Source organism: Camelus dromedarius, chromosome 14 (genome assembly GCF_036321535.1).
Source record: "Camelus dromedarius isolate mCamDro1 chromosome 14, mCamDro1.pat, whole genome shotgun sequence".
Taxonomy (NCBI): Eukaryota; Metazoa; Chordata; class Mammalia; order Artiodactyla; family Camelidae; genus Camelus; species Camelus dromedarius.
The window spans coordinates 38,761,956-39,195,739 of NC_087449.1; the positions used below are offsets into that span (position 1 = coordinate 38,761,956).

The following is a 433,784-nucleotide window of genomic DNA, read 5'->3' on the forward strand; positions in this document are numbered from 1 at the left end:
AGCAGTAGAGATAGAAGTTGACAGTTTTGAAAGAGCTTTAGGGGATAAAATCAGCAGTGTTTGGTGACTGGTTTTATGTGAGGAGTGGAAGAAGGAGGAGGAGTCAAGATGATTACCACATTTCTGGTGTGGGTGACTAAATGAGTATCCATATTCCTGAGCAGGGTAACCAGTGTTGGTTCAGGGAGGTTTGAGAGAAAGATGGTGGGTTCAGTTTTACACATTGAGTTTAAGATACCTGTGGGTCATCTAAATGGCAGGGTCCATCAGGCCGTTGAAAATGTGAGACTAAAGTAAAGGAAAGAAGTCTTGTGTATGGGTCTACATTGGGAATGAGCAGCAAAGAAACCACCAAGTGATGATCTACCTCAAGGAAACAAATAGCTTGAGAAAAATACAGGCAAAAAAGAAAAAACCTGAGAAACACCCAGTATTTTAGGGGAAACAAAGAAATATCAGAAATATGAACAAATCAAGAGAGTGATGCCACAGGAAGTTAGGGAAGAATGGCCTATGACTGTGAAATTTGGAAGATTCAAAAAATGTTTTTTAAATATTACCTATAATTCTACTACTATGAGATAATTGTGAACATTTTAATATATTTATTTCCATTATTTTATTTTTGTATATGCCCTCTTGAGATCATGCTGTAAACTGCTTTCTGCTTTTTTTCCTATTTTTTCTTCTGCTTTCTTTATTCAGTGTTACTTCTTGAACATTTTTCTGTGTCATTAAAAAGTTCTTTACAGAGTTTTGCCCATATGATATTCTATTATATATGTTTAGTACTATTCTTCTATTGTTGGATATTTGGTGTTTCTCTATTTTTATAAATAACATTGAAGAGAAATGCCTTTTTGTTCAAAGATCCTTTTTTGTAATCTGATTATTTCATTTGTTCAGTAAATATTTATTGAGCTGAATATATTTTCCTTAGGATAGATTTACAGAAATAAAATTACAGGGTAAAGTAATATGAATATCTTCAAGACTTTTGTTATGTATTGCCAATTGCTTTTCAGGAAAGATTTTACCAGTTTATTCATTGTATGAAAGTAACAGTCTCAAAGCATCCTTATGAGTAATGAGAATTATTTTAAATCTACTAAATTGCGGGAGAAATTGCATCTTGTTTTAATATTTATTTCTTTTAAAATATTTTTGTATATTTTTGAACACATATCCATTTATATATTAAGAATAATAATCTTTTGTCCTATTTGTAGCAATTATTTTGTTTTTTAACTTGGTGGAGTTGTTTATTTGCAGCTAGTAGTCAAATCTTTTGTTTTCCTTTGTGATTTCTTATTTTTTTGAAGCTTATAATTTCATGAGATGAGGCAGGTGTTTTCTGGGAAGGCTGTGTGTAAGAGGGAAGGGAAAAAGTAAAGTTGCCGAGTCCCAGAGCAGTGGATTCAGCTGCTAGTCTTCAGCCCCAAGGTCAGGATGTCCACAGTGGTTCACAGTGGCCTGTCCCACTTCTTGGCATGGTTTTGAGCTACCTCTGCTTTGAATAGGAAGCAAGAAGAGAATTTTGTCCTCCATTACATTGCTGAGCCAACTACATTATGGGAACTGACTTGATTGCTGAGCACCAGCAGTGGCAGGTGGGATCTAACAGGACTGCTTCTTGTCCTCTCCTCACGTCGTTGTCTGATCTCCTTAAAGATCTCTGCCTGAAGGGGCTATGTGCCAAGGCTTGTTTGCTTGCCTCTTGCAGTGACAGTTCTGTTTGGCCTATAATGTAAATATCATGGCTCTGAAATCCCCCAGCTGTCCACGCTTTGTCATTTCTTCAAAGGGAACTGATTTGTTTTCCACCAGAGGGGGCCAAGGAACATTTGCTACCCACACTGGTTTGGCACATTAAAAGGGGAGAAAAGAGCTAAGCGTAAGTGTTGTTTCATTCTTTGTATTCATATGGAAATTTTTAATCTCCATCAAAGGATCCGAAGAAAATCGCATTGAAATTCAATACAAGAGCTTCCAGCTTACATAGAATTTTTCAAAGACATTTGACTTGATCCTTTAAAAATGACGAAAACCATGAACTGTGTAGCTCCAGGGTTCATAGATTTGCTTACCCTCCTCAGCCTCCACCTCTTTCTTGCCTTCCTACCTACACTCCATCTGTGTGGTCCTGTCAGCCTGCAGAGCTTCTTTGAGTGGGGGCTGGGGGAAGAGGGGGAAGTATGAGGCAGCAGTCTGGTTTATAGGGCTGCTTATGCATTAACCCTTCTCTCAGGCTACATTATCTCATCTTTCAGAGTCTTGTAACTAACTGGTCTCCCTGTTTTTTATTCTCCTTATCCCAAGCCTATTTTCACTGCTACCAGAATTACCTTAATAAGAAACAAAACTGATCTTGTTACTTTCCTGCTTAAAAACTACCACTAGCTTGTCTCAGTCCAGACTTTCTAGACTGCCACAGAATGCTTTCATTATCTGACTCCGTTGCCTCCTTAATCAGCCTCATTTCCTACTCATCTCCTTAAATCCATAGTCAGGCGACTGTCCACTGGATTATGAATTCTTTAAAGTCAGAAACTATTTCCAAGGCCTAACACAGGGACTGGCATATTACTAGATTCTTGTTAAATGCTAAGTTAATTAGTTAGTGATTTAAAAGTCTAAACAAGGTCACAGAGAGAGAAAACTAAAAATCATATGCTAGTCTTTAATTTCCTTTGCTAAATATAAATCAGAAACATACTCACTGTACTAAAGATCAGGACCCTTCTTCCCTGTTACAGATTCCTGGTCATTTAGACCCAACATCCTGACTTGATACCCACTAGGAAGCACTGTTCCTCCTGGGACCCAGAGAGGCCAGATTAAAGAGAGCTCCAAAGCTCTTGGCCAGGGTTGCTTACTGCTTGTGTCTGAGTGATATAAAATAGTGCAGGATTTTTTTTGCCTTCAGTAAGTTCTTCTACACATCAAATCCTTGGTCTGAGTTTCTTTCTGCAAGTACTGTCCTAGACTGATCTAATTACGTGAAAGTTAACTTTGTTGTGATAGCCGTTGCTAAGTAAGTACAACTGTTATATCAGGGAGCCCACCCTTAAGTAGAAGGGAGGCTGAACTCTGCTTGGAAAATACTTAGTCGTTAGAATGGATTTTAAATTTGCAGAGTGTGAATCAAATCAGGAAAGCAGTACCATAGAAGCTACGAGAAAATGAAAGATAAGAAACTTAGAAAATGGCCTAAAATTGTAAAATGTGATAATTTGCATAAAGAATAGAAGAATTACCTGTAATTCCTCTAGTATAGAGTAAAAATCATGAATATAGTCTTTGAATAGTGTTATTCAAACTGTTAGTATTGAAATTTTTTTAATTCATTACTATAACAGATTAAAGAAGAAAAAATACAGTGAGCTCCATAGATGCAAAAAAATTTTTTAAATAAGATACACCCATTCATTGATGAAAGTTCGTACAAGTTAGGAATAAAAGAGAACTTCCTTAACGTAATAAAGGGTATCTACAAAACCAATAACATGTGCCAACTATTGGCTGTGAACCATGAAGCCCCATATCTACACAAAGAAGACAGTCAGTAAACAGTAACTCTGATGATGGGGAGGGAAAAACTATAAAAAACCGTCAGTCTAAATGATAAAATAGAAAAATCCCCTTTAAAATCAAGAATAAGTAAGGATGTAAATTTACAAGTCTTTATTTTCATGCAAGTAATTGCTTTGTAAGCAAGGGCATGTATTGTTATGTTTGCACACTTGACTAATTACAAATGACTCTTAGCTAGTAATTAAAATAACTTTTAAAAGACAAAAAAAAGAATAAAGGATGACTGATACTAGTGCTTTTATTCAGCATTAGTATGCTGGAGACCTCAGCCAATGAAAAGGTAAGGTGAATGAAAAATAAGGATTAGAAAGGAAGAAAGTTGTTGTTTACATAGTTGGTATGATTATCAGAATCTACAGATAAAGTATTAGTACTAAGATTATTTAACAATTGGCTACAAGATCAAAATATAGAGGGAGTTGGATTTCTATAAACCAACAAGAAAATAATTGTTTAAAAGATACCACTTATAATACTAACAAAAAAAATAAGTAACTCAGGATTAATCTAACGGAAAATACGCAAGGCCTTTATGGAGTAATTTTTTACAATTTTTTAACAACTTTTTTCAAAAGACCAGAGCATTCTGCTTTCTCATGTGTATTGCCAGTTAAAAGTCAAGGCACCATGTTAAAATATACTTTCACACACCCACACGTACAAACATGCAGGCACACACTTTGCAGATGGGACTTTTAAAAGACTGGTTTCTGTATAGATCAGGGGAAAGGTTCTCAGATTCAGTACAATACCCTCCTACCCCCAGCCTGAAGCTGATAAAGAACTTAGACTCTCTGCTTCTCCAGAACTGCCAGATTCTTGTCATATCTGATTTCTGTCAGTCCCAAGGTGGCATGACAGGAAAGAATTTGTCTTTTCTTTTGGATGCGCAGTTCTTGATTCTAATTGGATCCAGACAGTCAGATTTCTCATATTTGACCACTCTTTCTTCCTAGGTCAATCACTTCCATCCGGAGTGAACTGATTCCATACCTCGTAAGAAAACAGTTCTCCTCAGCTTCATCACAACAAGGACAAGAAGAAAAAGAGGAGGATCTAAAGAAAAAGGAGCCAAAGTCCTTAGGTCAGTGCTTGAGTTGGTGTGGCAAGGTAGGGGTAAGCAACACCTTTGGAAAAAGTGGCTGGGCACCTTAGCCCAAGATGCCTGTCTCAAGGCAACAGATTCTTGTCTAGCCAACAGGCTGGACAGGCTAGCTGATGCCACTCCCTGAGCTCTGGGTCAGCTTGCTCAAGCAGAGCCTGTCACTATACTCTTCAGGAGCAGGCTAATCATGCCTCAGATCCACTCTCTGGTTAACAGCTCTGGTTTGGCTGTGTTCTTCACTCGACCTTTTTAACTTTAAACTCTGCCCACGACTTCTCAGTTCCCCTGTTCTCTAGGCTCTAAGAAGCCCCACTCCTGACTAAACTCAGCCTCTCCAGTCAAGGAAAGAAAGGTGAAGGGGTATACAGTGACAGTCCAACCAGAGCCAACAGTCTGTCTCCTTCCCAGGATGTAGGGGTGAGGTCAGTCTTGTTTGCTCTCATATCCTTGCCTAGTCTCTAGCTCATTGTAGGTATTCCAAAACATATATTTATTAGAAGAATAAATGGAGATGGTATAGCATGATGGTTAAGATATCAGGGCTTGGCATCTCAGACCTGGGTTTGAAATTTGACTCTGCCTTTTATTAGCTTTGTGACCTGAGATTAGGGCAGTCTTCTGAGTCCCAGTTTTCTTATCATAAAATACAAAATCTCAAATGATTGTTGTAAGTATTAAAAAACGGGCTCAGGTACCTGATACCATAATAGAAGCTAGCAGCACAACATGGCTGGTCACTAAAGCCTGGACACTTGCTTTTGTTACTTCATGGTGTACAAGAGTCATCTATTTTATTTTCCCTAGTAGTGTTTGATTATCAGTCAAACTTGCTTGTGGGATCCCTTTTTAAGCATTTTTGTATCATACAATGTTTCAAATGTATAGGAAAGCACATTGCCTCTTTTAATTTGACTTAGTCTTTTAGGCTTTAGTGGGATTTCGCCAAGGTTCCTGCTGCATGGGTGAGTTCTGGGGGAAAAGGTGTGAGCTGTTCCCTCTCAAAATTTGACTGAGTCTGTATCCTCTCTGTTACCTCCCTCATGTACTTGCTCGATTTGGGTATTTGTTCTGAAGATATTTACAGTTTTATAAAAGAAGCGAATACATTGACCTTTGCTCCCAATGATGCCTGCTGGAATGCCTGTCAAGGAGACAATTGGGAAGATTTGTCTAGATCACAGCTGCGCTGCTACGTCCATATCATGAAAGAGGGGCTTTGCTCTCGAGTGAGCACCCTAGGACTCTATGTGGAAGCAAACAGACAGGTAAGAGGATGGGTTTAGAAAAGAAATCATGGGACTTCCTGTCCCAGGAACAGACTGAGCCTTTTGTCTTATTTCTTCGTTAGGTACACAGTGACTGGTTCAGAATCCCTCTCATTCCTATGGTTGAGCAAGACCTGGCATATCAGGGAAAATTTGGGGGGTACCCAAATACAGCAAAAGGAGAAGTGGAGGGCTTGGTCCGTAGAGGCAGAACCTCTGTGGCTCCAAAGAAAGGCCAATATCTCCAGGAAGGCTTAACTCCTGGCCTCTGGGTTCAACAGGTTTCTCCTGTTCTGCTCAGCATGGACACATCTACAGCATTTCATAAACAAGCAGATAAATACTGTGTGACCATTACAGTGATGAGGTAAACATTGACATACAGGGAAGGCTTTCCTAAGAAGGTGAAGGAGTATAGAGTAACCAGATGGCAAAGCATCAGGAAGACATTTCTGTGAGAGAGAAGTGTCTGGAAAATGACATTAGAAAGTAAGGGGTCAGGGGGTGGGAAGGGACAGATTGGGATTTCAAAATGTAGAATAGATAAACAAGATTATACTGTGTAGCAGAGAGAAATATACAAGATCTTGTGGTAGCTCACAGCGAAAAAAATGACAATGAATATATGTATGTTCATGTATAACTGAAAAATTGTGCTCTACACTGGAATTTGACACAACATTGTAAAATGACTATTACTCAATAAAAAAAAGTTAAAAAAAAAAAAAAAGTAAAGGGTCTAGCTAACCCTTCCTTTTAACCCTAAGTTTTGTGAGATATGGAGAGTGAGTAGCTTCTGTTGAAGGGGAAGCAGTGCCCTAAAATCCAGGGCAGGTTTAGTTAACGCAAGGGGTGAAGAGGAGGACAATGGAGAGGCTAAGTGTATGTAGGAGCTTTTTATTGTGTAGCAGGCACAGAAGGAAGGAAAAACTGGGATTGGGTTTAAATCCGTGAAGAATCAAGAATCTTCAGGACCCACAACAGATGGTAGATACAGTCCCAGCCGCAGACCTCAAGCTGGCCTCAACCTGAGATGGTTATAGATCTAAGGAAATCCAAACTAGAGAGTTTATGAGAAATCACAACTAGTCCCATGTTTACCCAGAGCAATTCTGAGTAAAATTAGCCCCAGTTTAGGGTCAGAGCTACAGAAAGCTTCCTTAATTTGACTTTTAGTTCTCTTTCTTCAATTCTATGACTAGAGTCTGTCCGGCTGGTCTGGAAGCAAGTCCATGGATAGCCTGAGGTCAGAGAAGTATCTTCTGAAGTGCAAGCAGGAGCTGTGCCACAGACGGGTCTGAATGGCCTTGGTTGAAGTGTAATAGAGGAGACCCCAGGGATGGGGACTGAGGGATTAGCCTTTACATTGCCAGTGTAGCCAGTCTAGCAAGGCCTCCCTCAGCTAGTGTAGCTACCACACACAGTGCTCAGACCAACATTGTGCTCATGCTGGAGAAGCACAAATAGATACACTGTCTGTGCCTTCCTAATGGATCCAGAACTAAAACTCTCCATACCCCTAACCTCTTCAGTTTTCTCATACTGGAAAGAGGCTAGTGTGAATTTCCCCCTCAACATTTTATTTTGGCTGGTGGAGGACATGGGTGCCTTCTCAGTGTTTGTATTGCTTATGGAGTTGTCTAGCATTACTCCCATCCTCACCTCATGCATGGCCCCAGTGGTCCAGGAGATGAACAGGAACCTAGGATGACTTTGGTCAAGCCTCAGGATGCTCCTTGCTCTCTTTAGACCTTCTCTCCCAAGAGCTGCCTGGGTATCTCAAAGGCTTGTCTCTCAACCTCCATGCTGAAGGATATGGCATTACTTTCTGGGAGGAGACTTTCAGCTGGGAAACTGAGGATAAGACTATCTAGAAGCTGCTGCATAAACAATCCTTGTCCTAGGGGAAATGCATCAGCCTCCTGCTCTACCTCACCCAGACAGGAAGCTGTAGTTGAAAACCCCTCACATCTCTAACTGGACACTGGGTTCTTCCTAAGGTATTTTCAGGTCTTTTCTGGTCTTACTTTAGTGACCAAAGTTCTTTTCTCAAGGTGCCCAAATTGCTACCTGTTATCTGTCCAGAAGAATCACTGGTGCATTCATCAGCCCAGATTGCCAGTAAACACCTGGTAAGTGCTAGCTTGGGAAGCAGATATGGGACAGTTTCTGGGTGCATTGAGGCTTATCCTTGAGAAGCCGGACTGGGGCTCTAAAGCTCTGAACTTCATTGGCCCCAGGGAAATCACAACTGAGTTCTGGTTATAAAATCTTACCTTCTAGCGCAGGCACTCAAGAAGACTGCCAGGAGAGGTGCTGAGCCCAGCCACACAAACCCTGTAAGGAAGGTCCATTATAGTCGTGGGACTCAGACTCGGGAGCTTTCCGTCTCTGTCCCTTTTCTTACCCTGTTTTGAGTACTCTCTTCAAGAGCGCACAGCTATATACACAGGTGCATGATTGTGTAAGTTTGAATTAGTTTCAGAGATATTATGTGACCTTGTGGCCTGAGGAATACTGATGATGGTCCCTCTTGCTGAAGTGTCTAGGGAAAGATTCCATTAGACCCCAAGGGATCTGGAGGGTTGGTTTGCAATTGGTTGAAATGGGTGGACAAAGTTTTATATTTGCCTTTTGCAGGTTGGAGTTGACAGCCTCATTGGGCCAGATACACAGGTTGGAGAGAAGTCATCCATTAAGCACTCAGTCATTGGTTCATCCTGCATCATAAGAGATAGAGTGACTATCACCAATTGTCTTCTCATGAACTCAGTTACTGTGGAGGAAGGGTATGTTTCCCCTTGTAATCACTTGAGGCAAGGCCCATGGTACCCCTGGGAGGCTTTGAGGGCCACACCAGCCTAGGTAAGGGATCAGCCTGGGGAGGGGAAGAAAGGGAAAAGAATGAAGGAAGGAATAGTGCCTAGGCCTTGGTTTTGGTTCCATAATAACATGGTGTCTGAAAGGATTTCCAGTGGCCTTCTCACAATTAATGGCAGTTGTGGTCCCAGGAGAAGCTGCCTTCTCTTGCTCTGATATTCTACTTGATGAGATGACCACAGTAGTGAGCAACTGGCAAGGCTGGAATGACACTGTACCAATGTCTAAGGGTCACCTTCCCCTATCTTAGTATCCCAGAGCAGCTCTGAAGAAAGCAGAGGCTTAGGAGGAGTGCAATATAAGGCAAGTTCTGTTTTTAAGGGAGAGCTTCTCTATTACAAGTTATAGAGACTCTTCCCCCATTTTAAGACACTTTAGAACACCCTAAAATCTTAGCTATGAACAGCCTGAACTTGGAGTAAGAATACTTGAATGATGCTTAATAATCTTCCTCTGTATAGACCTTAGGTTTTTCCTTGTATAAAATGAAGAGAAGAAAGGAAGAATAATACCAAACCAATGGTTTTCAGACTTTTTAGAAAGGAAATTTTTCTTAAGATAAATGTTATGCAGAACTCATTGTTTAAAACTGATAAAAACATAGATGTTTAGAATTCAGTGGGGAAGGGGCACTTATCCTTCCTATAGGTTGTGAAAACTGATCTGTAAAACAAATTTTGAAAATCACTGGGCTAGATCAGTCTGAGATTGATTTTAGCTCTGATATCTGTTGATTTCTCTGTCCAGGAACTGATGGGTGAGAAGGATAGGGGAAGACTGCAAGCCCAGTGAAAGCTGAAATACCTCTCACAACTGCCCTTGAGGGACTGAGGGAAGCATTTTAGGGAGAAGAGCTGCCTAGGGTAGAACCTAAAGTTAAGCCTTTGCTCTTTAGGAAGAGTGACTGGTGGAAGACAGTAGGCAGGATGGAGGGAAGAAGTGCCATAATAAAAAAACAGGAAAGTTGAAGACCATGGGGATATTAGCCACCAAGATCTTTCCTCCCCTAAGCCCACTTCCTGACAACTTCCAGAACCCTGGAAAATAGGCCTAAAGTCTTCAGTCAGAAGTTTGGAAGACTCTTTATTAGAGAATCTGACCAGCCCAAGAAGAACCTGAATTTATTTACATTAGAGATTTCTAATGGCCCAGTCAAATCACCTTATAGTGAAAATTGTGGATGACAATTTCTATTCATATGCTTTTTTAGAATCCTTTCCTAAATATGAAGAGATAATCAAAGATTACTAGAAATCTAAAGAAAGCTTCTATTTTGAAAGAGACCAAATCAAACAAATAGAAAAAGCAACTTAGAAGAGATTATGCAGAGGGAGAAAATGACTTTCAAACAACGTTATTTCAAAGAACAAAAAACAGCGTTGGGGCTGTAGCTCAGTGGTAGAGCATACGCTTAGCATGCACGAGGTCCTGGGTTCAACCCCCAGTACCTCCGTTAAAAAATAAACAAATAAAAAAATAAAGACTGCTCAAAGAACAAAAAACAAACTCAAGGAAATTTAAAACATAATAACAGAAAGGAAGCCTTCAATAAAAGAATTGGAAGATAAGTTTGAAATTTCCCAGAAAGTAGAGCAAAAAGATAGAGATAGAATGTAGAAGAGAAATGATAGAAAGTGAGAGGACTAGTCCAGGATGTCCAGCATCTGAATAGGAGTTCCATAAAAAGAAAGTTGAGAAACCAGAAGAGGAAATTATCTAAGGAATAATATAAGAAAATTTCCCAGAACTGAAAGATATGAATTTACAGAATGAAAGGGCCCAGCACAGTGATAAAAATAAACCCACATAATTGTGAAATTTCAGAACATTAGAGACAAAGAATGCTACAGACTTACAAAGAGAAATAATAGGTCATATACAACTATTCAGAAACCAGAATGGCTTTGGACTTATTGGTAGCAGCATTGGAAACTAGAAGATAATAGAACAATGCTTTCAAAATTCTGAAGGAAAATTAATTTCAACCTAGAATTCTGTACTTAAGCTACGTGGTAATCAAGGGTGACAACAGAATAAAGACATTTTCAGACATGAAAAGGTGTGTTCCACCAAAATGAAGAGCAAACCAAAAAGGAGTTATATGGGAAGCACGAGACCCAACTCAGAAAAAGGCAAAAAGAATCCATGGGATGATAGTGAAGGCAGATCCAAGAATGATAACTGTGCATAAGCATAAAGGGAGCAGTTAGTCCAGATAAGAATCCAGGAAACACTCAGGAAGATGAAACTGATAAAATGCCAGATACATATAAACATCTTGAAAGATTTAGACAATTGGCTAAAAGTTGGGGTTGCATTAGTAATAACAACACTATCTAACAAAAACAAAACAGTTATTAACTGTTGAAAAAAAAGTTGTGCAAGAAAGGAAAAGGCATCATAGTTTGCTGTGTGGCTTAACTATGAAATAGAATTTATGTAGTTATAATAACTGATCATTGACCAAAATTATAACTATATTGAAAGGATGAAGGGTAGGAAGGGGAAAAGGGAGCAGGGGGTCGGGGGTGAAAAGAGCACTAAATCCTCATCTTCCACTGTGGAAAGTCTATTGACAAAACTGACAAATCAAGAAGTAGTAATATAAGCATGTTATTATCTAGAGACACAGAAGTAAATACTGAAATACTCAACAAAAAGAAGTCAAAGAATTGTCTCTGCGAAGAAGGAAATGACTAGAGGAAATAGGGGACTGCTATTTTTCATAATAAAACCTACAGAACAATTTGCTTTCAACTGCATGCGTGTATAACAAAAAACAAACAAACAAAAAGCCAGAATTCTTTGGTACACTGTTACCAGTAGTATGCTGATAAATTGTTAACAACCAATTCTCCAAAGGGAAAAATCAGTGGCCTGATTTGTAGCATTTGCCAATTCCCATGGTATAAAATCTCCCACTAGGACCAGTGATATGAGTGAACACTGAGGGGAAAGAGATGCGACCCATCAGCTCTCTCAAGCAGAACAAGCTGGCTCTGTCACAGCACCGGTGATAGAGACCTGTCCCAAGTATTTCACTCTTTCATCAAACAGTTAAGGACCCACTCTATGCTGAAGACTGTGCTAGGCAGATGAAGACACAAAACTACATAAGACTCAATCTCTTCCCTCAAGGAACTCATAGGCTGTATGCAACAAGAAGTTTTTAAGTGCTGTGACAGAAATCTGTATGGCCACAGAAGAGGAAAGGGCCAGGAAAGACTTAATTAAGGAAATGACCCTTGAACTTAATCTTGAAAAAAGAGTAGAGCTCCCTGGGCCAGAGAAAGGAGTGTTCTAGATACATTAAGAATGTGAAGTGTGAGAGAGCATAGCCTATGTCAGAAACATCTCATTTTGAACTTAGCTCAAATTTCACCACTTAAAAAGAAGCTTCACTAACTGCTGTCAGAAGCAACCTGTCCCAGTACTCCCCATTACATCAGCCTGTTTTGTTTTCTTCATCATAACATTATCACTGTCTGGCCTTATCTTGTTTAGCTGTCTCTCACAAGAATATGTTAGTTTGAGAATGTAAGTACCTATCTTTCTGTCTTGCTATTATATCCTAAACACCTACAGGAAGTCAATAAATATTTGTTGTATGAAAGAATGGTTAAACAATTCATGATGACCACAGTATAGAATTCAAAGAGGAATGGGTGTGATAGAAGACAAGGCCGTATAGATGGACAAAGGCCAAATCATGGACTATCCCCTAAGGAGTTTAATAGGTAACAGTAATTTAAGAGTTTAAAAGAAAGGAATAGTATGATTAAATTCCCATTTTATGAAGATCATTTTGGCTACAATGAAAGAAGAATGATCTGAAGAGGATAAACATGGAGGCAGGAAAAATACTGAAATAATCCTGGTCCTAAACTAAGGCAATAGCAGTAGAAATGGAGAGGAGAAGTAATAAGGTGATAAAAACTATAAAACATGGTGACTGCTTGGATATGTGAGGTGAAAAAGAAATTAAGGAAAGCGCTTAGATTTCTTGCTTGAGTGATAATGTTTCTGTTGTGCTATTCACAAGGATAGAAGTCACTAGAGACAGAGTAAGATTTGCAGGGTGGGAGGCAGGGGAGTGATGCATACTATTTGTGACAAGTTGAGTTCGTGACAGGCGGCCTTCTTATGCAGCACTTGATGTATAGAACTGGAGCTCAGGAACCAAACCTGTGCTTGAAGTACAGATGTGGGAGCGGTCAGCATAGAGGTGGTAACTGAAGCTATGGACGCAGATGAGATCACCCAGGGAAAGTGTGTGGCCTTGAAAGAAAAGAAACCAAGACAAAACCTGGGGGAACGTTGGCAATTTTAGACATAAGAAAAGGAATCTAAGGAGACTGACGAGGAATGAGCAAAGAAGTGATATAGGGGTAGGAGGAAGGACAGTTGGTTGGTGAAGCCCAGGTTTCTCGTTGCGTAAACAGGGTAGGCGGTGGTGTACTCACTGAGATGAGGAAAGGTAAGGGAGAAGCAGATTTGTGGGGAGACAAGGCTTGTATAGGGCACATGAGGTTGGAAGTACCTGTAGGACATCCAGGTATGGAGGTATCTAGTAGCCAGTTTGTAGGTAGAGGTTAGGAAAAAAGATCAGACCAAGAGACCTCTTCCTGAATCAGTGTTTTCTAACTTGTTTTCCTGTCTCTATTTTTCTTTCTCTTCAAATCCATCCTTCTACCATTGCTCCTATGGATTAGAGCATGAGCTTTGGGGCCAGACTGCCAGACTGAATCCTGGGTCTGTCACTTATTAGTCACTTAGGAAACTAACTTTACCTCTTTGTGCCTGATTTTCTCACTATGAAATGGGGTAAACACTGGATTGCTTTATTGGGAGTACTAAATGAATTAATAGACATAAAGCACTAAGAACAGTGCTTGGTACAAAGAATGTTAGCTGTTAACATCATCATCTTCTTCTTTATCTTCATTGTTACATTATCTCATCTCACAGAGGGGGCATGTTGCCAATGTTGTCTTCCTAAAGAATATCTCTGATCATACCCCTATTCTATTCAAAAACATTTGAAGACTCCCCCTTACCTTTTTTTTTTTTTTTTTTTTTTGCACTTTTTGTTTTGTTTTTTTGGGTTTTTTTCCCTTAACAGAGGCACTGAGGATTGAACCCAGGACCTCATGCGCTTTACCACTGAGCTATACCTCCCACCCCTCCCCATTACCTTTTTTTAGGGGCAATGGGGTTAATTAGATTTATTTATTTATTTTTAATTGAGGTACTGGGGATTGAACCCAGGACCTCATGCATGCTAAGCACACACACTACCACTTAGCTATACCCTCCCCTCTTCCCATTACCTTTAAAGTAAAGTTTTAACTTAAAAGTTTCTTGTATTTCTCAAGATCCAGCTCCAGCACTGAGTCCTGGAATATTAGAATGAGATGGGGCCTTAAAAGTCATTCACCTCAACTTCAGCATTTTTATACATGAATAAATTGTGGCAATCCAGACTTCTTTCTTACAGCACACATGATACTCCATGTCCCATTCCAGATTCCTGCATAAGCTTGACAGGCGTCACTCTTGAAAACCAGACCTACAGTCCCCTTTGTGCATTTGATCACCTGCTTCTAGAGTAGCTCGTGAGACTTTGTAACTTCCACTCTCTATCTCATCTTGCCATATACCTTCCAAGGAAGACAGTGCCATAACTTTCTCATTTGCTCTAATTAGTAACATCTCCCTCCTCTCCTGTAGTTGGGCAGACAAAAGAGCATCTCTCTTAAAAGCCCACTGTTAGTGTCCTGAATTGACATGAAGAGAGTTGGTAAGGAAACCAAGGCTCCCTAAGAAACTCTAGCTTATTTATATGAAAAACCTTATAGAAAAGGCCTAGCATCCCAGAGTCAATTGCTGTTTTAGAGGAGTTACAATCTTGAATGGCCTAATAAGGTTTCTAGCTGGGGAAACAGTAAAGGTTTAGATGGTGATTGCTGCTGTTTTTCCAAATGAAAAGCTGAGATAAAGCTATAGGCAGCCCACATGGGTCTGATGACTAGGAAGATCATTAGAGATTACCCAACCCTGCAGATTAGTTCCTGGTGATAAGATCAGACATCTTGCATCCCATATGAACTCTTTCTCATTATTTTCAAGTTATTTAGTGACTTATAGTAAATTTGAGAAAAGTGATTAAGTTGTAGTCATGTGAGACTTGATTACTCTGATGCTATTACATCTGGACTGAGTGGCAGAGTAGGAGCATGAATTTGTCTAGAAGGGAGTTTCTCATATTCTTGGTCTGCTTGTCTCTGCCAACAGTGATGAGACGCTAAGGCTTTCTGGACAGTGGCTTGTACACCTGCCCAAGGTCCTCCGGGCTTGAGGGATGCTAATAGGATCACCTTGGGGAAGGTGTGGGTGAGACTATGCAGAGAAAGCTCCTGCCTGTCTTATTTTTTACCACTTCCAAATTATATGACAACTGATGCTTAGCAATCCAAAGTGTAGTGAAAATGCCATTGTCAGGGCTTCAGTGTCAGTCCTGTGTTCTGCGTCTGTGGCCCTCTGGTCCTGAGTAATATCTCCTACATTTCCTCCTCCTCCAAAGTCAGTGACCCAAGCAGCAGTCTAGACACCTTCATATTCAGGCAGGCTGAGGAACCCAGATTTCACCTGGATTTTCTGCAGGCATCACATGTAGCCATCAAAGCCAAACAAGATTTGCTGCTTCTCACTGTTACCCTGAATGTCCTCTTCAGCAGCATTCAACTCACTTCCCTGCCCACTGGGCCCCTTACTTTTCCAGTCCCTTTTATTCCTGACATTCACTCCGCCTGACTTGCCTCTTTCTAGAGATCTTTTCCTATAGAAGTCCTACCTGTTTTCCAAGGTCCAGTACATGTTCCAGCTCCTCCACGCAGCTTTCTTGAATTGTCCTAACCAGGAATTCTCTCTGTCACCTCCATATTCCCTGTGCCCCCATCACTTTACTTATGCTCATATGGGACTTACTTCATCTTTCTTTTTTCCTCAACTAGACTATAAATTCCTTGAATACAGAAGTACTTCTCATATGTCTTTGTATCCCTTAACTCCTAATACTGTACTTTTTATATGCTAGATGCCATGTAACTATTTACTGAATGAAAAATGAAAAATAGAGATCCCGATTTAAGCCCTCCTACTATAATTGGCTGAATATCTGTCAAGAGAACCCTGTGTAATCCTAGAAAAAAATGGAGTAAGTTAAGTGCTTTACTCCTTGTAACTTACCAAAATGAAAACAAGCAGAGCCAAAGAAAAGGAAGCTTCATCTATAATAAAACTAGGTAACTGCTACATACCTACATACAGACTAAAGAGTATCTGCCAGACACAATGAAATTTATGTCAAATCCAACGGGAACACCAAGATTCAGCCAGCATAAGAAATAGGGGCATGGGCGATCCAAAGGAGAAATGGCAAACACCACTTTTACAAAATCTCAAGGCACACAGAACTGAAAGAAAAAAACATCAAAGCACCTAGAAGGGAGAAAATCAGCCTGGCCTCAGACTTTTCTATGATAACATTTAAGAACCAAAGACAATAAAACAACATTAAGAAAATTTGGAGAGAAAACAGTTGTGACCTAAGAATCCTATAGCTAGTAAAGTTATGGTTGAAATATAAAATCATCAGAAATACTCCAGGGCTTAGGATATATGTCACCCATGAACTCTTTGGAAAACTCTACGTGAAGACATAATGTAGCCAAGCAAGAAGTGAAACAAAATACTGACAAATGGGTAGGTTGTGAACCTATCTTAAAAAGTGAAAATAATATTCCCTTAAAAATAAAATTAAGCCTTTGGCAATTAGAGTTCCAAAAAGATCATAATTGTTAAAAGGAATTTTGTCCATGTTTTTGCAGTCACACTCTTAAAAACACCAAATTATAAAACTTGGCAGGGTCCGCTGGACTTAAAGGGCTCCTTAGGACTTTTGATTCATTCCCTACCTTTGAACCATTTACATTGAAACCTATCTTCTGAGATGGAGAATACTACAGCTTATTTCTTTTAAAATTGTTACATCTTTACTTTGATTCCCCCAAACCCTTCTTTTTCTTAGCCTCTGCTTAGAGAATATAATTAGATTTCTTAGAAGGGAGACATTTTTCACCACTAAACCTTTGTATAGTGAAGGGAAGCACAAAGAACTAAAAGGAGGAAATGCTGGGGGAAGGGTGGGTATAGCTCAGTAGAGTGCATGTTTAGCATGCACAGGGTCCTAGATTCAATCCCCAATATCTCCACTTAAGGGGGAAAAAAAAGGAAGAAATGTTCAGCCTGCTCACCCAAGCCAGTACATTTTAATCTAGAGGGCCCAAGAGCAAGAGTGACCAGAGACAGGAAAAAAGTGAGGTATTTCTTCAAGTAGTATATCTCATTACATGAATTAACCTGGATAAATCTCACAAATATGATGCTGAAGAGGGAAAAAGCAAATTGCAGAAGGATACATAGAGAATAATAGCATGTATATAAAAATTTTAAACTCTGTGCAAGAATATTATATATTGTCTACTAATGTATGTAGTAAAAATGCTTAAGAATAATAAATACCAGAGTCAAATTATAGTTACCTCTGGGAAGAGAAGTAGAGGAATATAATTAAAGAAAAGTATATAGCAGGTTGTATTTTTTTTCCTTGATCTGTCTGGTGGGTACATATGTGTTCTTTATATTCTCTAGACTTTTCTCTCTGCCTGAAATATCTTATCAAAAATAATACATGGTTCTTCATCTAAAGGAACACCTGGACCAGGACCCCTTGAGACAAGGTTAGGAGGCTCTGGTGTCTGGAAAGACGTGGGTAACTCAGCCATAATTTTGAGCTGGAGTAGTTAGTTGGCCTAAAGCAGACCTTTAGTCACACACCTGGAATAGCTACATGTATCTCCACTTCCAAACTCTTTTCTCCCCTAAGGTTATGCGTAAGATTAGAAAGCCTGCTAGGTAATCCCCAGAGAAGAACCTGCCTGTCCTCAGAGTTACTAAGAAGTTTCATGGCTCTTTGCCAAACACTGCACAGTCAGCAGCCAAGGCAGAAGCCCACAACACAGTGGAGAGTCACTCAACACTGCATAGATTTAGGCACACTGCTGAACCTCTGTGAGCCCCAATTTTCTCTGTAAAAATTGGAATAAATGCCACCATTCCTGCAGGTTTGCTAAAAGGATTAAGCAACATAATAAATATAAAGTGCTTTGTGAAATGACTGAGATGTATTAGACATTAGATTTATGTGGGTTCCCTTCCCTCCTGGAATGAACTGAAGAAAATCCTAACTAAAGCCAGAAGAGGAATGAGAATTTAGAGGCTCTCCTGCTTCCCAGGTGGGGGCTTCTTCGTCATGTCATCTGCCACAACATGGTATGGCATGGTTTGCCTGACCAAGCAGTGATCTTACCTGTAGGCCTCTGTATTTTTCTCATGACCTCTTCTCCACTGAGCATTAGGGTTTTCAGGGTAATTTCCTAAGACCTGCAACTTTGCTTAAAATTTGACCGCACCAAGGAGAAATGAGGACCAAAAGCCCATTAATCTTAGCCATCTCTGAGCAGCTTCTTAGAGAACACAGCCAAGCATCAGCCCAGCAGAGTCCTTAGTACCAAGCTGAGAGTTAAAACTAGGATACAGAAACTGTAGTTCTGGCGCTGGGGCCAGGTCTTTTCTTGAGTAGGGTAGGAAGTCACCTCCGTTCCTGCTTTAAGCACTGAGAAGAAAATGCAAAGTGTTTACTATGGATTGGCAACCTGGAGAGGGCTTGTTTGAAATGGTAGTGTCTGTCCTTCCCCTCCAGCATGAACAAACACACACACTTACAGTAAAATCCTTAACCATGGAGTTTCTTTCTGGATGGGGGAAAGCTATGTTGGCTTGAAATTTTTCCAGAGTACCTCAGCCTTGCTAATGAAGGTGACTTGTGACTATAGCAGTGATCATGGGAAACAACTGAAGAAACAAGTAGTAAAAGAGTTTCATGTTGATTAAGCATTTTGTCAGATGTTCATCTCAAAGCCTTCCACAGATCCACTGACCAAGAGCTCCAGAAGAGCCCCCAGCTTCCCATCAATCAACCCATTTTTTCCCTATCACATCTGCAGACTCTCCAGTGATAGTTTATGTGTCCCAGAGGGAGGTAAACACAAACTGGATAAGACAGGCCGTAAAGCCATATGGGAGGTTCCTGAGGCCCTCAATCAGACCCATTAAACATAAGGAGAACCCAGGCTATCCATTGCTGTAGAAATCTGACCTCAATCCCTTCAGACTCTTCCTTCAGAAATGGTTCCCACTTATTTCCCAGATTCCAAAATAGCCATTTAGTACTCTGTAATTATGGCAGCTTGAGTTCCTGATGGCTGTTTCTTGTTTGCTGACTATGTTTACCCCTTGCCTAGCTCCAGAGTGTGCATTCTCAGGCTCTACTGAGTACGAAGCATCCCCCGTATTCTCACCTTGGAAAAAGAAATGAGACTTTTCAGTGACAAACTAGTAGCCAGTTTTAAGTCTCCTCTATCTCAGGAGCCTCTGTAACTGAGGCTTTCTATACTTCCATACCACTCTTGGGGTGAATTTCCTCCCAAGAGCAGGAACTACCCTAACTGCTGACTGGACTGCTAAGGCAGAGGGCAAGCTGGAAAGTGCCAGAAGATACCTTAATGCCTACCCATTGAGTATATCCTGAGTTTGAGCCAAAAACAAACTCACACTATCTCTGCCCATCTCTAGCCTATAACACAGAGGGACTGTGGCTTTGGCCTTTTGCTGGTTTCCCAAAAGCTTTAACCTTCTAGAAAGAATAGAGATAAAGAGGTCTCTGGAATACCATAAAGTGCTAGAATCCCCTTTTTGCATTTTACTAAAGTTTGACGTTTGGGAAGAATTTTTTTAATGGCCTGTGCAAGGTAGTTTCAGTCCTTGGAATGGCCTCTTTCCCATCCCCCCTGCCTCCTGTGTTGCTTGAGGATTTTTCCTTCATTGGTGTTTTGTTTGGTTTTGTTTCATTTAAATGGCTACTCACACCCTTCCTGCTCACCTCCTTCTCCCCTCCAGCTGCCCACTTCTGACTCTTTAGGGTAGTGAATATTTCCTTGTTAGGACAGAGCTCCTTCCACAGAGCCATCTTGACTCAGAAAAACAACTCGGTAGTCCAAGCTTCTCCAGACTTTTCTCCCTTAATTTCTTTGTATGGCATTAGGATTAAATGTATGGATTCTGGAGACAGGCAGACCTAGTTTTGAAACTGCTGCCTGGCAGTTATGTGGTTTTAAGTAAATGGTTTTACTTCTCTAAATCTGTTATCTCATCTGCAAAACATGGTTGTTATTTTTACTGCATCAGAAGTAAAAATGATATTTCCAGAATCATCTAGAAATGTTCCAGATGGTTTTTCTGATGAAATGGCTAGATTTGCAAGTCACTCCTGTAATGTACATAGAATATTTAGTACAGTACCTGGCCTGTAGTAGGTGTACAGTAAATGCTAGTGAAGATTTTCAAAAGGAACTTCCCCCTACCCACCAGTCCTCAGAAGCCAAGAAGATGCTTTTTAAACACACTGAAATGCTAAGAGCCAGCAATGCTACTTTTGAGAGTATGGCTTTAGGGTCTAGAGTAGTCTTTTACATAGCATGGAGTTGGTTTTAAAAACACTGGTTTCTCTAAACAAGTATGGTTTTGATTAACAGGGTCTGTGGTGAGAGCTATGGGGCACCCATTGTTTCCATAGCTGATCTCCTAAGAAGATTCATGGGATCTGAGCCTCAAATGAATTTTGGTATATATTCCCAGATGAGAAACAGGAGTGATGGGTCAGCCCCAGGGACCAGCGCCAGCTTCTATCCCTAGAGCAGAGGAAGAGAGATTGGATGGAATTTAGACCTCCAGGCCTAGAGTGCCTAAAGAACTGAAATCAAACTGTTTACTGTTTTCAGGCTTTGGGGGAGTGTCATTATGAACATATATAAATTCTGGACTTCTCTAAAGCCCAGTCCTCCCTTGGCCCAGCTGAGCCATTCTGTCTTCTAGTGATAAGCATGTAGCCATTAACTGGAATGGCCAGCTATTCCTAACCTATGGAGGAACCAGAACCCCTAACCCGTAGTGATGAGGATGGTGATGAGAGCTGTGGGCACTCTCTAACTTGGCTCCTGTGTTACAGAAGCAACATCCAGGGCAGCGTCATCTGCAACAATGCTGTAATCGAGAAAGGAGCAGACATCAAGGACTGCCTAATTGGAAATGGCCAGCGGATTGAAGCCAAAGGTAAATCAGAACCCAAATTAAAATCACAGATATCAGTTTTTAGGAGTCACACTAGCACAGATAATGCTTACTTGGTGAGAACTGAGGATCAAGCATATGCATACACTGCAGGTGAGAACATAAACTGATAAAGCCATTTTAGGAGGGGGATTGACACCACTGTCAGATTTTTTTGACTTTGACTTCTATTTTTAGGAATTTATCTCATCTATATTTATGCAGCCTTACTATCAAATTTAAAACATACCAGAAAGTTTGAAAGACTCAGGTTGGCACCAATACTTTACAGTGGCTGTTAGGCATGAGAGAGAAGGGCTCTGGAACTAGCTCTGGCCTCCTGCAGTCCTTGAGTGCCTCATCTAAGTTGATATTTAAGGGAGGTAGTCCCGTAGATTTTTAGCCTGAAAGAAGGTTAGCTTCTTCAGAAGCCATTCTCCCAGAGTCATTCTCAACTGCTTAGACATGGTGCTTTGAGATTTTTCTTAAACGTAAAATAGGGTTGGGTAGGGGAGGTGCTGAAGGAACTAACCCCACCAATTCTGAATTGGTAGAAGCCACATCATTTTTCTTCTCAGTAAGCAGAGGCCTTCTTCAGTTTTTTCTCCTTCCCTTTTTTAAGTCATATACCTCCCTTGTGAGCTTTAGACTCAAAACGACCTGGGTTCAGATCTCAGCTCTGCAACTCACTGGATGTGTACCAGGTTAGGTTTTTAATTTCTAGACCTCAGATTTTTGAAACCAGAAAAATTGAGACAATAAGTACCTATCTCGGAGTATAGTTGTGAGAATTAGATAGAGCTAAATGTTGTGAGAAGTACACACAACTCCTGGGGCACACCAAGGGACCTAGTGCTCCAGTACACACCGTGCTGTTGTGTCTGTGCCTTTGCAACTCTCCCTCTCTGGAGTTCTTGATGACTCTGCCCAAGTATTTTCTCTGTAGAATCTTCCCTGACTCTTCCCATGATTCCCCACAGCCACACTGAGCATTCCTTCCTCCTCTACACCTTCGTCAATACCTTTATTAAAATATGTACACAAGTTACAGCAATTAGATTATCTATGAATCTACCTTCCCTACTAGACTGAGATTCTCAGGCTAAGGACTGGATATTTCAATATGTATCCCTGGCTCTCAGAACAGATCCTAGTTTATAAGTAGATGGTGGGAAGGGGAGAGATGAGTGAATGAATTTTGGATCCATACGGCAAATTTGGGGGCATTTCAGGGCAGAGAATTAGGGTTCCAGGAAAGGCATTTGTGATATGGTTGAAGTTATCGTGAGATCTCTTCTGGCTTTTTTCCTAAATTTATGGTTACCACAGGCACCACTGATAAATGAACTGGAAAGATGTGGCCTTGGCCTGAAACCACCCTTCAACCTTATTTCTTCTCTTGAAACTAGATGCAGTTCTTCCTCCTCATTGCTTTTCTTCTCACATTTCAAGTACTTTCTTCCTCTACGTGTGAGAATTGCCATTTCCAGGAAACCTTTCCTGGGTGTCACTAGTTTGCCAATAAGATTCTTTGTTATAAGCATCATAAACTAACTCTGGCTGATTTAAGCTGATTATGAATTCATTAAAAAGATACTGAGTAGCTCACAGTTCGACGGTGGCTGCAGAATCAAGCTTAGAAAATGTGTTACAGCCAAGATTTATACTCCAAATCATTCTGGTGAGGACACTGCTGCCATCTTCACTGAACACTGGATATCACAGCTTGCACTGCAACTCCAACCACCCAGCAATCCCAAAGTGGATTCTCTCTGATTCCTACTTCTTTGTATCATTAGTTCCCAGCCCAAAATTTGAAGTTGCTGCATTAATAGATCAAATCTAGGTCATATGCCCATGCCCTAGCTGTAGGGAAGCCAGGCATTTTTATTTAGCATTTTCAGTTCAGCTAGTGGCAGACAGACTCCACCCAGTGTCTCACCAGGGAACCTTTGAGCAGGAGTGTTGGTTAGCAGCAGTGCTCTAGCTACTGGTCCTTTCTGCTGTGATCACGTGCAGGCTGAGGGTATGAGCCTAGGTGAGAGGGCTGGGACACCAGCTTAAACTCCAACACAGGAGGCATGGATGGCACTGCCCTCCAAGAATGCTGTTGGTTTACAGCTATTGTTTACAGCTTTAAAATGTTCTCACATGCACTGTCCTATTGGATTCTCAAAAAAGCCCTCTGAGGTAGGGATTCAATATTGATACATGGTGAAGTGGAAACTGAGACTTCAAAGTTGCAATTTACCCAAGGTACGTAGCTAGTACATGACAAAACTGGGTCTTTAGCCTGAATTATTGCCAAACAGCCTCCAAAAAGACCAGAGGGAGAAGCCACTCCTGGCTTGCCTAGCAGAATTTGATCAGTAATAACCTTTTTATGTCTTTAGTCCATCTTTCTCAGACCAATAGGGAAAATGTATCTGGCCTCCATATCCTGACTTTTTCTGGTCCTGAGGGACCTCGGGTCTTAGCTCTTTCTCCTGCTCCACATACCAGTTCACCCAGGCATACCCTTGGCTAGCAGAGAAACTTGTTTCTTGAGCGTCTGGGGCCTGTTGGTAGTTCTTAAACACAGGATTCAGAACCCCAGCCTTTTTTCTGACTCCATGGAAGGCCTTGGAAGGGATCCTCAGAGCTTCAAAAGCAGCTGCTCAACTGGTCTGTGGGGCTGCTTTCTTATCCTGTCCCCTCCCCTCTCTTCATTGCATTACTCTGTCCTTCTTTGTTCTCTTCTATTTGGGTTTGTGGCCCAACACGGTGTTTCTTCCACCTCCTTCCTTTCTCTTTGTCTTTGTAAATTATCTCCTGCTCAGCAAAAAGTAGAAACATCCCCTAGTGGTTTCTTTCAGTCCCTCCTGGAGCCAGGAGCTGCTTCCTTTTGTTGTTTTTACAGGCATATTTGAATGAATGAACTCCATTTGCCACTGCCCTAGAGGGACCCTCCTTTCTTGTGTGCAGAAGCATGGAACCTCACAGTTTCTGCCTGTTTTTCCCACTTCCAACGAAGTAATGGTGCTCCTTTTACTTTGCAAGAACCCCTTTTCATTCTGTGTGCAGAATGCATGAATGACAACTGAATGCCAGATATTGAGGGTTTGAGGCACATCATCTTCCATTAGGGAGGCATAGAGTTGCGCTAGCCAGACCCCTCAGATGTCACAGACTGCAACGTCTCCTAGGCTTTCTGGCTCTGTTTAACACTGTGTGCCCTCTCCTTAATGGTCCTGAAGGAGAGATAGCTAGGGAAGTGATCTGGATTTTAAACATTTCTTGCTCTATCCTCTGTGCTTGAGGGACTAGTGCGTCCAGCATAGTAGTCAGTGCCTTCCTGCCACAGGTATTTCTAGCCAGTCACCTGTTCCCATTATCACTTTTCTTTGAGGCTAAGCCATACTTAGAAAGCAAATTCCTAGCCGTCAGTGTAGCAATCAATACCTGTTAACTGTGAAGGACCCAGACAGACATCATTTCAGGTCCTCACTGGAAAATCAGTGGATGGCAAAATCCCCAGTCAGTGTCCCTCCCATGGAAGGATTTCAGGAAAAAACATTCATCCTCAGAAGTAATGCTGTCTCCTCTCCAAATTCCAGTCATTTGCATGCCACATAGTCACCACATCCATAACAGTCTTCTACACCAAAAATGGAACTAGTGTTGACCCCTCTGCCCTTTACTAGCACTACTGGGAGAACAAGGCATTTTCTAAAGGTTCTGGCTTTACTCGCCCCACCCATCATGCTCAGTTAATGAGATTATCTCTGGAAAAAATCCTGGCAGCCAAGTTTGACCTCCTGCTCAAGCCAGCCAAAAAGCCATAGCCAACAAAGTCAAAACCTGGGAGACTAATTGGACTTTTCATCTGAGTCTCTTTTTACTGTCACTGAGAGAACTTGGATCTCTCCCCTGTGACCACAGTGATCAGTCTTTGGCCGTGAAAGTAGACCTAGTGGGTACATAGGTCAAGTCTTGGCTAGCAGGAATCCTTCCTTGCTTCCCGAAAGTGCAGCTTATCATGTGTGACTTGTCACTCCCTTCTATCTCACTGGTTTTTCCTCCAACTTACTTTCCTCCCTTGTACTCTTCCCCTTAGGATCTTTCCCGACCTGATTCCAGTGGCAGAAATTTTCCAGTGTGTTTGTTGGAGTCTGCTTCCAACCCTGCCAAGCAGAACTAGTACTGCTTGTTCTTACTCTTCAGGTTTCTTCCACTTTACTGAATCTCCATGAAAATTCATCTTCCCCCAAAATGCCAGATATAATCTTTCTCCCCTAAATCATGGTGAGCAAGTCTTCTCCCACCCCCAGGCCAACAGCAGACCAGGGGGCAGAGGGGAGAGTAAGGAGGGCAAGCCAGAGAAGGTGCAGGTATTTTATTTGGAGCCTAGCAGAGCAGAAAAAGGACACCTCATTTGCCCCACTGGTCTGAAGCACTGAAGACCAAGAAGAGTATTAAATGAAACTGGAACTGTCTTCAAAACATCCCAGTTTCCCTAGAAACTAGGAAGAGACTGGATGAAAAAAGAGCAAACATCAGAGTCTAGATACAAGCTGAGGCCCACTCATGGCAAAGATGAGCTTTTGGACGTGCCCTGGGAAGCTAGCCAGGGAAGCATTTCCTTTGTTCTTTTCTGGTCCGTCTTACCTCCAAGGTGGGGCCCGATTGACAGTCACACTCCAGGACCAGCCCCAGCCCTGGGAATTTAGCAGCCTGAACACTGTCTGGGCCTCCCTCCCGTTCTTCTCACTAAAGGGAGCAGGTGGCTGTAAAGTATAAAGAGGGGCACCTCCTAGAGCAGGAGTCCGCAGGCCAGACCCAGCACCATTCTGTAACTTCTGTTTAATACTTATCAAGGCTCTTTACATCAATTATTCTATTGAATCCCATGAAACATCTCATGCCCAAAGACATGAAGCAATTTGCTCAAAGTCAAATTAGGATTCAAATCTTTATGGCTCAGAGCTCTCCTTTCCTGCATTGTCACCTTTTATTCTTGCAAGAGATTGCCTCTGTCAAATATAGTGCCATAGCAACAAACTTTGTGAAAGGCCTAGACCTAGGTTTTTCTTCCTCCTAGAGAACTTTAGAGAAATAGGCCTGAAGGTACTCTGGATCCCCAAGCACTCCTGCTGTAATGCACCAGATGTGTCAATTATTATATTCTCTTTGATAAGAGGATCAGAGGCCTTCTATATTTGCTCCTTTTCCTATATCTGTACCCTCACTTAAGCCCCCAAACACACACACCTTCAACAAACAATTATCGCCTACTATATTCTAGGCTCCGGTAAGCTGGGGGTATAAAAATGAGTAAGACTTGCCTCTTGCTGTCCAGCTACTCATAGTCTATTATAGATGCACAGATGAGTACTGTAAAGTTTCACAGATACGAGGGTAGAAGACTGTTGGGGTTAATTAAGGACATAAAAGAGAAATTGGTCAGTTGGCATAAGGACCAGAAACACCATCTCGAAGGAAGAAATGAAGGGAATTAAAGTTTACCAAATATACAGAAGGGAAGAACGTCTCAAGCAAAGGGGAACCATGTAAGCAAGCACTTGAAGGCAAAAAGCAAGTGCTGGGAACTATATGCATCATTTGGAAAATCTAGAATATAGTATACAAGGGAGATATAGCAAGAAACAAAGCTGAAAAGATGGGTGGAACAGAAAACATGTCTGAAATCTAAAGGTCTCCAAAGCTTCCGTCAGAAACCCCCTTTCTACTGACAGAGAAGAAGTAGGCTCTAGCCTATGCACAGTATGAAGAGACCAAAGTATCTCATACTATCAGGCTTGGCCCTGTCATCAAGGATCTTCATTTTGCTGCATCAAACCCTTCTGAGGCTGAAGCAGAGCCTCAGGAAAGTCAGAGGTTCTGCCACACCTGTCAGGGTCACACCCAAGCCCCCAAATGTGGCAAGAAAGCTGTTGAACCTTTAGAGGCCAAGATAACAGAGAGAGAATCCATTTTTAGCCAGCTGGTCAGTCTTTTCTGTCTGAGCCAACAGAAGACTGAAAACTCTCCTAGCCCCTGTAAGAAGTAGGCAGCATGCCTCTGGTTGCCCCTACCCCTTCCAGACCATTGGTTCACGCCTCCTTTCTGTAGCTCTTATTCCTTAAAAGCTAACCCTCTTCTTATCTTTCTCCCCATTACTGGTCAGCTTCCAGGGCACTCCCCTAAATATATTGAGGGTTCACAGTCTTCCTCTTTCCTCCTTCTCTTTTTCCAGACATCTTGGACAACTTAAACGTGTTCATCAGTAAACTTGCCAACCCCTCTGCTTCACAATTCCTTGAACCTCTTCACTCTACCAGTCTTCACTTCCTTGCGACTTCGGCTCTCCATTTACATAACCATACTCTATGCTTGTTATTACCCCAAACGTCTGAAATCTCTCATGTGCCAGTAGGTGTGCTAGACACTAGGGTATGATCATAAATCCACTGCCTCTGCCCTCGAGATTCTTACAGTGAAGTGGAAGAGAATGATACAATGATGTAGAGACAGAGATACATGTTAAGTAGAGTATTTTCACAAAGCAGGAAGTGAACAGTTTGGAATGGAAGGCATCATATATAGTGGAGCTGCTTGATTGGGGCATTTAGGGAGATGGGGAAGAAAAGCATTCTAGGCAGAGGGAACAGCATGTACTAAGGTCTAGAGCTATAAAATAGTATGGCTTATAGGTATTAATGGAGAATGATGGAAGATGAAGCTGGAGAGGTAGAGAAGGGTCAGGTCATGGAGGGCCTCGTTGGTTTGGATTTTATAAAAATAATAATGGCCACTATTTATCAAGCACTCAATGATTCTTTACCTCATTGAAACCTCACAACATCCCTATAAATTATGTGGTATTATTTACATATGACATCTCCCTTTCTCCTTCAGATATCTCCATTCAACTGTTTAGTCTCGTTTCTTCTCACTCTTTTCCCCCATTCCCTATCCTCTGGTTACACAACAGTTTTTCACATTCCCCTTTCTTACATCTTTATGTCTTTGCTCATGGTGTTCTGACAGCCTGGAATGCCTTCCCTTTGATTTACTGTCTAAAAAAACCCTATTCATCCTTTAAGAATCAGTTCCAGTTCCCTTCCTATGTGACATCTCCTGAAAGCCAGGTGTGTAGAGAATCAGTCCCTCCTCCTGTGTGGGAAGATGTTGGGTCCCATAGTCCTTTTGGCAAGTTGTATTCCCAAGAGCTTCTCAAGAGCACAGAGCCACATCAGAGAGGACTAAATGTTTATGAACACAGAATCAGAAGTAATTGGGTTTGAAATGACATCTTTTGCTGCCAATTCTCAAACAACCTTCTCTTTTTTCTTTTGTAGCCAAACGAGTGAATGAGGTGATCGTGGGGAATGACCAGCTTATGGAGATATGAGTTCTGACCAAGTCAGATTCCATCCTCTTGGCCCTCAGAACTACAGATGTTGACTGGCCCACCTGTTTGACTCTGTATTTATTTTCCAATAAAAGAAGGGCTCACAAAGGCATGCTGGAGACTTGGGCAGTAGTCCCAAGCTCCACATCAGGTGGGCTCCAGGGATACACAGTGTGTGTTCATGTTGTAAAGACCATCTAGAGCCAGCGTATAGAACAGGATAGTACACAATGGCCTAGCTCTTGTGCACTAGGTTATCAGGCTGCAGCCATCAAATGGTAAAGCTTCTAGGAGGGCTCCTTTCTGACTGGCTGGCCTAGCCTAGGCCATAAAAGCATCTCCCGCCTGAAAGGACCTGGGCATACTTCAGTCCCTGACCCTAATCAGGCTTTTAGACCTATAGGCCTAGCTGCTGGCATTGCTGCCTCTGCATGTGATGCTCCCTATCTACAGCTGCCAATTTGGACAGCCTGGCCTCTGAGCTTCAGCCGAAGACTTATTACTCTGCCCCCATACCTGCCGCACAGATTCCTGGCCGCTACCACCACCCCACGCCCAGCCTCACCCTCTAACCCCTGCCATTCACTTCCCACCCTTCCAGTCTCTGACCAATTTCTCTAGCTCAACTGTTGTCACTTAGAGACCCTTAAAGCAAGCAGGAGGCAGCCCCTGCCCAGCCAACAAGCCTATCCCCAAGGTTCTAGAGGAGGCAAGAACAATAAAAGGAAGCCATGGTTTGAGAGAAGCCAGACTCCTTCTCACCTTCCCTTAGTGAGGTCTGCCCAACCTGGTATGGAAGAGCCAGGAACCAACTACATCGTCATTTGGAATTCTTTCTGACTCTTCTCTAGCTGCACTCCTTTCTATCCTGACTATGCAGACTCTCCTGCATCAGATAATTGAGAAATAAGATTTCAATACTCAGAGCTCTTCTGGAGCCCTGTCTACCTTCCCTTTGCCACCCCCACTCTCAAACACATGTACACTCTGCTCTTGCCTCTCCCTACTCTGCTTTTACAGCCTGCAGGTGTTTGGTGGAAGATGAAAGTGGTTCCTGGGGTGAGATTTCACCCCCTAGAATTATCAAAGTAAAGGTTTCTCTTGATGTGCTCACTGTGGGTGGCAGTAATTATAAAGAGTGATTTGAAATACTGGTTTCTACATTGCTTCAAAAATCTGAAGTCTCTCAAGTTCATTTGAGTGATCTTTCCTGAATCTTAGTTGCTCTCATTGAACTTGTGAGAGACTAGATGAGCATTCCTACCCTGGGGGATCTCCACCTCCACCAGCCTTCTTGGTTGCTCTAGAGTTCCACACTCCTCCCCCTGGTCAGGACAAGATTACTGAAAGTTTGCACTAATCAGACAGGAGCTGAAATGGCCCACAGAATGGCTGAAATCAACAGGACCACAGGGGAGGTGGGAGTAAAGGGGTGTAGTGGTGCCCAAGATGATCTCTTTTGGTAATTATGTTAATTTATTTACTTTTTTAAGAGGAGGTACAGGGGATTGAACCCGCGACCTTGTTCATGCTAAGCATGCACTCTACCACTATGAGCTATACCCTCCTCCAAGATGATCTCTTTTGGAACTGAAATTAAATTTGTGGGGCTCAGATGATGCTGGAGACAGTTTTGGCCTGGATGGAAGAAGACCTACCTTCTGTTATGTTTGGCTTTGGCCAATCCAGTCTGTCCTTTGTCCCTAAGCTTCCACATCTGCAAAATGGGAAAGTTGGACTTGGTGACTTTTAAAAGCCCTTCCTATTTCTAGATTTTATTCCCCTCTCTCAGAGCTTTCTGACTCTTGGGTTCTGGGTGGCCCAAGAGGCCAGAAGACTGCTCCTTGACCACAGAAAGGGAGTGGAGGTGGATGGGTTTGGAGGGACGGTGAGGTGGGGGAAGAGAAGGGGTTGATTAAACTGTCCCAGAGCCTTCCCATACCCCTTTATGATCTTCCGCACTGAGCCCCTGGAACCCTGACAGTAGTAAGGTAGAGGAAAAGCCTCTCTGCCTTCCTTTGCACAAACCCATGAACAGTTCCTGCTCCAAGAGAAGAAAGGAGCTAGAGAAAACAGACAAGGTGAAGTTTCCCCAGGGGAAGGCCTTGCTGAGTTTGAGTCCCAGCTGGGAGCAGCCAGCTCAGGACACTGCTACTATTGTCTCCAACAACTCCAGAACTGGCTAGGTGCCCAAGATGCTTTGGTTTCTCTTCTCTTTGCTCTATTTGTTTGCCAGAAGGCAGGGACAGTTTTCGTTTTCTTTTGGCAGCATCTACAGAGGTTTGAAATCTAGTGAGCAACTGAATGTCCACTGGCCAGCCACCTCTCCATGGGACAGAAGCCAGAAGAGCCAGGCAGGCAGAAGAGTTAACAGAATCTGCCCTGCCTCTCCCAGTGATGCTCCATGAGGGAAGTGGAGGAGAGGAGGAAGGGGGCCTTCAGTGCCAAATCAGGGAGGACTGGGGAGGTGTTGAGGAACAGGGTTCTGGGAACTTACCAGATCAGACAAAATTTGATGGCTTCTGCTCCACGAACCCCTCCCTCAGTAATACCTCTCCCCTACCTGCTAGCAAGAGCTCCCTGAGCTTGTAAGGGGGCTGACTGCCAAGACTGCCCTCCAAGCTTTTTCCCAAGGCTGGAGGCTGCACTTCTTCCCAGTTCTCCCCATTACTCTTGCTATCCCACTCCCACCTACAGTGGAAAGAACGGGAACTCTGTTTAGTTGGATCTTCAAGAGAAATCTAGTGGTCTGCGCAGGCTAGTTTAGAAGCTGTTTCTATTTCCAGAGAATTGGAAAGGGTATACTTTTTTTAATCCACAGGCATCCCTACGCCTAAGGAGGTACTTATGTACCGCCAGGTCTTTGTATGCTGCTTTCTAAATAGTTAAATGTGTCTGAGGAAAGGGGAAGGGGGTGTGGGGAGGACCACCCAGATAGAAGGTCCAGAAAGCTCAGCTCTGATGGCTGGGCAGGAGAACACATTCTGTTGGAGGTCAGGATGACCTGTCCTCAACCTGAGCCATCTGCCACCACCCAGGAGGATTGCATCAGGGGCTTTTCTGTCAGGGATAAATGGGGAAATTCTGCTTTGATTCTTATCCTCTCCTTCCCCCACCATCAAGGCAAAAAGCCATTCTCTGATCCCTGGTTGCTGCCTCTGGCACTAGAGACTAGGTGATTTTGGCCTAAAGCTGCCTAGAAAGAAGGGGCATGCCTTCCCAGGCTTGGCCCCTAACCATAATGGGTGGTAGTCGGGGGCTGCCAGGGCTTCTGCTTCCCTCCTTCACATTTCAGGTTCATTGATTTTGCCTGGACCGGATAACATATCCAGCCCAAAGCATGGTGAATGAGTAGTTTAGGGAATGCTAGGGAAAGAAGGCCTGCCCTGGCTCCTCCCACATGGACCCTACCCTGAAGCCAGGCTGGTCACTTTCCCCAACTCTGTGTGTGTGTGTGTGTGTGTGTGTGTGTGTGTGTGTGTGTGTGTGTGTGTGTGTGTGTGTGTGTGTGTGTGTGTGTGTGTGTGTGTGTGTGTTGCTTCACTTTTCCTGGCACTGTTCCTCAGTCATATATATTATCTCATTTAATTCTTAGGTCAGTGTCAGAAATTATGTGACTTGTCCAAGATCTCATAGCAAGTAAGTGAAAGACCTTGAACCTTGTCTTCTTTTAGATTCTGTCACCCTCCCACCTCTTCCATCCAGTTCCTCTCACTTCTGGAAACCTCTCTGAGTATCCCACGTCACAGTGGTTTCCCCTCTGGTCTCTGTGTTCCCTCTTAGGCTATGAACTTCTAAAAAGCAGGTACCCTACAACCCTAAAGCTTAGCAAAGGAGTGGATCCATAAAAGACCTTGAGAAATATTTGTCTCATTAATCAGTAGATTTACTCCTTGGTGATAATGAGTGACTGATTTTTTTCTTTTAGAATTCCTTTGGAGAACTTTCTGGTTTGGACCCAAAACACATTCCCAGGTCCGGCAGAAGTGACCTGTTAACCAGACTATTCCACGGTGAAGCAGGCTGCTTGTAGAGAGAAAAACGAGCTTCTGCTTCCCTTCCTGTTTCCTATGGTCTGTGGCCTTAACTCACCCCTGTTGAGCTCAGGTGCACTCAGAAACTCACTTTGCTGGGAAAGAAGAAAGGACACTTTGGAGTTCAGAGCAGCAGAGGGCACGGGCCCTGGGCTGGAATGGTTGGAACTGCAGACCAGTTTCTCCCACCCTGGTCTTTGGACTTTACAAGGCAAGAAATTTTCTTAGCAGACAGGCTCTGCCTTGAAAGCATCCATAAAAATGCTGGACCTTACCACGGTTGTTAGCAATGGTGGGTCTGCTGTGGAAACAGAGTCCCAAAGCCCAGGTGATTAGAACATTTCTTCATGGACCTTACGTCTTTTAAATCTAGCAAGAAAGAAGGAGGTCTCAAGGGCTACTTATAACAAAGCCTCTGTACTTCCAGTCCTGATGACACCCAGCCATACTCATCTTTTGAAGTAGCTGCAAGAGCAATCCAGGGGCCCATACAGCCTAGTTTATAAGCTATTTCTATTTCCAGAGAATTGCTGAATTCCACTTCCTATATCCACAACAGGACCCTCTCTTCTATGACAGGAAAGAACAAAGTGCTATGCACATATGCTGCTTTTAATGTATAGTCACTACTTGGCCAACAGCATCATACATGTTCCTCCACAGGCATTTTGCTGGATGAATGGACCACTGAGAGTAGATGTTCACCCCTTTGCCCTAAAGTTCCCCTTTCCCCAGGACTGAGGAGCTGGAGTTGGTGTTGACTGACAAGTTTTCAAAAAGCAGTTTGGTGATATGTAGCAAGAGCCATAAAAAGGTTCATACTTTTTGACCCAACACCCCCACTTCTGGGAATTTGTCCTAAGGACATTCTATAAATGATTGATACAAAGACTATGCAGTAACATGAAATGTTTATGATGTAATCACAAACAAGTCTGGAAGAATTGACCAAGAAATTGGCCAGAGAGAATACTTGTGTTATAGAGTAATGAATTCGTCAGAGATGCTTTTTCTCTTCCCCAAACTTTGATAGTAGCTTGATTTTTACCCTCATCTGCCACTCAGGGTTAGTCAGTCAGGAACCTGGCAGAAACAGCACACTCAGATGGAATCGTTGATGAAAGTTTAATAAAGACTATTCCGTTTCCTGTCCATTCCAAGACTGGTTTCTGTAACTCTCAAATGACTCACTCAACAATTGAGCACCTACTTACTGTCCTAGTGAGGGAGGCTGACTTTCAAGTACATTAATTGTATCATAAACGCAAATAATAAATATATAAATTGAATGTTGTCAGGAACACAAAGAAGCAACTATCTGTCAGGAGCCAGGTGTGACCCAAGGAAGGCCTCAAAGGCGGGTGATTGATTCATGTTCAGTTTTGAAGGTGGTCTGCCAAAACAAAAGGGCCACAACATGTACAAAGGCAGAAACGCATGGAATAACACGCTGGATTTAGGAAATTACATGTGGCTCTGCAGGGCTGGAAGGAATGTTGAGTGGGTGTGAAGGAACTATGGGGAGAAGACTTTGGCTAGATCACGCAGGGCCCTGTGCTCCGAGTGGTCTTTGTGTGTTGGAGCTACCGTCGGATTTGCATTTTAGAGAGATGACTCTTGGCCTCAGTGGAGAGAGTGGACTGAAGGGGGAGAGAGAGAATGGAGGCAGAGATTTGTGAAAAGAAGTCTTTGGGTTTTGACTGGGTCGGTCAGCTGATACCTTTTCTCAGTATTGGTCTCTCCTGACTTTTATTTGGCGAAAGTATCGCCTCTCTGGGATCTCCTTCCCACCTTCTCCCCGAAGGCCCTGCGGGAGGGCGGGGAAGGGAGGCAAGGGGTGGCCCTGCCTGGGTGGTCTCCTGCTACGCCCCCCGCGGCGCGGTTGCCTAGCAGCGGATCCGGCCGCGCGGCTCCGGGTAATTTGCGGGCTGCTCAGCCAATGGGAGGGCGTAGTCCCGGCCCGCTCCCTTTTTCTGCGACTACAGACGCCTCTTCGGCACTGCGGTCGCCACCTCGAGCCGCAACGCGGATGCGGGCTGGTAGCTGTTCCTGCAGCTGCATCCACTCCGACTCCGACTGCGCTCCCCGGGCACGCACCGCCCTGCAGGCCGACTCACAGCCGCCGCTGCCCACTCGCATCCGCGCCTAAGCGTCTCCACTGAGTCCCAACGCGGGGCCTCGCGCTACGTCGGACCGGGCAAGCCTATGGGGGCTCCCAGATAACGCGGGTTGGGGGTGCCCACGCACCCCGATCCCCACCAGCATGGCCCGGCCTCCACCCCTCGGGGAGCTGCCCCCGGGCTACACATCCCCAGCTCGATCCGCAGCACCCCAGGTGAGTGGAGGGGAAGCCAGAGGAAGGAAGATTGGCACCAGGTCTAGAGACCCCAGGTCTGTCTCTTTGCAAGGTGTAATGTCTCTTAGTGCCATGTGTTACTACTTGCCCTGTGTATGTGTCTGTGTCTCCTCGGCATCTGGCCAGTGAGAGTGAGTGTGTCTGTGCGTCCACCTGTATCCACCTGAGAACAGGTGTGCATATAGGTATCCAATCTCAGAAAACGAGTTTATGCCTTCCTCGGGTGTGTTTTGGGTGGGAAGTAGGGAATGGAGTTAAATCTTTTTCCAAGTTTGGGCCTGGGTCTTTGTAGGTCCTCCCTGTCTTGCGTCCAGAAACCAAGAAGCTAGGGCTTGGCAGAGGGTGTAATAGGGAGAAAAGGGAACTATTTCATGTGTTGTTGCAATAACACCTGGCTGACCCTTCTCTTTCCACCCCAGATCCTATCTGGGAGCCTGAAGGCTCCACTCTGGCTTCGTGCTTACTTCCAGGGCCTGCTCTTCTCTCTGGGCTGCGGGATCCAGAGACACTGCGGCAAAATGCTCTTCCTGGGACTTCTGGCCTTTGGGGCCCTAGCACTGGGTCTCCGCGTGGCCATCATTGAGACAGACCTAGAACAGCTCTGGGTGGAAGGTGAGTTGTGGACACTGGCCATAGCTGCTCGAGTATGGTGAGCCCAAGACAAGAACAGGGTGCAGAGCTGGCTACTGAGTTCTAGTGGGCCTGGCTCTGGGTCTGGAGGGGGCACCTGCCCACCAGTGCTTGGGCTTCTAGGGGCACTGCTCCCTCCCACACCCATAAATGGACATCTGCAGTTGGTGGACCCCTGTGAATAGGTATATGGAACAGTTATCTGTCAGTGGGTGAATGTATTTAGCATTTATTGCCAGTCTTTATGTGTATTTGACTGCACTGCAGGGTTTGAAAAGGCAACTAAAACAAGATTCATCTTTCACTAGCAAGGGAAGTAAAATATATACTGAGATATAATATACAATATAATACAAAGCAGAAAATGATTATGTTGTATAAGAGAAGGCACGAAGAGATCACATCTGACCAAGAGAATCAGAAAAGTTAGACCTGGAAGGCTAGGGAAACCGAATAAATCATCTGGCAAGTCTCCAAGGAGAGGTCCCATACACCAAGGCCCCCTGCAACCATTTACTGGAAAAGCAGCACAGAATCTGCATTTTGAGACAACAGCAGAGTCAGATGGGACCAAATCTTCACTTCCTAATGGAAGCATTGGATTAAAGTGATGTCTTATTAATAGTTTTGACATAACCCTCCTTTCCTGAGGCCTGGTTTCATATGGCAACCGTTAACAGAGTCAAACTCCCCTCTTTTCTTTCCTGGGAAATTTGCATTTGTGGGCTTCTCCAAACCTCCCCCAGCCCTGGCCCACACCCAAAGGCAAGGCCCAGGTTAGAGTCTCACACCCTTGAGTAATTTCAAATGCTGGCAAGTCCTGGGATCCAGAGCAGATGTTTCTTGGAGCCTGCCTGCCTGCCTGCCTGCCTGTTGGGCTCCCACACCCCATCCCCACCCTACCCCCAGCCTTCTGCAGACTCTCACATATATACACACTCTAGGCCAGCCCTGGGGTCCAGAGCAGATGTTTCTCTGTGCCTGCCTGCCCCCAGCCCCAGGACACACATGTGCATACACTCACATACACATACCCCCACCCACACCACTGTTGCCTGGGTGGTCCCAAATGACTCTTGGATTTCCTGCCACAATGGAGGCTGTCTCCCCCCTCTTCCTCCTTCTCCTTTCCCCAGATCTTCTCCATCTAAACACTGCTTGAACCTCCATGTTTCCTCATACTCTCTCCTACACTCCAGCACAGGACAGGCTAGATCCCACTGAATTTTTGTTGCTGTTTGTGGGAGGGTGATGTGCGAGGGTAATAATCAATTCCTAGGTCTTTTCTTTTTATTTCAGAATATCACTCTTGTCTTGTGCTGGCCAGGGCTGTGGGTGTTGTAAAACCACTGCTCTTGACCTGATCTTTTGTCTGTACATTTGTAGTTGAGGCTTCTTCCAGCAATGCCCTAGGCAATGAGGAGCTGATCAAGATGAGGACTGAGGGAGTATTCTCTGTTCCTTTCCTGTTTTGCTAGTACAGAAAGCAAAGAAAGAAGCAAGGCATTAGCTATCAGAGTTCTGGACCAGAGTCCAGGGTCCTCTCCAGCTTTCCCATGGTGAGATTTGGAATGTGACTTCTCCTTTCTGATCAATTTTAAAGATAAAGGACTCAGAGATAAATTGTTCTATCTAGAAGGTGGGGGACAGCCACATATCAATTGGTGAAACCACTATTCACTCTGAAACCCAAGGCTGAAACCTTGGGAGTCAGCCTCAGTTCTTGCTCATCTGATTGGTTACTAAACCAGCAAATTCTTCCTTCTCAACCTCTCGCAACACACTCCTCCTTTCCACCCTTGTGTCTGCTGCTCTAGTTGAGGCCCAATTGTATCATTTAGAATACTTTCAGCTACTTGAAAGAGAGAGAAAGGGAAAGAGGGAGGAAAGAAGGAAGAAGATTGATTTATTATCCCCCCATAACAGGAAGTCTGGCAGTACACAGAGAAAAGTTCATGGATGGATAATTCAGAAACCTAAGGACATCAGCAAGGACCTAGATTCCTTCTGTCTCCTCTGCCTTATTCTGCATGTTGAGCTTTTATCCTCAGGCTTATCACCTTCTCCCAAGGTGGCTGCTGCAGTGGCAGAAAAGGGAAGTCATCCCTGTCTTGCATCCCTTTTTGAAAGTGAAGAATAATTTACCAGACACCCCTCCACCCCCACCAACTTCCCATTTGGTTACTTGGGCAAGAACTGTGTAGCATCCTATACCTAAAGCCTTCATTTGGCAAGGACAGTGGAATTACTGTGATTGACTTCTTAGACTAATTAAATTTCATCTCCTGAGTCTGGGGAGGGGCCCAGCTGCTGTAAATCACAATGCCTTTCAGAGAACCACCGAGGACATCAAGGTCTATAAGGTAACTGATCTTTCTCCCTCACCTTCAAATCTGCCTCCACACTGCCCTCCTGCGGTGTATCTAAATCTGGCCAAGTCAGTCCCCTGCTTAGAGCCCTTCCACCACTCTACTAGGTTCTGGGGAGTCTCCAGAACCACATTCAAGCTCCTTAGCACACTCTAGGCTGCTTCTCCAGCACTGTCTCTGCCTCACTCTTAGCAGCCCAGCAGTGCTGAGCCTTTGACATCCCCTTTTCCCAATTTCTTCCCCTGGCCAACTCCTATTCATCATTCACAACTCACCTCCAGAATATATCATTAGGTGATGAAAAAGTCAGGTTATCTCACTTCTCTGTTCAAAATGTACCATGGCTGCCATTTCACACAGACAGCCTGAGCCCTTACAGTAGCTTACAGGTCCTTACATGTGAACTTTCTGGACTAAAGATTATGAATATTTCTGAGGGTCCTGAAACATATTGCAGTATTGCTTTCCTCCAGATATTTTACCACATTAACCATCTATTGTAGGTGGGTTACAGTGCGCTCCTGTAAGCCAGCAATGAGTGCTATCAGTTTCTTAATTTTTGCTAATTTGAAAGATGGTAATTTATTGCTGTTTTTAATTTGCATTTAGCAGATGACCTATAAAGTGGACTCTTTTCCCATGCTGGCTAGCTAGGTATATTCTCCCTTTTGTAAAGTTTTTAACCAATATGATGATTGTGATGTCTCTTACGTCTTCCCCACTTACTCACAGTCTCTTTTTTCTCCAATTCTTTCTCATTTTTCTGTCACATCATTTCTTTCCTGGCAACTATTTGTACCTACTATGTGCTGGACAACTTCCTAAGTACTTTGCTTGTTTTGATTCTAATTCTACCAAGGTAGGCATTGTCCCTATTTCACAGATGAGGAAATTGAGGGTCAGAGAGACCAAGTAATTTGCCCCAAGCACAGACTAAGCATCAGAGCCAAGACTCAAAGCCAGGTCTGTACAGAGCCTTCATGCTCTCCCCTACCCCTGCCGTCTTTTCTACCTGCACGATACATCCCAGTTCACCTGTCCTCATACCTGTCATCATCACTGTCAGCTGCGACTTATCTTTTGTCTTCTTCCTCATTTTCTCTGAGGATTCCTTATTCTCTTTGATGTTATATTTTAAATTGTGTGTTTGTTTCTCTTGCTTTTGTGTTAGCTCTATGTGGGTTCCTTCTTTCTCCCATGCCTCCTTCCCCTCGGCAAACTCACTTACTGTGGGTAATTGATCTCTGCCCTCCCCTCTGTCCCTCCTTGTGGCAGCTCTAGCCTAAGCCTGGTGAAATAAACACGGCAGTACAGGCCTGCGGAAGGAGTGGGGAGTCAGGAAAGAAAGAAAAAAAGTAGGTAAAATTGACAGTGGAGGAGGCAGGATGGCTGCGTGAGACTGTATTCATGATAGATGGGCCAGGAATGTGTCTTGGGTTGGGGGATGTGAGCATATGGGTGAATCTGTTTTAGGGGGTTACCAAGGGTTCAGGGCTCTCAGGAGTGAGGAGATTATGTGGGTTTGAAAAAGAGATTGGGGAGCATAATGATCTGAGGTGGGACTGGAGTCTCAGAGAAGCAGTACATGTGGGCCCCAGGGATGGCACTGACCTACAGGAAGAGGCCCCAGACAGGTGGAAGCAGGACTGGATCTAAGAACAGACCAAGTCCACAAAGCCTCTGGGATGGTTTCGCCCTGGCCCTCACCTCCTCCAAACCACAGTCAGGTCATAGCTTCCCTCACAGCATTCCTGCCTCACCAGACCCCAGTTACAGAGCTGGCCTCTGTAGCCAGTGTAATGCAGGACTTGATCATGTAATGCAGGACTTGATCAATGAGATGAAGGCAAGCCTGGCGCTGGGGTTCCCCGTTGTCTGGACAGTGAGACTGGTGGAAGGGGTCTTCTTCCCCCCATCCACTTTGATGGCACCTCTGCCAGGGTACATGAGCTAGTTCCATGAGCGGAGGCAGTATGTTGACAGCATCACACTGAAAGACCATCTGACCCTCCCCCTTACCTGTGCCACCACTGAGCCATCATCACCAGGCACCCCGCTCCCTACCCCTTCAGCAGAGTGGACTGCAAAACGGTGTATGGATATAAACCGCTGCCTGGGACAACATGAACTAGGAACCAGCCCCCACGCTGGATCTGTTCTTTTAGGAGACCCTCCAATGGCAGCCTCCCTGTCGGCTCCTTTGTCTTTCCTTGTTCTCCTCACCAGAGGAGAGAGGGACTGGGTGAGGGCTCCCTTACCAGGACACTCCCATAACCCCAGTCTGGCCCAGCTCATGCTGATCTCTCATTTTTAAGTTATTTGCTTCAAACCCAGGCAACCAAGTTCATGCTTAAACCTTAGGTCGCACAAGAATTGCATAGGGCCACACAGGTGAGGCCTCCACTCCAGATTCAGAGCAGAGGTCCAGGAGTGTGGGGAGTCCGCGTGGCCAGCAGGGAGAAAGCAGGGGCTCCTCTCAGCAGCACTTCTTCCACTTGTCCTGGGAGGCCTCTGTGGGTTAGGGTCTCACGTCCCCCAGAGCTCTGATCCACTGAGGCTCTTCCCCCCAAGCTTTCTCTCTCTGCTCTGGCAGCAGGCAGCCGGGTGAGCCAGGAGTTACAGTACACCAAGGAGAAGCTGGGAGAGGAGGCTGCATATACCTCCCAGATGTTGATACAGACTCCACGCCGGGAGGGGGAGAATGTCCTCACACCTGAGGCGCTTGGCCTCCACCTCCAGGCAGCCCTCACGGCCAGTAAAGTGCAAGTATCACTCTATGGAAAGTGAGTCTGGCTGAGCCCCTGAGCAGCTGGAGGGTGAGATGTGCTGCAGCAGGGCTGGAGCAGGAATCCCCCTCTTCTACTGATCTCCTGTGCCCCTGGCCATTGCAGGTCCTGGGATCTGAACAAAATCTGCTACAAGTCAGGAGTTCCCCTAATTGAAAATGGAATGATTGAGCGGGTGAGTATCCCGAGCTGTCCCCTGAGACTGGGTAGAGGTGGGACCTTTTCTGCAGTAGGGGAGGGCTCGGAGAGACCCGGGGTGGGGGGTTGCTAAAAGTTGGGGGGTGGGGATGTTGCAGAGGGCATCTTACAAAGGCCATGGAGAAAAGAGCCCAGGGACAGGACTGATGTGGCCTGGGGTGTCCCTGGCAGATGATTGAGAAGCTGTTTCCGTGCGTGATCCTCACCCCCCTCGACTGCTTCTGGGAGGGAGCCAAACTCCAAGGGGGCTCTGCCTACTTGCCGTGAGTGCCACCACAGCTGCTCCCGGGCCCTGCTTCATCCCCTGCTGGGACTTCCCCAGCAGAAAAGAGGGGTGGGAGTAAAGATGATGATCAAATCCTCACCTCAGAAGGAAAGGCAGACCTGTCTTATATAGACAAAATAAAACACAAAGATCTGTAAGATCTGAACAAAGGAGATCCCCAGAAAGAGACTTTGCCAGGGAAAGTTAGCTAGGTGTCAGCTCAGCTGTTGCCCAGGCCAGAAGAAAACCTGTTACGGGCAGGTACCTGTATGGGTATGTATCAGAACCGAGGGTAGATGGCTTGAAAAGGGATGCAGTGAGGCTTTTCGGGGCCTTTTCCTTCTGTTATGTACCGTCTGTCCTCTTGTCCCCATCTCAGTCCCTTGTATCTGTCCACAGCTCACTGCAGCAGCCTGATGGGCTGAGCCTTGCACACTGTCCATACAGAGGGACAGATGAGGAGCTAGGAGAAGGGTGGGGTACCACCTCGGTCCCACTGCATTAGTTTAGAAAGTGAGAATTGATCCCTGATCCTCATTAACCATGGGCTCTCCCTGCAGGGGCCGCCCCGACATCCAATGGACCAACCTGGATCCAGAGCAGCTGCTGGAGGAGCTGGGCCCCTTTGCCTCCCTTGAGGGCTTCCGGGAGCTGCTAGACAAGGCACAGGTGGGCCAGGCCTACGTGGGGCGGCCCTGTCTGCACCCAGACGACCTCCATTGCCCGCCTAGTGCTCCTAACCATAACAGCAGGCAGGTGGGTTCCAGCCAGATCTGCCAGAGAAAGGCTATTTTCCTTCCCTTTCCCCTCCTGCTATGTTCCCCTGTTCTAGGAGAGAGTAGACTGTGCTCTGTGCTCTGCCCCCCATTTCCTTGACATTATTACTCTGCCCCCACTGTGCTGGACACCCACAGTGTTCCATTCACATTCAGTTCTCCTAAGTGACCCTTAAGTGGTATGTGGATCTGTTTGTCCTTTTCTAAGCCCAGAAAGGCTGGACTTCATCAGATATACATGCACAGGGAAACAGGACAAATTAGCTAAGCATAGTATCTTACCTAGTTTGCTGAGTCTCTGTGTGGCCCCGTGAGTGTGGCCCTTTTTCCAAAACCACCAAAGTTATGCCAGCTCCTCCCAGCGGCCTGTTGCTAGGCCTCTGCTCCCTCTTGTGGCCTCCTCTCTGCAGGACACCAGCTGTTCCCTTACAGAATAGGTAAGAGGTTCAGGAGAATAGTTATCTACACTTCAGGCCTACAGAGCTCTGTGGCAAGCATGGTTCCTGGAGGTACCAGCCCAGAGACACCCAGTTATCCACAACCAGGACCTTAAGTAATAAACCCCTCCCCTTTCCCCCTCCAGGCTCCCAATGTGGCTCAGGAGTTGAGAGGGGGCTGTCACGGCTTCTCCCACAAGTTCATGCACTGGCAGGAGGAGCTGCTGCTGGGAGGCATGGCCAGAGACTCCCAAGGACAGCTGCTGAGGTAGGGCCTCCCCTAGGGGTTGGCAAGGGCACCCCACATGTGGGGATACACACCGTGTGTCCATGCAGCTCTAGCAAAAGTCCCTTGCACACCCCCTCCTGGGTGTTCAGGCCAGCTCTGACCCCCAGCTCTCCTGTACCCCCGCCAGGGCAGAGGCCCTGCAGAGCACCTTCCTGCTGATGAGTCCCCGTCAGCTGTATGAGCACTTCCGGGGCGACTACCAGACACACGACATCGGCTGGAGCGAGGAGCAGGCCAGCACGGTGCTGCAGGCCTGGCAGCGGCGCTTCGTGCAGGTCAGTGTGGAGATGGTGAGGGTGGTGCCCTGCGGCCACTCCCTCCTCCTGCCGCTCACACTACCCTGTCTCTCCAGCTGGCCCAGGAGGCCCTGCCTGAGAATGCTTCCCAGCAGATCCATGCCTTCTCCTCCACCACCCTGGATGACATCCTGCATGCTTTCTCTGAAGTCAGCACTGCTCGAGTGGTGGGAGGCTACCTGCTCATGGTGGGTCCTCCTCCATGTGCCTTGCCCCCACCTCCACTGGAGCCCACCCTGGGAGCCCCTACCCGAGACTGCCCTTTTCTCCCACAGCTAGCCTACGCCTGTGTGACGATGCTGCGATGGGACTGTGCCCAGTCCCAGGGTGCTGTGGGCCTTGCCGGGGTGCTGCTGGTGGCCCTGGCAGTGGCCTCGGGCCTCGGGCTCTGCGCCCTGCTTGGCATAGCCTTCAATGCCGCCACTACCCAGGTACACCAGCACTGCAGGGCAGACTTGGGTGCCAGCCACCCAGGCTGCTCAGCTCCTCCAGCTGCCCACACCTGTGCCCCTCCAGGTGCTGCCCTTCTTGGCACTGGGCATTGGTGTGGATGACATATTCCTGATGGCACATGCCTTCACAGAGGCTCCACCTGGCACCCCTCTCCAGGTGAGGCCTCATCCTCCAACCTGGGCTCATCTGAGGCAGTTCTGCGTAGGGGTTAAGAGCCTCTTGGTTTGAGTGATCTTGGGCTGGTAATTAACCTCTCTGTGCCTCAGTTTCCTCATCTGTGAACAGGGGTAATAGTAGTGCTTGTGTCATAAGGGTTGTTGTGAGGCTCAGCGAGGTGCCTCAAGTCCAGTGCTTAGAACAGTGCATGACACGTACGGGTACTCAGCAAACGTTACCTGCTGTGTGGTTCCTGTCCCTCCTTTGCTGTCCCGAGTTCCCAAGCCTCCCCTTCACCCTACCTTGTCCTGGCAGGAGCGCACAGGAGAGTGTCTGCAGCGCACAGGCACCAGCGTCGCACTCACATCCATCAACAACATGGTCGCCTTCTTCATGGCCGCTCTGGTTCCCATCCCTGCACTGCGGGCCTTCTCCTTGCAAGTGAGGCCTCACAAATAGGGTCTGGGCTCAGGGTGGGCATGGAGCCGGGGGGCAAGCTTCATCCAGGCTTTGTGCCCCTCCTGTCCATCCCCCAGGCGGCCATAGTGGTTGGCTGCAACTTTGCAGCCGTGATGCTTGTCTTCCCAGCGGTCCTCAGCCTGGACCTGCACCGGCGCCACTGCCAGCGCCTTGATGTTCTCTGCTGCTTCTCTAGGTACCCCTACCCCACCAGGCCATCTTCCCTCGGCCCCATCCCATCCTGTCCTGTCAGCAGCATTTCCGGGCACAACCTGTCACCCCTCTCTCTGCCTTTTCCAGCCCCTGTTCTGCTCGTGTGATTCAAATTCTGCCCCAGGAGCTGGGGGATAGGACAGTTCCAGTGGGCATTGCCCACCTGACTGCCACGGTTCAAGCCTTTGCCCACTGTGAAGCCAGCAGCCAGCATGTGGTCACCATCCTGCCTCCCCAAGCCCACTTGGTGTCCCCACCTTCTGACCCACTGGGCTCTGAGCTCTTCAGCCCAGGAGGGTCTACACGGGACCTTCTAGGCCAGGAGGAGGGTACAAGGCAGAAGGCAGTCGGCAGGTCCCTGCCCTGTGCCCACTGGAATCTTGCCCATTTTGCCCGCTCTCAGTTTGCACCATTTCTGCTCCAGTCCCACACCAAGGTAAGGCTCCAGGCCCGGGCAAGTGAAGGTGGGTCAGGGCAGAGGCTTCTTAGGTGTCTCTGGGCCCGAAGAAGGGCAGAGGGCCTAGCCCACCACCTGAGGGCCTGGAGGTATCCCTGGGCCTCCAGCTTAATTGCTGTTTCCCACAGGCCATGGTACTGGTACTTTTTGGGGCTCTTCTGGGCTTGAGCCTCTATGGAGCGACCTTGGTGCAAGATGGGCTGGCCCTGACAGATGTTGTGCCTCGGGGCACCAAGGAGCATGCCTTCCTGAGCGCCCAGCTCAGGTACTTCTCTCTGTACGAGGTGGCCCTGGTGACACAGGGTGGCTTTGACTACGCCCACTCCCAACGTGCCCTCTTTGATCTGCACCAGCGCTTCAGTTCCCTCAAGGCCGTGCTGCCCCCACCAGCCACCCAGGCGCCCCGCACCTGGCTGCACTATTACCGCAATTGGCTACAGGGTGAGAAGCAAGGAGACTGGCAGGGAGGGCTGCTGCTGGCAGAAGCCCCCAGAGCCCCAGGCCAACCATACCCTACCCAGGCCAACTGTACCCTACCCAACCATGTTCTCTCCCAGGAATCCAGGCGGCATTTGACCAGGACTGGGCTTCTGGACACATCACCCGCCACTCATACCGCAATGGCTCTGAGGATGGGGCCCTGGCCTATAAGCTGCTCATCCAGACCGGGGATGCCCAGGAGCCTCTGGATTTCAGCCAGGTTGGGAGAGGACTGGAAGGGTCAGGGAGCACAGAGCGGCTCCAGGCCTCACAGGCCCAGGCCTTCAGCCCTCTCTGCCTCTGCAGCTGACCACGAGGAAGCTGGTGGACAAGGAGGGGCTGATTCCACCTGAGCTCTTCTACATAGGGCTGACTGTGTGGGTGAGCAGTGACCCCCTGGGTCTGGCAGCCTCACAGGCCAACTTCTACCCACCACCTCCCGAGTGGCTGCATGACAAGTACGACACCACTGGGGAGAACCTTCGCAGTGAGTCCCGGGGGAGCCCAAAAAGCCTAGGCCTGGGCCGGCACAGGCCCCACCCTAAGGCCCTGCCCACTCCTTGCTGTGCTCACTGGCCACCCCCCCCCTCCCCTCCACAGTCCCGGCGGCCCAGCCCCTGGAGTTTGCCCAGTTCCCCTTTCTACTGCACGGCCTCCAGAAGACTGCAGACTTTATGGAGGCCATCGAGGGGGCCCGGGCAGCGTGTGCCGAGGCAGGCCGGGCTGGGGTACGTGCCTACCCCAGCGGCTCCCCCTTCCTCTTCTGGGAGCAGTATCTGGGCCTGCGGCGCTGCTTCCTGCTGGCGGTCTGCATCCTGTTGGTGTGCACTTTCCTCGTCTGTGCCCTACTGCTGCTCAACCCCTGGACAGCAGTCCTTATAGTGAGTCCTTGCAGGGGTGGGGCTGGAGAGATCCATCACTCTCACACCTTGCGGTTCCCAGGAGCCCTGGGTGATCCCTGCCCTCCCCAGGTGCTGGTCCTGGCAGTGATGACTGTGGAGCTCTTTGGCATCATGGGCTTCCTGGGCATCAAGCTGAGCGCCATCCCCGTGGTGATCCTTGTGGCCTCTGTGGGAATTGGTGTCGAGTTCACTGTCCACGTGGCTCTGGTGAGCACAGGCACTGGGGGAGGGGTGGGCCAGCTGATTCAGTCTTCAACAAATATTGATCAAGCACCTACTATGTGCTGGGTACTGTTTAAGAACTGGGGAGATAATAGCAATACAAACAGGCCTTACCCTCAAGGATTTTATCCTAGAGTATAGAGATCAACAGTAAACAAGTAAACAAACAAATAAGCAGCCAATTCAGTAGAGAGGAGGGACAAACCCATGACCAGAATAAGGTGAGGACAAAATGGAAGGTGAGAAAATGGGAACCAACAATGTTTTTTGGACGGATTTACTGTGAAGGGGATCAAAGAAATGGGGTGGCAGCTGGATGCTGTGTGGTGGATAAAGGAGAGATTCTACCAAGACAGAGACAGCCAAACACAGGCAGGCAGGCCTCTCCCACAGCTTGGTGTTCTCTGGCAGAGGAGAAGAGGAGGGTTGGGTGGAGGCCATTGATCAGACCCCACAAACAGCTCCCTTCTTTTTTCCCCCATAAAAGCCTTATTATTTTTCTGATTATAAGAACAGTATATACTGCTTGGGAGACCAAAAAAAGTCAACATACAGAAAAGTACCAAGAAAGAATTAGAAATCCTCTGAAATGCCACCCCTGAGACATAAACTAGAACTTTTGGTGTCCATCCTTCCAGACCAGGGGTTGACAAATTTTTTCTATAAAGGACCAGATGGCAAGTATTTCAGGATTGGCAGGCCACATCGTCTCTGTGGCAGCCCTGCCATTGTAGCATAATTGTAGATAATATCTGCATGAATGAGTGTGGCTGTGTTATGACAAAACATGTACAAAACACATGCAACAGTCTGTAATTTGCCAGCCTATTCGAGACATTTCTCTGTGTCTCACCAGACACGTCTATGCAGTGTTACCTATATGGACTTGTGCTTGCGTCCTGGATGGTTTCCAGGAACTCAGTTCACCTGGCCTTCTGTGGGCCGAAGCATGGGTGAGCCCTGGGGACACAGATGAGCTGGCCATGGTTGGCAGAGAGTAGCTCCAGGACCACTTTGTTCCCCCAGGGCTTCCTGACCGCCCAGGGTAGCCGGAACCTGCGGGCTGCCCGGGCCTTAGAGCACACATTTGCCCCAGTGACTGATGGGGCCGTCTCCACATTGCTGGGTCTGCTCATGCTTGCTGGTTCCAACTTTGACTTCATTGTAAGGTAGGAGGAGGCTTGGGGCAAGGAAGTGGGGCTGGCCTGCGCTGTCCACAGGACCTGCCAGGGCTGACCACCCCCACGTACCCCCAGGTACTTCTTCGTGGTACTGACAGTACTGACACTCCTGGGCCTCCTCCACGGGCTCGTGCTGCTGCCTGTGCTGCTGTCCATCCTGGGCCCCCCACCAGAGGTGACCACACCCTCCTTCTGCTCCCAGCCCAGGGGACTGGGTGGGACAGGCAAGGGAAGGACAGAGCCAGGACAAAATGCCCTCAGTGGTCAACAGACAGGGCTTAACTTACAAGGACCCCTCTCGATGAGGTGCCACCAACTGAAGGTGGCAACCTCCCCCTTTGCCCAGACGTTAACTTCCCTGCCCCTCAGCCCTCCCGACTTCTTCATGGGACCCACCGTAGCCTTTTAGGGTCCAGAACAAAGTGCAGGGTTTGTCTCAGGGCTTGACATCCTGTCCCACGTCAGCTCTCATGTCCTGCTAGAGACCAACAAGGACCCCAGCTTCCCACCAGTCATGGTGCTGCACCAGGGAGGTGCTGAAGGGGGCAGAGCTCACTGGGGCTTGTGTCTCCCCCCAGGTGGTACAGATGTACAAGGAGAGCCCAGAGGTCCTGAGCCCCCCAGCTCCACAGGGAGGGGGGCTCAGATGGTCGGTATCCCCCACCCGGCCCCGAAGCTTTGCCAGAGTGACTACCTCTATGACCGTGGCCTTCCACCCACCCCCACTGCCTGGTGCCTACATCCACCCAGCCTCTGATGAGCCTACTTGGTCCCCTGCTGCCACACCAGCTGGCAATGGCTCCAGCAACCTCAGTTCTAGGGGACAATGTCCAGCCACCAGATGAAACAGCAGCTGAAGCATGGAGACCCTGTTTGGGCCAAATGAAGTCACTGGGAAACCATGGGTGGGTTATTGAATGCAGGGTGGACTCCTGGAGAGCCCTACTGATGCTGCTGCCTGCCTGCATCCCTTCCCCCCACCACCGGCCATCACAGCCCTCCCTGATATCCATGCAGAACCACCACCCTCTAGGCTGTGAGCAGCCTTGCACCCCTGGGTCCTCTGTGCCTGTGTCTGGGTGGGGTAAAAGCCAGCACTTCAGGCTGCAGTGCAGCCTTGTACTCCCCCCACCCCAGCCCAGACTGCTGCCCCCAGCAGACCAAGCCTGAGGGATCCTGCAGCACCCTTTGCAGGTCCTGGTCCCTCACTGCTTGGTGACTCCTGGGTAGGTTCTCTATACCTGCTCACCTCCCACCACATAAATTATTTATATGAAGATGTTTATTTTTGTAGTTTGTATAGATGTTAGCTATGCTGAAAGTTTTATTTTTAAAGAGTAAAATATATTCTATATGAATTCATTTCAAATTACTTTGGCACTTTTTTTTTTTTTAATGGAGGGACTGGGAATTGAAGCCAGGACCTTGTGCGTACTAAGCAGGAGCTCTACCACTGAGCTATTCCCACCCACTTTGGTGCTTTTCTTTGGGACAGAGTTGTAAGTTTGCCAGTAGAGGTGTCAGGGCCTGAGGGCCTCTAGTCCTTGGTCTGTTTATTCATCTGGCAAGTGAAGAAGATGTTCAGCAAACATGTTGGTCATGTACTTGATAACAGAGTCTGGGTGAAGTGTTTAGTACACAAAATGATACAAACTTTTTTGGTGTCAAACCCCACTGTGTGGCTTTCAGAACCATCATGATCCAGCCCTGTGCACCTCTCCAGACTCATCTCCCACCTTCCTGTTTCAGTGGCATGCGGGGGCGATGGGCAGAGGGACACAGCCATGGAATAGGTGGGAGGTGAAGTGGAAGCAGAGAAAGTGAACAGTTGAACAGAGATGGGAACAGCAGGGTCTGGAGAGATGTTTTAGTTTTGTGCCCAGACCAACCTCCAAGACAGAGGCTTCTGCAAGTCAGCAGTCAGCTTGATGCCCCAGAGGCATCTCTGACCAGACGGCTACGGGATCAGTGGGGGCAATATCCAGAAACTGAGGTTGCGCTAGCAACCAGTGAGGTGCTGTATTTAAGCTGCTTATTCTGCGAAAGTTGGACAGCCCCACTGTACAGAGGCCTGGAAGATTCTGGCCACACCCCTGGGTATAGAGTCTCACCTGACAGATGGGGAGGGGGAGGTCTTTTATTGCCCTTCCCAAGTTATCCCAGGGTTCATACATACCCTGGGTTCCAGTCACCCACTCACCAGGAATGATCCCACCCCCAGAACATTGCCTTCTTACAAACCACCCCACCCCACCAGGACAAAAGCCAGAAAATCATGTTCTGACCAAAACCGGGGAAAAAAGTCTAATGCAGCGGAAGCAACACTATATTGCTTAAGAAGACTTAAGATAAGCAGGTAGTTGGCTTGGAACCTTGAGTAGGGGGTGCAGCCAGAATGCCTAAGGGATGCATGCTGGATTTGGGTCCAGGAGTGTTTGGGTCACTATGGAGGGGCTTTAGGGTAGAGCAGGAGAGCTCACTGACCTGGAATAGTGCAAAAGTGCCCACCGTGCCACTTACCAGTGGAGTGACCTGGAAAAGTCAGCCAACCTCACTGAACCTCAATGATTTCAGCTGTGAATTGAGAAGATTAGAGCCTGTCTTGTAAGGTGTGAGTTTTTCCTTTCAGAACTTTAAATGAAATATGTAATAAATGACTTGGCATCTCATAGGTGGTCTCTCTTTGTGTACTTTATAAGTTGTTAGCTATGCTGAAAGTCTGCTGATATTGCATGCTTAAGAAATAACCCTAAAACACTGAACGGTGTTGTGGTGTGGCAGCAACTGAAGAATTCCAGCCAGTTGGAGCTGGTCCACCGCAGGAATGGTCAATCCCGGGGCACTGACCACATCCAGTCTTGGGGACAAGCCCCAGTATTTGCAGGGCAGCCCACCCTGTGTGGCACCACACACTACTCAGCCCTCTGACTTCAACATCCTTTCACCACTCCCCATCACTGACAAAATAAAAGCCAAGCCCTTTCCAGGCCTAACTCAATCTAGCTCCACCATCACCCCAGTTCTCTGGGGGACAGCGACCTGCCGGACTCACACCCTCATTCAGACACACCACACTCCACTCCAAACAGGGTAAATTACTTTGGGTGTTCCCCTCCCATAGTTTCACATAGGACATTCCATCTGCTCAGAACACGTTTCCGCCTCCCCTTGACCGAACCATCCTTCCAGATAAACTGGATGACATCTCCTCCAGGAGGAGTGGTGATGTGCCTCCTACATAGTCCCAAGGTCCCTGAGTGTCTGTGCCCGACCGTTTCCGCTTCTGTCCCTAGAATGGGGGGCGAGGGGGAGGCGTCCCTGTGGGTATGAAATGATAGGACAGAACCCCAGCGACTGGGACCAACACTTAACCCCGGGTAAGGGACTCGGCACTCGGCATCAGCGGGAAGCTCCCTTACCTCTCCGGGCAAACCGGGGGCCGTTTCCTGGCGGACGCGCAGAGGAGAGAATTGCGGTACAGGGGGTCCTCACGGCGCCACCGCCCCGCCCACCCGAGCCGCGTCGCTGGTGTCACCTACTGGCCCAGAGTCGTCTGTGATTTACATACCCATGGTGCACCACGGAAGACAGTTTCACAGTGCTTGAGTTCTAGCCCCACGGGGGTCTATCCACTGATGGAGGGCAGAGTACCTGTCAGAAATATATGGGCTGTGTAAATTCCAGCAGGGAGTGCAAACCGCGCAGGAGCTGAGCAACCATAACTGTGCTAAGCGTTACATCACTCTGGGAGGGTCCAAGCGAAAGCAAGCGAATACTCTGGTTTCTCTTCAGAACGTACAAATCTTTCGCCTTTTACTAAAGATTTCCGTGGAGAGAAACAATTACGAGATTTTAACCAATTTTTTGAAGCCTCGGTTATTTTTTCGGGGCTATTTTTGAAGTTAAAGTGTAGAAAGTGCTTTTCCCGTTACTTTTATATTTTTTTGTAGTTACCTAGGAGACTTAGGAATTCTGGGGACAGAAAGAGTGGTCAGTTTGGGGTTTAAGTAAGTCCGTTCTCCTGACTATCACGCCCACGTTGCTAAACGTGGGTTTTCTCCTTTTTCTTTATGTTCTTTTTTGCAGGACATGGAGAGAAACGAGCAAAAAGCGAAAGGCTTGCTGAGGTAGTCAGGTGTGACTTCTCTCTGATCGTCCCTGCTTAACACCGGTTTTCCATGCTGGAAATACAAGGTTCCTTCCCTCAAGGAGCTTAACTTGGTGGAGCCCTAAAAAATGCACAATCTCAGGGAGAAGTGCCCTGCAGAAAGAGCATAATGAAAAGGACAGGGGTAGCTACTGAACCGTCTTGTCCCTGGGTCTTAAATCTGCATCCTTTCCGTGGGAGAGCTCATCTAGTTCAGTGGTGACCTCCAAATTCACAGCTATCAGGAGGTCCCACTGACTCCCGTATTCAAAGCATATGCTTCATCCATTCACATTTTACCTTCTCCACTGCTCCTATGTTGGTCCAAGAGCTCTCCCTGGATTCTTGCAATAGCCCCTCCCTAACTGGTCTCCCTAGACCATCCTCCCCCTTTGTCTCAATCCTCCACACAAAGGCCAAATAATTTTTAAAAATGTAAATCATATCATACACACCACTTTCCTACACAAACGCCTCCAGTTGCCTTTCCCCAGGACATGGCTCATGCCCCTCCTCCTTCAGGTGTCTAGTCCACTGTTGTCAGAGGTCTACACTCACCACTCTGTGAAACAGTCCCACTGCCACCACTCTGTTTATCTGTTTAACATGCTTTACTTTTTTTCAGCGCACAAACCACTCCCTGTGTTTCCTACATGCAGTATTTAATCTGTCCCACTACATTTCTAAGCACTTTACAAAATTAACTTAATCTCCCTAAGAACTCTACAAAATACATTCTATTATTATCTCCATTTTATAAATAAGGAAACTCAGACATAGAAAGTTAAATAGCCCTACTCAAGTCACAAAGCCAGAAAGTGGTGGAGCTGAGATTCAAACCCAGGCAGACTGGCTCCAGAAGAGACATACTCTTAATCACTGTGCTATTGGTGGGGTTCAGGACTTCTACCCCAAAGTATGGCATCTTGACAAACTGAATATTTTAAACTGAAGGAATTTGAGAAAACAGGAAAGTCATTCTGACCTTCCCCCAATCCCCTCCCTTCTTCCATGAAACAGGTCATAAAATACTCAAGTGAGAGGTGCCCTTCATATACCAGGAGGGAAGGAGCATCGTATCTCCAAGGACAAAGAGACTCTGAGAAGAATTCCAAGGAACAAACCTTGCTAAATCCTCCCAGGTTACCACATTTACCTCATACTCTAACCTGGAATAAAAATTCTCAGGTTTAACTGTTTCTTCCAGTCTTCATTTCCTTTTGAAGTCTCCAGTGTAATGTAAAATGTATGCATTTCTTCTGTTACTCTGTCTTTGTCAATTTAATCTTCAGGCCCAGCCAGTGACTCTAAGAGGAGGAAGGAAACGTCCTCCTCGAAACATTATTTTTTCTTTTAACAAAAGGAATCATGCTCTATTTGGTCTGCATTGTGCTTTTTTCACCAAAGATCACAGATTTTTTTTTTAATATCACCATAGGCATATACCATAGTTAATTTAACCAATCCTCTAGGTTAAACCAGTCCTCTAGGACATCTAGTTTGTTTTCAATTTTCATTATCCAAACAAAGCTGTCATAACGTGGTACTGAGGGTAATCACATTTTCAGTCTTGAGAGAGAATGCCAAATAACTATCTTTAATCCATGTGTAACATATTTTTGTATAAAATCCCTGAGACAGAAGAATAACTTTATTTTTTCCAAATAGTCAGTTGTCCCTAATTTTACATTGATAGTATCTTGTTTTACAGCTCCTTTAAACTCTTTACAAAATAAGATAGCATTTAAATAAGAAAACTGTACACCAGAAATTGATACATTGTAACTGACTATACTTAAATGAAAAAGAAAAAGAAAACAGGGAGGAGGGTATAGCTCAGTGGTTCAATCCCCAGTGCCTCCATTGAAAAACAAAATTAATAAACCTAATTAACTCCCCCTCTAAAAAAAGGAAACTAAAGTGCTCATTATTCATGCATTCGCTACCACTCAATAACATTTCAAAGAAAAAATAAATAAATAAATAAATAAAGTCATCACTGAACATTTACAGAGCACTGATTATGTGACAGGGACTGGGAAAGCAGAAACAAATAAGGTACCACTCCAGGACCCACAGATCTTTCTCCAGGGACATTCAGATCCTCAGGAAAACAAAATGTATAACAAATGAAAGAGGGAACATGGGGAGTCTTCAATAGCCAAGAGTGTAAATCCAAGCTAGAGGACCATTGCCTTCAGGACCAGTAAATTTATGCAAAGGTAGTAGTTGGGAGAAGAGTTGCTAATGTTTGGAACCACTAGTAACTTTGAGTACCCTGAAAGTGAAATCGACTATATTTCTTCTTGAGGGCAGTGGGGATGTTGAAGAATTCAACAAGAGTAGGGCTAACAATCTTAGGCAAGTTTAGCAGCAGTGTGGGAAATGGTTCAAATAGTTGGGAGGAGTGCCTCTGAAGCGAAGGCAGGAAGACTATTAAGAGCCTGCTGCAGTAATCCTGCCACAGATAGGACCGGCTGAACCGGGCTGAGAGAACTGAACCAAGTGGGAGGATTTTGTAGGGGAGGAAAAATAATTCTCCCTCTACCCTCTAAGCTCTTGGCTGGGACCTCTGTAATAAAACAGATTAACAAGAAAAAAAAAGTTTATTAAAATGTATGTCTCATGTATACATGGGGGATACCCAGGGGAAAATTAGTAACTCCCTGAGATGACCTAAAATACCTGCTTAAATACCACCTTCAGCTAAAGACAAAAGAGAGGAAAGCGTGGGGAGGCCAGTTATGGGAAGGCCCTCAGGAAAAAGCACCGAAAGCAAGGGTAAGGTTTATTAAGCAGATCTCAGTGGGTGACTTCACCTTAAGATTTTCCTGAGAGTTTAGTCATCCTTCTCCTGGTACAGAGAAGGAGACACCCTTACAAATGGAGATTTCCTTTATAAAATTTCCCTTACAAAAGAGGTTTAAAAGCTCTCTGCTTTAAGAGCTTCTCCTTTTTCTCAAAATAACCAGTTTAAAATAATCCTATGCCATAAAGGCACACGTTGCGGTGGCATATTTTGCTACCTTTCAGTCTCTTAAAAACTAGAAACCACGGGAGGCAGACATGAAGAAGAGGAATAAAGCAAGGATGAACTCTCGCTTTCTGGCTTGGGCACCCAAGGAGATGAGAAACACGATGGGGACAGAACTGGGGAGAGATGAAGAGGGGGTCAATTCTGGACTGAGTCTGAGGTGTCTGTGAGGCATTTAGAGAGAGAGAGATCTCCAAAAGGCAGGTCTGGAATTAAAGAGCGGACGAGCAGAAAAGTTATGTGGGTGTTACGAGAGTAAACCGGGCGGGCGAGAGTGCCTAGGGACCCGCTGTAGAGCCAGAGCACCGCGTGAAAGAAGCCGTTTGGGGGTTTTGCGCGAGCCTGCAGGACAAGACCCAATACAACACCACGCCACTCTGGCCCGCCCTCCCCCGGAGCCTCACCCACAGCGCCTGCGCGTGGCCCACAGCCGTCCCTCCAGCGACCCGCTCGCCGGGCATTCTGGGAGCGGAAGTCCGCTCCGAGCGCACAGCGTATCGGGATTTGTAGTTTGGGCGAGGCTCAAAATTCCTCTCAAGTCGCGCGGCCTTTGGTCACTTAAAGGGCAGGTCCAGAAAGCGGTGATGCTCCCGGGGCAGAGTGCCCCTCCGGCGGCGGCACGGGGCGCCCGGAGCCGCATCTCCTCTCCGCAGAGCGTGGCACTTCCACGCCTCTACGATCTGCTCCACCTGCGGAAGAGGCTGGTCACCGCGGAGTCCCTCAATGCTCACCTCACCCCGCAGACCCTGGGCCGCGCCCCCACCCGCGTGCTTCCTCCCACGCCGCGGAGGGGATCTGAGCCTCGTCCCCCGCGTCCGCACCGGGATGAGAGGCTCCTGGCGATTCTGCTCTTCCAGGGCGCTCAGCTCTGCCGGGGCCAGCAAGGCCAGTCTCAGCTCCCGCACCACCGGGGCAGCCACCTCAGCCACAGGCCGCTCCAGTACCGCCTGCAGACACCAGCATTGAGCCCGGGCGGGCGAGGGCACCTGTCCAGCCGTCTGCTCGCCGGGTTCCTGCGGCCTGAGCCCCCGTCAGCACCCCCACCCCGCGCTCCCCTCTGTCCCAGCTCACCGCGCCCACGCGCGCCCAACTCCGGGCTGCCAGGACCAGCTCGGCCTCGTCCACGCAGAGCTTGTCGCTACGCAGCAGAGGCAGCAATGCAGGCGGCGACAGCTCCAGGAAACCGCGGGTGCGGAGGGTCTCCTGTGGGCCGGCGATTGGGTCAAGGTGGAGCAGGATGAAGCGTGTGGGGTTGGGAGTATGGAGCTGGGGAGCTGTACCTGGCTGTGAGCCTCTATGAAGGCTACACAACGCTCCTGCAACGGTCCCAGGCCAAAGGTTACGGCAACCTGGGAGCAGAGTGAGGGAGGTCAGGTTGGAGACTCAAGAGGCCATGGAGCCCGGCCCTCTACATCGGGACTACCTGCAAGCCTGACCAGCAATACCCACCTGCAGGGCCTCACAAACCAGCTCCACATCCAGCACCTTCACCACAAACTCTAGGCATAGCTGGGAACAGAAATTAATGTGGGTTGTGCCAAAGTGTCTCTGTTCTAAGACCCCACCCCACCCCACCCCAGAAGCAGTGAGCAGGCTTGGAGCAGTGATCCACAGGCTCCTAGCAGCCCTGGGCCCATGTAGACCTCCCAGGCCAAGGGAGGCAGAGAATCACCAGGGCCTGAGACCTGGCAAGCCTGAAGGGACTAGGAACTGGCAAAGCCAAGCCCAGCAACCTACCTTTTAGTACATTCCCCACTAATCAGACTAGTTAAGAGCCATGTGAAAATTCCACTCTCCCTTTCTCTCAGGATGCTTATCTTTCTCCACGTGTCCCCATCCTGATTAAAACACACTTCTGTTTTAACCATAAACTTGAATTTCATCTCCCTCTCACCCCCACATTGAGAAAAGCACTGGGTCATACTACTTCCACTTCTCTCAAAGCCATGCACCTCTCTGTTGGGCTCCCACTCCCACCCTCATCCCTACCTGACTGGTGAACCCTTCTCATCCCGCCCAATCCTTTCTCTCCGTAGCTTCCATATCCTTACTCCTTTACCTGAAACCTCCAATGAATCTCTACAGCTCTCTGGGTAAAAGAAACCCAAATTCTTGAAGGCCCTGCAGGAACCCTGTTCTCATCTCTCTCCTCTCTCACTTTTGGTCCAGCCATGTTAAATGTCTCACCAGCTCTTTTGTACCTCTGTAACTAGAATGCCATCTTTCCTCTCCCACTCTGACCAAACTCCTACCCATTCTACCTGATCTAGCACAAATGTTCCCTCCAGGAAGTCTTCCCTTCTCTCTCCCTGGTGGTGAGACTAGAGAGACCCTCCATACTGTCTCAGCACCATTTGCCCTCATTTCTCACACTTCTTATGCCACAGGGTTAAGAGTTTTCTTGTGTCTCTCTCTCTTTGAAGAACAGGGATCAAGGTTGACTTATCCTGGTATCTACAGCACCAGCCATACACACCCCATACGTCCCCCACCCGCAGCACACACAGGGTGTGCACATATCCTTTCACACATATATGCCTATTTACACAGAGACACCCATATTCTTTCTGTATTGGTGCACACTCCTCTCCGGGCTAGTGGGTATGTGAAACAGTGTGTGAACTGAGCCCATAAGAGGCAGGGGAAACGAGACAGGGGCTTACCACATAAACTCACCTCTCGCAGTTCCTCCAGCCCATACTCCACAGCTGCTGTCAGCACCTCCAACACCTGCAGAGTGGGTGGTTGGGGGAGTGGAAGGGAGTCTCACCCACCCATCTGCCCCGTTCCCGCCCAGACCCCTGCCCAGTGGGCTCACAGAGTGGCGGTGCAGCTGGGCACTGTTGGTGTACAGGAACTCCAGCACTGCCAGGAAGGCCTCAGCTGGCACTGCGCTTAGCACCACGGGGCTAGTCACCCCAGGGCCTGGCTCTGAGCCCAAAAGTCGCTGGAAGAAGTTGCATCTACATGCCAACAAGCATCGGTGGGCAAACACCTCCTGCCGTTCTTGACCAACCACAAAGCGAACATCACTATGGAAGAGATGGAAGAGAGCAGGGAGAAGAGGCTAGAGTCTCAGTGCCACTCTAGGCTTTGCCTTTGCCCACTCTGGGCCTCTATTTCCTTATCAGCTATATAAGAGACAGTCCCTCCAGCTGAAGGTCTGGGTCACACAGGCCTGGGTTCTAATCCCAGTTCCACCCTATAGTGCCTCAGGCAAGAGACTTTCCTACCTGTTGACTCTCAGGTTTTTCACCCCTGAAATGGGATGTCAATCCCAAACCCTAGGAAGTTGCTTGATCACTGAGGGGGCACCAGGACTGATGCACGGTTGATCCCAATACCGCTCTCCTCCCAGCCTGAGTCTTGGTGGGAAGGGAAGCCTTTCTTGGTTTCTCCTCCACAGACTGTGAATTCAGCTTCTTCAACCTCCAGGCAGGAGGGGTAGGGGATGTGGTGGGGTGCAGAGTGTACTGGCTACAAACAGACAAGTCAGTGATGCACCATCGTGAGGCCAGACCACATTTTCCATCTTCATGATCACTTCCGGCCCCAGCCGCTGAGCTGCCGAACAGCATAGTGGGTAGGAAGCAGGAGATGAAGCTTGAGCTTCCTGGAACCTCCCAGTCCCAGGTCCAAGGCCTGGGGGTTCCCATTGCTCAGACCAGACTGTGATGCTCAAAGTAGGGTAATGGGAGTGACTGATCCTTGGGGAGGAGCCCAGCTCTGCGGCAGTGGGGACAGAAAGCTGCATTCTAGTGCTCCTGACCAGCCCTGCCCCCATACTCTCTCTATCCCTGGTTTCAGACACCGCCTGCATCCTGGGCAGGCAGTGTGCCCTAGGCAGCACCCTTGAACTACTTCCTGTCTGCAGCCTACTCTGGCTCAATCTCTTGAGCTTTGTTCCTCTTGTGAGTCCCCAGTTCCCAGAACAGTCATCTGCTCCTCTGCCTCCCCAGGGAGGCACTCAAGTTACATCCTATTTCTCAGGATCTAGAAGGCAGAGGGCTTTTCTCTGCCAGGAACTCAAGATCCAAAAAAGGAAGGCCTTTCCCTGAGGTCACATAGCTGCTCTGAGCTCCAGCCCCCACAGCCCCCACCTCTGGCTCTCAGGACATCGTAGACACTGAGTGACGAGTAGCCATCCTCTCCACTTGACTTCCCCAGACTGAGTTTACCAGGGAGGAGGGTGAAGTCCTAATTCCCCACCTCTTCCGAACCCAGGGCTTCCTCAGAGTCATCGGGCACAGCAGAGCCCGCTAGGGAAACCCCACAGACAGGGCCCACTCCCTCACCTGTATAGGGGGTTGTTGACGAGGCTTCGGAGTGCTGTGGAGAAGGATGCAGCCTCCCCGTGCACAACCAGTCCTGGCATCTCCATGGGTGGGCTGGGGCAGGAGTAGGCAGGAGGAGTAGCTTGGGAGGCCTGTTGTCTGTTAGTCTGTGGGAGGCGGTAGGTGGAAGGGCCAGGAGGCCTGGTCAGGCCCTTGAGCTGGTGAGGAGCTAGAAAGGCCTGAGAGGGAGGAGCAGGAGCTTGGGAGGCCTGTTTGCTGAAAAGCTAAAAGTTTTGGAATGGGGCAGAAGAGTCCCAGGTTCCTGAACGCATCAGAGGCCAGCGGAGAAGGCCAGAGGCTCAGCTTAGGGATGGGGACTCAGGGAGGGGACCAAGAGACGCCGAGGTGGAGCAGACTGGACTGGGGCAGAGAGGCTGGCTGCCGATGAGGCCCCAGCTGGGAGCCTGCCCAGGCAGCGCTGGGGTGGGAAGCCTGTGGGTTTCCACGGAAACTAGAGCCAGGCCTGAGAGGAGGCCCCGCCCACCTCCCACAGGCCCAGGGAGAACTTCAGCCCTCAGAGGGGCCCTAAGCAGAGTCAGAGGGTCCTAGCACCCTGGCTCCTGCTTGTCCTTCCGTCAGAATTCAAACTCCCTGCCCCCCGACCCTCCCCCTTTGTGCACACAGGGTCAGGACCAGGCCTGGGGAACCCCCCTTCACAGAAAAAGTCTTTGCCCCCATGGATCGTTTTCAGGGTCCAGAGCTGGCTTGTCTGGGAGGAGGCAGCCCTGTCCCTCCCAAAGAGGGGTCAGGTGAGGAGGTTTCAGCTCTGACAGAGGCATTGTAGTCTCTGGCATCCCTGAAATGCAACTGCAGTGGTGGGGAGGGGTAGGGCAGGCACAATCTGGACACTAGAGCACACAAGAGGTGCCGACAGCTGGGGACAAGCCCCAGGGCACTTAGGTCAGCAGTGTTCACTGCCAAATGGAGTCACCACTATTGCATCAGGTCTGGGTCCTGATGGGTCTCCCCCGCCTCCCAGCCCTGAACTGAGGAAGTCATCCAAGCCACACCCTAGCTCTGCAGAGGGAACGGAAATGTTTGTCCTTCTTGAGGCTGATGGGGAGATGATAGAGCCATGACGACAGGGCCATGACGTGCTCCTTCCTGTAGGCCCATGTCTTGATTCCTAAGCAGCCACCCACCCCCACAGTCTCAAGGTTTCCCCATATGCCAAGCCTCTGTGACTTGTTCACAAATGGAGAGCCAGTCTTCACAAGGGGAGAAATGGACAGTGGCTCAAGAGCCCTGGGATAGCAGGACACCTTTGTGACCAGAGCCCCTCTCTACATCTGCCCTTTCAGTCATACTTGTATGCCCTTGGGCTCTAAGCCCTGTTGTCCCCTCTCCCCGATGACTCAGGCACCTCGCACTCAGCACGTGCTCATAGTAGTAACACTTCCAGGCTAAGCCAGAGCTAGGACTGGAGGGAGGGAACCAGGAAGAGAGGAGTGCTTGCCCAGCAACCCATGGCAACTCCGCAACACAGACAAGGTGCCCTTACCCTCCCACCGGCCAGTCAGGCCAGCTAGGCAAGGGCTATTAGGAGACAGCTTGGAGGCCAAAGGCTGCAGGTGACTCAGGTGCCTGAGGAGTTTCGGGAGAAGAGTGCAGCTGTCCCAAAACTGATTCTGGAGGTATGGCCAGAAGCCAAAAGCAGAGGGTGGAAGGACCATTCTGAATCAGCTGGCCCCAGCCTCTCAGCCAGTTGTGGGGATCTTTGTGCCAGCCACCCTAAGAGCAGGTGGGGGTGGAGGAGGTGTGGATTCAAGACCCACAGGACTGTAAGGAGTTGCTTCTGTCTGTCCTTCCCTCTGATTAGGGGGTGGAGGCCCCATTATCTAGGCTGAGGTGGAGGGCAGATACCTCTCCCACTTCTTCTGCTACGGGAGTCAGTGGAAGGGAGAAAGGAGGCGTACTTCAAGTTCACTTAGCTAACCTCCATAGTGCCCGGGGAAAGTGGCGCTTAGGGGGCAGGGATAGCCCAAGATGACAGACTGAGCAGCATCTCTTCCCTTATTGTGTCCCTAACAGCCCTTAACCCTCTAAGCACCCAGGAATCCACACAGCCCCGGACTATTTGATTCACCTGTCCCAAAAACACAGGTAATAAGGGGTCTGGGGATAAAAACGTTTATCACTTAGTAAGAAGTGCGTAAGGCCATCCCAAGTGTGGGTCTTCTAGCCGCAGGTCCATGGCTGGCAGGCCTGTGCCTCCCGGAAGCCAGGAGGAAGAGACTGCCAAAGACCCTGGGCTGAAACTAGCACCGGCGCGGCCTCTAGGCCGCCTGCCCAGCATTGATGAGACCCGACCAGCCGGCCCCGGCCCAGCCTCCCGCCGTGGCTCTGTGCTAGGTCCAGCCTCGTCCTTTTCACGCCGCAACTCGCTGGCCGGACCAGGCGTGGGTCCTGGGGGTCGGCGCCCATCCCGGGGCCCAACGCCTCTTCTAGGCTCACGAGTCAGCTTCTCGGGCTTGCCCCTGGTGCCTGCCCGCCGGGCAGTGCCCTCGTACCTCACGGAGCCTGCGCCGGGGGAGCACTGGCAGGCCGCGCGCACTCAGCGGGCCCTGGAGGCGGCGCTGGCAGAGGGGCTGCGCGATGCGTGCTACGTGGGCGCCGAGGCGGGGCGGCTGGCGCGGGAGCTGTGTGAGCTAGTGCGCGTGCGCATGCGCGAGCTGAGCCCGCCACGCTACAAGTTGGTGTGCAGCGTGGTGGTGGGGCCGCGCGCTGGCCAGGGCGTGCGTGTGGTCAGCCGCGCGCTTTGGGACGCGGAGCACGATGGACTGGCCTCGGCAGTCGTCACCAACGCCTCGCTCTTTGCCGTGGCCACGGTCCACGGGCTCTACTGTGAGTGAAGAGGCCTCCAAATTCTACAAAAATGGTTTATTATCCCCGGAGGAGACCCTCCCTGGGGCTCACATCCCAATAAATAAAAGTATGTCAATAAATAAAAGTGGTCCATAAATAACACCCCCTAGCTGGGGGCTAAGGCTCAGGCTTTTCTTGGAGAAGGGGTAGGAGGCAGCCTCCAACCCCAGTAAAGCTGGTCCCTGATTCCCAGGAGGATTCGGCCCAGAGCCCCCAGTGAGGCACCAAAGGAACAGGGAGGGCCACAAAGGCAAGGACCAAAGCCTTATAGGCATGGGCCTCAGGCCCGAGTGGTTGAGTGGTGGCCAGCCCTGCAGGCTGGGGCCTAGACTGGGCAGCGGTCCCGGAGCAGGTGCAGAGCATAGCAGAGCCGCTGCCGCAGGTCTGGGGAGCAGCCTAGCTGCCGAAGGTGGGAAGCGAGGTAAGTACAAGCACTGCGATTGCGGGCCACAAAAGTCACAAGTAGGGGCTCCCAGCCACTGAGGATCAGCTTGGTGTGGTCTCCATAGAAGTTCACCTGTGCACAGGAAGGTGGCATTGATCAAGGCCTAGGCGCCAGATCATTTTTTCCCCAGCACCTTGGACTCTCCTCACCCCCTAGATCTTCCCCCAAAATTCCAGGAGGAGCTCTTACCTGGACGGTGCCATCACTAAACAGCATGAGTAGGGCCTGATCAGTCTTGACCCACTGCAGCAGGAGTGGGGGGACAGGCACCTCTACCTCTTCCACACTGGGCAGATCTCCACCCTAGGAGCAGGGGCAGGTCACTTGTCTGACATGAGTCAGGCCTCTCCCCATTCATGTCTCCCTTAGAGATTCAGATTTTAGATTCAACCCCCCTGCCCCCAACCTGCCCCAAAGGGGAATAGGAAGGGATCAGGATGTGTTAGTCCTCAATGTGCCCCACCCCAGTCGACAAACCTTCATGAGGCGCTGCTCCATGTAGGAGGCGAAATACCGCAGAACACCCAGCTGAGGCTGCAGGGCCCGAGGCACAGCACCCACAGAGAAGGAGAAGTGCTTAGTGCTGGTAGGGTTGTAGTGCACAGTCCTGGAGGGGAGGAGATGTAGACAGAGGTCAGAGGGAGACCTGTACCCACATCCCTCCCCTAAGAGACCCCAGGCCCCCAAGCCCATAAGCACACACCAAAGTGCAGCCCTGCTGGGTATAACAGCCCCATAACAGCACTTACTTTCTGTTGGCTGACAGGGCCATGTGTGTGCCATTGTTGAAGAGCACAGCCACATGGCGGCTAGACAGTTGATATCCAAAGCCAAACTTGTTGGAGTAGTCAACCCACTTGCTGACCCACACCAGAGGCTCTGGCTGTGCCAGGGGAGCTGGGTTCTGTTCAGCTATCGTGGAAGAGGAAGGAATGAGGACCTGTTCTCAGCCTCCCAGCCAAAGAACTCCCACCACCATTCACACAAACCAGACCCCAGCCTCACCTGGGGGCATGAAGGCCAGGCAGTTTCTCAGAGCACAGAGGGCTGACTCCACCACTGTGGCCGCAGTCAGACCTTCTTCAAACCCTGAAGGGAACAGGGTACTGGGAATTAGGCAACAGGCCCCCAAGACCTAGAGAGTAACCCTGCGCCCATTCCTTTCGTCTGAGCCCTGGTCTCAGCCCCAGCAACATTCAGCACCCCTCATCCTCCTGGCTGCTCACCATCTCCACTACTCGCCAGTGTCCCACGGGGTGAACTGTCTTCAGGTGGTGTCTCTACCAGGCTTGGGGGTGCTGGGCCTGAAGCTACTGGAGCCTGGAGGGTTGGGTAGGGAAAGGGAATGAGACAGGCCCAAGACCCAAATCCTTGAGAGTCCATGGCCCAGTCCTGTCCTGGCACCCGGGGCACCCCGGGTCAGCCCCGCCCAGCTGATGAGACACAGCCAATTAGGCCACCACGAGGCTAGATGCTTCAGTAGCCTCTTTTATCCCCGGCTTCCCACAGCTGCTAGGGTGGGGGTGAGTCAGGGGAACACTGTCCACGTGAGCACCTCACCTCGGGCCTGGCATCCTGATGACCAATGGACACCCGACTGAGGCCGTTCACCAAACAGGAGACCTCATCCCGCTCCTCAGGATGGTTCTTATCTGGGTGGGGGAGATAGAGCCCTCAGGATGCTGCCCAGCCCCCCTGCTTCCCGCAGGGATGACAGATAGGCACACCCAAGTGCCTGTGTAACACATACTCTCCCCAGAGGTTCAGAGGGACTCATACACCTCCACTTGCATGTGACAAGCCCCCCTGCCACTCTCCACCCTCAAAACCACTGACATCCCAGACTCACTCTTGTTCTTCTTCCTCCCAAAGAGGCTCTTGGTAACTTTGACAAATAGAATCTTAGCTGGGTTAAGGGGTGTCAGGTCTGGGACTGTCACACAGCTGCTGACAGGGAGCCGGTCAGGAGTGTAGCCCTGAGAGGAGAAGCCATGTGAGCAGAGAAGTGCCTGTCACCTGCCCCCAGTCAATCCCCTGGAAACACGCAGCCTGGACGTGGATGTCTGATGAGCTACCGACCTTGGTAAAAAAGTCATGGTGCAGGATCTGGTCAATTGAGGGACGGTCTTGGGGTGAGGCTCGAAGGATGGCGGCCAGGAGCTGCCGGGCAGGCAATGAGAGGCTGGCAGGTAGAGTGTAGTGAACCTGTTTGATGCAGCGGTATGTCTCTTTCAGGTCAACTGTCTCAAAAGGGGGGCTGCCACATAGCAGTGTGTACCTGTCAGGCAGAGTAAAGGGGGTCAGGAGTAAAGTGGAATGGATGCCCCCCCTGTGGCACCTCTGTGTGAACATGACCCCAGGACTCACATGACACAGCCCAGGGACCACACATCCGCCTCAGGGCCATGGCCCTGCCTCTGCAGCACTTCTGGAGCCACATAGTTGGGGGTGCCACAGATGGTCCTGAAAGGGGGTGGGGAGAAAAGGGCAAGGTTCAGATGCAGCCTGGCCGGTGCCTTGTCCCTGCCCCCACTGTGAGTCCAGACAAAGCAGCTGCCTGTCACCGAAGGCCAGAGAACTCCTGCTTGTCCTGGGACAATGGATGGAGGGGATGGCAGCTGAGTCCCCACCCACCCGCCTGGCCCAGCTGCTCAGCTGCTCTGCAGGACAGGGGGAGGCCCTGACACCTCCCCCAGGGTCAACAGAGGGTCCATCACTCATCCCTTCCTCCTTACCCCAACCGTGTCTGTCAGACACCCACACAGGCTGTCACCTCCTATGGTCTGTGCCACACACACCAACACCGGCTGTCACATCCCCCATAAACACTCATGTGCCACACATGGTGTGTTACACACCCAGTCTTTGCGGCCATAGCAGGGTCTTCTTACACACACACACATACACATACACACAGGGTGTCCCACCATTCCCACACTCTCAGTCTGTCTCACACACACACACTGCTTATTCACCTTCCACATTCACACACAGGATCAGTCATACACCTCCAAGAATTCTTACTCAGGGACTCAGACACACATAGCCTCTCCACCAGTCTCTGTAACCCAGGCTGCCACTGCCACCTTCACACACACACACACACACAAATACATACACACAGACACACACAGCCCACCATCCCTTCCCCATCTATCTCATACACACATCAGGTAGTCATCGCGCCTCCCACATTCATACTCAGTGTCTGTCACCCAAATCATCTGTGTCACACAGGCTGTGGCCAACCCCCTCCTCAAACACTCACTTCTTCCTATGCTCCGGGGGCTCCAACCGGGTTGCCAGCCCAAAATCCCCCATCTTCAGTTCCATGTTCTCAGTGATAAAAAAATTTCCTGGACGGGGGCAGTAGAGAGGTGTGTCAGATGCCTTTCACTGCCTCCCCAACCCCGCATCCTGCTGGCCTAGGAGTCTCACCCAACTTGAGGTCTCGGTGCAAGATGCCCCGCTGGTGCAAGTACTTGAGTCCCGAAAGGATCTGCCGAAGGTAGTAGCGTACCTCTGGCTCCAACAGGGTATGCCGGGCCTTCCAGACGTGGGCCAGGGACTGCAAAGAGCCACTGCCTCAGCCCCTGGTACACCCTCTCTGACCCTCCCTCCATTTGTGCTTGCTGAGTAAGAACAGGGCTCTGACTTTGGGTCTTAAGGTCCCTATTCCCTCCCCCACCTCCACCACCATCCACCTTTCTGCTGCAGAGCTCCAGGAAAATGTATATGTTGTCAGCATCCTCAAAGTGGTGCGAGAAACGCACGATGTGGCGGTGCTGTAGGCCGCGGTGCAGTTCAATCTCATTTAGGATCTGCAATGAGGGCGCGTGGTTATCATCCATCAAGGACTCCCACGCCACTGTCCCCACCCCACCTGTCGTCAGCCGGGCCTGGGCACGGGCCCACCTTCTCTCGCTGATGCGGCTTGGTAATGCGGCTCTGCGAGATGACTTTGACCGCGTAGGCATTGCCGGTCTCTGTGTCAGTGGCCTCATAGCAGCGAGCAAAGCCCCCCTGTGAGGAGAGGACATCAGGTAGGGTGCTTCAGGTGAGGCCGGGTCTGGCCCGCAGACATCCCCGAGCCGAGGCCAGGCCCTCCCCCATCCCGCCCTGGGCAGGCAAAGAGGCGGGCAGGGCCCCTTCCACGCTCGCTGGCACCACCCTCCAGCTCACCTTGCCCAACAGGCGGCCTTTGAAGTAGGTGCGGCCCGTGCGCGGATCCGTGATGAGGCGCCCAGGGTCCGGCGCCGGCGGCCCAGCCAGCACCTCCGGTTCGGGTCGCGGCTCAGGTCCCGGCATGGCACTTTCGGGCGGCCCGGGCCCGGCGGGGGGCGCTGGCGGGGCGGCCGCACGCGGGAAGGGGCGCGGAGACAGGAAGCCGGCGGCAGGCTCCATGCGGGCAGTGCGTCGCAGCGCGGGCGCTGCTTGTTCTTGGTTCCGCCCGGCCCCGGCCGCGCGTGGCACTGCCTGGATTTGCTACGCGGCACTCGCGCCCGAGGGAGCCCGGCGTTTTTATCAATGAACGCCTGTCCCCTCCCCAGCGTCTCGTCATTAAGAGCCCGCCCCCTCCTTAGGGGCGAGACACCGAAAAGCCACGCCCCTCATCAGGACTTACGTAAACAAGAAGCTCCTCCTCCCACTCACGCACCCCGAGGCCCAGCCTTACTGCTAGTCATCTTGCGGATGCCACCGGGATGTAGGGGCCAGCCTTGTTCCCGCCCCCCTACTCCGCCCTGGTGACTGAGAATCCCGCTAATGAGGGTCCCTTTTTTCCCCATCCTTGTGGGCTTATGCTGAAGTTCGAGGGTCCTGGACATCTGGGGAGTCTTCCCCACAACTAGATGGACCAGCGTTCTAGCTGGAAAGGAAGGGGCAGGGGCGGCGCTCGCTTTTGCCTGGGCACATCACTACCAAACCCCTTTAAGTGCGCGGGACTTAGCGCTCATCCCACGCCTGAGGGCTCTGGCCAGTGCTGCCCCCTTTAGGGCCTGGGAGGAATTGCACACTCTTGAGCCGGACTTGGGGAACGAGGAAGACCAGGGCTCTCATGCTGAGTTTCGGGGCGTTAGAGGCATTTGCCATGAGCCAGGTCACATCTTCCGCTACCCACTTCCACAACTTTCAGGGGTAGATCTCAGGTTCTGGCGGAGTGCCTATTCCCTTTTCCTGAAAATATCCATTGCCCTGAGTCTGCAGCCAGAGGCCAGAAAGTGAAGAATTAGAATTCTATTTTCTCAAACCTAGCAATGGACAATTGAAGAGGTGGTCCCTGGGCCATCTGAACCCCTAGACCTCTGGTCCATGCCTACCCTTCCCAGGGCCAGAGACAGAGAGAGGTGGGGTTTTAACCCCTCTGGATCCCAGGGTCACAGGCTTCCTCCTGGTCTTGGCCTTCTCACCTCTTTGTGCTCACTCTGTACCATCTAGTCAAATTATTAAGCTCTTCAGTCCTCAAAGATTTGAGAGCACTTGGTAAACGCCAAGCACTGTCTGTGTAAGACTGGTCAAATTGCAGCCTTTATTTAGTTTACATTCTGCTTGATGGAAACAAGGCAATAGGCAAGGATATAAACAAGGTAATTGAAGGCTGTGAAAAGGGCTAGAAGGAAGTAAATAGAAAAGTAACCAAAGAGCTTACTTTAAAAAGAGTAGCCAGGAAAGTCAACAAATAATACAATTTATTGAGTACCCAATTCCTGTCAGTTTTATGTCCTAAACATCTCTGAGATCTATCCACTTCGCTCCATCTTCCCTGAGCACTCTAATCTAGGTCACAATCTGTCAGGTTGGGATTATTGCTACAGCACCTTCCTGGTCTCCTTGCCCTTAGTCTCAACTTCATTTCATTCTTGTGCCATATGACCATCCCACCCCATGCCTCATCAGGCCCAGTCTCCAACTTTGCCCTCCAAGGGAGAACAAAACCCGCCTGAGATGTGGAGAAATACTAGTAGCTCTGATGAGCAAGGGGAGGTGGGGGATGGGCAGGAAGGCCTTACATGCCATACTTAGGACTTTGGTCTTTATCCTGCAGGTCAACAGTTTTCCAGAGGGAACATGGTAGAGGTAAGGCCAGAAAAAACATATCCACAGGGGAAATGGGACTGAGGCGTGTATAGTTTGATAAGGCATGTTTGATACTGTCATTTTATATTTGTAAAATAAAGCAAAATGTCTTTATATGAGTTTGCTAGGGTTGTCATAACACAATACTACAGATTAGGTGGCTTAAACATCAGAAATTAATTTTCTCACAATTTTGGAAGCTGGAAAGTCAAGATCAAGGTATTGACAAGGTTGCTTTCTTCCAAGGCCTCTCTCGTAGTTTGTAGATGGAGGTCTTTTCCCTCTGAGTTCACATGATCTTTTCCCCAGTGTGTCCTAATCACTTCTTCCCTTAAAGACATTAGTCAGATCAGATTAGGGCCTACCTCAGGCCCTCATCTTAATTACCTCTTTAAAGGTTCTATCTCCAAATATAGTCACATTCTAAGGTACTGGGGGTTAGGACTTTGTAGAGGAGTCAAAACTCCACTCATTTTAGGCGTTCATACAGGACTCTTTTTTTTTTCTCCAGCTTTGTGTTTTTTATCAGTAGGCTTTATTTTTTAGAACAGTTTTAGATGTTTTAGACAAATTGAACAGATAATACAGAGTTCCCATATACTCTCCCCCACCACTACACACACACATAGACACAGTTTCCCCTATTATTATCATCTTATGTTAGTACCTTACATTTCTTACAAGTAACTTTCAGTGGTTTCCCATTGCTCTGAGAATGAAATCCAGAATCCTTGTGATGGTCTACAAAGTTCTGCATGATCAGGCCCTACCTACCACTCCAAGCAATTTCCTCTTGCACACTTTGCTCCAGCCAGAGAGGCCTCCTCTCTTCCTCACACAGAACAGAACTGTTCCTGCCTCTGGGCCTTTGCACATTTATTCCCTCTGCCTGGAATACTTTCCCCCACGTCTTTACTTATTACTCGTTCATTCTCATCTTTTCTGGCTTAACTCACATGTCACCTCCTCAGAGAGGTCTCCCCAACCACACTATCTAAAATTGGATTCCCTCGTCAAATTAACCCATACAGGACTTTTCGACAAAGAGATTAACAATAACAACAAATACAGAAAATAAAGAAGTTTATCAACATATATAGCTTATGTGTACATGGGAGATACTGAGGAAAAATGAGTAACTCTCCCATGTGGCTTAGAATTGAGGCTTAAATCCAACCTGAATAGAGAAAGTGGGAGGGGAATGTAGGCCTCTTAAGGGAGAGTAAATAATTTCTGGAAAAGATGAATTGTCCCTTAGAAGAATGGATGGGAGGTATAATGGTTTATGACAAAGTTTGTCTGGATGTCATACACAATTCTAGTTTCCTTGCCTGTGATATGAGATGAAATTCCCAGGAAGGGGCTTTATGACCGTTGAGTTCCTTTTGGAGGATCTGTCTTTAGGCAGACAAGGGGAGTTCAAAGAAAGCCTCTCCCTGCATTTGCTGTTTTTCAAGTGCCTACAGCTGAAAATAATCAATATGCCAAAGTGGCATATTTTAGGATGTTATGTTCTGTTACCCTTCACTGTCTTCTCCCCTTGGGAGGTTAACAAAGTTCTTGAGCCTTCTCTGGGAGCCGGGACATCAGGAGTAGGTCCTCCTGGATGCTGTAACTGAAGGGCCTGGCAGCCTGTTCTGCCTTCTCCCTCAGTGTAACATATGCTGCCATTAATGGGTCTTATGCACCTGCCACACACGAGCCATTTATCTTTTTTTTTTTTTACAATTTATTTTATTTTATTCATTTATTTATGGGGAGATAATTAGGTTTGTTTGTTTGTTTGTTTGTTTATTAATGGAGGTACTGGGGATTGAACCCAGGACCTCACACGTGTTGAGCACACACTACCACTGAGCTATACCCTCCCCCACTGGTCATTTATCTTATGGACTGCTTACAGTAACCTTATGATGTGGATGTGATTATCCCATTTCACAGATGGGGAAACGGAGGCTCTTGGAGCTAAGCCTCTTGCCCAAAGTCATATGGCTACCAAGGGGCAGAGCCAAGATCTGAACCCAAGATGTCTGACTCTGCTATTAATTACTGCCTGACTTTTCTGGGGGTCGCTAGTTCTCTGTCCATGCATTTGTCCTCCTACACTGCTCTGTGTCTTCCTGTCTCTCTCACTAGTGCCCTTTCTTCTCCCTCCAGGACTCTCACAGCCTCTGCTCTAGCTGAGGTTTTTCTGAGCTCTCTGGGTCTCTATCCAGGATGCCAACAGGCCCCTGCTACAAGTTGAGCACATATCCCACACTCCTTGTCCCCTTGGCAGCTCAGAATCAGAATCTCTAGACAATGTCAGGTCACAGGCATCAGGGGAGTCTTTCAAGAATGAGAGATGCCAAATAAGGTTAGGACTCAGGAGGGCCCTATTGGATTCAGCAGTAAGGAGATCTCAGGTGTCCTTGGTGGGGACAGAGGAGGAAGTACAAGAGCTGAACCAGAGAGAATAGCGATGCTAATAACTACAGTAGCATTTCATGCTTACAGAGCACTTTATAAATATTAATTCACTTAATATTCACCACTAACTCTGTGAGATAGGTATTATCATTCTGTTTCCCCATGGGGAAATTAAGGACAGAGTGGTTAAACAGTTTGTTCAAGGTCATGAAGGTAGTTTACAGTGGTGTCTGGATTTTAAAATCTAGGCAGTCTGGCTCCAGACTCCATGCTATAAACAGCCAAGCCATATATCCAGCTCTCAGCTGTGAGAAGGGGAGAGGGCATTGGTGGTTAGGATCAGAACAGAGAGAGAGGCAAGAGCTAGAGGAGGATAAAGAAGGGTGGGGAAAATGATTTACAGGTGGAGTGGTTCCCTCTCCTGGACCATAAACCAAAGGGACTTGTCAGCATCTGGGAAGGGAGATAAAATGACTCAGGAAGGAGGGGCTGGGTGGGGCCTGGGGACTGCTCCCTCCTGGTGCAAGGCTTCAGGTCCTGTACCTTTACCCATGGCTCTGTGGGAAACTCACAGCCCAGGGATCCAGAGAGTTGGTAACAGGCAGATGTGAGAGGACCATAGATGGGGATGGGGGCTGAGGACTGAAGTGTGGCCAGCTGGGAGCTCAGGGAGCAGCGTCAGAGAGAAGCTCCCAGGACCTCGGGGCCTGAGCTCCTCCAGAACCAGGGTCTGGCTTTCCAGGTACAAGAAACTCTTTAAGTTGTAAGCAGCCCAGAATGCTCTAGGTAAGCCACAGATCAGAGCCTGGGAAGAGGTTGCATGGCCATATGGGCTGAGGCACAGAGCTGGTATCTTGCCCTCCCCAGGTCAGGTCCTGGGTCTTCCTGACCTCAGGACACACCCTCAGAGTCCTGTTCTTTCCTCATATTGACATCTCACCTGGGCCCTGGAAAGAGAACATAATTTGTCAGACATGAGTTGGTTTCGAGATCTTGCTCATCTGGGGAGTTTCTTACAAAAAGTGGGGAGGGGGACCTGGTGTCTTTCAGGTTAAAAGAGACAAAAAATACAAATAAAGAAAAGAAAGAAAGAGAAAAGGAGAGAAAAGCCTGCCTGTTTCAAGTCCTCTCTAGCTTTATTGAAATGAATCAGATGCAGTCTGTTCCCAAGGGTCTCATGGGCTGCAGGGAGATCTCTTTGTAAACAGATCATAGGCCAGTATGATTAACTGCTGCGAGCACCATTTACAATAGCCAAGACATGGAAACAACCCAAATGTCCAGCAACAGATGACTGGATAAAGAAGTTGTGGGGTGTGTGTGTATATGTGTGTATATGTATGTATATATGTATATATAATGGAATATTACTCAGCCACGAGAAAGAACAAAATAGTGCCATTTGCAGCAACATGGATGGACCTGGAGATCATCATTCTAACTGATATAAGCCAGAAAGACAAAGAAAAATGTCATATGATAATGCTTATATGTGGAATCTAAAAAAAGGACACAAATGAACTTATCTACAAAACAGAAACAGACTCACAGACATAGAGAATAAACTTATGGTTACCAGCGGGTAGAGGGGGTAGGAAGGGACAAATTGGGAATTTGAAATTTATACCTCTTGGGGCTTGATGGAAATGGTAGCTATCTTGATTGTGGTAGTGGCTTCATTGGTGTATACATCTATCAAAATTCATCAAATTGTACATTTGAAATATGTGTAGTTTACTGTACAGGAACCATACCACAATAAAGGTGTTAAAAAAAACAACAACTCCAAAACACTGCGAGAGAGGATGTTGAAGGAGCAATGAAAAGGAGCTAGGCCAGAGGCTGGTGATGGCTGGGGGACGTGGGGAGTCAGAGGGTCTTGGATCCAGCTTAAAAGCCAGGATTTGACACTATCTGGCTTGGAGACAAGCAGGCCAGGCCTCAAGGGAAAGGTCTCAGCCTCTTAATCTCTGAAGGATTGCCTGCTTCTGGGATGCAACAGTGGACAGTAGGTGGAAACCAAAAGGAGCAGACTTGGCTTTTCCTGGTAACAGCAGCCCAGGCGAAATGCCTGGGTACTCCGGGCTCCAGGCATTTTCTCTGAATTCCCCCAACTGCCCTGTGAGGAAGGAGCTATTGATATTCTTTTGCAGAGGGGAAACTGAGGTTTGGAGAGATTAGGTAACTTAGACAAGGTTACAGAGAGCGAGAATTGAAACCCAGGATGTCTGACTCTCAACCTTGTGCTCCTAACCACTGCTCCATGCTTTCTCACTTCAGGAAATACTCTTCCTGAGAACCAGCTCACAGTGTGGGGGAAGGAGCTTCCCAAGATGGGTCAGAGGGTGAAACAGTGGTGCTCTGGCACAGTGCCTGTCACTTAGTCAGTACTCTGTGATCAGCAGCTGTTATAACACTTTATCATGCAACTGTATTTTCACCTGGATCATGGGACAGTAATCTCTGTCACCCTGGCTTCAAGGACATGGTGTGAGTGATGGGGTCAATGCAGATGGCATTTCTGCCACTCACAGGCCAGCCCAGCCCTACAGGCGAAGGGAGACACATCCAGTTCCCAGGACCAGGGGAAGCTGGGTGACAGCCTCAATCCATCAATGATAACCTCAGTCCAGCCAACCTTTATGGGCCCAGAAGGTACTTAAGTGTTGTGGGTGAAGTCTAGCCCAGTTCCCCTTCCTCAGCACAGGCTGCTGCCCAGAGCAGGTAGGCAGGTGGGGAGGGGAGAGAGTGCCCTGGGCCTCCGGAGACCAGCTATCAGCCTTGAGGGTCAAACCCCAAGGTAGGTGGGTCTGGGCTAGAGCTGGAGCTCCTGTCCTCAACAGTTCAGGACCCAGTGACTCCTAGCCCTGCTAGCGGAAGCCTCGGAAGCCTCCTGCATGAGAGGGTGTAGAACTCAGCTCCCCACCCCCTATCCTGACTTGACTCATGCACCCCTGGGTTCTAGGGGGAGGGGATGTGCTTTGTCTGCTCGGCAGCTTCCTCCCCTTTGTCTGCGGACGCAGGGCAAAGGCTGGAGCGGGGGTATGTGTGTGACCAGAGCTGAAGGATCTAAGCTTGGGGATCTAAGGTTGGTGATGAGCAGGCCGGCTAAGGAGAAGCCTTGCTGGGGGAGAGGGACAGCTCTGGGGGCAGCTTTTGTGACCTTCTGCCCCAGGCCCCCAGCACCATGACGGTTTCATACACCCTCAAAGTGGCGGAGGCCCGCTTTGGAGGCTTCTCGGGCCTGCTTCTCCGCTGGAGGGGAAGCATCTACAAGCTCCTCTACAAGGAGTTCCTCCTCTTCATCGCCTTGTATGCTCTGCTCAGCATCACCTACCGGTGCGAGGGGGAGGGCAGGGTCTCAGGGCTGGCCTTGGGGGACTAGGCTGCCCACCTCCCTCTAACCCAGGCCTCTACCTAACATTCCCCAGGTTGCTGCTGACCCAGGAGCAGAGGCATGTCTATGCTCAGGTAGCCCGATACTGCAACCGCTCTGCAGACCTCATCCCCTTGTCTTTTGTACTGGGTAAGGCTCCCTCTAGTTCTCCCTGGTACACTCCTTACCATCTCCCCTGACCTTTGGGTTGAGTTGATAGCTCGGAGGGTCAGAATCACCCCAGCGACACAGCCTGGAGGTCAGCCAGTGCAGGCTCAGCAGGCATGGGAGCTGTGTGGGGTCCAGGATTTCCACAGGGCTAGGCCTTGCCTATCACGTGCTGGACCCTCACTTTAAACAAGGCCCAAGCCACCTGCTAGCCCCTGGGTACTGGAGGGGAACTGGAGAGAGGTGACACCTCCCTCCCCACCCTCACGGGAAGCAGGGCTGAGTTTACCATTGCCTGACCTTGAACCATCACTCCTCTACCTGAGGTTTGCACTCTTCCTTCCTCCCTGCCTGGTCTGGCACGTCAGGCTGAGACCAGAGGAAGTGGCTCTCCGCCTGACAGTGAGGCAGGATGCTGGAGCCAATATGTCCCTCCCCTTGCCTTGGTTTAACCTGGCCTGGACCAGGCACTCTGGCAGGAAGGGCTTTGGGGGAGAGGGCACACTGACTCTGAGCCCTCCGTCTTCCCTCTCCTTCCCTCTACCCATGGCGGCGACCAGGTTTCTACGTGACCTTGGTGGTGAACCGCTGGTGGGCCCAGTACACAAGTATTCCGCTGCCGGACCAGCTGATGTGCGTCATTTCGGCCAGTGTGCACGGCGTGGACCAGCGCGGCCGCCTGCTGCGCCGCACCCTCATCCGCTACGCCAACCTGGCGTCGGTGCTGGTGCTGCGCTCGGTCAGCACCCGCGTGCTCAAGCGCTTCCCCACCATGGAGCACGTGGTGGATGCAGGTGCGCGGTCCACAGCAGGTGGCGCGCTGGGGGACCCCTGGGGCGGTGACCGGACCTGCCCCTCGGCCTCCTGGGAGGGGAGGTCTGACCACCAGGGGGAGCTCCAGGGCCCCATGGCGGTGAGTCCTAGGGGCCGGGGATGCGTCTGCATCCTACCCACTTTATTCCCGCAGGTTTCATGTCGCAGGAAGAGAGGAAAAAGTTTGAGAGCCTGAAATCTGACTTCAACAAGTACTGGGTCCCCTGCGTCTGGTTCACCAACCTGGCAGCCCAGGCCCGGAGGGATGGGAGAATCCGTGATGACATTGCTCTCTGCCTGCTCCTGGAAGTGAGTCGGCCTGGGAGCAGGCCCATCTGCCCTCCTCTCCCTAGTTTTGCAAACTGGAATAATAATTGTAGTGCTTAACACTTACATGGTGCCAATTATGTGCCGCACCGTTGAAAGTGTGAGGAAACTGAGGCACAGAGTGAAAAAGAAACTTGCCCAAGTCACACACGGCTTGTTAGTAGAGCTGGGATTCATTCTCAGACCTTCTGGCTCCAGGGTCTGTCCTTGCAGCTACTTTGCTAAACTGCTTTCCATCACAGGCATCCCAGCCTGACAATACCTCTGAAAGCAGAATGAATCTGCAGAACTGGCCCAGGCCTAGTGTGTGCTGGGCTCCCCTGTTCTCTCCGCAGCCTTCCTCGCTCACCTCCACTGACTTCCTCTTCCTGCTGTTCCACCAGGAGCTGAACAAGTACCGGGCCAAGTGCAGCATGCTGTTCCACTATGACTGGATCAGCATCCCCCTCGTCTACACCCAAGTAACTGCCTCTCACCTCCCCAGTCCCACTGTATGCTGTGTGCTGTATGTGACACTGAGAAGATTTAGAGATGGTACCTGCTCTGGGGCAGTTCGGTCCAATGAGACACTGAACAGCCAAGGGCTCATCCTGAAAGCCTCCCTAGACCCGCATTTAGATGACCCCATCTCTTCTGGTGCTGGACACCTTGCTACAATGTTTTAACTACTTGTCAGATCTGCCACCAGCCCTCGGGGCAGGGACAGCTTTTCTCCCCGTCCCACTCAGCCCAGCTTCCCCTTCTCCAGGTGGTGACCATAGCAGTGTATTCCTTCTTTGCCCTTTCCCTGGTTGGCCGCCAGTTTGTGGAGCCAGAGGCAGGGGCTGCCAAACCTCAGGAGCCTCTGGAGCCAGGGACCACCCTGGGGGACCTGGACATGTATGTGCCTCTCACCACTCTGCTGCAGTTCTTCTTCTACGCTGGCTGGCTCAAGGTGGGCATTTTGAGTGATGGAGATACGGGCCCAGGGCCCACCCAGACTCTGGGGATAGAAAATTGGACTCTGAGTCCAGAAAACTCTCCTACCACCTGCAGGTGGCGGAACAGATCATCAATCCCTTTGGTGAGGATGATGACGACTTTGAAACCAACCAGCTCATAGATCGTAACTTGCAGGTAAGCAGAGGTCTGGGGGCAGCTCCTCCGGCTCTCCCTTCCTGCCAGCTCTCAGCCCAGGTATGTATGCAGAGGAGAGGGGGATCCTTGTGAACTGCTGCCCGCCCCAGGTGTCCCTGCTGTCTGTGGACGACATGTACCAGAACCTACCTCCCGCAGAGAAGGACCTGTACTGGGATGAAGACTCGGCGCAGCCACCCTACACTGTGGCCACGGTGGGAGAGTCGATGCGGCCCTCCTTCCTGGGCTCCACCTTCAACCTGCGGTGAGTGGCCTACTCAGGCCGAGTCAGGACTTAACCTGGCACCCGGGCCCCAGGTCCCTGCCCACCCTGTGGGGCACCGAGGACTCGGTCCCTCACGCCTGGATCTGGAGCGCCGGTCCACCGGCCGCTGGAGGCCCGCTCATGCCGCTCTCCGCCCGCCCACAGCATGAGCGATGACCCAGAGCAGAACCTGCAGGTGGAGGTGTCCCCGGGGCCCGCCCGGCCGGTGCCTGCCGCGCAGACCCCGCTGCTCGGCCGCTTCCTGGGAGTTGGAGCGCCCTCTCCTGCCATCAGCCTCCGGAACTTCGGCCGCATACGGGGACCCCCTCGGACCCCTCATCTGCTGCGCTTTCGGGCGGAGGAGGGCGGCGACCTGGAGGCCGCGGACCGCATCGATGAGGAGGCATCGGGGTCAGGGGATGAAGCCCAGGAACCCTGAGCAGAGGGAACCGGGCCTGGCCATCCTGCTGCCTTCTCCAGGCCCGCCTGGCCACCCACTCCCGCCCCCGCCTTTTCCGGGCCCTCTGGAGCTGTTTAGAGCAGCACTTCCATGTGCTCTGAGCGGGAGCATTTAGGGACAGCCCCTGGGATGGCAGGAAGGGCCTGAGCCAGGGCTGGGAATGCGTCCACTTCGGCTTGGGGTAGATGAAGCTAGGATACAAGGGCGAGGCATAGAGGATTAGAGCCCAGGTGCACCGTTAATTTTCTCCACAATGGGGTCTAGGCCAGTTCTTAAACTTGAGAGAACATCAGTATCACTGAAGCACTGGTTGAAAAGTTTTGGGTACCACTCCCAGTGTTTCTGATTCATTAGATCTGGGATGGAGGTCAAGAACGTGCATTTCTATTAAGTCCCCAGGCTATGCTGCTGCTGGTTCAGGGATCACAATTTTTGAGTCATACATAAAAAGATGTTTAGGGTAATTCTGATAACCTCACTCTGAAGAGGGGTCAAAGTGTGTGCTGGGGGACTTTTGCTTGATCTGTCATGTTCAATTTTTGTTTACAATGAGAACATATTCATTTACTACTTGTGCAATTAAAATTGCTTAAAACTGGACTGGCATGCTCTGCAGTGGGATAAAGATGAGGTTTAGGAGTCTGCCCTGGAAGCTGATTAAACTGAGATGTGAAAGCAGTCATACACTACCCAGCCTAGACTTCCAGCATTTGGAGCAAACACTTCTCTGCTTCCACCAAACACGGAGAAAGGACAATTTAAGGGGTGAAAATTGCAGGTCCATCTCCATGGTGGTGAGAGGGGCCTTGTGGAAGACAGCCCCACAGAGCTCTAGATTGGAGTTGTTGCTAAACTCGTTTCTCTAAGATTCTTCCTCAGCCTCCGCTAAAGAAATTGGTGAATGCCAAAACTGAATGTGAGGGCCAAAGGAAGACAAATGCCAGAACTTGGAAGGGAGGCATGAAAGAACAGAGGTAGAGGTCCAGAGGACACGCAGCCTCTGGCACTACTGACAGATCTACAGTGTGAAAGCACCTGGTGATGGCCATCCATTCTGAATGGACCTGAGGTGTTCTGCTGAGTTTACAGAGGGGTGGTAGGGCGTGTATTTAACATGCACAAGGTCCTGGGTTCAATCCCAAGTACCTTCATTAAAATAAATAAACCTAATTACCTCTCCCAAGGGGAAAAAAGATTACAGGGAAGGTAGCCTTGCTCCAGGGTAAGAATGGTCATTTGTGAGAGCAGTAGTGACAGTGGATGGATTCAAGGATCTTTAAAGAACCCCACTGGTCCTATGGATTGAGTAGGGGTGAAGTTATGGAGGAAAGGAATAAAGATCAACACCTTGCAGAGCTCAAATTAGAAAATAAAGGCAGTGTTACTTGGCAAGCTCAACACACAGCTCTCAGCAAACATTACCTAATGTTCAGGTGGTACAGGAACATCACTGGGTAGAAACGTGGAGGCTAGGTCTCCCCAGAGCCAATTACAAGGTTTCAGAGGGTTGGGCTAATATGTCTGTCCTTAAGGTTTTGTACTAGAAAAGGAGGTTTATCTCATTTACCTTTCCCAATTGCTTATTCAGTCTACAATTTAGCCAAGCTAAACAAATTGGATTTTGTACTTCTTTAGCTCTTAAGACTTGTACGACACTAAACTGGTTAAAATTTTTGAGAACTCATTTAGCACATGAATGCCTGGTATATTACCATATTCTTTTCCCAGATGCAGGAGGAAACAAGTATCTGTTTCCTTGGAGATATATTCTAAAAGGAGGCAAAAAAGCAAATAAAATGAGCAAAATTTATGCCAGATTAAGGGATAAGGAGAAAAAACGGGCAAATGTTATGGCATGGAGGGGAATGCAATTTAAAATTCTGTGATCAGATGAAAAAAATACTGACTAGGGAAGAACACACTAGGCTTGGCAGCAAAGACCTTAGTAAGCCATGTGTTTATGTGTATGTGTATGTATATATGAAGGAAAGTGTTCCCAACAAAGGGAGTAACAAGTATACATGTTGGTAAGGCCAAGATGGTAGTCACTATAGAAGGGACCAGGTCCCATTGAGAGTCACAGCATCTGGTAAAAATTTTGGGATGGGATGATGTCAAAAAATCTGACCTTTTAAAATGATCACTTATAACTTTGTGTTAGGGTCAACAGAAGCAGCAGGGAGAGGAAATAGGCAAAAAAGTGACCAGAACAGTAGAGATGGTAGTAAAAGTCAAACTCAGATTTGGTGATGTTAGATGTGGGAGTTAAAAGAATCAAGATGACCCAAGAGCAAGCTGATTTAAGCAGTGGTAAGACAGCTATTTGCTGCCATCAAATAGAAACTATCTGAAAAAAAAAAAAAAGCTGAAAAACGTGCTATTTTGAACACATTGACCTTTGAGAGTCCAATTATGATATTTAAATGCAGGTGTCAAGTAGGTCTGGGCTAGTCAGAAAGATGGAGCATAAACCACATCTAAATGCTGATAGCCAAATTGAAGACAGCTGATCCTTAAGAGATTAAGCAACAAAACAGTGGTAATCTTACATTTTAGTGAGAGGGTTAGGGATTAGGGCTCAAGAAAAAATTAACTTCAGAAAGCCATTCAAAAGCAGACAAGGTACAGGTATATATGTTTAACTTGCTCTCAGCAATGAAGAAATTTGGAACACAATTTCAATGTTTCTTTCTAGGCCATCCATGAACCCATGTTGAAAACATTACTAAACCTTAAAACCAAGGTCTACAGAGGAAACATGTACAAGAACCCCAAGAGAGCTTTACAGAGGAAGCATGGCTTCTGGTTCCAATCATGGTCTAGTCAACACCCAATACAGTTGGGGTTACCTGTGCTGGGGACACCTCCCTCATATACCCTCTGCTCAGCCCTCATACTACATCTGTTGCCAATGAAACCCAGCCTTTGGGGAGAGAAATGTTTCTCCTGCTACCGAAATAGTCCCCACCTAATAGGCCTGACCTTCAGTGAGAGGGAACTGGGCACTCTAGTGTGCCAGGCAATCAAATATTCCCAAGAACACAAACACAGGACACAGAATAAACACCTTTATTACAGGGGCTAAGGGAGGATTTATTTGCCTTTCCGGGCCTTGATCTTCCTCAGATAGAACTCCAGCTCCTTGCCCTCTAGCACATAGCCATCTGCTCGGCCACATTGGCCCGGTCTTGAAGCGATGCATGCTGCAAGAGAGGGTGGGTTCTTAGCAAAAGGACAGTGTGGCCTTACCCACATCTATGTATCCCTTGAAGTGTCTATGTTGGTCCAGGTATCCTGGGGGCAGGCATGAAGCCCACTGTCTGCTCAGATATACTTTATCGTCACTGAAAGTCAGTAGCAGAACTGGACAAAGTTTTCATCACTGAGACAACCCCTCAGCCTGGACCCAGACTAATCAGAATACTCCTGAAACTCAGAGGCAGAGGCTAAGCCCCAGCCCATGGGCTCCTGCCTATTTTACATTTTGGCTTCAAACTAATGGGATGATCAAATATTCTGATTTGTGCTTGTGTGCTGCTATCAAATCCTCCTAGTGAACCCACTAGACCACTGAGAGCACATCGTATCTTGGGACCCTCCCACCCCACTCCCCTAAATGCAAAAGCCATCTCACCAAGAAGCTTGCCCTGCTGGAACTGCTCCTCTAGAAGACTGCTGATTTTGGCATTCTTTTTCCGTTCATCATATTTCTTTTGAATTTTCTTTGATCGTTTTTTGTTTAAGATCTCTTCCTCCTCAGGAGTCTGAATAAAAGAAATACAGACAGGTAAGCAAGGGCTCCCCCAAACCCTGCACATCCCAACTCCCAGCTGCCTTCCTCAGCACTAAAGGCTTTCATCTCTCCCTTCAGTAGCAGAACTGGACAGTTTTCATCACAAGAAGGCTGGAATCAGGTTGGCCTCCCCCCACCCCAACAGGGAAGTTGGCTTCCCAAGCACGCACCAGCTTGGCCCCCTTCTTGCGGCCCAGGGGCAGTGCATAGTGGGACTCGTACCACTGTCGGTACGGTGTGCTGTCAATGAGCACAATGCAGTTTTTCACCAGGGTCTTGGTGCGGACCAGCTCATTGTTGGATGCATTGTAGACAACATCTATAATCCTTGTCTTGCGTGTACAACCTGCTCACAAGAGAAACTCAAAATGAAGTCATGTATTTGTCTTAATTTTTCTACATTTTATTGTATTATTAAATTATTTCGACAGGGGGAAGGTAATTAGGTTTATTTATTTTTAGAGGAGATACTGGGGATGCATGCTAAGCATGCACTCTACCACTTGAGCTATACCCTCCCCCCAGAATGAAGTCATGTAGACCAGAGGCCAGCTGCCCACCACCCTCACCCTAGTAGGGCCTAAGGAGAAAGAAACTCTAAGCCTTTACCCAGCCATGGGGAATCAGCTCATCTTCCATAAACCCATCTTTCCAGAGGTGACTGGCAACCATAGTCTCTAGATTCAGCCCCAATCCCTGAGGCTACAAGAGTTAAGAGGCAGGACAGGATGGAGAGAACTCTCCACAACCTCAAGGTCTTTCCGCAGAAGAAACTTCAGTATCCAGGCCATGGACTTCCTGCTAAAAGCACTTACTGAAGACTTACTGAAGCTTAGAAAGGTTTAGGTGCTGAGTTCCCACCCAAGCCTGGAGGGGCTCACTCACACTCGGAGCCCCAGGAGAAGTTCCCCATGTCCAGCCTCAAGGCCCGGTACTTCTTGTTGCCTCCCCGCACACGGACTGTGTGTATGCGGCGAGGGCCAATCTAGAAAACACAAGGAGACGGGAACTAGGTTATCAGAGAGAGCAAGGTGAGAGGGAAGGAAACCGGGCTGGATGGAGGTAACAGTCAGTGTAACTATGACAAGTCCTAGCATTGGCAAGTGGCACACAAGTGACCAAGACGGCCACAACCACGCCTAAGGATACTTCTTCATCACTCCAGTTACCTCTAAGAGGAAAAGCCTGATTCCAAACGCTGAAAATTAAGTCTCCGTGCAACAAGAATACCAGGTTTCTATTCTGAGCCCATTCCGCTCAGGCGCCTTCAGCTGCTACCAGGACACAGAGGCTGTGTCCGTGCAGTCTTTTTAGTCAACACGAAAAGGTGAAGAGGCTACGCAGTCCCTACAACAAAATGCAGAGCCCCGCAAAGATCCAATCGCCCCCGCACGCACCTTGGTATTGGCCGCGGGGCGTCCCAGTTCATACTTCCGCTTCTTGTGGTAGGGCTTTCTCTTGCCCCCGGTCTTGCGGCGCTTGTGCCAGTTGTCCCGAGAGATGCCTACGTGTGCGAGCAGAGGGTGGAAGCCTGAGCCAGGGCACCCGGGGCCAGGGCCTCGCCAGCCCAGCGCCCCGCGCCGGCGACCGCACGCTCAGCTCTCCAAGGTTGGTTCCCCCACTGCGCACTCGGGTGATCACAGCATTTCTTAAGTGTCATCATGCACGTGCGGCCCGGCCCGGCCCCTTCCCGTCCCGGCCCGCGGCAGCCATGACGGTGGGGCTCGCGGCCCCGAACCCTGCGGCCTCAGGAGCGGCCCGGGCGGCCCAAGCCCGAGCATCACCCTCTTCACGGCGGCTCGCTGCCCGGAAGCCGGGCGCCCGCACTCCCTGCTGGGCCGCAAGGCAGGATGGCGCCGGATTGAGCTCGCTCCCCGACCCCGGCCCCGACGCAGGGTGCCACTCACCCATTGCTCGGCGCTGGCTAGAAAGAGAAAACGCGGCGCGTCACGGCCCGGTTTGTAAAACGCAGCCCCGCCCCTTTACGTATCTTCCGGGCGCCGCAGAGAGCATCCTGAGGTTGGAGGGCAGCGTTGCTGACGTTTTTACGCGGCGCCGAAGCCTCGGGTCTGGTAGGTTTCTGAGCGCGCTGAAGCCCTGGGGCGAGGGGCCGGGCAGGGTCTAGCGGAGTCAGGCCCTGCGCTGGCCTCCCGGAGAAGTGCGGGCTCTAGAGCACCATGTGGGCGGGGACGGGTGGGTGTCCAGCTTTGTTCACGTTCTGAAAAGACCTGTTTTAGATGCTGCTGCAGTAGCCCAGGATGAGAGTTGTGTGTGCGAGTGCGTTGGAGAAGGGTGGAAGGCAGTAGAGGTGGAAACGTGTGGTAGACTTGGGGTTTGTTTTCGGGAGAGGGAGGTGTGTGAAGTATTCCAAATTCCTCTCGGGATCCGGGATCCGTGATCCGTTGGATGCCTATCTGCACCATTTAGTGAGATGGGGTAGGCTAAGGTGGGAGCTGCTCTGGACGTGTTCATTTTGAGTTCTTGGTGACTTGCACGTGGGGATGACAGCTGGATGCTTATCCTGAGAATGGATCTGGGCGGCCGTTGTGACTTTGGGAATCGTTGTCATATAAATGGTAATCGAAGCTACCAGAATGAACAGAACCTAGGGACCATTTTCTTGTAAAGGGTAAGTTAATACTTTAGCATTTGTGGGCTGTAGGGTTTGTGCCACAACCACTCAGTTTTGCTGCTGTAGTGTGAACACAGCCATAGACAATAGTAAACAATTGACTGAGGCTGTGTGTCAGTAAAACTTTATGGATACTGGGATTCATCTGTCATGAAACATGAATTTGATTTTTTTTTTCAAATATTTAAAACATGAAAACCATTCTTTAGTTCACAGGCCCCATAAGCATGCAGTAGTGTGCCAAACCCTGGCACAAAGAAATACAAGAGGGCCTAGGACCAAGGTTTGAGCAATGGTAAGATAAAGAGCCAGAGGGAGCAATTAGTGGCTGAAGGAAGGCCAGCACAGGGTGATGGCATAATTTAATGCTCACTATGACAAAAGTCTAATTAAAAGGAGGACTGAAAAGTGGTTATTGGATTATTGAGTGGCATTGGTAACAGCAATTTCTGTGCAGTGGAATGGGCAAAAACTGGGTTAGTTTTTTCAAAAATTTTAAACGGGAAGGGAAGTTAAAAAGATAAGATACTGTATGTGTAGATAATCTTTGAGAAGTCTGACTTTAGAGAGGAGTTAGCCTGGTGGCTGGTGAGAAACTCAAAGCAGGGGGCAGTTTTTTAAAGAAGTGAACTAACTGCCTCACGGATAGACCCTTTTCCCCTTGGCTCCAGATCCTTTCTGATCCCTGGGAAAGGATTCTCCCAACATCATCCTTTCTGCTGTGCCTTCAATGCTCCATTGGCTTCCCAGCATATTCAGAGTAAAATCTTAAATTCCTTTTGGCAGAAAAACAAACAAAAATCACTTCATGTCCACATGGCTTCACTAGTGAATTCTTAAAAACATTTAAGACTATTATATCAATTTTACACAAACTTTTTTGAAGAATAAGGTGGGAATGTCTCCTGTCTCATGAATCCAGTGTAACATTGGAGATGTTTGTGATTGTTAAATAGCCTACAGATTACGGAATTAAAATGTTTTTAAATGTTTATAAAGAAGCCCATTTGATACATCCTAAAACAAATGCAACAAGTTGCTTTAAAATACATGTATGAATTCCTTATGGCCTAGAAGACCCAGGAATGTCAGACCTCTGCTTATCTCTTTGATTTATCAATTTGACCTCTTAACTCCTACCTATCCCACTCACTCAACTCCAGGCACTCAGACCCTCCTGTTCCTGCCTCAGGCTTCCATGCTCTGAGAGAAAATACTCTTCTCCTAGGTCTTAGCATGGCTTCCTCCCTCGCTTCAAGTCTCTGCTTAAAATCTCACATTCACACACTGTTCTCCCCCATCACACACACGCTGGGAGGCCTTTTCTGAGACTGCTTTCTAAAGTAGCAACTCTCCTCTTTATCCACTCAATGCTAACATTGTTTTTATATGCTCATTATTTGTCTTCCCCACTAAAATATAATAAGCATGAGAGTAGGAACTGTGTTGTTCACTACTGTATTTCCAACACCAAGCATAATGCCTGGCATTTAAGAAACAATAAATATTTGAATGGTACTCAAATCTTCCCTGTCTAGCAAGGAAGTGCTTTCTTGTCAGTGTTCCCACAGAATCTTTCAACATGCCTTGAGCAGACTGTAGTTGACAGAGTAGCATCTCCTTCCTGCTTCTAGCTCCTGTGCCCAGGAGAAGGCCTGGGACCTTGTCAGCACTGAACAAGGCAGAGGTCTTCACTATGTCACTGAAACTGTAGGTGTGGATTTGCCCTCCTGTGCAGAGCAGAGAAACACTACTCCAAGGTGCAGTTGTGTCCTAAGTCCCAGAAGGCTCAGACACATCCCAGGCTCTTCCCACACACCACTCAACAGGCTGAATTTTTCTCTTTATTATTAGACACAATGTATAAATACAGAAAACAGCAGGGATCCTCTTGTGCCTCAAATAACATTAAGAAAGAGGTCCCAGAAACATTTTTTAAAGTACAAGACATATTGGTGCCCCACCAAGGGTGTGGAAAGCCGGCCAGGGCCAGCAGAGCTGAACTAAAGGCTCCTTCCCTCTCCCCAGAGCCAGGACAACCCCAGGGAGCCCTCCACCAGCAGCCAGTCCACACAGGCAGAGTGCTGCCCGAGGGAAAACTCTACACCAGAGAGCCTTCCCCTCCTGGAGAGAAGGGCAGCGCACAGGAGAACTAAAAGCTCCCTCCTTCCATCTTTGCTCCCTTCAGGGCTATAACTGAGGAAAAGGAAAGTAGTGTCCCATGCCCTCTGACCCCTCCCCAGCTTCCGCAGGCCCAGATGCCTCCCTCCCCGTCATTTACCAAAGCCTGTCCAAGCTCAGACAAGACCCACTAGGTGCCCAGAATTGGCTGAAGAGGGAAGGGGAGGGGGAAAGGCTGGGTGTGACACCAAACAGATCTTTATTTGTAGTCGTCACTGGGGCCGTTTCTTGCTGCTGATTTGTTTGCTGGCCTGCTCTTCCAGCTGCATGGCCAGGCGCAAGGCCTTGATGACATCTGGAAGGAAGGGGTGGTGCACTTGGGGTTAGTGGGTCTCTCAGAAGCTCTGTTCCCTAAGGCAGAGCTGTCATTGTCCACAGAGGCCCCACCCTCCAGCCGCACCCACCTCGCAAGGCTGAGAAGTGCTTGGCTTGCTGGGCCAGGGCACACTCCGCTTTATTCACAAAGGTCTCCAAGTCGTAGTCCGGCTGCTCAGTCATCTCGGAGAGCTCCAGCCAGTCTGGCCCTTGCTGCAGTAACACAGGGAGGACCTTGTCAGGTCAGTAATGACCAAACCAATTTAGCAAATCATTCCTAGGGCTCTACCATCTGCAGTGCAGATGCCCATTCCTCCAGCCATGGCCTGCCTCTTGACCTTCTCCCAGAAATTCTCAGCTTGAATTCATCCTCTTCCCAACTCCAAACTTGTCCCTGTCCCTTATGTCGAATGTTAGCATCTGTCTTGATGCCAAGCCAGAAATCTGAGCAAGAACTTTTATTTGTTCACCCTGCTTGTCCCCCAGCCCTAGCAATTCCCCCACTAAGTGGTTCTTGAATCTCATGCCCTCACTCCAATCCCATGGCCATGGTCACAGTTGCACCAACATCTCTCTTGAACTCTTTCCAACAATCTCCTGACTGCTCTAACTCCTAAGCACCTCTACTGGTGCTCTCCCCACACCCCAAAACCAGGCTCCACACTCATGTACCTAAAGCTCTGATGTGACCATGTCACCACTCTGCTTTACTCCCTTCAAAGGCATCCACTGCCCTCAAAACAAAGTCTGGGCCTTTGGTGTGAACCATAAGGCTCTTTAGCATCAGGTCCCTGCTGGCCTGTCCACAGCCTTGATCTCCCTGCTTCATCTGGTCTCACATTTTGCTGACCAGAGGGAACCTCTCACTCTTGCTCAAAGTACCACATCCTTTCAAAAATTGGTACCCTCCAGGAAGGGCGGACGTGCGTAAGCACTTATCCTGCACTCTCCCTCCTCAGTTCTAAGTGCCCCAAGCTCTTCCCTTCTGCTCTGCCCTGAGCGCACTATTGTTAGAATGCCTGTTCAGGCCTCTCCCCCACCTGCCTCTCCACAGCAGTGGCAGCATCTACCACTACCAAACACTAACCACATGCTGTGTATAGCTGAGTGCTTTAAAAGCATTTATCACTTAATCCTCACATGTACCCATCTTGTCTTGCTCATTTTAGAGATGAAGAAACAGTCCTAATGAGACTCAATGTCTTTCACAAGGAAATTGGTTTATAAATAGAAGAGTCAGGATTGATCAAGTCTTACTTTAGGGCCTATTATCCATACGTCATGTTTTTGGCCCCGAGCAGGCAGAGTACTCACTGAACAAACATGACAAAGTTACCCTCCAGACCCTCCGTCAGGAGCATGGAGGAGAGAAACTAGCTCCAGCTAGGAAGATGGAGGGAAGCTGTGTGTGCCAGCTAGAGGAGGTGCAGTACTGCATAAATAAGTGAGAAATTAGGAATGCTGTTATAGAGGGCTGCCTCTTGCCATCCCAGCCTGAAGACCCATATGAGCAAAGCTGGGGCCATGTTCAAGGAAGGGCACTGAGAGCTGCTGAGGGCCTGTGCTAGGAAGGATACCTAGTCCCTCCCTGGCCAGGGCCAGCTCCCCACCTGTATAATCTCCTTGAGTTCTTCCATGGCTCTCTCTTCCAGCTCCCTGATCTGAGTCATGGCTTCATTGAAGCTGGACATCTGGGAAGACAGTTCCTCCTCCTCCTTGGAGAACTAGGGGGGCCAAAGGAGAGACACAATAGTGTGGCCCAGTTCCCATCTCAGCAGGCCTCGTTTCTGTCTTGCCTAGCCCCACCCTGCCCCTTACATTGCCTGTGCTCAGGGCCCCGTTAGAGCTGGCTTCCATCTCTTCTGTTTCCATCTGAGTTGGCTGTTCCCCACTGGGCCCACTGTGGGGACTTAGCTCCTTGACCCTGAGAAAACAAGAAGGTCTCAGATCCCACAGCAGTCTCCCTGGCATTCACAAGAGTGCAGCACCACTCAGACTGCAAGGCTTCAAGGAGATGGAGTAGCAGCTTTGCTTTGGCCTAGGAGAAGACCCTCATACTCGTGGCCTCCCCACCACGGCCTGAAAGGGATTGAGAAAAACCTTGTAGCATTATATATGAACCCCCAAGCCTCAGATTCCCCGAGTCACTGAAAAGTAAACAACAGGCGCTGAGGCCCCAAAGCCTCCTCCCCTCCCTCACAGCTGCCATTTCCTCCCCCCTTGTCAGCCCACTCCCCATCCCATCTGGTATAGGTACTATTACCTGTCTGCATATCGTAGTGTATTTAAAGTATATTCACAGGAGCTTATGCCTGGTGAAATCATGGCAATCTGCAAAAGGGGGAACAGGCAGCTAAAGGTTAAAGGTCATGGAGTAAGGGTGCTAGACCATCTGTCTGGAGAGGCTGCTGGGAGGAGCCTCTTCAGGGTGCTGATACCCACATGGAATTGGGGGGAGAGCTCACTAAGCACCCACTCTGTGCCAGGCAACTTGCCCCATGGGTCCTGCAAATAAAGGCACCTTAAAAATTGGTTCCCTGCCTTTGGAGGAACATCTAATTCCTCCTGCTTCTTTATCTCTTTACTGACCCATTCCTCTCACCAAGGTCACATCTCAGGGTTCTGTGATTCCTGCTGGAAACTTCAGTGCACCCAGGCTTAGGGATACTGCCTCAGGGAGAGGAGTGTAGAGCTTTGTCAGAAATTCCCACCCTCCCCAGCAGGCAAGGGAGAGGATATTCCCCGGAGAGGAAGGAGGGCAGATCTGAGCTAGAAGGGCTTATGGATAAAACAACAGGACAGAAGTCCTTCAAGGCTGTAGCCCTTTCCTATTTCTTAGGCTGGGAGCCCGTGAACCCTGAGGGAAGCCACAGAAGTGATGAAGACTGCCCTCTCCTTCCCAGAGGTCCTCCTCCTGAATTCTGGGGCCCCCTTTCACCAGGTATGGGAGGAATGACCTCCCCCAAGCCAAAAGCTACACGGACATACAGTAAAAGGGGAGATCCTTTACTCCCCTCTTAGGTAGACAAAGAGGAGCCTGGTGCCCAAAGGCAGGGGGTGAAGCCCACTCAAGTGAGAGCCTGGACACTCAGGTGGCCAAGAGCACCAAGCCACCTGCCCAGGGAGAGGACTGCATCCCTCCAAAGCGACCCTACTCACCATGCAGGTCCTTGAGTTCTCCCCAATAAAGGAGTCCCTCAGCACCTGTGTCAGCTTGCTCTCGCGGAATGGAGTGTGAGCCTTGTTCTGTCCCAGGGCCCTGATGCACTCCTGTCGGGCAGCGGGGCAACTGAGGTCTCCTCCTTCTCACAATGCCACTCCCTCCTTCCCCCAGAAGCCCTCCAGGCCAACCCCCTCTATCTTGGCTCCACTACCTTCAGAGCCAGGAGACTCTTGTTGATTTCTGCACCCTCCATGCGGGTCTGCCGGTCAGCACTGGCAGTGTCTGCACCTCGCTCGTTCCCTGCCAGATCGACCAAAGAGAATTTGCCATGCACTCTCCCTTTGGCTCTAAGAAGAATCTGGAAGCAGGCGTGGGAGCGGGAAGAGTTGGAGTTGGCAAATGTCTGCCCAGAGGTCCTGTGGCAAAGGGGGACAAAGAAGGGCTATGAGCTCCCAGGGTCACCAACCACCATGGCACCCCTGGGTCCACAGCTGTCAGTTCTCTGGTAGGAGAGGGACAAAGGTCAGGACTCTTAAGAAGTCCTGTGTCATCCTGTCCCAGACTTCTGTCCTGTCTGCCTGAGCAGCAGCTCTCTCTCCAGCTCTGGACCTAGTAGATCTTCCAGGCAGCCAAAGTACTGGATTCTGTGCAAGGGCCTTGGCCAGACCTGGGGGACCCACAGGACATGGGGAAGCATGAGGTGCCTGTGCTGCAGGGCACGAAGGGAAGGAAGAGCTGTCATGAACCACTTGCTGCAACTTGAAGGCCCTGGGGAAGGCACCCCTCCCTGGGCCTCCATAAGCTGCCTGGCACCCACCATACCATGCCTAGGGCCCTGGTAGAAGCGCACGTCCCTGCCTTTACAGGGTCTAGGCTCCATCACTTCCAGCCTAGAGCAAACCCAGGGCTCTTGTCTCTCACCACAGAGGGAGGGAACAGCAAGGAGAAACCCAGAGCAGTCAGGAAGCGTGCCTTTGGGTAAGAGCCTGGGAATAAAGCCTGCCTTGGTCAGATTCAGGATACCCTGATTTCCTCATGAGCCCCTGGGCCTGGGTCATCTGCCCCACTGAGACCACTTAAGGCAGAGGCGTTCAGAGCCTTCACCAAACTGGGAGGAGCAGAGCTCTGTGAAAACTGCAAAGGGCTTGGTGCTAGTCTCTTCACCTGAACCGGGCATTAGAAGGTGGCCCCCGCCTCTCGCCGGAACTCTGACCTGCAGGCACTGCCTATGTCGATCATCTTGATGACATCGTCAGCACTGCTCACCAGGTGCTCCTGCAGCCCTACCACCTGCACCTGCTGCTTGCCATCCTCCAGCACGCGCAGCTTGGCCTTCTTGTTGAGCAGGTCGAACAGCTGTGCCAGGCAGGAGAACAAGGATAAAGCCTTCAGGTGCCGGGCACCCCACCTGACTCCTCCCTCCTTCAGGACCTGTCCCAGCTTAGGCAGGGGCTGGGAGCAGGAAAGGCAGGAGGCTGAGCTGGGTTACGTCAGACTAGCAACAGGCAGTCCATTTGGGAGCTGAACCAGGCTGCCTCAGTTTGGTGTGACTGCTGCTTCACTAGCCGTGTGAGCCTGGTCAAGTCCTTAACCCCCTAGCCTTGTTTCTCATCTGTACAGCAGTGATCATAATACTCCCTAGTGGGGTTGTGGTGAGGAGTTGAGACGAGTAAAGTGCTTAGAATAGCACTTAGCACCTAGTAACATATTAATAAGCAACATCAGTTATTATTATCATTATCTAGATCCTGCTCCAGGGAAGGAGACTCTACAAAAACAGAGAGAGGTAGAAAGATACCTAGATATAGACACATAGAAAGAATAGGAGTATGAGAATGAATGTGCACGACCTGGGGAAGAAGAGAGGGAGTGATGAGGGAGGTGGGTAGAGGGAGGACAGGGCACACACAAGCAGACCTCCCATCTGGGAGTGAGCCTGGAGGCATACTCCTGCCACACTTGTTAAACCTGGGTACCATCCCACCATCAGATGAACCCTCCCACACATGTCAGGACAGAGTGGCCCAAAGGCTTGACAACCCACAGGCTGTTTGGCTTCTGCAATTTCTAGCCGACCTCAAGGTTTTAGAAAGTTCAGGGGCCCCAACAGCATAAACCGAGGGCTCTGTGTCAGCTACCTTCCCATTATAGATCTCGAAGAATGTCACATAGACTTCCAGGCCCAGGTTCCGGTAGCGGGGCTGATTCTTCAGGAGGAAGACATCCCGGGCTGTGGGGGAGAGCCTGGATTAAGTAAGCAACCTGCCTTTCTGTGCCAACCCCACTGCAGCAGGACACACTACTTACAGGCCATCGTGTAGACCCCTTTGGATGCGTTCTGGGCTTTCCCATAGAGGTCTCCACCCATTGTCTGCAAAGGGAAGGGGCAGAGGCTGTGGTGAAGGGCCCCTGGCTGAGATCAGAGCACCCCTGGCTCCCCCACTGCAGTGGGCCGCACCAAAGCCGAGAGGGGAGGCTGAGCCTGCTCAGGCCCCTTCCTGTACCTGGCACAGCAAGAGCACCTGCACCGAGGGGGCTTTCTGTAAGAAACTCATTGTCCTCCTTCTCAGAGACCCACAGTTGTTCTATGGGCAGGCTCGCTCTCTGCCAGGCCTGAATACTCACATGAGTCTTGCCACTTCCTGTCTGGCCATATGCAAAACAGGTTGCTTTTCCCCCTTCAAAGATAGTCTGTACCAGTGGCCTTGCTGTGAACCTAGAAGAAAGGATACCGAAGAGTGTATATCTTTCTTCAAACGCTTCCCAGAACATGGTCCTGCTGCTTTCCACTGCAGGACTCCAGAGGGCCTCCTTCCAAGCATGACTACTGCTCTCAAGCAAAGTAGTCCTACCTGACCCCAGCCCCACTCACAAATCTGAAATTCTCCTAGCCATTTGGGGAGGGCTGGACCTGCCTGCCAGGAGCAGGCTGATGGCCCACACTAACTGAGCCATCAGTACCGCTTCTACCCTGGAGACACAAGATGAAAGCCCAAGCTTAGCAGCCAACTTTCAGCATAAGATACACTACAAAGATCAAAGCCTAAACTATCTTAGGTTTTGTGGGCCTCATAGGTCTCTGCCATATATATATACACACACATATATACATAAATATATTTACATACATATATAAATAATTATACATACATACATATGTTTATTGATTCTTTAAAAACACAAAATCCATTCTTAATTGGAGAGCCATATATAAAGAGATTGCAAGCCAAATTTGGCCCAGGGGCTATAGTTTATCAACCTCTGGTTCAAAAAATGCTGTCCAATAGAACTTTCTGTGATGATGGATACAGAAGATGTTCTCTATCTGTGCTGTCCAACAGTAGCCACTGCCACACGTGGCTACTGAACATTTGAAATGTGGCTAGTGTAACTGAAGAACGGACTTTTTAATTTTATTTAAATTTTATTTAAACAGTCACTTGAGGCTAGTGGGTACAGCACTGGACAGAACAGTTCTAAAGTTTGCTGAGTCGGCTAAGCCCAGTGGGTAATGGGTGGCTGCACAGGACACAGGAAGAACCCCCAGAGCCTAGCCTGCCCAGCCCAGCCTCAGAGAGCACAATGGGTAATATCTCACTTCTGCCCATTCAAGCATGGGCCCCTAAAGCTGCAAAATGGGATGAGACAGCCCCAACAGGGCTTTCCTGGTGCTGGGAGCCAGAGCCAGCTCTGGGTCATGGCTGATCAAAAGAAAACACAAGAGGAAGCCAGGAAAGGCTTCAGAGTCAGCATGTCTGTGAATGAATATTACCACAATGTCCCACATCAAAAAGAGGAAAGTGTGGGGGGAAGGATGGGAAACAAAGAGGCAAGGGACTAACCTGTAGACAACTTCATTTGAAGCCATTTCATCAAATGCGAAGTCAAAGCAGAATGCTTGGTTCTCCAGATACTTTGTTAAATCCACTTTTAATTTGGGCTCATGCACCAAGAGGACACACTTGCTAGGAACGGAAATCACATCAATTTCTTTCTTGGCCAATTCTGCAGAAGGAGAGTGTTTCAGAGGATGCTCCCTGGACATGGAGGAACCCTCAGTCAGTCCAAAGCCTCATTCTGACTGAACAGGGTTTACCTTGTTTGTTTAACGGGCGTTTCCTCACACAGACGCATATCCTGTGCTCTTCGATCTTTAAGAGGATGAGAGAAGACAACCATCAGCAAAAGGTCAGAGCAATATTGAAAGAAAGTGTGTCCAGAACCCTTCCTCTTCTAACCCCATGCCTGGCCCAGTCAGGGGTCAAGATCTAACACTAGGACCCACCATGGCCACAGTTATTCTAGAGCACAAGAAGGTAGCTCTGAATTTTATTCCCAGTTTTCTCACTCTGATCCCTACAGGAGGTTTCAGCACACTTTCATGATTAGTGATAAGAATCTAGTCAACCCATCAAAGCAGGGAGGGTAGGAATAGGGGGTGGAAGGAGTTTATAAAGATCAGACTCTCCCATCCAGGCCTCAGTAGATCCAGGCTGCCAAAAGGTATTAAAAAACCCCTTGAGGGTGATTTAAGATTCCTGCAGGCTCTCATTCCCTTAAGAGGTTTTCTTTCTTTCAGTTGTGCACCTACTCAGGTAGAAGCCTTTGGGATTACTTACAGGATCAGTCACAGTAAGTGGATGACATTCCAAAGTAGCCCGAAATTCTTTAATCATCCGGGCAAATTCCCAGTTTGGAAAGCTGTTGTCATACTCCTGTTTGGGGTAAGAGCAAAGAAGGACCAATTAAGATGTAAGTGCTCTCAGCAGCAACAGCTCTTCATGTGCACGCACTGCTGCCAAAGCCCCCAACATGGTCTCATTCCCACCAACCCTGGCTCTGGGCCGAGAACCCAGGAACAAAGTCATGGGAACAGAGATTGGCGGGGGCACCTAGGCATGTATCAACCACTCTAGGTACTGGAGCAAGAGGCACTGTCCTACATCTTAAGAGCCCAGTAGGCTGGGATTCCCCCGTGCCAGTAACCTAACTAAAGGGAAATAATCCAAACTGGAACTCCACTGGGGCACCCCCACATACACACAGCTAGGAGGTTGGGGGAAGCAGGCAACTCTGCCCAGCAGCCCACTGCACAGTGTGATGGGGGTGCCCATTTGGACAATCAGCATTAAATATTCCTCATCTGAGGCCGTCAGAAAAACATCTTAATTATTTGTCCTCTGAATCCTGATGAGAAACCAGTTAAACTTCTTGGATATCAGAACTGGAGCCTCAGAAACGCTGGGGCCGAACCATATCTCTATTGCAGGCAAGGCTGCAGTTAGGGATGTCTGTGCAAAAACCCTTACCCTCGCTTCCCAAGAAAAATACCTGAGCTCGCTTTATTCTCATTTCAGAGTTCTGGGCCCTCTTCTCTTCTCGCTTGTTCTTCATTTTTTCCATTTCCTTTACAATACATGATTTCCTCCGAACTAGGGAGAAAAAAAAAAGAAGCCCTCTCTTTACTGGTCTAGGCCAGCTTGCTTCTCTCTGGCTTTTGTATTGAGTCCTGGGCATTTCCCAGGACTAGGCCAGGTTTGAGGCAGGATGTAACTACGTATCCTGCACTAGGAGCAGAGCAGCAGACAACTCAGTGTGTCTACCTGAGTTCACAGGGTTTGCAGAAGAGCTGCCTCGGATGGAATGGACTTGCTCTTCCACCTCCTCGCTGACCATCATCAATGGTATTTCAGCTACTGCAGGGCAGGAGGGCCTAGGGGGGCCGGCTGTGGGGGAACAAGAGTCATTTGAGAAGCAGGCAGGCACACGGCACCTATGTTCATCTGAGCTCTAGTGGGTCACAGGCCAGGAGGGCTACTGACTGCCAGCTCAGTAAAGGCTCAGGCTCCTACCATGTGAGCAGAGCTTGGGCTTTTTCCCTTCACTTCAACCCAGACCCTGAACCCAACATATCTCCCCAACAGCGGCTGGCTCCTGGGGTCAAGAAATCTTAAAGGGTATGTGAGTAGCTCAGGATGAGCTTTGCCATAAAGGGAAAAGCCTTTAAAGGCCTGAACTGTTTAGGTTTAACCAAGCATGGGTTCTCAGTCCAGGCTGGGCCTTTCTACTCATTTGGGAGAAATTTCCAACTTCAGAACCCAGGTGGTTAACAGGAACAAGGACTGAAAGTCAGGAATAACGGGAATCTGAGCGACAACCAACCATACTGATTCAACCCAGAAAGGCACAACCCACAGCGACTCATCACTTCCCATACCTGGTCGTGACCCTTTTGTTTACTTTCTATTTATTTATTATTATTATTTTTTAAGGTTTATTTACTTTTAGAGAAGGTACTGGGAATTGAACCAAGGACCTTGTGCATGTTAAGTGTGTGCTCTACCACTTGAGCTATACCCTACTCCCCATTTTTAATTTTTTCCCCTTAATTTGTTTTTGCTTTTTTTTGTGGGAGGGAGTAATTAGGCTTATTTATTTATTTTTGGAGGAGATAGTGGGGATTGAACCCAGGACCTTACGCATGCTAAGCAAGCTCTCACTTGAGCTATACCCTCTCCCTAATTTTTTAATTGAAGTATAGTTGACTTACAATGTTGTGTTTACTTTTCACTTTATTAGAGCTGTTGATACACATAAAATATGATTACAAAATCTGTGCCTATTTATATACTAATAACTAATAAAAGTTGACAATTAAAAATATTTTTAAAATTCCACTTATATAAAGTCTAAAAAGAGAAAAAGTTAATTTATGCTATCAGAAATCAGGATTATAGGTACCTTTGGGGGCTGAGGAACTGGGAGAGGGCCTGAGGGGGACTTTGGGGATGCTGGTAACGCTCCGTTTGATCTGGTTGTTAGTTACATGAATGTGTTCACTTTGTGAACTATATAGTCAATGATATGTTTACTTTTCTGTATATATATTTTGTTTAAATAACGTTTAAGAAGTAAAGTGAGATGGTTTCCAGATAAGGGAGCAGTGGGGCAGGAGCAGAACAGGACAAAAGCCAGAGTATAAGAATCCTAGGATATTCCAGGACAGGTTCAGGACAACACATGAGGAGCTATTCCAGGGTCTCAAACAGGGAGAACAGATTCATTACTCACTGGGAACTGAAAACTGCTTGCGCGAATTTGCAGATGCAGGCAGCTCCACCTCCATATCATTCTCCTGAGTGGTGATGCGAAGCTCTGAGACTGTGGACATGCGAGTGGAGCGGCCTCGGAGACCTGAAGAACCAAGGGTAGCAGCCAGTCAGTGCAGCATGATCAGGAGAGCCGAAGGGCATGATAGAGGGGGCAGGGGGGCAACCCTCCAAGATTCTATACAGGGTGAGATGGGTCCTGATCACCAGTAAAGGAGCCCACCAACTTCCCATTCCTTCCATCCAAGGAGAGGAAAAATTAGAAAGGCCAAGTACTAGTGACCCCAAAACTAATTTGTTCATATTCTGCAATCTGAGAACTCCTGAGGGCAAGAATATCTCTCACAAGAGCATCTGTTTTGAGTAAATGGAGGAACCTACAGCAAATCTGAAATCATTTCTGGAGACACAGACTTAATCCCTGAAAAAAAGCATTATTAATCTCAGTAGTAGCACCTACCATTCTATAATCTTCCCATACCTCAAAACAACATTATAGGGTAATATCAGTATTCCCGATGGATGGAAGGGGACATTAAGGCACATAGAAATTAAGCAACTTGCCCTATGTCACTCAACTAGTAAGTGTCAGAGCCAGGATGTGAATCCCAGACTCCCAGATTCCAAGGTCTGGGCTTTTCCCACTGCTCCAAGATCCTTTTTAGAGCCAGGCCTGGGCCACATCATCCAGAAACCATGGGATCAGCTACATTAATTTTCTGGAATCTTAAAAGAATGCTTAACCGAGAGAAACAACTGAGTTATACTTGAATTCTTGTCAATTTCTACCCATCTATATAGTTTCCCTCCATAAGAAAAAAAAATTCACCTATAAAATAAAAGTAATAAATTTGGAAATAAAACACTGGTGTTGGAGGGAGGGTATAGCTCGGTGGTAGAGTACATGCCTAGAACACACAAGGTTCTGGGTTCAATCCCCAGTACCTCCATTATAAAAAAAGAATTAATAAAAACCTAATTACCCACCCCTAAAAACCCCACAAAACAAACAAACGAAACAAAAAACCACTGGTGTCATACAGGTATATATCAACTTGTACAGAATTTCTGAATTTCCTAAGTTTAAGCTGATCTGATGGTTGTATATAATCCAAATTTTTCATAAAGAGCAATGAATTATTATACTTTTCCTATTTCTCAAAAGATTTATAATCTTGTGTTTCATGTCTACTGTTTAATATGCACATTCATTTTAAGATTTTTTTTTTCCATTGAAAGGAGCGGTGGCAATAGCCTTTCAGGTTATGCACATGGAGTGAGACCACTGCCACTCCCATCTCTCCTGCAAGCCCTTATGGTGGTACAGCCAGCAAGAGGGCCAGCACCACACCACTCATGCCCAGCTCAAGCTTGAAACTCTACCACCTTTCACCCTGGGCCCCCAGGAACCTGAAGCTCCAGCCACACAGGCTCTGGGTCAGAGGTAGCTGGATTATGTTGAGGCAGTGCTACCCTCTGGACTGGGGTAGGCTGTGCAGGTTGTGAGGTATTGCTGGCTCTGAGTCATAAGCTGGGATTCTTGGGCAGTTTGTGCCTACAGTGACCCACTATGGTCACAGACTGTTGTGTCAAAGTAGGTTTATGCTGACTCCTTCTGCAGAAAAAGCCCAATCTCCTTTTAGAGTGCGAGGCATTGCTGTTATTCTTCCAATCTCAACCCACCCCCAGATCCCACAGCATCATCAGCTCTGCTTCTAAATGGCCCAATCTAACTTCTTTCACAGCCTGCTTACCACCTCACCCCAAGGTTGTTCCCCTGAGGAGAGAAAACAAGCCCACAATGGCTCATAACTGCTCTGGATTCCACAAGAAAGGCTTCCAGTCCAGTCAGCAAATTTCCCAAATACACCAGGTCCCTGAGAGGTTGACATAAGAGCTGTGGGTTGGATGGTTGAATCCTTTTTTTTTTTTTTTTTGCTTTTAAACTGTTTTACTGAGGTATGATTGACACACAAAAAGCTGTAGATATTTAATGTGTACAACTTGATGGGTTTGGAGAAAAGTATAGACCCACAGAAGCATCACCACAACCAGTGCTATAAACTTAACCCATCACCTCCAAAAGTTTTCTCTTACTCCCTTCATTTTGTATTTTGTTTTTTGCCTTTTGTGGTAAGAACACTTAACATAAGAACTACCCTCATCATAAATTTCTAAGTGTACAATACAGTATTATTAATCACAAGCCCTATGTTGTACATTAGATCTCCAGAACTTCTTTATATTGCATAACTGAAACTTTATAGCCTTTGACCAACACCTCCCCATTTTCTCCTCCCTGTAGGTTGGATTCTTTGTCACTGAGAAAGACACTTGGAAGACAGGACAGGACTCAGCTAACACAGAAGCCGCCTGCTAAACTGGAGCAATGAGTCTGCTTCCCAGCTTCCTGAGCCCCAGGAATATCACTCCTGGCACAAACCCATGACAGTAAGCCAGCAGAAATCCATTTACCTTCCTTTGGAGCGGGAATTTTGGAGTTGACTGATCGGCGTTTTTGTTTCTGAAAAACAAAACAAACCACCACAATATATGGCTCTTATCAATTCTTAAAGGCCTATCTTGGGCCAATCTATGTGCTGTGCTGAAGTCCTAAGCAGTCCCAGAAAACAAAACAGCAGAGAACCAAACAGCCAAGAGAATCCTCTGGGGCACTGGCTGTGCCAGATGACAGGCACCTACCTGAACCACTACGTTCTCCTGCAGGGGCAGATTGTCCTTTGGGTGTAAGGGAAGAAGCTGTAAGAGTTCTGGGTTTATTGCAGCCACATCATCAAAATCAATCTGCAAGGAGCAAATAAAAGTTTCTGTGGAACAACATAGCTTGTTTAATCCAATTGCATCTCTGCAAACAAGGCCACCCCTAGATTCAGACTTTATAAACTTTAAGTTCCACCAAGTCCTAATAGCTATAAACAAATATTTATTCTCTAGTCATGTTTTACCATCTAGATGAATACTGGTTTCTGATTTCCAAGCCAATGGTAGATGTCAGTGATGAGAATAAGTGACGAGGAAGGCAGACAGGCAGGCAGTCAGGTAGTCCACAGTAGATCTAGGCCACTCGGCTCCCTTACTGTTCTACAAGGCAGTGGGGTCCTGCTGAGGACAGCCCCCTGGGCACCTCTTGCTGGCTGACACAGAGGAGGAAACAAGTTCTAACTGTCCCGCTGATAGTCAAATGAAGGGCCCTAGGATCTTATAGGCAGGGACAAGTTCCCAAGAGCTGCTACCTAATCCTAAATCTACCTACATTTTCTACTGGGCCCAGAAACTACTTCCCCAGTCACAGTGTCCTGCTCATGCCTTCCCTACTTCCTGCTCATGCCTGCAATGAAGTCACAATTCTAGGTTTACATCACCAGAGTCCTGAAACCCTCTAGGTACAACTCAAACTTCATCAGCATACTTCACAGCAGGTTCAAACACAGGAAAATAGTACCAACTTGGTTATTTGTGTTTCAGAATGTGACAGAGCTGAAGAAGGTACTCCAAGGTAAGAGCTTTGCCTCTTTTTTTTTTTTTTTTTTTTTTGGAGCTTTGTCTCTTATATGTGCAACCTGTATGTATTAACCAGCTCATTCAAACACCTATCAGGCATGAGTAAGACAGTAGGGGGAAGGTATTCAAAGATGAATTAAGACATGTGTCAGGCGGAGGGTGGGAAGGGACAGACTGGGATTTCAAAATGTAGAATAGATAAACAAGATTATACTGTATAGCACAGGGAAATATATACAAGATCTTGTGGTAGCTCACAGTGAAAAAAATTGTGGCAATGAATATATATATGTTCATGTATAACTGAAAAATTGTGCTCTACACTGGAATTTGACACAACATTGTAAAATGACTATAACTCAATAAAAAAAGTTAAAAAAAAAAAAAAAAGATGTGTCGCCCTTGCCTTCAGTGAACTCACATTCTAGTTGGGGGAGAAGCCATATGCACAAAGGGCTAGAAACTGAAGCACGGGATAGAGGAAGAGGACAGAATCACTCAGTGCAAAAGCTGGGAAGTTCTTTAGTAACCACACTTCTATTCACTTTTCTTGGACGGCTACAGACTCTTACTACTACCTCTTCTCCTCCCAGTCCCAATCCCTAAACTACAGAGAGCATAAGCAACACAGGAGACCAGAGTTCTAACCTGAGTTCTGACATTAACTGATTCTCACATTGATGATTCAGGAGGAAGGAACAAGAGTTAGAGCTGGAGTGAGACCCAACAAGAGCTGTATTTCTAAACAAACAACAAAAACAAAAATAAATCACAAGGAACTGCTAATAGATGGTTGAAAGGAATTTTAGGAACCTCTTAATTCAAGGACAGATGTAAAGAATTCAGTCCTTCTATTTTTCAAATATACCACCTAAATACCTGCATACCTACCAAAGGCACTATGCTAAGCAAGACTTATATATGCATTGTCTCATTAAGCTCCACAAAAGAGGGTCCTTATTCACCTCTATATCCCCAGCACCATTTGGCATCTGGCATTTTGGAACCAGCACAAAAGGATATGTTGAATAAATCCTCAAAATAATCCTATGAGTAGATACTATTATCATCCTCATTTTATAAATGAGGAAACTGAGTTTCTAAGAGGGGCAGAAACATGCCTGAGAACACATAAAGTGGTGGCAGAGCCAGACTCTAGAATTGGGGTGTTCACACTCCTAGCCTGGTGACCTCTTCACCACACCACATCACAATGTGTCTAAAATATAAATGTCTTACACACACCCTCCTCTTCCCAAAATCCTTCCAAGGCACCCCACTGCCTACAGAATAAAATCTTAAGCATCTTAGTGCCAGAGGTAAAGACCCTCTAGTCTTCTCTTTCAGCCTTTTTGCTGCTGCCAAGCATCCTTAGCCTTCTGCGCTCTTGGAGCCAGCTTCTTCACCAGTCCCCATCAGGGCCATATCACTGTTTCTGCTAATCCCACTGCCTGACATACTGCAAGTTCCAGCCTGTCCCCAGCCCTACCTCCACAAGCCCAGCTCATCCTCTCATCCTCAGTGAGTTTCTGCCTTCAAGCTGCTCTAGCACTATTCATCTCTAGTTACCTTCTCTTATTTGGTGTTTCATAAACATACTTTGTTTCCCCAACTAGATTATCAATTTCGCTCCCCAAATCAATATTATAGGTAATATGCACTCAGAAGCTAGCTTGGGTGAGCATGGTTTTAGAATGCAGTTTGCTTTCTACAAACACACCAGAAACTGTTGATTGCTTCAATTTAGAACAGGCCTGACTAAGTAAAATCCCAATACATCCAAAGAAGACCACATTTAAGATTAGGGAGGACAAGTTAGCATCAAAAACAAGGGCTGGCACAAGTTCCATTACCACACACATCTTTTAGATAGGAAGTTGTTTAATGTGGTAGAGGCATACTCACAAAACCTACCTCTTTGCCTTTTGTGGCTCCTCCTTCTGTCCATTCCACTGAAACGCAGGATCTCTCTGGATTCACAGTCCTTACATTGGCACTGTGAATTAAGCCTATAGTATGAAAAGGTCTGATTACCGATCTTTTTCACTTTTAGGATCCCACAGACACTCTCTTAATGTAGGGTTGAAAGAAGGGACCCCCTGAAGGAAGGGACAGCTGACTTTTTTTCTAACACCAAGAGACAAACCTCCTGGCACTTCATCCATAGAATATCCCACAGTGACGTAGGCAGGGAACAGGTCTTAAAACTGAGCTGTAGGGGATAAGGACTCAAGAGAGCCTACTGCGGGGTGAAGGTATGTTTAGGCAAGGGAATCACTCTAGTGCTTAGGTAAACTGTTCCTCAACACAACACTGAGGTTCTAGCATCCTCGGGTTTCCCTATCTCACTCTTGACTTTTATGTCTGACCATTCTAATGATACGGGTATTAGACCTGCCAGAGCTGAGGTAGCTACTTAAAAAAGAGAGAGAGAGAGAGAGAGATGGGAGAATTGCAAGCTCCTGAAGAACAGGGACTTCGTCTCTCTGGTTACCCTGAATCCCACTGCCTGACATACTGCAAGTGCGCAGTGTTTATAGGTGAGTAGAGGGGCCAGGAAGCCGAGGTCCCTGCAAGAGCAGGGCAGTTTCAGGGGAGAATTTTGGAGGGGAAGTGAATCCAGCAACCCCGACTTCCTGGAGAGGTCCACTGACATAGAGGAGCCCCGCCCACTCCTGGAGGATGGCGTGGAGACCCACTGCCAGTAGAGAGGCCCCTGGCCCTGGGTAGGGAAGACTGACTGCCAGTGCGGAGACCTGGACCTGGGGGATGGGAGGGAATCCCCAACAGAGTTTCAGGCCCTGCCGTTTGGGGAGGGACGGTAATTTCCGCTGTCTCAGGCCCCGGGTCCCCTAGGTCTGGAGATCCCGCCCCTCACCATTACTGCGCTGGATCTTGATAGCGAGACCGGGAAACAGGCGAGCCTGAAGCGACGAGTCCATGGGCAGGCAAGAGCGCCGGGAAGAGAAACGCAAAACACCAAGAAACCACAACTTTGCTAACCCTAGGAAGTCTTAACGCCGCGTAAACCGCCGCAGTTTAAATCCCGCGCGCCAGCGTCCCTGAACGTCATCACGCGGTCGCCGGTCTCGCTTCCGCCAATCAGCGGAGCCCTGCGTGGCCTTTTGGGATACGTAGTCTCCTGTGGGTCTTCCGGCGCCTGGGACCTCCCACTCGTCTGGCCACACCCCCGAGCGCAGTGCCTGTTGGGAGTTTCGAGGACTTGGGATGTCAGGTTCCAGGCATCCAGTGGGAAGATTCCAGTACTGCTGGGGTTCCCTGAAATAAGAAGCTTAAGGATTGTGTCTGAGAGTGAGGGGTCTGGTCCTACAGTCCTAGGTTTCAGTCCCAGCTTCTTCAGTTGCCTATTCAGCGACCTCTGAGAAGTTAGAAACCTGACTCGGTTTGCTTCTTTGCATAATGAGAAGCGTGTTTCCTCTCTCGCGGAATTATTGCTAAATTTAAATGAGGGACTTTGTTTACAGTGCATGGAAGATCAGATTCATTAGATTTTTATTGAGTGTCTATCACGTGCTAGGCATAGTACTGGATGCCAGAGATAGTGAACAAGACACGTAGTTGTTGCTCTCGACCTAACGTTTCTAATGTGAACAGGCGACAAAAAGAAGTAAACGACAAGCAAATTACAAACTGTGGTAAATGCTCTGAGGGAAACTAAGAACTGGAATAGACAATAATGGAGGAACCTATTTTGGATAAAGTGGCCAGGGGAGAAATCTTTGAAGTGATACTTAACCTGAGTCTAGAGAACAAGGAGGAATGTCAAAATGAAGGGCAGGGAGGTGGAGAGACTTCCAGACTAAGATCTAAGACTGGTATGTGCAAAGGCCCTGGGGTAGGAAAGAACTTGGTCTTGAAGAACTGAAAGAAGCCAGTGTGGCTGGAAGGCAGAAGGTGAGAGACAGGAATGAGACCATTTAGCATCTTTTAGCCCATAGTAATAATTTTGGCTTTTATTCTAATGAGAAATCATTGAAGAACTTTAAGCAGAAGAGTCATAAGATCTGAATTAGGTTTGGTTTTATGTTTATCGGGCTTGCTGCTGTGTGGAGGACTGATTTGAAGGGGGCAAGACTGAAGAAGTGAGGTGACCATTTAGTAGGTAAGAGGTTTTGCCGGCCTAGGATGGGGCCATTGGAAATGTGGCTAAGAGAATGGATTAAGGTGTACCTTGTTTCAGAGGTGGAAAGATGAAGTGAATGGTTCTTGCTGATGGGTTTATGAAAGGATTTCAGTCTAAAATGAAACAGGAGGGTATGAAATGAAGAATCTCACATGCACCCCCTCCAAAGAATGGATCTTAAGAACTTAAAGACTGATTTCCCGTAATTGCCTAATTTACAGAAAACTGAGACTTACGACCTGTGAATATCCACCAAGAATTACTCCCCATCCTCAAGCCTATGAAAGTACTACTTTTGGACTCTGTCCAGACTTCCCCCTCTTTGTGCTCCTTGCCCATAAATACAACTCACCAAAACCCTCAGTGGACTTACCTGTACCTTGCTACAGCAGATCTTTTTCAAATTGCAACTCAATTTCTGGTAATTTGAGTTTACCTTGGTTTACCTCTATTTTGGTTGACAGGTTTGATGTGGGGGTTAAGGAGAAAGGGTAACATGGATGACTCCTGGTTTCTGGCTAGAGCAACTGGGTGGGTGGTGGACCATTTCCTGAAATAGGGGAGTGGGGTTATGAAGGAAACAGATTGGAAAGGTTAGGTCAAAAGTTTCACTTTGGCCATGTTGAGTCTGAGATATCTACAAGACTTCAAGTGAGCAGTTGGATATGCAAGTTAGGAGCTCAGAGAGAGAGATCCAGGCCAGAGATAGGGATTTGGCAGTCTTTTAAGTAGGTGTATTCAGAGTCCTGGAACTAAATTTGATCTCCTAGGGAGAGAGTCTAGATGGAGATGAGAAGAACCATAACTGAGCCAAAGGGCATGCCAGCATTTTGAGATAAGGCAGAGGAGGGGGAGCAAAGGAGATTAGAGTGGTCTGAAAGGATGAGGAAAACCAGAGAGTGGAAGCAGAGGAAGGAGTGAAGGAGGAAGTAACTCTGGAGAGCTGCAGAGAGGACAGGCAAGATGACTAGAAGCCTAAACCTGTTTTGTCCTCATTTCTCTACAGATGTATCATTCTTTGTTGAAGATGCTGCATAAGCCTAAGTTTTAGCCTTTGAGTTACTCATCCCTGAGCTTCTCCCATCTATATAGAAGATACACATGGTAATGAACTTCTTTTTTTCTCTTGTTAATCTGTCTTTTGTTACAGATTCCCAGCCGAGAACCTAGAAAGGTAGAAGAAATAAAGGTTTTTCCTCCCCTCCGATAACACACACAGACACATGCAAATATAAGTTAAAAAGAAAAGATGGCACAATGTTGAGATATATTGAACCGGGGTCTACATACTGGGAGGTTGTTGTACTAGTCCTTCAACCTTATGGTATGTTTGAAATTTTTCATCATAAAGTTGGGGAAATTACTAAATGAATCAGATAAGACAGTGAACTAATCTAGACTGATAGTGGTAGCTCCTTCCTCCAGACCCTAGAGATGCCTCAGAAATGAGATTTGCCAAAACTCACTGTAACCTAAATTCAGTCCAACCACTAGACTTAGGTTTTCTTCATTATTTTTTTCTGAACTACTTGCAAGTTGTGTTAAAAAAAAATTAACTGAGTAAATGTGAAGATCTAATTGGTTTTATTAGGTGATTCATGAATGGGGCACCATCCCATCTAGCAACTAGAAAGGCGCTTGCTCTAAGGGCTTGTACAATATAATATCTCTTGTAGGAAGGAGGTGGGGCAAGGGAGCCATCAGCCAAAGAGAAGAAAGGATTATTTTTAGGCCAGGACATCTTTTTTTTTGGGGGGGGGGAGGGACCAGGAAAGATTTATTACACAGATTGCCTCTTTTTCCTCTGGGGAATGATGAGGGCCCACATGGCATATTACCTCATTGGTGCTGACCAGAAAATTCCAGATTGATTGATTAAGATTACATTTCTTCTTTTTTTTTAATTGAAGTACAGTCAGTTACAATGTGTCAGTTTCTGGTATACAGCACAATGTCCCAGTCATGCATATACATACATATATTCATTTTCATATTCTTTTTCATTAAAGGTTATTGTAAGATATTGAACATAGTTCCCTGTGCTATACAGAAGAAACTTTTTTAAAATCTATTTTTATATATAGTGGCTAACATTGGTAAATCTCAAACTCCCAAATTTATCCCTTCCCACCCCCTTTCCCTGATAACCATAAGATTATTTACTATGTCAGTGAGTTTGTTTCTGTTTTGTAGATGAGTTCATAGTGTCCTTTTTCCCCTCTTTTTTTAGATTTCACATATGAGTGATATCATATGGTATTTTTGTTTCTCTTTGTGGCATACTTCACTTAGAATGATGATCTCTAGGTCTGTCCATGTTGCTGCAAATGGCATTATTTTTTTCTGTTTTATGGCCTGGATAGTATTCCATTGTATAAATATACAACTTCTTTATTCAGTCATCTGTTGATGGACATTTAGATTGCTTGCATGTCTTGGCTACTGTATATAGTGCTGCTAAGATTACATTTCTGGTGAAGGTGGAAACTGCAGTAGGCTAGGTATTAAATCTAGGATTGGTATCATGGGCTTTAACAAGTGATTCCATTTTGGGCCTGTGGTTTTTCTCTTTAACAGTTGCAAACATCTTGACTGTTTAGCTCAAAGTATTTCAGCATTAATCTTCCAAGAATAAGAACATTCTCCCACATAATTACAGTATTATGATAATACCTAAGTAAATTAGAAATAAATCCCTAAAACCTTTCATATCTAGAAATGAGATTTGTTTTAAAATAATCCAGTAATCCAATGGGCCAGTGGTGAGGGTGAAATGGGAAATAACCATGGCCATGAATTGATGATAGTGGGTTCAGGGTGATGGGAAACGGTGTCCTTGCATTCAACTTTTGTTTGCTTGAAATTTTCTGTTTAACAACAACAAATAAGAAGTGAAGTGAGACTGAGGATTTGAGAAACTAAAGTAAAAACAGAGAAATCTGTGAGGAGATAGAAGGTAGTTGGGGTCAGTTGTGGGGAGACTTTGACTACAGCCAGAGTGGAAGAGGGTCTGTTGCCTTGAGATAGAATGAGGCTAGATATTTCAGTTGTGCTCACCAGTGTCTCTGCCCTCCTCACTCCCACTCTCCAGGGCCCTGGGTGGATCATTACCTATCCCATTGCCTCACAAGGCTGTAAACCATCCCAGCACTCCAGCCTGAGTAGGTAGGGCTAGACCAATGGACCTTAAACATTACTTCCCCACCTCCTTCTTCATATGCCAGAGTCTGGGCTTCAGCATTCCCCTAAATTCACTGACACCCTTAAAGTAATAGGAACTCAAAAGGGAACATATTTGCAATAAAAGAAAAACAACAAGCTGAGAAACTAATATTATATGAAGCTGACTTAGCAGACCTGGTCAAGTTTAAAATAAGTATAATAAATATCCTCAAAAGATAAGGGAGGATATTGTTAACCTAAAGTAGGAACAAATAAGAAGAATCAGTTGGAGGAGGGGAAGGATAAATTAGGGATTTGGAATTAACAGATATACACTACTATATATAAAACAGATAAACAAGGACTTTCTGTATAGCACAGGGAACTACATTCAATAATTTGTAATAACCTATAATGGAAAAGAATCTGAAAAAGAATATTTATATGTGTATGTGTGTGTGTGTGTGAATCACTTTGCTGTACTCTTGAAACATTGTAAATCAACTATACTTCAACAGAAAAATTTTTTTAAAAAATTAAAAAAGAATAAGTTGGAAATACTGGCTATGAACAATTTAACAGTTGAAATCCATACATGGATTCAATAGCAGAATGGTTACAGCCAAAATGAAACAGTGAGCAATAAGACCAGAGCGAGCAGTCATCTAAGAGGCATCAGGAAGGGATAAAGAAAACAAGGAAGACTGAAAACAAATGAGCTAGTTTGTGACACACACTGTTGGTGGCTAATCCTACAACAATTCCCAGCCCCCTTTTTCCTTACTCATCTCCACATTGGAGGCTGAAAAACCTAAGCACTTGCTTTTCAAGATCCCCAAGCAATTGGAGCTGGCCATGTGACACAGTTCTGGCCAACGAGATATAAACAGGACTGTTCTGGGGGGATTCTGGGAGGATGTGTTGTTTTCTAATAGAAGGGAAATTGCATGAAGATCCTTTGCTTATAATATCTCCTTATTTTTTTCTTCCTTTGGACATGGATGTTTTCTCTGGAGCTATGACAGCTGTCTTGTGATCATGAGGTAGGTTGATAGACATCAGATCAATAAACTCCAACACACTCAGGACAGCCAGTAGGAAGGTAGGAAGAGCCCAAGTAGGTTCTTGGTGGCTTAACAGTTGAACTAATGCCAGCAAACACCTACATTCAGGCTCCTCGTTGTGGAAATACAAAACAAAACAAAGCAAAACAAAAACCCACTTGTTTATTCAAGCCACCTTTATTCATGTTTTCTTTAACTAGCAACTGAAAACATTCATAACTAAAATATTCCTAACTGATGCTTTGCCCTGTTCAATAATTTGGAAAAAGCTACAGAGTTGAGATTCAAAGAAATAAGAGAAAGGGGGTAAGGGAGTAATCAGTGAAAAAGGGATTTTAAAAAGAATTTTTAAAAGTTAGTTGTTTAAAAATCTTAATAAGCTAGACAAACCTGGTGAGAGTGATTTTTTAAATATGCAAATGAAAAAGATACAGAATGAAAAGGGGAAGTAGGAAATAAATACAGACAAAACATGGGTAAAAAATGTGTTCAAAATTTAATGGACAACTTTACATCAACAAGTTTAAAAGCTTAGATAAAATAGATAAAGTCTAAAAAGGTAAAATATCCAAACTGGCACAAGGAAAAAAAAAAAACTTGAATAGACCAATAGGCAATAAAGAAATTGAAATTATAAGAAATCTTCCATCTCCAAAGCTCCAAGCTGAAGTGGTTATTGGTAAGTTTTGCAAAGCTTTCCAGAAGTAATTAACTCCTATCTTATACCAGTAGTTTCAGCCATTTGGGAGAACATAAAATTAGATGTATAGGTGACACCATATACCAGAATAAACTTCAAACCGACCAGGGATCTCAAATGTAAGAAAATGAAACTACAGGAAGTAGTAGTAGGAAACATGAGTGAGTTTTTCCTAATAATACGCATTGAAGAAAACCTTTTGAACTATGACTCAAAATCCAGAAGAAATAGAAGATTTATGATTTTGACTCCATTAAAAAAAACTTTTTGCTTGGCAAGATGAAAAACTGGGAGAAAATATTAGCAACTTACATGGCAGATAAAGAGCTCTTTAAAACTGAAGGAAACTTTTTCTTTCTCTGATGCATGGTTGAAAGGTGGCAATGCACGTTTCCAGAGGAAATTGAGGGGGTCGGGAAAGAGCAAAAACCCAGCAGAAAAGTGGACAAAAGATGTAAACAGAAAAATGCACACACAAAGGATACAAAAATGGCCCTTAAACATATGAAAAAATACTCTACTTACAAAATAAAAAAGAGAAACGCAAGTTACAACTACACTGAAACACTATTTTTCAACATTTTTTGCTCAGGGGGCAGTAATTACCTCCTACCTAGGTTTATTTACTTACTCATTCATTTTAAGGGAGGCACTGGGGATTGAACCCAGGACCTCATGCATGCTAAGCACGTGCTCCACCACTGAGCTATATCCTCCCTGCTGTTTTTCACCATTTAGATGGGTAGAAATTTTAAAACTTGACAAAATCCTGTTGGCAAAGCTGTGGAGGACACCCTCATAGGTCACACATGTTGTGTAAAACCTGTGGAATTTGGCAATATTTAACAAAACTGCATATGAATTTACTCTTTGACCCAATAATCCACCCAAAGTACATACTCACAAATATGAAAAAAAAAATGCCCAAAACTACTAGTGCAGTATTATCTGTTATAGCAAAGTTCTGTAAACAACTTAAATTCCCACCTATAGGGACTGACTAGATCAATACAATGGAGAACTATGCAGCCACAAAAGAATGAGGAAGATCTCTATAAACTGATATTGTGCTATTTCCAGAATATATTGTTAAGTGAAATAAGTAAAGTGTATGTTACTTTTGTTGAGGGAAATAAAATATATGCTGCTGCTGCTGATTTTTTTTGGCAAAAAGAAACACAGAAAGATTAAACCAGAAACTAATGAGCACAGGGTCGGGTCAGGGGATGGGGTGCAGAGGAAAAGGACAAAAGTAAGACTTCTCTGAGTTTATGTATTTTTATAGTTTTGATTTTTGAATCTCATAAATCTTTTACATGATTTAAAAGGTAAAACCAAATAAAAATATATCATGGCTAAAATAGGGCTTCACTCAGGAATGTAAAAATGATTAACACACAAAAATCTAGCAATTATAATTCACCATATTGGTGGGCTAAAGGGAAAAAATAATATGATTATCTCAATAGAATCAGAAAAGCACTTGATAGAAAGTTCAGCCCCTGTTTTTGATAAAAACTCAGGAAACTGGTGATAGAAGAGAACTTCCTTAGCATAATACAGGCTACATGCCAAAAACTTACAGCAAACATCGTACTTAAAGACACATACTCTTTAAGATCAGAGAAAAGGATTGCCACTGTCCTCACTGCTGTTGAACCTGGAACTGAAATCAGTTTAGGGACGGCTAATTGCCTACCTGTAGTGTTTCCTCCATTTTTTGCCTGAGCATGGCCGCCAGCTGAAAGACTGCATTTCCCAGCCTCTCTTGGTGCTCGGTATGGCCATGTGACTAAGTTCAAGTTGAAGTAGAAGTGGAAATAGTACAAGTACATGTACATGAAAGTATCCTAAGCCTGTATAAAGTACTTCTGAGACTTCTCTTTAAAAAGGATGGAGCAGCAACTTTCTCCATCCCCCTTTCCCTTTCCTGCTGCCAGAATGTGGAGATGATGGCTGTAGCCCCAGCAACCATCCTTGTGTGAGAATGGAAGTGTTACTGGGCCCTTTCCAGATTCTTGGACAGCAATACCATAGAAATGAATATCGCTTCCACAAGACTCTTAGGCAAACAACCAAAGCTTTTTATTAAAAGAGCTTGTGCACAAAGGAAAAGGCGGAATAAAAGTGCCAATTCCTCAGGAGAAGGGGTGACTTGCTTTTATAACATAGGGAGGGTTTGTCTCATGATCACTGATAATTTCCAGAAATCCTCAAACTTCTTTGATCAGCAGCAGGTGGCTCCATGGTGGCCATCAGGAGTAGGGAGTGCTTCTGTGAGGGGAAAGAAATGTATGAGAATTTTCTGCAAGAAAGCACAGAAATAGATAAGGTTAAAACTTATAGTTGAGCTTCTTGTCTTGTGGCAAGTATTATACTTGTTAGTGTAACAGAGATAAAGTTAATCTTTTAAGCCTGTTTTTTGGTCTCTGGGACTCAGGCCCCCTTTGTTCTTTAGTGTGCAAGGACTGTTTTGCCCAAGGCCGTTCCCCAGTCCTTTTCCAAAATGGTTGTACGCTTGTCTTCCTATCTCAGAAGCAGAGGTTGGTGTTTAAGAAGTTCTCTGGAGGTGGAGGGGTTGGGGGAAGCCATGATTTGTAGCACTTGCTGATTTCCGTGGTGTAAATATTCCCACTGTGGCTGGTTTCAGGCTACTACCTTGAAGTAACTGAGGATGGAGGTGGGAAGAGATGCACCCATGAAGTAGCTGGCTCGGGCCATGCCCTGGTACCCCGGGGTGGTGGCCCTGCACTGGTATCTGTGTGCAGCCACAATTGCATTCTGGGTCTTTGACTGCCATTGAGCTTCCATAATAACTGCATTTCCTTGCTCCTGATTTCCTTCATGTGAAGGAAAGTAAACTTCTTGCTTGTTAAAGGTGCTCTTTGCGGAGTCTTTGTCACTCACTGAGAAACTCAATACTAACACAAGGAATGAGACAAAACTCAGTATTTGCTGATGATGTGGTTCCCTATATAAAAAAGCCAAGAGAATCAACGCCAATATATAAATAAACTAAAAAAGAGTTCTGCAAGATTGCTCCAAATGAAATCAATATGCAAATTAGTATTCCTCGCTACCAATAATAACCAACTAGTAAACATAATAGCAAAAGTAAGATATAATAACAACAAAACTATAGAGTACTTAGAAACCAACCTAAAAAAGTGACCTTTATAGAGGAAAAAAAATTAAATTCTCTAAGGACTTAAAGAGATCGAGCAAATGGAATAAAATACATATTGATGGATAGTAACATGGTAAAGATTTTATTTCTCTCTAAATATTTCCAACAATTGAATGCAATTTCCGTCCAAATTCCAGCAGAATCTTTTAAGGAACTTCATAAAGTTATTTTAATATTTACATGGAGAAATAAGATCCATGAATATCTGTGTAAATAGGAGAAAAAAGATTAAGAAAGCCACATTAATTAAAACAGGGTGACACTGGACAGGAAGATTCAACTTCAGGATAATGATTCCTTCTGGGGCCCGGGAGGCAGTTTCGAGAGGAGTGCTCAGGGAATAATGCTAAGAGAACAAGTCAAGTTCTGTTTCTTAATTGGATTTGGGATATTTAGCTATTTTTTTAAAAAATTACATTCCATATACTCTTAAAAAAATTTTTGGGGGGGGGTGGGGAGGTAATTAGGTTTATTTATTTATTTATTTAAATGAAAATACTCGGGATTGAACCCAGGACCTCATGCATGCTAAGTATGCACTCTACCACTGAGCCATACCCTCCCCCCATATACTCTTTTATGTATGAAATACATAAATTTTAAAATAAAGAAATAAAAAGGTTTTTAAGACATGGCACTTTAACTCCAGGAAAAGAAAAGTTTTACATGGTAGGAAAGGTAATCATAGAACTCTACTTGGCTTGGCTCAAACAATATTGAAATACAATGACTTAGGGAAGAGAGGGTGTGAGGGAGAAAACATCCTCATCTGTCATGATGAGAAGCTTGAAAAACCCCAAATAGAGTTGCTTATGCTAAGCCCCACTTCACAGAGCGGAGGCTTAACTAGTTTCAGCTCTCCCAGAAATGGAATCTTAAATCAGCCAGCCAATCAGGAATCGCCTGATCAGTGCTGGTTAGGTAATCTGTCTGATTTTACCTTAAGTCTCTGAGTGTTAAAACACATCTTCTGGGCTGAATAATTATCATTCTAAGTACATGATCAGTCAAAACAAGGTAAGAATTTTCAACCCAAAAAGTAAAAATTTATTGGAAATGCATCTCCTAATGAGATGGACGCATTTTTATTTTTCAATTGGTTTACATAGAGTGAAACAGTTTGTTGCCAATTCTATTCCTATTTTTGTTTCTACAAATGAAAGAGCTGAGAAAGCTTAAAATAAATAAATAGATGGGAATTGGAGAGAGTTTTGCTTTTTTGGTTTTTCTGTTTTTGTTTTTGTTTTATGCCTCTTTGTTGGATGTCCCAGATGGTTTTTACATCCCTGGCACTGTGGTACGCTCAAATGATGGACTATTGTGCAGAAAATAAAATGGATGAACTAAAACTAGATTTACAGATACGAACACAAATTAATCTTGGAAATGTAATTTTGAATAAAAAAGGAATTACAGATGGATGGATAAGGTATGATATTTATATACATTTTAAAAACACATGACCGAGGGGAAGAGAGTATAGCTCAGTGGTAGAACACGTGCTTAGCATGCACAGGGTCCTGGGTTCAATCCTCAGTACCTCCATTAAAAAAAAAATAGATAAGTAAACCTAATTATACCCCCTCCCCAGCAAAAAAAAAAAAAAAAAAGACAAAACCAAAAAACACATTACTGATAACTGTCGGTGATTGGAGGACATACCAACTTCAGAATAGTGGGTATCACTGGACAGAGTGGGAGCAAATGGGACTGGGGGGACAAATGCTGGCTACAACTTTATATATAAGGCTTTTATTTTTGTTTTGTTTTTAACAAATGAACAACCATATTTTTATTTATTTACTTTTTAATAAGTTTAAATCCTTGAGGGGTACAGCACCACACAGAATCTAAGTCCAATGGCCTTAGCAGGAAGGCTGCTTCTGAATTTGGCGGGAACCATGCCACTCTTTCCGTGGGCACGAATTACCTTTCCCCAGATTACTCTCCTCTTGTTTGGTTTACCACCAGAAGTCACTGTGGTGTTCTTTGCTTTGTTTGCATAAACACATCTCTTGTCTGGGTAGAATTCAGTTTCATCACAAGTATAAATACCTCCGGTATTCAGAAGAGCTTTGTGCTTCCTCTGATTCCAGATACATTTACTATTTTAAAGTCCTATTCCCAGCAGGCCTCCATAGGCTCCAAAATGGAAGAAAGGGAGCTGTAGAAGGTTTTGCTTACTTTTTGAGCTTAACTAAAGCACATCTCAAGAAATGTTCATATCTATTAAGTCTGAGTATCAGATGTGTTTTTGTCCTCTAGACTTTTCTGTGGAGTTAGAAATAGTTCATGATGAACTTTGAAAATAATAAGGAATGGGAAGTGAGGAAGTAGAGATAAGGAGAAAACTAAGAATTCTTTTACTATAGGAGTTGTTTCACTTCATAAAAAATATATCCTGAAGTCTCTGTTGTTTGAATCAATTTCAAGGTTTGAGAAGCCTTGTTTATACAATTACAAAAGTCATTTTGAAAAGTTTAGTATGAAAATTAATTCCAAATTGTACCGGTTGGCCCACAAACCTAGAGGTGACGCTCAGTGGAAACTAATTGTTTAGAACAAAAGTTTCATTTGTTCCCTTGCGGTTGTAGGAAAGTTTGTTTTTAATAAGGAGATCTCTGTGAGAATATTTTTCCTGAAACAAAAATACGAAGTGAAGTTTTTTCTTTGTTGTGGTTGATCACCATATTCCATAAGGAGCCCGCGGCTGCAGGGTGGTGTAGGTCTAGAGAGTTCTTCCCCTGTCTCCCCTCCCTTTCCTTCCTCCCACTCTCTCCCTTTCTTTTTCACTTGGGAGACAATGGAGGCTACTTGGTCTGCAGGGATGAAGGGGCACTGAGCGGCACCCGGGCAGTGGAGGGATGGCCTTTGATGGGAGGAGGGCAGAGGAAGGGGCAGATGCTAGGGGGCTGTGAGGTTGGGAGGTGGGAAGATAAGGAAATGGCTTCTGCTTTCTCAGCGAAATCTATTGTGACGTTATCTGCTGAGAGTGAGAGTTGGGGAGGAGTGGGATGGTTTCGGTGAGAGAAGAAGGTACAAAGTGGGTGCCCCCAGAGTGGGCAGCAGAGCCCGCAAGAGCCGATCAAGTGATAGCGGGGCCTTAGTCATAAGGTTTGGTCAGATGTCTGTTTTTTCCAGCAGTTCAGCTGCTACAGGGCAGATGCTGAAAAGGGAGAGGAAGATGGAGGGCAAGAGAGAAACTGCCGAGGAGTGACAGAGTAGAGGATAGGTTGCCCCACAGTCCTCACTGTGGGGGAGTTACTACCGCACCATCTCCCGCGTCTTTCTCCCACCATCACGGAGTCGGAGCCCGGGTCCTTCCTTTTACCTAACTGGACCCCCATCCTCCTCCCCTCCCACTCCCCAGCCCCCTTCATCTGTACTTTAATTCCTCTCTCCTGGATACCTGTATGGTCGCTCTCTCCACCTGTAATGGCTTCTACCAGTGGTGTTTAAGCATGTTTGACACTCTCCTAATTTTAACTCTCCTAATTTTAACAAAGGGGGCAGAGGGAGGCTGCGTTTACTCCCACAGCCCTTCCAGCTACAATGTCTCCTTATTTGGCTTTTTCAGGACCAAACGTCTGGAAATAGTTGCCTGCAGTCTTTACCTCCCACCTCCCTCCCAGTTCCCTGCAATTGGGCTTCCATCACCCCCTACTCGTTGGAAATGGCTCAGGCCGAGGTCACCAGCAACTGCCCTGTTGTTGAATCCAATGGACTTTGCAGTTCCCACCTCACTTGATCACTCATTTGACAGAACTGACTGCTCCCTTCTGGAAACTTCTTTTCTGCCCTTGATATCTGTGCTGTCCACACTGCTGTCTGACCTTCCTAATTTCACTGCTCCTTCTGCCGTGCCCCTCCCTAAGGCCACTGTTCTCTAGGGACCTATCCTAGATGTCTTTTCTCTCCTCACTGTGTGCTCTTTCTTCTTGGCAAGCCAGGGCATCTCTTGCTCCAGGCCACCATTTATTTCTCTCTGGCTTTGCTGCTCAGAGTCCTAAATCATCTCCCAAACTTCCTGTTGGGCATACAGTCTCCATACTTTAGCAAGAATGGCTGTCCAGTGGCTTTCAGCTTAGTGCGCATAAGAATCACCCGGAGGCTCATTAAAACTAAACTCAGACACCTGGGTCCTACTGGGAGTTTCTGAATGGAGCCTAATTATTTGCATTTCTAAGCAGTACATGGGTAGATTAGGTGTGTTTTCTAGGGTACCATAACAAAGTACCACAAATGGGGTGACGTAAGTTTATTGCCTCACAGCTCTGGAGGCCTCATTTTAACTAATTACATCTGCAATGACTTTATTTCCAAATGAAGTCTCATTCTAAGGTATTGGGGAGGAGTTAGCACTTCAGCATATGATTTTGGAGGAGAAGGGGACACCATTCAACTCATAATACCAATAACAGCACGTAATGCTAATGTTGCTTCAAAACACTAATCTGATCATATTATTCTCCTTTAAAGATTTTCAGTGGCCCCGCATTGCTCTCAAGGTAAATCTAAGGTCTTAGTTTGGCCCTGAAGACCCATCAAAATCTGGTCACTACTACTTAGCCACTTGCCCTTTCACCACTCAGACTGACACTGTTCCTCTCTGCCTGGAACACCGTCATCACCCTTCTTCTATGAATCCTTTAATGCTCTGCCTACATGTCACTGAACATTCGGATCAGTGCTCAACACACATACCTGTCTCCTAGGGCCTAGCACAGGGTTTGACACAGTGTTCAATATATTTTGTTGAATGAGTGTACGAAGACAAGTATGTTCAAGCCTTTTTAAAAAAAATTCAATTTACAATTTTTAGTTCAAGAGAAATTTTAATTTGGAATCCCAATTATAAAATAAAATCATATGAAACATAAGCAGCAAGGTTATACTGTATAGCACAATGGGAATTACAGTCATTATCTTGTAATAACCTATACGGAGTATAATCTGCAAAAATACTGAATCACTCTGCCATACACCTGAAATTAACATAATATTGTAAATAAAATATATTACATAAAACAAAATCACACTTTCTAGTTGGCCTGCTGTCTATATTCCTGCCAGTCTGGCTTTTGCTCCGTCCCCTGGTGGTGGCTCTAGGCTTAGCAGGAAAACTAAGGAACCTTTTAAGGTATTTCCGAAACCGGAGGTGGAGGACGCCTTTATTTACATACCCACAAGGCATTGCACACAGGATTGTTCTTACTTTAAAACAGCTAGATTCTTCTTTTTATTTTGACTCCCCCCCCCCCCCGATAATGAGAATATTTTCAGAGAATTGTCAGCAATAAAGGCAGAACTCACTAGCTCTTTGGGATAAATAGTTACCATTGCTGTTCTAGGAGTGACAGTTATCCGAGAACTATGTGAGCCATTAGGGTAGCATACTCTGGTTTCTCTTCAGATCGTATAAATCTTTCGCCTTTTACTAAAGATTTCCGTGGAGAGGAACAATTCTGAGTTTTTGCCCAATTTTTTGAGGCCTTGCTTTTAGCAAGGCTACTAAAGATGTTAAAAAAATAGATTAAATACTACACTGGGTTCATGTTATCTTGTTTAGACTATCTGCAGGAGGCTTTTTGACTCCGGGTTGTTTTGACAGAATATGCCACTAGACTTACCAACTTATTGTTTTGTTATTTTTTTCTCTTATTTTTGTCATTGTGTAGTTTGTGCTGGTTTATTCTTTTGTGTGTTATCTAAAGTGAGTTAAGAGATCTTTAGAGTGAGCTTGGGTGTCCTTTTTGTTCTGTTTTCAGAAGTTTAAGTAAGTGTGTGAGATACTTGCATTTGGAGGGTTACACTGGGTGGCACAGTGGAGGAAGGATGGACCTGCACTCCCCTCAAGGAGATAGGAGCCAGTTCAGGGAAGGGCGCCATTGGCCTCTTACTCTCAGGAACCAAGCCGTTATTAGGAATTCAAGTACATTCACAGAGGAGGTGGATACACTTTGTCCCCAGGGCTTCGATTTTATGCTCACACGTTGGGGGCCACCAAGCATAAAATCCTGAACTGCCTCCTGTGCTTGGCAACAACAGATGTTTGCTACCTGTGGACTATCCCGTTAACCTGTTTTTGTTTTTAGGTCTTGAATTAAACTTTTAAAGTTCAGACTTGGGCATATATATCTGTTCACAGACATTTTTCAAGGCAGTACCTGAGCAGTTCAGGAAAGGCCCATCTCTCTGGGGCTCTGGTTCTCCATGCACTCGGGTAACTTGGCTTTTTAAAAAAACTTTTAAAAATCGAAGTATAGTTGGCTGCTTTTTGTATCACACATTTATATACATATTTTCTTTATGAGGTAATTTAGCCTGAAAACTAGAACTGTTAAAAATAGGTTGTATCTGTGATTTCCAATTTTTATGTTATATTAAGACAGCAACCAATTGTTATAAATTTGAACTTTAAAAATAAACTTATACTACATAACAATCAAGAGCAGTATGCAAACCTTAACTGGATACTAATCAAAACCCAAAAACATACCAAAAAAAGGAAGACAGGAAGAAAACAGAAGGTATGTTTTTGATACCTTTGTGGAATTTTTAATATGTATTCTCTTTGAGATATCATTGAATTAATAATTGTATTTTATTTCTGCTGTAACAAATTACTACCCATTTAGTGACTTGAAACAACATAGATTTATTCTTCTCACAGTTCTGGAGGTCAGAAGTCTAAAATCAAGGCTGCATTCTTTCTAAAGGCTTCAGGGTGGGGGAATCTGTTTCCTTGCCTTTTTCAGCTTCCAAAAAGACGACTTTATTCCTTGGCTCATGAGCCCTTGCCTGCATCACTCCAACCCTCTTGCTTCTGTCTTGTCATCTCGTTATCTCCTGTTGCTAACTCTGGATCCTCCTATCTCCCTCTTATAAGGACCCTTGTGATTACCTCGGGCCCACCTAGATAATCCAGGAGAATCTCCCCATCCCAAGATCGTTAACCACACCTGCAAAATCCCTTTTACCTTGTGAGGTAACATATATATTGGTTCCTGGGATTAGGATGTGGACATATTTGGAGGCCAATTACTCAGACTACCACAATCATGATATCATAAATATGTGTGAGAATGTCCTTATTTTTAGTAAAAAGATAATATGAAGTATTTAGAAGTGAAATGTCATGATATCTGAAACTTTCAAATAGCTCAGTAAACAGCAAATGTGTCAAAGGGTATAGGTATATAGATATTCATTGTATTATTTCAACTCTTCTGTAGCTTTGAACTTTTGAAAATAAAAAGTTGGAGGAAAATAAATATATGTTAAATTCTATGTAATGTGTATTTGTTTTAGATATTTGTATTATACTTAAGATTTCATTTTAAAAGCTCCACTGTTGTTAAACTTTGATCATCTTAGATCAGTGGTTTCCAGATTTTTGGATTTTTCAATTAAATTTTCCAAAAAATTTCTAAGGTACTGTTTTTTAAAAAATTGTAATTCTACAAAAAGAGAAGCCATTTCAAGACTAAAAACAGTAAGAATTACTTGACACCAAAGGACAGGACACTTATTTAGAATAGGAAATCCATTTAGTTTTATGGAAAACATGCCAATATTTTGTTAACTTTTCTCTCCTCCCTCTGCCACACTAGAGGAAAGCTGAGGCTTAAAATCCCAGTTTGGGCTGCCTTTGACCATCAGTATCAGGGCTGGTGATGCCCTCTTGTGGCAGTCTGGAGAATTACTGCCATCTGACTTCTTTTTTTCCCACTTGAAGGGACAATTCCCTCACAATAATTCATTCATTCCTGTGTGCCAGACCTTGTGTTTGGGCTATATCAGTAATGAACACAAATATCCCTCCCCAGAGCTTACATTCTTGTGGAGAAACAGACAATAAATAAATAACACATAAATAAGTGCTATGGAAAAAACAGCAGTGTGGGGGGACTGTGTGTGTGTGTGGGGGGGGGTGTCAGAGTACAGGAAATAGTAGTGTGGGTTGTGACTTAAAAAAGAGTAACCCTTATTGAAAGGTGACTTTTGTGTGAAGCGCTGAAAGGAGGTGAGGGGGTTAGCCATGCAGATATCTGGGCTGAGAGCTTCTAGGAACACAACCTCTCTCACTGTTCAGCAAAAGGTCTGTTCAAAAGCCCTAAAGCAAGAGCTTGTTTGTCAGTTTCAAGAAACACACAGCCAATGTGTCTGGAGCCCAGTGAAGGATAGACAGAGAAGTAGGAGAGCATTCTGAAGTCATGGGAGACTAGATCACCTAGGGCCCTGGGGGCTGTAATAGTAAGAGCTTGAGCTTTACTCTCAGTGAAATGGAGAACCCTGCAAGGTTCTGAGCAGAGTGACAGAATCTGAAGTTTACAAGAACCATTCTGGCTGCTGTAGTGAAAGCAGAAAGCAGAGTCACCTAGAGGAGAGATGATGCTGGTTCAGATGAGAGTATTAGCAAAGGAGGAAGTGAGATATGGTTGGATTCCGGATATATTTGGAAGGTAGACTCAACAGACAGAATGGATCCAGATGTTAAAGAGAGACATCAAGGAGAACTCCACTATTTTATTCTGAGTGGTAGGAAGGATGAGTTGTAATCAGTTGAGTTGGGGATGATGGCACGGGACCCTCAGTTCAGTTTTGGACACAGATGAAATAAAAATCCATATTCTAAGGCAAGTCAAGGAAAATGTGAACATAAAAAATTTCCTCTGCCCTTTGACCTCCTCTCTCCCCTCTCCTGTGCACTGTGTATCTGCATTATGCGTCATCCAAACTTCCCCATAGGCAAATTCCTGCTCAACCTTGAAGAGCAGTATTCTTCTAGCATTAGCAAGATTAACTCTTTAGGAGATAACCTTCCTTCTTAATCTTGTAAGTGGCCACGACTAGTAACTGCTTTGTACCTGTAGATATGGATTGTGTGAATGTCACTGTGTATGTCATTTAATGTACAGCCTCCGTCTCAAAAACTTATATAACTTTGCTCTGACTACTTTCTGAAAGGCTGTTCCTAGGTTATAATCCTCAATTTGGCTCGAATAAAATCTTCCATTTCTTTCTTAGACTGACTAATTTATTCATCGGCAACACAATAAAGTAAAAATGTTTAGTCGGAAATAGAAATGTGGGAGTCATTGCAGATCCGTGGTACTTAAGGCTCTGAGACAGGATGAGATCACTAGGGTGTAAAGGTAGAGAGGAGGCTCAAGGTCAGAGTCCTTCCTCTTTCCAACTTTAAAAAAGCTGGGTTGAAGAGGAGGAATCAGGAAAAAGGAGTGAGAGGAAGCAACCAAGAAGTCGGAGAAAAAACAGGCAGGTTCCATGTCCTGGAGGGGAGAGGGCAGGAGCCAGCAGGGAGCTGAGGTGAGACCCTCTCCTCAGGCTACGCTCTTGAATCCTCCAGGATGTTGGTGGCCCTTCCCTTCAGATCAGCTTTTTCCCTTGGTGAGCAGAGGCCCCCCCAGCGCATCATCATAGGTCTCATTCCATCTTCCTCTGACCTCCACACATAGACACCAGATAGACAGTAAGACTGTTTATTGAACCCTTCACAGTCAGCTCTCCCTCTTCCCCACTGGCCTGGGGAACCCCTAGCCTCCCACCAAGGGCCAAGAAGAGTCGCGCTGAGCTTGGCCCCAGGCTCCTTCCTTCTGCCAGACTCCCCTGCCACACAGCCTTGGCTTCCCGGCTTGCCTCAGAGGCTCTGTTACTCCTTGCCTTCCACATCCTCCTTCTGGAAGTGTGTGTTGTAGGCCACCGGATCCTGATTACCATGGCCAAAGTAAAAGCTCACGTTGCTGTGGGAGAGGTCACTGAGGTACAGGGCTGAGGGCAGGGAGAGAGATGGGCCTGAGTCTGGGTGCCCGCCGCACCTCCGCTCCAGGCTCCCTCACTCCCCCCTCACCTTTGGTGACATTGACTTTGTTGGCCGCCAAGATGTCCGCCTGAATGCTATCTATTTTCATATACAGGTCCCCGGCGTTGCTCTGAGGACAGGAGCAAGGGGAACCCGGCTGGATGTGGGCAGAGGGAGGTTGTAGGCTGGGATCGGGCTCTCAGCCTGACTGGAAGGGCAGGAAAGACGCCAGGTGGAGAGGCCCCAGTCTGGGTAGTTTTTTGCCGGTGGCCGCCAGGGGGGGGGGGGGATACCAGGGGCGAGGCGGGGCGCAGGGGCACCGTTCTATCCCGGCCCGCAGCTCAGAAGGACCTGGCGGGGCGGGAGCACTCACGAAGAAGAGCTTGTAGAGTTCCTCCCCCATGGACTTGCGCACGTGCTCCTCCACCACCGGGAACAGCTGTACGAAGTACTGCGGCGAATTGGCGGGAGCGTGACTGCTGTACCCTCGCGCGGTGCCCGCCGCTCCGCCCGCCGCCCGCCGCCCCGCGCACCTTCAGCGTGAGGCTGGCCTGCCGCTGGCTGTTGCTGTGGTCCGTGTTGCCCATGGCGGCCAGCAGGCTGTGCACCACGCGCAGGTGCAGCATCTCCTCCGCGAGGCTCGTGTTGCGGAGCGCCAGGATCCTGCGTGGGGAGGGAGCGAGGGGTTGGGCTGCGGAGACCCCGTGGGACCCTCTGGCGTCCGAAGGACACCCGGGACCCGCGGGCTTGCCGTCTCCGCCCACTCCCCGCTGCCCGCTTACCCTATGGCCTTGGCTGCCGCGGCCTGCTGCAGGAACACGGGCAGGTGGGCCGTGAGCTGAAGGACCGACGAGTCTGGCGGAGGGAGCGGCGGTCGTGAAGCGCGAGGCCCCCTCCCCTCCCCCGCCTTCCCGCCCAGGGCTCACCTCCAATCCCGGCGGATCCCTACCGTTGAGGATCTTGGGCTGCAGTTTGCTGGTCTCCTTGAAGGACGGTATCAGCAGCGCCACGAGGCCCTTGAGCAGCGCCGGGCACACGTCGTAGTTGACCAGGTCCTTGATCAGCTCGATGGCTGGGGAGGGCAGAGAGCGCAAGGAAGCTAAGAGCCCCTTGAACCAAGTGCTTCCGTTTATCCCCGTCCTCTTCCTCGACCTTTCTTAGCACCTCTTACTGTGCCAGGCGTGAGGGGAGCTGGGCTGGTGGCTCCTCAGCCCTGCTCTCCTGGAGCTTGTGGTTAAACGGGAGGGCCATAACTATTACTTCCTAGTTAGGGACCCATTTGTATTTTTACACACAAGAAACCTCTTTGAAAAAATCAAACATTTAGCTCTACATAAGGCCTCAAAAAAATTCACTACCAATTTTCAAGTGTTTCTTCTCCATGGAAACTTTTGCTAAAATATAAAAGATTTCAACAAATTGGATAGAAACTCAGATGTGCAGTCCTTCTGTGCCCATCTTCCCAGATACTAGTGGATCTCCCAACACTTGCAATTCAGTGTAGCAAACAGTGTGTTCAGAACAACATTTACCCCGGTGTAAAGAGAAAGGAACCACAGAGAGGCAGAGCTAGAAGGGGGCAGGATCAGATGGTAAGGAGATGGTACACCGGGATAAATGTTGTTCTAAACACACTGCTACACTGAAGGCAGAACTTAGAAACCAGTTGTTCCCCAGCTGGAGAGTCAAGGCCTCCCATCTACACTCACTCCGAGGGAAGATGTTTCCCTGACTAGATCATCTGCATACCAGAATGCAAAGTAGATTACATTAGAAATATTAACAGTATTACCTGTTCGAACAACGAAAATGAACCTTTTATTTTCATGTCAGGTGATTTTCCCCAGTAAGAACATGTTTAGGGGTATTTCTCTATAATGGAAGGAAAGTTTTTGTCGGTAGTTACAAAGGCATTGCAAGTGTTGGGAGATCCACCAGTATCTGGGAAGATGGGCACAGAAGGACTGCACATCTGAGTTTCTATCCAATTTGTTGAAATCTTTTATATTTTAGCAAAAGTTTCCATGGAGAAGAAACACTTGAAAATTGGTAGTGAATTTTTTTGAGGCCTTATGTAGAGCTAAATGTTTGATTTTTTCAAAGAGGTTTCTTGTGTGTAAAAATACAAATGGGTCCCTAACTAGGAAGTAATAGTTATGGCCAACTTATATTTTTTTGAAAGGGTTCTTGTTAAGTGTAATGTAAGCTATAGACTTTTTTTTTTTTTTTTTTTTTTTTTTTTTTAGGTGTTTCTTATCAAATTGGGGAAGTTCAGTTGGTCATTTTTCCTCCTACCCTGCCCCGGGTACTTTACCACCGCAAAGCTAGGAAAGCCTGCATGGCACATTGGTCCATCCTCTAGGTCTCCCAGAGTTGGATGACACCTTAAGAGAGGTTGTTTTGGATCTGCTCCCAGTCAGAGGCGTGGCTGGGGACAGGATACTGGGGCAGCTAACCTTTTTACTGATGCACTAAGCGAAGTCTCGAAGGCTCGAAGGCTCGTGGGCATCCCTGCAGGGCGCTGCACTCAACACTTCACTTCAGTTTAAAACTGCATGTTTCCCTGTTTCCTGGGGTAAATGTACATTCTTCCAAAAATCCCTTTCACAGATTTTCTGGCAGAGGGGCCGTAGCACAGGAATAGACAGCAGCAGCCTTGGACAGTTGCAGTCAGTTAAGGAAAGAGTGGCAAACATAGCCAAGTGTACTCTGGTTTCTCTTCAGATCACACGTCTTTTGCCTTTTACATTTCATGGAGAGGAATATGTGTGAGGTTACCTTATTTCTCATCTAAAAGGGAAAGTTTCCAGTGTTTCATCTATTAGATATGGCGTTTGCTATAGTTTTTTTTATAGCTAGCTCTTATCAGATTGAGATTCAATTTTTCAAACTTTTTCCTATTAAGATAATATATGTGCATTCCTAGATGGCACATTTTTCTTTTTATATACTGGTAGATTCAGTTTGCTAATATTTAGTGTAGAATTTTTGCATCTATGTTCATGAATAAGATTGGTTTCTCGTTGGCATGCTGTCACTGATATTAAGATTACACTAACCTTCCTCCTACGCTGCTGGTGGGAATGCAGTTTGGTGCAGCCACTGTGGAAAACAGTATGGAGATTCCTCAAAAGACTAGGAACAGACTTACCATATGACCCAGCAATCCTGCTCCTGGGCATATATCCAGAAGGAACCCTACTTCAAAAAGACACCTGCACCCCAATGTTCATAGCAGCACTATTTACAATAGCCAAGGCATGGAAACAGCCTAAATGTCCATCAACAGATGAATGGATAAAGAAGATGTGGTATATTTATACAATGGAATACTATTCAGCCATAAAAACCGGCAACATAACACCACTTGCAGCAACATGGATGTTCCTGGAGACTGTCATTCTAAGTGAAGTAAGCCAGAAAGAGAAAGAAAAATACCATATGAGATCACTTATATGTCAAATCTAAAAAAAAAAAAAAATACAAAACAGAAACAGACTCATAGACATAGAATACAAACTTGTGGTTGCCAAAGGGGTGCGTGTGGGAAGGGATTTCAAAATGTAGAACAGATAAACAAGATTATACTGTATAGCACAGAGAAATATATACAAGATCTTGTGGTAGCTCACAGCGAAAAAAAATGTGACAATGAATATATATATGTTCATGTATAACTGAAAAATTGTGCTCTACACTGGAATTTGACACAACATTGTAAAATGACTATTACCCAATAAAAAAAATGTTAAAAAAAAAGATTACACTAACCTTAGAAAATACATTGGGGTGTGTACTCTCTTCTCCTAATCTCTGAGAGAGCTTGTGTAAGACTAGAATTTTTTCTTGAATGTTTGATAGACTTCTCTGAAGCTTCTGATCTTATGGGAAAAATTATTGATTCATTCTGTTTAATGCTTAGAGGACTATTTTAGTTTTCTATTTCTTTTTTTTTTTTTTTAGTTTTTTTTTAGGTTTTTTTTTTTTTTTAGTTTTCTATTTCTTGAGTCTATTTTGGTAAATTATATTTTCTAGCAGTTTTCATCTAAACTTTCAAACATACTGAAAAAACTTTCATTATATCATTTAAAAAATCATTTTAATGAATTAGCATCTATAATGTCTCCTTTTATATTCTTCATATTGATTATATGGCTTTTTTTGTTTTTGTATCAGTTCTGTTTGCATCCAAATCCCATGAGAGTAACACAGATGGATACCTGTTTATGCAGTGGATTGCATTATGAAGAGGAACCCTGATTTCAGAGAACCTGAATGTTACATAGTAGTCAGTAAGCATGCCTGCCCTTTGCTGTAAAGGGGAAAATGACCTTTATTTTCTGAAGCTGTTTGCTAAAAACATCCTTGAAAAGATAGTCTGAAACAAAAAGCAGTTAGTATTTCATTTACAAGACAGGCAGAAATGTGAGCGACCTATAGAGAACTGTGTCTTAGGATTATCTTTCTTTTGTTAGAGGTAATCCTTTAGCAGACATTCTTGCTTTGTTCTTAAATTTAGGGAGAAAGCATTCATTCAGTCTTGCTATAATATTGTTAATTGTATAATATTGTTCATAATATTATATAATAGTGTTAATATATAATGTTAGCTGTAGACTTGTGTGTGTGTGTGGATGCTTTTTATCAGGCTGGGGAGGTTCTTCTCTAGACCTATTTTTCTGGGAATTTGTAATCATGAGCAGGTGTTGAATTTTGACACAGGAATTTTCTGCACTGATTGATATAATAATGTGATTTTTCTTCTTTAGCCTGTTAATTTGGTGGATTAAATTGAGTGATTTTTGGAAATTGATCCAGCCTTGCATTCCTGGAATGAGCCTACTTGGTCTCAGCCTGTTCTTCCCAATCACAGAATCAGAGTCACTCTCCCAGGAGAAAGATCCTGGTGCTACCCCTTCTGGTGCTTGGCACTTTGGGGACAGGCCTCCTGGGGGAGTCCCTTTCCTCTGTGGACCAGTCTGATTCAGAAACAATTGGCTAGTGCTTCTGGGCCACTGCTTCTCATTCATCCACATCTTCCCAGGTAGCCCTTGCAATCCCAGCTACCCACCCCAACCTCTGACTGCTCAGGTATGGTTCTAATTTGGAATCACAGAGCCAGCAACATTCTGGAGGGAAAGGGACCAGCACACTGAGTCTCCCTGGCTTCCCCCAAACACTCCCACCTGGACAAAAATGCAGCCTGGGGTGTCTCTGGCACTTGGCAGCCATAGCCTGGTACCTGCAACCTCCAAGTCTTTCTTACTTGTTCTCTTATTGTTTGGTTGTGAAACCTTTTCTTCCTTTTTCTTGAATTAGTGCCGCTTGATTTTGGGGTCTGAGTGATTGGCTCCTCCTCATATCTGACTATAGGGGCCCGGTCAGCTGCCGCACAGCTCTCAGTAGTAGCTGGGCTCTTCCCAGGCACAAGCTGGCAGCACCTTAGTGCCAGGATGCCCTGGGGAAAATGCCTGCAGCAGAAAGTGAGTTGGTGAACATTCAGAGTAAAAATGAATGGATGCAGATATTTTAATGAAATTTCCCTGACCACCAATGGCATTCTCTGCCCACATGGGACCAAGTGCTCCAGGAGACAAATATCTGGTTCTGCCTGTTCACACTGTCCTAAATACTTGAGCCTTCGTTGATTATTTGCCTGCTCCTTGATTATGTATGGGGGTCCTTGGGAAAATGAAAATTTACTCACAGAGTCACTTTTGATCAAGTTTTAAAATTCACAGCTGTCACTGTTTACACCCAAAGCAGAAGTGCTAGTCCCTGCCCAAATGTCTCCACAGGAACCACAGCCAGCGTCAGCTCTCTGCCCTGCCCTAGTTACTCAGTGAGTGGACTCATTCAGAAAGCGAAGGAGACTGCCACCTTTGGCAGCTTTGCCCGAAGCCTGTGATGCTGACAACCCGCAACTGTCCTAAATGGAAGCAGTCACTGATTTATTTATTGATTGATTCATTCGTAAACAACATACTTAGTGAGCATCTTCTCTGTGCCAGATCCCTGTGCTAGGGCTATGAGGAAGACGAAGATACAATCCCTGCCCCTTCAGGATGACAGTGTCTAATGGGGAGTACCAGTAAACAAAGTGGCATGTATGAAGTAGTGTTGAAAGAACCACAGGAACTTGAAGGAAGCCAGGCTGGGGTGAGGGCAAGTTGAGGGGGTGGGGGTGGCGAATCAGGAGAAGGCTTCCTTGGAGACGGTGGCACGTGAACTGGCAAAGCCATGGGGAGACGAGAGGGACTGGAATGAAGAATGTGGCGAGTGCCATGTTGAATAGTGTGTGCCCCATTGTGGCCAGGCAAGCAGGGAGTCGGCTGGGACGCAGGGTGGTGGGTCATGGAGTGAGAGCTAAGCCTGTGGAGGTGGGCCAGCCGCAGCTTCTGGCTTCTACCCTTCTGCTAACTACCCTACAGAGCAGATGTTTTCTCATCTTTCTTTTCAGAGAAAATGAAGGCTCAGAAAGGTTGACTAGCTTGCCCAAGGTCAAACAGCTAAGTAGAGGAATAACTCTGTTGGATTCCAAAACTCATATTCTTCACCACTAAAATGAGCTCTACTGCCTCCAGTCTTGGGGAGGACTAGGAGACAGACTGTGTGGGCATCGTGCTGGAGAGATGGAGGTGGGTGTCGAGGTGAGAAATACAAAGATCCGAATTATAGTGGTGGAGACAGAATGGAGTGGTGGGGACAGATCTGAGTAATGTTAAGGAGGCAGGGTTGACTGGTCTTGTTAGAAGTTGGCTGAAGGTGGGAAGCAGGAAGCAGTGATGATTACCTACATGTCTATCCTGGGTGATTAGCTGCTTTTTGCTGAGATTGGGACCTCGGAGAATGAAAGGCTTGGAGCAGGAATATCAGGAGCCTAATTCTGAACATGTCCAGTTACATCCAAAGGGAGATGTTTAGAAGGCAAATGGATGTCAGGGTCAGGCTTTCAGGCTCAGGAGAGAGGTCTGAGCTGCAGCGCAGTCACTCAGCCACTCTGCCCTTCATCCACAAAATGGGAATAATAACGGTGCCCACTGAATCAGCTGATTGTGAGGATTAAATTAGTAAAGAGCTAGAGCAGTACTTTGCATACAGTCCATACTCTATAAAGGTGGGCATTTGTTGTTTCTAGCATCATAGGTGGTAATTAAAACCCTGGGAGTGGATGAGGGACTCGTGGAGGACTAGGAATGAACAAAGCGCTGAGGAGTAGTTTCCAGAGAGAGAGGGGAGGAAGCCAGGAGAGAATGTGGGGTCTGGGAAGGACAGGACCAGAGTATTCAGGGAGGAGGGTGTGATCAGGTGGGTTTGCAGGTGAGAGTTCATGCCCAGTGAGGCTGAGAAGCAGCTTGGCGCCCGTTCATTGGACAAATATCCATTGGGTACTTGTAAGGCTGCAGTGCTGGTGCCGACTGAGACAGCAGTAAACAAAACAGATGCCAGGAGCGGGCCGCTGACCCGCAATGGAAACTGCAGTGCAAGGGGAAAGAGTCCTCCCATCTGAAGAGGAACCAGGGAGCCCAGAGCCTGTCAGCACAGGGAGAAAGCTCCATGATCACATGTCTAATAATGAAGAAACCCAGCATGAAGACTGCCCAGGGAATTGCAGAGAATAGGAGACGGAGCAGTAGCAGCTGGCTTAGTATTCAGACATGCCTCAGAAATGGTGCTGCACCTGGGAACTGTGGTTTTGTCATGCAACCATTTCCAGGACGCTCAGCACTCACCAGGTTTGTTTTACAATTCTCTGCTCCTAGAGCCTGGGAAAACCAGTGTCCCTGTTCTTTCTGTTCACATCCAGACAAGACTGTCACCTGCTGGCCACAGATGATAAGTGTGCCTCAGTGCCGTCCATACACACAGTTTTGCTTGCTTTTCTAGAGTTGGAGTATGAGTAACTTGGGCAAATCACATGTGGTGAGGAAAAGACCAGTCAGGCATCTTCCTGACCAACTACATTCTGTCTCTGATTCCTGTACATTCCGTCACCTCTTTTTACCAAATCCTATTCAAAGCCCAATGTTGAAACGTTACAAATATATTTTATTTTAAAAAGCCAGGCAACAAAGCAGTTAATGTTATGTGCTATGGTGGTAGAAGTGTTGCTGAATCAGTGATTACTAGGGTGTGTCTTCCTCTGGTATCTGCTCTTCTGGGCCAGTCTCACCAAGTCCAATTAGCCTGTGTGCCAGCGCTTGAAAGTGTTCCTGTCACCAGAGTTAGAACACCTCTGCACCAGGTGCAAGGGTGGGGGGTGGGGGGACAGTATCAGGCCCCGGGCAGACACAGGTGTTTAGGGCCAGGCAAATGAGACAATTAGAAACAAGTTGCTCCTGGCCGCTCTCCCTTCTGAGGCAGACCACATTCTGTCTGTGGAATGTGTATCTCTCTAAATAAACTTGCTTTCACTTAAAAAAAAAAAAAAAAAAAGAAACAAGTTTTTCCCAAGGACTTTGTATTAAAAAATGTTTTTAATTGTTTGCTTGCTTTGGGTGGAGGTAATTAGGTTTATTTATTTATTTACTTTTAATGGAGGTGCTGGGGATTGAACCCAGGATCTTGGTGCCTGCTAAGCACACACTCTACCACTGAACTATACCCTCCCTCCAGGACTTGGTATTTATAAAAAAAATAAAACTCTGGATGACTGTATAATAAAGCTTATAAATGCTAAATAGAGTGTTGTGGTTGAAGGGCTCATATAATTTTGGGGAAATGTATCTTTTAAAAATATTCAGTAAATTTCTTCTTTTTTTTCAGCCTCTGTAGAGACTGTCAAAAATTGCCAATGCCGACTATATTAGAAGTCATCATGGTGGGGTGTTAGGAAAAATTTTCAATTAGCAATAATGGCACTCGGATAAACCTCATTGGCTATGATACTGCCACTGTGCAAAGCTAAAAAAATATTCAGTAAATTTTTATGTGAGACTATCCTTTGGTGTCTGAGCCTTGCGACTGTTGTGCAGTGAAGTTACCCAGGACCTCTGCCTCTTCCACAGGAGGGACAGCTGAGACCACTCCTCATGGCAGCGCAGAGGAGGAAAGCAAAGGCACAAGGTTCTAGGGGGAAAAGCTGTAGGTTTAAAAATGAGATATTGTAGTATTTGCTTGACTCTGTGAAGGGCATGAAGCTGAGAAAACATAATTTTTAAAAATATATTTTATTGTATTAATAATGATGTTGTATAACTTCAGGTTTTGACTGCTGCACAAAACTGGTAAAAACTAAGAGAGTCTTGTTCTCGGAACACTGGAGAGACAGGATAGTGTGGTAGTGAGGAGATGGGAGCAGCAGTCAGAATGCTTGGGTGTGATCCATAACTTTCCCACTTAGCATCTTTGAGACTTTGGACAGGTTATTTAATTGCTCCATGCCTTAGTTTCCTCATCTGTAAACTGGGGATGATAATAGTACGTACTTCTCAAAATTGTTCTGAGAGTCCCAGGAGATGATGAATAGCTGAGAATAGTGCCTGGCAAATAGTCAGCATCAGTCACTGGTAGTGGTTACTAGTTATTATTACTAGTATTATTGGTGCTGGAACAAAGCTCTAGGACGGCACGGACTTAGTTTCATTTGTCACTATATACTCAGTGCCCAGCCCCGTGCCTGCTTCTGTCGAATAAGTAAATGAATAAGTTAAAAACTAAATAATTTAAAAGTAAACCAACAAAGACCATTATCAAAAAAGGGAAAAGAAAACAACAGAATGGGAGAAACCATTCCAGTATCCAAAATATATAAAGAACTCTTTACAGTTCAACAGCAAAAAGACAAACAACTCAATTTTTAAAATGGGCATGAGACTTGAACAGATATTTCTCCAAGAAGGAAACATAAATGGCCAACAAGCACATGAGAAGATGTTCAACATCTTTAGTCATTTGGGAAATGTAAATCAAACCCGCAATGAGGTACCATCACTCCATACCAACTAGGATGGCTATAAATATATGAAAAAAGGATGATAACAAGTATGGGCAAGGAATGTGGACAGACTGGAACCCTCATACATTTCCAGTGGGAATGTAAAATGGTTCAGCTGCTGTGGAAACAGTTTGACAGTTCCTCAAAAGGTTAAACAGAATTACCATATGACTTGGCAATTCCATCCCAAAGAGTGAAAACAGGCACTCAAACAAATACATGGACATGTATGTTCATAGCAGCACTATTCACAATAGGCAAAAGAGGGAAACAGCCCAAATGTCCACCAGCAGACGAGTGGAGAGACAAATTGTGATATATGCATACAATGGAATATTATTCACCCACAAAAAGAATGAAGTACTGATACACGCTACACATAGATGAACCTCAAAAACAGACTAAGCAAAAGAAGCCAGATACAAAAGGTCACATACTGTATGACTCCATTTATCTGAAGTATCTAGAATAGGTGAATCCAGAGAGACAAGATTGGTGGTTTCTAGGGGCGGAGGGGAGGGGACGGTGAGCAAATGTTTAATGGTACAGAGTATCCTCTGGGGGTAGCAAAAATGTTTTAGAGCTACACAGAGGTGGTGGTTACACATCACTGTGAATGTATACTAAATGCCACTGAATTGTTTATTTTAAAATGGTTAATTTTATGTTATATGACTCCTCACCTCAATTGAAAAATGCTTTTGTGAAGAAAAAAGAAGAAAACCAATCTAAAAAAAAAAAAAACCATAAATACAAACAGAAACAGACTCATAGACATAGAATACAAACTTGTGGTTGCCAGCAGGGGAGGGGGTGGGAAGGGAAAGACTGGGATTTCAAAATGTAGAACAGATAAACAAGATTGCACTGTGTAGCACAGGGAAATATATACAGGATCTTGTGGTGGCTCACAGTGAAAGAGAATGTGACAATGAATATATGTATGCTCATGTATAACTGAAAAATTGTGCTCTACACTGGAATTTGACACAACATTGTAAAATGACTATAACTCAATAAAAAATGATTAAAAAAAAAGAAGTAAACTGAATCTGTGATCAATTTCTAAATAAATCATATTTCTTAATAGTAGGAATCTACATAACTTCACAGATCTAAGAGCCTCAGGAGAATTAACAATGATGTTCGTGCCCACTGCGAGTCTCTCCAGGTCCCTGGGGGACAGGGGAAAAGACGTCACACATTCAAAGACTTGTCAGTGTGTGTACTGTTTGGTCACTTAGGGCCACTGCTTCCCTGCACTAACATTTCTAGTGGATTCCATCACATGAATGAATGCAGTTTGCTCAGCCATTAATCCTGCTGTGGTGCTTCATGCCTGATAAGCCACACTTCCAACTTCACTATAGGAAACACGATCATTTCATGAGCAAGTCAAGTTAATCATAGGTTCTAGGTCCATTAGAAAAAAAATTATTCTCCAAATGACCATTTTTCCAAATTCACATTTTCATTTTACCATAAAATTATTTTGTATAGGTATTTGTTAAATTTGTTAAATTTGTTAAATTTTCTGCAATGTTTATTGGATGGTACAGGGGTTTTAAAATATGTCCACAAAGTTTTTAGGAGGTTTCCTTTCGAGAGGTGGAGCCCAATTCTCTCCTCCCCTTGAATGTGGGCTCAGTGACCAGCCTCTAAAGAACACAGTGAAACAGAAGTGACAAGTGCAACTTCTGGGATTAGATTATAAAAGATATTGAGCTCCCTTTGCTCGCTCTTGGATCACTCACCCTGGGAGAAGCCCACGGCCATGTTGTGAGGACACTCAAGCAGCCCTGCAGAGAGGTCCACGTGGGAAGAACTGAGGCTTCCTGTCAATACTCAGCATTAACTTGCCAGGCGGGTGAATGAGCTGCCCTGGAAGTGGGTCCTCCAGGCCCGGCCATGCCTTCAGATGCCCGCAGCCCCACCTGACCACTTGACTGCAACCTCATGACACAAATGGGTGGCCCTGAGCCAGAAGCACTCTGTCAAGCTGCTCCCAGAGTCCTGACCCACAAAAACTGGGGGAGATAATAAATGTTTATTTTTTTTTATCCACTAGGTTTTAGGGTAATTTGTTATAAGCAACAGGTAATGAATATAGATGAACTGATTTAACTGCTTTTGTAGATTTCTGCAAAGTTTGAATATAATGGCTTTCATTTTTGTCTTCATAGCATTTTAAGGAATCTTCATTTGTCTCTGCCCAAGCTGTCTGTAGCTGCCGGGGTGGGAATGGGAGCAAGGAGGGGGTCCTGGTCCTGCGTGGCCTAGACCGCCTACCCATCATTGGGAAGAGGGGATGGGGAGGGGGTGGGGCAGAGAAAGGGAGGGTAAGGGCCAGAAAAGGGGGCCAACGAAGGGCAGAAAGTGGGTACTGAGGGGCAGAGAGAGGCTGATATCCCTGAGGATGCTGAAGTTGTAGCTTCTCCCAGCTCTCCTAGGCCCTACCAATACAACCAAGAGGAACTGCATACACTTTAGAAATTTTTAAAGGAAACATTTTCAGTAAATTGGTAATTTGGCGAATTGGGCACTCAGCAAATTGGTCATTTAGCCACTTGATTTTTGGCAAGCATACATTTGGCAAATTAATTTACAATGATTAGCCTGCTTCTAATTGTCATACATAGTAATTTTTATGTTCCTAAGGTAGTAATTTGTAACAGATACTAACATATTTACACACACACACACACACATATTTCAAATTCCCATCAGAACTAATTTCTCCTTTCAAAAAACTTTGTGACTTTGACATTTCTTTCCTCCGGGGAGGGAGAGCAGTAAGTGAATACTTCTGTGGCTTTAGACTGCTTGTCATGATTAAGTCCCTGCCCACCACTAATTCCTGGAACAGCAGTCCTCCCTGGGAGGAAACTGCCGTTTTTCACTTCACAGCAATTATAAATGGAGATAAATTCCAGGCAGGATCACTTTGGAGAAGTCCTCCTTTACTTTTAATTTTGACTCTTTTAGGTTAAATGGGATCATCATTAAAAGAAATTCTGAAATCTTAATTCTATGAAAAAAAAAACACACACACAACAAAACCCTCAGAAATTTGCAGACGTAGGCCTCAAAACCCTTTCTGCCGCAGTGGGGACTAGAAAGTCATTACTTGGCCATGGTTTCCTCTTCCACTCTTTTTTAAGAAGCTGGAAGGGCAGGGCGTTCCCCACGACCTTTGACGTGGGGCTCCCTGACCCACCCCTCTTCCAGGGCCACCTGCATGGGTGTGCAGGAGATGTCATGTTAGGAAACCCAGCTCTGGCAGGCAAACATATTTCAGGGAACTGCATGAAAACATTGAGACAGGGGAGAAAAAGGAAGAAAGAGAAGCTTATCTTACCTAGACAGACACAGAGCCACTGCTGCACACACGCCCCAGCTCCCACACGTCCCACTGTAGTGGGTTTAAAACTTGGCCACAAAATTACTTGACCCTCCCCACCATCGAGATGCAGGGTCTACGTGCTTCCCTGGAATCTGGGCAGGAAGTGATGCTGTAACTTCTGAGGGTAGATCAAAAAAGGTCCTGCAGCTTTGGTCTGGAATGTCTTGGGAGTTCGCTCTCAGCTGCCCGGTTTCAGAATCTGGCCATGGAGCTGAGAGAAGCCTAAGTGACAGGGAGAGGGCACAGGTGGGTGCTGCAGCTCACAGTCCCAGCTCTGAGTCCCACCTTCAAGATCCAGATGATTCCAGCTGCCTTGTGCTGCTCAAGGCAGGCGCCTGGGTGGGGCGTTTACCCCGATGCAAAATTTAATGGAGGGGCCAAGAAATTCAGTAATTGAGATGGATACATTTTAATGCAATTTAAAAACTGAATGCAAAAAATATTCATGAAGAACAACCTATCAAAATGCTAGATACAAACAGGATCAGTCAGAGTGCCACGTGGAGCCACACTGGAGCCTGAGACAAAAGGAAAAGTCAGTAAGAGTGATCCTCACTAGCCTCCCTCTGCTCCCGCTGTGGCCCCTGCTGTCTTCCAGGGGAGGCCCCAGGCATCTTGGAGCAGAGATAATCCATCTTTGCTGTGTCCTATTCAAATTCCTGACCGACATACTATGTGAGTAAAGCAGTGGCAGTTTTATGAGTTTTGATTCGGGTGGTTTGTTATAAGCAATAGGTAACCAGAACGCCCACCCTCTGCTCTAGAGGCTTTACCATCTCCTACTTTGCTTCTCTTTTCCCTCCTCCTCTGAACCCTCTGCCTTAGCCCTAAGAACACTCAGGAAATAAAGAGTCATTTAAGACACACAGCCTCCACTTGGCCATCTGGGCTGAAAAACTAGGTTTGTAGGGATTTTTTTTAGATTTTTTTTTTTAATGGAAGTACTGGGGGTTGAACCCAAGACCTCACACAAGCTATAACACCCCCACCCCCGTAAAACATGATATTTTAAATTTTATTCCCAATATGATCACTGCCAGTACAAATTAGGGTACACACAATTCAGCCATCCCAATTTATTCATTCAACAAATATTTAAGAGCCTCCTTTTGCCAGTGCTCTTTAGGCATTAGGGATACAATGGCGAACAAAGAAGATGACTCTCCAGGAGAGCTGACTTTCTAACAGAGGACAGACAATAAACAAATAAATAAGGTAATTTCCGAAGGAGGTAAGTGTCATGATGTGATGTGATGGCGGGAGACCTGGGAGGGTGGTGGGAGGGACAGGGAAGCTTTATAGAGAGCGGTTGGAAGGCCTCTCTCAGAGGTGATGTCTGAGCTGACACTTGAAATTTGAGAAGTTGACCATCAACCCGAGGTCTGGGGGAAGCACCTTCTAGAAGCAGGCCATAGCAGGTGTTTAGATTTCAGTCTAGGTGCACTGGGAAGCTAAGGAGTGACGTCTAGTTTATATTTCAAAAATGATCATTCTGGCTGCCATGGGAGAGTGGATTACAGGGACCCAGAGTGAAAGTGGAAAGATAAATTAGGAGACAGGACAGGAGGGTGGATTAGTTTAGGGTGGTCACAGCGAGGGTAGAGCCTAGAGGACTTGATAAGGATGGGATGGGGTGGGAGGTGAGAGAAAGCAGGTCGTCTGGTATCAGTCCTACGCTTCTTACTTGAGCAATTGAGTTGGCAGTGGTACCTTTTACTGAAAATAGGAGAAAGAACATGTTTCGGAAGGAAAATCAAATAGTCTTTTTTCGGCTAGAAATTTCAGATGCCTATTAGACATTTATGGAGATATCAAGACTAGAGAAACAGACTTGGCAGCTGAATCTGTGACACACATGTGGAATGGGAAGCAATGGGGCTAGACGAAATCACCCAGGGAGAAGGTGATAAAGAGATGGGACGTAGGCTGACTCCACAGTGTGGTAGAGAAATAAGAGAAACCAGTAAAGGAGGCATGGCAACACCAGCTGGTAGGAGGAACACCAGAAGCGATGTCACAGAAGCCAAGAGAAGAGAGCGAGTTGCTTTTTGACCAACTGGGTTAAGAGCAGCTGAGAGATCACGTAGGGAGAAAGTGGGAAAATGAGGTGCTGGAGGGGAACTTGGGGTCAAAGAGGGGTGTGCATCCCTAAACACTGTAAGTTAATTTTACGTTTTTTGAGGGGGACAGTCTTTTAAATCTATTTTAATCCATACATGACCAAAGAGGGGCTCTTTTTGAAGCTGTGAGATATGGAGCATATTTGCATGTCAGTGGAGATGAATCACCAGATAAGGAGAGAGCGGGAGGTCTGCGGGAGCGAACTTCAGAGGATAAGCAGAAGTAGAGGAGGTGGTTGTGCCAGGAGCAGGAACACTGCGCTGTAATGGGAAAGAGGGCAGAGGACGTGGGTGACGTCGGGCAGCGTGGGATTTGGAGGTAGGAAGTTCTCCACAAAAAAGGAGGCGGGGTCGTCTCTTGGCTCCTCCAACCACGGGCCCCACTGCAAGGGGAAGGGTCGCCAGGGCTGCCGAGCCTCTCCGCCGCCTATTTTCCCCAGACTCTCCCTGAGGGTTGCACTTTCCCTGCATCCTTCTCAGGGGAAGGACATCAGCCCATCCCCACCAGCACCACCACCACACACATGCAGCCTGAGGGGTAGAGGGCACAGCCTCCGTACCTTCCTTCTCCCAAACCATTCCTTTTTCTCCTCAAACGCAAACACAAACAAAACTCCAGGACTTAGGCATAGTACTTGGCACACCATAGCTGTTCAATCAATATTTGTTTTTAAAAAAACAAACCAACTCCGCCCATAGAGTTAGTCCCTTCCGTTACATCACCCGCTGCCCCTGAATGTTGCCATCGTCCTGGGGGCTGGGGGGCTTCACTTTGTACTTAAAATTTGGTGTCCTCAAACTCAGAGAAATTCATCTCTAATTTTCTCCGGTTACCCCCATTAGGACATCTAAGAGCTGTGAGACCTTCCCTCCCCCGCCTTTGGAGCAGATTCAGTGGAAACTGAGCCCCGTATTCCCGCCCTTCCCTTTCACTCCACCGATCGTGTGAAATAGTCCCCCCTAGTGGACGATCGCTGCATATGCATGCTCTATATTCCCAGTCACACGGAGACTATTTTGAAGCGCCTGGTAAAAACGAATTTCTTTCATTCAACAGACATTTCCTGAACACCTGTTATGAATCTGGCATATCTGAAATGACTTTAAGGTGCACAGTTTCACGGTTATCACACCAGAGACATTAAACCAAAAAGGAAGAGACAAAGCTTCATGATCCTGCCGCCTCTGCCAGTGCTGGTTGTTATGTAAAACGCAGAGGGGATTGGACCCGATGTGGGAGGACGCTGAGCCCGTTCAACTCTGGAAGGGTTCATCAGCAAAACTGAGGCTGAGGCATTTTTTCATAAATCTCTTCAACAACCTTCTACTGAGCACTGCCCTTTATATGCCACGCCCTGAACTGCAAAAAGATGAATCAGACCCAGTTGCTGCCCTGGAGCTGCTCAGAGGGAAAGGCATTTAGGCAAGTGGTCACTAATACAGCATGTATGTGCGGTCCTCACTCCTTCCATCCCTCCCTCCCTCACTCAACAAACACGTACCGGGGACCTAACCCATGCTGGGCACTGTGCTGGGGACACAAGTTACAAAACTATGAGAGCTGCACCCTAACTGTGCACAGTCTGCATGCAGGCAGGTTACTACGCTGGAGATGACGGCTCCAGTGGAAGGAGCTACTGGAGGGGAGGAGGGCACAGGAGGAGGTACCAAGGGAAGGAGGCTGGTATTTGGGCAAGGGTTGAAGTCAGGTCGGGGAAGGACTTAGAGAAGAAATGCTGACGCTGAGATGTGATGATGAGGAGGAATGCTCACTTTGTCACGTGGAGGTGGGGCGAGGGGAGGGAGGTCTCGGCACCATCCAATCCAGTCTCCTCTGGGTTGTTTGTTTAAGTCTCTGACATGATTCCACCACCAGGTCACCCCCTACTCCAATGCCAGTAACAACTCGGCAGCTAGGCCTGACCTTGACTTAGGTGCCTCCAACACTCCATCCCCTCACAGGCAACTCCTCCCCAGCTAGGAGGCATTATTCCCACTGGAAATCAATTCCAACAACTTCTCAACATGGCCGGCCACGTACCCCCTGCAGGGGTCAAACAAATACAAAGTTGACAAGAAAGATAAGGAAAGATAAGGCTGGCTTTCAATTTCAACACTGCCTTCAAAAAAACAATCTAGACCGGGAGTGAGCCTCCAGGCCCTTGGTGATCTTCCTCAGAATCTCGCTTGTGTACCTTAACCCTGTACCTGCCTCCTCCTTTGGCCTCTCCCAGGATTCCTGGACCTGGAGCTCAGCCTGGCATCCGGGACACAGGAGTCACCATATCCAGTGACACCCAGACCCATCTTGTTTGCTGGGCCTCTCTGCTCTGGCCTCCTCGGTGGGCCTGTGCACCCTGCCATGTGCCATCTCACTCTCCACACCCAGGGGGTTCCTAGTCCCGTCTCTTTTCTCTCTTTCTGGGGCCTCTCTATCCAGCTGGATCAGCACATTCCATTCTGTTGTCTGAACAACCCTAAGGGCCTCCCAGCTGGCCTCCAGCCTCAAGCCTCCCTGTGGCTCTGGCCCGCCCAGCACACTAGTCCCCGGGTAGTCTTCCAGAGGCGGGGCTTTCCTTTTTCCATTCGCCTGTTCCTGGGTCACTTTCCAATGGCCCCACGCTGCCTACTGGAAGGAGTGCCCACCACTCCATCTGGCGTTCAGGGTGCTCTGCCATCTGGTCCTAGCCTACCTTTCTAGGTCTTCCTGGATGGAGACCTCTACCAGACCTCCACCAAATGATCTCGCTGTGATTCTCCAGACACATCTTGTACTTCCCTATGTCTGGGCCTTCATTTACACCATCCCCCTCTCCAGAATGCCTTCCTCCACTTTCTACCTTCCCAAGTCCTTCCCATTCTCAGCTCAAACACCACCTCCTCAGCGAACCCTTCCTTGATCTCTCCTGTTGCAAACAGGTTCTCCCATCTCTGAATCACCGCAGGAGCAGGGAAGGATGTAACATCCTGGAAGCGCCCGCCACGTGCTGCATGTTAAAAGCACAGGCTCTGGAGTCAGATGGCTCTGGTTTGAGTCTAGTTAGCTGTGTAACCATGGGAAGCACACTTAATCTGCTGGTGCTTCAATGCTGTAGCCTGAAAAACACAAAAATGCTGATCCCCAGCATTCATTCATTTGAACATTTGAATAGCTAATATGTGCCAGAATCTGTACTCCTGTGGTTTTTTTTGAAATTAAATGGAACAATGCATGGAAAGTGGCTGGCACATAGGTGTACTTGTAAATGAAAACTGATTCATGCTGCCATTGTCCAATCTAGTTTCTAAGAAGAACAGCCCTCAGGGTGATTTCTGTCTGGAGGGAAAGCACCACATAGGACTGACAACCAGAGCCAGCTCTGGACCCAGGCAGACTCTAACAACTGTGAGAGCACCATGTGGCTGATTCCAAGCACAGAACATGACTGTCATTTTCTGAACAACTTGCCCATCAATACTGAGCCAACACCTTCCATCTGCCGAGGCTATCTATATCCAGAACACTCCACAAGGCTCTTTGTGAATAAAAGAAAATGTTTCCGAGTGAATCTGCCCAATTCTCATCGCCACCTTCTGTGATCTGGAGCAGCCCCGGCTTTCTCCCCTACCTTCATACTGGACTTCCAGGTGCATGGTGCTCAGCACCTTGAGCACGTTGTCCACGATGCTGGGGTGTGTGGTCCCGACGATCGACTGGCAAGACAGACAAACAGGACAAGGTGGTTACTCTTTCGATCTAGTTCACCTAGGACAAGTGAAAAGCTGAATGGGGAGAGGGAGGGCAGTGGTGAGTCCCTGAGCCTTGGCCCCCAAACCCAGAGGTAAATTTCTTCTGGAGAGGAGGGGTGGAGGGGCAGGGGCAGCCAGGAACCAGACTGAGGATCTGCTGAGGTTGCCACTGAACCCTCTGGCTCAGGAAGCGCTCAGTCAAGGCCAGGCGGCCACTGCTAGAGGTGGGTACAACAGGTTGGTTATCTTGGCTGGGGGTTGGGCGGGCACAGGCTGTGGAGAGTGAAACTCATCCAAGAGCCTGAATCTTCTCTCCCACAGGACCTCACCCAATCAGGCAAAGCCCCCCGTCTGCATCTTCTGCCTCCACCCGAGCACTGGCTCCTGTCCTTCAGCATTCGACGTCCTCACGCTCACCCAGGTTGAACACAGCTGTCCTTCAATTTCGTCTTCTCTGGCTACTGCTCTTCCCCCTTTACACCTAAGCCTCCCGGGGGAAGTCCTGTCTTCATCCTCTGTGCATCCTTGGATGGTCTGCCATAGGACAGTCCCCTAATTCACCAAAACTTTTCCCACTGGGCCCAGCTTTCTGTTCTATCCATCCTCAATCTCTCTGCTGTATTTGACCCAGCTGATCATGTCCTCCGTGCTGAAACTCTTTTCCCTTCATTTTCATGGTCCTGTTCTTTCCTGTTCCTGTCCTTTTCTGGCTTTCATTATTCATTTTCAAAGAGGCAGAACGGTGGAATATGGAAAGAGTAAGGACTCTGGACTTAGAGTTGGAGTTCAGTGTACCTAGTAAATATCTTATGCTTGGTGTGTGGCCTTGAATAAGTCACCAGACACCTTCCTAAGGCTCAGTTCCATCATCTTCATTTATTTTTATTTTTATTATTTTTTGGGGGGGGGAGGTAATTAGGGGTTTTTAATTTATTTTTTAATGGAGGTACTGGGGATTGAACCCAGGACCTTGTGCGTGCTAAGCATGTGCTGTACCACTGAGCTATTCCCTCCCCATCATGTTTAAAATGGGTTGATAATACCTGCCTCCACCAGCCATTGTGAAGACTAAGAGAGATAGTGTAAGCACGCCCCCAGCACAGTGCCTGGCAAGTAGGAGGCACTTAATAAGTGGAAACTGGAAATAATGATGATAATCAGATCTGCTTTGCTGCCCTTCTTTCTCAGCTCACCTCTTAGATACTGGCAGTGTTCTTCTTAACTTCCTTGGTACATTCTACCTGGGTGATCTTATTTACTCTCACTGTTTAGGATATCACTTCTCTGCTCATGAAATCCAAACTGCCATTTTCACCTGGGGTCTCTCTCTGGAGCCTCAGACTTACTGTCTACTGTCCAGTGGGCATCTCTTCAAAGGGTCCTGAGCAGTGATTCCTCAATGAGGCTAGGAATCAGAACTGCCTGGGAAGCTTAACGGCCACTTGAAGGCAGTCAGATTCTATAGAAGCGAGAGTTCGGGATTCAGCATTTTTTGCACAAGTGATCCGTCTCCATATTCTGCAACCAGCTTGGCCTGTTCCTCTGATGGGCACTCGGGAGCCACTGAGACCCAGGTGTACTGGGTCAAAACCTAACTCCTCCCAAGTCAGATCATTGCTCCTGCTCTCTCACGTGGCACACAACTCACCCCGCTGCCTGAGTCCAAAGCTGGGTGTCTTCTTGACTCCTTTTCTTTTACTGCCCCAAGTCCCATGCACTCTGCCTCCGAAATGTCTGTCACCTGGTCACCTCGATTCCCACTGTTCAGGCTGTATCATCTCTTTGATCTTTTAATTGTTTTTTATTGTCCCTGAGCTGTTTTGAGAGCTTTTGATGGTTCATCTCAAAACCACTCTTGGAGCCTCTATTCCCTCCTGACTAGGCATAGTGTCTTCGTGTGGTCACCATGCCTTGAAGCTGACTTTGCTGCATTCTAGGGCTCCGAGAGGAAGGCAGAAGCCAGTGAGAGAAACAGAGCTTTCCCAAGCACTTGAGATCTGGCTTCTTCACTTTACATGCTGTCCACAGATGCCCCATGATTCTTTCCCTATCAAATTGACTCCTTTCATCTTTCCTACAGTCCTTTCATCATCCTTGTTGCTTGTCTCAACCACTTTTAAGTCTGCCAGCATCTTTCTGATCCTTAAGTAAACAGGACAAATCACTCTGCTGGGAGATGTGAACTCTGCCCTGCCTTGGCCTTCTGGAAGTTAACGCTGATTGAACAGCAGACGTGCAGTGGGAGCTAAGCCCTGTTTCTCATGCCTGCGTGCAGTGTGACTGTGGAAGGTAGTTGTCAGGTTACTGCTCTGGGATCAGCCGCACAGGAGCACGCAGCCCGGGCTCACCTGGGCAGTCCTGAGAGTCTGCAGGGACAGCTGCTGAGCTTTCGGGGACGCACAGGGCAGCAACGCTATTAGACCTTTGTACACTTGATTCTGGTACTTGGGATTGCCGTGGACCAGAGAATCCAGCAAAACCTGCACTTCTTCTTGGGTCTCTTCTGACTTAGACTTTGCCAAAAATTCTGCTATGGATCGTACACCTGAGCAGAGAAGAGAGGAAATGCTAAGCTGGAAGGGAATTGTGAAACCAATCCTCATTCAAGGTTACGTAATATGAGGTAATAGGATTAAGATGTATTGAACCAAGCCCATTCAAAGCAAAAGCGAGGCTTTGGTCTCATGCGGTCTTTTCCACCTCGTGGCTATGTGGCCGGAGGATTTTGTTTCAACATAGGCATGTCAGTTTGTCAAAATCTCTTTTAAGATTTAAAGTGGCTCTGCCAAATGCACAAATAAAACATGCATTTAAAAAAATTGAAGAGTAGTTGATTTACAATATTCTGTTAGTTTTAGGTGTACAGCAAAGTGATTCAGTTAGACATATGTGTTTTTTCAGATTCTTTTCAGTGAACATGCATTTTTGATTGCTGTATGATAATACATGGATAGTGCTCAGCACTAAATATTTTGATAAATACTACCTCCTTTAGTCCTGGAAACTACACTGAGAGGGAGGTGTTAGTCCCATTTTATGGATAAATACACTGAGGCTCAGAGAGGCCAAGGGGGAGACAGATAGGAGAACCATGATGAAAAAGCAGTGAGGGAGGGGCTTCAAAGAGGATGTGTGGGGGATGGCATCTCCTGTACATGCCTCCATCGGAGCCCTTGATAGGACATACTGAAATTACTGGATTATTTACTTTTCTCACCACACTGTAAGCTCTTTGGGGACAAGGATTGTATTTTATTCATCTTTGTATTCCCAGGACCGTAGCGTACACCTACACCACATAGTCAATGATTTTACTTCAATTTCAGTTCTAGAGTTATTCACCAACGGCTCAATAAATGTTTCTTGAATGGATGCACGAAAGAGGATATATTTAAAATGAAGAGGTATTTCCAAAACCACCATGGAAAGATTTGAGCAAATGATGAATCAGGAAAATCATAAATCTGGGTCTGCTGGTGGTGAGACAGACAGGAGCTAATTAAGCCCACTCTACAAAATGCTTCCGGTGCAACCAGTTCCACGACAAGTTTCCCTACAGCATGTGCTGGGTGCAGCCCCCCTTTCACCCAGGCCTGGAGGGAGATGCGGGAACTGGCACCCTTGCCATCCACGGTACCCACCGTAGCTTTCACAGATGAGCTCCTTGTACTTCCTGCCGGAGTTTGCAATAACCTGAAGTAGCCTGATGGACTCCTTCTTGCCCTCCTCCTTGATATTCTCCAATGCAAGTATTTCCAAGAGTGTTAGGACACCTCCAACCTCAAGAAACTCTATAAGGTAGTGATTACTGTTCAGAGGGATAGAAAAGTAGAAATAAGACACTTGTCAAGTTCCTTGGCACTAACCTTTCTAAGGGATCTCAAGGATCTTTCTTCATATATTTCTCCTATCCCGGTAATGTTCACGGGTAATGTGACATGGTAGTTTGGAAATTCTTCCCCCCAGCAGGAAATGCAAAAGTTGAATACAATGGACATTTCTTGTGCTTGGCTTTCTAGCATCTGTATCTCTTCTTTTTTAAATTTATTTTTATTTTTTATTAACTTCACTTATGTATTTATTTTACAGTATCATTTTTAAAATTGAAGTATAGTTGAAGTACAATATTATATGTCACAGGTATACAATATAGTGATTCACAATTTTTAAAGGTTATATTCCATTTATTGTTATTATAAAATATGGGCTGTATTCCCCATGTTGTACAGCACATCCTTGTAGCTTATTTTATACCTGATAGTTTGCACCTCTTAATCCTCCACCTCCATTTTGCCCCTCCCCATTCCCTCACCCCACTGATAATCACTAATTCCTTCTCCACATCTGTGAGTCTCTTTTCTGTTATATTCACTAGTTTCTTTTTTTTTTTTTAGATTCCACATGTAAGTGGTATCTTAGTGTTTGTCTTTCTCTACCTGACTTACTTCACTTAGCATCATGCCCTCCAAGTCCATCCATGCTGTAACTAACACAACATTTTAAATCAACCATACTTCAATTAAAGAGCAAGCAAACAACCAAACAACCCATTTAAAATATGGGCAGAAGAACTGAACAGATATTTTTCCAAAAGAGGAAATGCACATGGCCAACAGGCATATGAAGAGCTGTGCAACATCACCAATATCAGGGAAATGCAAATCAAAATCACAATGAGACACCATCTCACATTTGTCAGAATGGCCATCATCAAAAAGAACACAAATAACAAATGTTGGCAAGGGTGTGGAGAAAAGGGAATCTCTGCACACTGTCGATGGGTATGTTAATTGGTGCAGCCACCATGGAAGACAATATGGAGGTTTCTTAAAAATCTCCAAACATAACCACTATATGGCTCAGCAATTCCACTCCTGGGCATACACCCCAGAAAAACAAAAACATTAATTCAAAAAGTGTATTTCTTCTTCTTAAAAGAGCACCTTAACTGTCCCTTGGGGATTCACCCCTCCACCACTCACGAGCCATGTGGTTTTGGTAGGGTGAGCAGAGGACAGAGTGTGTCATCCTTCCGAATGCAGTAGTTGGTGTGGGGCCAGGCATGTGACCTAAGTTGGTCCAATGAAGCTCAAAATCCAGGACTTTCTTGGGAACCCTGGGAAAGACGTGCTCCCTTTTTGGTTTGACTGAGCTAGAAAGACGCATGTCTGGGGCTTCTGAGGACCACAGCACACGGAGGCCTACAAGTACAGGGGAGAGCAGAGCTGAGAAATGGAGAAAAAGAGGGAGACACCAAGGACTGATGACATTTTTTGAGCCCCTGGATCTAGTCAGGCCTGTAATGTGGATTTCCACCTTCAGGGCATTTCAGTTAAGTAGGCTAATAATTTCCACTTTTCACTTGTTCAGTATGAGTTGGTTTTCTGTAATTCATAACCAAGAGGCTGCTAACAATGTGTCAATGGAGAACATGGTATGGAGGAGAAACTAGACCAGGACTACAGCTGCCACTACCTCTGGGTCCATCCTGAGGGCTACTAGGTACCCACTGACAACTAGAAGTCAAAAAAAGACCCATGTGGTATGAATGCCAAGAACACCATGAGCCCAGTGGAAAACCGAGATCCCAGAACCTCTCTAGAACAGAACTCACCTGCTGACGGCTGATAAAAAGACGCCAATGGACCTTAGCAGCTTATCTAAACACGAGCCAGTCATATAGCTGAACAACAAGTTAAAGAGTGAATTTCAGGGTGGTTTTCCATCCTGTGTCTGATCCCTCATACCACTTACGGCCCAGGATGACCAACTGCATGTCCTTTATCTGAGAGGGGCCACTAGATTGAAGGGGAAGGGACAACACACACACGGGGTTGGGGGGTGGGTGGGAGGTGCTGGGAGGCATGTCATGGTTTCCTAGGAAGCTCTTCTGGGGTAGTTCAGCCACTGACTCCAACAAGCTCTCTAGAGAGTAAGAGGCTCGATGAATAAAAGGTGCACGAAGGAAGCTAGGGGTCAGTTTTCCAAGCCTCTCTATGCCATGACCATTGCCCTTGGGTCTCAGCACAGTTCATTATTTTCTGCCTCACTCTTGGAATTCTCTAAAAACAATCAGCTTCATCATTAATTCTCAATTTTGTCTTGCTCAAAGCTTTATACTGGAGGTCACTATCTTTATGAAGAATCGTGTGTCTTCCTCATAAGAACAGGGGATGGTGGAAAAATTAAACCCTGATTTAAAACAACCTCAGTATTTAGTGTTATTTATTTTTTTTTAATGTGAGCTTTTGCAAAAAGCTTCATTGTAATAAAGCACCCAGAGCACGCATCAGCTTAGATACAAGGTATGAAATCAAGCCACAACAGAAAAGGAACCAGTCAACAATTACTAGGCTCATAACACATCACAGGCTCTTAGAACACTTAAGAAATTAGCTGAAATTATTGTAGCTCATGGAGGATGACTGAGAGCTTCCAAGACTGATAAAGGCTAATGTAATGGGTTGGAGGTAATGGTGCTTTGTTGAGGGGGAGGGTGCATGAGGCAAATTATCTCGGCTGCACCCTGGTTCCCAGGATGCCAATAGAAGTAGAGACAGATTGGCTCATTAGGAAAGGCTCTTTACTGCAAGAGCAGTGTTTGCTCTGGAGCCAGGCTCCCCTGCCTGTTGCCGTTAGAGCCGGGGCCAGGCCATCAGCCTACCACTCTGCTCCCCCCAAACCCCAGCTCCCTTCCTGCCTCAGTGCCTCCTCAGTGCCTTTTCTTCAGTTACTGGTGAGGCTGACCCACTTTTGTTACCTTCTTTTTCCTCTGTCCCAGGCTAGCCTTTTTTTCATAGCCACTCACGATATATATTTCTAGTCTATTGTTTCCAGCAGTTAGTTCCAGAAGTTTGCCACAACATCAGAGTAGCCAAAAATACCAAGCATTTACTGTGTGCCAGGCACTGCGCTGACTGCTTTGCTTGCTTTGTCTCATTTAATCCTCACTGCACCCCGCAGTGGGTGCTGTTAGTATTTCCGCTTACTTCATAAGGAAATAATCTCAGACAGTTTTATTAATGGCCTGTTCAAGGTCCCCACGTAAAGTGATAGTACTTGGGTTTGAACCTAGGCAGCCTAACTCAGCGTCCAAGTTCTTACAGGCAGGCCTTCCTGCCTACAGACAAGCAGAGGGAGTGGGCCACTGATGCAGATGGTCTCCTTATATGGGGTAGGAGGTGGGACTGCGCCAGGGAGACACCGAAGTAGAGTGGATGGCGTTTGGGCTTTGGGCCAGACCCCCGTTTCATTTCCTATCTCTGCACCTACTAGTAAACTCAGCCTTTTCAAGGCTCATCTTTCTCATCTATAAAATGGGACGATACCAAACGCCTGTTAGGTTTGGTGTTAGGCTCAAATGAGATATTTGTATAGTACATAGAGTTCAGTGCCTAGAGCATAAAAAGATGCGATATATGGTAACTGATAATTTTTTCACTATAATATATAAATCCTTAGGTTTACTGATCCATTCTGGAAGTTCAAGTTTAAAAAAGGAGTTTGAAGCTAATGTGGGATTAGGTTTGGCAATTTTACCAAACATAATGATGCTATACTGGTTTCCCTTCAAAATCCACCGTAACTGGAGGGCTGGGGAGGAGATGTGGGGCTCCCTGATTCAAAGTGCTCTGTCTCTTCAGCCAGTCTGTTTTCTCTGTTGTATGACAAGGTCACAAAAGGTTAGGGAGTTATGAATAATTTCAGGGTGAGAGACTGCCTATACCACTGTATATTAAAAGCATGGTTCAAAGCATGGTTCATTCAGTGAGCATTGACTGAGTGTCCACTAAGCGCTGGGCCCTCTGATTGGCACTCAGGACATGGGGAAGAACAGACAATGGCTCGGTTAACAAGTGCAGTGACTGAGTCATAAGAGAAGAGGGCTGAATAAGAACTCTTGGGAACACTAACGTTTAAGGGGTGGGTGCAACAGTGTCAGAGGAACAGCCATGGGAGAAGGAAGGGGAGAGGAGAGCTTTAGAAGGGGCTGTGGTCAAGCACGGCCGGGGCTGGGGTGAGGTGAGTGACTCACTTGCTTCCCAGTATTTAAGGGGGCACCAAAAAACTCAGTAACTAAATAATATTTCCTGCACTAATAAAAAAGAAAAATTAATATAAAAGTCCATGATGGGGGGAGGGTATAGCTCAGTGGTAGAGTGCCTGCTTAGCATGTACAAGGTCCTGGGTTCGATCCCCAGTATATCTGGTTACATAAATAAATAAATAAATTTACTGTACCCCCAAAAAACCCCCAAACCAACAAACAAAAAAATCCGTGATGAATAAAATACCAAAGCTTTAAACAAAGGCAGGATCTGACCCTGCATGTGTATGACCCTACCTCACTCACATCACCCTGTGGTTGATTGGAAACTTTTGTCAAGTTAATGACAACCTAGGTGGTGTCAGTAAGTGTCATGAGTTGTGGGGACAAGGCCAGATTATAGGCGCTGATGTTTTTCAAAGTATCACCTGTGGACCACCAGCATCAGAGTCACCCGGATTCTTGTGAAGAGTACAGACAAGGGACCCACCTTTAATTTACTAAAGCAAAACCCTGGGGGTGAGGTGGGGAAGTAGACTGCTTATCTGCATTTTAAAACTCTTTTTTTGCACAGTTAATGTCTGAGAATGTTGGGGTTAACCTAGAGATTTATTCAGTGGATTCCCTTTGGTCTGTGTTCTAGGCCTGAGTCTGATTAATAGTTTTATCAATGATTAATCATAAGAAAAAAAGAGCTGTGTTTACTTAAGCGTTTAGGTCTACCAGCTGCAGACTCTCTGCTTCATTCATTCCTTTGTTCAACAAACATGTACTGAGCACCCAGTATGTGCCAGGCATTGTGCCAGGTGTTAGAAATACAGAGATGGGCAGAACAGATGTAATTCCTGTCCTCACAGAGCTTACAATCAGTGGGGGAAGAGAGAGATTAAGCAGGTAATAACAATAAAATGTTACAACTATTCAGATAGAGGAAGTGCTATGAGTTCTTTAACAGGCAGCCTGGGGCTCAGAGAAAGGCTTCCTGAGGAAGTGATGCTTGAATTGAGTCCTGAATAATGGAGTTTGACTTAGTCAAATAAAGAGGTTTCAGGAAGGGGAGAGGGTTTAGGCAGAGAAAAATAGTTAATAAAAGGGTCTGAGATGACTCCATAGAGTGCTATGGGCTTATGGAACAGGAATATCTTCAAATCCACCCACAACTCAAACTAGTATCTTGATGGTCACCAAATCTGTCTTCAGCTCCAGTCTGCCCCCGGGGGCTCAGGTGCCTTAAATAAGACATGTCCCCAATCAAACTCGTCTACCCCCAAATTTGCTCCTTTTCTTGTACTCTTTTCCCACTTAACAACACCCCATTTGCCTAGTTTCCCAAGCCAGAAACGTGAGAGAACTTCTGTGGGCGACAAGTGGAGGTGGTAGTTGGGTTAACAGGCATGGAACTCAGATTCCAGAGAGAAATGTGGGCAGGAGTACACATTTGAGAGTCCTTATGTGGGAGTGGTGTGGACATACTGACAATGGTTAGATCACTTGGAGAATGTGAGAGCGAGCAGAGAAGAGGGCTGTGGCTAGAGTCCCAAGAAACACTAACATCTAAGGGATGACGGAAGAACAGCAGGATGGACAGAAAGAAAGGAGAAAACCAAGAGAACTGGTATCACAGAAACCAAGAGAAGAGTGTGTGTGTGTTTGGTCTATGGTCTTCTTTTTCTTTCCTTTCTTTTTCTTTTGTTGAGGTATAATTACCAAATAACATTATACAGTTTCAGGGAAGATTGTTTCGAGAAGTGAGAATTGATTGGTTGACACATGCCACTGAGAGGTCATGTATAAGGACTGAGGATGTGGTCACTGGGTTTCACAATTAGAAAATCATTGGTAACCTTGGTGAGACCTGCATCAGTGGTGCAGAAGGGAAAGAAGTCAGAGTGCAGTGGGTGGAGGAGAAGGGGAGGCGGGGAGGTGGAGACAGGGAAGGTCAACAGCCTTTGCAACAAGCTTCAATGTGAAGGGCAGGAGCAAGGTGGGATACAGGTTCCAGACAAGGATTTAATCAAAAGTTTTAAGGTAGAAGAGATTTGAGCATACATAAATACTGATTAAAAAAACTGGCAATGAGGCAAAAGTGAAGACCATAGGAGAGAATGAACAAAGTCCTTAGGGAGCTGGGAAAGGATTCAAGTGCAGTGCAGATACAGGATCAGTCTATCTGGAATACCTACTTTAATTCTGATGGGGGCAAAGGAAGTTAGGAGTGAGAATGAAGATACATTTACAGGTGGGGAAGACAGGAAGTTGAGGGAGTTCTTGACTTCAGGGATGATATTTCAATCACCAGATGTTCTGTTCTAAAATCTTAGACTCAAGAGAAGAGCTCCCTTGACCATCTTCATCCCTTTTTTCTTTTGAAGATTGCCTAATTGTTTTTCTGTTCAGTAAAGGATACGTGAGTCGAAGCCAGGTGGTCAAGCGGACCAGGAACAAGCTGGCTCCCTGGGAAAACTCCTGTTCCAGTTCAGGGGCAGTCTTGCCTTGGTTGGTTTCAATGAAATTGTTGAGGATGTGACTCCTTGCGACTGTGCCAGCATTGTCCCACTCCTGTAAGAAACTCAAGAGCCGGCTAATTGCTGCCTGCTCCTTTATAGAAGTCATGATCAATCAGTCCTGAAGTTGGGTACAGAGGAGGGAAAACAGACAGGTTACCAAAGCATTCAGAAGCATGTAACACGTGTACTCACTCTATGGGTTTTGTTTTGCCAGCAATCATCTGGAGGCAGGGTGAGCCTCCGTCACCCATGTGGATGTAGTGACGTTCAGAATACTCCTTTTGGACTGGTCACCTGCTACTCGAACAGGGAAGATCTAGCTATGTTGTTATGGAATTAAGAATATCCATGCTTAGGAGCTAAATTTTTAGCCCTTTGGCTTCTCTGCTGGTGCCGGCAACTAAAAGGACTACAGGCTCCATCTGAAATGATGATGCTGGCTAAAAACCTGGGCCTGTCTCACCCCTCACCTCACAGCATCAGAGATCAGGTCTTTAGAGACCCAGCCCCCACTCAGGCCAATCAGCCAAGGTAAAATGGTCCAGTAGTCTTGTACCTTGGACTTTTGGACTAACTCTCTTAAAAACACCTTAAAAAAAAAAGTTAGTGGGAAGAAAAAGTTCTCATTCCATAGTTGGATTAATGGGCTGTGGTTTGTAGGAGTCTGTGTCCTTGGGAGAGTGTTTTCAGTGGGGGAGGGAAGGTTTAAAATAAACCCGTTTTCCAAAAATAGTTGTGATTGAAAGTGTTATTATCCATAACAAATGTTGGTGCTGATGGGAGAGAGGCATGTGTGATTCTTTTGTCTAACAGACAAGTGAAAGTCATATTTCACATTATCATGGGGTTTTCTGTGATTTACAGAATATTTGTGAAACATTACTTGCAGGGCCATGATTGATATGGAGAGAACAGCTTGTGTGTAGGGGGGATGTGTATTTCATGAAGACTGTTCAACATGAAATTTACAGTCCCATAAAGTACTTCTACATCTTCGCCAGAGATCTAGTTAAAAGGACTTTACAGTCCGAAACATCCTAAAATTGATTCTAAATTAACATTTCCTCACATGTATTTGAGATATTGATGGGGCCCCGCTATTAGAATTTTATTAGTAAGCAATAATCTGAGGTATGCTAAGACAGACATACATACACACCAACCTCCTCTGCTCCCACAGGACACTGGGTGTGTGCTCCCAGGAAGGGCGGCCATGCAGCCTCAGGGATGGAGACAACCACGAAACCCTGTCAGCCTTAACAGCCAGGTGAATAACTGTGGATCAACCTGAACACAAAAACGACCCCACCCCCTCAAGGGGTCAGGCATCAATCACTGACATTACAGCCCTCAGTCCAAGAATAACTTACAGAGGCCATGGCCTTTAACAGCCAAACTGGTCTCAAGAAAATGGGGATGAGTGGCTGTTCTAGACCCCAGAAGGAGGGGCTGAGACACCACCATGAGCAGGAAAGCACCCTGTGCCCGTCCCCTGCAGTGGATGGACCCTTTCTAGGATCAAAACTCAAAGTGCCGTCAGAAAGGCGCCCAGTGATTCTGGATTACCAAGGGTGGGAAACTCCATATTACAGCCCCTCGAGGTTTCTTTGGATCTCAGTCTTTCCCTATCAGCTTCTTTTCGTTTAAACCAGGAAAAGAAAATTGACAAATGGCAGCCTTAACGGTCATAGTGACACAGCCATAAATCAGTGCTGGGCAAGGTGCTGGGGGGAGATGTGGAGGGGTCCACGGCATGGCCCGGCTTGGAGGAGCTCTGGTTCGCCCCGTGGAGTGGAAGAACATGGGGTTTACAGGCCGACTGGGCTCAAGGCCCAGCTGCCCACTTACTATCCAGTAAAAGTGAAAAAGTAATAGTACCTGCCTTCCCCTTTGCCACCCTCCAGTCTTAGTCCAGAGGTAACCACTTTCAACTCTTTTGACTTTTTGTCTGGTGTTACCTCTATATGTCCAAATAATGAGTTTATACTACATGCTATGGACTAAATCCAACAAATTCATGTGCAGAAGCACTAATCCCCAGTGCCTTAGAATGCGACTCTGGAGATAGGGTCTTTAAAGAGGTAACTGAGTTAAAATGAAGTCATCAGGGTGGGCCCCCATCCAATATAACCAGTATCTTTATCAGTGGAGATCAGGACATGGACACATACAGAGGGAGGCTCTGTGAGACACCAGAAGGCGGCCATCTGCAAGCCAAGGAGGGGGGCCTCAGAAGAAACCAACCCCGAGACATCTTGACCTTGGACACCTTGGTCAGAGGCCTGCAGAACTGTGAGATAATAAATTTCTGTTGTTTAAGCCACCTGGTCTGTGGCCCTTTGTCATGGTAGCCTGAGCAGACTAGTACATTACTATTACTCAACTGATCAGTTTTAGGCAATATTTATTCCTAATTCTGAGGAATCAGCCCTCTTGCCCCTTTCTAACCCCCATTTTCTCTCCTCGTTCTCACAGTATGGTTTTCCACAATTTATGGTTAAATCAATAGTTGGTTGCTTACATTATTGACCAAGTGAATAAACACTGTTCACTCAAGCTGTAAACTACTATTACATTTTCCTTCTCTTACAAGTTGGTTTTACCTGGAGTTCATAATTGTTTCTTTTTCCAATTGTTTAATTTTCTAAGTACTAGAGCTCTTTTCTTCCAAATATTCCAAATACATAGCAACAATTTTCCCAAAGTTTCAGCCCCTAACTGCTCAGGGCCATCTTCTCCCTGGAGACCTCTGTCCACAGACCTCTGTCTTTCTGCTGCAGGTCAGACTGGCTGCTTGCTATGCCTGGTGCACAAATGTTGTCCTGAGGTTTCCTTTGGCCAGTCTTCTAAGTCCATCGCCCTATTTCCTGGATCCACCTCATTTTCCTCTGTTTACTGACTCGTTTTGTTGAAGCACATTCTCCAGCAGCTTTCTAAGAAGTGAAAAAACATGTTTTTTTTCCTGTGTTTCTGAAAGTCTGCAAGTATTTTGACCTCATGTTAGATTGGCTGGGTGTATAAGTCCAGGTGAGAAATAAGCTTCCCTCAGCTGAGCCTCCCCAGGGTGGCTGTTGAGAAGTCCCAAGTCATTCTGATTCCTGGGCCTTTGTCTGTGGCTGGTTTTTTCACTCTTGAGGCTTTAAAACCTTTTCTGAAATTGTATGACGGTATGCCTTGGGGCAGGTCCTTTTCAGTGATTATACTGTGCCTTTGGTGGGCTCTTTTAATCAGATGCTGTGTCCTTCAGTTTTTGGAAATTTCTTTATCAGGCTAGACTTTTCATTGAGGAACTGATAAACGACAGTCAGTGGAGGTTTTAAAATTTTCCCACTTGGGGTTCTCAGGGCCTCTGGAGATGAGTCTTCCACCCTCGCAGGGAGGGTGAGAGGGTGGGGGTGCTCAATGCCTGGCTGCTGGCCTCTGGGGGTGGGGTGGGGAGGAGCGGGGGCTGCCACATGCAATGTGTATAGATCTTCCCTCCATCCTACAGTTTTCCTTCCTGTATCTCTTCCCTGCCCTTCAAACCCTGCCTGAGGTCCCAGAGTATGGAGGCCTCCAGCGTTCCTCCTGATGCAGTAAGAGAGTTTAGAGTAGTTGTTTGGCTTTTGAGAGCAGAGCTCTGGGATGGAGTGGGGGATGGAGGTGGGGAGGGGCAGGGAGTGATCGGCAGACAGACTCAACCAATCCGCCACGTCTAGCCCTATACCTCATTCCTGACCTTCTGGGGTAACTTGTGCTTCCAAGGCATCAAGCCTCTTGGAGGTCAGATTTGGTGAACCTACTTGCTTCTTGTTGGTAATCGACCCTGATTGGCACTTGGTTAGTAATTTCTTAGGATGTTTCAAGCCAGGTGACACTCCCCTACCTGCCTTCTACCTTCCAAATGCTGGTTGACTTTCATCTGCTGTTGCCTCCTTCTCTGAGCTTTTGTGACTTGATATCTTTTCTATCAAATACATTTCTTCAGTGTTAAGCCAGTGAGGTTCTGAGAGGTAAGGGGGAAATAAACTGGGGCAGTCATGTTTAATCAAGAGACTCTAGCCACTTATTTTTTTTTTTAATCTCAACTTCTCTTCAAAATAAGATTTGATGATGGTTGGACAAAAACAAAAACCAAACAACCAATGAGTATAATTTTAAAAAGAATTTAAAGAGGAGAACAGTGGGAAAAGGGGGGAAATGTGCCAATTTCAAGAGTTAACATTACACCTGCAGGCTTTATGACTCCCAAATCCATATTTTCAGCCTGGGCCTCCCTCCAGGCTGAGAATATGACTAAGTGACTACAGACATCTTCCTGGGTATGTTTCACACACTCTTCTAATCAGTAAGTCCTGCAGTGAACTCATCAGGCCCTCACACCTGCTCCTTTCCCTGTGCTGGTCCTATTTCAGTGACTGTTCCCACCCTCCTAGTCACTCAAGGGCTAGCTTCGATGTATTCCTCTCCCTTGCCCTCCTTACTGAACTGTTGCTGGGTTCTGCCAATTACACCACCTCAATCTCCCTCAGCTCAGTCTATCTTCACCTCCACTGCTATGATTTCAGTTTCCCCCTCAACCCTCACATGGGTCACTGCAACTGCCTGCTAACTGATCTTCTGGTTTATCCCATCCTAATCTACACAGTGATGTGAGATCCTTTTTTTTGAATCATTAAAATAAAACGTGCTTTATTTTTAAATTTTTTAAGCAATTTGTAAAGGTTACACCCCATTTACAGTTATTACAAAATATTGGCTATACTTCTCGTGTAGTGATGTGAGATTATTTTAAAAATGCAAATCAGGCAGATTTCCCTGCTTAAAACTCTTCAGTTGTTTCCCATTACCCACAAGATAAAGTTTCAAACATCTCAAGCCAAACAGCTTCCATCTAAATTTTGCCAAAACTGAAATCTGACTGTCCCTCTCATCCGCACAGCCTTGCCATGCCACTGCCTCCAGTGGGAATTAATAAGAAGCTGCCAGCTTCCCCTCAATTCACAAAACATTCTCTAAAGTCCTCATACCTTCTCACTGTTTCTCGATCACTTCTTTTCCTCTGAGGTCCTCCTGTCCTTTCCCCTCTCCCAAGTCCTGGTGCTGATTTACTGGCCACTCCCTCCTGTACCTAAGTCTTCCTGTTTACTTACCAGCTGCTAGGCAGTTTCAACAACACATTCCATCTTCGTCATTTGGCCAGTATCGTCCTGGCACATAATGGGTATCCAACAAGTGTTGTTTAAACTGACGTCCAACACACTGTGCTCATAATGAGCTCTTTAATTTCCTTAACTCCACACAGTAATTAAACAGATGTCCTGGGGGCCACTCCTAGCCAAGCACTGGAACTGGAATTGGTTAATGTAACAAATATGTTCTTTGCCCTCCAGGTGCTTACAGACTGGTGGGACCTAAAGGCAACCAGGTGATTTTAATGAAAAGTGAAAAGGATCTATTGGGGCTCACAGGAGAGGCACAAAATCTAGACTCCAGGGACCTCCAACCAACCTAGCATTCACACTCATGATCCACACTAAACTTTGTAGTGCTTCCGTAGTGTAGTGGTCAGCATGTTCGCCTTACACACTAAACTTTGTGAATAGCTTGTGAAGTCTACAGTTCCAAGCTCCTTACCCTCCCTCTACTCTCAGGAGATCTACTTTTGGGCTTAACAAAAAAGTTAAAGGCCAGTGGAAAGAACGTCCTCACCGTCTCTTCATTCCGCCCGTGTTACATGTATCCATGCCCATTGTTCTCTTCTCCTCCTTTACCCCTTTACCAGAGTTACACATCCACCCGTCCCCAACCATGAGTGCCTCTTCCCTTGGATCCTCAACATATTTCTTTAATTAGGCATTTCTTTCTTAACTTACTTAATTCTTGCCTATCCTAAAGCAAAAATGAGCAAAAATGAAAACAAAAGCCACTGACTTCAACCTCCTGTCCCCCTCCAGCCACCTCTCTGGTTTTCTCACTTCACGGCAAAGCTTCTTAAAAACAGTCTACACGCCCTTCTCTGTTCCTCCACTGACAGTTCACTCCTCAACCCGCTGCAATTCCGCTTCTCTGTCACCCCCACCCCCTCACTTGCACACTTTAGCCATGTGTCTGATAACCTCCTAATTGCCCAATTCAGTGAGGACATCTTAGTCCTTTGCTCACTTATCCTGTTGCTGCAACAACATCACTGACCATCCCACCGGCTCAACAGGCTTTCTTTCCTGATGCCTCTCCACCCTGACATCTTCTCTTGGACAGCCTGAATCCCTGGCTGCCGCCCCAACTTTAAGTCTCCAGCATCTGTCACACTGTATGTAAATCCTCAGAAAACGGTCTCGGATAAGACTAGGAGCACCCCTGCCCCCGCTCCCCCTACAAACCTCACCATCAGCAATTCCATTCAACGTGAAATTCAACAAATAGTGAGACAAGTGTGTCCCATCCTTGTGCTGGGCCTCTAGGGATAACTGTGAAACAGACACAGTTCCCAAGGGGAAGGGTATAGCTCAGTGGTAGAGTGCATGCTTAGCATGCCTGCGGTCCTGGATTCAATCTGCAGTACCGCCATTAAAATAAATAAACCTAATTACCTCACCTCCAAAAGACAGTTCCTGCCCTCAAGGGGTATGCAGTTTGGGGGTGGCACAGAGCCTTGTAAATAAGGAATTTTTTTTTAAGTCTAATGGTGTGGTAAGTGCTAGGATGGGGCAAGCACGGGATACTCTGGAAATGTGAGCAAGCGACACCCAACCCAGCCTTAGTTGAAGTGGTGGCTGTTACGGAAGATTTCTGGAGGAGATGCCATCCCGGCTGAAAGGCATCTGCAGCTAGCCAGGTGGAGAGGTGAGGAGGCTGTATTCCAGGTAGAGGGAATAAAATATGCAGAGACTCAGAGTGTGAGAGTGTAAGGTATATTTAAAGAATTGCCAAGTGGAAGGCAGTGCAGTGTAGTGGTTAGACACACAGACACTGGAGTTGGAGGTGTTTATCCCTCCCAGCTGTGTGACATTATGCAAATTATTTAATCTCTCCAGGTTTCCGTTCTCTTACCTGAGAGGAGGTGATAGTAATACCTCACAAGGGTCAACAAACTATACAGAAAATCCTCAATAAAGCTTAGGTCTTATTTTCATGGCTGAGATTGTTCAGAATGGCTAGAGCAGAGTATGCAGCTGGAAGGGGCAGGAGATGAGGCTGGGGAAAAGGGTAGAGGCCAGAGAACACGGGGCCTTGATGCTCTGCGGCAGGGTCTGCACTCTACCTTGAGGGCAACTCAAGGGTATTGGGGGCTTTTAAGTCAAGAGTGACAAGGAAAGAGTTTGTTCTAGAAATATCATCTTGACTGCAGTGCAGAAGGGTGATCAGAAGGGGGCAAGAATGGAGGTGGGACACCAGTTAGGAAGCTGTTCCCATAATCTTGGCAAAAGATGCTGATGCCACTAGGGCTGGAGAGAAGTAGAAATGCCTCATAGGGAGAAGCAACAGGACCTGGTGACTGTCTAGTTGTGGAGGATGGAAGGGCGCCCAGTCAAGGAGGATGCCCAGATAACCTCGCTTCCTACTTCACAGAGAAAACAGGCCCATCGGGCGCTAGTCTCTTCTTTCCCTACCATTCTTAACCTCCCCACATCAGCACTTCCTCCCTCTCCACCTCCAAATTTCTCCCTCTGCCCTACAGGATAAAGTCTGAACTCAGTGGAGCATACAAGGTCCTTCAAAACTTGGCCCCAGCCTCACCTTATCTGCAGTCACTTCCACATTACAACAGACCTCGACTTCTCAACTCCCCAGACCCTTCCAGGGCCCTCCTGTATCTCAACCCTGCTCTGCCATCAGGAATGGCCAGCCCCCTTTTTGCCCTTTGTTAATTCCCCAGGACAACTAGGAGTTCTTGGTTCTATGGTCCCATCCATGCCACCTCTTCCCCTGCTGTGCTGTAAAACGCCACCACCCCTCCCACTAGAGTGTGAGTTCCTCCCCGGCAGGGGTTGGTCTTCCCTATCTCAGTGTCCCTAGGGCCTGGCATAATGCCTGGCACAAAATAGATGTTTAATAAATGCTCACTGGGTGAATGAGTGAAGAAAACAGCCAGTGCCTGTTTCGATGGTTATATCTGAATGTCCATGATATGTAGGTCCATAAAACTACCAACTTCCCAAAGCTGCCACGTGCGGAGTGGCAGAATCTCCATCCAAGAAGGCCAGTGCAAAGTCTATGAGGCATTTTACAGCTGTGCCAGGAAATAGCAATGTCAGCGGCGGTGTCATCTTTGGACACTAAGGACAGGGATTCAGCGCCATGAACGGTCAGTTACATTGTAATTGGAGTGAACTGTTCCTCTGCAAACCATAATGTGCTTTAGCTGCAGCCAAATGGCATTCAAGGAGGGGAGGAAATTTTTTGAAATGTCAAAGAAATTATTTCCAATTTGGTGCTCACAACCAGAGACTCTAATGATCAGTAGAAATGAGAAGCAAACAAATTAGCACTAATGGAAAATGGCTTTTGGAAAAGGGGATTTAATTTATAGTCAACTGATCGTGGCTTGCAGCATGCAGTAAAAGTCAGTTTCACCAGCTTGATCATAAGAAGCCGAGCACACCCGGAATGCCAGAGAAAAATATACATATGCCATCATGCTTATTGGAATCTTTCTGTAAGTGGCAGCCAATTAAAATTGTCATTACTTTACCTTGGAGAGAAAATGGTCTGAAAAAATCAAAGCACATGAAATTAAATTCCAGATTAGGAATCCCAGTCCAAATTGGTTTGTTTGTGGCCTTCTAACCTTGGCAAGGTCTTCTGCAAGGATGACAAACCTACTTTGTCTCCAGCCCAGAGTGGACCCTTTGTTTTTAATTTCCTCTCCATCTTCAGAGGTGATTAATAAATCTGGACTCATCCACAAATCACTTCTATAGCAGCCAAATGGTTCTTCTTCATGCCGGGAAATGAAAATAACAAAAATCTCAAAAAACCCCAGCTCTTGTACTGAGCCAAAGGTCCTTAGCAATGAGGAGCAAGCGAGAAGAGGTATTAAAAATGAAAAGGTCACTAGGTCTTGTTTCTAAATAAAATTTCTCAGAGGGCTTTTTTTCTCCCTATATTCAGACATGTTTCTAAAAGCAAGAAGCCTCCAGGGTATGGGCTGCCTGCTGGCTCACCGGGCCTACTGTCCCCACATGGCCTCGGAGACAACAAGGCAGTCACTGTCTCCTGTTCCTGCTGGTTCCACCTGCAGAATGGGACTGACGTCTTCTCCCAACCTTACTCCTCACTTTCAGCTCCTCAGTCAGAGACAGAGGGAGATGGGGAGGCAGAGGGGGAGAAGAGAGAGGCCGAGAGAGAAACACTCTCCTTCCAAACTTCAGGCCCAGCCAAAGAGGGCAACCTGGCCATTACTTCCATCTCAGGGCCATATGCACTACAATTTGTCACAGTTCTCATAGATGTCCTTTCTGCTCCCCACTCATACCTTCCTTTTTAAAAAATTTTTTTGCTTTAAGTCACCCTGGAAATAGAGACCTCCAGGGCACAACAGCTCATCATTGTGGGTTTTTTTTTTTAGTTGATTTACAATGCTCTGTTAGTTTCTGGTGTACAGCATAGTGATTTGGTTAAATATATATATATATTCTTTATCATTATAGGTTATTACAAGATATTGAATACAGCTCCCTGTGCTAAACAGTAGGCCCTTATTATTTATCTATTTTATCATATCCTCCTCACAGACCTCTCCTACCACCCATCAGTTCCCCACAGACTCCATCTGCCACCATCTTTTCCTCACATACTCTCTCCATATACCATTGCTCCCCACCTCCTTCCCGCAGAACCCACTGCCTTCACCACCTCCCCAGACTGAACCTCATTCTCTACCCACAGACCCCCTTTTCCTCTCCCTAGACTCACTTCTGCCCCCAGCTCCACTCCACAGGCCTGCCCTCACACTCTCCCCGCAAAATGTAACTCTCTAAGTCAACCCTCATCTCTACCCACGTTCTCCTCACTGCTTCACTGCTCTGTGCCTCATCTTCCTTGACCTGATTTCCTGCCCTTCCTTCCCAGTTTTCTTACTCTGCCCTGGAAAACCTTTGTTCCTGATCATCAAAGTCTCATCTCCACACCTGGTCTGCCCACCTCCAGCCTGCCCCAAAGGCTGGCTATACCTCAGGGCACCACTTCTGTATAGCCAGCCCCGCTGGAGGTGGCTTGTACTCGTAAACCGCAGGGATCTCAGGGTTGGGAGAGAGGCTAGTGTCTCCTCACCAAAGCCCAACCAGTCCCTTATTCCACTTCCTCCTTGTAAAAACCCTTGATACTTTAGGGTCATGCCATTCAGCTAAATTGACTTTTGCCCCTCCTCCTGCTGTCACCTACAGACTCCAGAACAACCTGCTTCATTCATCAAGGACCTGGGTATCTAGGTCACAAACATCCTCTTTCCCTTTTCCCTCCTCAAGTCCTGCCCTCGGCTGGGGGGATTTCAACGGCCAGGTCAACATCTTGGCTGTCTTCTGTACTTCACTTTGGCCACCCACTCCTGTGGCCACACCCTGGGCCTTGTCATCAGCTAGAACTACTTAAACTTCATTACTCCACTTTCTGATCATAACTCTCTCATTCAACTACTTCCAAGACATGGGTTCTCAGACTTCACTGGGACCCCTGGTCCATGACACTTTTACCCTCTCCTACGCAGTTTAGGGTTGAAGGTCCATCATCTCAACCACTCTTTTGCCAGGATCCTCAACTTCCTTGTCCTTTGTCCTTCCATTTCATCCACCTGATAAAATTCAAACCTAGATCAATTCAATCCACATCTCTGCACCATTCAGATGGCTGAATATGGGGGGAAAAGACACAGCACACAACCATGCACACCGCTGCTACTACAAACTGATGGTCACCATCCACAACAGGTCTCATAACTGCCCAGAAATGCTACTCAGTCATCTTCCTCCCATTCTCCATTGCAGCTACTTCATCCCTCCTCTGCTTGTCTCAAACCTTGCACACCATCTCCAATCTCTCTCTCACTGGCTGATGTCATGTCCCTATTTCAAAGAAAAAATAGAAACTACCAAACAAGAATTCTCTCGACTTCCTGCCACCGAATCTACTAATGTACTAACCTCACATGCTTCTTTTTTGTCACAGTGCAAATGTCCCTCTAAGTGAATTTTTCCACCAATGTGTTGGATCCCCTACTTTATTCTTTTCCTGGGGGCTCCACTCTGTTATCTCCTTCTCCCTATAGTAGTATATTTTCCCTCTTTGCTGGATTCATGCCAACAGCCTTTCTCCCATCTGAATAAAAACCTCTGTCTCCTTCTAGCTATTGCTTTCCCTTATTTTTCTCCTAAAGAGCCAAACTTTTTTTTTTCGGGGGGGGGAAGTAATTAGATTTATTTATTTCTTTGGTGGCTGTACTGGGGATTGAACCCAGGACCTCACGCATGCTAGGCATGCACTCTACCACTGAGCTATACCTTCCCCTACCCCACACTCCTTAAACGTATAGTCTTCTCTTCTTCACCTTCCCACCCACTTCTCAACTCACTGTAATTTGACCTCTGTTTCCACCACTCCACTGAAACTGCCTTTGCAAAGGTCATCAACCACTTCCTTGTTTCTAAAGCCAGTGGATTTTTTCAGACCTTATTTTATTAGTCATCAGCCTTCAACACTTTCCCCCCTTGGTTTGTGGAAAACCACGTTCTACTACTGATTATTTAACCATTCTAGACCCTTCATCTCAATCACTTTTGCAGATTCATCCTCCTTTGCCAGAACCTCAAACTTAGGTGCTCCCCAGGCTCTGTCCTAGGCCTTCTTTTCTTCGTATTCTACATGGACTCTCTGGGAAAACTGGACAAATCAATCCACTAGTGTGGCTGCCATCTGTAAGGCACTACAGACTACACATTTTAATTTCCAGTTTAGACTTACCTAGCAAACTCCAGTCAGGCATATTTAACTGCCTCCTTGAAACCTCCACTTAGATGATGTCCCGCTGGCACCTCAAACTCTCCATGCCCAGAGCTGACCCTCTACTAAAAACTCTCCTGTTTGCCCAAGCCAGGAATTTGGAAGTCATTCTTCATTTCTCCTACTTGCCCCATATCCAACCAGTCACCAAGTCCAGTTCTTTTAAACTCGTGTCTAAGGAATCCATCCTCTCCTCTTCATTCCTGTTACATCTCCATGCTTCAGGCCTCCATAATTCTTCCTCATTACTGAAACAACTTCCTAACTGGTCTCCCTTCTCCCAATCCCCAATCCATTCTCTTCACTAATCTTTCGAAAACACAAATCTGCTTGTTACTCCTTTGCTTAAAGCCCTGCCAATGACTCCATATTGTCCTCAGGATTAGGACTAAGCTCTTGCACTCATTGGTGTAAAATGCACTGGAAAATTTTTCCATCAGTAAGGTCTACCCATAAGATCAGAGCTGACCTAGACATCAAAGACCCTCCAGGATCTGGGTCTATCTATTCTTCCAAGGTTGCTCTCCCATTAGTCTCTCCTCTGGCCAGAAGATGCTCCTAATTTCTGGCACTAACCCTTTACTTCCCCTCTCTGAGCCCTGCAAAGACCCATGTCACTACAAGTCTTTCAAAGCCCAGCACAAGAGCCATCGCACTGCCATAAATGTCCCTTCTGATTCTGAGCTCCTAAAATCCTTAGGGCCTGCTCTTCTGTAGTATTTATCCCTTGCATAGAATTAGAGTTGGTTCATGCATGGTTCCCCTCCCTCTCGTTTTAAGACTTACGGAAGTCAGAGTCAAAAACTTAATCCTCACTAGAGTCCACCTACATAACAGGTGCTCAGTAAATATACGTTAAATGCGTGGATAAACACCTAACCCCTTTATGTCCTGCGCGAACAGGGCATTCTCTAAAGTTTCCCCCATAAAACAACACCTCCTCTGCCTCCCACCCATCCCACCAGCCAGAATATGCCTCAACCCACTGGGCGGAGGATGGGCCGGCAAGCACCCCCTTGGCCGTTTTGTACGGATTTTCTACCTCCAGCCTTCGGAGCTGCGGTTGGTAGAGGATGGTAGAGGTAGCTAGACGATGTAAATCAAAGAGCATTGCTGTCCACTAGGTAGGATAAGACGCCTTTGGGAAGGGCGACCCTCCTCATCCCGAGAATACAACGCTCGCAGACCCTCTTATCTACACAGGAAGGTGGGGACTCTTCTTGACCGGCGTCTCGGCTGGCCAATAACTGACCCAGATCAAACAAGTTCTCCAATGGCTGAGGGCCAGGGATAGAGCGGGGCGGGGCATGCTTGCTACGGCCGAGCTAGTGGGGTGCGCCGAGAGGCTCGGAGAGAGACTCGGTGGTTGCTAGGGCGGGCGGTCACGGAGTGCGGCTCCCGGATTGGGCAGCGTCGAGGGAGGTGGGTGGTGATTGGGCGGTGCCCAGGAGTCGCTCGGGCGAGGAGCGGGCGCGCGAGCGGGAGTTCCTGCAGGAGGCCCGGGCAGATGGCAGGCGCCTTCACCATGGCCTCGGCCCAGCTGGACTACACTATCGAGATCCCGGATCAGTCCTGCCGGAGCCAGGGTATGGAGCAAGGGTTGGGTCCAGTCGTGGGTAGGTGACCTAACGAGTCTGGGTCGCAAGCGCAGCTGTGGCCCCGCCCCTCTCGCGGCCCCGCCCTCTCGCGGCCCCCTTATAGGGTCCCGCAGATCCTGGACTTGGTCGGGCCCGGAGAGGCCCGCCCCCGGTAAGCCCCGCCCCCAGAGCGCTCTCCCGGTTCGAGCCCCCCCCCCGCGTCTCCCACCCCCAACCGAGGTTGGGGGCCTTTTTTTCTGTCTCTTTAGCTGGAGTTCTGGAGTCCATCCCCCTGTTTCTCTACTGGTAGCTGAAGGCTGCCGAGGGCAGGGGCCCTCCTGATTCCTTTGTTTGGGGCCAGGTTTCCCACTGTGCTAGCCTTTCTTCGGTGGTTGTGGTTAGGGGGTCCCACCCACTATTTTCCCTGGGGCCCTTGCAGAAGCCTGGGACACAGAACCTTCATGCCTCCTCTCCACTCTCCTTGACAGTGGTTAACAGAGCAGTTGCTGCCATGAGATAGAAGTCAGTTCAAATCCTGACTTCTCTTAGTAGCTGGATGACCTTTGGCAGAGACTTCCAGCTCTGAACTTCTGTTTTCTCATCTGCAAAACTGGGGTACCAATAGTAACCTTCCTCACAGAGTTGTTGGTTGCACAGCTGAGATTGTTTGTGTAAAGGATCCAGCCTAGTGCCTGGAAACGAATGAGTTTAGTGATTAGCACTGTTTTCATCCCTGTAGTCATATCATTAGCAAAAAGGTGTGTGGGAGGCCTGTGTGTGTGCGTGTAGAGCAGGTCTGGATCCTTGGCAGTATAAATAGAATTGGGGGCCCAGGGGATGGAAAGTTTGGTCCTGATTGGGAGGTATGGTAGAGGAGGAGCCTTGAAGTACACCCTAGCTTGGGCTGCATGTCTTGCCTGCATTACTCCACTTTGCCTTCACACGTCCAGTCTCACTGCCAGCAGCAGTTCAACCTCTTACATTGCCAGCACAGCAATCTTCCTAATGCAAAGTCTCCTATCACTGTTCTGTGTTAAACCCTTCAGTGGCTCCTTATTGCCTTCAGGATAAATCAAGTCCAGATTCCTTAGCCTGGCATTCAAAGTTCTTCATAATTTAGCAGCCCCTGCTTACCTCGTTGATCACTATGTCCTTCCACTGTTCAATTTGAGTTTTATGCTCTGGCAACCCCAGGCTACTTGTGATTCTCCACACATTTCTTGCTTCTCTGCCTTTGTTCCTGCTGTTTCGTCTTGTCTGGAATGCCCTTTCCCCTCTGCTGCCCCACACTGTCCCCTAGCTTGTCTGGTTCATCATTTAAGGCTTAGCTCAGATGTTACCTCCTTCAGGAGAGCCTTCCTAGACCCCTCCTGTAGCACCTTGTGTTCCGTGGGTGGGGTCTGGGATGGAAGGGCAATCCCTAGGCTCTCATAGAACAGCTGGCTTTAGACCAGCTGTATGTCCCTAGAGCTAGATGTGTTAGTCGAGGACTCTTGGGCTTATAGATGTAGAAATGCTTTTGAAAAGTTTTGGCCTCAGCGGGAGATGAAGCCAGTTAATATTTTTGCCCTTGGAGAGCCTGCAGCTGCAAATGGCTGGAGCTGCCTTCTGCATGGTGGGAAAGACAAAGTTCTCCCTCAGCCCAGACGGGCAGCCTAGTGGTGTTGGTTCGCATTTCAGCTCCACCTCCTACTGTTCTGTGACTTTGGCAAGTTATCCAACCTCCCTAAGCCTCAGATTCCTCCACCACAAAGTAGGAGTAATAAGAGTGCCTCTGCACAGGATTGTGAATGTTAACAAGACAGTGGCTGGATGGGTGTGCCTGGCATGGAACAGGTGCTCTGTTGGTGTATTTCCACCCCAAGTGGCTCCCCTCCCTGCTTCAGGGTCCTGGAATTGGAAGAAATCTCCGGGTGCCATTCTGTGCTGTATCCTTCTACTAGCATGAGAGCGTTCTGTTGCTACCAGATCCTTCCTTGACAGGACGCTCCCTCCCAAATACCCTGGCTTGTTGGAGGACACTTGGATTGTTAGAAAGCATTTCCCTTTCTTGAGCCACAATAGGCCTTCCTGCCATTTCTGCTTTCAGTTCAGCATTTGCTGTGTCCTGGCCACGGACTGGTTGCCTGTGCCTCAGAAGTGACTCACACACAGGCTCCCTTCAAGGAGCTGTGGTTCTGGGGAGGGCTGAGGGCTTAGAAGCAGGTGGTTTCACAACGATGTGGTAATTGCAGGGCTAGGGGGTCGTGGGTACAACACAGAACAAGGTAATCCCTCTTTCTCTCTTTTCAAGAGGACAGCTTCATCTCTTCTCCAAGAAAAGTACCTCCAGGGCCTTCGGCTCCTCCCCGTCTGGTGCAGCTCTCATAACCTCCTCCTTCTGATTGCTCCTCCGCACTGGTTTGTCATGCTTTTCCCTCTCAAAATGCATACCCTGGAGCTGAACTGGAGGCTGTAGGAACTCCAGAAGGAGGTGACAGCACTGGGATCCCCTGGATCTGTTTGCTTCCTGTCTGTGGAGAGCTCCCCTCTAGGCTGACATGACCTCACAGAGTGGTGATCTTTGGGGGCCCCAGAGATTGTCTCTCTTTTGCAGTTACTGTTTAATGGTGGAGAAGTGTGTAGGACAGTCACATTTGGTTTCTGGAATTGCTTTTCCCCCATATTTGAACATTAAAGCCGCAGATTCCAGCACTCCTGTGCGTTGATAGAGAGGCGAGCAGCTGCTGCTGGCACATGAGTTTGCTGGAAGGCAGCTACAGATCTGGGGTCATTCAGAGCCCAGGATCCTGCTGCTGGGATTCCCACCCTCAAGAATCCATGTTTGCCTGTGCCGAATGAGGGTCGTCCACCTGGTCCTTTGCTGAAGCCGATGCTTGACCTGGCATTTCCCGCCACCCCACCCACTCTTCTTTGACCAGTGATCCCCTCACCCTCCTAATACCTGACTCATCTCATTTCCTGGGGGACGCTTCTGTTCTCGGGGCTCCCGCAGCAGGGATCCCTGTCGTGTTGTTTTGAGGGTTTTGCTCACTGTTGCTGGTGCTTGGCAAGGATGAAGTGCCAAATGAGCTGAAAGGAGTCACTTGGCGGCACAGCACTGTGGGCTGGAGCCGAGCTGCTCTGCCCTCCAGGCCAGGGCTGTGTCACCCCTCCTGCCAGCCAGAGCAGGGTCAGCCAAGTCCCGCCCCAGGGCCCCTCTGCGGCTCGCTGGCCGGCCAGCAGGCCTTCTTAAAGGCACCCTGTTGCTCTCATGTTCAGTAAACATTTTTAGAAATAACTGATTCACAGAAATTAATGGGGCTGGGACAAGGGGCACGTTTTTAGAGTACAAAGAAAGCCTTCCGGGGGTCACAGAGAAGGGAAGTGATGAGTTTATTGTGAACCCAGGCTTAATTGCCAGTCTGCTCTTCTGCTGAGCACTGACTGGGGTCAAAGAAATGCAGACATCATCTTAACCCCCAGGAGGTTTTCTGTGGCACTGGGGAAACAGTCTGGAGTGGACCACAGTCTGGACCACCATGGTGGCCCCAGGGGTCGGCTGGCTTCCTGGAGAAGAGTGACCTGAGCTGGACCTGGAGCTTCTTCGGAGGGCTTACAGGTGCTGGGGAGCAGCAGGAAGTGCAGAAGTAAGGGGGCTACGAGGACTGAGAGTGGATGGAGGGAGCGGGGCCTTGATCAGAGGCCAGTGTGCTTCCAGGAGCCGGGAGTGAGATAAAACCTCAAGAGCCTTCACACCAGAGAGGCCTCAGAGACCAGATGAAGAGTGACTTTAACTAGACCCTATTCTTGTCTGTGGGGACCCCAGAGGTGCTTTTTTTTAAAAAAAAACAACAACAGGAGTTTTGTTTATTTTTTGAATCATGATTTCTTTTTTCTCATGCATTAATAGAGGTTCTTCCTAGATTGTGTGCTTTATAGCAGGTGCTCTGCTGGGCCCTGGATCTGAGCTCTAGACCTGAAGGGCCCTCTGCAGGCCCCCTTTGTCTGAGGTCTCCGGGGTTTCTGTCGCGCTTACACTGTAGACCATGCCCTGTTCACACGCCAGGGAGGCCAAAGCGCCTCTCGTGATTTTATTACTACTCACGACCGTCTTGTAAAGTGGGGAGTACTCTTATGAGGAACAGAAGCTCAGGGAGGTGAAGCATCTGGCTCCAAGTTATCCCAGATTTCAACTTGGTAACCTCACTCTGAAGCTTGTGCAATGCAGATTTCAGGTGCCATTAGGAAGTGCTGCCCAAATACAGATCCAGTTAAGGACATGCATGAAGAAGGAGGTGTCCATTAAAATATTTCTATAACAGCAAAAGATTGGAAACAGTATCATGTCCAATACTGGGAACTTGGTCACCATAAATTATGAAATACTCTATAGCCACTCTGCAGCCACTGCAAAGAATGGTGTAGAAATATACAAACTGACAGGGAGAGATGTTCACAATATATTGCTAAATGGAATAAAGCAGATTACAAAACAGTCTGATTTCAGTTTTATGAGATATTCATTTTCTATTTTTTCTACAGTGAGCATGTATTCCTCATGAAGTAATAATAACCTCAATTCATTGAACTCTTTGTGCCAGGGTAACATGCTAGGCCTTCAGTAGTCACTAGCTTATTTAATCATTTGAATTATTATCCCCATTTCATAGATAAGGAAATTGGAGCTTAGAGAACTGGTTTAAGGTCTGTTTCATAGTAATTAGTGGCAGAGCCGGAGATTTGAACCCAGATAGGATTTTATACAGTATGTACTCTTCGATACCATGCTACTTGCCTATGCTGTGATTCCAAAAAGTGAAAAAGAAGGAAAAAAAGTAAATTTCAAATAAAGTTATTTGGTTTAAATATAGGAACTGTGAGACTAGAAAGTATTTCTTGGGAGTAGAGGAAAGTGAGGATCCTTTTCTTCTTCGCATTTTGAGAAGAAAACATAACGTTCTTTGTATTTTGATTCTGGCTTGCAGATGAAAAGCACATATTGTTCCACAGATCCTTATGCCTTGTCAGCCCTTTCCTTTGTCTTCCCCATATGCTCCTGGGATATACACAATCTAATTTATGCTTTACTTTTATGACTTGAACTGTTGTATGATAAAGTATATATCTGTAATTCTTGTATTATCGATGTCAGCGTTGTTTGTTGAGAAAAGTCCAGATGACAGAGAGTCCGTGAGATTAAATTGTTTTATAGGGTACTCAGTAAGTGCTAGGTTTGAAAAGAACTCTTCTGCCTTGCCGAGGGGCTTCTGGGCATCCATAATCTCTCTGATGTCTCAGCTGCTGTTGACTCTGCTAGACATCTACCTGGCCCCCCGCCTTTTAAAAAAATAACATTTTTAACTCTCACCGCAAAAATGTGACACATACGGACTTTAGAAAATGAGTGAAAATACTCATGAAAAAGAAATTGCCTCTAATCCCAGAAATAATTGCTATATTAATATTTGACATATATTTTTCTATGCATAAATATATGTGTATATATGTAGACAGGTGTTCTGTTATATATACTGCTTTGCAGCTCACTTTTTTTGCTTAATGTGTTTTCAAATTTTATTATTAATTTTCAAAATAATCACATTATTGATGTATAATTCACATACTATAAAATTCACCCTTTTAAAATGTACAATTCATTGATTTTTATTATATTCACAGAAATGTACAACCATCACCATTATCTAACATCTGAACATTTTCATCACCTCAGAAAGAAACCCTGAGCCATTAGCAGTCACTTCCCATTACCCCTTCCCTCCAGCTCCTGGCAGCCACTAATTTACTTTCTGCCCCATGGATTTGCCTCTTCTGGGCATTTCATATAAATGGAATCATACAACATATGGTCTTTAACATCTGGCTTCTTTCACTTAGCATATGTTTTCAAGGTTCATCCATATTGTAGCCTGTATCAGTGCTTCATTCTTTTTTGTGACCAAATAATGTTCCATTGAATAGATATACCACATTTTATTTGTCCATTTACAGGTGGTAGACATTTGGATTGTTTCAACTTTTTGGCTGTCGTGAATAATGCTGCAGTGAACATTCGTGTACCAGTTTTTGTGTGGATATATGTTTTCAGTTCTTTTGGATGTCTACCCAAGAGTGGAAGTGCTTGGTCATATGGTAGTTCCATGTTTAATTTTTTTTGAGGAACTGCCAAACTATTTTCCAAAGTGGCTGCAACTTTTGGCATACTCACCAGCAGTGTATGAGGGTTCTGAATTCTCCACATCCTCATCAACACTTGTTATCACTGACTTTTTGATTATAGCCATCTGAGTGGGTATAATGTGCTGTCTCATTGTGGTTTTTTTTATTTCCGTAATGACTGTGATGTTGAGCATCTTTTCATGTTCTTATTGGCCATTTGTACATCTTCTTTGGAGAAATGTCTATTCAGATCCTTTGCCCGTTTTACGTTTGGGTTATTTGTCTTTTTATTGTTGAATTGTGACAGTTTTTTTTAATATACCCTGGATACAAACCCCTTATCAGATATGTGATTTGCAAATATTTCCTCCCATTCTGTGGGTTTCTTCACTTTTTGATGGTCTCCTTTGATGTACAAAAGTTTTCAATTTTAATGAAGTCCCAATTTATCTACTTTTTCTTTTATTCCTTGTACTTTTGATCATGACTAAGGAAACATTCCCTAATCCTAGGTCACAAAGATTTACTCTTAGGTTTTCTTCTAAGGGTTTTATAATTTTAACTCTTACCTTTATGTCCATGACCTGCTTCATGTATTACTGAGTATTTCCATATGATAAACATTTTTATTCCATAGAAGTAGAATTACTAAGTCAAAAGTTGCATGTTTTTGAGGCTTTTGATACATGTACCAAAATTGTTGTGACTCTCTCCTCCTTATCATCTCCCTCCCTGCTCCTACCTGTCTCCCACTGCTCTGGCTCAGGCCTTTGCCCCTGCTAGCCTTGCATGTTACAGCAGTCTCCGACCTGTTCCTAATGGACCCATTTGGTGTGGTGGGTAAGCGCAGGGGCACGGTGATGGCGGTGCTGTGACGGCACAGAGGAGGGGCATCTAACCTAGTCTGGTGATTTGGGGTGGGGAGGGCGAGAAGGGGTTGGGAAGGGCATCAGGGAGGACTTCCTGGACGTGGACAGTGAGCTGACTCAGCAGGTGGAGTGGGCATTAGCAAAGCGTAAACATGGAGCATCAGTGTCCTGGGCTGGGAGTGAGGAGCATGATCAAGGTCCTGGAGGCGGGGCAGTGTGGCATGGTGGACCAGAGATGGATGCTGGCTCTGCCACTTCCTGGCTAGGTCTTCTTGGGGAAAGGGACTTGCCCTCTCTGTGTTTTTGTTTTCTCATCTGTAAAATGGAGATAGTAATAGCACCTGACTCCTAGGATGGTTGTGGACAGAGGCAGCATAAGTTGAGGTTCTGGCTGTGGTGCCAGTCCCTGAGGAGGAGCCGGTGGAAGAGGTCAGTGTTGGATCTGTTGATATACTGAGTTAGCTATGTGTCCAGGTTTGGAGCTGAGCCAGTAGAGATTTGGTTAAGACCAGGTGCTTGAGGTTTTTACCCAGGGAGCCAGCTGGGATAGTGGTGATGAGCTGGTCCCTAAGGGTCAGACTACCTGGATCCCAGCTTCACTACTTATTAGTTCTGTAACCTTGAGCAAATGATTTACTCTCCCTGTGGCTTAGTTTTTATCAGTAAAATGAGAATAGTAACAGTACCTTGTTCATAGGATTGTTGTGAAGATGAAATGAGTTGATATGTAAAGTGCTTAGAACAGTGCCTGCCACAATGCTCCTTTTGTTGATATTGTTACTGTTTTTCTGGGTGATGGGAAAGAGGGAGGTAGAAGCCAAAGGAGATGTGGAATTCAGAGAGGTTTGTGATGGTTTAGGACCAAGGTGGGTTTGATTGTCTGCGCAGGGCCATGGTCCACCCCAGAGTACAAGTGGGAGACTGAGCCAGTGCCCTGGTCTTCAGTGCCCGAGGGGCAGTGGCCAGAGCTGGGAGATGTCAGCAGTGGGAAGGGGAGAGGGTGATGACCAGTGGACTGAGCATAAAAGGAGCAGGGGCTTTTTTTTTACAGAGGAGGGAGGAATCATGATCTGGATGTGGCAATAAATAACAATACTTTAGCCATTACTTTTATTACTCTGGAGAGGGCAGTGGTATCCATCCTTCACTTTGCAGCCACGTGTTCATTCATTCAGCACATTTCTGCTAGTGCCTGGATGGGCCAGCCACAGTGCTGGGCATCAGGGAGGTGGCGATCAATGTGACAAACCCTGTCCTGCCTTCATGGAGCCTGCTGGCTGAGGGAAGACACAGACAGAGCCAGAGGTTAGACAAATAATTGTGCAATACAGATTGGATCCTGCCACTCCCTGAGTTCCAGAATCTTCATTTGCTCTCCTCTGCTTGGGATAAAATCCTGCCTCCTAGGCATGGCTTGGAGGCCTTGCAGGATCAGTCCCCAGTCCCACCCTCGGCAGCTCTCCTGCTCACCGCTGCTCCCCCACCCAGGCTTCCAGCCACCCAGGACTGCTTGCTGTGCCCCAGACCGACTTAATATCTCCATCGCCCCCTGCTCTGCTTATACCTTCTCTCCACCTGGCATGGCTCCTGTTGGTCCTTCATGGCCAGTGCAGCAAGCATGTCTTCTTTTGGGAGGCCTTTCCTGGTCACCCTCACTCTCTCAGCCCTGTTGCACCTCGGGCTTTTGTGGATTATAGCACTTCATGTCGAGAATCAGAATGGGCAGCGCAGCTGCAGGGGGAGGAGGTGATGCTGAAGGCTGCGAGTTAGGAGTGGGCATGGGGAGGAGGGCCCTGGGAGATGCTTGTGGATAGGAGGAGCACGCTGTGGCTCAGAGTGGGGCCGCCTCCAGTGCCTGGCTGGAGTAGGACCAGTTCCCTCCTTTTAGGAACATTACGGGAAGCTTGGGCTCTGGGAAGAGGCAGGGTGTCCAGGGTGTCTGTATTCTGAATTTCTTCCTGGAGATGCGTATCTGGTGAAGAGTCATTCCTACCTGAGTTGGTGAAGCCAAGGGCACCAGGAAAACCTGCAGTGGGGCAAAATGGTGTTACAGATCCCAGCCGTAGGGGTGAGGCAGCTCAGAGGCCCAGCAGAAGGGTCTGAACCTTCCCTGACTGGGAATGCACCCCTGCTGCTGATTGGGGTGGCCTCCAGGGGATGTGACCTCCCTTGGATGCCTTCTCTGGTTCTGAAATAAATCCCCAAACCCTTTGCTGGTGTCTTGGTTATGGCACGTGGAGGGGAGCACTGTGGGCTGGGGGAGGGGAGCCTATGCTCAGGCAGCCACACAGAGGTAAGGAGCCTCCCTGGGGCAGAAATCCAGCTGCTGGACCTCAGAGGGTCAAATTAAATCCAAACAGTAGCTGTTGATTACCACCCATGAGGCAGCCAAGGCCCGAACTTCAGGGGTAGTCACCCCCAGCAAGGTGGGGCCCCAGTGAATCCCAGATAGAACCTCTCCACTAGAAGGGCCAATGCAGGCAAAGTGCTGCCCTGGCCAAGAACAGGGGCCACCAGGCAAAGAAAGGTGGTGAGAATATTTGGAGTGGCCTGAGTTAGACTGTGGGACTGTCCCCCTCATCAGAGGCTGAGGCCGGCATCAGGGGAGCCTGGGAGGGCTGGCAGGTGTCAGCAAGGGACCGAGGTGCTGGCAGTTCCTGCTCCAGGCTGAGTAGCAACCCAGCCTGGGATCCCCATGGGTGCGGGCAGTTAATCTCCAAAGGCCAGAGTCGCCACTGCTGGAGAGCAGGAACACTGAACTTTTCAATCACATTAATTTCCACAGGAAATTGTTGTCTTCCTTTTGTCCAAAGGTTAGTGATTTATATTTACCATCCTCTTAACTAGCCTTGAAATTTACTGTTGCCAGGTCACCAGCAGCATCCATAAATCTTGGGGTGGCAGCTGAGCATAGCCAAGTGGCTTTATCCTTGGAAGGGTACATCCCAGTTCTTTCTGGAGGGCAGATAACTAGCAACAGACGGTCCCTGCACAGAATTCGCCCTCAGGGGGTGGGTACTCATTTGGCAGGGGAAATGAGAGGAGGTCTAACCAACAAGATTGCAGGGAGGCCTCCTAAAGCAGCCCTGGAAGAGGCAGCTGGCTTGTGCCCTGGCACGTCACCAAAGGACATGCTTCTAGCTGTGGGCTGGTGGCACAGAAGGTCTCAAGTGGCTTAGTTAGGATGGGGAACGGGGACCAGATTCTCAGCTCTATACTTCCTGTGTGACTTGAGGCAAATGACTTAACCACTCTGTGCCTTAACCCCTCAATTTCCTCATCTGTAATACTATTCCTGGTAGTGTTGTTGTGAGGGTTAAACCTCAGTAAATACTAGCTGTTACTATTCTCTGTCTGAATGTGGTGGGTGGTTTATAGGGGCCCTCAGAGTCCGTCTGCTCCACTGTCCTGCTTACACTGTCCTATCTGTTCCTTCTTTTAAAACCCTCTTCTTCCATCTGCTCATAGAGTTAGAACAGGAGCTGGCAGACGTTTTCTGTAAAGGGCCACTATGTGCCTTAGGCTTTGTGAACCATATGGTCCCTGTTGCAGCTACTCAGCTCTGGTGTTTTAGTATGCAAGCAGCTTGACTGTATTCCAATAAAACTTTATTTGTGGATACTCAAATTGAAATTTCATATGGTTTTCACAAAATATTCTTTTTTTGATTTTTCTTTCTTTTTCTTACTATTTTAAAAAGTAAAAAACATTTTTATTTTTAGCTTGAAGGTCATATGAAAACAGATCATGGGCGGAGTTTGGCCCATGGCTTGTAGTTTGCTGATCCCTGGATTAGAAGGTGAAATTGCATGGAGGAAGTATTTATTCACTTTTCTCACCTGGGCTCTGTCTTGGAGTCATTAAAGAAAGGGGCCCTCACGTGGGTTTTTGCAGCTACCCTGCAGTGCCTCCTGAGAAGCCTAAAAGCTGTCTGAAGCGGACAGGGGAGGGCGCCCGGTGGGAACCTGAGGTTCGGGGGCTGGTGGGATGCCTGGGCCTGGCGCCTGCGGCCAGCGTGGGGCTGGCTCTGGATTGGCCAGTCACCCCCACCCCGCACCCCAAGTCGGGGCTGACAGTCCCATTGTTTGTGTTTCAGAGAACAGCCCCAACCAAGGCGGGAAGGATGCGGGGACTCGGCAGCCTTTGGTGATTCTCTTGGGCTGGGGTGGCTGCACTGACAAGAACCTGGCCAAGTACAGCGCCATCTACCACAAAAGGGTGAGTACTGCAGGCGTGAGGACAGCCAGCCGGCTGGGGCCGCTCTGTAGGGGGTCTCCCAGCCTTGGCTGCCCTCCTCTCCCGGCTGACCTACCACCAGTGTGACAGGCCTGGGACTGGCACTATGAATGGCCTGCGAGGAAGATGCTGGGCCCGTGGGGGCTGGGCAGGATTACCCTCCTTGGCTGCCATCTCTGTGGCCTGATCTGTCCCCTTCAGCCCCCGACCTGCTTCCTCTTCCTTCCTCCCCAAGCCCCGCTTTGGGCAGCCCATCCCAGATGTGCTCCCTGCTGTGGAGTCAGCCCAGACCTCAGGTCTCGTTGGCCGGTGCTGCCTCTCTGGGCAGCAAGAGCCTGGGCCGGGGTGCTGGGCATAGTCTGGACTCGTAGGACTTTCTCCATTCCTGACCAGGTGAGTGTCTTAGGGTTGACTGTGGCACCTTCATGTTTCCAGACTAGAAGGGCCTCTTGGAAGAGAGATTCAAGCCTGAGGGTCCCTTGCTTCATCTCAGGTCGCATCAAGAGTTGGATGTCGAGGTTGTGGTAATTGGAAAGAGCCTGGGGAGGGTGTGGTTATATCTTGGAAGCCCCTTTCATGGCCTTGGCCACTGGCCTGGCCCTGCCCTGCCCTCCTCAGCCCAGAACTCCCAAAGCAGGGTGGTGTCAGTACAGACCCCCAGCTGCCAGCTGCCAGCTCTGGATGCAGGAGGGATGGCAGTCACCTGGGAGAAAGGCCAGCTGGTGCCCCCCGCCGAGCCTCCCTCCCCTGACCCCCGTCTGCTCTGTGCCCCAGGCGTGTGGTGGCTCTGCAGTGGGAGAGGAACTAGTGTAGTTCTCAGCCTGAGGCCTCCCCTCAGCTGACAAGCCTGGTCCTCTGGCATCGCTTTTTACAGATTGCCTTACTCCTTAAGGAGTTTCAGCTGCTGCTGAACTCCACTCACTGGGCTAGGCTAGCTTGTCTGGCTTCAAAGATTAAGATCCAGGAGGGCAGGCAGAGGACTAGGAGTGGGTGAGTGTGGCTAGAACAGAGGGTGAAAGAAAGGGCAGGTGTCAAGAGATGAGGCTGGGGAGGGTCCTGAGGGGATTTAAGCAGGGGTGTGATGTTTGACTTGTGCTTCTGCAAGTCCCTCACTGCAGGGTGGGGAAAGTGTTGGGGCGCCAGGACTGCGGGCCAGGAAGTGCGTTTGTGGCAGTGGTCAGGACCTTGGGGCTAGTGGTGCCGGTGGAGGGAAGTTGATGGATAAGAAGCTTATCAGGAGGCAGAGTGGTAGTTTGATGAGAGATTGGGTGTGGGTGCAGGGATAGGGAGGGGACCAGGATAATGCCAGGTTTCTGGCTGCAGCAGATCCTGGGTAGAGGCGGGTGTGTTCTTTGAAACAAGGAGCACTAGAAGAGAAGCCGTGGGCTCTGGGGTGGATGAGGTGCCCCTAGGGAGTGTGTAGAAGGCAGGGAGAAGAGGCCCAGGACAGAACCCAAACTTAAAGAAGACGAAGAGGGTCCCATGCGGAGTGGCTGCAGATGGACCAGAAAACCCAGGGGAGTGTGACAGAGTCCACAGGAAGTCTTAGGGAAATGGGCTGCTGTAGGGCAGACAGGAAAGATGTTCTTGGGGCAGAAGGCACGGGGAGGAAGTGGTGGAGTCGGGGGAGGAAGTCACCCCCGGGCAGGCAGAGGGGTTGAGATGGCAGGGCTGGTGGGGGTAGTGTTTGTCTGGAAAAGGAAAGGGTGCCTTTACCCTCTGGTCAGGAGGATAAGATGAGAGTGGAGAAAAGATTTTTCTAATCCCGAACTCCTAATACTTTATCATTTAAAAGAAAATAAAAGCACTGTATTCTACCACCTAGATATTACCTCTATTTCCATGTTAATATATATCCTTTTAGCATTTTTTTCTGTGTGTGCATCTCTTTTTCTTACCTAAATAAGATCTATTGAGTACACTATTTTATGCCCTGCTTTATTTTTCAGACCATGATTTCCACCGTCCCATGTTAATACATTTTTAATCTCATCTAGTTGCCAGTCCTTATTGAGAGTCTCTAATAGGTGCCCAAGTCTCCTTTATAGCTGATTTTCCCGAACTGGGATCCAGTCCAGGATCACCTGTTGCACCTAGTTATTTTGTCCCTTAAGCCTCTTTTAAATCTAGAACAGTCCATTTTTTCCCGGATACTATCTGGTGCCAGGGCTACCGGAGAGTATTTCTAGGAACGCGTGATCCCAAATGCTGCTGGGAGGAAAGTACGGTGGGGACTGAAAGGTGTCGTGGGATTTGGCCACTTGGGCGCCCTTGGTAAGAGCAGCTCAGCTGTCAGAGTGGAGTCAGCGGGAGGCCATCAGGTGGGGAGGGCGGGTGCCAGTGTTTGTCTAGGAAGGTGAAGAGAGGGTGGGACAGTTAGCGGGGAACATGGTGTAAAGGCAGAGGCTTTTTTTTTTTTTTTTTTGGAGGAGTAAGGGAGGTAATTAGGTATATTTATTTAATGGAGGTACTGAGGATGGAACTCATGACCTCATGCATGCTAAGCATGCACTCTACCACTGAGCTATACCCCCCCTTTTTTTTAAAAATGAGATTGGTTTGAGCAGGAATCTGGAGCGAGAAAGAGACTGAGAATACAGGAGAGTGACGCGAGGATGGGCGGAGCAGGCTGGGACCAAGCATGTGAGGAGATGGAGAGATGGTTGGCTTCTGGGGAGAGAGAGGAGACAAGGATCTGCCAGGCAGTGAGAGCCTGGTCCTTGGTGCAGGGGCTTCTAGGGGCATCTGACTGCAGAGGTGGCAACAGGCACCTTGGAAACCTCAATAGACGGGATTTCAAAATTGTACAATAGATAAACAAGATTATACTGTATAGCACAGGGAAATATACACAAGATCTTATGGTAGCTCACAGAGGAAAAATGTGACAATGAATATATATATGTTCATGTATAACTGAAGAATTGTGCTCTACACTGGAATTTGACACAACATTGTAAAATGATTATACATCAATAAAAAATGTTAAAAAAAAAAAAAGTGAGGCCCAGAGGAGCTTCACGGGGAGTGCTGGCTGTTCACAAGATGAGTTCTGTAGATGCACTCACAGGTGATGTGGAGGTAGAGGCCCCGGGCCCCCAGAGGTGGTGAGCTCACAGGAATTGCTGAGTTTATGTCTGCACCAGCAGGTGGTTCTGCATGGGAACTCCACGGGGAGGAGTGTGTGTATGTGTGTGCACACATGCACTCTGGGAGGTTGTACCTGCAGTGGTGTGTGTCCTTGTGGATGTGGTCCTTAGTGCACTTAGCAGGTGGTGCAGTGGGTACCCTAGTGAGTGGTAGGTGCCGTGGGCATCGGCATCTGTGAGGTGTGAGGTGGACAGGCTGTGTTTAGTTCAAGCAGTTGTGTGTGTGTATGTGGGGGGGGGTGATGTGGAGTGTGTGTGTGTTCGTGGGCAATGCGTGTAGGTGGAGGGAGGGTAGAAAGACATTTCACATCCCACTGGGGAGTTAGAGTGGAGCCCTTTGTGAAATTTGCCAGAGCTGAGGGGCCAGGTGGCATCAGTTACCCACTCTGCTGAGTCTTGGGAGGGGTGCTTAGGTCCACTAGGGCCCTGGTAAGAGCAGAGCCAGGAGGAGTGGGGCAGAGGTCACAGGGGAGTCTGAGGGAGAGGACGAAGTCAGGGAGCTAATGGCAGGGTTCCCTCGGCTGACCATCCCAGTTTGGCTGTGGGTCATTCAAGTACTGTGCCCATTTCATTTCCTCCTGCTATTACCCTACCACCACTAATTACTGCTACTCTCAGTTGAGAACTTTGTACCAAATGCTGTTTTGGGCTCTTGAGATACATTTTTTTCATTTAATTTTCACCATAATCCTATGAGATGGATGTTATCCCAACTTATAGATGGGGACACAGACTCAAAAAGATGAAGTAAGTTGCTCTTTATCCATCCACACTGTTAATAAGTAAGTGGTGGTGCTAGGAATTGAGGCCGGAACTGTCTGACCCCTGAGCTGGCCTAATTCAGGTTCCCCTGACAAAGGGTCCCTTGTCTCTGGCACATATTAATGAGAGAAGAGTAGGACTCAGGGTGGCTTTGGCTGCCTTTTCTAACTAGCCTAGAAGGGGTTCTTCTAGGTGTTCTTGAAATGTACTTGACCCAGGCATTGAGGGGTACAAAGGCCTAGAGTTCAGTGAAGATTTCAGAATTTGAGGAAAAACAGTGTTTACTGTATTTGGAATTTCCAGGCCAGTGGGAAGAAAGATCCCAGGCCTTGGAACCAGACATCTGGGTGCCAAGCCCCTGATGCCAGAGATTATGGACTCTGCTCTCAGGGTCCTGCAGGAAGGTGGCAGTGGCCAGAGACAAACATGCTGTGGGCCTGGCTCACGAGTGGCCTCTGGTGGTCAAGGCTGGGCCTGCAGGCTATGTCTTGGGTGTTGGGTCTTGTGAGAAGGGTCCAGGGGCAGGAGGGATACCTGCTTGTCCCTGGGAGGTGGGGACAGTGCAGAGCGGAGTCGCTGCAGCAGGGTGTAGGCAAGCAGTGAGGCCTTACTGGTGGTAGAGTTGAGCAGATGAGGGTGCAAGGTTGGGATGGGAGGGAGACAGGGGGTGGACTGGACACAGTGAGGAGACTTCCTTCTGGTGAGCCCAGATGTCTCCAGATGAGCTCTGGGCTCCAGGCTTCACAGACCATCCCAGGCTGAGGGGGCTTGGCCAGCATGAAGTGATTACCCGACAAATGGAGGAATCTTCCCCTCTGGGAGGCACCCATGACTTGTGAGTGGTGAGCTGGTGCCCAGGCTGCAGCGGGGCCTGGAGTGCTGCCGGGTTTATGGAAGTTGCAGCTGCTGCCCTTCTGCCCTTAGCTTGTCTCCACCTCCCCACCGCACCCCTGAGGACCGACCAGGCCTCTCTCCTCTCCCCAGGGCTGCATCGTGATCCGATACACAGCCCCATGGCACATGGTCTTCTTCTCTGAGTCCCTGGGCATCCCTTCACTTCGTGTCTTGGCCCAGAAGCTCCTTGAGCTGCTCTTTGATTACGAGGTGGAGAAGGAGCCCCTGCTCTTCCATGTCTTCAGCAACGCCGGCGTCATGCTGTACCGATACGTGCTGGAGCTCCTGCAGACCCACCGGCGCTTCTGCCACCTGCGTGTGGTGGGCACCATCTTTGACAGCGGTCCTGGTGACAGGAATCTGGTAGGGTCTCTGAGGGCCCTGGCGGTCATCCTGGAGCACCGGCCTGCTGCGCTGCGCCTGCTGCTCCTGGTGGCCTTCGCCCTGGTGGCAATCCTGTTCCACATCCTGCTCGCTCCACTCACCGCCCTCTTCCACACCCTCTTCTATGACAGGCTGCTCGATGCAGCCTCTCGCTGGCCCGAGCTCTACCTCTACTCGAGGGCCGACGAGGTGGTCCTAGCCAGGGATGTGGAGCGCATGGTGGAAGCACGCCTGGCACACCGGGTCCCAGTGCGCTCCGTGGACTTTGTGTCATCTGCACATGTCAGCCACCTTCGTGATTACCCTACTTATTACACGAGCCTCTGTGTCAACTTTATGCACAGCTGTGTCCACTGCTGAGCTCCTTGCCCTACCCACCTCATCTCTGTTCCAGAAATAAATGCCTGGCAGCTCCCCACAACCTACATCCATGGGTGGTGTCCTCTTCTGGTTCAACTCCCCAATGCCCTCTGGGACTCTGTGGTCCTCCAAGTAGAGAATTCTCATGAGCCTCTGTACTGGGGGATTGTGGTGGTCTCTGCTCATCCCAGGATCCCAGCAGGCAGGAGTGCCCGGGCTCTGCAGGAACCTTGTAGTGGTTGTGTTTGGACAAGTGCAGCCATCAGGCTTGCTGCTTTCTGTGTTTAGGCTGTAAAAGATTAGTGGGGGTGAAGATGATTCCCAGCGTTGATCTTTGATTCCTTGAATGGAAAGTGAGCTTTATAGGGAGGTGCCAGAGGGTAGGGTCAGGCTGGATTGTGATCTCTGCTCCCAGAAGGGCAAAGCCGCACAGCCCGGAGCACCATCCCCATGGATCCCGCTTGGCAGTTCACTCAGAGAGGGTCCTCATTGCCAGGGAGTCAGAGGTGGAAGCCAGAAGAGAGCAGAGGATGCAGAGGTGGAAGGCCTGTCAGGGTCCACCACACGGTGCCAGGAAGCCACTGGATCCAGGAAAGTTCCAAGATGCATGTATAATGGGCAGATGGAGTGGGAAGCAGAAAGATGGCAGTGCCATACGAGAGCTGGGATAAGCTGAGTCAGAACCAGCACCATTTGCCTGAAACAAACTTCATTTACTTGAGGGAGACCCACTCAGATCCTCTCCAGGCAAGAGAGGTGGCTTCAGCCTTAGATTTCTGTATCAGCTGTCGTTTACAAGTCACTGCTGCACAATGCTGGCACATAGTAGGTATTCAATAAATACTTGTTGATTGAATGAGCTTACTGTGGTGATCAAGGGACTTGGGGGGCAGGGATAGGCTTTGAAAGTTTGACAGGCAGCAGAGGAGATGGCTGGAGAAGCTCTGGGTAGGAGCTGACCCATGATAGTCTCAGGGGTGATGGACCCTCTGTCTTCCAGAGCCAAGCTCTCCCCACATCGCCTCCGCCTTCTGGACTTCCCTGCTACCTTGGCAGCCAATTCTTGTGCTGTGGCTGCATTCCTAGCCATGGCCAACAGGTGGCAGTGCTGCCTCTGCCATGCGAGGGAGCTGAAGGATCCCACAGTTGGGCAAGTTTCATACCCTCCACTCTGGGTTAATGTCTCCTATTAGACAGCATATGGCCCCCAGGGTGGAAGTAACCAGCCACTGAGTCTAAGGCAAGGAGAGGGGACAGTGGCAATCCGAAAGGAGCCAGCTCGATGGGAACTGGGCATTACCTTTTCTTCCAAACCCTCAGCCATCACCAGGGCTGCCCTGTGTCGACAGGCCACATACATCCCCTAGAATCTTGGGTCCGAGGATCCTGGGGCTCTGAAGGGCCTTCGCTTGACTCAAACCAAGGTGATTTATCTGGGTTCAGGGAGGGACAGGAGCTGCCAGCTGGACCCGATTCTGTAATATTTACTGCTGTGGTATCCCAGAGATGGGTGTCTAAGATTCGGGAAGATGGAGGGTGGGCCTGGTGTGTGCAAATGTGTGAAGGAAAGGAGTCTGGAGTTATGAAGATATTCTGGGGTCTTAATTTTAGCAGAATCCTGTTTTCTCAAAATGGCTTTGTGTGTTGGGTGAGGACTCACCTGCAGCTTTGAGCACCTGCCTGAGCACCCGGAATGCTGCTTACTTACCGGCACTGAGCAGACACTACTTCCAGCAGTGTCCAGTGAGGATGACCATTTGACAGAGCTCCATCTCCAGGGCTAGCTGCCCAGCCTCAGTCCCCTGACTTGAAGGTCTACTCTGGATAAAGGAGTTCTTACTGTTTCCGTCTGGTCTAGGCAGTAGCTATACAAGGCTGTTGGTCACTAAGATGGAGAACAGAAAAAAACCACAGGGGACGGAGATGGTGGTTCCATTTGTGGTCCTTGGCTCATTTCAAGGGACCAGAAAAGGATAGAGGTTTGGGGTTTGTGTTTTCACCCAAGCTTACAGCTGTTCCTGCCCTAGACTAGGGGATAGAGCATGCATCCCCTCTGTACCCCCAAGCTCTGACCTCTTCTGTGATTAATGAGCTGACGATTCTGCATCGATAAGGAATTAACCTGGAGCCCCTACCCATCAATAGTCAGGAGTCCAGGTCCCAGCCCCACCCCCACCCGAGACAGTGCTCTGGCCCCTAAGCAGACCAACCCCATACTGCTTTACAAACCCATAGCCAAGTCCTTTCATACTGCTGCCAGGAATTAACCCCTTAACTGCCTCTGTCCATACCACCCCATCACCCACCCCTCCCTACACACATACACACAGGCAGCAGCTGTCTGTACTGGTTTAATCCATGTCAAATGTAGTTTACAAAGGGAAAGGACAAGTACCTTTGTATAGAATATACAGACACAGCATCACACCATGGGGCCCACGAGAGGGGCAAGGGAGACAACACTTTTCCTTGGGAACAGCAGCTTTAATCCCAGGAAAGGTTCTTGGCAGAAGGCTGGGCAGCCAGAAGCACCCTCATCCAGCCCGTCTCAGCCCCTGCTTCAGCTCGGCTCCCATCTCCTGTGCCTCCCCCCCCCAACTCCTTATGAAGAGCCCCAGGAGCTAAGACTAAGGAGAGGATCATGTCCCTTGGGGCGTGTGCCCCACGTCTGGGAGAAGAAATATACACCACTGAACACCGAGCACATGGGAGAGGGAAGGGACACCACAGGAGAGGGAGTGGGAGAGGCAGGTACCCCAAGAGGTGGGTGGGCCGAGCCCCCAGCCAGCCCTGAAGGAGGCACTGCTTCCAGGTGTTCATAACAAAAGAAGAAAATCATACAACCGGGGGAGGGGAGAGGGCCAGCTGTCCCATTTATACACAACATTGTAAACATACACGGTCTATATTACATGTGCTTCAGTCTGGTGTTTGCATGTCTGTCTGTCCATCTGTCAGTCTGGGGGCTGGATCTCAGGAGCCTTGCCGGGCTACTCCCCCACTCCCGCCTCCATGCCCCACCCTGGAAACAGAACCTGAAACAGGTATGGTCTCCAATCTTGGCGGGAGCCAGCAGGCAGGGCCTGGGCCTCAGCCCCTACTCTGGCTTAGAGTCCTGTGTGTGTGCATGTGTGTGCGTGCGTGTGTGTGCATGTATGTACACGGGGAACCTGTGTGCAAGTATGTACAAGGGGGGGTCATGTCACAGGCGGAGCAGGTGGGGCTCAAGGCAGGCCTGCCTGGGGTGGCTAGCTCACAAGTAGATTCTCCGTAGGTCTCCAGGTGCTGTGATGGTGTTGCACTGGGGGCAGAGCTTCTTGGCACCCTGCAGGGAGAACGGGGAGGGCTCTGGTGAGACCCTGTGCCACACATCTGCTGTGTGAGCACTTGGGTCTGCAGCCATGTCTCCCTGTACCAGTTGTGTGCAGGAACCTTGGTCCTGTCAGTCCGGGCTGGGGAGGCCTGGGCGGCCTCTGTGAGCAGGCAGGCACGCTCCTGTGTTGGGGGGATGCCAGGATCAAACCGCCTGGCCAGCCCCGCAGCGGGAGCCCCGGTAATGAGAACAAGGCTGGGTCCAGCTGTGGCTGCCGCGGCCCTAACGAGATTACACGCGGCCTTTGATCAGGACACAGAGCCCACGTCCGGGCCTTTTATTGCTGTCTCCGGGCGACATTTTAATGGCTGCTCCTGAGCGAAGAACAGGGGCAGGAGCAGAAGGAGCTTAGTAACGGGAGGGGGAGGGGCCGAGACCCTGGTCCTGCTTACCCACACCCAGCCTCCTCCTGACCTGGGTCTCACCACTGTATGTTTTACAGGGGCCTTCTGGGGGTGAGGGGCCAGAGGAAGGGAGCAGGCATTGAACCCATGGGTGGGGAGAACAGAATAAACCTGGGGTGGGGGGAGGGTAGTGAGCTTGGGGCTGAATATCCTGGCTTCCCGCTGTTTTCGATGCTTCTGCTCCCCCTCCCCTCAAATAGGCTCAAGCATAAGTATGGACATCGGGGCGGTACCCCAAATGGCCACCCCCTCCCAACCCCCGAGCCACTTCACCAGGGTCCGCAGCCAGCACTCCTCACAGTGCACGTGCCAACACTGGATGGACGTTAGGGGCATCGAGTATGAGTCCTAGGGAGAAGATGGGCAGAGAAGGGAGGGATCACTCTGAGGCTGTCCCACCCTCCGAAGGGCTCAGATCACAGGGCAGAGACCCTCTCCAACCCCCAAGGAGCACTGAAGCCAGAGCAGGGGCACCCAAGGTTCCCTTCCTCTCACCATGCAGATGAGGCATTTGTAACGGTCCCCACGGGAGAGCTGCCGTTCGAGCTCCCTGACCCGAGCCTTCAGGGCCTCAAACGTGGTCACAGCTGAATCTTCAGTGATTCTGTAAAGAGGATGGCATAGCTGGGCAGGCAGCAGGCTGGCATCCCTAACCTGAACCCCCAGTCCACACCTCCCTTGACTTCCAGAAGCACGTATGTGAATGTCCTCTAGATATGCCCCCTCCCCAGATCTGCTAACTCCACATTCCAGAACTTGCTCCTCCACCTCCATCCTAATATATTTCTAAACCAGATATCCGGGAACCATTCTCAAACCACTCCTTTCCAGTCACCCCCAACATCCAAAATCTGTCACGGAGCTCCAAATTACCTCTGGCATCTCCACTTCTTCCCACTGCTTACCACCACTAGTCCAGGTGCTTGTGGCTTCTGTGGATTACTTCACCAATCTGAATGTCCTGCCTCCAGCCTCCTCATTCCATTCGGTTCCCCTAAGCACCTAGAACCCTGCACATTTGACCATTTCTCCTTCCCACACTTCAGTGTCTATCTCAGAGTAAAGCTTTGCCAAACTCCTCACAAGCTTACATGGGCCTCCGCGGTCCGGCCCCAGCCAGCCGCACCCCTTCAGCACCCTGCCACGTACTTTACACTCCATCCACACCAAACTACTGGATTTCTACACACACACTTTTCATTCTGCTGGCCTCTCAGAAATTTCCACTTCCTCTGGATCATCCCCCAACCCGACTAAAGAGTTCCATCTCATCATTCAGGTCTAGTTCCCACTGCCTCCCAGAAGCCTTTTCCATTCCCAGCCAGTATCCCCACTGGTGGCTGCCTCTTCTGTGCTCCTCCAGCACCTGTACTGGACTTCACCACAGCAATATAACTGCAAATGTCTCTGTCTCCTCTGCTAGCCTCACTTCCCTGAGCAAACTGCTCACTCCACCAGTACGGACTCCGGACATTAACCCCACACTTGGCACATGAGTGTAAGTAAATACTTGCCAAAGAGAGCTGGTCTGATACCCAGGGAGAGTGAGAGATGCAGGGACTAGATGAGGCCCACATAATCTAGGTCCCTGGCTACAGGCCTAACCCACCTCCAGGGCTTCTGGTTGTTTCTTCCTAGGCACGTCAGATGCCCTGGTGGTCCTCACGCGTTGTGCAAACCCTGCACAAGGTCCCTACAACTTCCTGAAAACTCTCTAGGCACGATACTGAACAGGGAATAGCTCAGGCTATCTCAAGGAGTGATCCCTCCCACCCCTCCTAAAACAAGTGAACAGAACCCAGAGAAACTCACAGAGGAGGAAGAACACTTCCTGAAGGAGTAGAAGGGATGGTACTAGAGATGGGCCTAGAGAGTAATAATGACAATAATACAAATAAAAGCTAAAATTTATTAAGCACTTACTAAATGCCAAGGATTATACCGAGGGACTAAAAATTATTGTCTTATTTACACCTCACAAAAACCCCATGAGGAGATTCTAATACTCCCATTTTATATATAAAGAAACTAAAGCACAGAAACATTAAGTAGTCTGCGCAAAGGTTACATAGAGTGGAGGAGATGAGATTCAAACCCCAGCAGCCCGATTCTGTGATCAATCAGTAACTGTGTAACCATTACTCCACACTGGCTATAACCAGGAGACAAGCTCCAGGCTGAGGGAACAGGAGGAACCAAGGCCAAGAGGCCCAAGAGCCCCAGCTGGCTGGAAGGCGCACCTGTGGGTAAGCAGAAAGTGCTACAGCGGGAGAGGAGACTATATCCAGGAAGACCCCAGATGCCACAATCAGAAAGGGAAGTTTATCTTACAGGCAATTTATACGCAGTTGTTGAGGATGTTGGTAGACAGCTGTAAAGGGTAAGAGCCGAGGTTTAAAAGGTACATTCAATCAGCTGAGGTGGAATCACAAGGGCCGTGTGTGTGGGCAAGGACCATCTCCTAGGGTGGCCTGTTCTGCCAGCTTCGGGGAGACAGTTGGCCCAGAAAGCCTTACAGGCAGTCCGTCCCTGCTGGGCTAAGTGGTAGGGGGCATGGGTAGGATGGTGGGAAACCTGCCTACTCTCTGACCTCTCTCTTAGGGCACTAGCAGTGACTCAGAATGTGACATCCTGATGGCTGTGTCCCTATATCACGATGCTCTAGATCCATGATTCCATGGGTCCATGATTCTCTGTCCTGCCACTCTCGAGGGAAGCTGAGGCAGGCTCTGACTACAACTCCTTCCAGCACCAGTAGATTCCCTGGGAGCGTCCATTCAACTTTCCAGCTCTGGAAAGCCTTTACCATCCCCTCCCTCAGAAACACCTGCATAGCTGGCTCCTCCCCTTGGCATTCTGCCCAGTGCTGTGTGTGCCATGCCCACCTGGACTGCTAGTAAATTCCTGACAAGGAGACAAGAATGGGTAGCTGTGCTCCCTTCTTCTCCAAGGACCAGGCTGAGCATCTGCCTGATCCTATGTGGTTATTTCAAAAACTGGGAAACCAAGGCCTGGGGTTGGGGACAGCTCACCCCAGTGAAAAGAACTAACTCTCAAAACCCCAAACCAGAGGATGAGCTAGAGCTGGGAAGGCAAAAAGGATGGGGCCAGGGGAGAACGAACCATTTCCCCATCTCCAAAAGCTCCAAGGCCACATCCAACTCCAGAGCCCATCCTATCTTGGATTTGCTCAGCAATACGTGGCCTATTGTTTGCTCTGGTGAAATACCCAATCCTCCAGGCCCCTGACCTAGGTAGGCTGTAAGCTAGTCCTGAGCCCCTCTAGGGCATGGGGTAGAGAATTTCTTGGAAGAAGCCATGTCATCCTGCCTTTCTCCTTCTCTAGGTTGTGAAAAAGATCTCGGATGGGAAACCATAATGTGTCCAGCTGCGAGATGCCATGGGGACTGAGGGGCCCCAATCTTGACAGATCCAGACCTAATGGAGATCTCTCTCTGCACAGGACTGAGCCAGTCCCAGAGAGCCCCGCCCACTGGTGCCTGTGCTCACACAGGTGGGACAGAAGCCTCGACTCCCCCAGCCCTTGGTTGGTAGGACCTTCATGGATGACCACTGGCTCTGGCCCCCACCTCCCCCCTGAGCGCCATCCTTGATTAATGATCTTGTCTTTCTGATTTATGAGCAGCCCCTCCAGACGAGGGTGGGCGCCCCTTACAGCCCCGCCCGCCCCGCTCAGCTGGAGTAGGAGAGAATTATTAAATAAACATCCATACGTCATTCCCCCCCCCCCCCCAAGCTGGTTGCGCCGAACCTGTGCGGCCCGCTCCGGCGCTGACACGGAGCAGCTGCGGTGATTCATGGGCAGCCGGGCCCTGTGCCGCGGCCCATACATCATGCCAGCAGCACTCGCGGCCCCGGCCGAGATAAACTGATCAACCACAACGGGCTGGAATGAATTTATGACAACACAAAATGGAGGGAAACAAATGGGAGGTGACCCTGGGCCACCGACCCAGCCCTGTACCGGCCTGCAATCCACTCTGCTGGCAGGAGGCAAGATGGAACACTGGCCCTGGAATGAAGAGGCTGCCTTTTAACCCCAGGCAACCTAGCCTCCAGAGGAGGGAGGGATGAGCGTGAGGAGTTAAGGAATGGCCAACAGCAGCAGCTCCAGGCAGCCAGAACTGGACAATGCCACCTCCTGGGGCCAAAATGGCCTTGCTTGGGCTTCTGGAAAGGCAGTAAGGTGTCCAGCTGATTTCAAATCCTTGTGGCTCCTGGGGATCCAGGCCAGGGGTTGCCCAACTCTGGGTGAAGTGCTAACAGTTCCCCCTTTCCCCTGCCAGAGAACATGGGCCAAAAATTCCTACCAGACATGATGAGACCCAATACTCCTGCCTAAAACCCACTGCAAGCGCCATCCGGGACAAGAAAAATGAAACCAATTTAGCTCCCGATTAAGAAACAGAAACTGGAGATGAATCAAGTGTGCCGGCTGGGCTGGGCGGCCATACATCACATTCCCGGGCGGAGGCCGCCACAACGAGCACGTAGGCAGGCCGAACAGGCAGGCAGGCAGGCCGCTCCTCCCTCCACCACAGCTCCCAGGGCCATGGCCGAGTGATCAATCCAGAGTCACACTTAGCACCAGCTGGACCCCACTGCCGGCTGTGTGCCCAGGGCAGCAGGCCTTCCTACTCGCAAAGAGATGGTCTCTCTCCCTCCTACTGAGCTGCGGTCCTAGGGGTCTCCCTCCTGGCCAGACACTCACTTCTCGATGTCGCTGTTCTTGCAGGTCTTCTGCATGGCCTCCTGCTTGCTGCTCTCACCGTTGCTGGTAGATGGCATCTCTGCTGGGACAGAGAGTAACTCACACTCTGGCCAGACTGGGCAGCCCAGGTGAGGGGTTGGGCTTGAGTCCATCACCACCAATGGAGAGACATCCCTTCTTCCCCATTACTCCTAACCTGGGTCAGGACTTACCATCACTGGCCCATTTCGAGAACTCAGGTGTGATGCGTGTGCTGGGAGGGCCGCCACTAGAGGAAAGGAAGGAGGAAGAACAAAGTGAGCCCCGAAGGCAGGCAGGATGGCCCTGAAGGGCGGGTACTGGGTGACACCTGCCTCAGGGCTTCCCATCCGACCCACCCAAGCCTGTGCCCACACTTGCTTTAGGACTGCGCCCCGGAGTGCCTCTCTCTCCTTGGCTTCGCCAGGCTCCTCGCCTGTGCAGGGGATGACATCAGCCTCCGTGTATCTGGCATGGTGGTCAAGGACAATGGATCCTGGTTTGCAGTGGGCCAGGAGGGTTGAATCCTCAGGAGGGCTCCCCCTGGCCCACGCTGAGACACTGACCCTCGGGTAGGGGGTGTGTGGGTGAGTCCCAGAGGTGCTTGCTACTTTTCTTCTGCCCTTGGCCTGTCCCCCCAGCCCCACCTTGTCCTGCAGTGCCCCAAGGATACTGTGGCTTCCCATACTCCAGAGTGTCATCCCCATCCACATCCAAGTCAGCATCACTGTCCGGATTCTCTTTGCCGCTGCACATGACGAAGCCAGAGCCTGTGGGAAGCAGGATGTGAGGAGGGCCAGGGGCCAGCAAGATAAGGCCAAGAGTGTCCCCTTCTGTTCCCCTAGGTAGGGGTCAGGTTTTAGGCTTGGGATTTAGAGAGCCAGATATTTGGATGCTTTTGATTCTGACATTTCAGTCCTTTTCACTCTGTGTACCTCATTCTTCCCTGCACTGCCTGCTGCTCCAAGTGGTCTCTGCTCCTAAACTAGCCCATTCGTACACTAGGTCAGGTCCTTAGGAGACAACCAGTCTAGGCCTGTTGTCTACCTGTCTTCCAGTTCTAGAAAAAGCAGGAAGAGGACAGAAACATTCAGGTCTATAAGATCACCCCCATCTAGAACCTGGACACCCTGTGTCCCATGGTCTAGCCTAACAAGTCCACTAGAGACAGCAGGCTGGCTAAGGCCAGTCACAGCCAGCCATACAGCGGGACCCCCAGCCAACGTCCTGATTTTGGCCGCCAGGTCCTTGCCAGCAAAAACACCAGGCAGCTGTTCAAATATTTGATGTCTGAAGCGCCTGACATTAATTATTCATCCCCAACTCACTCAGCCTGGATTCCTGGACAAGTGCAGTTACAAAGGGATTAGAAGGGACAGACGAGGGAGAGTAGGCATGCACACCTGCTTCTCAAAGTAGACCATGAAGGCAGCCAGGCTGGGCGGAGGCAGGGTGAAGGGCTGGGCAGGAGATGACCCCACCGAGGTGTATCTGGCAGCCACAGGCAGACTCTCGGCCAGTGGGGCGGTGGTGATGTTAGGGGTGAGGTGCTGAAGCTACTCCAGGCCCACTCACCTGCCATGTGGTCTGACTCCCAGGGCCACCCTTCCTGATAGCCAAGGGTCAGGGGCCACAAAATTGCCTCTCCCTCCCCACCCCTGTCTTCTCCCAGTGGTCCCAGTCTCAGACCACATCTCACTAGCCAGAAGAGCAGCCCTGCTGGGGACAAAAAAGGCTGAAAGCAATGGGATTTGGGGTGAGCGAAATCAGAGATACGAAGCAGCTCAGGGTTCTGCCTGATGATCTCAGAAATCTCTTCTTGTCCATTCTTCCCACACTCAGGGCCTTACACTCTCATCAGGGTAACAGACTTGTAACAAGTCATCAACTCTCTCACCTGTTCCTTCACCCTGTTGCCACAGTCCTGACCCTTCTCTTCCCTGCTCCACCGCCATCTGCAGCGCCCTGCTGCATGCACGGTCAAGTCTCGGCTCCTCAGCAGACCCACGAAGACCAGGATGCCGCACTTTTCCACTTTCACCCTTCCCCTCACTTCACTCCATAAGCCCCATGTATACGGACAGGCTGCTTACTACACCTCAGACATCACCCGGCCTGTCCTGCTCAGGCTTTCCACTCCATCTAGAATGTTCTCCATCTTTCAAGCCTATTTCAAAAGCACCTCCTTATCCTCCTCCTCCAGTCTCTGGTCTCACAAAGGTTCCACATATCCCAGAGGAAAGCAGCACGAGAGAGAGAGAGGTCAGGCACTACCTGGGCCCCACCCCTCCCCGCCAGTCCTCATCTGCCCTCCACACCGAGGCACCAACAAACTAGAGGCAGCAGGCAGGTCAGCAGCAGAGCCATTAAGCTGAGCAAACACCAAGTTACAGCCCTGTCTCCTATTCATGGCCAGGTGTCCTGACAAGCAATTCCTGCCTCGTGGGTGAGTGGCACCTCTATAAACCCTCTGACAGTTTGGGAGACAAACTCCGCAATCAATCAGAATGTAGCTATCAGGTTCACTTACAGCCTGTGCCCCTCGAGCCCTGCCAACCCCCCTCCCCCAAGTACACGCAGCTCAGTAGTCGGCCTCACGTCCTCGGCTTAGCTTGGCCCTGCCCAGCCCTGCCTCGTGGGTGGGCAAGGAGCAGCGGAGAATCCTGGCACTACTCCTCAGCCCAGAATGGCTCCATGGCAAAGCTGAGGAAACAGGGCACCCAAAACTGCCAGGAAAAGTCCCAGCTTCTCAATGCATGAAGCAGCCTGGTGGCCGAAGAAGTCCTCTGCAGTCTCACTGCCTGCCAGGCCTGGACCAGGACTCATATTCCAGTGGAATACAGCTACTGCGGTTGCACAAACCCTCCATGTTTTTTCAAGCTCCTATGCCTTTGTACCTCCTGTTATCTCTGCCTAGAAATGTCTCCTTCCTGGTCTACAGAACAAATTCCTGCTCATTTTGCAAGTATGACTCTGCTCAACCATGCCTTCTGTTAACTCCTAGTACCTAATATAGAGTAGTTGCTCTATAAATACTTCCTGAAGGAACTCACTTCAACATGCTCTCAACCTTTACTGAACTCATTCTCTGCCTGGTTTGGCACTGAGGACAGGGTTCTCACATCTGATCCCTACCCTCAAGGTGCTGAGTGTGGGTTAGACTTCCCTAGATCTTTCTACATAGGGGTCCCTTCCTTGGCATCCACCCAGGCTTCTGTGCAACTCTAAAATCATATTTATTACACCATGTATTATCACTGTCCCTTACCAGATTGAAAAGCCCAAGTCTGACTCATTGCTGTGAGCTCAGCAGAGCTGGCCAGGCCCACAGCAGGTGCCACACAACACACCCCAGCAGTAATGGCTAAATACCGACAATGCTGTTCTGTTAGGTTCTGGGAGCCTTTGCCAGGAGGGTGGAGGGCTGCCTGGCTGGTGGCCCGGAGAAACCTCTCAGGCCACAATCTTTCCTTTCAGATCCCAGCTCTCAGGTGGGCAGCGACCTTCTGCTCCTCTGACCAGCCTCGCAGGATGGAGAGCACGACACTTCTTGTTTGTCACAGAAAAGGCCTCTCTGTCTCTGGTCTGAGCAGTTTACTCTGACCCTGACCCCATCTTGCCAGTGGAGACAGATGCTGGGAAACTTTCCCTACCCCCACAGATGTTCATAACAGGCTGCCGCCGCCGATTTCACTCCTGTGCTACCCTAGCCTGCTCCAACCTCCTTCCCAGCACATTAAACTTTATTTTCTTAATGAAATGTCACTTGCTGACTTCTGGCAGAATCATAATAAAAAGAAACGGCCATAAAGCCGTTTTATGCAGACAGCACCCCTGCCAGCTTGCCCCCCCCTCCCCTTGCTTTGAGAAGAAGGCTCCACAGTCATTTTATGTTCTCAGCTGCTGGAATATCCCAGGCCAGTACTCAGAGGCAAGATGGCACAGAGAACTCCTTTCCAAGCCTCTGGCTCCTGTTCCGTGTAGCTCTGGGGATAACAGGCAAGCTGCCACTCCTGCTGCTACTGTCCAGGGAAGGGACTCTGCCCTTGGGCCCTGCAGGATGACCCAGAGTACCCTTTAGTCACCAGGGAGGCCCCCTTGCTGCAGCTCAGCCCCACCTTAATGTGGCACAAAGGGCTGGGCTGCTGCCCACAGGAAGACTAAGCCTGATGGTCAATGATGCTCAGCAGAGGGGAGGCCTGGTCCTGGGAGGGCAGGCAGTGTGAAAAACCCCCTCCCTCCAAGTGGATACTTAGCAATAGAGAGCAAGAAGGTTAAATGCAGAAATGATAAGCAAATCTAAATTTTATAAAAATGATTCCTCTCCCATAAACTCATTTCTTCTTGGGTCATCACGAAGCCGGGGTGGGGGAGGGGGGGAATCAGTATTAATTTAATCAATTGATCAGATGATTGATTGAGAAACTGAAGATGCCCGTTTACTGAGGGCAGTAACGTCCTGGAACCTGAAACCACAAAAAAGAGTCATCAATTTCCTCACCTGCTGCTCCCAACAAAACCAGAGCCCAGGGAGAAAGGAGTCCTGAGGTCTCCAGAGGCCTGCACACTCCAAGGAGAGGTGGGGGTGGGAAGGGGGGCGCAGCAGCAGCTTCCGGAGAGTTTTACACTGGAATTAGTTACAGATGCAGTTACGGTGTCTTGTGTAAACGCCATCGATTGGGGAGCTGACAGTCTGGGGAGCTGCGATGCGGGACAATCAATCGGCCTGCAGTGTCACCTGCCACCTCGCTGAACAGTTGACAATGCAATTATCCAGTGTGGAGGCAGGGAGTTGGCGTGTGTCAAACGCACTTAGCCACTTTCCGGGCCTCCTCGATAACGCGTTTCACTGCCTCACGTCAGGAGAGACGCAGAGAGACAGACGCCGTTTAAAACCATTGATACTTGTTCCTTCTGCCGGCACTCTGTCCTGGCTTAACAATTGTGTTGCAAAAGGCGATTAAATCCCCATCAGTCGCCACAGGGGACAGAAGGTGCCCTGCTCCTTGCCACCTCTCCTCGCCCCTCCCACCAGGCAACAGTTACAACTGAAGGTGGTAAGGAGTTAGAGGGCAGCAGCCCTAACAGTCTCCATTCCAAGACTGCCTCCAGCAGCCGGCTGTTCCAACACCTGTCACAGACTGGACCAGGCAGCAGGGCTGCGCTCGGGGACATATTTAGCATCAGCAGCTCCATCTTTTGGAAACAAACATGCCGAAGGAGCCAGCATCTAGGGCTAGGCCTACTTCTTCATGCCCTTGGACTCACACCTCTTAGCCCCTTGACCCATAATCTGGCACTAAAGTTTTATCAAGCAATAGCCAGTTAAAAGATCTGTGCCAAAGCTGCCCTGCCTGTCCTGTCCATGGTATCGCACATCAGGCTACTTGGAACCAGCCTCAATCTAAGGCAGGAACTCAAGAAAGATGCAGTCCCTAGGCCAGGATCTGGGCAGAGCACAAACCTTGGACAGTTGGTTCTCTTAGTATTGTCCCTGTCCCTTCCCTCAACCTGTTTGATTCAAAGGGACTCAATGCTGGATTCTAGGAATGCATTTCCTTCCAGGGCTCAAAGATGGAGTTGCAACACCTTCCATTTCCTGTGCTGCCTCCTGGGAAATTCATCCATCTCACCACTCATGTGCCCACCACATCACTGTCACAGAATCTGAAACCAACCATTCCACGTCCTCTTTCCAGCCTGTCCATTCCAAATATGATGAGCTCCAAGCTCTCCCAAACCAGATGGGTGAACTTTCACTGGCAACCAATGCAGGGGAGGGATCAAAGCTCCCACAAGTCTCTTCTTTGGGCCCAAGAGCTGGAGACAGGCAATGAAGAAAGCTGTGGCTCATTTGTCACATACCTCCTTTGGCTATAGGCAGGAGCATGTTTGTCCACAAGGGCTGTGTATTCAGGTTTTCCTTGTGGCCTGCTGCTTTAGCCTAGAGGCCCCTTGCTCTGCCCAGGGATGGCATGGGGCCCCAGAAGAGCATCTTTTTTCCCTAACTGCTGAGCTCTTTTAGGGCAATGTTGGTGAAGCACTAGGCTCCATTGCTGTCCTGTATGCAGTTATAACTCTGGGTGGGGAGGAAGAGCAGCAGCAGGTTAGCAAACCTAAGGTTCAGAGAGTACCAACAGCTAGGCTCACAGCCCAGGGTTTCTTCTAGAACTAGGAAGGCCAGAGTGTTTCCTAGACATCGAAAGTTTGTTCCAAACTACTCTCTTGAAATCTTTACCTATTTCCTTTGGGCTCTTAACGATCTATTTAAAGCTGGACCTAACTCGGTGCTTACCTGTTCTGTCTGGTCTTTCATTTTGTCCTAAAAGTACCAATTCCAAGTACTTCCAGGCCTGAGCTATCTGGGCCTCACCCTGAGTAACCACAGGTCCCATCTCCAAGGCCTTTTCCCCTCGGCCAAGTATCCCACCCAAAACTCTCACTAGTTCATTGGCCCCACAGCAGATTATACTCAAGGCAACCAATTTGCTCCATCAGACCAGCTCCCAGCGGGCCTGGTGGGAAGCTTTGCCGAGGATGACGAACGGGCCCTGGTCTGGGTGGGGGGTAGGGGATGACCGGATACAGGAACTTATCTGCAATTCTTCAATCCTTTCATATCTAACAAGGACAGCAATCTCTGTTCTGTCAGCACGCACAGTGCAGCTTAAATGGGCCTCGCCGCTCGCCTGCTCATCCTGCTTCTGCTCCCTCTCTCTGAAGTCGGCTGGGCAGCTTCTTCAGCCGGCGTTATCACTCCCTCTAACCGGTCTTGGCAGGCAATCTAATTCCTCCTGAAAAGGTCACCGCCATTTTAACTGCCTTTCAATCACATTAAGCACGCACTGCCCGGCTTGCGGCCCAGCCCGCCCAGCGGGCGATCAATGCGCCGCACTGACACCAGCCCGCCTGGTGGGGCCACACCCAACCCCCCAAGAGTTGGGCCTATCGGGCCTGGCAGAGGAGGGTAGACTGACAGATGGCTGCTCCTGCAGACAGGATTTCGGGGGCAGAGGCACTCAGGATCATCCAGGGCCTCCTTTGATAGCACCCCCCCACCGAGGAGCCTCAGCCTCCTCCGCTCCACTGCGCCCTGCTCTCTGCCTCGTGGCCCCTGCTGATCTCGCTGTAAAACAGCCTTTCAAGTCTGCCTGTCTTTTGACTGCACTAAGCTGTTTAAGAGGCGGCAGCAGCTTCTATCAGGAAAGCCGGAGCAATTCTCTGCAGATAAAGGCACCTCCGGCCCCTGTTCCCTCTTCAAGTCTCACTCTCATTCTCGCTCTCCAAATCGCTCAAAGAAAAGCCCCCTTTGAACTCCCCTCAGGAATTCTTGAAAGGAACAACCTCACAGCATAAACACTCGGGGAAAACTGACACCCGCCCAGGGCTGAAGAACCCCTCACACCCGCTCTGTAAGTGCGTCCTGGCGCCTGGGAAATACTTGGTCAAATCAGCAGGCCCCATGCAGCTTCATCGCCTTAAGCCCTGTCTGGTGCCCAGAAGCCATCAGGTCCAGTTCTGTGCCAAGAAACCTGACTAAGAAATTGCCACGGCAATGGAAGATGTGAGTATCTGCAGCTGCCGACAGAGTGAACCCCGAGCAGCAGGCTGGAACTGTCCCTGCAGGGCTGCCAGAGACACCTGTGTGTCCAAGTCATGGGATCCTGGGCTTTGCTGCTCATCCTCCCAGAGCCTCAGACAGTCAAACTCCAGGACAGGACCAGACTGAAATGGCAAATGGCCATTCTCCAACTCAGTGCTCAGGCTCAGAAAACGGTTTGGTGTGATTAACTTTTCTGATTTACACTCTGGCTTGTCCCCAAAAGCCTGGGCAATGTGAGAGAAGCCCAGAGGCACAATGCCCCACCTGGGCTTGTGGCCCCTTCACGTAGCCGGTCTGCCCTGGATGGCACTGCAGGGACTGTTCCTCAGCACTGGCCCAAGAAGCACAGGCCCAATGAGGCAGAGACCCTCCTCCCAGCTGCTGTGAAACTCCCCAGGGACCAGACACAGCAATCCTCCCAAGGGTGTTGCCCAGAGAACTGGAGGCAGATGGGAAGCAGACTGGCTCACTTAATGACCACAAGCTGCAGTGCCAGCTGTGCTTGTGCACAGAAAGAGAGAAGAACTGGGGGCTAGGAGGCAGACAGCTCCCTCTTTGCCCTGCCCATGGCAGGGGGGTTTGACAAGAGGACAGTGGCCCTGGGCACCTACCAGTCTGTTTGACCTGGTGGGGGTGGGGGACTTCCACCAGGCCAAGTCATACCCCTCCAAGGAGCCAGGTGGGCAGTGAAGCTGGGCAGGGGCCTGCAGAGCCCTCTGCTGCAGTGGGGGAGAGCCCAAGGGAAGCAGGGAGCAGCTGGGCCCTGGCCCCTCTTGCTTCAGGGCAGAGGGTGCCCAGGGAGAAGGGATGGGATGAGAGCTAAAATTAGATTCACCAAAGAAGCTCATGGGAGGTCAAATTTTGCCATAACTCACTCTCTCCTCTGTAACTGATTTCCCTGACGTGGGGCTGAGGAGGAGGAGGAAAATCCAATGTGTTTGCCTGGAAGCCCTCAGGGCCCCCAGTGCTGGAGGTGTACAGCAGGTTGCTGGATTCTCATTTATCAGCCTTAAGAGGGATGGAGTGATAAATGCATAACCGTCCCTTTAATATTTTATGCAGGTGCTAACGCGGCTTGGCTGTCACCTTCAATGCATCACCCGAGGCTCAGAGCCCCCCTCGTCACTTCTAGCTTGCAGCCTCACAATTCCATTTCCCCACCCAAATACATCCATTTTAATATGCACATCACAGGCAGGCAGCACGGTCACAAAGGAGCCCTGCCAGCAGCAGTTCCCACGTGGTGGAACGGATGACCAGCCACCAGCCCTGGCCTCTCGGCTCCCAACAGATGGATACCCAGCAGAGGCCTGGCCACCTATGTGTCAGCTGCTTGTACCTCGGAAACCACCTTCCAGGAGAGTGGTGGCCCGTATCCGCTTCTGCCCGCACCACTCATACTCCTCAAAGCGGTTGCTGTTCTCATGCTCGATGTCCACGGCATCGTCCTCAGCCATGCAGGAGCCTTCCCTCTGTGAAGAGCAGAGCAGGATCATGCAGGTCCCTGGCCACCCCTACCTGCTCCCCAGGCCTGCAGGGAAGGCACAGCCCTAGCCCCCAGCTTTGGCATGCCCAACGGGCCCCCAGCTCTAGGGCTCCTTTGAAGTAAACCAATCTAGAGGTCAAAGACCTGGGCCTCTTCCCAAAAATTTTCCACTGGAGCCCCAGGGGAGGAGTGGGAGAGTGAAAGCAAAGGAAGAGGGTGAAGAATAGAGGAAGAAGCTGCTGAGACTACACAGAGACCTCCAACAGCCCACAGACCTGGAGGCAGTCAGTGGCTAGTGTCAGGGGAAGGAGGGCAGGGGAGGGGAGGTAGGTGGTGATGGCCCCTCTACCTTAGAAAGGCAATGCTCCACATGCCTACTCATCTCCTGCTCCGATCCTGCCAGGGGGCGGCTGCACAGGGGACATACCTGCCCTTCATCTTGCTTCCTCCGTTTCATTTTCCCAATCCGAGCTGCATGGAGAAACCGAAAACAAAGCACAGAACAGGCAGAAGATCACTGTAGCTCCTAAGGTCCCAGTGAAGCTGACACATCCTGACCTCCTGTCAGCCATTAGCCCTTTGGTTCAGTGCCTGATCTGGCCCTCCTTATGCAGCCTTCTGCTCCTTTGGGGACTGGGCCTTGTCAAGAGCACCTAGGGAGATTGGTGATAGGCCAGCAAAGTGTCTACTCTGGCCACAGATGGCTCAAGCTCAACCCATTCTCCTTACCTGCAGTGCTCAATGAGTCCAACGAGCAAATATACTGTGCATTTCTAGGTATCTCCCCAGAAGGACAAGATCAGGGGTTCTTTTGGAGTCAAGAAACACAACTTTAAAGAACATCTCTTGGCTAGAACCCAAGGTTCCTCCAGGGGCCTGACTTGGCCAGCTGTTCACTCATCAGTTAAAAATGCCTTTTGTTCCCAGGCCAAGAGCCCTGAGGTACAGCCCTTAGGGTCCTATGTAGAATCACCCCAGGCAGAATTTTTCGCATGTCCACCAGTCCCATTTTACAGAAGAGGAGACTAAGGCCAAATCATAAAGGTTTAGAGGGTGTGAGTCAGACAGCTCAGGGTACCTTGAGAGGGTAGCCCTTACCGTGCCTACCCAAACCTGTTCCCTTATTTCTAATCAGTGCAGAGGGGCTGGCAGGCCCCCAAGGCAGAGGGCTGTCTGCCATGCTGTCCCGCAGGGGGCTCAATTCCAAAGTGCACACTGCAAGCCCACAGCACTACTAATTAATGCTGAGAGATGCAATCATTTCTAATTAGCTCACTAATCCCTCTCTGCAGCCCTCCTGTCACTGAAGCAGGAAGGGGTCAAAACAAGGCACTCTAGTCCCTCTAGCCCCTCCCTATGCAACAGTAGGAGTAAAGCTAGCCACTCTGAGACCAGACTGATTGGGGGATGGAGGGATGGAGGATGAGAAGCCAGCCACGGAGGGAAGGGTTCCTCACTGCAGTGCCAGGGAGAACTTTCACCTGGGAAAGCTCATCAGTGCAGTTTTGGGAGCAAGATACAGGTGAAAGTTGATGCAAGTGAGAGTTGATAACTTACAATTCAGAGCTTCAACTGTGTATTAGGTTCAGAGTCAGATATCTGATACAATGTAGCTCATTTTATTCTATATCCTGAAGCTAGATTATATTATCCATTTTAACAGAAGAAGATACTCAAGGCTCAGAGAGATCAAGGCAGTTATCTAGGTGGCTAAAAAGTGGCAAAAGCAGCATAGAAAACCAGGCCTGACTCCATAGCTTAGGAGCCTCCCCTGTCCTAAGAGTGCCCCCAACTGATCAGCAACGACAAAAACTGATCCTGTGAGTACGCTAGGGCAGCAAGAAATACACTTGGGGCCCCAGCTCCTGCATGTTGAGGATCTGAGGCAGGGAGCTACTCCAACTCCAAAACAGAGTAGCCCTAGAAAGACCCATATCAATAGCAAAGGAACCATCCCACCAGGGCTGAGCAAGGAGTTTGAGAAACCTTGGTCTGCAGTGAGGCCCATCTCTTCAATTTTCTGTGCTCTCACTATAGGATATGTGAATATGTTCTGGTGTCCCACTTGATTTTGCAAAGTTTTAGATTCCTTCACCCTGACTGTCCTGACCCTTGGAATCTTAGGCTCCAGCCACTTTGACACTCTAGAGCCAGCACTGGGATGGAGAAGGGATGTTAGACATCAGAAAGGCATTGAGCAATGGACTCTGAGAATTCTAGAAGCCTGTATGGAGCAGGGTGCCAATACAAAGATTTCTCCCCTACCTTGCCTAGAGCCTGAGGGAGTTCCTCTCTGTAAGGGGACTAAGATAGACAGTTTGATAATTGAATTAAGAAATTAATCTCATAGAATTGCCAAGGAAGGCACGATACTGGATGCTCTCCTTGCCCAGGCCACCCATGCCAGAAGGTCCCTTGCAGTCCCAAGAAAGCACTCTGATGGATTGGGCATCACATGGAAATCCTCAGATAAGCATGGCAGGTTTGGTTATTTTTTCACCTTTCTCACCATTCATCTTCTAGGTCCTGAACTAAGCTTACTGAAGCATGGTAGGGAAAGTTTTGCTCCCTACCTAGAGACTAACACTGAGCAGGAAAAGTCAGTCTGGCCACGGAGGTAGAACGGCATGGTCGGAGAAGCACAAGCTTTGGAGGTGAACAAACTTCCGTTCAAATCATGGCTCAGGTACATGCCAGCTGTGTGATTTTAAACAATTCACCTTCAACACTCCAAGCCTCAGTTTCCTTATCTACAAATTGTGTGTTAACACTTTCCTCTCAGTTATGATAACGATGCCGAACGTGGTGCTGGCCCATAATGCTCTCCCTTTCCCAGATTGGGTCTCAGCCTGGTACAGAAACCAAGTAGCAGGAACTGGGGATCTTGAACATTCACGATCTCACTCACTTACCAACTGGCCTAGAGACCCCAAGCCCCTTACAGCCAACCCTCAGATACACCACACCCTAGTCAGCACAAAAAACTAGATCATTCAATTGTGTTCAGCAAACACTAACGCTCCAGAGGTTTGAATCCAAAAGGGGGGGGGGCGGGGTGCTGCCAAGTAGTGCATACATGGCGTGCTTTCAGAGAAGGCCTCTAAGAGCTGTCGAGCCCACGCTGATCACCTTTGTGAAATGTGGGCCGACTGATAACTCAAAGAGCCCTGGGATGAGTTAGTGCCTGTTGCCGTGGGAACTCCAGATCTCACTGCATTGTCAAGTCTCAGCAGAGAGGCTGTATTCATACTACTGGGCACTGATTAAAAACTGGAAGAAAAACATTCTCAGCGCCCTGCCGGCTTGTACAGTGAGGTCCCAGCGGTTTGCAAATTCAAAGCTGAGCTCCCGAGTGGAATTGTGTGGCTTGTTCCTCGTTCTCTGGCACACACTGCCCCCCAGGTTCTTCAGGGCCTTTAGAGAGGCTCGGGTAAGAGCTAGGAACCATAACCTCCATGAGACAGACGGGGAAACTGAGGATAGATGCCTTGGAAAGCACATACTCTGGCGCTGTCACTGCGAAGAAGCCAATGGGCCCTAATGTCGAAGAGACCCAGGCAAGCCAGGAGCAGCAGGCAGTGAGGGAGGGAGGAGGCCGGGGGTGGGGCGGAGGGAGGGGCCGCGCAAGACTCACCATTCAGTCGGGTCTGCCGGTTGGCTCGTACTCGCAGGAAGGTCTGGGAGAAGATCCCGGGCAGATGCAAAATAGAGAATAGAGCATCAGCGCATCCTGGAGTCCTGGCCCCAGCCCCAGCCCCAGCCCCGGACCCCGCTCCAGGCCTGCCCCGCCCCAAACAGCCCGTAAACAAACCTACTTCCTCCCTCCCGCCGGCCCCCCTGCTCCGCCGGCCGCTCCGGGCCCTCGGCATAGCCGCCTTCGACTGCTCTAGCGGGACACCGTGGCCGCCGCGCGGTGCCGCCCCAGCCCCAGCCTCCGGCACTCCGGGCCCCGCGGCCGCCCGGCCGGCGAGGGCGGCGATGCGGGCGGATTCCCCCCGGCTGCCCGGCGGCGGCGGCACCTCAGCTCCCAGCAGCGGCGGCGGCCATGTTGGCCCTGATCACGTGATCCGCTGCCGTCGCGCGCCGAGGGTGAAAGTTCAAGAAGTGGGGGCGCTGCCGGCCTGGGGCCAGGAAACAGCAGCTCGCACTCCGGCAGCAACCGGCTGGGGCCGCCCTGGGGTCCCTCCCACCTCCCTCAAAGCCAACCCGCCCCAGTTTTAGTGGCTGGGAGGTCCTCCCATCCCACTCCACGCCCCCTCCCAACGCAGGGCTCCTTCCGCCCGGAGCCCCGCCCGGCTCCCGCCTCCCGCGCCGCTACCCTAGTCTGGGGAGGAGGCGTAGGAATTCCCGATCGCCACGGGCCATCCCACTGCCAGTCCCGACTGCCCCGCCCCCAGTCCCTAGCCTTTTAGCAGTCCCGTTATTAGAGGATTCCCAACATTTCAGCTGTCTCCTGGACATCCCCTGGAGCTGCCACAGGCATCGCACACCCACGCGGCCGAAGTGGAACTCAGGATCCCTCAAACAGACACCTTCTTCCAGGGTTCTCAGTTCCTAACGGGATACCACCATCCTCTCAGGTGTGCTCACTCCAGGAACTTGAGAGTGAGTCGTCCTTGACCCCACCCGCCTTCAGTTACTGACACTCAATCCTCTCGTTTCAGAGTCTAACTTTAAAAGTCTCTTAAATCTCATCTGCACCTCTGTGTATCTCCTATTCATCCTTCCAGGCCTAACCGAAAAATATCTTTTTCTCCCGTTGAAGTACTTCCATCTCTACTCACAGTATGGCTCATACAAATTTTTATCGGTGGGCTGACCACTCCAGGGACGGGGCCATGTGTGAGTCATATGGGTGAACCCAGAGCCCTGCACTGCCCTTGGCATAGCCAAGAAATCCCTGTGTGTTTTTTCACTGGCTCTACCTATCTTGGATGTCACTGCTCTAGTTCAAGCTCTCTAAATCTGCAGCTGTCTTCTATCTGGCCTTCTGATCTCCGGCTTCTCTCCCTGTAACCCATCCTGCACACTACATGCAGTGTGATCTTTGTATTGTGCAAAATTGACCCTTGCTCCCCCTCCCCCTTTAAACCCTTCTTGGGTTCTCCACCCAGAAGATCTGCAACATGGCATACACACCTTCTCTGACCTGCTCTGCCTACTTCTCCAGACTCTTCTTCTACCTCTCCTGTCTCTTCTTTTGCCCTCCTGACACTCGCAGTGTCCAAGGCAAGGACGTTGTCTTGCCTTGCAAGCTATCTGTAGCTCTCTGAGCACTCCATGCTCTGGACGCTGGGTTAGGCTATCCTCCATGCCCCCATATCCTCTGCTTGGTTAACTGTTTTTCATCCTTCAGGACTCTGGGAAGGCTTCCCTTTTCCCCCAATGTTGGGTTAGTTGCTCCCTCTGAGTTTTCACAGTCCCTTGGCTTCCATTTGATCTTGGATATCTTGATTGTTGAGTATCTTGGAAGTCACCCAGCACAAGATCTCACATGCTGGAGAAATCAGTGGGAAGGGGAGGAGGATACTTGTGAGGGAAGCCCCTGAACCAAGTGCAAGGCTGCGAAACAGTCTGATTCAGGGCCAAACAGACTCAAGTTCAAATCCTGACTGGGTTACTCATGATATATGTGTTCTTAGAAAAGTTACTTCCTCTCTCTAGGCCTGTTTCCTTAGCAATAAACTGGGGACAATGAATCCTAGCTTGCACAGTTGCTATGAGGATAAAGTGAGGTTTAAGAGGGTTAGGTAACCCAGCAGGGGCTAAGTAAATGGGAATCCAAACCAGAAACCAATACTCCCTGATTTCCAGGCCAAGTTTGATGATTAAAAAAAAACCCAACATAACTTGAGCAACTACTACGTGCCAAGCATCGTGTAATGATCAGGGGATTCCAGCTTCACCTTCTACCAGTTTCCCCTTGTGTTTTGCATTCTAACAGAATTGAACTGCTAGCAGGTCCCCAAATACATCATTCTTTGTTACACCTCTGTGCCCTTTGCATACAGTGTTGCCTTCATCTGGAATATTTTTTCCTCCTTGTTGACCAAGGTGAACTCCTGCTCATCCTCTGAAACCCTGTTCAGTCATTACCTCTGTGAAGCTTGCTCTGCTTTTCCACTGTGCTGTCCTAGAAACTTATTTATACCCCTATCATAGCACTTAATACACTGGGCTATAATTTATCTATTTGCAGATCTAACCCCTTGAAGGCAAGGACACTGGGCTGAGCATGAGTGAGCACTAGCTAAATGTCTGAGTAAAGGAAGGGCGTAAAGAAGGATAAGACAGTGTTCTTGCCTTGGAGAGCCCCCAAGTCTAGTGCAAGAGTCAGGCTTATCATGATAAATTAAACATAGCCATAATTCTTTGCAGCTCCTCCTATTAAGAGCTGTATTTCCTCATCCCTTGATTATGGGTTAGCTTTATGACTTGCTTTGCCAAGTGACATGTGAGTTCCAGAGTCTAGGACTCAAAAGGCTATGCAGCTTTGGCCTTCACCCTCTTGGCATGACACTGCCCTGACACTGCCAAGTAAGGAAGCTAACGTAACCTACTGGAGGATGGGAGCCCATGTGGAAGAGAACCAAGGTCCCTAATCTGGACGTGTAGTGAGGCCATTTTGGACTTCCCAGCCCAGCTAGTCCTCCAACTGAATGAGATGCTTGAATAAGAAAAGGCCTTGTCAATAGACAGAATCATGAGAAATAACAAGTTGTACTAAGCTGGATGGTTTGTTACATATCAGTAGAGAATGGAAACATATTTAAATGGGTGATCACAATATCAGATGATCAGAGCAAGTACAGGGACATGCAGGGGTCATGAGAAGAGAAAGCTAACCCAGAAAGGCTTCCTGGAGGAGAGAAGGGATTTGGGCAGGTTGTTGAAGGATAAATAGAAATTTGATGGGGTGGGGTAAAATAGTCCCATTAGAAGAAACAACGTGTGCAAAAACTCAGGCAAGAAAGGAATGGCACAGCCAGGGAGTGGTTAGCATAAATTTGGTGAGTACAGACCACAGGATTTATGGAGGGTGGTATTAGGAATGGAGGATGGTTGAATCTAAATCACAGAAGGCCTTGGTGCCGTGCCTTAGCATGCCATGCCTTTGCCTTATGGTTACTCTTCCTAGTTCAACAGATATGGGGCTGAATGCTATGGCTGAAGTAAAGAGGATGGGCCTCCGAAGTCAGGGCTCTGTCCATCCCTTTTGGGTAGAATTCTCTGGGACAGAGCCCTGTCTCCCTATCAGACCAGAATTCCCTAGAGTTGGGTCATTTCTCCATCTCGAATCAGGATTGGCTGGGTGAGGACTGACTGCCTCTCTCAAAACAGGGCTCATGGGAGCAGGAATCCCTCCCCGGGGCTGGCACCTTGGCCTCTGCAGTTTGAGTCCCATACAGAGGCATCCAGCAGAGGAGGTGCTGGTGGAGACTGGTGTGCAGCTCACATTCAGTATTCCACTTGCCAAGCTCTGCACCCTGACTCCAGGCTGTGTCAGCTGGGAGGAAGGGGTACCCAAAGAGAACACCTTGAGTTGCAAGAAAGGCTTCCCGTGTGCCAGCAGTGACCCTGGTTCTCTACCCCAGATTATAGTTCCCTGCTGTCTTCTCTCTTTGCATCAGATCAGGGCTTCTTAGGGCTGTGTTTCCCTTTTCACACTGGGGCTCCCTGAGAAGTCCCACTGTCTTTTAGACAAACGTTCCTTGGAACAGGCCCTGTTTTCTGCCCTCTGACTGGGGCTCCTGAAGGCAGGGCTCTGTCTCTCCTCAGACAGAGGAACTTCTGGGGACGTTCATTCTCCTTCCTACCACAGAGAAGGTCTATATGAGCTAGGGTGTTACCCTAAGGTCCTCCTTCTGCTCTGATGTTTTAGGATTGTGTTTGCCCAAGGCACTCAAAGGAAATGTCTGCCTCTCTCTCTCACTGGGCCTGACACCAAGGTTTGGCAGGACTGATGGTTATTTGCACAGGGGATCCTAGTTTTGAAGTGTGAAGTCTTCAGGTAATTCTGGGCTATGTCCCTGGCTCCGTGATGAAACCAAACCCTTTAGGAGACCTCCTGATGGCTAGGATGCTTCAGAAGAGCCCACCTGAGCCCAGGTGACCCTGGCATCTCTCCCTAAAATCATCTATTTAAGGCACATCTGCTGACACCTGTGTCTTCTGGGTTCAGTTAGGGGCACTAGACAGAGTGGGAACCAAAGCCAATTAAGGCCTCTGCCCGTGCTCCCCAAAGAGGGGAGGAGTTTGCACGGGGCCTGCCCTCTAAACTCTCATCCAAGTGAGCTTACTTCTTATGCCCAGCCCACCCCTCCTCACCTGGTATCTGTCTGAGTGGTGCAGGTCGTCAGTGGCAGACGAATGTGGTGACGCTGTCGGAGACTCTCCTTCCCTCTTGATGGAAGCAGACAACAAGAGGGACTGGAAAAGAAAAAGGACATGCGGCCTCAGGCTGAATGAGACCTACAATGAGTCCCCTAGAGTGTCCAGTCCTAGGAAACTTTTGGGGGACAGGTAGAGAGAAGGAGGGCAGAGGGGTAGAGAGACCACGCTTGAGATTCTGAAGGCATGTGGTCAGGCCCTGGGAGTCTTGCTGTGGAAGAGGATGGCTTGATCCTAGGGATGAGTGGAGACCACTGAGAGGGGCCAAACCTCCTTTACCCCAGCTAGTCTCTGTCCTGGTGGGGCAGGCCTCCCAGTGGGCTGAGAGTATACACGCTCTGTTTTCCTGTTGTAAGTGACTCTGGGACCCCCCTGAGGGGTTGGAGGTAAAGTCACGTCCCTGCTGCCCTACCTGCTCCTTATACAGGATGGTGGCAGCCCCGCTATGGAGACAGTAAATTAAATAGTATGTATGAGTTTCCTTCGTGCAGCGAGGGATGTACGCTGGCTCCATTTATCCCTGCGCTGTGGCGATGACCCCAGCAAAAACCCCAGCAAAACTAATCCCCCCATGTCAATCCTGCACGGCCTCTTCTACATACGCCCGCAGTTTAGATTAATAAACTGTCTGCTTTAAATTGTGCGTAAGCACCACAGTTCTAAATACTACATGGCACGTTTAGCCTGCTTTTGCTGGCTCTTGCCAAGGCCTGTTCAGCTGCATACTGGGGCCTGGAGGCCTGAAAGCAATCCATACTTTCTTCCCCCCCACCTTCTGCCTGCACAGCTCTGAGCCGGAAACGTACAATTCCCTAGGAGGCTTCCCCAGCCTAGAAAACCATGCCAAATCGCCAGTGACAGCCCAAAGAAAGCAATTTGGGAAAGATGGAGCAGCCATTTATCCTTCATCTCCGACTGAGCCTTAGGATGTGACCCGCATGCGGTGGCCATGCTGCACATCCTCAGGCAAGGGCCCTGGGAAGGGAGAGGGCAGCTGCTGGTCTGGCAGGGCTCCCTGACTCGGCCTTATCCCAAGAGCTGGAGGAGGGAAGAGGCCCAGAAGGGGTTCCCTGCAACTTGGAGCCCCTTCTTCACCCACCCAGGCCCAGTGGGAGGCCAAGTGGGTGCCTTGGCCCCTGGCTCAGAAAAGAGGTGGGCTTTCAGGCAATGTCCTTCTCTGCAACTTGGAGCCCCTTCTTCACCCACCCAGGCCCAGTGGGAGGCCAAGTGGGTGCCTTGGCCCCTGGCTCAGAAAAGAGGTGGGCTTTCAGGCAATGTCCTTCTCTGGTCCCAAGGAGGATGCTGGGGGGTGGGAAACAACGTGGGCCCCCCACCCCCACCATGAGAACGCTCACTCTTGTGTGCTCGCTCGCTCTCGCTCTCACTCTCTCTCTCTCTCTCTCTCTTTCTCTCTAGGTTCGAAGCCCTTAGAGGCCTCAGCATTACACCTGGGGCAAGTGGAATAAAAAAAGGTCACTGGCGCTTTTTAAACATGGACCAAAAAGCAGTAAAATGTGTTTTGAAAAAAAAATCCCGGCATTAAATCATGACTTTTTGCCTGGCTCTTCGCCTCATTAAAAGTGGCCTTTTGGAAGGTAAAATTATCATTGTAAGCGATAAGATCTTTAAGAAAATAATTCACGGCTTCTTCACCCTTTAATATGATAGCCGCCACCGGCTAATTTTTTTCTTAATGGCAACGAGGCCATCAATCTTGTCTAAGGCCCCCTCGCCCTCTCCTCCTCCTCCCTCCCTCCTTCTCCCTGTCCTCTCAGTCTCTTGCTCGAACCTCTTCTACCTCGTGCCTCTTCCCCCATGACCTGCTTCCCTAAAGCCCCGGTCAAGGCAAAGGCCAGACCCTGAAACGGTCAGCACTGGGCGCATGAGCATGCATCTAGAAGCGGGTGAGCAGTGGCTCTTGCCTCTGAGTCTTACCATTAATAAGCCCATGTTAGTGGTTGTAGGAATCTGCACATTTAAGATTTCCTGTGTGCATATTCTGACTCGGGGGGGGGGGTGTGCATCTGTGTATGTGGGGAACCAGGCATGGACATAGATTGTGTCTGGGTTTGTCCTCTGAACACAAGCCTCACTGGGGTCCAGTCCCCAGCCCTGCCAGCCATGCTCAGGTGTCAGGCATCAGTGGTTGAGGCTGACCTGGCATCTCGTCCATGACCTGCCTGCCGTAAGTGCAGCCATTGAATGCTGCAGGCTGGACCAGGTTCATCAAGTGTGGCTCCCCTTCTCCTCCCAACCCTTTCTCTTTAGGGCTGGGAGAGCATTGCTTCCTTGGCCAGGGCCTGCATCAGTCTAGGGCTGGGCTAGGTTCCTTGCCCCTCTGTCCAGCTTGCTATGTTGAGCAATTTCCTGAATGGAAGTGATGTCCACTCCCACCCATTTTAAAGGCCTACAGGGGAGACAGGCCAACCCCTGTAGGTAATATTGTCACTCTGGCTCCTTTTTCCCCAGACTGCCCTCTCAGAGGTCACCAGTGCCTTTGAGACTTCTAAATAGTATAGCCTCCTACTCCAGCTTTTTCCTATTTGATGGCTGACCACCCCAGACATTTTGGAACATTTTTCCCTTAGGAACCTGGGAGACCATGCTCTCCTGCACCTCTCCTCACCTGTGACTGTCCGTCCTCTGCCCTGTCCCTGGCTCCGGTACCTTCTCTTGACCCCCAGTGTAGCAGTCTCCAGATTGTGTTCTTGGCTTCTGCTTTCATCTCTCCATATACACTCCCTGACTGATTTCATCCATTCTTGAAGCTTCAACCCTCATTCCTCACTCCCTATAGAAAGGGCTGGGGATTCCTGCCTTTATGAGTCATTGTGAGAACTTATTAAAAAAAATGATGCCAGCTGAGGGGTAGGTATAGCTCAGTGGTAGAAGACATGCCTAGTGTGCATGAGGTCCTGGGTTCAATGCCCAGTACCTCCATTAAAAAAAAAAAAAGGATTCCACCTTACCGAGGGGTAGAGAGAGGACACTCAGTGAGTGAGGGTTTAGTCTTCCTCCCTAGGTCCCCACTCCCTCAAAATGCATTCCCAAAGGGGACAGTACTGTGTGCCTCTGCAGCCACCTATGGGAGTTCTTGATGCAAGTCATGCCATTGTGCTGAGGCCTCTGGCCCCTCCTTTGAGCCACTTGCCCTTCACTTTTCCTTTCTCCATCTGATGCTTTTAAGCCTCTCTTCCATAGTGTCTGTACAGAGGTTCAAACTGTGTCCCCAAATGAGCCTAGCATCCTCCCTGGCTCCCTGCTGCCCTCAGGACAAAGGACATGTGTGCGTGTGTGCTCATGTGCGTGTGCGCATCCCTCCCTCCCCCGACCAGGGTCTGGCTTCTGAGGCCCTGCACCATCTGTCTTGACCTGCATTTCTATATTTTTCTTTACCTGCTACAGCTTGCCTTCCTCCCTTGAGACTCCCCAGCCTTAGTGTCTGGGTCTCCCACTTTCCCAGGTCATTCTCGGCATTGACCCCGTCCTGACTGGAAGAGGAGGAAGTCAGATGAACATCCTCCAGCTCACGCTCAGACTACACTCACACACGTACTCCAGCATACAGGGCAGCCCCAGGCCTCAGGCTGATGATCAAACCCTGGAGACAGCTGGAATCCAGGAAGAGCTCCTTTTCTCAAGAGGAACCAGTTCTGGGTGAGCCCAGGTCAGGAGGTGTAGGAGGAAAACACACAATGGTCCACCTACCTTGGGGGTGCCTGGTGCCATGGCATCCTTCAGAAGGGAATTCTTGCTGCCAAGGAAGAAGAGAACAGGGTGACCATTCCACCTGCTGCCCAGGGCAGCAGAAGTAGAGTAGAATAGCAAGAAGACCCCAAAGAGAGAAGACATAGCCAGCCTAGCCCAGCCCAGCTCAGCCAAGCTCCACCCAGTCGGCCATTCAACCCCAGCGGGCCCTGCCTAGCTCAGCCTCCCGGCAGGGTCCAAGGGCCAGAGCTGGCTCTGGACGAAAGTACAGGCACTAGGCATGGTAGGCTCCTTTGTGGATCTGAGGAAAGGGGCTTTACCTGACTCCTCGCATCAGCTCTGAGGATTCTGCCTGTCCTGGATGCCCCCTCCCTCAACCCCGTCCCCAGCCTGCTCTTAGCTCCTATGGGATTGGGGTGATGGAGCTGACATGGCTCTTGTCAATTCTTCCTCCAACATGCTGCAAACTGCGTTAGGCCAGGAATGATCTCCCCCTGATTCAATTTGTCAGCCCCAGGCCCTCTGGCATCGGGCGCGGCAGGCGGGCGGGAGCTGGGCCCTGAAATATGGTGGGCGGCTTGAAGCGGGGGGGGGGGGGGGGGGGGCGGGGGCGGGGGGGGGTGATGGATGGGCTGTGGGGGAGGCGAGGACTGTGTTTAATAACAAAATTGGTATGCAAGGCCACATCCCGCGCTAAGCATGAGTGATCCAGAGCCACAAAGTATTACAAATCCCCGCTAAACAGATGCTGACAATGGAACAAGACGTATCAAATCAGATCCACTTCAGAAACATTAATATCCCTGTTCCTGTCCCTCCCGCCCTGCTGCCCCCACTATGCTCACCACATCTGTGCTCACACATTCACGCACGTGCTGTCACACAAAAACACATGCACACAGACGCGCTGGCTGATACATGCAGGACGAAATAGAGCCATTCACATAGGGTCCCCACACAGATGCACATATAAGCTGTACAGGTAGAGCATGTCTAAGAGACATCCATAAAGCACAAAAGACACACACCCAAGGCAGATACATGGGGCACACATGGGTGGTGTATACACAGGGAACACCTCCAGGGTCAGGCATAGACACACCTAATATGTGAGCAAAGGCATAGGCAGATTTGGATAAAGTAAGAGTTCTCACCCAGGGCCGTTTTGCCCTCCAGGGGACAGTTGGCAATGTCTGGAGACATTTTTGATTATCACAATTGGGGGTGGGGAGTTTTCTACTGGTGTCTGGTGGATAGAGGAGATTTACCGTCCTACAAGGTACTGGACAGCCCCTCACAACAAAGAATTATCTGGCCCCAAATGTCAGTAGTCCTGAGGTTGACAAACCCTGGTGTAAAGACAGATACATATCCATTGTCTCTATAATTCTGTCCACATGTGGTCACACCCGGAGGCTCACACATGCACGCAGAGGTGCAGGCAGAGTCCTGTTCCCAGAGACATGTTCTTAAAGACACATTCACAGCTGTCACAGACCTGAATGAAGAGCTGCTCATGTGCCTATGTCCACACAAGCATGCACAGATACAGACACCTACGCGTGCTGACACATACCCGACACTCGTGCACCCAAGCAGGCCGACTCGTACCTCACCGTGCAGGGGCCACTAGGCTCGGCAGCAGGGTGAGGCTAAGGTCTGAGTGTAAAAACAACTGTCTGCCTGTATGATCACGTGGTAGGGGCATCATAGACCAGGAAGGACCACCAGACCGGGTTCTATTCCATGGCATTTTGTTCATAAATGGTTCCCGTGTTCCTGCTCCCTGCCAGGCCCTGATCCAGGCACCAGGGATACAGAAAGGGACTGAGCTGCTCTGGAGGAGCAACTAGGTGTGAGTTCATTACTTTTATCTCTGCCTCACTCAGTCAACAAGTGCTGACATGACCGTTGTGCTGGCCCCGTTCCTGGACCTTCAGGTATAGAAACGAGGCATCTACTTATGATGCTGTTCTTGCTGGACCCCTGGACTGAGGCCTGAGTATTATCCAAGTGGGATCAGGATGGAACAGAGGAGGAAAGAATGAACAATTACTATGTGCTCGTCACACGTGACAGGCATGGGCTAGGAACTTTATATGTGTCTTCTCTTTAATCTTCACAAAAACTTTACAAAGTTGACTAACAGAGGCTAAGTGACACTTGTCTGCTCCCACAGTTCGTGGAGGATTTGGGACTGAGTTCATGTCTGACCAAGTCCAGAGTACTGCATTTCAGTTGGTCACACTGCCTCCTAAAGACACACAGGGGCTAGAATGGAGGGCGGAGCTCTGAGTTGTTTCTCTGTTTGGAGAGGGTCCTGCTGACTCTGGGCTTTAGTTTATTCTGCTGGTGACTAGAAATGGAGACATTTTAGGGCCAGGACATCCAGCCTTTCCTTTTGCCAATCCTCTGGATCTTTTCCCGGCAATCCTCTTCCCTCAAATTGGGCTGGTACTACTCCAGACTTCTTCCCTCTGTCTGAGCAAGTGCCCCCTGCCCTACTTTTCCTCCAACAACCTGATCACCTCCAAGTGTGCTTGGACCCCCAGAGACAGGAGTCTGGTGAAAGGCCCACCTTGGAGAGGAGAGGTCTGAGCGCCAAGCCACAGGCAGCCAGGCTCCCGCCCAGCCCATCCACTCTGCTCTGCCTCCCTGTTTCCACAGCCTGCCCCCAATGATTTCCTCCCTTCTCAGTCACTCGCTGCCTAGTGATCCATGGGTTTTAAATTATAACTGGGACCCAGGAAACGCGTTCCTAAGTACAATATTCATGGGCTGGGCTGACACTTTTAATTAAGGTGATTTACACTGAATTATCCTTGGAAATAAAGAAATGGTGTGCTGCCCGGGAATAAACCATCATCACCAGCCGCCTTTGTAAGTTACACTTCGTTTTAATCTATTTGGGGAATTGTTTATCTAGTTCATTACCCAACCAAACACCGAGGCCGGCCTTAAATAAGGCTTAAGTGGGGGTGGGGGCACTGCCATCTCCACACCCCGCCTCTCCTGTTAGAGTCACCCAGCCTCCCTCTGGCTCCTTTTGAAGCACTGACCAGAGAGCCTGTTTCCCAGGCTAGAGACCAGATCTCAAAGTGGCTCCAGAAGCCTCCAGGAAAAGGTCTCTGAGTTTAGGCCCTTGCAAGCCAAGCCGCACTTTCAGCTCTGTGCAGTCTTTCAATGTCCAATGCTCTTTCCTCTCTCTGGGTGGAAACTCCTGTTTGAGGGCCACAGCGAATTCTGGGGGCCACCCCCCCACCTGCCCTTCAATCTTCAGCCTCCATCTATGTTCCTGCCTGTCTGTCTGTACGCATCCAATCTCCACCCCATCACCATCCTAGAGAGAGCTTAGCATGCCTAGAGCTCTGTGCACTGTCTCCTCCTTCCCTCAGATACCTGCTTCTCTGCCATCATCACCTTTCCCGCCACTCTGCTCAGAAAGCTCTTCTAGGAAGTACCCCGCAAGCAATAAGCTAAGTTCTCTTTGTGTCTTCCCCCACAAGTCTCTCATCATTCACTCTTCTCCATTCCCACTGCCACTGTCCTAGGTCAGCCTCATCATCTGTTCTCTGGACCCTGCCTAACCTCCTCACTTGCCTCCCTGCTTCTACCCCCAGGTCCTGCTCCATACTGGCCTCCAGAGTGATTCTCCCTACAGCTCAGCTCTCTGATCAAGCCTCTCCAGCTCACCAATGTTCTGATTCTGCCACCACCTCTAGGACAACCCTCCATCATTGAGGGTCCTCCACTATCTGTCCTCAGACTAACTTTGCTTTCCTTGTTCTAGCTAGCTGAGTCCTGGGGTCTCTTGGAGTGCCTGTGCAGGACTGAGAAGGGGAAGCATAGAGGATGGGGTGAGGGAAGGTGTGTGGGCATAGCCTCTGATGGTGAATGTAAAAGTGCTTTGAAAAGTGTGCTTTGCCAAGGGGAGTTCTGACTCTTCGGCCTGTGTCTGTGTGCCCATGTGCCTCTGGGAATGAGCATCTGTGGGAAGTGTTTCTTTAAGGCAGTAGGTGTGAGTACATCTATGTGTGTTGGAATGGTGTGTGCATGTGCTTGTATGTTAGGTACATACATTTGTGCCTGTGTCTTTGAAAACCAGCTAGCCCTAGTTTGAGAGCTGGAAGGTCCCTGCTGCTGTGTGAGTCTTGGGTGTGTCTGAAATAGCAGTCGGCGCTGTGCTGTTGGGCTTCGGTGGGCAGAAGGCGCAACATCAGGAGGGAGGGAAGGATGTGTCCCAGGTGATGGAGAGGCACCCTGGCAGTAGCATCCACAAACTCAGGAGCTGGCTAGGCTGAGGGATGAAAGGGAAGGGCAAAGGAGGCAAATACAGGGTAAGAAAGGGAAGGGGACAGTTGGAGAGAAGAGGAGAGGAAAGAAGGGAGGGAAGTAGAGAGAAGGGAGCATGGAACATAAGGGGAGAATTGGAGACCTGGGGAGGAAGCTGCCGGCCACATGCCGTGGATGGGGGATGCCCTCATCTGGGCTCTGCCCCGACCTCTCGGAGCGATGCACACACAAGCTCTGCCTCCTGCAGGACTCGGTTTCCCCATCTGTGAAATGGCTGGTCAAAAGCTCAGCGCTGATGGCGGGAAGAGGAGAAGGGAGGGGTCTCCAGAGCCCGGGTGCCGCGTTTTCTCCCAGCCTACCCGGCTCCCCTCTCTCCTCCCAGAGAGCGGCCAGGGGCGGGGCAAGGGCAACCGCGGCCGGCGCCCTCCCCGCGCTACCGGATGCCACGGCCCTCAGCCCGGAGGGAGCTGACACGCTCCTTGGGAATTTATCACGCACCCAATTACAATGTTAATTGGCAAGTTCCTGAAATCAATTAATTCGCAAATTTTTTCCAATTAAAAATCCAGATAAATCACGAGGGCGGCGGCGGGCCGGTGCAGCCCGCAGTCCGGTGGGCGCAGCGGCCCCGCAGGGAGGGGAGGCGGGAGTGGGGAGAGGAGGGGGCGGCGGGCGCGGCTGCCCTTGAACGCCTTTGCCGGCCGTTCGGACTGTCAGCGCGCCGGGCGCGGCGGGGCCGAGACAGATAAAACCATCGACCCGTCGCCGCCAGCGCTTCGGCTTTATCGATCCAACGGGAATTTCACTTGCTGTGCAGATCCCGCTGTCCGGCTGTCAGACACAGGGTTGGGGGGCGGGGGGACGTGCCAGGGGTTATGGGGTGCTGGGCTGGGCCTGGACGCTAGGGGCACAGAAGTGGGGGACGCAAGACACAACTGTGAGGGGCGGGGCAGATGTGAAGGCTCCGGGTGGGGAAATGGACCTGGGCAGGAGGATGTGGAAGTACGGGATGCTCTGAGAGGATGTGCGGGAGGACGGATTGGTGCAGGGTCATGGGTGGGGGTGGAGAACTTCTGCAGGCAGAAGTGGATGCTCTGGGCAGTGCAGGGATGGGGCCACAGGGAGTAGGCTGTAGTGTGGTCCCCACTGAAGAAGCAAAAAGAGAGCTTGGACCCCCATTCTCCAGACCCTTAGGGGTGCACTGCAACTACAAGGCTCTGCAGGTCCCTCCATCTCTCCCTCTATATTCAGTTCCTGTTGAGAATTCCTCTGTTGGGAGTAAATTACCCAGAAACACTCGTAGACAGCCAAGGTAAGGAACTCAACTGCAGAAGGGTGTTTCTTTCACTCTCTGCCCCTTCTAGGCTAGGCCTGGTATGTGTGTGGGAGGGAGGGGGGAGTGGTTAAGAGCATGGGCACTAGGGTCAGACTACTTGGGTTTGAATCTTATCTTTACCACTCTACAGGCTGTGCAACCTTAGAGAAGTCACTTAACCTCTCTGTACCTCAGTTTCCTCTTCTGTAAAATGGAGTTAATAATTATTACCTACCCCAGAGGGTTGTTGTGAAGATTAAATAAATTAATACAATGTAAAGTTCTTGGCACACAGTGTTCAACAGGATTATTATCATCATTAGTATAGTCTTCTGCGGTAGTTTTAAGTATTACTACAAATTCTTTGATATTCTTCCCTTCAAGAGGTAGAGCTTATGAATTCTCCTCTCTTGAGTGTGGACTGGACTTGGTGACCTGCTTCTAGTGAGTAGAACAGAATATAATAGAAGCCACAGTGTATGAGGCTAGATCATAAAAGGTATTGTGGCTTCCTCCCCAGTCTCTCTCTTGGATCACTTCCTCTGTAGGACGTCAGCTGCCACGTCACAGGGAAACTCAAGCAGCCCTCTGCAGAAACCCGCATGTTGAGGAACCAAGGCCTCCTGACAACAGCCAGGCGAGTGAGCCATCCTGGGAATGGATCCTGCAGCCCCAGTCAAATCTTCAGGTGACTGCAGCCTTGGCTGACATCTTGGCTGCAGCCTCAGGGGAGATTCTGAGCCAGAAGTCACAACTACCCACAACTACCCAACTAAGCTGTTTCTGAATTGATTACCCACAGAAACTGTGAACTAGTAAGTGTCTGCTGTTTTAAGCCACAAGGTTTGGCGGGGATTTGTAACACAGCAATAGATAACTAATACTTTGCCTTTTAAGTTCAGCTCAGGCCTTGGCTCCCTCAGGAGGCCTTCTCTGCACTGTGCTGGGTTTGGTGCCTTCTCATCACTCCCACAGCTCCCAGTCTCGCCACAGTGCAGTCTCTATCCCTTAGGGTTTCTAGTGCCTGGCTCTCCTTACACTCACATTACAAGCTTCTGACGGTGGGACCACTTCTGATTCACCTTTGGATCCTCTGAACCCTGCATGGGGGACCAGGTGAGAGGGTAGAAGAAGGAGGATCAGCCAAGTCTGGTGACTCGATCTGAACAAGGGGTGAGACTGGGAGTCGTGGGGCAGGCTGTTTCTGAGTGACTGACTTTACTTCCTAGAGATGGCTGCAGCCACATCTCCCATCTCACAGGCTCCTCTGTAAGAGGAGCTTGCCACTCTCCCTCAAAAGATAGGGTGTATGTCCCCACCCCTAAAATCTGGGTGGGCTAATACTGCCTCGACCTAGAGAGTACAGCAGAAGTGACAATAAGTGATTTCTGAGGCTAAGTTATAAAGGTGGTCCAGCTTCCGTCTCATTGCCTGGAACATTTGCTTTCAAGCCCTAAGCTGCCATGCTATGATGAAGCCCAGGCCACAGGGAGAAGCCATGTGTAGGTGCTTTGGTTACAGCCCCAGCTGAGGGCCAACATCAAGCATCAGATGTGTCAGTGAAGAAGCCAGACGATCCCAGCCTCCAGCCACCAAGTCTTCCCAGCAGGGGCCCATACATGGTAAAGCAGACACAAGTCACTCCCTCTGTGCTCCACCTGAATTCCTGATCCCACAGATTCCACGGTGGGCATCATGAAATGGTTGCTTTAAACCACTAAGATTTGGGGCAGTTTGTTACACCCCTCCTCTGCTCCCTTTGACAACCTTGGCTCCTCCATGAGGCCCTGGAGGAGGCTCTGCCCAGCCCTTCAGGTGGGGACCTGGGAGCAGGGGAGACACGCCTGAGTACATTCTCAAAGTTGTCACCTTTCAGACCTTGAGATTCATGGAGAAGGTGGTGTCTTCTCCCCTGGACAGCAGCCCAAGGCTGCTCTTCGGGTGGGGTCTGTCAGGCTGCTTCTGTTACCCTGCCCTGAGGCTCTGCATGGCCCTGCAGGGCCAGAGGCAGTGGCTCCTCCCCTTTCCTGCTCAACTTTGTGCCCTTTTGAGGCTGAGGCTCACTTTCTTCACATCTCCAAAAAATGGAGCAAGAAGAGAAAGGTAGCACCATGCAGCTGGAGGAGCTGAGGACTGAAAGCAGAGTGGAGAACGGCAGCAGGACCCTGCCTTCCGCTGAAAGGCGGGGACCTGGTGGCCAGACCCTGAGAGGAGGCCTCCAGCAGGCTGGCTCCCCGGTAGGCGGCTTACCTGGCGGGCAGCTGGGCCAGCTGTTCCAGTTCTTGCTCCATATGCTCCTGCAGCTCGCTGGGCCTCAGCAGGACCTGGCAGATGGGGCAAATAGGGGCCTGGCTGTCAAACAATGCTGCTGCCTTTTTCTTACCTGGCGAGGGAAGAAGAAGAGACAGACTTATGAGCTGGGCTAGTCTGCAGACAGAAACCCCGAGTCCCAGTCCTCCGACCCAAGCCTGCTATTGCCTCCTAGCGCTTCTGGGCCCAGAGGAGGGGTGAGCCTGAGAGTCTCAGAGCCCGTGAACATCACTCCACTTTGCAGCTCCAGAGGCTGTGGCCATGCCCGGCACCTCCTCAGCCAGCTGCCTCTCTCAGAAATCTATCAGGACACAATCAATGCTCTGTGCAATCAAACCTTGATCACTTCATTTCACACGTTAGTGAAGCAGGTCTTGGTTTAATCACAACATCACCCAGAATATCCAGGGCCCCTGCTGTCTCTCCTTTCCTCACTGCGTTCACACTCCCCAAAGCTGGAGAAAGAAGGAAAGAGGGAGAAAAGGGATTCATTCCTGCAGTCATTCAACAAACATCGTCTGATGTCTACGCTGAACCAGGCCTAGTGCAGAGCAATGGGGATACAGAATATAATCAGATCTAATCCCCGCCCTTGAGTGGAGTGCTCGCGGTTGAGGGGAAGAGACTGGAAAGGCCCCGGGTGTCTGTCAGGGTAGCGTTCCACCCCAACTCCCTGCTTTTCCCCACACTTCCTTCCTTGGCCTCTCCTCTCCTCCTGCAGGCGGGATGAGCTCATTCATTCTTAAGGCCCTCGCTCCACCTATGCCCTGCTGACTCTAGAATCTTTTTCTCTACCCGAGATCCTCCCATGTTCTCCAGGCCCCTATATCCAAACTCCTAATGGACACCAATGCTTGGGTGTCCCACAAGAATCTGAAACCCAACAATTTAAAATTGACTACTTCAGCTTCTTCACTGCCCCCCTTCAGTGGTGTTCTTCTCACTTAGTGACACCTGCACTCACCGGGTCACCCAAGCCAGTAACCTTCACCCCACCCTCCGCCCCTTCCCTCACCTTACCCCTGCTCCCACCTACATCTAACCACCAAGTCCTGTCCGCTCTGCTCCTATATTTCTGGAATCTACACTCTCCCAGTTCAGGTCTCACTGCCTCTCACTTGGATAATCTCATTGGCCTCTGTGAGTCTCACAGATTTTGAGATTTTCCCCCTGCAAAAAGCCCTTCAAATTATGTACCTCCAATACACAAGCACACAGCTGGCTATACTGACTTGGGGGCCTGCTGGGAGCCTGAACTCTGTCCCCACTCACTGATGGTAAATCAGAGTACACCGTGCTAGGAAGGGGCCTGAAGATTGCCTAGTGCACCCCTTGGGATATCTAAACCGCCTCCCTTGCCACCCTCCCCACCCAGTGCTCCCCTGGCCTCTGCTTACAGGCATGGGTTTGAGGAGCCCTATTCATCTAGAAGCATCCCTGCCTATCCATGTAAACTCTGACTGTAGAAAGGACTTCTTTAGCTTAAGGCCAGATCTTTCTCCCTGCTTCTTCTTCCTACTTGTGCTTGGAGAGGCTCAAAATCAGCTTTCAGAGAGATAAAGTCCATGCCAGTGATGACCAAGATGGTTACTTGAGTAGGGTTACCAGATTAAAGACAAGATGCTCTGTTGAATTTCACATAAATAATGAATAATTTTTTAGTATAGGTATGTCTCAACTCTTGCACAGGATATACTTACATTAAAAGTTGTTCATTGTTTTTCTAAAATTCAAATTTACCTCGATGTCCTGTGTTTTTATTTGCTAAGTTTAGTAATGCTATGCCTGAGGGAGTTCCCAGTTCAGACTGAGCACAAGAACCCACCTCCCTTTGCAACAAGACTGAGGATGATCACGGCTCCCCTGGAAGCCCAGACGGATCATCTGAGAGCTCAGAGGAGGTAGTAATTCATTCGGGGTGTGTGTTCTGAGGAGTGGAAAAAGAGAAGGGCTTAACCAAAGAAATGAAATTTAAGATGTACCCGAGAAGTGTTCCAGGCAGAGAATGGAAGTGAATGAATGAGTTGTGAGTTTCTTGTGGGCAGGGACCATTTCTTAGCCACCTTTTTATCTCTGGGCAATTGAAAACAGATCTGGCATAGATTAGATGCTCAAATGAAGCAAGAGAGCAGAGAAGAGGAAGGGAAGGAGGAGAAGCAGGAATGAAGAGTTGATTGTCCCAGAAGCCAGATGATCTTTCAGAGCTGGGATGTCAGCCGTGGAGGCTTTGTGTGTGCTGGGGTTGGGTAGGAATGGCTCTAGTCGGTGTGGCCAGGTTTCTGAGGAGGGGAAGGGGCCCTACTGATCAAGTGCCCTGGTGGCTGTGCCTCCCATGCTCAGGGGACAGCTGGAAGGCAGCTCTGAGTAAAAGAAGTAGATGTGGCCCTGGTCTGGGAGTGGGGAGGTGAGGATTCTAGGCTCATTCTAACTTCATTCAGCCAGCGAATCTCAGAGGTAAGTGAGACCCTGGGAAATCTGCTGGCCATTATCTCTATTTTACAGATGGGGAAACTGAGTCTCAGAACTGGACAGAGACCCCTGTACTTGGCTCTTGATCTCATTGCTTCATTTGCTTATTCAGCAAACATTTACCAAACAATTATTTTAGGAGAAACTGGGGCTCAGAGATAAAGAAAACACATTCTTAGCCTCAAAGGGAGCACAGACTAGTGGGAAAGCCAAAAAAGAAAGTCAGTGATTGTAGTCAGTACAGCCCTGGTCAGGGCTGAGGAAGGTATGAACAGGTGTTTGAGGTGGGAGAGAGGGGGAGGAAGGGGCCAGAGGAGGGTGGTAGGATCCAGGGAGAGGCATGAAGGATGAATAAGGGAGAGTTGACAAGGCTGTTGGAACCGATCATTGAGGCAGGACCTGGGGCATAAGTGGGGAAATGGTAAGAGAGGAAACTGGAGAAAGAGTAGGACCTAGGGCATGGGGTGGAAATATCAGGATTTCAGCTCCTTTCAGCCTGGGATACCAAGTATGGCTCTTAGGGCTTCCTAGGGCCCAGAGTCCTCCCTCTACACCTGGGACCAGGCATCAGCATCCCCATACACCTGTCCTCAGTTCATCTGCTTTGCTGCCATAGGGATCTTCTACTTTTCTGAGCTTGGCCTCAGTTTCCCTATCGGGACAATGGGCCTTCTTCCTGGCTCCCAGCTTCAGGAATAGCATTCACAGGAGTCAGCGGAGGGACCTCGCAGCCTATGCCCTCCATCCCACTCCTATTTTCTCAGGGGTTGGAGAGGCAGGTGTCAGCATGGCCATAGGCCCCCTGCCTCCCCACCCCCGCTGTGTTCCCTATAATTTTATATTGAGACCTGTGGTCATGACGTGGGTTTTACTGCACTAACGACATGGCCTGCCCAGGTTTAATGACAAAATCCATACTCTGGCCCTGGGCCTGCTCCTCGTTTGCATAATTCCCAGAATACAGCTCCCTGAAGCTTTTGACCTGGGCCATTACAGTGGCCATAAAACGGGCCATAAAACTGCTGGGGATGGCCAAGAGGAGGGGGCTGTGGTCTGGCGGGGGTGGGAGCCAAGTCTTCAACCCCCTACTCTTCCTGGGCCCAAGAAGAGGCATCTTCTGGCTCTTGCCTTTCACAGTTCCCAGAATCTGGGCATCCATCTCAGGCTGGAGAGGCCTCTGGAAATCCTTAGTCCAGCTGCCTGTCTGATGCAGGACTCGCTTCTCCAGCACCACGGGCAGCATCACTGGTGGGCAGACAGAGCCCACCAGGGGCAGGCTGTCAGAAGGCATCTCCTCCTTGAGCATTCCTCACTCCGGCCCCTCCCCCGCCCCACAGCTGGCCAAGCCCTTTGCCACAGGTGGGTCCAGGTCAGGCAGGCCTAGGTTGAATCCTGTCTCTCCTCCAGCAGCCTAGCTCCCCAGGGAGGTCAGGAGCCAGGCTGAGCAGCCTCGTGGGGAGACGTGGGAAGCAAGAGGGGATGGGGACAGGGACTGGGACGGGCTGTCAGTGCTAAAGATGATGAATGGGGGAGGTGAGGCGGGAGGCCCAGTGTTATCGGCGGTGGATGGCGGGTGCGGGCGCTCGCCGCTTCTGCTAATCCCCGGGCGCTGCCTCAGCCCTTGCACTGATAACGAGGAAATGGGACTGACAACAATTTTTAGCTGAGAGATTCTTCACCAAAATGCCAGGCGGCCGGAGGTCTGACAGCGCCTGATTGAGTGTGTGAGTGTGTGTGGGGGAGGCCCGCAGCCCCCTCCCCTCCCATGCAAAGATGGATCGCTCATTCCGCCTCCCGTCCACATTCATTACCGCGCCTCCCTCCCACCACCCTAGCCGCCGCCTCGCCTGCCACCTCCGCTTCGCTGCCTGCCGCAGGTATCCCCCGAAGCAGGAGGAGAGCAGGGAGCAGAGAGGCCCTGACCCCGTCCTCAGCCTCACATAGGACCCTGCAAGCTGGAATTGCAGAGGAGTGACTAGCAGGGGTCAGGGCTGAGTCAGGTCCTGCCTGGAGGCTCTCTAGTTGTTGGAAGTCCAGAGGGTCCCTTTGCCCTTCTGAGCTGCTAGAATATCCCCTCTCCCCAGAAAATAGACAGGCTCCAACAGGAAGTGACTGCAGTTGTGGGGAAGGGCAGGAAAGTTGAGAGAGAGGCAGTCAAGCCAAGTAGCTTTTTCCCTGCCTGGGTGAGGCTCCTGCCCTTGGATCAAGGCCTCAGGTACCTGGGGTCCCAGATCAGCCCTCTGCTGCCCCCCTCTGTTGGGAACTGCTGACCATTGGGAACTGGCAGCTCCAGGGCCGGCACAGAGGCTCCTTCTCTGTCATCTTCCCTAGTGAGGCCTTGTGCAGAACTGGGCACTGGAGGATGAGAGTCTCATTCAAAGAAAAAGCCCTCCCTTCTTAGATCACTAACCCACGGCCAGCCCTGCGACTCCCTGCCATGTGATTGCCTCTCCAGCTGGGCCTGTTTGGTTTTGTCCTGGTTCTGCTGCCTGTGGGTTCCAGTCTTGCCTCTCTGCTTGTTCAAGCAGCAAGTCCCATCTCCCTCTTTTCTCTACAGACCACAAAAGGCAGGGCTTGACTACCCGGTGTCTGACTTAAGAATGGGGAGGGTTAAAATGAGGAGGACGGTAACTCTAATACGAATGGCAACGGAGGCTGGCACTTTTAAGAGTACGTATGTGTGTATATGTGTATATTTGTGTATACACAAGTTTATGTCCCATCCTTCCCCTCCTGCGATCCCAACAGAAGGGCTTTTATTTCCTAGTGACCAAGACACAGAAGAGCCTTCAAGCAACGTTTAACAGAGTTGCCTCTTACCAGCTGTAAGACATTGGGCAAATCACTTAACACCTCTGAACTTTAGTTCTTGTGTGAAACAGGGATAATAATAACTCCCAGGACTTTTATGACAATCCAGTTAAATCAGGGCTGTGTGCAAGTGGTGAGCTACTGTTATCTCTCATAGGGCACTAGCACAGTGTATTGTTTGTGCCTGTATCTACCCCATCCTGACCCCAGCCTGGCCTGTATCTGGCATTCTTTCCTGCTATGATCATGACTGTGTGCCACTCAGCAGGTACCCTGGCTCCTTTGGCTTCCATGGAGTTCCTTCTTCCTATCCATCCCTACCCATATATCTACTTATTGGTTTGTTTGTCAGTATATCCATCCATCCATTTAGCCATTATCTGTCCATTAATAATAATCACTGCTTACCAAATGTTACTATATGTTAGGCTGTAGGTTTAATGCTGCATCTATTTTATCTCATTTAATCCTTACAACAGTCCTGTGAGGTAGGTATAGTTATCTATCTCTCTCATACTGATGAGGAAATGGAGCTCAACAATGAAGTGACAGAGCTAGAAGGTTCAGAGCAGACCTGTCTGACTCCAAAGCCACTGCTCTTAACCACTGCACAATACCCAACTACCTACCTACCTACCTATCCACTCACCAAAGTCATGATTCAATCATCATTGACAAATGTCAGTTGGATGCCAAGATGGGTCTGCTATAGTATGGATGCCCAATAATGAACAGACAGACACACTCTCTGCCCTCAGGGAGCTTAGGAACTAACTGTGGTTAGAGACACTAAACAAACATCCCCAGTGCGGTCTTATAACAAAGGAAGTACATGGAATGACAGGAGTATATCATCTGGTCTGGGAAGTGAAAGAAGTGACATTTAAGAAAGGCTTGAAGAATGAGTGGGAACCAGCCAAGCAATGATTGTGGAGAAGTGGTGTTCTAGATAGAAAACGGCATGTTTGAAGGTACAGAGGGGAGAAAGTCTAAGTGGAGAACTGAATGGGGTCCAGTGTAGCTGGAGCAGAGAGACTGAGGGGCAGGATAATGAGAGATGATGGTGGAGAGGCCAGATCCTGGAGGACTTTTCAACTATGTTAATAATTTTGCCTATTATTACGATTATTTTTTTAACATCCAGTGAGAAGTCACTGCAGAGTTTTAAGCAGGGGAGTGACATATCAGCCTTGCATCTTAAGAAGATCATTCTAACTGCAAAGCAGAAAATAGTCTAAAGGGACATGAGCAAGTTCAGGAAGGCCATCTAGGAGGTCCCGCACTAACTCAGGTGAGACATGATGGTGACCTGCTCTAGTGTGACGGTGATGATGACGATGGAGATGAACAGAAGTGGGTGGCTTGGACCTGGAGGTTAAAGGAGAGAGAGGAGTCAAGGATGATGCCAAGCTTTCTGGCTTGAGCAATTGCTGGGTGGTAGACCATTTACTGACTTGTGGAACAGGAGGAGGAGCAGCAGGCTTGGTAAGGAAGGAAATGCGTTCAGTCTTGGATAAACTTAGTTCGAGGAAGTGTTAAGACAGTCCATGTGAAAATGCTGAGTAGGCACTAGATGTGAACCAGGGCTGAAACTACAGAACTGGAGATGCTGACGTATAGGTAAGAACTAAAGTTCACCACTGCATCCTCTGTGCCTAGAACAGTGTCTGGCATATGGTAACTACTCAACAAATATTTACTGAATGAGTAAATAAGTTAAGAGGAGGTGAGATCACCTAGGGGGAGAGTATACAGTAAGAAGAGGCAGGAAAAGAACCCTGAATAACTCCAACAGGTGGAGGAAATTTAAGTCATCGAAGACTAAGAAGGAGCAGCCAAGAGGGGGATGAAAATGAAGTGATGTCATCGAAGCCAAGAAGGGAAGAGTTTGAAGGAGGGGGCAGTGTCATGGGTAGGGTCATATACTGCTGAGAGGTCAAGAACATAAGGTATGAAGTGTCCCGTCCACCCAGCCTGTCCACAGTACAACCCTCCATCCAAAGCGCGCTCTCCCCTCTCACTCATCCCCTTCCTCCTCTTCTCTCCAGAAAACCATGATTGGCACCTTTGCTGAGTGTGGGACAGGAAGAGTTAACATGCTGACAGACGGCATTTTTTACCTTCAGTCAATATGAACAAGGCCCCAAGACTATGATTCCAAACATCTGGATTTCATCAATATGTGATCTGTCATCGTATATTGGCATTCCCCAGTCCCCGCGCCAGAGCAATGCGGCTGGTTTTATTAATACGTCAAATACATTATCCGTGTAATACACTTGTCTGGCTGGGGCCTCCCGCTGGGGCGGGGCGGCGGATTTGAATGTATGATGAATCAGTTTGCATTACATGTTCGTAAGTCATCATTTGTCAGGATTAATAGGCATCCCTGGTCGAGGAGGTGGGGGTTGGGCGGGCAGAGGAGAAACATGTATTTAGCTATGGCCCATGCTTCCCTGCCAGTGCCCAGGGATGCCCTGAAAACAGCTATGCACCCTCCTGCCCAGACCCCAGGGCAGTGGCTGGCAGTCAAGGGGCAGAGGTGACATTTTTTAACAGTCCTAGAGTCACTAGGAACCAGATAGGCCTATTTGTCTCTGCTTTGGACTTGTCAAGCAACCAAATGTCAGGGACCATTTGCCCAGGCTGGCTAACGCTTACTCGTCCTTTAGGACTCAGGATTCCTTCTTCCAGGGAGCCTTTCCTGAATCCTCTAGACCGCACTTGATGCCTCCTCTGTGCTCCCACAGCCTCCTGTGCTGCCTCCAGTCACACAGGGCTGTAATTGCCTGTTATGTGTCTGTCACTCTCTTTAGACTGTAAATTTCTTGGGGGCAAGAAATAACTTGTTTACTGCTATAGCCCCAGTATCTAGCAGCGGGCGTAGCCCAAAGTAAGGGAACAGTAATGGTAAAAGCAGAAACCAGTAACTATTCCATGAATGATCACTGACCTTGCTAAACCCCCATAAGATGCAGATGTTAACTGGGAGATGTCATGGGGGATTTCTCTGGTTCCTTGCCCCTACCTGTCCCCTGGTCTGGTCTGGTCTGGTCTGGTCATCTATCCCACTGTGTAGGCTTTTCTTCACTTGCTCCTCTTCCTTCACAAGGAAGACCCCCTTGCACACAGCACCAGGTTCCTTACATGTGACATATACACTCATAGAATACATGGGGATGACATGTTCACACCACATGCCCTTGCCGTCCTCCCTTCTCCCTCTACTCTGCTGGCAGAAACTCAGACTGGCATTGCCCATTCCACATGGCCTCCTGCCAGCTCCAGGTTCTTGTGAAAAAGGAGCCTGGCTGGTGCCCTGACCCCTATTATGATGGATGCTATTCACTGTCTCTAGCAATAGAGGGGGCCTAGACTAAGCCAGCGATGGCTCTTGGATGGCCAATGGCAAACATCTGCAAGACAGCCCAGTGGAGGTCAGCCTGTGTGTAGGTTAAGGCTCAGCCTTGGGCTCTAGCTGGAGCCAAGGGCTCTGGGCCAAGGCACAATCAAGCTCACTGAGTCTTGGGCATGGAACCTAAACCCTTGGCCCCATGAACCTTGGCTCCAGCCAAGTTCACCAGCCAACCTGTTTAGAGGCTGGTAAGGCTTCGGGGATCACAGCTATTTCACACCACTGACCTTGGCTGTCCTAGACACAACTGCTGCCTCTTGCCTCTTCTGGAGCTACAATTCAGTTCCCCTCCTCCCTTAGCTAGTAACTTCCAGACAGCACCCTGGGCTGGGCCAGGCCAGTGGTGGGTGGGGCAGGGGGGCCTCCCAGAGTTCCCTGGGCTAGGCTTTATTATAAACTGCAGAAAAGGGCCCAATTCAGGAAAATATCCACATAGGGAACCGTACACAGATCCTCTCAAATATCTGGACACACACATGCACATGTGGGCACTGGCACACACAGGTGCTCAGACAAGTGGGTATTTTTCCCACCTAGATAAACACATCTGAGCACGTGCGCATCTGCGAGTGGAGACTGAACATACCTGTACACTTCCCAGGGCGCCCACGCGCTTCACTGTCCCCAGTGGCTTCCTTGCTGTGGAGCCCAAATGCCAGGACTGTACTGTTTCAAGTCAATCCAAGTGTGCTTTACCCCCTGCTGGCTCTGACTCTGGGCTTATAAAAATGAAGTGGGAACCTCCGCAGCTGTGGGCAGTAAATCCTGAACTGCTGAGGGGGGCAGTGTTACCTGCTTTCTAAGCTCACGGGGGGAAGTTGGGGCACTGATCACGAGTGCCTGTGGGGCTGGGCGGGCAGTGGGTCAGCTGCGTGGCCTCAGGCACTGCCTGCCAGGCTGGAGCAGGCCAGCTGCCTCCCACAGACCTGCGCGGTCCAGACACTCAGAGCCCGAGGGGGTAAGCAAGGACCCAAGAGAGGAGCAGAGGGAAGTGGAGGAGAAGCGCTGGGGTGGGCAGAGTGAGCAGGACAGCCACGTGCTACCAAGGCTGAGGGGAGCCCTCGCATCTGGAGATCAATTAGCATCAATTACTGACTTCATTTAATTGTCGTCCAAGATGAATTTGTCATTTTTAGCTGGGAATTAATGGGAGACCTTCACCTCTCCCTGGCAGCAGCCGCGGAGCCAACAGCGGTCACCTCAGCCTCCTAGGAGCCCTGAATCCTGCTTGGGGCTGGGGCCAGGCAGGGGCGGGCAGCTGAGGGGGCTTCTGCTCTCTGGTCGAGCTCTGGCCTGCCCTAGGCCCAGCCAGCCTGGCCCACTGTAGCCCGGGGCCAAGGTGGGGACCGGGGGTCCTGAGGAGCCATCCTTTGCAGCCTCTGGCTTCAGCCAGAAATTAATTTGCTGGGCTGAGCATGTTTACCTTTTCCCAGCAAAGGCGAGACAGTAAACAGCGGACTGGCGGCTGAAATTGAATTGGTAACTGCATCAACGTGCCAGATAACGCCTAAAATAATACGCTGATAAGGAAATTCGATTTGATTTGCTGCTGCGCATCAGATTGGCCCCATCTGTAGCTGCCTGTAATCATTTTCAATTGCGTTGGGAAACCTTATTTGTCCTTAAATATTTCTGTCATTTTTCATTGCCGGCGACAGATCCTTGGGCAGGTGGCAGGGGTGCACTGCCTCTGTGGGCGCGGGGCGGCGGCCCGAGGAGGAGGGGTAGTGTGGACTAGCGGGGAAGGAGGCAGGGAGCAGGCAGCCGGGCGGTGACAGCTGTTCCTCCAATCAATCACGCTGTCGACAGGGAGGGACGACTGGCTGGCAGAAATTGAGTTTGCCTCACAGGGGACGATTGAGCAAATTAATAGCCCATTAGCCAAGCAGTGACCTGAGAAATGAAGGTGCAGGGGTTCCTGCTCACTCAGGCCGGCTGGGGTGGGGCAGGGCAGGAGGAGGGTTTGGGGAGGAGAGAACTGGGGAGGAAGTGTGGGAAGAGGAGGGACGGACATGTGGATGGGATGGGGAACATGCGTGTGGGAGGTGGGTGGGGAGTGGCTGGCACAGGAGGAGAGGTGTCAAGTCGGGGGAGATGGGCTGGAGATACCCACAGTCCTAAAAGAGATGTTGGGGATGGAGGGGCGGAGGTGGCTCTTGACCAGCTTCCCAGTGCCACGCCAGTAAACTCTCCATCCTCGCTCCCAAGATACTCCCTTTACTTCGTCTTACTTTCCCGGAAACCTGGTATATTCCCTGGAGACACCACTTCCCTGTATTCCTCTCCAGTGCTGGCTGTTTCTCTTCCAACTCCAGGTTCCCCAGGCCAGGAGGTGGGGCCAGTGTCTTCCTTAGTGCCCACTGCTGTTTCCAGACCCGCTGCTTCCCTACCCTTCAGGCTTTGAGGTCAAATACCACCCTGCACCCCTCATCACCATTATCCCCCATCTCCACAGCTGTCGAGGACTTTGACACTCATCTGCCACCTCCAGCCTCCTCACTGCCCTGATCGCCCCAGCTCTTATTTCCTCCTGTATCCCACTTCCTCCTGGAGGACCTTGGCAACAACTTGAATTGCTCTGTGAAAGAACTCCCTTTCCCCCAGCCCTTTCGTGGTCTTGCACCCATCACACTTGCTTCTCTCTCTCCTCCAACCTCCCGAGACCACTTCCTCATGGATTCTAGCCTGGGCCCCAGGGTGCAACACTTCAGCACCCTCCCGCCAACACACTCAACTTCTTCACTTCCTTTGCCTTCTCCACAGCCCACCTAGTCCCCCTTTTGTCTCAGACACACAGGCGGCTAAACGCAGCTGGGGAAAATCACAAAACCACACAGAGATGTGCCAATAAAAATTCACAGTTTCCAATCTCAGCACTACTAAGCAATCCTTTTTCATGCCCTTGGTCAGCTCTGTCTCCCCTCTCCCACAGAGACAATCTGACAATATTTTACTATCATGAGCCCCTTCTCCATCTTCTGTCCCTCTCTCTCTTACTACGTGGCCTCACTTCCTCCTTCACTCAAAAATTCAAAGTCTTTGGTCATGAATTGCCTCAACTTCCAGACCCCCAATCACTTCCTTTTTCCCTCTTCCAGTTTCAGTGGAAGGGGTATTCACCCTCCTGTTTCAGCTGCCATCCCTTCTCCTGGACTTAGAATCCCGTTCCTGCCTAAGTTCCCCGGGAAGGCTGTGGTATTCTCCCCTCTCTCCTGTGTCCTCCCCTTCCCCTCCTCACGCTTCCCTCCATCAGCCTGTACACTCGAGTCTCCCGGACACAGCAATATCAACACCGCATCTCTCTCTTCCACGTGGCACTGTGTAGCTAATACCCTTTCTTTCTGCTTTGCCTTTCCCCTAAGATGCCCCAAAGAGTCTTGCTTGCTGTCCATACTCCTTTATCTCCCAAAAGCACTTCCGAACTCATTGCCAGTCTAATTTTCAACCCTGCCACCCTCCTCTCAAACTGCTCTCAGTCAGATCCTTGATGGTCATCTGCCAAATATAACGGATACTGCAGCTATATTCATTTATTAATTTGATAAATAGGTATTTAGTGTCTTCTATGTGTTAGGCACTACACCAAGGTCTAAGGATACCATGAAATCTGTGTCCTTAGGGAGTTGACAAAGCAGTGAGGAAGCATGAGATAAAATAATCATACAAATAATTATAAAATTGCAGTTGTGCCAAAGAGAGGTGAACAGCGTTATGGGAGCCTATAGTAATGGAGACTTGCTCTGCTCAGAGGAATCCAGAAAGACTTCCCTGAGGAAGAGGCACAAGCTGAGATGTGTTGGATAAGGAGTTAAATAAATAGATGAGGAGGAAGGGAAGTGGTGACATTGATCAAATGCTTACTCTGTGCCAAGCACAAAGTACTATTTCCTCCTCATTTTATAAATGGGAAACAGAGGCATAAGAGGTTCTGTAACTTGCTGCGGTCACCGGGTAAGTGGTGATGCTGGACTTTCCACCCAGGCAGTGCTGCAGTGGAGCCCATGCTTTCACACACTCCCCTTCTTCTGATGTCATCCTCGCCATCATCCACTCCCCTCTCTGCACAATCTCTACTCTGGTTTCATTTCCTCAGTTCATACTTCCAATCCTGATCCACATGTCACTGTGTACCAGGTTGTCTACTTGTATGTCCCACAGGCTCTTCAGGCTCAAGGTGCCTGAAACGGGATTTACGTTCCTCTAGAGCTGCCTTCCTCCTGCTTTGTCAATATCAGTGGATGCACCACCATCCACAAAGTTCCCTGTGCTGGCCATCTGGACTCTTATTCTTGACTCAGGCCCTTACATGCAGTAAATCAACATCGTAGCTGTTTTTACCTCTGAAATACCCTCAAACCATCTTCTTTTCTCCAGTTCAGGCATCATCATCTCCAATCTTTACTCTTAAGTTTCCTAATGCATCTCTCTCCTCTCTAATCCATTTCTATCTCTACAGCTAGAAGGATGTTCCTAAAACACAAATCAGATCCTACTATTTAGCTGCTTAAGACCCTTCCTTGGCTTCCAAAGCCCACAGCATAAATCCTGAACTCCTTATCATCCAGTCTCTCTCCAGTGTCATCCCCACCAGCCATGCTGTGTGCAATGGCTGGACAAGACCTAGCTTTTCACATATTATTCTCACTGCCAATAATGTCCATGACATTCCTCTCCCCATGGGCAACTTGTAACTCCTACTTATTCTTTAAGACCACTTTCCGACAATACATCCTTGGTGAAGATTCGCCTGATAGCGAATTCCTCTTTTTCATGATTTTTTAAAAAAAGAAATTGTTTTTTAATTAAAAAGAAACTTTAGAGGGGGGTAAGCTAATTAGGTTTATTCATTTATTTTTTTAATGGAAGTACTGGGGACTGAACCCAGGACCTCGTGCATGCTAAGTGCTACCACTGAGCTGTACTCTCCCCTCTCATGCTGTATTTCCTGTATGTCTACATCTCTATTATTGCACACATTGAATAATATTGCAATGATTTGTTTATCCATCTGTCTCCCCTGGTAGACTCTGAGCATCTTGAGGGCAGGGAAGTTATCTGACTCATCCTGGTACACTCAGGACCCCAAAGAGGGTCTGGCACAGAGTGGAAGTAACTCTTGAATGATTCAGTGACCTAGTTAATGGGAGGGACTGCAGGAGAACTTCCAGAAAGAGAGGGAAAGATGGGATGGGTGGGTGTGATGGTGTGAGGGTGAGAGAGGTGGGAATTAGGGAAGGAAGGCAATTGAGGTGATGTTGAAATTGCTTTTGCTTAAACGAAGCCTGGCTTCATGGTCAATGAGAGGCAGAGGCCGCAAGGGTAAAAAGCAGAGAATCTCAAAAAAGACAGAAGTTCTATAACTGCTACTTTAGAAAAATACTGTTTTCATAGACCTGTTGGGAAGAGGGTGGGCAGTGACCACGTGAAATCCTATGTCTAGAAACACTGACAAACAGACATACCCATGGGGATAGGCAGACACCCATGGCCTCATCGAGGATCCCCAGCGGCCTCCCCATCACACAGTCCCTCTGAGGCTTCTATGCTGGCCCGCCACCCGACCCAGAACCCCTGGCTGCTCTCTCTCTCTCTCAGCAATTTCCCTACCCAAGAAAGCTCTAAGGGTTTCAATTACCGGCGCGTGGGATTTAGTGCCCTGGGCTTCTCTGACTGGAGGAGATTTATTTGAAGGTTTAGTGTCGTGGAGAATTCACGTCTTCACTCCCAGGAGCCCAGCTTCCGTCCTGAGCCCCTAAATCAGGAACCAAGATGGGCTATTGTCACTTACCGCATTAGCCTCGTTAGCGGACCAGGAGGGGTGATTAATAGCAATGCACACACAGCCATCCTGCTCGCTGGCCGCCCTGCCACTGCGCGTGACCTGGGGAGGGGGTGGGGAGCGGCTAAGCCCGCTCTAGGATAACTAAGGAGACTCGGCTAGAGCCCCCGCCTCACTGCCAGGCAGGGAAATCCCTGCGGTCCTTCCACATCTGGGGACAGTTCAAAGATTAGCCAGTCTAGCCAGAGAGAGCCCAGCTAGAGGCCTTTGGGGCCTGACCGCGGAGGGGGCAAGAAAGCAGTACATGAGGCGGGCTGGTTCTTGGATGAGGCCCAAAGTGGACACCTGTGTGTATGAGTGAGATGTGTGTGTGGTGGGGTGGAGTGTGGAAGGGGAGAGTGGGTGTGTGTGTGAAGGAAGGAGAAAGGGGTGGATATGTTTATTTCATTTCCTGAACACTGAGTGCTTCCTGTGGGGACCAGAGTGCATGGGAGAGAAGGGCACGTGGAGAGAGGGAGGTGGGGGGGGAGGGGTGATGATGGAGGTTTCTGTGAGAGAGAGAGAGGCGTGTCTGATGAGACAGGGAGGCATATGTGTAGGAGAGGGAGTGTGTATAGGAGAGCGATGGTGGGACAGAGAAGAGTGGGTGTGTTTTCTCTCTTTCCCTTTGTCTCTGCAAATGCTCCTCTCTGTACCTCCTTTTCCCCTAAAGTTTTTGGGGTCAGGCTAACCTGGGTGTGAATTTCAGTTTTGGGTACTTCATTCATTTATTTACCTGTTCCTTCACCAAATTGCTACTGAGCATCTTACTAGCTTTTACTTTTCTGTGCCTCATTTTTCTTACCTGTAAATCGGAGACTAATCTGGTGGTTATGATAACTCAGAGATGAAATTTATTAAAAAGTCTTTGAGTGCACAGAATTAGGAGCCAGTCTCCTAACAGGATGCACTCCGGCACTGCACCTGGCAGGTGGGTCGGAAAATAGTAAAGAGTTAGGGCTCTTCTGCCAGTCCTGCCTCCCTTTCTCTCCTTTTTCCACCTTCCTTCTCTGTCCCCCGCCCCCTCTCAATCACAGTTGAGCCACAGTATTAATTATTAGAACCAATTGACTGTTTAGACTCTGATGTTTTAACTAATCACCACTAATGCAGACACTGTGGGCAATTACAGTCATTTAGTTCTCAGGCAAACCCCTTCTCAGTGGAGAGCAGGCTGGAGGGGGGCCCAGTAATAACTGAGATTTGGGAATGGTGGGAGGGCGATGACTGCTGCCTGGAAGGAGGTCCCTCTCTCTGCCCTGGTGGCCCTGGACCAGCAGCCTAGCTCCCAGGGGGCCCTCTGGACCAGCCAGGTCCTTGGGGGTGAGTCAGCTGAGCCCTGCCCCGGAGGTGGGCTGGCTTCCTTCCCCATCCTCTTACTTCTCTGCCCTTTGGCCTCAGTCTTCCCTCCTGACTTAGAATTCTGTCATGGGAATCTCCCCCAGCAACCACTATCTTGGACCAGAAATATTCTAGCATCTCTCTTTCCCTGAGTTGCTTTTCATTTGTTGTAGTTCCTACAAGTCTGCTTTTAGGAAGAGTCATTTAGACATAGGTTCAAATCCCACTGGGGCATCTGCTGGATGCTGACTGAGATTGGAAGCTCTGCCCTGTCCCTTTTTGCTGAGGGCCTAAGAGAAGAGGGCAGACCAACCTGTGTTCTGTGCTGCTGAGTGGAGAGAACGCCAGGGCTGGGAACATGACCTGAGCTCTTTGTGCCTGAGGACACCTGCTTACTTGTCCTGCCTTCTTGCCATGGAGGCCCCAGAGCCCCGCCTGCACACAGCCCCGCTCCACCCTGAGGCCCTGGCCCATTCTAAACCTGCTCCAGCCTCACCGGGAAGCCAGACTCCCAGAACTCAGGAATGCCAGCTTCAGGATGGAGGCCAGGCGGAGCAGGACCAGAGGGTGCAGATGTCCTGGAGGGGCGGCCTAGATGCCCATGGCCAGTAGGTGTCGCTGTGGCTCCAGCACTGGGAGGGGGTGTCAGGCAGGGGGCCCTGGAGCAGGCCAAGGGGCCCGGTGTCCTTTGGCCTCTCCCACCCCCACCTCAGGTCTTCCTGCTGGGAAAGCTTCCCCAGTGCTTCTCAAACTTGAAGTGTATGTGGAACACTTGGGAGATTATGTTCAAATGTACATTCTTATTCCACAGCTCTGGAACCTGTCCTAGGATTTGGCATTTCTACAGAGGTCCTGGGTGAAGCTAAGGCTGCTGGTCTGTGGACCACCCTTTGAGTAGCAAGGTCCTAATCTAGATGCCTCCCCAGTCGGGAGACACTGACTCGGCTCCCTTCCAAAGCCAGTCCTCACCCTCACTCCTACTTCCTCAATAAAGGTCCCAGACTAGAGGCTGAGGGTAGCTACTAGAGATCCCCTCTTGGAGGTGGACTCAGCTAGACCGCAGGAAGTAGGCAGTTTCTAGGAAAATTCTGAAGCAAAATCTAACCCCAGTCCTCTGAGTCAGCTCAGCCCTACCTCCTAGCTCAAATCCTAAACTTCAGTCTAAACTTGAATCAGTCCTAATTCCCCCAAATAACCCCAGCTCCCACCTTCAGAGCTCTATCTTGATGCCAGCTTCAGCCCAGATCTTGTGCCCCTTTAAGTCCAACACTTGTGCTATTCCTTGCTTCAGTCCTGTCCCAAGATGGACTGTCCCTTTAGCCTCTCTGGTGACCTCCAGGGTCCTCTGTTACACTTCTAGATACCAGCCTGAGCCAGCAGAGTGGGGCAGGGGATCTGGGGATTTATGTCTCCATCAGGCTCGTCCAGGCCTCAGCAATGGAGCTCAGGCATTTGTCCCAAGCAGAGGGCAAAGGCAATTTGGCAGTCTGGTTGAGAATAGGCATCCCACTCTCTTCCTGGGAGGTGCCTTGCTGTCGGGAAAACATGCCTTACCCCATGTTCTCCTCTGTCCTAGGGGCTCCCTTTTCTGGATGTGGGGTAGGCAGGGGGAAGGTTGTGCACCAGCCCAGCGCTGACTGCAGGTGAACAGGGAGGATGAGTGCATGTGTGTGTGAGTGTAGGGGTAGAAATGAAGAGAGTAGTGGGGTGGGGCAGGCAAAGCTCCCTCCAGGGCTTTCTTTCTAAGTCTAGGTTTCTCTAAGGAGCCCTCCTCTTTCTAGCCCTGTCCACTCTCTGGCCCTCCTGGGCACTACAGAAGCTGATTCTTGCCGGGGTGATAGGTTATATGACCTGGACTATAAGAATTAGCCCCTTCCAAGTCTGACATGTGATTTTTAAAGTAGGAATGCAATTTTAAACAGGAGCAATTTGGCCTTGCCCTGGAGGGCTGGCTACTCACAGCGACCCACTCCTGAAGTCTGGATTAGAGGAGATAGGTCCAATCAGAGAAGAACCATCTCTCACACTGAGGTGTCGTATAATAAAAGATACTTCTGCGTGTACCGAACCCTTCTGCTTTTAAAAAGCACCCTCACCAACTTGCAAATATCTCTATTTAGGAAAACGAATTTACAAAGTATTTTTACGTTTACAAAATATTCTCTATAGTTTCACAAATCACTTTCTCATCAATCATTTAAATAAAAAAGATCCTTTGAATACCTTGGGAAAGGTACTTTGCTGTACTGTACCTCGATTTTCTCATTTATAAAATGGGAAGAGTAAAAGTACCTATTTAACAAGGCTATGCTTCAGTTATCTGAATAGTGCCTGGCATATATAAGCCCTCTGTGTCAAGTATTTGCTAATAATAATAATAATAATAATAATAATAATAATAATAATAATAATAATAATAATAATAATAATAATAATATCCTGGGACAGTTTCTTTAGACAAGGAAAGGTAAAAGTACTTGTCTTTTGCTAGTAAGCTTAAAAATGCAACTTCGGGCTCCTGTAGTCCAGTGCTGTGTTCTGCCTACTACACTAAAAACACCTGAACAAAGTAATTAGCATCAGGAAGCCAAGACTGGCTGGGCAGAACCATAGGTCCAATGGTCCCCTGCCCGCTGCTAGGTCCAGTGCATGGGCGGGAACAGGCAAGGGGGCCTCACCTACCTTTGTTGAATTGGGGGAATGGATGGGGGTCTGTGTAGGGGGAGGAGATCAAGGAGGCTCTGTCCTGGATCTGTCCTGTGGGTGCCTACTGGGCTTCCAAGACCTGGAAAGGCAGCCGGAGGAGACACTTACCCCGGCAGTTGTGGACCCAGTGCCCCTACCAGACACATCTCCTCTCCCCTCCAGCTTGTGGCCTCCTCGTTCCTTTCCACACTGGCATCCCCTCCACCTGTGCTCTCTGCATTCTGTCCTGGTGGCTCAGTCGTAGGCAGACTCCAGGGGCCAGGGCTGGGCTGAAGGTAGGGAGCAGGAGTTAGGAAGGAGCCTGGGAGGGTGGAATGTGCGTTCTGGGGTCAGACAGACTTGGTCGTGAGACCCAATTTAGCGTCAGTAGCCAGATACCCTTTGGGCAAGTACCTTAAACTATCTGAGTCTTCACTTCCTCATCCCTAGAGACTGTGGATGATTATACTGACTCCAGGTTGCTTTACCAAGTGAATGAGATGCGTGTGCAGAGCCTGAAGCCCAGATACTTGCACAGAGTAGGTCTTGGCATGTCTCCCTGTCCTGCAGGGGAAACAGGGGCATCTGTGGGCCTGGGAGTGCAGGGGGACCAGGCAGACCACCTGGGAGCCTTGGGCGGCTCTGCTCACAGGCTCTAGAACTCCTTTTGCGCAGGCCTGGCCCTCCCCCAGGCATCACAGTCAACGATCATCAGGATAACACAAGCCAGTGTCATGAGGAAGGCAGCTGCGTGGGGGTTGGGATGGAAGCTGTGTGCAGAGAGGGCCTGAGACAGCGGGGCAACTGGGAGGCCTGGCCAGGCACAGCCTGTTACCAGCTGCGCCATGGGCCCCTGAGCCCTGCCTCCACCAGCACGCCTGAGCTGAAAGTCACCCAAGGCTCCCGTGTCCCAGTTCCCAGTGCTAATAGCGGAGCCAGGCTGAGGGAGGAATCCGGATGAAATCAACCATGGCTCAGGCTGGGATGCTCAAGGGAGAGCCTGCCCTCTGCCCTCTCTCTTTCTGTCCATTGGTCTGTCCCTTCTTTCTCTCTCTTTCCTTTCATTTTTATCATGAGCAGTTCCAAACTTAGTCCTGGAATGCCCTCAAAGTAAGGGATCTGGTGTTCTGGGGGTTGTGGAGAGAAATGCAGCCCTGGCTCAGAATCTCTCAGGCTGGAGACAGAAGATACCACTAGGAGGCTGAAGGGAGAAGGGCTACAGAGGAGAGTGAGGTCGGGGCTCAGAGGAGGAGGGGGCTTCCTGGAGTGGGGAGCGCCGGCAGTCTGGAGTGTAGGATGGCGAGAGGAGGAAGCGTGGAGCCATGACCAGGACAGAGGCTGAGAGGCCGCCCCGTGGGGCCGGTGTGTGAGGCTGCAGTAGAGGCAGGATGGGTTGTGCGTGCTAAAGGTTGGTGGGGCCCCCCTGGGCCTCTGTTCTGTAGGCACTAGGGGCCCAGGGTGCGTGGGGAGGCAGGGACTAACACAGCCTTGGCAAGTCAGAGTCAGGAGGACTTACAGACCCTCTCAATGTTACTGACCGCCTCGATATGTAGACAAGGAACCGAGCCTTGGGACTAGAAGAGTCCTTTGTGAAAGGACACGTCTTGGCCATGTCTGTAACCACACCCAGGTAAGCCAGGCACTGGCCCAGGACAAAGAGGTCTGACGCTTGCGCACGGTGAGGTAGCTGGGATTATTACCCCCATTTTACCAACGAGGGAACCGAGACTCAGAGGAGTCAAGCGAGATACTGGAAGTCCCACCGCCAGCACATCAGGGAACTGAGCCTTGAAAGGGACTGGTCCCTCAGCAAGGCTTGTCTGGGGCTCACGTGGAGGCCACTGCATGCCTGGCCAGCCGCCAGCTGCCAGCCGCCAGCCTCACTGCTTGTCGCCGTCACACGGATGCTCAGGTCACACAGAGTTCTTTTGGTTTCTCAAGGGGGCCATTTTCTCTCACTTTTGGACTTTACACATGTCCCTTCTGCCTGGAAAACCTCCTTCAGAGCTCAGCTTCAAGGTGAATGCTTCTAGGAAGTGGTACCATCCGAACGTTTGTGTCCCTGTGGCCTCCTGGCCTCACCCGTCATGCTGTGATTACACCTTGCTTGTCATTTTCTCAACAGGCCTGGCACAACGAGTGATGTCAAATGAATGAATGAACAGAGAGGTGGCCAACACTCACCCCAGCCCTCCTGTTCTCCAGCTCTGGTGTCAGCAGCAGCCACTCCCCTGGGCCTCCTAAATCATCAGCACTGGGAGAGCGGTTGGGCTTAAAGAACAGAGACGGTTCTGAGTATGGCCCTGGGCCTACCAGGAGAAAGCATTCTGGAGGAGGCCAGTGGAGAAAGCAGAGATTCACTTGAGTTCAAGTTCAACACAAGACCTGGCCTGAAACAGGAAGTCTTCAGGGCCATGGTGGAAGGCCCCACTGGGTTAAGAGAGTGCCAAGGGGGCTTCTAAGGGGCCACTGGGAAGAGGGCCTGGAAGGATAGGGAACACCCAGCTTTCTGGAGAGCAGAGGACTGTGAGCCTGGAGCAGGGGGACAGGTGGGAGCAAAGACGGACAGAGGCAGGGATTCAGCCTCCTACCTAGACTCTCCCTGCTCAGTAGGGCCTGGGCTGCCCACCCCATCATGTGGGTGATTCCCAGGGGGCTGGCCCTTCTAACATGAAGAATAGATGAGCCTGGATGTCATAAACCATCCCTGAGAGTCCTGGCACCAGGTGCTTGCTCCCCAGCTCAGCGCCTCCCATAGAAAATGCATTCTCCCAGGACAGTGCCCCACTGCGCGGGTGGCGGGGGGAACAACACCTCCTTGGTCACAGAGCCACATACATCAGCCCCATTGTGCCTTGTCCATCCTGGCCACACCTCTGTCCTCATATCTGCCTTTGCCTTGGGCCCATGACCTTCACCTGTTTTTCCTACATCACTTTACCCCTTAACTTGCAACAGGGCCCATGGCCAGCACACATATCCTTGCAGCCTTGGCTTAAACCAACTGATTGTGCGCACCCCTTTCCCCTGTGCTGTACCCCCACCAGACCAGGAGCTCCCTGAGTGCAGGGGTCTGGTCTTAGAGTCATCTTGTTCTTTGTAGTTCCCAGTGTAGGTACGGCTTTTAATATATATTCAATTTAACTCCTGGGAGAGACAGAGAAGTGTGAGACACAGGGATGAGAAATTTGTCTTCCTTAAACACATAAAGAGGAGACAGTAATCCCATCACCTGGGCCTCTTGGCAAACTCTTAAGTGAGATTAAGGTTGGCATTACTGCACCTTTAGGAAGTGGATATTCTTGTTATCTCTATTTCACAGATAAGCACACCGGGGCTCAGAGAAGCTTGATGACTTGTCCAAGGTCACACAACAGGGAAGTGGAGGGGCTGAGACTCAAAGGAGTGCTCCTTCTACTGTACCACTCTCCAGGTTCCGGGGGGATGTGAATTTCAGTTGGAGGCAGGGATGTGTAAGTCATGTCGGGGAGTCAGGTAACGCTTTTTACCTGGGTTTAGAGTTCCCTCGGAAGCAGGCAGCAGGGCAGGGTGAGTCAGAAAGGAGAAATCATGGGAAGAGGTGTGCCTGAAGTCAAGGGGCTCTTCAGGGAGAAGACATGGCCTTGTCCTCTCCTGATACATTCTGGGAGAAGAGGCAGCCTCAGGCACAGGGAAGGCAGTGTGGGGCTGGTATGGAAGTGCATGGTGATGGAGTCCTGAGATCATGGGGTCTGAAGGTGGGAGAGCCATGAGAGATGGACGGCAGAGGTGCTTCCATCCAGCCCTGGATTCTTCACACCCTGGGTCCCCAGGCAGGGGTGACGACTGGCCACCTGCCACTCTTCTCACACCTGGGCTGGGGCCCGGCCCATAGGCAGCCCTAGGCTCCAGCCACCTCTGCCCCCTGGCCCAGCAGCAGGCCCAGCTGGCTCACCTTCTCAATCAATACCGCGCTCTTAATGGGCCCAGCCACCAGCACCAACCAGGGGCATTAAATGTTAATTATATCTATTTGGATTTGAAAAATTTTATTACTAGAGTTAATTATGGCTGGAGTCATAAAAAGGTTTCAGAGTGAAAGGGCTGCCTTATTGGGGCCACTTTCCTCAAGACAGATTGGAAAGGAAAAGAAGAAATAAAAGCACCTGGCTCGAAGGGCCGGGTGCTCCACGCCACCAGGCGGGAGCCCTGGGCTCAGGACCCACATCATCCAAGGCCTGAAGTGCTACTCACCCGCCCACAGTGCTGGTGCCCAGTATACTGGGGAGGCCTGTCCGAGGAGGGCAGGGCCACGTGCCCAGACCCAGGGTAAGCGGTGCCATCAGGAGAGAAGGGCCCCCCCACCAGAGAAGGCTCCAGGAAAACTGCAACCCTGCTGGGAACAGCAAGGCTCCTGGAGACCTGGGATTGCAGGATATGCCCAGGGCTCCTCTCCAAGTGGTCCTAATACCGGGAACTCCTCCAGCCCAGCTCCCCACCCTGGCCTAGCCCCACCCAGCCCAGTCTGATTGCTTCCTGCCAGCCCCGCTTATGATTCATGGGCCTGACCTTGGGCTATAAAGTGTTCACTCCAGCGGCCAGAGAGGCAGGATTTACAGCCCCGGGGTCAGCTGTAGGCAATGACACACACAATAGCTGACTCACAAGGGTGCCCCATTCCCAGCCCACCCATAACTCTCTCTTGCACACACAGGTACACACACACGTGCAAACACACATCTTGACAGAGACACAAATGCACAGGCCCACCCAGGAGTTATCTGACTCGCACATCCAGTAAAAGGAGTTCCATTTGTGGAGCAAGGACTGTGTATGAGGTGCTTTACAAGCATTTGTCTAATCCTTTACGCTGATCCTGTAGGGTTGAAGCCAGTATTAACTCATTTTATAGAAGAGGAAGCAAACTAAGGCTCAGGCAGGGTAAGTGATTTGAGCACATGAGAACCAGCTCTCAGGAGAACCCCTCAGCCCAGCTGTTGACCAGGGAAATAGTAATTCCACTGGAGAGCTGGGCAGCAGCAGCTGGGGGCGTAAGAGCAGCCGGCCATCCCACCCTGTCGCCCTTTCCCCCATCAGAGGAGCTGGAGGTTGGTTCAGACGGGAGGGAATGTTCCAGAGGCAGACCTGTCCCTCCTCCACCCTGCAAGGTAGTAGAAGGGGGAATAAAAACCAGGAGAGGAATGCCTTAAGCCAGATATGAGATTGGAATTTCAAACTGCATTAACTTTTCAAAACCAGAAGTAACTGGGAATCAAGGGGGAATTGGCCCATATTGTTCAGGGATCAACTACCCCTCCAAGAAAGGGTATTTGACGAGGTATAGTTGGGAGAGATTGGAGGGGGTGAAGATTTCAGTTTGTACCTCTCAAGTTGAGCTATTCAATGAACTGTTATTATTGTCATTATTACTCTGTTACTGAGAGGACCATGTAGAGGAGTCCCCGACTCCTCTCTTCAGCTCAAATGCCATTGGCCTCTACTTGATTCCGTCCATTTTATCAGGCCTCAGAATCTCTGCCTTTCCTCCAAAACCAGCCCCGACCATCCTCCAGAGTCAGTTCCCTCAGTCCGCAGCAGGGACGTCACCCTAGCGCCTACTCTGCTGGCTCCTGCGTGTTGCCACTAGATTAGTCCTTTCTCTTCTCTTTTCAAACTCATGTGTAGCTTCTCTCTTAAATGGCCGGCCCTGCCCTGGATCTTGCTACTCCCTTTCCCCCCCTTCATAACTTTCTTCTGTCTTCTCCTCTGCCTCCTGGGATAAGAGGCCTCGTGGCCTCCTTCCCACAGTATCCCTGGCTCTCCCTCAAGGCTCCTGCTTTCCATCCATCCTTTCCCTGTCCCTTCCTCCCTCCTCTTCTGCTGACCTGACTCCAACACCTGTGGCCTCTTCCCAGTTCCTCTGACTCCAAGCTCACTCCTGTGCTCCCTGCTTGCCAAGAATTTACCTTCTTACCCTCAAGGACTCCAGCTTCCCCTCTCTGCATGACTCCCAAACCTGCCTCCAGTTAGATGTCCGTCCTGAACTCCCATTTGAATTGTCAGCTGCCCAAAGGGTGTATCCATTTCGATGCTCTACTCTTGCCGCAAGTGAAATACTCTGAAATTGTAAATAATTAGCTTCTCTTCAAAATGGCTTCCTTTCCTCCACCTCATTTCTATCCATTAAATAACTATTGGTCTGGTCACCTCGCCTCCCCAAACACAGAGCAAACTAATTAAATTAATATATTGAGCAAAGGTTTTCCAGGTAACTACCATGTGCAAAGCCCCAATAGCCCCAGGGAGCGGGGGTGTCGGGAAGGCAGCATGATGCCACCCAGAGCGAAGGCTCTGGAATCAGGTGGATTTGGGTCCAAAGCCTGGCCCGACCACTTGCCAGCTGTACACTATTAGGCAAGTTATTTAAAGTGAATATATAAAGAGCCCTTGCTATGAGCCTCTATAACTCACTTCATCCTCACAACAAAACTATGCTCATTCCATTTTAGAGATCAGAAAGCCAGACACAGAGAGATTAAGGAACTTGCCCAAGGTCACACAGCTTAGTAAATGGCTGAGCCAAGAGAGGAAACCAAGTGGGCTGGCAGTCTGTGCTTGTGCTAAATTTAACCTCTCAGGGTCTTAGTTTTGTTGTTGTTGTTGTTGTTTTTGGCGGGTGAAGTAATTAGGTTTATTTATTTATTTTTAAATGGAGCTACCGGAAATTGAACCCAGGACCTCACGCATGCTAAGGAGGCACTCTACCACTGAACTATACCCTCTGCTCAGGGCCTTAGTTTTGTTCTGTTTTGCTAACTGTTGTGTCACCAGTATCAAGGAACCCATTAACTATCTGTGGAGTGAAAGCATGAATAAATGACTAAAATGCACCTATTGGACTTAATAGTTTGCGTAGTTGCTTGACCTTGGCCAAAGCAGGGTCAGGGAGCGGCAGAGACATACAGGAAGCTGCAGAGGCTTAAGGAGTGAAAGGGAGGGAAAGAGAATAGATGGGTGTCAAGTGTGGGCAACCCATTAAAGAACCCAGAGGAAGGAGTGAGAGCGGCACAGGGTCTGGATAATGACTATTGTATGTTTCTTTTCAGTGTTTGGAAGAGAGTTGGGGCTCCAGAGAGAGCATCATTGCTGGAGCCAGGCCTCAGAGAGGATGGGAGGAATTGGGATCCCAAGCACCAGGAGAGGGAATAATACCGGCCCATCAGGGACAGTGATCTGTTGGAGGGAGAGATGGCTTAAACAGACACTGGCAGCCTTGCTAGAGAAAAGCTGAGCTAGAGGAAACCCCCAGGGGCTGGGGAGCCAGGAGAAGGGAGATGCCTCCTTATGACCATCTTTGCTGGGAGCCAAGTGGCCTAAAGGGCAAGTAGGTGTCTGAGCTTCTTTCCTCTGCTTTCCCCAGGATGCCTAGTGCCAGCTCCAGAGAGGGGGGCTCAGGTGGCTGGATTAGAAGTGGCTACTTTTGGCTGTGCCAAGGCAAACCAGCGAGGAGACTTATACCTGAGCCTCAAGCCCCAGTCCTGCTGGTACCAGCAACTGCTAAGGGACAGCCAGCTAGGACGTCCAGGCATCCTACACCCTGCCTGGGGAGCCAACTCCTTACTTCCAGAGCTGGAGCCAGCTACACTTTCCTCAAGTGAAGCAATAAAAGGGGAAAATCAACATCCCAATGATCTTGTTTATGGTGCTAAGTAAGCTGTACAGCTTAATCCCTTCGAGGTTAATGAATTTACGACTTGCTTTGGTATTTGACAAGGGCCGTAAAAGAGGAATGAAGCTCTGGGTAGCTCCTTCCCTAGCGGCTGCTGAGGGTTAGACTAGCCTGGCCTGGCCCGCCCTGGCGAAGGAGGGGAGAAGTTTTAAGTGGTGAGTTCACGGCCAGTTGTCTGGGCTCTGAATTGAGTGGGCCAAAGGCGGCACAATCCACAGGCCATAGGACTCCTGGAAGCCTTGGGCAGGCTGGACTGAGCTGGAGACCCCAGGCTCTTGGGACTTTTGCATCTTGGGCAAGTCTTTAAACCTCTCTGAGCCTCCTCTGCAGGAGAGAGCTGGTCCCTTCTACCTCCTATTGTAGCTGTGAAAGGATGCGAGGTACTGGAGGTAAAGAAATTAGCATTAGTCCTTAATAAGTGTTAGCTATGGTAATTATCATTTCACTCTGTCTTTTGGAGTAATTTGCTGTTTGCTTGTCCATGTCTCTCACCATTTACCCGTTCATTCAGAAATCCAATAACTCTTCACTGAGAAGTTACACTGTATGCCAAGCCCTGTGTCAGATACAATGTGATGTGAGAGGCATGCACCTTAAAACACATTAAAACTCAAGGGAGACCAGTGCTGGTGAGGAGGAATAAGCAAGTTACTCCGAAAGCACAAAGAAAGGAGTGACTAAACTGCCTCCTTCATCTAAGCCAGTTTGAATAATGCCTTGTACTGATAGAGCACTTGGAGGGCATGGAATATTTTCATGCGATTAATTCTTTTGATTTTCACAACAATCCCATAATGATCACATTTTGTAAATTAAAAATTAGAGCCCAGTGTGACCACCTGGGCAACAACAGGTCAAAACATTTGGAATTGGGGCCATTTAGAAAATCTGGGACATGTCGAGTCCTGTCGGCAGAGAGGGCAGGGGTGCCTAGCATCTCTACCTGAACAGTTAGGAAAGTGAAGCTAAAATCGTCAGTGGGAGAACTGAGGCTTCATCTCATTCATTCACTGATTCCTTTGTGAGGCTGACAAGGTCAAGGGCGGTGCTGCTTCCTTCTGGGTACACAGCGCCGAATACAGAACCTCGCAAAGATTAGGACCTCAGAGGTTGTTTCTCAAATGAATACACAAGTCTTTGTATAAATGTATACATCTGCTCCTGGGAGCAAAACTCCCCAAAAGAGATGTCAATATTCACCATCTTTTCTTCCTTCCCTTCAATCCTCTCTTGAAAGTGCTCTTGCCAGGGTGGCCAACAACGTCCAGCCTGCCAGTTCCGATGGTCAAGCTTCAGCAATCCTCATCTATTCTGCTGACAGCAACTTCACTGTAGATCACTCCCTCCTTCTCAGACACTTATTTTACTTGGCTTCCTTTACAACACACTCTGTTTTCTCCTGGCCTCACTGGCCACTGAAACTAGATCTACTCTGTGATCTCTTAGTAACTCCCAAAAGACACACTAAAAGCCCAAAGATCAGGTGGCTCCCATTCAGTCGGTGAGGACGTCCCCTCTCAAGGTGAGTGCTGAGTGTTTCACGCAGACCCGGCACCAGCATGGGTCACACACAGGAAATGGAGGAGGCGCGGACGCTGGTGCTGGCTGGTCCCTGGCCACACCAAGGCCAGCACAGTTATTGCCCATTCCCATGGACCTGGGCACAGCTGCTTCACACCTCGAGATGAAAGCCAAGAGCATAAAGGATGCAAGAGGGGATTAAGAAGACCAGGCCTGGGCCCCTACTTTGCCAAAGAGAAATGAATAAAATGCTAGGAGATCCCAGGTTCCATCAAGTGTTTCTACAGGAAGGCCTGGGAGCCTGCCAATGGTGGCCTGCCAGGCCTCTTTCTTTCCCCACATCCTTCACCTCCTCACAGCAACCACTCTGTTCTCTCAGCTCTCTGTCCAGAGTCCCTCAGATCTCCTTCCCGTGGCCCAGAGGATGATACTCGCAGGAAGACGCTGAGGCTGTGGGTTTGTCTTTCCCCTTTCCATGCGCTTCAGACCTGAGAGCCAAGGTTGCCTGGCCAGAGACTTCCTTTCCTCTGGATACCACCCCTCCCTACTCCCCAGGCATATGTGAGAAGGAGCTTGGCCAAAGTAAGAATGCCCTGGCTAGCACCCTGGGGAGTCCTTTTGCTCTCTAGGGAGGGTCCCTGTGGGCTCCACCTGTCCAGCTGGCCCTGCTGCAGGGGACAGGCAGCTGGGACCCGTCCTGCAGGCGGAGAGGCTGAAACAGGCTAATGAATCCTGATGGGAGAAGTGACCTTTTCCAAATGCCACATGTCATTGGATTTTATATCACACAAGGACAATGTGCCATGGGTATTAAAATCGTTTTTCCAATAGTTATATATGTGTGTGAGTGTGGCGCACCGGCTGCATGACGAGAGGAAAATCCTAATGAAGATGTCATCAAATGAGCCTTTCCTCCTCAGCCCCAGTCAGCCGGTCCTTCAGGACACACCGTCCCTCAGCCAGGGTTAGGCCCCGACCTCAGCTCTTGCGAACGGAGAAGTTTATCTCCCATGAAGTTCCCCTGGCCCAGACCCTGCTGCCTCTGGATCAGGCCTCGGCTCCACTTCCTGGCCTAGGAAGGTCTACCCAACATCAGAGGAAAAGCAAGACCTGGAGGAGATGGTTACCCAGCCAACAAGCCATAGGCATGCTGGTCTCTTCCCTGGCTGTCCTGGAGAGGCTGGAGGATGCTTTGGACAGCAGGGACACACCACCAGAGACAGCAGGCCGGGTGGCAGGTGTGATCCTCAGAGGCTTCCAGAGCTCTGAAGGTGAGGAGAGGCTGCACTTGGAGCCAAGAACCCCAGACTATTTTGTTTTAAGCCTCAAAGTTCTCATGGTCCAACCTGTCTTCACAATATCCCTGACAGGTGGCTTGCCTAAACACCTCCAAGGCCAGGAGACTCAGGCATCCCCAGGCATCATGTCTGCTCTGGAGAGCTTTGGCTGTTTAGAAAGTTCACACACAGCTTGAGCTAAAATCTATTTCTCTGGAGGTTCCACCTGCTGCTCTGTATATAACTCCTTGGGTCAGACAGAAAAGGTTTGATCTCTGTTCTACACAATAGCCTTTTGAGAATCTGAAAACACTAATAATGTCCCCTGGAGTCTTCTTTTCTCTAGGTTGAACATTTCTAGCGCATCTGATGATTCCCAGGATGACCCAACTTCAAGTATCATAACCTATAGGCATGCCAGTTCAGTTCCACTGAGAATGTTATGCTCACTTTCTATTGTCCTCGGGGGGACAAGGAAGTCTGTAGGATAAAGGGGAAAAGAGCAAGCATCCAGAGTCAGAGCCCAAGGTTCAAAATCTCAGCCTCATTATTTCATAGTGATATGAATTTGAGTAGGTACTTCACCTTTTTGAGATTTCATTTCTCTGTTATAACTAACCAGATAAAAGGACAGCTTCCCTATAGGAAAAGCTTCCTCAGAATGTGGTCCAAGGACAGACCAGGATCTTAGTGGAGACCTATCCAAGCAGAGGAAGTCAACAGAGGTCACAGGATGAGGAGAGGGGCAGAAAGAGTAAACACTATCACAAACAGCTGCTTGTCCCGGACAAGTGCCCAGAACTAACTGCTCCAAATCCTACAGTTTGTCCCCATTCTTGTCCTTCATGCTCAAATAAGCCCACATGTAAGAGGCTGCCTGTCTCAGTGAAGGAGCCACTCCCTTCACAGGCCCCACAGCACTAGATGTCAAGTGTTGGGGCTTAGAATGGGGCTCCCCAAGTCTAGGGAGAGATTAAGATCCAGCCTCGCCTTTCTTGCTGAAGCAACCAGTGCTTTGATTCCCATAAAGCCTCCACATCTTTGGCTTGCTCAGACTCTTCAGTAGTCTGGGTTGGAATCTTGGTCCAACCACTTGCTAACTGTATGACCTTGGTCATATTCCTTAACCCACTGCACTTGTTTCTTCATTGGAACTATGCAAATAATTTACTTACTTTGAGGTTGTTACAAGGTTTATGTGGTTGATCCGTGTAAAACACTTAGAACAAAAAAAAGTCAGGCACATGATAAGCACTTAGCAATATGAACTATTATTATCGTCCCACTCCCAGGACAGTTAGGAAGGTCATGGGTGCCAAATAATAGGAACGTGTCATTCTTGGCAAAGTGTCAGGCTTTGTGTACCATGGGGGTGATTAAAGTTGTTGATAGGTGCCTATTCTCCTACACTGGACACAGGCCTTCAAATTGGTCTGACCTGTGCAGATTAGAGCAGAGCTCGCGGTCCCCTTCATTGTCCTGGGGTCCAAATGATACCGGCTGCTTGGGGGTAGCCATAGCACTTGCTGGGTTCTTCTGAATTTATTATCAAAAATTCCCCAGAGCTTCTCTAGTTTTGTCCCCCTTTCCTCTGCATGGACTCAAACTCAAATATTTGTCCTGGTTACATTTCATCTGGCTGGAAGATTCTACTCCTGATTTGAGCCAACCAAGATATTTGATACTCTGATTCAGTCACTTTTCCTCCGAGAATCGTATCTTCTGCAGGTCTCATCAACATGGTTTTAGATCCGTGAAATTCCGTGATTCAGAGTCAGCAGAGAGAAAACATACCCTCTGCCTGGTAGCCTGGTGTCTCAGGTCTTCTTTGTTTACCCGGTAAGTTCATTCTCGCCCTTCAAGATCTAACTTTAATGTCAACCTTCCTTGAAAGTCCCTGGATTCATATTTAGTTCAAAAAACATTTGTCAGAACACTTTGTATCCAGTCGGAAGGCTCTAATCAAAAAGAAAGATAGTAACACGGTTACTGCGAGGCTGTAGAGAAACTGGAACCCTCATTATTTGTTGGTGGGAATGTAATTTTCATGTGGTATATATTCAAGAGAATGGACAACATACTTCTACACAAAAACATGGATATGAATGTTCATAGCAGCCTTATTCATCATAGCCCAAAGTGGAAACAACCCAAATGCCCTTCAACTGATAAATGGAAAAACTGTGATATATCCATACAATGAAACATTATTTGATCATAAAAAGGAATGAGGTATTGACACATGCTATGGCATGGATAAACCTTGGAAATCTGCTATATAGAAGAGGCCAATCACAAAAAAACACACATTGCAGTATTCTGCTGATATGATTAGGCAAATTTACAGAGTTGGTAGTTTAGTGGTTGCTTAGGATTGGGGAGGGGGAAGAGAGGATTGACTACTAACGGGGTTTCTTTTAGGAGGGACAAAAATGTTCTAAAATTAGATTGTGGTGATAGTTGCACAGCCCTGTAAATATACCAAAAAAAACAAAAAAAAAACAAAAAAAAACCAAACCCCAAACAAAAACCCAACTGCACATTCAACTGTACATTTTAAATTGTATGGTATGTGAGTTATATCCCAATAATGTTGTTAAAAATTTATCAGGCATCTATTACATGCTAGACATTGGTAGTGGCAGGGCTGGGGGGCTGGGAGAAAGATTGGAGGAAGGTGGTAAGGGAATGTTTTCTGGAGTTAATGATTCTTGAGCTCAGTCTTTATGGGTGAATAGAAATTAGGCCAAGAAGTAGAGGCAAAAGGTGCTCTCAGTAGAGAAACAGTAGAGCAAAAAGCTTGTGCTTTGTTGTCAGACTGCCAAGATGTGAATTCTAACTTTTCCATTTACTAGCTGTGTGACCTTGGCAAGTTACTTAGCCTCTCTGTACCTTGGTTTCTTCATCTGTGAAATGAGGATATTTGTAGCTTAGAATGTATGGTATTTTATAGAGTAATATAGTATAGTACAGGTCATGGTGGTGATGAAATGAGTTAACTTATATAAAGTGCTGAGAGCAGAGACAGATGCATGATGAGGTCTCAATAAATGCTAGCTATGAGAGCTGTTAGGTTCAGCATGGTTTCGTGTTAAAGGATGAGCCACAGAATGAAGGGGACTGAAAGGGAAAGGCAGATATCAGACCACAGGGGAAATTGGGTGTAGGCAGAGAAGCTTGGTCCTGAACAAGAGGAGGGAGGCTCTAGGAAAGAGAGAAGGAGGGAAGTAAGAGTTTAAGTGGAGTCTAAGGGAGAGGCTCCAAGTTGAGGGATGTCATGTACGAATCCTGGTTTCCTAGATCAAGTAGGCTGCAAGAGTGACGGAGGGATAGAAGAGGGTCAACACGGAGACACAGATAATCTGGAAGACAAGTCTGTAGAGTCATATAATTTTGTTCAGCAGCTCTCAGCTCTGGGCAAAGAAAAAGAGCACAACCATGATACAGAGTTAGGGCTTCACTGAGTAGTATCGTAAGACAGGTGCAGAGGTCTTCAGGATTATTGGTGAGAAAGTAGTTCAGGGGTTGTGTCTGGATAAATAGTGAGCAGGGTGTGCTGATACGCTGGGAGAAAATGTCAGAACTGGAACTGGGTACTGGAGGTCTTGATGAGGTCCAAGGGGAGGTGTTCAACTGTAAATCACCACATTCAATGACTTATTCCCTTATGCAAACAATATTTGTTGGAAACCAATCATGTGCCAGGGATACAGGGGTGAAACCTGATGGATGCTGTCTTTGCCCCTAGGATGGAAGAGGTGTAGGAACTGCAGTGGGAGTACTGATGTGAGAGACAGCAAAGCAAAGGTTGCTGGAGTGAATATTTTCAGAGATAATTCAGTTTCATCTAAAACTTTCATCTAAAAACCTTTAAGTAGCTTCCCATTGTCCTCATAGTATATCCAAACTTCTTGCCATAGGCTATGAGGCCCCCGTATTATGGCTCTTTGCTGCCTCTCTGACTTCTTTTGTACCACTTTCCCCTTTCTACATCCTAGCTAGTCTGGCCTCCTTATCGGGTCCTATGACGCCCAGTTCTTTCCTTTCTTTGGATCCTTCTTTACATATCTGACTCCATTTCATCCATCAGGTCTCAGCTCACATGGAAAGTCTTTTCCTGAAACATCCTACATAAAGGAGTCCCTCCCACCACACTCTCTGTCTTATCATGCTGTTTATTTCCTTTGTAGTATTTATTTCCTTCATCATTCTTTCAATTATCTCATATTTTTTCATTGTTTCCTGCCTCTAAAGCAAAGGCTCTTTGATCACAGGGTATTGTTCACCACTTTGGTGCTAAGAACAGAGTGTGAAATGAATGAATGACATCAGGTCAGAGGTGGACAAATAAAACAGTGGTAAAAGTCACTGAAGTTAAGGTGTTCAAGACCTGAGAATTGAGGTACTGGGTGGCTCTTCATTTCACGTGCCCTGAGATCCCCTAAGATGAGGGAAGGAAATGGGGTAGAGAAGACTGGTGCAGGAATACACGTTGGGGAACAACAGAGAAGCTGGGAGATGACAAAGACAGCAAGTGAGAACTGGCCCAGCCAAATGGCAAGAGCTTGAAGGGAAAAGGGATTTTATTGTTACATGAAGGTAGACTCCTGACAATGTGGTGCAGGAGAGGAGAATGAAGCGGGGATCTTGGGATGACGAGTGGCCTCTATTAAAGAGAGCTGTAGAAGAAAGCAGAGGACTCTGCAAAGAGTTGAATGTCAGTGAAGTTGGGAAGTAGAGGGAACATTAAGAAGCCAAGGTTGTGGGGGAATTTTCAGGTGGCAGAGGGGAAAAGCTGGGGTGGTAGTGGAAGTGGGTAAGGGGAGGGAGTGGACAGTAGTTTGGGGATGACAAAACTGGGGAGGAGTCTGCAGGGGCCTGTGCCTGGGCAGTGACCAGGGACGACTGGGATGTGAGACCTGATAGAACAAGCCTAGGACTCCAGATGGAGCTTTGGGAGCAAGATCATTGCAAGGTTAGAGTGAGCTCACTTGGCAGGGCCACAGTAGGGGTGTCCGAAACAAAGTTACTCAAGTTGTCTTGACAAGTCACATCTCTGCTTTATGGTCTCACAGAATCTTGGATACACCTCCACGTATGCACAGAAACCTGGCAAACACCCAGCTCCTCACCCTCCCATCAGCTCAGAGAGCCTGTCCCCATTTGTTTGCAGTCCCCATCTTTGGTCCCTTTCCCAGAAGTGAGCCTAGAGCAGAGAAGGCAGAGTGAGTTGAGGTGAGGGGAGGAGAGAGGGGATGTGGTGAGGAAGATGATTGTGACTTTAGCTTGACCTGGTTCAGTCAAGCTGGCCTGGCCCAGCCCAATGCAGCCCCATGGTCAGCACAGCAACTGTCCGGCTGAAATAACAAGTCAGAGACGAGAAAACTGGCCGGCCCTCTTTGTTTGCTCAGCTTTTTTCCCCCCTTTTTCTTTGGACAATGCCCTGCTGGGCTGGGGCTGTCCTGCTGCGATGTTGCTGGAGCTCCCCCGCCAAGATGGAGCCCAGCTGCTGGGCTGTTTACAAGGCGAATCCGGTTTACACTGGGGCCCATCCTGTTCTGGCTGGGCCGGGAACTCGAGTCAGAGCCCAGCCAGGGGCCTCTCATGGCCCAGAGCTCCTCACTCTCTATCTCAGGCTGAGGAGCAGTAGGACTAGGGGGATCCTACATGCCCAAGGGCCGGGGATGGCACTGCCTCAAGATGGAGTGAAAATAGATTAAGACCTGGACCCACAGCCACGCTTCTGCCCTTAGGAGCCCCTGAGAAAGGAGAACTGCTGGAATCCCATGGCCTCCAACTCTGTTCTTTCAAGTGGTGAACTTGTGACAACAAAGATGGCACCCCCCCCCCTTCCTGGTAGCTAAGGTCTGGGAACGAATCTCTGCTTTATCTACCACCGCCCTCAAAGCTGCTTGAGGATCAAAGGGAATTATGTGTATGCAAAGACTTGAAAGGCATTTGTGACTATGATGAAGTGATCTGTGGTCATTCATTGAAGTGAAACAGCTGATCTCCAGGGATGAGGATCAAGCCCCCGGATTGGCAGCTGTTCAAGGCAGGGCCCTTGTCCTGGTCAATTTGGGGGCCCCAGGACCCATCATGGAGCATGACACACAGTGGAGGCACAGTTATTCCATTCACTAAACAAATATTTCTCAAGAAGCTCTCAGACTAGTGGGAGAGACAGGTAATAAAAGCGCAGTGAGAGCAATATTATGACAGAGATGAGCACAGGGGCTGAGCGAGCACAGAGGAGGCGCCTCCCTGGGCCTGGAGGTCAGGGAAGGCTTCTCTGAGGCAACAGCATCTAAGATACAGTAAACACATGCACTTATTAAATGAAGGAACAATGAACTTGAAGAATCCCTAAAGGCTGTGCAGGAGCAGGCTGACCTGGGTGATCTCTCTTATTCCCTTGAACTCCCAAAGTAGAAGGGTGAGCCCTTAGGCTCTGGTCACTGGGGCCAGTGAATGGCTGGATCTGGTTTCCCTAAGTAAATTTATTGAGGAACCCTGGGAAGCTTTTGCCTATGCTACCCCAGCTCCTTAAACTGGAGCATGAAGGGGAGGGAGATGGTGCACTTGTGGGCTGCAGGAAGCACAGGGTAGAGATAAACATACTTTCTCCTGGACTCAGCATGTCAACCTTCTCAATGGCAAGCAATTTACAGCTTGATTTTTGTCTGAAATAGGAGTAGGGAAAAGGTAGTTCCAAACAAAAAGGGGAGCCCGGGAAATGGCCTGCGAGTGGAAGAGCATGGTCCAGCTGGGGAAATGCGGGACTTACAGCAGGGCCAGAGGGGGAGCCACTCTGAGGGGTTACTGAGGGATGATTCCTCCGAGGTAAGCAAGGGTTAGCTGCTGAAGGGTTTGGGAAGCCCAGTTTTTTGTCCTGATGGGGATACATTCCTGTGGAAGCAACTGCCATCTATATTCTGTTGATTCTAAATTTTTATCCTGATCCTTGACCTTTCTTGGGAGTATCAGACTCTAACATGCAACTGTCAGTGGACGTAAACTCCTCAAACTCAAACTATCCAGTAGAACTCCTGATCTCCTTCCAAACTTGCTCTAGATTGTAGTTCAGGTCCCTGCCCTGGTTCAGGTCAGCTTTCCATGATGCCCACCTTTAGCATCCTCCCATGGAGTCTGGCTTCTTCTCCTCTCTCTGGCCTGGGGTCCCCATGGACTGATGGCTCAGTAACGACCCCATGGATGTCCTGACAGCTCCCTGTTTTTGTCTACAACATTCCATGTACAGGCTCTGGACCAATATGACCACGTACCTCTCTTTCTTCAAGTCCTCAATGGATTCCCATGCCCTCAAGATGAACAAGATGAAAGTCAAACCCCTTAGCACCTAACTCAGAGCTCTAGTGAAGGGCAGATGAGATAATGCATGTAAAGCGCTTGTCACACCACCTGAGATATTTTAGGCATTCAGTTAATAATAGCTAATATTACTATTATAATAATTTGATAATTATCCAATTTCTATTGTAGCATATTATAATTATATTATAAGCTCCCCTGGTCCCCAACCTGTGTTCTGCTGCCTGTCCTTCTCTTCAGTCTCCTTTCAGGCTGTACTCCCACATGCTTTCTTCCACGAGGTCCTAGAGAACTCCTCTTTCAAGCCTCTGTGTCCTTGTCCATTTCATCCAGTGTGATTTCTGCCTGGAGGACCCTTCCCTTTACTGACTACTTGGTGAATTCCCCATCTTCCTTCCTCATGAGCATCTCTCTACAAGCAGAGCAACAGGGCAAAATTCTATGGACAGACATTTCTCTTAGCATGGTGACTTGATCTTGTAGAGAAGAGGGGTGAGAAGGATTCTCTGTGGCGGCCGCTGATGGTCGAGATCAAAAGCTACCCTTGTTGCTGTGAGTCACAGACACCATGAGAGCCAAGAAGTGGCTGAGCCAGAGACGATCAGCCGGGTGGGATGGCTGGCCTCGCTGCTGTGGAAGCCGGCTGGGCAGGAGTAAAAGGACCCATAAATGGGATGTTGCAATATCCCAGGGAGAGAGTCAGCCTGTTACTTAGTTAACAAATATTACTCAGCACCCACTTTGGGCTGATGATTTAGCTGTGAGAGAGGGGCTCATCGTTTAGCGAGGAATCAGATGAGTACACGAGAATTACCTACAGTACAGCATGATAAATATTATAATAGCAGTGATGGGTGCCACTGAGGCATGAATATCAAAAAAAGTCCCTTCCTTAATGAATGTCAGGGGGACCATCACCTGCAATAAACATTCATGAGCACCTGTTCTGTGCCAGGCACTGTGCTTGGTGCTGAAGACACAGAGGATACAAAGACGGAGACGATTTCTGCCACCTAGTGGGAGGAGACAGCCAAGTTAAAAATGCCACAAAGGCAGTCAAATGTCACGTGTCCCCAGACTGCTCCTTGTCCATTTAATGCGATAGGAGTCATTATCATCTAATTCCTCAAGCAAGAAGCCTGGACATTATCTCTGACTCTAAGATTTATGTTTTAGATAAAACATAAAACATCCTGTAGAGGGTGGATTAGAAGGAAAGAAGACTGGAGGCAGGGAGACCAGCTGGAGGCTGAGCAGTAATTCTGGAGATAGATGATGGCCATGGCCCAGATTAGGCTAGGAGCCTTGCGGATGGAAAGAGGTGGATAAATCTGAGAGCTATTTAAGAGAAGGATAAACAGAATTTGGAGATTGTATGTATGCATGAGAAAGGAAGAGTCAAAAATGATCCCCGGTTTCTGGACGGGACATCTAAGATTGTGGTGCCATTTAACGAAATGGAAACTAAAGGAGGGAGAAAAATGATATGTTTGATTCTAGGTGGACAGTTGTCCCTTGGTATCCATGGGGGGCTGATTCCAGAACCCCCACAAATACCAAAATCCATGGATGCTCAAGTGTTTTAAGTCAAATGGTATTGTGCAGTTGGTCCTCAGTACCCATGGATTCTGCACTTGGTTAAATCCATGGATGTGGGACCTGCTGTTTTTTGCTTTAGGTATCTTTATGGGGAGAGGTCCAGTAGGTGGTTGGAAAGTGTATTAGAAGCTCAGGAGATTGATTTGGATTGACATTAAGATGTGGAAGCCATTGGCACTTACACAGGACTGGCTGAGATCACCCAGGCAGAGGATGTACAGAGGAAAAGTGGAACAAAAATTCATTCATTCATTCAACAAATTTACTGAGCACTTACCATGTTCCTGGTGCTGTTCCACGTGCTGGAAATATAACAGTGAACATGGAACTTACTTACCTTCTACTGGTGAAGGTAGATAACCAACAAAGAAAAATACAAGAGGAAGTCAGAAGGGGACAAGTGCAATGAAGAAAAATCAAGCAGGGAAAGGAAATGCCCAGTGTGATGGTAGGTGGTCAGGGAAACGCTCTCTGAAGAGGTGACATTTGAGCAAATGTCTTAATGAAGTGAGCAAGAGGATCATGAGAATCTGTGGGATGAATGTTTCAGGCAGAGGAGGCAAGTTCAAAGGCCCTGATGGGGAACGTACTTGGTGTATGAAGGAGCGGCAAGGTTGATGTGGCTGGAGTGAGGTGAGCACGTGGGAGAGTGGCAGGAAAGGGGGATGGAGAGAAAGCCAGGGGCCAGACCATGGGGTCCTGTGGGCTCAGATAAAGACACTGGATTCTACTCTGTGTGTGATAGGAAGGCTTGGAAACGTTTGGAGCAAGGGATTAATCTACTCTGATTTATGTTTTAAAGGATTACTCTGGCTGCTGTACAGAGAACAGACTATAGGAAAGCAAGGAAGGAAGCAGGGAGGCCACTGCAGTGGCACAGGGAGGGCTGGTGGTGGCCTGGATTACCGTGGAAGCAATGAAGGTGCTGAGAGGTATTCTGAGCACCTTCCCATTGGCTGATATATTGGGTAAGTAAGACTAAAAGAGGTGCCAAGAATTGTAGGTGAATTAGAAAGGAGGAGGCTTCAGTTTTGGTCTCTGCTTGGATAGAACTCTGTGGTCTTAGCTACGTCACCTGACCATTCTATACGTCACTTCTGTTAGTCACACAAGCACGTATGGAATGCATGCTGTATGCAGCCCTGTTCTGGGTGCTGGGCATTCAACACTGAATGGGACTGACAGAGCTGAAACTCTAGCAGGGGAGAAAACAAGCCATCTTAAGAAATAATAAAAGTTACCACCCCCCCCCCCAAATCAATCAGGTGCTGTTAGAGAGTGACAAGGAAAGGCATGAGTAAGAGAAGCCCCCTTGGAGGCAACATTTGAGCTGCGCTGGGAGCAGGAACTACATCTCTCGAGGGGTCTGCTTCCCAGCATCGCTGAGGGTCACTGAGACAATGGGTGGAAAAGCACATCAACTCAAGCAGTTACAGACGACCATCTTAACTCAGCTCAGCTCTCCTCCCCACTACCCAAAACATACACCCATCATTTCCACCAAGACCTGACAAAACCCCGACACTTCCTTCCTTTGTGCTAGGATGGGCACATCCTTCTGGGCCTACTTAGGGGCACCACCTTCTCCAGCACCTGTCTCCAGGGCCTTCCCAGGATTCTCCTGGAAACACGAGATGGCCCAGGAGCTCTTGGTATCTAGAAACACCGCCAAGCGCCATCACACAAACCACTATGGGTCTGAGCTTCCCCGGGGGCCCAGGACAATGAAGGTAGAAGGCCTCTAAGGAATGACCACTGAAAGAATGATCTAGAAAGGAATGCCTCGTCCATCTTCTGTTCTCCTTTCCTCTCAACTCCCCTCAGCCTTCCTTCTCCCTTTCTTTCTGTTCCCTCTCAGCAGCCCCTACACCTTCCTGATGGTCCTGGGCAGCCGCTGCCTCTGGAGGTGGTGCAGAGATGCTGGGCTCTGCCAGGTGGGGTCTTGGCTGCCCAGCACCTCAGTCAGTGGGCATCATCCACGGCCCCACACTGACAGGCGGTGCCTCTGGCAGCAAAGTCATGGCCCTGATTCCTCTGTCTCCATGTTTAAGAACATCTCTAACTGCTCCTTGGATAGCTCAATTAGTAAAGTGAATATATTATATAAAGTCTAAAAGATTAAACTATCATCGTCAGCCCATAATTTCATGAAGAAGTCAGGGGACCGTATCCCTCTTATTAACTCTATAACAAATGTGATGAAAATGTTCAAATAGAATGTTAATGCAATGTTACGTGTAATTTTCCCAGGCGATTTTCTGCTGAAATATTTCTTTATTAATAGTAATTGAGGGTATAAATTATGAATGAGGCGATTTTCTCCTTTCAGGAGGAAAGACGTACTAATGGCAATAATTCTTTATAATAATTTTTGGGGAGAGTGGGGCGGGGAGAGAGGCTAGTCTAAAAACAGACAAAAGCCCCTTTCCAGAGTCTCCCTTGTCGGGGGACGATGCCTTGGCCTCAGTCACCTCTCTTAGCTCCACACCCCCCCCGAACACCTGCAAGTGAAGTCTTTGGTCTTCATCAGTTTTCCAAAAACCTCAAGGTCTGTTTGGAGGGCAGAAAGAAAGTTTTCTGCCTCTAGTCCTGAAACGGACCAAGTTCTGAAGCCAACTTTTCTGCCTAGAAACTGTTCTGCCAATAAGACCAAAGCCAGGCTCCTCTGCTGAGCTTCCAGACCCAGTCAGTCAGTCTGGACCCAAACTGTTTCTGTAGCATCCTAGAATATTCAAGAAGGAATGGCCTTCAGAAATCTTTCCATCTAATCCCATTGTCCCATTCTGTAAATGAAAGAAAAAAAGGGCAGGGAGGGGAGGTGAGTTATTCCAAGCCACACAGTGTGTCTGTGGAAGAGCTGGGAGTCAGCCCAGGTGACCTTCTACATGCTTCTGCAGGTGGACAGCCCTCAAGCCTCTCCTCTCCTGCCTCCACATCTCCATCCTCACTGGTATCCAGCCTTGGCAACCTCCTCATCCATCAAGACTCAGCTCAGATGCTGGGGCACCCAAGAGCATGGGCATGTTACTCCTCAGTCTTAGTCACATGGCCCTGACTTCTCTCTGTCTCCAGTTGTCATAGGTCTGGACAAAGCTCCAGGAGATCACAGGCTGCAGAGAAACACCTCCCAAATTCTGCAGAGTGGTTAGAATAGTGCATTTTTCCAGGGTCTTTCTCCATTCAAGGATATCCCATTTGGCCTTTGCCCATTGATTTATTCAGCAGACAATACACAAACATTTATCACGTGCTAGGCACTGTACTAGGTACTGGGGGTTAAAGAGGTGAATTTATCTGACAAGAATTAAGGTAAAGCTCCAAATAAAAACTACTAGGGCTGATAAAAGAATTCGGCAAGGTAGCAGGATACAGAAATTAACAGGATTAACATACAGAAATCAGATGTATTTCTTTACACTAACAATGAAATAGAAAAAGAGAGTAAAGAAACAATCTCTTTTAAAATCGCATCAAAAATGGGCAGAAGACCTAAACAAGCAATTCTCCAATGAAGACATACAAATGGCCAATAGGCACATGAAAAAATGCTCAATATTGCTAATTGTCAGAGAAATGCAAATCAAAACTACAAGAAGGGATCATCTCACACCAGTCAGAATGGCCATCATTTAAAAGTCCACAACCAATAAATGCTGGAGAGGGTGTGGAGAAAAGGGAACCCTCCTAACACTGCTGGTGGGAATGTAGTTTGGTGCAGCCATTATGATAAACAGTATGGAGATTCCTCAAAAAACTGAAAACAGACTTACTATGTGATCCAGCAATCCTACTCTTCAGTATATATCTGGGGGAACTCTAATTCGAAAAGATACATGCATCCCAATGTTCACAGCAGCACTATATACAATAGCCAAGACATGGAAACAAACTAAATGTCCATTGACAGATGACTAGAGAAAGAAGTTGTGGTATATTTATACAAGGGAATACTACTCAGCCATTAAAAAGAATAAAATAATGCCATTTGCAGCAACATATATGGACCTGGAGATCATCATTCTAAGTGAAGTAAGACAGAAAGAGAAAGAAAAATACCATATGGTATCACTCATATGTGGAGTCCAAAAAAAGAAAAAAAAAGAAAAAAGAGGACACTAATGAACTTATCTACAAAACAGAAACAAACTCACAGACATGGTAAACAATCTTATACTTACTGGGGGAAAGGGAGTGTGAAGGGATAAACTTGGGAATTTGGGATTTGCAAATGATAACCATTATATATAAAAATAGATAAAAAACAAATTTCTTCTATATAGCACAGAGAACTATATTCAATATCTTATAACAACCTTTAGTGAAAAAGAATATGAAAACAAATATACGTATATATATGCATGACTGGGACATTATGCTGTATGCCAGAAATTGACACATTGTGACTGACTATACTTAATTTTAAAAAATAATAAAAAATAATCAATTTAAAACAAAAAAACAAAAACAACAACAAAAGAATTAAAGTAAATTCAGTGTTCTCAAGATCACAGGTGGGAAAGACAAAAGCAGGGACACAAATACTTATGTGAAATAATGTATGTAAACACACACACTTATTTCATAGTAAGTGTTTATTATTATTATTGAATGTTTGAGGAACTGCCTGCCAGGCAGCCAGCATGGCTGGAGCAGAGTGAGGGCGAGAAAGGCAGCTCCTGCAGGACCTTGTGGCCACAGTAAGATGTTACCCTGAGTGAGAGGAATGGTCGCTAGAGGATTCTTTGCAGAGGAGTGGCACAGTGTTACCTAACTGGGGAAGGGGACACTGACAGATCACTAGGTGGATGTGCACATTGAGGATGAGCTGCAAGTTTGGCTGTGGTGACTGAGTGCTGTTCACTGACTTAGGAACACTGAAAGCGGAACAGACTTGGGGACAGACGTCAAGTTCAATTTTGGACAAGCTAAATTTGAAAAGTGTGAGGGTCAAACAAATGGGAATGCCCAGGAGTCCGGGTAGAGTCTAAAGCTGCAGGGCGAGGCTGGGCTCTCCAGGCTGCTTTTACCAGGGACCTCTGGGCTCACGGGCTGGGTTTCATCCTCTGTTTACAAGTCTGCTTCTCCCTGCTAGACTCGAGCTCCTTGGGGCAAGAACTGGGTCTGGTTAATCTCCCCACCTTCAGTCACCAGCACAAGGCAGGTTCCACAAAGACAGCGAAGTGTACAGAATAAGCAAATGAATAAACGAATGAATGAAGGGAGGGAGAGATGTAGAGCATTGCTTATGCTCTGGAGGGCTCCCCTGGGGCTCAGTCTGTCACTGCTGAGAATTCTTGGCCCTTCCTTGGAGCAGGAGAAAAGGTCCCCTTCAGGTCCAAGACTCTGGCTAGGGGCTATGACCCTGCCCCAGGATCCGACCCAGCTGGGGGTCTCACCACAGGTCCTTCCCTTCACCCTCTTGCTATGCCCTCATCCCACACGGCTGGTCAGAAATGGGGCCACTGTAATAGGCAAGTACGGTTTTGTTCAAAATAACACTCTTCCAAGCCTTCTGTTTGGATTCTTCCTGATTCCCTAACCAGAGTCCATAGCAGGAACATCCCCCGTCCTGCACCCTGATGAGGAATCCTGACCCCCTCACCTCGGTCCCATTCTAGAGCACCCAGATTTCAGGGGAGAAGCCTGACAAGTGCCTTATGGACACATTCCAGGATAATTCTCCACCAGCTCTTCTCTGCCTTTCACCATCTCTGACTTTGTCTCCTCTTTAGACACAGGAACCTTAAGAATATCTAGGAGTCCTTGGCGGGGCAAGGGCCTGGGTCTGTATAACCAAGCAGGCTCAGCTTTCTGGTCTTCGAAAACAATAGGAGGATGGGACGGGAAAGAGCTATGTTAGTGATGCTCTCTGAGTGGCCACAGTGACCTCCTGACCAGAGGCCACTGGGGTGACCTCCAAGGGCATCTCTACGTCTCCCCAGGCAGGGCCCTGGGGCCAGGAGGCCGGGCAGAGCTGCAGAGGTCCTTCTTTGTCCCTCAGGGAAATCGATCCATTAGCAGTTGCCCTCCAAACGAGGGTAATGTATGTGGTCCCCAGACCCCCCGCTGTGTGACAGCCAGCCCTGAGGCCTCCCCAGCTTCTGTCTCAGTTCCATACCACATGTCTGGAGAGACGCCCCCAACCCCTATTCAATACGAGGTCATTTCCAGACAAGAAAAGCTCAAGGCTAGCCCAAAGCAGCCTTGATGGGGAGGGGGAGATGGGTTTGACAGTTGGGATGGAGACCCCCAACTCCAGAGCCTATCTTCTGGTCCCTTCCATGCCCCACAGGCCCCGGCTTAGCCAGAGAGGGACCAGGACTTCATCTCTCACTGCCGCCCCCTACACACTTAGTCTTGGCTCCCCTGGGCACCCTCCTCCCATCTCGGCCCCCTTCCTTGTTGAGCCAACAGCTCGATCTTGATCTCTTGAACGGGAAGGCTGACTCCAGAGGGGCCTCCTCTGAGAGCCAATGCTAATCCGGTTAGGGGCCAGGCTGGGCGCTGCACTCTCGCTGTAGGACCAAGTGCAAGTGAAAAAATGCCAATTACCAGATGACAAAAAGGGTCCCTGCCCCTGGGGAAGGGCAAGCTGCGGGGAGGGCCGGGAGGGGCACAGTAACCGAACACCTTGCCGGAAATAGCTCCTATCAGTCCACTTAGGGAGCCATCAGCCCCGGCAGATTTATGGGCAGCGTGTGCCCCTCTGATAGATTGGACTATTTAAAGGCAGCCGGAGCCTCCATTTATATCAATGTGGAGCAAAGAGGGAGGGTGAGAGGCTGCGAGGTGGGGAGTGGGGAGCAGCAACGGGGGCCAGCCCTGAGGTAGCATATTGGCTTCAGAGGAGAGGTAAGGCTGCTGGCCAGGAGGACTGGGTCGCACAGTGGGGATGGGAGTTTCCCGCTCGAGTCCCATTGGCACCCAGGAAGGGGCACGGAACGGAGGGCTTCTCGGATCTCCCATCAGCATCTCCGTCCCAGTCCTAACCCAGACTCTGCCGGCCTCTCCAGCTAAAATGGGTAACCCAGGCTAATACTGAAGTGGAACTCCTGATTGGATTTCTCCAGCTGTGCCCCCCACCCTCCCCAGCTGCGGGGCATGCTTGCCCTCCCTGCAACCTCCCCCTTGCCTGGGCCGAGGGAGAAGGAAGGGGTAATTGTGTTAGACTGGGGGCATTAGCCGCTGAGGAATGGCCTGCTGCCTCCTGCCTGCTTGTCCCCAGCCTGCACTTCCTGGGGGCAGATTAAGCAGCTCCCATCGCTCTCTCTGGCTCTGCCCAGGCCTTCCTCTCTAACTCCATTACTCCCTGGCTGAGGTGCTTGCCCGACCCATGGTGGTCCCTCTGATAATTCACCTCTCTGGAAACTCTGCCTTTCTGACCTCTCACTGCCTCCTCCCTCCCAGCCACCCCTCTGCCCTGCTTTCTCCCCAGGCTTCCAGATCTGTACCTCACTGGCCTTATCCTCTTGGCTCAGTGGTAAATTGCTGTGGTTCACCAACGTATTCCTAGGACAGAACCAACAGCTGTCAGTCTGTTTGTTACCGATTCATTAGTTCATTTGCTTGTTCACTGAATGCTGACTGGGCGCTCTCCGCTGAGGCTCAATGCTAGGGACTGCGATGCAGAGCTGATTCAGGTATAGTTCCTGTCCTGAAGGAACCTAAAATCAGAGGGCAGGGAAGCAAGGGAACAGCATGACCAGACTTGTGTTTTATAAAGATCACCCACATGGAGTGGAGAGCAGATTAGAGAGGGTGGGAACAGAAGCGGGAAGACAGAGGATAGTGGTTCTCAGCCTTGGCAGCACAATAGGATTGATGGGGGAGCTTTAAAATGCTGATGCCCAGGCCACACCAAGATCAGGGAAATCCGAATCTCTGGGGGAGAGATCCAGGCATCAGACTTCTTTGAGAAAGCCCCACTCCATCACCAGATTCTGACATCCAGCCAAGGTTGAAAACCACTGGGTTCAAAGGCTACTGCAACAGCCCAGGCGACAGGTGACAGTCACCTGAATGGGGGCAGCAACAACGAGGATGGAAGGGAGAGAAGTTTGTGAACTGTTTCTCTTACTGCTATTTTCAACTGTCAACACTCTCTGGTCCCCCATTTCTCCCTTTCTCCCACCACTCTTAGCAGATGACCTATGACAACTTCACAGAAGAAACTGAGGCCATTGGGTAAAACTCTGTGGGGTTATAAGTCTTTGAGGGCAGGCACCAGTGCTGAATCCACAGGGGCCAGTAGGATTCTCACAGGATAGCCATCTAATAAATGGTGAACTGGACTGAATCTAGCGGGCCCCTAGATGTACGGGTCTCCAACCCAGGAGAGAGACACGAGGAGATACAGACTGGGGAGCCATCAGCCCTGGAGAATACCGAGGGGCTTGTGGAAGGAAAGGAGCGCAGGAATGAAACTAAAGGGACGATTAGAGGGGCAGGAAGGGTGGCGAAGCAGGGGAAAGCAAACCCAGCAGTCAGCTTCCCTGCTACGCTCTCCTGGGTGCCTACCAGTTATCCTCTCATTTGAACTTCACCACCCTTTGAAGTAGGCGCACTATCTCTCTTTTACAGATGGAGGTTCAGAGAGCATAACTTGCCTGGGGTGTTATGAGGGGATTCAAATTCAGGAGCTAAGATTTAAAACTGTGTCTGTCCAATCTTAGGCGTCTCTGTGCTAGGTCATATGACAGGAAACAGCAGGGTCACAGAACCCAGTGACAGAGAAGTTCTAGGACAAGGGAGGGGTCAAAGGGTCAAGTGTAGCAGCTTCCTCTCTTCCTGTTCACCTGGCCCCACTTCCCTGGAAGGCCTTGAAACAGGCACCATCAGGGCTGGGAGGAGAGCACTGCACCCCTCAGTCCCTCATCTGTTTTGGATAGAGCCCCCTTTTCCACAACCACGATGCCACTTCTGCCACCTCCTGCAGCAGTGGCCCACAGCCTGGCGGCCCTGCTCAACCTCAGCTCAGAGCAAACAAGCCCAGCCTGGCCGTGCCCCTGCGGACCCAGGACCTTGCCAGGGAAGAAGGGGCTGCATCCCTCTGCCCCAGCCCACGAAACCCTTCTTATCTGGTAAGGCCCAGGCCTCCAATGTCCCCATCCTGGTGAAATATTCCCCATCTTCTCCTCCCTCCCCTGGCCTTGCCAAGTGCTCCATTTTCTGGGTTCCCGCCACAGCACTTTACTCATGCCCATGAAAGCTCCAATCACGTGTATTTTGATTACCTGGGAGGTGTCTGTCATTTCTAGCCCCAATCGGGTCACCAGCTGCCCAAGGGCAGGGAGCAAGTGTGATTCTTGGCTGGATCCCTGACTTCCTTCTGTGGTGGTGCTAGATAAATACATATTGATTGAATGAATCAAGAAAGTTAAACTCTAGGACAAGGCTGGAAGGGGCTGCGAGGGGTGGAGGAAGGGACAGTAGGAGAAAAGAGGCCCCTTTGGATTTGTAACAGCAAAAGCAATGAAAATGGCCCCATGCCTTCCAGCCACAATTTCCAGTTCTTAGGAAAAACCCTTGGGGGAGTAAAGGGAGCTCGTGCCTGCCTTTCTGGGCTTCTTCGAGCTAAGTGTATTCCAGTCTCCTCTAGACACCCCCACTTAGCCCCTGAGGATGTCTGGGACCTGCCTAGGAGGCCATGGCAGAGACTGAAACAGCGGCAGCTGAAGGCGCTCCTATATCTTTGCTCAGGAAATGGCCTCATAAAAGTGACAGGGAGACGCACCTATGGATGCTTGTTAAAGTTTTATTACTAATCACCTCCAAAGTCAGCGAGGCAGAGGGAGGGAGCTGGGAGATGGAGTCGTCAACGCCTGGGAGCAGGTGTCAGCTGTTTCGGCTTCAGAGGCGAGGACTGCCATGTGGGTTGAAACAACCACACCTCCGGGCAACGCTCTTGACCCCACCTGGATGGGGCACTGCCCCTGCGCTCTCCTCTCTTATCAGATGGAGACAGCCTCCTTCAGTCCCTAAGTCCAGTGGGTCTCTGAGCCATCCAATCCGTCCCTCCCCTGTCCTGGTGCCACTGCCCTGGTCAGCAGGCCATCTCTCACTCAGCCCATCAAGATGCCCCGAATGGCCCCTGCATTAGCTCGGTCCCTCTAGACAAACTCTTCCACTGCTGCCAAGAGGATCTTTCCTCTTCAGTGACCCCCAGTGCCTTTACAATGGGTCTAACTCCTTGACCTCCCATGGAAATTCCTTTGGGATTTGGCCCTGTCTCGCTCTTTAACACCATTTCCTTCCTCTTCCCTCCATGGCTGAATGGTTTGAATTTCCCCCCCAAATGCATGTTCTGTCTACCTAGAAATTTATTCTCCCTGAACGCTTGGTAAACACACACTCTTTTTCACGAACTCAGCGCAAACATCTTCAGGAAAGCTTCCCTAACCTCTCAATGCACTTATCGCACTGTTTGGTAATTTTCTGTCTCCTTGTCCATGTGCTCCATAGACCAGACACTTCTCTAGGGCAGGAGTCATGTCCGATTCATTTCTCCATCCCCAGGAGTCTGGCTTGGCCTCATTGCTTGCTGAACGAAAGGACTGAATTGTTAAGAAGCTTCCTCTCCAAGAGGCCACATGCTACCCAAGGGTGGGGACAGCCTGGGTCTCACTCACGGTGGTGGCCCCAGTGCTTGGGCAGCACCTGGCAGGGAAAAGGAGTTCAACAAGTATTTGCTGAATAAGTGACTGAGGATTAAATGAGATAATGTGCGGGAAGACACCCTGAAACTCTACAGATAGTATTTTTCTTGTTCTGTCTCCTGCCAGTGTCCCTTTTCTTACCAATTTGGTCACCACCACCTCTATTCTCCAGGAGTCAAACTGATGAAGGCAAGAAAGGAATCTGAAGATAGTGGAACATCTTGGGGCTGTTTTTCCTGCTTGGAAGCAGTGCCCAGTCCATGAGTCACATTGTGATTCCTCCCCCTTCTACTATCTGAGAGGGCCGGGGGAACAGAATTTCCACTCACTCAATCAGCCACCAGCTCACCCTCACATAGAAGTGGCCCTCTTTCGGGCCAGGCTCTGTGCTAGTGCTGGGGTCACAGGACTATCCGACAGGTTCTTGCTCAGCACAAGTTCTCCCTTTGGCTCAGGAGGTGATACAATCAACAAGTGGCTACAACCTTCTTAAAGTCCAGCCCACTCCAAGCGCTGAGCTCTGCTGGTTCTCCCTGGATGGACACTGAAAGGGACAGGAGCTGGGAGCCTGGAGGGTGTGAAGGGGTCATGACTCTGCCTGGTCTGAGGGGGCCCAGCAAGCTTCAGTGCCCACTCTGGGAGCAGCCCTTCCTGGAGGGAGCCCAGGGCTGACGGAGCTGTAGGCAGGGAGAGGACGTGCCCTCAAGGGAGGCAGTTATGGGCAGCTTCACCACATTTCTCCATACAGGCCTGCTCTTCCTGACAAAGCACAATCACCCTCTTGCCTTCACAGGAGATGAATGAGCAGGGTCGGAGTTCTTCAGAAATGATGTGCTGGGGCAAAGAGAGTGACATTTGATGCAGAGAAGTGGGCACTCCCAAATGCGGGCCAGAGATGCCTCGACCCCCTGGGGCCAAGTCCCTTCCATCCACCACCCCATAGAGATGGCGGCTTCAGGGGGCAAAGTTTCCCCAAGACGCCGGGCAAGCCCCCCCAGCTTTCGTGAGTCAGAGCTGTGGCCCCTCCCCCTCACAGGCCCCACCCACCTGCTCCAGGCCCCACTCCTCTTCCTTCTGGGTCGGATGGAGGTCTCCCTCCGGAGATGTCCCTGCCCCGCCTGCTTGAGCTCGGCCAGGTCCTGTGGTGCCGCCCGCCCTCCCTTCCTCCTCCCCATCTCTATATATCTGTCTAATGAACATTTCAATAAGCCGAGCACAGCTTTTCCCACTTAATAAGCAGAGTGCTGACTTCATTGCGGGTTTGCTCTTCACTTATCTGTTCAGGGCCTTAAATCATTCCCAGGAAAAAGCTTAGCAAAGGGAAACCTGGTATCCTGGCTATTGCCTGCTCCTGTCAGCACCCTGCCCTGCTGGGGTTGAGAGGTTGCCCTGCTTCCACGGAACAGTACAAAAGTACAGAGAAAACTCCCGACAGCCGAGAGGTGGGAGCGCTGAGGACTGAGGCAAGCGGGTGTCGGAGCATCACCACCAAGGGAAGTTCTAGAAGCAAGATGGAGGTGGCAGAGGATGGCTGGCCTGGGGTGTTCTGCTCCAAGTTGGGGAGGGGGGAGGGCTGGAGATCCAGGGAAGCCCCACGAGGGAGACATGCTGAGAAAGGAAAGTTTAATGAACACCTACTCTGTGTGAAGCACTGTGCTCGGTGCCAGGGACAAAACTGTGAACAAAACTGTCCTGGGCCCTGGCCTCTGGACTTACTTTCCAGTAAGAAGGAAAACCTGAAAAACAGTTGACTAAATATGGCTGCAAGGGACAAGGACAGGTGATATAGGCATGAATAATGGGGTTGGAGAAAGCTTCCCTCAGGAAATGAGGTTTAAGCTCAGCTTAAAGAAAGATCAGCTTGAAACAGGTGGCAGGTAACCTGGAGAGACTGAAGGGTCCAAACACTGATCACTTTCACCAGGGCAATGACATGTCGTTATGCATTGAGCATGGGTGATGTAGTGGTGAAGGACACAGACTTGGGAATAAGACACATCTGGGAACAAATTCTAGCTGTGAACTTACTAGCTGTGTGATCTTGGGGCAGTTATTTAACCTCTCTGTGCCTTGCTGGCTTCGTATGTAAAATGGAGTCAAATACCTACCTGTGGGGCTATTGTAAGGATTAAGCCTGATCCTCAATATAAAGAATGTATGTTAAAAAAAAAAAAAAAGAATGTGTGTAAAGTACCTGGCAAGTAGGACTTGCTCAATAAGCAGTAGATGCTACTTCAACAGTACTATTATGTGTGTCTACTTTTTCCCCCAAGCCCACTCCGAGGTCCTTGAAGGCTTGGAAAGTCTTGTATGTTCTGTGTCTGATTAGACAGACAGGGAGAAATGGCAGAGACTGCTATTTTACATGGTGCAAGGATTCTCCCAGAAAAGAGCCCCAGGCATCCAGCCAAAGGTATGACTCTTGGAGTGTGCATGTATATACGGTGGGGGACGGGCCATGGGATGCTGTTTTCCAGAATCCTTCTGGACCTAGTTGGCAGGAAGACTGCAGGGCAAAAGGGTACAGACTCAATTAAATGCAGGCAAGTGCAAGGCAATGCCTTTTGTGATAAACACATCAAAACCCTTCTCCAGCGCTCCAGCCACAGTTCTGGCAAAGGACCTGGAAATCCTTCTTCATTTGGACAGTTCCCTAACGCTGTTGGCCAGAAGACTAAGAGAACCATGAATAAGATATAAAAGAAGGAGCACATACTCCTTGAGGAGCCCAGCAGGGGCAGGCCTGTCTGCGGGGCTCCACTGAGTCCTCCTATCCTGGAGGAGACCCAGGGGCTGCAAAATCTCCTTGGTAGGAAAGGCTACGTGACTCGCTCTCCAGTCTGCAAATGTGAGGGCTGCTGGGGGACGTGCAGGGAATTACAAATGGCAGAGAGAAGGTGACTCATGAAATCCCGAAACCCTGGGCAGAGTAGTGGGTTTGCTCTGAAACTTGAGTGTATCTGGGATGAACTCAGGTGACTGCTGTTCTGCAAAGTGGCCCGGAAACCTGAGAAATGCCTTATCCCAACTGGTGGGTCGCAGAAAACATCAACAAATTAAAAAGTATTTGGACAAACTTCTGAAAGATGGAGTCGTATATGTCCCTTAATCAGGGTTTGTTCAGTGAATGAACGAATGAATATGGATTACCGTGGTTCTCAAGGCATTTCAATTCGACGCAATAAATATTCATGGAGCACCTACTATGACAAAGCATTGTGCAGGATGTAACCTGAACAGTTTCTATCAGGAAGCTTACACTTTTATAAGAGGATTAGAGAGAACACTGTCAACATGGATGGGGTGGACACGGTGAGGGCGGTAAGAAAAGTGCGGGAGACTATGGCACCAAAGGAGGGAGAGATTCCGTGGGGTTTGGAAGGGAGATCAAAAAACATTTTATGCAGAGGGTGGTATTTGAAATGGGCCTTGAAGGACAAGGTGGAAAAGGAAATGAAGGTGTCCAAGAAAAGAGGGAATGACAAGTCCCAAGATTTCAGGGTGGATGATAAGGGACAGGTTTAGATTCAGATACTAATAGTATAGGGAAGAGAGGGGAGTGGGGAAGGAGAGAGAGAAGAGTTATTGGAAGAGAACAGAGCAGGGTCGGATGAACATCAAATCTGGGTTACCTTCTGCAGAGTAAAAGCAGGGTCGGAATTCCCAAGGAAAGATCCTCAAGATCCCATGACAATCAGCCCTGAGATGGAAAGGGGCAGACAGGGATTCTAGTAGATCTCCAATTTAAGACTCAAAATACCTGGTAGGTTTTAGAGTTTAGAAGCTCCTTCAGCTCAGCTCCTAGAAAGATGCAGTGAGGCCCCAAGGTTCCCCATTAGCACTGGGATCATCGTCCTTGCCATTTCCAGCCTCCAGGGCTTCTCCGTGAGCAAGGACAGCTCAGTCATGCTGTGAGCTCCCTGGGTACGCCTTCCCTGCCCAGCAACATTTGTACAAAAGGGAACTTTGGTTAAAAATGAACATTAGGAAGAACCAGGAAGAGACAGGTGAGGTAAGGAGATATCATAAATAGACCCAGCCAGTCTGGGGGAGTTCCATTAAAAACAGGGCAGGTTTAGCAGAGGAGCTGCCAAGTCTTAAGACAGAGAAAGGAGTCATTTGTTCATTCAGGTCATCATTAACTTGCTCTTGATGGATCATGTTTTATGTGCCAGGCACTGTGCTAGATCTAAGGAAATACAGTATCTGTTTTTAAGAAGCTCATGTGTGGTAGGGGAGAAACGCATGTGAACAGATTATTAGAAAATGGTGTGGTGATAGAAATAAGGTCTGGGTAGAGGCGCAAAGGAGGGAACGACCAGCAACATCTAGGAAGGCTTTAAGGGGGATGTGTCACTCTAGCTGGGTCTTGGAAGATGAATAGGAGTTCAACAGGTAGATGAAGGGACAGAGGGCATTCTCGGCAGGGGGAAGGGAATGTGCAGTCACAGAGGTAAAAACAAATGGATATTTGCAAAGTAAGTTCTTCAGTTTAGCTGGAATTTAGGATATGCACAGAGGAGTCATAAGGGCTGAGGGCTGAACGCTATACTAAGGAATCAGGACTTGGTTCTTAGGCAAAAAGAAGCCATTGAAGGAAGTTAGGAAGAAGTGAGATATCATTGGAAAAAGGATTTTGAAAGCATATTTAATGGAATTAGAAAATGCTCATGACATAATGAGAAGTGGAAAAATCATGACAAATGGAATATAGAATCCTGAACTGAATCCTGGAACAGAAAAGGGGCGTCAGTGGAAAAACTGGGGAAATCCAAATACAGCCTGTAGTTAATAGTAATTTAAGAACTTAGTTAAATAATAACATTGTACCAGAGTTAGTTTCTTAGTTTCGATAAAGGTCCTATGGTGATGGAAGATGGTGACATTAGGGGAAGCTGGGTGAGGGGCATACAGGAACTCCCTATACCATGTTTATAATTTTTCTGTAAATCTGTGGCTAACATTTCGTGAGCCTTCCTACATGTCAGGCACTGTGTCAAGCACCTTCTTTACATTTCATTTAATCCTGTCTTATGAAGTAGATGCTATGACAGCCCATTTTACAGATGCGGAAACAGAGGCTCAAAGTCACAGCTTTCAAGTGGTAGAGCCATGATTCAAATTCAGATATTCCTGATTCTAAGATCTGTGCTTTTGCAGTTCTGCATTGAATAAAGAAATGCAATATCAAATGGTTAACACTGGTTATCTCTGGGAGCTGAGAACAAATGTTTCCACCCCATACCCCTACCTCCTGCCTCAAGGAGGGTGGCTGTAGTGGGTAGGGAAAGGATAGAGGAAAGAATGGACAGAATTTGCTGTCTGATTAGGTGTGGGTGATAAATGAAGTCAGGACTTGAAGATGGTAGTAAACTCTGGTGTTACTTCCAGAAGCACGGAGGATAGGAGAGGGGGCTGATTTTGGTGGGGGCTGGGGCAAGACTCCACTTCAGCTTATGCTCTGCTGAGATGGAGGTGCTAGGGGCTATCAGGTGTTCTGTGAACAGGCTGAGTGATGCATCTGGGCCTGCCTTAGAGTGCCCGTGGTTCTAGGAACCACAGCTTGTCTGCCATGTGACACTAGGAGAACGTACATCTTTGGGGGTGGAGAGTGGGGATGAGGTGATTCCCAGCCTGACTATGGGAGGCATCGCAAGGAGGCCCAAGAACTCTCTGAGCTTCTCCACTGAGTTGCTGCTGAAGCCACCCACAGACTCAGGACTAGAAGGGATGGACAGAAGGGTCATTCATAGCCTAGCGATGTGACACATCGATCCATCTCTGTGGCCTCACCTCAGGGCTGGGATAGGTGGAGCACGAATCGGGGGCATGTCCTGAGCGGGTGTGATTTTTGCCTCTTTCTGGAGATGTTTCTATTCCTAAGGGTAGGAAAGCAACCTTTCTGCATCTTTTCAGACTCTCTGGCTCTCCTGATTTCCCCAATTTTTATTCTTCCCATCAGCTCATCATGGGTGACAAGCCCTTAGAGCCTCCCTATGCAACCAGAGGAGGAGCTGTGCTTGGAGTTCAGGGAACTGAGTGCTGCCAGGTTGCTGTGAAATCAGTGGCGGCCGCTGGCACTCGATGACCTTCTCAGCTCATGCAGAAGAGACCGGCACCTGGTGGGCTCCCCTGGGGGACGTCTCCCTCACCCCAGATATCTCCACCTGCCTCCTCATCAAACTTGCCTCACTCGGCTGCGGTAGGAGAGGCCAGACCTGGGCCCTCTGGGCTTCTTCTCTGGAGCAGCCTGGGGCCCCTCTCCTAAACTCCTGGCCTTGACCAAGAGACTGTGGAGGGACACCAGCCTGCAGTCTGGAGGGCTCAGACCTGCATTACGCTCTCTTCTTGATCGATCTGGTCTCTTTCTATTTCTCTGGGCAATTGGGCCCTAGGGCCCGAGGCCCTCTCAGGCTTTCACTCTGCAGGGGGACAAACTCTAAACTTCTCAGCCTACTCCAGGTCCCTGCAGAGCTGCAGGCTGAGGACAGGGCTCCTGTGCTAGCTTGGCGCCATTGCTGCCTCTCCTCATGGAGGTTGGACAGATGGAGCCCAGGCACAAGATAAATAAACCAATTAAATCTGAGAAAACACTGTCCTGCTATTTCTCTCCAGAGCCACTGCCTATCCCAGCTCAGGGTGAGGGTGGGACTGTCTGGTGCAGGGACTCTCCCTGTCCCTGCCTGGGGACCCCCTCTGTCAGGCTGGTCCCTGCAGCTTGGCGTGTTTTCCTAACGTGGTGAACACATGCTTTCTCTGGAGGATCACTGTTTCCCCTCGAAGGCCCTTCAGTCACACTGGAGGGGAGGAGTAGGAAAGGCCAGGAGTCCCCCAGCTATGAGGCCAAGAGAAGAAGGGAAGGGGTTGCTAGGCTGGGGAGGCAGGATTGGGAAGGATGGCAGATCGGGCTGGTCACGGCTCGGGGAGAGAGAGGGAGTTCTAAGACTTGAGAAAGTCATGGCTGGTGAACACCTCCCACCATCTGACATAGCGGCATCAGTCCAGGAACAATGTGAGGCAAGAAAGGGATGATCTCTTGGAATTGCCCCTTTTGAGAACCACAGAAAAGGGGGAGAGAGAAAAATCCCACCGTAGAGGAAGCTTCCTTGGGTATGCTGTGCCTCCTTTACTTAAATCAGACTTGTGTTTAGCAGCTGTCCACAGAGAGCCCCCAGATGTAAGATGTGCAAGTGCTGGGGCTGGGGAACAAATCAGGTGCCGGCTAGTTGGGAAGGAGGGCCAGGTACACTGAGCATTACAAGCTACACCACATCTGTTCTGACAGAACGTGAGGACGTGAACAAAGTCCTTAGTGGAAAGAAGGGCTCATTCATGTCTGGAGAGGTTGATGAAGACTCCACAGAGGAGAGGACCTCTGAGCTGGGTCTTAAAGAATGATTGGGAGCATACTGAATAGAGGCTGAATGAAGACGTCAGGGTGAGGGGCTTGGGTGGAGGAGAGCAGGCCAGGTAAAGGGAACAGTGTGAGGCATTAGAGAGTTGGGATATTATCCTGGGAGCAATGAGGAGCCCCTGAAGGGTTTTAGGCAGGTATTAGAGCGGCATTTTAGCAAGACCATGCTAACAGCAAGGTGGGAGGATGGGGGACAGAAAGATTGAACGGTGAACAGCAAATGGGAGGATATTTAGGTAATGTAAGTGAGACATACTGGGACCTGAACTAAGTCAGTAGCACGGGCAGGGGATGAGGAGACATATAAAGGGATGGTAAGGAATCTATAGGATTTAATGACTGATGGGACATGAGGGATGTGAGGCCAAGACAGAAGAGCACAAGGATGCCTAGGTTTCTGATTTAGGTGTCTGGAAGGAGAGAGGTGCTGCTCATGCTGAGAAATAAAGGAGAGAGAACAAGTTTGTGTGTGTGTGTGTGTGTGTGTGTGTGTGTATGTGAAGGTGTAATAATGGCTATTATAAGACAGGTTTGGTCCAGGTGGAGATACCCAGTGTGTAGTGGGTTTATGAATGGAGAGCATCTACAGCAAAGATCACTTCAAGATTGCACGACTGGGTAATTGAAAGGATGATCATGTCATCAACAGAAATGAGGACCACTGAAGGTGAATTATGATGGGGTGGGGCTAGATGATGGATTCAATTTTGCAATGTCTGTGGGATGGAGCACAGAAGATATTCACCAGGCAGTTGGAAAAATGGGATCAGAGCAGCAAGAGGTCAGATTTGGAGCTTCATATTCAGGAGTCCTCTAAATAAAGATGAAAGCTGCAGCCGCAGGGACGGATGAGATCATCAGATTAAAGCGTGCAGGGAGAGAAGAGGGTCAAAGACAGAACACTGGAAAACACCTACTTTTATTTTGGGTGGGAGGAGGGCAGAGAGCCAGAGAAGGAGCGGTCTCCAAGGAGAACCAGAGCGTGGTACCGGAGAGAGGAGGGTTCCCAAAAGGTGGCCAGCAGGTTAGCTGAAGCGATGCTGGGAAGGGTGAGAACTAAGACAGAATTGGGGATTCAAATGAACAGCCTTTAAGAGAATGGATTCAATAAAAGGTAGGGATGATGGCAGCAATGAGCCAGTGGTGGGAAGTGAGGTGGTTAAGGATAAATAACCCTTTGAGCCATGAGGCAGTGGAGGGGACAGAAGCAGAAGAAGTGATGAGGGTTTACGTGACTTTTTTAAATGAGGAAAACTTGGTCCAGGTGCATTTCATGCTACACACAAGAACACATTAGCCGTCTCACAGGGCTGTTGGCCATGCCCTGCCCCTGCCCTGCCCCGGGGCCTCTAATGTACTTAAATCCTCAGGGCCAGGATGCCAGTGACCCTGGAGGAAGGGTCCCCTTCAGCCTGTGACACTCATGAACACCTTGATTCTTTCCTCCCTTCTTTCTGCCCTGACTCCTTCTCTTCCTTTCCAAAACATAGATAGAACACCTATTATGTGTTATCTGTGTTAGGTGGTACCATACTGGGATTAGCACAGGAAAGAAAGGACTGCAGGGGGAGACTGGGGAGGTGAGCATTGCCATGAGGGAGTGTGAATGAGGTGGTAGCAGGTGGGATGGAGAGGAGGGTGGATTTGAGAGAGAAGTTTGAGATGGAGGCTCTGGAGTTTTGCGATTGACTGGAAGAGGGCTGCGGGGAAAGATGGGGCCGAGGCTGCCTGAGAAGATTCAGCTTTAGGGTGCCAGGGAAGGGTCAGGAGTGATCCCTAAGGCCTCTCCTGCCCACTCGTAGCCAGAGCTGGGTGTGTCAACGATTCTGCAGCGAGCACTCCATCTCGGGGTAACACGATCCTGTAACGCAGGGCTCCTCTGATGTGGGCTGCTTGCCTTTTACAGCATTAGGGGAGCAACATTTCATGGAAAATTCAATAAATCCCCCTGTACAGCCAGACGTCTGTAAACAATGGCTTCCAAATTCAATCAGGCTGGGGACCCGCAGCAGCATTTATGAGCTCTAACGTGGAATATTATATAGGGGAGTGAGTAGCAGGGGGCTGGGGGAAGGGACTTCCTGGAAGATGAAAGCTCCTGTGTGCTCACAGTGGACTGATTCTCCAGGTAGAAGTCTTGGCCATGGGAGCTCTCAGGCTGAGCCTGGGGCCACTGAGCCAAGGCTCTGGGCTTGGGGACAAGGACAAGGGACTCATTCTTTGGTACTGGCTGTGATGAAGCTGAATGGTCACAACCACCAAGGCTGAGAGTGAGTGCCCCAATCCCTCCCACCACCCGCGTGAGCCACACAGCTGAGATGCACACGAGCTGTCCAGGTGTGTGTGAAGTCCCTATGGCTGCAAACCTTCCTTCTATAAACCTTCCACCCCTTTGGTCCTCTGGGCTAGCCGTGATCTTCAGAGAACTGGCCGGTCTCTATCTCTCAGATTCAGATTGCCCTTCACTTAGTGCCGAAGGAGGCAGGGGCAAGGACAGGGACGACAACCTTGAGAAGTTTTCTTGTGAGGAGTCTGCAGGGTGCTCTTTGAGGGAGGCTCCAAGGTCTTCTCCACTCTCTAGGCCTCCCTAGGTCTTTCCTCTCCTTTGCCCTTCTAACTTCTCCACACTGGCCTGCTCTCCCAGCCTCTGCCTCCTCTACGGCTGCTGCCTTGGAACTCTCTGGCAGGCTTTCTCCAGTAAACCAATGTGGGGCATTACGGGGAGGAGGATTAAAGTCCAGCTCTTGTCATTTACTTGCTGTGCATCTTGGATAAATCACTTTTTCCTCTGAATCTCAGTGTCCTTCTGTGTCAGGGGGAATACTGTTAACTGCCTTGAAGAGTGCCTGTGAGGATGACATCGGACAATGAACGTCAAGTCCCTGGTGTTCCGGTATGAAATAAGCATGCAACACATGCTAGCTTCCTTCTCCACGTGTCTCCTCCTCCTCTCAAACCTCCCTTCAATAAAGCTTCGTTAATCACCAGAAATTGCCTCCCTCCAACTGAAGTTACCAGATGTTCCATCGGCTCTTCGCTCGTGTCCTGCACATCTCCCAGCCTCCCTTTGCGATCCCTGAGCAGGCTTAAATGGATTCCAACAGAAACAGCATCAAAGATCTCAATGGACCACAGCCACACTGAAAGGCACAGGTGAGCAGTGAAGGCAACCCTGGGATGGCGCGAGAAGGCAGTGCCTTTCTTAGAGCCCTGGAGTGTAAGCTTCAGGTGGGCAGGGGTTTTCACCTGTTTTGTTTATGGCTCTATTCCCAGTGTCTAGAGCTGTGCTTGACATGTGGTAAGTGTTCGATAAGTACTTCTGGAATGAATTAATTACTTCAGCTTTGCTCGCCATTTTCCTGTGGTTTTTCTCTGGTCCCAGAGGGAGAACAGTGAGTCTGCCTTCCAGAAAAACAAGCCACAAACCCTCCTGAAAGTCAGGAATCCTTTCTTCCCTTTAAATGTCCTTGGAATGATAGCCAGGCATCCCCGCCACGGAGTGGGTAGGGGGCAGCAGGATCACTGCCAGCAAGGATTCTCCTTGCCACCCACTGCCAGAAACACAAGTTTGGGGAGGGTGATTCTTGCAGGCGAGCTTTTATGGTCTGCACCCAGCTTTTGGAGACAGTGGAAATACGACTTTTGTGAATGTGAACTGGATATACACTTCCTTCCCTTTTCAGAGGACAGCTCCAGAGAGAAGCACCACCACCACCTCCATACCACCCCCACCACCATCGACTTAAAACACAGGGCAAAAGGGAGAAAAAGCTGGCCAGCCCCAGAGCAATCCTAAGTAGCACTGAAGGATTTATCACGCGCCAGACTGCGCTCAGCACTTCATGCATCAATTTATTTAAACCTCACATCAGCCTATGTGGAAAGTACTAGGATTATCCCCATTTTATCCATAAGGAAACTGAGGCTTACAGAGGTTAAATAACGTGCCAAGGTCACAGAGCCAAGAAGAAGAGGAACAGGATGGGATCCCAGGTCTGAGATATGAACCACAAAATTCTGCTGCTTCAGAAAAAGGGGATGGCGAGGAGACCTAGGCTTGAATGGTTCTGGGGGCCTGGCAGGGACCAAGCATTCTTCATCTGCTCCCACTCCCTCCTTCATCCCCACCCCCTTCAATGTACAGTGGGCAACTGAGATCATTTGGGAGAAGTTATCTCTTCTGGGCCCCCAGATCTCCTGCTTCTAGGCACTCCCTGGGGAAGAGGAAGAAGGTGGGATGGGGCCAGGGGAGAGCTGCTGCTCCCTGACCCCTGCTACAGATACAAGTGGGACTCTCTGCTGCCCAGCTGGGACCAGTTCCAGCCCACTGGCCGCACTTGCAAGAACCTGCTTGGGGGTCTCAGGCTAGAGACTCGATGCTTGCTCCATCGCTTCCAACTGCCCCATAATCCCACCCATCTGGAGAGAGGAGATCCTTCAGGAGCGGAGCCAATGTTGACCTTTTGGTTTTCCATTTGGCCCGAGCAGGGAGGGGGTCCAAGGACACAGATCCCAGGAGTAAGATTTCTCCCCACAGCCAGATGCCCAGCTTCCAGGGCTCTGGGATTTACTCCTGAGACAGTCACACAAAATGCTTATTTCCCCCCCAAATATCCAACACATGATGGCATGCCCCCTGCACATCCCAGTCATGTACCCACGTACATGCACACGCAGCTTCCACATTGACTTCGGTGACTAGATGGTCTGTGTTCCTGCTTGCTCTCTCTCTCTCTCTCAACTCCCCCTCCCTCTCTCTCTCATTCTCCCTGCTAGCTGCTGTAAGGATCAGTCCCCAAAGAAAAATGCCCAATTTGTCATGTCATGTCCAGCTGTTAACCTCCCGTCGGTAAGCCATGGGGAAGACTTACTTTCTCCTATTTATTTATTTGCCACTTGGACAATAGAAGGCCCCAGGCCTGCTGAGTTCTCCATAATAAAGCCACCAACGATCTCCCCTCTCCCCCTCCCCTCCCCCCACCCCCATGTCAACAACACTAGCCAACCTGCAGGTGTCACTGGGCATTAACCCCGGGCTTAACTCTGGCTCTGCTGAACCAGAGGGAAGGGGGAGGGGGTAGCGAGCGAAGGTGGGGGGTCTGATGGGGAGGTCTCTGCACAAAGAGGAAGGCCTGGGGATGGGCTGGCTCATAACCATCCCTCCGGAAAGCTCACTGTGCTGAGGCTGGGGGAGGGAGGGAGGGATCAACCAAATAATGCCTCTCCTTCTTCCCAGCCTCCCCAGTGGTCTCCAGGCGGAGCCCGGGCCGGCGGGTGGCAGGCACCCGAGCTCACCGCACCTAGCAACACTGCTGAGAGACAGGGCCCTGCAGGAATGAGGCCCAGGGCTGTGGGCCCCCAGCAGGCCTGGGAGGGGCTGGGGCAGGCCCAGGAGGCTCAGATCCTCCAGACTCCGGTGCTCCTACTTTCTCCAGCACTCCCTTTTTCCTTTCTCAGGCTCCTTTGGCCCAGTCTGATTTGCCTGATTTGCTCAGGTGGAACTGTTAGCAATGGCCCTAGCCGGGCTCCCCATTCTCCTGGGATTAATGAGAGGTGGTGGGGTGAGGGGGTGGGGGGATGGGCTACTCTTTAGTCAGCAGCCTTTCCTTCTGTTCAGATGTCAGAGTGAGTTACAGATTGCACTGAAGTGCAGCCCCCGTGGCCTTTCATCTGGGGCTCCCCGCCCCATGTTGTCTATAACACAATCCTGTCTTCCTGGGACCCTAGCTTCTCCTGGGGACATGCTATGGATGGGAGAGCACAGATGAGGATTAGCTGGGATTTGTACCCACGTTGTGCCTGCAGTGGTTCCCTACTCCTTGGTGACCATCCTCCACTCCCAGCAGCCTCCCCGTCCCACGGGACAGCCTAAAGTACAGAGGCACCAGCAGGGCATTCTCCAAAGGTAGTCACTGAGGCTCAGGTTGTAGCCCACCACCACCTAGGTCCTCGGTGAGGCCGGGACCTTGGATGAGGAACACCCAGAAACAGATGAAAGACCTGGTCAGCTCCCGCTCACTGAGATTTCTTGTGCATCTTTGTTAACTGTCTACTCCGCAGTAGGAGCTCACTGTTCGCTGAATCAGAATCGAAATAACTAGGAAAAGGAAAAATGACTGTTACTGCGAAGTTGCCTCAAGAGTCCACGGGGGTCTACACTGGTTCCCACCCTGTTCTTGGCCCGGCGCTGCCATCATTTGTATAAGAAGCAGCTAGAGAGACTCTAGGGCCTAGAGGACCAGAGTGCAGAGACAGCGATCAAAGACCACAGAGACTAGGCAGAAACAGGGTTAGGCAGGTTAATTAGGTCAGTTAGATTAGTTAGGTCAAGCCCACACTCTTCTGGAGCACAAGTCCTGAATGCCACAGTGAGGGAAGCAAGGACCATGCTCCACCCAACGATGTCAAAGCTAAAATTGTCCTCAGGAAGAATTTCTCAAGACTTCATTCTGTACAATTACCCACATCCAGGAGACACATGTTAAGAGGGATGCTAATAGTCGCAATGTTCCAGAACGAGGTGACTGGAGTAGGAAGGCACCTGACCAGACTGGAGACGCTCTGATCACTGTGCAGCGTGAGAAGTGGCATGTAGGACCCTCTGGAGCTGTCCCTCAGTGTCCTAGGTTGCTCTGGAAAACAGCAGCTTCCAGCAGGGGCTTGGTGGTGACCTGTCCAGCACAGAAGAGGGGAAGCTTCTGTGGTGGGCAGGAGATGGGGCTATGAAATGGGTCTATGAGCAGCCTTCCAATTAGTGCTCAGAAGTTATGACTCTAGAGATGGCATGATTCAATCTAGGGGACCATGTGTACAGGGGAAAAAATCCAGACGACTGTGAGATGGACCTGGATTTGAATTCCAGCTCAGTCAATTGCTAGCTGTGTGACTTTAGGTAAGCTACTTGACTGCTCTGAAGTTCAGTTTCCTCTTCCATAAAAGGAAGCTCATAAGGCCCCCTAGCTCCCAGTTGTTAGGTGGATGAAGTGAAATAATCTAAGGGAAAATACCTAGAATTATGCCTGGCATATAGCAAACACCACAATAAATATTAATGCCTGGCTCCTTTCCTTGCCTGAAACTTACTTGGCTCAGTCTCGGCTTCAACAAGGAAACCTGATTTGTTGCACCCAGAAGCCACCACAAAAGGGGGATGTGTTAGTGCCCCTATTCAAGGCACCTGGCTCGTCCGCTCAAAGAGTCTGGTCCTTCTCCCACCTCACTTCTGCATCACCCTCAGTTCTGGACAGAGATGCTGTGGTGGCTGGTGTGTGTGGGAGGCATACACACATTTCTTATCTGGCCCGAATAGCAGACATTAAAATGCATTTTGGTTCGCCCAGGACAATAAAGAAAAAAAAGGAAGCTTTAAGTCACTAATAAAAATCAAATGTAGGCAGTTTGCAGGAGTGATCAGCTCAGAGCTTTGCTGTTCTCTTGTTAAGGGTCTGGAGCCATAAATAACTTCCCCATAAGAAGGCAGAGGAGAGGGGGAGTGAGTGAGAGGGAACGCAACAACACCAAATTTTTCATTTTTCTCCATAAATCATTTCAGCGTGCGATAATATTTGTTTTTTCTAATGAGTCTCTTGTGGTCCATTCCAGGAGCTAACATCAGGGCCTGTCAGGGGGTGATGTGTGGTACAGTTCAACGCTTTACAAAAACTGCCTGCTACACAGATTTTTTTTCTTCTCTTCCTTATGCTAAGTATTCATGAAGCCCATTATTCTGTGCTCATGCTTTACAGATTCTTCCTTTCTGATCTTTCTTCTTTGAGCAGCAACTGCCCTGCTCTCTCTTCTGCCTGCCTAGACTGTAGGGCTCTGCTGTAGCCTGGGAAGGAGATGTGGGCAGTGGGAGAGGAAGGCGGCTCGGAGGCATCCTTGGGAGGCCAGTGGGTGTAGACTTTGAACTTGGGCGAGAAGGGCGAACATTCTGCAAGGTTCAACTGAAGCCAATGTGGGAGGATGTCTTTTATAGGCTGGATTCCTCATGGCCACCTGTGATGGACCCTGTCATCGTGGGCAAGACCACCTGCCAAGCAAAAACCTCTGCCACCAAAAAAAAAAAAAAAAAAAAAAAAAAAAAAAAGAAAAGAAAAAGCTGATCAGTTAAACAGAGGCCATATTCATTAGAAAGATGGTGTACACCATGCAGAAGAGTTTGGAGTTCAGCCTATAGTAAAGGAAGTCAATAAAGGATTTTACAAAGAATCCGATTTGCCTTTTAGACTCTTCTGCAGGATGAGTGTGGAGAGCAGACTGGGGAGGGGTGCAGGTTAGAGGGAGCAAGAAGCAAGATGGGAATAGGAAAATTTTGGAAGAGTGTTATATTGATACAGATGAGAAATGATAAAAGAATGGGTTCAGAAATGAGGGATTATTAGGAGAGCTTAGTGAAGCCCTACTCATCCTTTAAGACTGATTTTAGTGTTACCTTTTCTGTGAAATCATTTCTACCTTCTCCAGTTTGGCTCACTCATTCCTCTGGGCTCCTATAATACCCTTCTGATCCCTCTCCTCCCTTCAAGCACTCATCACATTGTATTAGGACTCAGCCTGAGCTCTCTGAAGTGAGGACCCATGCCACGTGGATCCTTGTATGTTACAACAAATATGGTGCATGGTACAGAATTGCTTAGCGGTGCTTATTTTGAATAAGCATACAAGCAAACGCACACCTAGAAAGAAGAGGAGAAACAGAACTAGAGGTAGAAAGCTGTGGGGTTTGGGGGCAGATGGAAGAACAGGAGCCACGGAAGGAGACCGAGAAGGAAAAGCTCGGAGTTAGGGAAGCTCTCCAAGGGTCACATCATGGATTGATGGCAAGTCAGAGGAATAGAGCTTTTGAAGAAGAAGGCAATGATTTTTTGGTGCCAAATGTGAAAGTGAAACTAAATAAGACAAAGACAGCTAAGTGTCTACAGGACTTGGCAATTCAGAGGTTGTTACTGAATTTGTGGGAACAGTTTAATTGGAGTGGTGAGGGCAGAGGCCAGCCCAGCCAGTTCACTTCTGAATGGGAAGTGAGACAGCGTAGACTAGCCTTTCAAGAAATGCAGCTACGAGGAACGTGAAAAAACTAGGGGTAGCTTCAGGAGAAACACAGGATCAAGGGGAGATGTTTTCAGGAAGGACTGGGGTTTCAAGGTGACAGACGAGACTTAGAGAAGGGAAACTTAGGTAGATGCACCACTGGCTGGAGCACTGTTCCGAGGTCTTCAGTGACAGATGACAGGATTTTTGTCCTTTACCCCACTCAGCACTTTAATCAACAACTTGAAGCCATAAACAATACTGCTAACAGATTTACAGTGAGACAAGCAAGGGACACGCCAACAGGATGGAACAGAATCAGGATTCAAAAATCACTTCCACAAGTTGGAAGGCAAGTGAAACTGAACAGAAAAAGGTAAGCGTTCTACTTGCAGGCCAAAAAATAAATTCTGAGGGTGTCGGTGGGAGGAGTTATGCCTTGAGAAGAATTCGTAGGAAGAAGACCTGGGAGTTCGGGGTGAAGGTGCCTTTGCCAAAAGACTTCTGAAGACCTCGGCCATGTTCGCAGAGATGCAGTGGACCGAACAAAGGAGGACTGGCCACACCACAAGTGCAGGGGGAACATTCTGCTCTGATTTGGGCTTCATACTGTTTGGGGGACATTGGTGACTAGGGCAGATTTGCTCAGGATGGAAAGATATCTTGGAATCATGACTTGTGATCATTGGTTGGGGAAGCTGGGGAGAGAATCACTGAGAAATGTGATAGGAATTCTTAAGCATTTGCCAGTTCATCATAGAGTAAACAAGGATTTCCTCTGAAGAGATTCAAAGGGCAGAACTTTAACCACAAGGTAAGATTAAAATAAAGGCACATTTTGGCTCAGTATGAAGTAAAAGGTCTAGATCCTTCTCTTTGCATGGGTTTTAGGACTTCCAGAGCTGAATGTAAATGCTCTGTATATGTGAATATGCATGGGGTTCAGGACTTTCAGCAAACTCTTAAAGGGGTCTATGACCCACACATACACACACTTAACCACAGAAAAAGGGAGTATTTTCTTTCAATTATGGTAACTGGAATGGAACCATGCTCCCAGAAGGAGCAGACTTCCCATTTCTGGTATGTTCAAAGAGAGGTAGACAGGCCTAGTTACACCTCTATCAAGTTTGGAGGTCTGATTCAGGGAGAGGCTGGTTGTAGACCATGCAAAGGAAGATGTGTGTGTGTGTGTGTGCGTGCGCGCGGGTGCACATGCACACAGAGGGGTAGAAAGAGAGAGATAAAGGAGAAGGCTAGACAGAGGTAGTGAGATAAACACTGTCATGGGCCGTTTCCATCATGTACTCACAAGAGCATAATAAAGCCCTTGTAATATACTAGAACTTGTGTGGTCCCGGGGCCTAATTTGCATACTAATTACTGAGTGCAAATGGGACCGAGGGGTAGGGAGGGAGGGTGGGGGAGGCATGCAGGGAGCGAGGGGCCTGGACTGTTTGCTCTGCCATTTCATATCATGCTAACAAGCTAATCCTGCGTGCAGTTAGCTCCTGATATATAACTGCTCATTAGTATTATAATAAAGTACATGAAACAACCATAAAACGTTATATACTGCACAAGTGTTGTTTTCTTGCCAATTATCTGCAGGCGGATTTATCACCACAGTTGTTTCGAATTCCCCTTGGTGAGGTTTGGGCGGAATAAAGAAAGGTGTTGGTGGCGGCAGCAGCAGAGGGGGGCCTTTTCGAGGGGCAGACCATGTGTTTTCTTAAGTAGCACTTACTGATGCGCCATTTCATGAGAGTGAAGCAAGGAGATCTCATTCTTCCCCATCTCGGCAGCTCAGGAGGAAGGCGAGGAGGAGAGAGCTGAGGAAGGCTGTAGGTCTACAGTGCCCGGTCCAGAGACGCAGGGCCCACAGCGCTTTGGACAGCCCAGAACCTCCGAATACAGAAGCCTGTATCAATCCCACGGCTGTTTAACGAGATCTGGTAAATCTGTACCACTTGCTCTCCAACCTTCCAAAGTGACCCAGTTCAGAGCCACCCTTGGCCCCCCTGCCTTGCCCCAAAGTGCTTACTCAGTGAGTTCCAGGGAAGGCAGCTAGCTTCGTTCCGTTCCGGGAAGATGCTCTGGAGATCAGTGGTTCTGGCAGAGTTCCTTTCAGCCTCTGTGCCCTCAAGGTACTCCCACAGCCCAGCCCCCACGCGGTGCTCTGGGAGAAGCTAAGAGTAACTGAGGGAAGCCCAGCTTTTCCAGCCAATCTTTCGGGCCCCAGCCCCACCTCTTAAGATCACTCATCACCAGCACCAAACGCAGGAAAGGCCCCTCAGAGTGCTGGGATCGGGAAACAGAGGAGGCTCTCTTCTCGGGTTATCTACATTAGATTTTAGGAAGAGGCTTCGGGGCCCTGTCACACTTCTTCAGCCCTTCTCACGCCTCCCCAGGCGGAGGAGGGGATTTGCAGAATTCTGACCATTTTCTCCCAGCAAGGTCTCAGGAACTGCCTACCCCACAGCACGTGGCCAGCTCCCTACAGCCTCACTGTCAGGAGTGGTCCACGGGGTCGAAGAAGCCATTTTTAAAAAGGAACTCTGACCAGAAGCCTTTGCTAGACCCCATGTGTTGTCCCAGACCTGTAAGGGGACATCACTTAGGTAGTTCCCTGTGAGCTGTGGCAGAAGGACAGTGAGTCGATTCCGCCTTGCTCTGTGCTGTCTTGTGTCTTGATGAATCCCAGGACTCACGTGCATATCAGAAAATGGATATTAACTTCAGAGGCTGGGGATGTACCCCAGACAGCGATACTTCCTTCAGTGACCCACAGTGGATCTGCTAATTCACAAATTAAATTCAGACTTTGAACACATCTGTCCTGGATTCTGAGCTCTTTCCAAAGAACCCTAATGGTAGACAAGGCAAGGCGATACCAGTAGGAATTCTACAAATCCCTCAGAAGCAGAGGCCTCCTGAAGGGAGAGTATATCAGAAGCCCCTCCCCACATGGAAGGAGGGAAATGTATGAAGCTGTTCCTTCTGTTCTACCACCCCCACCCCCGTGAAGCCAGAAAGCTTTACACCTCCTAACAGAGGAGACGCCGTAACTCTCCCCTTGTCATACGTGATCTGGGCAGCTCAGTTCTCCCTTTGAATAACATCTCCACTTAAAGAGCTTAAGAATGTATCATAACATTCTGTTCTACATGGAGTCTTTGTTTTCTTGATTCTCTGCACCCTTTAAATGTCTGTCTGAATCAGATCACAAATGGCCAGAGAAGGACCGCTTGACCGTTATCTAATGTCAGAAACATGCTTTGATGTATCACCGACTCTAGGCTGGTGAAATGGAGGATCACGACTCCTTCCCACAAGCAGCTCCAAGTGCTATTATTTGGTTATTCTGATGAAATCATGATGATGATGATGGCGGTGATGATAAAGGAATGACTACCTCATTCTGATACTTGATAATCCCCAAATCTAAGGGAAGAACGATGGGCCAAAGGGTGATTCATGTCGCTAAGCCAGACTAAGTACCAATGCTCTGGCAGAGTGCAACAGCAAATAAACAGTGTTTGGGATTTTGGTGCAACTGCTATGTGAAGTGACCAAAGAATCAAGTTCAAGCTCTTCAGCAGAGGTTACAAGATCTTCTGTGAACTGGTAACCACCTCCCTCTGCAGCCTCATCTTTTGCACTCCGTCCCTCACCTGAATGCCCCTGCAATGTTGAGCTAGGTCCAGCTGTCTCTAACGAAGGATGCTTTCTTGTCCCTCCTCTGTTTTTGTTCATTCTGATCCCTCTGCCTGGGATGTCCATCCACTTTTTTCTACCCCCAACTTCTTATAACTTGGGTCTGGCATGATGTCCTGCGGAAGCCTTCTTGACACTCCACCCTAGTCTGATCTAAGTGACTCTTTATGTGTCTGTACTTTTACCTGTGCTCTGTCAGTCAGTAGCTTTTGAACCACTTCAGGGCAGGTGTCATACTGATGTCTTACTCTTGTGGTCCCAGCACCTGATATAGAACCTGGCCCAGACCAAGCACTTAATACATGTTTTTATTTACTGTACAGTTTGAGAGGACCAACTTGGAATTCAGTATCCATTAGGCACTCAAAGTCAGGCAGTCCCCTCCAAAAACAGAGAAAAGGGGCTAACCCCCGCTTCTGTGATATTGAAAGCCCTCTGCTCTACTGTTGTCCTCTTTCTCCTTCTTTGCATCTAGTTCTTACAGGTGCAGGGACAGCTCCTATTCCCCAGGGCGGCCCCTCCCATTCCCCCAGGACACTGGAGCTCCCCTCCTCCTCCCATGCCTTGGGTGGTGGGTCTTCAGGGGCTGTTCAGCAGAATGTCCCAGTCACTCCCTCTGCCTTGGGCTGTTCCCACTTTTAGGAGACTTAGGTAGACAGCAGGTAGGCTACGGATGCCCTTCACGGAATTGTTGCCGGGATTAACTGAGATAATTTATGCAGGGCTTCTAACACTGTGTCAATCACACAAGCACTCAAGTCACACTATTCCACTCCTTAGTCCCCACTGAAAAGCACACTGTTATAATTTTAAAAAGAAGAAGAAGAAGAATACGGGCTTTGAAGTCAACAAAATTCTGCCTCTTACAAGCTACTCAACCTTGGGAAAATTGCTTACGTTTGTTAGTTCAGTTTTCCTACCTATAAAATGGAAATGATAATGCCCACCCACAATTTAATACACTATTTGGTAAAAGCTACCAGTGTATGTGTATATCTGAAGTGTGTACCCCTGGTATACAGGAGGGATGCAATAAATAGAAGATAATGATAATGACAGTAAATGTACTGATCTGAATTTGGATCTAAAAGCCTGACAGGATGAGAGAGACATGACTCAGCAGTGAAAAGAATTGGGGTTTTAGTTGATAACAAACTCAGTATGAGTCAACAGCTAATGTGATATTCAACTGAGTTCACAAAGCAGCGACAGGCTCCTCCTACTCTGCCCTGGTTCAGTCTCCTGGGGCAGTGCAGGTCTGGGCACCATCTTTTGAGAGCCCCAAATAACAATATATGTGAAGGCCTACTGTAAGCCATAGCGCCTTCACACGTGTAAAGCCCTGTTATGAGTCAGGAGCAGCATAATAATAACACACAGAGAGAGAATCTGTACTGACTTCAGAGGGGAGTCAACAGGACTGTGAAGGAGGGCGGGAGACTCAGCACCACGGAAGGAAAAGGGAGTCATCAGTCTGTAAAAAGGAGGCTCTTAAAGGCAGGGGGACCTAATTCCTGATGCCCCCCCGGAAGAAAACCAAGAAAAGTGGGTGAAAGTTAAAGCTAAATTAGGCTGATTATGAGATATGGGCTTATTTTAAGAAAAACATTTTCTAACAATCAGAGATATTCAAATAAGGACTGCTTTGAAAAGTAGTGAGCTCCCCCTCGTAACAGGTATTCAAGCAGAGATTGGATGATGATAATCGGTCCTAATAGAAGGAATTCAGACAGGGAGGTTGGGACCACAGCTCTTCTGACCCTGAAATTTCATGGCTAGAGGGGCAAGGAAGAGCCAGGAATTCTCAATTTAATCTCAATTTAATGAATCTGATATTCATTGAGCAACTACTACATGTCAGGCCTTGTATTAGGTGCTGAGAAAATAAGCAGAAGTAAGGAAAAGGCTTTGGCTTCTTGAACTCTTACAGTCTAATGGGGTTAACTCCCATGACAGAGCCCTGGCAAAGTGCTTTGGGCACACATCAGAGAGGATAACTAGGTGCTCGGAACAGAGATGGTCCAGAGCTGGGTTTTGTACAAAAATCCCTAGTAGATGGAAAAAGGAAGTAAGAGTCCAGCAGACAAAAGGGACAAGATGTGTAAAGCCATGCAATCAAGTATTTAGGGTGCATGGGAAATGGGACTGAGGAAATAGGGTGGGGTTAGACAGTGACGCACTTCGTGCAACTTACTGAGGAACTTAGATGTCCCTTGACGGTTCCAGGAGGCAGGGTGGGATTGAAGAAGAGTGATACCTGTGTTTTTAAAACAAAGGGATCATAACAAAGGACTGAAATGGAAGGAGGCATAGAAAGGAGAAGCATGAGCATTGAGGGATGATTGGTGACCATACGATGAGAATTTTTAAAAAATAATATTTTTCTGATTGTAAAGGTAATATATACTCATTGTATATATTTTGAAGACCAAGAGAACTCTAAAGAAGGAAACTAAGTGACCTATAATCCCACCATCCACTATAATATGTTGGTGTAATTCCTTCCATATTTGTCTCTGCATAGTTTTTATTTAACATTGTTTTGGAATCTCTGAAGTGTTCTTCAAAACTATGATTTTTTAGTGGCTGCACAATATCCTATCACATGATTATTCTATAATTATGTAACCATTTCCTTGTTGTGGAACATTTAGGTTGTTTTCAGATTTTCCTTGCTATAAATAATACCGAAATGATTATTCTTATGCATAAATCTTTGATCACATTCCCAATCATTTTCTTAGAATAGATCCCAAAAAGGGAATTACTAAAATAAAGGACATGAATATTTTAAGGCTTTTGCTACACATTACAAAATTGCTTCCAAAAAGATTATACAAACACATACTCTTACTAATAGTATAGAACAATACCTGTCTAATGTCAACCTTACTAAAGAAGCACTAAACTTTATAATTTTAAAAGTTGCCAATTTATATAGGAAAAATGGTATCTACTTATTTAATTTATATTAATTTTATCATTTTGAAGATTTTCATATTTCATTTGTGAACTGCTTGTTCATGCCTTAGTTCATTTTACATTGAGTTCTTAGTGCTTTTTATTGATTTGTAAGAGCTTTTTACATATTAAGGATATCAAGTGTTCTGCTGTGTTTACTGTAAATCTGTTTCTCTGGTGGCATTTTAGCATTTGCCTCTTATTTTTGTTATAATGAAGCTTCTATTGTTGTTGTATAGCAGTTTAAAATTTTTGGTGACTTTTTCCATTGTGTTTATGCTAAGAAGGTCTCTCCCTAACCAGATACATATGCATATCTGACACAGATCTAGTTATGGCTTTATCCTTTGCATTTAACTTTTAAATTCATATGGATTTCTTTTCTTTTTAGGTAACAGAGGATAGAAGGAGGGAAAGAGGTGAGAATCTACATTGAACCATATTTCTGTTTGTGTGTTTAGTTGGATGGTGCTTATGGATCCTTTGCAGGCTTGAAAAAAATATGATGATGTCAGTTTTGACTCTATTGAGTCCGAGGTGCTCTGGGTTCCAGGGGAGATAGTGAGTTGGCAGTTGGAATATGGGCATGATGCTTAGGAGAGAGGTTGAGGCTGATGCTGTAGACACAGGAGTCATCAGTGTTTAGATGGCAAGTGACACCACAGGCTTAGAGAAACTCACTCGGGGAAGATGTGTAAGGTAAGAAGAGATGAAGTGAAGCATGGTACTCTGGGCAGCAACAAATCAAAGGAGGAGAAGCTTGGGGAATGAGAATGAGAAGTGGATAAGAGCCGAAGAAATGAGAAGCCAAGGAAGAATAACCTGAAGGAGGAAGAGGTTTTCACTAGATCAGTAGAGACAGATCGCAGTCTCCAATGGGCTGGGTGAACTGGAAATGGGGAAGTAGAGGTGATCAGAGTAAGACTGCTTTTGAACAGGTCTATCAGTAAAGAGAGAGGAAGGTGGGGTAGGAAGATGCTTGGAAGGTTTAAAGGGGAAGTTTTAGGGTGCTTGGAGGTGGAGGGAAAGGTGCTGGTAGAAAGAGGAACATTTACAATACAAGGGAAGAGATGGTGCAAGTCTCAGGAGTGGTGGGCACTGGTGGTGGGAGGGCTGGCACTGAGTGAGGACGTGAAGCAGTGAAGGTGCCCATCAAGGCCAAGGGTAGGGCTGGAGGGGAGAGAGTGGAGCCTGTGGGCCTCTATTCTCTCTTTAAAACAGGGAGTAAAGACATCTGTGGAGAATGAGGTAAATAGAAGCAAGGAAGGACCTTTTTTTGAGAGATGGAAAGGCTTTAAACACCTGTTGTGGGAAATGGAAAAGAGAACTGATTGTGGGACAGGCCAAAGGACTGGTGAGTCACACTCAGGGCCTGGCTAAAGGTCCACCCAATACCGGGCAGAATGGTCATGTGATTTTCCCAGTCAAGCATCGCAGGCCAGAAGCAGAGGTGAAAGCAAGTGTGGGTATGGATTCGGATCTGAGATAGGCAGAGAGGTGGGGCAGAAAGGGAAAGGGGTAAGGAAATTGAATGAAGAAATTCTTTAAAGAGATTGATCAAAGGGTCAAGGTTGGGTAAGAAAGGAAGTGAAGCTAGGAGAGGAATGATGGGCTTGTTAAATTAGGAATGGTCTAGGGATTGAAGGTCTAAATAAGGTCAAAAAGCAGATTCTGTGGGAGTGAGGAAGTGGAACAGATGTAAGGAGAGAGGGTTCTGGTCAGAAGGTGGAATTTCTGAGTTCGTGATTTCTCAGGTGAAGCCATTTGGGAAGATGGTCAGATGGAGGGTGGGGCCATGTTCCTCTGGACTTCTGTTAGGAGTGAAGGAGACGAGCTGAGAATCCTAGGATTTGGAGGGTCCACGTGGGTGTGGAAATTTCTAGGATGAAGGCAGGAACAGGGGTGAACAGGAAGATATGGCGCCCAGTGCTGAAGTTCACACGCACGGGGGAGATGTCATCAGCAGTTGACAGTGACAAGAAGGTGGAGAGGATCTTGTCGGCTCAGAGAGCAGGGATGATCATGGGAGGGTGGAAGGATGCTCGTGTGGACACACAGGTGTCCCTGCTTACAGTCCTGGGGGGGGGTCACAGGTCCAGGGCACACTTATGAGGGCAGCCAAAGCGGGGCAGAGCTTCAAGGCCCCGTTGATTTGGTTTGTTGGTTGGTTCAGTCATCCGTTCATTCAAAAAGGATTTGATGAGATGTGTCAGATGAGCCCTGAGCCCTGCGCTGGGTGTTGTGCTGCGGCTGCCTCTTCCACAGGAATGCGCCACAGCCAGCAGCCTTTCCCCTTTTTGCCAAAGGTGGCCCCACTCTCTCTCAGCAAGCCCCCCACACCAAAGTCCTGACACCAAAGCCAGGCAGGCCCCGACATGGCTGATGGTCGGTAGGGGATCTTCTTGTTACAGCTTTTTCCCCAGAGATAAATAGGCCACAGTAAAAAAGATTGCTACATCCTTTCAATAAAGATTTTTTTTTTCTTTTCCAGACAGCTTGAGAAATGTTTTAAAAGCTTCTCACATTTCCAGTGAAACCCACAGAGAAGAATTTTGCTTGTTATCAGCCCTGGAAGCCTCTGATAGACGGGTGACATTTTTTCCCCCTTTTTCTTTCTCTTTTTCTCTTTTCCTTTTTTTCACCAGCTGAAGAGAGAGTCACAGTGTGTTTTATAACTGGCTCTCTGCATTTCAAAAGCTCAACGAGAGCTCTCTGCTAACCCCGATAAGCCTTGGGCTCTTAGCGTCTTAAATACCTCTGACAAGCTATACATTACAGCGCTAATAATTTGCCAAATTTGCGCCCATAATATGATATCTGTAAAACGTCAAGGGCAGTAATGCGATTAGCGGTCTCAAATGAAATATCGAACATTCAGCGTTTAGGTCCTGAATAGGGGGAGAAAGGAAAGGAAATCAATTTCAAAAGCAGGAGGGAAAAAGGCGATAAGCGTGTAATAAAAATAGAGAGAGACAGAGGAGAGATGCCGGGGAAGAGAGACGGGCAGAGCCAGGCTCAGGAAGAGATAGACCCGTCTCATATGCATTTTTTCAGGCAGGTGAGAGATGTAAAAAACTTTTCCAAATTAGTTTGAATACGGAGCTGGGAAATTACATTTGGTCACCGCAGCAGTGGGGCTGGGGTGGAAGGAGGGAGGTGGGGGCTGGGAACTGAGCAAGGGGTTGGCCAAGCCTAGGGAGGGCCTTTCGCTCTCTGCCCTCAACAGCCTGCTTCCATAAAACACAGGAAGTTGAATTACAAGGAGTCTGAGGGTGGGCTCTCACCCTGCCCCCACCCACCCGAGGTGGGAGAGTCGTAATGGACTAATTATCTGGCCAGCAGAGGCGGTGGCGGCGGCAGTCAGGAGAGAGGGCCCGGGCTGTCACATACCAGGCTCTAGACTAAATAACAACATCTCACACCTGCAGCTTTACGAGCCCTTGCCGAGAGGAGCAAGCCCTCCCCTCTCCTCTGCCCCTCCAGCTTCTGCCCGTGCATTTGTGGGCCCCCACTTGAGGCTGCTGCGAGGGCACCAAAATGGGGGGGGGGGTCTCACCCTTGCCGAAGCCATGGTCCATTACTCAGTCCTCGTAACCTGCAGGTATCTACACACAATGCTCCTTTTCTTGGGCCCCTCCAGCAAGGCAAGGGGACCATGCCACTAAAATATGCCATTCCAGAACTCACTGGTGAGCAGGTTTATCTGCACCTGTCTCCTGTCACCTGTTTCAGGCTGAGGGACGGTCTCTAGGATGGGGCAGCGCTGGAGCGTGAGGGCAGAAATTCCTAGTGGGTCCCCTTAGACCTGAGGGGACAGTGGAGGCAGGAGCCCCCAGCACATCTCTTTGCTTTGAGTACATCTTTTTCACATGTCTCTTTCCCTAATAACCTGCTTCATGGGGAGAAGCAGTTCTCTCAAAATGTGCCATGCCTGCCCTTTCGCTTGGTCTCTGATGTGGCCCTATAACCCTGAACCTCCCTCTTCTGCAAAGAGATGAGCTAGAGCCACGCCAAAAGAAGAGAGAGAACAAGATAGACGTAAGAGCCAGTGCCTTATCAAGGGGGTGGCAGTCAGAAGAGTAGGACCAAGTCCTTTCCCTGCTCTGAATGCCAAGTCCTGTAGTCCCATGGCCGCCCCACAGGCAGTCTGAGGCTCCCAACCAGGTTGCAGGCCAGCTCACCTGGGCAAAGAGGGGCTGGAAGGTGGTGGACAGCCTGGGATGGGAGAAGCGCCAGCAGGCTGCCTGGGGCCAGCCCCAGACCCTTCCCAGGGCGGCCTGGAATGGCCATTACAGGGCCACTTCTTGCGGCACCACGAGCCATTAAAACAGGAGTGCTCAGGGAGCCATCAGCCCAGCATAGATGACTTCCCCAGATGTGGCGGTGGGGCAGGATGTGGAAGCCCCCAACCCCAACCCACAGACAAAACATTCCCGCACTAACCATCCTCGGAAACCCCACAGCCCAGAGCCCCTCTTACAGATGCTTTCTAGACCATTTAGCAGGAGGCAGTGTTTATTTTTGAACATGTGTTCTTTCCCATCTCTCTCCTCCCTGCTCCCTTACTAGTCCTTCCATACCCCAAGCTGCCCTCTGCTTGTTACCGCCAAGCTTCAAGGCCAGTGCGGGTAGCATGCTTTGTTTTGGCTTCGCTGCATGCTTTAGCGTGTGCACATGGCAGGCATGCACAACCACACACACTCACCAGCTACTTGCTCCATCAATGGAGTGTGTGTACTACACAGATTCAAAGAGTGCAGGCTCTCAGAGGCTGCCTAAGTTTGTGAGCAAAGCCTGGTTCCCTCCTGTAGGTTCCCTCCTTTCCAAAACAGATACGCTAGTCAGAGATGGTTCCAGGGCATTGCCTTCCTGTAGGAAAGGTGAGATCGGGGATGGAAGGTCCCTGCCCAGGAGGGAAACCCTTGGCCTGGAGCTGGGACTAGGCTCTGTTTGGTTCTCTGTCCATGCACAGAGCCTGGCACAGTGCTGTCTATGCTCTATTACCCTCCCCAACCCCACAGCTAGAGCCTCTCTCTTTCTTTCAATAAAATAGAATCCCCAGTCCTTAAATCACCAGTTCAGATTGTGCCCCTTTCAAGAAGGCTTCCTTAACTCTAGTAGCCCAGAGTTCTTTTTCTTCTAATAGACGTGGGGGCCTCACATTTACTGGGGGCCTATTGTGTGCCAGGCACCATGTTAGACATTTTCCACGTTATTCTACTTAGCTTGCAGAGCGTGGATATTATTATTTCTATTTTATAGATGGGAAAACAGTTCTGAGAAGTTAAGTGATTTGCCCAGTTCGGCTTGCCAGTGGCAGGGGCTGGAATTCAGACTCAGGTCCAAGTCAGAGATCCCATGATCTTTTCCATCATAGGGTGGAGCTTCCCACCTGGAAAGTCCTTCCTAAAGTGTGGCCTCGGAAATAAAGCCATACCCTAGGTATAGTCTCGAGTAAAGAGTAGGCAGAGTAGACAGAAGAGTTTTCTTAACATAGCCCACATGTGCAGCCACCTTACTCCGTTGTGACACGTGTGGCTGACACTCAGCCATTCTCAGACACTCATTCTCCTTCTCACTGTGTTCCCAGACACACTGGTCTTTAGTACTTGCTCCCTCTGCCTGGAATGGCCACCTCCTCATTCATCCACTCACTCATTCATTCATTTATTATTTCCTTCATTCACGTAAACATCCATTGAGAGCCTACTGTACTGGGAATCCACTGGTGAACAAAAAAAAGACACTGTGCAGAGTCTAGTGGGGTGATGGACACTAATCAAGTAATGACAGGAATAAATATGAACCTGCAACAGAGAAGTTCTGCAGGAGATGTGACCCTATCAGGACAGTCAGGGAAGGCTTACCTAAGGAAGTAATCAGAGAGCTGAGACCTGCTGAGAACTGTGTCTCCCACCCAACCCCTCCCTGGGGCCCCACCAGCCCCTGACTTTGCCTAGAAAGCTCCAGCAGTCTTTCAGGTCAGCTTACATCTCACTTCCTCACAGAGTCTTCCTTGACCCTCCAGACCAGGTTGGGTCTTCATCATACTGTATGGTTTTCTCTAGGGCATTTCACTCACATGTAGTTATTTGTCTAAAATCTGTCATCCCAGTAGACTGTAAACCTCATGCAGGCAAAACACATCTCCCTGGCTGCCTGCTGTATGTTCAGGGTCAAGCACAGCACTTGGCATGTCCTTGATAGTCAACAGATGTTCGCTGAATGAATCATCCTGCTTTCCCTTCCTGGACTAGTACAGAAGCTTTGGATCCAAGTGCAGGAATTTACATTGACTACATTTCACATTATGAGATCATCCCAGTTTATTAGGACCAATCTTCCTCAACTTACCATGTGGTTACATCTCGATAAACCCACCCTAGGTTGAAAATGTCTTTAAGTCAAAAATGCATTTAATACACCTATCCTACTGAACATCATTGCTTAGCCTCGCCTACCCTAAACATGCTCAGAACACTCACATTAGCCTACAGTTGGGCAAAATCACCTCACACAAAGCCTGTTTTATAATGAAGTATTGAATATCTCATGTAATTTATTGAATACTGTACTGAAAGTGAAAAACAGAATGGATGTCTGGGTACAGAATTGTTGTAAGTTTATCGGTTGTTTACCCTGTGATCACGTGTCCACTGGGAGCTGTACCTCGCAGCCACTGGCCAGCACTGGGAAGAGCACTGTACCACATACTGCTAGCCTGGGAAAAGATCATAATTCAAAATTCAAAGTACAGTTTCTGCTGAATGCGTATTGCTTTTCCACCATCACAAAGTAAAAAAACTCATGTCTTATCACTGTAAGTTGGGGACTGTCTGTATCCCAATACACTCCAATCCATCTAACATTTATTGAGTACCTACTGTCTACTGTGAACCATACCTAATGTTGAGGATACAGAGAAATTAGCACAGTCAGCCTTTGAGGAGCGTGTAGTCTAGTTTAGGAGAGAAATGAGAACAGAACTGTTAAATTTGTCTGGGGGAAGAGGGGCAAGGAAGACTTGAACTGAGAATTTATGTTTTAGTTTAAGATGCAGAAGAGTCAGGGAAGATCTTTCAAGAAGAGGATGCAAAATGTGTCTGGGCACAGACGCAAACACAGACCCTGTGAAGCAAATGGCATATTTACTGTTTAGTCAATTCACGATGGTCAGAATTGAGATTCACATAAATAGCTTCTTACACACCTACCCCCCCAGCCCCCCCACACATACACACAGTCTTGGACTTAAGTATTTTCTTACCATTCTATTCTTTCAATCTTAAGAATGTCTTCTTGATAGAAAATATGGTAGGTTCTAAGTCATGTCTCCATTAATATTTCACACTAGCCATGAGTTATCTTCTAATATGTGTTTCCAATCATGTCACCACCATCACCTTTTCCAACTAAAAACTTTCAACGGTTGTCAATTGCCCCTAGAAGTCACCTTCTTTATTATGGCAAATAAGACTCTTCTTAATTTGGTCCAAGGTTATGATTCCAACCCCACTGTCTCTCTCCTCACTTTTCCTTCACACACGTGACTGGGAGCCAAATTGACTCACATCTGTGTGTGACTTTCAGCTCTCACCATTCTCTCTAAAAGGAAAGCAAAAGGAGGAAGGTCTGGGAGGTCCACAGTGGGTGTCTTACTTTCCACAGAGCACCCTGCTTCCAATACCATGATTCCCACTTACAGAGCCATTTGCAGTTCTCTGAACGCTTTTCTTTCTTTCTTTTATTTTTTTACCACCGGGCTTTTGCATATGCTTCTTCCACTGCTTGGAAGACTCCCTCTGGCTTTTAGTCAAGCTAGCTCCTCCATTCCTCAGGATGCGATCGAGGTGTCACTCTCTCCAGGAGGTCTTTCTGCCACAGCACTCTGTGCTTACTTTTACAAGGGCACTAACCGCTCTGCGTTTTAATACCTGTTTTCTCATCCATTTCCCTCACTTGACTTTGCCTGATTTATTGTCATATCTTCAGTCCCTAACATAGTGCTTGATATATACTAAGCTTTTAATAGACATTTGTTGATTGAGTGATTAAGAGAATAAATGGCTGAATAAATAAAGTTCTTATTGTTCCTGTCTGCTTGCTCATATTATAAACCTGAGAGCTTCTTATGGCTCATTTGTTGGTTCACTCATCATTTCCTGAGCACCTACCCTCTGCCAGGCAATTTACTAAACAGTGAGGACACGGACCCTCACTTCAGAGAGCTGACTGTCCAGTCAGGCTGAAGTTTCTGAAGGCTCCTCTCCATCTCATCTCTGAAACAAACTCCAGCAAGACTGCATTCTGCCCCACTGCCCAGGCTGGATCTCACCTGCTGGGAAGGTGATACAGTTGACAAGAAAGTGCATGGGCTTTGGTGTCAGGAAGAGATGGGTTTACATCCGAGCTCTTCTTTATCCTGAACCAGTTTCATTTTAATACTCCCTTTTAACAAAAATATATAATCTTTAAACATATAACAGATTGAATGCCCGCTCTATGCTTGGTCCCATGTAAGATGTTAGGACCACCTTAAAGTGACAGAGCTATCCTCTTAGAGCTGATGCTTAGAGGAGGAGACAGGCATTAAACAAACACAAGTAAATGTATCACAATATATATACAATCTGTCAGAAGATAAGAGATAGAAAAATAGGGGGAAAATCTTTTTTAGACTGGGAAGAGTTCTTTGAGAAAACAGCATTTAAGGGAAGATCTGAAGGATGAGAAGGACCCAGCTTTGTAAATGGGTTGGGTAAGGTGGGCTGGATGAGATGCAAAGACCCCGAGGTGAGGGAAGAGTCAAGATGGTCAGGGAGCAACCCTGGCTGGGGTAAGGATTATGGGCTTGACTGTAAGCACCATGCATCTTAAAAAGATTCCTGGGTTTCCAGGTAGAGGGGCTGGATTGGGAAGTGGCAGGAATGGAAAAGAGAAAACAAATAAGAAGACTATTCAAGAGTGACAGATGATCTGAGAGTGGTGATGGCCTGCTTGAGGGTGGTGCCAGGGAAGCTGGGCAGAAGTGAATGCAGCTGAGATACGTTTTAGAGGGAGAGTGGTCGGGGCTGAGTGACACATCCCATGTGGGTTTGAGGAAGATGGGAAGGTCCAAGAGCGATTTTGGGCTTCCAGCTTGAGAAAGCGGATGGGGAGGTGGCAGGGGGTGAGTGGAGAAGCAGCAGGTTGTGGGGGAAATCAGCGCAGCACTTTGGACGGAGTGTCTGTCAGAGATCCAGGAGGAGGTGGTAAGTGTGGTAGAGAGCTTCAAAGGGAGGTAGATTTACCATGGGAATGGACGGCAGGAGAGAACTGAAAAGTGAAGCGAGGGTGAAGGAATCCATTCATCTCTTGGAACCACATTTTCTTAAGTTAGAAAATGGCACCCATAACATGGAATGGGATCACATAAAACCACCTGGCACAGAACAGCCACTCAGTAAATACTGGTCTCCTTTCCCTTTTCTTCCTCCTTCTCTCTATCTTATTCCCACCTTCTTTTCTCTTAGTGGCCCTTCTAGCTCTTTCCCTTTCTCACTCTCCCTACGCATTGCACACGACTGTCACAAAAATGAGGAGAGTGAATTTAGAAAACTGCTCAGCATATTAAGACACCTAGGGCCAAGATTAGTTGACTTAAAATTCATGCCTTCAACAATCATGCTATGCCTTTTGCTCGGAATAGCCTGTCCCTTGCTCTTTTGCTGCTTAGCAAACTTCTGTTCCTTCCGAAAGAATCATTTCAAGCTTTGCCACCTCTGCAAAGCCCTCCCTGACGTCTCCGGCTGATTGAGGTGCTTGCTTCTTCTAGGTGGTGCTGCATCCTGCTCTGACATCTATCTTAGCACTTACCATAGTATATTCAAATGATTTCTTTGGCTGGGCTGTCTCCTCATAGTGGACTATGAATTCTTTAAAGCAGAAACTATTTTTAAACCTTTGTAGCACCGTCATTTAACTTAGACTGGGCAGTCTATTGAAAAAAAAAATGTTGCCTAACCACCAAGGATCTGAGATTCCATAATTTCAAGCAAAAAGTTTAGATGAGTGAAAGAGCAAACTCCGCCCACAGCTTGTTGACTGTCTTTTTAGGAGGGTATGGTGGAACAGCTAAGATCATGTCCAGCGAGGGTAGACTGGAAGGCTTTAGCATCTCATCTTCAGATCAACACACTGCATTGACTGGCAAGCCAAGTGGTGCCCAGAGGCACTTGCCTTCAAGCTGTTATTGCAGATCCCAGTGTAAGGGCTGTATTTTAGGAAAACGCATGTAGTTTACAATTTTACAATTCCGACACAGAGATATAGGAGGACAATGTTACCATCTCTGTGCCAAATGTCAGAGAAGGAAAATTCTGTAAGCTGCAGCTGTTCCCCTAGGCTTCTGGAGTGTCTACAGAGCTTGAAGAACTCTGAGGTTGCAAGAGAACCTTCTCACATTTTATGATTTTCCTGGATGGAATGCCAGCCATTTTTTTTTCTTTATTTACAATCTCAATCCAGCACACAAAGGGAAAATACAAGGGAAGTGGCTCAAATTAGACAGTAGGCGTGAAGGGCTTTCACCAAATACGATGCCTGGAATAGAGTAAGCATTCCGTAAATGTCGGTACAGATAACTGGTTCCAAAACCTGGAATGCCTCAGTTCTCCTTTAAGAACCTATATTCTGACCGTCAGTGATCACTTCATCCTCTCTCCTCCTACAGCACATCATTTACAACGTCACCTGCTATTAACTCACTTAATACTGAGCACATGGACCACAGCCTGTATCATTCAAGAACCGTCCACTGAATTGTACTGACATGACATCATCTCAGTGATCCACATCCACAGCTCTAGAAGCATCATTTCCATCTGATTCTAGACACTGCTGCCCTTCTCCCACCCCCAGCACCCAGTATTCTGGGTGGATTCCCCTGGCGGTCTTGGAATCTCCTGGGTTGCCTGGGTTGAAATTTTCTTCAAATATTGAGGTAAAATGGGAAGGTCACAGAAAGTGGCCTGGTCCCATTGCTGATACCTGTATACCTGCATTCTGTACCAACCTCCTGGACTCTCCTTTCAGAATTGAGTCCCACCTCTACAGCCACTCCCTGGCACCGTCCCTGCTAGGTTTCCCGTTTCTAAGTCTGTTTGTTCCTCACAAATGATTCCCAAGGGCTGGCTCTTGCCCAGTCCAGTTCTGAGCCCTTTCATTTCTTGACTCTGAGCTCTACACCCTTGCTAAACACACGAATCTTTGCAACTGGAGCTTGAGAGGTTACTGTAGAGGTTGTGCCTGCAGCCAGTAAAGGATGTACTTCGGAACCTCTAAGGCCACTCCCCAACCTGAGAATCTGTGATTCTAGTACTTCACCTTGAGCTCATGTGAGTAAAACACTCAATTTAGTTTCATTCTCTTGTCTTATTATTACATTAGTCAAATGGGCTATCCTTTTTAGAATGCTAAAAGGTAGACTGTAGCTAACTAGTTCTCATCTTAGTCCACACACTATGCCCAAATCCAAGCAAAACAGGGAGCTGCAGTACAACCTGCAGGCCCCAAGTGGACCAGGCTACACTGGCAATGGTCGTTAGCTTTAAAGAGCCGATCGGAGTTTGACAGTAGAGATTCTAGTATTGTTCACAGTGAAGAAAGCCTTACATATTCTCGACAAGGGGTGAACACCTAATATTCTCATTTGCACTGCTGCCTCTGTCTTCCCATTGGGCCACATTTCTAATAAGCAATGAAGAATCAATTACCTGAATATTCTAGTTCTCAGGACAAAGGTCTGATTTATCAGCATTTTATACTCAGGAAGGTATGGTCTTCCAACACAGCTACTGTCTCAACAGGATTTGGTTACTCGGGGCCACCCACACTGAAAGCCTGCTCTGTGCACGGCCCTGCGCTGCGTGCTGGGAATATGGCCCTGAACGAGATTAAACAGAGCCTGCGCTCACATTCTGGACTGGGGATCAGACACTAAACAAATATAATTACCCAATCTATTACTCGGTCTTATTTAGGACTAAGTGCTACAACAATAAACACAAGACGCTAGCCGACTATAGTAAGCCTGAACAAGCACAGCCGAGGTGAAATTATGAAGGGTGGCCTCACATATGCCTCGACTGGCTCCTTTTTCTTCCTTCTCTTAGGCTCTTTCTACCTCTTTTTTTTAATTCTTATTTTTTATTGAAGTATGGTCGATTTACAATGTTACTTTCAGTTGTACAGCAAAATGATTCAGTTATACATACATAGATACATATACATTCAGATTATTTTCCATGACAGCTCATTACAAGAAACTGAATATAGTTCCCTATGCTACACCAGTAGGTCCTTGATGTTTATCTATTGCGTATATAGTAATGTGTATCTGTTAATCCCAAACTTCTAATCTACCCCCCCCCCCCCGCCTCCTCCTGGTAACCACAGTTTGTTTTCTATGTTCTTAGGCTCTCTGTACTTCTGAAAGAGACTTTGAAAGCCAAGCAATGCCTCCATTTGAGTAGGAGAGAAAAACAGAAGGCATCGACGATGCAGGGGTAAATGCACGTATACCTGAGGGACAAATGCAGGGCCGTTTGTGCCCACATACGTGTACACGCACACATCCACATACCCAGCAGAGGAAGACCCATGCAACATGCCCTGGGGGGATGAAGAAGAGGAAGAAAAAAATGAAATCCAAACAGTCTTTTTCACCCCGAAAACATATAATTTTGTGTAAATTTTTACTTTAAACATCTCTCTTTTCCTGAGCTGTGATATGGGCCCTGTCAAAGCCACAGCCAATTACTGCCATTAGGTTCCCATCATGTCACTACTTCTCCCCCCGTCAGGAAGGCCCTCGCCTCACAGGCCTATAATCTGCACTCACTTTCGCTCCATCACTTTCAGAAGGAACAAAATTGTTTTGTGTGTGTTTTTTTAAAAGGGCCTTTATTTGGCCCCTGTCAACTCTGAAAAGAAGAAAGAGATAGAGAGAGAGGGGGAGAGAGAAAAGAGGAGAAAGAAAGATTGTTTAAGTGTTTAACTGTGAGAGTGCCAACAGCAAGCAGGGCGAGAGGCAGCCCAGCTCTCCCAGGGGTCCAGGCTTGGGGACCCTCGGGGTGCCGACCCTGCGCCTCGCCACTTGACCTTCCTTGGGAGAGAAGTTCTTCCTGCTCCTAGAAGAGCTCTTCTTACAGGTCCTTATCTCACAGCCTTGGAAGACTCTCTCTGAAGATGTCCTCAAAGAGCTTATGCATGGCCAAGCCACCTACTATGAACATCCACCACAGGCCAAAAAGTGGAGAAACCTCTTTGGACTTCAGTCTCCCTAAGGCACCGGCTGTTGTGGGGACCACAGAGGGCTGGAAGAGGCCCACAGGGACGCTGAAGACGGTGTCAGCAGAGGGCAGAGTGGAAGCTGGTCACTGGGGCAGTGCCTGAGAGGCGGGTAGGTTACCCCTGTCCCTCCCTCAGCTCAGCCAGGATGTTCCGACCCTTGCACGCGGCTCCTCGGGCCAACCTACTACAGCACTGGTGGGCAGCCGAGCTCACCGCTGGTAAACCCTCCGCTGGTTTCCTCCAACTGATGGAGGCTGAGGCCCTCTGCACCACCTGGGACGGAGCTCTTCCTGCACTGGGGTTACACCTTTCTGCAATCTGCAGACAGTTATCACACCCCTGGGCTCGGCCGGGCCAGCCCAGCATGCCTCTCCACTCCCGCCGCCTCGGTCGTCACTCAGCCAAGCTAAACAGATTTAGCTCCTTTAATCTTTCCTCATTAGCTGGCAATCTGGAAAGGAAACAAATGCTCGCCCCATACAGGTTCAAGCTGTTGCTTTAACCTTGTAAAAGCGTGCAGGCGCTGGGGCTGTGGAGTCAGTCAGGATCATTACCATGAGGAGCCACTCCCTCTCTGCTCGCCCCCTCGGGGGCGTCGCAGCTTCTGGAAACCACTTAGGGCTGTTGGAGTCACTCCCTTCTAGGCCCAAGAGCCCCACGTCCAAATGGACGCATCCAGCCCCAAAGCAAGGCTGCGTCCAGGGCCTTCCTCTGGCCTTGTGGAAGAGCGAGGTCAGGGTGGAGCCTCCCCAGACGTATTCATTTGTCTTGACCTGTCCCCACCATACCACAGAATTAGGTGCTCACACAGATGACTTCTCCAGGTTCCTATGTTGTTCCTCAGCCAGACCTACCTATGAGCTTCCTTCAGTCACATGCAGTTTTTCTCCTAGTCCAAAATGAGACCTTGTTAAATACAGAGGCTCGGAATCCTCCGTTCACAGGGAGGGTGTCCCTCTCCCGGAATGGATTCCCTGCTATTGATTTTTGCTCTCTGCACAGTTTTCCCAGACACACCTACACCGCTGACGAGAACCTGAACCTGTTTTAACAACAGCCACTTGTGGCGCCCCCGTTACCAAACGTCTGCTTTTCTGTTTCCAGTTTGATCACTTAGTGTTATTCTGCTTGGTGTGGTTAGGCGCGCACACACACACACACACACACACACACACACACACACACACACACAGTGAGCTGGATTCTAGTTTCCTCCCAAAGATGACAGCTATCCTCCCACCCCCCTTTCATTGTATCTGTCTCTAAGCCGACTGGGTGAACATTTTTAGGACGGCTGCACCATATTTTAGAAGGCAGGAGTCACATCCGTTTCACTTCCCCAGGCTCCTGATGGTCCCTTTTACTTTCTATGATTTTGCAGACATAATTATAAGTGGTTCCATCAGCTCCCCGCTCAGCACGTCCCCAGAACACTAGCCTTAATACCCCATGATGGATGTCATCCTGGCTTGCTGATTTGTGAAACCTTTACATTTTCTGAGGATTCTCCTACCTGCTTTCTATCAGTAACGATTTTTGCACAGTCTGCATTTACTTCTTAATTATCCAAATTCCTTTTTGTCATTTTTCTTCTTAAAGACAGATCTAAAAAATGAGCTGAGTATCTCTGCCCTGTAGGAGGTAAGATGGATCTCCCACTTCTCTTCATTTATTAGCGGTCTCTACGCTCGCTGGTCTTTCCCCCACCTTTCCCTTCCCCTCATCCTCAATATGCTGCTAAACATGTTTATTCCCTTTAACCCTTCACTAGTTCAAGTTTCTCTCCATTTTCTCTGGTTCACCCTCTTGCCCACAGGTCCCAGGATCCATCCTCTGCTGCCTCCCGAACACAATGTCTTTATTTTGCAGAAAACTAGGGAGGCCTCACCCAAAGTTATTCTAGCAGGCAAAGCCCTTTCCCTTATTCTTCGTCACAACTGGCTGCAGTTCTCAGTGTTCTTCTCCTCTTCAGGGCTCCAAAACTGGACTGGCATCCTTAAAATATAGTGGAAAGACTAAAGGCAGCCTGCTCTCCCTGCCTCACTAAAAGGCCTCAACCGTCATCCTGGTTCTCTCCCACCTGCTGCCCTATAAATGTTCTCTACACTTCATGCCTACTGACTTCCATTATGGGGTTCAAAAGGAATTTTCTAGATGTCAAATAAATAATTAGTCCTCTCCTGTACTTCTGGGAAAACTCGGTTTTCATTTTGCTCATTTTCTCTGAGCTGCTACCTTTCTTCATTCATCCATCCATGCACACATGCATGCACACATGCATGCATCCATCCATCCATCTAACGTGTATTAAGTCCCTGAGTGCCTACCACAAGGACTGGGGATAAAGTAGTGGACAAAGTGGCAGGATACCTGCCTTCACAGTGCTAAGGCCCAGTGGAGGAGAGAGACTGAATACTCCCCTACTCCATGTATAACTACCAACCATGGTCTGTCATATCAAGGAAGTACAGAGAGCTACGAGAAAGTATACTCAGAGGACAAAATTTGCTTTCAGAGGACAAGAAAGGCTCCTTTGAGCAGTAAAATTCACAGAGGCAGGAAAGGTGGGTAACAGTTGGATGAAGTATCCGTGAAGATGCTGGAAGGGAAAGCTTGTATATTTGATGAACCAAAGGAAAAGTAGTTTGAGTGAACATAGGCAGGAAAGAAGAGTGTCTGGAGCTGCGGTCCTTAACTGAGCATGAAATACAAGACAAGGAACAGGCCTGGGAAGGAGGATGATGCTCTGCTGGGCCCTAGAAGAGCTGAGGGACAACTCATTTCCAATTTTATTTTCCAACATCATCCTTCCCTGTTGCATTGATGAAAACCAGGGCTGGTGCAAAGCAAGTGAAACCACTGGATTCATTCCCTCTTTTGCCTTAGTTAACACCAGTGGCCTTCCTCATTTTCCCACCTGTAAATGGGACCCTGTATTTGGATAAAAGAAAATGCACAAGATACAATTTCATTAAACAATTCTGCTCTGGAGTCAAGGTAGGGGTAGGAGGAGGGGAGAGTTTTGGAATCTTTGGGTGGAGATAAACAATTTAAAAGAGGTCCCCAGGTGATGCTGACATGCCATTCAAGGGATACCCCATTTTTCAAAATTTACCTCTCTTGAGTCTCAGTTTCCTCATCATAAAAAACGGATTAACTCTATCCATCCATCCCTACAGACTAAGAGAAGACTCACATGAATGGTTTGAATACTATAGAGTGGTCTTCAGGGATTGATACTCATGATGGTGACAGAAGTCTTCACCACAGGGGACCCTGGCAGAGGTGAAGCCTCGGAGTGAGGAACAGACCCGTGGAGCCCAGGAAGATCTGCCACCAGGTCCCAGGGAAAAGGGAGAAGGCTGTGGGATGTAGCCCTGGAGATGCGAGAAGGACACAGCCTGGACCCTCGGGTTCTGCTTCCCGGCCATGTTATGTTCTGGTTACACTCCACACTGCCAACTGCACAGGGCTGGAGAGGCTTTGAGCACATCTAGGTCAGACACCCCCTGAAGCCAAGTCCCTTCTGCAAGTGTCGTTCCGCGCTGTGGGGCATCCTCCTTGAGGAAAAGAAGGGAAGATGTGTAGAGAAACAGGGATAACCATTAAGGGGGTAATTAAGGAGTAAAAAATGTACTGACTGGTCAGCAGTGAGTCTTCTCTCCACCTGCTGACCCTGTGCTGCTGCCCCATCTCTCCTTAGTGTGTGCCCCCTGGGGGTGCAAACACAAACCCTCCCTACACGGGTGGGACCTCGGGTGAGGACACTGGCAGCTTCTGGGAATATTCACCAGGGGACAGGGTCCCCTGCCTGGCTCAAGGCTCCCTACCCCCACCCACCCCTGCCTCAGGAAGAAAGGTCATTCCCTCCTCCTTGAGCTCCAGGCTCCACCGTAGCTTTTCAAAGGTTAAGTTCAACCAGCCTGCTCTGCCACCGCCCTCACGCCCACCCCCAAACAAGAGAGGAAAAGTTAATTGAAAATGCTGTTTAATTTTTCAGCTCCAGTGGATCCCACCCCAGCACAGATGGCTCCCCCAGGACTGTCTGTCCCGAGACCATCTCCACCACTCCATCGCCACCCCCCCTTCACTGCCCCAGCATGGGGGCCGAGGCACAGCCAGTGGCTCAAAGGGAGAAAAAAGAAGGGGGAGTGTGCATGGGGGGGCACCTCCACACAAAAGAGCATTCTGAGCCCTCGGTTCCCTGGCCCAGAGAACAATGCTCCCGACTTGATCCTTTCATAAAGAGAGTTTCTGGTGTCAGGAGACAGCCGCCCAGCGCCCAAGCCGCCCACACCGGCCACTTCACTGCCCACCACCAACTGCTGTGCTGGCTGGGCTTCATTCCGCGCCCCCCTCTGCGTCCAGCTGGAAGTGAGCGTGGTACCAACCCCCACCCCACTCCGGGCCTGCCCGCTACTTGTTGCCCCCTAAAGGCTCTGACAGGGCCCCAGAGAGGCCAGCCAGCTGAGATGAAAGGCTAGGACTCTAACTGGATTACCCCAACCAGCCCCAGGACTAAAGAGGCCAAGAAGCCCTAATTAAAGCCATCCCCCTTCCCCTTTCCCCCCACCCCAATCACTGCAGCCTCACTCCTTTCATCCCAGGTTCTCCACTTTGTTCAAATTTCCGCTATTGATGAGTTACTAGACTCTGGAGAGGTGGGGTAAGTGGAGAGAAGTACAAATCCCCTCAGCCTCCTACAGCTTAAAGCCAGTAGCGGTCAACGTGCTTGGAGTCCACTGTCCCATCCCCTCCGCTGGGGAAACCCTAGAAGGGGAAGAAGGGGAGGAAGGCAAGAGAGCCAAAGAAGGAGAAGGCATCGGGGCTGGAGGAGAGGAGATCGCAGCTGCTAGGCGAAAGTGTGCCTCCAAGTCGGGGCACAGCCCTGATGCCTATCCCGGTGGAGAAGGAGCAATTTTCTTCTCTGAGGAGAGTGGTGGGGGCCATCCTTCTCTCCCCTTCTTTGTACCACCCCAGCTCCTCCCTTCTCTTCCTTATCTAGAAGTAGATGCCTGCCCTTGGCTAGAGGGCATGAAGGGACATCGGAGGCTTCCTGATAAACACAGCACATTTGGTCCTGGGGTTTGTATTAATCCATTATCACCTTTTGACCTTCATAATCATTCCATAAGGTGGGTATTTTTGCCTTCACTTTACAGATGAAGCTGAGATGGGAGGATTCCCAGGAACTCCCCTTTCCACGAATTTACCATGCTCAGCACATTGGTGGGAAAACTAAGAGCACAGGTCTCCTGACTCCTACTTCAATGTTCTTCCCTCTGTCAAACTCCCTGAGGCCCCGAGTAAGAAAGGGTGTCCTTTCTGGTGATTCCAGGCCTGCTTTTTGGGAGAGGGGGCAGAGGTTTACTTTTCTTGGACCATCCCGGCCTACTGGGCATTGCCAGAGGCTGAGAGATGATCTTTGGGGCAAACAGATGACGGCCAGGAGTGCCCACCTCTGGGAAAGCCAAAGGCTGAGGCTACCGGTCCCACAGCACCCTGCCCTGTGCTCCATTCCATGGCCACTGATGCCAGCCTTCCTCCGCACAGCAGGGGGCCATGGGTAGGACACATGGCAGGTGGGGCCAGTGGTCTTCCTGCCTGGGTGTGATGGCACCAAGAGGCAGAGTCTCATGGCCACTGGAGTCTATTTCCCTGTCCCACCACCAGGAAGTGGTGGGCTGACCCAGGCCTCCTGCACAGTCAACACCCCCCACTCCCCTCACCGCCACAGCAATCACTGCAGGGCTGGGCGGGGCTGGCAAGTTGGTGAGGTGGACCCTAAGGGGAGAACATTAGAACATTAGTGACCTGACTGGTGCCAGGATCAGTCTTCTGTGTGAAAGAAGGATATCACTTCTGAGCTGAGATGCCCAGGCATTGCTTGGTACTGGGTCCAGGCAAAGAAATGCTCCTTGTTTCTGTGGATTCTTTTGTTTTGCTGTGTTTGTTGCCCAGAGAAGAGGTAAGAAATAGGAGTGCTCTTTTCACCTAATTTTCAAAATAAGGGGGTAAGATGAGATACCATCCTGAGGTGTCAAGGATGGGGAGAATGATTCTACCAACCAGAGTGGGGCGGAGACTGGGCAGGGCATGGGGGGAGGGGAGCGGAGAGGATTGGAGGGAGGTCAAGGGAGAAACGAAGAAAGAGGAAAAAAGAAAAACCCAGCAGTGCGCCATGTCGCATTGTTCATGCTCAGCCCTTCAATTTGCTCTCTGCATTCTCCTGCCGTGGGGAGAATGTTACGCTGGCTTAAGGGACAAATCAGACACAAAATAAAGACCAACACTCAGCAGTAAAGCAATTATCGCAACATTTTATGCCAGGACTGTTCCTTTTGAAGGCAGCCTGGTGCTACCCGCATGTACCTTAACCCGTTCCTAATAACCATAAAGTTACCATTATTTACGGTACAAGACATTAAATAAATAATGCAAACTCAGGCAGGCGAGCAGTCTGGGCAGAGCTAGGCAAGAGGGCTTCCCTGCTGTGGGCCAGCCGCAGGGGTTAACACTGGATGGAAGGGACGCTCACAGCACCCTGTCCAGGCTTCACCCCGCCCTCTCCCCCAGATGCCCATCCGGAGCCGAGAGGGCAAAGGGTCCAGCTGGCCAGGAGAAGGCAAGGGCAGAAATTAGGTGGGGTCTGACCCTGAGACTAACCAGGAGGGAATCCAGCCAGGACCAACACGGCGCATGGACTTGGCCAGAGTCCCGTTTCCTTGGTGCTGCCTGGGAGAGAGCCAGGACCTGGAGGAACTCTCCTGAGAAGGTGTGGTGAAGAGGAATGAACAGATGTGGGTTTAAATCCTGCAGCTATTTCTAAGCTAGGCAGCCCCATACAGGTGACAAACTCTCTAACCTCCAGTTTCCTTATTGATAAAAGGGGAAATAATATACAGTTTAGGGGGTGTCTATGAGGATAAATAAGATGAATTAGGTAAAGCTGAGAGCACAGGGCTTGGCACTTAATGTCTACTGAGCGCTGACTTTTCTTTCCCTCTGAAAGGAATTCTTAGCCTCACGTTTACAGATCAAAACTAGTCATTTGATTACAGCAATCTGAAATGGTCTAGAGGACAACAAAGTTTCTAGCTCAAGGTGAAAGGGACAACTGGGAGGGGACTAGGGAGGCTGGAGAGACAAACTGGGGAAAAGGAACAGATGCCAACCTCCTAAGGCAGAAACAGTCACATGCTTTGGCCAAGGGACTTTTCCAGAAAGAAACTGCCAATCTCTGCCAAGAAAGTTACTGATACCAAGAAGACACAGATGCCGGGCTCTCCTGAGCCTTGTCCCTGAGGTCTGAGATTCTATCTGAAAAATCAAATATGGAGGTGGAAGCTTTGCCTTCTCCCTCTTCTCCCTTCCCAACTCTACCCAACCCTTCATAATCCATGCCCATCCCGAGACCTTAGAGAATCAAGCGGGGTTAGTGTTACTAGAAGCCTGGGTTCCTGAGAGGAACCTCAGAGAGACAGCCATACTGGCCTGTCACTTTGCACTGCTGCCAGGCCCTATTCTCTGAATGTGAGCACAGGAGGCCAGTGGGGATCAGGTAGCCAAGATAAACTGGTCTTTAAAGCTACAGTGTGTCAGCCATTCAAGTCCATACCTTCGGGCAGAGGAGCCCAAGAACTAACCAAAAGACAGGTGCAGGGCTAGACGTCCACCCAGAGCAAGTTATTTTTGAGGAGCATCGGGACTATCCAAACAAGAGGAGCAGTGTAGACCAGCATCCATAACTCTTTAGGGAGCACAAGGTACAGCTGGAGAGCTTGTTAAACTACAAATCACCAGGCCTCACACCTGGAGCTTCTTGTTCAGGGGGTCTGGGGTGGGGCTTGAGGATTTGCATTTCTAAATTCCCAGGTGATGACGATGCTACTGGTCCAGGGTCCAGGGCCCAGGCTCGGAGTACACTGGCCTGGGAATCTTCCTCTGGTTGACTTCCCAGTGCCCCTGCTTCACCTCAGATCTGGCCATGAAAGGTGAACTGAACACCTCCTCCTGGTGGAAGGAGGTGGTGGCGGGGGTTAGGGGTGCAGGGTCTAGGATTATTTTTTGGCTGTAAACCAGGTGAAGAAAAAAATCGGAAAAACACATTCGGTGCGGCATTGGATGAAGGGCAGCATGACTCTGGACTTCTTTTAGCACGTTAATTTGTGTGCACACACAAATAGACACACTCCTCTTTTCCCTTAGCCTGAATTTGGAGTCTAAGGCTTTTCTTGCTTGGTAGGGCAAGTTTTCACATCTGCAATGCCTTTCCTTTGTCAACAGTCCAAATGCACCAAAATTCAAGACAGAAATGTGAATGTAATCTTAAAAAATGGTTCACACATTTTTCTGTAGAATTCTCTCATCAAATGACGTTAGACGTGGTTTATGTTACAATTATGTGACATAAGGATATTATTATGGTATCATTGGATTATAATTATTGGATTATAACTATTTGTGTACTGTTTCTTTTTCTGTTCTAGACGGTGAGCCCTTCGAGGGCAGGGACAGTTCTTCCCTCTATGTCTCCGAGGGCCTAGTGAGATGTCTAACTCAAGGAATGCTTAACAAATATTTAATGAATGAATACTTGCTCCATGAAGACGAGGCCTAACACCATGTGGAGATGTTTATTAAATGTAAAAGGAAGAATGATCCCATTCTCCAGTTTTCTTTCTCTCTCCCTCAGACCGTTTCTTCTCAAGTATTTCCAGGCTGGAGTTCAGAGGTTGGTCTAGGGGTGTCATTGTCAGGTCTGTAATCCACAGAGCCAAGAACACACAGTGGTTCCATTTGGAGAACTGACCTTCAGAAGGATTCCCAAAACACAGGATCATGCTTCGGCCTTAGCCAGGAGCCTTATAAAATGTGTGTGTGTGTGCGTATGTATGTGTGAAATTCAGGGAGGAGGACTCTGCATATTTGTGACGTCAGTGGTACTGAGCTGGGCAATGCCAGGTCCCCGCACCCTGACTTGGAATTACAGATCTTCGGCCTGTTTCATGGCTACAGCTCCTTCATCCCTTCTTTTCCTCCTGTTCCAAAGACTGCAACAGCTCCACATTTTAATGTTTTATTTTTGGAGGAGTTAAGGGGCAGAGGAGGGGCAGAGGAGGGCCAGCAGAGGCCAAGAGCAGGGAAAATAGCTGATTCCTGGTCACTAGGAGGTCCTAAACTACCCTCTCCTCCCCTCTCCCGAGAACCTCCGCCTGCACTTGTCACAAAGTCATTCTGGACAAATGCGGTGCTGCTGTGATTGGGTGGGTTGGGGAGGAGGGGAGGGAGGGAGGGAACTTCATTCTTTGTTGGCTTAAAAAGTCAAAGGCTCTGTAAGAGTCGTCAGAGGAAGAAAGAGGTTGCCCTGCTCTGCCCTGTGGTGCTTCTTCTGCTCATGCTCCTTCGCAGTAACCCTGAGGCTTCTCTGACCCGCACTCCTGGATCTGGTCCAATGAAGGGAGACAGGACCCTGTTCCTCCTCTGCGCTCCCATCCCGGCCTCCCTGCCAGCCTGGGTGTCCCACAGCTGAGTGGCCTGCAAATGGGACTCCATCTTCAAAACCCACCCCCTCCCCCTCAACTTTAGCATTAACCTTTCTCTCTCTTTCAACAAAAGCCAAAGTCTTTCAAAGCCAATCTGATTGAAATTCAAAAACTTTCCAGGGCCTCTGCACCACTCTCTGCTCCTCCCCACATTGACAGCCGCTTACCAGCCCCCCAACCTTCCAACCCCTCACCCCCCCAGCCATGTATAAAATAGCGGGACAAAGGGCCCTCCCACCCTGCTTCCCCCAAGCACAAGACTCTCCCTTTGTATCATTGTATCACTTCAGGCTGGTGGAGAAGGAGAGCTGGCTCTGGGCTCTCCATTGTCTCCCGCCAACCCCACCCCAACCCCCACTGCCTTCTGCAGCTTGGAGGCCTAAAGCTGGGCACAGCTTAGTTGGTCAAACCAAGAGTAGTTGGGGCCTCTACGGGGGCTCGAGGCCCACCCTCTGACAGGAGAGGAAAAGAGCCAAGAGTAGGTCTAGGCCGGAAGGCGCCCGGCCCTACGCCTCCCCAGCCTCACCTCTCAGACTCCTGGGTGGACCCAGAACAGCAGACCCAGGCTCACTCCCTGATTTTCCTGGATGCCAGATGGAGCTCCTCCCTCCCCCCTCTTTAGCGACTGACTCCCTCCCTCTGCAGCAGAAGCCATTAGAATGGTCTGGCAGGCTCTGGGGAAGGGAGGGGGCCCAGGTGGTGGCCAGGAGGCTATTACAGAATAGAGAAAGGCAGCCTGGGGACACTGCCCCAACAGGGCAGCAGCCACTAGGGAGGAAAGACCTAAACCGTTTTCAATTAATTAATTAATTCAACAAGTATTTATTGAGCATCTACCATATGCTCATTGGGGAAATGTCTGTGAACAAAATAAAGTCCCTCCACACAGAGCTGATGTTCCAGTGGGTGAGACAATCAGCAAAACGAATCAATACAGAGCACAGCAGATATAAAATATAGAGAAAAAGATCAAGGAAAGGGGTAGAGGGTGCCAGGTGGGGGTTAGGTTATGGGGGAGGGTTGGTGGGCATGTTGTGAAGGCCTCTGGACACCGTTAGAACTGAGACAGAGGCCTGCAGGGAAGGGGGGCCTGGGAAAGGAGAATCCAGCCTGAGGGAACAGCAGGAGCAAAGGCCCTAAATTGTTGGTGAAGGAACAGAAAGACTGAAGCAGAGAGATCAAAGGGCAGGCCCGACAGCAGGAGAGAGGAGCAGGGAGGCCAGATAATGTAGGGTCTCTGAAGCCTTGATAAGGGGTTTGGGTTTTATTCTGAATGAGTGGGAAATCAGAGGGGCCAGAGAATTTGATTCATGTTTTAAAGGGTCCTGGGGCAAGGGTAGAAGTAGGAGACCTTGGGCGACTGTTGAAATTATCTGAATGAGAGATGATGGTGGCTTGGACCAGGGTGCTGCGGTAGGGATGGAGAGAAGCGGTCAGATTGGAGATCTATCCTGACAGTGGAGCCGACAGGATTTGCTGATAGGTTGTATGGAAGGTGTGAGAGAAAGGAATCAAGGATGGCTTCAAGGTTTGGGGCCTGGTTCAAATGGAAGACTGAAGTCGCCGTTAACTGATGGGGCAGAAATAAAGGGCCTGTGCAGTTAGAAGAATCAGGAGTTCAGTGCTGGGCTTATAAATTTGAGCTGCCTATTAGACATCCAACCACAGATGTCCAATAAGCAACTGGGTACATGAGTCTGAAGTTCAGGGGAAAAAGCCAGGCTAGAGATATAAAGCTGGGGCTCACCAGCAGTTAGCTGGTATTAAAGTCATGAGACTGGATGAGATTTTGTAGGATAGGAGTGTAGATAGAAAAGAAGAAATTTGTGGAGCAAATCCAAGTGTCCAACAAAGTTTAGAGGTCAGAACCAGCAAAATAGGAGCAAGCAGTGAGACAGGAGAACCAAGAGACAGCAGTGTCTGGGAAGCAGAGCGAAGTTCTACAAGAAGAGAACTGGTCGAGCAAGACGTGGACTGAGGATTGGCTGTTGGCTCTGGCAATAGGGGAAGTCACTGGTGACTTTGATAAGAGCTGTTTCAGAGGAAGGATGGGGTAAAAATCCAATTAAAGAGGGTTCAAGTGAGAATGAATTAAAAGTATAGACCCAAGGCGGGACAGAGAAGTGGAGAAGTAGCTGTGGGGGGAAACGGGACCAACGGAAGGCTTTTTTTTTTTTTTTAAAAAGATGGTAAATATTATCATCTATTTGTATGTTGATAGGAACGATCCAGTAGAGACAGAAAATATGATGATGAGACATTAGCGGGGGAGACAGTTGCTTGGACAGTGTCCTTAAGGAAGTGAGAGGGACTGGGATCCAGAGCACAAGTGGTTTTCCTTCTAGAGGAGAAGCATGACAAGTCACCCACAGCAACAGGAGAGAAAGCTGAGCAAAGGTACAGAAATGGGCTGGGACGTGAGAGGGTGGGAGCAGGCAGAAGTTTTCTTCTGATGGCTCCATTTTCTCAATTAAGAGAAGTAAGAATTGAGCTGAGAGAAGGCAAGAGGTGGACTTAATGAGAGTAGGAATTTTGCTAGCAGAGGGTAAGGAGAGAAAGAAGGTAAGGGAATTGAGGGTACACACAAGGGAGCGAAAGTAAAAGTGGGCCATGGAATCTAAGCTGGGTTAGGGGAGAAGTTAGGGCACACCGGGGTGAGGGGCAGGGAGAAGCTGGTAGGATCAGTGGAGTGCAGTTCCACGAGGGTTGGAACTGGGGCACTGCAAGGAGGGAATTTGTGGCCGGAGGACAGGAGGCATAAAGTGGACGTTAGGAAGGGGTACAGCTATTGGTAAGGACAAGGTTTAGGGGACGAAAATCGGAGTCCATGATTGAGGGAGGGCAGAGGACAGGATCACTGTGGGAGAGAGGGTCAAGGAAGCAAGAGAGCAGGATATTGGAAATGATTCCCAAAGTAGGGTCCTTGGGCAGTGGCACGGGGAACACCTGGGAACTTGTTAGAAATGCAAATCTTTAGGCTGTACTCCAGACCTACAAAATTAGAACTTGGGCCCAGCAAGCTGTGTTTTAACAAGCCCTCCTGGATGATATGATGATTTTAACATTTGAAAATTAGTGGTGTAGGCGATTTTGATGGATTGTGGAGTTGAGGAGGGCTGAGAGTAGGGTCAAATTTGGGCAGTGGTTCTCAATCATGGCTGCCCAAACTTAGAATCAGCAGGAGTCCTTTAAAAACCCCAGTGTTGAGGCTGAACTCCAGAATCAATGACATCATAATCTGGCAAGAGGAGGACCTTAAGGATATTGGTATTTTAAAAGTCTGTCAGGTGATTCCAATATGCAGGCAAGGTTGAGAGCCACTAGATTATAGGATTGTACAGAGCCCTAAGAAATGACAGTCCAGGTGATGAAGGCTTCCTGGGAGTCGAGAAGCTTCTGTGGTGAGGAAAATAAACAATGATGACATTCGTCCTGGTAGACTCTGGGTCAAAATTTGGTGGTGAGGCTGGTTGCTGCCACTAAAGATGTGGTGGTATTATCAGGGGCATGTAGACCTCTGGGGTTTCCACTTCACACCTGCCAATGTCTTTCTCTTCTGGGAATCCAGAAGAAATGTGGTTTGGGAGGACAGACAGATCTATAAACGAAACAAACAAAAAAAAAATAGGGATGTGTATCGCCCACCAAATACACTCCATAGTAAATGCTGGCTTCCTTTGGCATGCCCGGATCTAGGGAAGTAACCACTGTCAGAGCCAAGTTAGGGCTGGCCACTGCTAATCCACTGCTTCCAGCCAGCGCTCTCCTTGGCCAGGCCAGGCTTTTCCCCAGCTGGTTTCTGTTTTTGTAGAAGCACAAGTGGCTTTTCACATGTCAGGCATCTTGGCCTCCAGGTCCAGTTCAGATGCCTTGGCAGTTCAGACGAGAGGAAGAACATCATTAGCTTTGGAGAAAGGTGTATCCTAAGAATTTAGGAGGCAACTTCTAGCAGGAAAAATGGAGGGCATGAAAAAGGTAGTCTTGGGAGCAGTAAATGCAGATAGTAAATGAACCCAGGAATGAGGGGAATTGTTGGACTTGGGGGAATGGGGAGCTTATCGTGTGCTGGGCAAAGGGAGTAAGGATGATCATAAATTCACAAGGTTTAGCCTTTATGCAGGAAGAGCTGATTGGAGATGATCTCACTTAATAAAACAACACTAAAACCAAAGAGAAGGATTATCACATGGTGGTGATGAGACAATAAGGGACTATCACACACAAGTGAATGAGAGAAACTGCCGTCAGACCCTGATAAGACCTGGTGTTCACTCAAGATTCCGGATTATCCCACACGGGTGGATGAGGGGCCAAGGGTGTAAAGGGCAGGTGCTTTTATGTAAAAAGTGCTTGGTCTCTAAGAAGCATAGGGTGGAATACTGATGGTGGTGGGGAGAAATTATCATCTACATACATGACCAGAACCAAGTAAGAACGTATTTGGATTGTGGATAAGGTGGGCACAATTGGAAAGGATGAGACAGATAAATGAAGTATGTCTGTCACAACAGCATTGTTTTAAAGGAACCTCCAGAGATGCTCCAGGAATTCTGTGCTCTAAGACCCAAAATTTATTTGAAAGGTGACACAAGCATAACTCTTCTCTGCATTCAGGGAAAGGGGAGAGCTGGCCAGAAGAGCAATTGTTCCCGAGGTCCTGTTGCCATCCTCAGGCCGGTGTCATGGAGGAGACCTGACTGGCCAGGACTCTTCACCTTTGAAGCAATAGGCAGGTGGGGAGGAGACAGGCAGTCTTTCTGTCCATCAGGGATTTGGAGAGGGACCACAAGGAAGTGGAGGGACCACAAGGAAGCAGAGGCACCTTTTGCAGCTCTCATGCTACAACTGTCTGCCCCTGCACTTCCCTCTTCTCTAGGGCAGGCTGCAAGATTATTCAGCATCCCCAAGTAAACATGCTTGATTAAGTTTTAATTTTAGCAACTTGCTGGGTGAACAGGGGAGGCTGTTTCATTGTTGGGGGGAAGGGATGAGCTAGAATAGGAACTGGATTCTGGACCATTGGTCCACATCACACAAATCAATTACACAGCCAGCCCCACACTGAAACTAGAAAGCCATGTTACCAGAGAGGTGGCAAAGGGCAAGGGTGAGGTGGCAGGTCTCCTTTGACTCCTCCAGGGCACATAGATTTCTTCCCTTCCACCCAGCCCTGCAGCGTGGGGTTGGGAGGGAGCACTGGTTCATGATTTAAGCCTTCTCCTTTTTCCACAGCATTCCTCAACCTGCAGGTTTTTAGCCAAAGCTATTCGGAACAGGTTTTGCAATTCATTCATTCATTCACTCACTCATTCATTCTCACGCCTATACATCCCTCTTCCAGGGACAGCTTATTGACTTCCGCAGCTTTAGTTACTATATAAATGTTAGTCACTCTATCACCAGCCCAGACACCTCTTCTGAGTTCCAGCTGGTCAACACTGCCTGGATCCCCACCTTCACCAGGATTTCCCACAGGCGCATAATATTCAACACGTCAAAAAGTGACCTCATTCCCTCTCCCCCTTTACAGTAATCTATCTTTCCATCCCAGTGGTTGGTCCCTTTGTGCACCCTGTCACCCAATCTATCCCAGAGCTACTTTTAATTCTCCACTCTACAGCCATCCTGCTCCTTCAAAAACACAGATCTGTCATAGTTCTGCCCCACCTACAACTCTTCAAGAGCTTCCCACTGTCTTTAGGATTCAATCCAAGCTCCTTAACAAGGCTTATAAAAGCCCCACATGACCGGTCCTCACATACCTCTCCAGCATCATCTCTTGCCACTGTCCCATTTATTCAGTCATTCAGTAAACATGTACTGAGTGCTTATTACATGCCAGGTGCTACTTTAAATGCTGGGATACAGCAGTGAACAAAATGGACCTCATCATCCTGGAACGCTAGCCATCCTGATTTACTTCCTCTTCCCCTCTCACCTCTGGGCCAATATGTACAAAGTTTATTCTCTTAGAAAGCTCATTCATTGTCTTCTTTCTACCAAAATGTCCCCCTACTCGAGTCCCCCCTTGCCTAGTGATCTCATCACTGAGGTCTCTCTCGCCCTCCAGACTAGGTTAGGGTCCCCTAATTACATGCTTCCAAAGCAACTTCAAAATATTCATCGCATTATATTGTTACTACTTTTATTTTTTTTTAACATTTTTTATTGATTTATAATCATTTTACAATGTTTGTAACTACTTTTAAAGTTGTCTCTATTCCCATTGGACTATACATTCATTGAAGGCAATCTCTGACATCATCTTGTTGTATCCTTTGTGCCGAGCACTTCTGAATTAATTAAGCAGATATTTAATTATCATCTGCTCTGTGCCAAGCACTGTGGAAGCCTGAAAATATCTTGCCATCCAAACTTACTCTTTTTCCTTTTTTTTGCTTCCTGTTTCTGTTAATGGTGTTACCCATTACTCCCAGTCACCTAACTTAGACATTTTATCATGAATTTATCATGAATAAGTCCAATAGATTCTCTAGTTCTACAATCTCTCTTTATTTAGTTTAACCCCTTTTCTAGCCTATTGCTGTTCCAGTTCAAGTCTTCATGATTTCTTTTTAAGACATCTTTATTGAGATATAATTTATATACCATACAATAGATTCATTTAAAGTATAAAATTCAGTGCTTTGAGTATATTCAGAGAGTTGTGCAGCCATCACCACAGTGAATTTTAGAACATTTTCATCAACTCCTCCAACTCTATACCTTTAAGCTGTTACCCCCAATCCTCCTAACCCCCAGCCCTAGGTAACTGCTAATATACTTTCTGTCTCTATAGATCTGCCTGTTCTGGACATTTCACATAGATGGAATTGAAAATAGATGGCCTTTTGTGTCTGGTTTCCTTTACTTGGCATGATGTATTCAAGGTTCATCCATGTTAGAGCGTGTATCAGTACATCATTCCTGTTTTTTTCCAGCTTTATTGAGATATAAATGACACATAACATTATGTAAATTTAAGATGTACAATGTGTTGCTTTGATACACATATATTGCAAAGTGATTACCACAGTAGGGTTAGTTTGCACCTCCATCACCTCACATAATTACCATTTCTTTTTTGTGGTGACAACATTTAAGATTTATTCCCTTAGCAGCTTTCAAATATGTAATACAGTATTGTTAACTATAATGAACATACTGTACATTAGAGTCCAGAACTTATTCACCTTATAACTGAATGTTTGTACCCTTTGACCAACATCTCTTCATTTCCCCCACCCACCAGCTTCTGGCAACCACCATTCTACTCTATTTCTATGAGTGTGGCTTGTTTAGATTCCACGTATCACACAGTGATATCACACAGTATTTGTCTTTCTCTGTCTGACTTAATTCAGTTAGCATAATGCTCTTAAGGTCCATCCATGTTGTCACAAATGGCAGGACTTCGTTCTTTTTAAAAAATGACTGAATAATATTACTTTGTACACGTTTACATCACATTTTCTTTATCCATTCCTCTGTTGTTAAGACACCTAGGTTGTTTCCACGTCTTGGTTATTGTGAACAATGCTGTGATGAACATGGTAGGGCAAATATCTCTTCAACATCCTGATTTCATTTCTTTGCATATATACCCATAAGTGGGATTAGTGGATCATATGGTGTTTCTATTTTTAGTTTTTTGAGGAATCTCCATATTGCTTTCCAAACTAGCTGCACCAATTTACATTCCTACCAATAGTGCACAAGGGTTTCCTTTTCTCTACATCCTTGTTATTGCTTGTGTTTTTCATGATGGCCATTATAAAAGGTGTTAGGTGGTATCTCATTGTGGTTTTGATTTGCATTTGCTTGATGGTTAGTGGTAACAAGCACTTTTTCATGTACTTATTGGCCATTTATATGTCTTTTTTGGAATAATGTCTATTCAGATCCTCTGTTCAATTTTTAATCAGATTTTTTTCTATTGAGTTGTATGAGTTCCTTATACATTTTGGGTATTAATCCCTTATTCAGCAAATGATTTGCAAATATTTTCTCCCATTCCATAGGTTGCCTCTTCATTTAGTTGATTGTTTCCTTTGCTGCATAGGAACTTTTTAGTTTGATGTAGTACACTTATTTATTTTTGCTTTTGTTGCTTGTGCTGTTGGTATCATATCCAAAAAAATAATTCTTGAGACCAATGTCAAGGAGCTTTTTCCTCTTTGCTTTCTTCTGGGAGATTTATGGTTTCAGATCTTACATTTAAATCTTTAATCAATTTAGAGTTAATTTTTGTGAGTGGTGTAAGATAGAGGTCCAGTTTCATTCTTCTACATGTGATTATCCAGTTTTCCCAGCACAACTTATTGAAGAGACTATCATTTTTCCAATGAGTTTTCTGGGATCTCTTGCAATTATTAGTTGGCTGTGTACGTGAGGGTTTATTTCTGGGCTCTCAGTTCTGTTCCATGGCTTTATGCATCTATTTTTATGCTAGTACCATGCTGTTTTGATTACTATAGCTTTATAGAATAGCTTGAAAACAGAAAGTGCGGTGCCTCCAGCTTTTTTCTTTTTTCTCAAGATTGCTTTGAATATTCAGGATCTCTTGCAGTTCCATGCAAATTTTAGGATTGTTTGTTCTATTTTTGTGAAAAATGCCATTTGAATATTGGTAGTGATTGTACTGAATCTATAGATGGCTTTGGATAGTATGAATATTTTGACAATATTAATTCTTCTGATCCATGAACATGGGATATCTTTCCATTTATTTGTGTCTTATTCAGTTTCTTTCATCAAAGTCTTATAGTTTTTAGATCTTTCACCTCTTTGGTTCAAGTTATTCTGATGTGTTTTATTGTTATTGATGCTACCACGAATGAGACTGTTTTCTTTATTTCTTTTTCAGATATTTCATTGTTAGTGTATAAAAATACAACTGATTTCTGTATGTTGATTTTGTATCCTGCAACTTTACTGAATGTGTTAATTAGTTCTAACAGTTTTTTTCTGTCAAGTCTTTAGGATTTTCTATATATAAGATCATATCATCTGCAAACAAAGACAATTTTACTTCTTCATTTCTAATTTGGATGACTTTTTTTCTTTATCTTGCCTGATTGCTATGGCTAGGACTTCCAGTACTATGTTTTTGTTTGTTTGTTTGTTTGTTTGTTTGTTTTTTAACTACAAAACTATGTTGAATTGGAATCATTAAGAGTGGGCACCCTTATATTGTTCCTAATCTTAGAGGAAAAGCTTTCAACCTTTCACTGTTGAGTATAATGTTTGTTGTGGGCTTGTCATATATGGCTTTTTTTTTTTTCATATATGGCTTTTATTAGGTTGAGGTATGTTCCTTCTATAAGCAAGTTTTTGAGAGTTTTTGTCATGAAAGGATGTTGTATTTTGTCAAATGCTTTTTCTACAACTATTGAGATGATTATATGATCTTTATTCTACCAATATAGTGTATCATATTTATTGATTTGCACGTGTTGAACCATCCCTGCACCCCAAGGATAAATCCCTCTTGATGAAGGTGTATGATCCCTTTAAAGTGCTGTTGAATTCAGTTTAATATTTTGTTGAGAATTTTTACATCTATGTTCATCAGGGATACTGGCCTATAGCTTTCTTTTCCTGTACTTCACTTATCTGACTTTGGTATCAGGATAGGAGTGGCTTTGTAAAAATGAGTTTGGGAGTCTTCCCTCCTCTTCAATTTTTGGAAAGAGTTTGAGAAGGATTGGTGTTCATTCTTCTTTAAATGGTACTTCATTCCACTATATGGATAAATCACATATTGCCTATACATTTCTCAGTTGATAGATATTTAGATTGTTTCTATGTTTTGGCTATTATGAATAACACTTCTATGAACATCAGCATACAAGTTTTTGAGTGGATATATGTTTTCAGTTCTCTTGGTTAAATATCAAGGAGTGGAATTGCTGGGTCAAGTGATAACTCAGTAACTTTTTGGGGAACTGTCAGACTGTTTTTCAAAGTGGCACCACTTTACATTCCCAACAGGAGTTTCTAAGTGTTCCAATTTCTCCATATCCTCACCAACACTTGTTATTATCTTTTTGATTATACCCATCCTAGTGGGTATGAAGTAGAATTGCATTGCGGTTTTGTGTTGCATTTCCCTGATAACTAATGATAATGAGCACCTTTTCATGTGTTCATTGAGTTTCAAATATCTTATTTAGAGAAATATCTATTCAAATTCTCTGCCCATTTTAATAATGGGTTATTCTTGTTATTATTGAATATATACCTTTCCTTCTAATCTGGATGCCTTTTATTTCATTTTCTTGCCTAATTGCTCTGGATAGACTGTCTAGTACAATACTGACAGAAATGATGAGAGTGTACATTTTGTTTTGTTCTTGATGTTGGGGAGGAATCATCCAGTCTTTCACCATTGAGGAAGTTCCCTTCTATTCCTAGTTTATTGAATGCTTTTATCAAGAAAGGCTGCTGAATTTTTCATTTTTTGGTATCTATTGAGATGATCATGTGATTTTCGCCCTCTAGTCTATGAGTATGGTGTATTGCGTTGATTTATTTCATATGTTAAACCAGCTTTGCATTCCTGTGGTTTATCTCATTTCATCATGGTGCATAATCCTTTTTAAATGTTGCTGAATTTGGTTTGTTATAATTTTTTTGAGGATTTTTGCATATATATTCATATGAGATTTATTTTATTTTTATTTATTTGCCTGGTTTTAGTATCGGAGTAATCCAGGCCTCAGAGAGCTATTTGGAAAAGTTCTCTCCTCTTCTGTGCTTTGGAAGAGTTTGTGAAGGATTAGTATTAATTGTTCTTTAAAAGTTTGGTTGAATTCACCAGTGAAGCCATCTGGCTTGGGCTTTTCTTTGTGTCAAGTTTTAAAATTACTAATTCAATTTATTTACTTGTTATAGGTCTATTTAGATTTTCTTTCTTTTTGAGTCAGTGTTGGTAGTTTGCATTTTTTTTTATAGAAATTTGTCAATTTTATTTAAGTTATCTAACTTTTTTGGCATATAGTTGTTTATAGTATTCCCTTATTATACTTTTTATTTCTGAAAGGCCAGTAGTAATGTCTGCTTTTTTATTCCTAATTTTGGTAATTTGATTCATCTCTCCCTTGCTCTCTTAACTCAGTCTAGCTAAACATTTATCCATTTGTTGGTCTTTCCAGAGAGCCAACTTTTGGTTTTGTTGATTTTCTCTTGTTTACCTAGTCTGTATTTCACTTATTTTACTCTCTAGTCTTTATTATATTATTTCCTTGCTTACTTCGGGTTTAGTTTGCTCTTCTTTTTCTAATTTCTTAAGTTGAAAGTTTGGGTTATTGAATTGAGATATTTCTTCTTTTTTAAAGAATGTGGTTATAGCTATACATTTTCCTCTGAGCACTGCTTTAGCTGCATTCCATAAGTTTTAATACATTGTGTTATCATTTTCACTCATCTCAACTTTTAATTTCCCTTTTGATTTCTTCTTTAATCCTTCATTATTTGTCTTTAACTGTCCCTAAAATATATATCTGGTATTTCCCTTTCTAGTTGATAGTACATTTTACTACCTGACTTATGAAAAACAGTTTAGTTTAATAAACATTTGTTGAGTACCTACTATGTTCAAGCTGAGGGTTGGGAATACAAAAGTGTTTAAGACAGTTCCTGCACTGAAGTAATTCACAGTACAGTGGGAGAGATGACCCTGAAACAGACAATTATAACATAAGTTGATAAATCCAATGGCAGACTTATATTTAAAGTACAAAAGAATATAGAAAATAAAGTCATTAGCTCTGTCTAGCAGAGTAGATTTCACAATGGTGATAATTACTGAGCAGGGTTTCTAAGGACAAAAAGTAACTCATTAATTAGGCAAAATGAGGAAAGACCACTTCCCAGGCAGTGGAAATACTATGGGTGCAGACTTACAGAGTTGTGAAATAAAGCAGAGTATTTAAGACCACCCTTTCCCCCATCCTCAGTCTCTGAGAATCTGACAAAGCAGATTTTACCTCTCACTCCAGGGTAATGGATGTGACCCAGACTTAAGACAATTAGGGCACTATGTTGTGCTGGCCACAGTCATTGGTTCAGGAATGAGCACAAGTCAAAGCCAAAAGGATACATTGGGACTTTAACTGGGGTTTTGAGAAAAGAGACTTTTGCGTTTTCATGCTGGAAAATAGCTAATAAGGAGCTGAAAATCCAAGTCATCCTCATGTGGTTGAAACCAGGGAGATGGAGGAGAGCCAAGGGAGAGTGCCTACCACACAGTAGGAACTCAATAAATATTCACTGAATGAATGAATATGTGAACAATGTGTAGAACAGAATCCTGAGGAATACCAGTTACTCTCAGCTGAAAGCCATGTCATCTTCCTCTGAACCCCCACAACAACTTCTCAGAATTGTTCTTATGGTATTTTATAGTTACCTCTAAATCTGCATTATCTCTTCTCTTAGGACCTAATGCTCTTCTGATCCTACTTACTTGTATTATATATAAGATTTTGTATTATCTGGCCCTCCTGCTTCAGCTTCAACTTTGATCATCCTAGCAGTAAGTTGAAACTTGCTGTACCCTGAACATGCCACCTACACTTGTCTCTGTTCTTTCCATAGTCTACCCTCTCCTCCAGAATACTTCACTTATTGAGAACCAACCAAGTACCTGTCCCTGGCAAAGTGAGAACCATTAGTGGAGAATAATATCAACTTAAGAATGATGATCAGCACTTTTTAATGAAATACAGTGGAACAGAGTAAGACAGAAAATGGCAGAGTGCATTGCATAAAGTACAAATAAGTATTATCTTTGTGAAACTTTTGCTTTGTTTGGTGGGTGTGTACTGAGTCACACTGCAAAACGTATTTCTTATTGTAAATCATGGTGTAAAAAGTTTAAAGGCCACAACCCTAAAACACCCTTATTATCAAGGTGAGCAGGTCTTTGATTTATACCTCAAACAGCTAAGAATGCCCATGGACTTCCCTCCCTGTATCTCTAACTGAAATTTTGAGACTTTGTCCCCAAGGCCAAATTCTGAAGAAGGGTCACAAATCAGGTTAAGGTGTTTACTTCTGTTGCAGCAACTGCATTTAAAAAAAAATTATCCTTTCAATCTAATACACAGCCTGGCTCATAGCAGTTTGCTGCTGTTAACTATGCTACTTGTGATAATAGTTAGCACTTACTGAGCACTTTCTGTTTTCCAGGCATTGTTTTAAGCTCTTTACATCTACTATCTTATTTATTCCTTACAACAACTGAAGAGGTAGCTAATATTATTGCCAATTTCATTTTTGAGATTGGAGAGATTCACGTATGGAGATATTAACTCCACTTTCCTAGGGCTACACAGCTAGGAGGTAGTGGAATGAAGATTTGAACCCACAATCTAGCTTCCCAGCCCATGCTCTTAACCACTAAGATCTCTGGCCTCGCAAGTGCTTTACTGTTAAACAGATACACGTATGTCTCAGAGAACAGCTCTTCTGGAACTGCCCTGAGTAGCCTGAAGAATATCCTCTACTCTGTGGCTCCTATCTTTCCTAAATCTCCATTTTAATAAAGAACAGCCTAATTTATTTGGCTCTAGGTCTGCAGTTCAATGTTAATCTGCAGGTTGGTTTAAACTCTCACTAGTCCCCTTGGACAGAGGGAAAAGAAGGAGGAAAATGAGGCCAAAATTCATCCCAATTTTAAAAGTTATTTTTAAAAAGCAAGATGATGGGGGAAGACAGCACATGTCTGTCTCTTAAAAGGAATGAGCCTCTATCTCTTGCCCGTGATTTTCTCTGGCTTTGAAGCTCTGCTCCCCGCTGGAGGCTCTGAGCTCTCTTGGCTCTGGGAGCTCTCCCAGCCCTATGCTCCTGTTGAAGGTGAGGAGGACAAAATTGGGACAAGTCGCCAAAAAGACCCGCCCCCACCTCTTTTGTTCTGAGTGAATGCTCTCTCTTTCTGAAAATTCTCTGCTTTATCTAAGACAGGCAAAGGGCAGACCCTATTTCATAAAGAGAAAGGAAGAGGGTCTGGGAGACTGTTCCTTCCCCAAGTATTCAGTGAGTTCCTGAATAACAGGGAGAAAAGAGTCAGAGAAAGGACAAAAAAATAAAAAATATATAAATAAATAAAATATAAAACGACACAGCACAGCTCTGAGCCCCTCTCCTATCAGGTTTTACAGAGGGGCAATAGATTTTCTTCATTGCCAGTCCTGACTTATCACAGCCTTGTTTTTAATGAGGTATAATAAGGGGAACATTTTGTAACAACACGGTTCCCCTATTTTATCCCGCAAACAGCTGTGTCATGCTTGTGGCTGGAAGAATGAATCATATCTCTGCCTGCATATGCTAACTCCCATGTAATTACCCCAGCATCTTAAATAAAGCAGGCCTTAAACCTGTCGCTCACATTACAAGCAAACGGTGCAGACCTCGTAACTGGGGCCTCTATCATTACAATTAATTTATCACAGAAGCAACTGAGATTAGAGGCTAGAATTAAAACCCAGAGCATGGAGAGTCACCGCAGTGACACTGACAAACAGGCTCTTGAGAGGCAGCCGGCTCTGGCGGCTGCCTGACTAATGCCTTTCCTGGGGAAAAGCAGCCTTTGCTGGATTTGGTTTTCTTTACATTTTTCCCACTCAAAGATTTTAGTAAAGTGTTTTCACTGTCTCTCTTGATTCCAAATGATGTTGGAAAAATTCTACCTGGTACTCAACCAGAACTCTGAGCAGGAGTCACCGTTTTCTCATTCTTAAATGACCACTGTCTCTCCATGTGAACAGTCCCCGGAGACCTCCCATTTGTTTTTGTGATTAGAAAGGAATTTCTTCTGACATCAGTTTGCTTCCTTTCAGGGGGCAGGAGATTGGGGGCGGGAGTAGGGGGGTAGAGTCCAGAGCATTTGCTTCAAATATAAAAATACTACTTTCATCTCCTCAGGCAGTGTTGCCCAACCAAGGTTCCTCAACTAAACCAGAGAGACAGGAATACTGACTTGAGTAACTGTTTCCTTAGTTCTCCCAAGGATGGTACCACTAGTACCTCTAGATGGTACATTCAAGATGCACAGGGGAGAGGTTAATTCATTACATTCAAGGGGGGCCTCAGCACATTCGTGCTTAGCCTGGTTGAAAAGTCTGAAGAGAGACACCATCAGATGGACGTAGTTACAGCATTTCTCAGGGAGCCCTGCAGAGAATGGTCCCCTAGTCCACAGACCCAGCTTCCATCCCAGTGAGAGCAGTTCCCACTCACCCCCGTACATGGGCTAATTTCATTAACCAGTGGATAATGCCTCTCCCAGCCATCCTAACCCAAAAGATGAATTTGAATATGCTCGGTCTCCGGACATTGGTGGATCCCGTTGCTGTCATCCTGTCATTGTCACCAGAGCTAAGTAGTTTACTTTCTTTGTCAGTTCTCCTCACTGTGCAGGACTGGGTGCCCACAGAAGCCTAGTTCCTTGTCTTCCTGGGCACACAGCTGCACTGTCTTTCCCAGCTTCCCCTGCCACTACATACGACTGAACTCTGGTCATCGGTAGGTGGGGGTGACGTGTACCACTTCCCCTGGGCCAATGAAAACCTCCGACTTGATCCTCCACCCTCTTTCTTTTCTCATATGCCAGCTGGAACATCCTGCAGAGGATTCTGAACTCTAGGGGCTGACAAACCTAAATTCCAAAATCACCACTGTGAAGCTGCCTTCTAAACAGGGTTGATTTGATGGAGTAATTACCTTACCCTGATTAATAAACCCTTCCTGAGGCTCTACAGCTTGTGAAGAACAGGGAAGGAAGGAGAGCTTGGAGCCCAAGGCTGGAAAAGCAGATTTGGGAGACATTTCAGAGCTTAGATCGGATAAGGGGCTTAGGACAGCCGAGGTCAGCTGTGGGCCTAGACTCTCAACCTGGAAAAGGCTGCTCACAGCTGTGATAGTTCCTTGGTTCCCCTACACACCTGACAAGTGTTGTTCTGATAAGCTTTGGATGGCTCAATGGAGAAAAGGTAATACGGGGGAAAGTATATGAAAATCTGACTCAAATAGAATAATAAACATGAATGTGAAAGCAAACTACACATCATAATCTTAAATCTGACTGAGCTGCACCCCTGCTTACACTCTGTGGCCCTCTTTGATCTGGTTCCTTGTCTACCCTGGCACTGCTTGTTCTCACAGCTCCTTGGATACATCTTCATCAAACTCCTTTCATGGTAATCCGCTTGCACTAGCTTGGGAATTCTTCAAGGTCGGGAGAAAAGCCTCATTCATCTCTGTACCCCTTTAGCCAGCTCAGGACCCAGAACTCAGTCCTGGCTCAGGATCTGCTAAATGAATGAGCACCAAGTATTGCACTTGTTAATATGACGAGTATATTTTCTGATATGGGCACGGCACACCCCATCCTTATTCTAAAGTAGTGCTATGAAACTGGAGTTGCTCCTCCACATACTTCCTTTTCACTTTCTTTCTTTCTCTCTTTTTTTTAATAGTCAGTTACAACGTGTCAATTTCTGACATACAGCATAATGTCCTAGTCATACATATACACACATATATTTGTTTTCATATTCTTTTTCATAAGGTTATTACAAGACATTGAATATAGTTCCCTGTGCTATACAGAAGAAATTTGTTTTTTTAATCTGTTTTTATATATAGTAGTTAGTATTTGCAAATCTCAAACTCCCAAATTTATCCCTTCCTATCCCCTTTCCACACGCAGTAACCATTTTTGGTAAACCAAGTAACCAAGATTGTTTACTATGTCTGCAAGTTTGTTTCTGTTTTGTAGATGAGTTCCTTAGCTTTCTTTCTGATCAAGACCAGGGATTTGAAAGTGGGGCTTCTGGCATTGAGCAAGGTAGAGCAGTGCTAACTGGCCAGCAAGGAGATGGGAACCATGCCTTGGAAGGATACATGTTAACACTAGGCTTGGAAGAGCCATAATTTGTGCCAAGGGCTGCAATGTGACATGGGAAGAATCCCATTTTGGGTCCCCCGGAACTTAACTATCTCATGACTACCAGAAAATAGCTCCTTTTCTTTCTAGGCAGACTTCTAGCCCCATTTAAGCTATTCATTACTCACTGAGAGAAGGAACGCAAACAGGCTTTGAAAAATAGGCAGTATAAAAGGGGAACAGACTAGTTTTAGTATGTCTGATCTCTCTCCTTCCTTCAAATGTCATCACTGCAGTACCTCTTCCCCAGTCCTCCTGCCCACTTGAGAAGGGAACCTACAGACATGTAGACTAGACGAGTTCTGGTCTTTGCAGGGCATTCTTGGCTTAATCTCACTTAAAAAAAACTATTCCTCTATGGAAAAATGAATTGAGTTGGCTTGGAACAGAAGTTAAGAGCATGGGTTCAGAGCTGGACTGACTGGGTTCAAATCCCAGCTTGGCTACTTGCAAATTGATAGGTCAGAAAAATTACTAAGCCTCTTTAAGTCTCTGTTTTCTTATCTGAAAAGGGGGATGAATAAAAGTTCACAGGACTAAAGTATTGCATGCAAACACTTAGTACAATGCCTGACAAACAATGGCACCTGGGAAACATGAGCTATGGTTGTTCAGTTTCCTGTCCCTGAATTAACACCCATCTTCTCCCTGTCCCCTCATGTTACGACTGAAATGATGACCCTCTTCCTATTAAAGTCTAGTCCTCCATGTGTCCTCTGGACCCAAACCCTCCTTGCCTTTTAAAAACTGCTTCATTAATCACCATCTCTCTTTCTTGCACAATCAGTCTTTTTCTTCATCTGGATCATTTCAATCAGCATACACACATGCACTGGTATCTTCTATCAAAAAAAAAAAAAAAATCCCTCACTTAAACCCACATCCTCTCCACCTGCCATCATATTTTCATGCTCTTCTATATAGCCAAACAAGTCCAAAATATTGGCTCCATCTGCTATATACCTCTTCTTACCTCCCATTAACTCTTCAGTTCACGTCAGTTTGAATTTGCACGCTCACGTCCACTCACTAAGATGGTCCTCAATGTAACCAGTCACCTTCCATACTGCCAAATCCTGAAGATGTGTCTCTTTCCCTGATCTCTTGGTAGCATTTTACAAAGCTCACCATTTTCTTTTTTTTAAAAAATACTCCCTCTTCTCCTCCTTGGTTTTACCATCTCTCTGTCCACTCCTTCTTAGACACATTTCCTTTTTAATTCTACTAAATATTTAAATGTTAGAGTTCTCCAGCGGTTGGATCTGTGCCTTTTTATTTTCTCCTTTTTACCTTATTTGCCTGCCTTAGTGATTTCATCATTTCCAATCACTTTAAGTAGTGAAATATGTGACACTGGCTTTGGAGCTAGACAGTGAGCAGCAAGGAAGCTGATATAGAAGTCAGGAATAACAGCTACTTGTAGTGGTGAGCACTTGGCTAAACCATAATAATCTGGAAGGCAGAAAATGTATCTAATGAACAGGTGGAGTTGGAGGAGGAGATTTTATGGCAAAATCCTGAAAGCATGAGCTGGTTGCTTTTAGCTATATTTGATGTGGCACTAACAAGAAAGAGAGAAACTCAGAAAAAGAACTGGCTAGTTTGCAAGCAGAGTTCAGCAGGAATATAGAGAACCTAGAACTTATTGGGTTGAAAAAGAAAACTTTCTCATCTCCAGCCTCTCTAAAAGATTTTCAAATTAAGATCCATCCTGGGGCTAAAGATCAAATCCATGGTGCTGTCAGAAGATACAGTTTCAAGGTGAAGTAAAAATCAAGGTTCTTCGTTAAGCTCTAAAGGAAATAAAGCCAGCATTTAGCAGGCTCTTTTAGCTGGAAAAGAGACTTCTAGAAAGCTTATGAGCATGGTTCTCCAGCAGCCCAACATGCCCAGAGTGCCAGTAATTATGTCTGGATAGATCATGTCTTATAAAAATTGTGGGTGTGGCTTGTGGCACTTAGAACTGACTAGTATCAAATACATAGAAAACCCACAAAGTTTGTGAGAGAGTTGTATTGATAAATATACTGTCAGTTCCAACTAAAAGATGGAGACTATTCAAGACGTGAAAAGATTTCTGAGTCCCCAAATTTCTACAGGCAGGCAGTAGACTGAAAAAGCTGCTTAGCCACAAAAAAGGCATATTATTCAATGCCCTCTTTGAAAGTATTTAAGGATGATGGAAAAGGAAGAATTTTCAGAGGACAAAACGAAGAGCCATGGAGAACAAAGGATTGGCGATCCACTCCCAGGAAGCAGAGCCAGGGCCCAATCAGGGAACATTCTTAACTCCCAGCATGGAGGGACCTGTCAGTATTTGCCCAGTAGAATTTCAGAACTGCTATGGACTGAGGATTTTTATGTACATCTAGTTCTCCCCTTTTTGAATGAAATAATCTACTGCTATTATCTTGTACCTACACCCCTGTGGAATGGAGGAGGGTGGTGGTGGTTATGATTGATTGTTTTGTTTTTGTTGTTGTTGTTTAGCTCTTAAGTCTTTGAATCAAGAGAAACCATAATTAGACCTGCCCAGAAATTATATGATTCTTTAAGCCAGGAACAATGATTTAGACAAAATTTGGGGAAGTTGTAGGATTGTGAGTGAGTATATTTTATAGGTGAGAGGAATGTGAATATTCATGAATAAGAGGTGGGCTGTGATAGATTCAATTACTGTTCCAAACTATTACTCCCCTGCTACCTCCATGGAGGTGTTTACTTTCCTGCATCTTGATTTCTGGCTCAAGTATGTGATTATTTTGGCAGGTGGTATATGGAGTCAGAAATGACCCAAACATGGGCTTGAAATGTGCTTGTGTGGTTGACCCTCCTGAGAAGAATTCTCCCCAGGTAGCTGCCATCTCTTCAGCCCAAGCTGCAGAATGAACTTTCATAGATCAAACTAGAGCTCAGTTTCCTGCAAGGAGCAGACATGCCTGGCCAGACTGAATCTAGATCAGCTGACCTACAGATACAGGAGAAATAAGTGCTACTGCTATATGTAACTGCGACTGTTGTGGTTGTTTGTTATACAGCAGTAGCTAACTGGTTCCTTCTTATTCTTCAAACCACTGGTGCCACTGTTTCTTTCTCATCCTTCAAATCCAACATGCACTTCCCTGCCTAAGGACTATTAAAATAACCTGTTCCTTCTTTCTTACCATGCCCTTGCTCACTGCAGCTCTTAACTTCAGATCTTTATTTAAATGCATTTCTTTAGAGACTACCCTTAGTAGACCATCCAATTATTCTATATTATTGTGCCATTTTATTTCATAGTGCTCATCCTCATTCATAACAATAAATATTTATGTTTTCTTATTTGTTTTCCCTCACTGGACTGTAAGCCTTATAAAGGAAGGCTTTATTTATTCACTAATGTATTCTCAAAGTCTAGGATTAAGACTGGTGCCTAGTAGGTTATCAGCAAATAATTGTTAAATATAGGAATTCTTGAGGTGAGGGAATGAACCTAGATATGTTGGGAGACACTTGGCATATTCTTTGGACCACTCAGAAAGGAGCTTTAGAAAATGTATTTCCATTCTTTCCATTCAGTTTATTTCCATTCTTCTTATTTTCAATAACAACTGTTTTGGTCCCTTCCTAAAGAGCTGTGCTTCCCAAAGAATTAGGTTGTCTTCTTGGTAACCGAACCAACCAATCTCACCAAAATACATAACTGATGGCCTCCTTGCCCATCACTATGTCTGATTGCTTCTGGACAAATATTGACTTGGGGTTAAAGATGCGGGTGAAACCATCTGTTGTTTCTGCCAAAGTCAGAGCAAATTTTTTCACAAATTTTGGTTAGTGTATTATATCTGCTCCAAAAACATAAACTTACCCACAAAAATACACACAGGCACACAGAGCTTGGTTCAAAGCTATGGCAGAAACCTGAAGCCCAAGGGTATGGTTGGCCCAATGGTTCCAAGCCCACCCACTGGTGACTCCAATATGTACCTTCCCCAAGCTACCTCTAGCTCCCTCCCTAGAGCATTTGCTGCCCCTGCCGCAAGGTCCCAATGTCAGTCTCTGCAATGTTTCTGAAGCCACAGACCCCACACTGGAGCCTCTTGTAAGCATGGAAGTCCTCTTTCAAGTGAGAAGTGGGAAGAAGAACCAGGGCCTGGATCCTGGTACAAGCTATCAACTTAGGTGAATTGTTTCTGGAGGTCTGACTTTCTGGCTTTCTAACCCCAAGCTCCTCCAAGTCAAGATCTTTGACCTCAATCTCTATACTTTTCTACTTTCTTTTCCTTCTTCAAGGCACTAAAATTTTATTAAACATAACATATGAGTTATATGATATGCATATATCATATATATTATATTATATATGATACAAAACATAATTATAAATGAACATGTGTAAACCACTATCCAGCTTAGGACATAGAACATGACCACTAACAGTTACACACTCTTTCTGGGTTCCACCTTCCTGTCTCCCCCATCGCACCCACGTAACCACCATCCCAGACTTTTTTCCTCTTCAGACCCTCACTTTCCTCTATAGTTTACCAAAGATGTATGTCCTTAAGCAATGTATGGCTTGCTTTGGAACTTTACGAGTGTGTCCCACCATGTGCATTCTTCTGCACCTGGCTTTTCTTGCTCCACATTAAATTTCTAAGAGTTCTCTGTGTTGATTCACGTGGTTATAGTGCTTCCATTTCACCACTTTATTCAATTATATGAATATACCACAATCTGTTCATCCAGTCTCCTGTTAATGGACATTTGGATTATTTACAGGCTTTGTTTTGTTGTTGTTATGAACAATTCTGCTGTGAACAATCTCGTATACACAGCTCTTGGAGTATATGAGCAAGAGTTTCTCAAGGGAATATGCCCAGGGATGGAACTGCTAAGTCATAGGCTATAAACATGCTCAGCTCTACAAGAATGTCAACTACGATGCATGAGATTAGCATTTCTGTTTTTTCACAGTCAAATCCCCAGAATTTGGAAGAGTGTTTGGCACAGAGTGGGTGTCTCAATAGTCACTGACTGAATAAATGCAGATAATGCTGTTTTTCCAAAGTGATGATATCAATTTATATTACCAGCAATTCATCAGGTTCTACTTATTCCTTTTTAGCTCAAACACAAATGCCTCTTCTGCTGTCTCAGTTGCTCACGTACTCCACCTTAGCCTTTGCATCTTCTTCCTCTTGGTTCCATAGCTAACAGACCTGGGATGGTCACTGTCTCTGTGTGAGCTAGGATAAGTTTAACCACTCTATGCCTCAGTCTCCTCACTTGTAAAATGGGGACAGCAATGCCTTCCTCTGTAACCATTTAACACACTCAGTAATGGCACCAACAAATGATAAATCTTTACAGAGAAACCCTCTGGTCCAACGACCAGCTGATTATCCAGAAAGTCCTGTAAGCAGAATATCATTTAAAAAAAGATATATACTTACCTGGAACATTTTATTTTAACTTAAAATATATAAATGTAGATTCAATCTCCAATTTTTTGTTGTAAGGTCAAGGCATGTGCTGCTGACTGGCTTTCCAGATCTTTCCTGCATAAATCACACTCCTAATACATTGTCTACAATTCTTGGTTTTAGTTGTTTTTAGTGGAACAAGAACTTAAAGAAATTAGAGTGCATATTCCTAGATGGTGGTGATGTTTTTTCTTCAATCAGTCTTATCCATGCCTCTTTCAACAGCAATTACTTTAAAAGCTCACCTTAACTTTCAACCTGGCTTTCATAAAACAACAACAAAAAAAAACCCCTTTCTTTTCAATTTTATATTGATGAGTTTACAAAACATTTAATGAACTGAGGCAGCTATAGTAACTACTACCACTGGCATAAATATGTTTAGGAAGAAGTACAGCTGAGTTTTGAGAAGCACACAAGTTAGCTGGTAGGAGTAGCAGTGAGTGATCATACTGTGTAATAGCAAAATTGAGAGTAACCATCAGGCCAGGGTACACTACAGGCATTAGTTAGTATGCTTGACAGAGCTTAGAGTGTTGGTTAACCTGGCAAGTGAGGTAAGTGGAAGTTGATTAAAAGAGCTACTATATTATTATTCCCTTTGTTTCTACCATTAACCAAAGTTACTGGGCCCACCTGTCTCCTCAGCTGACCTCCCGAAGGACATCATCTTAGGTTTGCTTCATTGTCTAGACTTGCCCCTCGGCCAGGAAAGGACAGAGGAAGACACGGACTCCCCAAGGAACAAAGCCTGATAGGTTGGAGATTTTAAAATATTCAGTTATTGAAGAGTTACTCTTTATTTCTAAGAGTTCAGTGTCCCTGATAAGCTGAGATAGGAACAGAAGTTGGGGAGAAAATTTCCACCTTCCTATACTGTCCTTGGATAGGGCACAGCATTGTGGCGAGGAAGAGGGTCTGACTTTAATTAGTCAGACCATCACCCTACTAAACTCCACTGAAACCAAAATAAACCAGGCAGTCCCATATGTCATAAGAATTAAAGGCATGGTTCCCACTTCCTAACGATGCTTTTACAGAAACCGTTCCACTGTAAAACTTTATGATTTGAATCTTTATAGCCGCCAGCAGAGCACATGTTCACTGCCTTAAATTATAACTTAATCACAATAGAAGCTGACTTTCTAGCCCTTTGCAGTCAAGGCAAGAGAGGGAAGGGGCCTGCAGAACAAACTGCCTGCTCTTCCTCTGCCCACCTGCCTCCCTCCTGGGTTGTATAGAACCAGGAAGACCTAAAAGCTAGAACCTTCCAAAAAGGTCTAGAGACATGAATATAGTCCTATCTAGGACTTGTGTGGCCTGGTTGGGGCAGAATGAGTGCTGCCAAGAAGCAAGGCAAGAAGGAGAAGAGTGAGAAAGGAAAAACCAGCAGGGATGTTCAGGTGTCCTAATCCCACCTCATCATTCCACTGGTCAGATGACTCTTTTCCTTAACTTTGGTTACGCATCCTCTACTGTTGGAGACTGGGTGGATAAAAAAAGGAGACAAAAGTTAAATCCCCCCTACCTCTTGGTTCGAAATGGCTAAAACATAAAGTGTGAGAAGGAGAGTGACAGAAGATGTTGAACAGAAAGGGCCTTGTGGACTATGCAAGACATTTTTATTTTATTATTTTGGCAGTAAGGGGTGATTAAAATTTTTGAAGGACCATAATGAGATTGCTTTTAAAAAAGATTCTGCTCCCAAAGAAGATACACAAACAGCCGAAAAATGAAAAGATGCCCAACATCAACCGTCATTAGAGAAAAGCAAATCAAAAACACAATGAGATCGAATCAAAATGATGCAAACCAAAACCACTCCACACCCACTAGGATGGCTATTAAAACAGACAAACAAACAAAAAAGAAAAAATAGCACAAGTATTGTCCAAGATGTGGAGAAATAGGAATCCTCATACACTGCTGATAGGAATGATGGCTTGGAATGGTGGCTTGAAATGTTGCAGCCACTCTGGAAAATTGTTTGGTAGTTCCACAAAATATTAAACACACAGTTCCCATATGATCCGGCACTTCTACTCCTAAGTATATGCACGAGAGAACTGAAAACATATATCCACACACACACACACAAAAAAAACCTGTTCACAAATATTCATAGCAGCATTATTCATAGTAGCTAAAAAGTGAAAACAACCCAAATGTCCATCAAGTGATGAATGGATAAACAAAATGTGACATATCTATATGATGGAATATTATTCAGCCATAAAAAGGAATGAGGTACTGATATATGTCACAATGTAGATGAAGCTCAGAAACATTATGCTAAGTGAAAGAAGCCAGACACAAAAGGCCATCATATGTTATATGATTCCATTTATGTGCAATGTCCAGAATAGACAAATCCATAAAGACAGAAAGTAGATTTGTGGTTGTCAAGAGACGGAGGAAAGGGAGAGTTGGGAAATAAAAGGTTTCTTTTGGGGTGATGGAAATGTTTTGGAATTAGACTGTGGTGATGGCTATGCAACGTTGTGAATATAATGAAAACCACTGAGTTGTACACTTCAAAATGATTAAAATGGTTAATTTTATGTTATGTGATTTTTTTAACCTCAATTTAAAAAAATACTGGAGAGGAGCAAGATAAAGACCAGAGAGAATAACTTATAAACCAATTGGAATAATCTAGGTGAGCTATGATAAGAGTGAGAAAGGAAAAAGCAGCAGGAATCTGATGAAAGCCTGAACTAGGATGGTAAGAGCAGGGATAGAGAGGAGGAGACAAATTCAAACATACTTTGGGGTAAAAATAATCAGATCTCGATGTTTAATGTGAGGAGTATGGATGACTAGATGGCGACACTACTGTTAATCAGAATAGGGAACGTAAAAAGAGGAGGAATTGGTTGGAAGGAAAAGAGATCTTTTTTGGCCATGGTAACTGTGAGGTGCTTATAGAATTTTCATTCATTCATTCAATAAACACTACAAGGTACCCGGTGGGAATATCCAGTAGGCAGCCAGAGACACATTCTTTGAGTTCTAAACTGGACATAGATATTTCAGGATTAACAACATAGAGAACGGATGAGGTTGGGGAAAATGCGGAGAGGAGAAACAAAGAAGGTGGAAGACAATCCTTGAGCGTTAAGACTGCTCAAAAGAGATGAAGAGAAAGTAGTCAGAAAGGGAGAAAATGCAGAATTCAAGGAAACAGAGTTTTAAAAGGAAGGCAGCACTGTCAGCGGCACTGAAGAGAGTTCTGGTAAACAAAACTGAACAGCGTTTATCGGGTTTGGTAATTAGGAAGCCTTATTGGCCTAAAGGTGGAGTGATGGAGGTCAACACTGGACCATGATGGGTTGGGGGATGAACTGGAGATAAGGGAGTGGAGACATTCATTCTCTCAACAAATACTTATTACATGTCTGCTATGTGTCAGGCCGTAACAGGGAGGAAGTCCTTCTGGGAGACTTAGAAATAATGGGAAGGAAATAAATAGGATAGTAAATGGAGGAGGACATGGAAATGGAGGAAAAATGGAAAGCTCAAAGGATAGAAAGGTTCAGAAATGAAAAGAAGTTTAAGGTCGATGAGTCTGAGTGTTCAGGTTCATGGTGTGGCCATGGGACTAGGTAGTGAAGTCGAGTGGTGATAAAGGTCTTTAGAAATTAATAGACCAAGACATTATAAATGTAAGGTATTGGATCATTCCATCCAACACATGAGGAAGAGTGGAGAGAGTCAGACAACTGACAGAAGTAAGAAGGAATAGACAATGTAAGAGTGGGACAGCAAGGGTCTCAAGGAAGGGGGAACTGTGTTCATCCTTTTTTTTTTTTTCAGTCATAAACCTGTATATCCCACTGCCAGCTGCATAGTAGACACTCCAGAAATAAATGCTGCTGACCAGTATGTCTTCTCAAAAGCATCTCATGTTTGGTGTGTTCTAAACTGAACTGTGAGCTTTCCTGCTAAATTTACTTGTCTTCCATTGTTTTCTGTTTGAGTGAATGGTACCATCATCTATCCAATTAGGAAATATTTCTGACATCCTCTTTCCTCTCTGTCACTCTTCAGATCTAATCCATCACCAAGTTTTGTCAGTTGTTCTTCCTAAACTTCCTTCACCTTTGTTCACATTGTTTCACCTCCAGCACTCTATAATCTAAGCAACCATCCTCTCTGGTCTGTTGATTCACCTGTGCCCATCTGCTCTTGCTTCCCTCCAATCCATTCTGCACTAGCCGGATTAATAGTTTCAAAATGTGGATCTGATCAAGGCACTGGTTCCCTTTCTCACTATCCTCAAATCTTCAGAAGCTCTCCATGACATATTCCTTAAGGTCAGACTCCTAACTCCTCAGCCTTGCCTCATACCACATGCTTATCACCATTTCCAGTCTTTTCCATCCTAGGCCTTGTCGTGAGCCCTCCTGGTGGGGCCTTTGCACATGCTGTCAGCTCTGCCCAGTATGTTCTCCTTCTTCTTGGTGCCCAGGTAAACTCCTATTCATCCTAATCAGCTCAACTTTCCTAAAATCCCTGTGTAGGTCATATCGCATCCTTAGCCTTTCACAGCTTGTCACAGTTGCAATTTTACATTTGTTTGAATAAATATTTAATTAAGGTTTGTTTCCATGGGGACAGGGGCTGTGCCTGACACACTGAAGGAATTCAGTAAATATTTACTGAACGAATGAATGATATGGTAATAAACTTGCTCAATGTTATTAAGTGGCAAAACTGGGACTGTGTCCCAAGAGACAACGTATTAGGCGGGAGGTTTGAAATATGTGCTTCAAGATACCTTTCATTTCTGAGATTTTTGTGCTTTTAGGCGAACTTTCATTATTTTCATTTCCCTTCTTTCACCAGGATTGCTTGCTGGCCTTGTCAATATCCTCCCATTGGGTACCATAAGGAATTAAAGACCCTAAGAATTAGTTCCTTTGGATGCTAGACATCTTTCCATTGTCACATGCTTGACAGAAACCCCTCAACAAATAACCTTAATAATTGGTCACTTAGTCTCTCCTTAAACACATCTGAGAATAGAGCTCAGTTCTCCTCTGAAGGATTCCTTTCAATTAAAAAAAATTTTTCTTTAATAATGTATGAGCTAAACGTCTTTTTCATATAACTATTGGCCATTTGTATCTCTTTCTAAAACTAGTTCTTATATCCCTTACCTTCTTCTCCCTCTGCCTTAATTTAACTGATTTATAAACTCTTTGTAAAGTAAAGAAATTAGCCCTTTTCCATATTGTGTTGCAAATATGTTTTCTAGTTTGTCGATCTTCTGATAGTGTTTCTTTCACCTAAACAATTCCATTCTATAAGGAACAAGACTTAAAAGATACAAACAAATATACAATGGAAAAGAAATCTTCTGCTCACCTTTGCTCTCTAGCTCAATTCCTCTCCCCAAACAGGAGTATTATTAACTGTTTCTTATATATCTTTCCAGAGCTTGCCTGAACAATAACAGCATATACGTATATCTGATTTTCTTCCCTCCATGCACACAAATGCTAACTCTGTGCTCTGTGTTCTGCATCTTGCCCTTTCACTTACAATGTAGGGTAGGCTGGAGGCTCTTCCCTATCAGTACATAAAGAGCTGAGGGATATTGCCAAACTGCCCTCCGTAGAGGCTGAACCAATTTATACTCCCATTAGCAATATATGTGAATGTCTCTTGCCACACCCTTCACCAGTCCAGTGTTAAAATCTTTTCTGATCTCTGCCAGCCTGATAGGTAAAAGATGGCATATGCATTTCTTCTGCGGTGAAGTTAAGCATCTTTTCGTATATTTAAAGTGCTTATGGTCATCTAACATTTTTTTGTGGCTTTTAGACCTTTCCATTTTGAAGAATTAGGATCAGGAGGGGATTATTGTGATTATGAGGAGAAACAATCTTTAGTTACTCTAGATCTAGTAGCCTGCTTTTCCACTGCTGTAGCAGAGAGAGGGTTTGAGATTTATCCTTGGTTTTATCAGCAACGCATCTGTGACTAATGCTAAATTACGGTAGAGTAGACAGACTTTAGGCTTTAAGGTCATACAGACTTAAATTGGAATCCTATCTTTCTTCTTTGCTTCCTTCTTTCCATATTCACTTATTGAAGTTTTACTATACATCAGGGCCAGTGCAGAATGCTGGAGATTCAAAGATAAATAAAACCCAGTTCTTGCCACCCAGAAGCTCTCAGTATAGTGAAGGAGCCGGGCACATAAACCAGGAAGTGTAATGCAAAATAGATAACAATAATGATGATGCTGATGAGATACTGATAATAGCTGGCAGCTCTGCGGATGATGAATTGGGAAAGGAGAAGACCAGAGACAAGGCGAGCAGTTAGTGAGTTGTAGCAGCAGTTCAGGGAAGCAATTCAGTGAGAATGAAGGAGAATCAGATTCTAGACATAACGAGGCAAAGTAAGTAAGACAGTAAGATTTTTTAAATTTTTATTTCTTTTTTGGGGGAGGGTAATTAGGTTTACTTGTTTATTTATTTATAATTTTTTTTTAAATGGAGGTGCTGGGGATTGAACCCAGGACCTTATGCTTGCTAAGCATGCACTCTACCACCGAGCTATACCCTCCCTACTAAGACTTAGAGATTTTGGTAAAAGCAGGGAATGAGGATAGGCTCTGGTGGGTTGAGGACTGAGAGGTGAGGAAATCTGCTCTTTGATACGACTGTTCTGTGGCATATTATATGATTGTTCACCAAATATTCACCCTCTTCATTCCTCCACCTCCATCTTCCCTGCCCCACTGATGTTGCTTTGCCCATATGACTTCCTTTGTCCTCAAAGCCAGGTGGAATGATTTTCCTACCCTTGAATTTGGGCTTGACCATTAATGTGCTCCATCCAATGGAATGTTAGCAGACATAAGGCAAGCAGACGCTAGAAATGTGCTTGCCAGGTTGGCATTGGTCTCTCGGGCTCCTGCCTCTCACTATGAGAAGAACATGCCTCTGGTGGCTGCTGGTTCAAGGAGGGTAAAAGACACAAGGAGCAGACCTGGACCTAACCCAAAGCTTGAAGCCGAGCCCAGCTGAGCCCAGCCTAGGTGAGCTGAACCTTAGTGATCCACATAGCTGTGCATTCAAGAAATAAACAGCCACCACCTTATGGCACTGAGTTTTGAGTAGGCATGTTATGCAGTGTTGTGGCAAGAGCTGCTGATACAGGTCTTCAACAGAGGTATTGCTTCTCCAGGCTAAATACCCCCACTTCCTTCAAGTGGTCATCATGTGCCTTCTCCTTTCTCATTTCTGCCAAATTTCCTAGCAAGATATACCAACTGGGACTAATATACCCCCCAAAAAAGTCATCAGATTAGAGTTCTGCATGCATGTGACCTCTTTCCCTTCTTCCCTCCAACTCTGCCTCCAGTCTAGAGCCAGCCACACGGCAGAGGAAGAAGGAGTCTGTCCCTGGGGCCTGGACTCAGAGCGACTCTAGAATTAGGAGGCTGGGTAAGACTAAATCTCAAGCTCCACGAGTGAATCAGAAGGGAGTGGTCCTCAGCTCCTGGTCAATTCTAGAAACTTAACTTATTCTACAAACCGAAAAAGGAGGTAGATCAGGTGCAGCCTAAGATTTCTACACGGGAACTAGTCATGTACCACTTGTCTACAGCTGGGACTCTGAAGACGCTATTGCTTCACATCCAAAACCACCTAAACCCAGGGAGAGAGAGAATACAGGAGCAGATCTATGTTTTGTGGCATCTGAAGTTTAGCATGTACAGTGTTGGGAACCCTCTTTAAAAATTTACAAATATAAAATTAGGTTCCAAAGTGAGGACTTACTCAGAATGACAAATGACAGCACAACAAATTACAAAATTTTTCAAGTTGAGGAAAATCATAAGCATCACAAAGATTTTTTAATAACATAATTTAAAAAATAATTGTCTGGTATACCCCTAAGTGCTTATTTCCTACACGTTCTGGACTGCAGACTCTTGATTAATTCTTCATATGAACAATTTTTAAGTGTAATTTTCTATAAAGAAAAGAGAAATATAATTCAGTCTTTCATCTACCATTGTTGATCAAACTTTATTATCGATAATTTAGAGAAGTTTCTTTCAGTTTCAAAACTCCCTATTTGTTACTGTTACATAATTTTTAAAGGATTATTATGAAATCTGAGGAAAACATCTATCAAGTTTCTTTCATATAGGAGTTGTAAGATTTCAGGGCATTTCAAGTTTTCCTGAATACTCTTGGACCTTATTGACACTCTTTTACCAATTTATTGATGCCCTAGTTATAGTGGCATATTAGGAGTTTTATACTGTCTTTGGCGATGTCAATATTTTGAGGGTGTGTAAAATACATACCTTCAAGTAAGAACGCATCATTATTAGTAGCATTGCTATAGGTTTATGCCCTAAAAATGGGAATTTTAATAAACTCTATCTCCCATCAAAAAAGAAAAAAAAATACACAATAGATTTACCACTGTATATAGTGCATTGAGAAACATATTCCTGATAGGTGAGAGGTTCTGTTTTGACCAGCATCAATAAGAACAAACATTTCCACTTATAATTTTGCATTATGTGATGACTAGTTTCTGGATCCATACATTTTAAGCCTTGTTTCTCCTCCATCGCAGGGCGCCAGAGGGCACATTCATGTCCCCTACAAGCTCCGGCCATGCACCGTTGTGTCCTGACACCCAGTGAGTTAGCACAGTGGGCAGCAGCGGACTCCTAAGAGCCATTACTGCACCAGGACAGCCAGTAGTCAGTCAACTCTGCACAGAAGAGTGCGAACCACATAAATCGATCCCGTTAAACCCAAATAAACAAACTATATTTCCAACTCAACTTCCCTTTAACCAGGTCCCCCAAATACCCACAGCAACTTCAAAGCCACTCCACAGGAGGGGAAGTACCAAGTCAGAGTGGGAACAGTGGTTGTATTCACCTTTGATTGAGGTATTTTATTTTTGCAAGTTAAAAAAAAATCTGACCACGTAAAAATTTTGCTAAAGCTTCTCCTCGGAGCCCATCCAAATAAGGGGCCCTTAAGTTTAAATCTCATTAGCTTCATAAAAAGTCCACTTCTAGAGGGATAAAAATCTCAGCTTTTTCTTGGTGTAGGCACTGTCCATAGACAGCATTACTTGTTTTTCTTTTCTCCTCCATGAAGCAAATATTTACTGAATACTGACTCTGTGCCAGGCAAAGGGATAGGACAGTGCTAAAATGAATATAGTCCCTGCCCTCACGAGCTTATACTTTAGCTGACTGAGACATCAATCAAATAAAGCCCTTACATTAGATGAATGTTTACAGCAATGTTTCTTTCATGGTTTTGCCTGTTATGCCCCAGCCAAACCAACTGTTGTGACTTGCTGACATGAGAGAAGAAGGTCAGGCAAGCAAGGAGCTACTTAGCAGAAAAGCCGTCAGAAGCAGCTCACCTGGGACCCTGTGGTTCACTGTGAGCTCAGAGTCTGGCCGCTGGGCTCCACTCCTGACCCAATCTGCTTGGCACCTAAAGTCAGTCTGTTTCTCTAGCTCCTTAATCTTAGAACCACTGGGACCTTGATGCTGGAAGAGACTAGCTCAGCAGGGCTCCTTCAGTGGGGGAACCCCGGTCCCAAAACCCAGTGGAAAAAAACCCCGGATGCAGATCTAAGGAGACTAAAGAAGTAGGAAGTAATTAGAGCAGCTCGCTACTTCTCACCCTAACTGAAAATGGGGAAATGTTGTGAATTTCCTCAATGACCATCGCAGGAGGTCCTGCTCTCCCATAATATCCTGCTCTTCTTTCCTGCCCTCTGCAGAGTCAGCCTGCTGACATAGCCTTTATCTTCTCTTTTCAGCCAAGCATCTTCCACATTCACCACCTCCACGTCTCACCTCGAATGTACTACCAATCCCCAGAAGTCTAGCTTCTGCCACTGGAACTGCAGATTCCAAGGTGCTGTTGCTGCCCTGCCCACCCCCCTGCCCTTACTACTTAGGGGCACACCCAACTTCCAGCTGCCAGTACCTGCATTCACTTGCTTTCTCATGCAACCAGGGTCTGCTTTGCTGCCCAAACATCAGGCTGGAAATGTCAAGTGAGTTAACGCCCCGGAAGAGCAGCCCTCAAGCAATGACCTGCAGGGGGCAGTATAGAAATACCTGAGCTCCCACATCTCTTGAGAGGGGTAACTATGAGCTGAGTGTTCTGCACTGACTTTCAGAGCTTTCCCAGTAGGATTAGCTCTAATTGCCCACAGTGGTTGCTGGCTTGATAACTCATCCTTTATGGGCTGCTCCCGGGCCCCATTTCACTCTCTCCCACTTCCCAGTGTTATCTCATCTTACAAATAAACTAATCCTTGTCTCGGGGTCTGCTTCTAGGAAAACCTAAATCTAGCACCAAGATCACCATGACATCCTAATTTTTTCAGTCCTAATTAATTAGTCAGTTAACAAGTATGCACTGAGTACCTAGTAGGCACTGTCTAATCTTACTGCACCTCTCTGCTATGTTTGATACTGGTAACTGTCCCTTATTGAAGCCTTCTTGCCTTGGATTCAGGCTTCCCTGCCTGTGGAGATTCACTCTTTCATTGACAGCCCCGGCTCCACGTGCCCCTTATACAGCAATATTCCTCAGAGCTCTCAGCCCAGTCACTGCTCTTCCCACTCAACATGCCCTTTTTTGGTGATATGACCTACTTGCATGAGGTCAAATTCCACTTACTTGTTGAAGACTGAAAAACCTCTATCTACTTTTACTCTCTCTCCTGGGTTCCAGACCTTTATGTTCAGCTGTCTATTGGACATTTCTATCTGGAAGCTGAAAAGTCACCTCAAATTCAATATAGCCAATGTTTGGGGTGCTACTGGATGGTTTCTGTGTAAGTATGGAAGGAAGTGGGGTAGAAGACTTTGGCAAGCGAGCAGTTAAAAGTGATGGATCATCGGATCTAGGCTTGATAGGGAGGGAAATAATTCTAGGAAGAGGCTGAGAGGTTGGGAAAACATGCAAGAGTCAAAGACACTGCTGAATCCCCAATAGATAAACATAGTCTCAGGGCCCCAGCAAAGCAAAGGGAACCCCTGCAACAATTGCAGGGAGAATTTTACGTTTTTTAAAAAGCACTAAAATAATCACCATGGGAGAGGTCAAAAATTTATTGGACTTCCTTATGCAGTCTTTTTTTTGATGCTTAGAAAGATTACAGGTCCAACCTGGGCCTAGGGAGTTGATGAGGTTAAAACCTAGCTATAATGGAAGCAAAGAGAGAAGATGCTAGAAGGACGGAGGCTGTCACCCAAGAGTAGATACTGTCTTAACTGCTCTCTTCTTTGTTGACCTACTTGGTTCACTCAGACTTTCCATTCCCACTGGGCAACGGCCACAGCACCCTGAATGTTCCTGACTGGGAGGCTACCCTCTGGCACATCCCCATCTACTTCCACGAGTTGAGTTGAGGTCACTATGAATATTCCAAAGTTTGTTTATGCCAAGGCTAGTAGTCACTGTATTTACATAATTTAAATATTATGTAAGCCCGTGGTGCAAAAAGAGAGAGAATTGTTGTTTCTAAGAACACTAAACTAAATGCTTTGCAAAGTCCTAATAAAGGAAAGTCACCTTTTTTGTTTTTAATTTAAAAAAAATTAGGGGGGGGAGGTAATTAGGTTTATTTTTTTACTTATTTAATTTTTTTTAAATTGAACTCAGGACTTTATGCATGAGCTCTACCACTGAGCTATACCCTTCCCCCTGGAAGTCTCTTTAAAATGCTCTTGAATTGGGTTTGGGTGGGACAACTGGAAAACAGTTCACATCTACTGAATGTTTACTACGTGTCAGGAACCACATTAAGCCTTTATATAAAATATCGATTTGATCCTCACAATAACTCTGAAGTGACTCTTCAGGAAACCGAGGCACAAAGAAACTAAGCAACTTGCCCAATTAGGAAGTGGTGCAGCCAGGATTTGAACCCAGGCCATCTGGCCTGGGAGACTGTGCCCTGAACCATTTATGCTATCATGTAAAAACCTAAAAAACCCAAATCATAATCATGGAGTCTCCACTGAGGTTATTTCATTAAAAAAAATTTAAGTTTTTTGTTCTACTTTAAAGAAGCTGAGGCTGAAATCCACAGAAATTCAACACAAGTGCAGTCATTCAAGAACCAGGACACCACATGCAGGGAAAGGCCTTGGCCCTCTACCTGAAGATCAGCAAGCGGCTGTGCCTTTATATGTTCTAAATTAGAGTGAAATGATGAAAACATACACATAGTACTTTGTATGATTTCCCACTTTAACTGATTTTGATGAATCACCCTGGTAGCCATGCTGAGTGAGTAGGATTTCTCTGTTTTACAATTTAAAATGTCGGGGATGGAAGAGCAACAGATGAAGAATCAGTTATCTCCCTAAAACACAGGTCTGGATGTATCACTCTCTTGCTTAAACACCTTTGATTTCCACCCTCTTCCCCCACTCCCAACTGGGAAACAAGCCAAGGCTACGAATAGGATCCCGCTTACCTTTACAATCTTACTTTCGGCCAGTCTACTTACTCATGTCTCTAGTGACTTGCCAATTACTTCATGCCCATCCATGCTTCTGTATCTCTGCACGTGTCATTCTCTTTGCCCGACATTCTCTTTACTACCTCCTCCGATTAGAGAAATCTTACTCCTAATTACTCCTCATTCATTTATTCAACGATAATTCTGGACATCTATTTGCATGAATGATGAACTAATATATATATCATATAATTATATGTCTTTATTGAAATGTTGTAAGCTGTTCTTTTCCTTCAAAGCATGTAATGCAATTTACCAATTTCTGTTTCTTTTTGTGTTCACCTATTTAACGTTTGAGGGAAGGAGGGGAGGAAAAGGCTGTTATGAGAGATGCAGGAAAAGGCAAAAGGTTGGGAAAACCCTGAGGAATTAGCTTTGGAGCAGATCTGAAGGCTAGTGGGACTAACTGGGCAAAGTGGGCTAAAGGCAGGGGTGGGTAGGGGCAAGAAGGTGGGGTGGGAGGACATGTGTTCCAGATCAAGGGAACAGCAGGTGCCAAGACCCAGAGGCAGAAAGAGAGGAGACATGTTTGAGGAACTGAAAGAAAGCTGGGGTGGCAGGAATGCACAGCATCGGGGAGACTGCAGGGGGATGAGGCAGATCCCTCAGGGCCCCACTGGCCATGCTAATACAACCTGGATCTTTATCAGAAAAGTAAAAAGAAGCCATTGGTGAAATGTAGCAAGAGAATAACATTTTCAGGTTTGCAATTTAAAAAAATCTTCCCTGCTGCACGTAGAGAGCAGATTTGGAGTGTGGCAAGTGTCACTCTCCTCCTAAGCTTACCTCGGTCTCAGGTGGAATTAATGCATTCTCCCATGTGCTCCCACCAAAATTTAGAAGTTTCTTGAGGGTAGGGACTTGGTGTATTTCGTTTGCCTAAAATAGCACCTGGCATTTAATAGAGTACTTACAAATGTTACCAAAATAATGCAACTTTATTATGTCATTTTCCACACTACACTATTTTCTTATGTAGGATCTCAATTCCATGGGATTTGGGGCACTCTGAGAAGTAAATGGCCTTTCTTGTAAAGAGGGAACTGAAGTCCTCCTTAATGCACTGTTGCAGCTGTGAGTAAGAATCAAATAATCTGAAGGGAGAAGACACAAGTCCTGCCACCTGATTTTTCCCTTCTCCTACACATGTAGTAACCATACCTCATTATAGGAGAGCTGGACACAAAATTCCACAAATTCTGCAGTGGAAAGAGCCTGATTCTCTGCTAAATTAAATACCTCCAGAAATTAATGAGAATTGTCTTTGCTTGGATTACCCAGCAGCATTTACTTGTTCTTTCCCACTGAAGATCTTAGGGCCTTTCTCCAAATTAAGAGAATGCTTTTTCATATTCTGGGAATATGATTCTTGAGCCATATTTCCACTAGAATCACAAGATCCCAAGGCTAGAAAGGTTTTTCATAGTCATTTAATCTACATCTCTCCACCTCCACAAAACTTAAACCTCCTCAGTAACCCTCCCTCTCATCGCCTGGCTGTGTCCCTATGAGCTCCGGTCAACCAGGGACAGACGGCAGGTGCTGGAGCTAAGAACTCAGAGCCATCCTTGATCTCCACTAGGTTTTCATGTTTATTCCAAAAAGTTTGTGTTACATGCATAGCTTTCTGATTCTCTGTCTCTGTTGCCAACTCCTTCACTACCCCAGACTATTAAATTCGTTTTCAGGATTCTTTTTCCCTTTCAACTTACTTATCTTTCTATATTGTTTTCAATGTTTTCACCATCTCCCATTCATTCATTTGCAGTTTTAACAAGCCTCTATTTCTTGTAACCAACTTAAAATACCAAGCTCTTTAATTAATTAATTAATTAATTAAAGTATTATTGAATGCCTACCACATTTTCCACCCCACAAGTTTCTCTCTCCTTTGATAGCACAGTAACCCCCAAGACGCTTACAGCAGCCTCGTTGCTGGTCCATCTCCAGCCTCTTCCCTCTTCCCCACACCCGAGCCCATCACAACAATCACCGGGATCAGATCATTCCCCTCTTCCAAACCCCACAGATGCTTACCTCTCTACTCAAGTTGAACCTTGGAACTACAGGCTTTTAGGCTCTATGTAAGTTGGTTCCTGACCTAGCTCCCCTACCCTACTGCCCTCAAGGCCAGTGCTCTCTGTGGGCTGCCATGATATCATGATGTTACTTTAAGATCTTACAGGGCAGCATTCCTCACTCTCCTTTTACACATCATTTTGTTTTCATTTCTCTTCTTCCTCATCTTCTGCTCTCTTTTTCTGTCTGTCCCATTTTCCTTCCCTCCCTCCTATGACCCCTGTGGTTGTCTCAATTCAGAAAATTTGATACCATCTTGCTCAACCCCTTCCCAAGTCTTGTCCCTGAGGTGTCTTCCCTGGCATTTTATGTATGAGGCTTGCCCTTGCTAAGGTGAATCAGTGCAAGGAGACCAACCTCACATTCTAAAAAGAGGTTTGATAAAAGTAAAGGAAAGAATAAAACAAATAAAAATCCAGTAAACAGAGAATGATAGGAAAATGATTTGGCAATTTCTTATAAAGTCAAACATATACTTACCATATGACCTAGAAATCCTACTCCTAGGTATTAACTCAAGAGAAATGACAACTTACGTTCAAACAAAAACCTATTTGAAAATGTTCACAGTGGCTTTATTTACAATTCCTCCAAACTGGAAACAACCCAAACATTCTTTATCTCGTGAATGGATAACTGCAGTGCATCCATATAATGGAATACTACTCAGAAATAAAAAGGAATAAACTACTAAAACAGGGAATAGATGCCAGAAAGTGGAGATGAAAGGAAAGGTTGACTACAAAGGGGAATGAGGGAGTTTCTGAGGATGGTAGAATTCTTCTGTATCCTGACTGCGCTGGTGGTTTCATGGTTGTATGCATTTGTCAGAACTCATTGAACTATACACTATAAAGGGTGGATTTTACTGTATGTAAACTGTACCTCAATAAATAAATAAATTAAAAAATAAACTCACCAAAATAAAAGAATTAATAAAGATAGGTGAGAAACAAACAAAAACAATAAACTTGATTAATTGTACAAAAAACTGGTTCTTTAAAATACACGAACACATAGCAATAAAACAGATAAACCTTTAGCAAACCCAAATAAGAATAAAAAAGAAAACATACAGGCAAGCAATGATGAATATAAAAGAGGGGACTTAATTTTTGACATAAAGAAAATCTAAAAATTGCAATTTGAGCATAGTGCTATACTTAAAAAACAAAAATCTACCTGAAATTGCATGACTTTCTAGGTAAATATAAATGTACAAATTGACTCAAGAAGAGATATGAAAACTGAGTAGGCCAATAACCATGGAGGAAACTGAAATTGTAGGCAAAGATAACACCATCCCAAACACCATCAGTTCAAAATAATTTACAGATGAGTTCTACCTTCAAGACATAAATAATTCAGAAAAAATATGGAAAATTTACAATTCATTCTGCTAGATCAGCAGTTCTCCAAGTGTGGTCTAGGGATTCCTGAAGATCCTTGTAGCCCTTTCTGAGAGTCTGTAAGGTCAAAACTATTTTGATAACATACTAAAATGTTTTAGTTTCTTCACTCTCTTTCTTTCATACACGTAAACAGTGGAGTTTTCCAGAGATTAAAGGACTGTCATGTGATGATGTCATTGCTCTGGCAATTAATTAAAGTATGCATGTACATTCTTGTGTTTTAAAATTTTCTCCATTTAAACTCCAATATTGACAGGAAATTTACATAAACAAAAGTTCTTTCAGGATCTCAATAATTTTTAAGAGTACAAATGGATCCTGCGACAAAATAGTTTGAGAGCCACTGTACTAAACTAATATTAATTACTCCAACATAAAAAACATACAAAGAAGAAAACTGTGAGCTTACTTGAGAACATCAATGCAAATAGTTTAAACTTAATTATTCTTAAAAGAACAATTTTCATGACTAGGTAAGATGTATCCAGAAATGTAAGGGATTAATACAATCCATTACATTACTAGGTTAAAGGAGAACAACTTTATGATCACCACACAAAATGATACTTTAAAAAGTGAAATATTCTAATGTCCATTCCTGATTTTAAGAAGCAAGGAAGCAAACAAATAAAAAACAAAACATAAAAACTCTTAGCAAGTCAGTAAAAGAAGAAAACTGTAATTTGATGAATGGCATTCACTTTTCCCATTAAAGTCAAGAACAAGACAAAGATGCCTGTTTCATTGCTATCACTGCAACTACTAAACAGCACTGGAGGCCTAGCTGGTGCAATAAGATAAGAAAAAGAAATGGGAGTATTACAAAGGCAGACATAAAACTGTCACAATTTACATGTGATTTAATTTTTAGAAAGTCTAGGAATTAACTGTAAAAATTCAAAACTAGTACTAGATTTTAGTAAAAGTTTGATGAAAGATCAACAACAGCAATCACTCCTCTTTCTATAAACCAACTATAACCAAATAGGATGATGTAACAGAAAATATCTTATTTATAATATCAAGCAAGTTGTAAAAGGTATGTGACTAAACTCACAAATATGTTCAAGATTTATATGAAGAAATTATCAACTTTATTGAAAGACATCAAGAGAAGACAAAATAAATGAAGAATACATCATGTTCTTGGATGAGGCTCAAATTAAACTATAAATTTAATAAAATTCCAATCAAAATACTCATAGGATATTTTATGGAATGGGGCAAATTTATTGTAAAGTTCACCTGGGAGAGGAAATGTACAAAAGCAGTCAAGAAAATTATGAGAAAGAAAAACAATGTGACAAGAAAAAGAGAAAGATAATAAAATGATAGAATATGCAATTCTGGGTCCCATAAGATATGAAAACATTCTATAATGCTACAACAATTGAAACGGTGTGGTGTTGGTACAAAAATGGACCCCAAAAATCCAGGAAGTGGGATTAAATCCAGAAGCAGACCTGACATTTCAAATCAGTTGGAAAAAGGTAGACTAACTAATTGATTGTGTCAAAATAACTGGAAATTTTTAAGGAAAAAACTAAAGTTATAATTCTAATTCACAGTATTGATAAAAATTAATTTTAATTGTATTAAGCATCTAATTTGGACAACAGAACTATAAAAGTGTTGAAAGCAAAAACATTATATATATAAAATTGTCAGGGAGCAAAACACAGATCCCAGAAGCATAACAGAAAAGACTGACAGATTTTACTACATAAGGAAATCTTTTGAATTATGTTAGATAGTTTAAATAAAGACAAGTAATAGTTAAATATATATGTAACATACATAACAGAGGAAGAATTTATATCATAATTAATGATGCAAGCCTTCAAATCAGTAAGAAAAAGACAGTAATGGAGAAATTGCAAATAATATAGAAAAGCAATTCACAGAAGAAATACAAATGATCAATAAATACATTAAAGCATACTCAAATTTGCTAGTAGCCACAGAAATACAAATCTATAAAATATTAATATAGCTTTGTTTCACTCATTAGATTTGCAAAAATTGAGGGACTGATAATATCCAGTGTTGGTGAGATGTGGGGAAATGAGAATTCTCATTCACTGTTGGATGGGAGTGTAACAGATGCAGTGTTTTTGGAGGGTCACTGAGCACACTCTCGTAAAAATGTAAATTCTCACATCTTTTAACCCAGCACTTCTACTGCTAGAAACTTCCTTGCAGAAATAACTGCATAGGTCCATAAACATACGTGCAAAAAGTTTGCTGTAGCAGTGCTTGTAATAGTGGAAAACCGGAAGCAACTAAAAGGCTTCCAACAGGGAAATAACTAAATAAATCATGGTAGTTACAAAATATGGAATAGAATTCAGGGGTTAAAAGAGCAAAGTAATTCTATTATGTATTGACATGGGAAAATTTTTAAGATATATTGCTAAGTGAAAGAAAGCAAGAAGTATATGTTTATGGTATGATCCCACTTGTATAAAAAACTATATTTTTATTTACCATAAATATATACATAATATATATAAATATGTATATGTACACATGTATAAATAGGAAAAAGTCTGGAAGGTACATATTAAACTGCAGACAGTATTTACCTTTGAGGAGGGGAATAAGATTAATGAAGTGGAATAAAAGATACTTACTTCATAAATTCTGTAACTTATTATTTTTTACAATGAGCATGTATTTGTTTTACCTGTAAGTTTTCAAAATCAATAAACAGAAGAAGAAAAAAAATCTCCTGCAATATCTACAGTAAGAGGTGATGCAGGCGTAAGCAAAAGCATTGGTTTTGAAGAGTGGAAGAGATATCTCTTCCAGGCTCTTTTTAACACATTGTGTATTTCCTTTGTGTGGATCATGTGAAGGCAGCAACTATGTATGTATCTGCCTCCACAAAGGCAGAGATTATAAGTATTCATCTCTGTGTCTTCAGTGCCTAGTAATGTGTTTAGCATTCAGCAGATGCTAAGTGAGTATATGTTGAATAAATCATAAAGATAATAAAGGTAGTAAAAATAATAAAGATAATAAAAAGATAGAACATACAGTTTTGGTAACTAACTAGATGAGATGGGGTGAAGGAGAGGGCTGGAGTGGATAGTAGCATTACCAAAAAAGGAAAATTTTAAATTTGGGGGAAATTATGACAATAGCTAACATTTAATGATTACTGTGGGCAGGTCCTGGATTAAATGCTTTGTATCCGTTATCTCACTGAATCCTAAGAAAATCCTTGTACTTCCCTCACACAAGGAAAGGAGAGTTGAGACTTTCTCAAGGTCACTTAGCCATTAAGTATGGAAGCTGCGATTCAAGCCAATATCTCAGACTCCATGCTTTTAATCCTGAGGTTACACTGCCTCTCCAAAGAAGGAAAGTTAATAAAATCAATTTTGATATACTGTGATTGAGATGCTGACGGGATATTCACTGAGGTAGAGCTTGTCCAGTGGGTAGTTGGATATCACAAGTCTGCCACTTCCTAGAGAGGTCAGGGCTAGAGATATGGATTGGAAGTTGTCTATAAAAGAGGAGCATCTGGAAGGTCAACATTGAACAATCATTCAACAAATATTTATGGAGCTCCCACACAACCTCCAGGCACACATTACATCAAACACTCACTTCAAACCCATTTGATTCACAGAATGCTTATCACGGGGAATTAGTGGGATCTTGTATTTTTAACTGTTGGTCACTTCCTTTTTCATGTCTAATGCTTCCAATTACACTATAAGTATCTTAAAATACTCAGTTTCTCTGTATTCCCCCTTATTCTAGGCCTCAAGATATGTCTGTTGATTGAATGCCTGAGAAAACATTAAGACATGAGCAGTCATTCACAAAGACTAGCCTAAGTCTCAGGAAGCCAAGTGTAGACAGTCTTCATCTCTGTTATCAGCAAAAAGTCTATAAAAGCAGTCAAGTTTCAAACCAAATACAAGATTTTTCATCAATGTCATCAAGGTTAATTGTAGGCAACAGAAAGTTGTAACTTGGAGCAGCAGGCTGGCTGCCAGAAGTCCCATACCAAGTGGTATTTCCTCTGGCAAATTTATCAAAGTCTAGAATCTGGCCCTCAGCCTTGCTGGTCCAGAAACTCAATCCTGTCAGAGTTGAGAGAATCCAGGAAGGCTTATGCATGTTCAATAAGTCATAAAAAACTGAAGTATAAAACTAGAGTGTCAGTTTATTAATATATGACCAGATACTCACCTCCACCATCATCTCCCTGTAGCTAGGTGACATGCAAAGCCAGAGTACTAGGAGACTGTAGGGTAAACCCATACAGTTAGAAATGAGTTAGTAATGGGATTAGGATGTTTAACAGCACCAGGCTCTGAACCTGATGCAAAGGCAGCATGAAACAGGAACAGAGCACAGACTTTGAAACCAGATAAACCTGGACACACACCTTACTTGCTCACAGAGGGGCCGTGGGCAAGTCACTCAATCTCTCCAAGCTCCAGTTCTTAAAGAGTGAATGATGACACCTACTTCACCGGCTTCTGGTGAGGGTTAAATGAGATAATGCATGAATGCTGGACCAGCCCCTGTCATGTGAAAGGTGCTCAGTAAATGATAGCTACATATATTCAGAGTTAAGGGTTTAAGTTAACCTTGCAGAACATCCTTTGCTCTGAACGAAACAGGGCAACCAACACCGGGGGCAAAAGACCAGTAAGGAGGATGCTGCAGTAGCCCAGAGCACAGATACTAGTGGCTTAAAATAGGGATGCAGCCACGGAGAGGTGGGGAACTAGGAGAGATATCTACAGAGATTTGAAAGATATTTAGGAGGTAGGCACTATGCTGAGTGCTTTACATAATTACTCATAGTCCCACAGCAACTTACAAAGAGCCCATTTTTCAGATGAAAGCCAGAGACATTAAGCAACCAGGTGAGGATCACATGGCAGTGACTGAACTGCAATATGAATGATAATCAGTGCGACTTAAAAATCTTTCTTCTTTCTATATATAAAATATACCTCTGCACATATCTTGGTTCTCAACCAAGATGTCAGTTATGAGGAATATAGGAATTTCTTATTGCTAACAATTAAAGTATTGACATTGGAGAAATGATTTGAATTTTTAGAAAATATAACTTGGAACAGATCAAGGTTATCACTATCATAAACAATGTCACTGCTGCTCATTTCCATTCTGATATGCTTTCTTGAGGGGGAGGGAAAGAGGTGGAAGCAGAGGTAAAGGACCAGGAACTGTCCATCACTGTAGGTTTGTCTATGACAGAGTGCCATGCATGTGAACTTCACTCGCTGCCCCAACTCAAAAACAGTTTAAGAATGGTTACTCCAGCGGGGAGGGTATAGCTCAGTGGTAGAGCACATGCTTAGCATGCATGAGGTCCTGGGTTCAATTCTCAGTACCTCTATTTTAAAAAATTAGTAAAGAATGGTTACTCCAAGGAAAAGGCACTATTTTTGAGCAAAGAAAGTCTTAGCTGGGCCATCTACAAGGTTTCACTGTAACAGTGACACGATCTTCAGACAGCAAACATAGGTACTGACCAAAGGATAATCTCCTGACACCATGGTCCTTATATTTGCATCTTTCTGGTCACACTCATACAAATTATAACCCATTGCAGCAACTTAATTTTTCAGATGAAGGACAGTATCATAGAACAGATTTGAACTCCTTTTCCATATGAATCAACAAGTTAGGCTTCTCCTACTCTTCACAGCTTAAAATTTTAACCCAACATAACATTTTACATTTCTTCTTATAAGATGTTGCTTTGAATTAGTTTGAGCCTAAAATTTCATCCTCATGAGATGGATGTATATCAGTTTCATTTCTCTGCAAACTTAATACTCATGACTTTATATTCCTACCCCAAATGTTGCCTTAAAGCAATGGTTATTTTAAGAAGTTTTTATAAGTTACTCATTCGTTAGACAAATGTCATTGCATGCCACTTCAGTGCCAGGCCCCTCAAGAAACTCACAGTCTAATAAGAAAAACAGATAGACATGTACTGATTATAATAGTTATAACATTAGTAACAATTTTACTATTCACCACCACCTGCTCTGTGCTAGACACTGCAAAAGCCCTGGAAATGAAGCGGAAGAAGAAATTTCCTAACTTCAAAGGGTTTCCTGTGCCTTCAGAAGGCTTAGGTACAGTCTGATGGGAGGGGAGGCACAAGGTCCAATACATACAATAGACTAAACAGATGCCCTGTGAGAAATAACAATAGTGTGTTTAGTAAAAGGACAAGAGATGGAGAAGTTAATAAGGGATGAGAAGGAGAGCTGGAGAGGTTTCACAGAGGAAGTGACCTTTGAATTGAGTTTTTAAAAGATGAGTATTCTCCAAATTAAGGGCAAAGGGATGAAAAAGGATAACTCCGGCAAAGACCTGTGTTAAACAACTATATCTGTTTAAGGAACTGCAAGCAGTTTGGAGGAGATGAAGGTTACAGTAAAAAAAAAAAAAAGAAAGAAAGAAAAAGAGGGAGGAGAGGTTGAGAAGATCCAGTAAAAGCTGAGGCTTGTTAGGCAGAGGGCAGGTAATGGAGGGAGGGCCTTCCAGGCTGCGTTGTCTGCGAGGCCACAGGGAGTCACCGAAGGGTTCCAGGCATAGGAATTACAAGAACAAGGCTTGTCTTAGGGGAGAGGGTATTCCTAGCTCAGTGGTAGACTGCTTGCTTAACATGTACCAGGTCCTCGGTTCAATCCCCAGTACCTCCATTAAAAATAAATAAATAAATTAGTAAATCTAATTACCTCCCCCACAAAAAAGAAAAAAAACTTTTTTTCTCATTAAAAAAAATAATAAAGTTAGTAAGAACAGGGTTTGTCTTAGAACTCTGGTAGCCATGAAGAAGATGGAGTTTGGAGATAAGGAGGTCAGTTAGAATATACAGGAGATATTCATATGGAGAACAGGTTGACTAGAAGGACACAAAGTCTATGTGAAGAAATCAGGGAAGAGACAACCTGATAGAAAAATGAGCAAAACTTTGAAAAGGTAGGTCACAAAAAAGAAAATTCAGTGGCCAATAAACATATGAAAAGGTGCTCTACCTTATCAGCAACCAGGGAAATGTCAGTAAGAACCACACTGAGAAATCATTATATATCCACAAGGCTGGCAAAAATTGAAAGGTCTTATGATACCAAGACTTTTCTCACCCTGGTGAGAACGTGGAACAACAAAAATTCCTATGCACATGCTGGTAATAGAAAAACTGGCAGAACCTCTTTGGAAAACAGTATGATGTTACTAAAGTTGAAGAAGGACTTACCCTAGGACCCAGCAATTCTACTGGATCTCTGCCCTAAAGAAACTTGTGTCCTGTACATCAGGATACATATAAAAAATATTTATGATAGCATTTTTCATAAGAACCAAAAATTGGAAATAACCTAAATGTGTATCACCATCAGAATGGATATACGCATCAGGATATATTCATACCATGGACTATAACACAGCAATAAAAATGAGTTAACTCTAGTTGCATACAACCATATGGACGAATCCTAAACACTTAGTGATGAATAGAAGAAACAAGACCCAAAGAGTACAAAACATGATTTTACCCATATAAATATCCACAAATGCTAAATTAAAGTATGTTGTTAAGGGATACAGACATAGGTAGGAACGTTGTACAGAAAAGCAGGAAAATAATCATCATCAAGGTCAAGGGAGTGATTACCCAAGCAAGGGAGGGATGGGTTGTGATCAAGGAGAAGTGTACAAAAGACTTCTAAGATCCTGGAAATGTTTGGCTTCTTGAGCCGGGTGTGGTTTCATGTGTTCACCATATAATTATTTGTTTAACTGTACACATATGGTTTGTGCACCTTTCTTTAGGTATGCTATACTTCATGACAAAAAAAGTTAAAGTACTTAGGAAAAAAACAGAAAGCACATTAACAGCTATGTGCTGCTAGATGTGTTTATAAATGAAAAGCTATTTTGGTTGAAAATGAAAAAGAAATCAGAAGAGGCTTCACATAGGAGATATATATGAATTGAAACACAAATGATTCCCTGCTTTCCAAGCTGGAAAAGAAAGGTGGCAAGAAGGACTGTTCTGGCATCAACAAGGTAGAGATGGGAGAATACAACATCCACATTTACGTGCACATCCACAGAGTAGGTATCAAGATGTGTGCCCCTCGGGCACTCAGAGATTTGGAAATTTGTCATGAGAAAAATGGGAACTCCAGGTGGGTGCATTGACACCAGGCTCAACAAAGCTATCTGGCCAAAGGAACAAGGAATGTCCCATACTGAGTCCGTCCAGGTGTGGCTGTCCAGAAAACGTACTGAGGATGAAGGTTCACCAAACAAGCTCTGTACATTGGATACCAATGTACCTGTCACCATTTTCAAAAATCTTCAGTCAATAAGGATGAGAACTTACAGCTAATTGTCAAATAAATTATAAAACTGGAAAGAAAAAAAAAGGATTCCTTGACCTAAGCCTAGGTTGGGTGCTAGTCCTGTGAACTATACCATGTACTTATCTGTCTTAAAATACTTAGCTCAATGTGATGTTTTCGGCTGTGTGTATATCTGTGTTCTCCACAGCTGTAAGCTGCTTAAAGGAGGAAACTGGGTCTTGTTTACATTGGTTCTTATAACCTGATGATTCATCACATATAGTAGAAACTCAATAAATTTGTGGGATGAATGAATGAATGAAGAAATGCTGCTCGTTCTTCTTATAATCATGTCTTGAGTATTCTCTGCACTATATTCAACAGAGATCACAAACCCTCTCCACATACTAAGTTTCCGGCTGCTACTCCGTCCATTCCTCCACAGTTCTCCACAAAGCCTCTTACTTCCTACTTGAGAGGTAGAGGCCACTAGCATCCTCCTCCCCATCAATTAAAATTTTTCTCTTCCTTCACTCCTCTTAGAATTACTGCTCATCTCCAAGGCTAACCCTTTTATCTATCACCTTGACTGTATCTCTTGTACTTCTTCCTCAGATTTGCATCCTTCATTACCCCTATTCTGGATTATCATGTACTTTACCTTTCCCTCTTTCATTCATACCAGCTCAGAGAATGTGAAGGTAGCACAGTCACCCTAGAAAATACTAGATACTGTATTTAGGGAAACAGACTAATCCAAATTCACATCCATGATGGTAATTCTCTTTAATATCCTGCCATGCATGACTTTCATAGGCTCAGAAAATGCCTGGAGTTGTGACAGCAAATTAAAAGCCTCAGTCCCTATGGCTGCTTAGGGCAGGGGCAGGCACAGCCTAACACTGCTCTCAACTGCTGGGTGAGAAAGGATTGTACTAGGGCAAGGACTTCCCCTTTAACTGAGGGCCAGCACTCTTTCCAAAGAGTATCTGGCAAGTGGCCAGCACAATAGGTTCTAGATCAGGGGATACATCAAGTCACACATTCCGACGTGCAGGAGTGCCCCTGACAGGTTTCAGACAGGGTGCTTCAAGCAAGACAGGGTTCTCCTTGACAATGCAGTCCTGGTTCTAAGGGTCAGCCCCTGGGGAGAGCTCCCCCTTGAATCTGGCTCATGTCAAGGTCTCTAAGGCAACTGAAGGAGTTTCCCTTTGAGACTCAGAGAACAGGAGGCAAAAGGCTCCAAAAAAAGCTTGGCCCCCAAGTTCTCTCTTGTGCTGCCAGGCTAGGTCCCAAGCACACCCGTGATTACCACTCCCTCAACAGACGGACCAAGTTGAGAAGGAGTCTGTTCTAAGTCAGAATTCCTTCTATTATAATCAAAGAGATCATTCGGGAAAGATTTCTGTCGTCTATTGCAGTGGTACAGGGGAAAAGCACATGTTTTCGGCATCAGACAGGTCTGGCTTTGAATCTCAGCTCTGCCACTAACTAGCTGTGTGTTGGTCAGATGTCTTAAATCCTATGAGTCTGTAAGATGGAGGTGATATCTACCTGAAGGGCTGTTGTATAATAAATCTTAAATTTATTCCCCTGCTTCCCTTCCACTTCCTCTATTACAGGCTAGGCACCTCAGTCCCAATCCCAGGGTCACTTTGACTATGTCCCTCCATTCTTTGCTATGTCCCCTTCATCTTTTCCCCCTCCTCTCCCTTGTACCATATGTACCTGCCAGACTGAACTCTTTTCATTTTCCTGAATACATCAAGCTCTCTCTCCACAGAAATTGTCCAAAAGAACTTTCTGCAGTGATGAAAAAGTTCCACACTATAGCTGTCCACTCTAACAGCCACTAGTCACATGAGGATAGTCAACACTTGAGTTGTAGCTAGTGGGACCACGGAGATACATTTTTAATTGTCCTTAAGTTTAATTTAAATAGCCCCACATGGCTAGTGGCTACCATTATGTAGAGTTCCAGACTGTTAAGCCTTTGCATTTGCTATTTCCCTGCATGGAATGTATTTCCCACTCTTCACCTACCTAACTTTTACTCAGTCTTAAAAGTCTCAACTTGAACAACTGTTCTTCTAGGATGCATATCCTGCGAACTTGGATTCAGTTAAGTTTCCCCTTTGTTATCTTCCATAGCACCCTCTACCACTTCTCTGACAATTACCAATCATCACATTTTTAAAAATTACTGTTTGTCTGTATTTTCCATTAGGGTGTCAACTTTATCACTGATCTTGGGGCCCTACAGACTTCCTCTTTCAGGTCTGGATACATCTTACCTTCCCTTTGAGTGGACATCCCCAGGACCTTAGGATTTAGACTTTTTCAAGTTGGAGACTGTTATCTTTCAGATAACTACTGCACATTTGAATAGCTTTAGGGATTGATTCGAGGTGGCCTTCTACTTTTCTAAGGATAAGCCAAGTCAGTAACTAAAAAGGAAAGGAATGATAAAATGCCTCATTAAAATTAAAAACTTCCACCTGCAAAATCAACAACAGCAACAACAAACCCCACCATCCTAGAATATCAAGACAAATGATAAACTGGGGGGAAATATACAACATAAATTATAGATAAAACGATTAATATCCTTCTTATAAAAAGAGTGCTTAAAATCAATAAGAGACAGATGGACACCACAAGGATTAAAGAACTGAACAGGCAATTCCAAAAAACAAGATAAATTAATCTCAAAAACACTAAAAAATGTTTAACTTCACTAGTAACTAAATAAATGCAGATTAAACAAACATAATACCATTTTTGTCTATTAAATTGGCAAAGATCAAAAAGCTTTATCATAATGTGTTGATAAGAGCATAAAGAAATAGGTAATCTGGCAACAAGCATAAAAATTTAAATACATGTACTTTTTATCCAGCAATTCTACTTTTAGAAATATATCCTAAGAAAATAATCAAACACTTGACAAAGGTGAATTTATAAAGATGTTCTCTGTAAGAGTTGTTTATGATACTGAAAAGCTGGAAACAATCTAATTAGACAACCAGAGGTTGGTTAAATAAAATATGATACATCCCTGCAATGGAATACTAAGTGGCTATTAAAAGTGGTGATATAGACCTACATTTATTGACACGGAGCACTATCTACAATAAATGAGAAAGTGAAAAAGTCACAAGTTAGCATGTTAGTATAGTCTTACTTGTATAAAAATTTTTTTTGTCAACTTCTCTCTCTATTCATAAAAAGAATCTGGAAGGCTGTATGCCAAACTGTTAATAGTTCTCTCTGTGTAGATATTACTATCTTTTCTTGCTTAAAATCATGGCAAAGAGCCAGTCCTCCCCAGGATTCTCTTGTGTAGGGTTTGGTCCCCTCAAATGGGTCACAGAGGACCTAAGAAATATCCAGTACTAGGTTTCCTGATTGATGCAGTGGTAAACTCCCTGGGAGTCCAGATCATACCTTTTATTCACTGCTGTGTCCCTTGTGTCTAGAACTGTCTGGCACACAGTAGGCATTCAACAAATAGGTGCTGAATTAATGCAGCATTTCAGAGCACCAATTTTATTAACATATTAACAAAGCATTTTTAAACATTATTTTGATAAATTAAACCCAGAATGCAAAATTCACAAAAACTTAAGATAATACAAGATTCCTAAATATGTTATACTTCCTATTCACCATTACAATGCTGGGGCCATAGATTAATTTTCTTCTATCATTTGTGTATTTTCCCAGAAGAGTCTGAGATGCAGTGAATAACATCTTCGTGCAAGGCCTTTCCTACCCTTTTCTGAGGCTCAGTATTACAATAAATAACTCACAGATGAGAAAATGAAGGTTTGGAGGTTGCTCAAGGTCACACAGTTAAAAAGCAGGGGAATCAGGACCCCAGTCCAGGCCCATTTGTCTCCAAAACTCATCCACGGCTTTGAGAGGTGCAAAGTAAGACAATGAAAAGGACATTACAGGTCCGTGACAGCTAATGTCTGTGCTTCCTAACAAGCCACCACCACTCAGCCCTGCGCTCCCATGTCTAAGAGGTGCTTTTTCTTAACCCTTGGAGAATCCAGAGGACGATCTGTCACCAGGGTTATTAGCATTTCTTCCTGGATATCGACAGCTTGTCTTTCCTTCCTCCAACCAGTGACTGATTTCTTCAAATGCTCGCCAAATACAGCCCAAGTCACCATGGTAAACGTATTGACAGAATCATATTAAAAGCTACTGAGCATTTACAGGGTTGTAAGTTATGCAGGGGGGAAAAGTGATAAGAAAAAATACAGGGAAAGAAAACAAGTTCCATCAGCAGTGACAATTATTTATTCAGAAGCTGCTGGTTGGCATTGTTTTTTAAATATACTTAATTGCTAATTACGGTTTTTTTCAGGAGAGTGGCCTCAGTCAGAGTTGCTCCACCTTAAAGCTAATCATTAATATTTCAGCTGCTCAGCTCAGACTCTGTGTTCACGCCACTGACCCATCCACAGCTGTGTCTATGCAGGCGACCTGAGCACCAGCTGCTGGCCTGGAAGGAGAGTCCACTGTGTTGGCTGGTTTGCTACACCAATCCCAAAGTCGGCTAGTCCATTTACCATAAAGCAGCAGACACTGAAGTCCTTATTCCTCTAAAGATTGAGGCTGGTTCAATAAGCCAAATTCTGCTCTAAGCCACCTAGACAACTGACAATTTTTCAAAGGAATGACCTATCTTTTCTAAGTTAATTTACACCTTTTATTGGGGGACATAAGTGTTGCCTTAGGCAAGAGAGAGAATACAGAAGAGTTTGTTTTCAGCTCCTAATTCCCTGGGTACTCTGATGTGAACCTTATAACAAATAAGGTCAGCCTCTCGGCCGGCACAGGGGCTGAGGGTAAACATGCGTGAGGGCGCCAGGTCCTTGCGTGGGAGTATGTTTGGCGGATCCCCGTCTCCCGTGTTTCCAACTTCACATGCTTCTTCAGGAGAATCTAATCCTCACAGGAGAATTTAATCTGTTCATTTGCACACATCTCATCAGCACCCTGCTTTGTGGAGGGCTGTTTGATGTCCCAAGGAAAAGACTTGGAAGTCTTTTAAAGCCTTTTTGATGTGAACCAGAAAATCACGTTTTGTCAAGGGTGCACTCAACTTGAACCTCAAAAGGTTCAGGACTCAGAAACCACACAGTTCAAGTGGGATTTAAACTGGGCAAAATTACTTCCTTGTCTTCCCCAGCAAGTCCCTCCCCTGGCCTTTGTGCTAACAGTTTCTGTACACTGTTGGGCCTTCAACCCCACCTTTTATTCTCTTACAGACACACACACATGCACGCACATGCATGCACAGGCATGCACACACATCTTGGCAAGAAAACCTTAAGAAAAAGAAAAATATACCATTCCAAAAGAAGTGGCTCTCTCTCCACTGAGGATAAAAGCTGTCCCCAGCTCCACTCTGTCCTTAAAGATTCTGAATAGTCATTGCTGGGGTCCCAGAGGCCTGGAACACTGTAGGTGAGGGTCAAATGATTTACAGAGCCAAATAGCTATGATTGCATCTTTAATCGAGGCATTTAACTAGATACAAAACTAGAGTCCCCTGTGCCCAAGGGAGCTTTTGCAGAGAAAACTGGAAACTTGCTTTCGGGAGTAGCTACTTAGTGTGTGAAGTCACACCTTAGGATGTTACTGTTCAACTTAGAAATGAAGGGACAGGAGATTTGACTTCTCCTCAAATCAAGGCGAAGAACTGAGCTGAGAGAATAATCTAACCTTAACGTTCTCTTTCCACACCTCTAGTCTTCTATTTTTCCCTCTTTAGCTTTGAAAATCCAGTTACTCAACAGCCAGCACTAGTTTAGATTCAGGAGACAGAATCTCAATTGTGAAAAGATCCAAAGTGTCATACCCTAAGGAACCTCAGATGCCTTGTCCCCATGGCTGGAACCACATCAAAGTTTCAGTGACCACTGTCTCATGTCGTGCTAATCGTAACAGTCACCATTTATTGATGGCTACTGTAGATCAGGCACCATGCTATAAATAGAGTATCTCATTTAACTTGTTCAATAAAACAAAAAGGTAAGTCAGTTCATTCCTATTTTGCAGACGAGAAAACTGAGACTCAAAAAGTTTAAATTACCTGCCACAAAGCAGCCCAGCTACTAAGTGCGAGAGCTGTGACTAAAACCCAATCTGTTGAGCATCAAAGCCAGTGTCCTTGGCTTAACACCATGTCACTCAGCATCTATTCTGCTGCAGTTTTGGTTTTGTTTTTTAAAAGACACGTAGTGCTTTATAAATGTTTATTTAGTATTTATTAAGTAACTACTATGGGAAAGGCACTGTGGATACTTCAAGAAGTGTAAGACATGATTCCTCCCCCCTCTCTGAGTGGAACTACGGCAATGGCCTTTTTACAATGGTCCTCTTTTCCTGACACTTACGGTTTGTTATTCACATAGCAGCCTGAGTAATCTTTTTGAATGATAAATCACAATATGGTACTTCTCCCTGTTTAAACAATCTGTCACTTCTAGAATGAAATCCAAACTCACTGTGATCTAAAAGATTGGTGGAATTCTGATCTTTCCCCATTTTATCCACTGCTGCATTCCTCCAAGTTCACTCCATCCCAGTGCTCAGACCTTCTCTCTGCTCTTTAAATGTGCCAACACACTCTTCTTCCAAACTGTTATGTCATTATCACCTGCTCATCATTCATATTTCAATTCAAACATCACCTTCAGGGGTGTCCTGGGCATATTTGATACAGTGGATCATTTTCTTGATGACAAAGAAAATCATGTCATAATCAGCCATAGTAACAATTTTCTTGATTAATTCTTTAGTTTTAACATCAGTGATGAATAATTTAAAGAGAATGTTTTATTTCTAAAGATAATGTAGCTTAGTAAACTATTTACTAGATGAACTAAAATTTACACATACCAAAGAAAAATGTCACACCCGCAGTTCGCAGCTTGTTTCACTGTTTCAAAATTTAAACATAAGAATACCAAGTGGTCACAAAGGATGGCAGAAGTGGAATAACTCAATTTGTGTTTCTTCATCTTTACAATTAATGTGGCCTATTGTTTATTTTGAATCTACTGTTCACATGCAGGAATGTGCAGTATCACAGGACCTGGGGATGGAAACTGTGCCTTAAGCGAGCTCAGATGCTTCTGAGCTGTTAGGCACTTACTCTCGAAGCAAGTCTACAGATGTCAGGGCCCACAGTGTAACTGGAAGTTCTCCCATTTCTTCCTTATAGAATACAATGTTTATTAAAGACTAAATAATAAAAAATGTGCAAATTTGAAACTTACATACAAACTTACATACTAAAACTCAAGAACTACAGCAATTTTTCAGATTTCAGACCAACAGAAGATATTTTCAAGGAGAAATATTTTATAATCGACACTGTTTAAAACTGCAGCATGTGATGGTATTAAAAAGCAAACTTTTAGTTAATTGTTGTCCTAAAATTCTTCTGCAGACTAACATAGTACCCTGCTCCCCTCGCCAATGTACATTTCACTCTCTATCATGATTAGAAAAAAAAAAAAGTGCTGTGGCCTGGGGAAACACCAGGCATTACGGGAATAATAACAGGGTCCAAGAAGCAGGAGAACCGTGGGAGTATCGTGTCCCAGAAACCAAGCGAAGGCAATTCCTAGAAGGATGACGTCATCAGTTGTATCCAGCACTACAGAGGATCCCTCCTCTGAACCAGGTGCCAGGGCCTAGAAATCTCCCTCCACTACACAGAAAGGTAAAACCAAGTCCTCCTTCCTCTGGCTGGCATGTAAACTAATTCAGAGGGAAAATGTCTTATACTTGGTCTTCACCATTTCTTACCATCAGTGGCAGAAAGACAGATGTGCACATATCATGTTGAGCCAATGGCAGGTCTGTGTTTTCTAGACTCTAATCCTGCAAAGAACTACCAATGGCCACCACCAATCCTCATGGTGTGTGAGGAGGAAAGAGACCCCACTTAGAGGATGGCTAGGGATGGGGTCTTCTGGCCTGCTCCTACTTGGCCGCAGTGCCGACATGAGGGGCAAATCTCATAGAAATGGCCATAAACAGAGCTAGCTAAGTGGGATTCCATGTACGCCTCACATCAGCTCTCTGTCCACCCCACCCTGCTCCCTTGAAAGTAGCAAGCATTAGACCACTTTTAAGTCTCTTCATTTTTGAACCCTCTTCATTATATAGCTCCAGAACCAGTCTGTATTTTTTGGATGTTGAAACTGAAACAACCATTAGTTAAACTTTTTACAAACTAATTCAGAAAAGAAAATTAATTTTACAAACAACAACAAATCAGACACTTGCCCAGCAATTGTGATTATACATCTCATCGAACCTGGCCATTTGAAAGAAATGGAACCCAATTAATAATTAGTTCTAGAACCAGAGGAATCATTCAATTTTATCACGTCATCTCTCCAACATTGAATCTTTAGACACTAGGTTATAGGCTTTTCCCATAATATAGTCTTCCAAGTTTTTTTAAAAATAAACTTTTTAGAATAGTTTTTAGATTTACAGAAATATTGCAAAGATAGTACAGAGAGTTCCCATATTCCTCACACTCAGTGTCCCTGATTATTAACATCTTCTTTCAGTATGGTTATTTGTCATTAATGAGCCAATACTGATACACTATTATTAACTAACGTCCATATGTTATTCTGATTTCTTTAGTTTTCACCTAGCCTCCATTTTTTTGCTCTAGCACTTTCAAATTAAGTTTTAGATCATAAACTAGATTTTTAAATTATAAAAATAGTACATGCACATGTTAACTATTCAAATACTACAGAAGACCATAAAATAAAAAGTATTACTCCTACTTTCCAGCCCAGTTATACTCCCCAAAGGAAACTACTGTTAACAATCTCTTTTGTGCCCTTTTAAAAGTTCTATACGCATATACAAAGATATATATGTAGGTATCTTCTTTTCTGTACAAAGGGGTCATAAACTTCTCTGTACTTCGCTTTATATATATGCACACGTGACCCTGACTCATTTTTTAAAGCCACTACACACTATTCTGTTATACAGAGGTACCATAATTTATTTCCCTAATTCCCTATCAATGTGCCCTTAGGTCACTTCTGTTTTTTCAAATTACAAACAATACTACAAAGTACATATATTTTTATGTACTCGACCAAATAGACATAGGATAATATCTTATTGTTGAATCTCATCAAAGGATATTTGCATTTAAAATTTTCGTAGACAAATACCGCCAAACTGCTCTCCAAAGAGACCGCACCGCTTTACAGTCCCACCAGTTATGTGCACAGGATCTGGTCTCCCCATGCTTTCATCACCAATAGCTATGTTATCAAACAAGTTATGTGTAATTCCTTGAAACACTTTCAAATCGCCATCGTCTTCCCACCTCCATCTTCAAGTTTTCTTTCTTTCTTTTTAGCTTTCTGGTCACTCTTGGTTTTCTTCCTGTCTTCTCTATGGAGACTGTCCTATACTTTTTTCCTACACTCACACACATGATTCCCCCTGCCCCTTCTCCGACAACCCCATTTTTCCTGCTCACAAATTCCTTATAGTTTCTCTGCAGCTGAACATGATTCAATAAAATACTGATATCCTTCTGCTCCCCCAACCTGCTGGCCCTCCTGAACCAAGAGAGAATGTTAATAGGGAAACCCGGAAATCTTTCATCTGGGTCAAAATATCAAAAGGAATAAATTCATCTTGGCGTAACTCTGAGGAAAAAACATCGAGAAGAATTCGGCATTGTTTCCTTGCTAGAACCGAATCTTGTTATTTTTTCTACATTCCACACCTGGATCTTCCTCCCTTTGAATCAATAGTTCATAATTTTTATTCATTACTCTTCTGTGTGTGTGTAGGGTAGAACTGGAGTGCAGGCAAAAGTTAAGGTGGAGGGAAAGAAAAGAAAAATCCCAACGTGCTGATTAAGAGCAGGGACAAACAGGCAGGAAGGGTAGTGGGGAGGGGGCAAAGCACAGCTCAGGAAAAAAAAAAAAAGCCAACTTCTTAAATCCTTTAAGGAAAGTTCTTGACTTTAGCTCCATCACCACTCCCCTCATTCCTAAGCTCTAAAAACAGAATCATAGGACAAGAATGGGTTGGAGGGTGGGGCATAAGTGGACAAGGGAAAGTATCCTATTCCTCTAACTGCAACCCCCACCCCACACAGCCCCCAACTTCTTATCCAGCAAAGCTCTATGCACCATCAAGAATCAGCTTAATAGAATAAACCACTTAGGGCTGAGGCTCAGAAAAAGTCAAAGACCCCACAATCTCCTTGCCTATTAAGCTTCTTAGAAGTTAGAATGCTGCTAAAGAAAGTGATATTGTGGCCAAGCTACTTAGAAAGAACACAAGGATGCTAAGTTGGGAAGAGGGAGGCCAGTTTGGGGGTTTATGAGCATCGATCGATCGTTAACTACAGACGATGGGGCAGGAGGTGGATACTGGAGTGGGAGCAAAAGTAGCCAGCCGTGAGAATGGGTGCTATTTTAAGTCTTCAAGTTGAGATTGAGGAGAAGGGTATTTGTAGAATGTACAAATGGGATGAGACTCTGGCTAGTAAAAGGGAATTTTTTTTTCCCTAAAGATAAAGGGGAAAGCACAGTCTTAAGCTTCATGTAAGTAATTAGAAAATAAGAAAAATAAAGCAACTTGTAATAGTTCCTTCCTAGCTCAAATTTCCCAATGATTCTAGGCATTCTGCCGCTCCCTCATCCTCTCCCCAGTGAGGCTGGCAGAGAGCCCACAGGCTTGCCATCTGAGCGGCAGGCAAGGCAGAGGCCAAGAACAAGACTAACCAAGGCCTTTATCCCCAAATAAAGTCCTGATGGCTCACTGTCCTTTCCTGGGTAGGAATTCTAGTTATTTCCACCCTATGCCTTTGAGGGGAGGTAAACGGGAATTACCAGTGAGGTCCAGTCATCTCTGTCCCAGCCCCATTTAACTGGAGCCAAGAAGGAAGGACAACGCTACAGGTACCAGCTCCTTAGTATCAACTGGGAATTCTTTGGGCTACAGAAAGACCTGTCACAGACTGTACAAACCCCTAAGAGATCAGTGCTGTCCAGAGTCACTGTCTCCGTTACGTAATCGAGAGTAGAGGCCTGGGGTAGGGAAAAGAGTCCGGTTCAAATCTGTGCCCGAGGCCCTGTAATAGTGATTCTAGCGAAGGTGTATTAAAGGCTTACTTTGCGCCAGGCCCTGTTCTTAGGGCTTTATTTATATTTTACATGAACTCATTTAATCCTTTTAACAATCCTAGGAGACTGGTGTTAGTGCTAGTTCCACTTTAACCCGAGGAAACCGAGGCATAGAGGACGAGGGGCAGCTGCCCTGTCTCTCGGAGTAGGCTCTCCAGGAACTGTGATATCCGTAAAGTGCAGAGTGTCCCAAAGGCAGGTGCTGCGCCACAAGAAGCATGAGGACTGAGCAGATGCTAAACCACCTTTCCCCTGCCATCAAGGGACGTGTCTGTAGTTTTGTTTTCAGATCATAACTAGTTAAGTTCCAGGCAACATACTAGGTGCTGAGAACAGACCTGAGTAAGACACAGTCCCCACCTCATGGAACTCATGGTGCAGACAGGGTGACAAAGCCTGGTGAGGGGGCCAAAACAGACTGTGTCCAAGGGCTGCCCACGACAGAAGACTTCGAGTAAGGACACAGCCTGACGTACATACATGAAGCACTAAGAACTGCGTCCGACGCTGGCGAGCAGATACAAGGATTATTCTTATTCCCTCATGAATTTGACCCACGGGCCTCCCTCTCCTGGGGTTTTCCTCCTTCCCACTGGCCCCAGAGCCAGACTGCCTCCCGAGCTGAGTCTCATCTCTCCTCTTTCTTGCTGTTGTGACAATGGGCCTCAGTTTCCTCGTCTGTAAAATGGAAATAATAACAATACCTATCTCCTAGGGATTTTATGAGGATTGGATAAATGATTGCCCATAAAGCACTCAGGAAAGGGCCTGACACACAGAAAGCGCTCCAAAGGTGTGACTCTTCTCATTAGGAGCAGGCTCTGTGCCTGTCTTTGTCCACAGTCACTCTACTCGCAATAAAAAGTCTGGATTTAAACGCATCTGGTACAGTTAGTTTAAGGAGGATAGGAAGTCTCAGGGACTAAATAGGAGGAGAACAGTTCCCTTGGGAAGTTGGAGGAATAACCCTGGAGCTTGTTAATTAAGATCTTGTTAATGAACCTGCTTGTTAATGGTCTATTAAATAATCACACAATGAAGTTTGCTGCACAAGGAAAGCCTTCTTCAAGTCCTTGCTCTTTCCAACCCTCCTGGCCCAGCTCTGACTTCCAAAGATCTTGCCTAAGGGCGAGCCCTTCCAACTGCTTCCAAATCTGACATGGGCCTCTTCATCTTGTCAGACTGGCCTGCAGAGTGTGGCTATTCTCCCAGCGGAGGAAAGGTCTCCGGGGCAGAAAGCCCTCTTCAACTTGATTCTGCCTATCATTCCTTAGGCCAAGGCATTCTGCCTCTGAGCCCAAACGTTTCCCTCCGCCACGAAGGAACAGAGTCACTGGCCCTGGAAACCGAAAAATAAAGGCGCTCTGAACTTTGCTGAGAAGAAAGGCAGAGGGAACGTTCCTTTCAATGGGAAGACAAAATTTCAACTGAGATGTCACAGATCTGTATAGCAAGTGGCCTGAGATCTCCGTTCACCAAAAGTCTACAAAACTTGTGTCCCAGACTGCCTAGGAAAATAAATAGCTGCAGTCAGTGTCCAGGAATGCAGTCTCTCCTCTGGAACCAACTTCAAGGATGAAACAGCATGTAAGAGGGCTCCCTCTAGGTAGAACACTCAGGTATTTCATAAGCTACTTTAGTCTTCTCAGACCATTCTGCTCTTAGACAGATATTCCTGGGACAGCTATATTTTATATATATATAAAATATATCATGTGTATGCTATCATGTGTATGCTATCTGTGGTGTGTTGTATGTCATTTACATGGTTACTTTTCAATTACCAAAATATCTCTTCTGATTCAAGAACCCTTTAAGGTAGAACAAGGATTACCTGCCACCTCCTGTTTGATATATGAGGAGCTGGGGCCCAGAAAAACAAAGCAGCTTACCCGAAGTGGCCCAGCTAGGAAATGACGAGCCAGAGCTTCTGGCTCCATGCTCCTGCCCTGTCACTGAACTGTTCTCAACCTCTCTATTCCTTGTTATCACTTCCCACTTGTAAATGTGCCACCAGGTGCCCCGCCCTTGGTGGAGCCTGTGTGGTCCTTCAGACTATGTCAACGTGGGCAGAGCCAGCAGGCAACACTCAGTAGAACTCAGCCCGGGCAACAGGGATCCTGGGTTCACCTACTCTCACAACAAATATTTATTGAGCCAGGTGCTACATGAGGAGGAATACTGGATAGAGTCACCCGGGGGGAGACAGACATGGGCCCATAGAGGTGGGACAGTTAAGCAAATAATTACAATACACTGTGATGAGTGTTTAAGAAAGGGGAAGTACACTGCCCCCAAGTCCATTAGCAGGGTGGATGAGAGCAACCTTGAGTGTACAGGTGTCTGCAGCCACCTGAACCTTGAACCAGGCCCCTATTCACGGCTCATTTAACCACCTGCCCACTGGCAGCTGCCCCTAGAAGGGTTAAAGCTTGAAGCGGAGAGTCAGCCTGCAGGTGCTGGTGACCAATTCTGCCATGGTGAGATTTCTCTAACCCTTATTTCTTTACCAACAAGCATTTCAGCATAAGAAGTAAGCTTCCGGGCTGGGAAGAGGAGAGAGGAGGCTGGCAAAAGATCCTGTCCAGGCCCTTCTCGGCAGTACAACAGCAATGAGAGGATGAGCTGGCTGGAGCCCAAGGAGCACCAAAGCGTGCACCCGCCTCCCTCACATCTGGCTAAGCACCGCGAACCCTCCTTGGGGCCGCCTCATAATTACAACTCTGCACCGAGAAAGGGGCAGTATGCACACACACAGTCAGCTGATGGGCAATAAGGGAGGAAAAGGGAAACAACCTGCGGAGAAGCAAAGGCAAAGAGGGGAACTAGAGGCAGCTGGACAGATCTCACCCACAGCAGGAGGCTGGAGGAGGAGGTACCGCCAAGACGGACCTGGGTCTTCACCCTTATCGTTCCGGCTCCTCAGTGGAGTCCCTCCTCTCCACTCACCTAGTCCTCACTCCCCTTCCTTCAAAGCCATACTCCCCTGGGAAAGCTTCCCTCTGAGACTCTCACTATAGGTGAAGGCTTCATAAACTTTAAGGAGCATATGAGAATCACCTGCTTGCTAAATATACAGATTTCTAGACCACATGCCTTGTGTTTCTGATTAGGAGGTCTGGTGTAGGCCCTGGGAATCTGCATTATAAATAACATTCTCCCCAACCCTACCCCACACCCTCCCATAAGTGATCAGGACACAAGTGGTTCTCAGATCACATTTTGAGAAACCCAGCCATGGGGATTACTCCCTCTCCTGAAATCCCAGAGCCCTTCTTGTCTGTTATTTTACACAAGCATTTCTTTTTCATATGTCATCCTAACTACTCACTTTAACTATAAGGCCCTCAAGAAGAGGAAGTATCATCTCCTACTTCTTTGACTCCCCTGCAAACATCTCTGAGCACAGCAGTCTACCCCCAGGAGCTCAGGAAATGCTGTGAACGTACAGCGATGATGGTGATAAGGGGTTGGGGGAAGGAAAACCACAACAGGGATGGCAGTCCCCGAGGCCCCGGCTGGAAGGAACTGTTTTTAGTATGCCTGCGTGTGCCAGGCTGGGACAACGGTTGGCTCTGCCTTCTTTTTTCCCTTCTTCAATAGTCTTGGCACTATATGCCTAACCTCCCTCATGAAAGTCAAGTCTGAACAAAGCACCTCCCATAAGAAACTTTGCCAAGAAATCCTGCCAAGGATCCCGGGTGCTATGTGGCTTCGTTTAATGGCCAGGAGTACCCTAGGTCCTGAGAGCCATCAGGTCTCCGTGCAGAGCAAAGTATAGAGCTGAGCATGAATTTAGTATAAAGCCCAGGGCCCATCAGCAGGGTCATGGTCCTCCTCTATTCAGCAAATATCTCCTGAGTGTCTGCTCGGTCCCAAGCTCGGTCTGGGTGCTTGTGGGTCTTAAGATAGCATACATCACCCTAAAGTATTTTATAGTGATGGATCTTTAGAGACTTACTTTAAAAAGCAAGACCCTAGGTGATGTTGGGTCTCAGAACCACATTAAGCACCAAAAGGACATTCTCAAGAATGCCTGGCTATAGGATGAAGTATAACAGAGACCCAAGGTCAAGTCTTGGACCCTCACAGAAAGAATTTCTATTCTTATTCACTATCGTGAGCAATCCTTGGCAACTCTGGAGTTCTTTCTTCCACACTCAGTTGCTATACTCTGTCCAGAAAAGCAAACTGCCACACCCAGCCTGTTGGAATATGAAACTCCTGGATTTTTCAGACATCAGCTTAAAGGTCACTCCCTCCAGAAAGCTATCCCCGACTCATAGACAAGATTAGGCGCCCATGCGTTTTATGTTTCCCCTATTAGAGTATTTTCACAACATCCTGCAATTGCATGTTAAGCTTTCAGCTCCACTGAGGCAGGGGCTCTAAACTATCTTGCTCATCATGGTACCCCCCAGCACCCAGAACAGTGTCTGGAAGGATGCAGGCACTCAGGAAATACTAGTTGAATGATTAAATGAATTGACAAGTGCATCATACTCCCTATCAGGATGGAAACTGAACCATGCCTCCTGTATTCTGCCAGTTTTACCCACAGTGCCACTAAAAACACCTGAGAAGAAGCAGCACCCTTCCTCCTGCAGTACCAGTATTTTATAGACGTGGAACAGAGGCTCACAGGATCACCCCAACACAGACTCCAAGAGGCACGTCCCACGATCAGAGATGGACACACACTCCAAAGTCAATGTAATGTTACCAAGAGCCTAAGAGTTATATCGGCCAGAAGCCACAATGGCAGCTCTATCACAGGCTCGATGGTACAATCTCTTCCCAGTCATTCAATGTCTCAGAGACCCAGCTTTTTCATGAAGAAGGTATTAGGTCCTTCAGCAGCAGGTACTCCCTTTAAATAAAGAAACAATGACAGTAAAAAGCTACCCACACCATGATGGGAAGTCGGAAGAGGAAGGCAGCATTTGCCAGGAGGCATCTCTGCGGTCAGGAAAGGGTTAAGCACACACACACACGTCTGTCTGGGATCTCATACCGTAAATCAGCCTTGACTGCTGCTCAGGCTGAATGAAGCCCCACCAGGTTGGCCTGTCAGGAAGGAAGCCCATGCATCCAGACTTTTGTTGTTCTAAGGATTTTTTTTTTTTTTTAATTTTACTGCTCAGGAAGGAAGCCGAAGCCTAGGCCCTAACTGCAGTCCTGCTGATTACTGACCCTCGCGTGTGCTCCTGCCTTCACCTCCCTATCTACCTCTCAGACCCAACTCCTTCCTTTCCTAGAGTTCCTTCCTAACTACAACTTTGCCATTTGGGCCTAAATCCCAGACTTTCCCCTCTTCTTCCAAAACCGAAAATGAAGAATGTTCAGGATTTCCCTTCCCACCTTCCATACACCTTCGTGTCTGTGTGTGTGGAAAGGACTGGGGATAGAGAGAGAGGAGAGTGAGTGCTCTATGATCTACATTTTGCCCCCTAAAGTGACCTGAACCCCTTCTCTTAAATGGAGCCATGAAGGAACTGATGGGGATGGAGGTATCAGACAACTGACCTCCAATGGCAATTTCTGCCACCTATATAGATAGGTGAACAGAAGACTTTTCAAATATGAGCTACTATATTTAAATAACAGACTCAGATTCAAGGTCCTCAGGCAGAGGGTCAGTCTTTTGCACTCCTATACTCAACTCCCCACCTCTCCCACAGACTTGCAGTCTTTCTCTGGTGTTTCCAAGCCCCCTGGGGCTTTCTTTCTACAAAGAGAAAAACACTGAGTTTATTTGTGTGCTCACGGTAATGGACAGCCCTCTTTTACTCCTAGGAGAATGCACACAGACACTATGGAAGAGGCCTGTCCCCGCCCAGCCCTGCCCTCCCCTTCCCCTGCTAATCCCTCCCCAGCAGCCCCCCCGCCCAGCTCAGTCCTGCTGCTGTATTTCTCTCCTGACCTACAAGGCCCCTTCAAGCCCCGTCCTAAGCCTCCCCCAAGCAGAGACAATCCATCATGCTGTGGGACTGTGACACACACAGATGGGGGAAGGTTCACAGATTTTTCTTCCATAGGCAAGAGGGGAAAAGTGTCTGTATAACTTAAAATCTGAGGACATACTACAAACTCTGGGACTTCGAATTCTAATACTAGTCAAGTACCATCACAGCAAATCTGATTATATATGGCCCAAACTTCTATCATACACAAATTCTAATGGCCGATTTACTTCCAATAATATTTGGTAATACAAAATTCCAGAATAAGAAAACATGATGGGATTCGGATTCTCTAACCTGGTCCACGGCCTAGATAACTAACCCAAGTCAAGTCCCTTCTTGACTCAGGGACTCAGTTTCTTTAACTATAATATTACCTTGGTTCTCAATAAAATGAAGGGAGAAAGAGGTCAGAGGGCCACCAGGGCTAATCCTGGTGGATGGATAATAATGAAGGGAGGTGAAGCAGCTGCTATCACAGAAAAGGGCTCTGAGCCTTCCTCCCTCCCTCTTTCCACATCACCGTAAGGCATAAGTGTGTGAAAGGATCCTACAGACATACTAGTCATTAATGACCCTGTGTTTGGTTACATCCGCGCTTCTAACAATGAAGACTGTATCACCAGATTGTCCTTGAAATAATAATAATCACCATGTATTGAACACCTAGTATGTGTGAGGAACTGTTCTAAGCATTATCTGTGTACTTAACCCTCATCCAGTCCTTTGCAATAATCCTTTCAGGTTGTATAATTCCCACTTAACAGGTGAGAATACTGAGACCCAGAGAGGCTAAGTAATTTGCCCAAGGGCACAGAGCAAGTAAGCTAAAGGGTCACGATTTTACTCCAGAGGCTGAACTCATAACTACTACGTTATATTGCCTCCCCCACCTTTGATCTGAAACACCTTCAAGTTGAGGTTCCAAGGGGCAAATATAGCATTTATTCCTCTAACAGGTATTTATTATGCTAGGCCACTCTGACTCAGTTTAAATCAAACCCTGAAAAGCAGGGTCAAGTGAGAGCAATTAGGATTAGCTAGCACCTAAATGGGAATCATATACCTGAAAATAAAGCAAAGGTCTCTTCAGCGCTGGCCCTTGCCCCCTCCCTACAGCTTTCTGACTGTCTGCTGCTCTAAGATGGATGCAAAGCCGTAAGTCTCAGCCTGCAAATGAATTTCAGTGGAAAAAGACAACTCTTGCCTGGTGAGTCACACTCAGGCTTACCGGGCTTGATTTCTCATGAGACTGTACCAGGGGAAGTGGTAGAGGGCGTGCTTAGCACGCACAAGGTCCTGGGTTCAATTCCCAGCACCTCCTCTAAAAACAAATTAGTAAATAAACTTAATTACCACCCCCCCCAAAAAGAGAAATCTCATGAGACTGTACCAAAAGGTACCCTAGACTTCCCTAAAGCTCCATGTCTGCTGAACAGAATGTACTGGATGCAGCACCATTATCTCCCCCCAAACACACAACTTTCATTTCCTTTAGGTCATCTTCAATCAGAACACATTCCACAGAGAAAACTGATGGTCAGACGTCTGAATTGCCAGATGGTTGTATGTGTCTACAAATCCTCACATCATTGTCTGTTTCCAGCTCTATTCAGAATCTAGGTAGGAACTTTCTTTCCTAAAACATACACCAAGAGCAGATCCGTATTTGTGGAGATCCATGATAGGGATGTAATGCTGTGGGAAAACATTTGGGAAGGGGACAGACTCCAACCTTAGGTTTCTAGAAAGTTAGGAAAGATGAGCAAATTTTAAATTATATTTTAAGTTATGAAAGATGTTTTAAGCAAAATAATCAACAAAATAAATCTACATTTGAGAGAGGTAACTGCACATAATTTGAAAAACTCCCTTTGTCCTTATCAAACCTCAAGGCATATAAATATTCTTTCTTCAAACATCTACACCTTTGAGATAGTACAGTCTTATGATACTATCTGGTGCAATGCTTAAGAGTGGCAAATTGATGAAAACTTAAAGTAAAAATTAGACTATACTCACCGCCATCAATATATTCAATATGCAACTAACACTTACTGAACCCTTTGACTGGCACTGATGCGAAAAAGAATTAACTAAACGTTAAAATGTGATTGAGATAATAGAAAAGTCTGATCCGTTGGGTAAGACTGGAAGGGAATGAATTGCTCCTGTTTACTTAGCATCTACCAGGTTTACTGATTCATACCACTGCCTCCCATTTCTCCAGGCCTAAACCCATAGTTTCAACTCGGGATCTTTTCCTGCAAAAAGCGTAACAGAGAAACTAAGTGGGTGAAAGTTCTTTTGCAGAAAATTCTCCTCCTTGCCCCAAATAAACAGATATTTAGAAACTTTCACCCTGAAGCACACACTCTGAAGTTCCAAAGCATAAAAACAGTCTTTTCAACCACAAATGGCACAACTTAAATGGCATTTTTCAAAAAATTTAAGGCATTTAAGCTACTATATAGTAATGTTATTCTTAGGTTTGCAGCTCACCTCTCATTAAGAGGGATAAAATGACACTGGGAAATGCTGTGGAACTGTCTGAAGAGAATATTTAAATCCAAAAATTACTGTTATTTTGGTGTGAAAATCGTGTGGGTTTTACAATAAAATGTATCATCACTCCAAATCTCAAGTATTTATAAAGAGGACATTCCAGCATGTGCTCTGATATTTATTGACCAGATGGATGTGGTTAAAGAGTTAAAAATATGAAAAACCATCATAAAAATATAAGTATTAAATGTACTGTCACCCCAAACCGCGAGTATTTATAAAGACTACGTTTCAACGTGTGCCAATATTTATTAACCAGATGGGTGTGGTTAATATGGGTTAAAAATAAGAAAAAACAGCATAAAAATATAATTCTATTTTTCAGTTTCCTCTTCCCTGCCTAATGAGGAAAGGGGATGGGGAGGGAGAACAACTTTTGTTATTTGGATACAATGTGTGTGTTTTGTTTTCAAACAAAAAACGGCCACCAAATAATCAACCTGGGGCGGCTGACCGGAAGGCAGCCCCGGAAAACTTCCCGTGGGAAGAGTTCCAGAAATTGCCCGGACATTAAAACGAGTCCCGCTGTGCTGGCTGCGAGCCTCAGACGGTCAGAGGCGACCGCAACTCGCCTCGCCCGAATACCAGCCATCCTGACGATTCACGAACCCCTGGACTTGGGAAACAAGTCCCCAGAACGTTTTACAGACTTGGAAAAACAATAGGGGGAAAACGTTTCAAACCTGCGGGAGAAATCGCAAAGTCCTCGGGTGCCGAGGGCAACGCTAGATCCAGATGTGCACACGTCCATCCTCCCTGCTCTACGCGCCCGGGCGCCCTCCGCGCTCCCGCCTCCCACAGCGTTGCCCCCACGCCCCCTCCCCCGCAGTGTCCCCTCTCTTCCTCACTCTGCCACCCGCCCAGCTGCAACTCCTACCGGGTCCCGCATCACCCCGACCTCCGCGTGGGCGCGCCCCCTCCCCGGTCACACCTCCTCCCACCCCCTCCCCGGAACCCCACTCTCTGCGGCTCGGACGGCGTACAGGAAACTGGCCCAGGGCTCGGTTCTCAGTGCAACCTGGGGGCGCTGGGCGTGGAGGGCGGGGAGGGAGTGGGGGCCCTATCGGCCCCCGAGTCCGGCCACGGACAGTGGCGGCGACGGCGGTCCGGGGCTCGCCCGGCCCGGCGGCAGCGCCCGGAGTTCTCCCGCAGCCTGCAAGTCCGGCCGAGCGACGGCGAGGTCACCAACATTTCTGAAACCACTTGAACGCCATCTCCGTGGCGGAGACTAGTGGGTCCTTTTCAAATGAGCCAACGGGGCCCACTATGTGGTTCGTCCTCCCCCCGGGCCGGCCTCGCACCTTCCCTCGCCCCCTCCCCCAAACGATCAATTACCAGCCACCCTTCTGCCTGGAGCGGCGAGGGGCTGGCTGGCGGCCGCGAGGAAACGGCAGCCCGGATCACTTCTGCATGACAATTGATGGGAGGGAGGGCGCGAGGCGAGGAGGGAGGACGGCTGCGGTGTCCGTTTTCTCACCATGGTGATTAGGCATTCCGGCCGTGCGAAGAGGCAGCCGCCGACCAGAGCGGCGCGGCGTGGAGCGAGGGCAGGGGAAGAGAGCGGGAGCGGGAGCGGGAGCGAGCCCAGCCGCCGGGCGGGCGGGCGAGCGGAGCGCCGAGCCAAGCCTAGCCAGGCCAGATGGCTCTGCAGCCATCAGGGACTGCTTCCGTCCAGCCCGGCCCCACTTTAGCTGTGCAAACATTTCTTTATCCCAACAAGACAATTAAACCCAGCAGCATGAAAAGGAGTCTCCATGACTGTGTTGGGAGTGAACAACCAGAAACAACCACACACATCACAGGAGTTCTTGCCCCCTCCACCCCCACCCACCCAGGAGAGGAAGGGAAAAGGGACTCCGGGAGAACCCCGGGAGCAGCTAAGCCTACAGTCAGGCTACGTCTGGTCAGTTAGTACAGAGGGTACCATCTGACACATATCCTCTGGTGATGTGCTCACCCCTTCAGAGTGGTCATCTGCATCAGCTACAATCCAGAAGTAGAGCCTGGTGACCTGAGAACTACTCCAAACATTCTACCCAGCAAGAGCAATTCTCCTAAAAGCCCACATTAGGGTCCCTACCCACCCCAGTCCCAGAGCCCTTGGGAAGTAGCCCCCCTAACACACCAGCCTCATGATGTAGCTGGCCCTCCTCATTCCAGGTTGCCCTGGGCCTATGGGGGCTCAGTTGATTTGATTCTTAGGACAAAGGGTCTTCAATGATACGTGCCTTTGCAAAGACACATTTCAGAGTACAAAATACCATCTCCTACCCAGGGCTTTTCAAATTTGAATGACTTTCCAATACACCAAAGATGAGAGCAAAGCAGAACATCAGACAACTGCTGTGAGCCACCTAATTTCCTGCCTACCTGAGAATCTGTTTGACCACAGGGAAAGGCCAAGGAAAGAGGGCCCCTTAGGGTCAGTGCCCAGTGCCCATCACCAAGGTGAGCCATAGGGCAAGGCCTGCCATCAACCCCAAGGGCAGTCCTGGTTCCTCTCAGCCCTCAGGGTGGGCACACATTCTAGCCAACTCTGATTTGGGCTGAGTGGATAGACTGCCAGGCTGGCCAAAGACTGTGTCACCCAGACAGGAACTGGACACAGGAATGGTCTACAGAGAACAATCAGGAAATGCACATGATAGGAGCCAGAGTGCTAAGGGGGTAATAAATGTATAGATTCTAGTACAAGGCAGCAGACAATACTTATCTTCCCTTTTGTTGTAAAGTTTCCTTAATGAGGAAATGTTTATTTTAAAAGCCCTGGGAAACATATCTGTAGACACTTCATATGTAAGACACACGTGGACTATTTGTAATTGGTCCATAAATTTTCACATCATTTCCCTGGACAAGGAGCCTTGGAGACGGGTTCAGGGAATGACAATAAACAGGAGTTACCTCAGTCCCCTTCCTGGGGAATTATGCATCCTCCACGAATGGCTTCTCACAAAACACTTCTCCCCTCTTCCAGGGCACATAAGTTAGTCCTGTTGAATAAAGGCTTCTTTTTTCCATAGAGCCCAACACCTACCTCAGGAATCACCTGTGATGGCAGGTAGATGAACAGGCAAGCAAACTGGAATCATCTACTGGGAGAGACGATACTTTACCCAAGTAGCTACATTTCCTTCTACAAAAAATGCATATTTAATCACAAAAGAAATCCTGCCTATCAGCACCCAGATTTAAGGAAAGAACATGTGTGCATTACACCATGTCTGCAGGCCCCTCTTTCAAATGCTCTCAGATGTGGATATATCTGCATATGGATGCAGTGTGTGAGCAGGGGTGGCTGTGACAGTAAAAACCGTCAGTGTTTCCACTGTAAAACTGATTTTTCATTGACCTAAAATTCAGTCATAAAACTTCTACTCTAAGTACCCATACTAACCCCCTCCCCCAACAAAACCCTAAAGTTCCATGCTTATTTAGGAGTTTAACTGTTGTATTTAATTAAAATTTTTTTTTATATTTTATGAAAAAAAATTTTATGTATATGAAGAGAGTGGAAGTCAGTCAACCATACCAAAAATTTACTCTAAATTTTAAGGATGAAAAAAACCTAAAACAAAGGGGGAAGGGTATAGCTCAGTGGTAGAGTGCAGGCTTAGCACGCACAAGGTCTTGGGTTCAATCCTCGGTACCTCCACCAAAAGTAATAGACAGATAAACTTAATTACTTATCCCTCCCCCCAAAAAACCCCATAAAATATACATGGTTCATTTTGGCAATCTGGGCAAAAGCCACTGTAACCTACTACTTTGCTCTTTTGAACACTTTCTATCTTCTCTCTTCTCGCCTCCTCACCCCGGTCACGGCCCTATCTGCCCCTCAAGCTCTTCCTTTGGAAGCAGTCTTGTATCCTGTCACTTGATTATCTGAGAAATATTACTTATTTCAAAACGGTTCTGTAGGGAGGAACTGAAAGGCATCTAGTGGGAATAATCAGGCCTTCTAACAGCCCTTAAATATGTATTTACATAAAACAGACCATAAATATTCCGACACATGTCGACATATGACAGGAGCCAAGAAAGCTGCAGCAGACTTTGTCACAGTGCCTCTTCAACCCTTCCCTACAGAAAAATGTTTCTCCGGCTTTCCAAAAACTCAAAATCAAAAGCACAAATGCTACCCAGTATAACCCTGTGAAGGCTGCTATACTACCCAGGAAAAGGAAAAGAGAAAGGAGCACAAATCCAGGGTTATCACAGGGAAACGGTCTTCTATTCACTTTGCACCTTTACTTGTTATTAAAGATCAGTCACGAATGCAACTCTACAAAATCATGTGAGTGGACTAACATCCTACACTGAGAGACACGCCTCTAGGTCTAATGTGTGTATAAGAGAAAAAAAGAGAGCACAAAATACTCACTAGAGAGGGATATTTTAAACAAATAAAAGGGGAAAGGGCTCCAATGTATACAACACTACAATCTGAAATAAAGAAGTTTCCCCACCCTTCTGATCAGAATCTCATTAATTTCAAGGTCAGAATTCCATTTCACTTTGGGAGACAGACTCATTTAATTTTTCTCCACCCAGGCGTACTCCTGTGTGAGGGATCCATCTCCATGGGGGCCGGCACCTCACACAATGCAAACCAGGCAAAGGGAAGAGTTATGGCTTTGACACTCGGAGGGGAATGGATAGCCACATCTACGAGTTCTGACTTAACGAACAAGCTTCCTCCTGCTCTGGGGGTCTGATTCAGTTTTGGGCTAAAAAAATGGCAAAATGGAGACAAGCTGGATTTGTTAGGAGAGAAGAAAGGGATCTTGATCTCCAGGTGTTACTTTGTGGCATGTTAGTTTTACGAGGATTTCATTTTCAACTTGTATTTGGAGGGGAAAAAAAAAGCAGAATCTGTCACCCCCAAAGCCAGGGCAGTTTTGGTCGAAGGTCAGATTAAAGCTAGCCCTGATCACTTGCACGTTGACAAATGAAAACTCAACTCAGCTCAACTAAAATGAAACAGACCGCCGCAATGCCAATCCATGTTCAGCAAGTATATCCTCAAAGCAGGATCATCACACACATGTGCGCACACGCACACACACATGCACATCAGCTGTACAGAAAGGGAAAGTGTAGAAGAGGTGCTAAAGCAAAAGACAGAGAGAGAGAACACGGGCAGTTGTGCTGTCAGATAGCAGCCTTTTCCCTTAAATGGGGAGGTCTTGGGCTTACAGACGCTGACATAAAAGACACACTGGCAACATATTTCAAAACCAAAGAGGGATGGATTTACAAGGCAGGTTGATTTTATGATGACTTTTATTGAAAAGGTACGCTGGGCTTAGGCAGATGCCTTTTAGCGAAGGAAAGTTAACACAGTGCCTAATTCAAGGAGACAGCCTGAGGAAGCAGTGCCGACAGGGGAGAGAGCTGCAACGTCTCTATTACTCTCCTCGGCATCATAAAGAGAAGAGAAAAAAATGGCATTCGTGGTAGTGGTTGTAGAGAAGACGGGAGCACAAAAAATAGAGAAGAGGGGAAAGCAAACCTCAGATGTAGTTTTCTTAAGAAAATAAAATGAAGCAAATCTTAGAACAAAGGCTTGGGTAGAAAAACACCCTCAGTTCATAAATTCTCACCAGGCTTGAAGAAAACTGCTCTGTGGGGTCTACCCATAGTCCAAAAGCTTCAAAACACAATTATTTTCTGATTATATTAGAGGACGAGATGGCAGGGTTCAATGCTCCTAGTCTACAAGTTTCAAATAAAGGTTTAGCTCCAACTATTAGTGAGGGTAGCTGAAGCCTAACAAGGCACTTGGAGAACACGAGAAAGCTGTTCCAGAAGCAAAAATTACTAATAGTTGTGGCATCGAATCTGAAGGAGTTGCACAGGTCAACCATGTCTGGTCCTAAAAGTGAGCCCCAGGATAAGCAGCCAGCAAACCTGTTAAATCCCAAGAGAAGTCAGCTCTCTAGCCTTGCAATCGCCAGGAAAACACAGCTGCTTGAAATGCTTTATGGTGATTGACGACACCTTTGTCCGTCTCTGAAAAACAGCCTGATTTGGACAAGGCCTGAGAGTTGTGAAAATAAAATCACGTGGGGTCTGCTGGCTGTGATACAATGGAAAAGCTAAAAAATAATACTGAGATCAGAGAAACATAGTGAGGACAGCAAAGACAGGACGGCTGGACGAGTTTCTTCAGGTCCTCCAAATCCCCTAGGAACCTACGTTTTCTAATGAGATGACATTCACTCCAGTACGTATATGGCACCCTCTCCACTCCAGAGTCCCCAGAGAGTGAGCCCATCACAGCCTGGAGAGAAGCACAGTACAGGCCAACATGCCTGTGGCCACCTTCAGAAAAATATTTCCTACAAGAACTATCAATGCTCATTGACAAGAGACAAATAAATGTCAGCACTCCATAGCTATCGAATGGGAAGGGGTTGGCCCTTCCCGTGCCACCGACCTGTTGAATCCTACGGTAAGGCAGGGCTCACTGGGGTTCAGGGAGGGCGGCACCAAAGTACTTACATCTGTCATTCCGATCCTCTGGGCTCGATGAGGCTTCTCGATCAGAAATGAGGCCAGAGACAGCAAAAATCTTCTTCCCAGTGTCGTCAACCTTAAGTGAACCGGGGGAGCTAGATGGCAGCTGTGTCCCAAAGTCATATTCCTTGCCATCAGCATCTGAGAAGCGCAAGTGGGGAGACTCTGTGTCATGGCAGTTTTTAAGTCGCTTGGCCGGTGTAAAGGCTGACTGATAACTCTCCCGGTCCTCAGTGGAGGCAAAGGGACGGAAGGCCCCCACTCCACTATGGTTCAGCATACTGATTGGGGTGCAATCTAGATTTGGGGGGGCAAACTGCGGGTGGAGATGTAGTAAAGAAGGGGGAAAATCACGATTGGCAAAAGTGCCCGGCACCCCACCTTGCCGGTGGTACATAGAGGCAAAGGTGTAGGAACCATTGGTGAATGGAATATGCACATCCTTGTCTACTGAGACAGGTACACCAAAGGGTCGTGGCTGCTGACAAGGGATGGAAGCATCACGGCTGGCCTCAGCCGTGGACGCCAGGACCATCAGTGCTGGGGATGCCAGCGGGTTGGGGAGGTAGGAAGAGTTCTCCATCTTGAAGGCTGCCCGGTGTAAGTCCATCGGAGTCTCTTTCTGTGGCCGGCGTCACACAAGAAGCAGTCTTCCCTGGGAGGGAGTGGCACCTGGGATCAGGGCAGGGAATATTACTGGGGAATCATCCCCTTCTAAGACCTGTGGAAACAGCAAAGAGAAAAAAACGAGGGGGAGGAAGGTCAGGGGGAGGAAAAAAAAAGGGAAACCCCAAGTGATCGAAACACCATCCTTCTGCTTACAGATGCTCGGGCAAGAGACACCACAGGCTTTAGGAGCCAGTGGGCAGCAGCATCAGACCATTTTCATTCAGGAAAATCAATAGACAACTTACTGTGATGTACGCGTAGCTGACTTTGGTCCCTACACGTTCCGGGTGAAATGCGCCTGAGCCCAGCAAAGGAAAAAAAATCATAAAACCTCCAAATACAATATTCCCTGAGCAAATGAGCTTTGGAAGGCCAAGTCACCCAGTAGATTAGGTGGGGGTCTATATTTTAAAGGGCCTCCACCTGCATACACTACTCATAGCAGGCCTGATGTTCAGAGACCAGGTTCTGCCCATACAACCCCCCCCTTCTACATCCTCTCTTTATCTTCCCTAACAATTCTCTGATATGGAAAAACCCCTAAATCAAGCACATCTAGACGATGAACATCTCTACGTGTTAGTTGGTACAAATTGTACATGTGAATAAATCACACTCATTGGCACATATATAAACACACATCCCCATGTATCATCAGAGACTGTTTCCAGAAAGAAGTACTATGTGAAGAAACAAAAGCAGCATTATTTTTGATCCACACCCCTCTAATCACATAGGCTTTCTCTTTTCTGAGGAGGAACAAAACCTTCATCAATAAAGTGCCTGGCGTCTCTGACAATATTTAAAAACATAATGAGTGCCTTTGGCATATGTTCTCTAGAAGCGTCTGCCTTCCAGGGGCAGCAAAGAACGGATTGGTAATTTTAGTTACTAATGCACTCACTCTTAAGTAGATTTGTAAACTGCCTTGAATTTGCCATTAACATTTAGAGCAAAATGTTAACAAAATTTCTGACTTATTTTCCTCTGCTTATTGGCCGTGTCAGAGTTGATGTCCGCTCAAGGCCCCTGGAACATGCTGGAGTTCAGAAAGACTTCTTTCAATTTCCCTTTTAAATTTAGGCTGTACATTTCCACAGCCACTGATTCTGTTTCAAAATTTATTTTGAGTGGGAGATGTGAGAGGGCTGTATATAAAAGTCAGGATAACAGAAAATGAATACGAGGACTTATTAGCTTCAAAAATATCCACTAAAAAAAAACTTAACAAAACTCAAAGTGTAACCAAAAAGCACCATCTGCTGCAAATTATAACCTCTAAATTGTGAGTCATGTCTCAAATAAGACTTACCCCAACCCTTAAAAAAAAAAACCCACCAAGATAAAGGAGTATCTTTCATATTCCCTCAAATAGAGAAGCCTCAGTTAAGCAGTGGATGGATCCTCCCGGCTTAATGCAGTGCATAGAGAGTATTTCCTTCTCCCATCCTGTAGCAGACATGTCAATGACTGTTATTAATTGGGAAGATGAGTGCACACCATCAGACTGCTTCCTCATTTGGCACCTTTCCTTATAGACATCATTGCTAAATTACCAGATTATGTATCTCACATTAACGGATTTTTCTCTCTTCCAAATTTTAAATAACTTTCCTGTCAAGTTATAGCAGTGCAGGGAATGATCTGCCAAGGACAGCCAGTTAGCCTGACAAGTCTGGGAATCCTGTTCTTGGCTGTTTTCAAGTCAGATTAATGGTCATACAACATGGATGCTTTGAAAGTGGGTCTAAGGCAGTTCCGAGGGTTCTAAGCAGCTCCTCACAACAGAAATAAGGAACTATTTGTCCGTTGAACAAGCAGTCCTACATGAGGCAAGCTGGAGAAAAGGGCAAACATAATACACTAGAGGCAGGGGTGAAATGTTTTCATCCCAAAATAACCATCACCCAGAGGATTCACTTTTTATTTTTACTTCCTGGATCACCTCATTATGTTAAATGAGTTTCATAAATTAGTAATCTGGCGACAGCACCGGACACTCCAGCAGAACACGGTGAATCACTCCAACCTGGTTATTCATTTGAAACTTCATTATACTGAAAATAAATCAACAATATTTTCCCAGGCCACATCTCTTTTACTCCACTGTGTGGGCGTTGGTCTCTGTGGGGGAAGGGGGAGTGCTGTTTTTCTCTTCCCTTTTCTTTCTTACCCCCTCCTCACATTAACAACTTGTATAGATGAGGCTTCAGCAGACCACAGTCATTATGAAAATCTATAGTTAATACACTCCCAATGTCAAAATGTCATGGGTTTAAACACAGAACCCAAAATAAGAAAACTAACTTACCCTCTTAATTAAAAAAATATGGATTGTAAGATAATCAGTTTGATGGAGCATTTGGGTGACTGTAAAGAACCGGGCAAAAGGAAAGTAAGTAACTGTTACTTTTCTGCCTCTATGCTGATTTTTTTTAATTTAGCACTTCGTGCAAATCCAGATTAAAATAACTCCAGCTATTGATCCGAGCAGTGGAATTGACATTAATTTTAGTTCACTTCTCACTTTGCAAAGGGATCAATAGGAAGTAATAACAGCTGACATCCCCGCTGAAAGGAGGAGAAAGAAGGGCTGAAGACAGAAATCGAAAAGCAACCAAATAAATCATCAGCTACTTTTCCACGGCATCAGACAAACTCCAAACAGACTGCAAAAAGTCTTTGTTGAATTAACTAAACAAGGAGGAGGGATCAATCCACGAAGCTAAATAAATTGTCTGGCAGGCAGTGAGGTTGGACGGAGGGACCAACAAATACTGAGTTTTAAAAATTTCAAATCCTTGACGTGATGGGTTTGGTTCAGGGATGTATGGGTGGGAGTTTGTTAAATCACATAACCGACCCTGGTTTAAAGTGATTAGAAAACGCCAGATAACTGAATAATTAGTGAGATTACTAATTGCGTGGTTAAACATGCCAGAACCAAGACAAATGAAACGAAGAAGCTGGCGTTTGGAACGTGAGGATGTCTGAAGCTGGGCTGATGCGCAGCGCTCCGCGCTCTCCGGCGCGAACTAGCCACTTCGCACTGAAAAACCGAAAGCCAGGGAGAAAGTCTCAGCGAGCCGGCAGTCTCCCACCCCAGCCTGGGACCATCCCTGTCCAGGGTCTGGGCTTCCTGACCCGCGCCGGGAATCAGCGTAGAAGGAAGCGGCGCCGCTGCTGCTCCCGCTGCCTCCGGGAGCCAAACCCACTTGCAAATGACTGCCACAAAGAAAGCTGCAAAAGCCTCTTTCCCCGAGCCCGAGCCCGAGCTTTGAACGCCCACCAAACTGCGACTCTGCTGGCAATTAAAACGCACACACAACACTTCTCTGCTTATTACAACAGGTGACATTTTTGTGGTCTCTGAACCGTTTCCAAAAGCCAAGAATTAAAATCATGTAACAAATTAAACGATATTTTTCCTTTGCGTAAATAAACTTTTAAAAAATTAACAGGCAACTTAAAAAGCAAAGAACAATGGGAAATGGGGCCAGGGTAATGGTCGGCTGTGTAGAACTCAGGAAAGATTTTTTTTTTTTTAAGTTCACAGACTTCTTCGCTTGAAGAAAATTCCCGCACACCAAATGCCCAGGGGGTATTCGGAAACACCGCTCTAGCAGAAATTTTACCACCATATGCACGAGCTCAGGAAGCATAAGGCTAACGCGGTTCCAGGGCTGGGGCCAAAGCCTGCGTATCAGGCATGGCCGAGGATCCGTTCCCGGTTTGGATCCCGACTCAGGCCCGGCTTGGCCAGCGAGTGCGAATCTGAGCCCGCCCGGCCTGTCCGAGAGTGCGGGGCCACGGGGCTGCGGCTCAGCGCGCGGGTGCACAGTTCAGCCGCTAAGTCTTAACCTGGAAACCCAACTCTTTTAGGGAAACGGAGAAAGAAGAGGTGAAGGCAAAACCTACATAAACTTAGGGCCAACGCAGAGCCAAGCCCACCACTCCTTGGCCTGACCTCTCCCTTTGGCTTTTGGTTGCCTTTGCACAAAGAATACTTTAGGTCCCAACAACCTCCTCACGAAACATCTGTTTGTAACTTTGGGGAACCAGGGAGCCGGCCAGGGAAGAACCGCTAAATGAGAGGGGCCCTGGTCCGCCGCCGGGCAAAACCCGCGGGGCAGGGGCTCTGAGGAGGGTGCCTTCGATCAAAGTCCAAGGACTTCGTGCCCCTGAACAGCCCCGCCCCACGGTCCCGTCGCCGCGCGTCACTGCTTCGGAAGACAGCCACCGGGCTTCTGGATTTCGGGGCTCCTGCAAACGCGGGCAGGAGCGGGGTGGCTTGGCCCTCCGGGGTCCGGGACGGCGGGTCTGGGCTGCGGGAGGGAGGGCTCTGCCTCTCGCGCCGCGGCCTCCCGACCGCCGCACACGACGCTACTCGCAGAACAGGTGTGTGTCCCCACTCGCTCGGCGCCCGGCCCCGGCCCCGGCCCCGTCTGTCACCGGCGGCGCGGCGCCGCCCTGCCCTCGGCCTTTCCCCACTCGCCCTGGAGTGCGGAGGGAGAACTCAGGCCACTTTTGCCCGGTTTCCGCGGGCCGGGAGGAAAGGGAACCAGAGACGGCCGCATCGCTTTTCCTCGACGCTCCTTCCGCCTTTCCCTACTCGGCTCATTTTCCACTTGCGGGAAGAACCCCAGTCCGGCAGAGGGGGCCGGCACCCCTGCCCGCTCTGCTCCCTCCAGCCTGACCCGCCGTTTCCTCCCGGCCCGCCCTTTTTTCTCTTTATTTTTCCTTTCTTTCCCTTTTGCCCCTCAAGCCGAGTCCGGCGAGGAGGCGAGAGGCGAGACGTGGCTGGTGGGCATCATGGGCAGGGAGCGCCCGACTCTTCCCTCTGAGCTGCTACGGGACAGGAGGCGACGCGCGGGCTGAGACCCGGACTGCCGGCCCGGCCGGGCCAGGCGGGGCTGAGCCCCGCTCGGAGCGCCTCCGCCCATGCATCCGCCCAGTGCGACGCGCGCCGTGCTCGGGGCCCGGGCCCTGACCCTCCGCTGAAGCCGCGGCCAGGGCCCGAAGGAGCGCATTCTGAAAGGGAAGCGAGAGCTCTTCTCCTGCCTCCGGGCAGCCTGAACCCCAGCTACTTCGGGGCTACCGCGCGCCCTGGCCAGCCGGGGTCCACCCGTGCCTCGAGCTCTTGGAGGGGTTCCTGCAGAGGACAGACCCGGCATCCCCTCAGATGGCCTCACCACAGTGGGCGGCCTCGCCCGGGGGGCCACACGGAAGCTCTCCGCCCAAGTTTGTTGTGCCCTGGAAGAAAAGGCTTTCCCTTACAAAGCACAAAGGCGAAACGCCCAGGCCGAGCCCTGAAAAGCCCTGGGTTGGGGAGGGGGGCGGCCGGAGGCTCGGGAGCGCGGTGGCGGGGCCGGGCTCCGGGCGGAGAAGGTCGCTCCGCCGGGCTGACGAGCGCGGCGGTGGTGCCCACAGGACTGCAGCGTCCGGCGTGCTCGCTGAAAAGTTTTGTTCTCAAGTCGGAAGAAGAGAAATTGTTACTCAGTTTAAGTCAGGTCTAAGATAAAAATAAAACTACAAAAAGAGCCAAGCGCCGCTGTCTGTACGGCGGTCCTCCCACCCCGCTCGGTAGAACAGCTAGGAGACTCCTGGCCCCGAAAATCCCGGGAGACCCCTCACGAGTCGGGCTGCTCTGAGGCCAGGCCAGCGGGCCGAGCGGAGCGGGGAGTTTACCGGCTGCATTTAGAGCGATCCACCTCTGGGGCCAGCACCTGCCTCCTTCCTGCCCGCGGCGACTCCCCCACCCCCACCCCCACCTCCTCCACGCCCTTCACCCCCGCCTCCTCCAGGAAAGTAAGCCGAGCCCCCCGGGGGCCCCAGGCTTCCAGCCTCTTCTCGGGTACCCCACCGGGCTGGCCGTGTGTTGTGTGGGGGCGGCGAGGTCCTTTCTCATTCGGATAGCTCCTTCCCCGTCCCGCCCGCCAACTCGGGCTCCCCGCTGAGTACCACCCGGCCGGGGCCCTGCCGGAAATCACCGCGGGATCCACAGGGGAGCCCGGCTAGAGAGCATTCTCGCAATCGACCCAAACAAAGTGGGAATCTGGCATATTAAAAAAGATGGAGAAAAGAAGTCCCGCTCCCTTCCCTCGCTGCCCCTGCCCCCTCACCCTCCCTACTTGTCCAATTCCCGCGTCTGGTCCCTCCCCCTTGCACCCCCCCCAAATAAAACACATTAAGGAAAACTCAAGACGGAAAGTTTGAGTGAGGCAGCGCACGGAGCGCGCAGGGCACCGATGCCGGGAGGCAGCGTCGCGAAGCTCTGAGGCGCGCCAGCCCAGGTCCCGGCCCCTGCCCCTGCCCCTGTAGAGGGGGAGCCGCCCGAATCCCTAGGAAACCGACCTAGAAAGTTAGCCAGGTTCCTGAGCAACCCGGCTGCTCTGGCACCCACCCCTCTTGTGTACGCTTACGCATCCACACCCCTTTCTGGTCTCCATACTTGCCGTGGAAATTCCTTGGGAGAACGGTCGCACTTTTCAGGACACGGAGGGAAGGAGGCGGTGAGTGTGGTGCATGAAAAGTCCCGGGTGCTCAGAGCCGGCGGAGGCAGCGGCGGCGGCGGCGGCGGCAGCGGCAGCAGCAGCAGTAGGCGGCTGGCCCCGGGTTTGTGTTCGCGAGCTGCCTGGGATTGCATGTACAGATCAAGAGACTCGGTTGGTGTGAGAGAAGGAGCAGTGCTGCCTCTCAGCGCTGGCTCTAATCAGTGAATGAGCCTCCACTCTCCCAGGGACTCGGAGACACACACACGCGCGCACGCACACACACACACACGCACACGCACACATTCTCTCACACTCACACACATACAGGCACTCTGAGCACAGAATACATTAGGGCACTAAGGGACTCTGGGAAATGGAGTCCAGACCCAGGACACTCCTGGAGAACAGACCTGCTGGCCTTCACGAAAGAGCTGGAAAGTCTTGGGGTCGTGAGACACTGTGGAGATTGAAGAGAGCTCCTGCTTTTGTTCGCATTTACCCCCCTGAAAGATCTCAGTGGACAGTTTGGTGTTCTTCCTCCTCTCTTGAACCAAAAGTGACCAAGAGGAAATGGGTAAATCTTTAAGACTGACATTCTCTGCAGCTAAATGATTCCCAAACCCTGTCACCGTCATCAGCTCTGCCTTTTTCCAGAAAAATCGTACCTATCGCTTTACTCCTGGAATGCCTCTCTGGGTCTTTGCCTATAATAATGAGATTATACATGAAAATAAATTAACTTGTAGAGGGGATGGAGAGGGCCTAGTTTAGCACCCAGATTTGAGAATAAAAATTTTATTGGTGTTTATATTTACAGTTCTTTCTTTTCAAATAATTTTATATCATCCTTTAATTTGTCATGTACAGAAAGTTAAATAGGGGAAAGGGATGGAGAACTAACATTCCCTGAGTGTCTTCTGGGAGCCGGGTTGTGGGACTAAATGCCTTTACATAATCTCATTTAATCCTTAGATCAATTCTGGAGATAATATTACCACTATTTTATATATAGAAGAGGAAACTGAGGTTGAAAGGGTTTTGTAATTTGCCCATGGGAACATGGTGAACAAGTCTGGGACAGCAGGTAGTCCAAGCTCCAAAAGTGAAACCCAACCAAAATCTAATCCTGGTTTAAGAAATTACTCCTTTCTTTGGTGGCTCAGTTTCTAAAACCACAGATTTCTCATCTAAAAAAAAAAAGGCAGGTGTGGGTGAGTGGAGAGTACATACTGATAATCCACTCTGCAAAGAACCACATGGGACTACAAACTGTCTGAAAATAAAGCCCTCACAGTCTCATGTTATTATTTATTGGTCCCTTTATTGGTTATTATTTCATGGTCCCTTTTTTCTTACATTTAACATTAAGGTAGCATCTAAATATTATGTATGCTTAGGAATATGTGTGTATGTGTCCTTCGTATTTAAAATTTTTAGTTAGCAACTCTATTTTGATCAACCTGGAGTTCTATGCTTATGACTATTTCTGTCTCTAATTCACGGGATTCAAGTCGTCTAAGTCTATCCATATTTTATCATTCATTCACACAGCAGCATTAATTGCATTAGGCACTATTCTTCCTGCTAGATTCCTGCTGGACTGTAAGCTTCGTGAAGTCAGGAACCACGTTTGTTTTATTCAGCATTTTACTTCAGCATCAAACAGTGTCAATCTCTTAGCTGAATGAATAAATTGAGGATATTAAACACAATTTCTGCCTCCAAGGAGCCCGTGATCTAGTAGGTGAGACTAGAGTTAGAAAACTATTTGATGAATGCTATAATTAGGGTGACCATGTAATTTATTGGTCTGAGACGTTTGATAGTGAAAAGGAGTGCTATTAATAATAATTATGCGGGGATGGCAGGGGCAAACAGGGACCATCATGAACCAAGCAGGTTGTATGGTCACTCTAACTACATAAGGTGTTTCATTCATTCATTTAACAAGAATTTATTGGGAACTCTCTTGTGTGGTGTGTTGAAGGAACTACAAGCCACTTGATTGCCCTAGAAATTGAAGTATGAGCATTAACTAGCAAAAGAAAATCAGGAGAAGTAGGACAAATCACAAAAGGCTATGTATACTAATTTAAGGAAAGTGGACTTTATTTTGTTGATGATGAGAAACACCAAGAGAGTTTTTTCAGTGGTGTGACTTGGTAGGATTTCTGTTTTAAAAAGACACTAGTTACTGGGTGAGCAGGGTGGAGTTTAGACTGGAGGCAAGGACACCAACTAAGAAGTCTGTTACAGGTGATTTAATTAGGATATAATAGGGTCTGAACCAAGGTACTGGAGCTATGGGAATGGAGAAGAGGGGGAAATCTGAAAGGTGGAATTAACAGGGTTTAGCCACTGACTATAGTAGGTGAAGGCAAAGGACCCTATATAAATCCTAAATAGGATTTTATTATTTATAGGACAAGATGCTATCAGTACTTTAATGTTCATTAGTAGTAAAAGGCTCCCTCAGATCAGCTTATAGAGTTCCCATAAATCCGGTGCACAATCTTCCAGGTTATATATCATCTGATATAGATAAGAAGCCCTATGTCAATCATCAAGCCAAACATTTAAATTGCTGCTGTAAGCAAGGTCTGCACTATGATGCAAGTACTTAGGAATTTGAAGAAATAATCATTGTGTACAAAGATAGTCTAAATTTAAAAATTAAATGCAAAACATCCCACAGAACCATAGCAAAATCCTAGCATGCAAAATCGAATATGTAATACCTCACTAATTCACGGGTCCTATGTCCAGCAACCTCAGCTATCCAAAACACAATGAACCAGGAAATAAGCAAAAAGGGTCCCAGAATAGCCAAAATAAACATTTCAAAGACCATGCACTAAAGTTAACACATTTTACTCCTAGGAGAATTTCTCAAGCCTTCACTCAGAGCCGATTTACTCTTTCTTAGGTACAATTCTAATAAGCTTGATTATTTGGCTTTCCCATTCACAGCTGATTAAGATGGTCAAATTAAAAGGGGGCAGCCATTAAAAAGAATGAGATAGACTTGGATGTCCTGACATGCAGGGATACTTATTGTATATTGTCAAGTGGGAAGAAAAGCCAGTCATAGAACAGGGTGCATAATACAATTTGATATTTGTATAAATACAAGTATACACACACTGACAGAAAATGGCCTGTAGGGACATACATTTAACTGCTAACAATGGTTATGCTTAGAGAGTGGGAGTGTGGATATAGGGAGAGTCGGGGTGGGGAGTCAAGAATGAAGGGAGGACTTTGACTTTTTACTTGGAATGCTCCTGTTGGTGTGTCAGTGACTACCTATTAGTTCTGTAATTTTAATATCCATTAAAAAGCATATAACAGGAGCAAAGGGCAGTGTTGTCAGAGCAAAGACACTGACACCAAGAAGTGGTGACCAAAATATAAGAAGCAAGCAAAAGAACTCAAATGCCAGAAGAGAATGGAGTTATTTGATGTGGAGGCAAAAAGCCCTAGCCTATCAGTGACCCCAGAGAGTGTCATGAATTCCAAGCCGGAATAAACCTGGTGCTTTCAGGGATAAGTCATCAAGGAACGTATGCTTAGTATATTTTACTTAAGAGAGGAAGTGTGTAAAAACTTAAAAAAATAAATTCCCACAAAAAGCAGATTTTGATACTTTAGGAAGTAAATTTCAGTTGTCTGGAAAATAGACTTTTGGGGAACACATCCCTCCCTGAAAACAAGAAGGAAAGGAGATATTACTTTCTATAATATCAGAAGTGATGCAGAGTAAGGGATGGTTCGTAAACTCAACATTCAACAAACTTTGATTGTGGGTCTAGAGAGTGCCAGTCACTAAGGACACAAAGATAAATTTAAAAATAGTCTCTGCCCTAGAGAAGCTTACAGTCCAGCAGCAGAGATGGATAAGTGAGCAGTGCTGTACAATGTAAGTGCTGTAATGGAAACTCTGGGTAAAGGGTGGTGGGAACACAAAAGAAGGCAGCCCTAGCTTTGCCTGGCGCCATTAGGAAAGGAGGCAGAGACGGAAGTGGGTGTTCAAAAAATAACTGTTATATGGATGACATTTAAACTGTGTTAAGAATGACTCTTATGGGATGACACTTAAGTTGGGCTTTGAAGGATATGTAGAGTTTACCTAGGGGGAAGTGGGAACAGCACCCCAGGAGTTTTTTATAATCTCACAAATTACAGGATGAGGGAAAAGCATATGCTAAGGCACAGAGAAGCGAAAGTTCTTGGCGCATTTTGATAGTGCATTTCAAACTTTTCCACAAGGAAGAAATGGTAGTGCATGGCGGTGTCCAAGGGTAAGCCTGAAATGACTTGCCATTAGCTTAGAATTTAAGTACCTGGTTTTTTTTTAATTTTTAATTTTTTAAAATTGAAGTATAGTTGATTTACAATGTTGTGTTAGTTTGTGGTATATAGCATAGTGATTCAGTTATACATATATATTCTTTTTCATCATAGGTTATTACTGTATTATCTACAGTAGGACCTTGTTGTCTATCTATTCTGTATGTAGTAGTTTGTATCTGCTAATCCCAAACTCCCAATTTACCCCTCCCCCCGCCTTTCCCCTTTGGTAACCATAAGTTTGTGAGTCCATTTCTGTTCTGTAAATAAGTTCATTTGCATCATTTTTTAGATTCCACATCTAAGTGATATATGATATTTGTCTTTCTCTGTCTAACTTACTTCACTTAGTATGATAATCTCTAGGTCCATCTATGTTGCTGCAAATGGCATTATTTCATTCTTTTTAATGGCTGAGTATTATTCCATTGTGTATATATACAACGTCTTCTTTATCCAATCATCTGTTGTTGGACACTTAGGTTGCTTCTGTATCCTGTTTTATCTTGAAAAAAAATTAATGAAAATTTTGCCTTCAAGTCCACAAATATATTATGCTTTAATATAAAGCAATATTTTAAATTATTTATCATTTGGTAAAACTGATACTCCAGAAAGATGAAATACATTTACCTAGTACTTTCTCATGGATAGCACTAATCCAGGGGTTCTTGCTCCTAATTTGAAAAACAAAGGTATAGAAGATGTAAGGATGTAGTGGGAAAGTAGAGCAATGAGTTGTGAAGGGTCTTGTCTGTCATGTTAAGGAACTGGATGCTTCAATGTCTAGCTATTCATACTTCAAGACTCAGCTTAAGCATGGTCTCTCCCAGGAAGCTTTGCTGCCTACCAGTTCTCTCTTCCCTTCAACCCCTATTATCCTAGCATCCTATGCATTTATCTATCCCCTTACCCCATTGTGCTAGAATTATTGATTAAGTCCTTAGGCTCTTCCACTAGACTTTGATCTGCTTAAAAGCAGTTGTTTTGCATAGTACTTAGCACAATAGATACTGGTATCTGTTGGACTGCATTGATTTAAATATGAGGACAAGATTCAGAAAGCCCTACCCCCCTTCACAAGACAGGACAAGGCGCTCCTCTATATACGCCCACAGAATCGTGTGCTTGCCCTGTCAAAGCTGGTATGAAACTGCTAACTTGTCTGTCTCTCGGTCTAGACTACAAGCTTCTTGAAGGAAGGGACTGTTTGCTCACCATTGCACTCTGAACACTTAGTACTGACCTGAAACAGCGCAGTAGGTGATGGATGAATATGCAGAATGAACGAATGAGTAGCCATTAAACATTCTCAAGACAGGGTTGTCGTGATCAGATCAACGTTTAGAAAAATAACTTTGGAGGCAATTTTAAAGGTAGACTGGAAACAAAGAAATGAGGGGGAAAACTGCAGGAGAAACACAGGACTTACTGGTAAAAGATTGTCTTGGTAAATATCTTTCTAAGTGGCTAGCTTGATTAGATGTTTATATTTATTTTACAAGGCTGATCTCTTTACTCTCTTAGGATTCCCAAACGGAGGATATTCAGTAACCTCGTTCAGGAAGCCTACCCTGACCCCAGCCCCCACCAAGCTGGTGCCTTCGTGTACATCTGGAGGTCACTGAGGGCAGCAACTACGTCTTATTCATCTTAGTATCTCCAATGCCTAGGACATTCCTGCTCAATAAATGTTTGCTGAATGAATGAACAGATAAATTGATCTATTAGTATACTGTACTCAAGCTCCGACCAAGACACAGAGGACCTAATGATCCCCAGCGTGCAGGTTTCTGGATCCAGGAAACAGAACAAATAAAGCAAGACTGGATACAGAGGTACACCTATTCCACAGGTAACACAGGGTAAATTTCTCTCTCTGACCCCTCCATCCTCATTCTGAAGAATAACTCTCATTGAGTGAAAATCAATAAAAGTCATTTTAAGGGAAGTAGGTTTAGAAAAAGGCACTGCAGGAGGAGAAAGGAGGGGAACTTCAAGTTCGACCAATTTGGACTTTTTTTTATGAGAACGTGTAAGCTTCAAAAAACCTTTACAAAATAAAAAGTGCCTTTTTTTCCCCCACACTCCCTTTCAAAAGGAAACCCCCTGCACACACATACAAGCCAATAGTCTTTTTGAGATTCCCAGTTTTGTAACCAAAAAGGAAAAAAATAAATCCACAGCAGAAATAAGAACTCCATTTCTCAGATTGATACCAGCGGGAGATTTTCTGAAGTAGCTGCAGAAAGCTTTCAGTGACATCCAACCAATATCGATGATGAGATTGATCCAGCAATCTGTCAACAAATATTTACTGGCTATATACTGTGGACAAGGCATTAGGATGAAGTTTTAAAAGATATCCCCTCCTCCCCTCAGAAAGACATCAGATGTACTTCCTATCCTCTAAGAAATTTATGGATTTGTGATGTTAAGTCATGAGCAAAAGAAAAGTTAAATAATATTCAACTCAACTGTAATGCAGATAGAATTTATCAAATAAGTAACACAGGTAGACTGTTATAGAACTTTAAAGGCCAGAGAGACCATCAGAATTTGAGGTGTCCTGAAGTATTTTGGAAGAAGGCAGGATTTAAGTAGGGCATTAAAAGAGATAGGATTTGAATACTGAAGAATGGAAAATACCACTGAAATAACACCCATGGCATGCCGGGCAACAATTTACTCATTATTGTGCCATGAAGAGTTTCTGCAATGGTAAGAGTTATTAAAATATGAGATGGAAATACAACACCACAGTTAAGAATGACTGAAGGCAGATCTGAGATTGATCCCTGTTTCTACCACTTATTGGTTACTCTCCAATGTGGAAAGTTACTCTCCACAGTTCTTGGCAAATAAGTGCTCAATAGGTGACGGTTCCATGCTCTTGTCTCAAAGTCGAAGTTTGTAGCCAGAAACTTCTAAGGATCGAAAAAGGGTTTTGTTTTTTTTTTAATTGACAACCAAGTAAAACAAAACAGACTTGCATAGAGCAGAGAGCCAGCTCTTTTGCTTTCACTCTGTCCAACAGAGCAGCATTTTCCCTGCTGATCTCCATTTGGAGCAAGATGTTAGCATCCTTATTGTGGACTTTGAAACTTCCCTTCTTAAAAGTCCACTTCACAAAGGGATTCTTTCTGAAAAGTACTCTGAATCCTGCTCACCTCCGCTATCGTCCCAAGCTTTGCTAGACAATAGAATACTTCCGGTGGAAAACAGGGACCTGTGCAGATTTCAGATTCACGTTACTTGCATTTATTCATTCATTGATTTAATAAATATTTATTGAACACCTAGTTTTGAAAGATGAAAAGCCATCAAGTGGAAACGACTTCACTTCCCACCACCTACTTGCACCTGCACCTCTCTCTCCTTGTGCTCCTGTTGCAGAGAGGGAAGAACAAGAGCCCCTCCTCCTTGTAAAGGCTGGACCCTCCCCTGTGCCTTGGAGCTCCAGCCTTCTGTGGGGGCCTTCGCATTGGTGTGTCTCTTTCCTGTTTCCAATCTTTCTCTTTAATGGTTCTTTTCTATTCAGTATTTAAATGTACTCAAGTAGCTCTCAGAGGAATGGAAAGGGGAGAGGGGAGGGAAAGTCCTCCTTAAGTCCTTTATCCACATCTTTCTTTAGCTCTCACGTGCTCTCTCCCCTCTCTCCTTCCCAAATTTACAGCAAGTGTTAACATACTCCACCTCTATTTTCTCACCTCCCGCTGACTCCTAAACCCATTGGATTTTGTGCAAGCCATTCCTCAAAAGCTGTTCTCAGTAAGATCATCAATTTGTATTTCTCATTTTACATGATCATCCCCTCTTTGAAATGCTTTCTTCCTTTGACTTCTGGAACATCACATGTTTCTTTCTTTCCTTTCCTTTTTTTTTTTTTTTTGTGGAGGTAGTGGGGATTGAACCTAGGACCTCATGCATGCTAAGCATGTGCTCTGCCACTAAGCTATACCCACCCTCACATGTTTCTGATTTTCTTCTTTCTTCTCTAGCTGCTCCCTCTTGACCATCTTTGACAGATCTTCTTTTAGGCAACCATTAAATGTTTTTCACATTCTGTTCTAATGCACACTTCTCTTCCTGCTTTGACTTTTTCCAAAGGAAAATGCCTTCACTCCCATGGCTTTATTACTATTGATATACCTAAAACTGTCAAATCTATAGTCCAAACTCATCTATCCAGCTGCCTACGTAAGCTCTCCACCATAATATTTCACTGGTACCTCAAACTCAGCACATCTAAACCTGGACTCATTATCATCATTCCCAAACCTGGTCCTTCTCTGATGTTCCTTAACTCAGTAAATAACAGTACCAGCTGTTTTGGGAACCATCCTTGACCATTTCTTCCTCACCATTTCTAACAAATCAATTACTGATTATGTCATTATATCTCCTAGGTACTTCCAAAAATCATCCTTTCCCCATCTTTACCACCATCATCTCTTGTCTAGGCTAGTGCAACAGCTGACTTCTAAAAGGGCAATCTGCTTATGTCACTTTCAGTGCTTAAATTATGGCTTCCCATTGACCTGGGGATCAAATGCCCTGTCCTTAGTATGGTCTACAAGGTCTTATGTGTTCTGACCCCTGCCTACATTCCTGGCTTCATTCTATGTCCCTTTCTCCATGTCTCTCTCCTTTCCAGCCGTACTGGTCTCCTCTCAGTTCTTCAATACATCATGCTCTCTCCACCTCAAGAACATGCTCTCTTTCCCTCTCCTATCAATCTCTGTCCTTCACCTACCTACTCCTACTCATCCTTTCAAATTAACTGTTAACTTAACTGTTCTGGACTTGGATGCAGAGGTGGTTAGTTCTCCCTTTACATATTCACATGATGCCCCACCTTTTTTTTTTCACCGTCTGCCTTCTCTAGTAGCCTATAAGTTCCAGGGGGACAGGGCCATACCTGTCATGCTCACCAATGTATTCCTAGTGCATAGTATACTATGTAGTAAATTGTAGGTAATAAAATATTAATTAATTCATATATTAAGCTACTGGTCAACTTCGTCTTTCTTTCTACAAAGTCTTCCTTGAACCACAAGCAGAGTTGATAACGTCCACCTTAACATCGCCTGCTTTACCAAGACACTACTTCTGTTTTTGTACTTAACACACTATATTGCAATGATTTATTTACATGCTTATTTATTTACACATTTACCTCCCTTTCTAAAATATGAGCTTCTTGTATATCAGGATTGTATCTTATCTTTTTATCCTTAGCACTTCACTTGGTATCTGGAACAAAGTAAATGCTCAACAATGTTTCTCAAATTGGAAGACAAGCTCTGCCAACTGGCTAGATATGAGAACTAAAGGAATATGGAAAGTCAAAGATAAACTCTGAAGTGCGGTCTAGACTTCAACAGAAATGGAGCCGTTGGTAAAGGAAAGTGGTAGAAAATAAATATATGCAGTTCTGAACATAGGTATTGATAGCAATGGTGATGGAGGGAAGAATTTACACTGAGTAAGAAGGTCAGTGAGGCAAATGAGTCTTTTGAGAGGTCAACATGAAGATAATACCCAGGGTAGGAAGCAGTCTGCTATAGCCAGGAGAGGCTTAATGAATAGGATACCTTCTAATTTGCCTAGAATTGCCCCAGTTTACACCTGTTGTCCTAGCATAATTGATGGTTCCTGCCCCATGACACTCTCAAAAGTGTCCAAATAAATGATACGGCCAGCCTACTAGAAGACCACACAAATCTGGAAAAGTTGAATGAGTTCAGGGTAAGAATATTTAGGACAAGAACATGGCAAGGAATTCGAGTGATTTCAACTTGCAAATAGTGAAGGAATGTACAGAATGAATGACATTATATGACGAGCCAACCATGAAGTGAAAAGCTAGCCATTTTTAAATAAGCGATGTCACTTGACAGAACCCCTGATAGGTAGGCATTTTCATCTATATTTATAGATAAAATAATTGAGGCTCAGATTAATTAACATGCTCAAAAAGTTAGATAACTATAGCTAAAAAGTAACCATAGCTACAAAGTAAAACCAACTACAAATAAACAAATAATTGAAAAAAGAAGTCAAAAGGGTAATATCTGGAAGTCACTAGAGGTCCCTTCTCCGATAACTGGCAAGCAGTTTGAGTAGAAAGGGAGAAATAAGGCATCAGTATGATACTTTCCCCATAAAGAGGGTAACCACTACTACCAAGATCCTTTGTTGTAACTTGTAAAATCAGTGCCCACTATTTTCTGGAGTAATGATCTTCACTGAAAGCCACCCTCCTTTTCCCAAGAGAGAAGTAATTTCAGGAAGTAACTTCAGTGAAATGGAAAATAGACAATTCTGTACTGGGACACAACTGACTTCAAAACAAGCTTGTAGGTAGAGAAAAATCAAATATTCAGGGGCAAATGGAAGTTAATCTTGGCTAAAATGGATGTCAGATAAGATACTGCAATGGATGCAAAAGCAGGAAAGGGATAATGGTTGGCATTTAATGTATTCTAGAGATTGTCTCATTTGTTCATCAGCCACATATTTACTGAATAGCAAAAAAAAAAAAAAAAAAAAAAAAGAGAGAGAGAGAGACAGAGAGAGAGAAAAGGAGAGCCTGAAAATGTTTGTGCAGAGGTGAAAACTACTCCAAAAGTCGAATGGAAGCTAAGCCGTGGAGTGACACAGTGGAGGAATATGCAGAAGGGCCACACAAGACAAAGGAATATAAACATTTCATGAGAATGACTTAGAGGTTCTAAGTTGGAAAATGAGTTGACTATTGTGATGATTCCTTCAAAGTGTGTGAAAATTACATTTTAGCAATAAACAGCCTTCAGTCTTTCCCAAGAGCTAAATAAGATGCTCTTTGCTATGCAATACTAGTAGTTTCACTTTTTACTGCCTCCCTCATTGAATGATGCCTAATAAGTAATTATGCGTTAGCTCTGCTGCATCTTTTCCTGCCCTTTCTTTTGAAGACTAGAAAGAAATGAAGGCAACAGCACACATGCAGTTAGAATTTCACTTCATGGCAGCCAGTTATATGAAGTTCTTGGCAAAAATGAGTTGCATTTAAGAATGCTTTTGGTTCATCTGCCCAGTGAAACACAGCCCAGTGAAAAGAACAAGTACTCTAAGCCAAGAAACCAAGACATTGACTAGTTGTGGAACTTTCGTAAATCATATACTTTCTTGTTCTTCTTGTCATTGTTTAGGGGTGGGGGTAATTAGGTTTGTTTGTTTGTTTGTTTGTTTGTTTGTTTATTTTTAGAGGAGGCACTGGGGATTGGACCTAGGCTCTTGCACATGCTAAGCATGCATTCTACCACTGAGCTATACCCTCCTCCCCAATCATATACTTTCTTTATTATTTGTTTAGTCTTTTTTTTCCTACCTGTATTAGAGGGGGTTTTGGGTGAGAAATTCAACACAAAAGTAAGGTAGGTATTATTATGGAATGCCTTTTAAGTATTAAATCCATTTAAAACTCATTATGAAAGCAGTAACTAATTACACTCTCCTCATTCCTTTCCTCTATTTTTGTTAACAATCTAACATTTTATTGGATAAAGACTTAGGGACCTTAAAAGTTTGAAGAAATGCCAGAGATTAAGTTAAAACTGTCAAGAAGTAATTCAAATTATGTGGTCTCTTCTTAAATTACGTATTAGTCAAACAATAAACAAATATTTGTTCAGTGCTTACAGTGTGTCAGGAATTATGTTGAGTTGTGTGGGGGAGTGCTACAAAGGACTATATCGCATCTAATCAAAGACAGTTTGAATTATAAGAAGCACCCAATTTCAGAGCTTTTAAAATTTGGAAAAATATGCATCTTAGAAGTGATCATATGGGGGTAGAAACAAAGAGCTTCCACAGTGAGAAAATAATGGAGTATATCCATAAAAAGCTCTGCGTGTTAGAGATAAAAGAATCTCAGAGGTTCAGTGGAGCAGGAAGTCACATGGAGCCCCACTGTGTATGATTCTGGCCTAGTTCGCTAATGTATTTCCTATTGATTCTATAAGGCATTGGCAAGAAAAGAACATATTAAAAACTAAGTCTTATACTTTCCTCCTTAAATGTGACAACTTTAAGTTTTAAGATTTTTGAACCCCATCATTATACCAACGAAATCATGATTTCCCTTATGCTGGATAATGTAACTTAACAAAAAATGTATGTAAATTAAAAATTATGATATAGCAATCCCACTCCTGGGCATATATCCAGAAAGAACCTTAATTAAAAAAGATACATGCACCTCAATGTTCACAGCAGCACTATTTACAATAGTCAAGACATGGAAACAACCTAAATATCCATCCACAGATGACTGGATAAAGAAGCTGTTGTATAGTTATACAATGGAATATTACTCAGCCATAAAAAAGAACAAAATAATGCCATTTGCAGCAACATGGATAGACCTGGAGACTGTCATTCTAAGTGAAGTAAGCCAGAAAGAGAAAGAAAAATACCATATAATATCACTTATATGTGGAATCTAAAGAAAAAGGCAAATGAACTTATTTACGAAACAGAAATAGACTCACAGACATAGAAAACAAACATATGGCTACCAGGGGGAAAACAGTGGGAAGGGATAAATTGGGAGTTTGAGATTTGCAGATATTAACTAATATATATATATAAAACAGATAATCAACAAGTTCATATTGTATAGCACAGGGAACTATATTCAGTATCTTATAGTAATTTACGGTGAAAAAGAATATGAAAACAAATATATGTGTGTATATGTATGACTGACACATTATGCTGTACACCAAAAATTGACACAACATTGTAAACTGTCTATAGTTCAATAAAAATATATATACAAAAAATTAAATCAATATATAATTCACTAAAATAAGAATGAAATTTGGGGGAAATGGTCCAAATCATTTAAAATCTGAGCCTTCAAGAGCAAATGTAAATATTTTGAAATAGTAGTTTAGGCATCATTTCTATAGGTGGAGAATGAAAATAAAAATTCTGCTCCAGTGAAAGTTCTAAACTACACCTGCGACTGGAGATCTAGGCTGGATTCCTAGGCCACTAGTCAGTCCATCCTTCCACATACCCGACCCCAAGCTACAAGCACCAAGACCTCCAACCCCTGATAAAACAGGGCAGCAGTGGATACTGAGCCTGAGAATTAACCTTCTTAGGACGACTTTTCATCCCTCCCCTTGAAGAACCTTGAACTTCAGCCTTCTTTGCTGCCACTACCGTCTTCTGTTGCATCTACTGTGGCTAATCACGCTTCTGTATGAAAACAAACACTTGCAAAACCTTCCAGACCATGGTTGACTTTTACTAAACCCTTGTGTCCACTGTTTCCCATGGGTCAGTTGTGACTGAACCTGCCAAGCTTCAGTCTTATTTTCATAGGTCAAAGCCCCAAATGTAAGTATCTGCTCCCCTCCTAAATTTGTCCTCTATGAACCTGTCATCTCTAAAATGCTCTCTACTTTCTTAAGCCTACTCAAATCCTCTTCTCCCTACCAAAAGTTTCCATTAGCCTTCTGGAATTCCAGCTTCTCTATGCCCTCAATCACTTCTCTGAATGTTCTTTCTGCTTCTTGCCTCATCTAAACCTGGCTCTCTCTGCGCCACTTCCCCTGCAGCTCCCTCTGGTTAAGTCTGCTCATACTCTCACATCCATGTAGTGTCAGGAGATGAAGCAACTCCCTGGGAGTACTCAGAGTCCACTGCTTCTCCACCCTTTTATAAAAATCCCTGATACCCTCTCCCTGATTGGTCATTGGAATCCACCTCAGATAGTGACAGATACTTTGAAGACAAAAAACCAGGTGCTTTGCCAGAGTAACTAGAGAGTGGATACCCTTACAACGGGTAGTCAGAGGAAATCTCTGGGAGAAGGTGACCCTAGAACTATGGTTTGTTTTTCCCTAAGAGCTACAGTTTGAAGGTGGGCTAGGGGAGTCTATCTACATGTTTTTAGCCTGAGAACAAACAGTGAGAGTGAGGAATGCTTAGTTGTTGTGACTGCTAATCTCAGTATTTTCTTTTTTCTCTTTTTTATTATTTTTTATTGAGGTATAGTTGAAGTACAATATTATATAAGTTTCAGATATATAACATAGTGATTCACAATTTTTTAAGGTTATATTCCATTTATAGTTATTGTAAACTATTGGCTATTAACTTCAGTGTTTTAAAAACACTCTCCTGGTAATTTTAAACCAGAGCAAAAATAATGCAAAAAGGAAACAAGAGGCATCCATTTGTCAATTGTCTTAGAACTCTGACTAGCCTTGTTTGTGTATGTGTTCACTCCTGGAACTAAATAAGGTTGGATGTGCATCATGAAGAAATTCCTCCACAACACCAGCATGATAAATGGGTAATTATAACATGGCAAATAAAAAAGAAGAAACAAGGAAAGAAAAGAACATGGCACACAAAAAATAAAGAATGCACTGTTGAGGAAAATATAACCAGAAGAAAAGAAAACCTTCCATGAATGGTTCATGCTACAGAAGAAATTTTTTAAAACATGTATTAAGTAAAAGAACTCAAAGACAACATGATAAAACCATAGAATGAAATGAAAAGAGCTACTGTAGAGCAGAGAAAATGAATTAGGAACTCAATGAACACTACTGCGTAACTTATAAATTAAGTAAAACAACAGGGAACAAAATAATTCTTGGTTTAATATTAGTGAATCAGAGGAAAAAATCCAATTTGAGAGAAGATTTTTTTAAAAAAATATGAAAGACACATAAAAATGATACAGCCTAAGGAAAACTGGTGTCCTCAGAGAATGCAACAAATTAAAAAGAAAAGCTATTTTAATGTATAACAGAAGAAATTTTTCCAGATATGAACTATGGAGAACTAAATCTACCCATTAAAAGGACATACTGTGTTCCAAGAAAAAACCAATAGTGAACAACTGAAACCAAGCTATATCTTGATTTTGTCCTTCAGCTTTAAGGAGGAAGAAGGAAATTTCTCAGTCATCCAGGCAGAAAAAACAGGTCACTGAAAGGAGGGAAGCATCAGGCTTGTCTCAGACTCCACCAGATTCAGTGGCTGCAAAGTTTCTAGGGAAATAGCATGAGCTCAAGAATATTATATCTGGTCAACTTGTCATTTAAGTAAGGAAGCCAAAGACAAACATTCTCAAACAAGAAAGAACTTAGAAAATGAAGAATATATGATCCCTTCCTGAAAAGAAAACAAAAACTTAAGATGAAGTCAAACTGACCAAGAGATGAATGAAAATGCTGTGGTAAAAGACCTAAAGCAACACTCAACCTCAGAAAAACAATACAGCGATGACTTCAAGGTTCTGAGGGGAAAAAAAAATGCACACCATTTTCAGCCAAGTTGTCTTTCAAGTATTACAGCAAGAGTCACATTTTAATAGATGCTTCCAAGTGATCCTCCAAAAGAAGCTGTACCAACAGACATCTCATTATTTGAGAATATCTTTTTCCCCACACCTTCATCAATTGGATTAAAGACACTATCAAGTTTCCAATTTAATAGCAGTGATATACTTTATCTTTTAAAAATTGTATCAGTCTTATGGAAGGGGTGTATCATTGATTTTTGGTTATTATTTTTAAAATTTTTTAAAATTGAAGTACAGTCAGTTTACAATGTTGTATCAATTTCTGGTATACAGCATAGTGTGTATAGTCACACATATATATACATATACATATATTCGTTTTCATATTCTTTCTCATTATAGGTTACTACAAGATATTGAATATAGTTCCCTGTGCTATGCAGTATAAACTTGTTGTTTATCTATTTTATATATAGTAATTAGTATCTGCAAATCTCGAACTCCCAATTTATCCCTTCCCTATCCTTTCCCCGCCCCTGGTAACCATAAGCTTGTTTTCTATGTCTGTGAGTCTATTTCTGTTTCGTAAATAAGTTCATTTGTCTTTTTCTTTAGATTCCACATATAAGTGATATTATATGGTATTTTTCTTTCTCTTTCTGGCTTACTTCACTTAGAATGACAATCTCCAGGTCTATCCATGTTGCAGCAAATGGCATTATTTTATTCTTTTTTTTATGGCTGGGTAGTATTCTATTGTATAACTATACCACAGCTTCTTTATCCAGTCATCTGTGGATGGACATTTAGGTTGTTTCCATATCTTGACTATTGTAAATAGTGCTGCTGTGAACATTGAGGTGCATGTATCTTTTTGAATTAAGGTTCCCTCTGGATATATGCCTAGGAGTGGGATTGCTGGATCATATGGCAAGTCTATTTTTAGTTTTTTAAGGAATCTCTATATTATTTTTCATAATGGCTGAGCCAAACTACATTCCCACTAGCAATGTAGGAGGGTTCCCTTTTCTCCACAGCCTCTCCAGCATTTGTCATTTGTGGATTTTTGAATGATGGCTATTCCGACTGGTGTGCGGTGATACCTCATTGTAGTTTTGATTTGCATTTCTTTGACAGTTAGTATCGCTGCTTTTTGAATTTCATTTCCTTAGTTAAAAGTGAACTTGAACCACTTTCAAATGTCTGTGGGACATTAATATTGGACATATTTTTCTGTGACTTTCCTAATTCATATCCTTCACCCATTTTTCTATTGGGTTGTCTTTTTGTTATTCATTGTTAGGTTCACTTCATGTATTGTGGATATTAACCATTTTAAAAAATTGTATATGTTGCAAATATGTAATCCTAGTCTATCACATCTTTCAAATCAGCTTATAATGTTTTTCTTTGTATAGAATTTAAGTTTTTTCTTTAGTTAAGTTTTTCCCTTTACAGCTTCTAGATGTTATGTCTTACTTAAATGGAACATTTCAACATCAAGATTTAAAAAATATTCTGCTCTGTTTTCTCCTGGTCTGTAAGCTTCATCTTTTTCAGATTTTTATTTTTCCTATCCGTTGAAATCTTTATTTTATTATCAGCTTCACATAAACTAAGATTACCAAACTGATTATCAGACTCACATAAACAATGCAGATACAATTTTCCATTGACCATAGTGCTTGGGACCCTAACAGAGACCCCTATCTTTATCTCGAGGTACTTGGGAGGCAGAATTCGTAAACCGGTGCCCTGATAGAATTCCTAGAATTAGTACAGTCGACCATTTAACAACACAGGTTTGAATTGCCCAGGTCCACTTACGTGCAGATTTTTTTCAATAATAAATACTGTACGATCCATGGTTGGTTGAATCTGCGAGTGTGGAACTTCAAATATGGAGGAACCAGGTCGTTGGAGAGCCAGCTAAGAGTTATACACGGATTTTCAACTGCATGGAGGGTCACTACCCCTGACCCCTCCATGTTGTTCAAGGGTCAAATGTAATTAAAAGAGGGGAGTATTTCATCCTGGAGGTCAAAGCTGAGAAGAATGCTGGGTATCTTAACTAAGGAAGTAGAAGGTACAATGGAACAGGACATCTCCTGGATGGAGGAAGTAGTAGCCTGAAGACTAATGATGCAAGTGCTCAGGCTCCCCTGCGTCCAGTACTTTTCTCCCATGGACTTTGCTAGATGCATTCAGCTAAAGTTTATGTCTCTGGCTTTCCTTTCTTTCTTGAATTGCAGACCACACTGAAGCTTTCTTTCCTTAGATGTGTTAACACTACTGATTAGTAGTCAAGTAACTGTTCTCAAGGGCCTGGGAGACCTCAGGTTCCTTTCATCACCTACTGATTAAGTTAAATTCTCCAAAGGGCAAGTTGATTTTCCTAATTTGTAAGTTCTCAGTACTAACTACAACATTTTATCTGGGAAGAGACTTCTAACAAAGAAAAACTACTAAACAATACAAGACAGTATGTAATAGGTAGAGAGTTGTCTAGTACAAGAGAGCTATTGAAGGTGCTTAGGCATGGAAATGAGTAACGAAAGTGATGAGGAGGCCTGGTTTGTTGGTCACATGAAAGCAGAAGCTGGAGCCAGGGAACAGTGGGGACAATGAAGGTGGGGAGACTAGTTAGGAATCTGTTGTACTAATCTAGACAAGTCAGCTCCAAATTCTGGACCAGATTCGCAGGCCACAGGATCTATGCCAAATTCATCTCTATATCCTCAGCTGTGAGCCCAAGGTGAGCTGGAACTTTCAGGTACTTTAAAACATGTTGTGCCAAAATGTTGTTTATCCTGTTAATTTGTTAAGCCTCTTAATTCAGCTTAGCAATATCTTTCTTTGTCATAATATCAATCATTTATCAAGGGCGCACGATGAGCAGACATTTAAACATTTTAATATAATTTTTAAAATAACAACCCTGTAATGATTTACAGATAAGCAAAGCAAGATTCAGAGAGCTTTAAGATACTTGTATAACATTTCATAGATAGAAAATGCTGGTCCAGATACTAAATAATGTATCACAAATTAAGAGAAATGAAGTTTTATCTTATCACTGTTCTAAAAAAAAATAATTATTTTTGGCAAAACCTGAGCCACAGACAAGCTAAAATAGTGATCTCCAAATTTCTTAACAATGTATACTTATCAGGAAAAAGCACACACTCCCTCAATATATGTCTATTTATTTCTAAATCACTATCATTGTTTAATATCTCAAGGTACAATATGGCAGAATTTGTTATAATTATTAAATCCGTATTTCACATATTCTATATAATTTTTTATAAGTTCTGACTGACTTCTTGTCAGATCTGATAAACTTGTAATTGTGTTTAATCTAATCATTTGAGTAAGAGCTCCTACTAGGATAGAAGTGATTGCTTGGGTTTACGGTTTTTGGTATTATTTAAAACTCATGTTTTCTTTGCAGGGATCTGTTAAGACCATCGGTCCATTCTATGAAGATGTTTAACTAAAGCTGGTTAATATAATCAGGAGATCCTTTAGCTGGATACATGTTAACAGCAACATGTCATAAGCACCATAGTCAGCCCTATATTGTTGAATTCTCCATCTCCCCTCAGGATACATCATATCCCCTACATGACAGGTGGCCAAGTGACTTACCAAGTGAGGGTGCCTGTCTCAATGTGTATGGCAAATATCAGCAAAACCCAGATTTCTTTTTTTTTTACATTAAAAATACATATAAATTGTAGTTCAAATATTTTCTTCCTGACCTTTAAAGACCTGGCGACCAGCCGACTGCTTCAAGTAAGAAGGTCAGAAGTTTTCTGTTTGGCTTTCTAATTCTTAATCCAGAGTCTTCCTGAAAACGAGGTTCCAAGGAAGAAACATGTACATCTGGGTCTCTGTGTTCATCTCGTGGCATGTGAACCTACTCTGCTTGGAGCATGGCAGACAGAGAAGGGGAACAGAGCCTGGTCATCTCAACTTTAAGGTTCCAGAGCCCAGAAAAGTCATAGCAAAACCCTAGAACTGAGCTCTGCTCCCTTGTTTTCCTGGTGGAGGCCACAAGAAGACACAAAATCTCAAATGGGCATATTGATGGAAAAAGCTTTAGCGGAAACTTATCAGGTCTCCTTGTTTCATGGAAGAGGGTGGTGTAGGGAAAGGTGCCCAAGGTCCCCTAAGCCTGTAGGCCCAGGGCTTTCCATGACCTAGTGGAGGGTCAAGTCTCTGTGCCTGCTGGGTTTATCTTATCTCCATCACATTATGGCTTTGGGTCAGGACTAGGACCTGGGAGTTAGTTCATGGGCAGCGTGGGGCAGAGGCAGGCCAGGGGTGCAGCGCCAACGGCCCACCGCACAGATGTCTTGCCTCCCCACCCCCTCCCCACCGGCTGCCCCCGCCCCTAGCAGCTGGCCCGCGCTTCCTCCCTCCCACTTGACCACTCTGTACCTGCTTCCAGAAGTGTTCCAGATGTTCTCTGAAATGCAAGAAAATACCCGTTCTCCCCACTACTCGTTGGCGTAACAATAATCCAGTCAAATGGGGTGTCAGGCAGCCCCTATCACACCCGGGCTGAATGAAGCTCTGCCATTCCCTAGAGCCCAGCCCTTCCCTCCTATGGCCCCACTGAAGGTGGAATTCTCTGGACTTTACTGGGAGTCTCCTCTGCACCCCACCACTTATACCACTCCTAGCCTAAATCTTGACTCCCTCTCCTCACCTCCCCTTTGCTTTGAATGACTTAGAAATTTACTTCCCAACAGCCAGTTTGGGTGCTACAGGCACCCCAGGTCCTCCCAAGTCTCTTCCCAATAAGTAAGAGTAGCTCACCCTTAATGAGCACTTACGGAGTAAGTCCTTTAATCCTCACAGCAAGTCTGGGAGGTAGCCACTATAGTTACCCATGTTTTACAGATGAGGAAGCAATCAGAGAGAAACTAAAGCCCTCGCCTGAGGTCACCTAGCTGCTTAATGGTGAAGCTGGAATTTGAACCCAAGCAATCCAGCTCCAGAATTCTCTTCTTAACCTCTATGCTGTGTACTAAGAGAAATTAGTATAGAAAATCGACATTTTTGCAACTGGTATAAAGTATGACTGAAAGCATGTTAGGAAATAGTACTGATCTGTATTACACAAGCTATACAGACGCACCTTCAAGGGAAGTTCCCCCAGCTGCCTCCCAGCCAAACTGGTGCTGCCCCAGAGACCTTCCTACATAGAAAATCTGGAACCGCTGCTGCAGTGCCCTTCATTCTGCTCCTCCTGCAGACCCTGGAGGTTCCTGTGGATACCTCCATTGGTGGGCCCATCCACTCTCAATGATATTCTTTCCATTCTTCAAGGGAACACCTGCACTGCTCACTAGCTGAATGTTTACTCCTCCTTCTGGAAGGAAGATGAAAGCAAGCAAGGAGAGCTGGGTACACAGCCATCCATCAAGGAGGCTTTTTGATCTGTCTGCCTGGGAAGCAGATTTCACACCCAAGCCAACTGTGACAATTTTTACTAGGGAAGTTTCCCGTGATATCCCATCCGGTGCGGAATCGGACCTGCACAGTGGTACGTCCCCTCAGGCCATGCCCCCCGAAGGCCCCAGGCTGGCTGTGGTGTGTGTGGGTGCAGGGAACACTCTGCAAAGGACGTGACAGGACATGCCATTGGTTCCTGCAGAGGTTCAGTGACATCAGGTTCCTGCTACCTGCCGGACTCATCATATGTCCATATTTGCAGCCACAGCCAGCGCTGGAGAGGGAACTACGGGACCCCAAGGCCAGCCCTGCCCACAGCAGCCATGCTTGAACCCTTTCATTTGGATGCAGGACCCAGTAGGTAACCTGGGCCAAGTGAAGAAACCATCTCCCTGGAGCAAAAGGGACTTGATGAACAGATGAGGGGGCTGCCAGGAGGAGATGCCAGGTGGCAGCTGGAGAAGAAGAAAAGCAGTCAGTGAAGTCAGGAAGGGCAGGGGACCAGCTGTGGCAGAGGCCAGACAGCTGGCGGGCCAGAGGAAACTCTTTAGGACGTCGTTCAGGGCCCGAAATGCACCCTCAGCAGGGTAAGTTATTGCAACGCCCTTGCAAATATAAAGTGCTGTACAAACACTAAATCTAGAATGGCTAATAATTTTGTTATGTTAAAGCATTCATGTCAGGTAATTAATGTACTCATTGTGATCATTTAATTTTATGGCAGGTAGTGTAGGGCTGGACAGAAATAGGGCTCTTTGGCCCAGGCCTCTCATTTCTTGTTAGATAAGCCAGCACAGAGTCTCCCTGCCGGAGGGGGCTGCTGCAGGGGGCTCAGCACCTGGACCTGGGGCCTGAAGGGTTTGGGGATTTCATGTTCCTTGGCCCCTGGTGCCTAGAGGCCCTAGTGCCCTCTGGTGGTGCCTCAGGCACGACCAAGTCCTCCAAGGAAATTCATAGCTGAATTAGCAAGGCAAAGAGAAAATTGGTCTCCTAACAGAAACTTCTCCCTTGATGAGGGTGCCTCAAAGCCACCCTATGCTGTGCACAGTAAGGGGGAGTTGGGGTCACTATATAAGGCTCCCTGGGGGGCTGACCGATCAGAAGGCTTTGTAGCAGTTGGAGCACCTGGAGGGAACCAAAAGGTGAGGCCATATCGCCCCAGAAAATCTTAAAGAAAGGCCGTTCAGGCTCTGGCCCACAGCGCAAACCTCGACAGTGCTCTGTGGAGAGAGGGGCCCTCCTTGTTCCTTATGTGGTCTGCTGAGGACCCCGCTTCCAGCAGTGACTCCACCCTCTCTGTTTCTGTTCCTTCTCCCTGCCCGTCACTCCTCTGCTTCCTCAGTGTACCCTAAGCCAAGGCAACTATTCTCATTCCTCTCCCCAAACCTTCTTGCAATCTTTTCCATGAGCAGCCCTTCCTGGTTAAGTAGGTCCCAGCGAAGCACTCAGACCCAGGCTGTCTGGCAGCCTGGAGCGGGGCTCAAGAAGGTATAAGGAGACTGAGGTACCCAGTAAATAATATATTTACTACTGATCCAAAAAGGTTTTGGGGGCCACACTCTTCATAGTGGCTTTCTTTGCTAAAGTCAGCAACAGTTGCATGGATGCACCATGAACTTGTAACCTGGCGGGTGGGGGCAGAGGGAAGACACTGGGTCCAGCCAGTTGACCTGGCCCTGCCAGTCTCAGAATCAGTATGTGCTTGGGAAGCTCTCTGCATGGTAGGACCCTGCCTCACTCAGGTGAAGGTGGAACATGACTACTGCCTCCCAGACCAGGATTTAGCCTAGAGCTCCGTGTTATTAGCATGAGTCTCACAAAGGAAAGCACCACCACTACTTTCTACTGAGGCATCACCACACGCCAGGGACTGTAGAAACCTATGTTATGTATATTGGTCTCATTTAATGTACACAACACTCTTATGATATCAAAGCCATCTACGGCAAGAGCTAAGTCAGAGTTTATGTAGCTTGCTTACGGTCATATGGTTGCTGGGCAGCAGAGTTGGGATTTGACCTGAAGCAGTCTATGGCAAGAATTCACATATGGCAAACCCACTGTTTTATACTTCTTCCTTCTCTACAGTGCCATTTGGCTACATTTGCCTTCCATTTCAAAATAATTATTGTCTACTTTGTGCCAGGCAATGTGCTAGCCCTTGGGAGGGGTAGACTTATACAAGATTGATTGATTTATTGATCTTTCCTATTTGCCAGTCATTGTGCTAAGCTATACTGGTGAGGAATCTGTACTGAGAGTGAATAACAGCCACAGCTACAGCTCCTCACCAGAAAGAGATCTGGGTGCTTCCTTATGCATAGATGCCCGTGCTTTGTATCAAGCCATCTTACTACGCTGACCACAGCTAACTGGATTGCGGATGGACATCTGGCCCATAGGCAGCCAATCTATGAGGTGGCCAGGAGTCCATGAAGTGGCCCAACAGGAACACTCTGTTCAACAGGGTTATTGACTGGATGGCCAAACCAAGAAGATCCTTTTGTTGGAAAATATAAATTCATGTTTGTTGGAAGTGTTAGGTGCTGTAGAAGCAAGGACAGAGTACTAAGTGACTGCAATGGTGAACTATAAGAGTGGAGATCAATGAATGCCCATTAGTTTTTATGGTCTCTGTGAAGTCTCACTGTGTGGCTATATGTCTTGACTTCCTTATTTCCATCTATATCCTCACAATGATCCCAATGACCAGCACAGTCTCAGTGTGTCCTCATGGAGCTCACGATAATTGGGTAACACATACAATGAGGCTGTTATGATAGGATGTGATAAGTGTGACCATGGTGGAAACCCAGGAGGCTGTGAGAGCACAGAGGAGGCACCAGACAGAGTGCATCTCGCCAGACAGAGTCAGGGAGCATTTCCTGGAAGAAGATGAATAAGACACAGCCCCCATTTTACTCAAAGCAAAAGCCATAATCCTTAAAATGGCCCTATATAATCTGACCCCCTAGCCCCACATTACCATTCCAGTTTCTATTTCTGTCATTGTATTCCCCTTTTGCTCACCCTAATCTACCCTTGTTGGCCTCCTGGGTGCTCCTGAAACACACTGGTTCCTGGCTTAGGGTCTTTGCTCTTGCTGTTCTCTTTACCAGGGATGTCTCCAGATATCTTACTCAACTCTCTCACCTCTTTTATGTTTTGCTCAAATCTCATCTTTGCAATAAGGTCTACTCTGACACCTGATTTAACACTGCATCCTGTCTGCCAACTCCTATACCCTGGCACCACTGATCTCCTCACTCTGCTCTACTTTTTTTTTTTTAAGAACTTATCATATGTATACTCTTCCAACATACTTAATGATTTACTTATTTATTGTGTTTATAGTTTTTTGCTTGCTTCCCCCACTAGAACGTGAGCTCAACATGGATAGACATCTGATTTTGTTTATTGACACTCATAGGTCGTGTTTCCCAGAGAGCACATTCTGAGACAAAGATTAGCATGCAGGATGTTTATTAGAGTGTGCTCCTGGGATCAACACCGTGAGATCAGCACCAACGGAGGGAAGTAGGATTAGGCAGAGAGAGAAGTTGAGCTGTGATACAATCCCATTAAAGCCTTCAAGTAATCCTACAGGGAACTCTTGGAGCTGAGGTGGTCTTTCCAAAGTATCTGGAGTTAGAACAAGTGGGCTGGATCCTTATATCTCAGTGTTGATCAGTCATTGATGCGAGTTGCCCCTGGAAGGAGGTGGAACTTTGGGCAAAGAAGTTTTCTTTGGCTGGAGCAGTCCCCCAGCAAGGCTAACTGTTGAGGGCACTTCCTGCAACTGGAGGAGTAAGTCCTTCATTCCTGAAGGGGGAATCTAGGCAACAGCTCAAAGCATTCATTGCAATTTACCCCTGGTACCACATGGATTCCCTTCATATAGGTTTTGAGTGTATCTCCTCCAGGATTTTAGTGGGCCTCTCTTCCTAGGGGAAACTTAGAAGAACATTTGCAGAATGAACTGCAGACCCCACTGTTGCAACTTGTCTTGGGGTCATGACTTATATCTGTTATATTCCTTCTCTACTCACAATTCTAGATGACTTTTACCCTTGGATAGCACATCTGTTGGTCTTGAGAGCTTACCTGGTGGCATGACCCAGACTCTCATCTGTGAGGGATTTCAGACTGGTCTCCATGTGCTTCTCAGGCTAGGGTTGTTGACCTTGATCTTGTTCTTTTACCTTCAAAAGAGGGAAGGGAGTGCCAAAAGATGCCCAAGTACCAATGGGGCCCCCATCGTGTAACAGTAGCTCTATTGCCTCCTGATCATCAGAGCCAATTACCTTTGCCAAGATATGGTGACTTTTCTTCTTGTCTGTTGGTCCCTGGGCATGAAATACCTGAAGAACCCAGGCAGTGGCCATATCATATAGTTCAATGGGATTCTTGCTTTGTCTCCTAACAGAAGTATTTCTTGGGAGTCAGCTCCTTCAAATTTGCAAAGCCCAGAGTTGCACATGTTTCACAAGTGGGTTGCTGGGAGTAGTGATAAGTGGGGTATTCCTGCTTCTACTCCTTGGTTTCTAGACCCAACTGGGGTCACATCTCCTTATAAAGGTCTTTATTTAAAATTTATACTGTATCCTAGAACAAAATTTCTCAATCTTTGCACTATTGACATTTTAAACTAGATAAGTTTATTTAGATGTGTATGAGAGAGGGGCTGTCCTGTGCATTATAAGATGCACATCTTTGGCTTCTACTTACTTGTTGCCAGTAACACCACCTCTCCCTCCCTCCCCAACGAGTCATGGAAATAAAAAATGTCTCCAGGCATTTTTAAATGTCCTCTGAGGGGCAAAACTGCCTCCAGTTGAGAGCCAGTATCCAAGAAGATGGTGCCCCATTCTCAAAAACTATCACCTCCTCCCTGGTGTTTTAGCTGTGCCTTCAATTGCTCAGTTGGGCTGGCAGCTTTTGGATGCTGGAACATGTGATACAACCAATGGATCCTATGTTATGGGCTCACTCTTGCACCTCATATGCTGTCTCACATGGTAGATTTTATATGGAATCCTATGCTGGTGGATCAAATGCTTTGTAAGCCTTCACTTGGTGGAATTAGTTAAAGCCCTTTAGACAGGAAAAGCAAACTCGTAACTGTAATATGTGCCTATTCCTGTCAAAGTGAATTTCTGCTCCTTTTAGAATGGGAAGGGCTCCAAATAGTCAACTTGTCACCAGTCAGTGGGCGGATTTCCTCAATGGATGGTGCCATACTGGGATCTCACATTGGTCTCTCTTACTGGTAGGTTGGACATTTGGCAGTAGCAGTAGCTAGATCAGCCTTGGTAAGTAGCAGCCCATGCTGTTGGGCCCATGCATAACTTCCCTCCATCCCTGCTGTCACAGCTACTTCATCCATGCATTAATTGTGTTGACATCAGGGTAGCAAATGGCAGAGGCTGGCTGAGTTATTTTGTTTACTTGATGGTTTAGTGTGCCTTCCATGGTGGATATGCTCTGGTGGGCATCTCATGTGATACAAAAATCATTGCATTTTGTGCCCATTCCCACAGATCCATTCACTGGCTACTACCCCAGACCTTCTAGTCTGTGATCTTCTAATCTGGCTCTTTCCAGGCCCCTGATCAGTCAGCCCAGTCATTAAATAACCACTGTCCATAAGTCCAGATATACTCTATCCTTGAATCATTTCACTTTCCACACAAAGTGGATGACCAGTGCTCTGCCTATTGGGAACTTTTCCCCTCACCACTGTCTCTCAGTGCAGCCTCTGTCCATTTTCAGCTTGTATTCCCATATTGAGTCAACCCACCCAAGAACCAAGGTAGCGCTTTTCCCTCCTATTCCCTGGTCATTCCTCCATGCAAGTAGGTGTGAGCAGAGGAGAGGCATGGGTGCACCAGTGGTAAATGATCTGGGAGTCTGGGATACCTGCTCAGCAGTTTGCTTGTGACCTCCAGTCGTGCAAGCTCTCTGGTCCCTGATGTCTCAGCAGCATCCTGTCCCACCTCATCACTAGAGTGATTGATTACTTTCCAGTTCATGGGTCCAAGTTTCTTATTATTAAGTACCCACTTTTCTGTTGGTTCCCTGGGTACACTTTGGAACTGCAGCCATACCCCTGGCCCAGTTTTTTAAGTTCAGCCTGGAAATATTAACAACCAAAATAATAATCACTTACATTTAGCAAGCACTTACTGTGTGCCAGGCCTTGTGCCAAAAGCTACATGGATGATTTTAGTTCATCCTTATGTCAACCCTATAATGGAGGTCGTGGTTTATTGGTAGGGGTAGGGCGTGCAGATGGCTTACGGAAGCAGCTCTTTTGGCCAGGATTCTGCTGCCCGCCTGCCTGTCCTGCACATGCAGAACACCGCAGGACCTGGGCCTGCTGCTCTGACCCCACAGAACACCGACCGCCCCTGGCGGTGTATGGAGCACACAGGGCTGTGAGCTGGTTTCCCCTTGCCCAGTCCCTTCCCCGAACAGGTGTCTCTGCCAGGCCAGCTTCCTTTCCCTCAGCTCATCTTGTGCTTTTCCTGGCCTGGGCGCATGCTGTTCCTTCTGCCTAGCCTCCCTCTTTTCCCTTCTCTGCCTGGTAAAATTCTTAATTTTCAAGCCTTGCTTTAATGTCATCCTGACCTCTCTGCCCTCCCCTGTCAGAATTAATTGCTCCCTCTTTGTGTTGCTCAAAAGCACTTACCACAGTGAACTGTAGTTACTTGTTTCACCACTCAGCCTGGGGGAAGAGATGGCAGAGGCCCAGGCTGATCCACCTCCTTGGCTCGAGGTCTCAGGGGCTGCCCAGTAAGTGTCTGCTGAAGCCCACTGGGATTGGGGCAGGGGACTGTGAAGCTTGACTGGGGACATCCCTGGGATGGGACCCGGCTTCTCCTTGCACCCCTGTTGCCTGTCTGACCTCTTTCTCCCTGGCTGGCCAAAACCGGATTCCAGGGACTATGCCAGGATTCCCCTCAGCTGGGATATGTTTGTCTTCTCTCCCCTCCTCATGAGTCTCCTTGTTCAGTGGCCTGCCTGCCTGCCTCCCTCCTGGTCTCCCCTGTAGCCTCCCAGCTCTCTCCATTTAGCAGCATCTGTGGATTTCATTAACTTGCTACTTAACCCCTCTAGCTCAGATCAGCTCTGAAGATGATAAATCAGGCCTGGGGCTCATCCCTGCAGCAGCTACCCTCTCCACACTGCCTCTAACGAGGCTCTGGCTGCCCCTATTCATCATTGGCTGCTCTTTTTCCTGCGGTCTTATCGCGTATACCCCCCATGCCCTACACAAATGGTGTCAGTGTTGTTATAGCCCAGCTACTTTGGAGAGAATCCCGGAACCAGATTTCAGGACAGACCCTGGACCACCTCCGTCCCCCAGGGGTGCTGTGGGCTGTGGCTTCCCTGGGCAGTGGGGTTAGCACTCGGGGGCTGCAGGGGAGGTTGGACCCTGGCCTGGGAAAGGATGGGGAGCGGTAAGGATGCACAGGTCTCCCTTCCTAGTCATGGGGCCATGTTCATTTGTGCACAAGAAGGGACGTGGGTGTGGCTAGAATATATTTGCATTCTCCCTCCCTTACTTTATTCCCTGTCTAGATCTCCTCAAGAGCCAGCCTTTAAATGTGCTCCTCTGTGACCCTGCTTCTCTCACAGGCACCCATCCTGTCCCCAGCTCCTGAGAGAAAATGGGTGGCGCGCGTGTTGCCATAGCAGAGGGGTGTACAGAGCCGCGTCCAGACCCTTCCCACTGTATCTGGCCCTGCAAGGCTGCCACTTTTCTGGGACTTCTTTCTCACTTCCATCTTTCTAGCTCACCCTTCTCTTATTTCTTGAAGCTCCTCCACTTACCCTCCACCTGTGACACCACTTGTCCCTGAGGCTGCCACTCTGCTCAGTGGGTGGGTCACCTGGGTGGAGTACTCGAGCTGGTGAGCAGTGTGCTTTTTCCAGAACTTAGCAGAAAGGCCCTTCTCCCTCCCACCTGCCACAGCTCCTTCCCTAAGCCCTGCCCAAACACCATCTCTCCTTTTCCTTCCTCCATATAAGAACCTTGCACTCTCTCCTTTAGGCCCCAGGTCTCTCCTCCTGACTTCTTTCTCCTCTCCTCCCATGCCTCCTCTCCTGTTCCCTTCTCCAATTTATAGGCATAGGGTCCCAAAGGGACCACACCAAGTATGTTAGAGGCCTAGACTTTTTGTAGTTCTAATCAGGGTCTGTCTGCTTTTCCCCTGCCCTTAGAGATCTCTTCTCTCTGGGCCCCCTTCTCTCACCTCATCTGCCCTCATTCCATCTCCCCTTTTATCCCAGCCACAACCACCCTGGAGACAATGTTGGAGAAGGTGGAACATCCTGATCCTGCCCGGCTCACAGCAGGCTCTTGAAAAACATCAATTAAACCCAAATCGAGTCTCCCCATCCTAGTTCCTTCCCTACCCCTTCCCAGGCCCTGTAATGATCCCCTGTTCTCTGCATTGGCAGCCTTCTCCTGGGGTTGGGGGCAGGGTCAAGGCCATCGGATGTTCACTCAGCGCCTTCCCCCTGCCACCAATATGTGCTTTTTGTCAGGTGCTATTTTTACAATGTCTTCATTACCTCCTAATTGGCCAAATCTCTTTTCTTTATTTTTCTTGTTAAAGACAGATTTAAAGAACGAGTTCAGTAGCTCAGCCATTTTCAGACCGTCATTAATTTCCCGCCTTCTTATTTATTAATGGGGCAACTTCCTTGCTGGTATTTCTCGTTGCCTGGATATCTCTGTAAAAGCCTGCCTGGCTCATGCAGCCCCTGGGACCAGTGCTAACTCACTCTGACTTTGTGCTGCCCTCAGCGGCTCTGGCATCCCCTCCACAGCCCCCCTGCTCTTGCAGCCCTCCTGGGTCAAGGCCCTTCACCCATGGCCTGCAGGGAGGAGAGAAGGGGATACCCTGAGTCCTTTCTGTGCATGAAGAGGACTGAGACTCCTGATTTCTTCTGCCATCCCTTCTCTCCTCTGCTGTGTTCTAGGTCCTACTGTAAGCTGAACACAGGCTGTCTCAGTGACTCCTCAAGACCTTTAGGAACAGAAGAGGGAACTGAAGCTCAGGGAGCAGCAATGACTTGCCCAGGGTCACTTTGCTTTGAAGTGAGTAGAGCAGGATGGGAACCCAGTTTCACTTACATGAACCCACAGCTTGAGCTTTTTCTCTGTGCCTACCTGTTTCAGGGAAGCCGGTGTGGGAAGGTCACATTCAGGATAAGTCTTGACACAGAGGGAGAAACCAGAACCAGCGCTGTGGGAAACAGGAGTCAGTGGCCTGAGGATTGGCAGGGCTGTGGTTGGCAAACTGTGTTGGGTAACCTGTCCCATCTGAACTTTGACCTCTTCATGCTCCACATTCTTATCCTTCCGTGTCAGTTAGCTGAAGGGCTCACGCTTTCACAGTGACGTGACTAACACGTGGGGACAGGCATTGAGGGACTCTTTCTATGCCTCTCAAGGGTAGGTCTGTGCACGTGGCTCCTTTTGAGGCCTTCTGAGTGTGTTCTGGGTTGAAGCCTTTTGATTCTGGTTCTCCAGGAGCCTCTGCCCTTCTCTCCAGGTGAGGGGGTTGGCTCTACTGCCGCAAACCCCTGCCCTAGCAAGGGGTTAGGTAAGAGTGAGCAAGCCCTGGGCTCTGGGCCGACAGTTAGAGCCCAGGCCTGAGTCTGAGCATTTGCTGACTGCACGATAGCTCTTAAAGCTTCTCTAAGCGATGGGGGCTCGTGGAATGGTCCTGTTAGGGCCCTCCTCAAGCTTTCCATAATCAGGAATACTGCTATCCCGTAGGCTCTGAGCCCAGACTCGAGCTGAGGCCTGATGCTGCCTGCACACTGCGGGTTGAGTGATGAGGAGGTGTTGAGGACAGTGATCCCAAGTCAAGGAGCAGGCCTAACACAGAGGACCCTGTGGCTGCCATCCAATGCCATGCTCTTCTCTTTGGACAAGAAAGCTCTTGGCAGGCCCTTAGAAGGTTCAAAGGAAGAGGGGAGAGAGAGAACCCAGGGCAGAATCATCTCGCCTGACCTGAAGCCTCAGCTGCCCTCCAGCAGCAGTAGCTGGGAGCCGCAGCAGTGCCAGGGAGGAGTCCCCTGGGGCCAAGCCCTGGGAGCCGTGTTTTTACACTAAAAGACCTTGTTTCTTGTCTCATCCTGGTCATAACCCTGCTTAATAGAGACATTAAGATGAATGATTGAAGCTGCCTCTCTCCCTGCAGCTGGAAGGAGGGGCAGTCTGGGTGACCCTGGGCAGAGGGGACACTCTGGGGATGAGCTGTGGTAGGAGGGGGTCGCAAAGCACCCCCTCCGACATGGAGCCTCAGCTTTGGGGGCTGAGCCTCCTGCCCCTGAGTGCTCCACGAAGGCTGCTCATCCCACTGGGCTTCTCTGCACCCGGTGGCCCCTGGCTGTGCTCTGTCACCCCAGGATTAGGGAGGGGGTGATACAAGCAGGAAAAGCCACCCTAGGTGGAGAGGGGACAGCAGGGACTTTCACTTCTACAGGCTTTAGTAAGGGCTTTGGTAAGGTCCTCTACACACAGGTTTTCGTATTTATAAAAACAATAGCTAACAGTTATGGGGTGCTCCCTGCGTGTTTCAGGGGCTGTGCTTTACAGGCACTGCTGCATCTGACTCAGGAAGAATTATTATCCCCAATTTACAGATGAGAAGACTGAAGCTTAGAGAAGATAAGCCACCTACCCAAGGTCACCCAGCTAATAAGGAGGGGAGCTGGGCTGGAACCCAGGCAGTCTGACTTCAGAGCCTGAGCTTATAACTCCTGTCATCACACGCTGCCTCGTTTTACAAATCGACATAGCCTGGAATTGGGAGGCGGCTTGGGGAGGACTAGGGTGTTTGTATCAGAGAAGGAATTGATTTAGAGGTCAGATACGACCGTTAGGGATAAACAGGCTCATCTCTGGATGGGGCTGCCGAGGCAGTGGGGCCCCAGGGAGCACTGCTGAGACAGGCCTCATTTACCATGTTTATGACAAGTCTGGTAGAGGGCAGCGCAGGGAAAACCGCCCCTTCATAGACGGCACTCAACACTTTTGGGCAGGAAAATGCGTCACTTTTTGTCTTCCCCCAGCGCTGTGCCCCTGCACCTGGACCTTTGCTGGGCATGGAGCGAATATCAATTAACAGCTTCTAAAATACAGGTGCTAAATAAAAGTGAAGAGCCACGGCAGTGAAAGAGCATTTTCAGCGAAAAGAATGCTCTCTGAGTGGCCGCACTGGGGAAGGCGGGAAGTTGGGGCAGAGAGATTGCACTAAGACCTGCCTACTTCTTGTGTGGTCCCTGGACCAGCAGCATCAGCATCATCAGGGAACTTGTTAGAAATGCAGAATCAGAGGCCTTTCCCAGAACCACAGAATCACAGTTTGCGTTTTCACAAGCTCCCCAGGTGATTGGAATGAATGCACATTAAAGTCTGAGTAGCACCACTCTTAACACATGACTGACCTGGTCAATGTCCTGCTTTAAAATCGTCGGTGGCTCTCTGCTGCCCTCAAGATCAAGTCCAAACAGTTTAAGAAGGCTTGTTTATAAGACTAGACGTGAGCTGAACTCTTGCCTACTTCTTCAAACTCCTCTTTCACCACTTGCTTTACCATGCCTTCTGCCCCTGTAGTACTGAGTTTCTTTCCATCAACTCGTGGGCCGTTTGTCTGCCTTGAGCCTTTACTCATTTTGTTCCCTTGGCTTGACCGACCTCTCTTCCTCACTTCACTCTTATTCCTCTCCCTCCTTGGCCTGGATAATTCCTACTTAATCTCTAAGACTTGACTTAAATGTCACCTGTTCTGGGAAACCTTTCCAGCTGTGATTAACCCCTCATCCTCAGACCTTCATTAGTACTGGTCTCTAGGATCAGTTATCACTCTGAGTGATACTTGTTTCCTCCTTACCCATGTGTCTCCTTCATTAGAGTGTAAGCACTGTGAGGGCAGGGACTATGTCTGTTGTTCATGTTCCTGTCCTGTGTTATCAAGAAGTCTAACACAAATTAGGTATTCAAAGAATGTTGCACCTTGAAAAAGTATACACTTAAACTCTTAGTTCAGCTGGGGAGATTTCCTGAAGAAGTTAAGCCACTTGGATGCCCACCTAAAAGCTCTACAGCATTCTCAGGTCCTGGGGGCCATAATTGGGCATGGAGTAAGAGAGTAAGGATCTTGAGAACCCTGTGGATTAGTGCAGTGCAGGACAGGACAGGCAGAGAGGGTTTGGGGACTCAGGGGAGGGGAAGGAATAGCCACTTGGGGATCAGAAAATGCTTCCTAGAGCAGGGCACATTTCTCTGAGAGTTCAACAGTTGAGATGGTCATGGGGAAGGCATGCCCAGCTGAGAGAACACCACCAGCAAAGGCTTGGAGGCAGAAAAGTGCAAAGCACCTCAATGAGTAATAATCAGGCCCTTTGGTCTGGAAGAGAGAGAGTTAAAGAACTACTAGGAAATAAGGCTGGAAGCGTAAGTTGAAGCTTGAGGGTAGAGGACTTGAATTCCAAGTCAAGACCAAGAAGGAGGAGCTATGAAACCACAAGGGGTCCAGTGTAAGGATGAGGAAGGCCCTGCTTGTCTGGGAAGGTAGGGGAAGGTGGTAGGCAGTAAAAGGAGTTTATTCACTAAATCCTGGGGGTGGGGAGGATATAGTGATATGGGGGTCCTAGTAGGTCTGGAGCTGATACTAGGCTACATCCAGTGTGGGGAGCTAGGCAACAACCTTTGACCTAAATATCTCTTTGAATCCACTGTTTTACATGGGGCTGAAAATCCTCTCAGAGGAAAACAAATTTGAACCAAGCCCATAACTGGATCACATATATACCAGCATGATTAAATAACCCAATGGACACCATATTGCTGGAAGGGTCAGCAGAGCTCTAGAGAGAAACCTAATGATAGAGGAGAGGGCAGTCTGGCAGATGAGGCTGTTTCCACAATAGGACTAAGGGTTGAAGAGGGATCATGGCTCTGGTTCAGTATAATGACACTTATAAACTCACCCTATTTTTGCTCCTCTGGTAGTAGTAGGTGTGCAAAATGAGACGAAAAAGGACCTGTTAAATAAGTGGAAAAAGCCATCTCTGAAACACTCAAGAGCTTAAACCACCCTGCTGTGGGGCTTCATGTCCCCCAGCTGCAAGTAACACGGATGGAGTCATCTTCTTACTTTGTGAGAGAGGGTCTCTCACACTCTCATGGTACCATGAGAATTGAGTGCATCAAGCAGAGGCGTTCAAGGCCAGCATCCACGGTGCACCTAGCTACAGAAGCCAGTGGAGCACAGTGGCTTGGATTGATCCATGGGCACAACTGAAGCTTTTTAAAAGGAACATTGCTATTTCTACAGGACTGGTATTTCTACAGGAGTGGGGCTGGGGAGTGGGGCTAGAATTAGCAAGATTGGTGTATTAATGTAAACTCATTGCTACCACCAGCTGGTATAGATGGTAGGGAGCATCCGCATTGGTATAGACAAACTATAAGGCAGTCCAGGGAATAGAGCCACCAGGAGACAGAAGTTTGTGAGTAGATTTGGTAAAATGGAAGGAGCCTGGCTAGAGGAGAGGAGAAGTTGGCACCACTTTAAAGGGGCCAGGATGAATGCTGGCATCCGAACAGTGATGGAAGTGCTCCAGCAAGTGACAAGAGAGAGCTGAACTTGAAGCTGAGATGGGAACAGGCCAAAAATGGGAGTGCTGGTGGCTGATGACCAGAGGAAAATTGATGAAGGAATCTTCACTCACTGAGCATCTACCTCATGTTGGTTGGGCACTGTGGTAGGTGTTTTCTTCACTTTGTTTGTGTAGGTATCATGTCCATTTTATAGTAGAGGAAACAGACTTTGCCTATTCATCAAATAGATATACTTGGAATATAAAGACAACTAAAACACAGTCTTTCTCCTTGAGGAGCTCAGAATATTGAAGGTGAGGGATACAGAGGCAAATCATTTTATTACAGAGCTGTCCTTAGACAAGAGCAGATGCAAGCACAAGGTGCAATGAAACTACAGAGAGGCTCCCCAAGGCATGGTCAGTAAGTGTCAGAGCCAAGATTCAACTCCTGGAATGTCCAGATCTAAACTTTAGCACCTTCCACCACTCAAGCTACACAGCTACAGCTGTCAGGACCCTTAGTCATAGTTCAAGTTCTGAGGAAGGGCAGCAACCCTTACTGCTGGCAGGGAATGTTTAAGAGCAAGGAAACGACATTGGGAATCGGGATGTGTCATGTACCAATGACTCAGAAGTACCTCAGGCCCAGAAGAGATGATGAGCAGAAGAGGAGAGGTTACCAGGTCATGAAGATCCTCCCCGGGGAAAGGACTGATTCCAGAGCCTAGAGGTGGCAGTGAGTGGTTCTATATTCAGGAATCACTGGGGCAAGTGAGAAACCAGGCTGTTCTTAAGAGAAGCAGATTGGTACCAGAGAATAGAGGGTCTCAAAAATCAAGTAGGGATTGAGAGAAGGGGCCAAAATGGAAGTGGCAGTTGGACTATGAGAATGAAATCAGACAATTCTTGGACCAGAAGGAAAATGTGCCCAATCCCTAGGATCATCATCTCCCTTTTGCTTCTGTTGAGTTCAGTAGATCTTGACAGGATTGGCTGCCTTTTGGAGAACAATTCTTTTGCTTTAAAAGCTTTGCTCTTCCCTCCTTTCTTGAGCATCAGATCTGGAAGAGGCCCCAATCTCTTCCAGGGATTCTTTGCCTCTGACTAGGGGCTGGGTAGCCCAAGCCAACCTTCCACAGTTGGGACAGGGCTATGGGCCACCCCTCTGGGGCATGTGAATCACAGCTCTCTCTGGAACAATGCACAAGGCAGGGAGAAGTCAGAGGATTAGAGGTGGGGAGGCTAGGACTAGGGAAGGAACAGTGGAGCAGCTTGGGGAAGAGAGCCTCCCTGGGCAGGTGGCTCCATTTGATTTCCGATTTAAAGGGGAGGCTTAGATAGCCAAGAAGAAAAAGGCTAATAAGAAAAATATTAAACTGCAGAGTGTGTGTGTCTCTGGGGACTTCCTGTTGCCATGACTGACCTCCCGGAGAGCGCCATTCGTTCCCGAGCATGGCAGCTTTATAGGCACTTGTAGGCCTGCAAAGAACACCAATTTGCTGCTGCAGTTTGTTTTGATAACTGAAACTTTCAATAAATCTATATTAAAATCAAAGGGAAAATTAACTAGGCCCCAGTGAGGGGCACAGAGATAAGGGAGCACATTACCACCCTGGCCTCAGCCACCCCACATCCATCTCTTAGTTCAGATTCAGGTCACCAGGGAGATGAATGGCTCAGGCTCATGGGGAACAGCCCTGGGGAAAGCAGGGTGAAGACGGCATGGCCAGGTCCAGCCCCCACTGCTCTTGGAGTGAAGATGGTGGGGGGTGTGGGGGGGAAGGAGGTGGGGTGGTGGTGGTCACTGTGGGAAGAGGAGTTGGAAGCTTGGTGGGGGAGGGGCAAGAACAACAGTAATAGCCAGTATTTACTGAATTCTTTATGTAGGATACTCTGCTAAGCATATTTAATTCTAATATTAGTAGGTACTAGTATTATCTACTGAGCCTCGGAGAATATGTGACTTGTCTAAGGTCACAGATAGAGCCAGGACTCAAACCTGAACAGGGTCTCTCTGAGCTCACATTCCTCCATCCATAACTGCACTATGCTATCTTTCATATCTTACAGGGACCATGAAAGGCAGACGCAGTTTTTCCAGTTCTCGGATAAAATAGTCTTATCCAGGTTCCCTCAGCTGTGCCATGTTTGGGGGCTGCCAGGCACAGTCCTTGGGTCCTGGGTTCTCTGCCCTTCAATTGCTGATTAGGGTCCCAACTTTGACAGCCATCTTGCTGTTTTTTCTGATGGTTTGACAAGGCAGCAGAAGAACCAATTTGGTCCTCTTTGATTTTTGCTCTCAGTATTCACTTTAGCTCAGTCACTTAAACAGCACCTAGGCAGTCTACATAGGGTTTATCTGTGCCTGTACTGGACTCAGTTCATCTGCCTCCAAAAATTTACTTGCCCCATCTGCATGCCCCATCTGCATGCCCCACCCTGGGCCTTGGTCACCTGTTTTCTGCACAGCCCAACTGCCACTACTATCATGTCATTTACTAACACATCTGGTTGTCTTAGCTTCCTCTGGGAGAACAGTTAGATTCTGACAGAGCTTCCAATATGCCCACTGTGGTGGGACTGCATGGCCTAATCTGACCAAACCAGAGGCTCCTCTCACCATTTCTAGTCTCAAATGAACCACTGTGCTTTAGCGTATGGGATCTGGTGCCCACTGTGGCTACCGGAGTAGTGGGGTAACACAACCTTCCCTCCCTCCCTGTCTGAGAAGTGACGGTTCTACATGGTCTGTGTGACAGAGCAACTAGCTGTGTTTTCTTTTAAGCTTTGGTCAACTTTTTTTAATATACTATATATTTTCTTCCCCTCCTTCCGGGACTCACTTCCCTTCTTCCCCCTCACTCTTGCTGTCCTGGGATTATACTTCCCAATGAAATCTTATTACATAAGCTTTGCCTCAGGCTGTTTTTGATGCAACCAGAAAACACAGGGAATCACAACAAAACCAAAGGCTGGAGGGAGCCAATTGTCGGGTTAGGCAGCAGTGTAAGGCACCAAGTGTATACTGAGCTCTTAAACTGTTCTATTATTTGAATGCATTTTGCCTGGTGTTTATCCAAAAAGAGCTTAGAGTCTGGTGAGGTCCTGGAAGCTCTACAGATGAGCTCCAGAGCACCACGGAGGAAAGTGCACATTTGGGGGAAGTTAAGGGGACCTTGGAAGGCTCCATGGAGAATACAGGGGCTGGGCCTTAAAGCAAGCCTCCAATCCTCACAGTGTAGGTTTACTTCTTATAGCCAAGAAGGTTGGCTATACCCTATTCTCAGGCGAGACTCAGGATAGAACAAAATTAGAGACTGGAGAGACCATCTTAGAACCTCTTATTTATTGCCTTTATTTATCTGTTTTCTTGTTTCTTGTCTGTTCTTCCTCCCCCTCCTCCTCCCCAATATAAAAACTCTTTGAGGATACAGGTTTTGTGTGTCTTATTCGCCAATCAATCCTCAGCAACAGAAACAGTGCCTGACACGTAGCAGAGGCACTATAAATGTATGTTGACTGATTTGATCGCCTGGGATTAACATCTAGATAACATGAAAGGGAGGAGGAAGACCCAATTCCAGCTCCAATAATCAGGGGATGGGCCGATGTGCCTCTACTTTACTGACCTTGGGTTAAATGACACCTGTCCCTGTTGATATTTATTCCCTCATTTGTTCACATTTATTGTGCACCTGCTTTGTGCCTGGCTCTGTGCTGGGTATTACCGATACAGCATAAATATGGAAATAATACCTACCTTAAAGGAGTTTACAGCCCTAGGAAAAAGACAACAAAGAAATAGACAATTATAAAACAAGGTGATAAATTCTGTAGGTGTTGAGTAGACTCGCCTAATCCATTATGTGGGATTAAGGAAACATTCTCTGTTATGGGGATTACCAGGCTTTCCCAGCTCAGGTGGGAACCATTCATTATGTTAAGGTAGAAAATGACATCATTTTCTTAAGTGAAAATATGCAGAGGGCTTGGTGACTGAAGCTGAGCACAGAAGATGGTTCTTGTCTGACTGGGAGACTGTCAAAGCCATCACTGGCTTGGCCAAGACTGGGGTTTCCCAGCTCAGAACATGGTACCCACGTCTTCCCACAAAGTCAGAACCAAAAAGAAGAAACATATCACCGGTTTTGGCCAGAGTTCTCTCCAGCTGACTGAAGAGACTGACTGTGGAAAGTCCCCACAGCTGAGGCCAGAGTCCTTTTAACTCTGAAGTTCCCCATGGAGCAGACCTGAAGACCTCAGTTCCG

General features: G+C 46.9%; 10 protein-coding genes, 1 long non-coding RNA gene and 7 other non-coding genes across 40 annotated transcripts in view; 8 read left to right on the forward strand and 10 right to left on the reverse strand.

The window, feature by feature from the left end:
• EIF2B3 (eukaryotic translation initiation factor 2B subunit gamma) overlaps nucleotides 1–28,692 on the forward strand; it is a 104,767-nt gene extending 76,075 nt beyond the window's left edge. For all 4 annotated transcript variants that reach the window (XM_010982272.3, XM_010982267.3, XM_010982271.3 and 1 more), the window contains 6 exons: nucleotides 4,551–4,678; nucleotides 5,774–5,964; nucleotides 8,019–8,096; nucleotides 8,605–8,753; nucleotides 21,032–21,135; nucleotides 28,473–28,692. In XM_010982272.3, the coding sequence (XP_010980574.1) occupies nucleotides 4,551–4,678; nucleotides 5,774–5,964; nucleotides 8,019–8,096; nucleotides 8,605–8,753; nucleotides 21,032–21,135; nucleotides 28,473–28,525 (703 nt within the window). In that variant the 3' untranslated portion in view covers nucleotides 28,526–28,692. The remainder of the gene's footprint in view (nucleotides 1–4,550; nucleotides 4,679–5,773; nucleotides 5,965–8,018; nucleotides 8,097–8,604; nucleotides 8,754–21,031; nucleotides 21,136–28,472) is intronic.
• Nucleotides 28,693–34,765: 6,073 nt separating this feature from the next.
• PTCH2 (patched 2) lies at nucleotides 34,766–48,876 on the forward strand. Of its 3 annotated transcripts, XM_031464991.2 has the most exons (22): nucleotides 34,766–34,894; nucleotides 35,335–35,527; nucleotides 40,508–40,697; nucleotides 40,806–40,875; nucleotides 41,070–41,161; nucleotides 41,724–41,919; nucleotides 42,523–42,644; nucleotides 42,793–42,940; nucleotides 43,018–43,149; nucleotides 43,237–43,392; nucleotides 43,478–43,570; nucleotides 43,886–44,011; nucleotides 44,107–44,225; nucleotides 44,330–44,678; nucleotides 44,828–45,140; nucleotides 45,257–45,399; nucleotides 45,486–45,666; nucleotides 45,780–46,060; nucleotides 46,151–46,288; nucleotides 47,330–47,472; nucleotides 47,560–47,659; nucleotides 48,063–48,876. In XM_031464991.2, the coding sequence occupies exons 1-22, from the start codon at nucleotides 34,823–34,825 to the stop codon at nucleotides 48,327–48,329; spliced, it is 3,624 nt and encodes a 1,207-aa protein (XP_031320851.2). In that variant the 5' UTR covers nucleotides 34,766–34,822; the 3' UTR covers nucleotides 48,330–48,876. The 3 variants fall into 3 exon arrangements, with proteins under 3 accessions (XP_031320851.2, XP_064349705.1, XP_064349704.1); XM_064493635.1 differs by lacking the exons at nucleotides 45,780–46,060; nucleotides 46,151–46,288; nucleotides 47,330–47,472; nucleotides 47,560–47,659; nucleotides 48,063–48,876 and having other exon boundaries at nucleotides 44,828–44,964; nucleotides 45,053–45,140; nucleotides 45,486–45,561; XM_064493634.1 differs by lacking the exons at nucleotides 45,780–46,060; nucleotides 46,151–46,288; nucleotides 47,330–47,472; nucleotides 47,560–47,659; nucleotides 48,063–48,876 and having other exon boundaries at nucleotides 44,828–44,964; nucleotides 45,053–45,140; nucleotides 45,257–45,633.
• A 2,380-nt stretch (nucleotides 48,877–51,256) lies between these two features.
• On the forward strand, nucleotides 51,257–51,376 carry LOC116156995 (U5 spliceosomal RNA). Its single transcript, XR_004140960.2, has one exon. It is a non-coding gene; the product is annotated as a U5 spliceosomal RNA (small nuclear RNA).
• A 1,843-nt stretch (nucleotides 51,377–53,219) lies between these two features.
• PLK3 (polo like kinase 3) lies at nucleotides 53,220–66,824 on the reverse strand. 2 transcript variants are annotated; one of them, XM_031464997.2, is made up of 22 exons: nucleotides 66,492–66,824; nucleotides 66,225–66,332; nucleotides 66,014–66,130; nucleotides 65,748–65,877; nucleotides 65,578–65,665; nucleotides 64,677–64,772; nucleotides 64,389–64,587; nucleotides 64,159–64,285; nucleotides 63,870–63,961; nucleotides 63,536–63,629; nucleotides 63,315–63,398; nucleotides 63,059–63,221; nucleotides 62,787–62,916; nucleotides 62,499–62,612; nucleotides 58,961–59,106; nucleotides 57,484–57,697; nucleotides 57,342–57,395; nucleotides 56,115–56,174; nucleotides 55,946–56,014; nucleotides 55,737–55,868; nucleotides 55,487–55,612; nucleotides 53,220–55,354 (listed from the first exon to the last, which is right to left on the reverse strand). In XM_031464997.2, the coding sequence occupies exons 1-22, from the start codon at nucleotides 66,711–66,713 to the stop codon at nucleotides 55,220–55,222; spliced, it is 2,700 nt and encodes an 899-aa protein (XP_031320857.2). In that variant the 5' UTR covers nucleotides 66,714–66,824; the 3' UTR covers nucleotides 53,220–55,219. The 2 variants fall into 2 exon arrangements, with proteins under 2 accessions (XP_031320857.2, XP_010980576.2); XM_010982274.3 differs by lacking the exons at nucleotides 53,220–55,354; nucleotides 55,487–55,612; nucleotides 55,737–55,868; ... (3 more) ...; nucleotides 57,484–57,697; nucleotides 58,961–59,106 and adding an exon at nucleotides 61,865–62,381.
• DYNLT4 (dynein light chain Tctex-type 4) lies at nucleotides 61,192–61,851 on the forward strand. The gene has a single exon (XM_010982275.3). The coding sequence runs from the start codon at nucleotides 61,192–61,194 to the stop codon at nucleotides 61,849–61,851; it is 660 nt and encodes a 219-aa protein (XP_010980577.2).
• A 7,156-nt stretch (nucleotides 66,825–73,980) lies between the features above and the next one.
• Nucleotides 73,981–77,820, forward strand: BEST4 (bestrophin 4). Its single transcript, XM_031464988.2, has 9 exons — nucleotides 73,981–74,132; nucleotides 74,225–74,319; nucleotides 74,898–75,131; nucleotides 75,305–75,459; nucleotides 75,861–75,938; nucleotides 76,226–76,411; nucleotides 76,513–76,593; nucleotides 76,704–76,858; nucleotides 77,024–77,820. The coding sequence occupies exons 1-9, from the start codon at nucleotides 73,981–73,983 to the stop codon at nucleotides 77,295–77,297; spliced, it is 1,410 nt and encodes a 469-aa protein (XP_031320848.1). The 3' UTR covers nucleotides 77,298–77,820.
• Nucleotides 77,821–80,371: 2,551 nt separating this feature from the next.
• Nucleotides 80,372–83,111, reverse strand: RPS8 (ribosomal protein S8). The gene is made up of 6 exons (XM_010982276.3): nucleotides 83,019–83,111; nucleotides 82,509–82,615; nucleotides 81,997–82,096; nucleotides 81,282–81,457; nucleotides 80,953–81,082; nucleotides 80,372–80,521 (listed from the first exon to the last, which is right to left on the reverse strand). The coding sequence occupies exons 1-6, from the start codon at nucleotides 83,020–83,022 to the stop codon at nucleotides 80,412–80,414; spliced, it is 627 nt and encodes a 208-aa protein (XP_010980578.1). The 5' UTR covers nucleotides 83,023–83,111; the 3' UTR covers nucleotides 80,372–80,411.
• On the reverse strand, nucleotides 80,638–80,706 carry LOC116157032 (small nucleolar RNA SNORD38). Its single transcript, XR_004140994.1, has one exon. It is a non-coding gene; the product is annotated as a small nucleolar RNA SNORD38 (small nucleolar RNA).
• On the reverse strand, nucleotides 81,154–81,219 carry LOC116157033 (small nucleolar RNA SNORD38). Its single transcript, XR_004140995.1, has one exon. It is a non-coding gene; the product is annotated as a small nucleolar RNA SNORD38 (small nucleolar RNA).
• On the reverse strand, nucleotides 82,175–82,278 carry LOC116157034 (small nucleolar RNA SNORD46). The gene has a single exon (XR_004140996.1). It is a non-coding gene; the product is annotated as a small nucleolar RNA SNORD46 (small nucleolar RNA).
• On the reverse strand, nucleotides 82,700–82,779 carry LOC116157024 (small nucleolar RNA SNORD55/SNORD39). Its single transcript, XR_004140985.1, has one exon. It is a non-coding gene; the product is annotated as a small nucleolar RNA SNORD55/SNORD39 (small nucleolar RNA).
• LOC116156853 (uncharacterized) lies at nucleotides 83,103–100,065 on the forward strand. Its single transcript, XR_010383860.1, has 2 exons — nucleotides 83,103–83,183; nucleotides 98,817–100,065. It is a non-coding gene; the product is annotated as an uncharacterized LOC116156853 (long non-coding RNA).
• KIF2C (kinesin family member 2C) lies at nucleotides 85,576–103,076 on the reverse strand. 2 transcript variants are annotated; one of them, XM_010982278.3, is made up of 21 exons: nucleotides 102,912–103,076; nucleotides 101,948–102,042; nucleotides 99,215–99,316; nucleotides 98,987–99,035; nucleotides 96,474–96,596; nucleotides 95,006–95,128; nucleotides 94,734–94,834; nucleotides 94,022–94,117; nucleotides 93,499–93,553; nucleotides 93,245–93,407; nucleotides 92,028–92,118; nucleotides 91,710–91,773; nucleotides 91,541–91,632; nucleotides 90,616–90,758; nucleotides 89,614–89,818; nucleotides 89,399–89,509; nucleotides 88,503–88,570; nucleotides 88,058–88,163; nucleotides 87,850–87,963; nucleotides 86,329–86,452; nucleotides 85,576–86,219 (listed from the first exon to the last, which is right to left on the reverse strand). In XM_010982278.3, exons 1-21 carry the CDS (start codon nucleotides 102,973–102,975, stop codon nucleotides 86,137–86,139), a joined length of 2,172 nt encoding a protein of 723 aa, XP_010980580.3. In that variant the 5' UTR covers nucleotides 102,976–103,076; the 3' UTR covers nucleotides 85,576–86,136. The 2 variants fall into 2 exon arrangements, with proteins under 2 accessions (XP_010980580.3, XP_064349706.1); XM_064493636.1 differs by having other exon boundaries at nucleotides 99,215–99,339; nucleotides 102,912–103,069.
• A 14,463-nt stretch (nucleotides 103,077–117,539) lies between these two features.
• Nucleotides 117,540–165,020, reverse strand: ARMH1 (armadillo like helical domain containing 1). Of its 14 annotated transcripts, none has more exons than XM_031465599.2 (13): nucleotides 164,875–164,964; nucleotides 154,460–154,789; nucleotides 151,757–151,974; nucleotides 146,917–146,985; nucleotides 144,944–145,110; nucleotides 143,651–143,847; nucleotides 141,182–141,266; nucleotides 123,063–123,185; nucleotides 122,896–122,968; nucleotides 122,647–122,776; nucleotides 122,487–122,564; nucleotides 122,162–122,270; nucleotides 117,540–122,082 (listed from the first exon to the last, which is right to left on the reverse strand). In XM_031465599.2, exons 3-13 carry the CDS (start codon nucleotides 151,960–151,962, stop codon nucleotides 121,964–121,966), a joined length of 1,356 nt encoding a protein of 451 aa, XP_031321459.1. In that variant the 5' UTR covers nucleotides 151,963–151,974; nucleotides 154,460–154,789; nucleotides 164,875–164,964; the 3' UTR covers nucleotides 117,540–121,963. The 14 variants fall into 14 exon arrangements, 13 of the variants coding, with proteins under 13 accessions (XP_031321459.1, XP_064349709.1, XP_064349708.1 ...); XM_064493639.1 differs by lacking the exons at nucleotides 154,460–154,789; nucleotides 164,875–164,964 and adding exons at nucleotides 153,020–153,143; nucleotides 156,866–158,206; XM_064493638.1 differs by lacking the exon at nucleotides 164,875–164,964 and adding an exon at nucleotides 156,866–158,206.
• On the forward strand, nucleotides 117,684–117,800 carry LOC116156993 (U5 spliceosomal RNA). Its single transcript, XR_004140958.1, has one exon. It is a non-coding gene; the product is annotated as a U5 spliceosomal RNA (small nuclear RNA).
• Nucleotides 130,880–131,019, reverse strand: LOC116156985 (U4 spliceosomal RNA). The gene has a single exon (XR_004140950.1). It is a non-coding gene; the product is annotated as a U4 spliceosomal RNA (small nuclear RNA).
• A 238-nt stretch (nucleotides 165,021–165,258) lies between the features above and the next one.
• On the forward strand, nucleotides 165,259–182,287 carry TMEM53 (transmembrane protein 53). Its single transcript, XM_010982288.3, has 3 exons — nucleotides 165,259–165,418; nucleotides 176,534–176,655; nucleotides 181,569–182,287. Exons 1-3 carry the CDS (start codon nucleotides 165,340–165,342, stop codon nucleotides 182,220–182,222), a joined length of 855 nt encoding a protein of 284 aa, XP_010980590.1. The 5' UTR covers nucleotides 165,259–165,339; the 3' UTR covers nucleotides 182,223–182,287.
• Nucleotides 182,288–184,560: 2,273 nt separating this feature from the next.
• RNF220 (ring finger protein 220) lies at nucleotides 184,561–394,975 on the reverse strand. Of its 3 annotated transcripts, none has more exons than XM_031465590.2 (15): nucleotides 394,716–394,975; nucleotides 387,577–388,312; nucleotides 219,796–219,928; nucleotides 211,938–211,983; nucleotides 208,167–208,268; nucleotides 203,473–203,515; nucleotides 200,266–200,309; nucleotides 199,692–199,824; nucleotides 191,423–191,519; nucleotides 191,131–191,217; nucleotides 190,944–190,999; nucleotides 190,732–190,810; nucleotides 186,495–186,603; nucleotides 186,273–186,347; nucleotides 184,561–185,547 (listed from the first exon to the last, which is right to left on the reverse strand). In XM_031465590.2, the coding sequence occupies exons 2-15, from the start codon at nucleotides 388,199–388,201 to the stop codon at nucleotides 185,476–185,478; spliced, it is 1,701 nt and encodes a 566-aa protein (XP_031321450.1). In that variant the 5' UTR covers nucleotides 388,202–388,312; nucleotides 394,716–394,975; the 3' UTR covers nucleotides 184,561–185,475. The 3 variants fall into 3 exon arrangements, with proteins under 3 accessions (XP_031321450.1, XP_031321449.1, XP_064349712.1); XM_031465589.2 differs by having other exon boundaries at nucleotides 200,188–200,309; nucleotides 394,716–394,957; XM_064493642.1 differs by lacking the exons at nucleotides 208,167–208,268; nucleotides 211,938–211,983; nucleotides 219,796–219,928; nucleotides 387,577–388,312; nucleotides 394,716–394,975 and adding an exon at nucleotides 203,654–203,869 and having other exon boundaries at nucleotides 200,188–200,309.
• Nucleotides 394,976–433,784: the final 38,809 nt, after the last annotated feature.

What these genes read in the sequence shown, in the direction of transcription:
- PTCH2 (XM_031464991.2), top strand. Translation starts at nt 34,823, where the DNA reads ATGGCCCGGCCTCCACCCCTCGGGGAGCTGCCCCCGGGCTACACATCC. An exon ending in CTCGATCCGCAGCACCCCAG is followed by an intron (nt 34,895 to 35,334) that starts GTGAGTGGAGGG and finishes TTTCCACCCCAG; the next exon opens with ATCCTATCTGGGAGCCTGAA. An exon ending in TGCTCCAGTCCCACACCAAG is followed by an intron (nt 44,679 to 44,827) that starts GTAAGGCTCCAG and finishes TGTTTCCCACAG; the next exon opens with GCCATGGTACTGGTACTTTT.
- BEST4 (XM_031464988.2), top strand. Translation starts at nt 73,981, where the DNA reads ATGACGGTTTCATACACCCTCAAAGTGGCGGAGGCCCGCTTTGGAGGC. An exon ending in TCTACGCTGGCTGGCTCAAG is followed by an intron (nt 76,412 to 76,512) that starts GTGGGCATTTTG and finishes TACCACCTGCAG; the next exon opens with GTGGCGGAACAGATCATCAA. An exon ending in GGCTCCACCTTCAACCTGCG is followed by an intron (nt 76,859 to 77,023) that starts GTGAGTGGCCTA and finishes GCCCGCCCACAG; the next exon opens with CATGAGCGATGACCCAGAGC.
- KIF2C (XM_010982278.3), bottom strand. Translation starts at nt 102,975, where the DNA reads ATGGACTCGTCGCTTCAGGCTCGCCTGTTTCCCGGTCTCGCTATCAAG. An exon ending in GGGCCCTGAGCACAGGCAAT is followed by an intron (nt 87,964 to 88,057) that starts GTAAGGGGCAGG and finishes TGGCCCCCCTAG; the next exon opens with TTCTCCAAGGAGGAGGAGGA. An exon ending in AACTCAAGGAGATTATACAG is followed by an intron (nt 86,453 to 87,849) that starts GTGGGGAGCTGG and finishes GTGTTACTGCAG; the next exon opens with CAAGGGCCAGACTGGCTGGA.
- RNF220 (XM_031465589.2), bottom strand. Translation starts at nt 388,201, where the DNA reads ATGGACTTACACCGGGCAGCCTTCAAGATGGAGAACTCTTCCTACCTC. An exon ending in TGGCACCAGGCACCCCCAAG is followed by an intron (nt 208,269 to 211,937) that starts GTAGGTGGACCA and finishes TTTCTTTTCCAG; the next exon opens with TCCCTCTTGTTGTCTGCTTC. An exon ending in AGTGCTGGCTGCGGACCCTG is followed by an intron (nt 185,548 to 186,272) that starts GTGAAGTGGCTC and finishes TTCTCCCTGCAG; the next exon opens with GGTGCCAAGAAGCTCTGCCC.
- ARMH1 (XM_010982279.3), bottom strand. Translation starts at nt 164,943, where the DNA reads ATGCTCTTTGATTTACATCGTCTAGCTACCTCTACCATCCTCTACCAA. An exon ending in AGACTCTCAGGACTGCCCAG is followed by an intron (nt 141,267 to 143,650) that starts GTGAGCCCGGGC and finishes CTGTCTTGCCAG; the next exon opens with TCGATCGTCGGGACCACACA. An exon ending in CCTGGAAGTCCAGTATGAAG is followed by an intron (nt 123,186 to 141,181) that starts GTAGGGGAGAAA and finishes TGCCCTCCCCAG; the next exon opens with CCATCGAGCTGATCAAGGAC.
- TMEM53 (XM_010982288.3), top strand. Translation starts at nt 165,340, where the DNA reads ATGGCAGGCGCCTTCACCATGGCCTCGGCCCAGCTGGACTACACTATC. An exon ending in TCAGTCCTGCCGGAGCCAGG is followed by an intron (nt 165,419 to 176,533) that starts GTATGGAGCAAG and finishes TTTGTGTTTCAG; the next exon opens with AGAACAGCCCCAACCAAGGC. An exon ending in GCGCCATCTACCACAAAAGG is followed by an intron (nt 176,656 to 181,568) that starts GTGAGTACTGCA and finishes TCCTCTCCCCAG; the next exon opens with GGCTGCATCGTGATCCGATA.
- RPS8 (XM_010982276.3), bottom strand. An exon ending in GCCCCGCGGCCAATACCAAG is followed by an intron (nt 82,097 to 82,508) that starts GTGCGTGCGGGG and finishes TGTGTTTTCTAG; the next exon opens with ATTGGCCCTCGCCGCATACA. An exon ending in GCAAGAAGGGGGCCAAGCTG is followed by an intron (nt 81,083 to 81,281) that starts GTGCGTGCTTGG and finishes TCTTTTATTCAG; the next exon opens with ACTCCTGAGGAGGAAGAGAT.
- DYNLT4 (XM_010982275.3), top strand. Translation starts at nt 61,192, where the DNA reads ATGGCTGGCAGGCCTGTGCCTCCCGGAAGCCAGGAGGAAGAGACTGCC.
- PLK3 (XM_031464997.2), bottom strand. Translation starts at nt 66,713, where the DNA reads ATGGAGCCTGCCGCCGGCTTCCTGTCTCCGCGCCCCTTCCCGCGTGCG. An exon ending in AAGGCCGCCTGTTGGGCAAG is followed by an intron (nt 66,333 to 66,491) that starts GTGAGCTGGAGG and finishes CTCTCCTCACAG; the next exon opens with GGGGGCTTTGCTCGCTGCTA. An exon ending in GGCTGGAGGAACTGCGAGAG is followed by an intron (nt 56,175 to 57,341) that starts GTGAGTTTATGT and finishes TTCTGTTCCCAG; the next exon opens with CTATGCCTAGAGTTTGTGGT.